Source organism: Miniopterus schreibersii (genome assembly GCF_964146895.1).
Source record: "Miniopterus schreibersii genome assembly, chromosome: 1".
Classification (NCBI taxonomy): Eukaryota; Metazoa; Chordata; class Mammalia; order Chiroptera; family Miniopteridae; genus Miniopterus; species Miniopterus schreibersii.
In genome coordinates this window covers 782,020-1,236,835 of record NC_138101.1, presented here as the reverse complement: position 1 = coordinate 1,236,835, position 454,816 = coordinate 782,020, and the positions used below count along the sequence as shown (strand labels likewise).

General features: G+C 53.5%; 12 protein-coding genes, 1 long non-coding RNA gene and 1 pseudogene across 24 annotated transcripts; 8 read left to right on the top strand and 6 right to left on the bottom strand.

The window, feature by feature from the left end:
• Positions 1 to 5,469: 5,469 nt before the first annotated feature.
• Positions 5,470 to 14,953, top strand: TNIP2 (TNFAIP3 interacting protein 2). The gene is made up of 6 exons (XM_081131541.1): positions 5,470 to 5,807; positions 10,780 to 11,055; positions 12,740 to 12,829; positions 13,173 to 13,403; positions 13,482 to 13,601; positions 14,176 to 14,953. The coding sequence occupies exons 1-6, from the start codon at positions 5,529 to 5,531 to the stop codon at positions 14,437 to 14,439; spliced, it is 1,260 nt and encodes a 419-aa protein (XP_080987667.1). The 5' UTR covers positions 5,470 to 5,528; the 3' UTR covers positions 14,440 to 14,953.
• A 6,347-nt stretch (positions 14,954 to 21,300) lies between these two features.
• Positions 21,301 to 132,771, bottom strand: FAM193A (family with sequence similarity 193 member A). Of its 2 annotated transcripts, none has more exons than XM_081129342.1 (21): positions 132,452 to 132,771; positions 100,283 to 100,528; positions 81,038 to 81,168; positions 80,541 to 80,708; positions 76,767 to 77,001; positions 70,375 to 70,499; positions 65,702 to 65,849; positions 62,355 to 62,432; positions 60,878 to 60,990; positions 60,554 to 60,796; positions 59,288 to 59,441; positions 59,020 to 59,199; positions 55,491 to 55,742; positions 45,447 to 45,645; positions 44,193 to 44,465; positions 42,675 to 42,957; positions 41,699 to 41,882; positions 40,531 to 40,761; positions 36,820 to 37,657; positions 30,776 to 30,857; positions 21,301 to 21,998 (listed from the first exon to the last, which is right to left on the bottom strand). In XM_081129342.1, exons 1-21 carry the CDS (start codon positions 132,680 to 132,682, stop codon positions 21,905 to 21,907), a joined length of 4,488 nt encoding a protein of 1,495 aa, XP_080985468.1. In that variant the 5' UTR covers positions 132,683 to 132,771; the 3' UTR covers positions 21,301 to 21,904. The 2 variants fall into 2 exon arrangements, with proteins under 2 accessions (XP_080985468.1, XP_080985469.1); XM_081129343.1 differs by lacking the exon at positions 132,452 to 132,771 and adding an exon at positions 127,907 to 128,049.
• Positions 112,046 to 115,304, top strand: LOC308556519 (intestinal-type alkaline phosphatase pseudogene; annotated as a pseudogene). The gene is made up of 2 exons: positions 112,046 to 112,116; positions 113,669 to 115,304. The product of its transcript is annotated as an intestinal-type alkaline phosphatase pseudogene (transcript).
• Positions 132,772 to 133,286: 515 nt separating the features above from the next.
• Positions 133,287 to 136,153, top strand: LOC308560223. Of its 4 annotated transcripts, none has more exons than XR_013999304.1 (3): positions 133,287 to 133,740; positions 134,230 to 134,376; positions 135,936 to 136,153. It is a non-coding gene; the product is annotated as an uncharacterized lncRNA (long non-coding RNA). The 4 variants fall into 4 exon arrangements; XR_013999305.1 differs by having other exon boundaries at positions 134,206 to 134,376; XR_013999306.1 differs by lacking the exon at positions 133,287 to 133,740 and having other exon boundaries at positions 133,899 to 134,376.
• A 3,941-nt stretch (positions 136,154 to 140,094) lies between these two features.
• On the bottom strand, positions 140,095 to 174,895 carry RNF4 (ring finger protein 4). Its single transcript, XM_081144002.1, has 7 exons — positions 174,769 to 174,895; positions 163,127 to 163,286; positions 160,096 to 160,210; positions 157,815 to 157,894; positions 150,007 to 150,176; positions 149,404 to 149,452; positions 140,095 to 148,844 (listed from the first exon to the last, which is right to left on the bottom strand). Exons 2-7 carry the CDS (start codon positions 163,133 to 163,135, stop codon positions 148,695 to 148,697), a joined length of 573 nt encoding a protein of 190 aa, XP_081000128.1. The 5' UTR covers positions 163,136 to 163,286; positions 174,769 to 174,895; the 3' UTR covers positions 140,095 to 148,694.
• A 4,486-nt stretch (positions 174,896 to 179,381) lies between these two features.
• CFAP99 (cilia and flagella associated protein 99) lies at positions 179,382 to 199,894 on the bottom strand (the record flags this gene model as incomplete). Its single annotated transcript, XM_081156495.1, has 15 exons — positions 179,382 to 179,498; positions 179,726 to 179,882; positions 181,349 to 181,554; positions 182,303 to 182,454; positions 182,572 to 182,713; positions 186,619 to 186,823; positions 187,445 to 187,533; positions 187,782 to 187,850; positions 188,685 to 188,759; positions 188,892 to 188,972; positions 190,775 to 190,946; positions 192,581 to 192,690; positions 193,878 to 193,972; positions 194,857 to 195,001; positions 199,784 to 199,894. 15 exons carry the CDS (start codon positions 199,892 to 199,894, stop codon positions 179,382 to 179,384), a joined length of 1,926 nt encoding a protein of 641 aa, XP_081012621.1.
• Positions 199,895 to 204,459: 4,565 nt separating this feature from the next.
• ZFYVE28 (zinc finger FYVE-type containing 28) lies at positions 204,460 to 243,633 on the top strand (the record flags this gene model as incomplete). The annotated part of the gene is made up of 13 exons (XM_081156484.1): positions 204,460 to 204,498; positions 221,673 to 221,813; positions 224,340 to 224,477; positions 225,090 to 225,292; positions 226,022 to 226,111; positions 227,243 to 227,332; positions 227,606 to 227,707; positions 229,006 to 230,289; positions 238,809 to 238,942; positions 240,815 to 240,931; positions 241,032 to 241,136; positions 241,838 to 241,941; positions 242,446 to 243,633. The coding sequence occupies 13 exons, from the start codon at positions 204,460 to 204,462 to the stop codon at positions 242,575 to 242,577; spliced, it is 2,679 nt and encodes an 892-aa protein (XP_081012610.1). The 3' UTR covers positions 242,578 to 243,633.
• A 5,445-nt stretch (positions 243,634 to 249,078) lies between these two features.
• Positions 249,079 to 263,722, top strand: MXD4 (MAX dimerization protein 4). Its single transcript, XM_081140428.1, has 6 exons — positions 249,079 to 249,287; positions 249,382 to 249,481; positions 252,915 to 252,944; positions 258,761 to 258,875; positions 259,917 to 260,079; positions 260,475 to 263,722. The coding sequence occupies exons 1-6, from the start codon at positions 249,224 to 249,226 to the stop codon at positions 260,630 to 260,632; spliced, it is 630 nt and encodes a 209-aa protein (XP_080996554.1). The 5' UTR covers positions 249,079 to 249,223; the 3' UTR covers positions 260,633 to 263,722.
• A 4,009-nt stretch (positions 263,723 to 267,731) lies between these two features.
• HAUS3 (HAUS augmin like complex subunit 3) lies at positions 267,732 to 276,745 on the top strand. Its single transcript, XM_081158240.1, has 5 exons — positions 267,732 to 267,838; positions 268,706 to 269,748; positions 271,172 to 271,611; positions 273,195 to 273,423; positions 274,901 to 276,745. Exons 2-5 carry the CDS (start codon positions 268,840 to 268,842, stop codon positions 275,132 to 275,134), a joined length of 1,812 nt encoding a protein of 603 aa, XP_081014366.1. The 5' UTR covers positions 267,732 to 267,838; positions 268,706 to 268,839; the 3' UTR covers positions 275,135 to 276,745.
• Positions 276,746 to 277,262: 517 nt separating this feature from the next.
• Positions 277,263 to 352,128, top strand: POLN (DNA polymerase nu). Its single transcript, XM_081158255.1, has 24 exons — positions 277,263 to 277,757; positions 288,168 to 288,247; positions 290,587 to 291,081; positions 294,128 to 294,324; positions 299,682 to 299,794; positions 302,807 to 302,964; positions 305,373 to 305,441; positions 306,485 to 306,545; positions 307,465 to 307,529; positions 308,450 to 308,533; positions 309,075 to 309,170; positions 316,147 to 316,203; positions 317,126 to 317,179; positions 317,785 to 317,850; positions 329,185 to 329,242; positions 330,066 to 330,140; positions 330,994 to 331,108; positions 337,193 to 337,275; positions 341,568 to 341,699; positions 343,619 to 343,729; positions 344,015 to 344,093; positions 349,457 to 349,524; positions 350,486 to 350,547; positions 351,787 to 352,128. The coding sequence occupies exons 1-24, from the start codon at positions 277,625 to 277,627 to the stop codon at positions 351,958 to 351,960; spliced, it is 2,685 nt and encodes an 894-aa protein (XP_081014381.1). The 5' UTR covers positions 277,263 to 277,624; the 3' UTR covers positions 351,961 to 352,128.
• A 3,844-nt stretch (positions 352,129 to 355,972) lies between these two features.
• Positions 355,973 to 361,849, bottom strand: NAT8L (N-acetyltransferase 8 like; the record flags this gene model as incomplete). Its single annotated transcript, XM_081148581.1, has 3 exons — positions 355,973 to 358,055; positions 360,118 to 360,282; positions 361,477 to 361,849. The coding sequence occupies 3 exons, from the start codon at positions 361,847 to 361,849 to the stop codon at positions 357,688 to 357,690; spliced, it is 906 nt and encodes a 301-aa protein (XP_081004707.1). The 3' UTR covers positions 355,973 to 357,687.
• Positions 361,850 to 368,452: 6,603 nt separating this feature from the next.
• NICOL1 (NELL2 interacting cell ontogeny regulator 1) lies at positions 368,453 to 370,909 on the bottom strand. Its single transcript, XM_081141118.1, has 4 exons — positions 370,834 to 370,909; positions 370,446 to 370,581; positions 370,201 to 370,289; positions 368,453 to 368,565 (listed from the first exon to the last, which is right to left on the bottom strand). Exons 2-4 carry the CDS (start codon positions 370,558 to 370,560, stop codon positions 368,500 to 368,502), a joined length of 270 nt encoding a protein of 89 aa, XP_080997244.1. The 5' UTR covers positions 370,561 to 370,581; positions 370,834 to 370,909; the 3' UTR covers positions 368,453 to 368,499.
• Positions 370,910 to 380,718: 9,809 nt separating this feature from the next.
• Positions 380,719 to 392,392, top strand: NELFA (negative elongation factor complex member A). Of its 2 annotated transcripts, XM_081122767.1 has the most exons (11): positions 380,719 to 381,169; positions 384,644 to 384,815; positions 385,585 to 385,746; positions 386,867 to 386,956; positions 388,588 to 388,718; positions 388,815 to 388,884; positions 389,208 to 389,296; positions 390,120 to 390,228; positions 391,041 to 391,318; positions 391,487 to 391,586; positions 391,673 to 392,392. In XM_081122767.1, exons 1-11 carry the CDS (start codon positions 380,960 to 380,962, stop codon positions 391,855 to 391,857), a joined length of 1,596 nt encoding a protein of 531 aa, XP_080978893.1. In that variant the 5' UTR covers positions 380,719 to 380,959; the 3' UTR covers positions 391,858 to 392,392. The 2 variants fall into 2 exon arrangements, with proteins under 2 accessions (XP_080978893.1, XP_080978894.1); XM_081122768.1 differs by lacking the exons at positions 380,719 to 381,169; positions 384,644 to 384,815 and adding an exon at positions 384,840 to 385,226.
• A 380-nt stretch (positions 392,393 to 392,772) lies between these two features.
• On the bottom strand, positions 392,773 to 454,465 carry NSD2 (nuclear receptor binding SET domain protein 2). Of its 6 annotated transcripts, none has more exons than XM_081122739.1 (22): positions 454,378 to 454,465; positions 437,409 to 438,039; positions 435,679 to 435,841; positions 427,431 to 427,597; positions 426,295 to 426,774; positions 422,180 to 422,324; positions 420,000 to 420,118; positions 417,827 to 417,908; positions 416,464 to 416,588; positions 407,402 to 407,533; positions 406,774 to 406,897; positions 405,580 to 405,780; positions 404,572 to 404,751; positions 403,935 to 404,091; positions 403,606 to 403,811; positions 402,523 to 402,626; positions 401,027 to 401,296; positions 400,581 to 400,697; positions 398,032 to 398,173; positions 397,706 to 397,812; positions 396,747 to 396,951; positions 392,773 to 396,215 (listed from the first exon to the last, which is right to left on the bottom strand). In XM_081122739.1, the coding sequence occupies exons 2-22, from the start codon at positions 438,003 to 438,005 to the stop codon at positions 395,944 to 395,946; spliced, it is 4,095 nt and encodes a 1,364-aa protein (XP_080978865.1). In that variant the 5' UTR covers positions 438,006 to 438,039; positions 454,378 to 454,465; the 3' UTR covers positions 392,773 to 395,943. The 6 variants fall into 6 exon arrangements, 5 of the variants coding, with proteins under 5 accessions (XP_080978865.1, XP_080978866.1, XP_080978869.1 ...); XM_081122740.1 differs by lacking the exon at positions 454,378 to 454,465 and adding an exon at positions 452,984 to 453,097; XR_013997784.1 differs by lacking the exons at positions 392,773 to 396,215; positions 396,747 to 396,951; positions 397,706 to 397,812; positions 398,032 to 398,173; positions 400,581 to 400,697 and having other exon boundaries at positions 401,206 to 401,296; positions 403,606 to 403,707.
• Positions 454,466 to 454,816: the final 351 nt, after the last annotated feature.

The following is a 454,816-nucleotide window of genomic DNA, read 5'->3' as shown; positions in this document are numbered from 1 at the left end:
GGTGGCAGGGAGCCTCACTTGGAGAAAGCCGGGGCTGTAGAAGGGGTGCTCATGCTGGCGACCTGGGCTCTGCGCCCAGGAATCTGGCTGCAGTGTGCAGGAGCACAGGGTTGGCTTTTTTTGTTTTGTTTCATCTTGCAAAAAAATAAAGGCACAGTCACCTGCTCATCTCGGCTCATTTGTAACTGGTGTTGGGACGGCTGGCCGACCATCCCAGGGTGAGAGGCCCAAGCTCACCAGACCAAAGACTTCGGTGTGCAAAGGAGGGACCCGAGCCTGCTGGGGAAGCGTGGACGCCGACGCACTGAGCCAGGCGGGCTTCCCAGGTCCAGTGTCCACTGCGGAGCGGGACCAGCTGCTTTTCTTTTTTCGTTAAGCCACCCGAGGATATTTTTCCATTGGTTTTTTAGAGAGAGTGGAAGGGAGGGAGGGAAGGGGAGAGAGACAGAGAGGGAGGGAGAGAAACTGGACGTGAGAGACACATCCACTGGTTGCCTCCTTCACGGCCTGACGGGGACCGGGGTGGGGGTGGGGGTGGGGGACACAGATCAAGCCTGCAACCCAGGTGCACACCCTTGACCAGGAATCAGACCTTCGACCCTTTGGTGCTCCAGCCGAGCTCTAACCACGGAGCCACACCAGGGCAGGGCAGGGCAGGGCGAAAACCTACTTTGGGGTGTCAAAGAAAGAGCCAGTGGACATGGCATCATGAAAGTGGCCCGAGAAAGGTGAATGTCACCAACTCCATAAACAAGTTGGAACCTGCAGGCTGGCAGGGAGCACGTGCGAACGCCTACACTAACCAGGGTGAAGGGAAAAAGCATTTCACAAGTTATTTAAGTTTCTACCTTTAGTTGAAAACGGGCACAAACAGCGACTCACAAAAAGAACTGCATGCGCCCAGCACGCCACGTTGAAACATGTTCCGCCTCAGCAGTAACTAAACAATCACAGGTGAGGACAGTGGGGCCTTTTTTTGCTTGTTGAAGTTAAAACTCGGTGTTGTAGGCGGTGGGAACGGCGCCGGGCGTCAGTCTGGGGGGTCAGAAGGGACCTGGGTTCAGCAGCCTCGGTCCTTGGGTTCTGGCTGGGAAAGGATTTATAGCCAGGACCCGAACCATAAGGGAACATTTATTCGGAAAATCAGAAGTGGAAGAAGTAATTCCTAGAAGAAACGGGCTCGGGAAACAAGTTATAGAGGCCAAGGAAGGGCCCTTGGAGCTGGGGAGCGAGGGAGCTAAAGCTAAGGCGCCTGGGGGCGGGAAGGGAAGGGGAGAGAGACAGGCAGGGGCGCTCCCAGGACGGAGGGAGGGCACTCTGGGGCCTCCGTCCTAGTGGTTTTAAGGGAGATTTTAGGGGAGGTCCCAGGGGAAAGATAATAGAATATATAGCAGTTTTCCAGGTGCGTCCTTTCAGGGTTGTGGGCTCCACTGAGTGATTAGTGGCACCCGGGTGGGGGTCATTCTCCAAGGCTGCTGGCCCCGAGGGCAGCTGTAGCTGGGCCTGGAGCTTACAACGGAGGCCGAGGTGTTATCTGTAGGGAGGAAAGGTCAGGGGACCCAAACCCCAAGACCAGTGATAAGCTAGGGAAGGAAAGGTCACCCTGGGGGGAGGTCCCACTCTACAGTTGTCCTTTGCTAGGCATCCAGGGCTCTCCGCGCCAGTGACCTTCTGTGCCTGGCCCATCGCCCTGGCTCTGCTCACGTGTCTAACTGCCTGTCACAGTGGGACCCCAGCACCTGACGGGTGTCAGAGCCGGGCCGTTTCTTCCTGCGCAGCCCTGAGCAGGCCCATGCGGGACAGTCCCTGTCTCTGTCGCTCTTCCTGGGCTGCTCAGAACAAGCCCATCCTGAGGCACAGCTCACATCCTGCGAGTTACCAGCAGGGCACTGGGCACTGGGCACTGGGCACTGGGCGGAGGCATGTGTTTCAGGGTTAGCTCCTCGCGCTCACTCTAGAGCGGGCGGGCGCCACAGCTCTCTCGGATCAGTCCCGCCCCTCACTCCCCACGCAGCTCTCGCCCCCGGACACCACGGTTCCCACCACTTCCTGACCTCCAGGACCATCCTCTTGCTCAGACCGGCAGCCGCGCTGACATCACTAGGAGGCGATGACACACTGTTGGTGCCTGAGCCACAGAATGTGTCACGGTCACTTTTCCTTTCTTGCTCAGCTTCTTGTTTCTTGTGGAGCTAATGTCATCTTAATTTTTCTTAATTTCTCATTACTGGTTCACCTCCAATTTCTGCCACATGTCGAATCTTCCCCAAGACGTCCCAGTGTATCAGGTAGTTTATCAGCTCAAACAGACTCTGCTCTCCAAGCTGGGGCACAGCCCTCGCCCTGGGGTCCGCCGTCACCAGCACCCCCACCTTCTCCTCACGGTCCTCTGGCTGCAGGGTCCCCCGCGTCCCCCATTCCACCACTTCCTGCTCAGCTCCCCATTCACTCCGAGGAAAAGCCCGAGTCCCCACGGTGGTCTGCCAAGCCCCCCTCCTCTCCACCCGGCTCTCCCCCTCCCCTGCCCACACTCCTTCAGATAAGCAGCCTCCTTGCTGCTCCCTAAACAGGCAGACCCCCCCCCACGCACACACTTGCCTGGAGTCCAGGGCCCAGGCCCAGGCCCGGGACTTTCGGGCTCAGTCTGTCACAGCCCCTCGGTGGCCTCTCCTGCCCACTCCACTCCAACCGGCCCAGCCTCCTCCAAGGTTCTAGACCAGGCCCAGGTCCCTGGCTGTTCCCCCACCTGGAAGGCTTTTTCCCCAGATGCCTGCAGGCTCCCTCCTCCCTCCCTGCGAGTAGTCACAGGTCACCTGTCTTTCCTGACCTCTCTGGATGAAAGCCAGGAGGAGTAATGGGGTCTGAGCCGGGGGCCCTAGTGGCGGCTGGAGGCAGAGGGGACATGGGAGGGTGAGTTGGGGTGGGGGACTCTGCCCTCCCCCGGTGTCCCCTGACTGAGCACCCCCATGCCCTGCCTGCCCCTAGCGGCCTCAGACCTTGGGGCTGAGCTGGACCCTGGGAACCCGAGGTGAGGGTGTGCCCGGTGGGACGGAGTGGGTGGGGGGAGACACTGGGCCTAGGAGGGGTCGGCCGGGCAGCTCAGCGCCTCTCCTCCGGGAGCTGACCCAGCACAGTCTGTTCTGTGGCCGCTGCAACACCTGCATCCACCTGTCTTTGCAGAGGCTTTGTGGTCACCTGGTTTTGGGCGCGTCCCAAGCCCGTGGGAGCCGTGAGTGATGCACTCACTGTCCGCCCCTCTTCCACTGCTGCGCAGCAACTGGAAACAGTCCGCGCTGACGCTCTCCCAGCGGCTGCGGGTCGGGAACTCAGAGCAGCTCAGCTGGTGGTTCTGGCTCAAGGTCCCCGTGAGGCCACAGCTAGGGTGCCGGCGAGGCTGCAGGACCCGGTTCCAAGGGAGCCCACTTACTCTGACAGGCCAGTTGAGGCTGGCAGTCGGCAGAAGCCTCAGCTCTGCACCACACGGGCCTCTCCACAGGGCTCCGAGTGTCCTCACGGAGTGGCCGTGGCCTCCCCCAGAGCGAGGGATCCAACAGGGCAGGGCAGTGGCCGCGTGTCTTCTGTGACCGGCTGCAGGAATCACACACCATCACTTGAGCAGTGTCCTGGTGACGGGACGCTGGTCAGCCCTATGCAATGTCAGGCGCGTGAATACCAGGAGATGGGACCCGTCTGGAGGCTGCTGCCCCAGCTACATGCACCTACCCCAAACCCAAAGATTCTCCTTTCCAAATACATGTGGCCCCTGTGCCCAGCGAGAGGCTCGGACGCTCATTTTGCATCTGGGGACCCGGCCCAAGGTGTCAGCCTTAAAACAGTCAGGCCCTAGCCGGTGTAGCTCCGTCGGCTGGGCATTGTCCATGCACCAAAAGTCGCCAGTTGGATTCCTGGTCAGGGCACATGCCAGGGTTGTGGGTTCAATCCCCAGTTGGGGGCGAGCAGGAGGCAGCCGATCGATGTTTCGCTCTCACATTGATGTTTCTCTCTCTCTCTCTAAAAATCAGTTTTAAAATACCTTAAAAAAGAAAAAAAAATGTATTAAAAAATGGAACAGTCGTTTTAGCAGCAGAGATGGGTTTATTCGGGAACAACAAGGAAACTGTAATTTGGGACAAGCCAGCTACAGCAAGAATCCGTGGGCAAGTCCAACAAACACGGGAGGAACGTTATTTTACGGAGAAAAGCAGCAGCGGGTTGTCTGGAAGGCATGTCCGTCAGGGGAAGGCACGAGCGCAGGCCATGAGTCTCGTTTCTTCCTGGCCGAGTGGCTGGGCAGCTGATTCCTCCGACAAGGCTCCCTCTCCAGTAAATGCTCAGGTGACCTCGCGGACGGTGAGCAAGCTGGGACAGAGACCTGGACACGGGCGGCGCCGGGCCTGCGGGGGGAGCCCGAGCCCGCGGGAAGACGCCTGTCCCCCCTGCAGGGGGCAGCGCCCTTGACCTGCCCTCCCCTCCGGGGCACCGGGGGTCCTGGTCCCCTCAGGGTGGGCCCAGGCTCGCTAACCGCACGGACCGGATCGAAACCCTTTCTTTTCCCCAAATAAACCCTTTTGGTGACAATACCTCGCGGATTCCGTTGCACGGTGGAGAACAGGTTTTTGAAAACCGTGGCTTTAAGCAAAACAGCCTACGACGCATCAGGAAACCCACGTGGCCCGCGCTCAGCGGTACGAACAAGGACCGAGTTCCCACAGCGCGTTTCCGGTCAGAAAAACACCGCATTTCTAGATCCGGGCCCAGCCCTCCCGACGCCGAGCCTGAGCCGCGCGCACGGGCGGGAGGGTCCTGGACACGGGGCGCGGCGTCCGGCTCGGGGCGCGCGGCGGGAAGCGGGAGGAAACGCGCGCGGGGCGGGCAGCGGCCCTTTGCTCACCCACCTTGTCCAGGAGGACAGGGGTCGGGGCCCGGCGCGTCCCCGCCGCGCTCCCCCTGCCGCCCGCCCGCCCCCCGCCCCGCGCGGCTCCCCCGCCAGCCGCCGGGACCCGCCCCCGGCCCCGCGCCGCGGGGAGGACGCTCCGGGCCGGGCTCCGCTCTCGGCCTCCACCCGCGCCGCGCACGCAGCCCCGCCGCGCGGGACACAGCCGGGCGCCGCCTCTGCGGAGGGCGCCGCGAGCGGCTCTGCAGACGCACCTGGGCCGCGGGCGCAGCCCGAGCTCGGCGACGGCCGCGCGGGAGCAAAAGCGCGGGGCAGCCTCAGGGGGCGGGGCCGGGGCCGGGCTCTGGGCGGGGCCTGACTCGACGGGGGCGGGGCCGGGCTCTGGGCGGGGCCTGACTCGACGGGGGCGGGACCGGGCTCTGGGCGGGGCCTGACTCGACGGGGGCGGGACCGGGCTCCGGGAGGTGGGCGGGGCCTGGCTCGGCGGGGCGGGGCCGGGCTCCGGGAGGTGGGCGGGGCCTGGCTCGGCGGGGCGGGGCCGGCACTGGGCGCGGGTTCCGGGTGGGTGGGCGCCGGCCCAGAGGCGGCGCGGAAGTGGCCGGAGGCCGCGCGCGGTCCAGTCCGGGCCGCAGCCATGTCGGCGGGGCCCGCGGGGGCCGTCGAGGCGGACGGGACCCCGCGCGCGGCCGCCGCCCTCTGCGGCCTGTACCACGAGGCGGGGCAGCAGCTGCGGCGCCTGCAGGACCAGCTGGCCGCCCGCGACGCGCTCATCGAGCGGCTGCGCGCCCGCCTGGCCGCGCTGGAGGGCGAGGCGGCGCCGTCGCTCGTGGACGCGCTGCTGGAGCAGGTGGCGCGCTTCCGGGAGCAGCTGCGGCAGCGCGAGGGCGGCGCCGTGGAGGCCGCGCTGCGCCAGGTGCGCCCCGGGCGGGCCGCGGGGAGCCGAGTGGGCGGAGGCCCGCGGCGGGCATGGCGGCGCCCGTCGCCCCGCGCGGCGTGAGCACCGAGGCCTCGGAGCGCGGGCCCGCAGCCCGGCCGCTGGGGGTGGCGGGTCCGGCCCTTCCCGCGCCGGCGCCACCGCAGCCCGGCGGGAGCCCCGCGCCCCTCGCCCCCGGGCCGCCTTCCGTCCGGCGTTTCCGTGAGTCCGCCCGTCGGTCGGTGCTTGGCTTTGTCCTTCAGGTGCCGCGCGTACGTGGAGTCCCGCGGCGTGTCCGACGGCCCTGGACGTGCGGGGCGGGGCCGGTCTCCGCGGCTCCTCGCGGAGCAAAGGCGCGGGAACCGCCCGCCTCCGGGACGCGGGGCGGAGCGGATGCGCGGGGCCCGGGCTCTCACGCCGCTGGCGCTCGGCGGGTGCGCCCGTCCCCCACCGTCGCCGGTCAGGGGTCCGCCGGGCCCGCGTGGCCGAGACGCTCCGCGGGCGGCAGCGCCGTGTGCGCCCCGGGGCCGCCCCTCTCCCCGCGCGGCCGGGGCGGGTGCAGAGGAAGCGGGGCGGCCGCCGGGTTGGACGGGGCGCCCGTCCGGCTCCGCGCGAGGCTGGGGGAGCGCGGGCACCGTCACCCCCTCTCCCCTCCGGGCGGCGGCGCCTGGGCGCGGGACGGGGCGGGAGGCGGGGAGGTGCGGGCGGAGGCGGGGACCGGGCACCAGGGGCGCAGCCTCGCAGCCTCGCCTTGGGCGTAACCGACACACACGACGCGATGTCCGTACAGATTGTGAGACGTTCACCCACTAGATGCACTGCCCAGGTTCCGTGCGTTCAGCCACCTGCGCCTTCCAGGGGAAGAATCCCACCGGGCGCGGTGTATGAACCTGCCGGCTTCGTCGCTGGCGGTGCTGAGAATTGTCGCTCCGAGGCCATCGGGGATGTTGGGCTGCAGGTTTCGTGCAGTGTCTTTATCTTGCTTTGGCGTCAAGGCAACACTGGCATAAAAATAGGAAGTGTTCCCTCCTCTTCAGGTTTTTGGGAAAACTTGAGAACTGGTATTAATTCTTAAATGTTTGGTGGAATTCACCTGTGAAGCCATCAGTTCCAGGGCTTTTTTTATTTAAAAACTTTTTATTGATTTTAGAGAGAGAGTGAGAAACACTGATCTGCTGGTCCACTTATTTCTGCATTCGTTGGTTGCTTCTTGTATGGGCCCTGACTGGGGAATTGAACCCGCAACCTTGGTGTATTGGGACAATACTCTAATCAACTGAGCTGCCCCACCAGGGCCTTGACACCTGAAAGCTGTTTTTTAAGGAAAAAAAAATAAGGCTGGCGAGTCCTTCAGAGTCAACCATACTCACCCCACAGTTGGCCGTGTGTCTATGCTGTGAACAGGTTGAGGACAGAGCCCAGGTCCTGATCTCTGTATTGTGCGATCTTATTACCAGACACTGACATCCACATGGGGCTGGGCCCAGTGCCCAGGCCTGGGGTGGGGAGACAGAGAGCCCGCACTGGGAAAGCTCCAAAAACTGCTCCCCCCACCCCTACCAGGGCCCAGGGAGGGGCTGCCCATTGTTCCAGGAGAGGTTTGTTTCTTTCACTGTTTCCATTTAACCTTCTGGGAAGGGTGCTTAGAAATCAGGACTTGTCCAGATCCTCTGGCCCCTAAGAGGGAGCTGCGGTCCATGGAGGCGTTAAGGCCGTGGCTCCTTACCTGGTCAAGCCGGCAGCTGCCCTAACCCCACGAGCCTTGGTTTGCCCATCTGTAGAATGGGAGAGATGATAGAAGCTGCCTGCTGGGTGTATGTGGATTGCATGTTGGGCTGAGGGCTGAGGAAGCCTTCGCTGCGGCTGCTCTCGCTGTGGGTACTGTAGGGACTTAGCAGTTTGTCGCATCTGCGATTCCAGGACACTGGCCTTCGCTGGTCTTGTATCAGTTACAGAATTCCTGCCTGTTTCTTGTTGAATGCGTCTGCATATATGTGGATACTGTTTTATACAGGCGTGTACTTACACGGAGTAAACCTCAGCCTCAGATGGGGACACTTCTGTCAGTGCCGCTGAAACCACAGCCTTTGATCTGAGTAACTGTAACGTAATGAAACGGCACTCGGGGCAGATCTCCGCTGTTTGGTCTGCACGCATTGTTGAGCCACTGCGGGGGTAAGTACGTCCAGCAGGGGGTGAGGACAGTGGTGAGACAGCAGCAGCAGAGCCAGGGTGACCAAGGAGACCAAGGCAGGGACGGGAGGCTCCCTCGTGCTGTCAGTGAGGACGTGGGACGAGGCCCTGACCAGCTGGGAATGCCTCCAAAAGGGGTCAGTGCCTGCCTGGCCGGGTAGCTCAGAGAGCTAGAGTTGTCCCTATACGCCAAGGTTGCGGGTTCAAGCCCCCATCAGGGCACATACAAGAAACAACCAATAAATGCATAAGTGGAACAGCAGATGGACATTTCTCTCTCTCAAAAAAATAAATAGGAAGTGGTCAGTTTTTAAAGAAACAAATTCATGGCCAAGAAACAGGCCTGGATTTGTGTTTTTAGGTTCAGTGCCACAGGAGTGATCAGCAGTGAAAGCCTGAGGTCCACTGGGATTTGGTGCTTTTTCCTGTTTCTCACCTGGGTACATGCCCGTCACGTGCCTAGACATGGCCCCACCTGGCAGCCCTCATTGTGGGTGGGCCCAGAGACCATGCGTCGGAGCCCCCAGCCCCTCGGCCGCCTGCCCTGGTGCTGCAGGCCCAGGCTGTCTGCTGGGAGGAGGCGCCGGTGGCTGGTTGGCTCCCAGAGGGGCCTCCTCTTCCTTCCTTGGGTGAGGTGTCGGGGCCTTAAAGCAGAAAGTGAAAGTAAGAACCTGGCGAGTGGGTTTCCCCAGCTGGGCAGGGTGCCCAGCCGCCGTGTGCCGTGTCCCTGGGGAAGCGTCTGTCTTACACGCTGTCATCCTGTCGTCACCTGCCCTGCCAGTTGTGCAGTGTGGCACGGTCCCGCCTGCCAGGGTCTGACGTCGTTTCCCTCCTGTCCCAGCCATCACCACACGTCTTCTTGGAGCCTCTGCTCCGCTCTTTCCTGTCCCTACGAGGACCACGCGCTTAGGGCACCTCTTCCTCAGGCCTTTGCTCAGCCGGCCAGGCTGGTCATCGTGAGGTTTTCCTTCTTGCCTCTTTCTGTTCATTTCTAGAGCGAAGTCCAGGGGAAGAGGGAAACAGAGGACTCTCAGAAATTCCCGAGAGAGCAGGATTTCCAGACTGTTTGCTGGGGCACTGGCCAGAGGGGTGTAGTCATGGGCTGGGCTTATCCCGGGGAGGTATTTGCATGGGAGTGGCGCAGGGGCCATGGTGGGACCCGTTGTATGGCCGAGGTCCACCAATTAGTTCTGAACCCCAATCATAAAACCACCACAGCCATGAGACTTGGGGGCACGTCCCCGGGGTGTGTGCACGAGTGCGAGAAAGCAGCGCATGTCTGGCTGTGGAGGTGGGGTCTGTGAACCGGGAGTTACCTGCAAGTTCCAGGCCGTGTTCAGAGAGCGAGGCGGGTGCAGTGAGGCTTGTTCCCAAGCAGGGAGAAGGTGAAGAGCTGTTGCTGTGGGACCCACTTGTAGAAATGCGTGTTCTAGGTGCTTAGGAATGTTCTGGAAAGACCCGTGCCCGAACACTGAAGAGCGGCTGCCTCGGGAGAGAAGCTGGGCGGAGGGGCTGGTGGGAAGCAGGGAATGTGTTTTTGTTTATTTCCCTCTGTACGGTTGATGTTTCTGTAACCATGGCCGTGTCTCGCCCACTGGGAAGTGGTCGAAGGTCCTGGGTTCCTGGTGTCTGGTGCCCAGCAGGGCCATGCCCTCCTGCGTGTGGTCCCGGGAAGCTTGGCTGCTCCCCAACTGTCCAAGGCTGTTTCCATTTGTGGGACGGATGGGCTCATTGCTCAGGCCCCGTTTACGATGATTTCTTTGAAAATGGGAAACCATAAAATTAAGGTAGGGTAGAAAGCAAAGTGCAATTTAAAGGACTTTTTTTAACGACGTCATTGGGTTTGGTGTACTCGCTCCCTGTGGCTGCTGTGACCAAGTATCTAAACTGGGCGCTTAAGCCTGGCCAGCGTGGCTCAGCGGTTGAGCATCGACCTAGGATCCAGGAGATTGAGGTTCGATTCCCGGTCAGGACACATGCCCGGGTTGCGGGCTCCATCCCCAAGCAGGGGCGTGCAGGAGGCAGCTGATCAATGACTCTCTTATCATTGATGTTTCTATCTCTCCCTCTCCTTCCTCTCTCTGAAATCAATAAGATACATTTAAAAAAATAAACTGGACGCTTAAAACAAGAGGAATTTAATTTTTCACAGCTTCCAGGGGTGGGCGGGGCGGGGCTGGGCTCCCTGGAGCCCCGGGGAGGGTCCTTCTTGGCCTCTTCCCGCCTCTGGTGGCAACACCAGTCTCGGGTGTTCTGTCTCGTAGCTGCAACTCCTGCCTCTGCCTCTGCCTCTGCATTCATGTGGCCTTCTTGGTTTGTGGCCACATCTCCCTCTTATAAGGACACTAGTTATTTGATTAGGGTCCACTGTAGTCCAGTATGACTTCATCTTAACTACTCATTTCTTAAAGATCCTGTTTCTAAATAAAGTCACATTCCCAAGTACTGGGTTGGGCCAGACATGTCTTTTAGGGGCTCCCCGCCGCAGGGCAGTGGGGTTTCTACCCTTCCTATCGAGTGTTGGGAATCGCCACACTTGGTCACTTGCTGACGTAAAATTTAAAACTGTGAACTTGCTCATGAAAGTAGAATTTCAGATGAGGTTTCAGATGGAATGTGATAGGCTGACGGCTGCAAAGTGAGTGGTCAGTCTGGAAGCTGACCTCCGGGTGTTTTTCATCCAGGGGCGGGGTCCATGCCGGCGTTTCCTTTGCTTTATGACCTTTGTCTCTGACACTGCTTTTCATCAATAAACTCTGCTTTTAAATCTTCCACTCAGGAAATTGAGAGACTTTCTGAGCAGCTAGAAGAGAAAGAGAGGGAGACCCGGCAGCTGATGAGCCAGCCGGGGCACGAGCAGGAGGAGGTCGCCCTGCTGCGCAGGCGGGTGGCGGAGAAGGAGCGGGCCCAGGCCGCCAGCGACATCCTGTGCCGTTCCTTGGCCGACGAGACCCACCAGCTGCGGAGGACTCTGGCCGCCACGGCCCACATGTGCCAGCATCTGGCCCAGTGTCTGGAAGCACGACAGGGGGCCGTGGGGGAGCAGAGACCTGAGGTAGGTTGTGCTGTACGCAGGGCGTGGTGAGGGTGTCGAGGGGCAGGAGACGCTGCCCGCGGCCCCCACAGCCCTCTGCCATCGCGGAGTTCCGGGCACCCAGGCCCACTGCTGTGGAGGCAGAGCCCACCCTCCCAGGGGTTTCTCCCAGAGTGATGGGACGTGCAGAACGGAGCAGGAAAGCCAGCCTTCCCCAGCCCCGCCCCCGTCCCGGGCCTGCAGCGGGCCCTGTGCCCGGGGGCCCGGGGGACATGGCACTTTGGTCCATCAGCCTTAGCGAGGACCAGGAGGCAGGGCTGGGCTGAGGGTCTGCCCTCAACACGCGTTCGGCAGGTGAGGGAGCTGCAGAGCCAGGTGAGAGCGGCGCCTCCTGGTGCCGCCTGCGCAGGGGACTGTGCAGCGTCCAAGCGAGCAGGGTCAGCCCAGCGCAGGCCTCCTGCGGAGCCGGGGCAGCGTGGCAGCCCTGGTTAGAGACGCGAGTGTCCTCAAGTGAAGGTGGCAGCCCTGGCCAGGCACTGTGCAGGGGGGGCTGGGTGGGCCTCCCAGACAGGTCGGGTTTGGGCTGTGGCTGTGCAGGGCCGGTGGGGAGAGTGGACAGCGGGCTTCAGCGTCAGGAATTTCTTAACGTAGAGGGGCACTGGGAGCACAGGGACAAGGAAGTGATGGGGCAGAAGCCCATGTCCCTGCCTCCTTCCAGCCCCGCCCTGGTCTACAGGGGGGTTGTGCTTGTCCACATGGGGCAGACGGGACACAGGCCTCAGTGTCCACCCGGCCCAGGCTGGGGACGCTGCACAGGGCCTCGTGCTGGGTCCGTTCCAGGCAGCTCTTAAAAGCGCTTTGCTGTGTTCTGGGCAGGTGGCCGTCCCCTCCTGACAGCGGCTTCGCTGGGGGACCCTCCACCCGAGAACGGCCGTCTCAGTTGGGTGGATTCCACAGAAGGGGAACCTCAGAAAAACAAGCCTGGGTCAGAAACCAAAAGAAAAGTGCCTCTGGGAGGTGGCGGGTTCTTGTCCGGGTTTGAGTCTGAGTCACTGTCCTTTCCCCCTGGGGATCCGAAAGTGGCCACAAACAGTGGTCGGCCTGAGGCGGGCATGGGGCCTCAGTCGGCGTCACTTCCCAGCCCTGGACCGGCCTGAGTCACCCGGGCTTCCCCAGGGCGGGCTGGGTCAGCACACGCGCTTCCTGTGTTCAAGGGGAATTCTCACGAACGCTGCCCGGCCCGAGATGCTGTCAAAGGCATGACTCTCGAGGAGCCGGGGGGCTTCCTAAGACTTTCCAGCTGGGTCTGCCCACCGTGAGGGCTGCTCTGGGATGTGGCTCTGGGTGCGACTCCCCTGACCCTGCATGAGGGAAGGGTGGGACTGACCCTGAGTGTCTGTGGAGACTCTGGGGCCCAGGTGTTGGAAGGAGGGAGCCAGGGCCATGGTCAGGCCTGACCCCGGCAGCCCTCTGGGCCTTGGCCAGATGTTCTCGGTGGACAGTGGGATCAGCCTCCTGCCCTCCTGACTCCTGAGACGGCGGGAAGGTGGCCTGTGGCCTGGCCCTGTCAGGGCTTTGCTTCTCCATTGAAGGGCTGCCACCAGTGGCACCGGTGACCTCAGTCTCTGGGCCTGGCTCCTCCTTTTCTGCTGCACGTGACAGACACGTCTGGTGACCAGTGTGTCTCTGTCTGTTCCCTCTGCAGCCAGAGCATGCAGGCCGGGACGCCTCTGTCCAGGCTGCTATGGAGAAGCTGCAGGAAGAAAACCGGCTGTTGAAACAGAAGGTGACTCATGTGAGTATCTGACGTTTCATTCAAGACGAGCTCCCCATTATGAGCGGCCCTCAGGCCACTGTGGCTGACACAGTCTTTCCCTGAAAGGACAAACAGAACACATCCTGTCATTTCTGCCCAAGTTCGTTCCCATGTCAACGGGGGGCAGGAGCTACTGTCCAGACAGCTCTTAAGGCAGGAAGGCGGCACCGTCCACTTGGGTTTAAGACGCTGCTTATGCCCAGAGTGAGGAGACTTCCGTTTACGGGGACACCCCCTCGGCTCCTCATCGCTCATCAATAGCTTTCCTGCGTGGCTGGCAGGAGAGTGGCCTTGCCGGCTGTTTCACCGTGCCCATCCCCAGGTGGAAGACCTCAACGCCAAGTGGCAGCGCTACGACGCCAGCAGGGACGAGTATGTGCGGGAGCTGCGGGCCCAGCTGCGGGGGCTGCGGGCCCCTGAGCCCGAGATGGAGCTTCTGAGGAAGGAGATCTCCCGGCTCAACAGGCAGCTGGAAGAGAGAATCAGCGAGTGTGCGGGGGCCGCGCAGGAGCTGGCGGCCGCACGGGAGCGGGCGCAGATGCTGGAGCAGCAGGTGGGACGGACAGGACAGGTGACTGACCCTCCCCGAGCAGGCCCCGCAGTGTGGTGACGGAGTGTCTGCTCTCCCCAGATTCTCGTGTACAAGGACGACTTCACGTCGGAGAGGGCGGATCGGGAGCGGGCTCAGAGCAGGATTCAGGAACTTGAGGACAAGGTGGCTGCCCTGCAGCGCCAGGCGTCCCGCAGACAGGTGGGTGTGAGGGCTGGGCCCGTGAGCGCTCAGGGCTTCTTTCCATGAACTTCAAGCCCTCTCTGTCTGCTGAGACCCCGATTTCCAGCTTGGCGCCTGTCACGGTGGGAGACAAACCTCCCTGTGGTCCTGTCTGTGGAGGAGGTCAGCGTGGTGGTGTGATAGCAGGGCTGGCCGTCCCTAGGGCTGTCCCGCCTCCTGTGCTCGCTGTCACACACCCAGGGAGCACATCTTGGGCCCCCAGCTCCCTACTGGGAGGCTTCCGTCATCCCTGTCCCCTCCTTGCTGTGAGATGGGGACCTGGTTGCCCTGTCACTCTCAGATGTGGATGCCAAGGCCCCAGGCACAAGACTTATGGCACCTAGGTGCCTCTTGTCTCTGTTTTTCCTCCTGCCACCAGGCCTTTCGTGAGCACACTCGGGCGTGAGTGTGGTCTGTTGTTCCCTCTTGGGCTCTGGGCCAAGCAGGAAACAGGGCGAGGGGTGTGAGCCCCACGCAGGGATGGATGAGCCTGAGACCCAGCTTGGTGGCCTCCAGCACAGCCCGTGTAAAGCCGACCTCTCCTTTTCTCCAGGACCCCCGAGAGCCAGGCTCCTGCCGGATTCACACTGGGAGCAAAGCCCCCAAGTACGCAGAGGCCACTGCTTTGGAGTTCTTGGCGCCTGGTGGCGAGAGGCCTGCAGCTGAATCCCAGGGTCTGGCCTCCCCGGTGGAGGGCGGGCACCTGGGAGCAGCCCGGAGAGGCCAGGGGGACCTTCAGTGCCCCCACTGCCTGCAGTGCTTCAGTGACGAGCAAGGCGATGAACTCTTCCGACACGTGGCCGACTGCTGCCTATGAGCCCCATGCGGGGACAGGCTGGGTGCTCTCAGCAGGCGACAGTAAGACCCCGAGATCCGGGGCTGAAGGTGCTCTGACCCTCACCTTGATCCCCTCGGGCTGTGGAACAGACCAGGTCAGAGGGCACTTCCTGGGGGCTGGAGGCAGGGGTGCACTTGGGAGGCCCAGCTCTGCTTGTGGTGCAGACTTTGGGTCCCCAAGCTGTCAGGCCGAGGCTGAAGCAGGAATCCTTCCAGGCCAAGGTGACGGCCCTGCCCAGCCTGCACCTGGGACGCTGCAGCTCTGTGGGAAGAGGTGGTCTGAGGGAACGTCATGTTTGGACCGCAGGGTGGACGGGCACCTCCGCCCAGTTTGTTGAGCTGAGCACTGTGGCCACATGTGGCTCGTGGGGGCCCATCTCCGCCACAGCAGGACCATGAAATACACTGCATTACACAGCATCTGTCACGTGTCCAGAGGTTATAGCACATTTACTTCACAGCCAGTTGTCTTTATAATAAATGCATTCGCTACAGTGACTGCTCCAAGGCTGTGGCTGGGGCCCGGGTTACAGGGCCTGGGCTGGGGCCCAGCAGCATTTTCAGTTGGGCAGGAGGCAGATCAGCAGGAAGAGACATGCTCCTCCTCACCATCTCCCAGGGGACAGAAAGGGGTCAGCGTGCAGCCAGGTGCACACACTGTCCCTCTTGCTGGGAACACCCTCTTACTACTTCTGTTTGGGGCAGTCCTCCAGCTGCGGTTCAGGTTTGCCCCCTCTGGAGTGTCTGTGCTCCCCTTTCCGGAGCCTGCCTAGAGGAGGTCTGTCTGGGGTGGGTGGGGAGGGTGTGGCAGAGGCCCAGTCTCACTGCCCCGAGCAGGCGGAGCAGTTTGTGGACATGGAACAATGGAACAAGAAGATGGGACATCTCACAGAAGGGGGAACCCTCAGATCCTTGGCTGACCCCCGAATTGTGTGAGCTTAGAGTAGGACTTGAGGATCTTGGCAGAGCACAGCTGGGAGGCAGGAGCTGAGGTTTCAGGGGCTCTCGATGCAGGCGACAGTGTGTGAGCCTCAGGTTAGAGGTGTTCACGAAGGGCTGCGCTTAGGAGGAAAGGACGTCCTGGGACAACATTGAACAGCCCTTCTCTAAACAGCACCTAGGTTCCAGGCAGCCCACCTGCAGCCCACCTGCCGTGGGAACAAGACCCCACTGCCCTCCACACAGGCAGCAGAACTGCAGCAGAAACACTGGACACAGGACGAAGGCAGGAGACGTTTCCAGATAAACTCAGCTAAAAAGTTACACCTAGGAGATGGAGCTACCAGAACTAGCTGCAGAAATCACGCAGGCTAAAGGGAAGTGATTCTGGATAAACACAGAAGGGAAGGAAGAGCGTGGGAGTGGGGAGGTGTGAACAAAAACTGACTTCCCAGCAGTAACGCCGTGAGGGTTTAAAACAGGAATGTGACCCACGGGCTTTCTAGGTGGGGAAGCCGACAGTTTGATAACAATTACCCGGTTTTGCTAGATTAAGGTGGACTATAAGGAATTACAGGAGCTATTAGGATCTTCAGGGTGACCACTAAAATAGTGACAATATTTAATTTGAAAGTTAGAGCAGGAAAATAATTTTCTTATTTATCCAAAGCAAGACAAGTCAGGAGAGCTAAGGGAAAGGAGAGACCAGAACCAGGTGGCAGGTGGCTGACACGGGCAGTCCCAGTGACGACAAATGACAAACCGACTGAGGCCACAACTGTCTCACGGCTCTGCTGGTAGGAGACAGACACTGGAACGCAGGAGCAGGGAACGGGCAGAGAAAGACACCCGTGCTAACACTAACCTGGGAAGTGGGAGCAGCTACGTATCAGACACAGTGCACTTTAGGACAAAAGATATCCCAGCACGAGGGAGACGCTGCGTAATGACGAACGGGTAACGTTCCTGAATCCACACAGCTAACAGCACAGCTTCAAAATCAGCAAAAGGAGCACCGGACAGGAGCGAGCGAGCGAGCACAAAGACTTGAACATGCTTCACAGTAACTGACAAGCAGGGAAAGCGGGGGTGCAGTGAGGACACACGGACCACTCGCCCAGAGACAGACCTGGGGGCCACAAATCAAGTCGCAACATGTTCCAAAGAACAAGATCCCTGAGTTCAAGGACTCTGACCACAGTGAAATTAAACCGCAGCTCAGAACTCGGCACCAGGAGATAACGTCAGATTCCCCACGCACGTCCAGATGACCCATGGGCAGAGAAAGGCGCAATGGAAGTTAGAAAGTGTTTTAAACTGAGTGAAAATGAAAATACAACTTTTAAAAAATGAAGGACTGCAGCTAATGCAGTGGTGAGGGGAAGTGTCATGGTTCCAAACGCATGAGTCAGACATGGAGAGGGGTTCAACACCAGTGATCCAGTGCCCAGCTCAAGAAGCTGAGAGCCGCAAACTACCCCCCCAAATATGGAAGGAAATAAATAAAAGCAGAAATCAACAAAATAGAAATCTCTCAAAATAGAAAAACAACAAAGCTGACAGTTCTTTTAAATAATAATAAAACCAGTAAGCCCCTACCTGACTGGTGGAGATGAGAGAACACTGCCGACAGGTGGGAGGAGCACCGCAGCAGGTCCCTGCGGCAGTGAGGCGACAAGGACACCGAATGCTACTGATAAAGCTCACAAGTCGATGAGATGGACAAAATTCTTGGAAAACACAACTTACCAAAACCAACACAAGAAAAAACAATGTAACTCTATATCCATAGAAGAAACTGAATCTCTGATTAAAAATCTTTCACAAAGGAGCCCAGCCGGGTGTGGCTCAGCAGTTGAGCGTCAACCTAGGATCCCGGTGATCAGGGTTTGATTCCCGGTCGGGGCACAGGCCCGGGTTGCAGGCTCCTCGATCCCCAGTCGGGGGCATGCCGGAGGCAGCCTATCAGTGACTCTCTGATCATTGATGTTTCTCTCTCTCCCTCTCCCTTCCTCTCTCTGAAATCAATAAAGACATATTTAAAAAAAAAAAAATCTTTCACAAAGGAAATTCCAGGTCCAGATGACCTCCCTGGTGAATTCTCTCAGCCACCTAAGAGAGAGATGCCAGCCTCTCACTCGCTCAGGAGACGGGGGAGTTTCCACCTCATTTTAACACCAAACCTGAGACAAGGCAAGAAAAGGAGAGCGCAACATCTCTCACGGACACCGATGCAAAAATTCGGAACGAAACATTAACAATTGAGCTAGCATATAAGAAGAATAGTACGTCATAAAACAGTTGGAATTTTCATTACAGGAATACAAGATTGGTTCACATGTAAGAAACCCATTGAATGTAATTCACTGTAATTAACAGAATAAGAGAGAAACCACATGGTCGTCTCAACAGAAGCAGAAAAGGCGTATGAAGAAATTCAGGGCCACCGAGCAAACTAGGAGCAGCACTTCCCCAGGCTGACAGTGTGCGCCCAGCACACCCACAGCCAACATCACACCCCGCGGCGCAGCGACGATCGCATCGGGCAGGAAGTCCTGCCAGGGCGGTAAGAAAGAACAGAGACATTGGGAAACAGGAAACATAACCCCGTTTGCAGGTGGCACAACTGTATGCAGAAAACCCTAGGGGATCTTAAAAGTTTAAAATCAGTAAATGGACTTCACAACCTCAAGAACACAGTCAATATGTGAAAAATTATATTCCTGTATATTTGCAATGACTGGAAAAGCCAATTAAAAAGCCCGTCGTGGGTCGAACTATCACCCGCTGCTGTGGCTCAGCTGGCTGGAGCACCGTTCTGTACACCAAAAAGGTGGGGGTTCGACCCGCTTCTCGCTCCAGCTGGCGAGCCGCAAGAATTTTTAAAACATACTATTTAATCAGGGGCACAGACCTCTTTTTCCTTAGACTGTCAAATAAAAAAATGACAACAGCCAACACAGTAGCCGTCCAGTGTGAATCAAAATTATACCTATTTTTTTGTCAGATGGGCAAAAAGTGTATTTTTGGTGTGCCGCAGAGGTGTGCAACCTCTACAATGAAAGCTGTAACAAAACTGCCGAGAGCTCTCCCTCCCGTCAAAATCAGCGAAAACATATCAGATGAGTATTAAAAACATAAATATATAAAAATGCCCTCACCTGGCCAGCGTGGCTCAGTGGTTGAGCATCGACCCATGACCCAGGTCACCGCTGCTTCCTGGTCAGGGCGCACGCCGGGGCTGTGGGCTCCACCCCCAGTGGGGGGCGTGCCGGAGGCAGCCATGTCCCGCTCTCATCACTGATGCTTCCATCTCTGTCCCTCTAAAATCAACAAAAACATTAAAAAAAAAAAAAGTCCTGGGCTTTACGGTTGTGTCGGGCAGGACAATTCCCAGAGCAGCTGATCCCGCAAGGGTGCCGTGTCCTGTACGGGACACCTGAGCACAGGGCGTGTCCCCAGGAAAACACGTGGGGCCCCTGCAGACACTCAGCCGCGCTCGCCCTGACTCCAGGCAAGCGCTGAGCAGAGCGGCCCTGTGTGAACCTTTCGTGCTGTTGGGGTCCACAGTGCTACTTGACTTTTCAACAGCGGGTCCCAGACAGTGGTGCCTGGGGATTTCAGGATGAAGTCCCCAAATTCAAGCAGCTGTACCTCAACCCTGGCATTCTGTGTGATGACTGGGAGCTCTCACTTGTACTTTTAAAACCATGAAGCGGTATAAACTGGGGTAAGGTTGTTTCTCCTTTTAAAAACTACAGTAACAAAATCACGAAGTGCTAGTCCTTTCCGGTACCGTGACACTCACCTTGAATTATTGTGGTTTTAATGGCGTGACTATGGAGGCAAAGTTCAATAGGACACTTTCACCATCACCATTTCTTTCCAACTATGATGGTATCTCACCTCCTGTTACAACTGTGTGCTGGTGACACTCACGAGCTCTGAGGGAGGCTCTTCAGGGGCTGACCTCACCAGGAACCTGAGGGGCAGTGGAGCCGGACGTCCTGCAGGCACGCCTCGGGCCTCAGTTTCCCAATCTGTAAGTGTAACGATGGTGTGAAGACCTGGTGCATCCACAGCCTTAGGACAGGCTGACCCCAGGAGTCACGTTGCCTCCTGTCCCTCTGCACACAGGTCCACCCTTTTCGTTCCCAACAACCAGGATGGTGAAGTGAACCCCTCCCCTGCCCCCGGAAAGACCCAAAGGAGCATCAGGGCTGGGGCTGGGTCCCGCAGGACAAGTGGTTTCTCCAGGACAACAGGGGTGCAAGTGTGCAGACTCAGGACAAGGTGTGGGTGGCAGGTAGGACCATCGCGGATACTGGGTGTGAGGTGGGTGCTCCATGCTGGGGTACTTGGGTCCCCATACCTCTCATGGCTGTGATGGGACCTGCTTGTATCACAGCTGGGACCCTGTGGTTCCTCTCAGCAGCCAATTGGCCCCATGGGACACAGGAGGTGGGACTGGTCCCCAGCACAGCCGCCAGACTCCAGTCCTTGGGGAGGTCGAGCAGGGTCTTGGGCCAGTGGGCAGCTTCCTTGGGGGACAAGGAGGTCCAGGCTGCCCAGTGGGCTCAGTGCCCAGCCAGCCCTGGCTCTACCCTTGCTCTCACCATCACCCCTGCGTCAGCCAGAGGGGATGAGGCCCCGCTCTGGGCATGGAGTCCCAGGGGATGCGTTGGGCCTCTGCGCTTCTCGAGGACACCTTTCTGCCACAGTCCTTTCTCGTGGTCCCACCTGTTTCTCCCTCTGCTGGATCATCCCAGGAGCTGGGCTCCACCTAGAAAAACAAACACAAGCAGCCACCTCGGGGCCCACACTCCGGCTACTTCCCACCCCACCCGAAAACCAGCCTCCACTGGATTCTGACCAAGGCTGCCTCAGCAGAGCCCCACAGCCAGTCCCTGGCTGTGCCCTGACCACAGCAGCCCTGCCATGGCCAGTCTCCCTGCCCCGTGCCTCTGGGCTGCCCTCACCCTCTCCAACTCTGACGCCAGTGCTGGGGCTCTAACCCCTTTTGTCTACACTCGCTCCTAGGTGGACTCACAGCCTTGTGGGAGGCCTTCTGTCCCTGCCTGACTCCATGCCCTAGGATGGGCAGCCCCACCCCTCCCAGAGCTCAGAGCCCAAGTCCTCCCCTCCCCTCAGTCTCCTACCTGCATCCTGTCTGTCCAGAGGGAAGCCCTGTGGATCTGTCGGAACACTTCCAGAGCCACCCTCTCCCGCCTCACCCTCTCCCTCTCCCCAGCTCAGAGCCCAGCCAGGCCCAGCCTGCATACAGAAGCAGGGCCCTTGCAGGTTTTCCAGGAGGCAAGGAGCAGTGAGAGCTATGAAGTATTCTAGGGAGAGAGTGGAAGCCAGACTGCACCAGGAGGCAGCTCCGCGTGAGCTTTCTGAAAATTGCCTAGAGACCTTGGAAGAAAGGGACCAAGCTGGGATCCTTTATTCATTTTAAATGCTATTCACGTTCCTGACTGTTTGTAATTTTTTATTGTTTTGTTAGAGATCACAACCCCCAAAGCTGGATGGGCACCTGCCGCCAAGGCTGCGTGTTCCCCCAGCCTGGTGGACCCTGCTCCTCTTGGCCCTGCCTCCCTCAGCCCACAGGTTTGAAGGCAGTGGCCTCCCGGTCACCCACCTGGGTGTTGCCTCACCCGCTGTTTCTTGAACACTTACCTGTTCTGGGCGAACTGACCTGGGGCCTTGGGCCTTGGGCCTGGGGCCTGGGGCCTGGGCCCGGGAGAAACGAGACACAGAGGATGGTGAGGGCACTAGGAACTCTGAGCTGCCACCTGGGGTGGTGGCCCAGCCCCCCTTGAGGGGACAGCCGCCCACACAACCGACCTCACCACACTCCCATCACCCCCAGCAGAAAGCAACCAGACGAGGTCTCCTGCTGTACTAATGTATTCCATCTTTCAAAAAGAAAGACATGATTTTAATATTACTTAACAATATGTTAAAAAGTAGCCAGGCAGGCCTCCGTGTTAATACAGTCGTACACTCTAACAGACTGGATGGTGAGTGCTGGGTGGGTTTTTTGAACTTTCTCACTCTGCAGGGGTCTTACACAAGCTGGCTACAAGTCAGGGGGTCAGACACAAACAGCGCGACGTGTACACTCTTAACAGTAGATTGTGGAGATTGGAGCGCGCCTGCCCCACCCGCCCGCCCGTCTTGGGTGGGAGCTGAGAGACGGCATCGCCCGGCAGGGACAGATGGCAGGACAGGGCGAGATGCAAAGTCGATGGAGCCACGTGGATGATACAATCTCGTCTCTGGCCACGGCCCAGGGTCCCAGGCTGTGGTGGCGGCGGGAGAAGTGGCGGAGCTACTGTCCAACCCGACGGCACAGAGCTACAATCCAAGGCTCACAGACGACACGCACAGGAGCTAACAATGCGGCTGAGCAGCACGGCCTTGGTCTGGGGTCCCAGGGGCTGTGGCCCACCCTGCACGGCCTGGGCGAGCTCCAAGTGCGTCCCTCTCCAGGCGGTCCTCCTTCAGTGGGCAGCAAAAGTGGCCTTTTTCAAGCTAAAATTGGACCAGTTGATGGATAGTCTTTGTCGGGTCTGTCTGGCGGAATCCAAGCAGAATCTGGAAGACAAAAAGCCCGAGTCACCAGAGCCGGTGTCTTCCTGGGGGCACAGTGCAGGGGACCCTCCACACCTTGCTGTCGGCCACACCTGGGCCCCCACCTTCAGGACACAGCGGCGCCCTGAACATTCTCTGGGGCTTTGTGTCCTTTCCCAACTCTGCAGGGAAGCTGCCCAGGGAAGTTTCTGATGAGCCCCTCTGGGAGCCTGGAGCCTGGCAGTCCCAGTGGGCTCTGTGCCACCACTCCAATGCCTGGCAGCCTTCTCAATGTGCAACACCAGCCGGCCTTCACTCAGCCACAAAAGCACAGCCGCAAGGGGTGAGACACGAGAATTTTTACAGCATCGCTGGCCCTCCCCTCCCGGCCTTAGGGGACAGCGGGGCCAGGAAGGGCAACAGTCTCCGCCCTTCAGCTCTGCATCACAAGCTGCGCAATCACATTTGGAAAAGACCACATGACGCCACCAGTTTCCCAGGCAACAATGGACAATTCTTGAATTAAATGAAGGACATTTTCTTTCAAAAACCCACACTCTGCATAATCTCTGAACTTCTTACCTTTTCAGCTCTAACTGTGGTAGCAGAAACCTGCATGAAACCTGAAAATGGTTATATTGCCGTAGGTGAAATGAAGTTTGCTGAAACTGTAGCCGCTATCCGGGGGAGGGAAGGCCTGCACGGCCTCCCAGAACCCAGGCTCTTTTCTGGCCATAGCTGCTCAGGCCCATGCCAGTGCTGGCACTTTCAACCCTCTGAAAGCTCCCACTTCCTTCCACTGTCTCCCCTGAACTCTGGCAACAGTCCTTTGGTACCCTGTGCCCCCCCCCCCCCCGCAGCCAGAATGCTCAGGAGCACCCCCTGCCCCTGCCCCAGCCCTCGATGCACAGCACTGACCTGAAGCCAAGCCAGGCTTCCAGCGCCCCCGACCCCGTGCGGCCTGGCTGGTCCTGCTGCCCACAGCCCGCTCCTCCGCCTGTGCTCGGACCCCACCTTCCCTCAGGCCTGCCTCCGTGTCGTCAACTGTGGAGTATGTTATGCACACGTACGTATGTGCACTGTGTACAGAAACCCGTGCATGCAGGTAACTACCACAAAGCCCGGTAACTGACCCCAGCTCGAGAATCCAACACTGCCGGCCCCGGGGCACCTGCTGTCCCCTCTCAGGAGCAAACACTGTCCTGCTTGTGGTGTCAGGGCGTCTACATGCCTCCTCCCACAGTAGCATGGCTGTGCTCACTTGTGAACTCAGAGGAGCAGAACCGCACCGGACCCCTTCCCGCTTCCTCCACCCGGCGTTCTACCTGTGGAATCCTGCCAGGAGCCACACCGTATGATTTCATGGCTGCAGAAAAGCGCACACTGAGCAGTGGCTGAGGCTGCTGGCAGGGCACACTCTGCCTTTGGGCATGGGCGCAGCTGAGGCCTGCTGGGCTACAAGGGTTGACCAACTCCCACTGGAATAGGTTCTGCTGAACTCTTCCAAAGTGTCTGGACCAAGTGGCTCCCAGGAGTGGCAGGCAGGCTGCTCTCTACCCTCCCCATGGGTACCAGCCAGTCAAGATGAAGGGCTCTGTGATGTCCCAAGATTCTGCTTGCACACTTGTCAACAGGCGTGGCCTCCCCACATGGTTCTGTTCTGTCATGTGTTTAAAAAAATACTTATTTCAGAGAGGAAGGAAAAGGGAGGGAGAGAGAAAGAAACATCAACGATGAGTGTCATTGATGGGCTGCCTCCTACACGTTCCCTGCTGGGGGATTGAGCCCGCAACCCAGGCATGTGCCCTGATCAGGAACTGAACCTCGATCTCCTGGATCCTAGGTCGATGCTCAACCACTGAGCCACGCCGGCTGGGCTGTCATGTTTCTTTACACATCTTGATGCTAATCCTCTGAGATGGGCTGCAGATACTGTTTTCTCACTTTCCTTAAAGTGAACTGTTGACTTTAACATTTATCAATCTTTTGTTTTGCTTAGTATTTTAAAGAAATTTTTCCTTACTGTGAGGTCAAAAAGATATTCACCTATAATCCAAATTAAAAGGTTTGCTTTTGACATTGTAAAACCTTAACCACATGGAGCTGGCTGGTAAGTGATGCAGGCAGGGGCCCAGTCTGTCTCAGTTCTGGTGCAGATGAGCCCTTGTGGCTCCATTCGTGAATGAGCCTTAGTCTCCGCAGGGACCTTAGTCACACAGCAAAGCTCAGAGTCTGCACAGGTCTGTGTAACACTCCGCACTTGCTCTGTCTTCACAGTGGAGGAGCAGCCTCCGTGCTCTCCCCATCTATCTAGTCACTGCGCAATCCTTCATGGTTTTTTTTGGTGTGTTACACATAGAAGGGTGAATGGAAGAAAGGTACAATATAAAGAACTATAAAGGAACTACTGTGTCTTGTATCATAGAAATGTATACTTGAAACCTATATGATTCTATTAACCGTCACCCCAATACATTTTTTAAAAAAAGGAAATTCTGGAGATCACAGTCAAGCCGTGGCCCCACCAGCACCCCGGTGGACCCTGTCTAGGGCCTTCTTTGGTGGTGGCCCTCCCTTGCCCTCAGAAGAAATCACCCTGACTTTTTATGTGGATCATTTCCCTGCTTTTCTTCAGTCTTTACACCTATGTATGTGTCTCTGAACAATATACTGAATTCCTTATACTTTATTCAGGTATAATTTATATACAATAAACCACAGTGTGAGCTCACAGTGCTGACAAGAGTATGCATCCAAGTAACAGTCACCTCAGTCAGGACAGAACTGGACACAGAACCCATGTGTCCTCGCCGCTCTGGCCCTGTGCAAACAATGCTTCTCACCAAGCAGTGTCCATGGGGCTGGGAGGGCACTGTGCATTTACTAGGCCATCTGTTGTGGACATTTGAGTTGTCCCCAGTAAAACTGGTAACACTCAGGTGAGAGTCGCGTGGGCGGCCGCCCTCATTTCTCTGGCAGACCCGGGAGCAGAGCTGCTGGATGGCTGGCAGGTCTAATACCAACATCCTTCAGTTTTGCCTAATTTGAACTTAACAAAAATAGGATATTATATATCTTCTTGGGTATCCATTTCTTGTTTCACATTTGGCTTGTAAGGCTTGTAAGAGGCTTGTTGCTATGACTGTTTTACAATGTATCCATCCCAACATGCTTTGGAAACTCCAGCAAGTTCCACAAAACATGTCTTGCATTTCAAGTCTGCAGATAAACTTTGGGAAACTGGGTAGCTGTGTAATATTAGCACCCTCTCCATGAACACAGGATCTGAGGCTGAGGAGCTCTGCAGTGGCCCTCGGCCGGGTGCCATCGTCCGCTGTACACAGGTCGGTGCAGCCAGCAGCCATGGATACTGCGCAGGCTTCGCCTGAACATGCCGGCGGTGTTCAAACTCGACTTCCAGATCATGGGCGGCACAGGGAAAATAACTTCTGTGCACCGATCCCATAGCCTGCCTCCTGCTAAACCATCCTACATATTCCATTGTAATCTCCTGTGTAGGCAATCAGATCACCCTATAAATGAAATTTTATTTGCTCCTTTCCAATCCTTAAGCCCTTAGTCTACTCTCTTGTCTTGTGTGGCCAGGAACTACTGGGGTGAACGGAGTGGTTTGAGAGAGGCCGCTCTGGGCTGCACTGCTTTCATGCCCTTCTCATTTTGGAAAACGTTGCACGTAGATTTCTCTTCTCTCTTCTGGTAAATCCCTTTTTCAGGTTAAGGATGTTTTCTTTTATTGCTAGTTTACTACTTTTTTTTAATTATAAGTAGCTACTAAGATTTTATCAAATGTTTTTCTGAACCCACTGAAATGACTGTATGACTCTTCTTTAATAAATTAATGTGACATATAGCATTTGTGGATTTCCTAATATTAAAATCCTTGCATTCATACAAGGGTTCATGCAGTTTGGTCACATATTGTTTTGTGGTTTGTTTTTTTTAATTTGAGAGAGAGAGGAAGGGCGGGGTGAGAGGAAGGGAAGGAGGGAAACATTGATTTGTTGTTTCACTTATTTATACATTCATTAGTTGGCTGTTTTTAAAAAAATACATTTTTATTGATTTTAGAGAAGGAGGGAGAAACATTGATGTGAGAAACATGGACTGGCTGACTCCTGTATGTGCCCCTTCCGGGGATTGAACCAGCAACCTGGTTATGTGCCCTGACCGGGAATCGAACCAGCAACCTTCTGATGCACGGGAAACGCTCAACCAAGTGAGCCACACTGGCCAGGACCGTTGGCTGATTCTTGTATATGCCCTGACCAGAGATCAAACCCTAAACCTTGGCATACTGGGATGAGGCTCTACCTAACAGCTACTCAGCAAGGGCCACATATTGCTTTTCAAAATACACTGTTGGGCCTGGCTCAGTGGTTGAGCATCGAACTATGACCCAGGAGATCGAGGTTTGATTTCTGGTCAGAGCACAAGCCCGGGTTGCGGGCTCAACCCCAATCGGGGCATGGCGCATGCAGGAGGCAGCAGATCAATGACTCTGTCACTGTTTCTCTCTCTCCCTCTCTCTCTCTCTCCCCTTCTCCCTTCCTCTCTCTGAAATCAATAAAGATACATTAAAAAAAATAATAAATAAAAATACACTCTTGGGCCCGGCCAGGTGTCTCAGTTGGCTGAGCATCATCCCATGGGTCCGATTCTCGCTCAGGGTACATACCTAGGTTGCAGGTTCAATCCCTGGATGGGGCACAAACGGGAGGCAACCAATCGATGTTTCTCTCTCTCTCCCTTTCCCTTCCCCTCTCTCTAAAAATCAATAAAAAAATCTTTAAAAATCTTTAAAAGTAACAAACAACTGGATAATCTATCTGTTCTTTTATTTATTTAATATGTCTTTATTGATTTCAGAGAGAGGAAAGAAGAGGGAGAGAGAGAAACATCAATGATGAGAGTCATTGATCGGCTGCCTCCTGTGTGCCCCCGACTGGGGATCGAGCCTGCAACCCAGGCATGTGCCCTGACCGGGAATCAAACCCCAATCTCTGGATCCTAGGTTGACGCTCAACTGCTGAGCTACGCCCGGCCGGGCTCTATCTGTTCTTTTAAATTTCAAAAGAATTCTCTGTAAAACTGTCATAATGTAGTTTTCTCATTGGGAAAACTTGTAGCTACTGCTCTGATTTCTTTTAACAGTTATTGGACCATTCAGACTATACTGTTAATGGGTTGATATTATATTTTATTTAAGTTTTAATTTTTGTGAGGTTGCTCCAAGTGTTATTATGTTTTAATCTCTACAGTATCTATGGACATATTCACAAAATTAAGGAAACCCTCTTATCGTGGAAAATGTCAAACATACTCCAAGCAGAATACCATAAAATGAACACAGCTGCCAGCTGGTTTTGGTATCAAACATCGGTTTCTTCTTCCACCTAATTATGGTATTTTTGTGTTTTTTCCCCTATTTTTCTTTTCTTTAAAAAAAAATATTTTTATTGATTTGAGAGAGGAAGGGAGAGAAACATCCATTGGTTGCCTCCCCCATGGGCCCTGACCACAAGCTGGGCCTGTGCCGACTAGGAATCCAACTGGTGCCCTTTTGGTGTCCTGGGCGACGCTCCACCAACTGAGCCACACCAGCCAGCGTCCTCTTTTTCTTGCCTAGTCCCTCAAAGATTTATTTAGTTAAAGATTTCAAAAGATCAAATTTTGGCTGTGCTGTTCCTTTCTTTGTTTTATGTTTAATTATTTCTCTTATGTACTCTCTCCTTTGTTTCACTCTCTTTGGGTTTATTCTGTTGTTCTTTTCCTAATTTCTCAAATGAAATCCTCAGTTCATTAATTTTCAGGTTTTTAAAAACTCCAGCATTTAGGGTTTATGAAAGAGCAGACTTTTTCTGCATTCCTCAGGTTCTCCTACAGAATGTTTTCATTAAAATGTCTACTGTGGTTTCTTACATGACCCATAAGTTATTTAAAATCATATAGGGAGTTAAAATTTTACTTACTGTAAATCTTCATCTTAAATGTAGTCAAAGAACACACATCACACACACTCATCCACCAAAATTTTTGAGTCCTGCTTTCCGTGGTCCAGTACATAACCCGTTACTGTGAATGTCCCGGTGGGCCAAGGATGCAAACTCTATTCCTTGCCTGCAGAGTTTCACCTGCATTCCTTAGATGAAGCTCACCGGTCAAGCTCTGCTGACCACAACCAGTCACGCAGGGAAAACAGCGCGAGTGCACTGGATGTTAGGTTCTCTGTGCAGGCCAAACGACTTTGCTTTTTGTATTTTGAAGATATTTCATTAAGTAATTATGTTTAAAATTTCTATTTCTTCCTAACAAACTGAAACTTCTATCATTAAGCAGCACTCTTCATCTATCCCTTGTCTGACAATAACCTGAGGACATCGGCTTCCTTTTCCGTTTCCACCTGCCACTATACTTGAGCTCTGTTCTTGTAAACGGTGTATATGCACATACATGGATGTATCTTTTCAAACACTGTAACACAATCTGACAAAGTATTTACTTTTACTTTTGTCTACTTCCTGTCTGTCATGTTACTGATCTAACTGGACTTGAGTTTAAAATTTCTTTTTAAAATTTCTGCTTAATGTACTTTCTCTACATTTTTTTCCTGAGTTTTAATTTTTTCCTTCTAATTAGCAATTTATAAACCCCATTTCTATGTTTTTGTTTTTAAATATGTTTTTATTGATTTCAGAGAGAGAGGAAGGGAGGGAGAGAGAGAGAGAAACATCAATGATGAGAGCCATTGATCAGCTGACTCCTGCACACCCCCTGTTGGGGATCAAGCCTGCAGCCCGGGCTTGTGCCCTGACTGGGAATCGAACCACGATCCCTGGATCCTAGGTCGACGCTCAACCACTGAGCCACACTGACTGGGCCCATTTCTGTTCTTTTAATGTCTGCTCTTGAAATTATCATGCCCACTTAGATTAAAGTCTAAATGTTAAATCCCAACTGTTAACTAGAACAAGACAGTGCATGGCCTTCTGGTTTCATCTGCTATGAAAAGGAATGATTTTTGTTTGTTTTCCTATTGGTATATGTTGGGCTTTTGAACTTGTATAATCATATTTCTCAGTAGTTCTGCAAAACCTTCAGGCACTATTTCTCTTTAAATACTGCTTTTTGGTAGTATCTCCATTTTCTCTTCAATTAAATGATGCTAGACTTAGCCTCTCCTCCATGTCTTTTAACCCCTTGTTTATATTTTCTAGTTTCCTTATATCTTGGGGCATTCTGGGTGCATTTTTTAGACATATCTTCCAGTTCACTAGATGGTAGTGTCTAACCTACCATCTATCTATTGAGGGTTGCATTTTAATAAGTATATTTTCACCCTGGCCTGTGTAGCTCAGTTGGTTGGAGCGTCAGAGCATACACCAAAAGGTTGCGGTTCAATTCCTGGTCAGGGCACATACCCAGGTTGCCGGTTTGGCTCCAGGTCGGGGCACATATGGAAACAGCCAATTGACGTTCTCTCTCACATAGGTGTCCGTGCCCCACCCCACCCCGGCCCTCTCTAAAGTCAATAAGCATATCCTTGCGTGAGGATTTTTTAAAAAGTATATATTTTAATAAAGTGTATTTTTCATTTCTAGATGTTTCATTGTTTTCCCACATCTTGGCTGTTTGATATCCCTTTAAAAAAAAAAATACAAATTTTGTTAATCCTTACCTGCGGATATTTTTTCCATTGCTTTTCAGAGAGAGTGGAAGAGGGAGGGGGAGAGAGAAAGGGAGAGAGAGGGGGAGGGAGGGGGAGAGAAAGGGAGAGAGAGGGGGAGGGAGGGGGAGAGAGAAAGGGAGAGGGAGAGGAAGATGGAGAGGGAGGGAGAGAGAGATGCTGAGAGAGATGCAGAGACACACCTCTTGGTTGCCTCCCTCGGGAGTACCGACTGGGGCTGGGGACCGAGCCTGCAACTGAGATACATGCCCTTGGCCAGAATCGGACCCAGGACCCTTCAGTCTGCAGGCTGATGCTCTAACCGCTGAGCAAACTGGCCAGGGCTGATACCTTTTCTTATGTTAGGAATGTGTCCCTCAAGCCTTTGGATTTTTTATAACGAATGGATGTGTAACTTTAGCAAATGCTTGACCACACCTAAGATAAACTATATGCACATACACACAAATTATGTAATAAATACACATAATTTCCTGAGACACTTAAAATTGCACAGTATTTCAGACATGAGTTAATGACATTTGCATTACAAACTGCTTCCTTTGTCTGTATTATTTGAAACAAAGAGGTTGAGGTGCTTCTAAAAAAAAGACCAAGGAGTTTTAAAATAGAATTTTTTGCCCTAATTTACAGAGTAGATAAAATATTGTTGAATACAGTACTAATAAAGTCTGCTTATTAGGAAAACTGAGCAAATACCTGAAATGTCACTTTCCCCCTTGTAAGCACGCCCCTGGGAGCTGTGAGGACAGATAGTGGGCTCCTCCCCAGTCTGATCCAACAGGTGTGGGAGGCACCCTAGTCCCCAGGTCATGCGGCCAGTTCAGGCCCACTTTGAGAACCACTGCCATAAATCAGTCCCTGCACACACAGGGGAGGGGAGAAGTGAGCAAGTGTGAGAGCAGGAGTGAGAAAGTGTGTGTGCCGGGGTGTGGGTGGGACGTGTGCCAGACCCTCACACTCGGAAAAGCTGCTGAGGAGCCAGGCTGTTTGGATGGCTGCAGAACTGCTGGCCAAGACAGCTGCCAGGGCCAGAGAGAGTCCCCGCGAGAGCCCTGAAACCACAGTATTTCAGACACACCGTCCGAGCATTTACCTTTTGAAATACTCCACTTCCCTCTCCGTCTCATCCATATCCACACTGTCTAGGTCAATATCTTTAGGCAGAAAGACATCATCTGTGAAATGAAAGGAAAGAGGCAAGTCAGATTACAGGAGCAGGCCATCCTGGAGCAGAACTCTCATTTTACTCTATCGCAACAACTTCACAAACTAAAATTTGCCGGGACCCGACTCCCCAAGCGATCAGTTGTTAACTGTCGGGTCTCCACGATGGGGGAGGCTGAGAAGATTCCTGAAACCTCTGCTGAGTGCAGCCCAGAGGCCGTCCCAGGTCCTTGCTGGAGGGAGGGAAGGGCAGGGGCATGGCTGCTGAGAGCAGCTGCAGAAGGCAAGGCCCCTGTGCTGGCCCTCAGTGCCCCTCACAGTAAGAGGATAGGAGGTCCCAGGACCCAGACCTCAGTGTCTACAGGCAGATGGCTCTCTGGCATTCAGTTTATACATGGAGCACCCCAGAGTTTTCACCAAGACATTCCCAGGCTGCTCCAATCAGAAAGCGGGGCTCTATTCCACTTGGCAGTGAAACACCCCTCCCTGAAATGGGCAGGCGAGCAGGGAGACTGATTCAGGACTACTACTCCTCTGAGCCTTGTGGGCCAGAGCTCCGTCAGCACACAGCACCAGCCCACCAAGGTCTGGTTAAGGGGAGGCTCCACTTCCCTGCAGACCTTGGCATGGGCCATTTGTTGGAATCTTTAATAAGTAAAACCTCCTCTTCTGACCACTGCGGCACTTCCACAGTAGCATAATCAAGGCATGGTTGATCCGAGAATAGCAGCTCACACTTTCGGTGGCTCACTGCACCAGGAGGAGTGCCCTCACCCCTGTGAACTCACAGAGGTCACTGAAGGGACCTGTATGACCCCATGGCCATAGCCCCTGCTGCAGGCGCGTTCCCAGCCTGGGTCTCTCTCCTCTGCGCTGTACCTCCGTCCTCCAGTGTCTCCCTGGTTTCAACCACAGCTGGATACCAGGCCATCAAACCCCCACCCCTCCTTCCTGAGCTCCGTCCATAGAGCCGCCTCCTCCATACAGCCACCCTTCAAACACCTGACCCCCAACATGGCAACACTGGACCCTTCTCACCTGCCACGAGCCTCTCCTTTCCTGATGTGACCTGGAAATAACCTCCCACCTCCCTCCCTCTCTTCAAGACATACCTTCCACCTGACAGCAAGTTCTGTAAGGTTCTTCATGAACCCTCCCCCCCCCCCCCCCCCCAGGTCTGAGCTTCCACCAGGGTCCAGTCTGCATGGTGCCATCCTCAGGACACCTCACCACATGTCTCATCGTAGCCACCCTGCTTCCACAGCCGACCAGAAAGTCAGAAAATGAACAAAGTAAAACAAAAGAAAGCACAGGAAGAACATAAAGATAAAAGCAAAAGTTAATGAGACACAGGAAAGAGCACCAATAAACCTAATTAATAAGTCAAGGGCTTGGTTTTTAAAAATATTAACAAAACAGACTATTAACTCACTGGAACAGAATACAGAGAAAGCACAGACATGCAAGAAAGGGAGAGAAGAAAAAAAAAAAGGGTGCACTTTGCAGACACCTGGGTAAACAGACTGGAGAATCTAGCTACAAGGATAGTTTACTATGGAAATACAGTCTACCAGCATTAACTCATTAGAGACAGACATACTAACTAGACCGGTTTCCACAGGAAGGCAAATGCTATCAAGAAACTACCACAGGAAAGCATGAGGCCCTGACGGCCGCACAGGAGATTCCTACCAACCCTTGAGCCCAGAAAGTCCCCGTGCAGGTGAACTGCTCTGGAACACTGAAAATAGAAAACAAAATAAGCTTCCTGATCCTTCATGGGGCATAACACAGGGTGAGGCAGAAGGTTCACAACGGTGGGGACACGAAACAGAGTTATTCTTGCGTCACTGTTTATTACTGTGCTACTTTCCATATGAAGAGCTGTAACCTGCTCTGTCCCACCCTGTATAATATGCAAAGAAAATGTAGACACCAGCAAAAAGTTACAGACCAACACCTACCCTGAATATTACTGTGAGAATGTTAAGTAATAACAAGCAGAACCCCAAACCAGACTACAAAGCACTACAAGCAAGGGGGCTTCATTCCAGGAATCCAAGGTTGGTTCAATATTAGGAAATCAATAATATTATGTCTAAGAAGGGAAACCATATTTATGTCCACAGATGCTAGAGAACCTTTGACGAAAGTCACATCTACTCCTGATAAAAATATTCAAGAAAAGTCGGAATCACTGGACATTTTCTTAGCATGATGAAACATATAAACCATACCCTAAAGCCAGAATTTTAATGTGGAAACACCAGACATTTCTGCTAAGACCAAGAATGATGCACTGGCCCAGCTGGTATTGCTCAGTGGTTGAGTGTCAGACCTATGAACCAGGAGGTCACGGTTCGATTCCCAGTCAGGGCACATGCCCAGGTTGTGGGCTTGATCCCTGGGAGGGGGCGTGCAGGAGGCAGCCGATCAATCACTCTCTTTGATCACTGATGTTTCTATCTCTCCCTCTCCTTTCCTCTCTCAAAAGTCAATAAAAACATATTAAAAAAAAATGATGCAACTGAACAAGACAAAGCAATTGGAGGAGAAGAGCTGGAGAAGTCAGCCTTCCCTATCTGCAGAAACCTAGAGAGCCCTAGAGAACCAACAATACGACTCAACAACAAGATAGTTCACGTGCAGAAGATACAACTTAACAGGAACCGACAGCTTTCCTACACACAGACAACCAGCTAGAGTGGCACCAGCCAACAAGAACACAATGTCAGCCACACAGACGATTTTCTAGGAGCCACATTAAAGAACATAAAAGAAACAGGTATAATTGATTTTAGTAACATATAATTTACTTAATACATAAAAGGTTAATATTTGATATGTAATTGGTATAAAAAATTATATAGATATTTTACATTTTTTTTCCTAGTAGGTTTTCACAATCCAGTGTGTATTTTACACTTACAACACTCTCAATCAGAACTGGCCACATCCCAAGTGCTCACCAGTGACATGTGACTAGTGCCCACTGTACGGGACAGTGCAGAGAGAGGACACAATGGTGGGGAATACCATTAAACTTAAGAACAAGGGAGATCTGAATAGAAATAGGTTCAATAAGAAAGGCAAAAACCTGTGAGAGAAAATTTAGAGTACCCCTAGAAGTGTATCTACATAAAAGTAGACTTGAACAAATGGAAAAACACCTCTTGCTCTTGGGAGGGACAATCAACACCATGAAGACATCCGTTCTCCCTAAATTAATTTATAAACTCAAAGCAATCCCAATAAAGATACCAACAAGCTTTTCTATGGAGCTAGGCACCTTGGTACTGAAGCACCAATGGACACATAAACACGAGGAATAGCTGGGAAAACACGGAAAATGAAAACTGAGAGGAGAACAGTTCCATGAGCCACTGAGACATACAGAGCCTTTGAAAATAATTCTCTACGCAAGGATGGCACATGAACAAACAGCAGAAAGAACAGACTCCAGAATGCACTCGAACACACAAGGAAACATTGTGCAGTCTGAAAGGCAGAATAAACTTCCTAATAACTCATGTGGGGACAACTGGCTAACCATTTGGAAAAGTTAAAATTGGGTCCATGCCTCCCATAACATACAAGAAAAAAATTCCAAATGCGTCAGGAAGTTCAAGGAAAAAACAGAAACCACACAAACACTGGAAGAAAACCTAGGCACATTCCTCTTTAGCCTTAGTGTTAGGGGAAAGCATTCTGACAATATATTTTTTAAATATACTTTTATTGATTTCAGAGAGAGGAAGGGAGAGGGAGAGAGAGAAACACTGATGGTGAGTCATTGATCAGCTGCCCCCTGCACACCACCCCTACTGGGGATTGAGCCCCTAACTAGGCATGTGCCCTGACTGGGAATCGAACCACGATCTCCTGGATCATAGGTTGATGCTCAACCACTGAGCCACCACTAAGCCACGCTGGCCAGGCTCTCATAACTATTTAAAGTCCAAAGGCAGCCTGGCCAGCGTGGCTGTTGGCTGAGCATTGTCCTGTGCACTAAAAGGTGGTGGGTTCAATTCCTGGTCAGGGCACATACGGGAGGCAACCGATTGATGTTTCTCAAACCCATGTTTCTCTCTCTCTCTCTCTCTTCCTCTCTCTAAACATGTCCTTGGGTGAGGGTTAAAAAAACCCCAGAGACAATAAAAGATGGATGGACTGACTACATAAAAGTAACAAGAAATGTGTGTGTGCAGCCTCAGAAGCTCAGTCCAAAGACACGCTGTGGCCTGAGAGACAGCTGCAGCATGCAACGGCCCTGATATATAAAGGGCTCCACAACCGGAGAATGTGTCGAGGGAAGTCCTGGCCAGTTCGGCTCAGTGGTTAGAGCGTCAGCCCACGGACTGAAGGCTCCCGGGTTTGATTCCAGTCAAGGGCACATATCTGTGTCTCTCTCACATTGATGTTTCTCTCTCTCTCATCCCCCCCGTCTCTGAAAAGAAATGGAAAAAATATCCTTGGGTGGGGATTTAAAAAAAAAAGTCTCAACAAACACTGAGAGCAAGTCCACTCTGTTTTCACAGGGGGAGCATGGGTACGTCTGATTTGACTGACATGTTTCCGGCACTGACCCAGTCAGCAAATACACTGGGAACAACAGGGTCCAAGGAGGGAGTCATAAATGTGGGTGGGAGGCTGGGAGCCCTGCACTGGGGTGGGAGTGGAGTTATTGGTGTGAGCTGGGGTTTTCTCCATAGGAATTCAATAGAGAAACACACGCTCGCCTAGCTGAGGAGTGCCCAGGCCTGTGTCTAAATGCCACCCTCCACTAACAATGTTGAGAGCTCCTTGTAAAAACAGCCGACTCAGGGCTGGGTTGGGGACAGTACACAATGAGCCAGGGACACCTAACTGTGCCAGAAAGCAGGAAAGTGCTCCAAGAACAAGGTGGAGGGGCCACGCCAAGGGACATGGGTGGACTCTGGGACGGTCAGGTCATCAAAGTGAGCATAATCTACAGCACCGTGAACCCACCCTCCCACAAATAACCTCAGGAATGAAAAAGCATATGGTGGGAGGACAGCTCTTCGCACAGAAAGCCAAGTAAGAGATGGAGACGGGGCACAAGTAGGAAAATCACCATTTGGAACAACAGTCATAGGCACTGAGAGCGAGAACAGTCCATGGATGCTACAACTAGTGGGCGAATGACAAGGGATTCGTCTCCCACAGGACACGTAGGCAACAGCGTGGCAGTGGAGGGACTGGGCAGCCACCACTTCCGCTTCAGCCCAGGGATTGGTGCTGACACCAGCAGATGCCATGCCCTCCCGAAAGCATGAGAACAAGGACCCACCACTGCCCCAGTGCCACAGCCAAAGCACACACTCTGCATCTGACTGGGCACAGAGGGCGCACCCTCACTCACGTCCCTCTAGAACGAGGGCCGACTCCTCAGGAGTGAGGCCACAAGAAATCCAGGAACTGACCCACCAGAGGAAACTAAAGAGAAAGGACGTGATCCTGGCAGGGCCCTCAGGAGACACCGCGACATGGAAGTGACACTGCAGGAGTGACTGTGTGACTAGTGACGACACTGCAGCCTGTGACCTCCTGATTCTGAGAGCTGGGCTGCGGTTCTGTGAGAGCCCCTTGTCTGAGGACACACACTGGAGTGTGTCCCAGGGCATCGTGTCGGAGATCACCCTCAAGTGGCTCAGAGAAGTAACAAAGAGGGCGAGAGAATGGCGACGCAGTGGTGACGTGCTGACTAGGGAATTGCAGTGTGCAGGAATTCTTTGTACTCTTTTTGCAGTTTTTTTGGATTTCTAAAATTATTTCAAAGTAACAAAATATGACCACAATGGCTATTTGTCCCTTGTGTTAGTGAAAAGCCAGAAAACCCAAAGTGGGGGCAGATCTGGCCTGTGGAGGGACACACAGCCCTTCTCATCTCATCCCAGAATCAATCACAGGCACCGGCCACCAGACCCCCCACCCCCCTTTGCTGCGATTTACCGAGCGAGCTGCTGGCTCTGTCTCCCTTCTTCTTCCTGCTCTTCTTGCTCCGGCCCCTGGGCTGAGGGGAGTCAGCCAGCACCAGCTTGCTGCTGTGCAGAGGCTCGCCAGGGCAGGCAGGCTCCGAGGGACCTGGGCTCGCCTTCCCCTCCTTGACGTGGTTCAGCTGCTTCTTGTTGTTGTTGTTGCTGTTGGCTCTCCTCTCCTCTCTCTTCTGCTCCACCAGGGAAGTGAGGTCAAGCACTTTAGCCTTTGGCTCAGTCTGGGGCCGGGGTCTGGGCTGGCCCTCTGAGGCTCTAGGGGGCTCTGCGGGCCTCCTGCCTGGCTCACTGCCGGCCTTCCCGGCCTGTTTTGGCTTCTGTCTGCCAGTTCCCTCCTTGTGGTGATGCATTATGTCCAGGAGAAAGGACAGTGGCTCCTGCTGCTTCCCACTGACCCCCTCAGGGAGGAGGAGCTGGGAGTCCCTGGCATCCCCCGGGTCTGCCTCTTCCCCATCTGCCTGCGGACCAGGCTCTGCGTGGTCCGCGTGTCTGGACGGGGAGTGTGGTGAGGTTTCTGGTTCTTCAGTCTGCTCTAGGGAGCCGTTGTGCATGTGCGTAGAGTCAGGCACGGACTCTGCTGTTGCCTGCAAAGCCCCAGCAAGCATGTCCAACTTGGGACAGTCCCTACCCGGCCTCTCCTTCTTCTTCTTCTTCACACGGAGCGTCTGGAGCTCCTGCAGCCGCTGGAGCTCTTCCGTGAGCCGCACCTCCTCCTGCTCCCGCCGCCTCTGCTCCTCGCGCACATGCATGTGTTCCCGGGCCCTGGCTTCCGCTTCGAGGCGCGCCTTCTCCTCCAGCTGCCAGGCAAGACGAGAAGGCAGTTTAAGACAACAGCAAGTGTTCTAAAAAGTAACACGTATGGAAAAGAAAGAACTTTAAAATGAATCCTATAATGAGACTATAAACCTGCCCAGATTGTGTGGCTCAGAGGTTGAGCATCAACCCCATGACCCTGGAGATGGCAGTTCAATTCCTGGTCAGCACACGCCTAGGCTGTGGGCTTGATCCCCAGGAGGGAGCGTGCGGGAGGCAGCCGATGGATGTTTCTCTCTCACTGGTGTTTCCCCCTCCCCAAATAAATAAAAATATATTTTTAAAAAAGTTTTTAAAAAAAGAATATAAACCCTGAGAGAGGTTATAATAAGCCAAAAGCTCTTATTAAAACATACCTACCCCAAGTTATTTTATGTATACACTTACTTTATTTGCGGGAGGGGATAGTTAAAAAATTCCTTATAGCCACCGACCTAGTGCCAGGCATGTAAAACCAGTTGGAAGCAGCTGCCTTGCCCCTGCCCCCAACACCCACAGTATGTGGAGGTGACAAAGCTGAGGTCAGGCTGAGGGTGCACAGAGTGCACCTTCCCAGGTGAAAGCTGAGGCATTTCTGTGCATCAACAGGACATGCAAAAAATGTGTACTAGAAAACTTAAACCCCCCTTTCCCACCCTGGCACGTAAAGGAAACCCTCAATCTGTTTTCACTAGTGTGACAAGAGCAATGATTCTCCACAACACTGCAGGGCTGCACACAACAGACTCCCGCTGCTGCATAAGGTGGCAGGAAATGAACTTCCATCCCAGTGAAGATTTCACGTCATCAGGGACACCCATCCTGGGAGCATACGTGGGAACAGCTCCTTCTGTTTAGAAAACAAATGAAAGCCCCAAGAGTGGGAGCCTCCACCCTCCAACCCCATCACTGAACTCGTCAGGCTAGTGTTTGTGAGACACTCGGGCAAAAACAACTGGCATGGGAAACTGAAAGGTCCTCCAAGTTTAAACTTTCTCACATTCAGTAGGTGTTTTCTTTATTTTTAAATCCTCACCTGAGGATATTTTTTCATTGCTTTTCAGAGAGAGTGGAAGGAGGAGGGAGAGAAACACTGACATGAGAAACACACATCAACTGACTGCCTCCAGCACATGCCCTGACCGGGGTGGGGATGGAGCCTGCAACTGAGGTACGTGCCCTTGGTGGGAATCGAACCTGGGCCCCTCAGTGCAAGGGCCGATGCTCTAACCACTGAGCCAAACTGGCCAGGGCCAGCAGGTGTTATCTTTAAGACATAATTTGTCTTTTTGAAAAAATTAAATATAAAATTATGTGAAAAATCTAGTTTCACAGTTCAAGTAGAAGTGATTGAAAGCTCGTGCTGTATCTGTAAAGAGAAGCCTTCCCGGCAGGCAGCTCCAGAACCCCTACGGCTGCTGCTCTGCAGGAGCCGTGGTGTCGAGCTGGCAGGGCGGCGCCAACTGCTCGGGTCCAGGGGTGAACCTGCCACAAGACAGAACCTACAGTGAACTCACAATGTGGTGTGTGTCGCGTTCACCTCAACAACCAACCAGAAGTGAGACACAGAACCGACTGGTGGATTGGGTCACTCTGTAAAATGGGGTGCTCGGTAGAGAGCACACGGGGGTGAGTGTGTGCTGAGGATGACCACGATGAGCCTGGAGGATCTGTGGCATCAAGTCTGTACCCAGATGGCCCACAGGGACAGAGGACAGGAGACCAGGGTGGGGAGTGCTATTGAAAAGCACAGGAACCCATCTAGAGGCTTCCAAGGACTGCATGGGACATCTCCAGGACTCTGGACTACTCTGAGACCCTGACGCCGAACGCTCTTGGACGCAGAATACACTTCCTTCTCCCTCCTGTGGGCTCTGCAAACCCAGGTCTCCTGGGGGCAGAACAGGCTCCCCCCAAGTCCCTGGTGAGCCCTGACAGCCAGTGCACACCTGTCTCAGGACTGAGGCACAGCAGGGTTTTGATGGTAAGCCGCTCAGCAGAACAAGCACAGCTCCCCGAGAATCACACATGCTAGTGTGGAGCCCCCTGCAGGGCTGGGGGACGTCCTCCTCTCACGTCTCTGCCTGATTTCACAGGGACCCCACTTGCTCCCTGGAACCCTCCCTACTGTCAGAACCCTCGCAAGCCTTCCAAGTTCCCTCTGTCAGCCCAGGTCCGTTTGCTGAGGTCTGGCTCTGGACCTGACACCCTGAGGTGGCTGCACCCAGGAAGATGCCTGGACCTGCTGCATTCCAGGGCTGTGGGAAGCCCTCCATGAGAACTGGGGTGGGTCACTTAGATGTGCTAACATGAAGGAAAGGACACAATCTCTCAGTGACTAGCAAACAGTCTCTGAGCACTCCGCTTACTCGTGGGACCTCAGGTCAAGTCCAGTCACTGCCCACCACTGGGTGGACCTGCTCTTGTCACATCCCAGCCCTGTGGTGAGGTGGGAACTACCCAGGGCTGCCCACAAAGGCCGTCACTTCACTCCACCACCTTTCACATCCATGTCACAAGCTGGCCCTCTTCCACCCAGGCGGTGTGCCTGTGGGTGAGACGGAGCCGGGGCACCACTGTGCCAAGGGCCCCGTCTCAGCCTCCTATGAAAGTCGCTTGTTCAGCCATAGTCTCCCCCGCTGCCCACTGCCATCCCCCGCCACATCCCTGGGCACAGAGGCGGGAGCTTGTTTGGGTCCACTAATGAAGCCAAGACACAAAGGAGATGGTGCACCCTGGAAACACAACGTGGGCTTCTAACCAGCCTCCAGCTTGGGCCACCAGAGACAGTTGAGGCTGTCAAAGCAAGAGCTCCAAGTGCAGCAGCTCCAAACCCCGAGGTCCCCAGGCCCTCCGCCCAGGGGCAGGTGCAGGCTACCTTTCTCTGCTTGTGCCTCGCCCGCTTGGCAGCGCGTGTGCTGCTGACGGGCTTGGTCTCGGAGCTGTTGATGAACTGCAGCAGGTCCTCCACCCTGCGGTGGTCCACCACGCTCTCCCGGTCTGACAGCTGGCCTGCTTTCTTAGGCTGCTCTTCTTTCCTCTTGGTCAGCCGTAAACGAAGCTTTTCCCTCATTTCTGCATAATTTCTACTTGTTGGTGCAGCTGGAGGCTAAGACAATGAAATGAAAACATGACTAAATTAAGCTTCAAGTATCAATGACTGAAGATAAACTTCAGACTATTTCTAAAAATATATTTTTTCTTATTACCAAGTAACACATGCTCACCATAAAAAAAAACACACCGAGGAAATAAGACAAACAAGTGGCAAGACAAAAGAAAATTTATACACTCATAAAAACTTTGGTAAGGTATATACAGCTATGTACAAAAATAAATGTTTTTAAATCAGAAAGAAATAATTACACATACTGATTAGTCTATTTTTTATGTAAAGTGTAGCATCTTTTCCTGTCAGTGAATGTGTCCATCCGTCTTTCTCAGTGCAGAAAAGAAAAAGAAGGCTCTCCACCCCACTGCCGAGACTTCCGACAGCACTACGCACGGCACGGCTGGGGAGAGGCAGACAGAGCTGAGCTAACGGAACGACGACCAGAGTGTCCCGCGGCCCCCGCACGAGGGCGGCACTTCCTTAGGAGATAGGTGACTGCTGGAAGATGTCCAAGTGCGGCTGTGCGTCAATACCCTTTGCATTCAAACAAGGGGAAGCCAACTGTGAGCACGTGGCACTGCATCCCCTGCATGGCTGTCAATGGACTGGACACCCTGGTTGTCCACAGCTGGGCACTCAGTCTGTCCCCATCCCATCAACTTAAAACTCACAAACATGCAAAAATGCCGTGATGAAATCCTTATAGCTAAATCTCTGGGCAAATTTTTTCATTACACCTGTAGGATAAGAAAAACCTGGAAGTGGAATCACTGTCTGAGACCAGACCTTGATTTCAACTGCGCTGCAAATAAAGTTTCCACACAATAAACCACACCCTGAATTCTACCTGCCATCCCAGCCTGCATACTCCACGACTGTCACACACACACTGACATTGATGGCTTGTCCCCAAGGGGGCGGCCGTGACACTTACCCCGCCGTGCCCGAAGAATTCACAGTAGCAGCAGTCACAGTACTTGCCCTCCTTCTGGTTGGTGGAGGTGGAGGTGCTGGAGCTGTGCTCGGAGCAGCTGTCCTCATCTGCACTATCGTCCCCATCATCCTGCTGCGGGTCGTAGACGCCATTCTCGCATCGGTGCCCTTCGCAGTCCGGGTCACTGTGAAACCCCACACAGGCCTGTCAGCAAGCAGCCCACCCCGTGAGGCTCTGCCCTCCTGACTGGACGAGAGCGAGGCGCAGAGGGCACGTGGCCCACATGGACCGGGGGGTGCTGGTGGGACAAAGTGCTGCGGTCGTTACACAGTCTCTCCACTGTCCCCACCACTACCACTATTTAAGGTGGTGGCTTTAAACAGGCAAGTTCAAAGGTCACAAAAACTGTCTTTAAATAAAAACTGACAAGCCCTGGCTGGTGTGGCTCAGTTGGTTGAACACTGTCCCATCTGCCAAAAGGTGGAGGGTTCGATTCCCAGTCAGGGCACATACCCAGGGTTTGTGTTCGGTCCCCAGTTAGGGCGTGTATGGGAGGACAGATGTTTCTCTTTCATTTCCATGTTTCTCTCTCTCTCTCCCCCCTCCCCTTCCTTTCTAAAATCAACAAAAACATATTTAAAACAAAACAAACCTGTCCAGTGTTTATTATATTGTACTTTGCTCAATGTGTAACAAATACAACTTAATAGACACCCAAGGCCTGACCCCTGACGTTGCCAGTGGTCAGGTGGGATCTGCACACCAATCATACAGCCCTGGCTCTGCAGATCTACAGGCCAAGACCAGGAGCGTCTCCCTGACCCACAGCCTCCACTGGGCGCCCCTCCCGCTGCATTTCACTGGTTGTTCAGCTGCACAGCACAGGGAAGAGCTCCTACAGCTCCTCTAAGTGTCAGGGCACACGACACCCAGCTTCCAAAGTGCCCCGGCCTTCACCTCCAGGATCTGGGCTCACCTGCAGACGCTTGGAGGTGCGCTGATGGAGCCGTCTGTGGTGGGGGGCGGGGGAGCTACCGAAGCAGGACAGAAGCTCTTGCGCGTATCCACAAACCCGGGAGACGTGGCCGCACTTTTGGGGAAGGTGGGGGCTGAGAGATTTGCCAGGTGAGGTGTGGAGGCTGGTGAGAGGGTGGCAGGGGCAAGAGCTGGGAGCGGCGCCAGGCCCGTGGGGCTGTTCCTCGGGGTGGCCGGCACCGCGTGCCTGTGCTCCTCCTTGCTGATGCCGTGGAAGACCTCACCTGTCAGAGACAGAGAGACATGCCAGCAGCTCAAGTGAGACACACCTCATGATCCTCCTAACACATTTTACCAGTTCTTTTGTCTCAATTGTTCAAACCTATAGGAACGTTGGGGGAAGAGTAGAAAGAACACCCAACACCCTTCCCCTGGATTCATCACGAGTCAGCCTTTCATCCTTTCCCCTGTTCCTCCCTCTCTCTCTCTCTCTCTCTCTCTCTCTCTCTCTCACACACACACACACCCCTAAACACTTTGACACGGGCCCCCGAGGGCACGCACACTTTGCTGTGACCATACCACCCCATGCACTGGACACCTACCATGCCAGGATGTTCTCGTTTGTGGATGAGCCCACTCAATGTTCACCTCCCCGCAGTCCTTCATAGCTCTGCTCCCAGTCTCTCTTTTCTCTTCCCTTTTACAGCACTGACACCCTGAGAAACACTAGCTGTCCACCAGCCTGGAGTTAGGGTCTTATGTTAGACTGAGCTGAAAAGCTCCAGGCAGGAACCTGCAGAGGCTATGCTGTGCCCTCCTAGCTGGCTTCCCAGGAAGCACCTAATGTAGCTGTGGTGGTGAGGCTACATCCGGTCAGGTGTGCAGCAGGTGACCTGCCAATCACCTGAGGGTGGTGGTCCTCAACAGCGAGGATGCCGTGCTCCCCATGCTGACATCCAAGGTTCTCAACACCCACTGAGGCAACCTGGATGGCCGTCACCCTGCTGGCTCAGAACGGCTTCCCACTTCCCTCGCTCCTGCTCACACGCCAACCGTGATCTTCTCATCTCTTGTCAGGAAGAGCCTCTCGCCCCAGTCCCTCTGAGCCCCAGGACTCCTGACTTCCTCTGGGTGCTGTGAGCCACTCCCTTACTCTCTGCTGTCCAAAGTGTCCCACTCTGGCAAGCGAGGCCCCTCTGAGCCAGCTCCTGTGTCACGGATACCTCCACTGTGTCTGACCCTTTCCCTGCTCTCAGGCTCTCTGTGCTCAGGTCAGTGTGCCAGGCACACAATGCCTGTACGCCACAATGCCCATAGGCTCGCTGTGCGTGCTTTGAGGCTCTGCTTTTAGATGACTAACAAGTCCTCCTCGTGCTCAGAACAGCAGACGCAGAGATGAAAGCCAAGACCCATGTGGCCAAGCCCCAGGGGATGTGAGTGTGACAGTGGGATTCTCTTGGGCGTGAACACTGTTAATTACACTGATACCTCTGGCCAGGCCAGCTACAGGCCTTACCTATGGAAGGAGGCCTCTTGGACGACACTTTGAACTGGCTGTTGCTTGACTGCACCGTGGTGGCTGTGCAGGACACGGAGGAGGTGGCTGAGGAGGTGGCCATCACCACTTTGTTTGCTTCCATAAAAGCATCTTGGAAGTTGTATAAACATTTCTTTTTTGCAGCATTTTTTTTCTCTTTACAATCCAAAACTGCAGGTGTTCCATTGCTCGACGGAGGTGGGAGGGCATCAGGTCTTGTTTCTGAGAACGTTGGCCCTAATACATCACTCCCTTCAGAGAAGAATGGGAAGATTGAGGATTCTAAAAGAAACAGTATTTAGCTAAAACCTAAAGAGTACCCACAGGTTAAACTCTTAATACTAGGGCCACTGTGAAGTGAAGATTCTACTGGGATAATGATAGTCATCTAGCATTTATGTAAAAAGAAAGTTTACTGACACCTACTATGTGCCAATGTCCGTGCTAGGTGCTTTTCAGAAGTTATTTCATTTAATGTCTTAAAACTGCTGTATGAGCTTGGTGGTATCATTCCCATCCTAAAGATGAAGACACTGAGGCTCAGAGACACTAAGCAACTTGCCCAGGGCCACACAGCTAGAAAACTTTCCAGGTATAGACCAGACAGGTGTCCGGTCTAGCTCGCTGCTCTAAGCACACGCAGAGGCTGGGTATGGGGCTACCAGGGGCTCTAACCACGTGAGGACAGAGATGCCAGCTCCTACTCAGGTGCCCGGCTACTGCAGTGACAGCTATGCCTCAGCAACTGGGAGGACGAGCTTGTTAGAGGGGATATTCCCATTCTGGGCTGATACAGGAACAGAGGAAAGGAAGGTAGTGACAACATGCAGGACTGGCACTGCCGCACACCCCTGTGCACCGGGTGCAGGCCTGGTTGTCACCACTGCTTGAGAACCAAAGGCCGGACACCGAACCCTGGAGACAAGAAGCTCAGCAGCACTGGCAGCAGAGAACCCTGTGTAAGCAGGGCCCATGTGGGCTGGCTGTGCTGGCAAGCGGCCCTGGAGCCCATGCTGCGGGACCTGGCTGTGACAGACGTGGAGGGAAGGGGCAGCATTGCGGGCCCAAGGGGCACCACTGCTGGAAACAGAGGCAGGGGCGCAGCAGCCTGGGCAGAGCTGCACAAGAGCCCACCTCTGTGGGCTTCCATGGGGGACCACAGCCATAGACAGCCATCCACTCAGCTCGGAGCATTTTAAAACTCGAATATTCAAGTTTTAACAGGTTCCTTACCAGAAATTGTATCTGGCAAAAAAGTGCCAGGACTCCAGTTCTTATCATTCATCACTTCTGATCCCCACAGACTTATAAACTTAGAACTATTCCACTCTGGAGTAGTCCCAAAACAGCTCGGGTAAATATGGTCTTGAAGAGATGCATTGAATACCTGGTGCTTATTTGTGTGATTCTGAACAGGTGCTGGTGGTAAAGCCTACAAAAAAAAAAGTCCTCATCACATATCAAAGGTCATACTCCGCTTACCTAAGCAGTAGCTACACACAGGAGTCATTACTGGAAACCTTGGGGGCATGCTCTGGCTGCGCATGGCTCGCAGAGCTTGTGCTGAGGCTACACGATGGGCCAAACTTGGACCAGGTGGAGATTTGAAAGAAACTGGTGCCTCAAGGAATATATAAAGCAGCCCTCAGAAAGCTCAGTAACTTCTCACATTCCTCCCTAGTCATACTGTAAATGTGGTCGTTGGCATGAGACCTGTTTCTCTGGCTTACTCTCATTTGACATTTTAAGGATTACTGCTAGAAAGTCAACTTCTGAATCACTGATAAAAAAGGCAAAATTCTTAAACCATGTTCTCTTGCTGGGCCAAGGGCAGTGTACTCTGAAGAACTATGCATTTTAGTTTGCTGGAAGCCCCCAGGCCCTCTGGGCAGGCCCTTGTGGGAGGGAGGGAGCAGGGTGTCCTCCAGCAGCCCCTCCTCTCAGCCAGGCCTCCACCTCCAGGCCACGGCAGTCTCCTCCAGTTCTATTCATTCCTCAGCAGCCAGTGGGAGCTTCTAGAACTAAAACAAGAGGGGTGACTCCCCTGCTTCAGATGGCCAATGGCGTCCCACTACTCTTAAGATGAAGTCAATATTGAAACCCTGGTCCAGCCCTGTCCTTCCTGCTCACCAAACCCCTGGACACACTGGCCTTCCCTTGGTCCTCAAACTCCCAGCTCCTCCTTGACCCCGATCTTCACTCATGCCGCATCCATGTTCTAGAACATCCTAACCTCAAGCTCACAGTCTCACTGACTGACATTCACCCTTCAGGCTTAAATGTCACTTCCTCAGAGAAGCCACTGCTGACTGCCCTCAACACCCAACACCCAAGACGAAGACACAGGCCTTCCATTAAACACAATAAAACCACAGTTTCCCTTTTAGCACTTATCACACTTCTAATTCAAGACTTACTTGTACTCACTGGTTCAATGTCTGCCTGCCCTCAAATTCTATAAGCTGCACGAGGGAGGGGGCCACCTGGATCACTGCCAATACCAGGCCCACTCCCAAGTACCACCCCTAAAGCTACAGGCCTGGCCTTGGGGACCACGCCTGGGAGTCCCCCCTCTGGGACACACAAATAAGCAGTGAATGCTGTACACTCAAGTGGGGTAAGGGGGGTTGGGAGGATTCCCAAGAGTAGGTGATGGTTTGGCAGAACCCTGGGGACCTGGCTGGGGTGAGGGGAGGGGGGAAGGGAAGGGAGACAGGGCACAGGGGCCAAATGAGAGAACTTTGTATGACTTTTGTCCTGAGGGGGCTAGGGAGCCGTGGAGGGTGGTAAGCAGCAGGGGGGGATGCTCTGGTCAGGTTATAAGGAAGATCAATCTGGGAAGTACGGTGAGTGAGCCATAAGAGGAAAGGATGAGAAATGGTGAAGTGACGGCCACGAAGGTGGGGCGCAAGGGGAAGTCTGGTGCTATTGGGACAATAGCTGTGACTGGACACCGAGCTGGGAACCGCAATCTCTGGCTCCATTCCTGGCAGGTGGTCAGTGACAGAGGTGTGTGAGCGCTCTGGTCCCATCCTCAGCCTTCAGGTTGCAGTCTGACAGGCTCAGACGTCAGCGCTCCCTTTTACTAGCTGTGTGACCTCAGGCAAATTACTCCATCTTTCTGTGCTTTAGTTTTCTTATCTGTAATTTGGAAATACCTGCCTCCAGGGGGTGTGGGAGGAACTGAATCAGACAATGCGCAGGAGCAGTCAGCACACTGCCTGGCCCACAGCAACCATCGGTGAGTCTACGGTGGACATTATCCTCTGTAAGACTGCGGTCCCTATACACAGACCCCACCCCACTCAGGCTCTGCCACCCTCCCACAGTGAGAAGGAAGTGGGCAGTCACCCCATTTGGGCGGTTTAGTGCACCTGCGGACTTTGACTGGGCTCAGAGAGGCAAAGATGCAGGGTGAGGTTGGAATGAGCATTTGGGATTTGAAAGTGGGAAGAAACAGATCTGGACTGGCCACCCAGGGTCAAGCGGGAGCTTGAGCTGGCTGTTCTGCAGGGGACCTGGGGCAGAGAGAAGAGCAAGGCCGCATGCTCACAGACGAGGCACACTCAGCGCTGTGCTGAGGACCTGATAAAAAGTAATTAACTGGAAGGTCCTTAGTCTTGAAGACACACTGCTAAGGGGCAGAGACGTCCAACAGGTGGAAATAGCGGCCTGCTCCCAACACATGGGCTCTGAGAGGCAGCTCTGCCTCGCTAGCCCAGCTGGTGAACTCTGAGCAGCAGAAGCCCCTCCAGGGCTCTACAGCATCTCAAGTACCTCCTGAGCACCCCCAAGACACAGCATGCAGGCTTAGTCTCACCTTGAGAAGTGTGGCTGACAACCCGGACCCCCCACCCACGCGGGTCCTGAGAGGTCTCGCTTATCTTTCAAAACCGCATCCCAGCATCAGCTCCTCTGCAAAACCACCCCCGGGCTCAAAGTCAGTCTTCCCTTGTCACTGTTACTTTCCGACTTGGTATCTACAACTTCTACCCAGGTACATCACAGTACTATGATTTCTAAATCCGAGTATGTTTTGTCTTCTCTCTAGACTGGGAGGTTCCTGAAAGCAGGGACCAGGACAAACTGGTTTATTCTCTGAGCACGGAGCACAGGGCCTGGCACATACTGGGTACTTAATAAATGGTGAACAGAGTTCAGCCTGGAGGAGTAAGGGGGCATGACCAGGAGACTGTGATGCTGGAAATGTAAGCTAATGACTTGGCACTCGAGTCACGCACCTCCTCAGAAGCAAACCGACTCAGAGCAGGAGACCCAGTTGTCAACTCCAAAGGCAGCAAGGACTAGCAAACAGGCTGTGTCTGCACTGATGCTTCTGCACAGGACACCTACTACCTCAACAGCTATGGGCTTCCTTCAGAAAAATAGGCATCTGCCAAGCAGATCGTTTCTGGGCCACTCCAGGGGGCGTGCACCAGTGATCTAAGCATGAAGCAAGCCTCCCACACGGTGAGTGCTGACTCAGGACACCGACCCACTCTATGGATTCACCGCTTCACCTAACAGAAGTGCTGAACTGTTCCCCACTCTGGGACAAAAATCACTCACAGGAAAGCAGACCCTTTGCTTTACATGAAAGCACACACACAGTCAGATGCCCTCACTAAGTCTGCACTCAGAGTTCACACACACGGCCATGCGGCCCCAGAACCACAAGCAAGGCGCAAAAGACGGTGAGCCGCTGACACACACAAGGGAGGGACGGCGGACAGTGAGCATAAAACGTGGCTACACAGGCAAGATGATGACTAGTCTGTGCTTCTTCTTTCTAAGGTTCTCAACACTCCTGCCAGGGGCAGTCAAGAGGCAAGAGCAGCAGCTTTGCTTGTCTTGCTGTTTCTCAGGCCAGAAGGACTGGGCACGGCCTCTGACATGGAGCAGACCACAGAGCAGGGCAGATCACGGGCCACAGCAGGCCCAGGGCAGCCATTATTCCCTGATCCAGACTCCTGCTCCCTCAAGTCCTCCCGAGCTGACAGGTGTGCCACCAGTTCTCCAAACTCTCTGCAGTGGGTGTACTGAAGGGGCCCGGGGCAGGAGGTGACAGATATGCACGGCCCAGAGCCACCTGGGAGGCATTTCAGCAGCTCCTCTGGATGCACTGAGGGCGACCTGGCGATCACTTTCAAATCATCCTCAAGCTCCCAGTACAGAACTCAAGACACCTCTCTACTTTCATTACTAGGCCCGTTGCTAATGTGGTGCATGTTTCCTAACACGTTTTCCAGACAGAAAAGACACAGGCTTTAAGCTGGAAGCCTTAGGTGCCAGTCCAAAGTCTGGCCCTGCAGTCGTGATTCACTGCTCCCAGGCGTGTGGCACAGAGGGTGAAACTGCCCCACAGTTCGTGTCTGTGCTCCTCTGTAGGGCCACGTGGAGACTCTCCTCTGCTGGGCTTTGTCCACTAAGGGGGATAAATGGCACCAACCACCTTTGTAACAAAGTGCTGAGCCACAGAGCAAGCAAAGAAAGCCGTACACAAAGAAGCGGTAACATGACAAGAAACAATAGGGCCAGGTGGTGGTGGGGAGAAAAAAATGGCTGCCCCAGGGCACACGCACCAGGTTACAGTAAAGGGGGATGCAACCGTGGTCCCACAGGAGGCAAAAGAGCTGGAGACTGACAGGAGGAGCTGGAGGGTCCCAGGAGGGTCAGCCCCTCGAGCACCTCATGCCAGCACATGGAAACCCTCTCCTGAGGAAGCATCCCCTAGTTAGGGCCTTGGGATTTCTCATAGACTAAGATGAACAAGACATGACCTCATAATAAAAAGTTACTATACACGTAAGGAAACAACACAGCAGCAGAAACAAGAGACAAATTTAGATCCTCAAGGTTTCGTCAAACAGAAGAACTACATGTAAGATGCTTAAAGAAAGAGAAAGAAAAAGTGATGGAGAAACAAGAGAATATTTGAAAAATAAACTAAACCTTAGAAATAAGAATTACAATTGAAATTAAAAACTCAAAACTTAAGTGGCAGGTTAGACACAATAACAGAATCACTTCACTGGGAGCCTGATCCAAAAAGGTTCTCAGAAGGGACGGAGAGAAAAGATGAGAAATAGGGAAGAGAGCTTCAGAATGAACCAGAACTAGGAGGCCTAACCCAGACTCACCAGAGGCTCAGAGACAGGACAGGAAGGTAGAGAGAGAATATGAAGATAAAATGGCCAAAAATTACCAGACAGGAAACTGAAAATGATTATTATTATTATACTAAGGGTTGTAATGGAAAAAGCAGACAATGTGTAAGAACAGCTGAGTAATAAGAAGAGAGGTGGAAACTCTAAGAAATGATAAAAAAGAAATACTAAAAGCAAAAAACCCTGTACGAGAAACAAGCTCTGCTTTGAATGAGCTGATCAGTAGACTGGACACAGCCAAGGAAAGAATCAGTTGGTGGAAACTTCTCAAACAAAAATGCAGGGAGAAACGATGAAAACCCACCACCACCCACAAAAAACAGAACAAAACACCCAAGGATTGTGGAACAATTTCAGAAGATGCAACATATGAAAGCTGAGACACCAGAGGGGGAAACAGAGAGACAGAGAGCAGGTGGAAGAACTATTTACAGCATGATGCTGAGAACTTTGCAAAAGTAATGAGACACAAAACCACAGACCCAGGGGGCTTGGAGAATACCAAGTAGAACAGCTACCCTGAAATGTACAACTTGGCATGTAGTGAACTGCAGAAAACCAAAGGAGAGGAACACCCCGAAAGCAGCCCGGGGGGTGGGGGGGAGCCCATGCTGACGAAACCAGAAGGAGGACAGGTCTCACCAGAAACCACCCACAGAAAGGGAGCCCCAGGCACGTTTCGAGTGTTGGAGATAAACAACCACCAACCTAGAATCCGTATCCAGCGACATCATCCTTCAAAAGTGAAGGAGAAATAAAGACTTCCTCAGACAGACAAAACTGAGGGAACTCATCGCCAGCAGACCTGCCCTGCAAGAAACGTTAAAAGACTTTCTTCAGACAGAAATAAAATAATGGAGGTCAGAAACTTGGATCTATGTAAAGAAGGGAGAGCAATGGCGAAGGAATATATGAAAGTAAAATAAAATCTCTTACTTTTCTTCTTAATTGATCTAAAATACAACTTTGTTTAAAGTAATAACGACAAGGCACTAGGAGATTATGGATAAATGAAAACAGCAGTATCGAAAGGGATGGGGGAGGGGTCGGGAATAATCCTGTTCAAAGGCGGACACATGTAGCGCAACAGTGTTACTGGAAGGAGACTTAGTTAAAATGTATATTCTAATACAATGGCTAAAAATTTAAAAAATAAGGGTAATTGATATGCTAAGAGATTAAATGAAATCAGAAAATTCTCAGAAGTGGAAAAGGCAGCCCTGGCTGGTTTGGCTCAGTGGCTAGAGCGTCAGTGAGTGGACTGAAGAGTCCCAGGTTCGATTCCCTCCAAGGGAAACAGGTCAATGTGTCTCTCACACTGGTCGGTCTCCCTCCCTCCCTCCCTCCCTCCCTCCCTCCCTCCCTCCCTCCCTCCCTCCCTCCCTCCCTCCCTCCGTCCCTTCCACTCTCTCTGAAAAGCAATGGAAAAAATGTCCTCAGGTAAGAATTAAAAAAAAAAAGAAAAAAGTGGAGAAGGCAGAAAAGGAAATCTCTGGTACCAAATAGGAAACATTACAGCGCTCATTTTAGCAGCACATACAGTAAAATTAGAAAACTGTTACAAACATGACTGCTATTAATCCAAACACATCAAAATCACTTTAGCCCTGGCCGGTGTGACTCAGTTGGTTGGGCATCAATCCATGCACCAAGAGGTTGGCAGTTCGATTCCCAGTCAGGGCACATGCCTGGGTTGTGGGCTCCATCCGTGGTTCAGGGTGTGCAGGAGGCAGCCGATTGATGTTCCACTCTCACACTGATGTTTCTCTCTCCCCCCCTCCCTTCTTCTCAAAGAATCAATAAATCTTTGAAAATAAATAAGTAAATTTTTAAAAAATCACTTTAAATGTGAATGGTCTAAATATGTCAATGAAATAACAGAGATGATCAGAATACATAAGAAACAAGACCCAAATAGATATATGGGTTGATGAGAAACCCACTCTAAGTTCAAAGACCCTTTAAGTTAAAGGTAAAGGAATGGACATGTACTGTACTAACACTAATCAAAAACTGGAGTAGCTATATTAACTTCAAATACATCAGACTTCACGGCAAGGAAAATATCAGGGATAAAGAAGGACATTACATACTGATAAAAGGGTCTATTCTCCAAAAACATGTAACAATACTACACCTAACAACAGAGCGTTAAAGCATGTGGGGCTGAAATGGACAGAAGTGCAAGGAGACACAGACTCCACGATTATGGGTGGAGATGTCTACACTCCTCCGTCAGATTGGGCAGATTCAGCAGCAGCAGATCAACGGGGACAGAGTTGACTCAACGGCACATTAACCAACTGCACACACTGACATCCACAGACCACTGCACCCCACAGCAGCGGGTTACGTGTTCTTTGCAAGCTCACGTGGACGCTCACCAGGACGGACCCCACTCTGAGCCACGGAGCACACCTAACATACAGAAAATAACAGGCACCTAGTGTCTTCTCAGAGCACAACAGAGTTAAAGTAGGAATCAATATGGAAAGGTAGCTGGGAAGTCCTTCGATATTTGGAAATTCCGTCAGTTTTGATTTTCCCCCTAACATTTCATTACTGTATATTCTCCTGCAACTACTTTTAACTTTCAAATAACTTATATCTCAACATATAAATTAAATGTGTCATTGGTACGAAGACATCTGAAAATAGAAATAAATAGTACTCAAGTTTTTCTAATTTCGAGAAAGTAAAACTTCCATAATACTCATCCCAAACATTTTAGCTACTAAATATTTACCCACAACAGACAAAGTGTGAGTTACTGCGACAATGATGTCACATCTAAAAGGTGACAACTGCCATTTCCCTAGAGCAGAAATCCCTGAAGGCCCTGACAAGGCAGAAAGGGCAGCAGGTGAGAAGTGCTTCCGCTTACGACTGTTCTCCACAATTAGCACCCACTGTCTGCCTCCCAGCTACACTCAGAAGAGACCTGCTCTGATGGAACTGAAGACAAGTGTAAGGCTTCCTAATACAGCCTGTTTTTTGTTCTCTCAAAGGTGCTTCTACCAACTTAGGGGCTGTAAATACCTTACGCATTTAAGTAAAGATGTATCCACAGCATTCAACTAAGTGAAATACTACAAACTCATTCTGCAAGACCTGGTAAGAGACAAGGCAAGCTTGTTTAGAGAAACAATCTTATACCAGGCACAAATAAAATATTTTGCCAAATGCACATCATTTTTCCAAATAAAAAAGGCACCCAGCTAACGTACTTTAAATGCATCAGTAAACAGTGCTGACATCAACGGCACAGTGGCTGAAATAGAGCTTAACTGCCTGTCCTCTGGACTTGTCTTTCTAACTAACCGTGACTCTCGCACCCACCTGCTGGATTAAAGTCTACCGGATCAGAGAAACAGGTTTCAGACAGGCAGCGCTCCCCACATGCTAGTCTCTCCTTTACCCTCCTGCAGGCTGCCTGCAGCGTCCTGAGAGGCGAAAGTCAGGGCGGCGTGTTTAACTAGAGTGTCCCAATGCCCTTTGGGGATGACCCATCTCACAACTTGACTGGAAGATTTCCAGGAACTAACTCTTGACTAGCTTCTACCAACAAGAGAGTTGAAGAGAACATTCTATACCCTCCTCTCAGAACACAGAAAACACAACTCTATTCAGGTAAGAACGGGGTTAGCAGTTCCCCAACCTTACACAAGCACCCAGAGGGGAAGAGGCTGCAGATTGGGCAGACCACGAAAAAAACCTGGCTTTGAACACAGCAAGGCGTCACTCAACCTACTAATTCTGTGACTTGAAGCAAAACAATGTATAAAAAACCAATTCTACCACAAGATAACTGATACAAACAAGAGTTAGGTTCCTACAGCATCTCATCCATGTTGTATTCGAGGGCCTGCTGTCTACCTAGAAATGCTACTTAAACCACTCTACTAACAAAGGCACCATATTATAGGTTCAAGGTGAGCAACATTCAATCTCACACAGTTTAACCCTTTGCAGTCATATTAAATTTGGACATGGGTGTCGTACTGGTTGCAATTAATTTCCATTGAAAGAGCAGTGATACATAACATGCAAGATTATGAAGGATAAACAAGAGAAATTATGAACTGATACATGAATGGAGTTAAGATTCGTACGGTTCCTTGCTGTGGTGGCTGAGAGAAGACATACGACCGGAACGGTAAAAAAGCGTTGGTGGCTGAGAGTAGACAAACAACCGCAAAGGGTTAAGCCTAAATTTGGGTATATTCCCAACTACTTACTGTAATAGAACATGACAAAAGGATTCAATCTGATTCCAAAGCAGCGGTTTTAAAGCCCCCATGTGTCCTTGCCCACTCCTGGGCTACACCCACCCTCTCAGCGTGCCACCCCTTGGGGAAGAAAAAGTGCAGTCTGAAAAGCCCCTCCATGCCCAATCCTCACTTTCCATCCAACAGTTGAGAATCACTGTTTTAAATTAATAAATCAGGAGAGTTTGGGGAAAATTCTATTTTTGATTGATTAGAACCTTGAACCAGAATAACTGATAAAAAGAAAAAAAATTAGAATGTATAATAAGAATTAATAAAGGCAAGTTCAAAATAGAGCAGCAAAGCTACCTAAAATCTCCGTGCAGATGTTAAATATAAGAACTGGGTTCTTGGAGAAGAAAAACACACAGATATCAACTTTTTCTGGATCCCCACTCCTGCCCTGAGCAGTCTTAGCACAACTGGTTCCAGGAGGCCCCATCCTGTCTGCTCCCAGCCACCTTTCCACACCCATATGGCACCAGGATTCTCTAGTGCATCGCGCTCAGGGTTTCTCTCTGCAGCCTGTGTATTTCTACGAGTCCTTAGTTTCACACTCAGAGCATAATAGTTTCACACCTGGAGCCCCGCTATCATAACAGACCCACATTACCCATCACACTAAGAGCCAGGTCCCGCCCGAAGGATAACTCACCACCTGAAAAACTTTCAAACCATGACTTTCATAACTGATTTTCTAATTGCAAAGGTTCAAAACTCCAAGAGCTTACAAACCTATGGTAAAAGGAGACACTGAAGACTCCTATCAAGAATGGACACTGTCCTATACGACCTGCCAATCTACAGATTTTTGTCTGTCAGGCCCCTTCTGCCCGACTTACCTTACTGTGTGTGAATGGGGGCGCTGCATACAAGGTGGGGTGGATCAGAGGGCGAGGCAGGTGTGGGACCGTGTGCAAGGGCACGTGCCCATGGATGTGGGGGTACAGGTGCAAAGCAGGGTGTGTGGGCTTCTCCGGGCTCAGGAACTGGTGGCCAGGAGGAAAGGCTCCGGCCGTCATCGCGGACAGCGGCAGTCCAGACGCTTCCTGCTTACACACGTGGCATTCACAAGTGTTTGCAGCTTGTTCAGCCTGAGGGAAAAAAGCACCTGCTTACTTAAGAGACAAAGATGGGTGTGAACGAAATTAGTCACATTCTGCTGAGCAGTTACACAGCAGTCCACAGGGAACAGGCCCATCCTGACACCCCACTGGCAGGGGCCCTCCTTGTGAGGGACATGAGGGACCGGAGAGCTCAGGACTGCAGGAACCTGAAGATAGGGGGTGCATACCCCATTCCCCAGCAGATGCCTGTATCCTGGGCTTGTCTGGGTAGACGAGGGGACTGGTGAAGGTGACGGAGTGGAGAGAGGGAGCTGGACAGGGACAACACAGCCACTGTGGTCTCAACTCGCTGGCTCCCACACTTAAGGAATGATCCCTCTGCGTGCACCAGGGACAGGGCTTCCACTAAGGCGGAATGAAGTGTTCAACTGAACACAGTGTCAAAGGCTCTGGAAATCAACCAGAGGGGAAAACAAACTGAGAGGCATGTATTCCGGCAACACTGCAGAACGTGAGCGCGCGCTGGAGGAGCCTGGCCTCTTGCCTGGGCTCTGTCCACACCCCTGAACAAACTAAAATACACAACTAAAGAATCAACAGCAGAATTAACATGGTGCATGAAATTTGTTTAATACAAGAAAAGGAAGTAAAGGGAGAACAGAGGAACAAAAAAGATGACACAGAAAGAAACAGCAAGTGGTAGGTGTAAACATCACCAGTCATTATGTTAAATGTCAATGAAGCAGCCCAAAGAAGAGGGTAAAAGTGATAGACAGGATAGAAATGCAAGACCTGCCCGGCCAGCATGGCTCAGTGGTGGAGCATCGACCTGGGATCCAGGAGATGGCAGTTCGATTCCTGGTTGGGGCATGCAGGAGGCAGCCTATCAGTGACTCTCTCATCATTGATATTTCCGTCTCTCTCTCGCTTCCTCCCCCTCCCCCTCTGAAATCAATAAAGATACATTAAAAAAGAAAATGCAAGACCCAACTAAAAGAATAAATGAGTTTAGCAAAGCTGAAGAATACAAGACTGACATATAAAAGTCGACTGTATTTCTATATATTGCCAACAATCAATAGAAAATGGAAACTAGAAAATACAATTTACTACGGAATCAAAAACCATCTGAACTTAGGAATTTTAAAAGCATGTTCAAGACTCATAGACCGTAAATTTTTAAAAGCCAGAGAGAAATTAAAGCTGACTTAAATAAGTGGAACGATATGGCACGTTCATAGACTGACAGACTCCACGGTGTTAAGACTGTATTCTCCCCAAACTGATTTGCATCATCCCACAAATTAAAGACTAGGCCTAGCGGATTTTGCCGGTGAATTCTATCAAAGAAATCAAGAACATTCAAGAATTCAAGGCAATCTCTATAAAAGCCCAAGCAGCTTTTTGGAGAAGTTAACAAGTTGACCCTAAAACTTAAATGGAAATGAAAGGACTTTAAACAGCCTAAACAATGTTGAAAAGGCCTGCCACACTGGAGGACAGGTCCTACCATTCCAAACATGCTGCAGAGTGACAGTCAAGTGTACCGTGGTGTAAGGACACAACGCAGATGAACAGAACACAGAGTACAAACAGAAACCCTGACATTTACAGCCCATTGATTTTCAGCAAATGGTGCCAGGGCAATGGAGAACCATATTTGCAAAAAGATGTATTTCCACAAGCAAAAACCGAGTGAAATGAATCACAGGCCTAACTATGCAGGAGCTAATATTATAAATCTTCCAGAAGAACACAGTGTTGTATTAGGCAAAGTTTCCTTGGATGTGACATCAGAAGCATGTTCTATAAAGGAAAAACCAGATAAACTGGAATGCATCAAAATGAATAACTTTTGCTTTTTAAACACCACCATAAAAAGCTAACAGACATGCCACAGACCAAGAGAAAATATTTGCAAATCACATACCTCATAAAGGACTTGTACCAACATGTCAATAATAAGGTAGAAAATGAATAAATAAATAAAAACTTGCTCAACTCTGCTCATAAAAAAATGAAATGACAACTGAAACCTTGAGGGGTTATCATTTCTCTATCACACTGGCAAAAATCCAAAACTGTGACATCACCCTCTTCTAGGGGCTGGGGAGGCCACTGCCCTCTGAATCAGTAAAGCCACTGCTGGTGACCAATCCCAGAGATGTGACTGCTCATGTGTAAAATGTCAGATGTACAAGGTTGCTCACGAATAGCTTATAACGGGGGAAAAAGAAAGCAAACACAGCGCCCACCAGCAGGGAGCAAAAGAAATGCGTGGCACAACTGAGCCGTGTTCACGGCCCACAAGCCGGCAGCAGGGTAGGAGGATGGGCCCTGCGCACAGTGGTCGGGCAGCACGTGCTGCTGAGCCAGAGCAGGCCGATGTGCGTCAGGACCAGCCTTTACGGGAGCAGGGAAGAACACAGGTAAGTAAAGCTGGAGACGGACTGGGACCAGGGACAGGGTGGGGGGTTCAGGCAGGGTAGACGGGGAAGGAGGTGGGAGCAAGACTCCTCACTGCCACCTTTCTTGTCTGAGCCAGATTTACAATAGCTACTGAAATGAATTAATTAGCCAAGCATCTTGGCCTTCATTTGTTCTTCCTTTCATCTAAAAACTGCCTGAGCCCCGACAGTGTGGCTCAGTTGGTTGGGCACCATGCTGTGCAACAAAGGGATCACCAGTTCGATTCCCAGTCAGGGCACAGGCCTGGGTTGCAGGCTCAATCCCCAGTAGGGGGCGTGCAGGGGGCCGCCAATTCTCCCCCACACAGATGTTTCTCTCAATTCCTTCCTCTCTAAAAAAAAAAAAAAAAAAAATTCAATAAAAACATATTTTAAAAATAAATAAAAATTGCTTGGACATCTATTATAAAGCTTTGACTAAGAAAAAAATAGTCTGATAAGATATCTTCACCTGTGGGTAACAAAAAAACAAATACTGACCAGAGAAGAAAGCTCTTATAAACCAACCTTTACTGATTTTACCATTCTACTATTTTATTTTTTAAAAATTCTCTCCTTGCTTCTACACAAAAACTCCACATCTAAATGTCTGCAGCTACCTGGGGTGTTATTAAACCAAGATTGTTGATTACAGGTTCAAGCAAGAGAAAAAGTCTAAAATGGGGGCTATGAGTCATGGGGGTTTATTTTGTAAGTGCGTCTTGAGTCTCTCCAGTGCTAATCTTCAGAAGGTATTCCAAATGACTGAATTCTGTATTTAATCGTGCTCAAGTTCGGAGAAAACGGACACAGAGAAAGAGACCTTTGGCAAAACCAGAAGTTTGAAGAAATCACACCTGCTGAGCGGGGTAAGATGGGGGGGGACTGTCCACTTTACTGTCCTCCTTCCCAGGACTCCCATTTCCTAGGGCCACGACTTCCTTGGGGGTTCCAGGGGGCTCCCCGCGACTCCCGCCATCTGCTTCTTCGTCATCAGCTTCGGAAGAACTGCCACTGGTACTGCTCACCTGAGGGGACTTTAGAAACAAACAGAACAACATGGAATCCTGAACGCTGACCATCACCCTATGACATGCTCTCCCGACCAAGTCACCATGGCTGTACCTCATCTTTCAGGGCCATGTTCTCCCCGCCACCATTCAGATCGCTGTGGACCCCATTCATGTTGGCTGCCACCTCGGTGTCACTGTAGCTGTTCAACGGGGAAACGTCAGCGAACTGAGCCGACAACGGAGCCACGCCTTCGTCATCACTGCAGCTGAGACAAGCAGAGATGGGCATCACAAGCTGCTCATGGGGCACGGATGTGACTCCCCAGACACTGCTCTCTCTACAGAACAGCGGTGCCACCTGAGCACCACTCCTTCTTCCTTGTATTGCTTAGTAACCTGAACACAAGAGTAAAGAGCCCCAAGGTTCCACTGGGGCACTAGGCTGGATGAATGGAAAATGAGACTCCAAAAGGAAAAATGTGAAAGGAGTCACAACTTAATCTGGTCAGTGGATGCGACACTTCTGCTTAACCTGAAGAGCCCTAGTGTACAACTGGTCTCTCCGCCATTGCTGAGCACCCACGATTCATGTCCAATTAAAATTAAAGGTATAGCCCTGGCTGGTGTGACGCGGTTAGCTAAGCATCATCCCATGCACCAGAGGGTCGCTGTTTTGGTTCCTGGTCAGGGCATGTTGCAGGCTCCATTCCCACTGGGGGGGCGAGCAGGAGGCAGCCAATTGTTTTTCTCTCTCCCCCTCTCCCTTCCTCTCTCTCTAAAAAAAAAATCAATAAAAACATACTAAACAAAAATTAAAGGTACAGAGAATCACCCCGGGTCTTTAGTGTTTGTTTTTATAACCACTGAAATTTCAGACACAGCCAGTTGAACAAAACTCTAAAGGCACTTATATGAGAAAAATCTAAAAGCTTCTTACTACTAGACCAGCTCTGGCCAAGTCAGTCATGATCTCAATTAAACATCAGCTTTAGCAAGACTTCTAAGCAACGGACAAGTGGAATCCTCACTAAAAAGTGTAAGCAGACTTCAAGGCCATGGCTCATGTGGGCACTTTTAAAACGTATGACTTTCTAAGGCAAGACAAGAGCTGGCACAGTAACCTTCAGTGCAAAGGCTCAAGGCAGGACCCCACTGGCTCGCTCCCGACTGGCAATGATTAATTTCCCATTTCTTTTCAGGCAAGGAAAGTGTCAAACTGTGGGTTTACTGATGTCCCGTTTTAAAGGTTGCTTAAGAAAGGAGGGTCCTTGTCCTGGAGAGCACTGTGACACCGGGACTGCTACAGACACTGCTGTCTACCTCATCGATGCCCTCCTTAACCCTTTGAGACCTTCCTTATTACAAGATCGCAACTCACAAAGCTGGGGCAGAGCCGTTGTCTGTGAGCAGAAGTCTAGGATGCTGCTGGATAGTGATTGGAGAGCTGGAGCCTGACCCCGAGCTTGCGGATGACACGCTGGGCGGGCGCATCTCAGAGACACAGTCAGGAGCAGAGCCCACCTGCAGCGGCAGCTGGTGGACATGGGTGTCTCCAGGGACAGGGGCATCCACGATACCACACGTGAGGATGTGTGAGAGGCTGCAGTCGTCGCAAGCACACCTGGTTGGGACAGGGGACAGTGACTGAGACAGCCAGGGACAGTTGGCCATGCTCTCGTTACAGGCCTCGACACTGACTCACCTTCTCCGGTAATGGCAGTTGGGGCAGTCGGGCACGCTCAGCCGTGATGACAGCACATGCCTCATGGCGTCCGTGAAGTTATTCTCACCAGTGACTGTTTTCTTACTGGTTATCTAGAGGAAATTACAAAACAATAGGTTAATTGTGCAGGACACATCTCCTGCTATCATGTGCTTCATATTTTTCAGTCACTATGGTAATAATATATATCATGCTCATTTAGAAACCAAGGGTCACAGCTTCCTTAAGTGAGACAGGGCCAGGAGAGAGGGTGGCAGACTGGGAATGTGCAGGCGGAACCACACCCAGGCCAGCGACCAGCAACCCCTGACAGGCCCTTCATGGCAGTCGCCTGGCCTTTCCCCTAAACCTGCCGTGTGCCGGTACTTGTAGGTAGGTACCTACAGCAGCACAGAGATGAATCACTGCCCCCAAGGAGCTGAGGTTCTGAAAGAGCAGACAGTAAAGAAACCGAAGGTGGGAACCACATGTCAAAGTGAGGTGCTTGCAGAGAGCTGCTGGGGGCCACGGAAGAGACAGGCCTGAGCAAGGTCTGGAAGGAGGTGGTGTTGGCAATGCTGCCAGAGGCAAGGAGGGCATCCAGGTCAGGGGATGAGCGCTGAGCTGGGCATCGCCTCCAACACCTCTAGAAGGCCTGCTGACCCTGGGCTGAGCAAGAGGGAGTCTCAGGGGACCAGGAGGTGGGCACTGGGCCTGAGTGTGTAGCCTGGCGGGACAGCAGGCTGGGCACAGAGTGCGGCACCAGTGTCCAGGAGCTAATAGGCATTCACGAGGCACGATGGAGACCTGGACGGTTGGCACATGGATGGCAGAGGCAGGTGGAAAGGAAGGCCGGCTGGGAGGACACCAGCAGCAGGACTGAAGACTGGCCCAGACAAGGGGTGGGTCTGGGAGCTACATAGGAAATGGCACCTAAACTTTCCAATCGACTAGGCAAGCACCTGGACTTCAGGGAAGGAACTGCGGACCAGCCCTGGCAAATGAACAGTGGCGGCTGGGCCATTTGGCAGGATAGGAGCCACATGGGGAGTCTTAGGGGTCGGGTGAGCCAGAGATGGTGCCTTCTGTCTACCTGTAGCACCCAGAGGAGACAGCAGGAGTGAGAATGCAGGAGCAGGAATGAGGGTGAGGCCAGGGAGACTAAGAAAGCCGGCAGCACCAGCATACGGATGCGAGTCAAGGGAAGCCAAGTTTCTATGAAGCCTAGTGTCCTGAGGCCACCATAGAGAGGCTCCCCAAGTGCTGTGGAGAGGTTGGTGCAGGGACCAACCTGCTGGAGGAAGGAAGGGTCCCAGCGCATGGGGAGGTTGGTGTGCTTGGTGGCCTCACTGTGTCACCCCGTGATTATTAACTGGACACGACACCACCCGCCCAGGAGGGGACTGTCAGCTCACTGGGTTGGTCTTTCAGAGCCACTCACTGCAGTAAGCAATGGCCCTGCGATCCACAGCCTCACCTGCTCTTCAAGGAAACGCCGTTGTTTGAAAAGTTCCCAGTCCTCCGTCAGCGTGCGCTGCTTGCTTTTCATCGCCATCTAATAAGGGAAGAACCAAAACATGCTCAGTGCCAGCAGGAACTCCCAGGCCTCAATGTGGCCGCATCACTGTGGACAAGGGAAGGTGCAGAGGAACCGACATCACCCACACTGTTTCCACGTCTGCCAACTGCTCACTGACTCAACATCACCGTAGACACAAGTGCAAATTATCAAGAGAAACTAAAAAATCAGAGCAGATCTGTCAAGACAGTGAGCGAACATTTATCATTTACCGAATGTCTACTGTGTGCCCTGCATGTGGACACAAACAAGACGATGGACACTGTGTGTGAGGCGCTTGAGGCAAGAGCACGGCCCTCGAGCCAGCAAGCAGACGGTGCGGTGGTGCCCGAGGACAGCGGGCAGAGTGAGGAAGACACAGAGGACGAAGACTGCACGACCCACTTATGCGAGCCTCAGAGGAGCCCAGTCAGAGACAGGAAGCAGGAGGGTGGGGAGGGGCCGGAGAGGGGATTGTGGTTGTTTACAGGATGGCCTCAGTTTGGGAAGATGGTGAGATGCTCCCAGTGCTGTGAGTGCACTGATGCTGCTGGACGGGGCACTTCCTTCCAAGTGCCCCTTACTTGGAATTAGATGAGGTGGTGAATGCTACATAAGGTATGTTTCACCACAATTAGAAAACAAACTGAGGGGAAATTAAGAGTGGGCTCAAGGCACTGTCTTACTTAGGAGGGGGAGGCTGTGAAATGATTAAATCTTGATGTTTATATAAATGTGATCTTATTAAGAGTAGCCACTAAAAGGACAGAAATGGGATTTATCTTCTTACCAAATGTACCCCATACTACAACCAAGAAAATGCTGCCAATAAACCTCCAAACAAGTTGAGTAATTTCATAAAATAAAACTCATGTACTTGAAAAGAATTCTAAATAGTTCAAACTATTAGAGAAGCTGCCGATGTGGAAATAACTGCCGACGAAAGCCCCACAAGTCAAGTTTTATAAGGTGTGCCCACAATACTGAAGACCGCGTGTAGATTTAAATACATGTGAGAGCAAAACAGGGCAAAAACGACAGATGTGTTCAATGTAAGAAGCCAAAATAACATAACAAAACATGAAACCAACTAACGAGGCAGGGAGGACTTAAAGGTAAAAGCAGAAATTACTGGGAAAACCAAGAAGCTGGCGTGACCAGCAAACCCAGAAGCTGGTTCTGCAAACTCTCCTCAGCCTGAACCAGGGACAAGGGGGCAGCACAGAGACAGTGGGGTGGGGACAGACCACAGAGGAGATGCTTCTCAGTCTGTACAGCTTACATTTTCACACCTAAGGAAGGCTGCCAGCACTGCCTATTTTGCTGGGCTGGCACAATGTTTTGAAGAGCTAAGTCACCTGAAAAAGCTTTTGTGATTTCCCCTCGCCATGCAGGCTCCCGGTTTCCCCTGACATCTGAGCAGCTCTGCGGGCCTCGGGGAACGCAAGGCGGCGAACACTCTAAAGTGTGATCACAAGAGGCAGTCCAGAGGCCCAGGCATTCTGAGGCCACTGCGTCACCCATTTTCACGTCCCATGTGAGCATGAGCTCAGGATCGATCCCTCACTGAAATGCTGTGGATAATTCCTAGGCAAACAGCAATTTGTGAAACTCATTCATGAAGTAGAGAACCCCAAACAGGCTAGTATATGTAGTGTAACGGAAAAGGTAGTGAAAGATCCAGAGTCCTGTTCCTCCTCCTGCAAAGCAAATGAGGCCCACAGTTTCTCTGTGTGTGTGTGTGTGTGTGTGTGTGTGGCAAATCCTTTATAGAACAGAATTTAAACTATTCCTGAAAACCAAAAAGCGGGAAGTTTCTCAATTTGTTCTCTGACACTAGTGTAACCTGCATATGAACTAAACAAGACCTCAAAGATGAAAACTCCACTTAGTACACATGCTGCTGCAGGGAGCACTACAGTCCCTCAGAATAAATAACACATCACGTCCTGGCTGGGTGGTTCAGTTGGAGTGTTGTCCTGTGCACCAATGGGTCTTGGGTTTGAGTACTGGTCAGGGCACATACCCAGGTTGTGGGTTCGATCCCAGGTTGAGGTGCTCATGGGAGGCAACCAATCGATGTTTCTCTCCAAATGGATGTTTCTTGCTCTCTCCCTCTCCCTTCCTCTAAAATAAAATTTAAAACGTAATATATCAAAATCAAGTAGGGTTTAATTCCAGAAATGCAAGGATGCCCCAAAATTAGGAAACTTAATCTCTTAATTCTTTGGGAAATACATGAAAGAAGAAAAAAGATACAATCAAGTTCAATGTCTATTCCTGTTTTTTAATAAAAATAACCTTAATAAGCTGGATAAAAAAGGAAACTTCTTTAATTTGCGGGAAAGTACCAACAACCTGTGTGGTAGGCATCAGGTGATGCGAACAGTCCAAGCTCCTGCAAAGCCAAAACAAACTGGCCTGAGTTCCAGTGCCGGAGAAAAGACAAAACTACCATTATTTGTAGAAGACACCGTGATCACCTAGAAATTTACGGCAATCAACTCCACACCGCTGGAGAGCTAACGGGTTTGGTGAGAGAGGGCCACACAGTGACGGGCTTTCCTACACCTACCAGCAATAGCTATTTAGGAATTTACTTACCATGTAAGGTGCCCTCGTTATGAGGTACACAGGTGTAAGCTCCGTGAGGAACGTATACACCATAGAGCCCTAACACAGGACCAGTGGGACACAAACCAGTGGGACACGCAGCATCTGCTTGGGTGTGAAGTTTCAAGCTGGTGCCAAGTCTCCGGTTACACTGTTGTGCCAGAGGTTTTAGGAAACACATCTATCTTTTATAAGCAGCTATTGCTATTGCAAGTTTAAGAGATGAATTTAACAGAGGCCACAGGCCAAGGTGCCACCTGGAAGCCCTGCTCCCCCCACCTAAGAGGCTCTGGCTGACCCGCTGCCCGGTCCTTCAGGCCCACCTCCACCAGGAACCCTGTCATTCTTGTCCTCCTGTAGGCCACCTGCTCCAACACAACCGGCTAGCTTCGTCTGCCTTTCCTCTCTAGCCAGTTAGGGATGGAGAGAAACGGGCTCTGAAGGTCACACTATGTGTGTCCCCAGGCTCTGAATGAGAGAATGTTCAGTAAGCTGAAATGACAAGACTCAGCAGCAACCCAAGGCGGCAGCCTGAGAAGCAAGAGTGGGTGTGGCCAGGCGGATGGTGATCCGACTTGCTGCCGAATTCTGCAGGCCCGGCTGCTTGAGGGCCGCCCTGTGGGCAGCCCCCCGAACACGTCACACACACGCACCTGCTCGTCAACGTAGGCGTCAATGCGCTTCTGGCATTCCAGCCACTCAGCAGCGACCCTGCGCAGCTCCTCCTCGGAGCGCTGGTACCGCTGCAGCAAGGTGCTGTACGCGTCTTCACTGCATGTGTCGTGCGTCGTGGTCCCCAGCCTGTGGAGAGAGGCTTTTCAACAAGGAATAGAGTCCAAAATTCTGGGCCAGTGACCAGAGGGCTGCTCCTGTGTGTCACCTCCCCCCACGTGACAAGTGGATACCACTCTATCCACACAGGTTGCTGTGAGGGGTTACTAAGGACACGTGGGAGGCACCCAGAACAGTCTGGCATAAAGGAGTAGAGAGAAGAAACAGCTCCTAAGAAAAACATTAGCAGTGAACGTCACTGTTCTAAGACGACTGAGGCCTAGCAATCCCGTTTACTAAATGTGGGGATGCAAACAAAACGTAATGAGAGATACACAATTTTGGACCTGGTTTTCAAATTAAGTAAAACAGAAAATCAAATCAAACAAAGAAATATAATTATACTTTCACTCACTCTGTTAATATCTTGTTAAGAAACGTGGTAAGATGGCAAATGAGAAAATGGACAGGAAACAGAAGACACACATATGATAAATAATGAGGAAAACACGCATATGCCTGAGAAAGAAAACACAGGCGAGAGGCGGCCAGGGAGACCTGTGGGGGGTGGGGGAGAGCACAAGGGGACCGACAGCTTCTCATTGGAACGAATCATTTTTGTAATATCTAAACACATAAACATCTGAACCAAAATAACTGTAATGAAGACATCTTGACCAGAGATTTCAAAACCTAAGACATTTATAATCGCCCAAGAGCACAAGATGATGCAAGGTTAACAGTGTGTGCGTATGAAACACTCGAAGCTGCCCACTCGGACCAACACTACAGTGACGGTGCCTCTAGACCAAGGGGTTCCAGGTGGCGAGGTGCTCACTGCAGACTGTGTTACACCCAGTCCTTCACACACATGGACAGATGTACTTGTTTTGATGTGGAAATACACCCATCTCCAGACAAGACATGACTACAGAGTCATGTTTAAATATGTGCGCGGGGGGTGCAAACAGGAAAAAACCTAGAAGCATCCAATTGTGTACAGTACCTACCCCTTCTCCTGATTTTCAATATTTTCAGAATGTTACTGCAATAACAACTTAATAATTTTAAATAAAAGCAAGCAGTAAAGTTATTTTAAATCAGAGCCGTGTCAGTAGGTGAAAATGGCCCTCTCTTCCCCTGTCCCTGAGCCCACCCCTGGGGGAGCCATACTTTTGACAACTGTAAACATGGAACTCACTTCAAAGAGGGAGCTATAAGGAGTGAGGTGTGACAAAGACATCGTGTAAAGAAGCCCAGAGAGGAGAGCGCGTGTGACACTGACCCACACAGTGGACGAGGCTGCTTCTGCCCTTAGGACACAAAACTCAAGACACAGAATCCAGAGACTCTCTGAGGCTCCTCTGGGCTCTGCTAGGCCCAGGTGACCTGCAGGCCTGAGAGCAGCCTTCCCTCTCTCTCCACCAAGAGGCCAGGAGGCAGAGTTTCCTCCCCACTCCTGCTCATCACAGACTGACAGCCACTCTTCATGCAAACCACCTTCTCCGTAAAGCCACCTGCCCCTCTGGGCCTCCGGGACAGTGGGCTGGCAGGGAGCACCGGCCTCAGCCCCACGTATGCCTCGTCCCACGCGTACTGGAGCTGAGACCTGTTCCTCCGCAAGCTGATACAGATTCTACTCTGAGCCGACAGAGAGCAAAGCCTTCAGAGGGTCCTGGGACATTGTTAGCAGAGTCAGCGGAACCCAATCTGTAGGCACAGGACTCACATTCAAGCAAAGCTGGGCTGGAATCCCCGGATTGTCCTCAAGATCAAATGCCGAGGGTTCCGCAAACAGGTCACTATGTAAGTACTCTCTTTGTAAAATGTGACATCACCGAGAAGACGCCTGTGCTAATATCTCTTACACATGATGTGTAGGCAGGCAATATGTGATCAGGAGGAGAATGTTTATTACAAGCCTAATTAAAATTTCCCCTAACAATATTACATAAAGACCAAATTGGGCCATAGCTACAGACACACACAACAACAGACAAGCAGACACACAAGGAAGCTCCTTGCCTGGCCACGGGGACGGAAGCCAAGTCTGATGGAGGTTCTGGATCCCACCACTGACTCCAGGCTGCAGGAGCCAGAGCCTGGGCTTCACTACAGGACAAAGGGGTCCTGCTCTTTAGTAGACAAATTGTGATGGAGAAGGGATGGGGGACCTGCAGATTAAGGAATCTCAAAAGACATGGAAAAAAGGGGGGGACATGGGGCAGGGTCACTGTTTAATGTGATAGAACCTATTTGGGGAGATGAAAAGTTCTGGAAACACACTGGTGACGGCGCCCAACACTCTGGATGAAATAATGCTAGGGCCCGGCTGGACATGGCTCAGTGGATGAGCATTGACCTAGGATCCAGGAGATCATGGTTCAATTCCCAGAGGTCAGGGCACATGCCCAGGTTGCCGACTGGATCCCCAGTGGGCAGCGTGCAGGAGGCAGCCGATCAATGACAACTCTCTCATCATTGATATTTCTCTCCCTTCCTTTCTCTGAAATCAATAAAGATATTTTTTTAAAAAGAAAGAAAAAATGCTAGGGACTTGTACACTTAAATATTACAAGCTGTCTGTTACGTTTACTTGACTACAATTTTAGAAAACTGACGTGATATACCAGCAGCCATTAAGTTTTGCGCTTTAAATGAGGGAATTGTACGTAGTAAATTGTATCTCAAGAAACCTGTTAAAAAGAGAGCAATCACTTTCCTACACTAAAACTAGGCAAGACTATGGGGATGCACACCTGAGATGAGAGCATAGAGAGGCTAGCGTGGCTGCTGCCCCCGGCTCCAGGGGAGGCGCCCACGCCCCGACAGGTATACAGGGGGCACCTATGAGATGTCTGCCTGCTAACAAAAAACTCATTAAGTGATATATTTGCTTTGTGTAGTTTTCAGTATCTCAATTTTACTTTACAATAAAGTTAAATACAGGCCGGAGACAAAGTGTCACTGTAAATACAACAGGGGATTTATAGGCCACAGATGAGGGCACTACTTCAGGAGTAGGGTTCATCAATGACGTCACAACTGTCCCAAATGGCTCAGGGGGTCTCTGCAGTACAAGCTCAAATATGACTCGTTCTTGCTCGACAGGGAATCTGACAGGAACTGCTCCTCTGGGTGACTAGTTCTAGGGGAGCACTCCACTCCCCTTCTCCCCAGCTTGCGTGCCTGTCTCTATCCCATCCCCCACCTGCTCCTAAGAGCAACACCGCAGCCTGAGCTGAAATCCACATTCAAGACTAAAGCCTGTCATCCACAAGGAGCAAATGGGAACCCCAGAGCCAGTGCACAGAACAAGTGGTGCTCTATAACACGGCAGGTTCCTGTCCCTCACCCACGGTTCAATGACAGGCCCATCAAACTCACCGTCTCACCAGGAGAAACACCACGGCTAACCACCCCGGAACCTTGCTGCAAACCCCTTCCCCACCAAGTGCTTCTGTGGGCTTGAATGTTGTAACTGGGGACAAAGCCAGGTTCTACATTTCAAACTCATGGCCCTGAATGCTCCCGGCTCTTTCTTCCAGAAGGATATCAGGCAGGAGGACAAGTCACCGTGCACCTACCTCCCACCTCAAGCCACTAGGGCGGCTCTCCGAGGGGACCAGCCAGAGTGGAGGCTGGACCCACAGGACTTTCTTCCCTCTCTCTACCCTGACCTGCTTTCCTACCTGCTTGTGAGGTTTCCTTTCTCCAGAGGTAGGCAAAGAGGGAACAGCTGAGATCTCAGATAGGACACAGGAGCACAGGAAACAGAGAACGGGTTTACACACAAGTTTTAAGAGGAAAACCCGACTGGTATATAAGTCAATTATAACGATTATTGACTTAAAATTGGTGTCCACGTTCTGAATCTGGACACTTCAAGACGACCACCTCTGTGCCATCACGGCATGGCCACCTGCCCACACGTGGTCAGCAGAAAAGGAGAAAACCGCCACCTGGCCCAGCTGCAATGGGGCAGCGGGGGCCAGGCTCCTCCCTCCCCACCCCCTGGGGCGGATGTCCTGGGCACCACGCCGCTCGCTCATCTTGGCCCTTGTGGGGAAGCACCCTGGATGCTCTGCACCAGGAAAAAGAACCCAAGCTGCAGGTGCAGACACTAAGGGAGCCTAAGAGAGGAAAGTGTGGCCAACCCTCCCCCAGCGCCTAGGAGCCCCTTGGCACCTCAGACCCCGTCCTTCCCCACCTCATCTCTCCTGCATGTCGAGTGCCACAGCACGGACCACACGTGGCCACCGGGCCATGCCTGGGTCTTGCCGAGGTAATGTGCTGTCCACCACAGCTTTCCTTGTTCGCAAGGAGTCTGTGGTGCCGACTTAAGTGGCGTTAATACTGGGCTTGTCATCTAAACTTTAACTGTAACTCTTGGGTTTTCAGCTTTCTGCCCAAACTGTACTTTCCCCAAAGTCCTGTGATTTTTCCAGCGAGAATGTCCACGCTGCAGGTGTTTCGACGCACACATGCTATACCGCAGAGAGGAGGACCGACTGTGCTGCACACCAAGGGACACATGCAGATTAAGGCCAAATACCTGATTTGTGACACCAGTGCTGGCAAGTTGCTCTGGAGAAGGGGCTCCGAAAAAACCAGGTTTTCAAACAGGTGTTTATTGTGCAGCTCCCACGTCACCTGGAACTTTTTCAAGTGCTCGTTCTCCTGGTAACATAAACAAGACGCACTGAGTCAATGAAGACTAAACACTTTCCAGACTCTCCCCCTAGTCTATGCAGGCCCAGATTCTTCCGCCTGTGAGGAGCTGAGCCCCAAGCATCAGGCACGCATGGATAGGGCTCTCGGCCACAGACACGGCCCGCCTGGCCTCCCTCCCGCCCCACACAGGAGAAAGGGCAGCGAGGCCCACAGGTGGGGAAGCGGCAGAGAAAGGAGAGACATGAATGCATATACTTGATGGTCATTCCTTACAATCAGGATTCAAAGCCTATCGAAAAATCCCTTTTTCACACAATTTAAATGCACATCCTTGATGGCCAAGAACGGTCAATTTCTTGCCTATCTAGAGAACTCTCCCTTCTGACAGGTGAACTGCTGCTCCACAAGGGGCGCATGTGGGAGGCTAGGTCTTTCACTTCCCTAATAAACGCAGGCAAACTCACCCCTCAGTGTAGCAACAACTTCTAACCCTCTGGGAGTGTGCCAGCCACGGAGATGAGATCCGTACAAGTGACCAGCAAGCAGTGAGGACCTTCCCTGCATGCAGCCTTCACCTCCAGGTGAAGGTGTGCCCGTGCCCGTGCGAATCCATGTTCCCATCTGCAAGCTCTGAACACGGCTCGTGCCTGCATCACCTATGGCCCTGTGAGGGCTCCTCCCCTAGCGACTGCCTACTCGGGAACCTACCTAGCATTCCACAGCATCACTGCGAGTCCCCTCGGTGATGATACCTAGTGGTTGGTGCCTATTTACAATTCAGCCAAACGGAGTTGAGGTGGCAACAGCTAGGGATGTTGGCAACAATCTACACCTGAATTTTCCATCGCTTGTCCCTGATCACTGCCTGGCACGGGGCACGAGAACACTGGTGACAGAGCTGCACCCTGAACTGTGCACGCACGCAGAGCAGCAGTCGGGAACACGGAGAGACTTCACTGGGGCTGGCTGTGTGAGACCTGCAGAGCACCGCCCCTCCTTGTGGCCGCCCTGGCCTGTGCTGGTTCTCACACACACCTTCCCCGAGCCAGCGCCTCCCACACCCTCACTGCCACTTCACACCAGCACCTCTTCAAGTCAGCACTCAACACAAAGTGGGATGTGCAGGTGACCAGGGCCTGGGACCAATAAACTCAGCCCCGGGAACAAAACTGCTACACAGTGCGCTTGTAACGACATGGCCATAAACAAGTGTGGGAAGGACACATGTCACAAACTTCAGCACAGACCACTGAGCAGGCACTGTGCCCAGTACAGGGGCACAACAGCTAATGCAGTAGGTCCTGTCTTCTGGCAGCCCCCAGGGCACAGAGGAGGGGCAGTGATCCCATTCACACTTTCTCTCCACAACAAAGAACATGCAGGACCTGAAGCAGCTGCAGACCAGGCCCTTGGCCAGCTGACAGAGGTGTAGAGCACATCCCAGGAGTGTCAGGGTCTTGACTGCCCTGCCCCCCCCTTAAATCTTCAGGATGATCAACGGGCCCTGCCTGCCAGCCTGTGAGCACCTGGCACTAAATTACAACAGTGGGACACAGCTGAGGCCTCTTGGCCTACAGTAACTAAAGGTAACTAGGAAAGACTCATTTCTGAAGATGTTGGGTATTTCTAATGAAATCTAAAGCTGTACTTCCAGATGAGGCATATGAGACAATCAGCAGGCCCCAAGCTCACTTCTCCACCTGGGACCTGCAGGGAGGGCCGCACGTGCTGACGACGGACAGCTTCCTGTGCCAGCACTGCTCACTCCAGCAACCACCCTAAGCTGGGCCAAAACAGCCCACAGGCTGCGGCTGCTTGCCCAGGATATATGGGGACTGGGCTCTGTGGGGCGTGTGCTGCCACAGCCGCCACAGGAGGTGAAAGCTGTGTGAGGATGGCAGGGCCAGAGGCAGAAAGAAAAAGCCCAGTGGTTCTCAGGCTTCCCATCCTTGCCAATCTTATTCCCGACATCCCAGCTCCGGGGTTTGGGGGTGTGGAAGAGGAAGGTTCTTAGGGAAAGCCCTCAGCAGACCTTGAGGAGGAGCAGGACATTCAGAATTCGTGCGTCCTTGTGAAAGAAGCTTAGATTTCATGACTGTTATCTGGGTGTTTCTCAGAGGCTGGGAGGCACAACTTAAGCCCAGTTCCAATTTTTTAATGCTCAGTAAGAGGAAAAGCGTGACCCTGTTACTGTTTGGCCCCCAAGGCATGTGCACGAACCCACGAGTGCACTTCCTGGAAGGTCATGCTTTGGAAACACCTTCCATGTAAACACAGTCCACGGGTTCTGCAGACTCAGGACAACGGGTGTGGTTTCTGGAGCAGCGGATGGAGAGCAGAGAATGAGCTGCTAGGTCTACACAGCACAGGAACTTGCTGCTTCAAGGAAAATGACTGACTTGATTTGTGGCCAATCACCAAACCTGAGCTTTCAAGCAAAAATCAGAGCTCGGGAGAGTCTGCACCTGCCACTGTGGCCATGAGGCTTCTCTACCACTGAGGCCCTTTCTGAGGAGGAGCAGTCATTCTTTTTTCTTTTTTTTAAATATATCTTTATTGATTTCAGAGAGAGGAAAGGAGAGAGAGGGAGAGGGAGAGAGAAAGAGAGAGAGAGAGAGAGAGAGATAGAAACATCAATGATGAGAGAGTCATTGATTGGCTGCAGCCCGCAACCCGAGCACGTGCCCCAACCAGGAATCGAACCCTGATCGCCTGGATCCTAGATCGACACTTAACCGCTGAGCCACGCCCGGCCGGGCAGGAGCAGTCATTCTTATACAGACACGGAGAGTCATGCTGTTGAAGACAGCTCGCTCAGGGAACCAGTGTTTCCAAGTGACCAACCTGTGCTGTTAGGAAGCCATGCGCGAGCAGACCCACGCCAAGTACGAGCGATGCAGCGAGTTCTGCTCGAGAGTGTGGTCAGCTGTGTGATTTGGTTTCAGAGTCTAGTTTCAGAGTTAAGGAGCACTTGGGCTCTGGAATACTCCCAAAGAGCAGCCACACATCCAAAAGGCCGCCAGCCCCTTCCTCCCCTTCCCAAATACACATCAGTGTGAGGTCTTCAGGGGCTCCAGCCACGACAACCAGGATGGCAAGCTGTGCAAAGAGCAGGTATGAACCCAGGGGTCCTGAATTAAGCCAGACACTAGAGAAGAGAAGTGCAAAATGCAAACAATACTCCCTCTTCTAAATAAATATGTTTTGCCTGGCCAGTGTGGCTCAGTTGGTTGGGTGTCATTCCGTGCACCAAGAGGTCACTGGTTCAATTCCCAGTCAGGGCACATGCCTGGGTTGTGAGCTCTATCCTTGGTGGGAGGAGTGTACAGGAAGGAGCCAATTGATGGCGCTCTCTCTCTCTCTTCCTTCCTCTCTCTAAAATCAAGAAAAACATATTTAAAAAAATAAATGTTTTGTTTTCAAGAACAATTTTTATTTAAAAATATGCTATCTGTGCCCAGCTGGCGTGACTTAGTGGTTGAGGGTCATCCCATGCACCAAGGTTAACCAGATCAATTCCTGGTCAGGGCACATGCGGGGGTTGTAGGCTTGATCCCCAGTAGGGGGTGTGCAGGAGGCAGCTGATGGTTGTTTCTCATTACTGATGTTCCTATGGCTCTCTCTCTCTCTCCCTTCCTCTCTAAAAATCAATAAAAACACAATTTAAAAAATAAATTAAAAATATGCTATTTGTGTTATGTAATGGGCTTGTTATTTTAAAAGTAATTCAACAAATAACTTTAAATTTCTCTTTAAATTTTCATACAGTAAATATTGATTAAAAAGCCACATAAACAAAAGCTCTTTGGGGTCCTCAGTTTTTAAGTTTAAAGGTCCCAAGTCCCAAACTGTGGAGCTCACAGGGCAGGCCGGGAAGGGAGCTGTGGTCAGTGTGTGCACAGTTTTAGATCCTCATTTGAACACCCTCAACCATAAAGAGATTTTTGGGCTAACTGGGAAATCTGTATATGGACTGGATATCAGTCAATAAAAAGAAAACACTGTCAGCCCGGCCAGTGTGGCTCAGTGGTTGAGCATCGACTAATGAACCAAGAGGTCACGGGTTTGATTTCCAATCAGGACACATGCCCAGGTTGCAGGCTTGATCCACACTAGGGGGCGTGCAGGAGGCAGCTGACTGAGGTTTCTCTCACATGGATGTTTTTCTCTCTGCCCCCTCTCTTCCTCTCTCTAAAATCAATACAAACGTTAAAACACACACACACACACACACACACACACACTCAGGAAAAAAAAACCCCACTCTCAGTTTTGTGGGCATGACAATGGTCTGTGGGTACATATGGTCATGTTGAGCCCTCCAGAGTGATTTGTTGCTGCTTGACTTTACTGGCAACCTGGAATCACGGCAAAGTCACTGTAGACTTGAGTTTCTCACAGGACGCGAGACCACACCTGTGTGGCAGCAGGCTCCGTTACAAAATCTCTGCAAGAGGCTGTACTTCCCTTCCCCCGGGTCATAGTGAGCAAATGGCTCTGCTGTCCCTCCAGTGTGCAGAGTCTCTGCTTTACCCACACTGAGGGTACGATCATTTGTGGTCCCAGCATTCCGTGTAGACCCTACCCTGGGATGGACTCAGGTGGCAGCCCTGGCTCCCAGGACTAGAAATCCTTGGGTGAGTGCTGGTTTTTGAGCACAGGAATTTCTCAGACTCAAGGCCGCTTGCCTTTCGTGTGTCCTACAATGTACTTTAATAGATGTTATCCTGTTTCTGTTTGTTATCCAGGTCTTCACTGTTTCCCTTGGAGGACAGAGGTGTTCAGGGAGCCCTGGCTGCTGTACCAGACTGAGTATCTCTATTTGCGAAGGTGAAATGAATCACTGCCCGAAGAGCTGTATTTTACGCATAAAGTTCATGAGTTTTTTCAAACCACAAGAAAACATTTCTGTGTAAATTGCTAGAAATGTGCTCCAATAAATGTGGTGTAAACTAATTTTTTTTGCTTCACAAAACAGCGTCCTACCATGACTAGCCAGAGGGCCTGCACATAGGCAGCACGGCCGGACACAGCAGCGGGTGCAGGCAGGAGACGCTGAGCCATGGCTCATGTCCTTGGAGACTCGGGAAGGTCCCAGGGTACTGTCACAGAGGAGGCAGTGCAGGATCTGGACTTCTGAACAGCAGGGAGATGCTCAGGAGGCAGTGGGAGAGGGAGTGTTGCAGACGGACACTGCAGGAGTCGGGCACCCACGGCCAGCACAGCCTGCTCAGTAACCGGCACTCCACTGCTCAGACGCAGTCCTGACCAGCTCCTCTTCTCAAAGCCAGTGCTTCCTCGAGGAATTAGGGAGTCAATGGAGGACTGGCAACGTCTACTACAGCAAAGCTCGGGCAGGTCCCTGAATCCTCTGAGATTATTTGCAAAACTGTGTGTTCGTAAACTTTTCTGGTGAGAAGGCCAATCAACTTTAGAATCACATAAAGACTATTAGGCTTAAAACCTTAGGAACCACTTACTGAACTTGTTTCAACGTGTAGTTCTACCACTAAGAAAGCACCCAATACTAGCCCAGTGAAGTACCATTTAATAAATTTAAATGATAAAAAACCCCACAGACTGTTGTTAGCAAACAGGTGCTTCTATGACAGCTAAGGCAAGAAGCTGTCTCTCTGGGGAGCGTGGTCAGCAGTCTCCAATCACCACAGAGCACCCAGGTTCCAGTAACTGCATTTCCCTAGCACACCCCCTCCCTGCCGTGTTACTCCTGGCAGTGGTCCAAGGCCCAGGGAGAACACCCTGTCTGTCTCCTTCATTAGGATGACGAGGTGCTGCAGGGGTGGGGACGGCACCTGGTTGGATGGCACCCATCCTTCCCCTGTGCTGGGCTGTCCAGTGAATGGAGGACTGAAAGCCCCCAGAGGCCATGAGCAGGTGCCCTCTGCGTGCATCACATCAAAGCTGGGCCTCTATGCAAGGTAGCGATGGTTACCAGCTGACAATGCAGCTACTTCTTTTTCGTCCCTGGTGACCACACACTGGTCCTCACCGCATCCCGTCCCCTGCCTCATTTCCTAGGACTCATGCTTCCCAAAGTGTTTCATGGCATGTCACTGCCTTTCCATCCATGCAAGACTTTTATCCAGCAGCAGACAGGGAGGAGAGAGACAGAGGAGAAGTCAGGCTCCCTCCTGCCACCCGAGTGTCACAGGGAGGGGCCTGGACAGCAAGCGACACCAATACCAGCCCTCAGCCTCACCCCACCACACAGCGCGTAGTTCCCAACAAAGTCAGGGAAAGGCGTGCTCTCACCAGAGTGCCGAGGAAGGTGCTGATGGTGCGAGCTGCCTGGCAGAGGGCGCCATACTCCTCGAGCAGCAGGGAGATGAACTGGTGGGCCTGTGGTGGACCCTGCAGGCCAGACGGTGCCCTCACGCGGGCTGCGGCTGACAGCTGCCGCAGGAGGCGGACCTTCATCTCCAGCACGTACTCTCGGGCTTGCTGCTCCAGCCGCTGGTACAGCTGGTAGGGGTCTCTCTCGCAGAGCCTGCACAGAGAAGGACAGTCACCACTCACCTGGGACCTTGCAGTGCCCCTTGAGGGACGTTTTATATCCATGAGCACCTTTCCTGAAGCCTTTCCCCAGAAGTCCACCTGAAATGACACTACCTTCTCACAACCTGGGAGAGGTTCACTCGCCCAACTCAAAGGAGGGAGACAGGCAGGGAGTGGCAGGAACTTCTCCACATCATCCCACAACAACCAGAAAACCTGTACTTACTGAGACCTTACTCCGTGTCAGCACTAACTCATTTACCCACCTAGGGGGCTGACTCTCACCTGCACTCAGTCGCCCACCTGGTGGGCTCTCACACTAAACACTGAACACAGCCCACAGACTAAGAAAGGTGCTGGGACCCACGGAGCCAGCAGGTGGCAGAGCAGACACACGAGTGCCTCAGCAGCTGCCTGGAGATGCATCTCCTCACCCCCTAGACCACTGAATGAACATAGGCGACTGAAGACAACTATGTTTGAACGTTGACATGTTAACAGGTGAAAAAAGGACCCAATGAGGTAATTCCAGACTGCTCCTTCCTTCTTTCTAGGAATTCAGTACACAATCCAAATGAGCTTATGCTATTTTTATAATCAGAGGAAACTTACAGACAGAATATCTTTAAAATCATCCCACCAAAAAAAACCCAATAAAAGTGTATAAAATAAAATTTGTAAACTGAAGAGCAAGAAAAAAACCAACCCCCCCCCCCCCCCCCCGCCACAATTAACAGTTAACATTTTCATGAACTTCTTCCCTAACCTGTTCTGCAGCATCTGGCTTTACTTTTCATTTGTGCTTCTGAGGAGCCTCTAGATGGAAACCTAGGACCACCAAAGCAACAATCCCATATCCACCCACACCCAGTCAGCAGGAGGAGCTGCTGCATTAGACACAAGTTGCAAATACATGGTTCCTGGGTTTTATACAATGAATCCTTTCACCTGCTGAGCACCGCATTTGGTCAAAAGAGAAGAATGTGAGTTATTGCCTAGTCCACTTTATTATTTTTTTTACTGACTTTTTAGAAAGAGAGGAAGGGAGAGGGAAAGAAACATTGATGTGAGAGAGAAACATCCAACGGTTGCCCCCCTCCCCCCGTACATGCCCCAACCAGGGACTGAACCTGCAACCCAGGTATATGCCCTGACCAGGAGCCAAACTGGCAACCTTTGGTGCACAGGATGACACCCAACCAACAGAGCCACACCAGCCAAGCTGCCTATTCTGCTTTATTCCACTTTAAAATTCACACACTACCTAAGCTGTAAAAGACAAGAGCCATGTAAAATCCCGCAATGGAACATTACAGAAAACGTGGCTAGAGACACAGTACAAAGGGACAGGATTCCCGTTGTGGTTATTAGTACACTTCAGAGAGATAAATTAATTTTTTAGCATAACCATCTAGTATAACACTCCTCTGAAACAGAATGTATTTCATCTGTTAAAGAAAAGCCACACAAGACTCAAATGACAGAGGGACAACCCAACTTACAAGCAGACTGGACACCTCCTCCTTAGGTCCTTAGTATGGTGAGCTTGGTCATACACTTAATCTTATTTCCTTGCCCACTGCTGTAGCCTATAAACTCAATGAAATGACCATGTCGCACTTTTGCAAATAGATCTTAAAGATACACGACCGAGAGGCAGGAGTGTGCTGAAGATGCTGTGGAGGCTCATCCACATGCACCTGCAGCACAGACTGCACCACGTGCTGGACGCCACTCCACGGTGCCCATCCAGCGGTGAGGCAGCCAGGTGAGCTGGGTAGGATGACCGCACACGCGTGCGCACACACACACACACACACGCACACATTTAACATGGGTCTAGGTGGGCAGCAGTGTAATAAGATCAAGGTGAGGGGATTAACAGCGGTGTGAGGCGGCCCTCGGACTTTCAATGGGGCGGCCTCTCCGAGAAGGTGCCTGGAGACTGATGTGAATGATGGAAGGAAGAAAGATGGAGAGAAACCCTGAAAAAGGAAGAGCATTCCAGGCAGAGGGAAGAGCAAATGCCAGGGCCCAAGGGCAGAAATGAGGGTATGAGAATAGGCAGAGGAGGCAGGAGTGGCGGCAGAGCCAGATCACGCAGGGTGCCAAGGCCACAGAGAGGAGAAAGGGTCACCGCCAGCTGAACGAGCTCTGGGAGATGGGCCTCAAGGACACCCCCTTCCAGACTTACCAGCATTTAAACAAAAAGTACTCTTGGACACAAAGACAGGGAATAACACAGTATACACGACATACACACCTCGGGTGGGGATGTGGAACTTTTACATCCTTACAGTGTGTTTCACTGTGCGAGTACGCTGCTTCCCAGCCTCCGCCGTCCACAAACCACTGTCACCATCTCTGCCACACATCCCTCCTCTGCGCATTGTTTGAACATTTGCTTTCCATCGTCTTTTACTTCTCTTTAGCCCCCTCCAAAACAAGCATTCATACGCTGTGAAGTCATGGGCGTGTGTGCAGGTTACGCACGTTTTCCTAATACTCACTAGGAAACCTAACTTCAAAAGAGCTACATTCCCCACCTGGTGAACCAGCTCAGGGAACAACAGGTTCACAGGTCAAACCCTAAACACGCTGGCCGAGTCCATCAACTAGTTAACACAGCCCACGGCCAGTCACTATTCCCGCGTCCTGTATAAACCACGCACAGCAAGCAAGAGTTTATAAAACCCCCAAAGGTGCTGCATTCAAAACATGAGAGAAACTAATACGAGAATCAACCCAGGAAACGCCCGTTTCAGATTTACTGCTTTTATTTGGAACATTTCAAATAGCAGGAAAAGACGCTAAAATTACAAGATAACAAAACTAGATCCACCTCAAACTGCACTGTCATGAGCACGAGGTGTGTACTGAGATCAGATACCGCGTTTAAGCCGCCGCTGCCCAAGAAACACCCATGGGCAGTCTGGCGCAGCTGTCCACTCACGCTGTGCACGCTCTCCAGCTGCCTGGCCACAAGGGGCCTCCCTGATCTCCACCTTGTGGATGGGGCAGCTGCCGAAAGCTCTTCTTTGGGTTGAGCAAGTGCTCAGCACATCCTAGCACAGTAGGCACTTAGTGTCAATCTCAACACAGAAATGACAGAAGCCTGGCCGGTGTGGCTCAGTGGTTGAGCATCGACCTAGGATCCAGGAGATCGGGGTTCGATTCCGGTCAGGGCACAAGACTGGTTTTGGGCTCCATCCCTGGTAGGGGGTGTGCAGGAGGCAGCCAATCAATGACTCTCTCATCATTGATGTTTTTTTCTCTCTCTCCCTCTCTTCCCTTCCTCTCTCTGAAATCAATAGACATATTAAAAAAAAAAAAAAAAAGACAAGCATGTCACTTCACTTTTATTATGTGGGTAGTAAGTCTTTCAGCAACTAGAATTTGAAACTCCACGCAGAGGTCTGTCTGCTGAGCACCCAGAGTGCACCCGCACCCTGAGAGCAGAGCCCACCTGGGCAGAGGCCAGGCTCCCGGGGCACAGGCAAGGGAGGGACACGACACAGGGGACACGTGTACCTATCCACGAGCTCCTTCACCCCCTCCTTGTCGGGCACCAGAGTCTGGTCTTGGTCATCTGCCAGTGGGGTCCCTGCCTGGCGGTAAATGCAGCGGACCATGTAGCGCACTTCGGACCAGTAGTTCTGCAGCTGCTGCGGCTCCCGGTCCGTCTCTGCCGAGATCTCTCTGTGAGGCAGCACAAGGGCAAGGGTTCAGAACCAGTCAGCACAGTCCTCAGCATCACCATCCCTACTCCACCACGGCCCCTCCCGTCCACACACACTTCCTTCCCCATTCCATCCTGCTGTTCCTGCGGCTGGCTGGCACAGTCCCCAGGGTGCCCTTGGCCGTCCAGTCCCCAAGACCTTGTCTCTGGGAGACATCAGTCACCCTCCCACGACAGGGATCGGGAATGCTTACCAGCCCCCAGCCCACCTCTCTGACCTTGCTGCCCCTGTCCAAGCCCCAGCCCCCATTCAGTGGCCTCGCCCACTCTCCTGCACACCCACAAATACCTGCGCTCGCTGCAGGCCTCACAAGCACACGATGTGTCTGAGGGCAGCGGCTGGGTGCCCAGAGTCAGCCTCCCGCTGCCTGCCTCCGCTGGGGACCCGCCCAGAGGGCCGTGGAGAAGGAAGTCCTGGCCCTGCTTGGAAGAGAGAACAGCAGACTCATGTTCAAATGCTCATGTACAAGTTTCAGAAAAATGCCTTTTAGAAAACACATAAAACCAAGACACTGGAAATTTCTGAACCAATGTTACACAGGAAACTTTCTCTGACACCCAGGGCAGAGTTACGGGAGACTCCTAAAGGGAACTGTCATATGGACAGAACTGCACGGTTCCTCCTCTTATCACCCCTCAAGCCTGCCTGTCCAGTGGGGCCTGGGTGTCACTCCTTAGCTGGGTGTGCAGGTCACCTCAGTGATGGCATGCTCTCCTGTCCTGCCCACCCTGCCTCCGGTGTTCAGCAGACCATACCTGTCACTCTCCCCTGCTTCCAGCCCAGTCTAACCATGGCCACCTCTTGCCTGGGCTCCTGGGGTGACAGCTCTGCTGGCTCTTCCACCTTGACCCACTGTGATGTGAGACAGCATGGAGCTCCACACCAGGAAACTAACTAACTTCCTGCCTAGTCTTCAAGGTTCCCAGTACAGACTCCGCTCTAACTTACTGCACTCACCACCTTTGCCTGGAGTGCTAATCCATCCAATCTCTGAAGACAGAATCTTCTCTACCTACCATGCCTCAGCAAAACGATCAACACCTGCTCAGGGAGGTAGGCTGAGCCAGTCATGACCTTTTGCCTCTCCAAACCCACCCTTTCCAGGCCCTGCTCTGTGAGGAAGGGTTTGGCCCTGCAAACTCTGCTCCTTGACCAGTGGTGCCATGTCCGCCCTTTGTCAGCAGAGGGTGCTGGAGGGGCAGTATGGGGACAGGGTCTCCCTCCTGTTTCCCCAGCTTTTCTCAGCTTGGTCCTGGAGGGGGCCAAGGAGGACCCCAGCAAGCCCACCAGCCAGGCCTGCAGCTCCTAAGCAGCCTCTCTGCTGCCCAGGGTCCTAAATGCACCTTCTCCAAGGAGGGCGTATTCCCAGTGTGAACTGGAGCCCCCTCCCCATGCTCCAGAGTGGCTGCTCTTTAGTTCCTTTCACAGATCTGGTAGTTGACCTCCAATTGCTAGTTAATTCTTTATGTTCGAATGAATGGTATGGTGGCCATCTCCTGACATTGATCACCCCAGGTAATCTCCTATTATCACAAACTGCCAATTTTCCTGTTTTTTTACCTGCCTTCATCACTGGCTGATCAGTTCCGGTCAGTCTCAAGAGAGCAGGACACTTCCTGACCTGCTCCCCACGTGCACCAGCACCAACAGTGCTCCTGACACACAGGAAAGACTCAGAGCAGCAACCAAGAACCTGACAAGGGATGAGTTAAGGCCTGTTAAAACAGGGTGCAAGATGACTACACAGTAAATCCTTACACATGTCACCTTACAGTACTCAGCTCATATAGATTTAACTTTGGTTACTGCATTTTGTCCAAGTTCAAAGCAGTTTAAAAGAAAACAGCAAAATCCGCCACTCAACAATGTAAAACGCACAATGTCCAGCATCCAAGAACAGAACCAAGCAGCAGGAAAATAGGACATAACTAGGAGGGAAACTAATCAATAGAAATAGACCCCAAAATAACAGGCGTGATGCTAGGTAGACAAGGATCTGAAACTGGAGATTATAGATAAACGTGTTCAAGAAAATAGAGGGAAACACAAACACGAGTAGAGAAACTAAAGGTGTAAAAATAAGCACAGAGCTTCAACAGATGAAAAATGCCTTAAAGGATCAGGTGACTGCTTCTGGTCCTTCATCTTAGCCCAGGGGGCGGGAGCTCCTGGTTGATGCCACCGTCCAGTCAATCAACAAATATCTCCTGAGCGCCTCTCATGACAGAGACCCCACTCTAGATGCTAGGGACATGGTCACAAACAAGACACATCTTGGCCTCCTGGAGCAGATGTGCTGGTGGGTGAAAGAATGTTAGTTTCCTCACGCTGCTGTAACAAATTACCACAAAGTTAGTGGCTTAAATAAAATAACACAAGTGTATTGTCTTACAAAAAAAAAAAACCTTAAAAGAAAAAATAAACAAGATAGACTTAAGAGATTAAACACAGTAGAGTATCAGTAAACCTGAAGACAAGTAATAAACATAATCCAAAATGAAGCACAGCAAGAAACAAGACTAAAACGAAAATGAAAAAGCATTTGTAAGACAGAATTAAGATGTCTAACTCGCAGGTAACAGTGTTTCAGATAAAAAGGGGGGTATATGAAGCAGACAAAAACATCAGAAAGGATGCGGACACCACCATCAACCAATGTGACCTAACTAATATTCACAGTACACGCCTTCCAACAAGAGAATACAAATTTTTTCAAATGTACATGGAATTCAACCAAGACTAGTCAATAATTTTCAGAAATTAGATCATACAAAAGTAAATTCTCAGATTATAACAGAATTAAGTCAGAAGGTAGAAACTTCCAGTTATAATATGAATGAGTCCTGGGGATGTAACAGCACGGAGACTAAAGTTAACAATACTGTGCTATGTGTTTAAAAGCTGCTGAGAGAACAGATCTTAAAAGTTCTCATCACAAGAAAAAAAGACTGTAACTGTGTGGTAATGGATGCTGACTAGACTTACTGTTGTGATCATTCTGCAATATATACAAATATCAAGTCATTACGTTGTACACCTGAAATTAATATAATGTTGTATGTCAACTGTACATCAAGAAAAAAAAGGTATCTGGAAAACACTCCAAAATACTTGGAAGTTAAAAAACACTTCTGAATAATCCATGGGTCAAAGAATAAATCATAATAAGGGAAATTATAAAATATTTTGAGCACAATGAGACAACATGTCAAAACGTTGGGACTGCAACTATAGTAATGCTTACAAAGAACTTTATAAAATTAAACATGAGTCAGAAAAGAAGGTCTAAAGTCAATAATGTAAACTTCTACCTTAAGAAACCAAAAGAGTAACAAGTTAAGTGTAAAGACAAATAATAAACTTAAAAACAAATATATACATTTTTAAATGTATCTTTCTTGATTTCAGAGAGAGGAAAGGAGAGGGAGAGGGAGAGGGAGAGAGAGATAGAAACATCAATGATGAGTCATTGATCAGCTGCCTCCTGCACGCCCTCATCTGGGGATCGAGCCCGCAACCCGGACATGTGCCCTAACTGGGAATCGAACCCCGATCGCCTGGATCCTAGGTCAAGGCTCAACTGCTGAGCCAAGCCCAGCCAGGCATTAAAAGCAAATATTAATGAAATAGAAAATGTTAAATCAATTCAACCAAAATGTGGTTTTTGAAAAGATCAATAAAAATGATAAACCTCTAGCAAGGCTATCAGGGGAAAAAAGAGACAAAACTCAACGGAAATATCAGGAATGAAAGGAGCAGGGTTAGTGTACAATCACTACAGATCCCACAAATTAAATGAAAATAAAGAAAAATTTGAAAAACTTCATGCAAATACATTTGCCATAAAACTAATTCTCCCCCCGTTTTATTGAGATATAAATGACATACAGCACTGCGTAAGTTTAAGGGGTGCAGCCTAATGACATACATTGTGAAGCAATTATACAAACTTCTTTAAAGACAAGAATTAACAAAGCTCACTCATAAAGATCAAATAAACTGAACCCCTAGGTCAAAACCTTCCCAATAAGGCAACTCTGGGTCAAGACAGTTTCACTGGGAAATCCTACCAAACATTTAAGGTAGAAATAATACCAAAGCTACACAAACTCTTCCAAAAAATTGAAGAGGAGAGAATACTTTCTAGTTCATTCTATGAGGCAGGTATTACTCTGACACCAAAACCACACAAAGGTACCATGAGACAAGAAACCTACAGACTAATACCCCCTGTGAACGCAGATGGGATAATCCTGATGTTAGCAAATCCAACGGAGTGATTTATACATCACAACCAAGTCTGGATTATCCCAGGTATGCAAAGTTCTCTCAACATTTAAAAAAATCACCATAACTAATTTTCACAACAAAAAGCACAAAAAACCTCTATGATATATTAAAAGATGTAGAAAAAGTTTTACAAAATTAAATATCCATTCATGATAAGACTCAGCAAACTGAAAATAGAAGTACACTTCTTCAACCTGATGTGCAAAATCCTACAGCTAACATCTTACTTAACAGTAAAAGACTAAATGCTTTCCTCCTAAGACTGGGAACAGGGAAGAATGTCTGCTCACACCACTCCTATTCAACATCATACTGGGGGTCCTAACAAACGTAATAAGGCAAGAAAAAGTAAAAGACATACAGACTGGAAGAAACACATTACTTATTTACTTATTTACTTTTAAATATGTCTTTATTGATTTCAGAGCAAGGAAGGGAGAGCGGGAGAGAGAAAAACATCGCTGATGAGAGTCTTTGATTGGCTGCCTCCTGCACGCCTCCCGCTGGGGATAGAGCCGAAACCCAGGCATGTGCCCTGACCAAGAACTGAACCTCAATTTCCTGGATCCTAAGTCGATGCTCAACTGCTGAGCCACACCGGCCAGGCAAGAAACACATTATTTATAGATGACGTGATTACCTATGTAGAAAACCCTAAGGAATCTACCAAAAGACCACTAGAAATGGGATTTCACAGGATACAAGTTCAATATAAAAAAAAAAAAAAAAACAGTTGCATTTCTATATACTAGGAATAAACAATTGGATATTAAAAAAGTTTAGAAGCACCATTTAAAATAGCAAGAAAAATATGAAATACTTTGGACATTTTTCAGTATACTATGTGCAAACCTGCAGTTTGAAGACTACAAAACTATTCTAAGAATAAATTTGAAAGACCTAAATTACTGGAGCTTCATACCACACTCATGGATTAAAAGATTCAATATTAAGAGCCAATTCTCCCCAAACTGATCTATAATTTAACAGAACACCAGTTAAAATCTCAGCAGGTCTTTCTGTAGAAACTAGCAAGATGTTTCTGAACTTTTTATGGGAATGCAAAGGACCCGAATATAGCCAAACACCTGAAAAAATAACAAAGCTGGACGACCCCTACTACCTAATGTAATGACTTAATATAAAAGGCGTCAAGATAGCATGGTCCTGGCAAAGGAGGGTATGTATGCAAAGTGGAACACAGAGTCCAAAAGCAGAGTTTTGATAAAGATGCCAAGGTAATTCAAAGAGGAAAAACACTATTTTCAACAAACAGTTCTGGAACAACCGGGCATCCACATACAAAAGGATGAACTGCAACTCTTACTTTACAAAAGACACAAAAGTTCACTCAAAATGGGTCACAGATCAAATGTATAAGCTCAAACCATAAAACATCTAGAAAAAAACACAGAGCAAAAGATCTTTGTTTCTTCCATAGAACACAAAAAGCCCAAATCATTTCAAAGTTGATAAATTGGATTTGTCCAAAATGTAAAACTTTTGCTCTTCAAAAAACAGTGTTATATAATGAAAAGGCAAGCCACACACTGGGAGAAAATATCTGAGAAACATATCTGATAAAAGGCCCGTATTCAGAATATATAAAACTCTCTCACAAGTCAGTAAGACAATCAATCCAATTAAAAATAGGTAGAAGGTGTGAACAGCCACTTCACCAATGAGACACAATAAGCACCTAAAAAGATGCTCAACAAGTCATTAAGAAAATGCAAATTACAGCCATGTGGGATAACATGATGAGCCACTAGCACGGCTATAATTAAGGACCGTCAACACCCGGCCTTGGGGAAGATGGCTGGGAAACAGTACAGGCACTGTGAAAAACAGCACGATGGTTCCTTATGACATCAGTCATGCACTTAGCCTAATGACCCTGAATTCCACTCCTAGGTATTTGTCAAAGAAAAATGAACTATGTCCACACAAAGACTTGTACTGAAATGTTATTAGGAGCTTTACTCAACAGCCAAAACCAGCAAACACAAATGTCCCTCTACTGCTGATGGAGAAACAAATTGTGGTTCATCCATACAATGGAATACTACTCAGAAATAAAAGGGAATTAGCCCAGCCAGGCGTGGCTCAGTGGTTGAGCATCGACCTAGGATCCAGGATATCGGGATTTGATTCTGGGTCAGGGTACATGCCCGGGTTGCAGGCTGCAGCCGATCAATGACTCTCTCATCATTGATGTTTCTATCTCTCTCTCTCCTTCTCCCTTCCTCTCTCTGAAATCAATAAAGATATATTTAAAAATAATAATAAATTAAAAAGAAAAAAAAAAAGGGAATTAACTGCTGGCACATGCAGTAGAGTAAGTAACATGGATGAATCTCAAAAGCATATGTTAAGTGAAAAAAGCCGAAGACCACCATTCCAATGATCTTTCTGTCCTCTCATTCTGACAATTCTGGGCAGTAGTGACAAATTATGTCAGCAGCCACCTTTATGAAGTTCATTATAAAGGGACTGTATGTTTGTATTATGAACAAAGATCCAATAGAGCAAACATTCAACGTAAGGAGGAATATCAGCAGAGTCTTCAATGGATGGTTTAAACTGGGACCATATGCCTTGTATATAGTAACTATTAAAGAAACTGGCTCCTTAGTGTAAATGCAGGACTTACATTTCGACCATATGCCTGAGAACACAGACACAATTGCTAAGGTGCACAACCAAGAAGAGCCTTTAAAACAGTTAACCTTGAAAACACAAAAACTGAATATTAACTTGCCCAACAGTCATTTTTGTGGCTGGATGCTGCAGTGCTACACAGACCTCTTTAAAGAAAATACAATTCTGCCTAGCTGGCATGGCTCAGCAGTTGAGCACTGACCTATGATCTAGGAAATCGGGATTCGATTCCCAATCAGGGCACATGCCCGGGTTGCGGGCTCGGTCCCCAGTAGGGGACGTGCAGGAGGCAGCTGACAATGACTCTCTCATCGATGTTTCTATCTCTCTCTCCCCCTCTCTGAAATCGATAATATATTAAAAAAAAATTCTCCAAAAGTGCCATCTCCCACCCCCAACCAGCCAAACTTACTACTTAAACATATACAAACATAAAATGTAATATAACTTGTGTTTTTTAAGCCCTTGTATAAGTATAAAAACTCAAGTTGGTCTACAACTTACAAAAAACCCTGAAAATTATTAAAATTCAAATATACATTATTTTAAATAGAAAGGTAAATGATAAGCTGGCTACTAAGTAGCAGGCTCTTCTGAGTCAGGCCCACAGCCTGGAAGGTCTCTGCAAAATGTCTCAACCAGCCCACCTCTTTGCCTGTCTGAATTTCTCCTGCACAGAGCAGGCCAGGCCTTCGATGGTTCTTTGCTTGGCCTCAGCATAGAATGTAAGTACTGAGACAATCTCTGCTCCTTTCTCAGGAGCCCTGACAAGAAGCACCCAGGCCCCCAGGCCTCCACATCACAGAAGTCAGGGCCAAAGCCCTTCAATACACAGCACCTCTGGTGATCACACTATCAAAATGCAAAGTGTTTTAACTGTCCAAGAATTCAAAGACCATGAAAATACATCCACAGCCCCCAAGGTGTGAACTCTACTGTGCATACTATACACATTTTGAAATCCTGAAACACTGCCTTTGCATATTAATCAAAGGTAGCTTGTTCCTTCACTCAGAAACCATTCCCATGTGACTGCTCTATGCCAGGCCTGGGTGAGGCAGGAGGCAGGCAAAGCAGCTACAGCAGAAACTCAGGGAGGGTGCCACCAACTCAAGAGGGACCACGGTGCATACCAGTGGGAGAGGTGAGCCAACTGCATTCAGACACCCTGGAGGCAACGTCCTCCTCTGGCCTGTACAGCCAGTGGCCTGTTCTCACCAACCCTCTGCGAGTTGCTCTCCTAATCCGACACTGGGATACAGCTGAGGGGGACATCCTCGTCAATGGACAGGCTAGGGCCATCGCACAGTGACGTTTCTACCTCTGACAGGGACTTCAGGCTGGCCAGCAACCCAGACACTCTGCCAGTTCACTTCTAATTTCTCATGGAGACCACCTGGAACCTTATCCAGTCCCCGAGAAATCCACTCTCCCCCTCAAAGTCAGTTTCAGCAAAGTCTACACTCCCCCCACCTTACCTGCATCCTGTGCAGCCTTGCCTGCAAATCCTGTCTCAACAGAAGGAAGATTCTTCTAGAAAGAGACCCTGGCTCCCCCATCTCAGTGGGACCTATGAGCACCACCACTTGTCAACCTTTCTCCTTCTCACCCCCACACAATTTCAAACTCTGCCTTCCCAATGCCAAGTGTGAGCTGAAATAAGGGCAACTGAAACTCAAACACTGATTGTGGGGATATAAATGGAACACTCACTTGGGAAACTGGTATTCTCTTATAAGTGCAAGTATTTCATTTACCTATAACCCAGCAACTCCACAAACACTCTGCAATGAGTAATTTTATGTTCAACCAGACTGGGCCAAGGAAGGTCCAGGTAGCTGGTAGAACATTATTTTCGGGTGTGCCCAAGGTGTCTCTGGAATAGGTTAGCATTTGAATGGGAAGACTGAGTGAAAAGCCTCCCTTCCCCAGGAGGAGGCCTCCAGAGCTCTGCTTAGGGCTAAACAAACAAAAGATGGAGGAGGGCGCGCACCACCCTCCTACTTGAATGGAGACCTCCATCTTCTGCCCACAAGCACCAGCACTTTCACCCCAGACCCAGCTGACTCCACTGGCCCCTCGATTCTCAGGCCTCTGGAATCACTGAGCTCTACCACCAGCTTCCCCAGGCCTCCAGTTTGCAGAGGGCAGGCAGGCCATGGGACTTCTTGGCCTCCATAATCACTGAGCCAATCCCTATAGTAAATCTCTTCTCTCTACCTATATCCTTACCTCCTATTGGTTCTGTTTCTCTGGAGAATCCTGACCAATACACACCCTAACACAGCCCTTACAAATGAATGCCAGGAGATGGGTATAAATGCCACTAACAGCATTAAAAAAAATTTTTTTGATTGATTTGAGAGAGAGAGAGAGAGAGAGAGAGAGAGAAATATCCATTAGTTGCCTCCCACATGCACGCTGACTGGGGATCGAACTCACACTCCAGGTATGTGCCCTAACCAGGAATCGAACCTGCCACCTCTGGTACATGGGATGACGCTCCACCCAACTGAGCTACACGTGCCAAGGCACAATTTTTTTATAACTGCAAAAAATGAAAAACGACTCTATATCTTTCAACAAAATTACTGAATAAGTAATAGTATAACGTATTGAACTCTGTGTAAATTAAGTTCACGGAAATGACTAAAACCCAAATAGCATGAAGAATCTTCTCAACAAAGAAAAGCAAGACACAAAAGACAACACAGCACACACCATTTTCATGAAGATCAAAGACAAAATGAAATGATTAATTATTCAGAGATACACATATAGGCAATAAAATTTTTTTAAGTTTTTTTTGTTGTTGTTGTTTTTTAAGGGGGGCATGAACTGCTTCTCGGCCGTTAGGCTAAGAACAGGTGTAAAGAGGGAAATGGACCCGGCCAGGCATGGCTCAGCAGTTCAGTGTCAACCCAGGATCCAGGAGATCGGGGTTCTATTCTTGGTCAGGGCACATGCCCGGGTTGCGGGCTGCAGCCAATCAATGACTCTCTCGTCATTGAGGTTTCTGTCTCTCTCTCTCTCTCTCCCTTCCTCTCTCTGAAATCAATAAAGATATATTTAAAATTAAAAAAAAAAAGAGGGGAATGGTAAATACAGAATTCAAGGACAGTGGCTGCCTGGGGCAGGGAGGGGTGCACAGTATCAGGAACGGCCTAGTGCTCATTTTATTACCCTTCATAACATGTATGTCACACACACATTCACATACATCTGTACCTCAAACATTACACAGCACAAAACAGCCTTTCCCCAATGACCAGCTCCTCCCTCCGGTGTTTAAAAACCCACGTCCCTTCTCCAGCTTCACTTCTCTTCCAGGTCTGTCCGCTCCTCCCCTCACTGCCAGGCATCTTAAAAACCAGCACCTTCAGTGGACTTTCTCAGCTTCCTCGCCACTAAGTTACTCTTCGTGGTTCAGTCTGGCTTCTGCTCACACTCTCCACCAACACGCATCTAGCAAATGTCAGGTACACTCTCTTTGTGGCCATGTTCAGCACTTCCTACCTTTCTGGGTTAACTTTTTGAAATGTCTGTTAACCCAGAGGACTGCTAGAGGCCAGGCCTCCATGGACTCTCACCTTCTCTGTGTCTTGTGGCATGTGCTCTGACCCACCCCTCCAGGCTGCTTCTCAGGGGGGTTATGCAGCTGATGACTTGAGGCAGAGCAGCCTTGCTGACTTCCCAGTGAGTGGCAGGGTTCCTGAGCTGTGACAGACTCACCATGACCTCAGCACCTGTGGAGGGCCTCTGCCTCACTGACCTGGGATTTGGGGAGGTGGGAGCGAGGAAAACGGACATGCTCCTGCTCATGATGCCTGCTGGACTACAAGTCATGAAGTCCTTGGTCTCTGACCCAGCAGTCTTGGATCTTCTGCCAGCACCCAAGAAATAGTAACAAGCTACCTTATTACCTTCAAGTAAAAAACCCAATCCCAGACCCATGACTACTGACACCATCACTACCTTGGCTCAGTTCTGACTATCACACTCCTGTTTTGTCTGCTGCTCACTCACCTCCGCCTTAATGCCAGGTGCTGTCTAGAACGACCCCCCAGTATTCCACGAGTCACTCTCCTCTCGTTTGGCGTTGTGCCAGTGACCAAGGCTGAGAAGGCGGAGTACAGGTCACCTGTATGGAGACTTTTAATGGTGGCTGCACGACCACCGGCCACACACAGGGCATCTGAGACAGAAAGGCTGTAGCTTCAAAGTGGGACCCTTGAAAAACGTTTGGGTCCACTTGAGACCAGTGAGGTCAAATCATGCATGACTCCTACCAAATCAACAACTTAAAAGGAAGTCGATTCCATATAAAGTTAGAGGAGGAAAAATGCAAAATATCACTTAGAACAGTATAAGTAAAAGTCACATACCTATGGGTAAATGTTTTTTGGGAAAAGATGCAATGTCATAACAGAGAAAAACAGGAAACACGTACAGATGGGAAAACCCCACACTCATGGGTGAGAAGACTCAACAGTAGAGGAAGTGAACTCTCTTCTGACGTGCAGTCAGTGCAACCCCAGCCCACTCTCGACACGGTCTGCGTGTGTGTGGGACTTGATAAGTAATTTTTGATTATACAGAAATGCAAAGAACCAAGACCGAGGAAGCCATGCTGAAGAGCAGAGCATTAAGAGGGTGCCCTTTCTGAAGGTGAGATTTACTGCAAACCTCCAGGAACTGAGTCAACAAGCTGGGGGGCAAGGACAAACCAACCAACGCAACAGGGCAGAGCAGGGTGACACCCGCGCACATCGGACACCTGGCTTACAACAAAGTGGTGCTGAGGACACCAGGCAACGGCCACTTCATAAATGCCACTAGGGAACTGGGTCTCCACATGGAAACGCATTAGACTTGACCTTAACTCCACAGCATATAAAATTTTATTTCGATTCCAGGCAGGTTGTAGGCCTAAATATGGATGGCAAAACAATGTAAGCACAAAACAGTGCTGTTCAGTAGCCCCATGTCACATGTAGCTACTGCGTATTTGAAATGTAAGCAGGATTTTGAATATTTAGTATGAAAAAATAGAAAATATCTCATTAATATTTTTTATATTGAGTACTAGCTGAAATGAGCTTGGATATATTGAGGTAAATACAGTATCACCTGTTTCTTTTTAGTTTTTGATATGTGGCTACTAAAAAATTTTAAATGACCTATGTGGCTTGCATTTGTCATTCACATATTTCTTTGGACTGTGTTAACAAGAAAATACATACCAAAAATACATTTATGATTTCATACAGGGAAAAACACTAATAAACAGAACTAAAGAAGGCAGTAACTACTAAAAAATAATGTGAGAAGTTTGGCTGAATTAAAGATGAACTAGTCGTCATCAGAAGACACTACAAACATAGGGAGAGGGAAGCAAAACAGGCGGGAGATGTCTGCAATGCATGCAGCCGAACCAGGACCTCACACTAAACACATATAAAGGAATCCTACAGGTAAGAAAAGACAAATGACCCAACAGAATAGTGGATCCAATAGCGTGGCCCCTGGGAGTCCCGACCACCTTTTCAGCAGGTCCACTAGTAAAAACCATTTCCATATTAATACCAAGATGTTACTGGCCTTTCCCACTGTGCTGACATTTGTTGTGATGGTGCAAAAGCAATGGTGGGTGAAACTGCAGGCTTCTCAGCAGGAATCGAGGCTGTGCGGCCAGATGCATAATGGCCACTGCATTCACCACCACTACCATGCATCCGATTTTAAAAGACCAGTTCTGACTAGTAGGTGTTGCTCAGTGGTTGAGCATCAGCCTAGGAACAAGGAGGTCATGGTTCAATTCCTGGTCACGGCACATGCCCGGGTTTGGGGCTCAATCCCCAGTAGGGGGCGTGCAGGAGGCAGCCAATCAATGACTCTCATCATTGATGTTCCTCTCTCTCTCTCCCTCTCCCTTCGTCTCTCTGTAAAAATCAATAAAAACATATTTTAAAAAAGTACAAAGACCAGTTCCACTTAAGAATGTTCCTTGTGCAGTAAAATCATTCATTGTGTTCAATCTCAGCCCTTAAGCCCACAACTTTCAAAAAGTCTCTCTGACAAAACAGGAAGTGCACATAAAGCGTTTCTGCAGTGTCCCTGAGAAAAGCACCGAGCGCCTAGCGCTGAATGAGCCACGATGTTCACAAAACGTAACTCGAGGGGAAGAATGCCTGACAGACCAAACGAGGTAATTCAGACGTGGACACTTGCCACACATTTTCTCAAAAATGAATGAAATGAGTCTGTCACTTCAAGGAAAACAGCTGCCACTATCTGTGGCTAATCATTAAATCTGAGCTTTCAAGCAATTAGAAGTTTGGCAAACCTGTACCCATCACTGTGGCTCAAAAGCTTCTCCACATTTAAGACTTTTCTGATGAGGCTGGTGGTGGTGATAACAAATAGGACTTTTCAATACTGTACTGAGCAAAGAGAGGTGTTAGCACAAGCTGGATCTGCCTAATCCAGTAAACCATTATTTTACAAATGACCAACATGTAATGTTACAAAATTATACCAGCAAGAGATTCATCCAGAGTGCAAGAGAGAGCCCGGCCGGGCGTGGCTCAGCGGTTGAGCACTGACCTAGGATCCAGAGTGCAGGAGAGAACATGGATTTTAATTTAATGGCAGAGGAAAAATTCACTGATATTGTTGGACTCTACACTGTAAGTAACCATCAAAAAATTATTTCTTGTCATGGTTTGGTTAAGAAGAAAATCCAGTTATCTAAAAAAGCTATTACCTCAGCTGGGCATGGCTCAGCAGCTGAGAATCGACCTAGGATCCGGGAGATCGTGGTTCGATTCCTGGTCAGGGCACATGCCCGGGTTGTGGGCTCAATTCCCAGTCAGGAGCGTGCAGGAGGCAGCCGATCAATGATGACTCTTTCATCATAGATGTTTCTATCTCTTTCTCCCTCTCCCTTCCTCTCTCTAAAATCAATAAAGATATTTTAAAAATAAAAAATAAATTTAAAAAGCTATTAAAATATTTTCTTTATATACTTCAGTCAAAACGACCTATCACAACAGACTGAGAATCTAGCATCTTCTATTATACAAACATTAAAAAGATTTTCAAAACAATGCTACTCTACTCATTATTTTTTAAAAATATGTTTTTACTGATTTCACAGAGAGAGGAAGGGGAAGAGAGAGAGAAACAATGATGTGAGAAACACTGATCGGCTGCCTCCCAAACGCCCCCCACCAGGGATGGAGCCCATAACCTGGGCATGTGCCCTGACCGGGAATCGAACTTGCATTTTTGGTGCATGGGACGACACTCAACCGAGTGAGCCACACTGGCCAGGTCCCTCACTAAATTATTGTTTTAGAAAACAGTCTTCATTGAAAAATATGCTACTGATCTTAACTTGTAGTCCGTTAATGCTATAAATCCCATGACTCTGTAACTTCTACTCTACGTGTATCCACAACAACGTGGGAGTGTGAGCTCCAGGTGCATGTTCATACAGCAAAGCCTGGAAACCACACCAACGCAGTGCATTCAAAAAGGTGACAACGAAGAAGCATCTGTGAATCTTAAACATAGTGCTGAACAAAATACGTGAGACACAAAATAACACTACCGTACTGATATCTGTATAAAGTTCAGAGGGGCGGGCCAAGGACAGCGTGTGGGATGGAGTGCAGGCGCTGTAGCTAACCACGAGCGGAGAGAGGGAGCTCTGTGAGAGGTGACAGGCCTGCCAGGGCACAGAGGGGGATGACGAGGCTGGGGGCGATGCTGGACTCGGGACCTGCGTTGTAGATAACTAAACCCACACCGGCCGGCAATCCCAGTGAGCAGGTCAATTTCACTATTAACAAGCAGGCTGCAAAACAAGACCAAGTTAAGCCTGCCCCTCCGTGGACAGCACAAGACCCACCACCTAATACAGGCCACACCCAGGGACTGAAAACGAGGGATATGAGAAGGAGAGGGAGGGAGTTTGAGCATCTACACAAATAGCAAACACTCTTTAGGACTAAGGGCCCCCCAGGTGGTTTCAGTGCCAGAAAAGGAATGATCACCAAGGTTTAGTCATTTTACCCTATATTCACCCGCACATCCTTGAACATGTAAATCAAAATGGAAATATCTAGAAAGAAGGACAAATATACATGCACAGGAGGAGGTTTTAACTAATTTTACTTAAAAATTGACAGATTTAAGCACACAAAGGATCAATAAAAACGCGGAAGGATTTACAAGCAAATTAACAAGGGAGGGCACAGAGTTCTTGACCTAAACCCTGAGAGGACATTTTCACACAGGACGTTTAGAAAAACTTAACCACATATTAGTGTAACTGACCACAGACCACAACCTCTAACTCTAACAGCATTCAAGTAAAAGTCAATACAGTTAAAGGTAATCCAAGAGACATATATTTGGATATTTGTGAATACTTCTAGATAATTGATGGCTCAAAACAGATATACTGAAAACTGGATAATACTTAAAAGTGAGCCAACACAAACTAACATTTCAAAATCTAGAACAGCAATTAGAGGTTTTCCAGCACATACCAGAGAAGAATAAAAACTGATGGGTAAGAAAGAACTCAACTCGGGAAGGCAGAAGAGGAACCCAGGGAAAGGAGAAACCACTATATGTGTGGCCACAGTCAGCAGGATCGAGTGGGATGAAGGTCCAGTGGCTCCTTGCAGGCCTCCTGGTGTCTGTACAGGAGAAGGACTCTCTCCCTCCTCCCCAGGAGGCAGGCTGAGCAAGGCTCAGGTTCCCACAGGTCTCCAGGTGATGAGCACAGGCATGCAACTCCCCAAAGCAGATGGCACCCAAGCTCAGGCTCCCAGACACCTGTCAGCAGCCCTTGGAAGAGGCCCAGAAACTGGAGAGCAGCCCCACTGACAAGCGGCCCCTCTTGTGGCATGTGAGCCCCTCTCCCAGAACAAGGGGCTAGGTGAACCACAGGTCTCGTTTACTGATAGGTGCCTGCCACTACCACCTGCACACAGAGTAGAGCTGAACATCTCCAGGGGAAGAGACAAGAGTCTGGCGACCATGATGCCTCTGGGAAGATGAGGAGGATGGCGAGGAGACAGGTGAGAGGGACAGCGACTCACTGTGCTCATGGGCACCTACCTGTCAACGTTTACTGTGTGTCCCACAGCATTCACTAATCAAATATATACCACACACCCATAAAACTGAAGTAACTCATGAAACAGACAAAGTGAAAGGAGAGAGTTCTTCTTTGAAGACAAAATTGACAGACTTCCAGCAAGACTGGTTAGAAAAAGGGAAAAGGCAGAAATATGAGTAATTCAAAGAGTTGCACTGCATCTTCAGATATGGTAAGACTTAAAGAGACCGTCTGCAGGCAGCTACATACCAATAACTCTGACAGTTTCGAAAAATATAATTCAGGAGGCAATGGTGACAGCAGGGAGGGAGGGCTGGTCAAGGGCGGGTTATTTAAAAAGTGGACAATCCTAGAGCACCTGCATGACCCAGGACAGAGGAAAAGATCTGTGATGCAGAAGAGGAAAGAAATAACCAAGCACAAAGCCGGGGGGGCGGGGGGGGGGGCAGGGGATGGAAGGGGATGGGTACCTAGAAGCCCCAATGAGAAGGGCCTCTCTCAGCCAGAGAGATAAGGGGTGAGCAAGCGCCTGGGGTCAGCTTCAAACTTGGCCCTGAGGTGGGAGGTCAGTAGCCGAGCTGAGCAGGGTAGAGAGGGTGTGGGGCATTGGGAAGAGAGAGAGGTTCACGTCCTCTTGCCATGTGATAACTCAGCCAGAGCTGAGTCCAAATCTGGAAGCTAACCCAGGTCCATCAACAGTGAATGAGACAACAGACCGGGCACAGCTCTACCATTTGTTCAGCATACACAGCACCACGCAAAGTCACAAGAGTCTGTGACACCTGGAAAAAGAAAGGCCGTGGGGACAGAACCAGGTCGGTGGTTACAGGGGCTGGGGGTGTGAGGGGAGGGTGCTGCCAACAAAAATGAACAGGGAGCTTGTGCAGTAGTGGTGGTTACACATCTGTGTAAGTCTGTCAAACTCACTGAACTATATTCACTTTAAAAGGGTGAATTTTACCACATGTAAATTACATCTTAAAAAAAATACAACAAAAAACCAGGCCAGCAATTTTAACCAGCTTGAACAAAGAGGCCAACTTTACAAAAGTAACACTCTAAGTCTACAAACACAGGCCAGCGTGATGCCTCCCTCTGTGGTCCCAGGTCACTTTTGGACAAGGAGAGAAAGCCTCATAAGATAATCCATTGTCCAGGACAAGCTGGGAGTTTGGAGGCGAGACTCCGTGTGGCAAGACTAATGATGAGCCCTAGCCAGTGTGGCTCAGTGGTTAGTGTCGACCAGCAGAATGAAGGGTCGCGGGTTCGATTCTGGCCAAGGGTACATACCTTGGTTGCAGGCATCATCCCCAGCACCAGTCGAGGTGTTTGTGGGAGGCAACCCATTATTGTGTCTCTCTCACACCATTGTTTCTCTCTTCCCCCTCCCCCTTCCACTCTCTGAAAAAGCAATGGAAAAAATATCCTCAGGTGAGGGTTAAAAAAAAAAAAAAAGACTAATGACGAAAGGTCATAGGTACTTCCACCTGCCTCCCAAACCAGGAGGAACAGCAGCAACCCTTCCCCAAAGGCACAGTCAGGCTGAAACAGGAGCAGGATGGGCAGAGGAAGAGAGGGCAGCGAAGCTGGAGCGCAGCACACATTGAGCTGGGGGGCTGGAGAATGCCGGGCAGTGACCAGGAACAAATGAGCATCAGTGGTACTGAACAGCCTTCCGTTAACAAGGGGAAGACCAAACACCTGAAGCACACAGAGAAAGGAAACAAAGTAAAATGATAAACACACAAAGACCTGAGGGTGAGACACTCAACACTGCCTGCCCACCTTCTTACTCCCCAGGGAGATCCCAGGGTCTGCTGCCTCCTTTGTTCATTCATTTATGTATTCATTAATCCGAATACTTTGGGTACTTAAAATATGCCAGGCTCCGCACTGTTCTTGGTAAGGAAATGCTACACAAAAACAGCTGTCCTCAGGGGGTATACATTCCAGTGAAGAAGAAACACAACAGAGAGATTCAGCAGCACTTAGAAAGGTGCTGGGGGACAGAGCAGGGAAAGGGGCCTGTGGGAGGCAGGTGGGTGAGAATCCTTTTTTTTAAACATGTTTTTTAAATTGATTTCAGAGAGAGGAAGGGAGAGGGAGAGAAAGAGAAAAACATCAATGATGAGAGTAACTGATCGGCTGCCTCCTGCACGCCCCCAAGTGGGGATGGAGCCCACAACCTGGGCATGTGCCCTGTCTGGGAATCGAACCACGATCTCCTGGATCCTTGGTTGAAACTCAACCGCTGAGCAACGCCTCCCACGCCATTTATTTCCTTTTTTCTCTCTTCCCTTCTTCCTTGCACGAGAACAAGTGTGTTTGGACTGTGGGCTTCAGTCCTAAATCCCTGGGTTAAAAGTTCGGTTCTATCCACAGCACTCAATCTCTCGAGGCTCAGTGTCCTCAGCTGTAAAATGGGCATAATCTCAGTGCCAAATTCATAGGGCTGTCGTTAGGAATCAACAACACAATAACATACCATGCTTAGGCCATTGTCAGCCATGCCATTTCTATTTTGAGGTTTAGCTATTAAAGCACTACTACAGAAACTGCCATGTGAGTTGGGGGCGCTGCCTTCAAGGAAACCCCAAAACAGAAGTCGCTGGCTCAGTGTCAGGCAGCAAGGAGACAGATAAGACCCAGAAAGGCCAAGATGACTCACTGTGCAGCAGCAAAACACTCTCCAAACTGTCCTGGGACCAATGCAGAAAGCAGTCCCAGGTGAGAAAACGGGGGTTACAAGGACAGCTGCTTCTGAGCAGAGGTCAAAGGAACAGAGGAGCCCTAGACTGTGGGGCCTCAAGTGGCTGCGAAAGCAAACTCCTTCTAGAACCCAAAGAGCAGATTTGAAAGCCCCTTCAGAGCCAGGGCCCACTAAGCCACAATCTGGGACAAAAATCAGACTAAGGGTGTAGCCTTCCCACGCAAGCCTGGGCCTCAAGACAGCCTCCATTCAGCTGAAACATGAAATCAAGGTAAAAGGGGGAAACATGATCCACAAAACCAAGGTCATTAAAAAAGACATGCAGTTCTAACGTACACCTGAGGATTACATCTGGGAAAGAATTTCAGGTGAGTTACCAGCACACAGGATTGTTTAAAACTAAACAACACATGAAAAGCCTTCTAAGCTTTTCAGCAAACTGCTGTGCCAAAGAAATCCTGAGACCAGACTAAAAAGCACACCCTTTGAGGCCCCAAGCTTGCTGACCAAGCTTGCTGACCAAGGAGGGCAGGTTCCCTACTACCTCCTGCAGGTGTGGTAGGGAAGACCAGGAGGAAGGCCCAGCGGGTAGAGAGTGGAGCAGGGACCAGAATATGGCACAGGAAGAAGTTCTTCTCAGAAAGCAGACCCACATCAACTACCCCACTGCCCAATAAGCCCTGTAACCCACGGGCTAAGGAAGCCAGGGGGGGTGTGAGCTCGGCAGGGTACTCACCGCTGGCTGATCCAGACCACCATGCCTCTCCTCCTTCTCCACGGTCCGCCGGCAGTCTGGGCACACCCACAGTGGCAGGTGCAGCACATTGTTGCCCTTGGGAGCCACGGAAAGGGCCAATTTGCTCGCAGTCTTAATCCCACTCTCTAGGAATGAAGAATCTTTCCGCTCGCTTCTGCACAGAAGACAGTAATCCCCGGCGGGGTAGGGTGGAGTTCTATGATTCACGCCAAAGTTAAAAGGAGTCTGGAATAGAAAAACATTTTCTATTTTCAAAACATGATCCACAAAACCAAGGTCATTAAAAAATATATGTAGTTTTAAAATTACAAAGTGCATGTGTTTATAGAAAGAAACATCAAATAGGGAATTTGTCCAAGAAAACTGTACCTCCAGTTCTAGAAACTCATCATACGTCAAATAAGATAGTGATGCCATAAAGACCATCGTAGCAGGAGTTAGAAAACTGTCCCACGGACCCCTTCACCAGACTTCTGCATTAACTCCCCCATGCGCACAGTGTAGTCCCAGTGCTCAGATGAGAAAGCACCAGGAACTTCACCATCAACCAAGTTTAAAGCCACCACTGCAGGTATGTCTGCGCATGTGCTCAGGCCCAAGGCACAAAGCTGCAGGCTCGAGCCACCTCCGAGCAGGCTGTCTAAGCTAAACATCAGGAGCCTGCCAGCGGCCACACCCCAAGACCCAGCCTCCCTTCCAGCTTGACGGCAACTGTGCTGAATTCCTCTCCAGCTACTCAATTTCAATGTCCACTTTTTCAAACAGGTCTTAAACTATAGGGTGAGGGTGGGGTGGACACCTCTGAGGTAGGAGGAAGAAGCAACACTATTACCCTAGGTCCTCTCCAAGAGAATATCAACCACCCTAACAAAAAAGTAAAATTAGCCTTTAAAACACACAAACAGGCTCCCAGGTTAAAAACAGGCCCAATGTAAGGGAGGCGGGGGCAAGGTGGAGGTGGGCAAAGTGGGGAGGGGGAATGGGGCACATCTGTAATAGTGTCAACAATAAAACACATAAATAAAAAACAGGCCTAATGTCACAAGGTCAACAAGCAAGCGCCAAGATTTTTACCCAAATCAGCATGAGCCTAACGTGAGTCATCTACACCTTAGAGGAATCATCCTGTAAATCCTGAAGAGAGGTTTGAGAGAGGCACACCTGGGCAACAAGTGAGCAGGGAAGCCAGGTATAGCCTTCCAGAGGCAGGCAAGCTCTGCCAAGAGTCCGAGCCACAGCACGCGCAGGATCCCAGGATCGAGGCGACAGAAACCCCCCAGGGCCCTCCACAGTGCCCCTGCCACAGTATGAATCAGGTGGGACGCGGGCCAGGGCTCCTCTGGCTGGAACTTTAGGGTATTTCATATCTCCAGTTCCCCCCACAGGCCCCTTCCAATGCCCACTCAGGCCTCCCTCAGCCTGAGGCTCCTTCCTGTCCTCCTGCACCAAAGCTCACACACGCCGTTGTTAACTGGGTGTGCTGTGCTTGTTAACTGGATCACAGGTGCGCCAGGCTCTACTCCAAAGCCCAGAGTGGCCTGAGGGGATCAGGTGCTTAAACAAGGCTGAGAGAATAAATGAACAAATGACAGCAGCACTTGGACCAAGGAGGACTGGCATGGGGCTCTCACCTGCTTTCATAAACTAGTGATCAAAACTGCTTACACCTGTCACATCCACAGGGTTCCAAGGACTGAACCAAACCCAGCTCAGCAGCCATGTGAATGTCTGGGGTGTGAGGGAGGGAACTGAGCACTATCTACCAGTGGTATTCTAGAAAGCTCCAGAATGCTCCTCAAACCATGGAACACCATGGAGTCGCTGCTGTTCTCTGTCCCAACAGATCTGAGAAGCCTAAATTATAACAATTTCAAACACCATGCTGACTTAACCCTAGGTAAAGCCATCTCTTGCCACTAGTCCTGGAAAATAGTCCCACTACCAACGGAACAGCCACGGCCTTCATACCATTCTGGGCCACCATTTTTACCCAGTGAAGAAGATGCTGGGTTCTAAAGTTACAAAGGCCCCCAAGCCAGAAATCCTAAGAGCCTACAGTGGTTGAAAGCATCCAGTTCAGTAACCATGCACCTGTCCGTCCATCCAGTATTTCCTGGGAGCCCACCATGTGCCAAGGCACTGGTCCAGGCACTGGGGACACAGTTGTGAATAAAACAAAGATCCCAGGCCTGGAGGCTAATATCCTTGCAAAGACAAAGACAATAAATAGGACAGGTAAGTAAAAACTACAGAACACCAGACAGTGGTAACTGAGAAGGAGAAAAAGAGCAGAAAGGAGTGCCTGGGGCTGGTGCCCTTTAGGGTGGCCAATGAGGGCCTCCAGGAGACACCTGAACACACCTGAAGTGTGAGCTGGTGGAAGCCAAACATACGTGCAGGAGGGGCATTCAGAGGGCAGGCACAAAGGCCCTGGGGCAGGAGGCCAGAGAAAGGGGGAGGGAGTGAGCAAGGAGTGGCCTGGTCTCCTGCTCTAACAGGGTGACAGGCTGTGTGCAGAGAAGAGATGAGATGGGGCAAGGAAATGGGAAAAGCCACCTGTGCCTTAGGAGGTGGCCATGAGGTCGCTGTGACAGCAGAGCTGACAAGACCGCTAAGGAGCCAGATGTCCAGGGTGAGGAAGAGGACAGGCAAAGACAACTCCACAGAGTGTGGACTGTGTGTGGAACGGCTCCAAGATGAGACCTCTCCCACAGACACCTGAAATCCCCTAGACGCCAGGCATCCTGAGAGTCTGACAGCAGGATGACCTGATGAGTAACAGGGAGGCCCCGCTGGTTCCCGAGGGACAGCAGACACACAAACACAGATGTGGCCGCCTCAGGTCCAGGGGCAGTCAGTCTCCTCCGAGAAGAAAACACAGTTGCCAAGGGTATAGAGTGGGACCACAGGAGGGCATGGTTCTAATGAGAGTAAAGCTAAGTTCTAAAAAACAAAAAGCAGCCGTGGGAAGATCTGTGAGAGCACTGGGAGCTGAGGAGCAGTGCGTGCAAAGGTGGGCAGGCCAAGGGGCAGGACGAAGGCTGAGGCTGGAGGTTTCTTAGAAGGGGATGGCATGGCCCAACTTTCATCTTAAAAATAAACTTCACTGTGTGAAAAATGAACTCTGGGGAGGTAACAATGGACGTAAGGCTGCTCCAGGTAGTTCCAGGCACAGGCGGGAGGCACAAAGGAGCAGAGTGGTCAGACTCAGGGGTGTCCAAGGCAGAACCACAGGACTTGCCAATAGACCTGGGGATGTGATGAGGACAGGCCCAGCCACCGGGCACTGGGCATGCCAACAAGAGAGATCCGGGACACAGTGGGAAAGGCTGGGACAGGGAAAGAGCCAAGGGTTTGCTCTGGGAACTGCACGTATGAAGTGGGTGTTAAACACCCAAGTGTGCGGGCTGTTTGTGAATGAGACAGTCAGGGAAAGGATGCACCTGGATATACAATTTGGGATCCCCAGCATGTGTGGGTAGGAAAGCCTGGAGCTGCCGTTATTACCCATGGAGAGACGGTAGACAATGTCCTGAACGAAAGTCACAACTTCTGGACGCTTGACCCACATGCTCAGTACAAAGATAGTTCTCCCAAGGAGCTGCAACTCTACTCTCCACTCCTTTTTCAGACAAAGCAAGTGACAGGTTACTACAAAACACACACGCGCACGTAACACCTGACTATAACCAAGTTATCCAAACTCCAGTGCCCCGCCAGGTGGTTACTCTCCTGTGATTAAATGTGAGGCACAAATATAAATTCCAATGATCCCTTTATTTTATTTTTACTTTTATTTTTTTAATCCTCACCCGAGGATATTTTCTCCATTGCTTTTCAGAGACAGTGGAAGGGGGGGGAAAGACAAAAACATTGATGTGAGAGACACGCATCAACTGGCTGCCTCCCACACACACACCCCAACCTGGGCCAGGGATCGAGCCTGCAACAGAGGTACGTGCCCTTGATCGGAATCGAACCCAGACCCTCCAGTCTGTGGGCCGATGCTCTAACCACTGAGCCAAAGCCGCCAGGGCCCAATGATCCTTTTAAAAACATTTTACAGCTGTACTGAAATAGAACTGAGGTACAACAAGCTGAAAATATCTGCAGTATGCAATTTGAATAATTCTGACATGCATACACCTGTGAAACCATCACCATAATCAAGATAATAAACACTACCATTACCCACTCCATTTGCTTGTGCCCCTTTGTACCCCATTTCTCCTCGCTCTCTTCTCCAACCCGACACCAGCCACAGGAGACCACTGGACTGATATCTGTCTCTAAAGATTAATCTGCAATTCCTAGAACTCTGTATAAATGGTATCACACAACATACTCTCTGCCTGGCTTCTTTCACAGGGCATCACTATCTGGAGCTGGCCCCCACGTACATGTGAACCAGAAACGTGCTCCCCTCCACTACCGAGTGGGACTGAGCTGTGTGGGTAGGCCACAACTTGTTTACACATTCTCCCACCGGGGGACATTCTGGTTGTTCCCAGTCTGGGGCTATGACCAAGAACAGCTGCTGCCCTGGCTGGTGTGGCTCAGCTGGCTGGAACATCGTCCCACATGCCAAAAAGAATGCTGGTTCAATTCCCAGTCAGGGCACATACTTAGGTTGCGGGTTCGACCCCTGGTCGAGGCACATACAGGAGGCGACTGATCACTGTCTCTCTCATCTCCCCTTCCTCTCTCTGTAAAACCAGTAACAACATGCTCAGGAGAGGATTAAGAAGAGCAGCTGCTGTGGAAACCCGCGCGCAACTCCTGGTGTGCGGTAGGTGTGTGTCTTTTTCTAATTACTTTTAGCTTTATCCTTACCCAGGATATGTGCAGAGAGGGAGACACCGATCTGTCCTTCCACTTACTTACACATTCACTGGTTGGTTCTCCTTTGTGCCCTGACTGGGGGCTGAACCTGCAACCCCCAGTGAACTGGACAACGCTTCAACCAGCTGAGCCATCTGTCCAGGGCGTACATGTCTATCTTCTAAGAAATTTCCAAAGTTCTCCCAAAGAGCACTGTTGGAGAGTCCCAGTGATGACTTCCTCTCATCAATGAAGTGAACTGTTCTAACTGTAGCCACTGTAATGACTGCATGGTAACTGTCTCACTGTGGGTTTCCCTGATAATCATGTTAAATATCCTTTCACAGGCTTACACAACATCTATTCAAATCTTTGGCCTGACTCAGGTTTATCAATTTTATTAATCTTAAAAGAATTAACTTTTGGTTTCATTGCTTTTCCATATTTAAAATTGTTTTTCATTAAGTTGGCTTTTATGTTATTTCCTTTGTTTGGTTAAGTATAATTGGCTCTTTCTTAAGATGGAAGCAGAGGTCATCGAGCCCTTTCCCTTGCATAAAGAGGTGGTTGGTGCTATAAATTTCCTTATAAGTACTGCTTTGGCTGCATTTTACAAATTTTGACATGCTGTGTTTTCATTCTCATTCAGTTCAAAAATTTTTCTTATTTCCCTCTTGATTTCTTCTTTGACTCATAGGCTGTTAAAAGTATGGTTTAGTTTCCTAATATTTGTCATTTTCTAAGTATCTTTCTGTTACTGATTTCTAATATAATTCCATTGTAGTCAGAAAAGATACTTTAGGCCCTGGGCAGGTAGCTCACTTGGTTAGAGCGTCATACTGATACACAAGGTTCCATGTTGAATCTCCAGTCAGGGCATATACAAGAAGCAATCTACGAGTGTACAAGTAAGTGAAACAATAAATCGATGTCTCTCAATCAATAAATTTTTTAAAACTTTTAGGAAAAAGAAAGAAAAGATATTTTGTATAATTTTAATTCTTCCAAATTCATCAACACATTTTTAAGGTCCAAAATATGATGTTTTCTGGTAAATGTTCAATGCTTATTTTATTTTTTTTAAATATATCTTTATTGATTTCAGAGAGAGGAAAAGAAAGGGAGAGGGAGAGATAGAAACATCAATGATAAGAGAGTCATTGATCGAGCCCACAACCCGGGCATGTGCCCTGACTGGGAACCAAACCCTGATCGTCTGGATCCCAGGTCGATGCTCAACTGCTGAGCCACTCCAGGCCGGGCTCAATGTTTACTTTTTAAAACATACTTATGTATGCTGTCTGCTGGGAGGCAGACTGCCCAGTTTCACTTACAGCACGGCAACATGGGTCCTGCTTACCCCCTCCAAGCCTCAGCTTCCTCACCTAAAAATACCGGCTGTGCAGGCCTGCTATGAGGAGCACGTGTCATACCTGTCAGGTGCTCAGGGACCCTATCTGGCACACGGTTAGTTCACATTCAAATTAGTGAAGAGAGAGACAGGATCACAGACGTCTGCTCCTTGAGGGAGAAGTCGCCATCTGCCCTAGTGAAATGAATGCCATCTGACCAAATGTATGCTCTGGCTCTTGGGGAAATGGCCTGGGAGCAGACTGTCTCAATAGGATGAAAGAGTATTAATACAAAAATATGTGCATGTTGCTACACAAAGAGAGGTGACTGGGGCTACAAAGCTAAGAGCTAAGTGCTGGGCGTGGTGCTAAATGCTAGACACCTATTTTCCCCAGTGACTCTGAAGGTAGGCACTAGCACCTCGTTTTTAAGTTGTAAAAGCTAAGGAAGAGAACCATTAAGTAAACTCACCTAACATCACAGAGCCAGGATTCAAATATGGGTGCCCTGAATCCAGGATGAGTATTCAAACACTACGACTAACTGCCTCTCTGCCAGCAAAACTTGCCTGAGAGGGTCTAGGAAGGCTTCATCCTCTCGTTATCCATCTGGGAAATGCCCTCATCTGCCCACAGGTTCATGCACCATCTTCCCTTTCAAACCTGACTCACTCTCTCCAGTTCTGTGCCGGTTTTAGCAATCAGTGACTCCTCCCCCTGCTCCCACAGCATTTCTCACAGAGCTTTCTCACCAGGTATACATACTGGTCTCTCTCTCCTAATGAACTGGCTGCAAACTCTTTGAGACCAGGGACACAGTCCCGATCACATTCCTCCTAACACCTTCCATAACGTCACTCAGAGGCACGCAATGGCCACTGAATGAACAAGCAGAAGACTCTCCAGCCTTTGTGGGCTTATCATCCATCCCTCCCAGTGGTTCTCAGAGTGACAGCCTCAGATAGGAAAAGGCTGCCTGCCTGACACAGAAGCCACCTGAGCTGCCCCCCAGGGTACCCTGTGCAAGAAGATGCTGAAATCACATGTATACTGCACAGTTAAGCTGCTGCACTGCCACTCCTTCAAAGCAACCCGTGCCTCCTGGGGAACTCCTAAGACCAAACGCTAAGGAAGAAACCTCTGAGTCTGCTTACAGATGTGCTGGCACTAGTCAGCAGCAGGTGGCTGCAGCGGACACTGCACTCAGAGATGGTCCTGAGGCCCCATGGGGAAGGGAAGTCCAACCAGGGAGCAGAAGTCTGAGAAGTACCTTTGGTTGTACCTTTGTCAGGAAGGAAACGGCCACAGATGCGAAGCTACCAATTCACTGACAATAGTTCATGTCTGGCTGGCTGGTCAGAAATTTGGAAAGAGGAGTCAGGGGTAGCTGGTGGCAGAGAGATCTAGAGAAGGCATCTGAGGATGGCATGAAGTGCAAGGATACCTGTGTCCTACGTAAACGCTCAACAGTGACATCTGCTGCAGAAGCAGCACCCAACAATGGGTGGACAAGATGCCCTCCCTGCCCTGCCTTGGGTACATCTCTCAGCCTCTTTCCCCACCACTTAACGGGCTCATCCATGCCATGAACTTCCACCAACGCCGCTCTGGACTGTCCCTGGCTAGGCAACTGCAGGGCACAGCTTCTCCAGTGGTTTGGCATTATTATGTGCTTTCTGCAGTTTTGAACTCAGGGAGCAGTAACATAACCAGGTGCCCCAACAAGCCTGGACCTGTGCCCCAGCCTCTAGGTTAATGCTTCCTGCACCCTCTCCCAGCCCCACACTGCCACACACTAGGGTAACATGCTCACGTAAATGGTTACCACGGTGCCAGACACAGGGTGACATACTCACATAAATAGTCACGACGGTGCCTGACATAGAGTAAGTGCTCTATAATTGCCAACTAATGCTCATGAATATTAATAATTGGTTTTGGCAGAGCCATTCAACAATTATTGCTTACACTGTAAATTAATGCCAAAAACCTATATAAACAAATTTCTGTCCTCTCTGCTGTTTAAGTCCTGGGCTGCTGCTACATATCTTTCACTGCTGTCCAACTCTTCTAAAACATAAATCTCTGGAGAGCAGCAACCACTCCTCCTGACCTCCCTTACAACCTGACCATGCCAAGCAACACACAACAGGATTTATGGGTGTTCTTCCAATGTTACGATCCCAGTATCTAGCATGTACCCAACACGTCAAAAAACCTCAATAACTTGCACAATAAATATATTTGCATTCTTTAAGCTATTTCTTCTAGAAGTGCAAGCTCCTGACATGTGATAATCTGTGGTGGGTTCTGGCCCTGGTCACCACACCTTTAGTCACACCCCCACTGACCAGATTCTACTTGTTTCTTGGGCATCACTGAATTTTCTCACTCAGGGAACTATCCCTGGGCACACTCACCATGAAGCTTGCTCCAAGTTCGCCTGCTGTGGTTCTGTCCCCATGAATATGCGCTGTCCTTGCTCACTCCCGTCCCGTCCCTCGATGGGTAGGTCAGAGCTGTTTCTAACCCAGGGAGCAATACATGTACGGGGGGGGGGGGGGGGGGTTAAGGCCTATTACCTCCCCAAACAACTCTTTGGTGACCAGAATTAACTGATGAATTAATGTTAATTCTGACTTTAATGTTTTATAATTAATGCAAAATGATTATGTAATAAAAATGCTAAGCATGTAATATTTACTTAAAACTTCTCTGCTCCAAACTTATTTAAGACGGTCTAGATGTATTAGTACTATAAAGGAGGTTACAGCTTCTGAATGTTAAGAGAACCTCAAGGCCCCGTTCTTGGCTTTTCTTACTATGCTATCCACCAACCTAGTCCACCACCATTGATAACACATAGCTTCCACAAGTTGGTTTGGGGCTCAAAGTCTGTGGCACAACTGCCTAACCCATACCTCCCCAAGATGTCTTAAGGCACTTCAAGCTCACCATGTCCAAAGCCAAACTGACATGCTGCGGCCTCCCATGGTGGCAGTAAACCGGAGTGCCTGGCATTGTCCGTGCAGACAGCACCCTGCCTGCCCCAGGTGGAGAAGATCCCTGCTCCTGATAAGACACCCCGCCCCACTCTCCACATCCCATTCAGGAACCAAGGGGGCAAACCACAGACCCCATCAAATACCTGCCCCACACCTGACACGAGGCCTCCAACTGGTCCTCCTGCTTCACCCTCTAACCCTTCCGCCCATGAAGCATCTGGAGTAAGTTTTTTAGAACCTAAGCCGCAGCCTATCGCTCTTCTGCTCCAAATCCTCCCATGTTTCCATCTCAACGTGATAAAAGCCAGCGCTGTCACAGTGACAGATGAGTCCTTTCATATCTGTCCAAGATGGAGCCTGACAGGCAAGGCACTCAGCAGACACCGTGGGACGACGGGAAAGCATGACATAAGCAGGGCGACAGCTCCCATGGAGCTGCGTGAATAAGTAAGAAGGGCCTGTGCCCCAGACCATTTAGCAATAAACCCACAAATACATACAAGGGCTTTAAAAAAGCACAGATCCATACACATCCAACTACGCAAGCCTACCAGAGGAGGGCATTCGGGAGGGGAGAGGGTGAACATAAAGTGAAACGGAGAAGGGAGGAGACTGGGCTTACCTGGTGCTGGACATGCTGTGAATACTGAGTACTTGGTCCTAAACAAGTACAATCCCAAAGGCAAGACCTGTCCCCTAGAGCAAGCCCTCTGAACTGTCCCCTATGGCAGAGAAAACCACGTCTGAAGCTGGCTCCTAAGAACTGAATTCCGTCCTTCTCAGGCTCCACGTAGTCAGATGTGTGCCCTCTCTCCCCGCCACCATCACCATCACCTCTACCACTGCCACTCTGCCAGCTCTCCTCCTCACTGAGGCCAGAGGGTCTGCCCTAACCTTCAAAGTCCTCACTATCAACAAGTGCTGAGGGCCAGCCGGCACTTCCCTCCACTCCTCCTCCAGGCTCGAGGCCCACACACCAGGCTGGGCCCGGCACATGGTTTCCCCCCTCCTGGCCTACTGAGAGCTCTAAGCCACAGGCAGCCGCTAGGCCCAGCCTGCAATCTTTAATCTCATTTAACCTGTCATTTTACAAATCAGACCATAAGAGACTCTCTCCAGGCCACACACTGAATTCCTGGCAAGGCTGGAAAATGCCCAGGTCCCCGTCCTGTTGGTGCTATGAGGCCACATCGTTGGACGATCTGGTTTCCATCAGGTGCCAAATAGGACTTCATTTAGGGGAAAGGATATTAGGAAAAAAGCTTGAAATGTTACTTTGGGCTTAACTTTTAGCTGAAACTCAAGTCTACAATCTGTTTCGACGTCCTGACTGAGATTTAGAATGGTAAATGACAAGTTCCCGTCTAGATCTCACTCTACTCATACCCCTCAAAACCCTCTAGCAAGACATCTCTAAGGAAGAGCAGGTTTCTCCCTCAGAAGCCACACAGCCTATTACACGCACTCATTTTCCACACAGCACCAAAGAGAAGTGCACGTCCTGACCAGTGTGTGTCTCTAAACTTGTCTGCACGGGGCTCTCGTCAGGAGTGCCCCAGCCCCAGCCTTGCACCCCAGGCCTGCCCTCTTTCTTCTTCATGCCTCAGAGGAACCATCAGCCCACAGGGCAGACAGGCAGCCTGTCACAACATGGCCACTACATGACAAGGTCCAGCATAAAAACGCGGTTGGGTCCACTTCTGAGAAATGGGAACCAAAATACAAAGCAAAGTCAGTCCGTAATCATTTGAGGCTGCCGGGAGGAAGAGCTGGGGCCGAGGCAAGCAGAACCACAAAGACCATGACCTATGGGTAAGGTGGGCCAGCTGGAAGAGAGGCTCAGGGAAGCTGCCACAGCCAAGAGAGGCAGAGCTGGAGGGAGCCGGAGCTGCCTGAGCTGGGCACGTCTCGGCAATTAAACTGAGCGGCCTTCTGTCTCTTAAAGTAGAATGACTCTTGACTCAACCCAAAAAACAGAGACCTGGAGGGAAAAGAGAAGAGGAGGCACTGATGTGGTCAGCGCTTAGAGCTCTCACTTCCACCTAGGAAACATAACCAAATGCGGCCCACCTGACAGGGAGCTGGACACATGCACCCTCCTAACGGGCGGCACAAAAGCTCCCAGGCCAGGAATGAGGGCAGACCACTAGACGGGCACCCCCAGCCAAGCCTCCTCTAGGAAGGCGCTCCCCACGTCCTGCACACATTCTAAATGCACACAGCCCTCATCTAGATGTCGCCATGGGACTTCAGCCATGAAGGGGAGGGAAAGTCAATTATTCCAGTCACGAGAGCGGGCTGGAGGACCCTTTACTGCTGTGACAGATACTGAAGCGAAGGAATAACAGATGAGGTGACCAGGAGTGTTTTTCTCCTTCCCCAGTCCATGGCATATACAGGAAAGTGTAAAATGTATAGAGGGGAAATGGAGGTCTGGCTCATGTTGATGCTTCTGAGCATGTCATCAAAGCTCTTGAAGGAGGCTCGTCTCAAAGAGCTGTTCCTTCAGCTCAGAGTGACTCCCAACTTAAAGAGTTGGAAAAACCCAAGCTGGCAAACCCGCGATGGCTCACATGATGCCCTGCTTCCTCACAGGCAGGAGAGCCGAGCACTGCGCTCAGCCCTGCAGGGCGAAGTGAGAGTGAGGTGCCTTGTCCGAGGCAGCGGAGGTTCACACTGGCCCCCAGACTGAGCAGATGGAGACCAGGACTCCACAGTCACTGCTGCCCAACCATCCAGAACCGCTGATCCTGAAGAACTGCTGGGCTACCTCGTGCTGCCACAATTTCAGAAAACAGTCAACAGACGTCAGAAGTCATGCTCTATTTCTGTTACTTAAACCTTAGGTGGAAAAACCTCCAGGGTGCGTCAATCATCCAGAATCTGGGCTGGGAAGAGGGCTCCCCTTCAAGAGCTTCTGAATGGGATGAAGTCAGATTATGCTCACATGACAACATGCCAGTCCTAACATTTTGAGAATGAACGTATGAATCCCAGGACCACCTACAAAGTTGTGACTCTGACCAGATTCTAGGTAATACTCTATGTAATATTTGGGTCTCCTATTATTTTATTGAAATTTTCTAAAATAAAAACTGAGAGTCACAGGCCTTGGCACCTGCTATCCCTTTGGTGTAGAACATTCTTACCTAGATGTCTGCTTTGCTCCCTCACTGCCTCTGGCCTCTGCTCAGTGTCACCTCCTCAGGAAGGTCTCCCAGCCTCCCACTAACACTGTGGCACCACACCCACACCCCTGACTTCATCCCTCACCACCCCATTGCCCCACCTAACTTCTGGTCTCTTCCAGCTTTATTCATTGATGTATCCTCAGTGCCAAGAACCATGCCAGACACATAATAGGTGCTCTAAGTATATGGTGAATGAACAGCAACTCAGCGAAGCCAGATCTCAGATGTGCCCAGACTAACTCTTCCCCTCATCTCTCAAGAATAATTCTGGATATTCAACACCAGGATTCTTGGTATAAAAACTGACAAATAGCACTAAGCCACACCTGCACAGTTATGTTAAACTATGACTGAATACGTAGACTGCTTCTGAATTACTGATAAATAAAATCCAATTTTTAGAAAGCTTTATTCCACCACTGTCAGTAACAGGATCCATTACGGTTTCTCAAGCCCGCACCCGCGTTTCTGATCAGCTAACTGGCTCATCACCAGAGTCTGGAAGAGTAAGCCCACGAGTGCTTCAACAGATAACTAGGACAGTGCTGAAACCACTTGTGTTTAGCTTCTAGAATGACCTGAAGACTTGGCCCTGCCAGTCATGAGTTTCTGTGCCGCAGCAACGGGAAGACAGCAACCTGACAGACCCTTCTCGACTGCAAACCTGGAATCGACTTTGCACACTAGCATAACTCGGGCAATTACCTCCTAAGATCTAAGTTCTAATTCTCCAAATCACCACCCCTCCTCTTTCACAGTGATGGCTCAAGTCCTTGCTCACGGTGATCGCTACACCTGGGAATAGTGACCACCCGCCTTGCTGCCTAGGATGTTTCACTATAGCTTGTAGTTTAGCATGTTTGAACATCTGGGCTGAACTGGCTCCACTCTAACTTCACAAGGTAGACAATTTTACACTTCAAATGTGATACTGAAATTTTCAGACTTTAAAAAATTCTTCAGTACTCTGGTGTCTCAACCTTGCCCACGTTCCAGCCTCACCAGGGTCCCAGCTCAGCCACCTTCCCACCACCCCACAGGCATACAGGGAGCCTGGGTACTGCTGCTGCTGGGCCTGAGGCTACAGCTGTTGCTCGGCATCATCCCAGCTTGAGGAGGAAGACCCAGCCCTCTGGAACTACCAGACAGCCCAGGTCCCAGACACCGCCAAAAAGCTCCAGCCCACCCAGATGGCTGCCAAGAACCTCATCTTCTTGGGATGGGTGTGCCCATGGTGGCAGCAGCTTGGATCCTAAAAGGGCCGATGAATGGCAAGCTGGGACCTGAGACATCCCTGGCCATGGGCCCAGTTCCCATACATGGCTCTGGCCAAGACACACAACATGAACAAATATGTGCCAGAATGTGCAGGCGGCCATGGCCTACCTGTGTGGGGTCAAGACCAGCCACCAGACCACTGGTGTGAGTGTGGCAGCTTGGTTTAACCAGCACAACACCACACATGGCAATGAGGTTACCTCTGTAATGAACAGGGCAGAGAGAGCAGGAAGTCAGTGTGGGGGGGTGGGGGTGGCCACGACAAGGGTGCAGCATGCCTCGCTATCTGACACCTACATGCACACAGTGAACCAAAACTGGTACTCGGGTGCCAACATGCCTGCCTGGGCACTGAAGGAGGGCTACCAGGACATCACCATGCAGCTCATCTCCAACATGGATACTGATGTGATCCTGGGTGGGAGCTGCAAGTACATTTTTCCCAAGGGGACCCCAGACCCTGAGTTCCCTGGTGATGCCAGAGAGAGTGGAGTCAGAATGGAAAGGCAGAACCTGGGTCAGAAGTGTCAAGCCAAGCACCAGGGTGCCAGGTATGTGTGGAACCACACAGCACTCATTTAGGCATCCCAGGACCTCTTTGTCACACACCTTCATGGTCCTCTCTGAGCTGGGGGACATAAATTATGAGGTTCACTGAGACCCCAAACAGGACCTAATCCTAATGGAGATTGACAAAAGCGGCCTTGTGCCTGCTGGGCAGGAACCCTGAGGCTTCTACCTCTTTGTGGAAGGGCCATGTCAACCACAGTCATCATGAGAACAGAGCTTATCTGGCGCTGACCAGGACTGTCAGTTTTGAAGATGCCACTGAGAGGGCCAGCCGGCTCACAAACGAGAAGGCCATGCTGACCCTTGTCACTACTGACCACTCTCATGTCTTAATTTTTGGTGGCTACCCACTGCGTGGCAGCTCCATTTTCAGGCTGGCTCCAGAGAGGACCTCAGATGGCAAGGTCTACACCTCCATCCTTTATGGCAATGGTAAAGGCTTCGCAATCAGCAGGGTCTCCCGGTCCAACATCAGCAACAGCCAGAGTGGGGACCCCAAGTACTAACAGCAGGCGGCCATGCCCGTCGTCCAAGACTCATGGCAGTAAGGACATGGCAGTGTTCCCGTGCGGCCGTAGGTGCACCTGGTGCACAGTGTGCAGGAGAAGAACTTCATGGCGCAGGCCATGACCTTCGCCACCTGTCTGGAGACCTACACCCTGTACGGCCTGACGCCCCTGGCTGGCCTCACTGATGCCGTGTACCCAGGCTGTCTACAGGCCCATTGCTAGCTCTGGTGACTGGGGCACTATGGCTGCTGCTGCTGGGGACCACCACGCCCTGACGGCAACCCCCCAACCCCAGCACCTTACCCCACTAAGGGGCTCTACCCCAATACTGGGTCCCCTGCACTCCTACCCCAAGCCTCCAGCCCCAGACCCCCATGGCTTGACCTTTTCCTGCTGGTAATAAGTGAGCCTCAGCTGGCCCCAGCCCTGCTTCCTCCCCTCTGCCACCTAACGAGGGGGCTGGACAGTGGGGCACCCTGGAAGCTGTGGTGGTGGCTTTCTGAACCACCCAAGGTTCTCCTGGGCTGCTCTGGACTCCAAGCTCCCAAGCTCAGCTACCCAGGAAAGATTCCTAACACCTTGGGGACCTGAGGACTCAGCACATGTGGGGGGCCTGGAAAGGGGCAGGTTCCTATCAACCTACAACGGGTCCTGTGAGAACCTCCTGGCCCAGGAGGCTGCTGTGGCAGGTATGCCCTGGGCCTTTGACATAAAGCCTCTCCTAGGCACCCAGAGGTACCATTACAAAAGAAGATGGGGGCACAGAACAGAGAGGAGGCTTGTCCCCCAGTTGCTAGAGTACTGAAGTGGTCACCTCACCCAGGCTGAGAGATCCAAGGAACATCAGGGAAGATACAGGTGCAAAGTAGGCAGCCCTAGAGCAGCCCCTGCCCCCACCCTGAGGCCATGTGGGCACTGGGCATAGATTGGCCAACAGGAGATTCCCTTCCATGCCTGGCCCTGATTCTGGGAGGGACACATACATCAAACTGTTATACAATGTAAAAGAAATTCTTAATTCTACATCTCATTTAATTCAGTCAACAAAAACATCTTGGCTTTGAACAAGGTATACATACTATGCCTTAAAAACCTGTCTGCATTCAATAAACGTCGGATCTAGTAAAAGACAAGGAACTCGGAAGTAAGTGCACAAGTGCCACCAGAGGCAGCTGCTGCAACTGAGAGAGGAGGGTAAGCTGGGTGGAGCAGCAGCATGAGGTTAGGCCTTGAAGGACGAAGCACTCTTAGGAGGCAGAATGGGAAGGAAGGTGTGTGGAGTGGAGAAGGGGAAGTGGGAGCAGAGGTGAGGAGAGCAGATCCAGATATGAGCACACACAGGATAAGAGAATAAGGGGAGAAGGGAGAAAGGGACCCAGCACATCAGCAAGACCTGAGCGCAACCAGCCGGCACCCACAAAACAGACTGTACGTCAAGCATGGTGCAAGGGCATGGCTTGGAGGTCATCCTGCATCTTTTGCCAGTACCACAGAGGTGCTCAGATGCAGCTGATGAATATAAATTACATACAATTAAAAACTGTGCAAAATATGGAAACATACAATAAGATAAAAATGAAACTATATTTTTGCTTTTTTGTTTTCTTATTAACAATATTGAAAACCTTTTTATACCACAAAAAATCATTTAAAAAAATTTATGGAGCCCTGGCCAAGTAGCTCAGTTGATTAGAGCATCATCTCAATGCACCAAAGTTGCAGGTTAGATTCCCCCGAGAAACAACCAATGAATGCGTAAGTGGACTGACAAATTCATGTCTCTCTCTCTCGTTCTCTCTAAAGTCAATAAACAAAGTTTTTTTAAAAATTTAAGGAGACCAGTGTAACTAAATGTACTTTTCTATTTTTTAAAACCTTGGTAAAATGCTTCGTGTTAAACCAGGTTTTTGGAGAACCATGAATTCAATTATTCAGAAGGCTGGTTTTCCTGGCCGTCTTTACAGAAAAGGGTCCTTCCCCTTTAAGGACACAGTGCTGAAAGGAAGCAATACATCGTTTCTGCACTTACTAGGGCATGCTGATCAATTTCAATCCCATCAATCAATTGCCCAAGGATTTTTGTTGAAATTCAGCTAGTCAATTTTCATCTTTCTCATCAGAGCTCCTTGTTCTTACGCAGTGATCAGAAGTTTTTACATTTTTGTATGTTTAATAAAAAGTTCAAAGCTAAATGTTACAACAAGAAGCTTTAAAACAGATTAAAAATGTCATTTCCAAGTTTAAATGTACAGGAAGATGACTGTTGATTCTTACTACACAAAAAAACCTTAAAATGACAACTCTAAACATCCATTTTCAAAATGCTCTCTACTCTCTACCCAAGAGTTTCTTTCAAAAAGTAATTCTCTGCCCTGGCCAGTGTGGTTCCATTGGTTGGAGCATCATCCCGTACACCCAAAGGCGGCAGGTTCAATTCCCAGTCAGGGCACATCCCCAGGCTGTGGGCTCCACCCCGGCCGGGGCAGTGTGCAGGAGGCAGCCCACTGATGTCTCTCCGTCACATCGATGTCTCTCTCTCCATATCCTCTCTCTCAAATCAATAAAATAAAAGTAACTTTCTACTCATTATTAAAATGTCACCTTTACCTTGAGGGGTCAGATTGTTTTATCTTCTCAAAAATACTGAATTGGCTAGGTAGCTTTCTAATGACAGCCACTTACTACAGAAAAGGTCAGAAAATTTAGACGACTTGTTTTTAAGCAAAAGGAAAACACTCAATTTAGAATAGAAACCCTTTTAATTTTGCCGCAAGATAACCAGCAAACCTCCCTAAGTCTTCAAGTATGATCCTAGTTACTCCTGGTCCAACACTGTGTACAGGGCTCAGGCCGATGCTATTCCTGGCTCCCATTCTTGGCTGTGAGAACCCTGCACCACGTAGTGAACGAATTTCACCTGTGCTGTTCCTGCTGCAACCCTACGCTGCCCAAGAAAAAAATTGTAATGGCTGCTCCATCACTGCTTTTATCTAGTTTTCCCACAAAACTGTTTATTAAACAAATCATTTCAGAATATATATATTCTAAGATACTCAGTGGTTCACAAAAAAAAAGTACTCAATCTGAGTCTAGCAAAAAGCAAAACCTAATAAGCTCTCTTCAGAAACATATTTCCATCACCCAGAGCAAACTCCACACCAGGACTTATTCTAAGAACTTATTTATTTACCAAGCATCTGTAATAATTCTATGAATACTCCAGAAGAATCTGCTGACAAGAGCAGTGTATTTACTTTGTTGCCACCTTGTTTCCCCATGAATTCTTTCGTCTTCTGCCTGCTCCCCCACCCCCACCCCACCCCAGGGAGCTTTCCCCAGTGGCACCGGCTACTTTGTCTGCAGGATTAGGTCAGTGTGGCAGGTATGGCAGACTGGTTTGACCAACTCCACCACTGGGCGTTGGGCTTTTGCTCTGGAAGCCATTCTTGGAAACCTAGTCTACACGGCCTGCTGCACCAGCCCTTTCCAAAATGTTTATGCTCCTACAACCCTCTTATCAAATGCCTGTGCAAATCAGCTGGAGTTGCTTCTGCAACCAAACTTTATAGAAACGTAAGTTAGAAACCTAAGAGGGACTTCATCCTTAAAGCTTAATGAAATTTTATAATGTAAAAGGCTGAGCAATGCATGACTTTAAACACGGCTGCAAAATTCCCCTCTGGATGCCTATTTTGTAAATATTTTGCTGACTGTGACATCTCAAGGCAAGATAACCACTTTGGACTCAGTTCATCATTAATAAAAACGGGTATAACTCCACATTTCAAGTAACCCTTGAGAGTCGATGCTCAGTTCTGCTTAGATCACTTCCTTAGCTTCACTACGCGGCTAATAAAGAGCTTGTGCAGGAAGGAGCATGGTGGCTCTGCCATCAATTTCCTTGTTGCACATGCTTTCATCACTGGCATTATCTTCAATTCAGGGTTTCTCTGAAGACTACCTGATCACTCTGCAAGGGCCAGTTTAAATCACACACATGCTCACGGAGCGCTCCTGAGCCACCATGGCCTCAGCACACTGCATGTGAACAGACTCCCAGTCTCGCCTCAGGAGTCACGCAAAACTCACGACCGGCTACAGGTCAAGTGACCGTGCTCATCTCGATCCCTAGGCAACCCGTCTGTAAAGTGCGGTGTCACTTGAAAATATAAAGACGAACACATGCCTCTAAGGCACATCACACTTAAGAGACCCCTACAGAGGTGATGGACAGTCTCTGAAAGTGTGTGACCAAAGAAGTGACAATCAGGGTCAAAAAGTTGGAAAAGAACTTCAAGGTCACCTAACAAAATCTTCTTACCTCACAGATGAGGAAACTGTCCAGTGCACAACCTTGTGCAGCTAGCCTGAGATCTTTACACAAAAATGTATTTTGACAAGTTAGCTAGCAAACAAACCAGTAGTACCTAAGCACAGTTTTGTAATATAGAAAGGATAATTTAGTCTAAGCACAGACAAGCTGAGCTACCTTGCCACAGATGAGGGGAAACAAGGAGTCAACTGCCATTCTAGTGAACACAACCAGTTAGGACTTATTGATCAACCCCTGCAGTGTCCAACTGTCATCAGCAATCTCCATCAACACAGGCTGAGCATATCCAGTTTAAGTCTGAATTTGAGAGGAAGAACTGGACAGTGAATCACCTGCATCGCAGTGAGTGTGTCTAAGTGTAGGAATAAGTGAGCTCTCCGAGCCGAGAGGGTAAGCAAAGCAAGAGTCAGAAGAACCAGGACAATGCCACAGAAAGGAAGGCAATTGGCTCAAAGGTATCAGGACGGAAAACAATTACAGGACTCAGTAAGAAAATAATCACTAAATGGCCTCTGGGAGGGTGGAGTAAAGGGAAGATGAGCCCTGGCCGCTTTGGCTCAGTGGTTAGAGCGTCAGCCAGTGGACTGAAGGGTCCCGGGTTCGATTCTGGCCAAAGGCATGTACCTTGGTTGCAGGCATGTGCGGGAGCAACCTAATTGATGTGTCTCTCTCACATCTATGTTTCTCTCTCTCTCAATGTTTCTCTCTCTGAAAAACAATGGAAAAAATATCCTCGGGTGAGGATAAATAAATAAATAAATAAATGGAAGATACAAGCTGGGTGAGGGAGTAAGATAGAGTCTAGGGGGAAGGAAGCAGAAGCAACCAGTATTAGCCAGTCCTAGTGAGCAGAATTTCAAGTCATTTGGTGGCAACCGGTAGGAAAAAGTGAGATAGAAAGGTAACTCAGGTGGTTAAGCACAGTCACGAGGACTGAAGAGGAGCGGAAGACGGGAAGCCCCAAAGGCTAAGGGAGCAACTAAAGAGAGGAGGAGAGATTCAAGACCCACAGGGAGAAGACAGAGGTTCTAAAGAGGCCTTGCGATAACGTGCTCACATAAATGTTGCAGTGAGTTTCCACGGGTTAACAGACAGACTCAGTAAAATCTATCAGGTAGGAACCCTTGGAGTAGGGGTTAAGCTTTCTTCCAAGTTAGAAGACGAAGCAGACAACAGATTTCAGGAAAAAGGAGGAAAGGGGAGAACTACAGAAACTCCCATCAAGTGGCCTGGGTCCCAGAGCCACGTTTTTGAGCACCTCCGATGTGTTGAGTTGAGCCCCAGAGCACAGTTTAGAAGAAAATGCTCCACTCCACCCAGCTGGCATGGCTCAGCTGTCTGGGAGTCATCCGTGTGGTGAAAGGTCGCGGGTTTGATTCCCGGTAAGGGCCCATGCCCAGGCTGTGGGCTCCATTCCCGGTAAGGGGCATGCAGGAGGCAACCAATCAATGTTTCACTCTCACATAGATATCCCCCCTCCCTTCCTCTCCCTCTAAAAGTCAATTTTTAAAAATCTTAAAAAGACAAGAATGTTCCAATCAACCAGGGATTACAACCCAATCTCAGTGCTGCAGCCAAGGTACAAACAGGCACCAAGGGGACCCAGGAGGAAGGCAACAGCCTGGCAAAGGAGGAGGAGGGCAAGGGCACGCTCCCACAGGGACAGCACATGACCCCCTCTTAAAGAGGACAGCAGTTATCGGGCAGAGGAAGAGACTGCGCAGGAAGACGAGCACCAACAAAGGCACAGGCCGGACCATGGCCCATCCTGCTGCACAGGCTGCACCACACAACAGAACACAATGGCTCTAGTGCCAGACACAGGTGGCCACAGCACGGAGCAGCAAACCGGAGGAAGCCAAGAGCAGAAGGATGAGATCCTTCTCCCAGGCGCTCGAGTGGTTAACGTGCAGAAAAAGTGGAAAATTCGGCACCTGAGCGCTCACAGACTGGCTCAGAGAAAATGTGCAGACCAGGTGAGTAGGAGGACCAGGCTAACAGGAGGATTTTTTAATTCACATCACTACTGAAAAGTAATAAATGCCACCAGGAGTTGAAAGGGGAAAGAAAGGACACTGACTAGGACACTTAGAGGAATTTTTCCAACTCAACTCTTTGGGCCTCAGTTTCCCCAGCTAGCAAATATCGTCTCAGGAATAAATCCGTGTTTTGCTGTTGTCCCGCCCAGTTCTCAAGTTTCAGGAGTCTATGACTTGCCAATCCCAGAATTCCAAATGGAGTACAGTAAGTCCTCACTCAACATCGTCGATAGGTTCTTGGAATCTGTGACTTTAAGCGACAAGCCGTATAATGAACCCAATTTCAATCTAGGCTAATTGATATAAACAAGAGTTAAGTTCCTACAGAATATTCCTGGTCACAAAAACACCAAACTTCTAAATGAAGACACAAAACATTTCTAATATTGAATATTAAAGTCAATGCGAACTGTATGTACATTTAAGAAAGGTAATAACAGCAACTAAGATAACAATTTTCCAACCTGCTTAATCCAGGTCAGGGTCACGCTGGCCAGAGTCCATACTGGCAGCTCAGGGCACAAGGCTCCCAGGACCCCACCCTGGACAGGATACCCTTCCATCCCAGGGGCACCCACACCAGCCCACGGGGACAGCATGGACACGCCATTCTCCTTACAGGCACGGGGCTGGGACATGGGAGGAAACTGGAGGACCCGGAGAAAACCCACGCGGACACGGTGAGAAAGTGGACACTCCACACACAGGCCCCACTGGGAACCGGTTTTGTTCCCATCAACACTGTGACTTGACGAGGACCTGCTGTGCTGGTGCAGGCATCTGCAAACATGCAAACAAAGGAGTTCAACTTGGAGTTTTCAGAGAAGCATTCAATTGTAATGACTGGCTGACAGATCCAACCTTCCTATTATTCTTGTTCAAAACAGATTTAACTGGCATTTTATTCTTTTGAAGGAAAGGAGAATATTGACAGTAGCTACAATTTAAGCCAGTTAATAAGTAACACTGTTTTTTATGCTTTTAAAAACAGAAAACAACATGATAAGCATGATCAAGAATTCACTTAGAGCCTGGCTGGAGCGGCTCGGCGGGCTCCAGCGCTGTCCTCCACACCCAAAGCCTGCCAGTTGAATTCCCAGGCAGGGCATATACCTGGGTTGTGGCCTCGATTTCTGGTCGGGCACATTTGGAAGGCAACCAATTGATGTTTCTCTCACATCAATGTTTCTCTCTCTCCCTTCCTCTCTCTAGGCATGTCCTCAGGTGAGGATTTAAAAAAAATAAAAAAATAATTCACTTATGGAATTTCTTTATTGGAGGCAACCAAACAGCTTTGGCAAGGAACTAATCACTTCTCCCAGGTGTCCTGACCATCAACTAAGTGTGCACCTGCACTGACAGGTCACCCCTCAGTAGCCTCTAAATAGGGGCTAAGCTCTCAGCTTTTATTATTCCAAAATACAAGTTTACTTTTTAAAAAGTCCAGGGCCACGAAGAGAATGTCCATTTACCCTGCTGGGCTACTTCACCACAGACAGATAACTGCCAAGCATTTCTAGAGAAAAGAATTAGATTGTAGCAAACTACTAAACTAATAATTTCACTGAATTTTAGCATAAATATAAAATTACTACCACACTTTAAACATAACTATTGAATAGCTTTTGTAGGACTTTCCGAAGGAAAATAAAAATTAATCTTCTCATTTCATAGATGAGGCAGGTAAAAAGAATAAAAATTAAGATTCTGGGTCATTAAATGCAATGTGGTATCCTAGATTTGGTCCTGGAATAAAAACAGGATTATCACTGGAAAATTTATTGAAATCCAAATTAAGTCTGTAGTTAATAACATTGCAGTAATTTTATAGTTTCTTAGTTTTGACAAATATACCAAAGTTATGTAAGACCTCAACATTAGGGAAAGTTGGCTGAAAGGAACATGGGAACTGTCTATATTAACTTCTCAACTTTTCTTTAAGTCTAAAATTATTCCAAAATAAAAGTTTATTTTTAAAGAAGTCCAGGGCCATAAGAAGTTAAAGTTCCCACTTCTCATTCAGTTTCTGAATGTAACTAATATTGTACTCAAAATATTCAAGGAAAAAAGTGTTCTCTGCATTCTACAAATACACGTGAAAAAAATAATTTTCACAGGAAACATGTGATTTTTCAATACCACAAAATACATGTGTTGCATGCCCATAAGCTACAAGTTATTCAACTTCAACTCACACTGGTTAAACATTCTCTAAAATAAAGTCAGCTTGCATCCCCACGCTAGTGTACTCCAGCCAACGAGTGCAGAGAAGCATCCCGTACTAGTACCAAGTAGAAATTCAATTAGTAACTCAGCCAGGAGAAAAGGCCTCAAGTTACTAAGTATATTTCACATATACGTCACTCGAGAATATAAATATGATTAATATTAACGTAATGATAATATTAAGAAACCCACTTCAAATAAAATTATGTAGGTAGGTTAATACTGAAAGGATAAGAAAAGACATGCCACACACATGCTGGTTAAAGGGAGCTGGAGTGGTTGTAGTACCAGATGAAGTGAACTTCAGAGCTGAGAAAGCCACCAGGAATAAGGGACGTAAGAGTGACAGAGAGTCAATTCACCAAGAAGACGTAACAACCTTAAATATATATGCACCAAACAAAAGAACTACAAAATACATGAAGCAAAAACTAAACAAACTGTAAGGAGAAAACAAGAAACCCACACCTTCAGTGAGAGACTTCGACACTCCTTTTTTTTTGACAGAACTAATACACAGAAATCAGCAAGAAAGAACTGGAAACACCATCACCCAGCTGGGTCTGATATTCAAATAACATGCCACTCAATATGCATGTTGTAAGTGCACAAGTAATACTCACCAAGATAGTTCATAATATTTAAAATGTTTTTTGGGGAGAGCGGATGTGGGGTGGAAGGGATCAATGGGGGAAAAAGGGGACATCTGTAATACTTTCAATAAAGATAAATTTTTAAAAATATATTTAAAATGTTTTAAATAAAGTCACACAAGGCATGTTCTCTGACCATACTGGAACAAGATTAGAACTCAGTAACAGGATAAAAGGAAAATGAAACAACACACTTCTAAATAACCCACGAGTCAAAGAGGAGATTCAAGGGAAATTAGAATATTTAAGCTGAATGAAACCGAAATTACAACAAACCAAAATTTGTGGGATGCTGCTAAAGTGTCGCTTAGGGGGACGTTCACAGCACTGAATATGTATATTAGGAAAGAAATATGGTTTCAAATCAATAACCCAAGCTTCTAACTTAAGAAAGTATTATTATTATTTTTTAATATAGCTTTATTGATTTCAGAGAGAGGAAAGGAGAGGGAGAGAGAAAGATAGAAACATCAATGATGAGAGAGTCATTGATCAAGCCCGCAACCCGGGCATGTGCCCCGACCGGGAATCGAACCCCGATCACCTGGATCCTAGGTCGACGCTCAACCGCTGAGCCACGCCCGGCCGGGCCTAACTTAAGAAATTAGAAAAAAAAAAAAAAAAATTCAAAATAAACCCAAAGCAAGCAATAATGCAAAGGTCAAAAAACATATATATTTTTTCAATGAAATCACAACAACAAATAAAAACAAGAGAAAAAAATCGATAAAACAAAAAGCTGGTTCTTTAAAAAGATTAAAAACTTGAGGACACTAGCAAGACTGGCAGAAAAAAATAAGAGATCAGACAATATCAGAAATAAAAGAAGGGACCCCCCACCCTCAGATATTAAAAAGATAGTTAAGGAACACAACAGGCAATTAATTCTACACACATAAATTCAACAACTTAGATGAAATGAACCAATTATTTGAAAAGCACAAACTACTAAAAATAGAAACAATTCCTAATTTACTTGAGGCCAGCATTCTATTGAGAGCATAACAAGGACAACATGGGAAACTGCAGACATACGCCTCATGAAAACAGATGCAACAATGCTCAACAAAGTATTCGTCAAGTGATTCCAGATATTCAGAAAGAGCAGTATACCATAATCAAGCAGGGTTTATTCCAGGAATGCAAAGCCGGTTCAGTATCCAAAAGCTAATAATGTGATTTACCACATTAACAGTCTAAAAACGAAAATCAACAATGATCATATCAACTGACTCAAAAAAGCCTTTGCACCCCTATCAAGTTTTGCTCAGTGGTTAGAGCGTTGGCCCTCCGACTGAAGAGTCCCAGGTTTGATTCTAGCCAAGGGCACGTGCCTTGGTTGCAGGCTCGATTCCCGGCTCAGTTGGGGCACGTGCGGGAGGCAACCAATGGGGATGTCTCTCTCTAACATGGATGTTTCTCTCTCTCTCCCTCTCTCTTCTTCCTTCCCTCCCTCCCTCCCACTCTCTCTGAAAAGCAATGGAAAAAATATCCTCGGGTAAGGGTTTAAAAAGAGCATTTGACAAGACAAAATCCAGCACCCATTAACAAAACTCTCAGCAAACTAGAAACAGAAAGGAAATTCCTTAACCTGACAATAGGCAGCTACAGAAAATCTACAGCAGACATCATACTTTATGGTGAAAGACTGAGTATCTCCCCTAAAATCAGAAATAAGGAAACTATACTAAAGCCTAGTCAGTGTAATAAAGAAACACACAAAAAATCCACTATTCACAGACAACATGACTGTCTACACAGAATTCCAAATGAATCCACAAAAAACCCCCAGAATGTATGCTTTAGCAAGATCAAAGGATAGGAGGGGAACACACAAAAACTAATTGTATTTCTATATACTATCAATAAGTAAATAAAAACTTTATAAAACACCATTTACAAAAGTTGGGGGAAAAAGAAATACTTATGTATAAACCTAACAAAACAAGGACAGGATCTGTATGCTGAAAACTACAAAACACTGAAGAAAGAAATCAAAGACATGTTATTATGTCAAATATATCTCAATTTTTAAAAAAAGAAAGAAATTGAAGTCCTGGCCGGTGTTGCTCAGTGGTTGGAGTATTAGCCTGCACACCAAAGGGTGGAGAGTTCGATTCCCTGTCAAGGGCACATACCTGGGTTGCAGGTTCAATCCCCAGACCCAGTTGGGACACAGGTGGGAGGTAACCAAGCAATGTCTCTCTCTCACATTGATGTTTCTCTCTCTCTCTGCATCCCCCTCTACTCTCCTGCATCCCCCTCTACTCTCTAAAAGTCAATGGAAAGCCCTGGCCGGTTTTGCTCAGTGGTTGGTGAGTCAGCCTGAGGATCGAAGGGTCCTGGGTTCAGTTCTGCCCAAGAGCACATGCCTTGGTTGCAGGCTCGATTCCCAGCCCCAGTTGGGGTGTGGGCGAGAGGCAGCCAATTGATGTGTCTCCCTCATGTTGATGTTTCTCTCTCTCTCCTTTCTCTCTCTCCTCCTGAAAAGCAATGGGAAAAAATATCCTCAGATGAGGATTAAAAAAATAATAAAATAAATAAAAAGTAAAATAAAAATCAATAGAAAAAATAACCTCCGGTGAGAATTACCAAACAAACAAAAATTGAAAACAACTAAATAGGTACATACCATGTTCATGGATTGGAAGAGTCAACATAGTAAATATGTCAGTTTTCTGCCAAATTGATCTACAGATTTAAGGCTATTCCAGTTAAATCCTAGAAAAGTTATTTGTAGATATAAGTAACTGACTGTAAAGTGTATAAAAAAGCAAAACAATAAATAACAATGTTTTTAAGATGGAGAAATCACCTTGCCCAACTTCAAGACTTACAGTAATTAAGATAATATGGGCAATGGGATAGTTCATAGGTCAATGGGACAGAATACAGAGTTCAGAAATAACCCACACAAATATGGCTATTTGATTTTTTTTTTTTAATCCTCACCCAAGGGTATTTTTTCCATTGCTTTTCAGAGAGAGTGGGGGAGAGAGAGACAGAGAGAGAAAAATCAGTGTGAGAGAAACACATCAACTGGTTGCCTCTCACATGCACCCGACAAGGGCCAGGGATTGAGCCTGCAATCAAGACACATGCCCTTGGCTAGAATGGAACCCGGAACCCTTCATTCCATAGGCTGATGCTCTAACCACTGAGAAAACTGGCTAGGGCTGGCTATCTGATTTTTGACAAAGGTGGAAAGTCAATTTAATGGATGAAGGATATTCTTTCAACAAATGGGTGTGGAACAACATGACATCCATATATTTAAAAAAAGATCCCTACCTGAATCTGATACCTTACACAAAATTAATTCAAAATGAATCACAGATCTAAGTGTAAAACTATTAAATTTTAAAAAGGAAACATATAACCTGAGGTTTCATAAAACAAAGAGTTCTTAATATGACACCAAAAGTATGATCCATAAGAGAAAAAAATGGTAAGTTGAACTTCATCAAAATTAATTTTTCCTTTGCAAAAACAGTTACTAGGATAAAAATACAGGTTACAAACTGGAAGAAATGTTTGAAAATCACATATCTGACAAAGGACTCATGTCCAGAATTAAAAGAACTCACAAAACTCAAAATAATAATAACAACAATAATTATAATCACCTGAATAAAAATAGGCAAAGTCTGGCCCAGCCACAGTAGCTCGGTGGGTTGAGCGTCATCCTGTGCACCAAAATGTTGCCGGTTCGATTCCCAATCAAGGCACATACAGAAGGCAACTGACTGCAGTTTCTCCATCACAGTGATGTCTCACTCTCTGCCCCCACCTTCCTCTCTCTAAGCATGTCCTCAAGTGAGGATTTAAAAAAAAAAAAGACAACAAAAAATAGGCAAAGTCTTGAATAAACACTTCATCCTAGAAGATACAAGAATGTCAAATAATCAAATAAACACATGAAAGTGTTCAATATCAGGAATCATAAGGGAAATACAAATTAAAACCACAATGCCACCGCACACCTATTTATTAAACTGGTTACACTTAAAAAATACTGCCAACATCAAGTGCTACAGGGATGTAGAGCAACTGGAATTCTCATACATTGCTGGTGGAAGTCACAATGGTACAGTCACTCTGGAAATAGTCAGCAGTTACTTATGTTACCATCTATGATCTAGCTCCCACTGCTTGGTATTTACCACAGAGAAATGAAAATTTACTTTCACACAGAAACCTGTACACAATGTTTACAGCAGCTCTATTTACTATCACCAAAACCTGGAAAGAATGCCAATAACCATCATAGGAAAACGAATAAGCAGTAGTTCACTTATACAGTGGATCCGACTCAGCAGTAAAGAGGGGCATACCACTAATACACGCAACAAACAAATCTCAAATGGCTATGCTGAGTGAAATAAATCATCCTCAAAAAATTACACGACATGATTCCATTTATATGATTTCTCCAAAAGACAAAATCATAGTAACAAAGTACCTGCTGGCAAGAGCTTAGGGTGGGGAGTGCACAAAGACACAGGGAGCACAAGGGAGCCTTTGTGGGTGACGACACTGCTCTGTATCCTGGCTGTGGAAGTGGACACATAAATCCATACATGTTAAACTCCAAAGAACTGTACATTTTCAAATATCAGTGCTACTACCTGTTAATTTTTTAAACTAGCATACAACAAAACCACTTAGAAAAACTATCTGGTAGTATAAAGTCAAACTAAATGTATACTCAGCAACTGCACTCTGGACCGAAATGAACACTCATGTCCACCAAAAGACGTGTACAGGAATGTACACATCAGCGTGATTTGTATCAGCCTTAAAATAAAGTACCTAAATACCCATCAATGTTAGAATGAATAAATTGTGGAACATCCACACAATGGAAAACTGCAGCCATGAAAAACAACGATGAATTGCTACATCAACACCAGGGACACACCTCAGCTAAAATGTTAAGCTAAACAGCACTGGCACAGAGTACTTTTACATGAAATTTAAAAACAGGCAAAACCTATGAGAATGGTGGTGGGGATGACTGTGGAAGGGGAATAAGGGAGCATTCCAGGGCACTGGGAACATTCTATATTCTGACACAGTGGTTACATGGGTGGACAGACATAAAACACTGAGTCACAGAGGTGCGCTCTACAGCTGCACCAAATTATTGATCTCAGTTAAAGCGCATGAGGTTCTAGATCTTTCTCTGACCTACTCCTCAGGTCACTAAGGCAAATGTGAACTACAGTTAGGACTGAACCTCATTGTCGCGGCAGCGATTTCAACAACACAGGAAAGGCCTCTAAGTGCACCCCAAAGTACTCCAACATACATAATCACATCATCTAAGCACAGGGTACCCTGTGCTTGATGGCCTTTAAGCATTACTAACGTCATCTCCATCTTGCCCCCTACACTACAGTAGGTTTCTCGGACTTCAAACTTTAATATTGCTATTGAAAATGTACTTCAATCCCTACCCCAAATGGCTTCCTTTTATAAATCTCTAACAGCATTACAAAAATAGCCCTAAGTTCCTATTTGAGCCCTCCATGAGAGTAAATTATATGTAATTTGATATTCCAACAGCTAGTGACATGAGTCAATTTCCATAATAGAGAAATTCTGACTTTGTAAATAATGTGTGTATGACTTAATTTTGCACACCCATTCAGAAAACAATTCTGATGGCCTAAATATTTTCAGTGGGTATATAATACCTATATGTTTAACTGTTAAAAGGTAGAAATAGCCAAAATTAGTTTTATTTGAAAAAGAAAAAATTTTGGTAATACCAGGTTACGAAGGTATCATTCCCTTTTTTGCTCTTTCAGTAATGTTCATTGTAGGAAAGTCTTGAAGGTTGAATCTTAAATGTGCAAAAAGGAAAAAAGAAGGCCATCAAAATTTCCACTACATTTTGATGTATATACTCTATCAGGCTTTCCTCTGCAAACATATACACACATGGATATTTTACAAAAATGGGTCTTTATGCTTTTCTATTTTTAAGCTGCTGTCTTCACTTAATACAGCATGAACGCTATAAAAATTACATTTTAAAATAGAAATGCAAAATAATATGATATATTCGTGATATCCTTCACCTACCAACTTTCCATTTGGGGGCCACCCCTTTGCTGTCACAGTGGAACAGACCACCACACAAGGATGTTTGGCGCAGACCCACATCCATGGTTTCTTTTATCGAATAAGGGAGAGGGAGGGAGAAACAACATCCATGGTTTCTTTTATCGAATAAGGGAGAGGGAGGGAGAAACAACAACATGAGAAACATTGATGGGCTGCCTCCTGCATGCCCCTTACTGGAGATTGAGCCCACAATCTGGGCATGTGCCCTGACTGGGAATAAAACCAGCCACCTCTTGGTGCACAAGATGGTGCCCAACCAACTGAGCCACACCAGCCAAGACCCACGTCCAAGGTTTTTAACCCATGTGTTGTTTCCCCATTCCGCAGGTGGGGAAAGCTTGATCAGTATTGCCCTGCAGCAAAGTCCCTAATAAAGTCCTGCACAGCCTCCTGAACAATCAGGATCATGTACACACGCAGCACTGGGTGCTACTGGGCACTGTGTAAGCACCTTCCCTGAGTTCACTTGTTTAACTCTTACAACACCGGAGGAGCTGGGTGCCACCTCATTTATACTGAGGCAGCCCAGGTAGACACCCTGCCTGAGGACACAGCGCCTACCAAGTTTGTGCTCCCAAGCTTTGTGTACCTGGGTTCTGCTGTGGGACAAAGACACTATAAGCTACGTTATGTCTCCCTACTTATGCTATCACCCTTGTTTCTTTGTAGAAGCCACCCACAAGCACAAATGCCCTCCTTGCTCAGCAGCAGCCTGCATGGAGGTGGTCCTAGGTATTAGCGCTGGCCCAGCACACAGGGCAGAGGCTAAGGCCTCTGAGAATTCAGACAGTCCTTCCATTCTCACTCCTCTCGGAAACCTGCCCAGGTACCCTGCATGGAATGAAGAGCAGGACCCCAAGAATCATGAGCCTGTCTGGGAAACACAGATTAATTGAGCTACATATTGCAAAGCAAAAGGGAATTGATAAAACCTGAGATAACGGCATGAAAGGTTAGTTTAAGGATTTCCACTGCAACCACCAACCTGTTTTTTGTTTAACCAATAGACATGGATATAACCCACATCCAGCAACCGCCAGTATTACCCACATTTTTGTAAAGGACTGACACAGCCGCAAACGCGGCCCTGAGTTCACAGCCGCAGATCCAGACGCCGGAGCCTCATCCGTGAGCCCAGGAACTACACCTGCTCTGCTCTCCAGGGCACAGGGCAAGGGCAACCTCTGGGGCCATGAAGTCCAGGGGCTTGGCCCGGGGTCCTGGACCAATGTGACAATGACATCTAAGACAGCAGCACAGCGGCCTGACCACGCCGCAGGGACAGTACCGCCCCCGCTGGAGCCGCCGCACCGTCCATCACTGTGTCATCGGCCGCCGGCCCCGCACAGCATTTCGGATCTTTCACAAGACAATTCCTGCCGCACCATTTGGCACGCAAATACCCGTGGTGAAGCTTTATAATTGGAAATGTCTTTAAAACAACTTGATCGAACAGCTCTGGCAACTTTTGGAAAAAAAAAAGCCATGTCGTCTCCCGAAAGGACCGCGCCGCCCGCCCGCCGCCCGAGCCGTGACTTGTGGGCGCCGCGACCAGCAGCGGGGGCCGGCGGGCGCCCTCGGAGCGCACCTTCGCGAAGTCCCTTTCCGATTCCTCGAGTCCCAGCACTAAGCACAGGCCACCAGACCACCAACGGCCGCTGACCGCTCGCCGCCGCGGGGCCGGGCTGTCAGGCGGCGTCCGGGCCCCGGGAGGAAGGCGCTCCCGGCGGCCGCCGCGGGCCCGGAGGAGCCGGGCCCAGCGACCGGCGCTGCAGGCCCGGCGGCGGAGGGGCCCCGGCCCGCGGAGGGGGCCCGCTGGCCACCCGACTCTGACGATCCCGGGGCTGCACGCGAGCGATTCCCAGGCCGAGCCCCGCGCGCGCCGAGGCGGCACCACCCCCGGGGCCGTGACAGCCGCGCGCAGGTGGCAGAGCGGCGGCGCCTCGCCCGGAAGATGCCGGGCCCGCTGAAGGCTGTCACGAGCCGCCGCCCGTTACCCGCGGGAGCGGCCCCGCGCCCTCCCCGCCCCCGCCGCTTACCTCGAAGTAGCCTCCGGGGGCGGCGCCGCCCGTGCCCGCGCCGAGGGGCCCGTTGGCCGCCGTCGCGCCGCCCGGGGCCGCCAGGCCCGCGGCCTGGGAGCCGCGCAGCGCCGCCGCCGAGCCGGCCTTGCCGCCGCTCGCGCCGCCGTGGCCCCCGCCCGAGCCGCCGCCGCCGCCGCCCCGCTTGTTCTTCCGGCGCTTCGCCCCTCGCTTAGTGTCGGCCGGGCTCATGGCGGGCGGCGGGCGGAGAGGGCGGGGAGGCTGTGGCGGCGGCGGAGCGCTCCGGCCGGCCGAGGGCGGGGGGCGCTGCGCGGGGTCGAGTCCGGGCGGGCGGGCAGGGCCGGGCGGGCGGGAGCTGCCGGGAGGACGCGGGGCGGGAGGAGCGGCGAGTCCACCGGGCCCGGCGCCGCCGCTGACCAGAGTTAGAGCCCAATATGGCGGACACAAGGGGAAAGGGATCCCAGTTTACGTCGGGGGAGGGGGAAGGAGCGGCGGGGAGGGGGTGGGGTGGGGTGGGTGCCCTCCCCCTCCCGCCTTACTCCGCCCTCTCGAGCGCCGCTGCCCCTGGGCCTCGTCCGCCCCCTCCCGCCGTTAACGTGCGCCCGCGCGCAGTGCACGCCGGGAGTTGGAGTCCCAGCTCCGGCGCCGCCGCTGGGGGCTCCCGGGGTGAGGACCACCACTCCCGGCAGGCCTTGCGCGGCACAGCGCGCCGGCGCCGCGAGGGGCTGGCTCGAGGGAGCTGGATGAGGCGGCTACGTCACCGCCGCGCTCCGCGCCGCGCGGCCTTCTGGGAGTCGTAGTCGGGCGGAGGGGCCGGGCCGGCGCGAGGCCGGGTGCTGGGCGGCGCGAGAACTACCGGCCGGGAAAGGAGTTCCGCCTCCCTGACAGGCACGCGACGGCTCGCGCCCGCCGCCCGGCCCCTCGGGGCCGCAGGCCCGCGGCGCCCCCGCGATGCTCCGGCTCCGTCCGGCCGGGAATGGCCTGGTGACCTTGGACCGCCCCTCGCCTGCGTGCGGAGACTCCGAGGGGGAGGCCGGCGCCCTCCTCGCGGGCCTGGCGGGGCTCCGGGGGCGCCTGGAAAGCGCGCGGCCCCGCCGAGTCGGCGCTGCAGCCCCGAGCCTCCCCGCCGCCGGTGCCTGGCGACGCCGCAGGGCCCGGGCGCCCGGCCGCGCCTCCCACTGCGCGTTCGCCCAGCGCACCGGCCACAGGCCGGCCGGGCCTCGGGCCTCCAGCGCGCGCTGCCAGGACCCTCCCTGCAGGGGCGCCTTGCCCACTGCCGCGAGCCCCAGGTACATCTCTGCCCTTAGACCCAGGCAGGAGGGGACCCTGCGCCTAGGGCGCCCCGCTTGTCCAACCACCGAGACACAAAAGACGTGTTTCCCCCCTTGGCCCTGTGGGTAGTCGCGGGCCCGAGGTGCGGCAGGGCTCCGCCCTGGGTGCCGGTGGGAGGGCCTCCATTTGCACCCTTCCCTGGGCCCGTCCAGGCCCCACGGCCCCTTTGCCCCAGCTGCAGCCACAGCCGTCTAACCCTCCGCCCCATCCTTCCTGCCGCAACCAGATTGAGCTAATATGTATGACAAAATCTACCCTCTGCTAAAGCCCTGCGGACTCCGCCTCGTCGGCTGAACAAAGGCCCCGCACCCCTCCCCGGGGGTTTTGTCTGACCCTGCCTGGCACTCTCGCAGTCCTCCGGATGGGCACTGTCTTGGGCTGTCCCCTACCCTGCACTGGCGGGCCACTCTCTTCTCCCACAGCTCCCATCCTGTCCCTTGTCACAGCTGCTTGGCACCGGATTGGGATTCTGGGTGTTCCCCAGAGAAGTCTGAAGGGACAAGGGGAGAGCATGGGAGTAACTGCCTCCCACACCTCTGAACCCCAGCTCCTAGAAGCAACGGCTGGGTCCAAAGCAATCCAGTATTTGCTGGGTGAGTGAAGGACATAATGACCACTTGTCCAGCCACTGTGCACCAGCCACTGCCTGCTGCTGTATCATCTCACCTCATCCACACCACCACTCTCAAGAGCGCGCCATTAGCCTGTATTATGGATGAGAAACCAAAATTCACATATATTAAGAGATTTGCCCAAAGTCACCCAGATAGTCAGAGGCGGGGGGCCCAGGTTCCAACCCAGGTGTGGATCAAATGTGGCACAATTGGAATTCCTCTGGGGCCCCAGGACCTGGGAACAGGTGAAAATATCAAAAGCTGCAGGTCCCCACAGGAGGCGGGTTTATTCTAAATGCAGCTGGGAGCCATGGAGGATTTTGAGCAGGGGGCGTAATGGTAAGATGTGTATTTTTTGGAGAACTCTGGCTGTTGTGTTGAAATGGAGATTGCGAGCAAGATTGGAGGCCAGGACACTTGTGCCAGCCCCACAGCAAGTGGAGAGGGTGCTCCTGGGAGACAGACGTGAAGCAGAGGCAGAAAGCAGTGGTTCTCAACCTTTGTTTTCCATTAACTCCCCCTAAGGAAAAATAAACAAGAAATTAAGGTGAAAAATAAGATCTTGTCTGGTACAGTTTAACTTTGGAGGGCCACAAGCCACTGTAATATCTAAGATTTGTTTCTCCCCGAGTCCATTTTAACCCCCTTGAGGTAAGTGTTCTGCAGAGAAACACAGCCAATAGGACATATGTATATGGAGAGAGAGGTTGTGATGAAGGTTGATTTATTATAAGGAATTGGCTCACACAGTGATGGAAACTGACAAGTCCCAAGCTTGATCTCCATGACCCAGGAGAGCCCTTGGTGTGGTTCTAGTCCCAAAGCATCCCAGGTTCGAGACCCATGAAGAGCTGGTATTTCAGTTTGAGTCCAAAGGCGGGAAATAAAAAGGATTCACACCCAGCTAGGAGGCAGGCAGCAGGAGTTCCATCTTTTCTATTCAGGCCCTTTTGTTTTATGCAGGCCTTTGACTGATGGGACAAGGCCCACCCACATCGGGGAGGGCCATCTGCTCTACTCATTCTACAGATCCAAATGTTAATCTCATCCAGACACAGCCTCAGGGACACATCCAGGATGTTTGACCAAATGTCCAGGCACCATGTGAGCCAGTCAGCTTGACACAAAACTAATCATCACAAAGGAGATGCAGGACTTAAGGGCCAGAAAGGGTGTTGCGTACTGAGAAGTAAGAGCTCAGTCTGGCAGGAGTGTCCCAGAGAGGTGCAGCCCTCTGTCTTGAAAGGATTTTGGCATGGAGAAAGCCACCCAGACACCCTCCTGGTCCTGGAAGGCTCTTGGAACCGAATGGCAGGAGAAGGAGGCATATGTTGGGTGTTTTTGTAAAAGTGAAGTTTTATTACTTTCACATAAGTTTTATCAGCCAAGATATGAATATATACTAGTAACACAAGACAATTTTATAAGAAAAATTAGACAAGTGAATTATCTCACAGTTCATACCCAGTAAGTATTACATAACAATGAATCATTACCTCACAAGGCTTTTCTAACTTCTGGCTGTTTTGAGTCTGCAGAAAGAAGAGCTGGACACCCCTGTCAGGCCATTTCCTTCCTGGAGCAGGACCACAGCAGCAGGATCCCACCCAAGCAGGTCAGGGAATTCTATGCAGACGCTACAAAGTGTGGGAACGGACATGGACATACTAATGTTTGGTTATCCCAAAGAATTAGGCAGTTCTTGATACCCAAAATTGAAGCCTGCAAATCAATAAACTGCCCACATGGAGTGTCTAATCAGCTTTGAAACATGTCACTTGTTGCCTTCGCCAAGGTAGCTCAGTTGGTTAGAGTGTTGTCTCAATATGCCAAGGTTGTGGGTTCAATCCCGGGTCAGGGCACATACAAGAATCAACCAACGCATGCATCAGTAAGTGGAACATCAAATCAATGTCTGTCTGTCTCCCTCAAATCAATGAAAAGGATTTTTTAAATGGCTCTAGCTGAGCTACAAAAAACTGCGTGCAGGGGGCTGACAAACTGTTAGTGGAAGGAATTGAAAAAAAAAATTCACGACACCGCTTATAGCTTCAGAGATACTTAAGAAAGGAGTCTTAGAAATTAAAAATATAGCCAAAATTACAAAAGAAACCTAATAGAAGTATTGCAAGATAAAGTTAAGGAAATTATTCAGAAAGTGAAACAAAAAAACAGAAAGTAGAAGAGAAATTAGACCTAAAGTTTCCATCTGGGAGGCCCAACAACTCTCCAATAAGAGTTCTATGGGAAAAAATTGAGGGAAATAACTTTTGAAAGAAATAATACAATTTACCAGAAATAAGGGCTTGAATGTCCAGATTGAGTCTATCTAGGACAATGATTCATTGTAGGAAACCCAAGATAAAACAGCCTAAAAAATAAAACAGCCTAAAAAAGGAAGTCACAGTTAAAAAAGAAAAAGGCAGGAGAAAGGACCTCACTAAATGTCTTAACAGTAGTATTCGGTGCTAAGTAATGAAGCAGGGCTTTAAAATTCTGTAGGGAAATGATATACCACACAGAATTGGGTGGGGGAAAAAACAATTCTGGACATTCAAACTATTTTTCAGGCAATCAGACTGTAACAGAGTAACACCCTCAAGTACTCCTAGATGTATTTCCCACCTACAGTCTGAGGCTGCTACACATCTCTCCGATGTGACCTCAAAGATAACCCCACCTTGAGAGTGATGGAGAAGGGCTTGGACATTTAAAACATAGCCAGAATTGTAGAAGAAATCCAACAGAAGGGCTGCAAAACAGAGTTAAGGAAATTATCCAGAACATAGAACAAAAAGACATAAAATAGAGAAAAGAGACAAGTTCAATAGAGGAGGTTGGACAACTTCCTAATAGAAGTTACAGCAAAAAAAAATTTTTTTAATTTAAGAAAGAACAGCCCTGGCCAGTGTGGTTCAGTTGGTTGGAGCATCGTCTCGTACACAGAAAGGCTGCTGGTTCAGTTCCTGATCAGGGAATATACCCAGGTTGTAGGTTTGATCCTCGGTCGGTGGGAGGCAACTAATTGACGTTTCTCTCTCTCTCTAAACAAAAATCAGTATATATATTTTTAAAAACTGAAGGAAGAACCAGACCACACTGGAGCAGGATGATGGACGCCTGTGAGGAAAATACTATGTGGTATTTGAAGTTCTCTGGTACCTAAAATTGAGGTAGGATGGATACGTAGCAGATACGATAGAGCCTGTCAGTCACAATCTGGTAGAGGAACGATGTGTAGCGATGATGGTGGACACCTGATTACTGACTTAACCAGAACAGCTGTCTATATGAATTACGAAAAAATTCGTTTGAGGAAGTAGAGAGCTGCTGCAGATAGAGTCCAGGGGTCCCATTTTCAGTGTTCTCCAGTTCTCAGGGCACCGGACTGAGAAGCAAGGCTTTGGGCAGAGGGCACTACTGCAGACAAAAAGGTGGAGACTTGGGGCTCCGTTCCCAGTGAGATGGGATGAGTACATCACTGAGCCTGACAGCTTTCCCCTCAAGTCACTGCCAAATTCTCACACCATAGGCAGGAAACTAGGAGACATGCTACGAAGATCCTGGAAAGCAGAGTAGAGGTCTGGCTGATAAGACAAGGATACAGACCAGGACTAACCCGGGGTGGCGCTCAATGGTGTCCTAAAGTGGAAAGTGAGCCACCGTGAGACAGAACCTCACCAGACAGCAACACAGCCTTACACAGCTTAACGTGAGGTCTGGCCAAGGTGCTGAGCACCTGCAGGGGAAGATGGCACCTGCAGCCTCTCCAATTGTCTATGCACAAGTTCAACTCTGAATAAAAAATTCCTAGGCATGTCAAGGCACAGGGCAATTTGACTGAAAATAAAAAAACAAAGACGACAAAGACAAGCCCACCAGCGAGTCACGTGTTGGAGTTAGTAGGCAAAAAACGTACGGTGACTACATTTAACATGTTCAAGAAAATAGAGAAAACGGTGTAGAGATGAAAGGATGGAGAATTCACTTGAGAACAGATCTATAAGAAATTAATTAGAACTTAATAATTAATGATTCAATAGATTAACAGATTAGACACAGCACAAGAGAGGATTAATGAATTGGAAGATAATTCAATATAAAGCATCCTAACTAGCACAGAGAAACAGTAATCGGTAAGATATGAGAGAAAGACCCACATGAGATGCAGTTGATGGATGGTCTAATGTACGTGCAACTGGAGGCCCAATCTTGAGAAGACAGTGCCACAGAAGAATGCTCCCAAACTGGTTAAAAATACCCACCCACAGTTTTGAGAATCTCCTGGAACCCCACACAGGATAAGTGCCAAGCAACACCACAGCTAAGCACATCGTCAAACTGAAAACAAAGACAAAAGTCAGCCGGAGAAAACAGTCACAGATCTCTGAAGGTGTGGACAGCTGACTGACAGAAATGGAGCTAGGAAACAATGGAGTGGCAGAGTAACTGAAAAAACAAACTCCCAGTTCTAGTTTTAAAGTCTTAATGTTTTATTTTATATAATGTATTCAAAACATCATGACTTAAACCTGTAACCAATATAAATTATTAGTTATATTATTAAAATTATTAATCTTGTACTCATTTATTTTCACGTCATGTCCTCAGCATCCTGTGTGTTACACCTCCAGATTCTCTATTTGTTTTTTAAATCCTCACTCCGGGATATTTTTTCCATGGCTTTACAGAGAGTGGAAGGGGGGGGAGAAAAACATTGATGTGAGACATCCACGGGTTGCCTTCCGCACAACCCCGGCAGGGTTAGAGCCTGCAACTGAGGTATGTGCCCTTGGCCGGAATCGAACCCAGGGCCCTTCAGTCCTCAGGCAGACGCTTTAACCACTGAGCCAAACCCGCAAGGGCCAGATTCTCTCCATTTGGATTCACTGTTTCAAGTAGTCCAGTCACATTTGACTCATGGCAACCGTATTAGGCAGCAACTTTTAACTTTTGCTCAGAAAAAAGTCATGCGAGAATGAAGGCCCTGGCAGGTGTGGCTCAGTCGGTTCAACATCATCCTTTGCTCCGAAGGGTCATGGGTTCAATTCCCAGCCGGCACATGCCCAAGTTGTAGGATCCATCCTGGTCAGGACACGTATGGGAGGCATGTGATCAGTGTTTCTCTCTCACATGGATGTTCCTCTCTCTCTCCCTCTCTAAAATCAATAAAGACATATTCTTGGGTGAGGATTTTAAAAATAAATGAGGGTAAAATATGGTGTTTTCAGATTAAAGAAAATACTGAGAATTTATTCCCAGCAGGAATTCACTAAAAGAAGTCTTTGGGCAAAAGAAAAATTATTCCAGATGGAAATGAAGAAAGGAGTAGAGACCAAATATATATAAATGGAATGTATGTATTGAACTGTAGAGCACTTAATATTGATTACAGATATATGAATAACAATGCTATTGTCTTTTCATTTAAAATTGTGAAAATATAATACAGAATATACCATTTTCTTTTGAAGTGTACAAGTGACATTAGCTACATTCACAATACTGTACAACCATCACCACTGTCCATTTCCAAAATATTTCACCATCCCAAACTCTGTACCCATTAAACAATTCCAGCCCTCTCCCCTCAGCCCCTGGCAACCTCTATTCTATTTTCTCTCTATGAATTTGCCTATCCTAGGTATCTCAGATAAGTGGAATCATACAATAATTGTACTATTGTGTCTGTCTAGCTTATTTTACTTAGCATGTTATCATGGTTCATCCATGTTGCATCAGAGTTTCTTTTTTCACTTATTTTCTGTGTTTTTGATGACAGCCTCCCTAATGTGTGTGAAGTGGTATCTCTTTGTGCTTCTGATTTACGTTTCACTTATGACTGATGATGCCGAGTTCCTTTCATGTGCCTAATGGCCATTTGCATATCTTCTTTGGAGAAATACCTGTATCAGGTCTTTTGCCACTTTTTAAATTGAGTTGTCTGATTTTTTTTTCTTGTTGACCTTTGGACGCACTTTATATATTGTGGCTTAGTCCCTTATCAGATGGCTTGCAGATAGTTTCTCCTATTCTGTGGGTTGTTTCCACTGTCTTGACTATTGTCCCTTAATGCACAAGTCTTTCATTTTAATGAAGTCAAGTTTATTTTTCCTTTTGTTGCCTTGCTTTGGTGTCTCATTTAAGAAACCATTGCTGCGCCCGGCCAGGCGTGGCTCACAGGTTAAGCGTCAACCTAGGATCCAGGGGATTGGGGTTCGATTCCCGGTCAGGGCACATGCCCTGGTTGTGGGCTGCAACCAACCAATGACCCTCTCATCATTGATGTTTCTGTCTCTCTCTCTCCCTCTCCTTTCCTCTCTCTGAAATCAATAAAGATATATTTTGGAAAAAAAAAACCATTGCTGTATCCAAGGTCAGGAATATGTGCCTGTTTTCTCCTAAGAATGTTATAGTTTTAGCTCTTAAATCTAGATCTTTGACCTATTTTACATTAATCTTTGCATATGGCTCAAAGACCCAACTTCATTTTTTTTTTAGTATGTCTATTGATTTCAGAGAGAGGAAAGAAGAGAGGGAAAGAAAGAGAAACATCAATGATGAGACAGTGATTGATGGACTGCCTCCTGCAGGACCCCAACTAGGATCAAGTCCGAAACCCGGGCATGTGCCCTGACCAAGAATCAAACCTCAATGCTCAACCACTGAACAATGCCGGCTGGGCCCAACTTCATTCTTACACAGGTGAATATACAATTTTCCAAGCACCATTTGTTGGAGAGACCCCCCGTTCTCCATTCAGTGGTCTTAAAACCCTTGTCAAAAAACATTTAACGCCCAGCCGGGCGTGGCTCAGCAGTTGAGCATCAACCTAGGATCCAGGCCATCAGGGTTCGATTCCCGGTCAGGGCACATGCCGAGGTTGCGGGCTGCAGCCGATCAATGACTCATCATTGATGTTTCTATCTCTCTCTCCCCCTCTCCTTTCCTCTCTCTGAAGTCAATAAAGATATATTAAAAAAATAAAAATAAAAAATCATTTGACCATGGAGCTGAGGGTTTACTTCTGGGTTCTTGCTCTGATTCCACTGGTCTGTATGTCCATCCTCAGGCCACCACCACAGTTTTGATTCTTGCACCTCTTCAAGAAGTTTTAAAATCAGGAAATGAGTATTCCAACTTTGTTCTTTTTCAAGATTGCTTTAGCCATCTTGGGTCCCTTGAAACTCCACACAAACTTTAGAGCGAGTTTTTCCACTTCTGTAAACATCGTCACTGGGGCTTGGTAGGGACTGCATTGTCTATACTGCCTTCTTAACAACACTCTCTTCTAAACCATGAGTATGGGACATCTTTGTATTTATTTAGGTTTATTTCTCTCAGCAATGTTTTGTGATGTTTCTTTCAACGATGTTTCAGTATATAAATTTTGCACCTGCTTCGTTAAATTTATTCCTAAATGTATTATTGATTGAAAATGGAATATTTTTCTTAATTTTATTTTCAGATTATTCATTGACAGTGTATAGAAATACAATTGACTTGTGAATTTGTATCCTGCAACTTTGCTGAACTCATCTGTAAGCTTGAACAGTTGTGTTTATTGTGGATTCTTGAGGGTTTTTATGTATAAGATCATGTCTTCTACAAATAGGTACTTTTCCTTTTTTCATTTACAATTTGGACGCCTCTTATTTCATTCTTGCACGATTGCCCCGGTTAGAAATCCCAGTAGTGCTAATGAGTGGAAGTGACCAAAGTGAGCAACCTTGCCCTGCACCTGATCGTAGGGGAAAGGCTTTCGGTTTTTCACAGCTGCGCACGTTAGCTCCAGGCTTTTCATAAATGGCCTTTATTACGTTGAGGTAGTTTCCTTCTCTCCTTGGTCTGAGTGCTTCTATCATGAAAAGGTGCTGGGTTTTGTCAGTGCTCTTTCTGCACCAGTTGCGAGGATCGTGTTTGTCCCTCTACGCTCCCTTCACGTGGTGTGCTGCATGGGTTTTCAGAGGCAGAGCCACTCCTGCATTCCTGGGAGGCCTCGCGGTCACGGAGTACGATCCTTCCAGTATGCTGCTAAATCTGGGGTGCTAGCACCGCGCTGAGGATTTTTGCCTCAACATTTACAAGAGAGATGATTCTGCAGTTTTCTTTCCCCATTATTGTCTTTGTGTGGCTTCTTTATTAAGACAATACTGACCTTGTCCTGGCTGGTTTGGCTCAGTGGTTAGAGTGTTGACCCGAGGACTGAATGGTCTCAGGTTTGATTCTGGTCAAGGGCACATGCCTCCATTATAAGCTTGATCTCTGGCCTCAGTCAAGGTGCATGTTTGAGGCAACCAATCGATGTTTCTGTGTCTCTGAAAAGCAATGGAAAAAATATCCTTGGGTGAAGATTAAAAAAAAAGTTTAGCCCAGCAGGCGTGGCATCAACCTAGGATCCAGATCTCGGTTGGATTCCCAGTCAGGGCACATGCCTGGGTTGCGGGCTGGATCCCCAGTGGTGGGGTGTGCAGGAGGCAGCCGATCAATGACTCTCATCATTGATCTTTCCCTCTTTCCCTCTCCCTTCCTCTCCCTATAATCAACAAAAACATATTTTTTAAAAATACTGTTCTTTCCTACGTTTGGTAAAACCAACTAGTGAAGCCACCTGACACTTGGCTTTTCTTCGCCGGGGTTTTGAATACTGTTTGAGTATCACATCTTATAGATCAACTCCTTTTCTACCTGCTCTGGAGTCAGCTTTGGTACTGTGTTTCCAGGAATCTGTCCATTTAGCCTGTTTTGTTGGCATTCAGGTGTTCATAGTCTTCCTCCTGTAGATTTCAGTCATTTGAGTCTCTCTTTTGTTCTCAATTTAGCTAAAGATCCATCAACCTTGTTGACCTTAAACAAACTTCTGTTGTCCTTGATTTTCTCCAGTATTTTATTCTATTTCACGTATCCCTGCTTGAATCTTTAGTATTGCCCTTCTTCTGCCAGCTCTGGGTGCGGTTTCCTCTTCTTTCCCTAGTCCCTTAAGGCACACAGTAGGTCATCGATTTGACCTTCTGTCCTAATGTAGACATTTACAATGGTAATACCCCAGCACTGTTTCACTGCATCCCATACATTCTGGTTTGCTGTGTTCTCATTTTCACTCTGCGAGGTATTTTCTAATCTCCTTCCTTAATCCATTGATTATTTAAAAGTGTGTTAATTTCCACATACTTCTGAGTTTTCCTGAATGTTTATGCCCTAAAGCCCAGTTATTTCACACTTAAGTATATGCTCACCCGCTGTGTGAGCAAAAGTGCACCCAAAGAAACATAGGTAGGGACTGAAAGAACAGATAAACTGAAGCATGTTCATCTAACAAAATACTACAAAGCAGGAAGGATGAACAAGCCTCACATGAACAAATCTTACAAACACAGCAAAAGAAGCCACTCCCCTCCAAAAAACACATTAAATGATTCCATCTACTTAAAGTTCAAAGAACAGGCAAAACTAAATTATGTAATGAAGGCTCTGTGTTCTAATTAAATCTCATTTACAGTGAAAGGAGTAATTTCTGTAAAAGTCACATTAGTGACGACCTTAGGGGAGAAGGCAGAGTGTATGGACCAGAAAGAGGGGCTCCCAAGGTACTGGCAGTACTGTTTCTTGTTGCAGCTGGCTGTCTCACGGGCATTTGCCTGATGGTAATTCATTAAACTGTATTTTTGAGATAATTCAGCAAGCTGTGTTTTTGTGTGTGCGTGTGTTCCATACTTCACAGTATAAAAGGTAAGTAAATAAATAAACGTATTGGCCTTGAGTTGGTAACAACATTAATCACCCCCTAAAAACAAAGGCAAATACTTTGTGGAGGAAACCACCTTCAACTCAGGTCTGAGTTTTCAGAGAGTGTATCACGTTACACGGGCTCAAAGTAAGGGAGAAAGAAGTTCACAGATCACACGAAGGAAGCCACCATGAGTGGGAGCCAGTAGCAATGAGGAGACTTCAGAACTGGACCTCAGACCTGGATCCTGGACTTGAGATAGACAGACTATGAAACTAAGACGTTTCTAACAAAACATTAAAAATAAAAGGGAAGGCGTAAATTAACATTAGTGATGAAAAGATGCTGCAGAGATATTTTTGAAACGTTTCATGCCAAAAACTTGTAAAGAGATGAAATGTATGAATTCCCAGAAACCTGAAACTTAATAGAACTGATTTTAAAAACTGAATAGTTCCCAAACATTAAAAAATAAAATCAGTATTTTAAACTCTTAATGATGCCTAGCTGGGTAGCTCACTTGGTTAGAGCACTGTCCCAATATGCCAAGGTTGCAGGTTCAATCCCCAGTCCCAGTACACACAAGAATAACCAATGAATGCATCAATAAGTGCAGCAACAAATCGATGTCTGTTTCTGTCTCACCAAAAATAAGTACATAAGTAAAATGAAATAAAATCTTTCCTCAATGAAAACAACAGCTCAGAGGCTTTACAGCTGAGTTCTACTAGTTATTCAAGGAAGAAGCCATTAGAACCGAGGATACGGGCAGGACACTGCTTGGTCCCACTGTAGGGCAAGTTAGTCTTACTCTGAAACCAAATCCTGACAGACAGTGAGATAATGATGTCAATATAACTCATAAACAAGGATTTAAAAAAACCTAAACCAAATAACAAAACGAAGTGGGCATTTTTAGACAGAGCATCGTGAACAGTTAGATTTACCCAGGAAGCGCTCGGCTGATGCACACTGAAAAAAATAAAATGATGGGACAGACAACAAAGGGGGGACCCTATCATGTCTCAACAGAAGCAGAAAAGGGACTGGTAAGGTCACATCCATTGTGACAAAACAGAAATAAAAGACAAAGCTGCACCTCCTGGTTAGAAAGGGGCCTTCCTTCCCTGACAGCCATCTAACAAGCACCCCCAGTAAGCCTGTTTCTTGGTGAAAATGCTGACACACGCCCCCAGCGCCATTCCACACAGTAACATCCGGGAGGCCTCGGAGGTTCAGTAAGAAAAGGGACAGGTCAGGAATCAGAGGGGGGCCAGTGCACTGCAGGTGCTGTGGCTGTGAATGTAGAGAGAGAAGGCAGAACCTAGGCTCTTTTTGTTGGTTGGTAATCCTCACTGGAGGATACTTTTTCCATTGATTTGAGAGAGATTGGAAGGGGGGGGAGAAACATCGAAGGAGAGACATATTGATTGGTTGCCTCCCACTCCTATTCCAACAGGGCCTGGGAATCGAGCCTGCAACCCAGGTTCATGCCCCTGACCAGGAATTGAACCCTTAAACCTTCTGCCCCTGGGCTGGTGCTCTAACCCCTGAGCCAAACCGGCCAGGGCTAGATTCTTACTAGAATGAGAATTTGGCAAGGACGCTGGATACACAATATGCAAAAACCAACTTTTTTATGACAACAACAAACACATTAGTTAAGAAACACACCGTTTGTAACTTAAAACACAAAAAGCCCTTCCTAGCTAGCCTTGGGGGCCCCCTGATGAGTGCTAGCCTGTGGCTCCACAGCTCCTGGCCTTTGACGGGCTCACCTCTCCTGTGCTGGCCTAGGACAGAGGCCTCGTCTGGCTCCTGGCTTTAAAACTAGGGTTAAGGATCCTGCTGGCCCTGGGTGGCCACCCAGGAAGTGTCTGGTCAATCAGCCTCAGGACCTTTTCCTCTCCTTTCCATACACAATTCTTCAGACCTCAAACACAGCTCAGCATCCCTTCCTGCTCTCATGGGCTCCTGTATCTCACCTTTGCCAGTTTTTACTTTCCACGGGTTGGGGGACTACATCCCTTGGTGAATGCACACCCAGGGCAGCAACATAGTCGGGTTTCTCAATACTCACTAGAGCAGAGTCCAGTACCAGGAGTGTGGCAAATGCCACCCTGAACTGCATTTTATCTGACCATCGACAACAGGAGCCCCAGGCACCCAGCAGGCCAGCTTCTCTGAGCTCTGGGGAACACTCACTAGGCAGAGGCAAAGGGTTATCTCTGCCCTCACCAACTCTGGGAACCCCTGGCTGTCTTCAGCAACACAGGCACTGTTCACCTGGGGCACTGCTTGGCACCCATGCCCGTGTGGAGGGCAAGCTGTGTGTCTGGGTGGCCAAGGTGGGGTGCATTGCAAGCACCAACCTCACTTCTCAGCCTGAAGCGTCTGATTGATTAGGGAGTCCAGGGCTGGACTGCGGTTCTGGGCACAGAATGCTCGCTCAGGAAGGGCCTGGTGCCTGCTGGTGTCTGGGTGGGCAGCCAGATAAGCCATTTCCCCGCACGCGCGCGCGCGCACACACACACACACACACACACGAAACACACTGCACGTGAGGCAGACGGAATCACACACCTTGGGCAAGAGGAGAGAACTGATCCAAAGAGCAAAGGCGGACGAGGAAGCTATCTGGTTCAAATTACGTTTTATTTCCATCTGTAACACTAGCAGAGGGTCCAAAACAGACTGGTGCAGACGAAGTGCAACTGTAACAAAGACAGACTTGGACTATGTACACCGAGGGGGGAGGGGCCACACCCACCTTTTCCTACTTGGCAGTTTCTGAACAGCAGAAACTGAACACTGTCTCCCAATTTAATGCAGAAGTACACTTTCATGATCAACCGTCTGTCCTTACACACAAAACAAGGTTCTGGCTGCGTGGTCATCCTGGCTCTTGAAGTCTGGGTACTGTTAGCACGTAACAGGAGAGCCTTCCCATGAAGCCCAGAAGAAACGCAACGGCAACCACGTCCAGTGGCTCGGAGGGCAGGCACCCAGCACACACCACTGATGGACGCTGAGGTCCTGCCCTCCTCCACCCCAAGTAGAAAACTACTCCTTTCATTCAAACTAACTGGAAGTGAGCCAAACAGCTAAAAAGTCAGAATGAAGAATAAAACTTTTCACAGAAGAGGGACACTCCTTCAGCCCCGTTAAAGTGAACTGTGCCAAGTCCTTGCTCCTTCAGAGGGAAACTGAAGGCCAGTTATTGCTGCAAAGCCAGAAGCCCTCTCCCCCATGAAGATGCTTCACACACAGGCTGTTGTCTGGCTCGAGGCCTATGAGGAGGGCTGCGGAGGTGGAGGAAGGCTGGCACCGCAGGCCTCCCCCACTGTCACCCCCAAGCCCTGTGCATTAGTGGCAGCTCAGCCACCTGGAGGACCCGAGGCTCTCACACGCCTGCGGAGTTGAGCAGAGGGTGTTACCTGAGCCCCTGGGCAAGGAGAGGCCACTGAACTTTGCCAACCAAAATCTAAGGAGAAGTCAGAAGTCCAAAGGATCAAAGCCCAAAGGGCCAGAAGAACAGCTTCTGAGATGACAGTGGTGGGGTGGGTGAGAAGGCCAAGGCAGGCAGCTCGTCAGGCGGGCCGAGCTCTCAGACATAGGGAGGCTGCGGCTGGGGCAACAGCGTGGACATGGGCTGATAAGGCCACAAATACTGCCCTGCCTTCCAGTGTCCACACTTGAGGAGACATCGGGCAGCGGGAACTGAGGACCAGAGGGCACATGGTGAACTGGATGGATTTTATCAGAAAGGAGCAGACACCCGACCATAGGCCTGCCCTGTTTACCTTGCGTGGTCCCTGCCAGGTGGAGAACTCTGGGCCTTGGTCAGGTCCTGAGAACAGGTGGTGACAGGCAGGGCGGGGCCTGAGGGAGACTCACAGTGCCGCATCTCCTGGGCTGAGGAGGCGGCAGACGGGCTTTATTGCACGTTTCATCCTCAGGGACTCAGACACGGCCCTGCAGAGGCTCTCAGTCTGCAGAAACCCCTGCATGTCATCGCTAAGGTGTTGGCAAAGTCACCAGGGACTCTCGGGAAGAGAAGAGTCCAGCGGCTGGTCCTTCCGGGGTTGTATCTGGCTTGGTCACTGTGGCGGGCAGAGGCCTGGGACGAGGTAGCATGCCCGCGAGAGCTGGGCGGACCTGCTTGAGCTCTGACCAGGGCCAGCTCCTTGACGACACTGCCAGGAGGAAGCTGGGCAAACATTCCAATGGGGAAACTTCTTGGCAAATGTGCAGGTCCTGGAAAGAGGCTGGAACCCTGCTTCTCAACTCCAAGGTGCTCAACTCCTCTCCTACCCTGGAACCCGGCTGCCCCGAGGAGCGGGACGCAGACCCCGGCCCAGCAGGACTTTAGCTCCCGCTCTGAGGCTTCAAGCTAGAGGTAACGAGAGGATCTCAGAGGGGCTGGAAACAAAGGAGCATTTACATATCGGGCCTTGGTTTTAAATAGTCTTTTGAGCTCAGGAAATTGGAGGCAGATAACCCATGGAGGCCGCATGACAGCCCACTGGGCTGTTGCTGTCTGCCCGTCTCCTGGGCAGCTCTCACCACGTCATATGTAAATGGGGTGATAGCGTTTGTGGCTCATCTTCTTCCTGCAGGTTGGGCAAGTGTTAGCGGTCTTGAGGGAATCTCGGAGGCACTGGCTGCAGAAGACGTGGCCACACTCTGTAGAAACAATGACACGTCCATTCTGCACAATCTAAAAAACAGAAAAAGGAATAGCCGTCACATGTGCCCGTCCCAGAGCAGCAGCTGTCCCCAGGGAATCCCACTTGCGCCATCCTGGCGGTGATAGGTAAGAGGCAGGGAAAGGCAGGCTGCAGCAGGGGCAGGGCAATGGTCTGCAGAACTAAACCTGAGCAGCTAGGCTCCTGGCAGCGGCAGCCCAAGGGGGACCAGGCACCAGAACCCACAGGTCTAGAAAAGTCAAGGCTGCTGTGTGGGCACACGGTGGGGCAGTGCCGCAGGCCTCAGGGGCCATAGTGAACGGGGGGATCTTCTGCCTAGGTCAGAAGAGGGAACACAAAGGGCTGACTCAACTGCACAGGGAGGCGCAGGAACACGGGCCAGCATTGGAAGCTGCAGGCCCAGAAGCCGACACTCTCTCTCTTCACACACAAACGACAAACCATGTGCCATCCAGGCGGGACTGAAGAAAGCGGTCCAATCCGACCTAGCAAGAGGGTTCTCGCTAATCTCTTTCCCTCACTGAAGCAGTGTGGAAGCCAGAGCGGGAAGTGACAGCTGGGAGTGCTTACCTCTGAGTATCCATCCATGCAGATCGGACAACTGACTGTACCGGAGGGCCTAGAATATAGTGCTTCATGTTAGTGCTGCAGCCAATGCAGACATCTGAGTGACTGCTCACGCTAGGGGCTTCCTATGTGCAGCCATTCCCCTCCAAGAGCCTCCTCCGACCCTGCCTTAGCCGAGGACCCAGGGACTTACAGGAAGGCCAGCTACCCCAACGGGGTCAGCAGGGCCGCAAGAAAAAGGGGGAGATTAGAAGGTGCAGACAACCTGAGTCATCGTGTCCTTCCCACATGGCCCAGCCTCTGCCCCGTTAGCCCCCCTCCATCCTGCTGGTGCCTAGCACGCCTTGGTCATGGTGGGAACAGCTGAGCCCTGCTCTGGACCAGCCCCACCTGCACACAGCCGCCAGGCAGATGCTTCAACAAGCCCTCCCCGGACCATGGCTCAGAGGCCCACTGTTTCCAGCACCTACCACCCTCCTCACTGGGAAATTAAGGGGGAAAAGGACCCGACTCCAGGGGCCAGGGAGGTCCCGCATGGCCAGAGGCTTCCTGGTGAGAGAGCCTGTCCCCAGGACGGCAGCAGGAGGGTGATGGGCATGCAGGTACCTGAGCCCTGGAGCTGTCTCTTCCCTGGTGTTTCTGGGAGTGTGTGTGGTCACATACACGTCTCTGTCCCTGGACAGCTCCTCGTCATCACTGCTCACCACACAGCTGTCAGCATGGTCCTGGCGCTGCCTCCTAGGGTTCCTCCTTGGCCGCCCCCTTTCTAAGATGTGAGTCCAGACTCAGGAGAAGGGCCTCCCCAGCCCACTACCCTTCTTCCCCACCATGGAAAGGCCAGTCCCAGACCCCAGAGAGATCTGCTGCCACACCCCAGGAGATCCTGCCCAGCCCACGGAAGCCCATCCCTGGCCATGTAGGCAAATGCCGGAGTAGTGGGGGTGAAGCCCAGTGCTAGGGATAAGTTTCCTCTACTGGCATAGGCTCAACCGGCCAATCTGACCACAGCGTCATCTCAGGTGTCCTCCCACCTGGCCTTCTGACACCCCATCTCATGTCAGCTGTCCATCCAAACCCAGTGAAAAAGGAAACCACTCACCATCAACAATCTTTAAAAAAGGGAAAAAAAGAGAAAAACACAATCAGTTTGACATAAAACATTCCATGTCTTCTGAATGCATAAATGACAATGCTGAAGCATTTATTTCAAATGCAAAACCCATCCCCCTCTTTTCCCCACCCCCCTGCTGTGGCGTGGGGCAGGCCTCTGCCTCCCTGCAGCTGCTGCAGAAAATCTGTGGGGGCTGCTGGCCATGTGACCCCAGGAAGTTACTTTACCCTCTGGAAGCCACCAACTTCCTCTTGTAAGAACAGAGCCAAACCAATGCCCACCACTCACCTCGCTGTTGTGAGGACTAAGGGAGACATGGCCTCAGCCACAGGGCACCAGGGACACAGAGCCCAGGACTAGCTCCACATGCTCACCAATGACAAGAATCTGACTCCATGCGGCCTGCTGCCAAGAATGGGGACTTGACTGGGATGAGGGTGTGCAGTACTAAACACGCTCTCAACAAGCAAACGCAAGCCGCGTACAGGGACTGACGAGAGCGCACACACCCAGGCCTGGACTGAACTTGCAGTCCTGTGTTCTGGAGGCCACAAAAAACCTGACTGAGACCTGGACGGGCCTCCCAACTACTCGGAACTTACATCCACACCCGTTTTGCTACAATGGCTTCCAGCCAGGCCACAACTCTCTCTGAGTTACCGGCCATGTGTCTACAGGACCTGCAGTGGCCACGCTCCCCCACAAGTCGTGGGCGATCCTTCAGGACAGCCTGCTGCCCTCCCCTCACTGACCCTGGCTGGCAGCTCCCACACTGGGTTCAAGGCAAGATGCTGGAGTTATTCCTAGAGACCTGCTCCTCCAGCTTTTCACGCAGAGTGACTGCTCCCATGAATACAACCCATTTCTGCTTCAGAACAACTGGAGTGGACCCTAATGGGCACAAACAACCATCCCAGGAAGCAGAAGCATGAAGCCCACACATGGGGCTACTGAAGCCCCTCCCCCAGGAGGCTGCAGAGCGTGATGAGGAAATTGGGAGGCATCAACCTCACTGCGGGGGCCACATTTACTGGGAGACAGAGTTGGCTGGCAGAGGGGCTGTCCACATGAGTCCAGAAGAGGGAGAAGGAGGTCTGCTGTGGACAGGATGACCCCAACTTTCCAGAGCACAGATGGGCCACACTCGGGGGGGATACATGGGGACAGGACAGAATGCCACTAGCTCCTGGCAGTGTGAGGGAACAGGTCCCCACAGACCTGGTACAGAGCAGGGGCTCCACACATAGCTACCAGAGAGCCTCTCTCACCAGGATGACTGACTGTCCCAATCTTCAACAGGAGAACACAGTGCCCCAGCCTGGCCTCCCGGCACCCCTGCCACCTCCTAGCACTCCCTCCACCCATCAGCTGAACCACATCATTTCAGAATCCCTGTGGTGTGACTGTCTGCTCTCTGCAATGTCCCTCCTCCTGGCTGTAGCCCACAGGTAGTACAGTACTCGCCTGTCAAGAGACAGGCCAGGGAAGAGCACCAGGGCTTCAGAAACGTGGACAGCAGGAGCAAATCGATGGGACAAGGACAGCACAAGCTCTGGCGCCTCTCCTCTGGCCAAGAGGCCTTTAAGAAACAAATACTGCCTGGCTGGGCGTGGCTCAGCAGTTGAGCGTTGGCCTAGGATCCAGGAGATTGTGGTTCGATTCCCGGTCAGGGCACATGCCAGATTGCGGGCTCAATCCCCAGTCGGGGGCGTGCAAGAGGCAGCTGATCAATGACTCTCTCATCACTGATGTTTCAACTCTCTCTCTCTCCCTCTCTCTGAAATCAATAAAAATATATTTAAAAAAAGAAAGAAACAAATACCAAACCAAAACAACAGGCATTCAGTCACCTGGCCTGACCAGCAATCAGAACTGGGGCAAACTGGTCCAGATTAGCAGTCTGGCTTCTCCCTTGGCCACAGACTAAACCACAGGTCAGAGAAGATGGAGACACCTGGAAAACACGAACAAGCAGCAGGCACCTGGTGCTGCTTTCTTTCACACCTGGGCACACTGACCCCAGGCAGGTCACCCTTTAAGCTTCCAAAGCACAGGTGAGCCTCAAAACACTTACAAGTGCTGACACCCATGTCGCAGGCTCCTGATCAGTGCCTCTTAGGGCTGTAGCAACATCTGGGGGTGAACGACAGGGTAGAGCAGAGCAGCAGGAACCACTGGGGTCCTCTGTACCAGCTGGCCCCCAGAATTATTGAGGATGCCTGCTCCCCAACCCAGAGCTCAGAGCCGCTTGCTCTAGGCAACCTTGTTCCACTGGAAAACACAGTCACACCCAACAACCACTGGGCCCACCAAAGGCTGCTCTTTCCACCCAGCAGTTGAGTATATTCCGCAATGACAGACATCGCACAGGGACAGATCGCTGTTCCTGGGGCACTGCCAGGAGAACTGCAAACACAGGAAATCCACATCTGTGTACTACTGTTTCCCCAGGCCTGGCTGCGCTGCCCAGCTTCTTTCTTCATCTATGACTACATTGGCTCACTCGCGCTGTTACTGTGTGCCCCTCATGCCATTACTACTAGACAGAAACGAACAGGGCTCTGTCCCTGCCCGCAGGAGCCTCGTGAAGCATATCCTTTCAATCGTCTCATAATTGGGAAACCAGGCGCAGTACAGACACAACACAAACAGCACCATTCATCCGTGCCCTAAAGAAACAGACCACATAAAGATCCTGAGAAGACCAAACTGACTTTAAATAAACAATCTTTTCAAGTTCAATGAAGGAAGAATCGAGGCAAGCCCCATTTTCAATAACCTCCCGGTAAAGACTCCATTTCCTAAGAGGAACTAGTCTCTCTCCAGCAGAGCAGATGCGGGCAGCTGCATGCCGGGGGAGCCCAGGAGAAAGCAGGAGGGAAACACAGAGGCGTTTCCAGTAAATGCAGGCCAGTGTTTCTATCGATCTTCCCACTGAAAACAACAAACAAGGTAAGGCATATTTTAAAATAAAGAGTATCAGGGAAAAGGTAACAGATCAAAAGTAAAGGGAACAAAATAACCTAGATGAGGAAACAACAACAACAAAAAGCCCGGCAGATTCTTAACACACGAGGCGTGCTTCAGAAAGCCCCAGAGAACCCAGAGCCTGGGAGCCACGGGCAGGTCGTCCACGAAGCCACCCCAGCAGGCAGGTGTCCCGCAGTCTCATCCAATGGCCAAGGACTCACAGGCAGAATGTTCTTTTTGACTAGTAATATAAAGAGTAATAAAACATTTTAAAAAGAAAGAGAAGTTAAAAAATACAATTTAATAAGTACACTGAACTGAGCATAAAATACCAATAACAATATCTGTAGGCCACAGCTAAAGAAAATATAATCTTAAATACATTTACTGGAAAAGAAATGGTCAAAATTATTAACTTAGAAAAACAGCAAAATAAACTCAAACAGAAAAATAATCAATGAACAAGAAAGGGTCCATATAAAGCTAAAAGCTGGCTCTCTGAAAGATCTAACAAAGCCCTGGTGAGACTAGTGTAAAAAGAGAGAAAACACAAACAGCCTGTATCAGAAATGAAGGAGGCATCACTACAGATCCACACAACATAAGGCATATGAACAAAATGGATGCCAAAAACAGTGAAAATTTTAGATGAAACTGACAAATTCCCAAAAACTATAATCACCAAAACTCATTAAAACTTTGGGTTAGGTACCGTCACTCTGGAGTTCTACCAGTCAGGAAAGAAATAATTCCAATTGGGCAAAATCTTCTGGAGAACACACAAAAAGGGAGGGCTAAAGATACCAATACTCTGATATGGAAACTCTGCAATGTGCGTGAAGAAAAACTGCAGGCCAACCAGTCTTACTCATAAAAGTAGATGCAAACGTAACATAGTATAAAATATTAGGAAACTGAACCTAGCAATAGACAAAAAGATAGCTTCGTGACCACAATGTTGAATCGGTTTAAGACTAGAAACCAACTTAACTCTCCACTTGAAAACTGTAGCCTAACAGGAAACAGAGCCCTCTCTCCAACCTGATAAAAGGTGTAAACAAACAAACACACACCTTACAGCAGAGGTCTTATGAAAGGTGAGACTTTGAAAGGATTCTTTCAGATTTGGAAACAAGAATGTCACCCTTTTATTAGGGGGAGGGGAGGGGAGGGGAGGGGAGGGGAGGGGAGGGGAGGGGAGGGGAGGGGAGGGGAGGGGAGGGGAGGGGAGGGGAGGGGAGGGGAGGGGAGGGGAGGGGAGGGGAGGGGAGGGGAGGGGAGGGGAGGACAGAACTTTAAAACACCATTTTTTGCCCTGGCCAGTGTGGCTCAGTTGGCTGGAGCATTGTCCCATTACAGAAAGGTTGCCCGTTAAATTCCCAGTCAGGGCACGTACAGAAAGGCACCGAAGGATGCTTGCTCTCACATCGACGTCTCCCCCCTCTGAAATCAATACCCTTGGGTGAGGATAAGACAGCAGCAAACCCTCACCATGTCAACAGCAACCTAAACAGTGCATAGAGGGACATGGGTTCTAACAAGGCTTGCAGAACCACCCAGGGAGCATTCTAAAACTTTAATAAGAGGTATTAAAGACCCCATCTCAAACCATACGCAAAAGTCAAAAGTCAGTTCACATGGGTTATACACCTAAACGTGAAAGGCAAAACTCTCAGAATACTGGAACATATTTTTACAATGAGATTTTCTTCTGACAAGCTGATAACTTCAACCGTGTTTAAATTAGAAGCCTCTGTGTATAAGTCAAAACGAGAAAGGCAAGCCTCTGAGTAAAAGGTACAAAATATAACAAGTGGTAGTCTCATATTCAGAACTTACTTAAAATTCCTAAAATATAAAACAAGAAAACAAAGGAAAACTGAGCAGAAAAAATTCACTGTTAAAAAAAAGATGAAGGGGATGCGTTGTTCTAGCTGAATTTTTTCAGCTACTTTAAAAGTTCTATATACTTTTATGGGATAAATTTGTAAAAACAAAACAAAACAAAAACCTTAAAAAATAATTCAAAAGGCGCTATACCAACAAGGAAAATGAACCACCAATAAACGTGAAAGGTGTTCAACCCCAACAGTAACCAGGAAAACACAAACTAAATCCACCATGGGGTGCTACTAGGTGTCAAGGGGTAGAGTAGAGGGAACGTCCACCACCACCCCACACACACACTGATACAGCCTCTTTGGAAAATAGGACTTAATCTCGTAAAAATCAAAGATATACACACCCTGGGACCCAGCAGTGACAGCCTTTTTTGGGTACGCAATGCCAAAAATAAGTCAGTGTTGTGCAGCCACAGTGGTTTAGTTGGTTGAGCGTTGTCCTGTGCACTGAAAAGGTTGCTGGTTGGATCCCTAGTCGGGGCACGTAGGGAAGGCAACCCATCGACGTTTCTCTCTCTCTCTCTCTCTCTCTCTCTCTCTCCTCTCTCTCTCTCTCTCTCTCTCTCTCTCTCTCTCTCTCTCTCTCTCTCTCTCTCTCTCAGCATGTCCTCAGGTGAGGATAAAAAAAAAGTGTTGCCTGGCCGGGCGTGGCTCAGCCATTGAGCATTGACCTAGGATCCAGGCAATCAGGGTTCGATTCCCGGTCAGGGCACATGCCCGGTTTCTGCTTGATCAATGACTCTCTCATCATTGATGTTTCTATCTCTCTCTCTCCCTCTCCTTTCCTCTCTCTGAGATCAATAAAGATATACTTAAAAAAAAAAAAAAATTTTCTAAAAAAAAAAAAAAGTGTTGAGGGAAAATGACAAAGCAGAGATGTGCAAAGCTTCATTGCTTCTTAGAGCACTTTTTATTTCTCCTAATCAGTGGGCTGTGACTTCCTCTGAGAGGGAAACAGAGTCTGTATGCAGTCTCTGAAGCCTCCCTGGACATGGTGTGCAGGGGCTGGGTTTAAAAACAGCTAGTCCCCAGGACGTCACAGGGTGGGTGTGCCACCAACAGGGGCCAGTCATTGTCACCTGGAGGGCACGGAGTGGACAGTCTTGAGAGCAGAACCCTGGCTCAACCCCAGGGCCGGGCATACTGAACATGGGATAAAATAAGAACCTGGCATCACTTTAAGTGTTAATCAGCAACGAGGCTGCAGGCTGAAGCCAAGGTGCCATATTCAACTACCTTTCCAGGACCCCAGGGTGCCACAGGGACTAGCAGCCAAGTTGTGTGACACACGGACTTCAGAACACTGACCATGTCCACTGACTTCTCTCACCAAGTCCCAGCTCCTTTCGGGGAAACTGCAGCTTCTCTTTAGCAGCCAGCGACCCTAAGCTCTCTTCTGCTGCTGGGGCAGTATGGTAGCTTGGTAAGGGCCACTGCCTTTTCTTTGGGATGGGGCTCAGGGACAGGACAACACAGACATGGGCACAAGACAAGACAGTCCAGTGCTTTCAAACCCAGCCAGGGTCTAAACCTCTGAATCTGTGAGGATAGTCTCATTCTCACCCTTTCCTTTTTAAAGCCATCACAATAACCCAAGACCCATGGGCCACAAGGGGAGACTCGGCTATGAGCAACCCCCACTAACCTCACGGTACCTGCTGCCCACCTGCACAACACAATCAAACGTCACAGTCTCCGCAAACTGCACCGTTACCAAAGGTGCTAAAGAGGTGTCCTGGAAAGAGGTGAGCTGCCCAGGATGTGGGCCTGTGGGCTGACCAGACTCATCCCCCACATCCTGACCAGCCTAGGTCTCCTCCCCTAGGGCAGCACTCCCTGCCAGAGTCCAGACCTAGTGCCACAGGAAGGGGGCACCAGCAGCCTCCCAGGCTCCACCCTCCCTGGAGTCACAACACAACCAAGGCACCAGGTGGCAACACCAGGTACCTGCATCCTCCAAGGCAGCTTCTCTGGGAACTGGCAGCACTGAGCAAGCACTCCTGTTCACCAACTGGGGCACACACTGATATTCACTGGGCACCACCCCAAGTGCCAGGCACTCAGGGCCAGCATCTCTTTTGGTCCTCACAACAACCTATGGATCAGTCGGCATGTCCCCACTCGACAAACAAAATGAATGAGGCTCAGTGACTTGCTCAGGGTCACATGGCTGGGGCAAAGTGTGGAGTCAGGGATAAAGAGAGAAGGGCCAGAGTTTGCCCCCAAGAGCTTTTGTGCCCACAGAGGGAAGGTAATAGACACACAGGTTTTCCATCCATAGGCAACAAAGCCAGTGAAACATCTGTGTTGGGCTCATCACCAAATGCACACATTTCTTCAGCATGAACCTAAACTGTGACCAAGGCCTTTAGACCTCGGTGCTGGCCAGGGGCCCAAACAAGAGCCAACTCCGACGGGAGTTCAAGGCTTACCACAACAGAGTCGTTGTGCGTCAGGTCGACGACCACGGGCTCTAAAGATTCACAGGTGAGGTCCACTATTTCATCTCCAGCTTCAAAACAAAGCATGTTAACAAACATTAGGAGGAAAGGAAAAGCATACACTCTCACTTCATTAACAAGAGGACAATAAAGCTCAGGCTTCTAGCAAACCCCCCCTGAAGCACAGAATCAAGAGCACGAGGACCAGCCCCTCTTCAGGGTGACAGCCCAAGAATGTGCTTCCAGAACCTGGCTGAGCGGCAGCACAGGGTTTTTACAAGCACAGCTCCATCCCTGTGGCCTCACTGCCACACGATTAGATCTCTGTGCCTTCACACCTGCTCCCTCACAGGGAAGAGGCAGTGACTTACAGGGAAGGGACCAGGCATGCTCAGCTCAGGGCTTTCCTCTTTGGGAAGGATGAGCCCGAAACCTCTGCTCCCCTCAGCAGGGGAAGCTGGTGGCTGTCAATTGCCCACAGATCTCAAGCCCTACTTAGCTCAGCACCTTCATCAGTTATGTTTGTTTTATTTATTTATTTTTAATTCTGACCCGAGGCTATTTTTCCCATTCACTGCTTTTTAGATAGAAACAATGATGTCAGAAAGACACCGAGTGGTTGCCTCCAACACGTGCCCCAACCGGGTCCAGGAATGGAACCTGCAGCACAGGTACATGGCCTTGACTGGGAATTGAACCTGAGACCCTTCAGTGCTCAGGCTGACACTCTAACCACTGAGCAACATCGGCTGGAGCCATCAGGTATGTTTTAATGGGCCCCTGGGACCCCAACATACCCAAATGGGTTGGACCAGGCCTGCAGCTTGCCTTTGAGCCCTAGGGTCCACTGCAGCATCCATATGAGCACAAAGTAGGAAGGAGCACACATGCCCAACAGTTCCTGGCACTTATGTACCACAGTAAGGGCAGAGCACAATTCCAGTTCTCTAAGCCTAAAGACTTATACCCATTTTCCTCTGTTATTAACTTTAAAAAGCATGAGGGTAGAATTTTTAAAAACAGTATTTGTTTATTATTTGGGGGAAGTGACTTGTAATATATTTAGAATGCTCAAAATTGCTTTTATTTTCTTGTATTAAAAGTTTCACAGGAATAAAAAACACACTATATCAGAGATGTCCAATGTAATTTATACAAAATGACCTTGTTCTTTTCAAAAGAGTAGTCCATGTACTGATATACCACATTTACAGAACCATTTGTTCTCTTGCCGGTGGACACAGTTTTTGGCTCTTACACATAAAAGCGGGACTCACACGGCAGCTAGTGCCTGCAGTCCTGCATAATCAGTGAGACCGCCTGCTGGATGAGAAGTGTCCCGCCTCCCCAGGCCCCAGCCCTCTAGGAGACCCTCTGAGCCCTCCAGGAGACCCCAGGAGTACCCTCTGCACCGGCCTCCCCTAAAGAAGGGCAGGGTACAGACCCCAGGGCGACAGCTTTGGGGTGGGAGGGTGGGTGGGCTAAGGTCTCAGGCTCCGGGCTTTTTGAGATTCACAGTTCAGAGGGAACTCAGAGACTAGAGACAGTACCGAGAACTTCACTGCTCTCAAGGGCCCGTGCAATGTATCTCAGACAAGAGGCTTCTCTTTAAGGCCAGTTTTCAAGTATCACAGATATAACAACCACCTTAGTGTATGCAGAGTAATGGGATGCAGTTCAGGCCACCTGCACTTCCCTGGGTGCAGCCAGAATATTCAGCCTGGCCTCTGCACACCAAACTCCCTCCACACAGGCAGCCACACTGCTGCCTTCTTGGATGGTTTTTTTGTCTTAATGAAAAAGAGAGGAAGCTGAGTTCTTCACAAGGCCATGCAAACTGGAGACAGGCTTTCAAACAGTGAGGGTGGGCCTGGGGCAGCCTCCCCTTCCCTCTGAACATTCCCTGAAGGCCGACTGGTATGCCCCACCAAGCAAGTGGTCGTTTTAGACCCGTGGAGGTCCCAGAACACCAAAGGGGCAGCTCTGCTCTATTTAGCAGTAAGTTGTAACGAGGCGAGTGTCATTTACTGACACTGTAGGTCATAGAAAGACACTGACCTGAGCCTACCCCTGTAGAGTACGTTTTACCTTATTGACTCATTTCAGCCTCATGACAACTCTGTGCAGCAGCTATGACATTATCCTGTTTCTGAGGAGGAAACTGAGGCCCCATCGCTGGTAGGTGGCACTGTTGGGCATCGACTGGCTCCTGCGGGGATGGTCACCCACGCCCACGAGTGACCCATGGTCATGGTGTCCCCAGAGAGCTTACCGCTTTCCACAAGCTCAATGGGCTCTGTTTCCAAGGCCATCTCAGGTGTGGTGGCTGCTTCCCGAGCTCGCTTCTGGGCTTGTCTAGAATTTACTGCCCCTCCACGACGCTTTCTCTGAAGGCATGGGGGGGGGGGGGGGAACAGTCACGTGAGCTCCTGACTGACAGGATTTCAGCAAGACAAAAAAATCAACAGAAAGGAAGAAAAAGGAGGAGACAGGGAGCATATCTGAGGTTGGGGTCCTTTCAAAACATGCAATTCTAGAGACTGAATGTTTAGGGAGATATCACCCAGAACACAGAGCCAGTTCATTTTCTATAAAACTCGTTCAATCAAACTATCACTCCATCAAAAGCACATGACATACACTCAACCAAAGCCTCTGGTCCAGACCAGGATCTGGCCGGAACCCCTTCTTATTTGTTTTACTGACTTCGGTGGGCGGGGGGGGGATGAAAAACATGGATATGAAAGAGAAACATCAATCAGTTGCCTTCTGCACGGCCAGGGCTGGGAGCCCCTTCTTTTAACCAAAGTGACAGATCTAACTTCCTTGAATTTGTATTTGGCCTCATTGAGCCCTTTTTGCTTTTAGCCCAGATACCCTCCGTCTCCCCAGTTTCTATACACTGGGGAAAGCAGGTCTTCCTTTGGGAAACTTGGCCTCTAACCATCAAGTGTGGGTTACCCTCAACAATCACCACCCACAACTCAAAGAACCAGAGTTTTCTAAGCCTGTTCCCCGAGCTGCCTGAGAGCCATGCCTCTGGAACGCCTGCAGCGCACTCTCTGCCCCAGCACTTCCAACCTGGCCAGCCCTGAAAGGCAAGTTGAGAATGTGCCCCCTGCAGCCTTCGTCCAAAGCGACAGAACCTCCCACTGAGCCTGTCGCCTTGCCATTCCTGTAGGCCCGGCGCGTGCTCTTTCTCCCCGTCCCTGTCCTGCTCCTCATGGGCCCCAGCCTGCTATGCTTCCCAATGGCCGACTTCAGGCTGCTCCTTAACTACTGAGTCTAAACTTCCTCACCAGCAGCAGCTTGGGAGAGCTGCCGCAGGGCTCGATGACACAATGATGAAGAGACCACTACCACTCTAACTCCTTACATGCCACACTAAGCATTGTCCCTGGGGACTGTGGAAGGACTGGACACTCCTGTTGGGGAGATGCGCACAGGACCCCAGAGCACCCCCCACCCCAGCCCAGCACTTCCAACTTGAGAAGCTGGGTTTAGCAACTTCCCATGGATCAAAGGACAGGAACCATCCTCCGCAGGCCTGGAGGAAGCAACGCACTAGTTCAAGTCTCCATTGAGAAGCAGCCCTGCCCAGAGGGGCTGACCCTGGGCCTCATGGAGGCTGCTGCCTGTGTTTATGCTTGCTAGGTTTCCGTAACAGCCTCCAGATTACCTAGGACTCCTGAGCTTTCACCCATCCTCTTGAAGTTGGCCTCATATCTTCCTTCCTCTGAAAAGGACCAATCCTTCCGAGCAGAAACTGCTGAGCAGACCCCTTGTGCCCCCCCACAGCCACTGGTGTGGCTTCTTGTGCCCACTCAGCGAGTGAAGCAGCAGCCACAAGCCCTGGCTAAAGTCTAGGTGCTGGACATGACCACCCTGTCAAGGGCACTGTAGCAATGTGTTCCCAACACTGCCCCCTGCCCCCAGCAATCCGCTTTCCCTGCTGCTCTCTTGGCCCCTCCACGCCTTTAACCTGGCTTTGTCCCCAGCCTGGACTACCCATCCCTCCCCGCCTTCATCCAGCCAATTCTTACAGCTTTCAGAACCTACTCAATGTCACCTCCACCATGGGGACATCCCTCCTCCGCCCAGCCTGACCATCTGGAGACTCCTCCAACTGCGCTCCCCCAGGGCAGAGAGGAGGTGGCTGTTAGGTCAGGGCCCAGTAGAGAAACTGTAGGGTATCTGCTGGAACTTCCCACACTTGCCTTTCTCTGCCCTCCTGTCGCTCATCACGGCTCCCTCCTTCCTGCTGGCAGAACCCCTCAGGGGTCCACAGCTCCCAGGTAAACACAATCATCTGACCACTACCCCTAAGTTACTTATCCCATTCTGAGACACTTTAGTCGATTCCTCACACTCTCATAAAAGGCTATACTGCTGCCTGCCCAGGTCCCACCTGAGCAGAGCGTGGGCTTCAACGGGTAGGGCCAGGTTCTCCCAGAGGAAAGCCGCAGCCGCAACCTGACAGTAAGGGACCAGGTGGGAGGTCGTAGGCGTTGTGATAGAGGTCCAGGGAAATAAAGGTCCTTTTGTATCTAGATACTGACAGTGGGCCAGCAATGGTCAGAAGAGATGGACTAGGGAGGGTGGGGGCAGTGAATGGAAGCCGAAGGGTTTCTATTACTGTTCACCCCTGAGCCGCCTGTTCAACCTCATCCTGCCCCACCTCCCACCACCATTCACAGCACCTCTGAACCTGCAAAGAAAATGAGGCTGTTTCACATCTGGTCCACCTGATGTGAGTTTAGTGTCTAGATCATTGGAGCAACCCTGTCAGTAGGGAGTAAACGGGGGGGGGGGGGGGACGACCTTCAGGCAACCTTCCCTGGAGTTTGAGGGGCTCCCGGTCACATCTGGCTACACCAAAGCAGAGCTGCCTCTGCCACCTGAGAAAAGCTCGCAACAGCAGTGACACTGATGCACCGACTTTGGTCACCAAGGGTGACTAAAGAGAACCCTAAGGATTCTCACCACTTCACTCACACTAGACCTGAACTACCTACAACAGGAAAAAGGGAAACTGGGCAGTGGATGACTACATACACCAGAGTCCTAACATTCCAGGACAGAAGCTGCTCTGGAGGCATGGAATTTCCAAACCCTCAGCCACTGCCCCCCAGCATTCCCTCTGAACACCACCCAGACACTGGCCCGACTGAGACACACACGCTGCTCTAACTTCCGAAGGCCTGGAACTGGGGTTACTCAGAAGCACCTTGATGTGCCATGCGAAATAAGGCAGTTGCCTGGCCTTGAAAGTAAAATGAAACTCCCAAGCTGATAAAACTCACAGTGCTCATGGTGCTTTGGCTGCAACCTACAGGGACACAAGTGACCGGAACCAAGGCTGCAAGGACGTCGGAAGTTCTCAGCTGCTCACACCCGCTACTTCCTCATCCTCCGGCTAGCACAGGCATTTTGGGCCACACAGATTTGCTCTATCTTCAAGTCCTGAAAAACAAAGATATCAAGTTAAAAACACTGCCACCTACACCATCAACCACACTTGGTTCCACCGATCACCAGTCCTTTCTGTAGGCCAGGCCTTTGCTGAGCACTATGCAACGTGTCCCTAACCCCACGCTTCTCTTGGGAAGCAAACACTGCTGTATAACACAGGACCACTGACTCCAAAGCCTGCCATCCGCCTCCACCATGGCAGTTCAAACTCTTGTGATAGCAACTGAGGAAAGACAAGCGAATCAAACTGCCGCACGTGACCTCACTGACTCTTCACAATGGAAAGGGACGGCGCTTCCCAGGCTGGAACAGAGCCCAGAGCCCAGCCAGAGCCCCTGGCTCTTCCCATGAAATCACCGTCATCCTCTGGGGGAGAGGAGACAAGAGCCACCCACCCTGATTCACCTGTGTGCCCAGCTGAGACTTGTCACTGGCAATGGGAGAGGGGAGAAGAACCAAGTGTGGATGGGGTAGCCCAGCAGGAGGATCCAGCGCAGAGAAAGGTGCAGAGGCCTGGAGAATGAGGGGCCTGGGTTCCACTGGGAGGTGGAAGCTAACCACAGCCAATTCGATGTCAGGAAGTGAGTGGACAAAGGAGCAAACGAAAAGCAAAAATATGGTGCTTGGAGCCTGGAGTCAAAGCAAGGAGGAGGCTCTATGGTCACCCAGTCCCAGGTGACAGTGGTTTGGACCAGGGCAATGGTTCTCAAACTTGAGCTGGCACCAGGCCCACCCGGAGGGGCTTGTTAAGTCCAAGTTTCTGATCCAGCAGGTCTGGGATGGGGCTCACAACTGTGCATTTCTAATCAACTCCTAAACAACGCTGATGGTATTGCTCTAGAGGCTGGCTACCTCCCCAACAGAATCACTCTAAAACACACAGCTGGCCATGCAGCCAGGCGCCTCCATACCCTCGTGACCGTGGGCAAGGTGCTGAACTTCTCTGTGTTGTTTCCTCACCCATGAAGCAGGACAGCACCCACTTGCCCTGCTGTGGGGACTACAGAGCCAGTGCAGAGAGCACATGCTAAAGGCCACTGCCTTCCCCAACAACCTCCACTGCACAGCTCCACCCAGCTTAGAACCGAGTGGGCTGCAGGCCCCTCACCTCCCTCACTTACCAGTATGGCTCCTGTCCTGAAAATGTAGCAAAAGTAAACCCGGCTACCAGCTCCAGTGTCAGAATTGAGGTACACAAGCTACATGCAAGAGAAATGCAGGAAAAGGATAGGCTAAAGGTCTGTCCCTGCACAGGGACTGCCAGACAGCTGAGCCTTTCCCTAGCACCTGGTGGTCTGAGCCCTGCATGCTGGCACCCCACCACCTCATTATCTGCTCTGCCCCCGTGTGGTTTGGAGGGATAAGCTCTTCACTGTGTCACTCTCTAGCCTAAAGGCCTTGCTGGCAAGCCTCAGGCTGGCCCACACCTTGGGGCCACATGTGCTCTCAAGAATGGCACATATCTCCCCAGAGCAACACCTCACCTGATGATCCTTCACCTTAGCGTGGGGCTCAGGGCAGAGGCTCAGCAGGTCCACCTGGTCTGCAGGGAAAGGAGAGGTGCCCCAACAACCCTGAAGGACTCACAAGACCAGTTCCAGATCTGCCAAAATTCCTGGAGTCTAACACATTTATGTTCCTGAGTGAAGAAGTGTCTTACATCTGGGTATACACCCACAATGTAGCTTTTTTGGGGGAAAAACCATCTATGCCAATGGTGTGTCTCAGAATTGAGAAAACTGATTTAATTTTTAGGTGTACAATGTGGTTGTTAAAGGAGTGTCTTGTGACTGTCCCAGAGGTGCCACCACTCCTAGACCAGCACACCCTTCCTGCCCTCTGAAACCAGTCTCCTGCAACCTGGCAGCCCAGAGAGACTGCTTCCCCAGGAGTTTCCTCACTCTCCATCTTCTCAGCCCCCCTCCCAGCCTCCCATGCCCAAGGCCCCAAGGCCAGGCTTCCACCATATCATTCCAAATCTTTTTTTTTTTTTTTTTTTTTGAGGATAGTAATGGCCAGTGGCCAGAGGACATAGAGTTGGAAAGCTGGCCTTTGAGAAACCTACCAAGGGGCTGGGTTATGCCAGGTATAGTGGGAAGAGGGGTTAACCCAGCAGACCAGCATGGGCACGAGGAAAGACAGTGTGTGGACACAGAGGCTTGGGGTCGTGGGAAAGGTAGCCTTCACTAACTACAAAGGCTCCTGGGTCATGTGAGTGATAGAGGTGCTCGGAATAACAATGAAACTAAACAACAGCCAAAACTGAGAGGTTCCTTCTACTGTGTGAAAAGCACACACTCTGCAAACACCGTCGCATGTGATCCTATCACTATATGGTCACCATCTCACTTGCAAGGGAGGTCAAGATAATCAGGGTCAAGGAACACGCCCAAAGCCACAGCCAGTACATATCAGAGCCTGGTTTAAACCAGGGCATTGACACCAGAACCCACACTCTACATAGGCACTATGCCAGAAACAGATGTAACCATGAACCTGAACTAGGGAAGGGAGAAAAGAAACAGGCATTGAGGGTAGACAGGTCAAAGGTAGCTGAAAGGCTCAGGAGAGAGACTAGGAGTGGAGGCAGAGATCTCAGGATGTGTGAAATCTGGGGAGTTAGGCGGAGAGTAAAGCACGAATAAAGAGAATAGAAAAATCAGAAATGAAGCCTGAAGAACATGGAGCTATCAGCAAGACAAAAAGGGCTAAAATGTGGCCAGTGTGTGGCCCCAGGAAGCTAGTCACTGGTGACTAAGCACATAGAATCCCAAACTGTATTGCGGTCAAGCCAGGCTGCCTAGAGGAAGTGACCTGAGGCCCAAAACAAGGGGGTTGTTCCAGAAACAAAGCAAGTGGATGGGGCACAGAGGGAAGATGTCCCAGAGAAGTATTGCTCTGTGTGGTGGACGAGAAAGCACACCCAGGACAGCAAGGTAATATGGGCTCACCTCCTAACACACACGCCAAGGGGGACAATCAAGGGTTTCAGAAAGAGACCACAGTCAGACATGCACTCAGAGATCATGTCACCTGTGTGCTCTGAGGGCCGACAGAGATGAATAGGTCAGAACGCAGACTGGTAAGGAGACTTACAGGAACCCAGGCAGGACAAAGCTGTGTGGTCTGGAGTGTGGAAGGAACAAAGGTGGCCAAGTGGATGGCAGGGGGCATGGATGAGGCTGGTGCTTCCTGTACTTCTACAGATTTAACGGTCCACTCAATCATCCTGCTGTTGTGAGAGGGTGACAGGGCATAGTGTGACACGAAACCGGCACTCAGGGATCTGTGTATGATGTACATGTGACATGATTACATGTGCATGTCCACATATATCATGGTCAGAAGCAGACTGGGGCAGGCAGGAAGTGTGATTAGAGCCGCATTGTCATTGCATCTCACAACACTGATTTCCAGTGGCCCAGTCCCACACAGGGACCCGAAGCCCTCACACCATGCCAGGGCAGCCCCTGAAAACCTGAGGGCTAACTCCCCGCATGGGTGCCAAGTAATCTTCACTGAGGTGGCTCCTACAGGGAGACAGTGTGCAGACACATCAGGCCCTCAGCCCGTGTCGCAATTAGGAGGCAGCTGAGCAGTCTCCGTGAGTAAGGATGAGCTGGCTGGGGCAACCTCATTATGCTGGCGTGGTGACAGCAGGGAAAAGCCTAAATCCCACAGCATCTCATCAGGGAAATGCCTGTGTGGGTGATTGATCAGGCACTGACTAGCTCCTGTCTCCCCTTTTAAGCCATAAACACAGAATCATGCCCACGTTATTTTAAGTACTTCCAAAAATGGAATTTCAAAAGTAGGATTACAGAACATGTGTTAAAAAGCAACAGTATTTTGCCTTGGCCAGGTGGCTCAGTTGGTTGGATTCGATCCCAGGTCGGGGCACATAGGGGAGGCAACCGATGTTTCTCACGTCGATGTTTCTCTCTCTCTTTAAAAATCAATTTAGCCCGGCCGGGCGTGGCTCAGCAGTTGAGCATTGACCTAGGATCCAGGAGATTGGGGTTCGATTCCCGGTCAGGGGACATGCCACGGTTGCGGGCTCAATCCCCAGTCTGGGCATGCAGGAGGCAGCCGATCAATGACTCTCTCATCATTGATGTTTCTATCCCTCTCCCTTTTCCTTCCTCTCTCTGAAATCAATAAAGACATATTTTTTTTTTAAATAAGCTAACGAACAAAAGAATCTGACAAACTAAATAGATCCAGAGACATTGACACATGCAACAGACGATCATATTTCAGAGGGAAGGGGGAAAGGGGAAGTACCCAGTATGATTCTAAGCACCTGGAGGCACCCATCAGCTGATTAATTCAATGACTATTCACAGGTGCCTACTCTGGGTCAGGCACTGCTACAGAAAAAGAGGGTGAACCTAGCAGACACAGAGCATATATTCTAAGTGGAAACAGTCAGTAAATTAAGTAATGACTGTGCCTTGGGCCAGAAATCATGGCTCTCCTTCCAAGCATAAGAGCAAAGCAAACCTCCAGTCCCAGGAAGAAGAGGAAGGACCGCTGCCAGCTCTTCTCCCGGCACTTACTCCTAGAGATGGCGCAGCACCTTGCCCACAGCTCTCCCCTCAAGTGTTCACAGTTACCAGACACACACATCTGGGAAAACCAGAAAGCAGCAGACTGCTTGGACAGACAGTAACTGGTTCCTTCACAGGTTTACCTTATGATCCGAAGGAGGCCACCAGCAGCAACCAGCAAAGTCCCAGAAGCCTGGAAGGAGCACAACAGCCACGGGTCTCACCTCTGCTCAGTGACCTGCCACCAGGAAGGCTTTCCTTTTCACCACACAGGGCCACCAAGGACTGCTCCTGCTTCCCCTGGAGAACAAGGCCGACGGGCTAGGCACAGAGATGCTCTACTGACTATGGCCCAGGCCTCAAGATGCCAAGGGTCCAAAATGAACTTGACCTTCTGGAAATCCATGAAAAAGTCGAGAGCCAGTAAATACATTACTCAGCCTTCTTTTCAATCCTCATCCAGGGCATTTTCCATGCTTTTCGGGGGGGGGGGCCACTGGGGTGACAGACACATCAACTGGCTGCCTCCTGCGCCCTCTGGCCGTGCCAGGGATGGAGCCTGAAACCGAGGTGTGTGCCCTTAGCTGGAATCAAACCCAGGACCCTTCAGTCCACAGGCTGGCGCTCTAACCACCGAGTCAAACCTGCTAGGCATTATTCAGCCTTAAAAAGAAATTTCTGAAACATGCTTAAGATGGATGAACCTTGAATACGTTATCCTCAGTTAAATAAAACACGGAAGGACAAACTGCATAATTTCTCTTACACAGCTACCGAGAGCTGTCCAATCCAGAGACAGGAAGCAGAACAGCGACTGCTGGGGCCGAGGGTTATGTTTAGTGAGCTCCGAGGTGGGTCTGGGAAGGGTAAAACAAGTCCTGGCGCCGGCAGTGGTGACGGTTACACTACAGTGTGAATGCACTGATGCCACCGAGCACCTAAAGTGGTTCAAATGGTCTGCTGGATGTTGTGTATGTTTTACCAAAACGAAACTAAAAGTAAACTTCACCTAATACTCCTTTTCTAGACATTTTAAACAGACAGGTTTATCAAGTATTCAGAAATGCTCTGCAGTGGGCACAGCCCCAGAACCATCTGGAAGGGGTTGCCTGGAGCGGAATCCTCCACCTCCCGTGTCCTCAAGAGCCCAGGACTCAAACACAGCCGCAGCCCAAACCCACCTGGGCTCCTCCTCTTCTCAAAGCAGCTGCTCTTACAAATCTCTACTGCCTCACAGGCAGGATTATGAAGACCCCACCCTCTAACGCTAGGCTGACACTTTTGTCATTGAAATCCTGCAGCCTGGGGAGTTGAAATCCTGCAGCCTGGGGAGGCAGCTTAATTCTCCGACAGTCACGCCTGAAGTAGTTGTATCAGTAACTGATCTGGAGAATCTCCACAACTGGGAGTGATGGTAAAAGCTTGCAGGTTAGAAGCCAACTACTTGGTCCCACAACTACTTCTCTGTAGGAAGGTTTCTCTGGGTCACCACAGAAGCCAAGCTGGGTGGCTTCTCCACCTCTCTGACCCCTAACTTTTAGTTTTCTTTCAGCCACGGTGGCCTGGGATCTGGAGGGCTAATGACACAAATAAGGCAATTCCTGGGGGCCAGGAGCAAGGGTAATATAATGGAAACCGAAGGAGCCATCCCTCCCAGAGGCTGAAAAGACACCAGAGGCCAATGGAGCAAATCAACCTCAGGTGCTGAGACCACCAACAACCTCCCACTCTTCCCCAGGGTCAAGATCACTTTAGCCATAAAAATCAAAGGAGAGTGGCAGGCATGCTGGGCTGATGGATGGCACCAGAGCACAGGGCCTGCCAGAGAAGAGAAAGCCAACTGGGAAGCTTAGCCACTTCTACGGAATCATGGGATGGGTGGTCTAAGTGTGTAGAGTGGATCTACAACCACTAAAAGTAGTTAAGGTACAAGCCCTGGGGTGGAGGTGGGAGGTCAGGTCAGTCAGAAGCTTACAAATTAGATTCTTTGACCTATACCTACCAGTAGAAAGCAGCTAAGCAGTGCCTCACAAGGGAAGTCCCTCATTTGGGGGTGGGGGGTGTCTTTCCCTTCCATCCTAGGCAGATGCACAATGGGCTGGCAAATGAACAGATGCAAGTTACGAAAGGGCTAGTGGCTAGCCAAACCCAACTGTCCAGAGGCACTGATCTTGGCAGTGGGATTCCACACCTGGGCCAGCACGCAGCAGCAGATGCCCTAGTCCAGATGCTCTTCAACAGTCTACCTAGGGAGCAAAATACAAAGTCAATGGTCCTTGGTTCCTAGCAAGCACCTACTAAGAAGGGAATGCTCTGATACAGACAGAAGAGGCAGAGGAAAACAGTAGGAAGAACTTTAAGTGGACATAAGGAAGTTAAAAGGCTTCACAAGGTAGCGAAAATCAAAAACAAACCACAAAACACCAACAAAACTGCCAGGCCACCAAATCCCAAGAATACTGAAAATGCTCCCCAAATGACCATACCCATGACTTCATATCATACAGCCAACCGCCCCTCCCTAACCTTTCTGGCCTCATTTGCATTTACAGATATACGCATTCTTAAAAATTGTCAACCAATACAAAAAAACCCCACAGGGCTTATGGGGAAAAATGGAATTAGGGGCACAACACTGAACAACTGTGTCAATCACACACACACACACACAGGTTAAATGGTTAAGAAATGCACATACACTACCATAACCACTGGGGAGCAGGTGAAGCTGTAACACCAGGTGTGCATGGGAGTGGCTCAGAGCACAAAATCAACCTAGATGGCAGGTAGGTGTGGACAGTCCTCAGTCTATGTGGCTTGGTTCAGCTGAGTTCATTTTTGTGTTCACCTAGTATTTCCCATACATGAAACTATGTACAGCAAACTCAAGTTCCCATTATATTCAAGCTGTTCCCTAATATGTCAATCCCGCTAGAACTACTTCATGCACCCAAACAAGCATTTAAAGTGGAACTGACTACTTTACTCCAGGTATCCCAATGTCAAGTCACCCACTCCAGGTTTTCCTATCACAGCAATACTGACACCTGCCAGGGCGCCCTCCCCAATCCCACTCTGGGGAACTCCTGCTCATCCTTCAAGGCCAACCTCAAAGCTGAGGTGCATCTCTGTCACTGCTGGTCCTGACTTAACCATTTATTCTACTGTACTCAATACAAAAACTTTAAGTCGAATACTTTTCACAGCATCCCCCCCCCCTTAGTGAAGCCCTGGACACAAACATGTTGGTGAAATAATGGCTTTTTTCAATGAAATTATCAAGCTCATTAGATGCTTGAAAAAAATAGCAGAAACTTACAAGAGATGGCAGAGTGTTGGTTGGGGGCGGGGGAGGGGTGTTACACTGCAGGTAAAAATAGTCATCACCAGGAAACAAAGGGAGACTCAAAAATTGATGGTCATCATGGGAGAACAGAGAGAACTTCTCTACCCAAGGCATTTTCAACTTAACGGGCAAAGTGGCCAGAACATCAAGAAAAACATAAAAGAGACACTTGAAAGGAAGAGAATTTTTATTCTGCATCAGATCAATAACAGTTTAGCTAAAATAAGAAGTGAAGTGACCCAGACAAGAAATGCCCAGACCCAAGACCACCCGACCGGCTGAGCGGAGGAGGGAGACTCCTCAGGAACATTAACTGCAGTTTTTAGGAATACAACACAATCACCAAAAAAATCAGTTTTATGAGAACTTTTATAATCAGACCCCACCTGGGTAAATGTGACTTCAAAAGAAAAATATAAAAGTGATACCCCCACTTTTAAATTTTATTTTTTCTGTTTGAGGCTGCTAGAAACACTGGCCATGTGCTTTCCCACCACAGGAAAATGTGGTGGGGAAAAGTCCAGCAAAAGGAAGACAGATGCTGGAGCCTGAGGTTCTGATGCCAGGCAGGTCTGCTTATTAACTGTGTGACCTTGAGCAACTGACTGATCTCCCTGTGCTTCAGGACATGTAAACAGAGGTCACCACAACTCCTTGGCAGGCTGAGTCTGTGAGAAATGTCTGCAGTAGGGACTACTTACTAGGAGCCATGATTGCATCACATCCTAGAGTAACCCCAGACAACCAAGTAACATTCCTAACACCATGAAGAACTGCAATTACGATTGCAAAACAGAAAGGTATTATCAGTTACTAATGTCCTTTAGCAGCATTCTTTCATTTTAAATTAGTTCATGTCAAATAAATCTATTTCACCAGTCAACTTATTCAGCTACTTGGAGGTACCCATGTGGGTACACCAGGAGACCATGTGGTTTAAAAAGAGTACTCCAGGAGAGCCTATGGTCAGTCACAGTTTCCCTTTTGTACAGCAGGCTATTGATATTCCTCATTTTGAAATCTTTCCAGGCCTTTTCTACCCTGCATGATGCGGTATTCCATAAATGTGCCAACTGTATTCACCACCAAAAAACAAAAGGAGACTTAAAAAAACAACAGATGATCATCAGGGAAAACAAGAGAACTTCTCTACCCAAGGCATTTTCAACTCAGAGAGACAAAGAGGCAAACATCACATCCTGGAAAAAAACACTTGCAGTCCTAGCCCATGTGGTTCAGTTGGCTGGGCGTGGTCGGTCCCTTGCACCTAACTGTCCGATTCCCAGTCAAGGTACATGCCCGGTGTTGCAGGCTTCATCCCTGGTAGGAAGCATGCAGTAGGCAGCTGATAGATGTTTCACTCTCACATGGATGTTTCTCTCTCCCCCCTTCTCCATTCCTCTCTCTCTAAAAATCAATGAAAATATTAAGTGCACCCTCCACCCCAACCCCTTGTCTCCTCACACCTGGACTCTGACCTCAGCGTGGGAGCCTTCTGGGCCTTCCTCCTCAGAGAGGAAACCTCCAAATGCCTTGCTCTAAACTCCCAAAGTCCTGCTGGGAAACAAGCTATTTAGAAAAGACCAGTCAGAAGAGCATATATGTGAATTACATCTCAGTAAGAGTCAACCCTCTAATGTTCTACAGGAGCCACCAAAGATTCCTAATCTTATCCTCCCAAGATTCCTAACTTGGGGACTGAAAAAATTAGTCAATCACTTCAAAGTGAGACAATGGAACAACACACAGGACACACCAGGCCATTGTTATCCAGCACACAAACCAATCACCTGTGCATATTTTCACTGAGTAGCACCCTGAATCTTCTCCAGAACTTGGCAGGAGTAGAAATCACTGGACTTTGCTAACAGCCTTCCAGTGAAGAGCCGGTCAAGAACTGCCCTGGTCCCAGCTACTCTTTTCTCGCCATAACCGGTCCTGAGGCCACTAGTCTTGACCACCTCCCCACTCTTCTGGTAGCACAGTGACTTTTCTAAAAGACAAATCTAACCCTGCTACTTCCCTGCTTAGAACTCAGCTTAGTGACTTCCCATTTGGCCCTGAGATAAATTCTGAATTCCTTAACAGGGAAGCACACCAGACGCTTTGGTGACCTGGTTACCACTTACCCCTCCAGTCCCATCTCCTGAACAATCTGTACTTCAGTCTCAGGTAATTCCTCTTTCCCCCCATCCTCACTGCTCAGCCCCACCAGGGCCTGGGCCAGGCTTATTTTGTTCACTGCTATACCCCACGAAGGAAGCCTGGCCCACAGAAGACCTCAAACATGCTGACTTAGGATATTAAAGAATGCAATTCTCAAAAGGGGTGGGGGGAAAATCTTTGAATCAGAGCTGGACACTCAAGTTCAGACACTACCAGAAGCCAGCACTACATCTTTCTACTTGAATGTTCCCATTTCACCTGAAACCCATAGATAAAGCCGAAGCCCACGTCTCCATACCCATTTAAATTAAAAACAAAACACAAGAACAAAAATAAATTAAAAATCCCCTTCACTGTCTCTTGCCTTTCATTACCAAAGGTCCCCCAACGCCAGGTCACTGAACTCGAAGGCCTGCGGTCCTCCAGCCAGGAAAGCGAGGTTCTGGATTCGCTCTGCCGGCAACCAGCTGGCCGAGTGACCTTGGGCAGCCCGAGCCGAGTGCAGGGGCTGCAGAGCCGAGACCCTAAGCCTGGCTCCGAGGGCTCGGCGCAGAGGCGGAACAAAGGTATGACTGTGAATGGAGCCGGGCGCGGACCAGGATAAGACAAAAGCCAACCCCCCCATAGAAACGGCTGCGGCGGACTCCGGGCTGCTCCGGGATCCCCGCCCTCACCTCCCACCTCGACGGTCCGAGGGTGGGAAGCGGCCTTCGCCGAGGACAGAGTTCCGGGTCTCCAGCCTCGGCCCGAGACCCTGGTTAACCTTCAGGCACCTGTCGACAGGCACCCCAGGGGCGGGCCTGCGCCGCGCAGTCACGGGTTCCACCAACGACCGGAAGCGGAGGATTTACCAAGCTCAGGGCCCAGCTGGGCGCCCCGGCGCGGCCCCCGCCCCCTCCAAACCTGGGGAAGGCTCGGCCACGAGGTCCAGGCGGACTCGCAGGCCCACGACCGCGGGGACCAGCGCGAGCACACAAAGGAGGCGGCGTCAGCAGGAGACAAAAACCTTGCCCAGGGCTTCCCCCGAACGGCCCGCAGCCCCGCGCCTTGGGCCGCCCGGCCCGACTCTCCGAGTGACCTTGGGAGCGTCCATCCCCCTCACGGCCTCGGTTTCCCCGGCTGTGCTCCTGAGCGCTGCCGGCTGCCGGCCGCCGCCCGACCAAGCAGCCGAGACCCAGGGCGAGGCCTCCCCGCTTTCGTTGCCCGCGCAGATGGCGGGGCGAGCGGGCGAGGAGGCCGCAGTCCCGGGGGAGGCCCGGCCTGGCCTGGCGTCGGGGCCCGAGCGGCTCCAGACGCGCCGAGGCGGCTCCTGGGCCGCGGTGCCGAGGCTTCTGCAGGCCGCGAGGCCGCCCGCACCCCGTCCCCGCCCGACCCCGGCTTGCTGCTCCCTCCCCGCGAAGCCCGGCTTTACTTGGGCTGCTCTGGTCCGGCAGGCGCCGCCGCCGACGCATCCGAGCGAGGAAGCACCCTCGGAAGCTGCTGCCGAGAAGCGCTCCAGCAAGACGCCGCCGCCTCAACAGCGACCCACTTCCGCTCCGGAGGCCTTGGCCCCGCCCCCTGGCGTTTCCATTGGCCGCCGCCGCCTCTACTCCCGCGTTTTACGAGTTCGGGAGGTATATTTTCAATTCTATTGGGTGAGACAACTGTCTATTATCGCTTTGAAACGCGGCTTTTTCCGGCCCCGCTCAGTCTCGCGAGCTCGAGCTCCCATCTCCTCGCGAGAGCCGCGGCCGGCGCCCCTGGCTCGCCCGCTAGGCCTCTCGGGAGTTGTAGTCTGCGGGGCCAAACGGCCGGCGGGTGGCGCGGGGCCGGAGGTCGCTGCGGGGCAGCCCTTCGGGGCGCTGACCCCCCCCGCCCCAGTTTCCTCCCCTCTTGGCGAGGCCTTTGCGAGCAGCGTTCCCGGGGGAGCTGGGCCTGGACCCGCAGCTCCCGCAGGCGCCCTGGGCCGGCGGCGGGGCCCCGAGGGAAGCCCAGCCCCGCGCCTCTGCCGGACCCCGGAGGAGGGGCTCGACCGGGACGTCCGGAGGGCTCCCCGGAGGAAGCGACTTCGGAGCTGGGAACTGAGCGGGCTCGAAGAGAGCTGCAGAAGAGGGACCCCGGGTGGGGCGGAGCCGGCGGGTCCTGGAAACTGGACGCTGCCCCGCGTGCCCGCCGCGCGGAGGTGGGAGCCCTGCGGGCGGGGCGGCGAGAACCAGCGCGTGGCGTTCGGAACCTGGCCCCGTGCCAGGCGAAGGGCCCCGGGGGTGGGTGTCGGGAAGGGAAGGACGGAGCCTGTGGAAGAGCCCTCCCCAGGGCTCCCCGAGGTCCAGCGGAAGCCCGCCGCTCCCAGGGTCCTTGGGGCCTGCAGTGCAACGCCGGGGGTCGAGAGTGCGGGCCTGGGATCCCTCCTGCCTGAGTTTGCAGCCCAGCTCCATCGTTTAAACCCGTCTCACTGTTCCCTCGCCGGCCCTAGGGGAATAATAACCGCACCTACCGCAGAGGAAGAGGCGGGGAGCTGGAGGGCTCAGCACAGCACCCACAGCCACGTGCCCGCCCTGGGCCGGGGCTGCAGGGGGTCCCTTCTGGCCTAAGAACACCCAGGGCTCCGGCCCAGGCCCAGCCCCTGGCCTCGGGCCCCTAGGCGCCTTGGGACGGGCAGTTTCCTGAGAGAGGGGTCTTTCCCCCAGAAGATTGAATCTCCTAGAGAGGTGACTAAGCAGATCAAAACCGGAGCGTTCCTGTTTTTGTGTTGTTTACAAGCAATCGCTGTGTTTGTTTTGTGCAATTATAAGGGAATTTCGCATGGTAGAGTATGAGATAAATCTGATTCCAGTGTGAAATACTTGGTTGAGTATTTTGATAGTGATTTTAAGTTGGTATAAGATTTTCCAGTTTGTGGTTATAATTTGAAGTTTTAAAGAGCATTTACAAGTTTAAGAGAAATTTAGACATTTAATATGTCTATAGGGATTTTCAAATACTTGATAAAGTGGACAACTAAAATGCTAAAAATTAAATTTAGATTCTACATGTGTAAATGCAGCTTAAATGTTTAAGAGATCTCCGTTCAATTCCCGGTCAGGACACATGCCCTGGTTGCAGGCTTGATCCCCAGTGGGGGGCAGCATGCAGGAGGCAGCCGATCACTGACTTTCTCATCATTGATGTTTCTATCTCTCCTCCCTTCCTCTCTCTGAAATCAATAAAGACATATTTTTAAAAAGATGTTTAAGGAGGATTGCAGCTTATAAATGGGACCATACATGACTAGTCAAAGGGATAACTAAAAATGACCAGCTTTATAAAATTAGTAATTTGAATTGCACATCCTAAGGAATATCTAGGGTTTTCTGTTTGTAACTTTTATACATTGAAGACGTGATGTTGAAAGAATAGTCATGTCCTGGCAGGTGTGGCTCAGTTGGGTGCACTTCATTCCAAGCACCATGACGTCGCTGGTTTGATTCCCTGTCAAGGCACATGCCTGGGTTGCAGGCTCAATCCAGGTTGTAGGGGCCGTCCAGGAGGCAGCCGATCAATGTTTCTCTCATTGATGTTTCTCTCCCTGTCCCTCCCTCCCTCTCTCAAAACATATTTTTTTAAAAACAAAGTCGCAAATAGAGCTGCCTCCGAGGCCTCTGCAAACCTCACTAGACACTGAACTTGTGGTATGAGCATCCCTGGCTCCCTCATAAATAGTGCCTCCCTCTGGCCCCAAAAGTCTCCAGCTTAGAGGAAAGACTAGTACCTCAGAGCTCCCACAGTGCCACACAGCTCAGTGCAGGTTCCTAGGCCACACACCAGAAGCTGAGTCTCTGGATGAAGCCTGAGAATCTGCTTTTTAACTCTGCAAAGGAATAACCCCCGCCTGAGTGGTTCCAGACATTGTCAGCAAGGGTCTTCTGGCTTCACTTATGCAGAAAAAGCAGAATGTCAATTCCCAAGGTGGTCCAGAGACAGCTCCCTTGGCCTCAGTTGGACCTTATTTCCTGGTTGGCCCTCTTCCCAGGGGTGGCTCATTCAGGAAGAGGGAGGCAGGGATCCTTGGCTCTTGAGGGCATGTCAGTTAGCTGTTGCTTTAGGACAAACCTCCGCAGAGCTTAGTGCTTTAAGCAAACAGGCATTTACTGTTGCTCATAAATAACAAGTTAGTTCTGGGGGAAGGTTTGGTCCTGGCAGGCCTCACGTGTTGGGGTCTGCTGGTTTGTAGGGTGGTCTTGGTTGGGAAAGCCAGCTCTCCTCCACTTGGAGTCTCGTCCCATCAGGCCACCCAGGGCGCGCTCACACTGGGACCCGGCAGGGTTCCAAAAGAACAAGAGGGAGCTCCAAGGCCACTTGCTGCCCAGGCTCTAAACTGGCACACAGCCACTTCTGCGGCAGCCTATTGGCCAAAGCAAATCAGGGGCTGGGGAAAATAGACTCCACCTCCTGATGGGAGGTTGCAAGGCAAGGAATATGGATACTGGAAGACATTTTGCATCAATCTGCCATGCAAGCAAGGCCTGTCCTCAGGCCACAACTTCAGGGGATGGCCCACAGCCTGCACTACCAAGGTTGCATGGAGCAGAAGCCCCAGGTAGGGACCTTGGGGACTGCTAACCAGCATCGTCAGTAGCACCTGAATTTGTTGGGCCACAAGCTCTCCCCTCTTGCCACAGGGCCTGCTATGGGCACCTGTGCACACAGCAGGAACTGGCTTGCAGAGCATATTCATTTCAGGCCAGTGACACCCAAGCCTTCAGGTACAGAGAGGCTTCCCTCCTGAGCGCGCCAGGAAGAGGCGGCCCTTCTTCCTCTGGACATTGTGAGGCTGGAGCTGCTATCAGTTTGGAATCAGCTCCTGGATCAGCAATGTTCTGAAGTCCACCCTACCTTTGGATTGCCAGTCCTGGGAGCTAATAATTCCACTTTTGAATCCCTTGGATCTCCTGGAGGACTCTCTGGACAGGTCATCATTAATGTATTCCCTTGCTATCAAATGAAATGGCTTTGAGACACAACACAGAATATAAGAAATGTCATGTTTATTTCTCTAAATGAAATTTAATCTGCTCCCAGCTCTAATTTGACAAGGAGATGGGAAATTCCTCTTTTTACCAGCCTGGGTTGTGGGCAAGTCCTGGGGTTCTAATGTAGTTCAGAATATTGGGGGAGAACTCTGTTCTGTTCTTGTCACTTTGAGTTATGTACCTTCCTGACCTAAATGTGCCCTGGGGTCCAGCCTCCCCCTGAGGTGTCATCTCTGCATACCCAAGCACGATGGGGCGGGGGGGGGGGGGGTGTCAGGGATCTCTCTCCTGGACACCTACCCACCTGGCAGTTTCCAGCCCCCCCTTCTACCCCCCCCCCCATGGGCTTGCCCATGCTCTCTCCTTCCTAGGAGTGGCAGGACAGCCAGCCTGTCCCCAAGGCCCCGCCCTGTCCAGCCTGGTGCTGGGGCTCAGGCCCCAGGAGAATGCATCCATCCCTGTCTTTCTTGGGCAGGCTGGTGCCTATGGCGCAACCTTGCTCTTTGGGTGATGCTGGAGCGGGCTGGGCAGTGCTCTAAAGTCGCTAGGCTGGGCTTTGGGTCCTGGCTCCGGGGCCACGTCACTTCGCCCCTGCGCACCAGCGCTCACCCGCTGAGTGGGGTGGGGGACAGTGCCTACCGCAGCCCAGCCTCCTCGCTGTTAGGGTGACATGAGGTGCGGCCAGTTCCTGTGGCTCAGGGATCCTGGGCACCGCTCAGGCAAAACACACATCGCACGCCCCGTCTTCGGGCCCCAGGTTAAGTGGGGGCTCCAGGCCTCCGCACACAGAGGGGGTTCTGGGGGCTCCGAAGATGGGCAGCAGGGAAGGGCTAGGCGGCCGTGTTTAGCACGTGAACTGCGGGGGGCCCGGGGCAACCTGAATTCCGAATAAAGAGCGGACACCTTTTTGGCACAGGCTGCCTCTACCCGGCGCCCTGCGTTTTATCCGGGCAGGGGGGCGGGGCGGAGCGAGGGGCGCGCACCGGGCGGGCCGCTCGCTCTCCGGGGGGCTCGGGGTGCAGGACGTCGCCCCGGCTCAGGCGGCCTCCGTGCCGCGCGGGGGCCCGCAGGCCGCGCCTCCCCGCTGCACGGCCCGCAGCCGGCGCTCGCGGCTCTGCTCCAGCTCCAGCCAGTGCTGCGCCTCCAGCTGCGCCTGCGCCGGGGCAGCGGGGGGCGGGGGGCGGGGGGCGGGGGTCGGCGCGGGCGGGGGTGCCCCCGACACCCGCCCCCCCCCGCCCCGCCCCCGTCCCCCCGGCTTCCCCCCCCCGTTCCCCCCGCCCCCCCCGCCCCAACCCCCCGCCCCCCGGCTCCCCGCCCCCGTCCCCCGGCTCCCCCCCCCCCGTTCCCCCCGCCCCCCCGCTCCCCGCCCCCCGGGCTCACCCACGGCTTGGGGCGCGCGGCCCGCGGCGCGGGCACGTGCAGCTGGGCCGCCTGCCTGCGGCGCTCAGCCGCCCTCTCCTCGACCCTGCGCTGCAGCTCCTGCACCCGCTCGTCCTGGGGGGGCGCCCCCCGGGGCCCCGCTTTCTTCTCCTCCCACCTGGCGGGCGACAGGGCGCGCTCAGGAGGGGCCTGGGTGCCTGCGGGGGGCGGGGGCCCTCCGAGGACGGCGCCCACACAGAACACGCTAAACGCGTCCCACGTGTACTAACCACGTGCGTCGGGGGAAGGCAGTGAAAGTCCCTTTACCTTCCCCCCTCTTGCCTAGAAGGAGCCCCCCACTGCCGAGCTCTCTGCAGACCTTTTCTAGGCTATTTTCCTTTCCAAATGAGATGCTTACATAGGCTCCTCGCTGACAGCACAGCCCCAGGGCTTTGCAGGTGCCGCTCCTTCAGCCACTGTGCTGCCTGCTGACTCCGGCCCCACTACCCCTCCAGGGCACTTGGCCCTCACTGATCAGATGCCCCCGGCCCCTGCCGGACATAATAAATTAATGCCATCAGGTCTAGCTTCATGCAGGTGGCTCCAGGAGCTCTGTTAGCAGGTTTGGACCCTTGGAGGCTCCCCAACACCAACTGGGCTGCATTTGGGATCCGTGAGGCAGCTGAGGAATGGTGAGGTCTCCCAGGTGTGTGACACCTTGGGGACCTGCTGAGTGGCCAGCCAGCCCTCCCTGGGCTACCCCCAGCCGTTGTTACAGGCCTCCTCTGAATCATAACCAGGGCAGCAGACACTCAGACCCAACAGTGCTGGATTTTGTGGCTGTCCTTCCTTCTGTCCACCCCACCCCAGCTATGCTCAGACACTTTCCCTGGAGCCCTGTGTGCCAGACCCTGAACCAGGCTATGCTCTGACAGAGCCGAGTGCCACCTCCCTGGGGGCAGCCTTGCCTCCCCATGGGATCAGGTCAGGGCCCACAGGCAGCCCACTCAGGGCTGACACCAGCCTCTGCCTGACCCAACTGCCACAGACAGCCACATGGAGCTGGAAAAGTCACCACAGCGTTCCCCAAACAGACAGACCAAAGGGGGGGGGTGTGCACATGCTCTCGGTGAGAGGGGCGCAGAGATGCTCGGCAATCCAAGGCTGTATGTCTCAACCAGACCCTGACTTCAAAAGGGAAAAAGTTACGGCAAACAGCCTGAGGGCCCTGAGGAAGGTGCCAACAGGATAGTCAGGCGCCTTTGGGAGTTTCTGTTAAACTTTCCGGTTATGTCATGTGCTGTGCTTATGTAGGACAGTGTCTTTTTTTTTTTTTTCAGAAGGTGCACACCAAAGTGTCAGATGCCTGCCACTACTTCCAGATGGTTCTCAGAGAAAGATGAATAGCTAGCTAGCTAGATGGAGCACAAGGCAAAGGTCATACCCATGACCCAGATGCAAAAACGACCGGATCTAGGTCATGGGCACCGAGCCAGCACTGCGTTCTTTTCTCGCCTTCTCTGTGTGCCTGAGGATTGTCTGATAAAATAGAAGGGGTGGGGGCACTGCCTCAGCGGGGGGGGGGGGGGGTGGGGGGTGTGTGTTTCGAGGAGAACACACCCTGAAGGTGCAAAGGGCACTGACCTCAAGGCTGCAGACCTCCCCATGGCCGCGCGGCACAGCGAGATCTGCTCCAGCGCTGTCTGCAGCTCCTGGCTCCTGGCACGCTTGCCCTGGATGATCTGGTCCCGCTTCTCCTCCTCCTCACGCCGCTGGGCCTCCTTGAGCAGGGCCAGCCGCTCACGCAGCTCCACAATGGACATCTCCCCTTCCAGGCCATACCCGGGGATCTGGGGGTAGGCAAGGAGGTCCCAGGCTGGGAGCCAGAGCCATGGCCAGCATGCTCAGCCTGCCCCACCATCTCCTGAGCCCTGGTTGGCCTCCGCTCCACTGCTGGTGCCCCTCCCGCCTTCCATGGGCCTGGCCCCACACCCAGGACACCACCCTCCCTCTGCCTAGTGCTGTCTGTGTGACATGTCCACCACCCAGCTTCTCGAGCCTGGGCCCCTCTGCAGCCCAAGACCCCCTGGGGTGACTGGACATCTCAGCCAAAGTGGAGCTCACCCGGGTTGCCCCAGCCAGGGCTCAGGGACTCCCCACGCCCCCGGGAACAGGCCTGCCCCACCTCAGTGAGCCAGCCTGGCCTGTCATGGTGCTCACACAGGCTCCCAGGCTCTGAGGGCCGGCTCAGCTCCCACTCGCTCGTCCAGCCTCTGGCCTTTGTGCCCTGCGCTCTCCCTACACAGTTCTTCCCACTTGGGGAGTCATGGGCCTCCTTCAACACACAGCAATGGGAAGCCCACCCTGTCCACACCCCGGAGGAGCCCTGGCCCCCTGCCCCCAGGGGTCACCAGGGTGTCCCTGACAGGACCGTGGACTCTCGGGCCAGCGCCAGGCCTCCAGCACATTGGTGTGAGGTCCATAGCTGGCCAGGTAGAGCTTGGCTTAGGTGGAGGTGGGCATCCTGGGCACACCCTCCCATGGCAATGCCAGGCACGGCAAGACACGGGGGAGGCCCCCCGGGGGCTGTGCACTCACCTGGGTCAGGTCCACAAGCTTGCCCTTACGCCTGGGCTGTGTCTCCAGGGCTCGCAGCTGGGAGATGAGCTCACAGCGCCGCCTCTGCTCCTCCCGGGCGGCCTGCGCACTGCGCTGGAGCAGTGCCGCACTCTCCTCAGTCATCTCCTGAACTTGGGGGCCAAGAGGGCTGCTGAGGGGTCCCAAAGCGGCTCGGCAGGGGGAGCCTTCCCTCCGGGGCGCCTTGGCGCTCACTGACTGACACCCCCAGCCCCTGGCCCCCGCCATACCTGTCTGCCGCCGGTCCCTCAGGAGCTTCATCTGTGCCACCTTGATGTTCTTCTGCCCCTCCATCACCTGCTCCACCAGCTCCTTCATGGACCGCTCCTCCTGGAGGCGCCTCTCAGCACACTGGTGCATCAGCTGGGCCATCTGTTGGGACAGGGACCCGCCCCAATCAGAGCCGGCGCCACGGGGGACCCCTGGAGCAGACCAGCGTCCCTGGGCCCGGGAGCAGCATGAGGTCAGGGGGCGGATACAGCTGCTGACCCCAAACCACCCTGGCACCTCTGGAGGTCAGGCCTGCAGAGGAAGACACGCCCCACATCCTCCCGCCTCCACTGTGGCCCTGGCCGGGCGAGCCCAGAACCACACAGCCGCCTCCCCAGAGGATGAAGAAGCTGAGGGGCACAGCCAAGAGAGTCCTGGGGGGGCCGAGTCAGAGCCACTGGGTCTTCCCTGAAGCCACCCACCCCTGCGCTCCACCCATGTGAGAGACAAGGACACTCATTGCTTTTATTTATTTGTTTAAATGTATTGGGGTGACGTTGGTTAATATGAATATATAGGTTTCTGTGTTACAAGGCCTATATATGGCACTGTGCGCCCACCACCCAAAGTCACATCTTCTCCTGTCACCATATATTAAGACGCCCTTTACCCCCCACCCCCTGTCCTCTGGCAACCACCACACTGCTGTTTGTGTCCACAAGTTTCAGTCTTATATCCCACACTCATTGCTTTTAAGCCACCTGGGGATGGGTGTTCAGATACTGCCCGGGTCTGCACAGGGCACAACAGGCTCCCCGTCACGCGGCCCTGGGCGTGTCCTGAGGGTCCCCCACACCCCTTACAGTGCCTCAGGCGTGCACAGCTCTGACCTCACACAGCGGGGTGGCCCGCGCAGCTGCTGGCCGCCTCCCCTGCTCGGGATGGGGCATTTCTCAGCTCGTCCCTGTCACCTACCGCCTGGGGCACAGGCGGCTTTTCTTCGTGGCTGTTTCCGGGAATACACACAACTCTCGGCCCACCCTACCCCGAAGGGCACTCAGACTGTTTCCCCTTTGGCACTGTCTGCACAGCTGAGAAGAATGGTTTCAGTCCTCAAGATCCCGCCAAGGACAGCGTGGGATTTATGCCCGTCACCGGCCCACACCATCGGGGCCGTGGACTCCCAGCCCGGGAGCACATCTTCGATGGCAGGGAAGTCGAGAAGCTGGCTGAGGCAGCGTGGGCGCCAGGTGCGGGCACGAAGTGAGTCATCCTTCATGAAACAATTTGCTGGCTCATGGAAAATGGCGCCTGACTAGCTCTTTCAACGCCGTGCGATTTCATTCCAGGTGCTCAGAAAAGGCCGCCAGGGCTCTGAGGAGCAGCTATTTTGGAGGCTGGGCCAGGGGAGACACAGGCAGGGAGCATTTTATAGCACCGCGAAGCAAGGGGTGCTCAGCAAACAGCAGGGCAGGGGCATGTCGGAGGGACACGGGAGCTGACCTGCAGGGCTCCCAGCGGCGATGCCGGGTCGGGTTACGGCACAGAGTAGAAGGCACGAGTGCCGAGTCCACACCGACGTGAGGAAGCGACAAGTCTCCGCGCAGAGTTCCTGATAACCACCCATCTCCCAGTGTGGGCTCCACCCAGAGGCCCCTCCAGAGAGCACAGCATGGAAAGGGGAGTAATCACGTCGCACCAGCTTGGCAAACACGACCCTGGCCAGGTGACCGCGGTCAGCGTCGACAGTGATAAGTTTGTGGCCAGCGGGCACCCCGGATGGTATGCGATGAGCCCTTTACCTCTGGCATCTTCCTCCCACACCCCAGTCTACTCTCGAGAAGAACACCAGAGACACCCCAACCAAGGGACAGTCAACGGGGCGCCTAACAAGCGCACCTCGAAACAGACAAGCTCATCAGGAGTAAAGAAAGTCTGAGAAAATGTCCCAGCCAGGCGGAGTCCGAGACATGGCGGCTCAGTGTAGTGTGCCCTGGGCAGGAAAAGGGTACCGGTGGGAAAATAATGAAATCCAGAGACCTGGAACCGTGAAACTCCTAGAGGAAAACATAAGAGGAGCAGAAAGATGAAGACTGTGTGATCTCACTTATATATGAGGTCTAAAAACGCCCAAGTCCCAGGCACAGAGTGGAATGGGGGCCACCAGGGGCTGGGGCAGAGGAGACGCGGGGCTGGTGGCCAGGGGACAGGAGGTGTCAGGGAGAAGACGAGACCCGGCGGGCGGCACAGCGACCACGGTGAAAGATGTCGTCTGCGCCCCGAGGCGTTCGCACCACCCACGCGGGTGACTGAGGTGATGGAGGCGCGGACGAGCGCGCAGTGGTCACTTCACGCCCGGTGCGCACATCGAGGCGACAGGCTGTACGCCTGTGTTGACACGAGCCTCACCGTCAGTCGCACCCCAATGACGCCGGGGTACAAATGGACAAAAGACATGAGCAGGTGCACAGAAAACGACAGAAATGGCTCTTAAATACATGAAGAGATGCCCGAAGTCACGAACAATACATGAAATGCAAGTGAGACCCACACGGGATCCTGTGCCTCATGTGTGGGAAGGGCAGACTCCCGAGTCCAGGGCAGCGCACTCTGTGGGCCGGGGGCCCAGCCCCTCAGCGCTGGGGAGCAAAGACGCCTCAGGGCCGGACGGAGGCCACGTGGCATCGTCACGGAAACCGCGTGCTCCAAACCGCGTGGACCAGAGCAGAACCAGCCGGCCGCCCGTCTCAGCCAGCCACCCCTCCCCTAGAGGTTCCCCTCCAACCCCCACCGCCACCCCGCGAGGCCCCGCACCACGCGGTCCACGGCGGGCGGGCGAGGGCTGGCGCTTCCCGTGAGAAAAGAGGGAAGTAAGAAGGGTGTGGGTACACGTGAGCGTGTTTGCTTAGAAAAGACAAACCAGAAGTTAATGAAATTAAGGATGTAGGCAGGCAGGTGTAATGTGTAGACTTACAAGAAGTGAGAGAACGCCCCGGCTGGGTGGGCTCAGTGGGTAGAGGGCCGGCCTGCGGACTGAAGGGTCCCGGGTTCGATTCCGGCCAAGGGCATGCACCTCGGCTGCAGGCTCCATCCCCGCCCCGGTCAGGGCGAGTGCTGGAGGCAACCAATCAGCGTGTCTTTCCCACACTGATGTTTCTCTCTCTCTCTCCCTTTCCACTCTCTCTGAAAAGCAATGGAAAAAATAGCCTCAGGTGAGGGTTAAAAAAAAGAGAAGTGAGAGGTCTCTGAGTCTATTGGTCACGCTGGTTTTTCTGTGTGTGCTTTTTTAAATATATCTTTATTGATTTCAGAGAGGAAGGGAGAGAGAAATAGAAACATCAATGATGAGAGACATTGATCGGCTGCCTCCTGCACGCCCCCTGCTGGGGATCGAGCCCGCAACCCGGGCATGTGCCCTGACCGGGAATCGAACCTCGATCTCCTGGATCCTAAGTCGATGCTCAACCACTGACCCACGCCCGGCCGGGCTCATATTATTTTGACTTCATATTTCTAAAAAGTCAACTAAAAAGAAAGGGTCAGCAAACCCTAACATTAAGTGCAAACAGACACAAATGGGCATCACAGAAGTGAGTGGACACTGAGCATGTCCGCTCACCGCAGGCTCTTGGGGACACCTGTCTAAGGGGAGGCAGAGCTGCAGTCGGGCCTGCTGGGGGAACACAGGTTTGGAGCCCCCACCGAGGCCGTCTGCATCTTCTAAGGGTTAATGTGGATACCCATAGGCCCTCCCGTGGGAGGGACATGCAAGCACGACAGCCTTCTAGAAGCTTCTGCCAGAACCTCAGGTCTTCCTTCACATGTGACTGTGCGGACCAACTGGCCCTGCTGGTGGGGGTGGGGCAGACAGTGCACAGAGGCCAGCTGACCAGGAGCACCCCCAGGACCCCCAGAAGCTGTGGAGGTGGGGACAGAAACCACGGCCACTCCATGGGTCTCGGGAAGAAATGACCCAGGGCCAGCTGCAAGCCTATGACCACAGATGGTGCCAGCCCCCTGCCAGCCAGCGCCCCACAGATCCCAGGTGTCAGAGAGGCCCAGGTCACCTCCTCCTTTTCTTGGGTGGCCTTGTGCTGGTTTTCCCGCAGGAGCTGCTGCCGGGCCAGTGCGGCCTCCTCGTGGCTGAGCTTCCCCTGCAGCCTCCGGCACATGCCTGCAGCCAGCTGCTCATCCCGGTCCTTGGCCTGCATCTTCTTCTGCCACTCAAGGAACTCAGAGAAGTCCCCGGCACCGTCCATAAGCTTGTCCACCCTGGGCAGAAAGGAGAGTCTAGCTTAAGTTCCTCCTGGGATGAGGCCTGCGCTGGCTGCCAGGAGGCCACAGGTTCCCCTGTGGACACGGGCCCTCACTGGCGTGGGCTGTTCTTCACCCACCCACCCACTGCCCACCCGTCCCATCCTGTGCATCCACCCTTCACCCTCCCTTTATCCACTTGTCTACTCACCCATCTGTCCACTTGCCATCCCTCTGCCCACCCGTCTATCCAGGCACCCATCTGCCTGTCCCCCTGTCTATCTGTGCACCATCCCTCTGTCCATCTTTCTGTGTCTCACCCATCTGGTTAGCCACCCAAGCTCCCACCCACAGCCCAGCTCATGGGGTGAGCACAAGGGTCTGCAGCCCTGGCGGTCTAGGGGAGGGGGTACCAGGAAGGGGCTGGAGGAAGCAGTGGCCCCTGAGGAAGGTTTGGGGTGGCCAGTGTCTGCTAAGCCTGCTCCTACCCAGTCTGTCTCCCTCACTGAGCCCAGATGATCTTTCTAGGGTGCAACTGTGACCGCAACACCGGCCTGCTGGAGGCCCCACCCCTGCAGGACCAGAGCCACCAGGCCCCCTCTGTGCTCTGCCCCCCAACCTCCACCCTGCCCTCCCCACCTCTGCAGCTCCTTCTCCACCTGCCGCTGGTACAAAGCCCCTTCCCGCAGGATGGCTGCTGTGTTCAGCTTGACCGGGACCTCATTGGGCTGCAGGGAGGAAGGGGGGCTGGCTGTGGTGGGGCTGTGTGGGGAGCAGCAAGAGCCCCCGACCTCTGGCCCTCCACGTCTGTCCTCACCCTCCACCTCCGTCCACATCTGCCCCCACCCAAGTACTTCCCTCTGTGGTAAGGGTGGGCTGTCCGTGGGAACTCTGGGGAGGGAGGGCAGAACAGGCTGGGAGGTGATTAGCCTGGGACACCCTGAGTCCATTCTGACCAGCGGGGAGCACCCCTCACCTTGTAGAAGGTCAGCTTGGGAGTCTTGCGGATCCGGGGAGGGAACCGTAGTCGCAGCTTCTTGGAGCCCTGTGGGAGTCAGGGCCTGGTACCTGAGCCCACCAGGTATCCCCAAATGTACACTGGGAGGCCTGCCCTGCACATGGGTTCCCCAATGTGCACCTCTGTCCTGCAATGCACCCCTAAGCCTTGTGGGGCGTTGGCTGCCCTGGAAGGCTCCTGAAGGTGCAGGGCCTACTGAGCGGGAGCAGTGGTTCCCAGTCAGGTGAGATCAGCCTCTGGCTCAGGGCCCATCTCCAGCTGCCCTGGGGCTGCCCCCACAGCCTGTGCTGGGCTGCTCCCAGTCTGTCTGCTCCCTCCCAGGGTGGGCACCACAAGCCACAGTGTGGGGAGCAGCTGGTAAAGGCCCCACCATGGGATCTCAGCCGTTATAGCCCCAGTGGCATGATGCTAAACTGGGTGCCCTACCCCAACCTGCCCTAATAGCTGGGGGGGGTGGGGGCAGGGTGGGAGGCAGGGGCCGGGCTGGTGCCCACTTGCATCCATGGGCAACCCGCCTTCCTCCTCCTGCTCCCGTCACTTTTCAAACACCCACTGGACTCTTTCTTATAGAAAGAGTAAATGCTGAGTACGGAAATCTGGAAATACCTAGAGAGACGGCCAGGGGCTGTCCCAGGCAGTTCTAGACCTAAGTCTGCAGTCCCCGCAGGGCTGCACTCTGCCTGGCCCAGTGGCACCCGAAGCCTGGCCTCCCGGCCCGAGCCAGGTCTGAGCCAGGCCTTAGCTGGGCCTGAGCCAGGCCTGAGACGGGCAGACTGCACAGTCGCTCGTTGTGCCGCTGCTTTTCTATGCCTCAGAAAAGGTCCCCATGAGGGGTGGCCAGTGTGGAGGGTAGTGTGTCACCTGCACGGGGGGCTCCCCACGGGCCCTGGGCACTGCGCACCGCATCTCCTCCAGGTTTGCCCTCAGCAGCAGCTCCTGAGGGGGCAACAAGCAGCTCAGCCCCACAGGCCACCACCCTGTCCATGGGCCGAGGGGTTGAAGGCACAAACCGGCTCCCTCCTCCTCCCCACCCTCTCCAGAAGGTTGGGGTCCCCTGTGGCTGCTCACCTCTGCCTTGCGGCGATTGTATCTCTTGGTCATCCCTAGCACCTGTGGCTCCTTGGGTGGCTCGTAGGTACTCCTGGGGACCTGGTGGGTGGTGGAAGGAAGAGCCCGTCAGCTGCAGTTGGAGGGTGTGCAGACAGGCAGGGTCCGTGGCACGAGGGTGAAAGGGGCCTGTGGTCCCCGAGCCAGGAGAGGCAGGGTGGAAGGGAAGCCTTGGAGCTATGGCTGGTACTTGTGGGGTGATGGCGGTCATCCTGGAGGAGGGAACAACATCAGGCCAGCAGCAGGAAGGAAGGTGGCCAAACACAGGGCCCAGGCCAGCAGCAGGAAGGAAGGTGGCCAAACACAGGGCCTAGGCCAACGGACACTGAGGGGACAGGCAGAAGACTCCTGACTTGGCAGGGGGTGGACATGGAGCGGCTGGAGCAGCAGGTGAGGCCGGGAGAGTGTCTCAGGCCCCAGAGGAGTGAGCTGCCAGCGAAGGGGATGGGCTGCAACACTGACAGCAGAGAGTAGGGCAGCCTGGGACCAGCCACAGGGACCCTCGGTGCCCTGGAAAGCAGAGTCTAAGGCAGGGCAGGGCAGAGCCGGCCTGGAGACCCTGGACTCCAGACCCCTAACCTGAAATCTCCACCTTCCTGAAAAACCTCCTCTCCCCCAGACTGCTGACCCTGACCCCCCCCCCCCCCGCCCATTCCTGGCCCACGGGCAAGGTCTCAGGGTCCTCCTTGGCACCCCTCTCAGCATCCTTCTGTCTCTAACATCCATCTCAAAAGCAGTCCAGCTGCTTTAAGTCATCTCCAAAACCCACCTCTTACCACCCTCCTCTGCTGCTGCAGCCAGACAGACCCTGCGAGCCCACCTCAGTGTGTGTCCTGTCTGTTCCCCCAGTACCTCCTCCCCCATCCCCTCCTGCCTCCACTCCAGCCCCACCAGCACTTGCAAGAAGGAGGCACTGCCCCAGGGCCTTTGCCTATGCTACCTCTGTCTGGAATGCTCTCCCCAAGACAAACCATGGCTCACTTGCCCACTTCCTCCAGTTCTTCATTCCACGGCCTTCTCAGGGGGCCTGTCCTGGCTTTGCTCTCCAGAACAGCACCTCCTCCAAGGCCTCTGATCCCCTTTCCATGAATGATTTTCTCTCCTCAGCATTTATCACTGGCCAACACACCACTCATTTTACTTATCATGTTTTTTTCTCTGAGTCCCCCACTGGAGGGAATGCTCCATGAAGGCATAGTGCCTGGCACATGTTAGGCAGTCCATAAATACTTGCTGAATGAGTGATTGAAATGAGCCCTCAACCCAGGAGGGGAAGAGGGTCCTGGGCATGGAGCAGGGCAGGGAGGCTGGAGGGAGAGAGCCTGTGGTTCCAGCACAACTGCCTATGACCCCAGGGGGAAATGACTGTCTACCAACATCTCACAATTCATGCCAAGAGGCACATAGGCAACTAAGGAGCAGGGAAGAGTGTGGCAAAGGGCAGACAGGGGCCAGGCAGAGAGGGAGAGACGCAGCTGAAAGGATAACCAAAGATAAACACACTGAGTCCTGAGGATATGGGGCCAGAAACGCTGAAGATCCTACAGACAGGGCGTTTGTGGGGCTGCTCAGCAACAGGCCCCTGATTGTCTCTCCACCCATCATATGTCCACCCATCCATCCATCCATCCACCCATCATCCATCATCCATCCATTCATCACCTATCCATCCATCCACCCATCACCTGTCCATCCATCTTCCCATCTAGCCACCATCGAATGCACTTGTCCTGGCCTGGTCCAGTGTCCCCTCAGCCCTGGGAAGAGCCCAGCCCCCCACTGGCCCATGGGCTCCACTCTCCCGGCCTGGACAGCCTGTGCCCACTGCAAACGCTGGCACTTACTGGTCTTGGCTTGGGCATGACAGGGACAGGCTCAGGCACTGGAAGGGCGCGGGGCCTGGGGACAGTCAGGTTGAACTTCTTGGGCTCTGTGACCTTGGCCTTTGAAAGAAGGGGCTGGCTGGTCGACTCCCTCTCCAGCTGGTTGATGAATTCCTGGACCTCTGGCTGCCATCTTGAAGACAAAGATGGGAGAAGCCACTGAGAGTTTCTTCCTAAGCAGGTCAACAGGACGGCCCTTGAAGGACCCCCAAGAGCTTGGGTCCACCTCAGCGTGGGGGGTGACAATGGGACCCACGGCCACTGTTCACTGAGGGCCTACTGCTATGCAGGTGCCACACCAACCACACCCCCGAGTCTCACAGATCGGTGCTTCCTGGAACAGATAAGGAAACTGAGGCCCAGCGGCATCGCTGTCCTAGGGTGAGTGGGGAGCTGGGCAGATGGGGACAGAGCAGATCCCCACTGCCAGAATCCAGGGGGCTCTGAGGATAAGCAGCAGCAGGCACATGGAGCTAATCTGGGCCTGAGCAGATGGCACAGGGGAAGGAAGCCAGGAGTGGGAAGAAAGGGAGGACAGGTGGGAGTAGGCGGGGAGGGGGGGCCTGGGTGGGGGTGCCCTGGAGCAGGGGTTTGGGAAGGGCTCTGCTGGGCTGCCCCAAGGTCTGGGTCCCCCTTTCATGTCTCTATACCCCGTGTGGGCATAGCCCACCACCACCAACCCGGCCGGTGTCCCCTCCTGTGGGGCTCCCTGGGGGCAGACAGCATGGTGTGAGGCAGCTCCTGCCCGTTACAGACCAGGGCTGCTAGAGGGAGGCATGTCCAGGGGCGAACAGGGAGTGGGAAGGGTCAGGTCTTGATGGGGCTGGTCCCAGGGCAGGCAGAGGAAGGTTGCACACGGGGGTGGGAGGGTGGGAGGCGGGCACCCTAGGACCAGCTGAGCAGCGGCCCAGGGTGGTCTCAGGGCCCGGCAGTGCCAGGCCACAGGTGGGAGCCCTGAGGGCAGGCAGCGGGTCCAGCCTGGCTGGGACCGAGGACTCTCCCGTAGGGAGGGACAGCTCCGGAGCACTGTACCCGGGCTACAGCCTCTTCTCCCTCCCACGGGGGGGCCACCTTCCGGGGGCCTCTGGGTCTCCCACACACCGCTGACCTACACGGTCTCCTCGTGCCAAAACAGCCCATCTGCCTGTCCCCAAGCAGGTAAGGCGGCTCCCCCAGTCCCATGGGAAGGCCAGCAGCTGGGCAGCTGCACCCTGGCCCCAGCAGCCTCTCCACGGAGGCCAGGGGCAGGGCCGAGCCACTGTACTGGTCCCTCTGCCTGCACCCGTGATTCTAGCACTTGCCCGAGCCCGTCACGGGAGGCAGAGAAAGGCTGTGAGGCAGCTTTGGGGTGACAGGCCCAGCAGTGGTCCCCTGGGGGACGCTAGACAGAGATGCAGGCTGAAATCCGAGGGAGCTCCCAGCCCCGCTCCTCCACCCTCTGGATTTGTGGGAAGAGACTGGGCAAGACTGGAGCCCCTCAGGGTCCCTGCAGGGTCCCAGCCGCCTGCCTCACCGGTGGGCTCCGAAGCAGAAGGGGCTGCTCTCACCCCACAGACTGGGATGGTCCTGATACCACCCATGACTGGCAGGCCTGCTGGCAGCGAGCCAGCCACCCGCTGTGGGGATCGGCCTGGGCCTCCGGGCTGCACGCTCTTGTAACCCAGAGCTGTGGCTTCTTCGAACCACCTCACCCCTCGTGGGACCCCGTGAGCAGGAAGGGGACCCATGCAGGCTATGGGAGTAGGTGCAGCACAGCCACCTGCCTACCTCATCAGGGGGTCCATCCAACACTTCACATGCTCCGTCTCATAGATGAGGCTCCACTCATCCTTGACCCACGAGCACAGGTTTAGGGGGTTGAAGAAGAACCCAAGGAACTGAGGGAGAAGAGGGAGGTGGGGGGCTCAGCCCAGACCCCACACCTGGTGCCCCTCACGGGAAAGCCAGCGCTGAGGGGCAGGTGTGGTTAATGCGCCAGGAAAGGAGACCAGTGCCCACACCAGGGTGGGAGGGCCCTCAGGACAGACCCTCCCTCACCCGCCCCTGCTCACCCACCCCTCATGCTGGGCTGGAGTATCCATTCTGGGGGAGCTGTCCCTCACCAGAAGGGCTTCTGCTCACGGTATTTGGGCACTCAGGGAAGCCCAGCTGGGCATGTCCTCACTAGGGGACCCCATGCTCCAGCCAGCTCCCTAGAACCTGGAGGCCTGTACCCTACTTCCAGAGAGCTCTTGGTGGGGACAGATGGAGAGCCACCTGCCTCCCCATCCCACGTCACAGGCTCCGGAGTTCCAAGAGTGGATGGACAGCTCAATTTTCAGCAACTTGCCTCCCTGGCCCTGGGCAGTGCCAGTGGGAGGGTCCCAGGGAAGCGACCTATCCACCCAGCCCCTAGCTGGGTGGCTGGTCCCAGCGCTGGGACCTTGGCTGCTTTCCCCAGACAGACCGTGTGTCCTGGTGATGGCCCAGGACAGCCGTGGGCTCCCAAAGGCTGTTTCCCAGCCCTGGGCCCGCGGGGTCCAGCAGTTTGGTTTCAGATGACACGGGACCATTTTGGTTCCCAGGGGAGTCCCCCACCTCAGGGAGCTGGGGGCATGCTTCCCTGGGCTGGGCTGGCTGTAGTCCCACCAGGTGGTCCCCTGCAGAGCTGGGGAAAAGGTCAGGCCCCAGTCCTTGTCCAAACACAGAGCAAATCCAGCACTTTCACTCGATAAAATGAGCCAGGAAGGCCATGGCTGGCGTGGCTCAGTGGTAGAACACTGGCCTGCGCACCGAAGGGTCCCAGGTTTGATTTCCGGTCGAGGGCACATACCTAGGTTGCGGGTTCATCCCCGCCCCGGCTGGGGCTCGTGCGGGAGGCAACCGATAGATGTCTCTCTCACATTGATGTCTCTCTCTCTCTCTCCCCGCCCCCCCTTCCACTCTCTCTAAAAACCAATGGAAAAAATATACCCTCAGGTGAGAATTAACAAAACATAAAAAAATGAGCCGGGAAGGTGAGAGGTCAGTGCCAGTGGGACAGACCTCTGCCCATGGGCCTAAGGAGAACCTGGTGCTGGCTCACCTGGCGCATCTTGTCAGCCGGCTGGGACTTGACGATTTTACAGAAGAGCTGGAAGCCGAGCTCCTCCAGCTGGAAGGTGGCCAGGTAGCAGGTCACTGGGGAGACAGGGCAGTGCATGGGAGAAGGGCACATCCGCAGAGGGGGTGCTGGGGCTTGGCCTTGGGGAGTCAGCCAGAGGCACCGGCAGGGTACGTGCCCCGGGCAAAAATTGTAACCAGGACACAGCAACACTGATGACATCATCTCGGACGATGGGATGATGGGATGTTCTGTGGTTTCAAAGCACTTCCTCGTGTATTATGTCATTGGGTAAATTCTCAGAAATCCCTAAGGCTCCTTAAAAGTAAAACCTCTTTGGATTCAGATTGCTAACTCTGAGAGATTGCTTCGCCTCAAGGCAACTGTAACTCCCACTCGCTGGGGGAGGTGAGGTTCTCAGAAGTCGGGCCTGTTCGTCAACTGCCTGCGAGGTGTGCGGCCTGGACGCACTGTCTGTGGAGTCTGCGCTGAGCAGGGAGCACTGGGCCCAGCACTAGGCCCAGCATCAGCCCACCCAGCTTGGCGTCTGAGCACCTGCCGTCCCCAGCCCACCCTTCCCGGACAGAGGCACCCCAGACGCAGTGGTCACCACACCCCATGAGAGCAGGCATTCTGCAGGCCTGGGCAGAGGCATGTCCCATTTAATCCCCCTCGGGACAACCCAGGCTGTGGCCATCAGGCTGGCCAGCCCACAGTCTTCAGGGTCGCTGGGCTGGTTTTCTGGGGCATTCCCGCTCAGCCAGGCCGGGCTTCCCTCCGGCTGCAGGCTCTGCATGTGGGAAGCAGGGCCCCAGGTCTGTCCCCTGGAACCTGGCCTGTGGCTCCCCTGGAGCCTGTCTCCCCACCCCTAAGGCAGACCCTGGTCCACGCACTGGCAGGCGACCGGGGCCTGAGGGCGGCGAGGGCTGTGATCGCTGTGCTGCGGAGCCTGTGCGCTCACCCAGGAAGAGGCTGTAGTCCGCCCACAGGCAGAGCCGGCCGTCCCGCATGTAGAAGGCGTCCACCACGATGGTCAGCAGCTTCCGGTACTCGAGGCACCCGGACAGCACCTCCAAAATGAATGCCTGCTTCTGGGGGCTCAGGGTCTGGAAGAGAGACGGGCTGGGAGGGGGCGTGGCTTCCAGGTGTGGGCGCGGGCCCAGGGGGCTGAGAACACGGAGCAGGGGCGGGTGGGGGGCAGGCACCCCACGAGGCTGGGGATGAGCTCCGCTGGCGCCCCTCCCAGGCGGGAATGCGGACCAGGGGGTGCAGCCCCAGGAATCGGTCCCACAGGTTCTCCTGGGTAGTGACAGAGGGTGGGGGCAAGGGCAGAAATAAGCACAGAAAACAACCAGCATGAAAAAGAAGAACCCAGCAGGGGCGGCACTGTGTGATCCCACTTGCATGAGGTCCCAGGGGGTCACCTTCCCAGGACAAAAAGCAGGCGCAGGATCCCAGGGGCCAGGGCGGGGATGGCGATGAAGTGTCAGTTCAGGGAGATGGAAAATTCTGGAGATGATGGTGGTGGTGGTTGCAGGACAGTGTGAATGTGCCTGATGCCACTGACTTGGGCGCCTGACTGGTTAAAATGGTAAATTTCACTGATTTTTAGAAAGAGGAAGGGAGAGAGCCCGTGCAGTCGGCATGTCCTTCCTCCCTCAGACCGTTCCAGAAGGAGTCCCTATGATAGCCGGCGAGGCCCTGTGTGGTCTGGCCCAGTTTCCTGAGTCCCCAGGCCATCCCAGGTCCACTCCAGTTACACTGACCCCTCCTCTTTCTCCAACACATGGATGCCCATCAGGGCCTCCGCGCAGGCTGTTCCTTCTGCCTGCAATGCTCTTCCCCGCACGCTCGCTCCCCACTCCCTCAGGTCTTTGCTCAGATGCCACCTGACCTGGGGCGCATCTGCCCACCCCTCCCGTCAGACACTGCCCAGACCCTCGCCCAGCGGCACACCCTGCTGGCTGATCTCCCCTTCCCTGTTAAAATGCCAGCGGGGTGCTCACCAGGCAGGGATTGGGCCGCCCTGCCCCCCTGGGAGGATGTGGGAGTCCTGCTCTGAGTTGGCTCTGGTCTCAGCAACCAGGCTTCTGCCTCGGTTTCCCTCTCAGGTTCCCCTAACCCCTGGGCTGAGCCCACAATGGAGGGCACCGGCTCCAGGCCCCGCTTTGAGCTTACTCCACTTTGTCAGAGGCAGGCAGGGAGGGAGGGGGCCCATCCATCTGAAAGCAGCGCGTCAGCAGGGCTGGCGTGGACGGCGCCGAGTCAGCTCGGCCCGGAGCTGGTGACTGTGCAGGACGCCTGCTGACAGCAGCTCTGCCTGCGAGGCCCAGACAACCTCCACTCACCACGTCTCTGTTTGGGAAGGGTGAGTGTTTTTAATGAGGTCAGGCCGGTCCTGACGCCATCAGCCCCCAGGCGCGGCAGTCAGGCAGGGCTGTACTGGGCCCGGGGTCCTGGGAGACACAGAGCCAAGCAGTAAATGCCACCCTGGCCCACGTGCCAGGCTGGACCCATGGCCAGGTCCACGCCACTGGGGGAGACCAGCCCCACAGGTCACAGAGACGAGACTGAGGCCTGGGGATGTCTTGGGTCAGAGGGTGCCGACCAGGTCCTTCGGGCTGGGCTGGGCTGGGCTGGGCTGGGCTGGGCTGGGCTGGGCTGGGCTGGGAGGAGGCAGGGAATGGCCAAAATCGTGCCCCTGTACTGGAGCCGGCTCCTAATTCCGGGCCAGCCTGTGACTGAGGCCAGAGGGCTGCAGCCGCCCAAGGGGCCTCCAGGTTTAGTGATGCGACCCTGAGCCCCCTCCCTTTTGCTCTGCCCTCCCTGCCCTCCCCTCTGGCTGGGGGCTGGCTGGGGGCTGAGCTGAGCCTTTCCCCACCCCTGCCTCACCCCGGCATTGGCCGACTGACAGCTGCTGGCCACCTCTCTGCCAGCTAGTTGGTGGTGGCCTCTCTGCCAGCTAGTTCTGTTCCCCTGCCCAGAACTCACCCGCCCACCTGCCTCCGCTGATGGTTTTCTGAGGGGTGCAGATCTCCCAGCTCTGGGGCTCGAGGTGGTGCACACTCAGGCCCTCTCTGACCTCCCTGCCCACATGGTGCCTGGACCAATGACTCACTCTTGGCCACAGGTCAGGACTCCGGTCCCTCTGCCTGGGGTCCCCTTCTCCACCCGCCCATCCCCTGCCCCCCCGGAATCTCTCTCAAAGCCAGACCCTTCTCTGAGTCCTGCTCAGACCCCACGGACTCAGTGGCAGCCCCAGGCTGGCTGCTGTGTCTAGCGCAGCCCCTCCTCTGTCCGCTCTCCGGATGTTCCTAAGCCCGGCCTGTTGGCCCTGGCGCTGAGCTGTCGTGGGGCCAGCTTGGAGGGGCTCTGGGAGCGTGGGGCAGGCGCCGGAGCAGCCTCCAGGGAGTGACACCCCCGGGACCCATCCCATTAAGGACACTCTCATGTCCCCCTAGTCGTGCCCTAATGAGATACCTGTTTCCCCTCATTCCTGTTCCTTCCCCTCATTCCTGTTCCTCCCAGCACAACTTTCTGTCACCGTATGAAATAAAAACACTAACTTTGCTGTTTTTGCCTGAGCAGCAGGGAGGAGGGGGCAGCTGAGGACAGAGAGCGAGACATGAATGCGGGAGATGCAGGGGACTCGGTTCCAGAGGGCCTGGCCAGGGCTGCGCAGGAGAACCCAGGTTTCGGGTAGGTAGCCCAGGTTGCTTGCTGGCAGTGTGCCTTGTTGCTGGTGCCCCCTGCCCCCCACCACCCTGCCCCCTTCTCCAGCTCCAGGCCGCAGCCCAGTGCTCAGCGTCGCTCTAAAACCACCGGGAAGACCAGCATCTGGAGGGTCCACTTCCACGTCTCAGGGACCCCATACGCACTCGGGGTGATGGGTTCCGTTCCGATCCATCCCGTGTTCTCTGGGAAGGGTCACTGGGCCTATCCCCAAGGGAAGTCCCATAAGAGGGCCGGGGGGCCAGCACATCTGACAAAGGAGCTGCCTCTCTGCCTGTGTGAGCACAGTGCCCTCCAGAGTTGCCCCCCCACACTAGACGGGGGCAAACGCCATCATGCCAGGTGACAGCTAGGATGCATCTACCATCAATAATCCATTGGTCGCCCAGCTGGCTTGGCTCAGTGGCTGAGCATTGACCTAGGATCCAGGAGATCGCGGTTCGATTCCTGGTCACAGCACATGCCAGGTTGCAGGCTGGACCCCAACAGGGGGTGTGCAGGAGGCAGCCGATCAATGACTCTCTCATCATTGATGTTTCTCTCTCTCCCTCTCCCTTCCTCTCTCTGAAATCAATAAAAAGTATATATACATATACATATACATATACATATACATATACATATACATATACATATACACACATGTGAAAAAATAATCTGTTGGTCATGGGGGGAAAAGTCCCCCACACGATTTGTAGTAACAGCACAACTTTCTGTCACCGTATGAAATAAAAACACTAACTTTACTGCTCTTGCCTGAGCAGCAGGGAGGAGGGGGCAGCTGATGGAGCAATGGCAGCAAGTAGTGGTTGATGGGGTACCCGGGGGGTGAGGCCACAGCTGGGGGACTGAGAGCGCAGCCAGAGGGAGCAGCCAGGGGTGGCTGCGGGCGGGATGAGATGCCCTGCGCTGCACAGGGGCGTTGGGCCTCTTAGCCTCAGGAGAGAAGGGTGTGGTGGGGCCTGGCCCTTGGCTGTTTTCATCACTTTCCCAAACTGCTCTGGTCTCAGGGAAAGAGCTTGAGAAGGGAGTGCAGAAGGCACCCCCAGCCTGAACTGGGGCAGAGTCTCAAGCTTCTCTTCGCAGGTCCTGGAACCCCTCCAGCCCTCATGTGCACGCCCAGGGCCTTCGCCCCTCCCATGGGACAGTGACCACCTGCCCTGTCCCCCCAAGGCTTTCTGCTGCTGCACCACAGGGCCCCACCCCAGGAGGGCACAGCAGAGGTCACCCCTGAGCAGGTAAGGGGCTGTGGGGGTCCCCTCCCTGGGGACCACAAGCTCTCACAGGCCCTGTCAGGAAAAGTAACAGCCAGGCTGCAGCTGGCAATGAAAGGAAAACACCTTCATTAACACATTTGCCACAACAGCCCCAGCTGGCGGTAGTGACCTGCAGGCAGGCACGGGCCCTGTGACAACCCTGGAGCTGTCCTAGGGGCCTCCCCTGTGTGCTTCATCCGACGGGCCACGCCCCCAAGGCCTGAGGCGGAACCCCTGCAATGCAGGCACCCGCCCCCCTCCCTCAACCATGGCTAATGGACAGACAGAAGGACTGGTGACAGGAGGTCTCCAAGGGCTGCTGCTGAGGTGGCGGATGGAGCCAGAGCGAGGACAGACCTGAGAGGACAGCAGTCTCCATGTGGATTTGAAATGGGCCACGGAGGCGGGGGAAGGGGCAGGGACCCCCTCTCCCCCGGGGTGGGAACCAGGGCCTGAGCTGGAGGGCCACCCCGAGGGCGGGTCCCTCATTGCTTCGTGGCCTCACTGCCTGGCCAGTTAGCGGATAAACACAGGACAGCAGGAGCTGTGGCCAAGGGCCAGCTGGCTGTGGTGCACAGCCGCACCTGGGGAGTGGAGCAGAGGCAGGGGAGAAGAGGTGCCCTCGAGGCTGACTCGTCTGTTCCAGCTGGGGATGGTGTGAGGACGTAGCCTGGTGCACATTCTGGGTACCAGGAATGCCTCCCAGGGCAAAGCTGGGGGGGTCTGTCCCTCCAGGGTGCCCGTGAAAACTCTCTCAGCCACTATGGTGACCCAGAGTGAAGTCTAGGACAGCCAGCGTTTGGGGACTAGGAATCTTCTTGTGTCAAGAAGAAATCTGATGCTGTTTCCCAGCAGGTAAATGGCACCTGAGAGAGCCCTGAAGCACCCCTCGGACTCTACCTGCAGGGAGGTGGCCGCAGCCTCCAGGAACTGCTCAGGACTGTCCTTCCCCGGCTTAAATCGGTCCAGCTGCTCAATCACAGTTTCGATGCATTTTCCATAGTAGGCCATCCTCCAGGAAAGGGACCCTAAACGCAAACAGTACAGGTCACAACCTCCATGACCTCCGGCTGCCAGCTCAGCGGGTGGCAGAGGTGGCGCAGGACGCTCACCAGACAGGGGCAGAAAGCCCAGGGCAGCCGGGTGAGGAGTGCTGAATGGAAGAGGGGACCAGGGTAACCCCGGGCCACTTCTTAGACTGGGTCCCTGCGTCCTCGGTTGCCTGGGGCCAGGCTACCCCGACGTGCTCCCCAAACCCTGCAGCTGTGCACCGGTGGGGATGGCCCCTGGGAGATGCCAGGCCAAAGAGTGGAGGTACCTTGAGAGCCGACCTCTAGGCGCCCCTCAGCCCAGGGTTAGATCCTGGTTACTCAGCAGGGCCTGCCCAGTGGGATGTGCGACCTAGTCACAGAAGGCTGGGGCAAGGAGACTCTCAGGTCACCAGGTTCGACACCCCCATTTTATTTATTTGTCTTCTTTGTTGTGTTTTTTGACACTCCCATTTTAAAGATGAGGGAGCAAGACCCAGAGAGGGTACATAGCTGGCAGTGGCCACCATCCCTTTCCCCTCTGTAGTACCCAGGCTCAGTTCAGGTCACTCCTAAGTGGGAAATGATCCCAGACACTCCAGGAGTCTCTGAGCCAAAGGCTTAGCCAAAATACATCTTTGGGTAGGAAATAGGTATTAATGTTCACCCAACTCGGCCGCATGCTTTCAGCACCTCGGCTTTATTTATTTATTTTTAAATTTTATTTTATTTTCTGTAACTGTCATCCCAGGACATGTTCATTGATTTGAGAGAGAAAGGAAGGGAAAAAGAGAGACTGAGAGAGAGAGAAATACCGACGTGTTGCCTCCTGTATGCACCCTGACCAGGTGTCCAACCCACCTGTGCCCTGACTGGGGGTCGAACCCGCAGCCTTTTGGTGAACAGGAGGATGCTGCAACCAACTGAGCCACCCGGTCAGGGCTCAGCTTTATTTCAACGGCGTGAAGCCATCCCTGTGGGATTTAATTCCCAAGCTTACCGACTTTTTGGTATTGATTTTAACTTCACTAATCAGGACTTGACTATCTCAGATTTAAGGAAACTCCAAAGGTGGGCTGGGCCAACTCTTCTCTTTTCTTAGCAAATCCTTTATCGACAGAAATGAGATTTAAATTCTACTCCACACAAACTAGCTCAACACTCAACCACCGGAGAGGCTTCATTTACATAGATCCCAAATGTGTCTTAATTAAAATAGATTCTTTTCCTGGCTTTTAATTCTGATTAAAGCTAGTCTCCTAAGGATTTCTGCCAAGTCATGCTCTGATGGCTTGTGCTTAAAGCACGGGCCGACGTGGCAGGTTTTGCTGGTTGTCTTTCAATCTACACTCTCTCTTTCCTCCTGAGTAAACAAAACCCTGATTTTTAATTGAGCATTTTCCAGCCTCCCTGGCAGCCATACAGGGTGTGAGACTTATGGATAAGTCTCCATGTAAGGGAGGGTCACACCCTTCTCTTCTTTTCCATCCTGCTGCCTGGACTCAGGTGGTGATGGCTGGAACTTAGGCAGCCATCCTGCACTGTGAGAAAACATGTTAAAGATGGCCCAAGAGCAAGCTAGAAGAGCCCAGGTCCCTGATGACCTTTGGGGCTGCCATACCTCCCAGGATCGCCTCCTCACAGATCTCCTTTATGGAAACATTAATAATCTTAATGGGGCCACTATAATGCTGGGATTTTTCCTTCCACGAAGCCAAGCCTAATCCTAACTGATACACCCACTGCCCTGAGGTCAACCTTCATCCCAAGCAGCTTCAAAGTGGGAAGCATTGAAAAGAGTCTCTGAGCAGCAACAATAGCCCCGGCTTGGAGTTGGCCAAAGGCGGACCCACAGACAACAGTCCACCAAGTGTGTACCCTGAGTTCTCATGCCGGACAAAGTGGCTGGATGAAGAGCAGGTTTTATGGGGGAAGACTGAGAGTGCCGTTGGACATGTTGAGTTTCAGGGGATTTGTAACACACCCAACTGGCAAACAGGTAAAGGGGTTTGGAGTCCCAGGGCAATGTTCAGGCTGGAGATGTGAGCTTTGTAAAGGTCGGGAGAAATGGTTGTTTGTGAAACCACATGACCCCAGGAAATCACCCAGGGGCGGGGTAGACAGAGGTGCTTCCAAGAAGAAGGAGCTGCAGAGCAGGATCCATTCCAGCCAAGTGAAGACTGTGTATCCAGGAGGGGAGCAGTCAGCTGGGCCGCCTGCTGCTGACAGTTCAAGGAAGAGATGGGGCCGAGCTCTGATCACTGGATTTAGCAACATCGGGGCCAAGGATTACTTTGATAAAGAGCCTCGGCGGAGGGGTTAGGTGGAAATCTGATTGGAGTGGTGGGTTCAGGAGAGAAGCAGCTGGAGATAAGAGGCAACTCCGGAGGGCTGTGCGCTTTACGGGAGCATGACTGGGTAGCAGCAGGAGGCCAGCGGGGAAGGTCAAGCAGGTGCTCAAAAGCGGATACGGGTGACCACCAGCACGCAGGAAAATCTGGGAAGCTGGCCCTGCCCAGACTCCCATTGACTTTACTGGAATAGAGGGGTCAGGGAGTCCAGAACCTGAGCGCCTGACCCTGGGCCAGTGGGGACGTGAACAGCAGAGAGCAGGCAGTGCCAGTGGAACCTCGGCTCTCGAACTCAATGCGTTCCGGACGTCTGTTCCAGAGGCGATTTGTTCGAAAACCAAATCACTTTTTCCTATTAGAAATCATGTAGCCCAGCCGGCGTGGCTCAGTGGTTGAGCGTCGACCTAGGATCCAGGCGATCGGGGTTCGATTCCTGGTCAGGGCACATGCCCGGGTTTCGGGCTCCATCCCCAGTCAGTCATCCCCAGTCCGGGGCGTGCAGGAGGCAGCCGATCAATGACTCTCTCATCATTGATGTTTCTCTCTCTCTCTCTCTCTCCTTCTCCCTTCCTCTCTCTGAAATCAATAAAGAGATTTAAAAAAATAATAAAATAAAAATAAAATAAAAAATAAATAAACAAATTGATCAAACCTCCCGCTACTAGCCTTACAGGAATTTTTCACGTGGCGCTGTCTCTGACACGCTGTCACCGGCCACCTGCTTTGCCGTTGCCCAGATCAACAGCAGCCTTCCTGCCTCTCCAGTCGCCCCTGCGTTTTGTTTCGTGAGAAGCTCGCACCTGAGCAACATCAGCTCACCTGGGGCCTCTGGGCACTAAAACTGCGGGTCACGGGATTCAGGGCGGCGAGGGGCTGCGGCCGCGGGGCTGCTCCTTCGCGGGGCCACCAGCCCGAAAGGCCGGCAGGCCCAGGGCTGCAGCGGCGGGGGACAACCCACAATTTTTTTTTTTTTTCCGGGAGCAGCTCGGTGGGGGCCGGCATTGCCCAGGGCGAGGGTCAGCCTGTACCCCTGCGCCCCAAACCCGCCCATTCCAGAGCGGGGCGCGGGGTGGGGCCGAGCCCCGGCGCGGTGGGGGCTCGGGGTCCCCCCCACGCCCGCGCGCCCCGGCGGCCCTGTGCCTCAGTTTCTCCGGCTGACAAGGGGGGCTTAACGCGAGACCACGCGCTTGTTGCCAGCTTCTGGGGCGCGCGCTGGCTCTGAGGTTTTGGTGGTGGCTTTGAAGTAGCAAAGTGGGGCACCGCTGGGGGGGCGTGGAGAACACGGGGGACCAGTGTCTTTTTCCTTAAAGTACCGTTACTGTGGCGATTTTTTTAAAAAAAGAGCACCGTTGACTGGGGGCTTGGAGCTGGGAAGACCCAAAAGGGGGGAGCGAAAGCAAGAAGGCGGGCGGCGGGGGAGCCCCGGCGGCGCCACGTGCGGGACCCGCCTCCCCTCCGCGGGGTCCCGGCCCCGCCTCCTACCTGCCGCGGCGCCGCGGGCGCTCCCGCACCTTCCTGCTCGCCTCCAGCCGCCGCCGCAGGGGCCGCCAGGCACAAGAGGGCGCGAGGGGACTCGGGGGGCGCCCCACTTCGCTCCTGCCCCGCCGGGACTCCGCCAGCACCCGGCGGCTCCGCAGTGGATGGGGGAAGAGGTGCCGTTTGGGCGTCGTCGCCTAGCAACCTGCGTCACGCTGCGGCCCCCGTGGCTAGAAGACTACAACCCCCAGAATGCTCAGCGCCCGCGGCGCCGCAAAGGGCGAGGCGTGCAGGGCCACGCCCCCGCGATGCCCGACGGGACTTGTAGTTTCCCCGCCCCTCGAGGCGCCCGGGTAGCCCCGGGGCGGCGAGCGCGCTTCGGGCGGGGCGCGGCGCGGCGCGCGGATTGGGCCGCTTGGAAGGCGGCCGGCGGGCCGGGGGCTCGCGGGCCTCGGCGCATGTGCAGCGCGGGGCGGCGGGGGCCGGCGGCGGCGCGGGGTGTCAGCGAGCGGCGAGCGCCGGCGCCCCGAGCCGCGTCTGCCCGTCCGTCCGCCGCGGTCTGCGGGTCCGCGCCGCGCGCCGCCCCGGAGCATCTCCCGGCCGCGCACCTGCCCGCGCACCTGCCGCCGCCCGCCCGGCGCCCCGGGGCCGCCCGCCGCAGCCCGGCCCGGGCGCAGCGCCGCCGAAGGAGGGCCGCCGGGCGGGCCGGGCCGGCGCGGCGATGATGCACAGGTTCCGAAAGTGGCTGTACAAACCCAAGGTGAGCGCCCCGTCCCGCCGCCGAGACCCCGCGCGCCGCCCGCCGCGGGCCCCGCGAGCCCCGCGAGCCCCGGAGCCCCAGCCCCCCCGGGCGCCTCCGCCCCCGCCATCCGGGTCCGCTCTCGCCTCGCGCGCCCGCCCGCGGGCCCCGGCTCCGTCCCCGGAGGACGTTTCCATCCCCTCGCTGCACCGGGGTGACCCCCTCGTTCCCCAGCGCGCCCCCCGGGTTGGGAACGCACCCGGGTGCCTTTCTCCGCCCCCGAGCCGGCCGCTGTCCGCTTGGCCCCGGCTCTGCAGGCTCCCGTTCCGCCTCCCCGGCCCCCGCGCCCAGGGCGATGCCCAGCACTGCCTGGGCCCTGCCTTCCGAACCGGGACCGTCCGCACCGGGCCGGCGGCGGGACTGCAGGCGGGTCCCCATCTCCCGGAGCGGGGTCGGGGTCGGGGTCGGGGTCGGGGTCGGGGTCGGGGTCGGGGCCGGGGCACGCCCCGCGCCCAGGCGGCTGCGCCAGGCGCACTGCGGGCCCGTGTCCGCTGAGGCCGGAGGGGCCGCGCGCAGGGTCCGAGGCGCCCCGCACCCTTGGCGTCCCGGGGCCGGCGAAGCGGGAGGCCCGGCCGCCCAGGTCCTGGTTGGGAGATTGGGGCTCGGGTGGGGTCACCGGTGACCAAGGGGCGCCTGGAACATCTGAGGGTGAGGGTCGCTGATGGACCCCGGGAACGCACCCCTCCTCCCAGGCTAACCAGTTTTCTGGATTCAGCTTCTCAGCGCCCCCTCGTCCTGAACGGGGGGTCGTCTCTCGGGGAGGGGTTTCCTTGAATCCGCGCCCTCCTGGTGCCCTCCGGGCCGGAGGCTGCAGGTCCCTTTGGAAGCCAGGCCCTGGAGGTCGTGGGGCCGAGCTCAGGGGCCTGAAGGCCTTTGGAAGGAAGAGTCCTCCCAGTGTGGTTGCTGGGTTGGGGCTCAGGGTGCCTGGGGCCCTGCCTTGAGGCCTTGGGTTTGGTTCTCCGGTGCCCGGAGCAGCAGCACTGACCTTCCTGTCATGCAGCAGCTACCTATGGGTGCTGGTGGCTCCAACGGCCCGGGTGCTTCCTGGCGTGGAGTGTGGTTTGGGGCCTCGCTGCCCTTGGCTGCCTTCTGCAGGCCCTCTTCTCACTCAGTGCCCCCCAAGTCCTCAGCCTCCCCAGGGGCGTTCTCAGTCCTGCCTGCTGTGTGGGTAGATTGCCACCGGGAGGTGGCAGGCAGCCTCCGCCGGGGAGCAGCTTTTTTGTTTGTGTGACTTTTGTCACCAGTTAAGGAAAAACTAAGTCTACTTGTCAAAAGGTCACTTGGGGGTGGGCAGCGGCATTACTTTTTTCCATGACACATGGCAGGGGCCGAGGGAAATGTTTCGCAGGTCAGGTGATACTGGTGGCTCTGAAAACGCTTTGTCAGGGGTTCCGGGGCTCCCGGCGCCTCTGTCAGGGTGTGGCCGTGGAGGAACCTGGTTTCCAGGGTCGCCTAACCAAGTTCTGTTGTTGGAGGGGAAGGAAAAGGAATTGTGGACGCCGTGTGCCATCAGCAGCTGGGTAATGTCACCTGCCCTGCCTGTTTCAGCTTAGGGCAAGTCTGTAGAAGTGGAAAATGATACCGTCCTTGAGCTTGTGTCCAGAACTGAGAATTGCGTCCCTGCGTTTCCCTCTTCAGCAGGCTGCTGCCCTTCCCAGGCAAGCTCCAGGGGCTGCCCGAGGTGGAGGGCTGGTGCGTCAACCAGCCCTAGAGTCTGCCCAAAGCCGTGTGCCCTCGGAGACGGGATTGTGTTTGCTCCCATCCTCACCTTTTCCTCACTGTCGTCTCGACCTGTTGTCTGGTTCTTGTCGCCGACCCCTGGACTCACGACGCATCTGCACCTCGCATCTCTTGTGTCCTGCCTGGCATTTGCGGGGAGCAGTGCCCTGCGGTCAGTCTGAGGTTGGGCAGTCCCTTGTTTGAGATCTGTCTTTGGACTTAAATGTCTTGATTGTTTGAAGGCATGGGGTGTGTTAGGTCATCCCAGTAAGCTTTTCATTTCCACACCAAAGCTCAGACTTTTGCCTGAGCATGAAGAATCGAGTTTTATGCTTCCCCTTCCTATCGAATTGAACACGTTTTGGCACAAGGAAGCACGCAGTCAGTCCTGGGAAGGTTCAGGGCCCGGCATCGTCGAAGTGTTAAATGTGACCTGTGGGAGGATGTCTGTGGGGGAGATTGTTGCCTGCGTTAGGATTTTTATTTCACTTTTGTATGTAGATACATATACAATTCCAGCTGCATTCTTGGTTTCATCCCAGCTCTGGTTTAAAACCGAACACTCAACTTCTTGTTCATTGCAGCGCAGTTGAAAACATTCCAAACCCAAAAATATTCATTGTTCTTGTAGCTCCAAAAAGCCTTTGGAGATGCTTTAAACTGTTCTCATCTGACACTTGATAATTTTCATATCTGAGTCATTAATAATGGCCTAAGTTGAGTAAAAAATAAATCTGACGTACAGTACGGCAATTTAACGTTAAAATGCACTTGCAAGCTCTCCCATCTCCGTGTCCCTTCTTGAAGGCGGTCTTTTAAACTCACCGTGGTTTTCCTTCAGGCAAAGCATTCAGGATTTGTGTCTTCTCTGGACCGAGCGCTGCCTGGAAGCGGCGTGTGGGGCGGCTTCTCAGCCTGTCCTTCCCCGTAATGTCGGTGAGGTTCCCTTTCTGCTTTTGCTTAGGGGAAGCCTTTCCAAGGAGGAGTTAACCCTAGAGGGTGAAAGTGGTCGGTGCCTTCGCTTGAAGCAGAAACGTCAGTGCGTGCGTTTCTGGCTGGGTTCTCGCATTCTGGGGCCCGCGCCGAGGGGCCTATGCTGGTGCGGGTGAAGGGCACCTGGACTGGGCCCCGTGAAGATTTCTGGGCCACCATCAAAGGGCATGTTAGTGATGGCACAGGATGACTGTGTGTTTTCCATCTTCGAGGAAGTTTTGATGGGTGGGTGGGAGATGCTGTCGAGATGGACGGAGACCACACTCGGCTGTCCTGTCCTTACAGAGCTCTGCCAGAGGCCCGTGCCAGGCACAGACACTGTTCTGGGGGCTTGGGATGTCAGTGTTAAGGTCAGGCCAGGCTGTTAACTGGTTTGCTCTCAGCCGATAAACTCTGAGTGCCCGGCTGGGACCGGGGCTCTCCTTGGAGTAGCGGGTTTCTCTCCAAGGTGAGCTACTGGAAAGCTGGGCTTCCCGAAAGCCTGGCATACAGACTGTGCCCGGGCCAACTCCCGCTCCTGGCAGGTGCCTGGCACAGAGCGGGGCTGGGACGTTCTGGGAAGGATGCTGGGCAGTGCTGAGTCAGAGCGGGCGTGGCGGGTCCTGCTCGCTCTGCTCTGTCCTGAACTCAGAGGCGCCGGCCCCTCCCTCCCTCTGCCAGGTCCGGCTGCCCCTCCCAGAGGCTTCCTTCAGAGGCACCAGCACTGCCAGGCTGTGGGCAGTGGGAGGCCAGAGTCCAGCTGGCTCTGAGGTTTGGGGGGAGTGACTCAGCGGGGGCTCTGGGCTCATTTCCGAGGCTTGACTGCATTCCCGTCGGCGGCTGGGGGCCTCAGCCCGGCCCTGTGCGGTCAGTGTCTGCGGGCGGGCGAGAGGCTGAGCTGCACACAGAGGCGGCAGGGTCTGTGCCAGCTGCCTGTCATCACCAGGGGTCTGTGCGTTGCAGAGCGGGGTGTTTACGGGAAGTGCACGATATGCTTCTGTTAAATGGGCGAGTCACAGGCGGCAGTCGGAAGCTTCACCTGACGGTATCTGGTCTTGGCCTCCGGCAGGCGGTGCTGTGCTGCTCCCCCCCCCCCAACGGGAAGCCTGTTGGGTCACTTCAGATGCTTGGTGCCTCTCGGGAGCTTCAGGAATTCCCAGAACAGCAGATACGCTCATCTTAAATGTGTGAAATGCGCATCTAGGGCCTGTGGACGCCTCTGTGGGTTTCTTGCTGGCCGGGCAGCGCTGGCCACACACAGCTCTTACCTAGCGAGCCCTGCCGTGCGCCCCCACTGTTCCAGCTCGGAGACGCCGGGGGCCTGAAGCAGGTTTTACTGTCGGGCCTGCCACCTGCCGTGGCTTTGGGATCTGGGCAGAGTGCGGCTCTAGAGGCAGCAGGCGCGTCCTTCCAGGGCCCGGGTGAGAATCCTCCCCGACACCCCAGCCCGGGCTCAGTTTCCCTGTCTGTCAGGTGAGGTGACGGGTCCTGCTGTGTGGAGTTTGAGGAGACCGTCTCTGTCAAAGGCTGTCAGTAGTAGGTCAGCTACCCGATGACCGCTGTCGTGACTCATGGCACGCGGGGGCGGGTAGGAGGGTGTGCGCGGACTCACATAGAACCACACGGGTGTTTTCTTGAGTCCCCGAGGCCATGCAGCTTCCAGTGTCTTCTACCAGGTGACTTTGATAGTGAAAGTATCTCAACAGGGGCATCCCCTCCTCCCCTTTTGGTGGCCTGTAAGGTACTTGGTTTTGGGGAACAGACCCTCAGGGACGCTGAAGGGCCCCATTACCAGCTGCAAGTAGTAATGATGATGCCTCCTGGGCCCTCAGTGCCCCTGGGCATGCGTCTCCCGAGTGACAGTCCTGCAGCTGAGTTACAGCCAGCGTGGGCAGTGGTGGGGCCACTGTGCCAGGCCCGGCCCCGGAACCTCTCTGGTCATCGTCCTGTGGCTGTGACCACATCCCTGGTTCCTCGGCTGGAGGCTCAGGATCCAGGAGAGGACTGTAGGGCCCCATGGGCAAAGGCGCGGGGGGAGGGGGGAAGGGTCCAGTGTAATGACAGTTTTGGGATAGACATGTTGGTTAAGCCGCTGGGGTTTTGGGGTGCTTGTTAATAATTAGACCATTCTAATGCACCCTGTTTTCCTAATGAGGTCTCAGAGGGCCGCATGAGCCAGCTGGAGCCTCCCCAGCCAGGAAGAAGCAGGGCAGGGGCTCGAAGTCAGGTCTGTCCCCTGCAGCCTCTTGGTCCTGCGGGAGGGAGGGAAGGGAGCTGTCGGCAGAGTCTCGTTTGGGAAAACAATTACTTTTGTACTTTTCACAGTTGCATTGCAAAGAAGGATATTGGTGGGCAGGTCCCAAAAATGAATGGAGTTTTAAAAACCGACCTGAATGCATTAAGCAGAAGTAGAGTAGAACATGCCATATTATGATAATTTATGTAGAGTAGTGGGCGAGCATGAATGGAATGGCTTTTCTCTCGCAGGAAGCCCTGAAGCTCTGCCCTTTCCGCTTGTTCCATGCTGGGTGGGCAGGGGGAGGATGGCGCACTGTGAGTGGGGTCCCCTGTGGGGGTCCTGGAGCTCTGCAGGGGGTTCCGAAGGCTCTGCTGTGGGGAGCTTGCTCCAGCCGCGCTTCCCTCCCTCCCGCCAACCATGGCACACGTTTCGGGGGAAAATGGGCTGGCACACCCACTGTGGGTGCTGTGTTCAGGGCAGCCACTTTTATCTTTGCATTTTCAGTTTTTGAGAATGATTCCAATTATTTTTAGGGGTGTTATAATCATAAAAATGTCTAGAAGGACTGTAAACTACTTAAATGTCAGGTGCACCCTGGTCCGTGTGGCTCAGGTGGCAGGTTCCATTCCCGGTCAGGGCACACACCCAGGTTGTGGGTTTGATCCCCTGTTGGGGCATGTGCAGGAAGCAACCAAACAATGTTTCTCTCACCTCCCTCCCTCCCTCCCTCCCTCCCTCCCTCCCTCCCTCCCTCCCTCCCTGTCTCTATGATCAATAAAAAATAAACAAACAAACATGTCAGATGCACTTAAGGATCTACACCCATGCTCATAGCAGCAGTACTCAGAATAGCCAGAAGGTGGAAACAGCCTAAAGGTCCATCCACAATTACTGAATAGATAAAATGTGGTCTGTGCACACGGGAATATTACTCAGCCCCGAAAAAGGAATGAAATACCGGCTATAACACGGGTAAGCCTGAAAGCACGGTGCTCAGTGTAGGAAGCCAGGCACACAGGCTACAAAGCATGTGATTTTATGTACACAAAATGTCCAGAACAGGTGAGCCGGGGAGCAAAGAGTAGAGCTGGGGCTGGGGGTGGGGATGAGAAGCGACAGCTGAAAGTGTGGTGTCTCCTTCTGGGGCAATGAAAAGCTTTTAAAACTAGAGAATGATGGTTGGACAACATTGTGAATGTGCCAGATGCCACTGACTTGCTCACCTTAAAATGGTTAATTTTATGCTATGTGAATTTCACTTCAATAAACAAAAAGAATTTTAGCATTTTTTTAGAGTTTTTTTGAGAAGTGTGGCGTTTTTTGAGATGACCCAGGGAAAAAGATGCTCGGCCACATCTCTGGAGGGGCCTGGTGTTCCGAGGCCCAGCTCCAGAGCCACAGGGTCACTTCTACTGGATCCACAGGGCCAGCCCCGTTCTCAGAGCGCCGTCAGCTCTGCCTCCTGTGGTGGACGGGACGTGCTTGGTCCTGGGGACACTCCCCGTCAGTCGACCAGCTTCCAGCTTTCCATGTCCCGATGTCCCTGGTGTACCTGCAGCCCTGCCCCCTGCCCGGGTGTCCGTGGGGATGGCTGCCAGGCATCGCTGTCTCACCACCTGGCAATGAGGCTGCTCCCCTGCTCTCCCTCCCTGTTCCCTTCCATCCTCCCCACCTCTGTCACCCCAGTGCTCAAGCCTCGCCGGGAAACGACCCTGACCCTCCTGCGCTTTGTTGCTGTACGTCCCGCCATCCACGGACCCTGCGGGCATGTCCTCCTGCAGTTCAGGAGTTCTTGCGTCTCAGAGGCACGGTTTCCACAGCCCAAGTGTCCGTCAGTGGTGGCACACGGGCAAAGTGTGGTCCATGCGTGTGGTGTCCAGCCTTTCAGAGGGGTTTCTGACACCTGCTACCACAGGGGTGGACCTGGAGGACATCGTGCTCAGTGAGATGAGCCGGTGACAAAGACACACACTGTAGATCCCACTGATACGAGGTCCCTAGAGGGGTCAGATCCCTCGAGACAGAAAGTAGATGTTGGGTGACGGGTGGGAGAGTTACTGCGTAACGGGGACAGAGTGTGAGTCTTGCAAGATGAAAACAGTCCTGGGGGGATGGTGGTGACAGTTGTGCAGCCGTGAGAATGTGCTTAGTGCCACTGAGCTGTCACTTAGAGATGGTTGGGGTGGCGGAGTCTGCGGTATGTGTGTCACTGCAGTTTAAAGTAAGAACAGAAGGAGGTGACCCTTCCGATGCCTCCTCTGTGCCCAGCCACCAGCATCTCCCGGCCATGGCAGGAGCCCCTCGCTGGCGGCCTCCCTCTGCCCCCAGGCTGTTCTCTCTTTTTCTTTGTTTTAAGCCCACAAATACCATTTTATGAAATAAAAAGTTAGAAATATTAAAGAAATACAAATACAGCATAAGATTAAGGCTTTATATAATTTAAGATAAAATAACGTTATAGTGCAACACTGACTTCCATTTTATAGTATGGCAGCTGAACTGTCTTCTATGTTATTTATTTTGTTTGTTTTTGTTTTAGTTTATCTTTATTGTTGAAAGTATTACGCTGTCCCTTTTTCCCCATTGATCCCCTCCACCCTGCCCCTCCCCCAGGCCTTCACCGCACTATTGAAGGAACCATCTTTTTTTTTTTTTTTTAACAATTTAAAAATATATATCTTTATTGATTTTAGAGAGAGGAAGGGAGAGAGAGAGAGAAACACCAATGATGAGTCATTGATCAGCTGCCTCCTGCACACCCCCGACTGGGGACTGAGCCCTCAACCCGGGCAAGTGCCCTGACCGGGAATTGAACCGCGATCGCCTGGATCCTAGGTCAGTGCTCAGCCGCTGAGCCGTGCCGGCTGGGCTGAAGGAACCGTCTTTTAATCACACAGTTCCCTCTCGCCTCTCCCCGGATCCCCCGTGACCCCATCTCAGAGTAAAGCCCTGCGGCCCTCCAGGGGCAGGTGTCCCCACTGACCTCTTTCCGTTCCCTGGGCTCTCCTGCTGTGGCCCCGCAGGGCTCCCTGCTGCTCTCACCCCCCCCCCCCCCACGTCAGGTCCCCTCTGCCAGGATGGTCTTCCCTCACCAGGTCCACCTTCTTGGACACGCCTGTCCCCACCTACTCCAGTGGTTCTCAATGGGGGCAGCTTTGACTCTTAGGGGACATTGGGTGATGTCTGGGAACATTTTTGGTGTCACAAGTTAGAGGGGATGTCCTGCTGCCACCTAGTGGGTGAGGCTCACTGTCCCCCAAGGCACAGAGCAGCGCCCACAGCGAGGATGACTGGCCCCCGTGTCCACAGTGCGGAGGCTGAGAAACCCTGCTGCCTGTCGTTCCCCGTGGCCTCTGTGTGTCCCCGTGTCACTGATTGTTGTCTGATGTGTGTGTGCACCTGTGGGGCAGCTCCATGGTCACAGGCCATCCCACCGTGTTGGGTCTGGCCATCTCCCGTGGCCTGGCGTTGTTGGTGACATCACTGCTGAAGAGCTGGGGGGCATGGATCCCAAGGCACCTGTGTTTACTGACCCCAGTTGATGACAAGGTGTTCTCAACTCCAGCCCTGCGCAGTGGGCCACCGTCACCAGAGCTCTGGGAACTTTGGAGGACGAGAGCCCATGGATCGAGCGATTGAAAAAAGACTTCGTTGCCTGGCCCGTGTGGGTCAGTGGGTTGGACACTGACCCCTGCACCAAGAGGTCACTGGTTAGACTCCTGGTCAGGGCACATGCCCGGGTTGTGGGCTCGGGCCCCAGTAGGGGCCGTGCAGGAGGCAGCCGATCGATGTGGATGTTATGTTGATGTTTCTCTCCCTCTTCCTTCCTCTCTCTCTAAAAATCAATAAAAACTTTTTTTTTTTTTTAAAAAGACTTCCTTCTGCGTCTTTTGCACTGTCACTTGTTCTTGGAAAAGCAGCACTGTGGTTAGCTGTTTTCCATGAAACGTCGGGTGTTGTGTCTGAATTCCTCTCTTATTAGTGTTTTGAAACCTCGACCAAGGAAAACACCGAGGTGGAGGCGCAGCTCTTCCTGCGTCTCCCCTGCGCTCACTGTTTGCTGGGGAGAGTGACTCAGGTGGGCCTGCGGCTGCTGCGGCCTGACTGCCCGCCAAGGGGACCGTTTCAGGCTGGTGAGAGGATGGGGGTGATTCCATTGGTACAGTTCTTTCCAGTCGTTGAACTAAAGGTGCTTCCCCAGGAGCCTGCCCTGTCCCGCATCGATCATTCCATCTCCTAGAGAGAAGGGAGATGCTCGGCCAGGCGAGTGAGGTCAGATTTTTAATGGGAAGGTGAGAGAGGTGGTTACACCCGGCCTTGCCCTGGGCTGGAAGAGATTTCCTGGTCTTCCATTGGCCTGTCACCTGGGGAGGCACCCGCTGCACTGAGTGTGGGTCTGGAGAACGGAGGACAGTGCCCCCTGCTGGCACCCAGATGATGTCAGAGCCAGGACCCCTCTGGCTTGAAACACTAATGGAAGTGGGTCACACCTGCGACCAGGGGCACCCCACCGGGACTGCTCCCGGGACTGCAGACCCATGGCCATCACCCTGACACCCAGGCCCCTGTCTTGGGACTGAGCTGGAAGCCTTCCCTGCGCATGGGGCCAACCACCTTGTGAAGAGGAACTTGGGCCCTGGAGCTGGAACTCAAGTCCGTGACAAGGTTCTGCTTCACCCGCTCAGCGGGCAGCCCAAGGAGTCCTTGGCCGCCGTCCTAGGATCGGAGACATGGCTGCTGAGGCGTGAACAGTGCGACCCAGAAATGCCCCCCGTAGCAGGCAGAATAATGGGCCCCAAGGATGTTCACGTCTTGATCCCCAGTGCCCGTGAATAGCTCGGGTTATGTGGGAACGTGGAGTGAAGATTGCACATGGAGCCAAGGTCACTAAGCAGCTGACCTTGAAACGGTGAGATGGTCCTGGATTAGCTGAGAGGAAGGGGGGCAGTGTGACCGCAGGGTCCTTAGTAGTGGAGGAGGGGGGACAGTCAGAGGGAGCTGTGACTGGAAGCAGGTCCAAGAAGGGCACCGTTGCCAGCTTTGAAGATGAATCGGGGAAAGTGGCGGCCTCTGGACACCAGAGGAGGCGAGGACGCTGTTCTCCTGAGACCCTCGGAAGGAACCGTCCTGGAATAATTCCGCCCATGCCGGAATAATTCCGTTCTCCAGAACCAGAACGTGTCACGTTTTGTTGTTTTAAACCACCGAGTCTGTGGCGATTTGTTACATTGGCAATAGGGAACTAACACCTGCCTCCTGGGGACAGGTGCCCACACAGCCAGAGGACGTGCACGAATCTGCTCACACAGCAAAACCCGGAAGAGTCGGCGCCCCCTGGGGGTGCGGCGGAGTGCGTGATGGGGCTCCCCCTAGGGGCGCTTGGCTGGAACACTCAGCGGGCAGAGCGCACAGGATGTGACAAATCAAAGCCAGTCTCAAAATACCACATACGCATGACATCCTTTTTATAGAGTTAAAAACAACCAAAAATACATTGAGGACTACATGTGGCAACAGCCAAGCTGTGCTAATGGGGCCGCGTGAGTTCGGATCCAGTACAGGGTGCGGGGAGCTCTGTCGGGTATGGGCGGGGCTCTACCTGCATGCTGGCCGGTGGGCTCCTGGATGCCAACACCACTGTGGGGCCGTGGGACTGCGCATAGCTGAGAATAGCCGTCTCGGAGGCCTCTGTGGCCCGCGTCCCCCGTGGCCTGCCTGGCCCGCCTCCTTCCAGAGCATCCCCAGCCCAGGCGTTTTAAATTAGTGTTGCCAATAGCATTCTGTGCGGGACAGCGCAAGCCTCCCTGTAGTGATGGTTCTGCGATGAGCCCAGGAGGCAGGTGGTCTGGTCTGTGTGCACAGGACACCGCTCGTGCAGCTCCTGGGGCTGTGAGATTTGGGGGGCGTTCTGATGGTCTGTGTTCCACATACCTTGGGGTGGATCCCCTTGGGCTCTGCAGAGGAGCATGGTGGACCTTCATGGCAATTAGATGTCTTTGGTGGCGAGAAGGACAGCCTCGGTCCTTCCAGGGGGAGCTTCGCAGTTTTGCTTCCTTCCAAGGCAGGAGCCTAAGGCCCCCTTGTTCTGCCTGGATCTGGAAAGGGAAAGAGAGCCTTGTCTTGGAGCCCCGGGACCAGTTCTACACGACATGTTCACCCACATTCCTGTAAATTCCCTGCCGCTGAGATTCTCTTGGAACTGAGCCGCTCCCAGAACGCGCAAAGCGGAGCATCTGGACATGGTGGCTCTTTAAGTCCTGGGTGTGGGAGGAGACGGCAGGTGGGGGGTGGACAAAGGACTGTGCTTCCTTTGGAACTTCTCCTTAGAGGGGCGTGAGGTCTTCAGTGAAGGGAGGGAGGGTGTAACTGGTTCGTGGTGAGCTGTAAAATTTCGTTGTAGTCAGTCCTGTAAGACGTACCCACAGGCCAGCAAGACGCGGCCCCCAAGTTGTCTCGCTCACTGCAGGGGGTACACCTACCTGGACGCGCCAGCTTTAAGCCGTCTCTTTCCCAGGTCACAGGCATGATCGGCCTCGATGAGTGACAACACAAGAATGTGGCCTTAATGCATGTTTTTTTGTGTGAGTGTTGCTTATTTTATACTTTTGGGCCCATTTTTAATAGTCATTTTGTTTCTAGCGTCTGACACTCAGGCGTCGATTCTCGGCCTGGCCAGGGACTGATTACTCAGCACTGCTCTTTTTGGGGAGAAGGCCGGGTCTGCAGAATTCGAGTGGGGGCCAGGCTGGCTGGAGGGGGCTTCTCCCCGGCCTGCACCATGCAAGGAGCTGCTCCCCCCCACACACACTAGGCGTCCGTTTTTTAAAAATTAAGGTAGAATTCAGGTAACATAGTGTTAACCATTTTAAAGCGGACAGTTCAGTGGTGTTTAGCACATTCACCGTGTTGTGCAGTCACCACCTCTGTCTCCTCCCAGAGCATCGTCAGCACCCCCACAGTCACCCCACAGGAGAGCCGGTACCTGTTCAGCAGCCCCGTCCCCTCCCGGCCCCTGCGGCCGCCCGTCTGCAGAGCTGCTTTTGAAAGTGCACAGGAGCAGCTTTCAAGGATTAAATTTAGTTTTGTGATGACTCATCACTATCAGTGTGTTTAAGGATGAAGGTCAGCAGCGTGGTGGGGGTGCCCCGGGGCACGCCCGACCCCACGGCACCTCACTGTAGCTGAGTGACCTTGGCCAGTGTCTTGGCCTCTCTGTGCCCCAGTTTCCTGACCTCCAGACGTTCCCGCAGCGCCCCCCTGTCCCGCTGACCCAGCGTGAGCTCTGGTTTCTCGGGCTCACATGAAGTCCACCGCCGTCAATAACTTGCCCAGGACGTTAACTAGTCAGAACTCCAGGCACACGTCCACAAAGACGCGTGTTTCCGAAAGCACTTCGTCCCGTGTCCACGGTGTTTGGTCATTCGTGTGCTAATACGATTATAAGGACAACTCGATCGAGGTGACACTAGGCCTCGCTGCCACAGGACATTTTTTTAAACTTCAGAATTCTCTTTATATATTTATTGCGGCAGAGATGTTGGGTAGGGGACCCATGGAAGACTTTGAAGCATAAAATACCCCATGAGGATAGACCTCCATGAGGGAAGCGGGTGGAAACATGAATTCCGGAGGGTGGAGGAGCCGCATCCTGGCCGTCCGCTCACGGAGCCTGTCGTGGCCACTGCTGTGGGGCAGTGTCGGGGCTCCCTGGAGTCCCTCCCGGGTGACCGATAACGTGACTGCTGAGTGTCAGCCACTCTCCCGGGTGGGCATCCCAGCCACCAATTCTGTGAAGTTCAGCTCAGCATTTTGCCACCGATCTGTTCTGCTTCTCTTGAGAGAGCTTTGAGTTGGAGGCCCTGGCGCGGGGACAGTGCCTCACCCCCGGGAATCATGCCATGTGTGTCCCCCATCTAGACAGCAGGGCTCTGAGGTTTTCTTTCCTGGTAGGCCTGTGAGTTTCTCTGTGGCTGTTCCTGGATCTTGGAGGCCCTGACTGTCCCTGAAAAAGTGTCCCCACCCTGCCCCGCCAGCCAGCTGCCTGGTCTGTGGATCGGTTCTGTAGCAGGACAATGCATTTGGGGGTCTCGTCACCCCGAGATGCTCTCTGTCCATGCCACCAGCCCTCATCCAGCCCCTGTCCTGATGGGACAGCCTAGCAGCCTCCCCATTGCCAGGTGGGGGGACCCACAGGTTCCTGGGTGACCATCTGTCCCTGTGGGCACCTTTCCAGTGGCCACCAGGACATTCCGGAGCCTGCAGGTAACCAGGTTACGTCTGCCCCACGGAGAAGAGACCTCTGCTGAGAGCCTGGGCATCGGCTCTGGGCCCCACCCTGAGGGCATGTAGGTTGGCGTGGGGAGGGCCGGTGGGCCCTGCGCTCTGGCTCGGCTGCAGCCGCCTCTCCTTTTCCTCTGGAATAGCCAGGATCTGTGGCGAGCCTCGGGGGGATGAAGGTGCCGACCCAGAGTCTGCGGCTCTGACAGGCCCCCGGATGCAGGGCTCATGAGTGGGTGCGGCAGGGTGGAGCGGTAGCTGCCAGCTCTGGTGGGCGAAGGGTGGGGCAGGTGCTCACTGGGCTCCCCGAGCTCGGTCCGGGAGGGTGCAGGGAGGAGCACGTGGTCCCTGCCTTCTCAGACTTCGCAGTTGGAATGTGGAGCAGTGGCCATCCCACAGATCAGGGGACGGCGTCACTCAGGAGAGCAGGACGGAGGAACGTACCTCGGGTCCCCGTGTGGCAGCCCAGGGCTTCCCCAGGGTAGGCACAGCGCCCCCAGGAGCCCAGGGAGAGAGGAGGGGAGAGAGGTGGCGGAGGAGCAGTGGCTGAAGACATGCCAACTACGACCCTCCCTGAACTGGAGACAGACAGATGGACCTCGGAGGGGGTAGCCTGAGTTCCGGTAGGACAGGTAACCACAAGTATACAGGGACGCGGGCGGCGGTGAGACTGCAGAGCGTCCAGGCCAGGGGGTCTCACGAGTTAACGGGACAGACTGTGTAACCACCGGAAATGGGACAGGCCTCCCACATGCCCCTCGACGCCCCGGGGCCGCCGGACTCCCGGTGGACGGTGGACTGAACGGTGGACGGCAGCGAGTAAGGATGGGTCTCAGACGGTGAGCGTTTCCCCATCCGCAGCCACCTGGGGCCGGGCTGAGCTGCCCCCGCCTCCCGCCCCTGCCTCGGTGTCCCCGTCTACATCCCGCCTGCTCCCCACGACCTCACCCCTCCCGATCCCCGCCCACGTCTCGGAACAGGCGTCTGAGCGATTTAATCGGCGTTACCAGCTTAGCTCTGAGCCCGTCGGTCTGCGCTTTGACCGCTGCTGGGTTGCTGCTGTTTCTCCTGCCTTCTCCGCGGCGGCTGGTCCACGGTCCCCTCACCTCTGAAGCGAGGTGCTTTCCTCGTGACTTTCATTCCTGTCTTCTTCTGCATTTATCCTTGAAAAAGTAGGGACAGCGTGATTGTAAAAGACATTCCTACTGGGTTCTAATTTATTTCCTTACAATTTTTTTTCCCCCCACATGGAGCAAGCCCTTCCTGCTTATGTCAGTTGAGTCTCTTTGTTGTGGGTATTTTACTAGGTGATTTAAATTTTTTTAAATATATCTTTATTGATTTCAGAGAGAGGAAAGGAGAGGGAGAGAGAGAGAAACATCAATGATGAGAGTCATTGAGAGTCATTGATCGGCTGCCTCCTGCACACCCCCTGCTGGGGATCGAGCCCACAACCTGGGCATGTGCCCCGACCGGGAATCAAACCTCGATCTCCTAGGTCCATGCTCAACCTCTGAGCCACGCCGGCCGGCCTTAAATTTAATTTTGAAATGTTGAGTCAGGCTGGCTGATTCAAATCACAGAGAAAACAAGTTGTCATGTTCCTAAGATTCCTTCCTTCATTGTCAGAGCCAGCGGGGGGAGGGAGGGTGGCCCGCCCGCCAGGCCCCGTGGACCTGCGTGGTGGCAGGAGGGACTGCCCGCCTGCCCACGCCTCCTCCCCGCACTGGACTGTGGAGAGGCAGGGCCCTAGCGTTTCTTTTGGATTCTGTTGATCGGTACAAGTTTAATTTTGTACATTATGTTAATTCATTCCCTAGGACCCCTGCCTGGCGGTTTCCTCACACAGCACTGGCATCTGGGGCACAGTGATGGTCACACTTGTGTGACTGACACACCAATAAAGCCCCCCGCCCGGCATCACTGGGGGACACCCAGGAACTTCTCATCCTGTGGGGCTGGAAAGCTACCTCGGCGTAGAACCCAAACTGTGAAATAGTGCAGGCCTTTTGTGTTTCAGTAAAGATAGCCTCTAGATTTAACATTTCCCCCAGTTCTCTAATTTCTTCTGCTGCGTGTGTGTGTTCACAGCTGTCTTTTTGCTAATGGTCAACACATTTGTAGGTCTGGTTTCAAGGTTTTTAATTTACTGAAATCCAAGCCCGGGGGAGACTACCCACAGCGTTGTCTCGGCCTCAGCTGAGGTGGCAGGTTCTGCCACGCCTGCCACGTGCCCTTCACGGAAAGTGTGAGGCGGTCAGGCGTGGTGATTGTCGCAGTCGTGGGACAGTTAGAGCACAGTCCGGGGCGTTGGTTTGGGTGCTTCAGGCCTGGGAGCTGTGGTTCCCTCCTCGGGCCTGTCCATGGGCAGGTGTGTGTGGCCCCCCCAGTTGTCCACAAGCCCCACCACATCCCCTGCCGGACCAGGAAGTTTGAGGGTGAAGCCTGGTCGGGGTTCAGAGAGCAAGAGTTTCTGGTCTCTGTCCAGGCTGACTTCTCCCCTTCTGCACCCCTAGATTCTATCTTAAAGCCAAGAGAAGGCGCCAGGATGGGAAATGGGCCATAATGGAGGGTCAGGGGTGGGGCTGGACCTTGGGGGGATGGGGATGGGGGAGGGGAACCATTTGGAGCATCAGCCAGCTCCACTCCTCCCAGGCCCTCTCTCCAGACTACATACTCGTGCACTCACATTCTTCCACACGCATGCATGCTGGTAGGCACACACGTTTACACATGCGTGCATATGTGTGTGCACACTCACATAAACACACAAATGCAGATTTGCAACACAGGTACACATGCACACACACGCACCTTCATGTGTGCACTCACACAAATTCACATGTGCGCTTACATGTGTACACAAGCACACTTACGTGCACAGCCACATGTGCACACGTGATCACATGGCGCTCCCCCATAGCCCCTCGTGCACACGTGGTAGTGTCAGCTTCTCCAGAACACCGGGGGGGGGGGTGAGCTGAGGGGCTGAGCATGAAGCCTCTAGAGGCTCAGCCCCCACCTGGGTCTGACCGGAGCAAGTGGTGGGCGGCTGGCACCATGGCCACCTCTGGCCATTTCTGAGCCTGAATCTCACTGCCTCCCTGGCCGTGGTTCGCACAGCAGGCCTGATGTCACCTGGGCAGCGGTGTGTTTGGATTTGAGGTCTGTGGGTGTGTGCTGAGGGTGATGTGCCTGAGGTCTTCTCTGGACAGGTGTGGGCATAGCCCCATGCTGTGCCAGCTCAGAGCGGACTTAGCCTCCTGGAGGCCTCACTGTCCAGTGCCCTCAATTCAGAACCGTCCTGTCGAGGGGCCGGATGTGTCTGTCAGAAGGTGGGCAGGACCACAGGACAAATATGGGAAGGGGGGAGGGCTCTGCATCACCCATCTGGTTTCAGTCACAGTTGGCATCTGCTGTGGGACCTTCCCCGACCCTACCCCCAGCCCCACCCCTGTGCAGGGAACCGGTGGGTTTGAGGCTGCATGGACCCCAGTGGGCTGTTGTGACTGGGGTCAACTCCTGAGCTGGGTGTTAGGACATCGTTGGTCAATCAGCCATCACCCCTGGACCCCACTCTCCCCGAGCCCCTTATCTGTGGGTTGTCCCTCCACAGGGGACTTTGGGGACTTGCTGTCTGGCTTCCCTATAGAGACACGGTCCTCTGGGTCCCGCAGCCTCGGGTGGCCTCTGAGAAGCAGACATGGCACTGTGGTCTCACAGCAGAGGGACTCAGGCGTGCCAGGGACAAGCAGCGTAGAGATTCTCATGCAGGAAGCCGACGGGAGAGCCAACACTGCTTGCTGTCCAGAGGTGTCAGGGCCCTGGACCCTGGGTCTTGGCCACTGCTCACAGCCTGGGAGCAGGCACCGCCCGGTGCCCCCCCGCCTCCTGCCTGGCTCGCACCCACTGTGCCTGTCTCCCCCAGAGGTCGGACCCACAGCTGCTCGCCCAGTTCTACTATGCCGACGAGGAGCTGAACCAGGTGGCCGCCGAGCTGGACAGCCTGGACGGGCGGAAGGACCCGCAGCGGTGCACACTGCTCGTCAGCCAGTTCCGCTCCTGCCAGGTGAGTGCGCAGGGCCCGTCCTGGGCGACGAGGCCTGGATGCCATTGAATGTCAGGAAGAGGACCTGGCATGTTTGCTGTGCAACCACCCCTCTGGTGTGCTCCCGGCCTTTGTGGCAACCTCTTTTTCCACCTGGTGTCATTTTCCTTCTGCCTAAAACTTTCTTTAGCATTTCCTGTAGCGCAGGTTGACTGGTCGTGAATTCTTTTAGCCTCTGCTTGAATGAAAAAGGGTTTTACCTTCAGTTTTGGAAGATGTGTTTGCTTGGTTTAGAACTATAACTTGTTCACCATTTCCCCCCTCAATGCCGTACAGGTTCGTTCCACTCTCTTCTCACCGGCATTGTTTACAGTGAGAAATGTGACGTCGTTCTTGTCTTTGTCCCGTCAGTGAATGAAGGGGAGCCTGCTGTCGCCCTTGGCGGCACCTGTTCTGGCGGCCAGGCAGGGTGGGAGCGCGTCCAGGCACCACCACTCGAAGGTCACAGACAGGCCCCCTCGACAAGCTCAGAGCTCTGGCTCTTTTTTTAAAATTTCTCCCACCTCCACCCCCCGCCTTTGACAACCATCGGTTTGTTCTCTGTATCTGTGGGTCTGTTTCTGTTCTGTTTTGTCTATTGGTTTTGCTTTTTAGATTCCGCATCTAAGTGAAATCATATGGTATTTGTTTCTCTCTGCCTGATTTCACTTAGCATAATACCCGCTAGGTCCATCCGCGTTGTTGCAGATGTTAAGATTTCATTCTTTTTTGTTTGTTAATCCTTGCCTGAGGATATTTTTTCCATTGATTTTTAGAGAGAGGAAGGAGAGAGAGAGAGAGGAAGGGAGAAACATTGATGTGAAAGAGACACATCGACAGGTTGCCTCCTGCACGCGCCCAACAGGGGCCGGGGATCAGACCTGCAACCCAGATACGTGCCCTTGACGGGGAATCGAACCCGTGACCCTTCGGTACGAAAGCCGACGCTCTCACCACTGAGCCACACCAGCCAGGGCAAGATTTCCTTCTCTCGATGGCCGAGTGATACCTCATTGTGTGTACGCACCACCTCTCTGTACCACTTGCCTGCCGGTGGGCACTTGGGTTGTTTCCCTCTCCTTGCTGTTGCGGGTGATGCAGCCGTGAACGTGGGGCACACACACCTTTTCCATTGGTGTTTTGTTCTCTGGACCCCTGGCTGTCACCACGAGCTGACATTTACTGAGCAGTAACTGCTGTTCCCGCCGTCGTCTGTTCATTACTCTGTTGACTCATGAGAAAGGGACCGTCCCACCCATAAAACCTTTTAAAAAGAAACAGTAGTACCCCTCAGTGTTGGCTGAGTTTTGTTCTGGGCGTTGTAGAAGCTGGTGCTTTCTGTGTGGTGCCGTCTCTCCAGAGTTTAGTGAGTTGCTCTGTACCCCGAAAGGCCGAGCCTCCCACCTGTGGTGATTGTGCCCACCGCTCCCTAAGAGAAACAGATGAGCCCGCAGGGTGGGAGGGAGGGACCAGAGCTTTAGCTTTGCGGAGGGTGAGGGTGTGGACCGGTGCTTCTGTCTTTCAGGAGAGCAGCCTGCAGATTGTAATCAGGCGTAAGTGCTGGTTACACTCTTGACCTCGTAGTGCCGGTTCTCAAAGGGAGGGGACCTGGGAAAATGGCCCCAGACCCAGGTCACGCACCACGACTGGCGAGGAGTTAGACACCTCGCAGACGCCCAGCCGGACAGGGCACCAGAGGCCCGAACCTCGGGTGGCTGCCATCACAAGGCAGATTTGTGAAGCGTTATCACAACACGTCCGAGCAGTTCGGCAGCCGAAGAGCATGGGGTCGTAGGTGCCCACACGGGGAGGGCCCGGCCGGCTGAAGCAGGCCCCGGAGAACAGAATGGGGGGGTGCCGCCCGCGGTCCTCCCCAGGGCATCCTCGCGTCTCTGCCTCCCCGCTCTCCCAGTTTTCCCGTGGGGCGTGTGCGTTAGGTTTATCTTTGACGAGTTAAAGAAAGAAAACGCAAACTTCGGCGTTCCTGTATCCTACAGCAGGAACAGCAGGCGTTTCAAGAACAGAACAATTTTAAAGAAGAGAACAGAATGGAATTTGAGAGGCAATAAAAACAATCCTGCTACCCTTTTATACGCAGAGTGTTCAAAACAGTTTGCTGTCCTTTGTACCTTGAACAGGAGGAAAATGTAAAATAATTTTGGAGCCTTTAAAACGAGTTACCATTATTTTGCGGCGAGCCGGGGCGGAGCCGTCCTCCTGGCAGCCGGGAGCCACGGTCGGTCTTCCTTTTACAGCCTCGAAGGATCGGAGCCCGGAGGCCTGTCCCCGGCGGCACAGCCAGCTTGCGGGCCTGAGGGGTCGCTGTGTCCCCGGAGCAGGGTGGGGCCTCTTCGCTGTGTACGTGCCGCCGGGACAGACCGGCTTGGGCCGGCTGGGCTTGGGGCTGGGTAGATGCGCTACTGTATCACTTCATCACCTGTTACTTTGTTGCTGGTTGGTGCCTGGTGCCTGGTGCAGCAGCAGCGCAGCATCTTCCCTCTGTTTCAGGACAACGTGCTGAACATCATTAACCAGATCATGGACGTGTGCATCCCCCAGGATCGCGCCCCCAGGGACTTCTGCGTCAAGTTCCCCGAGGAGATCCGGCACGACAACCTGGCGGGCCAGCTGTGGTTTGGCGCCGAGGTAGCGGCCGCCACCTGGGCCCAGGTCACGGCGTTGGCTTTGCCCAGCCGTTGCTCTCTGAGGCCCGGTCAGCCCCGGGGCAAGGCCCTGACGTGGCGCCTGGTGCTCCTGTGGGCTGGGTGGGGCAGGGACGGGTGGCCCACATCCTGGGGCTGCGTTGGCCCTCCCTCCGGCCTGTCTCTGGGCTCACATGAGAACATTTGTGATCTCGGCCGTGACTGCTCTGAACTAAGAGAAACCCGGGGAGCAGGTGCCTGAATCCTAGAAGCGCCTGCCCCAGAGTGAGCAGAGGCCACGGGTTCCTGGGAGAGAGGACTTGAGGGGAGTCTTGGGGGTGATGGCCATGCCCCAGCCTGACCACCACCCTTCCACCTTCCTGTTCCTGTGTGCCCAGCTTTGGGGGCAGCAGTCCTCTCATGGGGATGGGCCTTTCCCAGTGTTGGCTGATCCAGTCAGAGCTCCTGCTCTGTGCAGGCTGAAGGGGCGGGGGTGGGGCCCTGAAGCCTGGGACGCGGTGAGGCTGGTCGGCCCCACGGTCGGCCCCACGGGGGTGGGCACGAGGCGGTAACTCCTGAGTGCTGGCCGCCGCTGAGCCGCCGCCTCTGCCCACAGTGCCTGGCGGCCGGCTCCATCATCATGAACCGGGAGCTGGAGAGCATGGCCATGCGGCCGCTGGCCAAGGAGCTGACCCGCAGCCTGGAGGAGGTGCGGGGCGCCCTCCGCGACCAGGCGCTGCGGGACCTCAACACCTACACAGAGAAGATGCGGGAGGCTCTGCGGCACTTCGACGTCCTGTTTGCCGAGTTCGAGCTGAGGTGACCCCGAGGGCCCCGCGCGTGTGCCGTGGGCATGGGGGTTGCGGCCTTGGCTCTGTGGGGAGGGGCGTGCCTGCTCTGCCGGGCTTTTCTGGTACTTCCAGCTAGAAAATTCTACAGAGGGAGGGGCCACGGCTGGTTCAGGGATGTCTGCAGGTGTAGTCACCCCGCTGTCGACCTCTGGAAGGAAACCCACTCGGACGTTAAAGGCCTTCCTCCCTAGGAAGGGGGGAGGTTGAGTTTCATTTTCTTGTTTTCCCAGATATCCCGAACGAGCTTTCATAACAAGAAAAAATTAGTGATTTAGAAGGAAAGGGAAATGTTCTCACCTGGGGAGGGGCTGGAGGACCTGCACCTTCTCTCACCCACTCAGCAAACGTCCCACCTGGTGTGGCTCCCCAGCCGCCGAGATAGGCCTGCGGTTGGGTTCGGGGGGGTCGTTCATCCGTTTGGTCCCTTGCTCACATGTCAGGGCTGGTGCCCAGGCAGGGGACGGTCCCAGAGGTGGGCAGTGACAGTTCCAGGGTGGTCAGGGTCAAGAGGGCCAGGGCTGGGGGCCAGGGTGGCGCTGGAAGGGGCCTGGCCCGGGAGCGGCTCTGATCTGACCGAGTGGTCAGGCTGGCAGCTGTGGATTGACACGGCTGCTGAGATGGGTGTTGAGTCCTCGATCTAGTCTGGTTTCGTCTAAGACGCCGGAGGGCAGCGCTCGCTCACTCAGCGTGTTTGCAGCTACGTCTCGGCCATGGTGCCCGTGAAGTCCCCCCGGGAGTACTATGTGCAGCAGGAGGTCATCGTGCTGTTCTGCGAGACGGTGGAGAGGTGAGCGGCCCGTGGCCGACGCCGGGCTCCAGGCCCGGGGCAGGGGCAGCCCCGGGGTCCACACCTTGTCACGGGGGTGCCCAGCAGGACGGCGCCAGCCCCCTTCCCCTGCCCTGTCCTGTTCCTTGGGTGGGCAGTCCCTCGACACCCCGTCCCCACAGCTGCGGCCCCCTCCGCAGCCCCCCCGCCCGTTCTCTCCTCTGGGTCGAGGGCAGATCCTGCAGCTGAAGTTCATGTGACAGAAAATTCACGTGATGGAGGACAGAGCCGCCCAGGCTCGGCGGCGAGGAGCTGGACTCCTCACGCCTCGCGCCCCCACCTGATGTCCTCACCTCCTCACTAGCACCCTCCTCACCTCCCAGCTCCTCGCGCCCCCACCTGATGTCCTCACTGACTCACCCCCCCCCCCCGCGCCCCAGGTCAGGACGGGGCCCTCGCTGGGTTTCAGGCCTGCTCACAAGGTTCGGGGGTAAATCACCTATTCTCACCGTGGCTTGTGCAGCGATGTGAGGTCAGGTTCTCTGGGTGGACTGTGGGGCTGAGACTTCACCTGGCGTGTTCTTTGCGTCTGACTAGTGCTGTGCTGTTAGGTTAGTTCTGAAGCTGCCTGATGCCGCCTCATAAATTTGTCGCTTTTTAAAGACGGCGTATTCAGTGTTTATTTTGAGAAACATTTCAAATCCCCAGAACATAAGAGGACAGAAGATGCTTTGACTTGGTGCCTGGCGCAAGCTCTCGGGGTACAGAGAAAGCCGGGGAGTAGGACAAGCCCAGGAGAGGTCCCAGCCCCCGGGGAGCCCCCCCTTGTTTGGAGACGTGTTTTTGCTCCCCATTTCTTCTTGACCCCCAAGTTGTTTCAGTTCCCTGAGCCCAAGACTGGATTAGCTTTCTCAGTGGGCATCGTGGCTTCCTAGCAGCCCCCTCACATGCACATCTGCCCAGCCCACCCCGGAGCTGGGATCAGGCCGCGGGAGATGGCGGTCAGCACAGGCCGCCCCTGCCCACACGTGTGAGGGCTCGGTGCACATGTCACCCTCCCAGCTGTCCCCTGAGCGTGGACGAGGGTCTGACCCAGGACATGGGTTGGGGGACCAGGCTCCGCCCTCCTCACTGTCCCTCTCCCGTGGCCAGGGCCCTGGACTTCGGGTACCTGACCCAGGACATGATTGATGACTACGAGCCAGCCCTCATGTTCACCATCCCCAGGTTGGCCATCGTGTGGTGAGTGTCCCTCCTGCCCGGACCGTCCTTTGGCAGAAACCTGGCCGGACCGTCCGACCAGCGGCCCCTTCTGGGTGTCGATAAATGGTGCTCACGCCCCCGAGAGGTGGCTGCTCCGCCGCCTGGAGCAGTCGCCTGGAAGTCCTGCTGTCATCTCAGCATACGGGAGCCGTGTGCTGAGCGTGAGGCGGCCGCAGAGGCCCCGGGTACGTCTGGGGTCACCCGGGCAGCTGCGGGGCCTGAAGCCAGGGTGGCTTTGTGTCTTGACTGCAGCGGCCTCGTGGTCTACGCAGACGGACCCCTGAACTTGGACCGCAAGGTGGAGGACATGTCCGAGCTGTTCCGACCCTTCCAGACACTGCTGCGGAAGATAAGGTGCGGGGGTGGCTGAGGTGGCATCCGCCCCGCCCTCTGTTCCGGGGGAGCCTTGGTCTTGGTCTTGGTTGCTGGTTTATGACGTCGGAGCCCCTTTGTGGCTCTGTGCCCGTCCTTCCCCACGGGGCGAGCTCCGTGTTCCCGGCCAGTCGTGTGGAGACCTTCCATGCAGACGCCCTGCCGGGGGCCCCGCCCTGGCCCTCTGTCCTTACAGCCCTGGGAGGATGGGCCTGGCTTACAGGACAGGCTGTGGAGTGCGTGTCGCTGTGTAAGGAGAGTCACAGGCTAAGCAGTTTGTGTGGGTTTTTAAGTCAATCATATATTTTTTTAAATGTGTGTTTTTCTTACATTGATTTCAGAGAGAGGAAGGGAGAGGGTGGGAGATTGAGGGAGACAGAAACAGCAGTGGCTACCCTGCATTTTCCTGTGTTGCAGTTGTGGTTATTGTAATTCAGTCATCACTCGTATAAATATTTATTTTCTGCCTCTTCCAACTCAACACCCTGAGCATGCCCAGTGCCTGGCACGCAAACAGGGTTCAGCGACGACTGTGGGACAAAAGGATGAAAGTCTGTATGGAAACCAGCACACGTTTTTTCACTCCCAGGTTTTTTTTTATATTCTTTTTTAAGAATTGTATTGAGCCCGGCTGGGCGTGGCTCAGCGGGTGAGCATCGACCTGGGATCCGGGCGATCGGGGTTCGATTCCCGGTCAGGGCACAGGCCGAGTTGCGGGCTGCAGCCGATCAGTGACTCTCTCATCATTGATGTTTCTCTTTCTCTCTCCCCCTCTCCTTTCCTCTCTCTGAAATCAATAAAGATATATTTTTTTAAAAAAATTTAAAAAAAAAGAATTGTATTGAATGTTTTAGAGAGAGAGGAAGGGGGATGGAGAGAGAGAGAAACATTGATGTGTGAGAGTGAAACATCGATCGGCTGCCTCCTGCACGCCCGCTTCTGGGGGAATCGAACCTTGTGGTGCACGGGACTGCGCCCAACCAGCTGAGCCACACTGGCCAAGGCCCTAGATGTTTTTATATCAATGCAATTATCACACCCCTCGGGACCAGGGCTTTCTTGTTTTCAGCAAGAGGTTTCAGAACTTGGCTGTAAAGAAAGAAACCACCCCCTTGGGAGTCGGTGCTTCACTTTACAGCAGAGGAAATGCGTGCATGTGAATGACCTGCAAGTGGCCACTGCCTCGCTGTTGGTGCAGGCCTGGTGGCACTGTGTTCACGCCTGGTGGAGACAGCTGTGGCCTTTGAGACCTTCACCTGCTTTTGTCTGGTCCCCTGTAGGGATTTGCTGCAGACCCTGACCGAGGACGAGCTGCACACCCTGGAGCGGAACCTCTGCATTTCCCAAGACGTGGAATTCCCCATCCGGGCAGACGTGCCAGTGCCCCCTGCCCTGGCGCCCGCCTTCCCCACACCCCTGCCCACTGAGGAGCTGCTCTCTGCCAAGGCCAAGAACCCGGAGGGAGAGCTGGCCTGCTCCATGCAATATGACGACCAGGAGCTGGAGCAGCTCAGCCGCATGGTGCACCAGGCCGGAGATGAGATGTCCTCCCTGCTGTCCCCACCCAGTGCCTGCCAGTCCCCCGCGCGCAGGCCGGGCACTGAGGGCAGCCCCCGGGCCGAGGCCTCCCCAGGCCACCGGCTGCTGCAGCCGGGCAGTGATGAGGAGGAGGGAAGGGTGTTCTTCATGGAAGACATGGAGGGGACAGCAGAGCCCCCGGGCAGCTCACCCGTGTGGACCCACAGCCCCTGTGCCGACCCCCAGGAGACAGGGCAGGGTGGGGAGGCGGGCGTCCGCGTGCCCACCACCTCGGAGGAAGAGGGAGACTTGAGCAACAACAACGTCCAGGACCAGGACAAGAGGACGTGGGCAGCCGGCCCCAACTCCTGCAGCTGCCTGGACTCCCAGCCCCACCTGGATGGCTGGGAGGCGACTGTGGAAGATGCCGAGACAGCCGAGATGATCGCCCACCGGACAGGTGGCATGAAGCTCTCGGCCACCGTCATCTTCAATCCCAAATCGCCCACCTCCCTGGATTGCTCCGTATCTGCCCCAGAAGCCTCCGGAAACGGCGGCTCCTCATCTGAGCCCGTGTCCGAGGGGACAGAGAACGGCTCCCACAAACTCAGCGCTGCAGCCACCAACTGCCTCCTCAACTCCTGCGTGTGCTGTGGGGGCTGCAGGGGCGGCAGGGAGGACACGGCCGAGAGCCTGCAGGACAAGTGCAGCCTGGGGGGTGTCATCAGTGACTCCTACGTGGGCTCAGCCAAGGCCAGTGCCAAGGGCAAGGCCGAGAGACCGGAGGAGGCTCAGCCGGCCCTGGAGGCCCTTCCTGAGGGCGCCTCAGCCCCCCTTCCCTCAGAAGACACCCCTGACAGGCAGGAGCCCAAAGCCCCTGCTTCCAACAAGTGCCTGGTACTCACCTCAGGGCCCCTGGTCGACGTGGCAGACAGGCCACATGGAGGTGGCGATGGTGGTCAGCAGGAAGAGCCTGAGGCTGGACAGCAAGACCACGGGCAGCCCTCAGGGTCCAGGGAGGGGAGTCGGAGCCTGTCGGGCCCCAGGTAAGAGCTCTGGCCACTGGATTTGCCCTCTCTGAGTGCACTTGGGGCCAGTCGCATTGGCTGATTCTCTGTCCAGGGGTTTCCACAGGGCCTGTCAGGGTGTGTCCTCGGGCATCAATGCTGCAGGCAATTCAGCAGCTCGTATCAGGGCCCTCCTGGGCCCAGTAGCAGCATCCAGCCCAGAAATGACCCCAAGGGGACTCCTGATCTTACAGACATCATTCAGGTGAAGGTACATGGCCAAGCCCTTGGCCTGCCCCTTTTGCCACCGTGGCCCATCCTGGCCCTGGTATGATGGGTGTGTGTGTGGGCTGGGCAGTGGCACCTGGGCATGGCTGTGTCTTTGCTTCCCACCTGGCACTCACCTGACCACCCAGCTACTCAGCTCACATGGGCTGCAGTTAGCTGCACAGACCCTCAGCAATGGGCGTGGGTGTTGGGGCTGCCCTCCTCTCTCTTCCCATGCACACCTTCCATGTTTGTGACCTGGGCCACACAGCCCATGTGCCACGGCTGCCTCTTCTGTGCGGGGTCTGCAGTCACTCCCCACCTCTCCCCCACCCCAGGCACCCACTAATCTACTTTCTGGCTCCATCGAGTGGCCTGTTCTGGACATGTCTCATAAACAGAATCACCCAAAATGTGACTCTTTGTATCTGGCTTCTTAACACGATGCTTTCGAGGCTCATCCACATTGCAGCAAACACCAACACACCTTCTTTTTCATGGCTGAGTAGTATTCCTTATGAGGATGGCCACATTTTGTTTATTCATCCATCCATCAAGGCGAGTGTGTGTGTGTATGTGTATGCTGTTCCCATCTTTTAGCTATTAGAATAATGCTTCTGTGAACATCTGTGTACAAGTTTCTGTGTGGTCATGTTTCCATTTCTTTTGTGTTTATACCCAGGAGTGGAGTTGCTGGGCCACATGGTTTAGCTTTAAAAAAAAAAAAAATGTTCTGCCCAGCCGATGTGGCTCAGTGGTTGAGTGTCCACCCATGAACCTGGAGGTTGCAGTTCGATTCCCGGTCAGGGCACATGCCCGGGTTGTGGGCTCGATCCCCAGTAGGGAACGTGCGGGAGGCAGCCGATCAATGACTCTCTCATCACTGATGTTTCTCTCTCTCCCTCTCCCTGAAATCAATAAAAACATATTTTTAAAAATTAAACAGCCAGACGATCTTTAAAAAAATGTTTTTATTTATTTTTAAGAGAGAGGCAGGAAGAGGGAGGAGGCAGAGAAAGAGAAACATCGACCAGTTGCCTCCTGCACGCGCCCCAACCAGGGACCAAACCTGCATGTGCCCTGACTGGGAATCTCTTAACTGGCGACGCTCAGCCAACTGAGCCACACTGGCCAGGGCCACGGTTTAGCTCTCTGAAGTACTGTCCCGTTTTCCACAGTGGCTGCAGTTTGCACGCCCACTGTCCTGTCTGAGGGTTTGTTTCTCCAAATCCTTACCGACACCTGTGATCTTGTAAGGTTTTTAAGCATATCTTTTGTCCGTGGAGCACACCTACTGGAACTCACTTGAAATCCTTGTCTGAGGTCAGGCTCCAGGTTACCCGCAGCAGGTTCATGTGTCCCCTTTAGCCCTAGACGTGTGGACATTGTGTTTGCTCTGGATTCCATTATAATTAGATGAAATGTTTGCGTGGCTCCCGTCTGGTCTACAGAACCAGACATAACCAGAGAACTCCGTCCCTTCACCTCTCCTAAAGTAACAGTTGAAATTTTTTTTATAGTTTCTCCTTCAATTTTAGAAATAGAAGCAGTGATGTACATGCACCCACACACACGCACACACACGCATGTCTTTCCCCTCCTGTTCTTTGCAGAGGCCTTATCCTGCACACACTCCCTTCACCCTTCTTTCCTGACCAAGCCCCGAGGCCTCCGGTGGTAACTTCTAGAAATGTCCCCACTGCCACTTCCGGCCACGTGGGACCCCGCCGTGTGGCCGGACCAGTGTGCACTCAGACCAGCTGCCGGCCGTGGGGTTGTCCCAGACTTTGTTCCCACAAACGGTGCTGCGGGGAGCAGCCTCGTGGGAACGTCGCGCTGTGTCTGATGGGCCGCCTGTGGGATGCCAGCCCAGCCTCAGCTGCGTCTAGTGGGACGAATGTCTGTCCACAGCCCGCTGGACGGCTCTCCCTCAGGGCCTCCGACTGGCCAAGTGGATTGGTAAGTGCACCACTTTTCTGAAAGGCTGATAAGAAAACATCGTAAATTCTTGGACGGGATCCATGGGTTTTTGTTTTTGACCTGCACCCACTTTTTTTTGGCTGTTTGTTCAGGTGACAGCGAGTGGAAGACCGCTGCTCTGCCTGGAACCGGCTTTCCTCCTGCTTTCCTGACCTGTCCGGCGGTGGACACTGCTCGTTCAGCCAGCCTCCCAGGCCTCCTCAGCTCAGCGCACACGCTGAAGCCGAACCGAGAAAAGGACAGAGAGCCCCCTCGGTGGCCTCCAGGGACGTCCCACCCTCCAGGGTTTCCCAAAGGTGCAGAAGTCCGAGGAAGGAAGGAAGAACGCGGCAGGTGGCGGGTTTTCAGGCCAGAAGCTGTGTTTGGGTCAGGACCTTGGACAGAGGCACCCCCCCACTCCACCCCCTGCGCCCAGCAGCTGGGAATCAGGTCAGCAGGTGGCGCTGTCCCACCCACAGGAGGGACACAGGGCAGAGCCTCCCCCAGGCACATCACAGGCGGGTTCCCCAGCAGCTGAGCAAGGCTCCGGAGACCCAGACAAGGACCTCAGGGGCGCCCGCCCTCATGGAGCCTGATGGAACACTGGGACGCAGGTGACAAAGCAGCACTGGCAAAAGAGACAGGCATAAAAGCTCACCAAAATTCAAACGACAAGGTGCCTGGAGTCTGTCTGGGGTTGTTAGGTGACAGCATCAGGTCCCCTGTGCGGTGCAGGTGGTTGCCCCCCACTTGGCAGATGGAGAGACAGAGACCAGAGAGGCAGAGACCGGAGAGTCCGTGTGCCTCAGCTCAGAGCGCCCGCAGCGCGAGCCTGTGCTGCCCCGTGACGTTCGCTCACCTACCACTCGTCCTGAGGCCGGCCTGTCCAGCAGGTGCCCCTGCAGCCCTGCAGTGTTTGGCCAGGAGAAGTGAACAGCAGGCACCGCACTGCGGTCAGGGTTCCCGTCCCATGCACAAGTCAGACAGAGCCAGCCTCAGACCCGTGGGCCACACTCTGAGACGGTGCCACAGAGGAGCCGCACGGGGCCGTGACGGGGGTCTGCTTGCCCTAAGGAGAGCCCGAGCGTGTTTTCCAGGTCAAGCAGAACACAGCCCCCAGGTGGAAGGGCCAGGCTGTGAGGGTCCTGGAGGAGGGTCCAGCCAGGAGAAGACCCTCTGCAGCATTTCCCAGGCCCGCCCTTCACCCCCCTGCCCACGGCCAGTTCCACCAGCATCACCGCCCAGGGTCCTGGCAGAACCGGCAGAACCACGTGGCCTCAGCTCTTTGCTGCCTTCTTTCTCACCCTCTCAGCTCACAGGTTAGCCTTTTTGGGAAAAGTAAGCACTTTTTAAAACCATGTTGTACCTGTGTGGTCTCACCCCGTTTATCCGGAACCTCCGTGCCCGAGGCCAGCTGAGTCAGCCTCTTTTGTGGACAATGGAAATCCGTCCGTCTTGAGGGCGCCTGGCCTTTCCCTGGATGTTCTAACCTGTTTCCACCCTTCTGCTTTCTTAAAAAAAAATAATATCGACTCTCTTTTTTATCATTATAATGTGTTCCCTGTTCATTGTGGAAACTTAGGGAAACATAAGCGGGAATAAAGGAAAAATAAAAACCATCCCAGATCCTATGAGCAGTTTCATCATTTTTCCGCCGAACATTATTCCATGGTCATTTCTCCATAAAGCTCTTTGAAAACACAGTTCTCGTAGACTTTCACTCTTTCATGGGGACACATGTTAATTTGTTCTATACTTTCCTGTTTCCATATCTTCCCAAGTCGAACGAGCCTTGTGGTCGTGCGCCCTCCTGGATCTGCATTGTGGATTATTTCCTAGCGCCACCGCTGGGGACAGAGTGACCACAGCAAAGCTCCGGGGCCTCAGTCGCTCTGCCGCTTGCTGTCAGGGGTCCTCGGGCGCCTGTCCCTGGCTGTGACTGTCGCCCCTGGTTCTCCCAGCTCCGGAGCAGAACCAGCTCCCTCGTTGCTGTAGTTGGCGCCTCTGACTCCTGCGCCCGGAGCCTTTCCTCCGGCTTCGAGCCGCCTGTTCTGTGGAGGGCCTGCTGTTCGCCTCCTGCTTTCCAGCTGGGTTTCCACCATTTCCTTACTGATCGAAAGCATTCCTTCTGGCTGCTGTTTGTTGTAGTTCGCTTTCCCCGTTGCCCTTTGATTTGATTTATTGGTATCTTTTGATTTACAGATGCCTTTGATTTTACCTTGTGGGATTAAATTTGCAAGTCCCAGAGACGACATCTGGCTCTCTGCCTCCAGTTCCCTGGCCGGCCTTGCACGCTGTGGCCCTTCTCCCTGAGGCAGGAAATCACTCCCATCTCCTGCTCCCCTCTGGGCTTCCCATCCACTCTGCACCCCCACACGTGGTCAGAGACGAGCCCACCTTCAGAGGGCCAGGCTGTCTTGTCTTCTGAGCCCGTCTCTGGCCACCCGAGAGCGAGCTGCAGGGGCTGATGGCCATCCTGGTGCGTGGGCAGGGTCACGCCTGGCTCTGGCTTAGGCAGGCCTCCCTGGACAGAATGGTGGGAACCTGGAAGCGCTTGTCCTTGACACAGGCTTCTGAGCGTCTGCCCTAGCCGGTGACGTGCTCTGTCTGTGCCTCTCCCTTCCAGAGTGTGCTGGTGGCAGAGTGGACACTGGAGACGTCCCCTCCAGGGGAATTGCTGGCACTTGGCACTTCCTCCCCGTTGTGTGGAGCGTCTGCGAGTGCCGTGGGGGGTGGGTCCGGGGCACAGAGGGTGCCTGTGGACCGGCTGTTTGACCTGGAGCTGGTGATCCCTAAGCCTCTGTTTTGCCATCTGCACAATGGGCTGCAGTCCTCAGTGCCCACGGCGTCTGGAGGCAGAGCTGAGCGCCCATGCCTGTCATTTCTTACCTCGCCCCACGTCCTGCTCACCCCTGTCACACGACCTCTTTACTAACTGCTGCTCTGTGGTGCTGTTACTCAGTCGTGGTTACTCCCTGTCGCCGCCTCCGTTACTCAGGATTGTTGCTCGCTGTCATTGCCACCGTTGCTCAGCCCTGTTTGCTCCCTGGGCCACCATCCCCCCCTCTGCCACGACGTCCCCCCTTGTCTCCCACACCGAGTTACCGTAGTACAGCCCGGCCTTCTGCCTTTGGGGAGCCCGTGGACGCTCTGCCCTGTGGCCCCGTGGAACCCACGGCTGCGTTTTCGTTGTCATCTCTGCTTCACAGGTTCCAAAACAGGCTCAGAGCTTCAGGCTGGATGATCCCTCCCATCTGTCCGTCCCCGGTTTTGGGGCCTCCTGCAGGACCCCTGGGTCCATCCCCAGAGCCACCCTCCAGTCTCATGCCCCCCACGCTGAGCCCCTTCGGCCCGGGGATGTGACTTGGGGTCCTTGCTTGCGAAGCACTCCCCTGCTAGATCGAGGGGCAATGAGGCAGCACCCAGGCTGGAAGGCAGCTGGCCTCGGGGGTGAGGGAGGAGCCAGCGGGGCTCCTGTCCAGTCTCTCGCATCCTTGATTCCCTCCCCAGCCCCTGCCCTGCAGCCAGCCGCCCCTCGGCCCCGTGCAGCCGCACAGACATGCTGGTGGCCGTCCAGCCCAGCTTCCCCGGCGTGAGGCAGCCAGCTCCCTCCGGGAGGGTCCGCGTCCCCAGCCATGGGACTTGTGCGCACCGTGGCTGCAGGGCCACCCTGCTGGGCCAGCTCCGGGAGAACGGGGCGACAGAGTCCAGGCTGCAGTGCTGTCCCCGCCTTCCCCCAGATCCCTCAGGAGGCCACAGCCCCCTGGTCCTACCCATCTACTTCCTGCCCAACTCCCGGCTCCTTGGGGCGCCGGGGACCCCACAGCCAGGGCTGGAAGCTGGAGCGTAGCCCGTCTGTTAAGCCCTGACGGTCTCCTGGAGGGGCAGTCAGCGGGACGGGCGCAGCCTCCAGGGGCCCTCTTCCTCCACCCCACGGGCCAGGAGAACCCTATCTGCACAGCCGCTCCCCTGAAGCAGGCGTCTCCTCTCCTTCTCCCCGAGGCAGATGCGAGAGAAGACGGTTTGAACCGCTGCGTGGGGTGCAGCGGGGAGACCGGGACGTGGCCTCAGGTGCACCGTCTGCTGTGACACCAGCCGGCCGGCCTTCTGCTCAGAGAGCTTTTAAAAGCAGCAGCAGCTCAGAAAGTCGGCAAGGCGTGACGGGAGGGGTAGCACAGTCCTCGGCTCCTGCGGCAGCTGCATCGGGTTTTTTTTAAACGTGTCTTTATTGATTTCAGAGAGAGGAAGGGACAGAAACATCGCGGATGAGAGAGTCACTGATCGGCTGCCTCCTGCTCGCCTCCTGCTGGGGATCGAGCCCGCACCGGGGCCTGTGCCCCGACCGGGAATCGAATCTCGATCTCCTGGATCCCAGGTCGACGCTCAGCCGCTGGGCCACGCCGCCCGGGCACAGACACATCTATTTATAAAATGCGCACACACGTGCTCATAGTACGTCTCACTCCCTAGTTTCACATGCTGCGTTAGGATCAGGGTCCCGGAACGTAACCGGGGACCCTTTCCAGAGCTTGGCGTGTGCAGGGCCTGGGGCCCCGCTGTGTCCCCAGAGGACCCGGACCATGGCCGCCACCCCTCCCCATGGCTCCCAGGCTGAGAGGAAGGGGAGTGGACTGGGCCTGGCCTTCAGGGGGAATATCTTGTCCTCTGTGCTGGTTTGTTTCGCTCAGCACGTTGTCCTCCAGGTTCGCCCCTGCTGTAGCAAGTGTCAGGATTTCCTTCCTCTTTAAGGCGGAATAGAATCCCGCGTGTGGACGGACCACGCTTCGTTTTTCCGTCCCTCCCCCGAGGGACGCTCGGGCTGCTCCCGCCTTTTGCTGCTGCGATGCGGGGGCGTGGCGGGCCCCGAGTGCTGTCGTTTTGTTCACTTCTATTTTCCTGTCACGTTGAGTTGCCGTAGGAAGTTGGCTCTCGTTTGTGTCAATTAGCCTGCGGTAAAATGGGTTCTGTTCCGCGTCGTTTCACTTAAAGTAACAGAGCCTGTTGAAAATGTGAAGTGAGGACGTACTGTGTGAGTCCCTGCTTTCAGATCTTCGGGGGGAAGCTGTCACTGGGGCCCTAGGTCCCCTGGGCTGGCACACCCCGCCCCACCCCAGCCTCCTGTTCCAGGGAAATATTAAACACTCGTAAATGAATAGTTATTACAATGGAAGGTGCCAATCGAACGCATCCCCGTGCATCCCCCTTGTGACGAGGAAGGAAACCCAGGAGGCCCCGCGGCCTCTCGCAGCCCAGCCTCCCGCTCTGGTGACAGCTGGCATTGCCCAACGGCCTGAATTGTCAGGAGCATCACATCTCGGAGCTTCCGAATGGCTTTGAGGATGTACCTGGCCAGACACTGGGCAGCTCTGTGGTCCCCACTTTGTGTTAAGGGGTCATCATGCACCGTGTGAGCCGCGTCCTGTCCCCCACCGACTCTGCTCCTGCAGGACCAGACCACCCTTGGTTTTCCGTCCCTGAAGGTTTTGCTGGAACACGCAGTGAGCGTCTGGCCGCGCAGGGTGGAGTCCAGTGGGGGGGTATCTGTGACACCCCTGTTTTACACACCCGGAGCCAGATGGTCTTTCCAAAGTCACTGGTCTGTTTATAGCCCCCACCCACCCCCACAATGCGAGGGGCCACCCGCCGTCATCTCCTCCCTCTGAGGACCCGATTGGGGCCAACCCCTGGCCTGGAAAGAGAGGACTTCTCCAAAAGAGGGAAACTGGAGACCGCGCAGGTCACCAGCAAAACTTTTTAAAATGTGTAACAGGTGCTCTAGGTAGAGAAAAGGTTTCACACCCATGAAACTACAGTGAGAGCAGGAAATTAAAATGAAAGAAAGGAGATGGAGGAGATTTCCCAGCGAGTGGGACCAAGGGACAGAAGTAGGAGGCGGGCCTGGGAGTCGGAGGGTCGGTAGACACCCCCAGGGTTCGTAAGGGGGACACCCTAGCTTAGTGCAGATGCCACTGTGCTTCCTGCTGGAGCTGCCAGGTACCCCCTGAACGCAGCCTCGGAAAACTGGGGTTTGCCCCCCTTCCAGCCTCTGGTGGCCCCCGTGTCCCTGGGCTTGTGGCTGCGTCCCCCCAGTCTCTGTGTCGGGTCACTCGGCCGCCTCCTCTCCCAGGTGTGTCTGTGTCCTGTTCCATTTTCTGTAGACACTTGTCCTTGGATCAGGGCCAGCGGACGCTCTAAGCAGGGGCGGCGAACCTTCCCTCGGAGGAGGTTGGGACGTGATGTTAACCCGCGCGCAGGAAGGGGCAGCTCAGCGTGTGGCCCCAGGAGCCCCCAGCCGCCCACCCCAACCACCTCCCGTTTGCTTCTCTGTGCAGCGGCCCCACGGCCGGCGCCTGCTCCTCGGACGAGACCGCGCCAGAGGTGGCCCCCGTGGCCACGAGAGAGAAGATCCGATCCAGGTTCCACGGCAGCCACGACCTCATCCATCGCCTGTTTGTCTGCATCTCAGGTGCCACGTGTGGGCCTGGGCGGGCGGGGGCTTGTGGGCATGTGGGGCCGTGCTTTGGGCGAGTGGCTGGTGCCGGTGGGGGCTGACGTTGGCTGCAGGTGAAATCCCGACTGTGATGAGATGAAGTGGGGGGTGCTGGCTGATGTCGGGGTGCTGGTGGGGCCCAGCCCTGTCCGGGGGCTTTCTCGCTGTGTCCTGTCATCGCCCCGAGCCCTGTGGTGAGCCCCTGTGCCGGCACAGAGGGGGGCTTAATTCATCGCCAGGGTCCTCCAGCAGCGGCCTCTGCGCTGCCACGGGGAGGTTCTGGTCACGTTGTGGTTTAGATCCTGTTTGTGTCCTGACTAGTTTGTGTCCTTCCCTCGGTTGGCCACAGCCAGAGGGTGAGGGGAAGTGACTGTTTTGGCTCCCGGGGGAGCTCAGAGAGGGAAGTGAGCAAAAAGGTGTCTTTTTCACACTTTTCTTTAGTTTTTAATACGTTTTTATTGATTTCAGAGAGAGGGAGAGAGAAAAACATCAATGGTGAGAGAGTCATTGATCGGCTGCCTCCTGCACGCCCCCCACCAGGGACGGAGCCCGCAACCCGAGCCTGTGCCCCGACCGGAAATCAAACTGACCTGAGCCGCACGGGCCGGGCTTCCTTTAGTTTTGTGTCTTTTAAATTCATACACATCCACATGGTTCAAAAGGATAAAAAGTGTGAAGTCCCCCCCCACACACTGCCTGCCCTTCCCACCTGCCCCAGGGGAGGGGCTCCGGCAGTGCTGGTCCCGCAGTGGCTCTGTGTGCCCCCCACCTGGTGCCCCTTCTGCTCAGGCCTCACTGCAGAACTGGGGCCATGAGCCCAGGGAGCACCGCCAAGGGCCCCCATGGGCACAGCTTGGGCCCGGCCAGGTGGGCCCAGGAGGACCCCGTGGCTCCGAGCTTCAGTTCGCTCACCTGCCAGCATGGACCAGACGGTCGGTTTTGGTTTTTTAAATCCTCAACAGAGGATATTTTTTCCATTGATCTTTTAGAGAGAGAAAGAGAGAGAGAGAGGGATTGGTTGCCTCCCACACGCACCCCAGCTGGGGCCGAGGATTCAACCTGCAACCCAGGTTCGTGCCTTTGACTGGGAATCAAACCCGCGACCCTTCGGCGTGTGGGCGGACGCTCTGACCACTGCAACACGGGCCAGGGCTGCATGCTCGGGTCTGAGGGTTAAGGGAGATGGTGTCCAGCAGGTGCCCAGCACAGCTGGCACAGGAACCCTCCGGAAGCTGGGGCCGCAGTCTTGTCTCTGGGATGGGTCCCGGGGCGGCCGGCCGTGTTCAGCGGGGTGTGCACAGCCTCTCTGTGGCTTTGCGACAGCCCAGTTACCCCCTAAAGAGCTAGCATTGCTGTCCACTGAGAAAGGCCGAGTCCCCCTAATTTCTGGAAGGAGGGAACCTCTGCTGGTGGGGGTGGGGGGCATTTTCCTGCCGGGAAGTGGCTGGGCACGGGGCAGAGTAGCTGGGCGTTGTGCACCACCTCCTGGCCAGGTCCACCCTCAGGCCCCCAGCTCCTGGAACCCCTGCAGTGGCCTTGCAGCAGAGTTATTTGGGGCAACAGTGTTTGCTGGGGTGGGGCGCACGTCTAGGTGCCCGAGTGGCCATGACTGTGAGAGGTGCTGCCTCAGGTGGGCAGAGTTCGGGGCTCTGAGATCTCCCCTCCGTGAATGGCCAGGACTGTTTAGTGGTGGTGGCTGTGACCGTAAGGATAAGACGTACCCTGAGCGTTGGCTTCTTTCAAAGAAGTATCCCCGGGGCTGGGCGGCTGTTTTTGCCCTGACCCTCGTGAGGACACGCCCAGGCCCCAAGCTGGCCAGCCTACCCGCCTTCCTGTCCCCTTCCCCAGGTGTGGCTGACCAGCTGCAGACCAACTATGCCAGCGACCTGAGAAGTATCCTCAAGACCCTCTTTGAGGTTATGGCCACGAAGCCAGAAATGGACGACAAGGAGAAGTTAAAGAAGGGTGAGTGCCCCCTCGGGACGGGCTGTGCTGTCCAGGGTGTCCAGCACCCCAGGAACAGGTGATGGAGCACGGACCCCAGCGGTCGCCCTTTCTCTTCTAGTCACCCAGACCCTGCGGAGCGCGGCCTTGGAAGACTGCGCCCTGTGCCAGGAGACTCTGTCGTCCTCTGAACTTGCGACCAAGACCCGCGACGGGGACTTGGAAGGTGCGTGGGGCGCTCTGGCCCACCTGGACGTGTCCTCTGTGTCCCAGATCACAGGCTCTGAAGACAGCTCTCCTCTGGCTGCCCCCCTCTCAGGCCTTCTGGTTATGTAGCTTCCCATAGGGAGAGAGTCCCCACAACGTCTTCTCCTCAGTTCCAGGGTGCACACATGGTCCCCCTGGCCCCTGCCGAGCATCCTCAGGCCAGCTACTTAATGTATTTTATAGTCTGGGGAGTGCACGGGCGTGAGGAGCAGGGAGGTGCTGGGGTCCAGGCCTTTGGCTGTGCTGGAGGTGGCTGGTCCTGGGGCACAAACACATTCCTGACCCCCCCAGCCTTCATGGGCACTGCAGGACAGGCCTCCCATGGCAGCCTCCACACAGGGAGCTGCAGGTGAGCTCTGGTCACATGGAAGCCGGGACCTCCTGCGCCCCACTAGCTTGGAGGTCAGGGGCCCCCTGCACCCCTACGACCCTGGAGCCTCAGGCTGCAGCTGGGGTCTGGTCGACAGGCACTGATCTTCCTCAGGATGCCACTAGTTTCCCAAAACCACAGCCAAGGATGAATCCAGGGATGGACTGGAGACAAGGGGGCGGGGGCTGCGGGCCACCAGCCAGAGGCTCCTGCACACCTGTCCACCTGCCCCCACTGTCGCTGATTCCTGGCCCCCTCTGCCTGACGTGTCCCCCACTCTCTTGTCACAGACCCTCCCGAGTGGGTCCCGGACGAGGCCTGCAGCTTCTGCACTGCGTGCAAAGCGCCCTTCACGGTCATCCGCAGGAAGCACCACTGCCGCAGCTGCGGGAAGGTGGGTGGGGCCCGGGAATTGGTCACCGGTGCAGCACGGGGTCTGGAAGTCAGACCAGTGCCATGGGGCTGGGAAGGCCCCTGAGCCCAGGCCCTGCTCTGACCTGGCACGGGGCATGGACTCCGGGCATTTGGCCCACAGGGTCTGGGTAATGCCACGTCCCCTCCCCCCTGCTTCCGAGCTGGGAACAGGGAGGGGACAGAGGGTCTGAACAGGAGCCTGCAGCAAACTTGGTGTGGGGCCTGGGACACCCTCCTTGAGCCTGGCCTCCTGGAGCCACAACGTGTCCCAGGTTTTCCTGAAGGTCCCAGCCCCACAGTGGGGCTGGCAGACCCCTTCCCACTAGTGCCTTGCCTGGCCTGGGTGAGAGGGATGTATGGGGGGTCAGAGGTACTCGGATCTGACAGTCTCCTGGGCACTCTCCCTGTGGGGCCAAGGTCAGGGGCGTGGCACAGGTGTGCTGTTGGGGACCCCTCCTTGGCTCACAGCCCCCCTGCCTTCCAGATCTTCTGCTCCCGCTGCTCCTCACACTCGGCCCCGCTGCCCCGCTACGGGCAGGTGAAGCCGGTCCGCGTGTGCACGCACTGCTACATGTTCCACGTCACGCCCTTCTACAGCGACAAGGCAGGCATCTGATATGGCACCGGGCGCTCCTCGGACCGCCAGAGCCCGAGAGGACTCCCAGGAAGGTGTCCCGCTCGCACCCCTGCTGCCTCCATCCAGACGCTGCTCTGGAGGGTTTTCTCTGCATTTCATCAGTTGCTGCTGTGGAAACTTCCAGAATGCCCTTCACCTCATCCCAGCCCTGCTGGCCCCCCACCCGCAGGAGCCAGCGGGCAGTCAGCTTCGGCCAGCGGGGGTCCCTGAGGTGCCAGGTGGCTGCCCAGGCAGGGTGGACTCTCCTCTTGCTTGTCCACCTGCCCCGAGGCTCAGCCACAGCAGAAGGCCTGCTCAGGCCGTGACAGGGGAGGGTGGTCGTGGTCTGAGCTCCAGCCGCCTCAGCACCTGGGGCTAAACTGGGCGGTGGTGGACACTACAGGAGAGCGGCTAGGCCTGAACGCTCCACAGGGCTTCCCCACGTGCTTGCCAAACCAGAGGGACCAGGCTGTCCCTCTCCCCAGTGCCCAGAGCCAGGGCGCCCATCTCATTCCCCTGCGCCACTCACGCCCACTCCTCTCAGCACCTCGGCTGAGCAACACACATCTCATTGCGCCCAGTGGTCCTTTGGGTGAGCCATGCCCTACCCTCGTCCACTTGCTGATGAGGAGGGGCCAGCATGGAGACCCACAGATAGAGGTTTGGGTTCTTAGGCCAGGGCTCCCCAGGCAGCCAAGGACCCCTGGACGTCACCCACTCGGCTACCGCTACTCCCTCCCTCTGCACCCCTGGGACCTTGGCCCACCTCCTGACCCCGGAGCGGCCAGGCCCAGCACAGACACCTCCTCAGGCTAAATCTCAGGCTTCACATTGCAATGAGGATTGCAGCTTTATTTTTAGAGAGAGGACACACCTACTGCTTCTTTTATAGGATAAACCCCAATTACTATGTAACAGTGGGATACACATGCACAAAACAGCTTCTGTGGGGGGGAAAGTATATAACGGAGTGAATATTATGTATTGAGATTATTTTTATTTTCTAAATGCTGTAATTCGAAACCATTTCCATAAATCTATTTGCGGATTGCAGACGCCCTTGTGTCCCGTGTGATCACGGACGCCTCTCTCGTCTGGGATGCGGTGTGTTCTTGCTCGCGTGCACTCCCCCAGAAGGCTGGGGGGTCCTGGACTCTCAGGACAATCACAGGGCAGGATTGGCTTCCTTCCCACCAGCGCCCAGGAGGAGGGTGGCTACCTATCCCTCACCCCTCCCTAGGAGGGCTCCGGCGCTCCACAGCCTGTCCACTGCGGAGGTGTGGTCACTCTGCCCTCTGAAAGGTGGCCCCACCCCAGGGGCGGAACCAAGCCCTGGCGGTGCAGAGGGGTTAGTCTAAGGCAGTTTCCCTGCTCAGGAAGGATCTTCAAGGAATGACCTGCTGCCCACCCACAGCAGGGACTCAGGACTGGGAGACCCTGGGGTGGGGGCAGGGAGAGTGCCAAGAGCAGCCTTCGTGAGCCTCAGTTTCCCCATCATCACCCTCACCCTTCCCCATACTGTGTTTTGAGTGCTGGGGAAAGTGAGGCTCAGGGAAGTATGCAGGCAGCACAGTCAGGTCGCGGGCTTTTAGGGGGGTCACCAAGGGGCGGAAGCAGTCCCTGTGCCTGAGGGGTGTTGGGAGACACTGGCCCTGGGCTCTGCCTGGAGGCCACTTCCGGGGAAGGCAGCTCTGGAGACAGGAACTCCACCAGCATCTGGCAGCTGGAGGAAGGCTGGGGGCCACCAGGAGCCGGGCACACCTGGGCCTGGATTGCCCCTCTCACCCCAATCTGGGCTATGCACAGGGCTGGGGAGAAGGCCAGCATGCTCTCCAACACCCCCCTGAAGCTTCCGGTAACAGGCAGGGGCCCTAGACCTAGCTGCCTCCCCCCCTCCCAGATACCCTGAACCCAGACACAGCCTGTAGTCCCCCATGGGGCAGGTCTCCAAAAGATGGCCTGAGATGGAGCACCCCGAGCTTTCTATCCAAGCTGGCTCAGGATGGGGGGGCAGAGAGAGCCACCATGCCTGGCCTTGAGGAGGTGGCAGTGGGGTGGGTCCTACCCCCTCCCACTGCAGGCTCAGCTCAGTCCATACCCCCCCCCCCCATGGCTCCTGACCTCTGGAGGTGTCCCTGCTGCCTGCCCCTATTTGTGGATCATCTGTCCCCACAAACATGCTTGGGTACAGCCAGCCTGCTCGGGCCCTGCCCGTATCCCCTGGAAAGCCCCAGGTGGTCAGCCATCCACACCAGCTGGCCGTGTGACCCTGGCAGGGGTGGAGGTGGAGCACATGAAAAGAACTTCGTATCCTGGTTTCTAAGGAAGGTGATGGGACAATATCACCGCAGGAGGCCAAGTGGGGGGGCAGGGTTGGGGGCCCTCCCTTCTCCTTTCTGTGTCCCAGGGCTGGGCTCCCTCCAGGGTCCCTGCTGCAGCCCCTAATGGCCACCAGGGAGCACCCATCCCACCGCCACCTCTCCCAGCGCGGCCTGACTGCCACGGTGTTGGGGGCAATGGAGCACTGCCTGCAGGGGTTGCCCCACTGTGGAGGGGCACTCCAGGTCCAGACAGGACACCCAGCGCAGTTGCACCTGCTGGCCAGGCCCTAGCGTTCTGGGTCTTAAGGGGCGGTAGGGTCTATAGAGAGTCCTGGCCCAGCAAGGACCACAGGCAGGGCAGACCACAATCCAGATGGCTCAGGGAGAGGGAGAAAGGGGTCCTGGTCAGAGCTGGACACCTCAGACCCCCAGGGCTGGGGTGGGGACTGACAACGCCATGGAGGGGGTGGCTCCACCTGTTCTCTGGACTCTGCAGCGAAAGCTAGGGGAAGTGGGCAGGGCCCAAAGCACCCACTCCGTGTCACCCACATGACCTGGAGGCACTTGTCTCCTCTCACACCTGCCCAGAGCCACCTCCTCCAGGCAGCCTTCCCATTCAGTGGTGGCCCAGCCCCCACGCTCACACACATCCTCAGAGCAGAGCCTAGGTAGAGTCCCTTTGCAGGGGCCAGGAAACCTGTCAGAACCTCTCCTGACTCTGAGACTGGGGAGAACTGGATTCCAGGGAAGCCTGGAACATTTGCTCAAACTCAATCTCACACCAAAGACTTAAACATGAGCAAGGCTTTGGGTTCTGCTGGGGTGTTCATTTGCTCCCAAATGGTCAGGGGAGTTCAGGCTGGAGCCTGCCCCTGAGATGGGCAAGGATGGGCACCCAGACACTCCAGACCTGCCCTCCTCTTGGGGGTCTGCAGGTCTGGGGCCGTTGGAGCTGGCTGTGCTGGCTGGGCCTTGGGGGGTGAGCAGGGTATCTGTGGAGAATTGGGTGCGAGAGCTACAGAGGCACAGGACACCCCTGAGAGTTGGATAAATGGTGATGCTCCCAGCAGGGGGAGCACAGATGGGGAACATGGCTGGGTCACCCCAGGCACCAAAGGCCAGGCTTCTTCCTGAGGGCACTGGGGAGCCATGGGACAGTTTGGAGCAGAGGAGGGTATGTCAGATTTGTGGTTTGGACACCTCGCAGGGACAATAGGTTTGTGGGGCAGAGGCCAGCTCCCCCCCCCCCCCCGAACCTGAGCTCCATCAGAGGCAGTAGCACAGCTTAGCCACAATCACCGCTCTGACCTTGCTGTCCCCCCAACCCCATCCCCCAGGACCCTGTGATCTGAGAGGCCTCTGTATCCTCGGAATGAGGCAGCTCAGGCCACACTCGCCAGAGCCTGACCTGCTGCCCTCTGGGTATAGAAGCAGTTAGGATGACCAGGACCCAGGAATGGGCAGTTGGGGGTGGGTTTCTTGGGCTTAGGCCCTCAGGGCATCTGGCCTGAGACTAGGAGGCCTCTACCCTAGAACCTGGTATAGCACTAGAGCCACCAGAAAGCTTCCTAGAGGAGGTGGGGGAGCAGGCCAAGAAGACCCAGGCCGGAGAAGCCCAGACAGCAGGACCAGGAAAGGGTGTTGAGGCGAGTCCCATTGCCCCTATTGTTCATGGCAGGGAGATGGCAGGAAGGGATGGGCAAGCAAAAGCCAGGTCGGTGAGGATGCAGCTGACCCAGCCTGGGCTCAGGGAGGGCTCCCTGGAAGAGGTGATGGGCACCTGGTGGAGACCTGCACTGCTGAACTGGGCCTAGGGGCGGTACTGCGCCTGCCTCCGTGGGGCTGGGTTAACCAACACGGACCCAGGGGTGCCTATGCCCCGCCCCCACGTGGGGGCCGGGGGTGGAGACTGTGGGCCCCAAGGGAGACCAGTACACACACCCTCTCACAGGGCCGCCCTCCCTCCGCCCCACCCCCTCCTCCCTCCCGGCCCCAACTTTGGGCTCAGCCTGCGACGCACAGCCAGGGCCCGGCTGCGGCAACCAGGGCAGCGCCCCCTCCCCCTCCCTCCTCTCCCTCCCCCCTCGGCCGTCCCGTCCACTCAGGGCCATCTCCTGTGCTGCCCCTCCGCTTGGGACCCGGAAGCCTCTGCCCACGCCAGGCCCCGGCCCTCTGGCCCCCCCGGTCCCCCCGGCCCGCCCCTCGCGCACGCCGCCGACCCGGCCCCCTTCTACCCCCGCTCACAGGCGGTGGGGAGCCCCGCGGGCACCCGGTATGGCTGGGGGGCTGTCCCCCAAACGGCCCAGATGTAAATGGAGGGCAGGTGGGGACGCCCCCCTCCGGTCTCGGGCCGGCAGGCGCGCGGCTCGCGGTCACCGCTGGGCACCTGCGCCGCCCGCTGCGCGCAGAGAGCGCCTGGCCCGCCGCGGGAGGGGCGGGCGCCCGGCAGGTGCGCGCGCCGGGGCAGCTGTGCCCTCCGACCCGGCCAGCAACCCACCTGCGCGCGAGCCGCGAGCCCGAGGCCCCGCCCCCGCCCCCCGCAGCCCAGAGCCCCGCCCCTCCCCGGGGCCCGGCGCCCTCTTTTCCTCTGCGCCCTCCGGACAAACGGGGCGGGGCAGCACCGGGCCCTTAGGGGCTCTGCCCCGGCCTGGGGTGGTCGCGGGGCGGGGCGGGGCAGGAAGCGCGGAGGTCACGCCCAGCGGTGGTTTAATGTGCGTGCGGGGAAGTGTCCAAGCCCCCGGGCCCTGCGCTCCGCGGGCCGCCTTCCTGCTCCCGTTTCTCGTCGCACAGCTGTGGCTGTCCCCTTGCAAGTCACGCTGGGCCAGGAGGTGGCTCGGCCTCCACGCTCCCGTGTCACCAGCCCTGCACTGATCTCCATCCCACTGGGACTGCGGGGAGACCCTGGCGAACCCCTAAACCCCAGGATTCCCCCCGTTCCCTTATCTGCGAATTGGGGGTGCGGAAACGCACGAGGAAATGCGTGTAAGGAATTCCGTCGGTCCCGGGACCGAAGGCGCTTTACAGTGTTTATGCTGTGTTGGGACTGCGGGCGGCAGCAGTGCCCCCTGAGAACCTCCGTGGGAGGGGCGGCCCAGCCACCTTGCCCCCCGCACTCCGCAGCCTGCTGGTCCCACCCTCGGGAGCTCCCAGCCCGCCGGGGAGGCGGAAGGTGAGGGGACCCCGCCGGCTGGGGCTGCCAGTCCCTGCCCCCACCCGGCCAGCTTGGGGCGAGGGGTCGCCCCGGCTCATCGCCAGCTGGGCGCGCTCTCCTCCCCAGAAGCGCCTTCTTGCCCAGGGGGACCTGCCCCTGCCCCTCGGGATGTCCCCACCCTTCGGATCACGCAGGAGCGCGCAGTCCTCCACTCGTGGGAGCCCCTCCCAGCCGTGGCGGCGGGTCCTTGCCCCCCTCCCCTAGGCCTAGGGCCCCTCCTCTGCTCTGAGGTCCACTGGGCAGCTCGGGTGCCCAGCTGATATCCTCAAGGAGACCTGGCTCAGGCTGTCTACGCCCCTCCTCCAAGCCCCGGGCTCTCCTGGGGTCACTCCGTCCGGCAGGGAGGGGTGTCGTTTGCAGCCCCACGGGATAAGCCCCGAGGACGCCACGAGGTCCCAGGCTCCCGCGGAGCCAGTGTTGCAGATGGCTCGGGGGCTACAGGCTCCTCCTGCGCACGGGGTGCAAGCCCGGGACTGGCGGGGCCCTCCCCACGCGCCCCGCACCCTAACGGGCTCTCGCGCTGGGACAGGCGGCCCGAGGTCCCAACTCGCTCCCCTTCCTCTCGGCAACGCGTCCGGCCGCAGCGCCCTCATTGGCTGCGCGCCCCGCAGCCGCGCATTGGTCCGCGGTCCCTATTTTACATAGACCTCTCTGGGCCAATCGTCTTGCGGCGCCTACTTAACATGCAAGCCGACCACCAATCAGCGAGCGCGGGGCAGGGCCACCACGTGCTGTTGCTAAGCTTGGGCTTCTAAATCGTTACTAGCGCGGCAAGCCTATCCGAACCCAGCTCCGCATCTGTCAACATTCTCGGCCCGGCCCAAGGCGTTCGGCCGCCTCCTATTGGCCACGGCGCGGGGACGCACCCGCCCCCGGCGCCCGAGTGCCAGCCCCCATTGGCTGTGCCGGCCGCCATTCGCCCTTAAGTGTCAATTTGAGGGCCTGAAGCGGAGGGTGGCGGCCGAGAGCACGGGGAGTCCGCCGGAGTCGGGGCAGCGGGGCCGCCGGGCGCGCGGGGCGGGCGGCGAGCGGAGCCGGCCGGAGCGGGCCGGGCAGCGGCCGCCGCCGTCCCGGAGCGCGCGGAGGCGGAGGCGGAGGCGGGCGCGGGCGGAGGATGGAGCTGAACTCCCTGCTGATCCTGCTGGAGGCGGCCGAGTACCTGGAGCGCAGGGACCGAGGTAGCGCCCGCGCCCCTTTGTGCGCCGGGCCGCGGGCGGGCTGGCGGGCGGCGGGGCCGGGGCGGGGCCCGCTGACCGCGCCGTCTGTCCGCAGAGGCCGAGCATGGCTACGCCTCGGTGCTGCCCTTCGACGGCGACTTCGCCAGGAAGAAAACAAAGGCGGCCGGCCTGGTGCGCAAGGCCCCGAACAACAGGTACCGCCCCCTGCGCGGCCGCCCCCGCCCGGCTCGGGCTCGGGGCTTCCTTTCCCCCGAGGGCCCTTTCCGGCCCCGACCCCCGGCCCGCAGCCCCGCTGCCGCCCCGCGCCCCGGCGGCCAGCCTGGAGGAGGAGGCGCGCCCGGCCGCGGCCGCGGCCCCGCCCGCCGGCCCCGCCCGCGCCGTCGCCATCTTCCTCGGGGCCGCGCCTCCTCGGCCTCTCGCGTAAACAGTGCCACGCGTACAGCCCCGCCGCCCGGGGTCTCCTCCCGCAGCCGCTCCCCGCCCCCGAGTTGTTTCTGGACTTTTCCGGGCAGGAAAAAAGTTGTCAGTGGGCGGTGGCCGGCGCCGCTTTGGGACGGGGAAACTGAGGCTGGTGCGGAGCAGCGCGGGGCTGCCCCCTGGCCCCTGCTCGCCCGGGGCGGGTGGGCCGCGTCTCCAACCGCCCCCGGAGCTGAGCCCGCCGCTGAGCCAGGGCCCCACCCCCAGGGGCCTGGACCAAGAAGGCCGCAGAGGCCCTGTCCCGCCCCCCCTCCACGGTGGCCGCGCTCCTGCCCGGCCTCCTGACACTAGTGAAACCCGGGCAACAAGTGGAGTCCCCTTCCTTGGGACTGGAGGCCCTTTTTAAAGGGGTGGAAAGAGGGGGCAGGCTGTGCATCTTCTCTCAGTGGCAGGGACCCCCCCCACCCCCACCCAGGTTTCAGAAGCTCTGAGGCTGGGGTGCCAATCCCTGGGTGGGGAGTAGTGGGAACCTTCACCTAGGGCTTTCCTAGGGTTCCACTCTCCTGGCTGCTGTGAGGACCACAGCACACCTGGCACTGCCCCAGGGCCCACTTTGGCCGGGTCCATATCACCAGGCTGGGAGCTGCACTTGCGGGGGGCTTCGGGTCCCCTTGGTGGAGGGTGCGGCTCATTCCTGTGGCCTGCCTGTTCTTGGGAAACAGAAAGGCTGGCACAAGGACCCATCTCCTGTGACGTCCTGGTGCCCTGGGCCTGCCAAGGAATTGGTTCAGTCTCCATCTGCCCTGGCTTGGGACGTGCCTCTGAGTCCCAGCCCCTGGTTCCCTGCTGGGGATAGTTTGGGAAAGTACCTGCATGTGGGGTGGGGTGGGGTGGGGTGCAGGGGCACTGCCTCAGGCCTCTCCAGTGAGCTAGCCAGACCCCTGCTGTTGGCTCTCACTGTCCCAAGTGCCCTGCAACCCATGGGAAACCAGGATGTGACTCCCATGGCACAGGGTACCCAAAGCTGATAACCAGGATCACATCTAAGGCTCTGAGGGTTTCCTGCGTACTAAGTGTCTCACATGCTAATACCCACCCAATCCCCTGAAGGAGAGGTTATTTTTATCACCATTTTAAGGCTGAGGAAACAGGCACAGAGACTGAACTACTTGCCACCCTCCCACCTCTGGGACTCCTGATCTTCTACATTTTGCCAGGATAGAGACCTTGAGGATGCTGGGGAGGGACCAAGAGGGTTTCCTGGACCAGGGTGCACCTCCCTGCTGCTCCTCTGGGCAGAGCCTGACTCCCCCAGTGCCTGAGGCACCCGAGGCTCACAGAGATGGTCCCTCGAGCCTCTCCTGGCTCAGCGGGGCCTCAGTGGGGAGATTGGTCACATAGGTCCCAGGAGCACCCTGTCCCCAGCAGGGGACCAGGGGCTGGGACTCAGAGGCATGTCCCAAGCCAGGGCAGATGGAGACTGAACTAGTTCCTTGGCAGGCCCGGGGCGCCAGACCAGGGGCTAGGGCAGATGAGAGCCCAGAGGACTGGGGGCCCTGACTTTGCCAGACATCTGCACACCTGGGTCGGGGGACAGGAGAGCAACGTGTGTGGGCTCCAGCAAGGGCTTTCTGGGGCAGTTGTTTGTCAGGAGGGCTGGAGCCTGCCTGCCAGGAGTCAGGTCCTACAGGAAAGTGCACAGAAGAGCTACCTTGAGGGACTGACGTGAGGAGCAAACCAGAAATGAGTTTAGCACAGGCCTGGCAAAGGTGTCCCCCATCTCCCCAGGCCACTGTGGGAAGCATAGCCCAGAGCACAGGGTGCTCCTGGGACCTGTGTGACCAGTCTCCCCACAAGGCTCCCACAGGTGTCTGGACCAGGAGGGGCTCTGGGCCCCTGCCCATCCTCTGCTCCTGAGGAATGCCCTTCTCCTGGCAGAGTGGAGCCAGCCCAGCCTTCCAGAGGTGGGTGGGTGGGCTTCTCCACATTGCAGGACTCTCACTGATCCCTGCATTCCTCATGAGTGGGCAGACCTACAGGCCCACACTGCCCATCTGTGGTTCAGGCCAGCCAGGAGCCTGGCGGCTGTGCCTCCCTGGCCCTGGGGAGGTTGAGGCACCTTGCCCAGCCCATGTGACCAGCAGGCACTCGAGGCCCCTGGAACCTGGTTCTGGAGGCAGTCCTGAGGCTGCCCAGGGAGGCCTATGAGCCTGCCACCCTGGTGGGAAGAGGGACGGCCTTGGGCCCCAATTGGCTGTGGCAGGTGGCAGAGGCAGGCAGGATAGGGAGGCACTCTGGCCTTACAGATGGGGACAGGAGATGCCTAATCCTGAGCTCCTGGAACAGGATTGGTCAGCAGAAGCTCTAGGCACAGGGTTTGGTCTGGGCTGCCCCAAGGTGGCCTAGCTCTCCACTCACATGTGAGGCAGCCTGGCAGCACTAGGAGCCCTGTCTGGCCTGAGAGGTCCCTGCCTGAACTGGGCCAGGGGGTGGGGGAGGGATGTGGAAATGCCTCACTGTCCCACAAGGCAGACGCTGTGGCACTGGCCACTGCTCAGGACTCTGTGCCCCTGTCGGAATGGGCCAGATGGTTAGGGCTTGAGCAGCAGATGGGGCCACTGCATTCCTGAGAGGCTAAACTCCAGCCCAGGGTGGCCACTTCTGCTAGGCTATGACCTGGAGGGAAGTGGAGGGCCAGCTTTGGCCCACTGGCCCAAGAAGCATCCTCCGAGGTTCCCTTGTGGGCTGGTCCCTCGTGGGCTGGGTCTGCTCTGTCCCTGGGTGTCTCCGTTGGTATAATGGGCTGTGATGCAGGTGTGTGAGCCTGAGGAGGTGGGATGGTGCTCTGGCTGGCAGTGTTGGTACTGCACTACTCATGTCCTGGAGTCTTGGACTCTGTCAGCCCCAGGACTAGCTGCTGCGGCTCCCTGGGCCTCACCGACCCTTTCTGGAAGGGGACCTGAACCCTCCTGCCAGCCCTGGCCACCCCTGGACATGGTTGTACCTCTATGTGGCCTGTTCTTGTCACAGGTGGAAGGTCCCCCCAGCCTTTGGTCAGCAGCTGCTCACCTGTCCCCCTCCCCCCCTGTTCTGGGCCGTCCTGAGGCCCAGGTCCTCCTACTGGCACCTGCAAACCCTCAGCCTAGTTGTCGTCCCTGTGCTCTGGTGGTTGGGCAGTGCAGTGAGAGTTGTTTCTCTTTCTCTAAACAGGTCTTCACACAATGAACTAGAAAAGCACAGGTAAGTGACCCCCTGCTCTCTACCCCCAGTTCCTGGCATAAGCTACCTGACATGTTCTGCTGAGGGGATGCTGCGGCCAGCCTCCCCACCCCACTGCTGGATATGGCTGACCATGCCACCAGGAGGTGCCCTCGTCTTGGGACGGGTCAGCCTTGAAGGGAGAGGCCAGGCTGTGCTCTCAAGCACTCCCATCCTGGGAGGCAGAGACTGGGCCACTGGGGTCTCAGCCTGGGTCCAGAGCCAGGCTGGGGACAGGGACTTGGGGGAGGGTCCCTTGTGATATGGGGCAGTTAGGGCCAGCTCCCTGGAAGAGGAGATCCATTTGCTTTGGGGTGTCTAAGCCCATTTGGGAGCAAGTCTTTAGCCCTCAGGATGCTGGCTTCCATCCATGGAGTTCAGCCCTCTTGGTCTGGGGCCTCCTGCACCTGGGGCCTGCCTTCCAAGGAGCTTCCTGCCAGAGCCTTGTCTGCAGGACAGTGGGACAGGCAACCAGTCCCAGGCCACGTGGGCCTAGGTGGCAGCTCTAGCCCAGGGCTGGATCCAGGGGAGCCCACTTCATGCCCATCCCTGGCTGCAAGGCTAGATTCACTTGGGTCCTCCTGGAGGACGGGGGGGGGGGGGGGGGGTTCTTCGGTTACTGAGAAGTGGGAAGGGCAGCATGGTCACCAAGGAGCCTTCTTGCTTCAGCCCCAGTCACCCCGGGCCCTGCGCCTGCCACTGTCAAGCATCCCTGCCCTGGCCACCCTGGCCTGGCTGCAGGCCTCCCTTTGTCTACAGGGTCTTTGCAACCTTGGGCGTGCTCTGCAGTGGGGACTCGACACTGGCAAGCGTGGCCCCTGTAGACGGGTGCCCTCAGGGCTGATCCCTCAGGGCTGGTGGGAGCTGTGGGTGGGCACAGAGGCCCCACAGCCAGGAGCCCTGATGCCAGGACCAGGGGGATGACTCCCAAGGGACACAGTGCAGAAGCTTTCTCCTGACCTTTGCTCTGACCTGCGTAATGGGCCAGTTCTTTCCTCCCTTCTTGGGTTGGAGTGGGAGGGGGGTCTGCATTCCAGTTGAACCTTCCCGGCCTGCTCTGGGAAAGTTTGGAGCTTGGCCAGTTCTTTTTTGTCCCCCCTCCCCCCTGCTCCACAGCCAAGGCAGCGCCAGCTTCCGCTCCCCTGGGAGCCGGCCTGTGCTGGGCGGGCGCTGGGCAGGGACAGGACGCCCTGTTCTCTAGAGGACCTCACTTCCTGGACTGGCCCTGTGTGCTTGAGGGGCTGTGGAGGTGGGGCAGGTGTGAGGCCCAGACAGCCAGGCAGGCCCTGGGGGTACTGCCAGGCTGGAGGAGGTGGTGCCCTTGACCAAGACCCAGGAGCCTAGGCAGGCATGTGGGGTGCTCTGGGGAAGGATTCCTGGGGTGGTGCCTAGAACAGCCCCTTAGTGCACTCAGACAGACGGGATGACATGGGGGAGGGTGGATGGCAAGGGCATGGTAGCCCTTCTGAGGACAAGGGCTGGTCTTTGACCCCTGCAACTGCCTCTTGACCCTGACCTTGGCCTCAGCCACCTTCTCCCCAGAGCCTGCCCATAGGCTGAGCCTTGTGGGTCCCTTTTGAGACACAGACAGGATGGGTAGGCAGCCTGGGGTCTCCCCCGCCCAGTGCAGGGTCTCTGTTCCTGGCTGGCCAGTAGGCAGGTGTGGACAGCCATGAGGAGCCCATAGGCCTGGAGCTTGGGATCCTGGTGGGTACGTTGGTCATGGCCGTACCTGTGCTGCCCAGTGCTGATGCTGGATGCTCCTGGCCACTGGCCACAGGAAGGGCTGTGTGCTGTCCCAGGGAAGGAAGGAAGCACCTGGCTGGGTCACCCAGCTGCCCCCAGGGAGGCAGGCTCTGGCTGTCGTCTTCCCTGGAAGCGTGCCCATGTTTGGCCTGCGGGACCTGCGCTGAGCCAGCCTCGTCAGCCCCAGGCCACCACAGTCTGGCCCTGTCTCTCCTCCCTCCTGCCTCATAGACAGAAGCTCCAGTGGGTCTCTAAGGCTGATACTGGGCTACTGACCCCGGAGGCCTGGGGGCATTGAGGCCATGGGTTCCTCAATAGGGTGTGGCTCCAGGCTTTAGCTTTTGCATGTGTGGAGTGGCAAGGCTCATCGCCAACACCAGCCCAGGGCCCTCAGTCAGGCCCCCACCACCTCTTTCCGGCATGCAGATGGTTGTACAAGTCCTGGGTGGATCCCACCTGGTGCAGCCACAGGTGGCCTTTATAAACCTCACAGCTGGAAAGTGCAGGCGAACAAAGGACCCTGCAACTGCCCCTTGACCCTGACCTTGGCCTCAGCCACTTTCTCCCCAGAGCCTGCCCATAGACTGAGCCTTGTGGGGCCCTTTTGAGACACAGGCAGGATGGGTAGGCAGCCTGGGGTCTGCCCTGCCCAGTGCAGGGTCTCTGTTCCTGGCTGGCCAGTAGGCAGGTGTGGACAGCCATGAGGAGCCCACAGGCCTGGAGCTTGGGATCCTGGTGGGGACCTCAGTCATGGCTAGCGGAAAGAAGGGGACTATGCCCCCCCCCCCCCAAGTGCATTTCCCTGCTGCCTGTTCTGAGACAGCTAGGCCTGAGGAGCTCAGAGCGAACAGCTGGGACCATGCCCCTCAGGTGCTGGGGGACCCTGCATGGCAGCTCTGGTGCCTCCTTGGAGGAGCGGGGCTTGTGGTGAGAGCTAAGAAGGCCCGTGTCAAGGGCTGGGCTGTGGGCAGCCACAGGGACGGAGCTCCTCTTAACACTGATGTAGAGATTCCCAGATGCACGTTCTGCCTCCTGAAGCCACACAGGGTTCCTGCAGGAAGTGGTGGGTTTTCAAAGCTGCCAGGAATGCTAGGGACAGCCGCAGGTCACTGGCGGAGGGCCTGGGTGCTGCACCCACTTCAGAGAGGGCATAGTGAGAGTCCCGTGCAGCCCCAGGCTGTGGGCCTCAGCACCCTCCAGCCCAGGGCGGTCCTGGGGATGCCCACTCCCCCACAGGGAACAGACGCTGGGGCTCAGAAGGGCAGGGATCTGCTCAGGGCCCCACAGCCAGCGCCCCTGGGGCTGGGTAGACATGTTGTCCAGTGTTAGACATGGCACAGTGTAGTCAGGTGGCCTCTCTTTGTCTTTTGAGAAGTGTTTGCTTTGTGGTTGCTGGAATGGATGGCTCACGTCCCCTGTGGACGTGCGTGGGCCCCCCTTATGCCATGCCCCCACCCCCAGCTGTTCTGGGCAGCTGGGGGGCCACACTGCCCTCCTCCGCCGCCGTGCGCTCGTGCTAACTCGGAAAAGAGCCAGACCTTGTTACCCGCTCTCCTCTTGACCTTTCGCCTGACACTACCTGAGCGCTGTCCTCCTGGGTCCCTGGGCTCTGCTCCACCTCCCCGTGCTGGTACCCAGCAGGCCAGGCTGTACCGCAGCCTCTCAGCCCGGCCCTCTGGTTAACATGGCCTGTCTGGGGGTAGTTCTGTGGGACCCACATCGAGTAGAAATGCAGGTCAGAGGTTTGAGTCTCTGCGATGCCCTCAGAACCGCTGCCCGCCAGCGACGCCTGCAGGGGCTCAGGCTCTGGCCCGCGAGAGCCAGCCTCTCTTCGTGTCCACACGACATAGCATTTCCTCCGTGAGTTCTCACCTCCTGGAAACTGGGAGGTTGGTCAGCTTTGTGTCCAATTAGCCATCTCTGTTCTGCAACTTGCCTGTTTGTGTCCTTTGCCCGTTTTCACATCAAGATATTCTTCTTTTTATTTTTGCTGTGTATGAGCTCAAAATGTCACAGATACTAACCGTTTGTCTTTTATATGTATTGCAAATATTTTTCCACTGTTATTTGTCTTTTAGCTGTGTTTTTTCTTTCTTGTACAAATGTGTCTTTTTCTGATTGTATAAGTAATATGTGGTTTTTTTTTTAGCATAGAAAACTTGGAAAATACAAAAAAAACAAAACACAAAGCCAAAAAAATAAACGTTGCCAACCGCCTCACCTGGAGACGCATGCTTCCTCTCTTCATTGTGTCCTGTTGAGTCTCTCGTGTGCGTCTGCTGTTTCATTTTTTAAACACTATCGGGTCTGTTGTCACATAGGTGGTCCTATATGCCGACTTTTTCACGTACATCCCTGATGTGAACACGTAGAGGATACTGCAGTAATGATGCTGTCGGTTGTCTCGGGGGGTGGAGTTCAGGGGTACGTTTCATTTACTTTTTCCCCGGTGATTTGCGTTTTCTCATTTTCACCAAGATCACATACCGAGTGTGTAAGCAGTAGGTTGTAGGAACTGCTATTTGCTATGGGACAAGCAGACAGGGGAACCTCACTTGCCCACTGGGTGGCAGGCAGTGGGGCCTGCAGTGGAAGGGGGTAATGAGTGAGCCCCTTGGCAGCTGTGTACAGTCCTGGCCCATCCTCAACGGGGTGAGCACACTGGCACCCTTGGAAGTGAGAGGCCAAGGCCCTCAGACTTTGGGAGGGGGGGCACCAGGGGATCTTGCAGCAGTGGCCGGGGACCTGGAAGTGTATGTTCTGGAGCCCACCAGTGTGTCCCCTTCCCATGCCCCGTGTCCATGTGGGTGTGGGCTCACTTCTAAAGATCCTCCAGCCTCAAGGCAGAGCCCGGGGCCTGTTCTGCACACAGGTTCCCAGGGTCCAGGCTGTTGAGGCTCCGGCTCCTCGTTGCCTTGTGGCTGAGCCAGCACAGCCCCTGTCCTGTGTCCTGGAAGTTCTTCTAAGGTCCAACTTGCTTCCCCTGGAGAATTTCCAGGCCCCAGGTTGCTAGGTCAGGAGATGCTTCATCAGCAGGAGGGTGCTGTGTGGACATGGGTGACAGATAAGGCCCAGGCTGTGGGTGGCCATCTGCCCACTTTCCTCCCAGGATGTCTAAGGCTTAGTGAGCTGGGGTTTGCTGGGCTTTGGAACATAGAGAATGGAAATGAAAAGGGGGAACAGCTAGTGTGGGTGCTCCCCGGGCCTCTGGTCTCCTAACAGTGTAGCCTGAGCAGAAACAGTCTCAGTGGCCCATGGGGTTCTGGTGCCTGCAGGTGCTGGGGCAGGCCGGTCCAGTGATGTGGCATCGGGGGCCAGAGCATTCATTGGGGGTGAGCCTTAGCGGCCGCCCCATCCACCTGCCTGCCCTACCTGGACAAGATAATCAAGACAGGCAGCATCTGTGTAAAGGCTCGTGGCCCACAGGCCTGAACACACCTGTAAGTCCTGTGATTCCAGTTTTGTGGAAAAACTGCCTCCTCCTGCGTGGACACGGGCAGAATCCGGAAAGAAGCAATTTCCCACAGGATGCCAGCCTCGGGTGGGAGGGTCCATTCCTCGGCCCTCCCTGACCCAGATGGACTCTGTTTCTGTGCTGATGAGAGTGACTAGCGAGCACCCTGCACTTGGCGAGGTCGGGGACGTAAACCTGGCCTGAGGCCCCCAGATCTCAGAGCAGCCTGACCAGCACCCGGCGCCTCCCCCACGTCCTGCAGGCTGTCCCCCTGCCCACTGACTCCACTGTGGAGGTGAACTGGGGCTCTCGGGCAGTGCCTGGCTTAGGAACTCTGAGGTTCTGGGAGGCTGTGGGCTTGCCGGACACACGGGCCCTTGCCACAGGTGGTCTTCTTCTGCTGGGGGTGCCAGGCTGCCCTGAGGTCTGGGGAGCTGCTGGCCAGGTGGGAAGGGAACTCCAGACTGGGCCCCTCAGCAAGTCTGTGGGGTGTCTAGCCAGCTGCCTCCGGCCCTCCCTCGGACCTCTTAGCCACTCTGCTGCCCCTGCCCCGAGGGCTGGCCACCATGCCTGACGGTTCTGTCTCTGGCTCTTTCAGACGAGCCAAACTCAGGCTCTACCTGGAGCAGCTGAAGCAGCTGGTGCCCCTGGGCCCTGACAGCACCCGCCACACCACGCTGAGCCTTCTTAAGCGCGCCAAGACACACATCAAGGTGAGCAGGGCCGCACCCTCCACCACCACCCTGGCCAGCTGCCCTGGTTGACCCAGCCCAGAACTTATGCACCCTGGGGGCATGACTGCAGGGCCTCGAGGGGTGGAAGCTGCCCAGCAGGTACACATTGGGGGCCTGGGGATCTCAGGGTGGGGGGCAGGCAGCAACAGGAGCTGCTGAGGGTTGAAGATGTCGTGGGGACACGCTGGGTTTTGTTGGGTGAGGGTGGAACTATTGGAGGGGGAGGGGGATGACAGATGGCCCTTCAGGGTCCTGGGCAATGAAGGTGGGGCCAAGAGGGCGGGGTGCCTTCGATGCTGGGAGTCCCACAGGAAATAGGTGCCCAGTGGTCCGGCAGCTTCTGGGGCAGAGGGCTGGCAGTGAGGTGTGGCTGTGTGAGATATTGCCTGGAGCAGGCCCCCAAGGTCTGAGACTGAGACCTGTTGTTTTTGGGGTCCTGTGATACTTGGGCCAACCAGAGTGGTCTTAGTCCCTGTGCAGGGTCCTTGGGGCCTACATAGTCATGGGCACCCCCAGGCAGGGTAGCAGAAGCTTTGAGAGAGGCACAGCAGTGCCCTGGGACACAATCAAAGCAGGCAGAGTCTCAGTGCAGGGGAAGGTGTGGGGAGGGCGAGGGGACCAGGAGGTGCAGGATCAGGCTAGGCAGGTGCCATGTGGGCAGGGAGGAGTGGCTGTGGGCAGCGCCATCCTCTGAGTGGAGGTGCCAGCCCAGGGCTGAGTGGTGGTGGTCTGGGGCGTCAGGCCTGCACAGGACTTGGCTTGGCCAAGCCAGCTGCTGGCTCTGGTGCTTCTAGAGCTGGTAGCAGAGCACAGGCCTGGGAGGGGGTACCTAGTGTAACCACCTGGTGGGGTTGAGGCCAGAGGACATCCGCCACTGGGTCCCATGGGGACTGGGCACCCTGTGACCCTGGACCCAGGCTAGGTGGGGGACGGGGACCCTGGCCAGGCCTCAATGCCCCAGTGCCAAATTCCAGTGTGGGGAGGGGTGTCCCCCAGGCTCACAGCACTCCCTGCCCCCAGAAACTGGAGGAGCAGGACCGCCGGGCGCTGAGCATCAAGGAGCAGCTACAGCGAGAACATCGCTTCCTGAAGCGGCGCCTGGAGCAGCTGTCGGTGCAGAGCCTGGAACGTGTACGCACAGACAGCACGGGCTCCGCCGTCTCCACGGATGACTCGGAGCAAGGTGGGCACAGGCTTTGTGCACACCCAGGTTTCCCAGGAAGCTGGGAGGATGGGGAGGGCTGGGGAGGTAGCCTGAGGGAGGGGTAGGGATGGTAGCCATGGGCAGTAGGTGCCAATGTGACAACGTGTCCCTGCACTGTCCGAACACCTGGTGTGTGTGGCAAGAGTGACGGGACGAGTTGGGCAAGGCACATGGGTCAGGTGGCCTGCCCACACAAGGTGGTGGCTTTGGGACTATGTTCTTAACTGAGCCACAGACCTGGAGCCCTGTCTCTCCTGCACCACCTCCCCTGGAGCCTCTGCTTCCTCCACAAAGGCAGAGACCCACCCTAACTTTTCCGGGAGCTAGGCTGGCACCCTCACAGTGTCCGACCCCATCCTCTCTGCTCTCCCTAGAGGTGGATGTAGAGGGCATGGAGTTTGGCCCCGGCGAGCTGGACAGTGTTGGCAGCAACAGTGACGTGGATGACCACTACAGCCTGCAGAGTGGCGGCTGCAGCGATGGTGGCTATGGGCCTCCCTGCCGGCGGCCTGCCCGCCCTGGCCTCTCGTAAGCCTGGTGCCCTCTGCTCCTTGGCCTGCCTGCCGCCCAGCCAAGTGCATCAACCCTCCAGTCCTCTCAAGCCTCTCCATGGGCCCACTGCTGTGCCATCCTGGAAGCTCTAGCAGCCTTCTGGGCTGCCTGCCTCCACCCGCCTGCCGGTCAGGGCCCACCTCGCCGCCCGCCCCTCCCAGCCGGGCAGGGACCCCTGCAGGGAGGCGGGCCCAGCTCCCGAGTCCCGGAGCCCAGCGTAGCCACCCATGGTCTGTTCTCAGATTCCTAATCATTCCAGAAGTATTAAATGTCATTGCTGCAAACCTCGGCGGGCGCCGTGTGAAGGGCTTAATGACCAGCATGGGGAGCTCAGACCCCACCCCGGACCCCAGGAGAAAGGAGTGGACTGAGGAAGGAAGGCGTGGCTCTCCATCCATCCACCTATCCATCTACCTGTCAGTCCACGTAGGCTCCTGAAGCATGGACAAAGAGATCCATGAAGGGCGGGACTCTGGTGAGCACCCTGGGGCAGGAGGGTGGGGAGGGGCCTTTGCACCCTGAGAGGGTCAGGAGCCAGGGCTGGGCTCCTAGGGCAGGCAGGCAGGCCAGGCGACCCCACACCCCGCTAGGCAGCTTCCGCTTTGTTAGGTCCCTCAGGTGTACACACTCATATATCTAGTCACGTCCACCCGCCTGCACACACATGCACACATGTAAACACACGTGGTGACCAGACCCAGAGGTACCTGGGACTCAGAGGGCACTGGTCCCCTTCAGGGGTCACCTAAGCAAAAACTGGCCCCTGGCCTGTGCCTAGCTCCCTCTCCCACCCCCAGTCACCTGCCCAGTCTGTACAGGGAAGGGGGCTTCTGCCCCCAGCAGGGGCTGAGGTGTGTGCTGGGGGCCAAGGAGTTGAAGCCACTGGGTCTTCAGGGGGCTTTCTGGTGTCCCTTTTTTAAAAAAGGCAAAAAATAAAAATAAATGGCTGCACTGCCCCACAGTCCAGAGCAGGGCCCCGGGAGAGGGGCCCTCCCAGAAAGCAAAGGGAACATTTTTAAAACGAGAAGCAGGTCTAAGTCGTCGGCCGAGTGCGGTCTGCGTGTGCCGCCTGTTTCCTGTGCGAGATTTTTGTACTCTATTTTCCTAGTCCGCATTGCGTCCTTGTTTGCCGAGGGGTGGGAGTGACCCAGCGTCTCAGGGACTCGTCCATCTGTCACCGTTGTCCAAGTGTGCCTTGTGTCCTGTGTCTGGCCCCACCCCCACCACCAGCATCTCCCTTGCGGCTCCTGGAAGGACCCCCACCTGCCCAGCAGGTGTCCTCCTGGCCCCTCCCCGTGGATCAGCCCCTCCCAGCAGCCACAACTTCCCAGGAGCAAGATATTGCAAGGCCAGGTCAGGGGCTGCTTTCTGTCACTTTGGCAGGAGGAGCCGTGACCTGCCCCCCAGTGTCACCCTCCCCAGTGGCTAGCAGGGACCTGCTGTGCAACCCAGCCTCCAGGTCAGAAGGGCCTGCTAACCGGAGAAGTAGTTCCTACCTGTACTCAGCTTGAACCCTCCCTGCCCCCCTGCCTGGGGCGAGGGCTCCAGATTTCAGACATTGGCAGCTGATGAAAACAGCGTTCACCCAGGGGGTCAGGCCTGAGCATTAGGCTTCTCCTGGCCTTTTGTTCCCAAGCCCTTGTCCCCAGGGACCACACAGCAATACTCGGGTGGCGGGCAGTAGGGCTGACCCACAGCAGTGTCTGCCTCCCCCTCTGGTGCATTGTAACCAATTTCCCAATCACGTTTATCTCCAGTCATACCGACGGACACCCCAGGGTGGGTGGCCTAACTGAAGCAAGAAGGGGGTCCCTGGAGACAGCTCTGGCACAGAACCTGCCCTCCTGGGCTCGGGATGATGGGTGGAAAGCAGGCCTGTGGGGTCGGGGCTGGGGTCGTAAGGAAAACTGTTCTGTTGGTATCTCCCTCCAGCTAACCTGGGGGCCCTGGGAGGGTCATGGGAGGCTTCTCCTGTCTGTCTGAGCATGTCCTCTGAGCATTAGGGCAGGAACATCCGAAGTTAAGACCCCACCCCTAACACCTGCAGAGGTTCTGCTCCCACCTCTGGCCTCAGCATCTTACCCCATGACCAGCGGTAGCCCTCAGCCCACCCTACTGGCAGCTCCACCCAGGGCTTTTCAGGCCGTGGTTTCCAAGTGGGCCAGGGAGTTGGCCTCACTGGCCATCCAGGGGTGCTGTAGTCCCAGGTGCTCCTCCCTGCACCAGCAGGCATGTGAGGGGGTGGTCCTCAGGGCCAGGGTCAGGTGCTAGGAGGTACACATCCGTTCCCCCTCCCTCCAGCTCCCTACCATTTACATAGGTTCGCTGTTGTGGGTGGCCATGGGAACCCAGAGAGGGCCCTGCTGAGGCCTTGTTGAATTATTAGAGCAAACCTCAGCGTTGTCAGATATATAGAAAGCAGACATGATGAGAAAAGGGCCATTGGGGGTGCCCACACCCTCTCCGTGTGCCCTCCCATGCCCATGTAGGCCACTGTGGCACTTTGTGGCTGAGCTCCTGGAACCCCAGGCTCCCGTTTGGGTCCCCACTCTCATTGTGCAGTGGCCCCCACACTCCAGGTCACCACTGCAGTGTAGGCCCAGCTGGCTGGGGAGGCTGCAGGATGGCTCCCCGCTCTTCAGAGCCTTGGCCCTGCCTCTGCAGACTGGGTTTCAGGGGCCCGGTGCCCAAGCCTACTTTCCTTGGCAGATGGAGCCCTGCACCCAACTATGGCCCCAAGGGACCCCTCCTGTCTGCCCCAGACAATGCTCATCTACTGGGCAAGGCAGGCTCCCTGACACCCTCCCACCCCCTGCTTCTTTCTGGGCCAGCTAACCTGGGGCCCCCTCCCTGCCTCTGTGCACATAGGATTCTAAACCCAGGCCACATCCAGGGCACTAGGGCAGGTTCCGTGCCAGAGTCTGGGGCTGCCCAGGAGGCCTGGTGCTTGCCAGGTGGGCACATTGCAAAGTCCTCACTGGAGAGAGATGGGTCACTTGTCCCTGCTCACGGGAGGGACTGTGCTGTACCATTCTGTCTTTGTAATATAAATACAGATTTTTATACCTCACCCCTCTGGCCTCCAGTTCTTTCCATCACCGTGTTTGACTCTCCCCTCAGCCTCCATAGGGAGCCTCTCAGCCCTCACTCCCATGCCCATGGCCTTTGCTCTCTGTGACACCTGATGGACCATGGGCCTCCCACACCTGCTGGCTGGCCACCACGGAGACCCCACCATCACAGCGGCCTCCCTGGACAGTCACAGGCTAGACTTGAATGAAGGTGGAGGTTGAGGTAGAACACCCACACACACCTGTTTGCCAACCAGGAGCTCTTCCTTCAGGCACTCACTCTGCCTCTGGCCCTGGGGCTGGGCACTGCCTCCTGAGGACAGCTCGGCCCTCAAGGTGCTCCATGCTGCCCAGGTGTCCTTGGTGGATGCCCTTGGCCTGCTTCTGTGTGCTGTTCTGCACGGCAGCTGCTGGCCCTCTGGATGCACCTGAGATACGCTCCTTGGACCTGTCCTCTGCATCCCCAGAATGTCCTAGACGTGGCGCCTGCCTCCCACCCTCACCACCTGCAGTGTGGGGAGGGGCTGTGAAACAGCATGGCTCCAGTAGAGGACAACAGGGGAAGAAATCCTGCCCAGTGAGATGGAGTGTTGTGCAGCTACAACAGGGCTGCCACACTGGACACGTAGCCACAGCAAACTGGAGATGGCTCGAGGAGACCCACAGGTGGTTTTGGGGTGTCTTAGGGGGAGGATCTGAGTTCCTCCTCCCTCTCACAGCAGCAAGCAGCAGTACTCTGGCCTCTTGAGCCTGTGTGGGTCCCCCAAGGGGCACCCCTTGAAAACAAGGGATTTCCTACTGGAATGCAGCAGGGTCTAAATATAAAGGGGGGCGCATCTGAATTTCAAATGTCAGTGACAAAATCACCACCACTTTTTTTTATTATTAATTTTAGAGAGAGGAAAGGGAAGAGAGAGAGAAATAGCATCAACTTGCTACCTCCTGCATGCCCCGCACCAGGGATCCAGTCCACAACCCGGGCACTGGGGCTGTGCTAAGCACTTTAACATACGGTAATTTGCACAAGTTCCATGTCCATCTTTCAGGCCTGGGTTCCAGCAGGCAACCCCCAAGTGGGACACCTGACTTGGTCTTCTTGGCTGCCAGAATGACCTCGGTGGTCTTGATGCCCCTGTCACCTCCAGAATAAATCTGGTGCCTGCTCTCTCCCATCTTCCTGTTCCTGTACCTTCAACTGAGCCCATTCCCACCCTTGCTGCCCTGGCCCTCTGCACCCACTAACCCTCCTCAGCTCACAGCTCAGCTCGGTGGTTCCTCTGGGAAGTGGGTCCTGAGTCTCCCAAGCTCCTTCCCATCATTTTTTGCTGGGCTTAAGTGCAGTGCAAATTGGGTGCTGGCGTAATCTGGGTTTATCAGGGAGAGAGCCAACTTTTCATGTTGTTTCCTTCTCTTCATTCCCAGTCCCCAGCCAGGCCGGCCCTCAGTGCACACTAGCCCACTGGATCTTCCAGGATGTAAATGGGATTATGCTACTTGCACATGTGGCTCTCAACCCCTCTCGTCTCAGTGCCTGTGCCTCCTCAACCTGCTCTGAGGCCCCTGATGAACCCACATCCCCACTCCCAGGCCCCTCTGCTGCCCCCTTCCTCCCACAGCCATCCTGCACCATCCCCACTTCCCCCACTGCCCCCCAGGCCGTCTTGCTGAACTCCGGAGTTTGAGGTCTGAGGGTTCACCTTTGTCGCCTGAATGTCAATGAGATGGAAAACAAACTCTTCTCCTTCCCTCCTCCCACCCCAAAGTATGAGCATCTTCTGCTTTCCTCAGCATAGGAAGGGTTAATAGGAAGAACTGCCACTTTCTCGCTCAGCTGGAAACCAAGTCAGCCAGCCCCAGGCTCTCTGGCCCAGGGGCCCAGGGTTCTGCCCTGGCGGGGGGTGGGGTGGGGGTGGGGTGGGGGGGCGGGGGGCGGGGGGCGGATCTCTGCCCTCTACCCCAGGCACCCAGAGCCAGCTCCCTCCTCTCCCCAGTGCACCAGAGCCCCCCTGCACCTGTCTCTTGCCACCTGTTGTCCCTTTTGTTGCTGCTTGGACACGGCCCCCACTCCCCATTGCTGGAAAAACGGAGACCTGCCATCATCACTGAAAAGGACATCTGAAAACAAATGATCTTTAACATCCAACTATAGTTTAAACACATGTGAGAAGACATTGTCCAAAATCTAAAATACTTTTTAACATCAGTAAGAGAAAAAAGATTCCTACGGGAAGGAGGCAAGGAGAAAAGCCAAAGAAAGCCAGGTGATGCCACAGCTCTGTCCAGGTCTCTTTAGTCTGTTACCTTCTCCTGGGTTTTCCCAGGGGATTCACCCCTGGGTTTTGTAAATACCCCACTGAAACCCCAAATGATTTTGACTGGAGGAAAGAGAGCTTGTCCTGGGAGTAAGATAGTTGCTTTCCTCCATTCCAAATGCAACCTCAAGTGCAGAAGTGCCCTAATAAGTCAAGTTTGCAAGGAAAACTTTCCAAGTCTGTAGTCGCTTGCCGCTTACGCTCTGGGGCCTGATGCCATTAATTCTTATGGGTGGTGATATACATTATATATATAGATAGATAGATAGATAGATAGATAGATAGATAGATGCATGTATTTCGGCCCTGCCAGCATCCCTCAAACAATTACCTATGGTCAGTAACTTACAATCGCATGGAGCACGTGCGGGCCCGGGAACGGCCCAGAAGTCACCAGGAGAAGCGGGTCTAGAACCCCCTCCTGTGCCCCCAGGGATCTTCCTACTCTCCTGCCTGGCATCTTCACTTCTGTCTCCTCTGAGTTCTTCCTCACAGTCTATAAATATCCCCAAGTTCCTCCCATCTTAAAACAAAACAAAGCCTCTCGGCAGAGCTGTTCCCACCCCCGCATCTCCCGTCCTCCGGCTCCTCTCCCCCCTGCAGTCTTTGCCTCCGCAGCAAGGCCCTCGCTCCCTCCCTCCTCCCTCCTGCCCCAGCCCCCCAGCCCGTCCCCGCCGTCGGCGGAGGGGTCCTACGGTCCAGGGGCTCCAACCTGGCCCCCGCAGCCGACCCGCAGGCCCCGCCTCCCCCCCACTTCAGGCCGGCACCGCCCAGGGGCCCCCTCTCCCCAGCGTTTGCTTTCCACATCGCTTCGGCTCTACTGTCTCTTAGAAGGATCAGAAGAGCGAAGAGCCGGCACCTTGAACTCAGGGCCGGCGCGCGCTCCCCGCGCGAACGTGCTGCGGCGCACGGTCCACGGAGCCTCGGGGCCGCCTTCGCCCCGCGTGGGGAGGGGCCGGGCACCTGCGGGCGCGGCCGGGCCGGCGGCTAAGAAGCCGGCCGTCGGTCGGTCTGTCTGTCCGAGACGCAGGAGCCCGAGGGTCTGCGTTCAGCGCGGCCACCGAGCGCGCGGGGCTTTCCGGCCGGACGTGGGCGCTCTTCCCGCGCCGCCCGCTGCCCGCTGCCCGCTGCCCGCCGGCGTCCTCCGGAAACCGAGATCCAAACGGCTGCTTCAGCTACGTTTTGAAAACGCGACCGCGGGGCGAGAAAGTCAGCTGCTGGCCGACGCTCAGCCCGCTACTGCAGACGACGCCCGTCGGGGGACGCTCGGCGGGGGCCCCACAGGAGGGCACCGGGCCCGCTCCCTCCCACGACGTCTCCCGGGGCTGCGGCCGCACGCGGGCGCCGGGCCGGGGCTGCGGGGCAGCGGCAGGCGAGCGAGAGGGCGGGCGCGGTGCACGCGCCGGCGGCCGCGGGTCCCCTGAAAGCCTCTCACTGCAGCGCGGGGCTTGGGGCCGGGAGTGCGGGAAGCTGAACTGAGCGGAGGAGCCGGTCGCGCGGGGAGAGCGCGGGGCAGCGGGCAGCAGGACGTCGGGGCCGCGCGCGGGCCGGGAGTCCGAACCCCCGGCCCTCGGCCCCCCCCCCGCTGCGCGCCTGGCCCCGCCCCGCCTCGGGCCCGCCCCCGAGGCAGGAAGCCAATCAGCTCGTGCCCTGCTAGGAATTGCCCTCCCTCTGCGCCTGCGCAGACGGTCGCCCCGCGACGACTGGGTCGTCTGCGCGCGCGCGGTGATGCGCTCCCGTGAGGCAGTGCGAGGCGCGGAGCGCGGCGGCGGCAGCCGAGGGGCGCGGACGGACCTTCCTGAGGTGAGCGTCGTCGGGCTCGCGGTTCCGGGCGGCGCGGGGCGCGGGCTGTGGGGGCGGCGCCGACCGCCCGGCCGCCGCCTCGTTTCTCCGGGCGCCCCTGGGGAGCGGGGGCAGCGGCTGCACGGCTTAGTCGGGAAGCCGGGGCCGCGGGGGCGGGCGGAGGCCGCGGGGCAGCGCTAGTGGCGGCGGGAGAGTGAGGGGCCGCCGTTAAGGTTCGGGGCGCGGTAGGGGGTGCGCGGGCAGGAGAGCGAGGGGCCGCGGTTGAGGTTCGGGGCGCGGTGGGGCCGCGGTTGAGGTTCGGGGCGCGGTTCGGGGGGGACGCGGGCGGGCGCCCCGAGCGCCGCAGCGCCAGTCGTCCCGGGGCGGGTTGTGCGGATCGGTTCGGCGCCGCCTCGGTGGCGTGTGGACGCGTGTTTCACGGACACGGACCCGGGCCGAGCCCTCAGTGAGTGGCAGACCCGCCCCCCCGCTGGCCCTGGCGCGTTAGGTCGTCCCGCCCCGTCCCGCCTCGTCCCGCCGGGTCCCGAGGCGTCGGCTTCCCGGCACCGGGTGGCCCTGTCCGGACGGTGACGGGCGCGAGCGGCGGAGGCCGGCTCCGTGGGCCGGGGCGGTTCCGTTGACCGCGCGTATTTCTGCCGTTAGGTAGGAGGCGGGGAGGCGGCCGCGGGCCGGCCTCGGCTCCGTTCCGCCCTGGACCCCCCCGGCCTGGGGAGGCGGGTCTCCCCTGGACGCGCCCGGCGTCGAGGCCCCGCCCGGCGGGAGCGCGCGCTGCCCGGCCTCGGCCCGAGGTCCCGAGTCGCTGACCCTGACTGCGGGTCCTTTCCAAGTCGCCCTCCTGGGGCCTGACCTTGTGTTTTCCTCCCCTAGGAGAAGTCGTCGTACATTCCGGAAGTTTTCCCCTTCTCTGCGGACCGAACGTTAGTACTGCTCTGCATTTGGGTTTATTTTCTAAGTAGCGACACCCTATGCCCGGCGGGGACAGACGCTCGAGTAGCTAAGCCATGAGTTGTGGGAGAGACTTCGTGGAAACGCTGCGGAAAATCGGCTATCCCCGCGCGGGCGCCCTGAACGGGGAGGATTTCGACTGGCTGTTCGAGGCCGCGGAGGGCGCGTCGTTCCTGAGGTGGTTCTGCGGCGCCGTGAGCGAGCGGAACGCGCTGTCGCCGGAGGAGCTGGCGGCCTTCGGGGCGCTGGAGCGCTCGGGGCGGCCCGTCCTGGACGGCGCGGCGCTGGCCGAGGCGCTCGGCACCTGCGAGACCGCCAGCCTGGGGGCGCCTGCCCCGCAGGACCGGGAGCTGCGGAGGCTGGAGGGCGAGGTTCGGACGCTGCAGAAGTTAAAGGACCTCAGGATCCAGCGCCGCCGCCAGTGCCAGCTGACGGCCTCGGAAACGAGGCGCAGGTCTCTGCGGGTCACTGCCCGGGACGCGGCCGCCGCGAGGACGCTGCAGCAGAGCCAAGGGGCTCTGAAGGCCGCCATCGCCAAGGTCAGGAACGACCTTCAGGCCCTTAGGGACGGGGTTGCGAAGCTGACCGCGTTCCTCACGCCGTCCAGCTTGGGCCAGGAGGCAAGTGCTCGGGTGTTTCTGTCTCAGTTTTCCTTGGAAAAATACCTCAGCCAAGAAGAGCAAAGCACAGCGGCATTGACCTTGTACACCAAGAAGCAGTTCTTTCCGGGCGTACAGGAAGTGGTCGAGAGTTCGAACGAAGAAAACTTTCAGCTTTTAGATGTGCAAGCACCATCTATTTGTGAGAACCAGGAAATCCTCGAGGAGAGACGGCTGGAGATGGCCAGGCTGCAGCTGGCGTACATTTGTGCCCAGCATCAGCTAATTCACTTGAAAGCACGCAATTCGAGCATGAAGGCGAGTATCAAATGGGCAGAGGAGAATCTTCAAAGCCTCAGCAGCAAGGTAGGTATGAGAAATGAGTCCGGATTGGTAGTGTAATTGTTGTTAGTGATGGGGGATGTTAAAGTGTCTTTGAAAGGGGCATAGAATGAGTCCTTACGTTTTCTTTCTTTGTTCAGTGCTTAGTTGCGATACAGTCGGTGCTTCATACAAAGAGATCCTCATATTAGTGGAGGGCAGATATAGTAATTATAACCCCAACCACATTATGTAACTAACATTAAACAATGTTTTTGTATTATGAACTTGAAGTTTGTGTTGATTTCAGATACAGATGCACTGAAATTTCCTTCTTTATGATGTATGAACTTTGAGTCAAGAACCTTATTGCTGCCTTGTTTGCTCTGATGAGAGTATGGTGCTAATGAAGTCAGAGATCCAGTTCAGTGGAATGAAACCCTGATTCTTTGTTGAGAATGTGTAGATGTGTTGCAGATACCCACTTGCTAACTTGGAGAGCTTGCTTTCTTGATAATTTAACCACTAGACCGTTGAGTAAAAACACAACTTTCTGAGCCCTGGCTGGGTAGCTCAGTTGGTTGGAGCGTTGCCATGATGCACCAAGGTTGCTAGTTTGGTCCCTGTTGAGGGTACATACAAGAATCAACCAATGGCCCGGCCGGTGTGGCTCAGTGGATTGAGCGTTGGCCGTCCGGTGGACCCCAATAGGTCGCTGGTTTGTTTCCCAGTCAGGATATGTGGAGGATTTGTGGGCCTGCTCCCCCAGTAGGGGTCCTGCAGGAGGCAACCAATCAATGTTTCTCATCGATGTTTCTGTCTCTTCCTCTCCTTTCTCTCTTATCTAAAAATCAATAAAAATAATATAAAAAAATAAACCAATGAATGCATAAATAAGTATAACAAGTCCATGTTTCTCTCTCCCCTCTCCCCCCTCTTCTTCTTTCCCTCTCCCCCTTCCTTTCTAAATTCAATAAAATTAAATTAAAAATTAGAAAATTCTGAAACGGAATACCAGCACTAAATTAGTTATTGTAACTGACGAACTTTGGAATAATTATGAAGTCCTGTCATTCTTTAGAATTCCCAAAATCAGCTGATAAACTAGGAGACTAGCTACTGAGATTATTTTAATTTTGAGAAAAATTTAAATAGCATACATTTCCAATCAGTAAGTAGTGTGCTCATAATTTTTATTGATTAAGACAAGCATGACAAGATCTGTGACTTGGTAGCCATTAGTGTATATATGTGGTAGTAATAGCATTAAAATTTAGCAGTTCATACTGGCTTTACCCTTGACTTGGTCCACACTTTTTAAACTGTGATTTTGGCTTTTGCTAATAGGAAATTATTATTTTTTTATTGACCATATTATCTGCTAACCTAAAATAGAAAGTGAAAATAATTTTAAAACTATTTGAACTTTATTCTTACAGTTTGAAATGTAATTGCTTTCTTTGTTTAGGCTCTTGGAAAAGATCATTTGGATGCTAAAATTTCTAGCTTGAACAGTCAGATTCTGAAACTCGAAGAACAAATTACTCATATAAAAGACAAAAGTTTGCCTGCTGTGGTAAAAGAAAATGCCCAGTTATTGAATATGCCAGTTGTGAAGGGAGATTTTGATCTGCAGATTGCCAAACAAGACTATTACACAGCAAGACAAGAGTTAGTTTTAAACCAGTTGATAAAGCAAAAGGCATCATTTGAACTTCTGCAGTTATCATATGAAATTGAACTGAGGAAGCATTGGGACGTACACCGTCATCTTGAGAATTTGGTTCAAGAACTTAGCCAAAGTAACACGATGCTCTGTCAGCGATTAGAACTGCTGGCAGACCCGTCAGTATCCCAGCAGATAAATCCAAGGAATACCATCGATACCAAGGATTATTCTGCTCACAGGTAGGCTTCATCGTTTCTGTAGTGAGTATTTTCCCTTTTGTTTTGTAAAATACTAGAGAGAGTTTGAACCGAAATTGTGGAAGGTTAAAAATGATTTGCACTTTGTTTTTAGCCTTTTTATTTCACTTTCATATGCCGCTTTCTCCTTTTTAATGCTTTGCTCCCTTTACCGTTCATGTTAAATGTGGGAGTAGCTTCTGTAGAGCTGAGAAGATTGGGTTGGAGGAATGAGTATGTACCAGGCCTTACCTTTAGCATCGTTATTCAGCCCTTATTTTAGGTTGGGGGCAGGAGTTTATGGCAGGAGGTTTGGATACAGTTTATGTACAGTAGGCATTGCTGGGCAGAGAATTGGCTGCATTTGGAGAAGGGAGTAGAGAGGGACGGCTAAAGCCAAAGGCCTCAAAAATCTGGATCCTACTGATTTTTTTCTAGGACAAGAAAATAATCTTAATCCTTTTACTTTGTTAATGAAATGAGGGGCATAGATAGGGCTGCTTCATTGCACAATTCCAGAGGGTGGCATTGACATCATGATATATGTGAATGGCGCCCGCTGGAATAGTGTAGTTTCGACAAGAACGAAGTTGGCAGCCTTGGGCTTGACCAATTTTATGAGGTCTGTTGTAACTTGTTAAAATAATTAAACATATATAATTATAAGGAAAAGAGCATACCCTTTTGGTCAGATACGTAGAGAAGGTGCTGCCTCTCATTTTTTCATTTGCCCAGTAGGATTTTTCTGCCATTAATGTGTGAAATGGTAAAGTTGCCTCATGGCTCATCAGAAATTTAGTCAACCAAATATGGACAAGACTGGAGTAGCAAGTTTGCTATTACTATTTATGTAGCTCTTTATTGTTTACTTTTTAAACATTTTACATTAAGAAAAATATGTTTTTGTTGGTTTTAGAGAGAGAGAAAAACATTGATGCTAGGTGAACATCTGTCGGCTGCCTCCTGCATGCCTCCTACTGGGGTTCGAGCCTGAAACCCTGGCTTGTGCCCTGACCAGGAATCAAACCAGTGACCTCTTAGTGCATGGATAGATGCTTGACCACTAAGCCACACTGGCTGGGCACATTTTTCATTTTTTATATTTTCAGATATTCTCTTTTAAATCCACTACCACTTTTTAACATAGGTAGATATTAATGTGAACATTAAGTATCAGGGTTGACTTAACCTTGGTTTCACATAACAGCCAGAACTTAGGCCATGGGCTTTTATTTCAAGTTCGTTGCTATTTCTGCTACATCATAGTTGTATTCTGTGAAAGAAGTGTTTTCTTGGAAGGTATCTCTGAAATGTACTTTGAAGTTGGTTAATGGCTGTTTAAAGTTTAAAAATTTTATATTTTTATATGGGAAAACTGGGGATTCATATACAATAATTTGAATGTATTTCTCTAATGAGATAGTATTTTAGTTGGAATGTTTTCAGTTGCTTGGTTTAACAGCAGACAGATTAATATTTTTTAAGTTGTTAGCTATCCCCAAAGATACCCCCATGGAGTAGATTGTAATTTTGAAAACTACTGATTTGCGAGATTTTTCTCTCTAATTTTTTTTCCCACATTTTAGGCTCTATCAGCTTTTAGAAGGAGAGAATAAGAAAAAAGAATTGTTTATAACCCATGGAAACCTGGAGGAAATGGCTGAGAAATTAAAACAGGATGTTTCTTTAGTACAAGATCAATTGGCAGTATCTGCTCAAGAACATTCTTCCTTTCTGTCCAGACTGAAGAATGATGTGGACCTGCTTCGTGGTGCTTTGTATCAAGGAGGAAACCAGCTTTTGCTTAGTGATCAGGTGGGTGCTTGCTGTAGTAATTAAAAATGCTTTAAAAAATAATGTTCATGCCCAGCCGGGCGTGGCTCAGCGGTTGAGCATCAACCTGGGTTCCAGGCAGTCGGGGTTCAATTCCCTGTCAGGGCACATGCCCGGGTTGCGGGCTCAATCCCCAGTTGGGGATGTGCAGGAGGCAGCCAATCAATGACTCTCTTTCATCATTGATGTTTCTCTCCGCCCCTCCCTCCATCCCCTCTTCCTCTCTCTGAAATTAATAAAGATATATTTTTAAAAAAATGTTGTAGGATATATTTATGTTTTAAATGCCAATCCTTTGTTATATATGTGTTATGTATTTACTCCTTATTTGTTGCTTGTCTTTTTATATCATTTATCACACTCTTGATTACTTTTTTTTTTTTTGCTAATCCTCACCTGAGGATACTTTTTCCATTGATTTCAGAGAGAGTGGGTTGGGGGGAGAAACATCAGTGATGAGAGAAAAATATCAGCTGCCTCCTCCACGCTTCCTGCTGGGGATTGAGCCCGCAACCTAGGCATATCCCGGACCGGGAATCGAACCAGTGACCTCTCGGTGCATGGGTTGACACTCAACCACTGAGCCACGCTGGTGGGGCTAAGCTGTCATTCTTGATCTTGTACATTAGAATCATCAGGCAGCCTGTTGAAATGTAGCTTCCTGTTCCTGTTGCAGCGCTTGAGTAACTTAGTGTGGAATGTGGTACAAGAATCTGTTTTCATAACAAGTACCCCAGGTTATGACCATGCTTGTGGCCCATGCTGAGAAGCTGTGGAAGGTTATGAGGTAGTTAGAGCTACAGGTTTTCTGAGAACCTCTTTGGTAGGTAATACTGGCTGTAAATTTATAGTAGCAGAATACTTGATTAGAAAGCCATGGAAACTTGTTAATAAGCTGCTTTTAATGTTAGGAAGTGAGGAAGATTGTTGAATGTCATGTAATTTTTTTACAACTTGAAAAAGGAAAAATAGAGATTTTTGTTGAGGTAATTTTTTATTGGTAATTGCTTTATTTCAAGGCTTTCTCGGTTCCTCTTATGTGTAGAACAAACAGATTAAGTTAAATCAAGTTTTGATTAATTAACCAGAATGTAAGCTCCATGAAGGAGATGGTGTTCTTTCTTACAGTCCGTAGAGTCTAAAACAGTACTTGGAACATGGTAGGCATTCAGTAATATTTGTTGAACGTATGAATATGTAGATCAGTTTTTACATATCAGATACTTGTTAGGGAGTAAGAATTTGTTTTGAATCACTTAAAATTGCCTATCAGAAGTTGTTGCAATTGATCTTACATAAAATTTATATTAAACCTATGGATTTTTGAGGTTCATTTATTGTTAAAATTGTGGGAATAATTATATCATTTATATTCATTCCATGTAAGTTACATTTTAAATTTATAATTGGTGTTGCAAATAGAGCTCTTGCATTAAAAGCATTTTTATTTTCCTTTTAGGAGTTAACAGAGCAGTTTAATCAAGTTGAGTCTCAACTGAATAAGCTAAATCATCTTCTCACTGACATTCTTGCTGATGTGAAGACAAAAAGAAAAATTTTGGCATCTAATAAACTGCATCAAATGGAAAGAGAATTATATGTATATTTTTTTAAAGATGAAGATTATCTGAAAGATATTGTGGAGAATTTAGAAAAGCAGTCAGAAATTAAGGCTGTTGGTCTCAAAGATTGAAAATTACTAAATACTGGATCTTTACTATATATGCTGTTTTTTAATGTTTTACATATTAGAAGAATATAGCTAATAAATACTAAAAATTTAAATTTGAGGTCAATGGGACATTTAATGAATTCAAGTATTATATCAATTTGTTTTTTTCCTTTCTATAGCATGTTTGTTCAGAGTACCAGTGCTTTATATGACTTGAACATCTGCTTGGTGGCACTTAGTCTTGGTAACTTTTTACTTATAGGGAAAACACATTACAGTAGCAGCCCCCTTATCTGCAGCTTTGCTTTCTACTGTTTCAGTTACTCGAAGTCAACCATGGTCTGAAAATTACGTGGAAAGTTCCAGAAATAAAACAATTCATAAGTTTTAAATTGTGCGCCGTTCTGAATAGTGCACTGAAATCTCACACTAGCCTGCTCCGTCCAGTCTGGAACATGAATCCATCCTTTTATCCATCGTGTCTACACTGTGTGCTACCTGCCTGTTAGTCACTTAGCTGTCTTGGTTATTGGATCAGCTGTTGCAGTATCACAGTGATTGTGTCCAAGTCACCCTGACTTCACTTAATGCCTCAGAGCACAAGAGCAGTGATGCTGGCAATTCGAACACACCAAAGAGAAGCCGTAAAATTCTTCCCTTAAGTGAAAATGTATGCACTGTATAGGAAAAAACTATGTATATAGGATTCTGTCTGGTTACAGGCATCCACCAGGGGTCTTGGAATGTATTCCTCATGGATAAAAGGGATGACTGCATTATAAAATGCAATTATTTTTAATAGAGTTGTAGCTCTCCTTTACTAATTTTTTTTTAGAAATATAAATTTTCTGCTGTTAAATATTTTTAATTTTGTAGAACTTTGAATGAGCATTGTTAAAACTGTAGATCTTAATATATGGAATAGCCAAGTCTATATTTGTAAAGTGAAATTCTGCCACTCTGATTGTATTTTCTCATAATTTTCTGCTATAGACTTTGAGACTCTTAATGTTCTTACTTAGACCACAACAAATGTCAAGTCTCCTTGGGCCATTGTTCATTTTACAGGCTGAGTCCTGGGGAGTCAAAATTTCTGCAAGACATTTCAGCACTGCTTTAACTTCAGTGTGACTTACACATGAATGACATTCAAATGAAATTTTGAAATTCCTTAGAAGTGGTTGCTCAAAGGATGCTTAGTGCTATTTTAATCAGTTTCTTTGGTGTGAAAATACTTCAATGTTGGACTGCATTCGTTGGGATACAAGTGTAGTATTTGGACATTTAGAAATTATTTTAAGAGTTGATATGAAGTATTAGTTATTACATCAAATGCTTCTTTAATGCCTGATTTATACATGGCCTCTGTTACATACCATTTATGCTTTATAGGAAAATATAGGTACCCTCAAGAATATTCTTCTCTAAGAATATATTAACCTGCCCTTCACCTCAAAACTATACATTATAGGTGATCTTTATGGGAATTTTCAACTGTGACCATCAGAAATGGGTATATATAGGTGACAGATGAGCCCTGATAATTTTTGTAGTGCGTTGAACAAAAACATTTTGCCAAATATTGTATTTGTACATTACTTAAAATTTATGAAGTAGATCTTAATATGCTTGAAAAAAAAAATTGTTTTCCCCAATTCTACCTTGGAATAGATAATGAAAAATTTTCTTCAGCAATGTGGAAAAAATAATGTCACCTGGTTTCGTGGCCAATGAAATAGAAAATTCTTTTTAGCGCCAAATATGTTAGATGTCCAACCAGCTAGTTGGTGATTTGTGCTGTCCCTTCCAGACCTTTACCTGCTCAGCCCAGGGGCTCAGTACAGCTGAGCAGTGCAAGTGAAAGGATATCAGGTTGTGTGTCTGTCATTATGCAAGTTAGTTTAAAATAATTTTTATGTTACTGGGTTTGTATATTTGAAGACTTTTTTTTTTAAAAGACTGGTCCCTGCTTTTTTTTCTTTTTTAAAAAAATATATCTTTATTGATTTCAGAGAGAGGAAAGGAGAGAGAGAGAGAGAAACATCAGTGATGAGACAGAGTCATTGATCGACTGCCTCCTGCACGCCCCCGACTGGGGATCGAACCCACAACCCGGGCATGTGCCCTGACTGGGAATCGAACCCCAATCATCTGGATCCTAGGTCGATGCTCAACCGCTGAGCGACGCCCAGCCAGGCTGTATTTGAAGATTTTTAACAACTGTTTGAAACCTCAGGGAGTGTTTGAGTAAATTGCTTGCTTCGCAATTTGTTAACTAGAAAATATGTTCTTGACTTTGTTACTTATAATACCCCAAATGAGACCCTAACCATTGCTTTCTTCTTACTATCCTATATGTAAAGGGGACAGTTTATACCTATTTCTTTGGTTGTTAATATAGTAACTTTTATGAAAGTCTCAGTACATAAAAAATTTCAAATTGTTTATTTTGAATTCTTAAAATTAATATATAGGTATTATGTTTATCTTATGTTTAGGATTTTATGAAAAATGGAAAATTATGAGGCATTTGTAGGCTTTGATCTCTGTAAGATACCACTCTCCAGTGTTGCTCAGAAGATTATGTCTGCTATGCGTTCAGGTGATTTAGTGGAGTCTAAGAATTGGAGAGAGAGTGAAAACAGTGAGTAATTTTTATAAACCTTTCTGTCTTTTGTTACTTTTAAGATTAAGGTTTGGAAATGAAATGTAGCAAAATTATTCTGTAGAACTTCAGTTGTGTGGGGAAGCGCCGGCCTACAAATGGAGCCCAGCTTTCCCTCACTTTCCTCTCATTCAGTGATGACTGAGCTTCAGCTTACTAAATTTCACATTCTCTTAGCCCTTAATTGCTTTTAAATGTAACACACTTTTCCTTGTCCCAGGCATTTCTGTCAGACATTCCCTTAGAATCTGATCAGCTGTTTAAGTAACCTCAAAAGATATGCGCTCCTTGACAGCGCCTGTTGCTTCAGCCTTAGCTCTTGGGTCATTGAACCTGTACGTAGTATAGTCAGCCCTCCATATCCATGGGTTTTGCATCTGCACGTTCAATCAACTGCAGATAGAAATATTAGCAAAAAAAAAATCCCAGAAAGTTCTGGAAAGCAGCAAAACTTGAATTTGACACATACCCAGCTTTATGTTGAGTCCATGCAAATGAAGTGATGTGTAGGCATATCCTGCTGTAGTCTTTATGCCAGTTTAGGTTATATGTAAATACTTTGCCATTTTATGTAAGGGATTTGAGCATCCACAGAGTTTGGTAGCCCTGGGAGTCCTAGAACCAATCCCCCGCGGATACTGAAGATGACTCTATTTGCTTATTGTGTGTGGTGGACAACAGAAGTGTTTTTGATAATATGTATATTATGCTGACATAGAAATGTGTAAACTCTTAGGGGGCAAAGGTCAGTGAATCTATATATATGTTCATGAGGTGGTATAATAGTAAAAGCTGTGACATATGCTCACAAATGTGAAATGTTTGGAATGCTTTTTTTTTTTTTTACTAGCCAAGTGGTTTTTATTTAACTTATTTTTTCTTCTTTTAAAAAGAAAGACACAAAGAAGCATCGATTTGTTGTTCCACTTATTTATGCATTCATTGGTTGGTTCTTGTATGTGCCCTGACCAGGGATCGAATCTGCAACTTTCACGTGTGGGGATGACACTCTAACTAACTGAGCTACCCTGCCAGGGCAGTAATTTTTATTTAAAATTTGTAAGTTTGGGCCAATAAGTTGTTTGTTTTCTCCAGGGTAAGTTATAAGTGAGTGAGATATAATTGAGCAATTATATTGTGATGAAATAATTGAGAGTATTGACAAACAATGCAAACACTATTATAAATGTAGTTTCTTAATTAAGATATAATCCCACTTAACATTTATATTCAGGTATCTGTTGTTTGTGTGTCTTATAGAAGTTACCAATAAAGGAATTGGTAAGAATTTTTGGATGTGGACTACATACCTAGTGTTTTAAGGAGAATGGTGCTGGTGGGGGGAATAGTAAAGAAAGATAAATAAATTAAACATCAAAGAGCTTTCTCCTTTATTCTGTATACTTCCTAAAATAAAAGCAGTGTGCACTTGACAGGTGGAAACGCACTTCCCTTCAAAAACTAATAATGAAATGCCTCTGGTAGTTAGTTATAATGTCTCTGTTGAGAGAAATTTCTGGCAGTCAGCCCATCTCATGAACTCTCTTGTCATGTTCTTAAAATACCCTGTTAAAGCCCTAGTTTTCATAAATTTATTGAGTAGGTAATGGAAAGAGATAAGTTTTTGTTTTTTGTCAGGTGTTTGGTATTTGGAACAAGTGGATGTTCACAGGGATTCTGTATTATCTGTTGTTACATAACACAATTACTGCAAACTTAGTGATTTAAAACAACACATTTGTTATCTCACAGTTTCTGTGGGTCAGGATCCTGGGTACAGCTTAGCTGAGGCCTCTGCAGTGCTAGAGTGCAGGTGTCAGCCAGGGCTGGAGTCTCATCTGAGGCTCGAATAAGGAAGCATTCACTTGCAAGTTTGCACAGTTCTTGGCTGAATTCATTTCCTCTCTTCGTGGTTCTGGCCATAGTCAGCTTTTCATCATATAGGTGCTGGCTTTTTGAAAGCCAGCAAGAGTGTGTCCCTAGCAAGACTGACCTTACAGGTTTATGTAGCATAATCACAAACGTCCCATCACCTCATCTTTATTCTGTTGTTTAGAAGTGAGTCAATAAGTCCCACCTGCACTTGGGGGAAGGAGTTTACAAGGGCATGAATACTAGAAGGCATGGGTCATGGGACCACCTTAGAGTCTGCCACTGAGTTCCACTAGTTTTATTATTTCATAGGAATTAAAGTTGGATTGTTAGTGGGTTACTGATGAATGATGCTGGATGTAAGACCTAATGATTCTAGGACTCTTTTTCACATGCCAAGCTGTTCTTTTTTTTTTTAATGTTTTTATTGGCCTGAAAACATCCACCTTGCTTCCAGAGAGAGAGAGGGAGGGAGAGAGAGTTAGAAACATCAATGATGAGAGAGAGTTATTCATCGGCTGCCTCCTGCAAGCCCCTCACTGTGGGGATCAAGTCCAAAACCCAGGCATGTCCCCTGACCGGGAATCAAAAGGTCACCTGGTCATGGGTCAATGCTCAGTTACTTAGCCACACCGGCCGGGCCTGAGCTGTTCTTATCTTAAAAGTAAAGTATTATAAATTAGCGTTTAATTTCTGAAAGCTCATTTCATACCAAATATAAAACTTGAACTCAGAAATCAATGGAAATAAGCTACAAATATTTGATATTACAAACACTAAAGTAAAACCAAACATTTTTGTTATATATCACTTTGGGGTCTACTTTTCTGATCTGCTAGACTAAGGTATTTCAAGATACATATCCAGTAAGGATTGGACTGTATAAACTTCTTGCAAGATTGATCTTTTATTTTAAAACCCTTTGCTGTGAAGAAAAAAAAAAGAAAAAGATGTTGCAAAAACTAAAACTACAGCTTAAGGAATTCATAAGGGCATCCACGTAACTATCGCTTACATTGCCAGCACCAAAATTCCCTTCTCGCTTAAAACCCTCTCCCTGCTCAGTGTAACCATTATCCTGACTTTTTCTGGCAACCACTCTCACTTCCTCATCATGAACATTTTGTGTTGCTCCAAAAGCCTTTTGGCAAAGATTACTTATTTGCCACACCAGAGCCTGACCTTCCTTTCTGAGGCACACGATCAGACTGCATGGCTCAGTCTCCTCATAGATGGGTGGCCAAGCATCATGTTCCTGTCAGTGGGGTGTGTGTGCCATTTCCAGGGTAGGCCTGAGAACATCCAGCTTGCTTCCTAGCTGGCTGCCTCTTGCCTTCCCTACAGCTGAAACCTGAAATGACTCCTTCCCAACCCTGCAAATGATAACAGTATCCTAGAGGATGGTGGGACATGGTGCTGGGAGCCCAGGTCCCAGAGTGACTGCATGAACAGCTGTACCAGCTGGGGCCTCTCACCTCAGCCTGAGAGAAATAAATCGACTTTTTGTGCTTGAAGCCATTATATTGTGTTGTTGGGTCTTTTGTGACTACTGGCTCAGCTTTTCACCCAATACCTACATCTTTAAACTAGACTCAGAATGGTGTTCATCTGACCTGCATTTTCAGTTGTTCATCTGACCTGCTTATTGTTCAGTGGTGCCACTGAAAGCCTTTGGCAAATACTCGGGGAGGAGTTTTCAGGGTGATTGGGAGGTTGTCAGGTGACCTGGTGCTATGATAGGCTATGCATATGGTTAAGAACATATTAGATTACATGTCTGTTTTGTCTGAGTACCTACAGAGAGCAAATAATGTTTTCTAGTACACATTTATCCAGATTCTTTCTTTTATGAAGTTTTATTTATTTTTAATTGTTCAAAATATTACAGATGTCCCTTTTTCTCCCCGTTGACACCTTCCACCCTGACCCACCCTCCTCCCCAGTCCCTCACCACACCATTGTTTGTGTCCTTCAGTTATACATATATACATATAAGTTCTTTGGTTAATCTCTCCCCACCTACCCCACTCCTTCCCTGTGAGATTCATCAGTCTGATCCATGCTTCCCTGTCATTGAATCTACTGTGGTCATCAGTTTATTAAGTTCTTTAGATTCCACATATAAGTGAGATTATGTGCTGTTTGTCTTTCTCTGCCTGTCTTATTTCACTTAGCATAATACTCTCCAGGTCCATCCATACTGTCCCAAAGGATAAGGGATTGTTCTTTACAGCTGCATACTATTCCATGGTATAAATGTCCCACAGCTTTTTTTATTTACTCATCTCATGGGCACTTGGGCTATTTCCAGATCTTAGCTGTTGTAACTTCAGATTCTTTTTTATTTTAACTTGATAGAGCTTAGAGGTGAATATGGTGTTTTCCAGGAAAATAAAAATATTTTTACGGACATTACAAATTATGAGTTAGAGGCCCCTAAAGGTAGATATTTGTTAAAGTCCAATTCATTTGTGTGAAGTGTTTTTTTATTCCCATCATCTCGTGGAAATCTGCAATTTTAAAGACAGATAACTAAATGACAAAACAGATCTATTTTGATTATATTTATTCTAGTCAAGAGTATATGGAAAACAATTACATTATTTTTATTTCTATCCAATAAACATAAAACCCTTATGTCCAACCACAGCGAACCCTGCCAGGTGTTGATTTCAGTTCACACTGCCCTGATTCAGGGCTTCCTTCTCTCTCCTTGGATTTGCAGTAGTTTCCTAATTGCTATTTGCCTTCAGCTTGTTGCCAGTTTTGTCTTGCCTTTGCAAGAATTAGCTCAGCTCTTGTCCTTGCTCTCTGCAAAATTTATCTTTGGAAACATCCCCATGCTCTCCTACCTGGTCCCTGCCTGCCCATCTTAGTCTCCTGTCCCTCCACTTTCCCTCTTTTTGCCCCATTCAGATCTGACTATAGCTTCCAAACGTGACATTTTCAAACTTTTTACCTACCCTTTTTTTCTCTCCTTCACTCAAAACTGAGTGGTGAAGTCAACATTTTACAAGGTTCTGTTCAAATACTTCTTCCATCATCAGGATGCCTTTCTGGAACTAATGCATTTGATTCTGTGCAGCTCAGTTTAGAGAACTTACTGTGAAGTGTTTTTGGTACTTTAACTCTTGCTCAGCTCCCCAACCCCTCCCCCTAAGCCCTCAGTAAACTTCCTGCTGGCACAGCTTAGTCTGGGAGTGGTCTGAGAGAGCAGGCATGGTGTTTTGGAGTTTGGAGGTAGGCTGGCACCGATGACTTCATCACAGTTGTAGTTGGAATCTGAATGGCAGCAGTGCACTTAAAACTTTGACTAGGGGTGTTTGGTCTGTATCAGTGGGAGCTGTTGCCCCGGCTGCTGGGACAGTACTGCACGGAAGACAGTGGGATTGGTGGCTGTGGCTGGGAATAATCCTTTGGGAAGACAAAGGCTGAGGATGATAATTTAGCAGTTAAAGGCTACATGTGATAACTTCCCTGGTAGCCTAAAAGTAGACCGCCTGCAGCCCCAGGACAGTAGTCCTAAGACTTGCCTACCTTCGAGCTCCAGAGAAGGTTGGATTCTCACTTAGTCCTGGCAGGTGTGCTACCTCAAGTTCAAGGCCTTGGTCAGGGAGAGAGACCAGACCCTGAAATGTGGATTGGTGCATTTAAGTCTTGAATCCCAGGTATCCCGGGCACCTGCAGAAGTGGCTGCTCTTCTGTTAATGTGGATTGGTGCATTTAAGTCTTGAATCCCAGGTATCCCTGGCACCTGCAGAATTGGCTTGCTCCACCCCCACATGCAAGAGGCTTCTGTCTTGAAAAGGAATATATGCCCCTCAGGAACTGCAGCCTCCTTCCCTCCTGGCCATTAAGTCAATGTGACCTGGCTAGGAGGTACTGGGCCTGTTAAGGGAGTATGAATTTACAGGTCAGTCAGGGAACAGAACTATAGTAATTTGAACAGGGGACATTTAAAGAATTTTAAATAGTAGTGGGATTAGCTGCCAAGGAGTGAAGAGCAGTCTAAAGAATATGGTAATAGCTGACATGGGGAGCCGCTACCTAAGGTAGAGTGCTGAATGAAGGAACAAAATTAGACTTGGCCAGTTGATGTCCACCAGCCTCTGTCGTCTGCTGTCCCAGTACAGGCACCCAGGGCTCTTTAATGGAGTAACTGTGAGGCTGGGGTGGACGCCGTGTGTGGGCCCAACAGCATGGTGTTCTCCCTCACCAGGGCTGATCTAGCTGTTGTGTCACTGAATGTCCAACCTTCCAACACAGACCAAACGTGAGTCCCCAGTAGTACCACCCTCTGTGGAAAATAGTCCTTTACTGGCAAGTTGACAACACCGAACCCCCAAAGGTACAGAGATTGATCTGGACTGGAATGGACACGTGTTCCAGGCATGGGTTTGCAGGGCCTCAGTGAGCTCTGTTATCCAAGGCTCACAGAGTGTTCAGTCCACTGACACAGAATCCCGCTTAGAGTCATATTAGACGTAGGGGTCCACTTTACAGCAGAGGGGCTGCAGTGGGTGTATGTTCGTGGGACTGAGCCTCCCTCACAGCCACACATCCGTAAACAGCAGCCTGATAGAGTGGTGGAGTGGCTTGTAGCAGGCACAGCTTGGGTGCCGGGGATGACGCCTGCAGTGATGGAGCAGGACGCTCCAGGGTGCAGTGTCCCACATGTGTACAATTATGGGGTCTGGGAACCAAGAGGTGGAAGTAGGAGTGGCCATGCTTACCAACACCCTGGGTTCAGCAGGTTGTCCTGACTCCCTGAGATGCAACCCACCAGGGAAGGGCACAGGAAGATTACCATTCAATTCCAAGGTCCAGCTGCCACCCGGTCTTTTCAAATTCCTTATGCGAAGAGACAGGCAGGCAAGGAATGCCATCTCCATCCCACTCCAGATGAACCTCCTGGGCATAAGTTAGCGCTGTTGTTATGTAATGGGGGTAGGGAAACATACTTGGCACCAAGGCGATACGATTGGTCACCTCTTGGTCCCCTGCCCAAATTGCACAGCACACACATCGGCCATGGCCTGAGCAAGGGCATGGTGATCAGGGGCTTACACCTTTCAGGGATGAGGGTTTGGTGACTCCATCAGTTGCTCAGCCAGGGCGAGGGGACCTTAAGATGGGTCGTAGAGAGGGAGGCAAATATCGTTTGCAACTGTGAGACCAGCTGCAGTGCCATTACCCCTCCTTTTAAAAGTTTCCTCCATTGCCCTAGCCGATTTGGCTCAGTGGTTAGAGTGTCGGCCTGAGGACTGAAGGATTCTGGATTTGATTCCGACCGAGGGCACATATCTTGTTTGCAGGCTCCATTCCCGCCTGGGTCATGCAGGAGGCAACCAAGCGATGTGTGTCTCTCACATCAATGTTTCTCTCTCCCCCACTCACTCTGAAAAGCAATAGAAAAAAAATATCCTCAGGTGAGGGTTAAAAAAAAAAAGCTTCCTTCAGGAAGAAGGCCACCAGAATCCTCAAGTAGCAGCTCCAAAAGGCATCTGAACAAGTGGCTGTGAGCAGCAGGTAGTGAGCCTCAGTCTAGGACTGTAGTGAGCACTGGATGCCCAGCCTGTGTGGGAAACCAGCGCCCCAGGGACTGGGTCCTTGCTGGTGGACTGCTCACAACACAGCGTGTCCTGGTGACTGCCTCAGCTGCAAAGAGCTGCTTGGCTCAAGGACACATCACTTTCCCAGGAGCAACCAGACCAATGACTGGTTGGTGCTGGGTATAAAGACCCAGCTTTCTAGACTCAACAGGGGACAACTCTGCAGGGCCATGTCAGCTCCAGAACAGGCCTTTGTAGTGACTGCATCTAGGCCCAGTCCTCCTTCCTTCACTCCCCTGCAGACTTTGATCCTGTTTGTTTTTGTGTTTTTGTGGGGTTTTTTTAAGGAGGACTCCCTAGCAGCCTTTCTGAACAGAAACTTTCATCTCCTAGGTGGCTGCCCGGGGCAACACCTGTGCCATTGTCCATGTATAACATACTCATGTACACTTATGGGGAGATTTGGTCACTGATTTTAAAAAAGGGATCAGCCCAGTTGGGCATGGCTCAGCGGTTGAGCATTGACCTAGGATCCAGGAGATCTCGGTTTGATTCCTGTTCAGGGCACATGCCCGGGTTGTAGGCTCTATCCCCAGTTGGGGCTGAGCAGGAGGCAGCCGACCAATGATGACTCCTTCATCATTGATGTTTCTCCCTCTCTCCCCCTCTCCCTTCCTCTCTCTGAAATCAATAAAAATATATTAAATAAATTAAAAATGGGATCATATTTTTACTGGTTTCTGCATCTTCAAGTCAACCGATAGAGCTCTAAGTACTTTTTTTCAAGGGTATGTGCTTCAGTGCGGGTGTTACACAGCTTATTCATCGACTTCCCTCTTGACTGGTATCTGCTTTGTTTTCAGTCCTTTGCCATAAAGCAGCACTGCCATAAATGTTTCGATTTAAACCTGTTTACTGTTGCATATATTTCTATGAAACAGAAAGCCGGGAGTGAGGTTGTTCGTTTAGATGATTTATATATTTTAAGTCTGTTTTTGTAATTGAGGTTACAGGTATGCATGTTTATACACACACACACGCAGAGCACATCCTAAAGTTATAGCTCAAAATTTCACAAACTGAATACCCCTGTAACCTTCATCCAGATCAAGAAATAGAACATCAGTGGCACCCAAGAGGCCCATCTTTGCTCCCTTTGGATCAGTCCATTTCTTCCCAACTCCCAAAGGTGATGCATATGTTTTTAATTTTAGTAAGTGTTGACAGTTTTCTTTCCAAAAAGATTCTTACAGCAGATCCTCAACACAGTTTTGTTATCACTTTGATGAGGTGCCATAGGAATTTCAATCTTGTCTATAGCAATTAGCCTGTGGTAAAATTGGTCCCATTATATGTCTCTTTGCTTAAAGTCACAGAATCTATTGATTATGTTAAGTGAGGACTTACTGTATCCACATTTTTACCAGCAATGTATGGAACTCCCTATTCCAGTCCATCTCCAGTTATATTTAATGTTTATGTCCCTGACCGCTGGTGAGTTTGAGCATTGTATCATGCTTATTTGCTGTTTTGTGTATTGCCTCTTCCTGTCTTTTACTGCATTTTCTTTTGAGTTGTTTGCCTTTTTTTGTCCATGTGTAAGACTTGCTGTAGAACACAAGTATTAACCTTTTGTAGTCATTGCCCCGGGTAGTTTTCCCAATGTATTGTTTTCTTTTAGAAGTGCTGCTAGTTGTACCGTCCCTATTTCTCAATCTGTCCTTTGCTGCTTAATTGAAACACCATCTTCGTTGTATACTCAAGTCTCATAAGTCTTGGGGTCAGTTTCTGGATTCTCTCTTCTGACCTAGGGATCTTTCCCTCTTTTCCTATTCAAGTACCGTGTGGATTTGATGACAGCAGCTTTATAGTATGTTCTGATAATCTGGCAAGGCAAGTCTTTTATTTTTGTAACTTTTCTTGTCTATTTTCATTTAACATTTCATATGTATTTTGACATTATTTTTTCAATTAAAAGAGCTTTGGACATTGAAACTGCATTAAGTTTGTGTTTGGAAGAATTAAACATTTTGTGTATATCCCAATGCTATGTTTTCCCATTTGTATAGATATTATTTTATGCGATTTCATAAGATTTTAAGTTTTAATGATTGAGTACCTTGTCCCTTTTTTTTTACAGGTTTTTAAAAGAAAATTGAATTTTTTAAAAAATGTGTTTTTATTGATTTCAGAGCGAGGAAGGAAGAGGGGGAGAGAGAGAGAAACATCAATGATGAAAATCATTGATCTGCTTCCTCCTGCACGCCCCTTGTTAGGATCGAGCCCGAAACCTGGGCATGTGGCCTGACTGGGAATTGAACCTCGATCTCCTGGATCCTAGGGTGATGCTCAACTGCTGAGCCATGCCGGCCGGGCACCTTGTCCCTTTCTTGTAAATTTATCCTAAGTATAACTTTTTTCTATTGTAAATGAAAGCGTTCCTGCGTTTGCATTTCTTGGTGGTGGTTGTTGCTGTAGAGGGAACATATGTCACAGTGGCTATGAGCACAGACTCCTGAGTCCTGTTGCCTGAGGTTGGATCCAGATTCCATCACTTACTGTTCAACCCAGGCTTATTAAAATTAAGGCCACATTTAAATCAGAATTTTGTATTAATGATGTTCTACTGAATCTCTATTTGTTCCATCGCAATACTATTCAGCCTAAGAATTTCCTCAAACCTTTAATACTTACAGGGTTGCTTACAGGGGTTTTCAGAATCAAGTATTCAAATATAAATACCAGGTAGTGACGTTTAATAAACATTTCATGATTACATGGATCTGCCTCCAGTTAATTTGAAAGCACTTTATATAAATTGTCATTACAATGGTAACAGGCATTTTGGTTGTGAATTTTATGGTGATGTTTTAAGTAAGTAAACAATGAGTAGATAGCACACTCATTATATGGCTCAGATGTCAGTGTTTCTTTACTGCCTCTCCTTTCTTTGTGCTTTTAAAAGCTGCGGACGTGGTTGGCAAGTCCAGTGCGAGGTGTTCAGCACTGCCTGAAGATGGGAGGGATCAAGCACTGGGAACAAAGGTAAGGCATTGCAAGTATGAGTAATTCCAAACATAACCTTCATTTAGTCAGCAGGTTCTTATCAAGTGTCCGCTAAATGCTGGGCACTGTGGATACAGTGGTTTAGAAGGGGTGGTTACTGTTTATCAGGAGCTTTTGGGTTAATTCGTATGAGAGGAAGAGGAAGACAGGAGTACAGAGGGTCTCTACAGTAAACGGTGTGTTAAGTGCCGTGGGGGAGTCAGTTCCTAGTGCCCTGGGAACAGTGGGAGAGACAGCTAACTCAGGCTTTGTGCTGATGCAGTTTACCTCTTTTGGGTGGTAGGGAGGGGAGTCTGGGACCTCTTTCTTTCTTTTAACTGTGAAAATGTTACCTGAGTTGAGATCTAAAGGATCATTAGGAGATGGTCAGCCTCTATAGAGGTGGGGAAGGACTTTGAGAAAACTCATCAGTTTCAGGGGAGAGAGCTTGGAACTTTTGGGAGTGGAAATAAAAGAAATTCAGAAAGGGTATAAAATTCACCACGGGTGAGTTACATGGTTTGGGCTTGAGGGGAGAGAGAGAAGAGGTCATATCACCAGAGGTCTTGTATATGAAACAGTGGTGGAGGCAGCATGGTGGTTAAGGGAATGGACTGTGAATCAAATTACCTATGTTAAAATCCCAGTCCAACTTAATGTAAACTTCCTGTAGTAAAACAGGACTTGTCCCTGGGTTGCTAGGATGATAATTTGCCCCTGAAGTGGAGAGAGAGGCACCTTTGACAGAAAAAGAACTACCAACCTTTAGTAAGTGGATGGAAATGCTCTCTCCACGGTGTTCAAATGGTGCTTCCTGGATACCTGAGCCAGAGGTCTTCAAGCCTTTTTGTTTCCTTTCTCTCAAAATAATTTTGAAAATACATGTATCTTCTGACATTTTTAAGTTGACATTTAAAACATCACAAATTTTAAAAGTTTTGGACATGATTTCTGGTGTATTAATAATATTGACATTTTAAAACCTGTTACATCATCATCTAGAATATAGCCACTAAAATATAAATGCACACTGTACTCTGGTAACTTGATATCCATAATCATCCCTCAAAAAGTACTTCAGCAAGACATACTTCAACAATCTTAGTTTTTGTACTTTCCTTTCCCTGTGAACTCCTTTTCTTGTATACACCGCCACAGATTTTTAATGTCATATAATTTTATGTTTGAAAATCTCTTGAAAACTTATTATAAATATTTCTCTGCAGTAAAAATGAATATAAATTAAAAATTTCTGTGACCCTATGACCGAGTGTTAAAACATTTTCTTTCAAAATTATTTAAAAGTACTGTTAATATACAGTTGTTCAAAACAGTATAAGTATATCATAAAAACTGAAAAATAGCCCGGCCGGATGTGGCTCAGCGGTTGAGTGTCGACCCAGGATCCAGGCAATCGGGGTTTGATTCCCAGTCAGGGCACATGCCCGGGTTGCGGGCTCGATCAGTGACTCATCACTGATGTTTCTGTCTCTCTCTCTCTGAAATCAATAAAGATATATTTTAAAAAAACAACAAAAAAACCCCAAAAAACAAAACAAAAAAACCAACAAAACAAAACTGAAAAATAAACATTAAAAATGACGTTTTATTGTAAACGGGCCCTATAATGAAATGGATAGACACGACTCCCCTCCCCCCATTAGTCTGTGATTCTGTGAATGAATATTGCATACTGCTAGATGGAGACAGAAAGGATTGCTGCTGAGCCACATTTAAAAACAAAATTTTAGCTCGGCCGGGCATGGCTCAGTGGTTGAGCATCGACCTAGGATCCAGGCAATCGGGGTTCGATCCCCGGTCAGGGCACATGCCTGGGTTGCGGGCTCAATCAATGACTATCTCATCATTGATGTTTCTATCTTTCTCTCTCCCTCTCCTTTCCTCTCTCTGAAATCAATAAAGATATATTTTTTAAAAATTTTAGTAGATAAACATATCAAATAGTTGTGGCGATTTTATTTTCTCTGTAAATGGCCTTTACTTGGAAGCTGTAAATTATTAACCTTCAGTCTTCTGCACATCCCCAACCTTCTCCCGTCCATGGCATCTCTCGGTATGTGCGCGATTCCAGCACGGGTGTGGTTGCAGACTTTTTGAACTCCTCCTGGTCCTGCCCATGATTCACATGTAGACTCCTGCCTGGGTTGAAAAGTGACTGCTCTGGGAGACAGTATATAAGTTCACTAGAAAGCTGGATCTAGATGATGTGAAGCTGTGTTCCCATTTTACCTTAGATGAGTTTTCTCAGAAATTAGTTTGGTGTATAGAGCTGTCTTATGAATCCAAATGCTAATGAAATATTTTCCATTTTCCCATAGGATCTTAATTCTTTCACAAGCCAGACATCAAGAGCGTCCATCAAACTCTCTTCTCAGTCCTCCAGTATCAGACTCACAGGTCAGCTGTCTGCTGACCAAAGACAGAACGTCAGCTCACTGGCTCCTTCCAGTTGTCTAATGCCGCAGTGTAACCAAGAGGCTTCAGTTCTACAGAGAAAGGAACATGAAAGAAAACATTTCCTAAAACAATACATAAATAATGAAAATAAAGAAAGCCTGAATCTTAAAAGAAAAGGAATGACATGTAATAATTCACCTGAGAAAATAAGTAAACATTCAGCGCTGAGAGAAGCTGATGAGGTGGAAGCCTCCCCAAATTCTGGGGACTTGAGAGAGTTCAGGAACCATTTGTGGGATGTCAGGTATTTGAATGATTTGGAGAAGAGCCAGCTGATTGAAACCCTCAAGCAGGCAGGAGCCCTGGTGGTAACTCTGATGTATAAGGATGGTTCCACCCAGCTAAGAGCTGACCAGGTTAGTAAACTGTGGTCTTTGTTTGATTTGTTTTTATGGCGCCATAAAGGAAACCCAGTTTCTTAGTGTCCGATTTTGATGGGAGAGCTAGAAATAAGATTTTAAGCCTTCCCTTCTCCCCCAGTGTAAGATATTGATCATGCATTGTGGTTTATTATCTGTTTTTTAAGAAAGTGCCAAAATGTTTTCCAGAGTGTACGTTCCACCGGCAATACACAAGGGTTCTAAACTCACCATCTCCTTGCCGGTTCTTGTTGTCTGTCTTTTTTAAGCCATTGTGACGGGTGGGACGTTGTTTCATTGTGGTTGTAATTGCATTTCCCTGATAAGCGATGACATTGAGCATTTTCTCATGTGCTGAATGGCCATTTGTATATTTTCTTTGGTAAAATGTCCAAATATTTTGCTCATTTTTTTTAATTAAAAAAATTTTTTTTTAAAATATATCTTTATTGATTTCAGAGAGAGGAAAGAAGAGGGAGAGAGACAGACAGAAACATCAATGATCAGAGAGTCATTGGGGATTGAACCCGCAGCCCGGGCATGTGCCCTGACCGGGAATTGAACCTCCATCTCCTGGATCCTAGGTCGATGCTCAACCTCTGACCCATGCCCAGCCAGGCTTAAATTAAAAATTTTTAATGTTGACACTATTGCAGATGTCCCCCAATTTTCATCCCTTTGCCTGCCTCCACCACCCCGGGCTTTCACTCCATTGGCCTTTACCACACTGTTGTACATGTCCATGGGGTATGCGTATGTGTTCTTTAGCTAATTCCTTCACCTTTATGCAGTCATCCCAACCCTCCTCCCCTTTTGCACCCGCCAGTCTGTTCCATGTACCCATGCTTCTGGTTCCATTTTGTTCATCAGTTTCTTTTGTCCATTAGATTCCACCAAGAGCTATAGCTATTAACTGAGATCATATGGTGTATTTATCTTTCTCTGACTAGCTTATTTCACTTAGCATAATACTCTCCAGGTCCATCCATGTTGTCCCCAAAGGGTAAGAGAATCTTTTTCTTCAGCTGCATAGTATTCCCTGGTGTAAATGTCCCACGGCTTTTTCCCCCACTCATCTGCTGATGGACACTTGGGCTGTTTCCAGATCTTGACTGTTGTAAATTACACTGCTATGAACATAAAGGAGCATATATTCTTTCTGATTAGTGTTTCTGGATTTTTAGTATATATTCCCAAAAGTGGGATCACTGGGTCAAAAGGCAGATCCATTTTTAATTTTTTAAGGAAACTCTAAATTTGGATCTATAAGCCTTTGTATATTCAGATATGAGTCTGTTGTCAGGTACATGATTTTTAATTCTCCAAATTGGTGGCTTCCCCCCACAATTTCTTAATGGTATCTTTTGATGCACAGAAGATTTTTAATTTGATGAACTCCAGTTTATCAATTTTTTTATTTTATTGCTTGTGCTTTTGTTGCTATATATAAGAATGCTTTGCTATCCCAGGTCATGAAGATTTACTCCTGTTTTCTCCAAAGAGTTTACAGCTTTAGCTCTTACATTTAAATCTGGGATCCATGTTGAGTTAATTTTTGTGTATGGTGTGAGATAGGCACAAATCCATCCTTTTGCATGTGAATATCTAGTTTTCCCAACACTGTTGGTTGAAAAGACTCTTCCTTCCCCATTGAATCTTGACACTTTTATTGAAAAGCAGCTGACTCTAAATGTAAGGGTTTATTTATGGACATTCAGTTTTTTCTATCGATCTAATTGTATATCCTTTATCCTTATACCAGGACCACACTGTCTTGATTACTTTAGCTTTGTAGTAAATTTTGAATTCAGAAAGTACGAGTCTTCTAACTTTGTCCTTTTCTAGATTGTATAGGTTATTCTGGCTCCTTTTCATTTCCATATTATAATCTTTAGGATCAGTTTGTCAATTTCTGCAAACATCCAGGTGGTTATTTTGATACAAATTGTGTTGAATCTATAGATTAATTTTGGGAGTTTTGCCATCTTAACAGAATTGAGTTTTCTGATCCATGAATGGGGGTGTGCTTTCATCTAGTTGAAATTTCGATTTCTTTTAACAGTGTTCTGTAGTTTTCAGTGTAGTATACAAATCTTGCTTTACCTTTGATTTTTTTTAACGATATTTTTGCTGGCTAAAGAATTATAAGTTGATAGTTTTTTTCTCAGTAACTTAAAGATGTTACTCTGCTGTCTTCTAACTTGCTGTTTCCACAGGAAATCTTCTGTCCTCCTTATTTTTGTTTCTAAGTAGTGTGTTTGCTCTTCTGGCTTCTTTTAAGGTTTTCTCTTCATTACTGGTTCTAAGCAATTTGGTTATTATGTGACTTGATGTAATATTCTTCATGTTTCTCATACTTGGGGTTTATTGATCATCTTGGTTCTACAGATTAACTTGGGAGAATTGACATTCTTTTTTTGGTGCCCCAGGTGGGACACAAATGACATTCTTATTATTTTGAGTTTTGTAATCCTTGAGCGTGGTATGTCTCTCAGTTGCTTAGGTTTCCTCTGATTTCTTTCACCAGGACTTTGTAGCTTTCAGCATAACACCCTGTGCTATTTTGTTGATTTCTAAGTATTTCATTTTTATGGAATAGTTATTAAAAACTATTTTTTATGCAAGTTCACTTTTACATATTTATTGCAGTGTATAGGAATGCAGTTGGTTTTAGTGTTTTGATCTTATATCCTGCAGCCTTGCTAAGTTTTTCTGTAAATTCCTTTAGGTTTTCTATGCAGACATTTGTATCATCTGAAAATAGAGACAGTGTAATTCTTCCCTTCTGATTTATATGTCTTTCATTTCTTTTTTCCTGTTGTATTGCATTGGCTAAGACTTCTACTATGATGTTGAATAGGAAGGAGACCAGATTTGGAGAGTAAGATCATCCGTTTGGTGTTTGGCCTTGATTGTTATTAAAGAGCTGTTCATTTAAAAATTTAATTTTAGGCCCTTTCTGTCTTTTTAATGATAAAACATGACATCTTTCTTGAATAAACATTGTCTGTGTTTAATATTGAAACTTTCATTGTATTCACAGGCTCCAGTTTCCTCTGTTAAAGGAGTTGTGATGTTAGTACAGAGACACTCAGGAGAAGGCAGCAGTTCTCTGGGTGCCTCAGCCTCTGTCCAGGTTCTGGAGGAAGGCTTTGTGCCCCATGGTCGGTGCATCTACATAAAAACAGAGCACTCTGCTATCTGGAGCCAAGAGCAAGAGGCACACAATCAGTTTGCCAGGTAAGAACTTTTCACTCATTACCTTAAAATCTACTTACATGCCTGATTTATCCCAATTAAAGTTTCCCAAGCTTCAATTTTAATTATTTAAACTTTTAGACATTCCATATGGGTCCATGAAAGTAAAATGGATCTAAATGACAGAAACCTCTAAACACTGATCCTCCCTCCCCAAGAGAACGTCCATGGGAACCTGCTCCAGGATTTGAATCAACATCTCAATTAGAAGTTGGTGAGAAAAGCATCATCCCCAGGCCTGAAAACCCACTGTCACTGCCAATATCCCAGATGATTCTCCTCCTCACACTGGGTCACTCAGTGACAGCATTAGGAAATGAGGTCACCGCCTTCAGACAGTAAATTGTCCTCAATACCACCAAGATACTGCTCGTTTCAAAGCTCCATTCTGTGAAAATAGATAAGACAGGCCTCCCTTGGGCCTACCTTCTTGGGATCCTAGAATTTTAGCCCAGACAGGGTGCTTCTGTTCCCCCCTCGATCCTGAGAAATCCTTTTGGGGCTTGGAGCCTGTGCCCTCATCCCTGTTTCTTTGCTGGTGGTATCAGCCTGACTGGGGGTTCTACCTTGGGTGGGGACATCTACTTCCTGTGTGCCCAGCCCTCTGAGTTCAGGGTCAGTTAGCTGCCCTGAAGGAGCTCCATGAAGCTGCTGCCCTGAAGAGGAGTTTGAGGAGGCTCAGGGTAAGAAGGTGGGGTCTGGTCCCGGCCCTTCCTCTAACACAATCTCACTGGGCTCTGGATGAGTTTTAGGTCATTGCTGTGGGAGTACCAGCCTATTGATAGTGACACTCTCTGCCAGGAATGTCTGAGGCGCTCTCCCCAGCCTGTATTCCATGGAGGGAGCCTCCACAGACATTTCTCCACAAGGACCAACGCTGTGGCTGGACAGGCCCCTGTGGTTCTTACTGTGATCACAGGACACACTTCAGCAAATACTACCTGGGAACTTTGAGGAACAAAATTTATTATTCATAGGTCCTGGAAGATACATGGCATGCCCCAGGGCCACCCAGTGAGGCTGTGTGTGTGATGGGGAGAGAGGGAAAGCATGGGCCCAGGGCTCTGCCTTTACTACGGGCTGAGGTTGGGGTGCCTAGGATTTCGAGGGTGCGCTCTTTACTGGCTGATTTAAGGCCTCTAAGACTGGGGATTAGGGTGTGGGAAGGGAGAGGCGGGTCACTCAAGTGGTCAGTTACCTAGGTTACCCAGGGCTTTCTGCATGAGGGACCTTCATGGGTGGGGGTGGCCTAGCTCCTTATGTGGCTGATTTGCTAGTAGCTGTGTCACGTAGCTGGCCACACGTCTATTCAAGATAGGTATCTTTGGAAATGGACACCTTGACAATCTAAAGAAAATGTCAGGCACTTACACTATAGCAATTTCTAGTGAGAGTGGGACAGTGACAGATATCACACTCTGCTCCCAAGAAACCCATAACCTTCCCTTTATATAATTTTCTTTTGAAAGAGCCATCAGTCAGGTCCCTCCTATGGAAGACCTCTGTGAGAATGCAGTCACGTATTTGGATGGCCTGTTCTGAATCCTGGATTTACACATTCTACTGGACATTCTCCCCTTTGCACATGTAATAGTCACTTCAGCCTCGACCTGTGCAGAACTGAGCTCCTATCTTCCCTGAAGCCTGCCTGCTGCAGCCTCTACCATCCTAGTTAACGGCAGCATTAGCCCTCCGGGAGCTCAGGCAGGAGTCTTGGCATTATCTTCAATGTCTCTCTTGTACTACACAAGGGAATCCCATTGGCTCCGCATTCAGAATATAGGTAGACTTTGACCCCTCTCACCCCTCTGCTGCCATTTGGTGCAGGCCTTTACCTCCTGACTGAGTCCCTGCAAGAGCTTCCGGGCTGGTCTCCCGCCTCCACCTGCCCCTTCAGGCTGTTTTTAGCACAGCACCCGGAGAGGTCCTGTTCAAACGTAAATCAGGTCAGGTCTCTGCCCCGCTCTGAACCCTCTGACAGCTTCTGCTTCGTCTGAAGGAAAGCCAGAGCTCCCACAAGAGCCCTGCAGGTCTGCCTGCCAGCCCCTCCACTGTCTTGGACCTCATCTGCTATCCCTGCACCCCGGCTCCCTTGCTGTTCCCGAGTGCAGGAGCCGCCGCCCATGGCCTCGATCCGCTGCCCCTCTCCTGCAGTGTCCTCCCAGATAGCTGCACGATCAGCCACCTCTTTCCTTTATGCTTTTTTAAACACAAAAAGCAAATTATGAAAACGCAAAAGCAGGAAGAGTAGTGTAATGTGCCCATATCCTGTTCACCCAGACCAGTTATCCAAACAGAAGGAGAGGGACAGGGGGCTGGGATTAAGGAAAATTCCAGACATGTCATTTTACATCACACGTCTCAGGATGGAGCTCTAAACACGTGGGCTTTTTGTCACCTAGCCACAATGCCATTCTCAGACTTTAATACCCAGTCCAAACTTAAAGTCACCTGATTGTTTCAGAAATGTCCTTCTACACTTGATTTATTGGGCTCAGGACCAACAAGGTTCACACGTGACATTCAGAGGTCATACTTCTTCGGTCTCTTCCAGCGAGTGCACCCTCTGACCCCTCACCCCGTGGTGCACAAGGTCCCACACCGTGGGGTTTTTTACTTGTCCTCCTTTCTCTCCAATTCTCTGTGAACTGGAGCTTAGTTCCAGAGGCTGATGGTTTAGGTCCAGCTTTTTCACAAGAACAGTTGCCTTTGTGGTGGTGTGTGCTTCCCATTGCATGTGTGATGAAGATGGGTGGTGAGATTTAGTAAATAAAAGTGCGGAATGCTAAATTTGAATTTCAGATAAGCAGTTCCTTTTACTATTATTATGTCTCAGATATTGCTTGGGACATTCCTACACTGAAGGAATACATCTCCGATAATGTTTGCGCTTTTTCGGATGTAAGTTATTTCCTGTTTTTCTGAGTTTCAAGTTTAACTGGGTGTCCTGTGCTCTTCCTGGCCACCGTTTGGGATGCGGTTGCCTTGTCTCAATATCTGTGAAGCTGACAGTTGTGGGTCAGGTGGTGTCAATGCGACCCCTCCATCATGACCTTCCCACCAGACTGTCCCTTCATGGTTTGTTGATGAGGGTCATCGGAATCTCTCTCTAATTCTGGCTTGAGGAGGGTAAGTTCCTAACTATCATTTCTCCACATTGCGTTTGTTCCTGTTTGGATATGGGGCTCTGACACTTACGAGCACATTTACTGGTTAAATTCTTTTGTAGAGAATTTTCCCTCATCAACTAGGCTTTTGGTTCACTCTATCCTTCAAGCCTTTACTCAAGTGTTACCTGTTCCAGGGTCCTCCCTGGCCACCCAGCAGCCCACACGTTCCCTCTCTCCTTTCCCTACTTTGTAGCTCTCCGAGATGCCACCAGTATCATTCTGTGTGTCTTGTCTGTTTGTTTTCATTTACTGTTTGTCTATCCTGAAAGCTCTCTGAAGGCAGGGATTCTTATGTTTTGTTTATTTTTGTGTCTCCACAGTCAAGAACTATGCCACAGAACATTGCTTGATAAATATTTAATCAATACTGTTAGTGAATGAGCATTGAGGCTTAATTTTTATAAGTTCCAGGACAGTTATGTTAGGACATTGCCTTAAGTACCACACAGCTGGAAGTAATGATCCCAGCTCTCCGATAGCATCTTTGAGATTCAAAATGAATTTAAATAAATAATGTTTGCACAAAACATATTTAATAACAGTTATTAAACATCTGTGCATGGTCTTGGCACATACATGCCCTCTCTTCATCTTAACACTAACTGTGTGTTAGGCCTTATTGTTTCCATTCTACAGATAAGGAAACTGAGACTGAGAGGTAGCCATGGATCAGTCTTGAGATGTCTACTCAAGGCTCCATTTCTGCACGCAGGTCTGGCCTCTTCATAGTCTAGCTGCCTTTTTGTTTTGCAGAGGTGACATGACCGACTTATATAACTGACTTATGAAACACACTGTGCTTTAGCCACTTTGTCTTATAAGATATTCTTTTAGTTGTCTCGAGATAGAAATCCTTGAGCCTGCATCTCTTGTCAGTGGAGCTGGTGTAGTTAGTGGATGACCTTCTGAGGGCTTCCAAGTTTCCAGTGTGTGGGAGCATCAGAGTGAAAGGAAGCTCAGTGCCCAGCTCTGCTTACGAGGGCGTAAGCTCTCCCCCTCTCCCCTCTTCTCTCTCCTTTTCCCCTCTCTCCTCCTTCCTCCCGGGCACCCCTCCCAGGTCCCATGGAGCCAGACCTGAGCTGTGCTGTTGGCACTTTGCCCTCCCTTTCGTCCTGGCCCCTCTTCAAGAGAAACCAAGGTGAAATGCACAGGAAATGCAAAAAACCTAAGAATGTCTGTCTGTGAGGCAGCCAAGCAAAATGTAACTATACGTTGGCTCAGTGTGCAGAGCTTTTAAACTCCTGGTTTCTTTCTTCCTCAGCCTGTCCAAAGACCTTCCCTAAGTATTAACACGCAGTCACTGGGAAGAAAGGCTTATAGCGTGGGCCTGGGCACAGCAAGACTGGGTCTCAGACCTCAGCTTTGTCACTTGCCGGTTGTTTACCCACTCTGGACCTCAGTTTCGTTATCTGCAAAGTGGGTCTCGTGCGTGCCTGAGGGACTGTGACAAGGTTTCAGTGAAGCAGTCCTTGTCCTTGTGAAGTGTGTAGTGTGCCATCTGCGTGTGGAGAGTGTTCAATAAACAAGAACTGTTAGCAGCCGCCCATTCAGGAGCTCATGATGCAGTGGGGAGACTGAAGCTTCAAGGTGAACTGCAGCACAGCAGGCGTCGTCCCCGCTGTAGCAGATGTGTGGGCAGGAGTGGAGAAGGAACACAGGACGGGGCCGCTTCCTGCCTGGGGAATCTGTCCATACCCTCCTGAGAACAGCCCTTGAGCAGTTTGTGGAAATTGTGGCAGGAGGATTTTAGGCAGAAATGGTGTGTTCAGTGGCTCTGGAGCGTGAGAGGGTGCAGCAGAGTCCGGTGATGGAGGAAAGAGAGCTCAGTGTGAGCCCAGGCGAGGGTGTGTGGAGGGTGTGCTGGGTGGCTGTAAGGACTCCAGCCTGTGTGTGCTCTGCTCGGGAAGTTGGGTCTTTGTCTGTAGGTAGTGGGGCTTTGCCTGAACTGCTGTGTGACCTTGGGTTCATCACGGAGCCTCTGTGTCTCAGCTTTATCATCCATAAAACACAGATAATTAGTAATACCTGCCTCACAGGACGTCTGCAACTGGTTCTGTGTAGTGGTAGCTGTTGGTGGAGTGGCACTAATGTTTTCCCTAACATTCTGACTAACATGGTCAAAAGGTCATGATTAGTGTCTAAATCAGTGAATTTCTTTTTGTCTTCTAGGAACATGCTGTTTCAAATATTGAAGTGTAACTGTCCTGTTATTTGTTTCAATGCTAAGGATTTTGTGAGGACAGTGCTGCAGTTTGTTGGTGGTGATGGCAGTTGGAAGCATGGTAAGTTATCGCTGATGGGGTGGAAGTATGAGTGGCCCAGGGCTTGGGACTGGTGCCTGGAGCGGGAACCATCTTGTGGGGCTGGGCCCTGAATCTGCGGGGTCTGCACCAACTCCAGTGGTGTCAGAACTGAAGTGAATTGTTGGACCTGGCTGGTGCCCACAGAGAACTGGGGAAGTGTGGCATGGAACCCACACAGCCGATGTCAGAGGTGGTGCTGGGAAAGAGCAGAACACCGTCTCCCACTTTCAACAGTTAACCCTGTTTCCAGCCTTCTCTCCTCTAACAGCCCACATTTCCAAAGCCCCACACCAGGTCATTTATAGCAAATCCCAGGCATCCTATGAATGAATCTGTGAGTATTTCAATTATATGACTAAAATACGAGGATTTCATTTCTAAGATGATACTGTCATCATTATCATCCCCCAAATTACCAGTCTTTTGATATTGTTAGATATCCAGTCAGTATTTGCACATCCCTTGCGTGTTTTTGCCTGTCTTTGTTTTCTGCAGTTTGTTTGAATTGAGAGCCGTACCTGGGATAGGTGCGATGCGTTTCTTAAACCTCCTCTAACTTGCATGCTCTTTCCCTCTGTGTTACGTGTCCTTGCAGTTACTTTGCTGTCGTTGATGGAACAAGCTTGCGTGTCCCGTGGGGTTTCCCACAGTCTGGGCTTTGCGATTACATCCCCTCCTTGCCAAATGGCATGCTCTCCTCTCTCCTCCCTTTCTTGTAAATTGGCAGCTAGATCCATAGGCTGGATCAGATTCATGCTGGATTTCGGGAGAGCGAGGCTGCTTCGTGGCCCTCACCTTGGCCCTGACCCTGACCCTGACCCTAACCTAACCCTAAGTGGTGGTGTGTCCTCTCTTGGGAGCTGCATCATGTTGGTGGTTTATCTTTTTTGTGATGTTTGAACTCGTATTTCATATGTTTACTCTTTTTGTCTGTCTTTGATATTTAGCACTTTGTGTAGAATCTATTGTCAATCTCCTCGCTTCTTTTTTACTTAAAAAATTCCTCTTTTCCATTTTTTTTTACTTAAGGCATTATCTATTACATTTATCTGCTTTTGTATACATATTGCTAGTTTCTGGTTCTGAAATATTTGTATTTCTAAAATTTTTCTTGGTTTTATTTCCCTTTCCTGAATTCTTTCATTTCTTTGTTCAATATTTCTTTTTCTAGGTCACCTAATTTCTAAGTATTTCTAATTCTGACTCACTTATTTTTCATAGATTTTATTATTTTCTTAATTTTTCTTAGCTCGTTTAAAATCTGTGTTCTTGGCATTTCTTTTTCAACTCCTGGCATTTCCTCCCTAGTGTGGAGTTCGTCCTGGCAGGCTTCAATTCATTAGTTACAAGAGTCTATAGGGACCAGCCCCAGACTCTAACAGCACTGCCAAACTTTCCCCAAGGAGTTTCAGAAATATATGTTGATAAGAACCCTTTTTCTTGGAGCATCAGAGCTTTGAAAAGACAAATAGAATGAAAAAGCTCTATGGGGTCACTCAGCGTCACCAGACAATGTGAGGTAAAGTCATGCGTAGCTGGCTTGGGAGGCAGGCAGGCAACACAACTGCCGACTTTCGACTTTCTGTTGTCCAGAGTTCAGATCTGCCAACATGTAAGAGACTCCCCAGGCAGCCAACAAAAAGTCAGGATACTGGCTGCTTTGGTAAATATAAATCTCTCAGACCAGCATAATGTGTCAATGCCAGGAGATGTGATATTTAGTGCGATGTGATCTAAAACTATGGTTTGTTTAAAGGCAAACTCCTTGTTTTTGTAGAGCACAATTCAAAATGTTGAAGGAACTTGAAAGGCAGTCACGTAGGGTTCAGATTTATTTCTTAATATATCAGCTCCCCAGCCTTGTATAACTACCCCTTTGTATCTAAAATACTCTGCTACTGCCCTGGCCGGTTTGGCTCAGTGGTTAGAGCATCAGCCCACAGACTGAAGGGTCCTGGATTTGATTTCGGCCAAGGGCACGTACCTCAGTTACAGGCTCTGCCCCAGTCAGGGTGTGAGCAGGAGGCAACACGTCTGTCACGCTGATGTCCCGTCCCGTCCCGTGTCCCCCCCCCCCCCGCTTCCCCCCTCCACTCTTTCTGAGAAAGCAATGGAAAAATCCTCGGGTAAAGATTTTTTAAAAATTAAATACTCCGGTACTAAAATGTACCTATTGAGCAAGTATCATTATTCTTAAAAAAGCACCTTCATGTCTCACACATACACACAGCACTCTTTTTGCCCTGTTTTCAGGTGAGAAAGCTAACACTTGGGGGGACATGACCTCCAGGCTTGCAGGCTGGTCTCGCTGCTCTTGTCACACATCTAGCTGTCTCACAGGTTGTCCTCGTGGCAGGGCCCAACGTGTCTAGTGCCTTGCCTTTGCACACCCTGTCCGCCCTCCCCAGAGCTCGATGCTGTGAGCTTAGGCCATTCCTTACCACTCTGCCTTCTGCCCATGATGCCTAGGTTCCTGAACACCCTGATGCAATGCGGGGTCAGGGGTGGCCTGGGAAGGCAGCCCAGTGAAGGCTGAAGAGGGGAGGACTTGGAAAGAGTGATCATGTTGACAAACGCCATTGAGAAACAGGGAAAGGGGGAGCAGGAGAGGTGCCTGGGGCAGTGAGAGGCTTGGGATCGGGAGAGAAAGGGAAAGAGGGAGGCAGGAAGTGTGGCTGAGGACTCTGACTTTGGTCTGTTTTAACATTTTGAGAGATCCAGAATCCAACTTTGGAATTTCAACTCCTTTGGGGTATTTGGGATCAGTTCCCACGGAGATTGGCCTTGGGGGCCTGGGTTTGTGGAGGCCACTTATCAGAGGTTCAAAATTCCTTGCTTAGTATTGACAGAGCATCTCTTGGTGCTCAGCTCTGTAGCCGGAGGGGATGGTAATGCTGTGATCATTGATTTGAACTTTGAGATCCTTGTAAGAGCAGAGGAAGTGCAATTCCCCGTCATCTTACAGTGGTTACAGGAGCTCTTTCTCTGCAGCTGCTGGTTTTGTGGGGCTGGACCCCAGAATTGCTGCGTGGCTCATAGATCCTAGCGACGCTGCCCCCTCTTTTGAGGATTTAGTGGCGAAATACTTTGGAAACTCCATCACGGTTAAAGTGAGCAGCACATACGGAAATTCCTCAAGAGCCACTGTGGTGAGTTGTTTTAAGATAAGACTTTACCAACCTTAGTACCACCCTAATTTTTCTCTAGATACTCTTTCTATTTCAGAGACTGTATGACAGTAAAAAGAATGTTGCCAGTATTCATTTCTACTTACTCTGCAAAAATGCTTTTGCCCTTACGTTTCTGGTAGACGTGAGTGAGGGCAGGTGATTTCTGCTCCTTCGTGAGGCTGCCTGGGGAATCCCATTCACTCCCACTCTTCCAAATGGACCTCTCGGGCATCAGAGTCGCCTGCTCCGTGAGCAGAGCTGCTTGTTTATAAATTCTGTGTGCCAATGATGCGGCAGCTACAGCAGAGGACCTGGGACAGCCACAGCAGAGGGCCTGGGACAGCCACTGTTAGTCCACAGCCGCCTTCTGGAGATGCACCCGATTGTGAGGAACCACCGTCTGGACAAGCAAGGGTTCTCGCAGCTCCGGAACCCTGCCTGGGGCCCAGCGAGAGGGAGACAGACATGGCCCCACAGCAGGCGTCCCAGTGGGAGCAGCAGGGGCCACAATGGGGCCACTTGTTTTAGGCCTCCTTGATGGAAGTTAACAGCTGCAGGACAAAACACGACTAGAAGAACACGCTGAGGGCAGAGGGCCACCTGGGAAGCAGAGCAGGTGGCGATGTGAGCCTGCCATGCCTGTCACCCCAAGCTGGGGGTGTTCGCTTCCTGCCCTTCATTTCACAGACTGTCTGCGTCTCAGAGGGGCTTGGGGTTGAAATAGAGAAGGTCGCTGTCCCTTAATTTGAAAGATTTGTCAGAGGGATATGGGGTGGTGCACAGACTCTGAGGAAGAGCAGAACCAGGCCTTGGGGAGCCAGGAGCCAGGTCACTCTGAGGACCCAGGGAGCAGGAGCCACAGGCCCAGGTCAGCAATGAACCAGGACCTATCAATCATGTGTCCCTTTTGTCACTGTGTCACATGTTTGCCCCTTGGAGGGGAGGAAGGAGGGGCATGAGGTTAGCAGTACTCCCCAGATTCCCCAAGCACAAGCTGAGATCTTAGCACTGAGAGGAGTTGTCCACCTTGGTCTCATCAGTCCCAGTGCACAGGCGAGAAACCGGAGTTAGAGAAAGGTGAACACACACGCCTTGCCCAGGGTCAAGCTGAGGCCATGGCTCAAAGTTTGGATCTCTGACTCTAAAATCTAGCTTCTTTCTAGAATAACATATGAGTTAGGGGTGGGAGTGGCTGCAGGGAACAAAGCACCCCCTCAGAGGGCCTGCCTTCTCCCTGACCAGTGCTGTGGGGCTGGTCCTCTCAGCCGCCTTCAGGCCCGTGCCCTCGGTTCCCACTGGGAGCTACCCCCAAGGCCTCATCCACACCAGCCTCGCAGGAGCTTCCTGTGTCTCTTACTGTCCAGCCACGTGGCCACTGTGGAGGCCTGCACTGCAGGCGGGTGGGGATGAAGGGGCCACTGTGTGCTGCTCTGAGGGGCTGTGGGGAGTTCAGGAAGGGGAAGGGGACTCTGGGGAGGGGGCAGCATGGAAGCAGTCCAGAATCAGGAGGTAGTGACTTCTGTGGGGGAGCAGCAAGACCACGGCGTGAGGAAGAGGAGGAGGTGCGGGGCTGGGCCACCAAGGAGCTTGACCTTGCCCTGGAAGCTTCAGGCTGGAGAACTGTTCGGAGTGGGAGCGCCTGGTCGGCGGTTGTGTGGAAAGCTCATGCAGACAGCAGAGTGGCCACCATGGGTGCGCTCATAGTTCCTCTTCCCGGGTCATCCACGGGGAGTGGAGCCCAGGCTGGCGAGAAAACATGCTGGTGTGTGTGCAGCCAGCCCTGCCTCCTGTGTGGGACTGGTCTCTACCATGGGGCCTTGAGCAGAGAACCGAGCCTGACTGCCTAGGGTCTGGGTGGTGGCAGGGAGTGAGAGTTAGACTGAGGGGCAGGCGGCTGTGGCTCATCCCACCAGCCTGTCAGTTGAACACAGACCCTGGTTGTCCCCTCCCAGGCCCCTGTGTGTGGTCCAGGGTGGGAATGGATGGTGAGTAGAGGGTGGTGGCCTGGCCATGGCCTGGTTCCTCTGCCCACTCGTGGGTGGAGGCTGTGGGAGCCCAGAGGCCAGGTCCATGTCCTTCTGTCTCTGCCACCATGTAATAATTTTTGCACATTGGGCACTTGGCTTCTCTGTGGCCCGTTGCTTATAGACTGAGGGAGACACTGGGTTGAGGAGAAAGTGTCAGGCAACAGGTGGCTTGCATGTGCCCACTAAGAAGTACATTCCTTAGCACGGAATCCCTCTACCTGACATGACTGCGACGCCACAGATGTGTGGTATCTGCCAGGGGAAGACACGTGTGACCGAGCTAGTACACAGTCCTCCCTAGAGTGTGACGATCGTTGGGGCCAAGCTTGACTAATTTTTAATTCTTTTGATCTTTTAAAGAATCAGAACGTGTGTGCAAACCTGAAGATACTCTACCAGCTTACGATGTACCTTTGCTCTCAGCTGAAGGCAAGCATTTTATAGCTCCTGGTGAGCGGGCACTCGCACTCTCGGCTCATCCAGCCGTCTGTCACTTGCATCCATACTCACAGGGAGCGAGGCGTGCGGTGTCTCGAATGTGCAGGAAACGAAACATTGGGTTCTGAGGCCAAGTTAACCTCCACCGCTCATAAAACAGTAGTCCAGGTGATAAGACCTGAAGTTTTAATAAGTTTCCCATAGGTTGACGATACCTGTAACATTTGCTGGACTTTGCTGATACTGCAGCAAACATGAAAGCTGAGGGTGACTTCAGCCAGTGGTGAAGTGGACACAGCTCCTCTCAGTCTCATGGGGAAGCTGGGGGCGGTTGGTCAAGAAGAGCTGAGCTGAATGAAGGGATTGTGTGCAAGGCGAGGGCAGGGCTGAGGGGCCCGGATGGAGAGGCCTCCAGGGATAGGCGCTGACTCGGAGCTTCTCCCCACTGGGCTTGAAGGGCCTGGTGCCAGGGCCTGGGAGAGCGGTGTCCCTGCAGGGGCTGCTGGTCAGGAGAGGAGCCCCACTTCTCTCCCCCCTGGCGCCCAGGAGCAGAGGAGCCCAGCGATGCTACCTGGAGGGTGTCCGCAGGGCAGAGAAGGGGTCTGAGGGGCAGGTCGAGAACAGGAGGGCGTGGGAGAACATACAAGGCCAGGCGAGGATAGAAGAGATGGAGGCTCAGAAAGAGCGGGATCCTGCTGCAGGTGGGCGTGGCCCAGTATGGTTTCCCTTCTCCCACTAATCCAAGAAGTCAGTGCAAAATCAGTGAAAATTCAAGTCAGATTTTTGGGAATTCAGTTAGCCTATTCTGAAATTAAAGTAAACCACTAAAAGTCCACAGATACATAAATCACACGTAAAAGCGAGAAAGATTGAAGAACATTGGGTGGGGCAGGAGAGGAGTGGCTGTTAGGTGGGCAGCCAGCCCGTCCTCGAGGCAGTGCCTGAGTTCCGGCTCCGCGAAGTCAGGAGGATGTTAGCAAAGTGTGGGTGGAAATATCACTTAAAAGTAACTGAGATTTCTCCCTATGAAGCAGGTTCATGGTTTGTGGCAGCTATTTTGTACTTTGGAGCTTCCTCTGATACCAATTTTGGCAGGTGAGCTACCACAGAGACGACATGCAGTCACCTTTCTAGAGGATTCTCTGTGTTGCTTGGTAACCCCTGTTTCTCGTAACTTACTTAGGGACAGGTGGAGTATCACCTGGGTACCCAAGAGGTAGCCCTTTATTTTCCCTTTTCCTAACAAGGGGGCTGGACCACATCGCCTCTTGCTGTAGAGGGGCCAGAAGGTTCTGGCATTTTGGTCACATGGGATCTGTCTGGATCTGGGTGCCCTGGCCCAGGGACCTCCGCCCCCCTGACTCCCTGGCTCCCTAGAGCAGCAGTGTGGGGGCAGGCCTGTCTGAATGTTGTACTTGTTAGCAGTTTGGGGTCCTGGTGTGCTGTCCTTTAACCCTTCATGAAACCCCCCCAGAGGAACTGCTGCAGGGCTCTCCTCTGCTGGCCTCTCAGCTCCCACTCTGCCCAGGTCCTGCTGGGTGCAGGACAGCAGATCCTGGCTCAGCTCCCTCAACTAGCAGGGGCAGCTTTCCATCCAGAGTGTAGCTGGCCATTGCATGTCCCCACACCCACTGCCACTACTGCCGGCCCTAAGGGACACCTTGCCAGGTGTGCTTGCAGCAGGTGCTGTCACTATTACCCTCTTCAGGGATGCGGCTCACTCCCTGCCCTGCCGTCTTTCACAGAAGCGAGCCATTGATGCAGATTTTATCTGCTTTGGTGTGTTTTTTATTATTCCACATTTTACAGATGTCTCCCTTTTTTCCCCATTGACCCTTCTATCCCACACACACTACCCTCCCCATGCCTTCGCCACTACTGTCTGTGTCCATGGGTTGTGCATACATGCATATAAATTATTTGGTTAATCTCCCCCCCTCCACCCCCACCTTCCCTCTGAGATCATCAGTCTGATCCATGCTTCCATGTCACTGCTTTGGTTTTTGGTGCACAGTGATGGAAAGCCACAGTGTTCAGGTGAACAAGGAAGACTTGGAGAGGACCTCAGCACTTCTTGGGGTGCGTTATCATTGAGACCTTCGTATTGGGACCGCTCTTTTTCGTGACAGGTCGCTCCCCATGGCCTTTCCAGAGCCACTTCCCTTTCTTCCAGACCCATGCTGCCCCGCTTCTCCCCGCTCTGACCCTGGTGCGGGTACCATATAGTTGGCCCTCACTCTCTTCCTTGGGGTGCTTAGGATGTTTTTGATGTCTTTAGTGTGATGCTAGATCCCCTTTCTAGTTATAATAGTACCAGAGAATTAATTCATCCTTTCCCTCTCTCATTTTGGTGAATTTTTTACTGTTTTTGCTTCTTTCAGTTTGTTTCCTAAGGTTTGAGGGAAAGTGATACTATGAGCCTGAGTATTCCAGCAGGAGTCAAAATATGTGGGGGTTTTTAATCTTCACCTGAGGATATTTTTTCCATTAGTTTTCAGAGAGAGTGGAAGGGATAGAGAGACAGACAGACTTTGATTGGTTGCCTCCTGCACACGCCCCGACCAGGGTTGGGCATGGAGCCTGCAACCAAGGTACATGCCCTTGGCTGGAGTCAAACGTGGGACCCTTCAGTCTGCAGGCCGATGCTCTAACCGCTGAACAACCCAGCTAGGGCTCTATTTTTAATGTCCAAAATATTTATTTTTATTCTTTTTTTTAATATATCTCTATTGATTTCAGAGAGAGGAAAGGAGAGGGAGAGAGAGAGATAGAAACATCAATGATGAGAGTCATTGGTCAGCTGCCTCCTGCACACCTCAGACTGGGGATCGAACCCACAACCCGGGCCTGTGCCCTGACCAGGAGTCGAACCCCGATTGCCTGGATCCTAGGTCGACGCCCAACCGCTGAGCCACGCCTGACCAGGCCATATTTTATGTTTGGTGAGCACATAAAGTCATCGTAAACTGTTTATGAAAATGAGTTTATCACATTTACAGTCTCGCCTCAAGGAGCTGGAGCAAGAAGCCCATTTCGTGGCAGGTGAACAATTCCTTGTAACGAGCAGCAATCAGCTTCGAGAGGTGAAGCCCCATCCTGGTTCTTTCTTGAAATATACTTCGTTTCAATCCTCACTTGAGAATGTTTTTTCCCGTTGCTTTTCAGAGAGAATGTAAGGGGAAGAGAGAGACATTGATGTGAGAGAGACACATCGATGGGTTGCCCCTTGCATGCACCCCGACTGGGGCTGTGATCAAACCTTTATCTGAGGTACCTGCCCTTGGCCAGAATCAAACCCAGGACCCTTCAGTCCACAGGTGGACGCTCTAACCACTGAGCCAAACCAGCCAGGACTAAAATATACTACTTATTCGGGAGTTAAGGGGAGATGTGTTCTCAGTTTATATATTATCTCATGTTGGTTATCTGAAAAGTATGTAAGTTCGTGTTCTCTCACACTGAGTCATTACTTCAAAGCCTTTAAGTCCAAGAAAAGTACTAAGCCAGAATTTAAGCGTTTTGCCTTGTAGTCCGTGTGTCTTTGCCCGGTTGCTTAACCCTGTTACAGCGATGCCTGGCTTCTCACGCCTGGGCCCTCTGTTGCATGTAATTCTTCTGTGGAAGATCCTCTTTGGCAAACTGAAGCTGCACCTGCTGAGTCCAGCGGAGACGCTTCCCAGGACGGAGCTGCGGGGACACCTGTCCACATCGGAAGCCGTGGTAAGTTCCAAAACCATCCCCTTCTTTAGAAACAATAGCACGTCAATGCCACGTGTAGTCAGCTCTCAGACCCGCCTGCTTCCTTGGGACGGTGCCGGCAGCACAGGCCAGGCCGCACGGATTGGTCCTCACTCCTCCCAAGGCTGTTGCGAACCAAGGAGAAAGGTAGCTGCACCGTTTTCCAGAAGCAGCCCATTGGCCTGATTCCTACAGAGGAGGACAGTTTCGTGGAATTTTGCTCTGAAAACCAAATTCTTGACAGCCCAGTCACGAGCCCCCTGTTTCCAGGCCCCTGCAAGTGACTGGAACGGGGAAGCTCGTCAGTCTCCTCCTCTCACCACGTTCGTCCTGGAAAGCTTTAGCGACCCTTCTCTAGAGAGGAACACTTTTTCTTTACATTTTTAGTTCTTTATTGAATTTATTGGGTGACATTGGATAATAAAATTACATAAGTTTCAGGTGTACAGCTGTATACACATCATCTGCATATTGTACTTACTGTGTGTTCACCAGCCCAAGTCCAGTCTCCTTCTGTCGCCCCCTTTTCCCTCTCCTACCTCCCCACCCCCTTCCCTCTGGTGATCACCACACTGCTGTCTGTTTCTGTGAGGTATTGGGGTTTTTTTGCTTAATCCCTTCACTTTTTTCACTCAGACCCCCCAACCTCCCTCCCCTGACAACTGTCAGTCTGTTCTCTGTATCTGTGAGTCTATTTTTTTTTGTTTTGTTAGTTTATTTTATTTATTAGAGTCCACATATGAGTGAGATCATATGGTACTTGCCTTTCTCTGACTGGCTTAATTCACTCAGCATGTTAACACCCAGGTCCATCCATGCTGTTGCAGAGGGTAAGGTTTCCTTCTTTTTCACAGCTGCATAGTATTTCATGGTGTAAATGCACCACAGCCTTTTTATCCCCTCAGCTACTGATGGGCACTTGGGCTGTTTCCAGATCTTGGCTATTGTAAATAATGCTGCGATAAACATAGGGGTGCATATATTCTTTCAAACTAGTGTTTTGGGATTCTTAGGATATATTCCTAGAACTGGAGTCGCTGGGTCATAAGGCAGTTCCGTTATTAAAAGACAAGGAGTAGCTCGGTTGGTTAGAATGTCGTCCTTGGCCTCCATGTCCTTGGAGCCAGCAGTGGGGAAGCAGGGCCATGGAGTCAGCCACCCGCCCACCTGCACAGCCTGGGCCACAGTACTCAACTGTTTGTGCCTCAGTTTCCTGATCTGTAGAAGGAGGGTTATAATAGTAATCTCCCCACTAGAGTCTTGTGAGGATTCTGCAAGTATGTGTGTGTGTGTGTAACAGTATTCAGGACCATGCCTGACATATAGGCTCTCAAAAACCGGTAAGTATTGGCTATTATTATGAGCCGCTTCGTCCAAAAACCTAGGAGTCCTCTTTGATTTTCTTTCCGCCTCACCCCACAGCAAGTCTTACAGTCCCTGCCTCATCTTCACTGTCTCCACCCTCCCCTCCCCCTCTTGGAGTCCTCCAGAGCTTCCTGCGCCGGGAGCCTCCCCTCTGCTGCTCTTACGCCTGCAGGTTGTTCATCACATCCAGGCAGAGGTGTCCTGTAAAGCTTTAGAAAAACCATGTCACACCCTGGCTGGCTCGATGGGTTGGAGCATTGTCCCGAACACCTAAGGGTTGCAGGTTCAATTCCTGGTCAGGGCACTTGTGGATGGTTCTCTCTCACGTTGACATTTCTCTCTCTGCCCCCCTCCTTCTCTCTGAAATCAACATATCCTCAGGATAAAAAAAAGAAAGAGGAACCATGTCACTCCCATGACCTGAACTTCCAGTGTCTTTCTGTGACGCTTATAATAAAATCCAAGCTCTCGGGCCTGTCCCCAGGCCCGTGGGTCTGCCCTGCCCCTCCTCTGGCCTCGCTCCTTCTGCGCTCCCGGCACCCTACTGAGCACACATGCTGCCTGGTTTCTGCACAGCCCTTTCCTCCTCCGGAGACTTCCCACAGGGTCTGCATGCCTGGTGTCACACTGTCAGCTTAGGTACTGCGTTCAGAAACACCTCCTCTGGCCACACAGGCCAGCCAGGCCCCAGCTACAACCCATTTCTTCGCCTTAATTTTTTTTCTGCACACGACTCGCCGTCACCTAAAATTCCCTTCGTGCCTCGTTTGCTTATTTCACTAGGATTCAGGTTTCCCAGAGCAGAGACCTCATCTGACTGGTTCACTACCCCCCAGAACCAGACAGCCTGGAGCTTGCACCTGGTGGGCGGGACCAGTGTCTGCTGTTTGTTTCCGGGCAGCAGGGAGCAGGACCCAGCTTGTGAGACATGGTGTGGGTGTCAGCTCCCTCATGGCCCATACGGGCAGCATGCCCAGTGCTGGCCGTGGTGGTGCCCGGGTAGCCGTGCGTTTCCCCTCTGTCGCACCTGCGCGGGGTCCTGGGCTGATGTATTCTCTGTCCTGGCACCAGCTGGCAGTGTTGCCCTTCCCTTCATTGCTCTTTTGCTTCAAGACAACCAACAAGACAAGAAAGGAAGAGTAACTCTTCCGGTGTTGATGTGCTTTCTTGCAGATAGAATTAAGACAACCACCTTAATTTTTCCCCCACAAAGTCATGATTGGCCTAAGTTATATTAGCCTTACTCTAATTTAACTGGACAAGTCACACTATCCTGTGCATTTAAAAAAGATGAACTTTTACCAGGCAACACATGCACAAGGCTCTAAATTCAAAACGAATACTCTTCCTCTCTACTTCCCTTCACCCTCCCTGTAGACTTCAGGTATATGGGTGGCCTGAACAGTTGAAGTAAGGCGCAGCTGTGATCATAGATATGGTTTTATCAGACTCTACCTTTCAGATCAGTTTTAGGGTCACAGCAAAACTCAGCAGAGGAGTCTCACCCCTTGTCCCCCTCCACAGCCTCCCCCACTATCAACACCCCCCTCCCACTGTCAACACCCCCACAGATGGTATTTTGTTATAACTGATGACCCACCATTGACACGTCATTGTCACCCAGAGTCCACAGTGTGCATTAGGGTCACTCCTGGTGCTGTGCATCCTATGGGTTTCGACAGATGTATATAACATGTATCCATCATTGTGATCTCATACAGAGCAGTTCGCTGCCCTAGAAATCCGCCATGTTCTGCCTGTGCATCCCTCCTCCCCTGTAACCCCCTGGGGACCACTGATCTTTTTGCTGTGACCATAGTTTTGTCTTTTCCAGAATGTCATGTAGTTGGAATCCCAGTGTGTAGCCTTCTCAGATCGTCTTCTGTTGCTTAGTAACATGCATTTAAGTTTCCTCCACGTCTCCTCATGGCTTGATGGCTCATTGCTTTTTAGTGCTGAATAATATTCCCATTGTCTGGATGTAACAGCTGATTTTTCCATTCAGTTACTGAGGGACATCTTGGTTGCCTTCAGCGTTTGGCAATTATGAATAAGCTTTTTAATCATCTGTGTACAGGGTTTTGTGTGGACATGTTTTCATCTCCTTTGGGTAGATAAATAACCAAGTAGCGGGATGGCTGGATCGTGTGGTAAGATGGTATGTTTAGTTTAGTAAGAAACCACCAAACTTCCAAAGTGGCTGCACCATTTCACGCCCCCACCAGCACCCAGTGAGGTTCCTGCTGCTCCAAGTCCCACCAGCACTTGGTGCTGTCAGTGCTCTGGTTCTGGCCACTCTGACAGGTGTGTGGTACGTCTTTAGCTGGTTGGAGCACAGAGAGGCTCACTAGTAGACTGTCACTGTACTTGGGGGCTGATGTCTCTGGAGTGCAAGTGATGCAGTGAAGATGGAGCAAAGCAGATGGGTCTTCAGAGCGTTTTTAGGGCAGAAAGAAACTTCTATGAGCCTGAACGAAAGGATGTGGGGTAATTCCTGGTTTTCTTAGTTCTGCACCTGAACAGAGATGAGATGGCCACTACTCAGGGAAACCTGGGAGGGGAATGGTTTATTTCAGGGGCGGGGCGGGTAAAGGGCTCAATCTGGGACATATTAGGACAGGAGTGTTCATGAGACATTGACACTGATGTCGCACCAGCATCGGGTCTGTGAGGACAAGTCGTGTGTTAGAGATGCACACTTGGAGGTGGCTGGCCAATTTTTATTAAAGTCACCTGGGTTGCTGGTCCTCTACCCCGGGGGGAGCTTTGGAAAAACACTCACACCCAGGCCCACGACCGATCCTTGGAGTCATAGCCTGTGGGCCGGGCAGCCTAGTTATGGGCACATGTTTGAAGCTCCCAGCTGATTCTAATAAGCAGCAGCACTGATAACCAGAGAACTGGACTCAGAAACTGCCGGCGAGAAGCCAAAGAGAGAGGAGGTGCCAATGGGCGGCCACAGAGAGAGGGGAGATGAGAAGAGCGTGGAGTCGGGAGCCAGCACGGGATGTTTGATGAAGTCCGGGAGCAGCAGGCGGCGAGGGCACTCTGCCTGGTCATTAACCAGGCCTGGCCGGCTTTACCCGCTTTCCATGGGATCATACAGTTCATTCTTCTCAGGTGTCCTTGGGCAGCTTGCTCCAGACACACAGGGAGACTGTGGTCAGAGGTTATTTTGTGAGGCAGGTATCAGGATAAGCAGAGTCAGCTGATCTTAAGCAGTTTTTTGGCTAAATATTTTCACGCACTTGTATGTCCTGTGGGAACCGCTTTTCTAAGAAAATGGCAGCTCTGGATTATACCGAGTCAGGGCTCCTCCGCGGTGTGCCTGCTCCCAGGCCCATGCTGGCTCTGCTGTTCCCGTTTCTCTGGGCGGCCGAACTCCATCCTTGGTCTTCATGCAAACAGAGTTCTGTGGTTCATACATGACATTAAAGTACAGCGCCAGTTCTCCTCAAGTTAATTTATAGATTAAAAATGATCCTGCCCTGGCCGGTGTGGCTCAGTAGTTGGAGCGTCAGCCTGCAAACCAAAGGGCCTTGGGTTTGATCCCCAGTCTGGGCATGTGCAGGAGGCAACCCATCATTGTGTCCTTTTTTTTTTTTTTTTTTAATATATCTTTATTGATTTCAGAGAGAGGAAAGGAGAGGGAGAGAGAGAGATAGAAACATCAATGATGAGAGAGTCATTGATCGAGCCCGCAACCCGGGCATGTGCCCTGACCAGGAATCGAACCCCGATCACCTGGATCCTAGGTCGACGCTCAACCGCTGAGCCACGCCCGGCCTGGCCATTGTGTCCTTCTCACATCGATGTTTCTCTCTCTCTCTCCCTCTCCCCCCCCCCACTCCCTTCCACTCTCTCTAAAAATCAATGGAAAAAATATCCTCAGGTGAGGATTTAAAAAAAGAAAGATCCTAATTAAATCCTTAACAGAAGGTTTTTTGTAGAAATTGGCAAGCTGATTCCCAAATGTATGTGGGAATGCAAAAAACTAAGAAGAGCCAAGATAATCTTGGGAAATAAAGCACTACTGGGAGATTTAATCTATTGGATGTCGAGACTAACCATAAAGCAGGAGAAATCACTAGGAATTAATCAGTCAGTACAACGTGGTGTCGACTCGGATAATCCAACAGACCCCCGTGTGTGTGCGTGCCAGCGTGACCTCTAGAGGCCGGCGCTGCAGGGCAGCGAGGCAGTAGGTTGGTGACATAAACAATAAGGGGCTGATGCCTCTGGACCCCCTTCACACCATACACAGAAATCCCGAGTGAATTGTATGTCATCATACAAAATGCAAAACAACAAAGGCTGTAGAAGATACATAGAGAATATCTTCAGGGCCTTGACGCAGGCAGACATTCTCAGGACGCAAAATGCACCAGCCATGAAGACAGAGATGGGTAAGTGGGGCAACAGTAACATTAAGACCCTCTGTTCATGAAAAGACACCACGAAACAAGTGGAAAAGCCATGCAGGGGCAGAAGTTACTTCCAGCACATATAACCAACGTAAAGAAAACCCTGTCCAGGCTGATGAATTCCTACAAGTCAAGAAGACAAAGACAAACCAGTTTTTTAAATGGGCTAAAGACATGAACAGGGGTTTAATGGAAGGAGATACACAATTAGTAAGTATTGGAACGCTGTTCGACTTTCTCTGTCACTGGGGAACTACCCATCAAGAGCAAAGTGAGACATCACTTCGCTTTCCCGAAACCGCTGGAATTAGCACTGAGGATCACATGCGCTGCCAGAGATGTGGGGCAGCCCGCTCCCCTGCGTGCCGAGGAGCCGGCGGGTGTTGTGTCCGCTGTGGCTGGCCCAGCAGCCTCACGCCTCCTTGTGCGCACACTCACCAGAACTGTGGGCGCGTTAACCAGATCTGTGAGCCAGAATGTTCGTGGCAGCACTCTTCTTTTTTCCCCTCTAGGGATGTATGTATTTAAACTTATCTTTATTGTTGAAAGTATTACAGATGTCCCCTTCCCCGTTGCCCCGTCCACCCTGCACCTTCCCCCACCCCCTAGGCCTTCACCTCAGTGTTGTCTGTGCCTGTGGGTTAGGCATGTTGGGGGTTCCTGAACTATCCACGTTACACATTTGTAGGCATTTTCCCAGTTTACGCTGCCATGTGGCATTTTAAAAATGATTTTTAAAAATTGATTTCTAGAGAGAGGAAGGGATTGAGAAACATCAATCAGTTGCTTCCCACATGCACTGGCAACCTAGGTATGTGCCCTGCTAGGAATCTGCCACCTTTGAGTGCACGGGGCGATGCTCCAACCAACTGAGCCACCCGGCCTGGGCTGCCATGTGGTATGTTACTCGCCCTGGATTTAGATGTCACTCATCGGAATCTCATCTGGCTCACGTGAAGTGCCTTTAGCTCCCATGGGGACAACAATGACTTGGTAAGGGATTGAGGTTAGGACGCTTGATAAACTGAGTTGATCATGAATCTTCATTTTGGAAAATGGGCTCAATGTAGACAATTTTCTTATTAACTTTCTCCAGCTAAAAATAAGTGTTTGAGATGTTAAAATTAAATGAATGAGTTATATTGATGATATTTATTCTCATTTTTTAGTTAAATGCCCTGCAAGACTTTCATCCATTACCCAAGATCATTTTGGAATACAGGCAGGTAAGTTAATTTTTCTTTGTGTAAATTAGTGACGAAGGGGAAGCGTATGGCACCATCTCTGAACAGAAATCCATAGTCACTGAGGTAGCCCTGACATGGTCCTAAAGGGAACAGAGTTTGTTCAGGGTGACCTGTATTTGCACTGCTTGCTTGCAGCCCAGTGTGGTTTTACTCTTGTCTGTGATCGGCCCCACTCAGCACTGAAGGGGCTGGTGGAAACCCTGATGGAGTATTCCATGTGTCTGCGTGGCGTTAGTGCAACGTCAGTGTGACATGGACTTCCATCCACACCGGGCTGAGACGCCGCCTCCCTCCCAGCCCCGTGTCCGGGCCTGGTAAACTGGCTCCACGGCTGCTACCGTCGTGTGCTAACGTCTGCTGGTTACGGGCGTGCCCCCCTTTCCCTGCCAGCTGCTCAGGCTCCCTCTGTTCACTTACCTGCCGTCAGGTCCCTGTGGTTTGTGAACCACATGTATCACTTTCGCCATCACTGGTACCACTGGGTTTTTTATTGACTGAGCCCGTGACCTGCTGTCTCTGTGAGGGATGGGCAGCTGTTAGGGTGCGTGATGGTCGCAACTGACCCTTGTCTTGAAGTCATGAATGGACAGAAAGAGTACTAAGAGGGGCACCACAGGGGACACCGGGGGCGGGCATGAGGAGCTCCTGTTGACCTGTGTATCTTTTCTGTGAAAGGGATTGCAGAACAGTAAGTTCATTTACAGAGGAGTAGGTGACACCTTTCCTTGTGGGTCACTGTAGTTTAGTTCTAGGTACCACACAGGCCACTTCAGGGTGTCCTGGAGTCATCTCAGGTGACGTCCGCAGTAGGTGCCCAGCACTCTGTGAAGCTCGGCTTTGATGCTCCTCCTATTTAAATACTTCAACAGAGAAAATGGTTATTCTTGTCTTTGTAATTTAGGTTCACAAGATCAAGTCAACCTTTGTAGATGGACTACTAGCCTGCACGAAAAAGGTAACGGAGGCTAAATATACTTAGAATCTGGTTTACCATGAGTTCAGGTGGATTTAGAAGTTCTTCACATTTTAGTTAGTGGTGAAGTAACCTCACAAGCCTGGAACTGTGAGCCGTGAGGTTGTCATTCGGGTGTCTTTAGAAGGGGCCATTCTTAGGAGCTGGTGCTCATGTGGAGGCTCTGCTGCTGATCACGTGCTCTCCCAGCTGTTACTGCAGCTCACATCTGTGGTCGGTTCAGGGAGGTCCGCAGCCAGAGATGTTCTATGGCTTGTCTGAGGCCACATAACTTGTCTGGGATTCACAGCCCACCTCGAGTCCACTAGAGCCCCCTTGGCCCCGTTTCCCATGCACAGGGTTTTTAAGTGACTCGGAGACCCACACGTCCTACTGCATTTTGCCATGGGTGAGGGGAAAGCTCCTTGTCCACCCCGATCACCCATCAGCAGCGTCTGAAACCCAGCACGTGTCAGGTTGGGGTTTAGGGCCCTTGGAGGAGAGCAGTGAGTGTTGTGTCTGGAGGGTGAGAGATTGAAGGGCCCAGCATTCTCTTGACTTCACACAGCACTGTCAGAGCTTAAACTGATTCTTTCTGACTGATAAAGGGCTCCATCTCCTCCACCTGGAACCAGACTGGGACTGTGACGGGAAGACTTTCTGCCAAGCACCCGGTAAGTTAGCGCTCCTTGCTAAATGCCAGTTTCCCTTTCTAAGAGGGGACCCTATGTTGACAGAGCAGATTTTGTTGTTGTTAATTGCCACCCAAAGATATTTTTTCCATGGGCTTTTAGAGAGAGTGGAAGGGAGACAGGGAGGGGGAAAGAGACAAAGAGAGAGAGAAACATCGATGTGAGAGAGACACATGGATTGGGTGCCTCCCACATGATCCCAGCTGGGACCGGAGATCGAACCTGCAACCCAGGTACATGCCCTTGACCAGAAATCACACCTGCGACCCTTTGGTGCTCAGCTGATGCTCTAACCCCAGTGGGGCGCATGTGGGAGACAACCACTCGATGTGTCTCTCTCACATCGATGTTTCTCTCTCTCTTTGTCTCTCTCTTCCTCCCTCCCTCCTTCCCTCCCTTCAACTCTCTCTAAAAATCAATGGAAAAAATATTCTCTGTGAGGATTAACAACAACTGAAAGAAGTCTTGATATTTTACATCAATATTGATCAGACCCTGACTTCCTGGGTCATGGGCTGACGCTCAGCCACTGAGCGAGCTACACCTGTACTTTTAATAGCTGTCAGGAGCTTGGCTTCCCAGCGCTTTCATCCTGACGATGCCACGAGCCGTGCGTGGCAGTACTTTCCCACTGTCTGTGGTGATTCCCCTGGACCGAGGCCCGTATTGTTTCTGCCTAGAGTTGCCTTGGAATGCCATCCTCAGCTCCCAGGTTACCTAGATGTCCACCTGTTTTCTGGTAGGACTTCTGTGTTTTCATGTTTTCACGTGTAGAACTTGAACTCTGCTGTATGTTATTTAAATAGATACTATATGCTCTAAAATGGCCAGAGCTTGAATTACTTTTTCTGTATAAAGTGCACAAAATACACTTGATTAATATTTTTAAAAATCAGATTATAACTATAACTGTTTTTCAACACATATGCCCTCCCAAGAAAGAGTTACTGTTACCCATCAACTGCTGAGGCTCTTACCTCCGACCGCTGTGTTCCACTTCGTGGTGGTTTCTGGTAACTAGGAAATGTAAAATGTTTTGTCTGTGGTTGACCCACGTCTTTCCCAGACTCTGACATTTTAATAAAGTATTAACAGGTTATAGTTTATTTAAGAATTTGGAGAAAATAGTTGATTCAATTGATTTGACTCCAGTCTCAGTAATAGATGTAATAAACATATTGGAGTCTTTTTCAGATGGTGCCGTGGGACTTGGGATTTTTCCCATGTGATTTTGGATTTTTCTGCTTCTTCACGTGCCCAGTAGTTTTGCGCTGTGTACTGGATATTTTGAATATTGTGTTATGATAGTCTGGATCTTGTTTGGAATTCCATAAAAATTTTGATATTTTTGTTTAGTAGGCAGTCATCCTGGTTAGGTTCAGGCTACAGATTGTCACCTGCCTTCCATGAGCTGTGGTTCCAATGTATGTTCAGTTTTCAAACCATTTGTGGGCTAATTCAGATATCCCCCCTCCCCTCTGACAACTATCAGCATGTTCCATGTATCCATTTCTCTGTTTCTATTTTGTTCATCAGTTTATTTTGTTCATTAGATTCCACATATAAGTGAGATCATATGGTACTTGTCTTTCTCTGACTGGCTTATTTCACTCAGCATAATATTCTCCAGGTTCCTCCCTGCTGGCGCAAAGGGTACGAGATCTTTCTTTTTCACAGGTGCATAGTATTCCATGGTGTAAATGTCCCACAGCTTTTTATCCACTCATCTACTGATGGGCACTTGGGCTGTTTCCAGATCTTAGCTATTGTAAATAATGCTGCTGTGAACATAGGGGAGTATAAGTCTTTCTGGTTAGTGTTTCAGGATTCTTAGGGCACATTCCTAGAAGTGGGATCACTGGGACAAAAGGCAGCTCCATTTTTAATTTTTTGGGAACCTCCATACTGTTTTCCACAGTGGTTGCACCCGTCTGCATTCCCACCAGCAGTGTACTAGGGTCCCCTTTCCCCACACCCTCGCCAGCACTTGTTGTTTGTTGATTTGTTGATGTGGACATTCTGACAGGTGTGAAGTGATACACTGTGGTTTTAATCTTCATCTCCCTAATGATTAGTGACGTTGAGCATCTTTTCATATGTCTCTTGGCATCTGCATGTCCTCTTTGGAGAAGTATCTATTCAGGTCCTTTACCCATTTTTTAATTGGGTTGTTTGCCTTCCTGGTGTTGAGTTTTATAAGTCCTTTATATATCTTGGAAATTAACTCCTTGTCAGATGTGTCATTAAGGAGTATGTTCTCCCACACAGTGGGCTCCCTCTTCATTTTGTTGATGGTTTCTTCCTCTGTGCAGAAGCTTTCTAGTTTGATGTCATCCCATGTGTTTATTTTTCCTTTGTTTCTCTTATCCTAGGAGACATATTGGCAGTCCATCTGAACTTTATAATCAGTTTTTAAATTTCTACAAAAAGGTCTGTTGAGTTTGCATTGAGATTACATTACTCTAGAACTCGATTTAGGGAGATTAACATCTAACAGTGTTTAGTCATCCACCTCTTAGGAAAGGCATATCTCGTCATTTATTTGGGTTTTATTTAATTTCTCTTAGCAAGGTTTTGTAGTTTTCAGCGTACAGGTCTTTTTTAACATTTTGTCAGACTTAAAGTATTTTATATTTTTTATACTCTTATAAATTGTATTGTTTCAATTCTCAATTGTTCATTGCTAGTATCTAGACATATAATTGATTTTTACATTCTGATTTTGCATCCTGCAACCTTAGTACTAGTAACTTTTTTTGCAGATTCCATCTGGTCTTCTCTCCAGATTATCATGTCATATATAAATAAAGTTTTAGTGCTTCCTTTCCAACATGGATTCCTTTTATTTCTTTTTCTTGCTTGACTATACTGACCAGAACACTCTGTACCACGTTGGATAGAAGTGGTGAGAGCAGACCTCTTGTCTCGTTGCTGATCTTAGGGGAAAGCACTCAGTTTCATTGGTAAGAATGCTGTTAGCTGTAGGTTTTACATAAATGCCCTTAACCAACTTGAGAAAGTTCCCTTCAAATAACAATTTGTTGTTTTTATCTGGATATTGGATTTTGTCAGAATATTTTTTGCATCTATTGAGATGATCATATGGCCTTTCTTCTTAAATTTGTTAATACAGTGGATTATGCTGATAGATTTTCAAATGTTAGACCAGCCCTGCATTCCTGAAATAAAGCCCACTTGGTCTTGATGTATATCCTTTATCTATATATTGTTCAATTAGATTTGCTAAAATTTTGTTGAGAATCCTTTGCATCTATTTTAATGATGGACATTGTTGAGTAGTTTCCTTTTATTGTAATGTCTTTGTCTGGTCTTGGTATCAGGATAACGCTCACCTCATATAATGAACTGAAAGTATTCCCTCTTCAAGTTTCTGAGAGAATTTGTATAGAATTACTTCTGTTTCCTCCTTGATTAATAGAATTCACTATTGAAGCCATCTGAGCCTGGAAGTTTCTTTGTGGGGAGGTACTTAATCACAAATTAAATTTCTTTAATAGATATAGGGCTATTCAGGGTATTTATTTCTTCTTGAGTAAACTTGATAGTTTGTGCCTTTTAGGGAACTTGTCCATTTCATCTAATTGTTAATTTATGGGCATGAAGTTGTTCATAGCATTCCTTTATTTTCATCATATTTGCAGTGATGTCACCTCTCTTGTCCTTGACATGGGCAGTTTGTGTCTTCTCACTTTTATCTCCATGATCAGGTTTTGGTTTCAGTGGTTTTCTCTATAGTTTTTGTTTTCAATTTCATTGACTTATGCTTTGATGTTTTAAATTTCCTTTCTTCTGCTTACTTTGGATTAAATTTGCTCTCCCTTTTCTAGTTTCTTAAGGTAGAAACTGAATTTATCGATTTAAAACCTTTCTTTTTTGATATAGGCACTTGGTGCAATAAAATTTGCTTTTAGGCATTCACTAAATGCTGATATGTTGTAGTTTCATTTTCATTCAGTTCAAGAAACTATCCAGTAACACTTTCATGTCTTCTTTGACCCGTGGGTTGTTTAGAAGTTTGTTATTTAATTTCTGAATATCTTATGTTGTTGATTTCTAATTTAATTCCACAGGTGGTTGGAGGATATACTTTGTACAATTTGAACCCTTTTAAATTTATTCAGACTTGCGATACGGTCCATGAAATGGTCTGTTTTCATAACTGCTGCATGTGCACCTGAGAAGCACCTGCATTCTGTTGTGGGGAGGAAGGGTCCACAAAGTCCAGTTAGATCAGGTTGGTTGACAGTGCTGTCCCGTCTGTTGTGTCCTTGCTGGTTTCCTGTCTGAGGTTCAGGCGCCAAAGTTTCCACCACAGTGTGGGGTTTTCTTCTTGTAGTTCTAGCTCTTCCGTCTCCTCATAGTTTTTGCTTCGTGTATGTGAAGCTCTTTTAGGGGCAGAAATGTTAAGGATTGTTATGTTCGCCTGATGAATTTACCGTTATTTCTGTGAAATGACCTTTTTTAATCCCTGATTATGTTATTTGCTCTGAAATCGATGTTGTCTAAAAATATTAATTAATTAATAAAACACATAAATAATTTTGTAAATAATGAAACTAATGAAAATATTATCCACTGTTAATGTGAAAATAGCCACTGCCAGGTTTTCTTGTGACTAGTGTTAGATGGCATTTCCCACCCTATGTTAAACTGCTTGTCTCTTTATGTGTATAGGACATTTCCTGGAAGGAGCGTCTAGTTGATCTTGGGTTTTGTTCATTCTGACAGTACCTGCCTTTTACTGCGATGCTCAGTTTACTTACATTTAGTGTATTTGTAGGATTAGATTGAAGTCTGTTACCTCGCTGTCTGTCTCCTGGTTACCCATTTGTCCTTTGTTCCCCTTCTCTTTTTCTGCCTTCTTTTGGATTCATTGAGTTTTTAATGATTCTCTTTTATCTTTCAGATGTATTAGTGTTAAGCCCTGGTTTTGTTACTTTAGAGGCTGATTTAGAGTTTACAGTACTCATCTTACGTTTATCTCAGTCTGACTTCAAGCAGCGTAACATCCCACGTGCCATATAACCACCGTACAGCAGCGCAGCCCCGTCCTCTCCTCCTTGCCTTTAAGCATTATTGTCGTATGTTTTACTCTACGCGTAAGTTACAAATTCCACAACCTATTTTTCTATTTTTGCTTAAATTGTATTCCGTGGTCCTTTTAATAGATTTAAATGATAAGAAAAGTCTTGAATACTCACCCATGCTTCCCTTTCCAGTGCTCCTCATTTCTGTGGTGCATCCAGATGTCTTTCCTACAGTGTGGGGCTACTGCTGACGAATTCTTTCAGCTTTTATAGGCCCAGAAATATCTTCATTGCACCTTTGTTTTTAGAAGTTATTTTTGTGAGTGTAAAGTTCTCAGTTGAAAGTTAGTTCTTTCAGTACTTTGAAGATGTTACTTTGCTCTCTTCTCGCATTGTTTCTGATAAGAAATCTACTGTCATCGTCTTTCTCTGTATATCATGTGTCATTTTTTTCTGGCTGTTGTTAGATTTTTCTTGTAATCACTAGTTTTGAGCATTTTGATTACGATGTCCCTCAGTGTAATTTTTTCATCTTTGTGTGTTTGGGGTTCATTGAGTTTGTTGGCAATTACTTACTCACTCACTTGCTCTGTTCCTCTCCCCTCTCCCTTGGGAACCCCACTTGTAATTAATGTGCTAGGTCTATGAACTTGTCCCATAGCTCACTGAACCTCACTTTTCTTCTCCTTGGATATTTTTCCATTTCAATTTGAATCGTTTCTATTACTGTGTCCTGTGGTTCACTCATCCTTTGTCACCTCAAGTCTAATGTTAATCCCACTGAGTGTGTTTTTCATATTACACGATAGCTTTCATTTCTAGAGACTCAGTTTGGATCTTTTCTTTATGTCATTCATATGTCTACTTAACGTTCCAGTGCATTGGCTGCAGTTACGATAACTGGCTCTGTTGTACCGTCCTTATCTGTAATTTAGCACTCGCGGATATTCTCATCACACGTCCATCTCCCGCTGCTTTGTGTGCCTGGTAATCTTTGTTCGGATGCCAGACATTGTGGATTTTAGGTTGTTGGGTAATGGACCTTGTTATATTCCTGTAAGTATTCCTGAGCTTTCTTCTGGGACACATTCAGTCTTGGGAATAGTTCATTGCTTTCTGGTCTTGCTTTTATGATGTATGAGGCAGGTCCAGAGAAGTGCTTTGTCTAACACTAGCTAACTATTCCCCACTCCTGAGGAAACTCCTTCCTGCGTATTCTACCTATTGTCCCATGAATCATGAGTTTTCCGAGAATGACTAGTGGGAACAGGAATGTTCCTGGCCCTGTGTGAGTGTCCTGCACTGTTTTCTAGTCCCTTCGGGTGGGCTCTCTCCAGCCTTGGGTAGTTTCCTCAGTCCCTGCACTGATCTGTTCTCTGCTGGATACTCAGCTCTCTGCTGGGCTCAAGAAGGGGATGATCTTATAGGTTATCTGTGTTTTTCTCAATATTAGGATGGTAGCTCTTTCTTTTCAACTGTATACATTCCAAGTGAAAGTAGAAGCTCCCATGTAATAATTTTCAATCCAACTAAACCTGCATCCTTTATGTTCTCTTAGCATTAAATATTCATTAACCAGTATTTACTGTATCAGAACAGTGTCCTTTTCAGATAATCCCTGTACTTCCTCTTTCACGATGCTTATCACCATGCATTTTAATTGCCTGTTTACTTCTGGTTACCTCCCTCGATTGTAAATTCCATGAGAACAGGGACCCTTTCTGTCCAGTCATTGGTGTGTCCCCAGGCCTGGCTCTGTACCTGGAATGTGGTAGGTACTAAGTGTTTGTTGAATGAGAAACTGGATGTGTGATCCACTCTTGAGTTGCCTTCCCGTGTCTCAAAGTCCTCGGGCTCCGGATCATCATCAGGATTATGGTGTGTTGACAGTGTGGGCCAAGCCCCTTCCCCGTGCTGAACTGTCACGCTCCTCATCCTGGGAAATGAGTTGGCTGGGAAGGCTTTTGATTGTCTAATTTCTCCTCCCCTCACTCAGGCGCTAAAGTTCAAGCCTGTCAATCCTGGTTTTGTCTGTCCCTCTCAGAACTACCGTCTTTTTAAGAGAGCCTCTCCTGGGAATTGCTGAGGACCTTTGTTCTCCTCGCCCTTGCCAGGGGCCATTCTCACCCTTCCTCACCACCTAATACCTCCTTATCAGGCGCCTTCGGTGTCCACTCCTGTTTCCACACTGACAGGCCACTTTTGTCAATGTCCTCATTTCACTGCAATACCACTCGTGATACTGGCTCAGGACTTATCAACATTTTGTAATTCAAAATACCTGACCTTTCACCTTGTGTGTTTATGAATCTTTAGCATCTCGAGTCTTCTTTTTTCTTCTAGGTTAGTGTTTAAAAATTTTTTTATGTTACAGTTTTAAAACGTATTGATTGAGAATGTTAAAATCCAAGCATTATGTAGCTGGAATTTTGCTTTGTGTGTGTTTTTTCCCCTTGGTCTTCCTTCCTTTTCTAACTCTATGTGCACTATTTTGTTAGTGTGTTTGTACCAGCTCTTTGGTATCTGAGTTGGAGCCAAATTAAGATTTTGTCATATTATGGTTCCATTATGGGTTGTTCCACTTGTTTTATTTATGGATCAGGATCATGCTTTTGGTGTGTATCTAAGAACTCTTTGTCTAACCCAAGATCACAAAGATTTTCTCTCAAGTTTTCTTCTAAAAGTTTTACAGTTTTACACTTTATTTTTACTTTTTTAATCCTCACCTGAGGATATTTTTTCCATTGCTTTTCAGAGAGGATATTTTTCCATTGCTTTTCAGAGAGTGGAAGGGAGGAAGAGACAGAGAGAAACAAGGATGTGAAAGAGACACATTGATTGGTTGCCTCCTGCATGTGCCCCAACCTGGGCTGGGGATCGAGCCTGCAACCGAGGTACATGCCCTTGGTCAAAATTGAACCCAAGACCCTTCAGTCCACAGGGTGATGCTCTAACCACTGAACCAAACCGGCCACGGCTGCACTTTACTTTAGATCTATGATCCACTAATAATAGAGCCACCTTGTTGATAGCTATGAAAAACTCTGCTGAAATTTTGACTGGATTGTTGAATTCATAGATCAATTTGGAGGTCATGGGCATATTAATATTGAGCATTCTAATCCATGAGTATGGTATATCTTTCCATTCGTAGGGCTTCTTTGATTTCTTTCATCAGTATTTTGTAGTTTTCAGCAAACATTTATATACCTAAATATTTTTGGGGTGCTATTATAAGTGGCATTATTTATTGAATACCAGAATCTAATTGTTCATTGGGAATATGTAGACATACATGCCTTGGTAAGCACACTTATTTTTCCTAGGAAGTTTTTTTGTTGTTGTCAGGAGATCTCTATAGACCATCATGTCTTCAGTGAATAATAATCATTTTATTTCTCCCTTTGTACTGTACGCTTTTATTTCTTGCCTTATTGTGTGGCCAGGACATCCTATATTGTGTTAAGTAGACGTGTTCAGAGTAGACATTCTGGCCCTGTTTCCGACCTTAAGGGGAAAACGTTGACTCTCACCGTTAAGGATGGTGTGAGCTCTAGGTTCTGTCAGACTCTCTTTGTCCTGCTAGAGGGTTCCCCTTCAGTCCTACTCAGCCAAGAGTAGTTTTTATTGTGAATGGATACTTACTCTTGTCAAACGCTTTTTCTGCATCTATTGAGATGACCATGTGAATTTTTAAAATATGTTAAGATGGTGAACAACACTGATAGATTTTCTAATGTTGAACCAGCCATGGCTGGGATTTGTGGAGTCAATCCCCCTCGGTCCTGATGGGTTGTTCCTTTTGCTGGATTTGATTTGCTAATATTTTGTTTAGGACTTTTTGTGTCTGTATTACTGAGGGACATTATTCTGAAGTTTTCTTTTCTTGAGATATCTTTGTCTGGTTTTGCTATTAAGATATTATAGCCTCATAAAATGAATTAGAAAGAATTTCCTCCTTTTTTATTTTCTGGTGGAAATTATGTAGAATTAGTATTATTCCTTAAATATGTGGTAGAATTCACCATTAAAACTATCTAGGCCTGGCATTTTGTTGTTTTGTTTTTTGGTAGGAAGGTTCTTAATGGCGTCAACTTTTTATAATACATGTAGGTTATTCAGATTTTTTGTTTCTTCTTGAGTGAATTTTAGTAGCTTATGTCTTTCAGGGAATTGGCCTCCTTCATCTGAGTTGTTCAGTTTATGGGTATATCATGGCTCAGGGTGTTTATTATCCTTACTGTCTGTGCGATACACTCTTTTATTCCTGAAATTGATCATTTTTACCTTCTTTTCAAAGATTTTTTATCGATTTTTTTAGAGAGAAAGGAGAGGGAGAGAGAGAGAAACATTGATGTGAGAGTGAAACATCAATCAGCTGCCTCTGCATGCTCCCCACGGGGACTGAACCCACAATCCGGAATGTGCCCTGACCAGTAATTGAACTCTCGACCTGTTGGTGTGTGGGACAGTGCCCAGCCAGCTGAGCACACCGGCCGGGCCCCTAGCGCTTCTTTAAAGCAAGTCTACTGATGACAGATTCTCTTCATTTTTATTCATTTGACAGTGTCTTTGATTTACCTGCATTCCTGGAGCATAAAATTTGCTAAGAGAAAGTTCTGTGTTGACAGTTCTTCCTTCCCCGTCAGAGCGGCTTGTTTTAGTGTCTGCTGGGACAGCGTCATGCACACGGCGGCCCCTCTGCACTGTCCTGTCGTTTTGCTCTGGCTGCTTGCAAGATTGTTTTTTAATCTCTGGTTTTCGGCAGTTTTTTATGATGATGTTTCCAGGTCTTATTTTTTAATAATTTATCCTGTTTAGGTTTTTAGCTTCTTGAATCTGAAAAATATGTCTTTCACTAAATTTGGGAAATTTGGAGCCATTATTTCTTTTAAGTATTTTTTCTCTGCACAGATATCTTTTTTCTCCTTCAGGGATAAAATACCACAATGATATTGTTCTTTTGATATTATCCCACAGGTTCCTGAGGCTCATTTCATTTCCCCCCAATATTTTCTTCCCTCCTTTACATTATATAGTTTCTACTGACCTAGCTTCAAGTTCACTGGCTCTTTCTTTCTTTAAAAAAATTTTAAAATTTATTTTAGAGAGCGAGAGGGAGAGAGATTTGTTGTTCCACTTACTTATGCCTTCATTGGTTGATTCTTGTATGTGCCCTGTCCTGGGATTGAACCCATAGCCTTCGCTTATGGGGATGACACTCTAACCAACTGAGCTACCTGGCTCTTTCTTCTGTCCTCTTCTATTATGAGCTTATCATGTGAATAGTTGGTGTTTTTTTTTTAAAGTATTGTGTGATTTGCTCTAGCCTGCATGGCTCATGGCACACACCCAGGTTGTGGGTTTGAACCCAGGTCAGGGTGCACACAGGAGGCAACCGATTGACGTTTCTCTCTCTCCCCTTTTCCCTTCCTCTCTCTCTAAAATCAATAAAAACATATCCTCAGATGAGAATTTTTTTTTAAGAAAGTATCATGTGATTCTAACGTACAGAAAACTTTATACCCCCAGGCCTCAGTGTCCTCACCTAGAGCTTGAGGATGACAACGCCTGCCTTTCCACCTCCCAGGGTCTCCGGGGCCTTAAACAGTGTCTGGGATGCTCAGCAGTTTGCACTGTAGTGCAAGTGACCAGATTTAGTCAGGGAGTCGAGACCAACTGATGCCCAAGGAGTTCCATTAGCAGAACACACAGGGTGTCCTTGTTCAGGACCCCGCCAAGAATCAAAAGGCTGATGAAACAGACATTCCCATGGTTTCAGTAGTGGAAACAGGCTAGCGGCCAGCCAGTCAGTGCATGGCTGCAACCTCTCACTGTCGCCCAAGTTGTGACTGCACTTGACAAACAGTCCCAAGAGTTTTCTGGGGATACAGACACATTTGCTGTCAGCCATGGGGCAGGCTGCAAGGGCGAAGACCGAGGCTGGGGCCAAGTGCCAAAAGCACAGAGGAGGGGGTGGTCGGGAATGAAGCTCCTAAGTTAGGCTGCTGCTCAGAGAATCACTGTATATAATTGTGATGGGTCACAGGCTGGAGCCCCAAAGACCTGTTCTCATACTTGCTGAGTACTCAGTGGTGTACCCACCACAGTTGTTTCAGTATTAGCACTAATATGGTGATGCCTAATGCATTGGCATTGGCTATTTTGTTAATGTCTAATAAAATGTGACACGTTTCAAATACCTTTAAATGTACAAATTAATTTAAAGTAAGCATGTCAGCTAAGGCTATTCTCTTATTATTAACAGAACATCCAGGGCATCTCCAAGCACCCAATTCAGGTGACTAGACCTCAGAATTATAAAGGTAAGGTGTCTCCTTCCTTTGCTAAAGGCGTGGGTAACGTTTTTAAAAACTCCGAGTGTTCGTGATCGCCTTTCTGTCGCTTCTCAGAGGCTCTTCTCTGTTTGCCTGGCCGGGCTTAAATATGGGACGAAAAGTAGAGCACAGCTGAAGGGGGTCCCTGGCAGCTGGCTCCCCACTTACAGCAGAGGATCATGCAGAGCCAACAGCTCGCTCCCTGTGCCCACACTGGCCTCCCGGTGCCGGTGCCTGGAAAGCGGGACAGACTTTCACAAAGCTGAAGCTCCTGGGGATGCTGTGGATGCGCCTAAGGCCTCCTACGCCCCACTCCGTGCCCACGCTGTGTCCCCGAAAAGAAAAAGGCAAATGGGGGCGAGCCAGCCTGTGCCCTTCCCAGAAGACCCCGCCTGCCCTCTGCCGTGGGAACCGCGGCCCCGGGCCGGGTGGCAGTGCAGCGGGGGCAGCGGCTTTGCAATATCGGCACTGGGGTCGGTCAGGACCCCGCGAGATCCTGAGCACCCCTGTCCCCCACGGCCCTTTGTAACCGACTTTGCCAGGAGCCCTGGGAGCTCGCGCTGCCCTGGCCCCGGCTCAATGGCCAGCCCCGCGTCACTCCCAGCGCGCCGCGCCACAGGGTCAGTGCTGACCTTTCATTCACGAGCAGCTCTGCACAGAGCAGAAAACTAGCAGATTGATTTGCGCTCAGTAATAATACGATATTTTAAAATTGTATTAATGAAGATATGATGTTAAAATAACATTGTATGAAGAATAGTAGGGGTCAGCTTATGACCAGCTCACCATGTGCCCTTCGCCCCCGACTCAGGGAAGGAGGGGGTCCTCACCGTCTCGCCCAGGACCGCGTTTGTCTCAGCCAGAGGCCACACCTTCCTGGCAGCAGGTAGGGGCCCACTGAGGCAGAGACACTGTGGTCAGTGTGCTGACTTTATGCGTTCCATACACTTAAAATATTGAGAAATGAAATAATTCAAAGATATTTATAAAACTCATTCTTTAAGATAAACCCCAAGGCAAATACTTATCTGAAGCAAAGATTTCTTATGCACAGTAAGAACAGGCCTGCTTCCAGGGTCCCTCACGTCACCATATCTAGAACACAGGTTCCCTGCACAGTCCCACTCAGCCTGCCCTCCTGTCTCCTCTCTGTGCTCATCACTTGGCCCTGCCGGCCGCTCTGCTGTCTTCCCCCTCAGGCCCTGCATGGAATCCTCCTCCCCAGGCAGTGTCTCGCTCCCTCCTTGGCCTCCTCCATGCCTGTGCTCAGATGTCCCTGTCTTTACGAGGGGCACACTGACCACTGTAACAGCAGCATTTCCCTCCACCCACCATCCCCTTATCCACCCTTCCATTTCAGTCCCATCTAATGTACACTCATCGCCCTGTCCTGGAGTGAGCTCCATGAGGAAAGAGACTGTTGTCTGTTTTATTCACCGGCGTATTCCAAGCACAGAGTTTGGCACACAGTAGGCCCTTTCTGAAATCCTAATGCAGATGGAGGGATACAGCCCACCCTGGAGGCATTGCCTTCCACTCTTGTGGAAGGCAGAGGGGTCTCTTGTACTTGCAGACACAGGGGTGGCCAGTAGCCCTGCACCAAACGACCTTGGCAGAGGGGAGGGGTGTTGACCTTGAGGCCGAGGTGGGGAGGGAAGGCTGAGGGTGGACAGGGGTGGAGGTAGCAACAAGGGACACTGTGGACAGGTTCTGAGCTAATGCAGGGCTCTTTCTCCCAGACTTTTCACAGATTGAATTGCGCATTCTTGCACACTTATCTGGGGATCCAGAACTTTTGAAGTTATTCCAGGAATCAGAAAGAGATGATGTATTTTCTACCCTGACTTCACAGTGGTAAGATACATGAGCTCACAATATTATCAGATCTGCAGGAATGCCTACATTTTAAAAGCCTGAAGTTATTCTGAGGCTATTTCATAGGAGAGAAATCATGTATTTCTCTAGTGGTTAATCTTTTTGAGAAGAGCAGATAACTAGGAAGCCAAGAGTTTCCTAATTATGAAAACTGGTAACTCTTTACCACTAAAAAGGAAGTAGATTGCTAAAGAATGTAATAAAGATACTGGAAAAATTCAAAGTGCAAGTCACGAGCTCCCTCCAGTTGAGTGGTAGTGTGAAGAGCCCAGGGCGACAGGGCACACTGCAGCCCCACCCCCACCAAGTGGGCCTGGAGCACTTCGGGCTGCAGGTGACAGTCCCTGCCCCACAGTGACTTACGCTCAAGAGAATGCCAGAGGCAGATGGCCTCAGGTTGTGTTAGGCAGCTCAACAGTGTCATCTAGCACCTGTCCTTCTTTCTGTGCCACTATAGTCAGGATGCTGGCTTTTCCTGGCTGTGAAATACCTGCTCCCCGTCTCCAAAGCAGGAGGGAGAGGGAAGGTGCGGGGCTCTCCTCCCATGTCATCCCTTTGGTCAGGAGGGTAAGAGCCCTGCCCGGGAGCCCACTGCAGGGGACCGACCGACTGCTGCACCTCACTTCCAGAGCGGGCTATAAGCTAACATAGCTGCAAGAGAGGCTGGTAAAGGGCATGCTCTAGAACACAGAGGCCCAGTCACAGTTTCTCACCAAGTACAGGTCCATCACTGCCTGGAACAAAGTCAGATTCTGCTACCAGGAAGTAGAGGGGCCACAGTGGGCTGGCTGTTGGGGTGGTCACTGCCCCTGCTGTCATGGTCCCCCTCCTTCAGCAGCTGAGGCGCACCCCCCTCTCCCTCAGCCTTTTCCCTCCTACTGCCCCCTTCTGTGGACCTCCTTACCCTCCCTTCCCACCTTTCTCATCACCCTGGTCACTGGCAGGAGTCTCGCTAGAGACAACATTCCACCGTGGCTGTTCCTCTGTCCTCAAGCCCCTGCACCTCCTCCTGTGCACCCGCCTCTGTCACTGTCACTGTCCTTTATGAAAGCATCTGAGCTCTGTGAGGGCGTGGCCATGTCCCGTTGTCCAGTGCAGGTGCTGGCCACTCTGCCCCTCCCTGCCTCCCACCCTCTCCAGCCACCGGGCTGGTCCAGGCCCACGCCTCACTCAGGCCTTCCCCTCCTGAGGGCTTGGGAAGCTCTTTCCCCGAGTGTCCACAGGGCTCATTCCTTACCAAGTCAGTGGTTTTAGTCCATTCACAAGGTTTTGCAGCCATCTCCACTGTCTAATTCTAGAACATTTCCATCACCCCGAAGAGAAACCCCGCACCCATTAGCCACCACTCCTTGCTCTCCCCTCCCCCATGGAAAACACTGACCTGCTTCCTGCCTCTATACATGTGTCTGGATATTTCACATCAATGGGATATCATCTGTGGCCTCAGATTCTGGCTTCTTTCACGGAACATGTTTTCAAGGGTCAACCCTTGGGGCCCATACCTCCTCTACGTCTGGAATCAGATAGTCACAGCCTCCACTGGGATGTTCCATCTAAAGCTGGGGTTGGGGCCTGTTTGCAGAGAGCACAGGAGAGTGAGGGGAAGCCTCCGGCACCAGCCCCAGTGGCAGCACCTGGAGGAACTCTGTCCTGCTGCCTGGGGAGCACCAGGAAGGGCCCAGCAGGAGCTGGAGCCTGCGACACTGAGGTCCCAGCTCCCACGGGAGGGGCAGCAACACTCCATCCCTCCTTCCTTCCACCCTCCAAGACCTGCTGGTGCCCCTGTTGGCCTAACCCAGGTGAAGCTGGTGGACACCAGAGCCATCTGTGGAGTCCAGTCCCTCAGGGCACCCCAGGGATCTAGGGAGGCAAAATGGAAGATGCCACCCAGGAACCCACTGAGAAGGACGTCAAGGGTGTAGAATCCAAACATTACCCACTTTATTCTGATGAAGCCAGACTGGAAAGAGAGGCATGCACTGAAAGGAGGGGTGGGTGATGGGGCAGAGAGAGCAAAAGCCCCAGGCCCTCAGGTGCAGAGCATCGGGAGGTGTGAAGGTGAGAGAGGTGGGAAGAGCTTATCCCACCTGGAGCATGGGAGGCCTTGGGTGGGGTGCAGCACCTCTGTCCTGAGCCCCAGGCCAGCAAGTCCATTTCTCAGCAGTGGTGTCCCCGGCTATGCCATGAAATTCAAACTCAGCAGGTCTGCAGGGAGCTCAGCACCAGCGCCCAGTCCCTGCAGGGGCCATCCTGACTGCCCCCTTCCTCCCCACCCCCTGACACCGCGATTTCAGCCAGGCCTGTGGTCCCTCTTACCTCAGGACCCCTTCCCTCTGCGACCTCCTCCACCTACTGTTGTAATAACTTCCCTCAGGCCCCCACTGCAGACATGTATCCCTGCTTATCTCACGAAGAGGCAGTCTGGTCGTGTGACCTCACTGGGCCTTCACTGGCTAATAACACTCACCCCCAACCCAGGAACCAGGCGGACCATTGCAACTGCATGTGACCCCCACAGCGCCCTGTGAGACTCAGGGTGCTACTGCTCACGATGGGACAGAAGAAGCAGGAGGTTCCTTTTGTGAAGGTGTGTGACCACCTGCTTGGGAAACCAAGGGAGTCGCCTAAAGAGAACTTGACGCTGGGACCTGGCAGAGGACTGGGTGGGCTGAACTGGGCAGAAAGGCCTCCCTAAATATAAACAGCCAGTCAGCAAGAGGAATGGAGGAATAATGCAGTGAAAAATTTATAATACCTTTGATCGCAGAATAAGTGTGCAGGACCTAGACGAAGAAAAGTTAGAGAAACACGGGCACGACCATAGGAAACCTGTTTTGTGAAGACGTTACTTCTCCTTCCATGAATCTGTAGAGAGTGTCCTAGTAAGTGCACCAAAAAAATTCAGAATTCTTTAGTAACTAGACAAACTAACCGCCAAAAATAATCCACTATTAATTGAAAAACTTTGAAGAGGAGCAATAAGGAAGACCAAGTCCTACCAGATACTCAAGTAAATTATAAAGGCACAGTTACTGAAACACTGCGGTGTGGGTGCAAACGGAATGGAGCAATGGAAGAAACAACATCCTGCCCGGCCTGTGTGGCTCAGCGGTTGAGCATCGACCTGGGATCCAGGAGATTGAGGTTTGATTCCCGGTCAGGGCACATGCCCGGGCTGCAGGCTCGATCCCTAGCACAGGGCGTGCAGGAGGCAGCCGATCAATGACTCTCTCATCATTGATGTTTCTACCTCTCCCTCTCCCTTCCTCTCTCTGAAATCAATAAAGATATTAAAAAAAAAGTCCAAAAATCCACCTATGCATGAGTTCCTGTATAATGGAGACGTTAACTCAACAGCAGGCTCTTGAGTGATGTGCTGCGTCCCTGTGGCCCAGAGCTGTGGGACAGCCGTGGTTTCTGTGGCGCCAGCGCTGTGTGTGCAGGGAGGGGACTCTTACTAAACAGCGAGTCTCACCAGCACGGGAGTGGATTGGGGTACGACGTGCTAACTGGCATTATTCCCTGGGCAAGAACACGATCAGGACAACCTGTCAGAATGAAGGGAATCTTGTGAGATGATTCTTACAGGACACAGCAACCAATTCTGAAGTCTGGGAGTCTTGCGAGACTTCCAGGGGGAAGTCCATGGAAGAGTGAGGCTGCAGTGAGGAGTCCTGCCCGTTTCCACATTGGACAGGGATCCCGCAGGATATTCAGGTGGATCTCCCCCAAAGCAGGCCTGTGAGCGATGGTCTTCCCTGCACAGCTGCAGAGCACAGGAGGCTCACCTTCGTTTCTTCCGAGGCTCCTGTGTGCGGTGTTTGATTATGAAGACCTGGTTTTTAAGGCCAGATTCTGGCGTTTCTTTAGTCAGCACTATAAAGGAACGAAAGCAGACCCAGCGGCAGGAAGAGCTGAGGAGTTGTTCACAATAAGAGGGAGGCGAGTGCACAGCACGCGGTTTCTTCTTCAGGGGCTTCCGAGGGAGTGCGGACAGGAGGGGGCGGCTGTGGGTTTGGCAGCCCGGCAGTCCTTGGGGAGTTGCGACAGGCAGACCCCAGGCTTCCTCTGGGTCTCACCCATTCAGAGTGAGGCGAGATGGTTGACCTGTGACCTCACTTCAGAACGATGCAGCTGCTGGGCAAGCACCTGGGGACCCAAACACAGAGGTCACTTTTCCAGGACTCCCAGTTTTGGTAGAGAATGCTCCGTAGTGTTGGTCATCTTCAGCTGTGGCAGGCAGGTGCCCGGCCAGCCTCGTGCTGAGTGTTGGGCTGTGGTGAGGGCCGGCGAGTCTGAGAGGGGTGCCTGACCTTGCTGTGTGTCTGCGATGAATTCATGCCCCGCCCCACTCTGAGCCCCACTTCTCTCTCCCGCCTTGGGCTGCAGCTGGCATCCCGTCCTGTGCCTGCCCTCAGGTGCAGTCAGCCGCGCCCCAGCCTTGCCCGTCTTCGTGAACGTGCTGAGGTCTCTTGCCTGCTGCAGCCCCTCTCCCATGCTCTGCTTTCTCGCAAAGTCTGTCCTTCCCATTCCTCTGCTTCATTTTAGTGGAACCTGGGGAGTGAGCGGGGCTGGGGAGGGAGGGAGGGAGGGGATCCGGTGTGCTCAGGGCGCTGGTCCCTGCGGAACATGAGGACTTGAGCTGCCTCTGCCCCTCCGCGTGGGGATGCCCAACGGTTGCTTTACAAGACGAGCTCAGCGGGGCGTCTGGGCGGACTCAGCGGGTGCTCAGTGAATGGTGACTGTTGTGGTTATTGTCCTCGTGTTGACAGAACTACACGTGTGTGTGCGTGTGTGCCCTGCTCGTGCACAGTTCTGTGGGGACCAGTCTGATTCACTGTCACCCTCGCAGCCCCTCCCCTAAATGGGGGTGAGCTCGTAGAGGGGTGCAGGTGTTGTGGGGGAGGTTGAAAGCAGGGAGGGCAGCGATGGCTCCCCTCTGGCTGGAGCTCAGAGTCTGGTCCCAGCAGCTGAGGAGTGGACAGCCCTGATCCTGGACCTGAGGCCACAATCGACCATCAGGGCCCACTTCCTCCTGAGGCCACAGATGCAACCGTCAGGGCTTGTGGTCTGACGGGGCGGCAGCCCCATGGCTGGCTCAGGCAGCGTGGGCCTCTGTCGCTCCATCAGATCGCCCTCCAAAGAATCTTAATTATTCAGGAAGGGCCCCAGGAGTGTTTTCTGGGGGACATTTGAGTAAAGAGCTCTTGACTTCTGGTTTCCTACAAGGTAAAAGTAATCAACTCTCATACGTTGCCAGTGGGTAAAAAGGCGCAGCTGTGGAAAACTCTGGCGGTGCCTCAGGAAAGTTGGACGTGGAGTTCCCACGTGGCCCAGCAATGCCACTCCTAGGTGCATACCCTGGAGTAGTGGGAACATCTGGCCACACAAAAGCTGGTAGGGCAAAGAGCCTGCAAGCGGCAGAGCCCTGAGGGCTGGGGAGGATCGGGCAGAGACTGGGAAATGCGAGCGTTCAAGGCTCCACGGACACTGGGGAACGTAGAGAACCGTGCGTGCCCAGGCCGCGCTCACGCTCAGAAAAGACCTGAGAGGACCCCGAGCTTTCACTTGGGGCTGAGGGCCGGGCTCAGGGAGGGCTGCGGCGGCCACAGCCTGGCCGAGCTGAAGGGTTAGGGTTAACCACACAGAGCTCGGGACAGGTTCCGTCAGCGGCCAGATGTTGAGTTTCAGCCTGCCCCAGGACGGGGCTCCCCGCCTCCCCTCCATCGGTCGGACAGGCAGAGGGACGAGGGGACAGCCCTGGGAGCAGACCTCCCCCCGCGGCAGGCTCTCCGTGGTGAACGCACTTGTGGTTTGGTTTGTGGACACGCCGCATGTGGCCAGCTGGCAGCTGTGCTGGCCTCCAAGCCAGCGCCTGTTGGGGGGCCTGTGCTGAGCCGGGCGCTGCAGAAGTGAAACGTGCCCACCTGTGTAACGGGCTGGTCTCGAAGTGGCTCAGAGCCTCCAAAGAAAACCATGGTGGGGGGTGCGCGTGGCTGGGACTCTCGTGGCCCCTTGGCCGACGGTGCCCGTGTGCCTGACGCATGTCCTCGCCCCACACAGGAAGGACATCCCCACAGAGCACGTGACGCACACAGACAGAGAGCAGACCAAGAAGGTGGTGTACGCCGTGGTGTATGGCGCAGGTAGGCTGCCGCCCGGGTCAGGCTGCGTTCACGGGTGGCCGCGCCCCCAAGAAGTCACCTTCAGCCCCTGGAGCTTATTTTGTGAGTCCCTGTGTGTCTACACAGACGCCAGACGCCAGGCCAACCACTCGCAGCCGGTAGCTCACGCAGTGCTCACGCCAGCCTTCAGGCACAAAAGGGAGTGTCGCCAAAGTCGCCAGCCAGAGGGGGTTGCAGGGCCCACGGCTGTGCTGGGGCCATTTCTGTGTCTTGAGTGGCCCAAGGAGACCGTCCTCCCACTCCCCTCCTTCCCGGCCGCAGGGCCCTCGCGGGCTTGTTCTGTTGGTTAGAAGCAGAGGCTGGTCTGCCCACACTCCAGGGAGGGGTCACGCAGGGCTGTGAAGACCAGGAGCTGTGGTCCCGCCCTCTGCCCCCCAGCACTCCGCTCTGCTCCCCGTTGCCCACTTCCTCCAAGCACTGGCTCTGCTGTGCTCAGCTGCCCGCCCCCTGCCCAGCGCGCCAGGAGGCAGGAGCTCCTGCCATCTCTGCCTGGCGCAGGGCAGGCACAGCCTCCCCGCTGAGCGGATGAATGAGCTGGAGGCTTTCCGCCCTACTTTTGAGAACATTCTGTGTACACAGTTTTCGGAAAACAGACTAAACAACTGAATTGGGTGGGTGACAGCAGGGTGACACTAGGCGGCTGCTCAGATTGGTTTGCTCTGTCGCCGGCTCCCGGCCCCTGCACTGTGCTCCTGAGCCTTCCTCGGTGGCTTCTGCCCTTTGAGTTAGATTTTGGTGCCTCCCGGCCTTGTCCAGAGTCCTGTGCTACAGGCGTATCGTTGACTTTGGCTCTGCCAGTGGACGCTGCTTCCCCCTCTTCAGCCCACAGCCTGCGGGGGTCCTGACTCCCCTCCCGGCTGTGCTACCTTATATGAGGCCCTGCACCTCTCTGGGCCCGTCACCAGCTCAGGTGATGTGGCGGTAGGGTTGTTAGAGCAGCACCTGGCGCCAGCCAACTCCTCTTTAGCATCTGCCGCCTGGGTCCCCCTTCCGTTTAGTGCTGGGCCGGCCACCCCCCCACGTGACTGGCAGCGCTGTGGGTGGTGGGACGCCACCCCCGATCCAACCGGGAGAGAGGCTGGAGCGTGAGGGCTTCATGAGGGCCGCAGGGCCGCCCTCGCCCCCTGGTCCCGATGCTCCCACAGTCCACTCTCACTTCTGTTGGTTCAGCACTTTCTGGAACATTCACTTTATTTTCCTAGAGAGGAAGAGAGCTCTACTCTGCAAATAAGCAGAGTCATTAACCGTGATGTTGGTGAAAAGGGTAATTTGGCTGCTTTTAGCCCTGACAGTGACAGGATTCCCACCCCAAGCCTCCACTTCTGCTGTTCCCACTGTTGCTGTCCAGCTTCACAGCAATTCCTGTGCATCCGTGGTGTCGGCGCAGGGCTGGGGGGCCCTGCTCTCGTGTGCACCCGCAGCCTGTCGTGAACATGGGGCTCTCCGGGGCTGCTGGGCCCCTTGGGAAATTGAGCACAGGGCCTCCAACCAGCAGCGTCTCTGGACTGCACAACACGTTCTCACATGAACAGGGCTCTCGAGGTCCAGAAGCTGTGGCTCTGGCCGCTGGTGCACATGGCAGAGGCATTCAGTGGGTGTTCCCATAAGGGCCGCAGTGAGAGGCAGCGGGGGCAGCCCTGGCCCTCCTGCCGGCCCCTCATCCGTCGGGAGGCCTCCTCCAGACAGCAGCCCCTGACTCCCCCAGTCTTGCCGTGAGCTCCTGCTGCTGTCAGTTTAACACTCCATGTCCAGTCACGTTGGACCCGTAAGGACCACCGCGTGCGCAGCGCACCTCAGGCCCCACAGTGGGACCAGAAGGACTGTGGGAGGCAAAGAGCTGCTCCCAAACGGCTGAGAGCTGTCAAAAGAGACACCGACCAGGCCCGAGAGTACCCCCGAGTGGCCAATGCCAAGGGAACCGAGGAGTCCCCCAGCCAGATCTGACTGGGAGGGCTGGGCGGCCACTTAGAGCAGCAGCGCCTGGGCTGAGTTTTGAAGAATGCACAGGACTTAGACCAGCCGGCATTCCTGGAGGCCCACTGTGTGCCAGGTACCCACCGGGCCCTAGAGCCATGAGCAAGAGCAAGACCCTGTCAGCAGTGACGCGTGGGGTGAAAGTGCACGTGGAGGAGAGGGAGTGAGGACTGTCAAAGCTGTGACACACTCGGGTTCATCAGCCGTCTGTGGGGAAGCCAAGTTGTGTTCATATAGGATGGCAGAGGTGGGAGCCTCGTGCTCCCACCAAGGGGACCCTTACCCTCTGGGAGACAGGCCTGCAGGTGCTTACAGCTTAAACAGCAGAAACCTGATCAGCCGGGTCAGCATGTGGCGGACGGTTGTGTGAGGAGGAGCTGGCGTACGTGAAGCACGGAACAGAAGCCCTTGCAGGGCCACAAGTCATCCTGCCACGAGGGGGGCGGGGGGGGCAGTGGCCTTTGAGTGTGACGGACCCATTGACAAGGTGTAGGGAACAAGAACCCAGGGCCGGGGGACCACACTGGACCTGGATTTCCCCCGGAGTCTCTGTCTCTACTGCTTTGGGAGCTGTCCCATCACTTGCTCCCATTGCAAACAGGGTTTCTGCAGGTACAGGGACCTTGGCCAACCTCTGCCCGTCAGATATCCCAACAGCCCCACAGAAGAAAGGAGAGGGATTCTTTCTCAGCCACAGGTATTGGGCAGTATGAATTCTCCTCCAGCCCACACTCTCACAGGCGTCAACTATAAAGCATGGAAAAATATGATAAACGACTGCCTAAAGGCACGGAAAAGTGACCCAAAGCGGAAATTGCAGGTGGGTTGACACTTGGAAGGAAGGAATGGTGCAGGGCGTTTCCCATGTGGTGACTCTCCCCCCGAAGGCAGGCCTCCGTCAGTGCTGTGGGAGGCTAAGGCTCCACAGAAATCCATCATCTCACCGGCTTGAAGAGCCAGAGGGCAGATGGGAGCAACCAGAGAATCTGAGAGCGAAGGGAGCGATCTCAGAGGAGAGCCGAAGAAGAACCACTGCTGAGTGTGAACTCTGCCCAGATCCCTGGCTGACCCCTAAACATTCAGACTTTAAACAACCCAGCCAAGGCCAAAAGGACTGATCTGAGATTTCAGCCACTTCCCAATGCAGAGGGACAAAGTTTAACGTTTGACTTCAGTCAAATTAACTGCCCCCTTTAAAAAAAAAAAATTGGTACTACTGAGGAAGGCACAGCAGAGCCCACAGTGTCTACAGCGTCTCATCCACGAGACCCAGGACACAGCCCCAAACTGCTAAGCACTTGAAGAAGCAGCACAACTTGACCCATGGCCAAGAGGAAAGGCCGTCGTGGGGGCAGATCCGAGGTGGCCCAGATGCTGAAATTAGCAGACAAGGATTTTAAAGCCCTTGTGATAACTGTGCTCAAGGGTGTCAAGGAAAATATTCTCATAATGAATGAAAATTAGGGCATCTCAGAAAAATCGAAGAACCGAATTGAAATTCTAAAACTGAAAACTGCAAGGTGAGAAATAGCAGTCCCCTGGCTGGGCTTAGCAGCAGATGAGACACGAGGAGGGGCTTGGCCGCGGACAAGGCGCCAGGTCCCACCCGCCGGACCTGCCGAGTGTCGGGCCACCACCTGGTTCCTTCCCGACAGCCGGCGGTTTTCCGTGGGAGCCACAGCAGAGGCGCAGTGGCTGGGTGTCCCAGAAACAGTGTCACAGGTGGATTGTTCCAGCGTAATGTGCCCATGAAGCTATTGTGTGGTCTTAATCAAGCCCCAAAAGGGAAATTGGGGTGTTTTTTTTTTCATTTCAAGCCAAATGAAGAGTTAGGCAGGCCCGGGCAGAGGGGAAGGACTGAGGGCTCCGAACTCTCTCTCTTCTGGGAGAAACTGTGGCGCACAGGGCACCCCAGCCTTCCCCACTCTTCCTGGCCAAGCACTGGAAGCAAACATCACCCCTTCCCTCTCCCACAATGTTCACGCTCTGTCCAGAACCTCCAAAGGCGTCAGCCAGCCGGGGCCCGCGGCGGCCGGGCTCAGGGAGGCCAGTCAGCCTCCTTCCTTCCGAGGTTTCTTCTCTGGTCGTATCTCTACCTCCAGGCTATGGCTTCTGGACCGTGTTGTCTGAAGGCCCCTTGGGGCCCCTCTAGGGACCCCTGAGGTGACCCCGTGCAGAAGCAGCAGACCCACTCCTCCCCCACCACGCTCGTGCTCTCGGAGCTCAGTCCCCGCCTGTGCGTCAGGCTGCCTCTGACCAAGGCGTTTCCACTCATGCAGGGAAGGAGCGGCTTGCTGCTTGCCTCGGAGTTACCCTGCAGGAAGCCTCCCAGTTTCTGGAGAGTTTTTTGCAGAAGTACAGAAAAATCAAGGACTTTGCCCAGGAAACCATTGCCCGGTGCCACCAGACAGGTGAGCCAGCAGCAGCCAGAGCCACTGGCAGGCCCCACCCCTCTCCCAAATCCAACCTGCTGCTCCAGTGGGCGCTGGACAGACGGGAGGGAGGGTGGGGGGTTGATGGATGGGGCCTGGGTGGGTGTCCAGCCCCAGCTGTGTAAATGGGACCAAAGGCTCCACCTGACAAGGGCCCAGAGCCAGGCTCTGCTTGAGGCAACAGAATTAACAAGCTGGAGTTAGGAATGATAACTGGGTAGATAAGCATAGAAAAGTAACATCCTGCCCATAACAGTGGAGAGAGAGTGTTATTGTTGTGAAAAGCGCACAGTAGAATTTTAAAATTTCACTATAATTTGGTCACAGATTTCAAAGAATATCAAATAGAGCATGTTCTGTGAGCACAACGGGCTGAAGGTAGTTTTATATTTATATGTGTGTCCACTTGTCCACCTCCTTGTTTGGAACTTGCCGCACTCCTAAGTGACCTAGGATTAACAAGTCCCAGTAAAGTGACATTTTAGAAGTAAATGGCAGTAAAGGTACGTCCTGTGAGACACCGTGAGGCGTGGCCTCGCTGACACTTAACTCGGGTGAGGGAGTCCTTCCACGGAGCATTTCTAAGAAGTGGGAACACAAATGGTTTGTATTCAACACATTTGGGAAAGAGTAGTGGAGCAAATTAGAGAAAGAAGGGAATAAATGTCAGAGCAGAAGCTCATGATGTAGACAACAGGAGGCATCAAAGGTGGGTGGAGGGGGAGCAGAGAGCTCAGCACGCACTTGAGTGAGGTTGGAATCAGCTGGAGAAGCAGCCCAGCAGCCCTGAGCGGCTCCAGCGTTCCTGCAGCATCCAGGCTCTCCTGGCCCCTCCCGGGGACGCTGCTGACCGTTCTCTCTAGAGCCTGTGACCAAGCCCATGAGCATCGGGTGGCCCCGGCACAGGCTCCTCCGGGGCCTGACTGCCTGTCCAAACACTGGCCAGTGCAGGAGCCTCTGTAAGCCTCCAGCAGGGCAGGCCGTGGCTCCCTGAGCCCCAGGGTGAGTCCCACAGAGGCCTGCAAGGTCCCAGCCTCCACCTGCAGCCACCTGCGTCCTTACTGTGGCCATACAAGCCCTGACCATCCCTGGGCCCAGGAAGCCCACACTGGAGATGAACAGAGTGGTATTAATCCTGAAATGTTAAAATAGTGATAGAACCCAGCGTTGATGAGAGTTACAGGGCCAGGGTCACCACAGACAGAAATGCAATCTAAAGTCGGGCACTGTGCCCTGCTCACTGGAGCCAGGCGCGATTTCAGTGGCCTCCCGTAAACTGACTTGTGTGACGCTCACGGCAGCTCTACAGAGTGGGCAGTGTCGCCATCCCCACCTCACAGCTGACAGGTGGGGCTAGGCTGCGGCCCAGAGCCAGAGCCCGCCCTCCCTTGGGCGGCTGTGGGGCCTTACAATTCCACACGTGAAGTATTCGTGCCTTTGACCCAGAAATCACCCTCCTGGGCAGACACTAGGAAATAACTCCGACGGTCGTTACATCTCCCACAAGTGTTTGCTGCCTGCCTGCCCTGTGTCAGCACTGTGTCAGTGGCAGGGCACCAGCTCCTGGATCTCGAGAGGAGGTGGCACCTGACCCAGCGCAGGAAAGGCCAGGAACAGCCAGGGGCATTGGCGTGGCTTCGCCGTTTTTGGAATCAGCTGAGGAAGGGAGTGCAAAATCGTGCCACCCTCCTGCCGTGCTTGTTTCCCACCACAGAGCCCGCTGGCCGAGCAACAGACCTCGAGGCCTCTGGGCCAAGCTCCCAGCCCCACTCTGGCTCAGGGTACCGGAAGGGGTCCTGCTGGGCCCCTGGCCCGAATCTGAGGGAGCCGTGCCCACCAGGGCGCCACACTGCCTGTCCACTTCTGCCTCTCATCCTGCTCCCCTTCCTGTGGCCCAGGCTACGTGACGTCCATCATGGGCCGGAGGAGACCGCTACCAAGGATCCATGCGCAGGACCAGCAGCTCCGGGCTCAGGCAGAGCGGCAGGCAGTGAACTTCGTGGTGCAAGGTACCCCGAGTCCTCAGCTCGCCTGCTGGGGCCATTCCTTCCCGGGTTTTTAGCAGCTGCAGGGCTGGGTGACACCCATCATACCATGGTCCCCCTCTTTCCTGCTCCTGTCCTCCCAGCACACGTGGGGGCCCCTGACATGTAGGAACCGTGAGATGGGGGATCTGGGTTGTGGTGGGTCATGCGTGACACGCGTGGAAAGTTGAGACAGCTGCCTCGTGCTAGGCAGTCCCCCCGGGGCCTGGGCCCCACGTTGTAGTGAAGCCGAACCTCCTGTGCCCACAGGCTCCGCCGCGGACCTCTGCAAGATGGCCATGATCCACACCTTTGCTGCCGTGGCCGCTTCCCCCACCCTGACTGCAAGGTCAGTGAGCGAGTGGCCAGCCTGCCCAGCCCGGCCGAGCTATGCTCCTGCTGTTCCCAGGGCTCGGGTGGCCTGGGAGGCCTGCTGCTCTGTGGCTGGCCCCAGGCACACAGCCCAAGCTTCCCACCTGCCGTGGGCCCAGGTCACGGTTCCAATCAAGATCACCACCCCAAACAGAGGGACTCCCTTGAGTCTGAGCTCCTCTCAGCACTCCTGGGACGGCCCTTTCCCCTGACCTGGGCTGGGCCAAGCACCCAAGGGCCTGCTCACAGCAGCACCCAGTGACAACAGGCCATTCGCCTTGGGCACCCTGAGGCCTCTCGGGAGCTTCTGAACTCCTTCAGGCACAGCAGCTGCCCACCCTGGAGGTGGAGGGACCCAGAGCCTGTCAGAGGGGGCACAGGCTCCAGACTGCCCCCCTCCCACCCCAGTGCTGCCCCGACTTCAGTTAGTGCGCCGGACGCCCAGCTCTGCTGCTGCCCCAGAGCCAGCCTTCACACATCTCGAAGGAGGGGCTCCACCAGGCTGCCAGGGCCACGGCTCTCTCTGGTCTGTCTCTGCCACGGTCACTCCCCTCGGGTGCACCTCCTGAGTAGCTGGGTGACAAGGAGCCCTAGCCCAGCCTCTGCCGGCCCAGAGCCACCCCTCCCAGCTCCCCAGGTCCTGGCCCTGGGCCCCAGGTGGCTAACCTGAAGTCCCCAGACAAGTGAGCGTGTTGGACCCCAGAAGGTCTGGCTCCCTTCCTCCTCAGCCCCCAAGCACACTGTTGGAGTAGAGCCATCCCTGCCGAAGGGCCCTTCACAGCCGGTCAGCATGCCCACCACCAAGGAGGGGCTCGTGGCGGGTTAGGCAGCATCTCTAGATGGCGAAGTGTCTAGTGGTCTCACCAGCCCCAACCTGAGGGGTGTCACTCTCACCCCCCAGCCCCCACGGGCAGGTGTGTCACCGGCAGAGGCCAGCTGAGCTGCCCTTCCTGCCGCCCTCGGGGACCTGCTCGCCGGGGAACCCTTTCCATCTGAGCTTTCCGCTTCCTCTGGGCTTCTCACGTTATTGAACTTTCTCAAGGCCTGACTTTTCCTTACCTGAGGCTTCATCTCTCTTTAGGAAGCCATGTGCCCTGGCCCATTTGGCTCAGTGGTTAGAGTGTTGGCCTGCGGACTGAGGGGTCCTGGGTTCGATTCTGGCCAATGGCACGTACCTTGGTTGCAGGCTCATCCCTGGCCCCTGCCGGGGTGCATACGTACGGGAGGCAACCGATGGGTGTCTCTCTCTCACATCGATGTTTCTCTCTCTCTCTGAAAAGCAGTGAGGAAAATATCCTCCATGATGGTTAAACAAAAGCCCTCTCCTGTGTTTCTTCAGAGAGTTCCTGCTGCTCATTCTGACTTTGAGCTTGTGTTCCTTTGGGGACATCAGCGATTTTGTACGAAGCATGCACCAGGCCCAGGCCACCCCAGGACGGTGGAGTGGCATCCATCCCAGTCTGGGAGCGGGGAGGAGACTGTCCCCACCCAGGCCACACACCCACTGTCGGCCACGTCCCTTTAACCCTCCATCCGCGCTTCTCCTTCCACCCTGTCCAGGAGGCCACACCTGGGCCTCTCCAGGCCCCTCTGACCCCCGGTCCCTGCACCAGGTCTGGGCTGCGTCTGGTTTCTGCAGGGACTGGGGAGGCAAGAGCGGAACGTGAAACACTTTTATCTCCAAGCTCCTCCTGCCACGTCGCGTTGCAAGCTGCACCCAGGCTTCCTAGGGGTTTTCGGGTTAGTGCCTCCGCCCCGTGCATCCTGCTCACTGTGTCGTTCCTGGGGGGTAGGTCTGGGAGAGGGTGGGAGCGGCCTGTGCTGGCTCACCCTCCAGGCAGGTGGTTCTGCATCTGTGACATCGTCAATCTAGACAGTCTGGCTGGTTTCGGTTTTGTGGGGTTGATGAAGCTGGTGTGTGAGGATTTGGGGTATTTGGGGTGACAGAGTCCTGGGGCAAGCAAACCAGTGTTTACCCAGGAAGTTACCAGCCCAGCTGGTCACCTTTCTGCCATCTGCCCCTTACTGTCCTCGGGATGCTTTTCACAGCCCAGCAGCTGTGGGGTCAGCACACTTCCTGCTCCGTGTTTTCTGAACCTGACCTGTTCTTCCTGGAGCAGTAGACAGGGCCCTGGGCCGTGCCTAGAGGGACATATGGGCTGTGCGTGGGCCATGTCTGCCTGAAGGTGCGGGAGCGAATGTGTGTCCGGGAGGCCGTGGTCTTGCAGGGACGCACCCCTCCAGAGCCTCATCCTGACGCTCCAAGTGCCCCATGGGCCGCAGCCACGGGACAGACCCACTCGCTGCCCACGGGCCACAGTAGGAAGGCTGGGGAAGCTCCCACCCCGTCTCTGGCTCAGCTGTCGGCGTTGTGGCCTGTGGACAAGGGACTCTGTGGAAAGGCCCTCCCAAGTGTCAGAATGTGGGGGAGCTGGAGAGCAGCTTCGGAGACTGTCGGCCCCGCGCCTGAGTGAAGAAGGGAAACTGAGGCCCAGAGCATGGCCCAACGTGTCCACATTCATGCAGCCGGACCAGCTGGGCCTCCCTGCCTGGAGCTGTGGCCTCCCTTGCCCTGCGCCTTTGAGAAGGGACTAGGAGCCCCGCCTGAATCTCCAGCCTAGGCGGTGGCCTCAGGGAGACACGTGCTCTTTGCCCTGGGTACATGCAGGGCACTTGGAAGATGGCTCATCTCCTTGCCCCCTGGGCAGCCCTCTGACCTCTGGCTGCCTCCCAGTGCAGCAGCACCCCGAGGACATCCTGTGGCTAGGTCTCGCCCAACACCGTGGGGCACTTGCTCTCTTGGCCTCCAAAAGGGGCAGAGAAGGTGCCTGGGGCCCAGGGCAAGCAGGAGGACCAGCCAAGCAGTGAGGAGTCGCCTGGAAGGACTGCTGGGGTGGTGGGGGCAGGACCTGGACTTCCCTGAAGAAAGGGCTGTGGGCAGACAGTCCTCAGCAGCTCCAAGACACCACTCCGGGGGGTGGACAGGACACAGCAGGAGGACTCAGCCGTGAAAGGCCCTGAGCATGCCGGGCAGAGAGGGACGGGGACGGTGGACCTGATGCCGGTTTCCCTGCCCCCACTCCCCCTCGCCTGTTCCTGCTCCCTTCCTGTGCCCAGGCTCCAGTGAGGAGTGTGGTGACCGCAGTCAGCTGCGAGCTGTGTCCCGACCCGCGGTGCAGGCCCATGGCAGGTGTGAGCCACCGCGGCTGCTCGGAGGGCTCTGCCCTCCGCGGGGGCCGAGGACCCCACCAGAGGCCTTGAAGTTAATTAAAAGGTCTGACTCCAGAAGGGCAGTGCCCACAGCCTGGGCCAGAGGCTACAGGTAGAACGCAGGCGCACCTCCCTGTGGCCAGCGGCCTGCTCGGGGCCGGGCCTGGCCTGACGTGCTTGGGATGTGCCCTCCCCACTAGTGACACAGGCCCAGCAGCAGCGGCTCAGACTCCAAAGGTGGGCTTTCTCCTTTCTTGAGCCGGCCAGGGCACCTCAGTTGCTGACTTTGGTCCAGGGTGGGGCCAGGGTTCCTCTGGCCCCCAGCCCCGGACCTCTTGGTGCCTCGGTGGCGCGGCTGCTGCAGCTGGCGGTGCGCACAGGCCAAAGCAGGAAGGAGTGACGGCCACAGGGTGCCTGAGCCCCGCGAGCCAGCCCCGACAGCCCTCCTGGAGCTGGAGGGCACACAGCTCAGGGCCACCCCCGAGAACCCCATCTCCACCCCCCAGCGACAAGAGGACCCCCCAGATCTCCGCTGCCAAGTCCTGGCACCTTCCACAGAAGGTACCGCAGGGTCCGCCTCCCACTGGGGTTTGAGGAGCTGCCCGCCCCAGCCCCGGCCCACCGTCAGGATGACCACTGCCCGGTGGGCCTCGCCACACCTCCCAGCTTCCTGGAGAGTCTAGGCCCACGGCTTCACCCCGTGGGAGGTCTGCCTGCTGCCCCTTTCTGCCAGTGCTGGGCCTGCCACCGACAGGCAGCCAGGTGACAGGACCGGATGTGGCGCCCGGCCTTGAACCAGTTCACTCGAGGGGCAGAGCACACAAGACCCCCAGACCCCCACCATTCTCAGAGGGCTGCAGACCCTCCAGGTCACCAGGTGGGCCGCCTGCTCCGTACCTCCCCTCCCTGAGTGGATGGGGAGCCACCTTCATCCACCCTGAGGGAGGGGCCGGCACCAGATCTGGGGCCACAGGCCAAGGCAGGCGTCACCCGCCCAGGCACGTAAGCCAGCCACGTCCCACCTTCTGAAGAGGCCTGAGGTCTTGCAAGTCTAGCCACAGTCGTGCTCTGTGCAGCCACCTTGGAGCTTCAAGAGCCCACCCCGGGTGGCCCTGTCACTGCATCCCCACCCATGCACTTCTGCACCCGCCGCCTTGTCACTTGAATTTAAGCCCTGCTGAGACCCCTGCCCTGGGCAGTGTGTTACCCACACAGAGTGGACTCTCGGTCCACAGGCCCTCTGTACAGTGTCTGCACCCCCCCACTTCCTCTCCCTGCTGAAGCAGGAGGGAGAGACACCCCCCTGCCTGCTGAGGAGCTTGGAGAGGGCTGCAGGCGAGGGTGGTGGGTGCTGGGCTGTCTCCCCAGAGCCAGGCAGCCCCAGTGCAGGGACTCGCCGGGGAGGGAGCTGGAGTCCTTGGGGCTGGGCTCAGCCCAGAGCCCAGCAGGGGGAGGCAGGTCTCGGGCAGGAACTGGAGGGGGCTGCAGGGAGCAGGGCCAGGCTGTCCAGTGCTCGAGGCACAGCCTCCATGCCGAGGAAGGAACCTCTCTGGTCCTGGCCGGACAAGGGAGCTGGGAGTTGAGGTGCTTTCTTTTACCCTTTAGAGTTTTGAATATACTTTCCAAATTTTATTAAATATTTTTTTGACTTAATAGCCAATTTTAAAACAAGGGTTGTCCCTCCCATCAGCTTCCCCTAAGCTAGTATTCAAAGTGGGAGGTGCTCGCAGCTCCCCCAGGGTCCCCCACGTTCCTGATTCGTCTTCGGCCCTCACAGCACCCCCGCACCCAGTGGTCCAGGGAGCTCTTCTCCCGCTGCTGCTTGGACTTTCCACCCACTGTGCCCTCACCAGGTCCCCAGGTGGGGTGGCCCCTCCGCCAGGCCTCCTGCCTCCGCTGGCCTCCCTGGGGGCTGCCCTGAAGAGAGCGCAGTGACCCAGGCAGCAGCCCCGATGGCCTCCCGCCCCCCGCTGAGCCACGTCCTCTCCACCACCCTGGGCCAGCCCTCAGAGATGCCCCGTCATCCCTGTGCACACGCCCCCAGATGACGCCCCCTGGCTGGGCAGACGGAGCTTGGTGCCTTGACCGCCCCCATCCTAGGGCGACTCCCTCCTGCGCTGTGTCTTCCAGGTTGGTTGCCCAGATTCATGATGAGCTGCTGTTCGAAGTGGAAGACTCACAGGTTCCGGAGTTTGCAGGTGAGCCCAGAGGAGAGCAGGCTGCATTTATTCCTCAAAGAGCTGAAGCGTGTCCCTGTGTCTGGCCCGGGCTGCACCCTAGCCAGCAGCCTCACGGACACCAGTGCTCCACTGTGGGCCGGCCCTGGAAAGGTGGGGGCATCGGGGCCTCCCAGGCTGTGGGGGCGTGTGGCGGGATTCTGTCGCTGAGGCTCAGTGCGGACTCCAAGCCTAGGTCGCTGCCTTCTCTGAGGGACGGCACTGCCAGCTGTAGGGAGGGCCAGGATTTCCTCCCCTCAGCACAGCTGCGGGTGCGGGCGGGATGCACCCACTCTGGCCTCGGTGAGAGCAGGACAGGCATCTGCCTGGCCCCTGAGTGTTTCTGTCCAAATCTTTGTATTAACTGTCAGGTAACTTAGTGGGATGGAATGAAATGTTCATTTATTAAAGAGGCAGGCTAACTCTGAGACCCTGCACCAAGCTGACCCTACCTACCCCACCTGGCTGCTCCCTTCCCAGGGCCCGAGCACAACTGCCCCATGGTGACCGAGGCCCCGGGGGCCATCCCACCCCGGCCACGGAGCTGCCCTGCAGGCTTTACCTTTACCTGGGCCTCCACAGAGAATATGGGGAGCGTACTGGGCCTCCTGCCCCGGCTCCTCCTGCCTCCTCGGGGCCCAGAGCCTCTGGACGGAGAGCTGGGGGCCTGGCCTGACACCTGCCCAGCCCTGCCCAGCACCGGCAGGGGTGAGGGAGGCCAGCAGCTGGGTGGGGCCTGAGTGCTGCTGGGACGGGATGGCCCCCCTCAGGTGGGGGACCCACAGTTGGGACTGTGAAGGGCCTTCAGGCCTGTGCTATAGACATGGCCATGGGAGCTGGACCCAGCCAGGAGCACTGGGGGAGGCGAGCAGGGGGCTGGGGTTCTCGTGCCCCAACTCTACCCTGGGCTCAGGCTGACCCTCCCTCCCTTCCTTTATCCCAGCTCTTGTCAGGGGCGCCATGGAGTCATTGCAGCACGTGAGGGCATTGGAGCTGCAGCTGCAGGTGAGAGGAGGGGCAGGGACCAGGTGGTCACACTCCCCCAGCTGCCAGAGCCTCCTGGGGCAGAGTCCAGCCCTCCGAGGGCAGGAGAGCCAGCACAGGGCATGGCCCAGCCCTGCCTGCAGCACCTGAGCCCCAGGCTGCCCTCCCCCGCCAGCCCTGGGAGGAGCCAGGTTACCTGGGGTAACAGTGTGGCCCCTCCACCTGGCCCGAGCCGCACCGGGTGTCCTCAGGGGCTGCAGGAACTGGGCCAGGCTGGGCAAGGAGTGTTGTCAGACCACCCAGGGCTGCCCACCTACCTTAGGTGCACCCTGGGGCCTACTGAGCCTGGTCCTAGCCCCACTCCTGGCTGGTCACCTCTGAGGGGCTCCCCCAAGCCATTGGGGAAGACGGGGGATAATGAGGGGTGGGAGGCTCTGAAGCCTGTGGAGAGACATCCGGGTCCCTGTCCCTGTCCCTGTCTCTTGGAGGGGCTGCTCCAGCCACAGGCACCCGGGGCCACCACGGAGAAGTGCTGCAGGAAAGGTGGCTGATGTCGGCTGCATCCTTGAGCTCCCCTCCCTCCTCGCTGGATGTGGCCACACTCTGTGCCCCTAGGGCCCCTGCATGGGCACCCTTCACCTTGTCCTATGGGGAGTGGCTTGACAGGGTCAAGGAATGCCTGCAGAGGCCCAGCCAGGGTCAGGAATTCCTGGGTTCCAGGGTGGTCCACGCTTGCTGCTGCAGCAGGTGGAGACGTGGGGGGGCTTTCTGTCCATGGAAGCCCAGGAGCCCCCCACTAGTAGTCCTGCAGGTTACAGGGAGCTGCAGCTGGGCTGCCCCACCCACCCTATCGAGAGGGAGCAAGGGCCATCTTAGGACCAAGGTCCCAGGGAGGACTCTCCAGAATCCCTGGCACCTCTCAGGGCCAGCCAATCCTCCAGGGGGCAAGGGCCCGAGGTAGCCAGCACAGGTAGGGCACCTTGCCTGGCCCCACCCCTGCAGGCATGCTCACTGGCACAGGCCCTGGCAGGTCAGGTGGTGGAATCGAGGTGTTAGGACGGGGGGTGGGGGTTGAATGTGCTGTGAGCCTGTCTGCCTGTGCCTGAGAGTGTGTGAGTGTGTGTCCATCCACAGCGCGTTGCTGTGGCGTGTCTGAGCCTGCCTGCCTGTGCACTGTGGGCCCTGTCCCCATGTGTGGACCTGGGGGGTGGCCGGGAAGCTGGCTCAGGCCTGGTGCTCACCTCTGGCTGCCGCCCACAGGTGCCCCTGAAGGTGAGCTTGAGTGCTGGCCGCTCGTGGGGACACCTGGTGCCACTGCAAGAGGCTGCGAACCCTTGGCCACGCCCATGTCCTGCCGAGTCTCCAAGCAACCACCAGGCCACCGCTGAGCCCCTGGTCAGCACCTGCCCCCCCGGGCCTTCGTTTTGTCTGTAGTCCAGGGCAACAGCAGGAGGACAGAGCTGGTTCCCACCAGCCGCCGGCGTGGCCTTCGCTAAGGTCAGCAGCTGGCGGGCTGTGCTGGCTCTGTGGGCTGGGCAGGACGTGGCCCAGGGCAAATCCGCCCTCTGAGCCATCACCGGGAGTAAACGCTGTATACAAAGTTGCCCTCGTTGCTGTCCAAGTGACTTCCCCCTGAGGGTGGGAAGTGCCGGCCCACAGCCCCAGCCACCCGGCCAGACCAGGGCTGAGAGCCCCATGCAGGCGGCCAGGGCCCAAAGTGCCCATGGGCCTCAGGCAGGCCAGTGACCGGACCCTGGGAACAGTCTGTGGCCCCCCAGTCTACTCTGAGCAGTTCTCACAGGCCGCCCAGTACCAAGGGAAGGGCCCAGCCGTGCACCACAACAGCCTGACAGCAGCCCTATGCAGAGGCACCCACATGACCCCCTTGCACCGTGGGGAAACTGAGGCACAGAACGCTTCATCACCTGTACAAACACACCTGGCTCCTCAGTGCCCCGCTGGGACTGCAGCCCTGGGGCCCTGCTGCCTCTACCTCGGCCCCGGGAATGTGCCCTGGGCCCCACTTCCAGACCCCGTCACCCTGAGGGGGCTCAGCCCCTCCCAGTAGCTTCCTCACCTGGATCTGGGCTCTAACCCGGCCCCATGGCACCTGTCCAGGGGTGGCGAGCATGTTGACGGTGCCCAGTGGCCCAGGTGCTCCCTTCCACGCATGCCAAGGCTGCTCGTTTAAACGGTGGCCGGGCTTTCTGTGCTGCTGCTCTCGTGAGCCCACCGGACATGCACCGTCTCCTCCAAGAGACGTGGTCACTGGTGCCCAGGCCCAGGCCTGCCTTTCTCACTGGTTTCCTGGGGTGAGCCCAGGCCTCCCTGCCAGCGGCTGGTGTTGAGTGTGTCTGTGGCGGCCACACCTCTGGTGCCTGTCCTCACGCTGTCACCTCAGAGGCACAATCCCTGGAGGGCTTCACAAGGGACGGCCAGGCTTGGGAACCGATGTCCAAGCATGTCCCCCGGGCCCACCTGGCCTGTGTGCCGCAGGGCTGATCCACAGGGCTGGCGCTTCCCGGTGCTGGCCTTTCAGGCTTCAGACCCAGTGACACTGGCTCAACCTAGAAGATCCCAGAGCAGGGAGCACCCCCAACATCCCCCCACAGATGAGGGACAGACCCTCGGGAAGGGGTGTGCAGGAGCAGGGCCCACTGTGGGGAGCTGGCTGGGTGCAGGTCCTTATCAACAAGGCCAGGGGTCCACCCTGAACCGCTCCTCACCCTGTCGCCCTGCTCTCCCACCTGGACCCCCAACCCCACGCCCTCCCCTCCCTTACACCAGGCCCCACTGCCCCTCCCAAGTGGGTTTGATGCCACCTGCAGACACTCAGGTCTCTAGTGGAACCCCCAGCAGGAATGGGGCACCTCAGCCTCACAGGTCACCCCTGCACCTGTCCCAACCCTGGAGCCCTGAGTCTCCAGAAAACCGGCCCTTCCGGCCCGCACTGGCTGCAGACGCCTCAAAGAAGCACAGAAGCCAGTTCTCAACTCTGGTTTTATTGAAAAACAGCAGCATCGGGCTGTGCAGGCAGAGGGGCCACACGGCTCCCCCCTCCTGCTGCTCACACCCCCACAGGAAGCCGGGACCCCGCCAACCCTGGCCCTGCAGCCTGTTGCTGGGACTCGGCTTGCCGCTGCTCCAGACCTCTCGGGCTGTTTTGGCACATCCTGGGGTCTCAGGAAAGTCACCCCATCGTGGGCTCACACAAAGTAAACCAGGCACTGGGACAGGCTCTGGGCTCCGCCGGACTGAAGAGGTGGCAACCATGGCAGTCATGGCCAAACAGCCTGGCCCTGGCGACCCATGTCACCAAATCTGATCTTGGCCACCTTCCCCGCATGCCCAGAGACCCAGGAAAACACTCGTCTGGGTCATGCCATCCTCGCACCGGCCCGTCCAGCACCCTCCACCACGGAAGGAGCACCACATTCCCTGCCCCCTGGGACCTGGCAGGCCCAACACAGCAGCAGAGCTCGGGGCACAGGCACCGTCCCTGCCAAGCACCTCCCGCCTCCATCCCAGGCGCCCTCCCTGTCACTGCACACGTGCATGTGCACACATGGCACACACACACGTGTACACGCAAGCACACCCTTCTTCAAAATGGCTAATTATTGCTGTTTTAAAAAAACAAAAAATGCATCTGCAGTGGTAGGTCGGGTCCACCGCAGCCTCACAACCCCGGGAGCGTCGTCAGCACCGAGGAGCACTCACATCCTAGGACTGGCCCCTCACCCAGCCCAGACCTCAGACCCCAAAGCCTCGTGAAGGGGCCACCGGGGCAGGAACGCGGGCATGTGGCCAAAACCAATTCACAGAAGTTGCTTCAAACAGCCCCCAGCCCTCAAACCAGCCCCTCACAGTGCCAGCCACCCCCAGGGAGGCAGGGGCAGGTGCTTGAATTGTCGATGTTACCCCCCACCCCCGAGGACAGAGCCAGGCACTAAGGCGCAGGGCCCCGAGCACCTGCCAGACACCTGAAGAAGCCCCCTGGGAGCCTCCCCGCCCTGGCTCCTGGAAGGGCCTCCTCTGAAGGGAGACACCCAGCAGGACCGGGGCCACCCAAGGACCTCACGGCCGCAGGCCACCTGTCCGCAGGGCCTCCAGCCTCAACCTTCTCCCAGGGCAAGCCCCTCACCCACTCAGGGCAGGCTCCTCCACCCAAGGGCAGCATTGGGAGCCCAAGCCAGACACAGGCAGGGGTGCAAGGGAAGAGACGCTGCCACGGCCCCCCAGGCCTCACCACATGGCTAGCCTCAGCACACCCAGGCCACCGACCCTGGGAGCCAGCTGTCTGCAGAGCCTGTGCCTGGGCAGGGGCCTGCCCTGCCCACCAGCCACATGCCAAGACCCTGGTGGCGCTGGGTCAGGCCCTGGAGCCCTCGGCTACCCTGGGTCCCACTGCCGGGAGCTGCCCACCTAACAGACACATTCTGGAATATCCCACCTCCTGCTCTCTGCTCCAAAAACAGAGGCTTCCAAACAGACAACAGACATCCTGGGAGCCGTGGCCCCTGAGCACAGATACCCGGCCCAGGGCCGACTTCCCCTGAGCCTCCCCAGGCCGCCATCGGGGAGAGCCAGGAGGCCAGCAGGGAGGAGAGGGCCCAGGGCCGGCCAACTCGGAGAAGCTGCCAGACACACCACCGAGCAGGCCTCAGGACACTTCACAGAGGTAGAAGAGGTAACATCAGAATTTCTACAAACGTATAAAATTCACATCTCAGTGCACGTTTCCGGAGTAGTTGGCCCAGGCTGAAGGGAAGTGGCTGGCCAGGGGCAGCGCGCCACCGGGGTGCCCAGCCTCGGGCCAGCGGGGAGAGGGGGAGATCTGCCCCCAGAGGACCTCGGGATCAGCTGCACACTGACCAGGTGAGGGCCCCGTCCTGGGTGTAGAGCACGCCCAGCCTGGCGGACGCACAGACGCCTCTGTACACCCACCTCAGCAGCTAGGCATCAGGGTCCTGGACTGGCGGCCACCCTGCCACACCCTCCCCGCATCTCTGGCAGCAACAAAGGGCACTAAAGGTTAAGAGCCCAGGCAGCGTCCACCTGCTCTGGGCCATCTGATGGGGGAAGACTCGGCAGCCCATCCAGATCCCTCTCAGACAGAGGCCTGCACAGGGACGGCCACACCGTCGCCCAGGCACACCACCAGCAAAGTGCCTTGGTCAACACCAACCAGACACTGGAGGCCCCATGCTCTGCCCTGGCCCATGGGTTCCAGCAGCTCCCACCCACCCGCCCCCACCCCAGGGACCAGAGGCTCCAAAGGCACAGGATCGGAGACAGCTAGTGGCATCCCCAACCTACCCCGACACGGCCCACCATGCAGACCTCTCGAGGCCACCACCTGCCCTTCCCACCCCACCAGGCCCCACGGCACCTAAGGCTGCCCCGAGCCGAAACCAAACGGAAAGAGAGAAAGGCACAGCTGTTTGTTTCCATTTTGCTAAAACACTTTACGTCTGTCTGTATAATCCAGGTTAACAAAATCTGAGAGCTGCAAGAAAATAGGGTGCCGATTTCTGTACAGTCTACAAAACTCCCACCCCGGGCGGGGCCCGGGCGCCTCCAGGGGTATGTACAGGGGAGCGGGGTCTGTACAGGTTCTGCAAGTACCTCACTGCCGGCAGCACAGAGGGCTCCTGGGAAACTGGGCATTGCGTTTACTTGCTAACTTCCAAAGCGCCTTTTAAGAACATCCCCTCTGTGGTCCCGCACGTGGGTCCCGGTTCAGTGACCCACTGCACCTGCCACTCCCCCCTCCTCCAAACCCCCGAGCGTAGGGGTCTCAGTGGCCAGGTCCAGGCTCACAGCCAGACGTGCAGCTACTGCCAACCACCACCTGCCCGTCCCCAGCCTCCAACCTCAGGAGGCTGAGAGCACAGCCAGCCCCAAGCCACACGGACGGTGAGGTCCACTGGTCCCTCCCCAAGGCAGCGGCACATCGGGCTGGACGGGGCGGCCCACAGCCTCCTCAGAAACCAGGGATGCTCTTTGGGGGAAATGCTGAGTCAGGGTCTCCCTCCAGATTCCAAATCTTGAAATCCTCCGCCCACCCGGCCACCCACCCCGACCAAACTGGGCCAGAAATAGTGCATACTCTAGACCACACGGGGGTGTGTGTGTGAAGGTATCGACTACCGTTTTGTCCCAAGAATTAAAGACATGCAGAGTGCTATTCTGTCTAAGTAACTTATTAAAAAAATAGGTCTGCTTCAGGCTGGGAGAAGCTGTGGGCTCATGGTGGTGGCGGCGGCCTGGGTTAGTCAGATTCACGGGCTGTGAGGCTGGGCCATCCTGGGAGGGCTGGGAGAGGCCCCCGTGATGTAGCTGGCGCTGGGGGAGAGGCCTCCCACCCTGCTCTCTCGAAGGGCCCCGACCATGGCTGTGCAGCAGGTTGCTATGGGAACCACACCTGGGTGACGATGCCAATAAACAAAGCCCGGGCAGGGGAGGGGTGGGGACCAAAAGGAAAGAAGGTGATTGGGTATCAAAGCAAAGCTGACCTGGGCGAAGCAAGGGGCTTGTGAGACTGGCCCTCCCAAAAGCGGGTGGCTGCCGGGGCTGGCTCGGGGCTGGGCAGGGCACCCCGAGTCTGGGCCCAGTGGGTGGGGCAGCAGGGCGGGAGCTGTGGGCATGCAGCATGCTGCAGCCGGGCCTTGTGCTCAGCATGCAGAGCAGAGAGGCCCGCGGGGCAGTGGCTGGCTGGCCCAGCAGGCCACACCTCCTGGGGACTGATGGCTGAGCCGGAGCCTGGCTGGTGGCCAGGGACCTGCTGTGCAGGGGCCTCGCTGCAGAGGGTCTGTGCTCGGTGGGCAAGGCCAGGCCTGCCCCAGCGGTCGTGGGCCAGGAGCCCTGCAAGCCAAGGCCGAGCAGCTGTATGGGCATGTGGTGGTCCATGCTGTCACTCTTCAGGGCGTGGTCCCAGCAGGCTGAGGAGGGCAGGGGGTCATGGCTGCAAATGACCCACCCCTGAAGTGTCATGGATGAGCGGTAGCCCCGTCCCTCCCAGAACCAGCCAGAGAACCACGTGATGTCGAAAAAGGAAAAACCCAACAGAAACGCCAAGGTGAGCGTCTGAAAGCAGGCCCGGGCGGCGGGCAGGTGGGCACAGGCGGATGGGGCGGCCAGGCGGCGGGCGGGCGGCGGTCACTCCTCACGCAGCTGCAGGCGGTAACGGTGGTAGCGGACCTGGAAGAAGAGGCGCTCGGCCAGCGAGAGGGTCATGCCAGGCAGCACGTAGTGGTCACTGCAGCCCATGTGTCTGAAGCCCAGGGACTCGTAGAGCTTGTGGGCAGCCACCTTGACGGCCGTCGTGCCCAGCACCACCGCAGAGTAGTTGTGCACCAGCGCGAACTCCAGCACCTTGCGGCCCAGCGCCTTGGCAATGCCCTTGCCGCGGAAGCGGGAGTCCACGGACATGCGCAGCAGCTCCAGGGCGTTGTCCGCCTCATGGGCACGCGCTGCCACGATGCCCACCACGTTGCCGTCCAGCACGGCCACCCAGAAGCAGGAGCCTGCAAGGGATAGGGCAGTCAGGGCTGCTGGCTCTGCTGGGTGGCACAGCTGCCCCTGAGCCCTGGGAGCCCTCAGCCTATAGGGCCCCCCCCTGCCCAGCAACCCTAACCAAACGCCTGGACAGCCACGGATGGCCACAGAGGGGCCGTGGGTGCCACAACCCTGAGGGCCACAGGGGATCTTGGGGGCTCTCCTGGGTCGAGGCTGCCATGACCTCGGGGAGGCTCAGGACAAGGTCTGTGGACACTTGAGAAATCCAAGTGGGGAGCCAGGATGGCCATGGGCACCACCCCCCACTGACCCTGGCCTCTCCTGGGCAGCCAGCCCGGTGACCAGGCCAGCTGTCCCTGCCCATGGCCTACGCAGGGCAGGAAGGCTGGGTGAGGCCTCAGCAAGGAGGGGAGAGGGAATGAAGACTAGAGGACAGAGGACTGCAGGGCACAGGCCACTGGGAGAGCCTGTCACCTCTGGCGACCAAAGGCCCAGGGGCTACACACAGTGAGAGCCGGCTGGGGGTGGGGGTGCCCACTCCGAGGAAATCTGCCTGCCAGGCCTTGCTATGGCCGCTCCAGCCTCCCTCACCGAGTCTTCCCACCTCACGCTCCCTCCTTGAGGGGCCAAACTCTCCCCGCTGAAAGTTCTGCGCCCGAGCCCTGCCCAGAAGTCTCATCACTCCTCCACCGCCCCGGGGGGTCCCCTGCTGTCTTGTGGGCCCGCAGTGCCCAGTGCCACACTGAGACCTGACACGCGGCCGAGCTCAGCAATGGCTGAGCGGGGTGCTGAGGGCACGCTGCCCCTGACTGCCCACCGGCTGGCCTGCCCACCCACCCAAAGGTCAGGACAGTCCTGGGAGACTCGCCCCTCCCCAGGCCTCAGTTTCCCGACCGCACAAGCAGTTCCATGAATCCAGCACATCCTCTCCCCCGATGGTCTTGCTGCAGACCCACCGATGTCTCAGGGGGGCCAAGCAGGGCCCCACTCCCCATGTCACACTCGGAGAGGCTGCAGCCCAGCAAGCACAGGCCTGAGAGCGGGGTCCGCGTGGCACAGCTGGCCCCGAGCGAAGGCCCCCTCAGCTCCTGTGGCCTGGGCCCTGCCACCAGTCAGGTGGTTCTTGCCCTCTGGCCCGTCCCATCACAGGCAGAGCCAGGCAGAAGCTAGGGCTCCTCCAGGCTAAGATGTTTTGTCTGGGCCTGGGAAAGGGTCAAGGAAAACCAAAGGTGCCCAAGGCCGGCTGCACAGCTGCAGGGGTGGGGGTGGGGCCAGCCACTACAGGAGGAGCAGGTGGGCACAGGCGCTGGCAGGGCCAGGGAAGGTCACCCTTGCTCTGGGACACCTTGCCTCTCTTGTCCCCCCCTGTCCTACCCTGACACCAGTCTCTTACTAGTCCCCAAACAACTCTTTGGGCCCATCCTGCCCCCTCTCCTCAGCCCGGGGACCCTCTAGCACACCCCGGAGGGCGGAGATGGAGGAGCCGTCCTCGGCTCTGGGCGTGGAGAAGAGCAGGGCCCTGCCTCCCAGGACCCGGCCTGCCCCGGGCCAGCCTGGAAGACAGAGAATGACGCCCAGGGGCTGCAGGTCCAGGCCCCTCCCTCTAAGGAGGCCTTGCCAGGGGTTGGGGCAAAACCAGCTGGCTCATGAAGTGGCCCAGAGACCAGAAGTAGAGATGAAAACTTAAGACCCTGGACCAGAAAGGACCTATAAGAGGTGAGAGACCCCACCCTCAGCAGGAGCCAGGGACAGGGCACCCGGTGGCGTGAAGAGCAAGTCCAGGCACCACGGCCGGAGGCCAGCTCAGGCCACTCAGCGCCCTGCCCTCGGAGGATGAAAGACAGGCCCAGGGCCAGGCGGGCCCATGTGGACACTCAGGGACCCTGGGTCAGCACCAAGGACCTAGTTCTGTCCCCCAGCCTCTGCCAGCCCACTGCACCCCAACTCCTGGCCAGAGCCCTCAGCTGCCCAGAAGTCTAGTCATGGGGCCCACCCTGGCCTGGGCCGGCCTGAGGCTGCTGAGATGAGGGCGGCTCTGCCGGAGGGGGAGCCTGGGGGCCCTAGACTCACCCGGGGGCTTCATGTAGTACTGCTCGATGTCAGCCATGTCCGTGTGCAGGGCGCAGTCCAGGTAGGCGAGGATCACCTTCCGGCTGTAGTAATAGCGCAAACCCAGCAGCCCGGCCGGCACCAGGAGCGTCAGCAGCAGCGAGCGCGTGAGGGTGAAGCAGAGCACTGTGGGGAGAGGAGCTCGTGAGAACGGGGGGAGGTGGTGAGGACAGGGGGGCACGGCGGGGACCTGGGGGGCACGGGGGATGCCCAGGGGAGGCTGAGGACAGGAGAGGGGAGGTGGGCCAGGCCTGCCACCCCGGGAGATGGACAGGAGGCAGCCACGCAGGGCACCAGCCCCTAGTGAATAAGCCCGTTGGCGACACACAGAGAGACCCTGACCAAGTGGCCCAGGCCGCTTCCCCTGGAGGAGCAGCGGTCACCTTAGCCGCTCCTTCCCCTCTTCCCTGTCATCAGACTTCGCAAGGTGAGGATGCGCTGCCCTCCCAGCGACATCACGGGCGGCTGAATGTCCTGAGGACAGCGGTGCCTCTGGGCAGGCCGCCCGCACTGACCAGCAGGGCCCCCGGGGCAGGGCCCTCGCCCACCACCCAGGTGGTTCCTCAGCTGGGGGAGGCTCTGCCACCTTCCTGCCAACCTGGCCGGCGGGGAAGCCAAGGGGTTGCCGGGCCAGGCTCCTGCCGGCCGGCCCACTCCCCTCGGGAAGAGGGGGCGCCTTCAGAGGGAGGGCCCAGGCCCCCCGCCCCAGGCCCCGCGGGACAGCCCCGGGGTGGGGAGGGCAGGGCAGGGCCCGGCTGATGCGCCTGCAGCGCGGGCGCCCCGCTGCGTGACCTTGGGACAGCGCTGCCCACCCGCCCGCCTCGAGCTCCTCATCCGCGAAATGGGGAGAAGCGCCCCAAAGGCCTCGGCGCCCCTGCCCGCCCTGGGGGCCCGCGGCCCCTCGCTGGGCGCCCTCGGGGTCCGCCCCCCGCTCCCCGGAGCCGGCTGCCTTCCGCTCATAAATTAGCACTTGGAGCCGCCGAGGCACCTCCCCCGCCCCGCGGATTAAATATAGTCACGGCGGCGGCGCGCGGCCCCGCTCGGCGCTACCTGCCGTCCGCGCCCCCACCGGGGACTCGGGGGGACGGCCAGGCGGGGACCCGGGGGGACGGCCCCGGCCGCGCTCGTTCCCACGCCCCCGCCCCGCTCGCCTTGGCCCCGAGCCCGGCCGCCGCGCAAAGCGGGGCCGCGCGGGTGCGTGTCCGCGCGTGCGAGGGGGCGGGGGCCGCTTCCCGCCCGGGCCGAGTCGGGGGCCGGGGCGGGGGCGTCCCGGCGGGGGGGTCCCGGCGCGTCCCCGGGCGCGGCAGGGGCGGCACTGACCGGCGAGCAGGGCGCAGAGCAGCTGCGCGCGCGGGTGCTGCCGCAGGCCGCGGAAGGCCGTGTTGGGGATGCGCTCCATGATGCCGTCGTAGAAGATGCGGCACGCCGCCTGCTGCTCGGCCGCGCGGAACTCGCGGATGCACACGCCGCGCCCCGCCGGCTGCCCCGCGCCCCCCGCGCCGCCCAGGGGCAGGGGCTGCGGCTGCGGCTGCGGCTGCGGCTGCGGCTCGGGCGGGGGCGCGGCGGGCAGCGGGGGCCACATGGCGCCGGCGGCGGCGAGCAGCGCGTCCTTCTTGGCCCCCGGCAGCGCCTCATGGTCCTCGGCGGCCACGATCTTCGTCTCGCAGACCATGTCGGGAGGCTCACAATGCATGCACCCGGCCGGGCGGCGCGGCGCGGGGCGCGGGGCGCGGGGCGCGGGCCGGGTGCGGGCGGGCACAGCCCGGGCCCAGGGCAAGGGCGCGGCGCCCTCGGACCCGCGGCGGCGGCGGCGGCGGCGGCTCAGGGGCGCGGGGCGGAGGCGGCGGGCGGCCGGGGCGCGCGCTGGGAGCTGCGCCGCATTTTGGAGAAGTATTTATAATGCGGCGGCGCCGGTGCAGTCGCGGCGCCCGGGGTCCCGCAGGGTCCTAGCGTCCACTGCATTGGCTGCCGAGGGTCACCATGTGATCCAGGGGTGGGAGCAGACGCCGCCTCCGCGCCCGCCCGATGGCACATTTGGGCGCCGCGCCGGGCGGGGAGCGGGGCGCGCGGGGCGGGGCGGCCGGCCGAGCCCGCGGGGTGCCGGGGACCCCGCCCGGAGGGGGCGCCTCCCCGGGGTGCGCAGCCCCGCGCCGCCGCCGCCCCGCGCGGGCCTGGAAGCGCCGGACCTGGGCCCGGGCTCGGGTCCCGCTGCGCGCGCTCCGCTTCCTCTCCGGCGCCCGCCGCGGTCACCAAAGCGCCTCCATCTCCCGCCCCATTGTCTGAACGCGGCGCCCTGGGAGGGGGCACCCAGCTCCCCCGGCCCGGCGCCCCTGGGTGCGTGCGCCCGGAGCCGCACGGCTGGAGGCGCGGGGACGCGAGCGGGGCGGGCGCCGAGGTCCGCGGCTCGCAGCGCAGCCCCCCCTGGCTCCGACGCGGGACGCCCGTGGCGGGAGGCGGGGGTGCGGGCCCGCAGGACCCCTCCCGGCCCGGCCTCGCCGCCGCGGCCCGCGCATGCGCCCTGCGATCTCGGTGCAGGTGCAGGGGGGCGTCGCCGAGCTCTCGGGGCCCGCGAGCCCGACCCGCCGACGCTGCGGGCCCGGGGGGAGGGCGCGGGCGGGGCGCGCGCAGACCCCGAGGCCCCCCTCGGCGAGGCCGGCCCCCCGCGGCTCCGCGCCCCTCTCCGCGCCCCGAGCTCCCCCGGAGGTGACCTCACGAGGCTGCCGGAGCCGAGTTCACGGTGCTGCGCGGGCGGGGCCGGGGCCGGGGGTGCGGGCCCGAGTCCCCGCAGGCGCCCTGGGGGCTCCCGGGGGCCGGGGAGGGCAGCCGGGCGGGGAACCGCCGCGCACCGAGTGTCCCAGCGGCCGGGACGTCGGGCCTGGCCGTGACCTTCCAGGCGAGTGGACGTGGAATCGCCGAAAACCTCCGAGCGGCCCCGCGTCCGTGGGCGCCCCCTCCACGTGCCGCCTGAGCGCGGACCTCGACCAGACCCGCAGTGTCCTGAGGTTGGCACACGGCTGGCAGGAGGCGTCCAGCCAAGTCGGCGGCGCGCAGGGATCAGGGAGGAGAAACCAGGAGTTGGGGAGGCGCCCCGAGTGCCCAGAGGGCCACGGGCTTCAGAGAGGGGAGGGGAGGCTGGGCTGTGCCCTTGGGCTCTGAGGGGCAGATCGGGGACTTGGGGGCACTCTGTCACTCTTGGTGAGGGGCCCGGGCTCCCACCCGCACGGCCTTGGCGGTTCTTCAGTTCTGCGTCTGTAGCGAGCCCTCTCTCCAGGTGGTTCGACCTCACCTTCAGCCCCCACAGGTCCCGGGAAAGCCCCCAGAGGCCAGGATGCCCCGGTGAGCCCAGTGCTCCGGCCCCCTGGTCCAGGGAGGCCCGAGCATGCCAGGGTGAGATGGAGAGGGGACAGCCAGACTCAGCTTGGAAGGGACAGAGCTGGACTCCGGGGACAGCCACCTGGAAGGTCTTGGAGACTCCAGGCCTGGGCTTTAACGCACTTGGAATGGGGGTGACCTCGAAGGGGAAGACTGCAGACAGCAGGGCGGCCCCAGGACACTAAGCGGAGCCTCGGAGACATGGGGTTCCCTTCTACCCCAAGGAGACTGTGCCCTCAGGGCACATCAGGAGCCCATTTTACAGAGAAAAAACTCAAGGCTGGGCTGTTCAGGGCCAGTCTGCTCTCCCAGCGCCCTGCCTCTGACCCCCACCTGTCCTCGAAACCCAGCCCACTCCTCTGCTTCTGAGACCTCAGGCTGCCAGACTGTGAGAGGCAGTTAGACGTGAGCAGAGCAAGGCCAATGGGCCAGGTACAGAAGGTCACCCAGAAGGACAGCCCTGGATGCCTGGAGTGAGACCTCGCCCCCAGGGTGACCTTTCCTTCCCTAGTATATCACTGGTCTTGGGGTTTGGATCCCCTGAACTTTCCTCCCTACAGATAACAGCTCGGCCTCCGCTGTATTTCAGCTCCAGGCCCAGAAAAGCAACAAAACCAGCCACAGCTGCCCCCGGGGCCAGCAGCTTTGGGTAATGACCCCCACCCAGGTGCCACTAATCACTCAGTGGCGACCACAACCCTGAAAGGACGCACCTGGAAAACTGCTGAATGTTATAACGAGATCTTACTCATGGACCTCCCCTAAAACCTGCCCCCTTAAAACCCTTAGGGTCCCTGAGGACCCCGAGGACCCAGAGCCTCTCCCTCCTGGGGCCACCCGATGCCTTTTCCTTCCCCTCCCCCCCTTTCATTTCCCCCTTCCCGCCCCCAGGCGCCTTAGCTTTAGCTCCCTTGCTCCCAAGCTCCAAGGGCCCTTCCTTGGCCTCTATAACTTGTTTCCTGAGCCCGTTTCTTCTAGGAATTACTTCTTCCACCTCTGATTTTCCAAATAAATGTTCTCTTATGATTCAGGTCTTGGCTCTGAATTCCTTCCTAGCCAGAACCCAGGTCCAGTGTGACCCCACCAGAGTAACACTCGGCGCCGTTCCCACCGCCTACAAGACCGCCCCAAGATTCCACCCGGTGCCCTCCCACCCCGGGGCCAACACCATTGCCAGAGCTCCGCCCGTTCCCAGGTGAGGGGCTGTGTGAGCAGCAGCGAGACCCCACCCAGGTTGCAGAGACAGATCCACAGGCAGGTCCACGGGGCCTCAGAGCACCTGCCACTGGAAACCAGAGGGAGAGACGCTCCCCCAGGGGCACAACTAGGGGGTCTGGGAAATGGGACTGGCAGGTTGACAGAGGCCAGTGGGAGCGCTGGAGGAAGTGAGTCAAAAGGCCTGAGATGGGAAGAAAAACGGGACCAGATCAGAAGGCCCAGCGTGCAACCAACAGTCTCCACAACTGGGAAAGGAGCAGATGAGACACGGTGAGGATTCTTTCCCCAGGCTACTGATGGAGACTCCTGATGACACCTGGCCCTCGGGAGGGCATCCCAGGGAGGAGGCCCTGACAGCCACTTGCTTCGGGCAGCTGGCCGTCAACTGACTGCAGGGCCCCTAACAGATGAACACTCAGCAGCCCTTAGGGACCAGCCAAGAGAAGTGAGGTGGATACTGGGCTGAAGCTCGAGGTGGGTCTTGGAGGAGGCCAGGTGGTGACTCCACGGCCAGATGGAGCACGTGCAAAGCCCCTGAGGGGGAGCAGCCGTGGCCATGAACCGAATGTGCCAGCAAAAGACACTTTCAGACCGGCCGGCTCAGAACGGTCACTCACCACCCTGGTTTCTAGGAAGCTCCGTGAACATGGGCAACAGGGAGGTGACCTGGGGCCCAGGAAACGGCGGTTCCAACGCAGAAGACTGAAGGGTGGGCAGTGGGCTGGGGATGCCCAGCTGGCTGGGGCAGGAGGGCAAGGGGACAGGGGGAAATAACTTGGCTGCTGGAGACTGTAAGGATGAGGTAAAGTCACAGAATGTGGGGACAGTAGGCCCACTTAAAGCCCAGGGAAAACGAGGCACGTCCCACGGACAACGCACTCCCAGTTCTCCGCTTAGCCAAGCTGAGAATTGTATTTACCTGCAGTCACGATAGGTCCCGGCTCTGGGAAAGAACCTGGATGCCACTGGCCTTGGCCACCTGCTTGGCCAAACCCCTTGCAAGAGTTATGGGTGCTGCCCTGGCAGGTTTGGCTCAGCGCTTAGAGCGAAGGCTCCCGGACTGAAGGGTCCCAGGTTCGATTCTGGCCCAGGGCACGCACCTCAGTTGTAGGCTCGATCCCTGGCCCTGGTCAGGGCACGTGGGGGAGGCAACCAGTGTCTCTCACATCGACGTTTCTCTCTCCCCCTCCTTCCACTCTCTGAAAAGCAATGGAAAAAATCCTTGGGCAAGGATTGAAAAAAAAAGAGTTATGGGTGCTGACTCCGCTCCCGCTCCTCAAGAGAACCCCCATCTGGGCCCTCCCCACCCCCACCCCTGTTCTTGTCAAGGTCAGCAATGACCAGAGAGCCCAAAGGCAGCGGTCCAGTGGTCCAGCTTGGGGCCTTGCTTGACCTCAGCAGCATGTGACATGCTGACCCCTCCCTTCTCCCAGGGCCTCGCCCTGCCTCCTGGCCGCCTGGTCCCCTCTGGGTCCCTCTTCTCCCCCTCTCAGCATTCACCTCTCCTTGGTCACTCAGGCCTCAGGGGTCTCGGCTGGCACCGTCCCGCCTTCTCTCCCCAGCCTGTTTCCAGCTCTCTGCCCAGCATACCAGCCCGGACCTGTCCTCCCTTCTCCCAAACCCATCCCTCCTCCCCTCCACCCTTTCAACCCCCCGAAGGGCCCATCCCGCTGGCTCTCCTTTCACCCAACTGCTTTGCATGCTCCCCCCTCACGCCCATTCTGTCCTTGCCACCCCAGGGTCCACTCTCTGCCCGCGTCCTGTTCCGATGTCACAGCGAGTCCCTGCTTGCTCAACCCCCCAAGGCTCCTGAGGGGCCTTGGCCATCAGGACGTCCCCACTCCCTCCTGACCCCTCCCGCCCCTGCACCTGCGGGGCCACTCGCCAGACGGACCACCCGCTGCTCCCTCACGCACACCCCGCCCACCCGCCTGCCACCCCGACAGGCTTTCTGTGACAGGCGTTCTCAGCTGTCCCCATCTTTTCTTTTTTTCAAAAAAAATTTTTTCTTACTGATTTTGAGAGAGGAAGGGAAAGGGAGAGCAGAACAGCCTCCTGCGCCTGCTACCTGGGATTGAGCCTGCAACCCAGGCACACGCCCCAACCAGGAATCGAACCAGTGACCTCAGTGCCCAACCAACTGAGCCACACTGGCCAGGGCTGTCCCCATCTTTTTTATCAATAGAAACCCCAATTTGTGCCAGGGCTCACGGCTGCCCACAAATACAGGTTGCCCAGCTAAATTCACGTCCCGAGCATTGCATGGGATATACTTAGACTAAAAAGTGCTTATCCTAGAAACACCTTGGTTTTACACTGAAGAGCATCCGTTGGCGGTGTTGGTATTTGCTAAATCTGGCAGCCAAGCCCAGAACACAGGCTGCGTCCGGCGCCCTTGCACCCAGGAATGGCCCCGTGACAGGTCAACCAGTCAGACGTGAGCAGAGACAGTGCCCTACGGGAGAGGCACCTGCCTCGCTGCCCCTCTGCTCCTTTCTGGGCCCCAGGACAGGGGCATCCCTGCCCCTGTCACCACACCACACTCATGCCCAGGCCGAGGGCCACGCTGGGCCTCCCACGGCTCCGGGGCCTCTCCAGTGTCTCTGGCCCACTGTGGGGTCACAGGCGTCATGGCCACCAGACATCAAGCTCGGCCTCCACCTGGGCGAAGGCAGGACTCTGGCTTCTTCACTGTGGTGCTGACACCTGCACCCCCGGGGCTCCCAGGCACAAAATCACTGACAATGGGACAGGTCACCGGTTGGGAGGCCCGTGGGGGTGGGGGAGGCCAGGGCAGGTCCTGCTGGGGCATAGAGAGGATCTGAGTGAACAGGCCATACTGGTAACAGAGACGGGCAACACCTGGGGGCCAGGCCAGGCTGGGGACTTGTGGGCTAAAGCTGGGCAGTCCAGCTCTACCCGTTGGGGTGGTGGCACAGGTGCCATGCTGAGGTGCCACAACCAGAGACTCAAAGCCCCAGACAAGCTGAGGGCCCACAGCGGTCACTCCCAGTCACTGCCCTCCTGTGCTCCTATGTACTGTAAAGCTTTACTTTCATAATAAAGACTTTAAAATGAAGAGGGAGGGAGGAGTTACTTGCCTCCCCTGTACACCTCCTGCCTGGCGCTGAGCACACACGGTGTAGGTGTGAGCGGGCCCAGCTGCTGCCATGGGTGTGACGCCTGCCTCGGGCCCCAGTCCCCACCCAGGTGTCCCTGGTGCCCGGGGGCTGGGCTGGGGGCTGCAGAAGGGACCCAGCAGGCAGGGTGGAGGCTGAGGGGAAGGTCCCAGCCCTTCCTTCTGGGAGGAGACTAGGGCTCCTTGGCCACAGCAGGCTCTGCTCTGCAGGGTGCACTGGCTGAGCCTCCAGGGAGCGTCGGAAGACAGCCAACCCCACTATAGTGCAGGGGCTCCGGGCTGGGCCGCTGCTCCAGGGACCAAGCCAGCTTCTATGCTCCCCGTCCTGGGCAGGCAAGGAAGCAGGTGCTTGGGAGGTGGACGTGCCGTAGCCACAGTACCTGTGGATGCAGGTCCACGCAAGTGGCGGGGTGTGCATGTTGCTGCTCAGCATTGGCACTGTTGTAGGACAGGTGCCAAGAGGGTTGAGCTGGGGAAATCAAGGCCGAGAGAGGGGCCCAACGAGGGGCTCCTGGGGACGACGCAGGTGGGCTCTGGTGGCCAGAGCAGGGAGACAGGACACAGGCGTGCAGGGCTGGGTGTTTATTGACGAGGGGCAGTACTGGAGAGGGTCCTCAGCGCCCGGTGGGCCAGCAGGCACAGAGGGCCCGGCGCTCTGCCTGCAGCAGGAGGGTCTCCGTCTGCAAAGCAACAGGGATCATCAGGGTGCAAAGCAATCATCCCTGCACACCAGCCCCCAAGGGTGCCCCAATTCCTGGCTTCCTCCTGACACCCACTGGCAGTCCATCTCTACCTGCTACTGAGACTCAGAGCCCCACCTGACTGTCTCCACCCCTGGATGCAAGGACGTCTGCTGCTGTCCCAATCCCATCCTCCGAACTCCTCCCCACTCTCCCCAGCTCCCGGGCAGGTTTTGCCCCTGCATGAGTCCTGCCTGGGGCCCTGTGCACCCACATCCCTCAGCCCAGATTACTTTGACTTTTTCCTGCTTCTCCAACTCTTTCAGCCCCCCCCCCCCCCATCGTCTAACAGCCCCCCATCCTCCAGTGTGGGTGCGGACTGCTCCTCTCAGCCCAGCTCGACTGGAGATTCAGGCCCCTCAGACCCTGGGGCGCCACAGGGCCTGCCTGGGCCCTTCCGAATTGTCCAGAAAAGGGAACCGGGCACCACCCCTCTCCCCTTCTACTTCTGGGAATTCTACTCCAGGAGTACATACAGGCTCATAAATAAAGACTCTCTGGCTGGGGCACAGCAAGGGCTTGGGGGACTCACTGCTCATTCCACCTTGGGGGTTGCCCCCTGCCTCCTGGGACCCTGAGGCAGCCTGTGCACACACCCATCCCTCCAGGCCACCCTGCCCAAGCCCACCTATTGTTATTGTATGGAATAAAGCTGGAAAAACCCCAAGACAAGATAAATTAGGAAACTGAGACAGGTAAACAGCAGTTTGCAGCCACCTAGTAAATCCTGCCTTCCCTAAACCAGGGACACTGGAGAGTAAATGGTTTGCATTCCCAGGGGGTAGATGGCTTAAATCACCCCACTCTGGGAGACAGAAAACCAACTAGTGCCTTTTGCCAACCACATCCAAGGAGGTACAAATTAAGAGAATAAATCTTACTTTGGTACATTGACATAAAGCTGATATTCTATTGATCTGCCCCTAAGACCTCCCCTAAATGCCCAGCCTTTAAAACCCCTGAAAATGAAGGTCCCCATGTGCTCTCTCCCAACCAGGGGACCACGCCGGTGCCATCTCTCCTCTTCTTCCCTCTAAAGGACCCAATGAGGCTTGCGACCAGGGGAGCAAGAGGCAGCGGCAACTCCTCTGGGGTTAACCCCCTGAACCTGTCTCCAGGCCCCCCTTTCCCCGACTTCGCAGTGAGCCAAGGTGGCCCAGCCGGGCTCTCCCGTTGCTTCTAGGCCCTTCCTGGCTTCACCATCCTAAGTATATTTCTGCTGCGGTCAATGGATTCTTGCTCTTTTCTACACTTTGTCTCTTGATTCCAATCTCTCCCTCAAGAGGACAAGAGCCATGCCCAGCACTCCCGGTGGCCACCCCTCCCCGCCTCAGGGTCCTCTCTGCCCTCCTGGGCAAGGCTGGACGGGGAGGGGTGCTTCTCAGAGTCTGGCCGGGGTCAGGCAGGTGAGGCCGGGAAGCAGGGGGCGGGGCTGGGCCGCCTGCACCCCCACACTGGGGCGGCAACCAGCGTGCCGGGCACTGGAGGGGGCGCGCCCAGGTGAGGCTGGGCCCAGACCCCCCGGGACACCTGCCCGGGTGAGGGCGCGGCCCTGAGTGGGGCGGGGACCCTCACCCGCGTGTCCAGGCTGTAGGCCGTCTTCCGCAGGTCCTGCAGGGCGCGCTGCATGAACTCGAACGCGTGACAGTCCACGCACGGGCGGCCTGCGGGGACGGGGTCAGCGCGCGGAGGGCGCCCCAGCTCTCTCCCCCCGGGCAGCGGGCCGGCACCCCAGGCCCCGCACCCCCCCCACCCCCACCCGAGGGGCCGCGGGAACAAAGGCGAGGCGGGGACGGGGCGGGCGGCCCCGCGGCACCTACTCTGCGCGGGGACGGCGCTCCCGGCGGGCTCGGCGCGGGCCCGGGCGCCCAGCAGCAGGAGCAGCAGGAGCAGCAGCCGCGCGCTCGGGGGGCCGCGGGGCGACGGGGGCGCCATGGCCGCGCGGGGGGCGGCGGCCTGCAGCCAGCGGAGGGTCCGGGGTCTGCGCGCGCCCCCCGCCTCCCCGCGCGGACCGGGGACCAGGGCACCCCCGCCCCGCCCCCAGCCCCCCAACACCCCGCCCCGCCCCCCAGCCCCCCAACACCCCCCGTCCCCCCCAGGCCGCGACCCATCACCCGACCTCAGCCTGCGGACCCCACCCTGGCCCCCACCCACCAAGCACCCCTCCGCGCCCCGCGGCCCAGCGACCCCCCCCGCCCCCGCCCGCACCGCGGTTCTGGGACCCGGGACGGCGGCGCCGGCGGCTCGGGAAGGTGTTCGCCCCGCGCGCACAGCGCATGCGCGCCCCGACCCCCCCGGGTTCCCCTTCCGCCGCCGTCGTCATGGGAACCCGGCGCCTGCGCGGGATGCCGCTTAAAGGGCCCGGGTGGCCCCGGCGCTGCGCGCCCGACCCCCGCGCGGGTCGCGCCTGGAGACCGCCTGGCCCGCAGGATGAAGTCAGGGGGCTGCCTGGAGGAGGCGGCGTCTGGGCGGAACCGAGGGAGCGAAGCGGAGGAAACGGAAAATCCGCGGCCGAGGCTTGGCCGTTCGGGGGCGGGGGTGTCCCTGGGGCCAACCCCGAGGGAGGGGCTCGGTGCGCTCGAGGAGCTGGGGGACGGTGGCTGCAAAGACGCCCCCCTGCGCCCCCCGGCGGTGGGGGCCAGTCGGCGGCACTGGAGCCACCCGGGCCCGCGCACCCCCCTCCGGCCCGCGCTGCGGGGGCCTCGCCCCGACCCGGCCTCTCCGCCCGCGGAGCCCGGGCGCCCCTGTGCCGCTCTCCCCCGCCCCTGCCCGGCCCAGAGGCACCGCCCCCGCTGCGTGGCCTCGTCGGGCGCTCGGCCTGTGTGCGCCCCGCGGACGCGCGGAGGTGGCGCAGTGAGGAGACGCGTGCGGCCGTCGTGGGCGCGGGGTGCGCGCGGGTCTCGGGTCCCCGGCCGGCCCGCGAGTCGGGGAGGCCGGACCCTCCGAGCCCGGGAGCCCACGTGGGGCCCGCTGGCGCCTGCAGAGCCCGAGGGCGCAGAGGCGGCGGGCGGGGGAGGGGGGGGCGCCCTCAGCCCGCGTTCTGCTCCGGGGGAGGGCGGGGGGAGCGCGGGCCCCGCGGCCACTGACCGCGCCCTGGGACCAGGGGGGCGGTGCTGGCGGCTCCACCCCGCTCCTGCCCGTGGGGCGCGCGCCAGGCCTGTCTTGGGCTCTTGGGGTTTCGTCGGGGCACATGCCGGGGTCCCGGGCGTCCAGAAACGGGCCGGCCCGACGGCTGAAAGTGGGGGGCGCGCTCCCCCGGCTTCTGTGTCCCCACCCCACGGCCCGCGGGCGCCGCCCTGGCGCCTGGCACAGGGACCCTGCGCCCCGAGGACGCCGCGCGGTGCCGCCTGTTTCTTGCGCGTCCGCCCCGCACGCTGGAGACTGCGGGCGCCGCGCGGGGCAGAGGCCGAGCTGGGTGGGGTCGTGCGGGGCCACGCGGCCGGGCTGGCGGGCAGAGGGGGAGCCGGGGCTCTGCGCCCCACAGGCGACGCGGCCCAGCGGGTAGCGGGGAGCCCAGCCGGCAGCCGGCCGTCGGTTCCAGGGAGTGACCCCCGCCGGCTCTTCCTGCCGCCTTGCAGAGCAGCTGCTTCGCAGGTTTCACTGGACGTCAGCGCCGGTCTGACAGCGGCCTGGAGGCGGCTTTGCTCTAGAACTCAGGGTACCTGGGTCTCAAGTCTCGTTAGGTGAGCTCGGAACCACCTCCAGGCCAACTCGACCCCGTTCCCCAGCCAGCCGCTTTCTGAGGCCTCGCCTCCTGCTCTGCGGCTGGTGTGGGCACCTGCTCGGCCCGCACACCTGTGCGACCAGGGCCCCGAGGAGCCCTCAGGGGACACGCTGCAGAACCCCAAGCGTGTGCTTTTCCTGTGCACCTCTCCTCTGCGACTCTGCCCTAGAAGTGCCAGTCACGGTGGGCTCCCCAAATTCTGCGTCGCCTCTTCGAGTCGGATGCTGCCCAGCTTCACTCCGGTTCCCCTCCCTGGACGGCTCCTCCAGGGGTAGGCTGGGCTCCTGCAGAACCCACCTGGATGCTTCCCCCGCAAGGGCCACTGCTGGGCACCGCCTGCTGCCTGGGAAGCACGGGTTCGTATTCTGTCCCGCTTCTTAGATGCTCACGTGGCAGACCACGACCACAGTGGAAGCTGGTGTTACTTTCCGCTAAGCGGCCCACTGTGCTCTCGAGCACAAGGACTACAGAGAACCCAGAGTAGCTTAAATCACTTGTGTGTGGAGTGACCATAGTCAAAATAAGACATGAAAGGAGGAAATAATCATACCGGTGATTTATTCAATAAGACAAAACATCACAGTTAACAAAGATGATCATCATCCTGAGAAGAAAACAAACGGCAAAGCCAACATAACTATATGCCATTTATGAGACACAACAACCGTATGGAGATACAGAGAGGTTGCCCAGGCGGCTCGGCTCAGTGGGCGAGCGTGGACCTATGAACCAGGAGGTCATGATTCAGTGCCTGGTCAGGGCACATGCTGGGGTGGCCGGCCCAGGTTTCAGGCTTCATCCCCAGGAGGGGGCATGCAGGAGGCAGCTGATGTTTCATCATTGATGTTTCTCTCCCTCTCCCTTCCTCTCTCTGAAACCTATAAAAACATATATATTTTTTAAAAGATACAGAAAGGTTAAACGTGAAATAAAGGGCACAGTGTGTAAAGACTCATAAAAACAAAACGGGTACTACAGTTTTAATATCAGATAAAAGATTTTAAGGCAACAACAACAGAGAGACAGACTCCATGATAACGGCTGGAGGCGTCTACACCCCTGCGTTGGAATGGACAGGTCTAGCAGCAGCAGATCAGCGGGCACAGAGTTGACTCCACGGCACATCAACCAACTGCACACACTGACGTCCACAGGCCTCTGCGCCCACAGCAGGTTTCGTGTTCTTTCCACGCTCACGTGGACGCTCACCAGGACGGACCCCACTCTGGGCCACGGAGCACACCTAACACACGGAAAATAACAGGCACCTAGTGTCTGCGCAGAGTACAACAGAGTTAAGTAGGAATCAGTATGGAAAGGTAGCTGGGAAGTCCCCACATACTCAGAGGTTCAACAACACACTTCTAGGTAACACATGGGTCAAAGAAGAAATCTCGAGAAACTTTAAATGGGTCACCAGGCTTTGTGGGACGCAGCGAAGGCAGTGCACAGGCCGGGTTTATAGCATTCCCTGCACAAGTTAGAGAAGAAAGATCTGCAGTCAGTCATCTAAGCTGCTTTTTAAGACACTAGAAAAACAAGCGCAAATTAAGTCCAAAGCAAGCAGAAGAAAATAAATAATAAAAATGGGAGCAAAAATTAATGGAATTGAAGAAAGGAAACCAGTAGAGAAAAATCGGCGAAACCAAAAGCTGCTTCTTTGAAGAGATCAGTAACATCGGTAAGTCTCTAGCCAGGTTAACTAAGAAAGATAAAGGGCAACAGAGAAACATTGAATCATCATGTTTGTACATGTCAACCTTATTTATTTTCTTAAAGAGACAGCTCTTCTTTTTTTTTATTGTTCTTTTTCTTTCTTTTCTTTCTATTCTTTTAATCATCACCTGAGGATATTTTTTCCATTGCTTTTCAGAGCGAGAGGAAGGGAGAGAGAAACATCAATGGTGAGAGTCATTGATCGGCTGCCTCCTGCACGCTCCGGATTGGGGATGGAGCCCACAACCCAGGCATGTGCTCTGACGGGGAATCGACCCCCAATCTCCCGGATCCTAGGTCGATGCTCAACTGCTGAGCCACGCAGGCCGGGCTGTACATGTCAACCTTAAAAACAAAAAGTCAGCCAGATAAAAAGCCTGACCAAATTGGCTTATTCAAGAACAAAGAGTTGGAACCCAGAACATGAAGGCCATGGTCTGGGGCCACATGCAAAGCACTAAAAGGGAGGAAACTTGGAGAGCAGAGAAGGAGTCGGGAGGGTTATTAGAGAGTGCCAGGTAGGGTGCGAGAGCGCCCCCTGCTGGTCTCCCGACTTCATTTTAGATGAGATTTCTGTTTACTAACTTTTTAATAAACAGCATATATTGAACATACTGAAACAAATATGTTGTATGCCAGTTATACCTCAATTCCAAAAAACAAACACAAAACACAATCAGCAATAAAAGATGAGGCATCACTACAGACCCCATGTACATTCACTGGGAAGAACTGTGACCAAAAATTTTTTCCAGAAATTGACAAATAATTGTAATATATATATATGTAAATATATATATGTATATATATACACACACACATATGCAAAGGACCTAGCCAACATCACTTTGCAAAATAACAAAGTTGGGGAACTAACACTATTTCAAGACATTCTAAAGCTACAGTATCAAGACAATGGTATCAGTGTAAAGACAGGTAGTGTAAAGATAGATAAAGTTAGTGCAAATTAGGATGGAGCCCTGGCTCCGTTGGTTGGAGCATCATCCAGAGCACCAAAAGGTTGCAGGTTTGATCCTCAGTCGGGGCCTGTATGGGAGGCAATTAATCAATGTTTCTCTCTCTCAAAAAATCAAACATTTTAAAATATTAGGGCTCAGCTGGGTGTGGCTCAGCAGTTGAGCATCGACCTAGGATCCAGAAGATTCCAGTTTGATTCCTGGTCAGGGCACATGCCCAGGTTGCGGGCTCGATCCCCAGCCAGGGGCATGCAAGAGGCAGCCAATCAGTGACACTCTTATCATCGATGTTTCTCTCTCTCTCCCTTCCTCTCTCTGAAATCAATAAAGATATATATATTTAATTAAAAAAAATAAAACATTAGGATAGAAAGGAGTCCAAGAATAGACCCTCACATACACAGACAACAGAATTTTAACAAAGGTTCAAAGGTAGTTCATTTCAGAATATTTTCAACAAATGATTTTGGGACAATTAGATATCCATATTTAAAAACAAAAACTTTGCCTTTCTCATATTGCCATTTAATGGGTATAATGGGACATCATGTTATTTTAGTTTGGGTTTTTCAGGTGACTGGTAAGTTTAAGTATCTCTTCTCAGGTTTGGATTCCCCTTCTATGAACTGCCTGTTCTTATCTTTTGCCCGTTTGTCTACTGGATTCCCTGCCTCTTTCTCATTTACAGGCCTTCTTTTTTTCATTTTCAATGTTAATCCTCTGCTGTATTTTAATAGTGCAAATACCACCTCCTAGTGGTCTGTCTTCTCTTTGGTAAGCCAGTGGCTAAGCAGAATTTTTCCTGATGAACCAGAATTGAATCCAAGGACATAAAATGGAGGATTCAAATACACCAAGTACCACATATTCTACAGAAAGCCACAAACAGGGTCAAACTTATTTGGATTGTTTCGGTTTGGGCTCTTAGGAGTAAAGCCGCTGTGGACTGGACATCTGCCTCCAGGCTGCATCGAGTGAAGGAAGATTTTCACCTCGGCCGACTGATGGTTATGCGTCCATCGTTATGTCTTGTCATTAAATTTTATCTGTAATCACCTGTGAAACTATTTCTTACCCTCAAACAATTCTAATTTTTTATTTTTTTCTTTATTGAATGTATTGGGGTGACGTCGGTTAATAAAATTGTACAGGTTTCAGGTGTATAATTCTATAACATCATTGGTACACTGTATTGTGCACCACCCCAAGTTGAGTCTCCTTCCATTACCATGTATCCCCCCTTTTCCCTCTCCTACCTCCCCCACCCCCGTTCCCTCTGGTCATAACCACACTGTTGTCTGTGTCTATGAACAATGATTCTAATTACTAACTGAAACTTCTTTTAGTTCCAGCACCACTTACTTCAGAACCGCTTCCAGTAGTCAGGGACACGAGCAACTCCTCTGCTGAATGGGACAGTAGTTTAATGCTCGGAGAAATGCAGCCTCAGTTTTGTGTGTGTGCTTGTGTACTTTTCACAATATAAAGACAACAGACACAGCATACTTTTAAGTTTAATCTTCAATGTTAGCATTTTCTCTATCACTTCCTTCAGTCTGGACAGTCAATAAAACAGTCAGTCAATCAAGGCCTTCTGCCAATACCCAGCGTGTAAAGCCTCAATTTTCTGGACCTCAATTTAATGAATTTTCAGCTTTAACAGACACCCCTTGCCTGAATTAGTCGTTATATCAAGGTTTTACTGTGCTCCCAGCACTGCTGAGTTCGAGCTGTCAATGCGACATCAGTGAATGTAGAGTTGGGATGAGACGAGCAGCAGTAGCTCCCGAGCAAGTCCTCACTCAACATCGTCGATAGGTTCTTGGAATCTGTGACTTTAAGTGACAAGCCGTATAATGAACCCAATTTCAATCTAGGCTAATTGATATAAACAAGAGTTAAGTTCCTACAGAATATTCCTGGTCACAAAAACACCAAACTTCTAAATGAAGACACAAAACGTCTCTAATATTGAATATTAAAGTCAATGCGAACTGTATGTACATTTAAGAAAGGTAATAACAGCAACTAAGATAACAATTTTCCAACCTGCTTAATCCAGGTCAGGGTCACGCTGGCCAGAGTACATACTGGCAGCTCAGGGCACAAGGCTCCCAGGACCCCACCCTGGACAGGACACCCTTCCATCCCAGGGGCACCCACACCAGCCCACGGGGACAGCATGGACACGCCATTCTCCTTACAGGCACGGGGCTGGGACATGGGAGGAAACTGGAGGACCCGGAGAAAACCCACGCGGACATGGGGAGAAGGTGGACACTCCACACACAGGCCCAGCTGGGAACCGGTTTTTCCCCATCAACCTTATTGCGGACATTACTTGAGGACCTGCTGTGCAGCATCTCCACCCCCCAATTACAGTTAAGTGTAAATAATGCCCAGAGCGTGGGTAACAGTGAAGGAAGTAAAACACCTTGTCAAAGGTAAAATAGTAAAATGAATTTTAATTTTTTTACTCCTTACTCGAGGACATGTTTTTTATTTTATCTTGATTTTTAGAGAGGCTGGGAGGGGGGGTGGGAGAGAGAGAGCAAACCATTGATCCACTGCTTCTTGTACGAGCCCCGACCAGGGATCGCACTTGCAACCTAGGTACGTGCCCTGACCGGAGATTGAACCCGCAACCCCTTGGTGTACGAGATGATGCTCCAACCAACTGAGCCACCCAGCCAGGGCTGAAGTTTAATTTTTAACAATGGCTGTGTTTCATGACAAGCTTGTAAAACTCCTGAAAGTTTAACAATGGCTCCTGCAAGCCCAAGTAAGCCGGCGCCAGCACACGGCTGTGGGAGGGGGATGTGGAGCCCCCTTTGGAAGCCTGGCTGCCCTCTGGCCAACACCCCTCCTCTGGGGCGGGCACTTCCCAGGCCCTTATCGTCATACTGGTGGGACACGTACAAGGGTCATCACAGACTGTAGGGTGGACAACTGGAAGCAGTGAGGGTGTCGCTCTAGGGGAGTGAGTGGGAAACTGAAACAAAACATGCTGGACTCAAGGTCTGGCAGAATCTCATCTCTGTCCACTGAAGAACAAACACGTAAGAACACTTTCTGTTTGTGCAGGACACACATCAGGATACATTCCGAACACCCCAGAGTAGGGGGGAGGTTTCTAGGGACAGTGAGCTTTGGGACTGATGGTGGCAGGAAGAAAAAATACACTCAATAAAATAAAAGCAGAGTTGGGCCTCATTCCAACCAATGAGGACGGTGGGCCCTGATCTGAGGTCTGAACTACTTGGCCTCCCCAGGGCCCAGGTACAGACAGGATGAGGCAGTGACGCCCCAACCCCTCCCCCTGCTCTCAATGACCTGCAGGATGGAGCCTACTGCATGGCGGGCAGAGGAGGGAGGTCTGACAGGAGGTGTGGGCACAGGCACCCTTCCTGGAAAGCAGGTCCAGGTTGTGACGGGAGTGGCAGAGGTAAGGGATGTGGGGGTAGGGGGGTCGGGGAGGGGTGCTCCTGAGCCTCTGAGGTGCTCCCTGTGCAGGTTGCTCATGACCTGCAGCCTCTTCCAACCTTGGCTGCAGTGTGACCTCCTCAGAGAGGTGGCCCTGGCCATGCCATAATGAACAAGTCTCCAATCCTTTCAGTGTGCAACCATACTTGCTGTCCTCCGGCTTGTTGGTCCTGGTCCACCAGGGGCCCATGCTTGACTCAGGGTGTGACAGAGGCCGCTGGAGGCAGGCAAGGAGGCTGGCCTGGTGGCAAGGAGGAGGTTGGCCAGGACGGGAGAGGGCCCCTCCAGGCCTTGGGGCACTCAGCTTTTGGCTGGAGCCCCGATTTTGTGCCTGCCTTGGTTATGCCCAAGGCTAACTCGAGGCTGAGGTTACGGTAAGAACCCCACCAAGGCAAGGCTGACTTCCTTTCAAAGGGAACCTGACCACGGATGCCCCTCTTTGGTCATCTGGAAAGGGCAGGCCCAAGCCTGGCAGGTGCAGGTGTCAGGGACAGGCCCCAGGAAGGCCCCTGCAGCTGACCCCTAGGACGTAGAGCAGCTGCAGGCAAAGCCACTGTCCTTCAGAGAGAGGAAGGGAGAGGAAAAGAGATATAGAAACATCAATGATGAGAGTCATTGATCGGCTGCCTCCTGCACACCCCCTGCTGGGGATCAAGCCCACGACCTGGGCATGTGCCCTGACAGGGTCTCCAGCCTTCATCTCCTGGATCATAGGTCGATCCTCAACCACTGAGCTACACTGGCCGGGCCCACTGTCCTTTCTTAACAGCTGCCTGGCAGGCTTGAGGACACTGGCCCAAGCCCCCTTAGACGTCATCTGCATCATAAAACTGCCCTCCGGTCCCTGCCTGTCCAGCTGCCCAGGTCTTTTCTCCAGACCACCAGCAGACCCTGACCACCCACTCCCTCTATTTTATGGAACCCACAAGGGCAAAGGTTCGGGTCTCACATCAGCTCCCAGATGTGACCTTAGAAGGGACCACATGACAGGCCTGAGAAGCTCAGTGACCAAAAGTAACCACACCAGAGGCTCTGATCGTAAGTTCCTAACTGCGCGAGTCAAGGTGGACAGTCCTGTCCCAGGTCTACAGCTTGCCTAGCAAAGGTCAACATTTCCCTTGGGCTCAAGGAGGACCACATACCATGGAAATGTCAGTCATCTCTCTTTCCAGGCCCCTCGCAGGCCCGGCATAACATCTCCACGTGAACCACCTGCACCCACCCATGCAGAAGCACGTGTCTCTCCGACCCCAGAGGTCTCCCCGCTTTGCCTTTCCCCGTCCCCGGCCTCCCACAGATGGGTTCACACAACCCCTGGTTCTCTCCTTGGACACTAAGTGCATGAAAAGAACTGCCAGTCTTCGGGGCATTTCTCAATCCCCTGAGGTTCGGCCCACAGATGTGGCTCAAATAAACTTACGGAAATAGTCCACAGCTTTGGACTCTCACGGACACACAGGAGGTGCTCAGCGCACGCTGACGAATGAACGAAAGCGGGACCCTACCGGCCTCCCTTGGAAGAAGGTGCTCCTAGGTGTCTCTCGGACCTTCAGGTGGCGGGGCGAGGCCCGAGCCGGTGCGCCCGCAGCGGAGCAGGTGCAGGGACCCCCGCGGAGCAGGTGCAGGGACCCGCGGCCGAGCAGGTGCAGCGACCTCCGGCGGAGCAGGTGTAGCGACCCCCGGCGGAGCAGGTGCAGGGACCTGCGGCCGAGCAGGTGCAGGGACCCCCGCGGAGCAGGTACAGGAACCCGCGGCCGAGCAGGGACAGCGACCCCCGGCGGAGCAGGTGCAGGGACCCGCAGCGGAGCAGGTGCAGGGACCCCCGCGGAGCAGGTACAGGAACCCGCGGCCGAGCAAAGGCAGCGACCCCCGCGGAGCAGGTGCAGGGACCCGCGGCCGAGCAGGTGCAGCGACCTCCGGCGGAGCAGGGACAGGGGCCCCCGGCCGAGCAGGGACAGCAACCCCCGGCCGAGCAGGTGCAGCGACCCCCGGCGGAGCAGGTGCAGGGACCCGCGGCCGAGCAAAGGCAGCGACCCCCGCGGAGCAGGGACAGCAACCCCCGGCGGAGCAGGTGCAGGGACCCGCGGCCGAGCAAAGGCAGCGACCCCCGCGGAGCAGGGACAGCGACCCCCTAGGAGCAGGCGCAGGGACCCCAGCAGAGCAGGTACCGGCCTCCACTGCCGCCGCGCACGCGCACACGCCCCAGAGCGACGCCTCGCTTCTGACGTCACGCCCCGCGACCTTCGGGAGAGCTGCCGCGGGCGCCCCCACGTTACGTTACGGCGCCGCCACGAAGCGTCTGGCCGAGGCCCCGCCCCGTGACGTCACCGCGGACGCCGCCGGGCGCCGCCATGTTGGGGGTCCTCGCGGCGGGCGCGCAGGTGTCCGCATAAGATGCCGGCTCGGCGGCGGCGCCCGGCGTCTCCCCCCCAAGATGGCGTCCATGCGGGAGAGCGACACGGGCCTGTGGCTGCACAACAAGCTGGGCGCCACGGACGAGCTGTGGGCGCCGCCCAGCATCGCGTCGCTGCTCACGGCCGCGGTCATCGACAACATCCGCCTCTGCTTCCACGGCCTCTCGTCCGCCGTGAAGCTCAAGCTGCTGCTCGGGACGCTGCACCTCCCGCGCCGCACGGTGGACGAGGTGAGGCGGCGGCGCGGCCCGATCCCCGGCCCGGGCTTCCCGAGGGCGCGGCGGCCGCGGGGCGCGGGGGAGGCGGCCGGGCCGGGCGGGGAGCTTGCGGCGCCTGCGCCCCGCGAAACGGCCGCACGCCGGGCCCCGGTTTGGGGCGTCTGTTCCCCGCCGCGGCGCGTGACGTCCTCGTGCCACGTGAACCGAGTCGTTCGCGGGCCGCGCGGGAGGCGCCCCAACCGCCGCTGCAGCCCCGCGCCCGCGCCCCTCCCGCGGCTGAGCGTGTCCGCCCGCCCGCCGGGCGCGGGGCTGCTGCGGGAGGCCCGCGGCGGGTGCGTTTGCAGGGCCGCCGCGTCCCCGGCCCCCGCCGCTGGCTCCTCGCGGGCTCTCGGGGCGAAGCGTCCAGGAGCCTCCTGCGGCCCGGCCGGGGGCCCGGCCCCGCGCGTCACCCGCCGGGCAGGTTGGTTGTGGTGGCACTCGGAGGACTCGCCCCGGGGTTCCCGCCCTGCGGCCGGGGCCCGTGGGAGCCCACGCGGCGCCGGCACCTCGTCTCCTTCACTGTTCGGATGTCTGTTTCCGTGAATTACCTGTTGATAGCTTTCGTGTCTGATTTCCCCCCATTGCTTTGCAGGAACTTTTTAAAGCCGTACAGGTGAGCCAGCGGCCCTTTTTCAGCTGCTGTGCCCCGCGTAGGGTCCCTGCGCCCTGGGCGCCCCTGAGGACAGGCACCGGCCCCCCCGGGGCTGGGCCCGCGACCCCGTCTGGTCCGGACCCCTGCTGCCCGTCGGGGCTGCAGCTTCGCCCCTCGGCCGCGTCCACCCGGAGCTCGGGGCCGTGGGCAGCTGGCGTCTGACGTGACTGCTGCCCGTGTGGACGCCGGTCAGCCCCGCTCCACCCGCGGAAAGGCGGCCCCGGGCCGTGGGTTTGCTTCTACTCGGTTCCTCGAGGCTGTTCGTGTGTCTGCTGAGAACCGCGGGCCCTGGGCCGAGCCCGCCCGCCGCCCCCCGCCGGGGCCTCTCTCACCCCTGCCGCCCGGGCCACGCCCACCGCCGGCACCCGGTTGGGGTTCTGGTTAAGACTGAGTTGAATTTAGTTCATTCTGGGGTTAAATCATCTCAGTACTGAGTCTTGTAACTTCTGAACATAGGCCTACCTCTCTGTTTAGATCTTTAATATTTGCTATAAAGCTTTGCGATTTTTCCCGTAGAGGCCTTCTATCTTCTGTTAGATTTTTACATATTTCATATTTCTTTGTTGTCATAAACATGTTTTTATTTTTAGATGAGTTTGAATAGCACCTGTGCTAAAGTCTTATTGATTGCAATAACTTTCCTGTGGCTTCTTTACTTTTCTGTGTAATTCCCACTATTGTTTCTCTTTCCAGTTTCCATTCACTTCTTTTTCTTGCCTCACTGCAGTTACCAGGACCCTCAGTATATTGTTTCATTTCTGATCACATAGGGAGAACTTTCACTATTTTGCTAATAAGTATTATGTTTTCTCTTGTTTTTTGTAGATACCTTTTATCTGGTTATGAAAATTCTCTTTTATTCCTAGAATTTAAAAAAATTACTTTAAATCATGAATGAGTTTTAACAGCTCTGTTGAGACATAACTTATATACCATACAGTTGAATGGGTTTTAGTGTATCATCCTAGTCAATTTTGTAACATTTTTATCAGCCCCAAATAGGCCCTATACCAATTAGCAGGCTTCCCCCTGCACCTCCCAGCCCCAGGCAGCCACTAATCTGCTTTCTGTGTCTGGACCTGCCTGCTCTGGACATGTCATCCACGTGGATCCTACAATACATAGTCTCTGGTGACTGGCCTCTTTTTTTTTTTTTTTTTTAATATATCTTTATTGATTTCAGAGAGAGAAAGGGAGAGGGAGAGAGAGGGAAACATCAACGATGAGAGAGTCATTGATCGACTGCCTCCTGCCTGCATGCCCCCTACTGAGGGTCGAGCCCGAAACCCAGGCATGTGACCTGACCAGGCATCCAACCGGGATCTCCTGGATCCTAGGTCATTGCTCAACCGCTGAGCCACACCGGCTGAGCTAGTGACTGGTCTCTCTAACCTGGCCTGATATTTTCTAGTTTCATCCATGTGGATCGATCCTTAATCCCTCTTTCATGACAGAAGGATAGATACTCTGCTGTATTGATGGGCCCCTTCATTCATCAGTTTTCATCAGCTGGTGGACATTTGGGTGTCTTCACCTTTTGTCCACTGTGAATGGTGCTGCTGTAAAAATTCATGACAAGTTTCTACAGACAGGTGCTTTTTCTTTTCAACGTGGACATATGTTTTCACGTGTCAGGGATATATACTAGGGGAGGAACTGTTTGGGTCATATGGTTACTGTTCACGCCTGTCAGGGGAAGTGTGGCCAAGAGGAGCATGGCAGGCACAAGCTGATGCTTTGGTGTGGAGGGGACTCCGCTGGCCATGGATCCGGGTGGGCAGAGCGGCACTGTGGGAGAACTCAGCCTCCTGGGCATTGAGGGCACACAGGTGGAGCCCCACATCACCCTGGTCCTCTGGCATGCTGCCTCCTCCAGGGTCTCTTGTGCTGTCCCAGGGAAGGACGTGAGCCCAGCACCCGGCTGCGGGATGGATGTGCAGAGCCTGGCCCAGCTCCTGAGGCCCAGAAGGCTCCTGTTGTCTTGGGCACCTTCTGTCCTAAATCCCAGTACCTGCTGGCTCCAGCTGACTCCAGCCCCCACAGTTATCCTCTGTGCCATTGGGGGGCCTAGGCAAATGCAGGGCTTTGCGCGTCACAGGACAGGACGGGACCTCAGGCCTTCCCTGCCTTCCCAGGCATGCGCCCCTTCCTGCAGCCTCCGGTGGCTGAGACCTGGGCCTGTTGAGCATGTTAGGGCTGCCCGTCTGTCTTGTTGCTCCCCTGCCCGTTGCTACTCTGGGCTCAGCTCCCCACACTCAAGATGCCTTGTCAGCAGGTTCTAAATAGGAGTGTGGGCGCCTGGCATAGGAGCCAGAATGTGTGAGCTCGTTCTAGATGACCTCACATTTCCTTTGGTAGCAGCAGGCAAGGAGACTGGTGCTGCTGCGGGGAGGTGGGGAGGGGAGGTGAGGCCGCCCCAACAGGAGGGCAGGCAACAGGCCAGGTGGGGGGGCACTAGATCTGAGTGGCATTGCTGCCTGGTGGAGGCTGTGGGAGTCCAAAGAGGCGAGATGGCCCTAGGATGGGGGATGGGGGGGCACAGAGAAAGAGGCTGTAGGTTCCTGTGAGGGTGGGGCCTGGCATGGGGGCAGTTGCTAAAGAGGTTGGATGCTGCCCTGTGAGCCCCCTAGAGGCTACAGCAGGGTTTGAAGGGGGCCCTGTTTAAAAATAAAGATGGTGGGCGCCCCTTCTGCCCAGCTCCTTTCCTGTGTTCACTGCTGAGACAGCGGGTGGCAGGTTCCCAGGAGGATGGGATGGAGCCCGCTCAGGACTGACTCCTCCCCTTCCCTCTGCAGATGAAGGGTGCCTTGACAGAGATCATCCAGCTGGCCACCCTGGACACGGACCCCTGGGTGCTCATGGTTGCCGACATCCTCAAGTCCTTTCCAGACACAGGCTCACTTAACCTCGATCTTGAGGAGCAGAATCCCAACGTCCAAGATATTTTAGGAGAACTCAGAGAAAAGGGTATGTGTGCACACATGATTTGTGCTGGGGGGAGCAGCTTCCAAAGAGGAGTTCTCTTCCCAAATGCATCTGACTGTTTCCTGCACAGCGGCGCTGGGCACACACATCACCGTCACTCCACCATCCAGCGTTCTTCCGATCTTTGGAAACAAGCTTGTAACAGCCCATAGCTCCCCCACTTGCTTTCTCTGAAGGTTTTGCTTAATCCGCTATGTGTCCATGCGCCGTCTCCTGCTCAGCTCCGTGCAGCAGGGACTCTGCCTGTTCCAGCTGAGTCGCCAGAGCCTAGGACATCCCTGACAGTAGACAGATGCTCAGAAGTGTGTGTTGAAAATATCAGCAGTTCAGTTTAGGACATGAACCAGAAACTCTTTAGAAAGTATTGGCAAATGTCTGAAGGAACATATAAAGGTGAGGAATCTGTTCCTCCTCGAATTCCTCTCCTAGTTTGGAGAATTGGAACTGGCAGCCCCTTAAAGATGGAGGCTGTCGCTGCATCTGCTGGACGGTGGCCTGGCCGCCCGAGGGTGGCTCCCAACACCTGCATGCTAACTCCTGGGTGGACAGACAGGCCTAGAAAGCCAGGCTGGCTGCTGCTTCCAAGGGCCAGGGGAGGCCCCTGATGACTGCACTGGCTGAGCTGAGACACCAGTCCATCTGGTGGGTACTTGCTCCATGACGGTACATAGGAAGCTGCATTCTGGGTTTTTCCTCTTAGCTATGTAAGGGAAACCGCCTCCTAACCCTGTGCTGCTTCCTCCACGGACAGTGACCGAGTGCGAGGCATCCGCCATGCTGCCGCTGGAGTGCCGGTACTTGAACAAGAGCGCCCTGACGACTCTTGCCGGCCCCCTCACACCCCCAGTGAAGCATTTCCAGCTGAAGAGGAAACCAAAGAGTGCCACACTGAGGGCCGAGCTCCTGCAGAAGTGTGAGTGTCCTGTGTCGCCTGGTGGGCCCAGCCGAGGGAGCACCCTGGGAGCTGTCGGGCAGGGCTGCTCCGTCTGCATCTGGGGCTTCATTCTTGGATTCTCTTTATATTTCACGCTCTAAACTGTAAAGTTTTTGGGTTTTTTTTTTAATCTTATTGCTACACTGAACTGTGTTCTAAAATCTGTTTTAGGCACTTTAGAATTTTCAGGTTAAAGCATCTGTAATCTTTGTTACAAAAGTGAAATCTGAACCCACTGAGTCATACGGGTGAGGAGACAGGCGGCCGTGCAAAGGCTGGTCCTGCTCTGATAACGGCACCTTGTTCCCAAGTTGCAGACAATCTCGATTTGCTGTAAAGCTGTTTGGGCATTTTATTTAATGTTTTCCAAACAGCAGTTTATGACATGAGTGTGGAAGATACCTGCTGGGAAAACAGCGAAATGATTCCTCCAACCCAGTAGCAAAGCACAGATTCCCGTGAACTGTGTTGTTTTGAGTGATGTGGAATTGATGCTAATGACACATAAATGCCCTGGTGCAAAGGACCTGAATAAAACCCAGCAGCCGCCGTGACCCTGGTTCAGAATGGACAGCGTCCTGGGCACTGTAGCTCTGGCTTCAGAGAGCTGGCCGGATGCAGCCCAGGCCCCAGGCCCCTCTGTGTGGTCAGTTGGACACTAGGGCTCTGTCCCTCCCTGAGCTGTATCAGAAAAACCTCTGGTTTCCTTGCTCGTACTTATGCACGTGTGAGGATAAATGCCAAACACGCCTGCTGACCAGTGGTGAGGACACTCCACCCAGGCTGCCCACGAGGCCCGAAGCCCCGTTTGGGACCTCACACGGTGTGTGGACGTGAGAGCCCCCCTCAGGCCCCGTCAGAGGGCAGCTCTGCCGGCTTGCCCACCATCCTGGGCGGCGCAGCCTCTTGGCTCTGCTGTCTACGCCGTGGTCCCCAGTGAGTGGGCAAGTGCTTGTTCAGAGGAGCAGGCTCCGTGTCTGCAGGAGGACTTACCACTCACACATCTGTGTATGGCAGATGGGCGGAGGCATAGTTCCCATGAGCGGAAGGGGTATTGTCACCACGGGGCACACTGACATGCACACCCTTCTCTTCGTAGCCACCGAGACCGCCCAGCAGCTGAAGAGGAGCGCGGGGGTGCCTTTCCACGCCAAGGGCCGGGGGCTGCTCCGCAAGATGGACACTACAAGTAAGGCCATGCTCACACCAGAGCAGCCCCTGAGCTGCCTTTGGTTCAGGCCTGAGGCCCACACAGAGCGCAGGCTCCCTGGCCCTGGGCTGGCTTATGGCCCAGAGCTTGCTGTCCCTGTCAGACACGCGGGTTCCCTTACAAGACAGGCTCTTCCTCATGGGCAAAGTTGTTTAGATGTTGAGGTCTGGCCAGATGGCAGCCCTGAGGTGCCTCAGGGCCGCTGGTGAGCTTGTGGGAAGTGAGGACAGCATAGGGCGCAGCCCAGAGGGTGGGCAAGACCAGAGTTGGAGGGAAATGCTACTTTCGCTGCCCTCATCTCTAGTGGCCGTGGGTGTGTATCCTATACTCTTAGCAGGTGGAGGCTGCTCCTCCGTGAGTTTCCAGACTAATTGATGGTTGGGAGGTGCTGAGAGCCATTGGCCCCCCTCGTGCACCTGGACCTGCCCCCCCCCCCCCGGGGCTGAAAACACAAAGCCCCACATGCACAACCGAAGCAGAACAGATGGTTGGGACTAGAAAACGGGATGCCCTGCACTTGCCTCTGGAGAGCCCAGACAAACAGCCATTTTCCTGAGTTTCATGTCCCTTTGCGCGCACCCCACACACACACACTGCCCTGGGCCCAGCAAACAGCCAGGAAGATGGGCCATGTGCAAATGGCAGACAAGCATGGTGGTGGAGCCGCAGGGGAGCCTCAGGAGGTGCTTTCCATAGGGCACGCAGACCAGCGTTCAGGACCTTGTGTGTAGGGCCTGGCGTCCAGGCATTAGCTGATTTGTCATTGTGTGAAAGGTGGTCCCTTGGCCCTGTCACCTCAGGACAGGCTCACCCTGGTGGTCTTGGAAGCACATTAAGTTGCTGTGGCTCCTCTCAGGTGCCCCTGGGGGCAGGAGCAGCAGTAGGTCCCTCCTTGGCCCTGCATCCCATGCCCTGGTTCTGTTGCCATGCTGAGAGGCTGCATGTGCATTGGGCCTGGGTTGGCGTGTAAGAGCTGAGAGTGGCCCGTGTCCACATGCTGAGCACTGAGGTTGGGTCCTGGTGCTGGCTGCCCAGGGATGGGACCAGGCCCTGTTCAGAAAGAACTATTCCTGCTGTGTCCAGCGACTTCCCTTTGACAGACCTGGGCCAGGCTTGCGGGTGGGGAGGGCCATCCATCCGGCCTGTAACAGATCCGCTTACTGTGAGGGGCAGGAGAGACCTGGAGCTGAGTACTGTCTGTGGGGAGAGGCACAGTGTGCTCGGGTGCGTGGCTGCAGATGGGGCATCTTGTTCAGTGTTGGCAAAAAATGTCATAGGTTGGCTATGGTGTCGCTGCTGCCAAGGCCTTGCTCTTCTGGGCAGGCCGACCTTGTGCCAAGTGCTTGTCCGCCAGGAGAAGGCAGGCCCTTGCTCCCTAAGGATGAGTCGCAGGTGACTTGGGGTCACCTCCACCTGCACTCATAGGGATGTGGCAAGTCTGTGGGATTAGGGGTGGTGTGGGTCAGCACGGGCCGGCGAGCACCTTTCTCCGGAGCATGCTGCACAATGGCCTCTGCTCCTGATGGGAGAGCGCAGAGTACACAGTGGTGGGAGACAGTCCCTCTCTGCCTGTCATAACTTGACCCCTGACGGCGCCGTCCTCTCCTCAGCCCCCCTCAAAGGCATCCCGAAGCAGGCGCCCTTCCGGAGCCCCACAACCCCCAGTGTCTTCAGCCCTGCGGGGAATCGGACCCCCATCCCACCTTCAAGGACACCTCTGCGGAAGGAGCGGGGAGTGAAGGTGGGCACATCCCCTGGGAGTTGGTGGCCCCAAAGGCTGGCCTGGGCGCTCCTTATGCTGTAGTTAAAGTGGGTGGGCTTCTGACTGTCTTGGCAGCTGCTTGACATTTCTGAGCTGGATATGGTCGGTGCTGGCCGAGAAGCAAAGAGAAGGAGGAAGACGTTGGGTGCGTACCTGGGGCTCCCATCGGGGTCTGCAGAGGGAGTGGCTACAGCCCAGCTTGGGGCTGGGTCAGGATGTGCGCCCAAGAGCTGCTGGGCCACAGGGCGGGTGAGGTCTGCCCCGTTTGGGCTTTTCTGCTCTCATGGAGGCCCGTTTCTCGTCTCCCTGGTGCCTGTCTCGGGAAGGGTGGCTGCAGGTGGCCTTCCTCCTAAGGGCTGGTTTTCTTTGCCTGGAGAAGGGTTTGAAGGGCAGGCTTGGGCAGCGTCTCAGGACTGGGTTGCTGACCCACTTGAGGGCCAGGGGCACTGACGAGGGCTCTGTCAACAGACACGGAAGTGGTGGAAAAGCCAGCCAAGGAGGAGACTGTCATTGAGAACGCCACCCCCGACTACGCCGCCGGCCTGGTGTCCACACAGGTAGGGCTTCGTAACCACGGCGCCTCCGCGGCCAGTGTGTGCTCCGTCCTATCCCCGTTCTTAGCCCTAAGGTGTACTGTCGGAGAATATATATGTGTATATACATATGTACGTACATACGTGTGCGGGGTGTGTGTATGTATGTATGTGTATGGACATGTATATGAGAGGCAGCGCTGGCCGGGGGCTCCGACGCAGGCATGCCGCCCAGTGTGGAGCGTGTCCAGGCCACACCGTGCACTCGGCTTCCCCATCCAGAGGGGGTGGCGGTGCTGGCCCTGCGGTGTGAGGGTGAGGGAGGCGTGCGCTGGCCGACAGGTCTCCAGACGTGGCGCCTCGACGGGTTCCCTTCACCGCTTCTCAGAGTCTCTCCTGCGCAGACTGTGCGAGTAGCTGTGGCCTGGAGAAGGCCTGTCCCCACTGTTGCTCTGGGTAATGGGTTCCTTGTTCTTGTCCTGTGGCTACTTTTTCTCATTTTCTTACAACGCCGTGTTTTCCTTCATCACGTTTTCGTGATAAAAACGTTGAACTTTCTTCTTTCCTCAAAGACTGCTGGTTTGGAGGCTCGTTCACCAAACAGGAGTAGCCCACACCTCTCCTCTGCTTGGGCAGCTCCAGGTGGAGGCCAGTCCTGCTGGGCAGGGGCTTGTGGCCTGGAGAAGCCCCTCCCCAGCCCTTGGGAGAGCAGTGCCCACGTCCTACTCCAGGGTTGGGACTCCTGTGGGGCAGAGGTTCATGTCCACAGAGCAGCCCCACCCCCACCTGGGGAGCAGCACTGAGACCCAGGCCTCTTCTGGGAGGGGGACCATATACTGTCTTCCAGAAACTCGGGTCTCTGAACGAGTCTGCGTTGCCCTCCACGAGCTACCTGCCCGCCACACCCAGCGTGGTTCCAGCTTCGTCCTACATCCCCAGCTCCGAGACCCCACCAGGTGAGCAGGCGGTAGGGCTGGACAGTGTGTGGGTCAGCCTTCCCCAGGCCCCTCACCAGCACCTACATGCCAGTGTCCCTTCAGCCCTGCTGGTGCTGGCTGGGGTGGGAGACCCTCCTGGCTGGCAGTTTAAAGTAAACCCAGTTCTCACCTGCTGTGCCCCGACAGCTGCCCCATGTGCAGCTTGACAGTGGGAAGTATGGCCAAGGTGGCAGCACCTCACAGGGTCCACGGGTCTCCTCCCAGTCCCTGAATTTCCTACAGAGGTATCGAAAGGAAACATGGGCTGGGTTAGCAGGTTCTGCTCTGAGGTTTTCACTTGGTTGGGCTTGGCTTTGGCCCGAGCCAGAGCTTGGCCCCAGGGAGAGGGCAGCTGGAGATGGCCTTGGTGTCTGCCAGCCTGGCTGAGCTCAAGGAGGCTGCCTTCTCACCAGTGCCCAGGGCAGGGGAACCTGGCCTCAGGCCAGGAGCTGCCCGGAGCCCAGATGTCATCTGAAAAGTCCCAAGAGCTCTGGCTCCAGCGTAGGGCTCTGTGAGGCCTGTGCCCACCATCCAGCTGGCAGTGCTGCTCATGGCTCCTGCCGCAGCTGTGGGCCTCCTGAGGGTCCAGGAGCTTAAAGAGCCAAGGTCTCAGGGCCAACAGCTGCAAGAGCCATGTGGTGTGGGCTCAGGCAGGACACGCTCAGCATCCTGGCCTGGGAGGTGGAGTAGCCTGTCCACCTCCTGTAGGAGTGGCGGGGCCGGGCACAGAGCCTTGTGGGGAGGGGGTCCCTGTCCTGCTGGCCCCTCAGCAGGCCTCCCTGTGCCTACAGCCCCATCTTCCCGGGAAGCCAGCCTACAGGCCAGCCGGCCACCCGAGGAGCCCAGCACCCCAAGCCCTGCCCTGCCGGCACAGTTCAAGCAGCGTGCACCCATGTACAACAGCGGCCTGAGCCCAGCCACGCCCACACCTGCAGCACCCGCCTCACCCCTGACGCCCACCACACCCCCGGCTGTCACCCCTGCTGCCCAGGCACCTCCGGTGGCCTTGGTGGCCCCACAGACCCAGCCTCCAGCCCAGCAGCAGCCCAAGAAGAATCTGTCCCTCACGGTAGGTGTGCCCTCTTGGACTGTAGGCCACCAGGTAGGTAGTGTGGCCTCACCCACCCCCACCCCACCTGCACTTGCAGTGGGGGTTCCAGTGATACAGGTGGAGGGAAGCGGGAGGTGGGCCGCTGGGGCCCAGGCACTCACCCTCCACCCCACACCGCACCTGCAGAGAGAGCAGATGTTCGCCGCACAGGAGATGTTCAAGACGGCCAACAAAGTCACGCGGCCCGAGAAGGCTCTCATCTTGGGCTTCATGGCTGGCTCCCGAGGTGGGTCCGTGGGGCCAGCCCAGGTGGGGTGGGGGGAACAGGCTCCTTGGCCCCGGTGCCTGCCCAGCAGCCTGCACCCTCCACAGAGAACCCATGCCAGGAGCAGGGCGACGTGATCCAGATCAAGCTCAGCGAGCACACGGAGGACCTGCCCAAGTCGGACGGCCAGGGCAGCACCACCATGCTGGTGGACACGGTGTTCGAGATGAACTACGCCACGGGCCAGTGGACGCGCTTCAAGAAGTACAAGCCCATGGCCAACGTGTCCTAGGGGCCGCCCGCCCACCCGCCTCAGCTGGCCCAACTCGGGCTCCGGCTCCAACTCGCAGCTCAGGCTTCCTGAGCGGCGGCCTCCGCGCTGCCCAGCCACAGCCGGTTCAGCTTTAGATTCGTTTGTCTGGGGTGTTTTGGACTTACTTTTTAAATTTTAATATGGGTTACTTTTGTGTGATCTAAGACACTTTTTTGGATTCAATATTACATTTTTGAATGTTAAAGTTAACCAAAAAAGCTATAACTTCCTAATTAGTGACAGCTCTGCCTGTTAGACTTTTACCTTTTTTATTTTTCTGAAATTCCACTGACCACGAGGGAGGGGCTCTCCCCACCCACGAGGTTGAGGGGACCAAAGGTGGTGCCAGGCACGGCTGAGAATAGGGTGGGGGGCTGCCATGGCCGAGCCACACACCACCGCAGGTTTTCTACTTGTCTTTTGTACAGTTGTGAGCATTTAAGACCAGTCTCTGGGTACCTGTGTTCATTGTAAGAACTACCTGAGTAATTAAAGTTTAGCTTTTCTAAAGGAAGCCCGGGCTGTGTTTCGGGCAGCACGTCCTCTGGGGTGGGGTGGGGGGCGGGGGGCATCGAGGGTTCTTTATTGGAGGCTGGGAAGTCAGCAGCTCTTCCCCTCCAACCACATCACCTATAATGGGGATTTGGAACAACTTTTTTTTTAAATTAAAAAACATTTTTCCAAAATCGGAGCTACACTTAAGTTTTTGACATTTGTTACACTTCCCAAGGCCACATTAGCCTCTCTCCCCGCAAGTCTGGCAGAGTGACGTCTGAGGACTGGCCCTTCTCTGAGGGGGGGCTGGAGGGCTGTGCCAGACGCCCTGGACAATTCAGAATAACTGGGAAAAGCCAAAGCTTCAAGTGCATCCCACATAAGATACGTCCAAGAAAAGACTGTTCAAGTTTTTTAATACAAAAATACTCATACACAGTTTTCCAAACACAACTTCCCACTTTAAATGCTATTTTCCCCAATATTGGCAAGTCCCACATCTATATTTCAGTATGTCCCCCCCTAGAAGTGAACTTCAAGTTTCTGAGTTTATCAGAACTGGTGACAGCACCCCTTTTCCTGAAAGAAGCCTGGCCTCGTGTGCGCATTGGGACACCCTAGGCACACTTAGATTTACGTTTAATTGACAGGGTTTCACATCTGGACAGGGCACGCGGACACCGCGCGGGCACGGCACTCACTCGCTTTCACCAGACACTGCACTCCTGGCAGGGCCAGGAATTTGGCAACCGACAGTCGTAGGCGTTAATGTTCATCAAAACAGGGCTGAAGGGAAGGCAGCCCTGGAGGGGCGCCGTACACGTCGCGGCATCGTCTAGACAAATACTTGAGGCGTCAGCACAGACCTGAGTGTGGGGCCCGGGAACGAGGCGGCTCCTTGGAGACGGACAGACCCCCGAGCTGCGGGTGCCGGACTGGCCTCCCCCAGGGTCACGTGTCGTCACCGCTGAAGCAGACGTGCTCGTGGGCCTGCAGGTGAGGCGCCCACCTCCCCAGTCCAGTGCTGGCAGGGTGGGCGTGGCCACACCGTGGGCACAGGTTCCTGACGCCAAGGAATCCTGAGGTTTCGGGCAGTTTTCATTTCGATTCTGGTTCACATTAATGACAAAGGGCTAACACATGTTCGGAAAGACTGAACCCCCCAAATGAGCTCCCGCTGAGGCAGAACGCACGTCCTGTGACCCCGGTGGGAAGGCCCTGTAGGCTCTGCTGCTCCTCCAATACCCTGGTGGTACTCAGACCCATGAACTGGTTTTCTAAAGATTATCCGTTAGTGTTACTGGCTCATTAGTTTCAGTTTTTGGAAAGAGGGCAACCATGTTGAAAATAATTTTTCCAGTATTTCCTTCAGGAAGATCATTAAGAAATTTGGAAATATCAAAGTGACTCAAAAATCACAAGATTTTACTACTGAAAAATACGAAAATAAGTTAATCTGCTCCCCAAAGTGCACTGCAAAACCAAGTCTGATGTTTTCTGACTTACACAGATGTCCCTCAGCTGGTCGGAAAGGACAAGTGACGACACCAGCCTGCACGGGGCCCTTGGCTGAAGAGCACAGCCACAGCCACGGCAGCTGTGACCACGCTGGGCTCGGGAGCCACTTGTGCGCAGATCTCAGACGCAGGTGTGTGAGTGCTGCAGGCTCCAGGCCGTCCCTGAACACCCAGGTTGAGGGATGAAGGGCATGAATCTGTAAACCAATCCAGTATCTTCTTACAAGAACTTGCGGGAAAAGCTCTGAACTGAAATAGCCCCCGTCTGGTCTTATCAGGCAAGTGCGTTTCCAGACAGAACCGAGTCCCAGTGCAGACGTGGGCGGCGGGTGACAGCTCTGCTCTTCCCTTTGGGTTCTACGTGGTTACTCTGTCCAGGATCGTGAGAGAATGGCCAGGGGACGGCCAGTCAGAAAGTCTACCCGTCAGCACTCGGGAGGCCTGGACGCCACAGGCCCCAGGGAGCCTCACCGGGGTCACAGCCTGGCAGACGCCCACCCAGCTCATGTCACAAAACCACGAAGTGGAGAATGGGGCCCGGGCCAGGCTGCCCGCGATTCAAGCTGAACAGTCCAAGAGGAATGAGCGGCGGCCTCAGTGGCAGTTCTCAAGAACAGCTGTGTCAACTTCCCTGCGAACAGATGTTCCTCAGGTCCTATTTTAAGAAGAAACGGTCAGAGAAAGTGCCTGCTGCTGGGTGTTCCCTTCCTGCCCATCGTGTGGGGGCCAGGCAGACCCAGACCCCTCGGTGCACGTGGGCGGCTGGCAGATGCTCCCCCTTTCTCGGGGTTCTGAACTTCCCAGGGTCGAGAGGGACTCCAGAAAAGAACAACCATGTCTTCCACAGAGAATTTAATACTTTCCGGAAGCTTCTCACCTCCTGGGAACCTCCCAGGACCCTGTCTGGCGGGTGGTGCTGGCCCAGCACGTCTGACCAGCACAGCTGTTTTCTGTGAACAGACCCACAGAGTGTGAGGAAGTGGACGTGACTTCACGTGGCCAGTTCTAGCCTCTGGGTCTCCTCAGCCCTGGAAAGAGCGCTTTGCAGAGATGAAGGTTCCCAGGTGCGTGGGGCCCCGGGGGACACGGGCAGGGCCCTCTGCCACGGGCAGAATGCAACGCTGAGACCGTCCCCAGTGAGAGTCATCACTAAGAAACCGCACAGGCCACACCCTGCCGGGGTCACGCCTTTTGCTGGGAGGACCCGGGTCGCATCAGTAAACACACGGTTCAGCCGGTGGTAATCGTGAAACAAGTTTAGCAAAAATATATTGAGAATTACAGCCAGAAACCGGTAAAGAAAAGGCAAATAAAAAAATGTACAAAGTCTTTCCCCAGGTGTTGGCAAGGACCTAGTGCAGTCCAGAGACGGGCCCAGGCGCACCCGCCCGCCTGCCGGCCTCCCCAGGAGGGCGGCTTCGGGGAGGGACCCTGCACTTTAAAGACCGACAGGGTAGCGACACAGTTCAAATCCGCAAGGAGAACAGGCATCTTGGGAAGTCTTAAAACACTATCACTACCACCTGGTCCAGCTTCTCGTACGATGAAGAAGGAGCATTTTGAGGAAAAATTTCACATTAGTACAAAAAATACAGCTGGTTCATAAAAGCCAGGGCTGAGCCCCGCCCCACGGGCCAGGTGGTCTCGAGTGGACACGCAGGTCAGCGGGCCAGGAACACGGATGAGACTCGAGAGCGGCCCCTCGGGAAAACTAGACTACAGGTTTCGGGTGAGATAAAAACATTTCATACGCCAATTCATTCTCAATCGTAACTTTAACCTAAAAAAACGGAGCGGGAGGGACCTTGACCTTCTTAGCGATTCAAGTGTAGCCGTAATGCTGCTGTAAGGCGTTCGCGCCGAACCACGCGGCTCGGACGGTGGTCAGTGCAGGCGCAGCGGGCGCTGCTGGTGGCTCAGTGGGGGGAAGGCGCCCCCTCCCGAGGAGGCCCCGCTCCTCTGGCGGCTTCGCCCTGGGTCCCGGCCGGTCCGGAGCTGGGCCCCGCCCACAGGCAGGCTGGCCGGGGCTGCCCGGCCTAGCCAAGCCCCGGGGCTATTTGCCCTCCGTGACCCTCCGCCAGCACCGCCGCCGCCGCCGCCTCCCCTTGGGCTTCGTGGGCTCTGGGAGGGGTTTCTCGGCCTTGCTGCTCGCACTGGGCGCTGTCCCCCAGTCATGCTCACAGCAGTAGGACCGCCCGTCCTGGGTGGAGTGGAAGGCTGTCCCATCCTGGTGCTCCTTGCAGAACGAATTAGGGCAAAAATGGCAAAACAAGGCAGAAGGTTTGCCACACACGTCACAGTGGTGCCAAGGACACACCCACTTCCCTGCAAAGAGATGGCGTGTTACCAGCCGGGCGACAAGTGACAAACCCCACGCAGCTCCAAACAAGAGGCTGCCTCCCTCCCGACCGCAACCACTCGGAGAAGCCAGCACTGCTCTGGGGCCCGGGGGACCCGCCGCCCTGTGCCCGCCCCGCTGCCGGCTCTGCTGCTCCCCCGGGGCCTGCCCTGCAGCTGGCCGGGCTCTGCTGGGCTCTGTTCTGCTGGAACTCCTAAGGGCCCTGCGTTCGTCAGAGGGTGTCACACCCACCGCAGGCCTCTCTGACATTCGCTCGCTCACCGGGCTGGTCCTGTTCTGCCCCCCAAACATCATTTTTTTCTTGCAAATATGTTTGACTTTTCTTTTTACAGCATTTCGCTTCCCCATCTTTGGGGGGGGGGGGCCCTCCTGACTTTTTCTGAGGTCACAGCTCTGCTTCCCCATGACTGCCCGGGGTCCCCTGAGACGCGCCGTGTGCGTGAGCCACCCCTGCTCCCATGCCACTGTCCCCAAGCGACCAGTGAGCGGGGACCCACCAAAGGGCCGCTTGCGCAGGCCCAGGCAGGGCAGGTGGTAGGCCTTGGTGCAGGACCTGCGGTCACAGAGCACCAGCTGGCCCCCGTCGCCGCAGCGGAAGCACTCGTCCTCCGAGTCCTTCTTCCCGTCGCCTTTCGTTCTGCGCCTCCTGGTCTTCTTCTTGGCCCTTTTTCCCTTCTCCTCTGAGGAAAGCGGCGCCGACGTCTAGAAGTGAGAATTCGGTACGATTCACGTCAGAGCCGCGGGACTCAGGCGGGAGCACGTGGGAATTCAGCATCGGAAGCACAGGGAAGGACGCTCGCCACGCCTGTTCTCACGCCACTTACTCAGGCGAGAAATTCAAATGTGAAGCCAAACGGGCACGAGCCCCTCTGAGCGGCCTGAGGCCCACGTCCCAGACCTGGTGGGCATGGGGCCCGGGACACTGGGACTCCCGCCCAACCAGGGGCTGTGGTGAGAGCGAGCAAATGGGCAGACGCTGTGTGACCCCCAAGTTCATGTCTTTCCGCAGAAGGTAGGTGCAGATGTAACTAAGTCAAGGTGAGGTCACACTGGGGCAGGGTGGCCCTAATCCCGTCTGACTGGTGTCCTTATAAGGGGGGGAGAGGGATACACAGGAGGGGCCAGGTGACGGTGGGCGCAGGGACTGGGGAGAAGCAGCCACCAGCCCAGGGCAGCAGGACTGCAGCCAGGGACAGACTTCCTCCCAGAGCCTCAGAGGGAGCGCAGCCCTGACGACACTGATTTCGGGTTCCTGGCCTCCTGACTGTTTGAGACGAAGGCCTGCTGTCAAGGCACCAGTCTGGCTGCTCTGCTACGAGCCCGGGACACGACGCGGTGAGGAACCAAGAGGGACAGCAGACAGCCTCGCCCGCACCCCGCCCGTCCTGGCAGCAAGTCAGCTAGAAAGAAGCCACTTGTGACTCCCAGGGATGTGTTCGGGGAGCGGGGCCCTCACCTTCGGTCGGTCCCCAAGGAACCCGCTGCAGTTGGAGGCTCCACAGCGGCACACGGTCTTCTCATTGCCCAGACAGTCAAGGTTGTAGTTGAAAGTCAGCTCCGTCCCTGGTGACAGCAGACAAGCCGCATGGAAACCCTACCCATCCAGCTGAACACCCAGCCGCCAGGCGCCCGTGCCCTCTGCCTACACGGCCCCGCGGCTGTGCAAGGTCACCTCATAAAACAGACCCTCAACACAAACAAGGTTCCCGAGTGACCAGCCGCCTCCCCGAGCCCTGCATCCTGACCACACAGCTGGGACCCCAAGGAGCCCGGGTGCCATACCTGCAGGAATGTCACACACGGCAAACAGGCCCACACGCGTGTCACCATTCACCGTCCACTTGAGGGTCTCGCAGTTGGGCTGGCAGCTGTGATTCATAAATCGGGAATAGTTGCCTTTGGGGCCAGCGTCAATTATGCGGTCCTGTAAGGTACAGCTCAGGTTTCAAGTAGCACTGGCAAGGGGCAACTCTCGGCATCAGTCTCACTCAGAGGGGCCTCTCACATTAGGAGGTTCATGGACAACTGGTGTCGTACTGGAAACCGTGGTCTCCTGTGTCCACTCAGACAGGACACCCCCAATCCAGTCCCTTTTCTGTGGCTCACAAAGGGTGGGTCAGGACCACGTGGACAGGACCGAGCCCTGCAGAGCCCAGGGTCCTCGGCAAAGGTCCCCAACGCCTCCCATCCGATGACAGACAAGGGAGGCAGAACGCTGGAGGTCAACACCAGCAGCACCCGAATTCTCACACCCTGAGAGAAGGGACCATCCCAGTTACGAAAAGAGCAGGACATGAACACGACGCTCAGCAGGAGGGCAGGCCCCACACTCTGAGCAGCTGAGATGCTGCTGACACGGAAAGCTGGCCTCAGTGGGAGGCCCGCCGTGCCAGGGTCGGAGCCGGGCGGGAACCGTGTTACGAGCAGCTGGGGTAGCCCTGAGACGAGGCGCCCTGTGTGCGGGGACGTCTGCATCCACTGAGGCAAAACCCAGAAGCGACGCAGCTGCCCAGCCACAAGGAGCCTCCAATCCCACACCGACCTCCACGGGGGGCGGCCCTGCTGCGCCAGGAGTGCCCGGGGCCAGGTGTGAAAATAAGGCCCCATCACGTATCAGTCACCAGACAGCACAGAGTCACGTCTGACCAGCACAAGCAAACGCGGGAGTCCGCGCACTGCACTGCCCCGCGCCCGAGACTCTGCTCTTCTCACCGCACCGGGCGTCTGAGGACAGTCCCTGGCCACAGTCAGTGACAAGGCTGCAACCTCTCTCTCGTCCGGCCGGCGTCTGCACGAACGCCTCCTGGGCAAGGAGTCGCACCCACGCCCGCCACCGACAGCAGGCAGCCCCGTCCTGGCCTCGGCCACTGGTCGCCCGCCCAGGGGTCAGCGAGCACGCCACCGGGCTGGCCCACCTGTCCTTACAGTTTTTTCTCTCTTACTGGTTTTCAGATGCTCTGCTTTTGTATAAACTCTGAATAAATGTGTCAGAGCTCCCTCAGTTTTATGGGGCTGTTTTACCATCCCTGGCTCGGCGTGCCCAGGGTTTCCGACATCGTAACAAATGCCCGTTTTCCTGGCTCTGTTCCATCTGGGTCACGAGTGAGGGGGAGGCGTGGCCACCGCCCAGGGCAGGCAGCCCCAGCAGACCCAGGGCTCGGGTCCCCCTTCACTGACACAAGGCACCGTGCGGACTCTGGGCTGCCCACAAGGTCAATGAAATGTGACCTTACATTTCGGAAGATTTACACCTTCACGAGGCTTCACCCCTCGACCAGAAACGGTGGGTGTCGCTGTCCTTCCTGCACCCGAACAACGTCCTGCCCCTACACCCCTCGGCCGTCTCCTAACCTGTCCCCTCTGCTGCGCTCCGCCTCGCTCCCGCGGGCAGCTGTCCGACTTCCCCACCCACCGGCTGCGTCTCCACGGCTGCAGGCCGCACCGTGTGACTGTCCAGACCGGCCTGTCTCCCCCTCGGGCCTGCTGCCCTCGTGACCTCTAAACCGCCTTCCTGGTTTTCGTGTCTCTAACACACTTTCCCGCTATTTCCTTCCACCTGGTTTGTCTCCGGTTCTCACCAGAACCTAAACCTACGTGGAGGGTCTGCCCGTGGAGCCCTCGTCCTGCGGTGCCAGGACACGTCCAGCAGGGCCTTTGTCTGCTTTGCCTCAGTGAGAACGGCTGACTCGCCCGTGTCGAGGCTGTTCCCTGGCTCCGGCCGGTGCCCCGGGTGCCCCCACCTCAGGGACCAACCTGTGTTAGAGGAGCAGCTTGGCGGCTCCACAGCACACACATTTAACTTAGGCTCTGAAAGAGGCAAGGCACAGCCTAGGGTTTCAGTTTCGGCTAAACAGCCCCGCCCCGCCCCTAGGAGGGCATGGCAGAGGCAGGTGTAAACCTGCCACCTTGGGGGTGGCTGTGGCCACGAGAGGATTCGCCCAGAAAGGGCCCGAGACCGCGTCCCTGACGAGCTCTTCATCCCCGCACTGAAGCAGAGGGTGTCACCACCCCTCTCCCGAGGACACTGGCCCTGCCAGCCGACCTTTGCTCCACACTGTTTACGAATCTGGGCTCAGACCAGCAGTGACGACGGGGGTCTGCTCCCTGTGACGGCGCGGCGTCACCCCGTCTGTGCCGTCTCCTCCCTGATGCTCGGACAAGGGCAGTGCACCCCTCAGGCTCCGGTGGACACGCGAGGCCCCAAGACACTCGCACACCAATGGGCAGGAGGCTCCGGCCCTCAGGAGCTGCGGGGCCCTGCGCACGTGTAAAGGGCGAGCCCTCAGACGCCACGCCCAGGACGCCGCAGGCCAGCGGGGACACGGCCCTACCTTGTCGATGGTGAGCATGTAGAAGTGGGTGATGTCGTTCTCGTGTGCGCGCCTGATCCGGGCCATGCACTCCTCCTCGTCGATCAGCTCGCCCACATACTCGTTCACGAACTCCCCCTGCGGGCAGAGCACGGGCTAGAGGCCGCCCCGCCCACCACCCAGGCCTCTGCCGCCCCCGCCCCTCGAGCCTGCCAGTCCCGGGCGGCTGCCCGCTGGGGACGCAGATCCTTCACATCTCGCTTCACGAAAGCAGCCACCCAGGTTCTGCGGGAGGCTCGTTCTAAGGGGATTTGTAAGCTTTGCTTTACTTTGGTGAATAACTTTCAGGGGATGTTTAACATCCAACTGCGGTAACTGAAACACGCTAAGCGGCCCCTCTGCGAGTGCAGACACAGCGCGGCTCGGCCTAGGAACCGGCTGGACAGAGTCCTGGGGGCAGGGCAGACCTTTCGGATGTCCCGCTTGGCGACCAGGCCCCAGCCTTTGCCGTCCGTCCGGATGATCTGGGTCTCGGGATACTGCCGCTTGCTGAAGCACTGGTTCTGGCAGAACTCCCCGGCTGGGCACACCTGCGGGTGGCACTCGAACATGAGCATCCTGTTCAGGCACTCCGAGTCGAGGCCGCAGGGGTTGTCGTCCGTGGGCTTACAGTTGCACTTGGGGATCTCGGAAATGTCGGCGGTGTGGATCTGCACTTTCCCGTATGGCTTATTCACCTGCAGGGAAGGAAGGCTGCCTCAGCCTACACACGAGGGTTGCTTCCCGGCGCCTGCACCACATGGCACCCCTGATGGGGCCCCTACGCCCTGCACAGAACTCCTGCACCCAGAGGAGCCCCGACACCACTGCACAGCCCTGCCCCACCCCGCCAGCCTCCAGTCTGTAAGCTTCGGAGGCCCAGTGGGGAATGGGCGGGAGGTCCGCAGCCCACACGGGTCACAGCGGCCCTGGCACAGGTGCAGGCAGACAGGCTGACCTGGCTAAAGCCCAGCCCAGCCGCCACCCCCCATGCGCTCTGTCCCAGCATTTGTGTCCCTCGTCTACGAGGCAGCTGACACTTATCCAGCTGGGCGGCTGTGACAGGAAGAGGCAGACAGCTCAGGACCGGGCAGTGCCTGCGGGTCACCTGACCAGCCCCGAGCTCCTCACGGCCCCACACATCCGTCCCAGCCTCTGTAACGAGCACCCACAGGCACCCCCAAGAGGAGGAGGTGGGCCCAGGGCGGTCTCTGTGCTCGTGGCCTCGAGCAGCCTGACAATGAAGACGCAGAGAAAACTGAAGAGGGGGGTTCCGGGGAGACGGGGCTGACGAGCTGCCGCACTCGGACCAGCCTGGAGACGCGCCTGGGAGCCTGGGCCTAGGGCTCTCTGACCCAGTAACTCTTTCTGGGAACTTTTCCCAGGTAAGGCCCAGCAGGTGACAGCACTGCCTGCACGGCCCAGACCACGGGAGCCAGGCGGGGTCCCTGGCCAGCTGGCCTGGTGACCGGCTCTGTGGGCGCAGAGGCGAGGGCACCATGTCTCAGAACTGGGCTGTGTGACGGTGACTGCCTGCCAGCTCCGGGCTCACTGAGCACACAGTGCCACAGGCACAACTCTGTCCCCGTCCCCTGCTCGCCACACCTCCAAGCGGGCCCTTCATTCTGTCTCAGGCTCTGGCTGGCACTGGCCCGGGCTGACCGCCTCTGGTCCCAGCCTGTCTCCGGGGCTTGGCAACAAGGATGCTGGCCCATCCCTCAGCCCCTCCTACTCCAGGATGTCAGGCTGAGCCTCCGACCAGCCCCACCACGTCCCCGTGCGCAAGGTCACGCTGGAGGCACAGAATCTGCTCTCTGCCTGGGCCTCCTCCAGAGAGGAGCTCGCTCACGACACCCCTCGCACTGTGCTCCCGCCACCTGCGTGTGCACCGGACACCCCGCGCCAGGCAGCTGTCGACCATCACCTTGATGTGCTTGTAGGGCGGGGGCTTCCGCTCGCTCTCCTGTGTCTCCCTGGCTTCCCGCTGAAGTTTGATTTCACGAAAACGAGTTTCTGCTTCTTGCAGTGCTAAAAAGTCAGTGAGATACAAGCAAAGGTTTCCATAAACAAGCACACCTACCCGTGAGCTCTGTGCTTTAACGCTTACTCCAAACTCTCGCCTCCTGTGAGTGCACTTCCCAGTTCCCATCCGACTAGAAGGTGTGCAAAACCTAAGGGGGGGTGTTTAAATGCTGCAGACGTTTTAAACCCAACAGAGCTCCTGGGGCCCCACCGGCCAGGCCAGGCTTCTGTAGGGTGGTCGCTACAGCGACAGCTGTGATGGGCGTGCAGGGCCTGCCCGCTGGCAGCAGCACTGGTCGGATCTGCCCGGGCCTCCAGCGCTGGACTCGGGAGACCACAAAGCCTGGCCTGACGACGTCCCAGCTTAAACTCAGTACAGCTCCCTCACAATTTCAACGTCTCTTTCCATAACAACTTTGGAACATCTTTTGACGCCTGCCGCCCTGATTCAGACCTGAGCACCTGCTGGGTGCGGAGAGCAGAGCGGCCCTGCTCAGGGCAGCCTGCAGCTGTCGCTCAGAGCGAGGAGGCGCTCTCACTGCGCACGCGGCCCGACCTCGCGCAGCCTCCCACGGCCCAGGGGCTGTGCCTTCGCCGGACACCATCGCACACCTGGCTGGGGACTCCGGGTGGGCGTCTGTCTCCCTGCCCACACCTGGCCCAGTGCCTGGGGTCTAGACAACAAGCAAGCTGCCCCCACACCTCGATCCTAACAGCAGCAAGCTGGGAGACACTCCTGCAAACCAGCAGTAACGTGGTTTCCTGAAGGCAGCGTCAATGCGTCAGTGAATTAACCACAAACCCGTTACTCAAGTTACTCAACAGTCCGCCCCACCCTGAGCCTCCACGGCCAGTCGCCAGCCTGTCCTCCCTCATTACAGTGCAGCCGGGACACTCAGGCTTTCCTCAGAAACCACACTTTCAAGAGCAGAAACCAGGGTTAGCACCACGATCGCCGTTTTCCTCCACCAGGAAATGTCCGTACCGTTTTTGAAGACTCTTCCGATGCCTCTGACCCCCTGGTAGCGGCTGCCCCGGTCCCCTTCCATGTACGGGAACACTCGAGCCTGATGCGTCCAGTAATAATCTTTAGACCCAAAGAAAAACACAGGGAATTCTCCAATCTCGTGCTTCATTTTCTGAATATTTGGGGGAACATTTTTGGGATGGCAAACTTCTGCCGGCCACCATCTATTATAAATATTAAAAACAGGGTTCACAGACTCTTCAGAGAGAGTGACAATCATTTCACACGGCAAGCACTGCAAAGTAAAAAACATAAACAGGAGGCAAGCACAGGGCTCCATCTCACACCTGTAGTTCCCAAGTTTGACCCAAACGATGTCCTGGTGATGCAGTTTCTTCCCGGCCCGGCAGTCATTGCAGAACCAGCTGCCATCCGGCATCTCGATGTTCAGACAGTCGGGGTGGAAGGCTGCCGGGCAGGACTCGCAGCACAGCAGGCTCCCTCCTGCAAGGGAGGGGACGCTCAGCCTCACCGACACGAGGGGCCTGTGGACTCGGCAGGCCCGGACCTGCCACTTCCGTCTGCAGCTCCCGCACATCTGACTCCCAGACAGTCGTCTAGGACCAGGGATCTGTACGCACCTGGCTCCCAGACAGACAGTCGTCTAGGACCAGGGATCTGTACGCACCTGACTCCCAGACAGACAGTCGTCTAGGACCAGGGATCTGTACACATGTGACTCCCAGACAAACAGGGATCTATATGCTGACACACAAGCAAACTACATTTCACCACTTACAACTTCCCACAATCTGTGACGCGATCATGGTTAACTCAGAAAAGTCGCAGTGCAGGGCCACCCGTGAGCACAAGGAAACACCACGGGGACCACACAGCCGGCCGAGCACTAGCATCTGCCCTCAGCAGGCCGCTCCTGCTGCATGTGCTCGAGGCGTGTGGACGCGCAGCCCTGCCCAGCCTCACCTTTGGAGCACACGAAGCACCAGCTCACGTTGACGTGGGCATGGTGCCGCTTCCCCTTCCGCGCAGTGAAGTGGGCTGTGCAGACGATGCTGTGGGAGGCGATCACCAAGCAGCCGGCTGCCAGACAAGCGTCCCCTCCGTGATAGGCGACGGGGCAGCGGACACACCGCATCATTTTACCTGGAGGCGAGAGACGCTGAAGCCCCCGCCCAGCAAACAGCAGCGAGACAACCCGGCCCACCTGGTTAGGGAGTTAACGCGGAAACGCACTGGGAGTATCTGATGAACACGTAACTTTGATGAGCAGGGTAAGAATATTCAACAGATGTCGTGAAAACACATTTCCTCAAGACAATGGTTCTTCAAAAAATGTTTGAGGAAATGGTCAAGCCTTTAAAACGTCATACTCTAGCCCTGGCCAGTGTGCTCAGCGGTTACAGCATTGGCCCGCGGACTGAAGGGTCGTGGGTTCGACTCCCGGTCAAAGGCATGTACCTGGGTTGCAGTTTCGATCCCCAGCCCTGCATGTGGGAGGCAGCCAATCGCTGTGTCTCTCTCACATCCATGTTTCTCTCTCTCTCTTCCTGCCCCCCCCTTCTTGCAGAGGAAGGGAGACCAAAGGGGTAGGGGTGGGGGAGGCAAGTCCTTCGTCAAGAGAACAGTAACCCGCCCAGCTGGGCGTGGCTCAGCGGTTGAGCGTCGACCTAGGATCCAGGCGGTCAGGGTTTGATTCCTGGTCAGGGCACATGCCCGGGTTGTGGGCTGCAGCCGATCAATGGTTCTCTCATCATTGATGTTTCTATCTCTCTCTCTCTCTCCTTTCCTCTCTCTGAAATCAATAAAGATATATTAAAAAAAAAAAAAAAAGAGAACAGTAACCCAACCTGTGTTGAGTCAGTAACAGAAAAAAACGGTTACTCTGAACACCACCAGCGGCTACAAGCCCACCCTCCCGGCACCCCCGTGGCCGACGCTGGACCAGCGCAGCAGCCCTCCTGGTGCGTGTACCTTTTGTGGGGCGTGGGCTGGAGGGGTTGGACGCGTGGCAGCTCAGGCAGCTGTGCAGAGGGCAGCGGAAGCCCCGGCTCTCAAACACCGTCAGGGAGTATTTCCTCACACAAGCTTCGTGGTAAAACTTTCCACACTGCGACACGACACAGCGCTTCACGTCCACCGCGCTCTCCTTACACACGAAGCACGAGTGCACCCCTAACGAGCGGTTGAGAGGGGCAGAGAGGGGATGGGCACGAGAATGAGCTGTGGGTCCCTGAGCCATGAAAGCCAGCAGCTCGGGGAGGCAGCCTGGCTGCTAGAGCATCGGTTACTTCCCACCACGTGGGGAGCCGTCCAGCGGCTTCAGAAAGTCCTATGTCGGGGTGCCGCTGCGACGGCCTGAGCTCCAGCCTCACCTGGAGGACAGGGAAGTGACGGCAGCCAGGTGGGCACCCCCTCAAGTGAGCAAGAAGTGGGAAGGGTGAGAGCTCGCAGAAGGAAGGCGGTCAATCTCCCGCGGAGAGCAGTTAATGAACCACGTGCTGACCACGTGAAGAACCATGGACAGCACCGGTGCCCTGAAGTGAGGTGTCCAGTGGATGCCATCACCTGGGGGGACTCCCCGGAAGACCCGGTGTCTCCTGACTGAGGGATTGTTCTCAAGAGAGTCAGGAGCCAGCGAGGACAGGAGGTGAAGAGTGAAGGGCCACTGTGCCACCAACTTCCTATCAGCCCCCCACTGCTGGTGAAGCCCACACAGCCCAACCAGAGCAGCGGCCGCTCAGGGACAGCGCGGAGCTGCGCTCACTGCAGCTCGGTCAGGGACTCTATGTTCCTGCAGCTGGCCAGGTCGCCTGTACGAACTGTGGCACCTCCCACGGCCACCTCCCACAGAGCCAGGCTCACGTGGCCCACAGGACATCACTCTGCTGGTTACCTCGTACCAGAGTAATTGTGAGTCACCCTCTTTTTTGAAAGCTGTCACACTAACCACCTGATGGGAGGTACTGAGGGGAGCAACTGTGGGGTCACAGGGGCGCGGGGCACCTGCTAGGGGCAGGGAAGGGTCTGTTCTCAGCTGATGTGGGTTTGCTCGGAGCCCTCGGTGTGCAGGGAGGAGAGAGGCTGGGAGGGGCGTCACTCACACACACACACACAAAACACCTGCCTGGGCACTGCCCACGGTTTCTGAGCTGGGACAGCACTTGCCTGAGGCGCACTCGTTGCAGGTGAACCTCCCTTCCGGCGGCCGGGACAGCCCGAGGCAGGCGGGGTGGAAGGCCGAGCAGCAGGGGCCCTCGCAGAGCAGGAGACTGCCAGTCTTCTCACATAGCTGGAAGCAGAAAGCACGGGTGAAGCCCCACGCAGCCCTCCCTCCCTGCAGCTCCTCCAAGAACGGGACATGCACACCGAGATACCCCGAGTAGAAACCCCGGTGTCAGCTGAACACCAGGCACTGGGTGCAAAAGGGACCCTGGGCAACAGCAATGGGCACCAGGAGGACCAGAAGCCGAAAGGACACGCTCGGGAGGGGAAGGTGAGCTGGGAAAGCTGGGAAAAGGCTCGCACACCCTCCCAGAGTCCAGCTCATCCCAAGGCAGCTGAGAGGATGGAGCTGACCACAAAAGTCCCCCGGACGCCTTCACAGTGCTGGGCACAGAGCACTCTGGTGACCTGCCTGCCCGTCAGCCCAGCGTGTGCCCGTGGGGAAGCCAGACACCTTCAGAATAAAAACCAGCAGTGACCATGGCCAGGCTGTGGGAGGAGGCAGAGCTGGGACCAGGCCCCAACTCCCTGGCCGGCCAGGGCGGCAGGGTGCAGAGCAGTGCCCCCTCACCTGGCACACATGCTCCTTTTTGGCAGTTACTCCTCGCTCTGACTTCTTGGATGAGATGGACACTTCAGTCTGCGTTTCGTCTGCACTTTCATATGGGGACTCCAAGGGCTCGTCTCCTGGGCCGTCCGAGACCTGCAGATGAGGGAGGCGGACGACAGTTCACTAGTAGCAGGGAGCCTCAGGGGCAGGCCTGCCTGGGCTCCGTCCGGTCCACACGCACACGAGTGGCACACGCGCACTGGTCTCTCCACGTCCGCCTGCACGGACAGCTCTTCTCTGCAAACGCTAGTCACCAACTGGCTTTCTGATAACCCAACTTGCTGATAAGCTGCGCAGAAATTCGGAAACGGACTTCACTCCGGCTGACGTTCAGTCTCCGTGTACACACACATATGTGCGGGAAGAGATTTAACATTCCCCTTGAAAATGAAGTGACCGTTACAAAACCCCAGTGTGCTCTAGTAGGTGACCGAAGATGGGCTCTGGGACAGAGAATCCGGCCTTTCTTACCCAACGGGTTACAGCCCAACTATTTTAAGTAGGAAAAACATATCGATACCCAATGAATTTCTGAGAGAACCAGAAATTCACGTGCAGTCAGAACGTGAGCCTTCATCTGTGATCTGCTCGTCTACACCCGGCCAGCGAGACATCCTTTCAGAAACATGTCGAACACCAGAGGGCAGACCAGGCCGCCTTCCCCCGGGACGGGCAGGTGAGAGCCGCCTGCGACCCGAGATTCTGAGTGCAGGGCCGGGAGGGGGGGGGCTCCCGGGCGGCTGACCATCTCGCCCTCACTCAGGTCTTTCAGAACCGGCCACCCCTCCCCCGTCTTGGACTCAGCACCCCTCCCTTCACCAGCAATAGGCAATCTTTAAATAGAAAACTGTCTCATACAGCAATTTGAGGTTTTTTTAAAAAACCCTAAAAACACGTCATGTATTTATCTGTTCAGTAAGTGTTGAAAACTGGATTTTCAACAGAGCAAACATATGAACTACTTCCTGTCCACTCAGTAGCCACAAGGCTGTGTCACAGGCTTGCTGTTTGCCCAGGAGCACAAAACACGAAATGCAAATAGGGCCACAGTAAAAAACAAACAAAAACAAAACAACACAGCCCACCAGACAACCACCCAATTCTGCAGCCTTGCCCATGAACTTCGTCAGAAGGAAGAAGAAAACCCACCACACACACGGGCTGTGCTGGCGTGAAAGCTCGTGGGACGGCGGGCTGGCGTCTGGAGGGGCCTGCTGGCTCTGGCGGGGTCTGTGGCGGGACAGGGGTGGCTGCCGTTCCAGCCTCGACACCCTCTTGTGTCTGACACACCCCACAGTCACAGTCTGAAGAGAAAGCGACCTTTTCCGGGGAGAGGGAACTAGCGGTGTGGACAGACACTAAATCCCAGGTCTCACATGGTAAAGCTGGGTCACCGGGAGGCTGACCAGAGGGGGCGGCCGGGCCCACAACCCCTGCTGTCACCTCAGCCCCTCAGTGTCTAACACGAACACCCAGAAAGAGGCAACCTGAAGGATGCTCTGAGCCCACACTCCAAATTCCATGTCCTTCAGATACAGGTCCCCAGCGGGCCGAGCACTGCAGACTGGTGAGCATGGGGACCCGGGCAGCAGGAGCAGCGGCTGTGCGGCCCCGAGGCCGGCCTGAAGGAGCCACCAGACCCAGAGAGAGGGCCTTTGGTGGGGGCTCCAAGGAAGACAGCCCGGTGCCAGCCCACCAGCCCGGTTCCTCCCTCAACGCGGCTGGAGCCGATCTAAAAGCTGAAAGAAAAATGCATGGGAGAGGGACAGAAGACACAGACCAGTCCTGGGTCAGAGGAAGGAACAGCACCTTTTATTTAAGATTTACAGAAAGTGAGCACGTTTCACTTGGAGATAGTTCCCACATTAACAGAGTTTGTTTTGAGGAAATAAACACTGGATACACATTTGGGATAGAAATATACTGTTAGACACACAGAGCTCGTTTCCTGGTCGGGGTCCAAGGGGCACATACAGAACACAGACCTTACAATATCACAGTCCATGGACAGTGCGACAGTCCGTCCCCAGCCCCCGCCCTCCCAGCAAGCAGGTCACAACTAGCACAGTCGGGGTCCACGGGCTCTGCCTGCAAACCCCAGCGGGCCCAGCGCCAGGCGGCACACCCCACTCCGGGCACAGGCTCCGCGTGCAGCACTGACGGCATCTACTCGGAGATGCGTTTATGAAAGCAACAGCCACCCGCGTGGTCCCAACACAGTCCCCAGTCTCAGTCTACAGCATCTACGGTCTACTCCATGTCCAACAGGATGTCCATTTGGAAAAAGGAGAAAGGACTGACCGAGCGGACAGACTGCCAGGCTTCCCGCCGCCCCCCGCACACCACGCCTCCCCAGGCAAGCAGTCTCCGTGAAGCCGCGCCCGACCTCAGCGCCCTGGTCTGAAACCCTTCCTCTGCTCTACTCTGTGACAGTGTCAACTTGCTTACTGGCCTGAGAAACGTTCCTTAACGGCCAGAATGCCGCCTCCTCAACACCCGTGACAGGTGACCACGCGTGAACCAGCTCCTAGAAGTGAGGCAGCGTGGGGCGACGCGCAGCCCCGCAGGCCCTCCCCGCTGGGCCTGGAGAGCAGCCCCGGGGCCGCCTCCCAAGGCGTCACACAGTGGGTTTTATTTTGACAACAAATCCCTTCACAGGTTGGACACCACGTCGATCATGAAGCACAATGACAGGCCTCAGACAGTAAGTACTTCTGTACCCACTTCCATGTTTATGCTTCTCTGCGGGAGACCAGTTCTTCCACACAGCGTGTGGATTTGCAGGCGACAGGGACCTGGGCCCAGCAGGCTTCGTCAGCGTAGTCAGAAGACTGGTCTCACACAGGCCTCCCAGGCGACCACAGTGAGGCGTCGTGAGTTAAAATAACTTTCAAGTAAGTCCCCCATCACCCAGATGCCACAACTCGCAGTGATCTTTCCTAAAGCAGCCCCTTGAGACCATGCGGCCCAGAACCCCCCCAGCTGCCCAGCTTCCAGGGCTGGGTGAGTCACCCCTGTACCTCGGAGCCAGGCAGCTGCTATGTGGTCCCAGAGCCCCAGGGCGTACCAGCAAGAGCCACGTGGTGGCCTGGCTGCAGAACCAGGGCTCCTTTGTCACAGACAACGAGTCTCTAAAGCAACCCTACCAACCAGCGTGTCCTTAGCAGAAAGCGGCCAGGGAGGGTGACTGGACAACAGAAACAAAGCCCCCTCCATCCGCCATCAGCACGTGCGGCTGAGCACACCCAAGGCTGGGCCGGGCCGCCCCCACCACCACCTCGGTCTCAATAGTTAGCTCGTTTCAAAACACATGCTCACACACTACATGCAATAAACCCAACCACCACGTGTAGGCCACAAAAAACTGCGCATGTGGATCTAACACGTAACCATCTAGTTACAAAGGCATCCAACAAGATACGGCCTGCCGGGTCCCAGCCTGACCTGAGCCGCTGGAGGGACACCAGGGAAGACCCCCGGGAGCCCACCCGTACCAGACAGCAACAAGGGGTACGACACAGGCCGTCTTCCACCAGCTAAGGACAGTCCACTCCCCATCACTGCAAACTAGTGGTGATCTCTGGAATTCTGGCTAAAACTGAAAAACAGTATTAACGAATCAACATCAATCTCACTGACCCGAACCCTGAAAGAGAGGCCTCAGCACACTTAGAATACAACCTCAAAGCCAGTGCCTGCTTCAGAGCATGGGGCCCTTCCCCGTAAGGCAGCGACGTTTCAGCTCTTCAGCAGCAGATGCCGGTTTAGCTCTGTCATCTCAACGACAAACACGGCCTCAGACAGCTGGTCTCACTAAGCCAGGGCTGCCCTGGCCGGTCCCTGTGGGGAGGCTCTGCGGCCAGACCACCTCCAGAATGAGGTAGTGACTTAAAGGGGCTCTGCCAGGAGCGGGTTGTCAGGATCACCGGAGAAAGAAACCGGTAGCCTCGCCAGAGTTCCTGGGATCCCATCTCCACCTGACCTTCCAGACAGGTGTGCGGTGGTCATCCAAGACGGCCCAGCGTCCACCTTCACGGCGGCCTGGTGCGTGGTGGGCGGCCTTCACTTACACACGCTGACACTATCACTGATGATCAACATGCCAGGACCAGCCATTGGCCACAGCAGGCCCAGCGCCCACACCCACCCATCTTTGGGCCAAGAGCCCCTCATCTGTTTGCATCATCTCTCTCACACCTGCACAGGGGCACTTTTTTGGGTTTTGAATTAGACGCTAATTGACAGTCCTATCTTCTCAGGGCATTTCTACGACAGGCTGTCGGGAGGTATGAGTCGCCCACCGTCGGGCACACGTTGGCCCTGCGTTGCCCTCAAGCCTAGCCTCTCTCACTGCCTGTGGTGACCAACCTCGGGTGAGCAGGTCAGAGCCTGAGACAAGGGCGCACCACGCCTGTTCCTGAGGTTCACGCCTTATAGCTTTCTCCATCCTCCTCTGGGGTAATTCAGCTGTTAATGTCCCTAAGCCCCTGTCCTTCTACCCTAGTCCCCTGAAAGCTGGGACGCCCCTGTCCGCAGTGCATGAAACTGCCCTGGGGTGTCCTGTTGGCTCTGGGAACATCCTCTCACCCCTGGGCTCTCTTCAGTTGGGAGGAGTGGATGAGACAGGCGGGATACCCGCTACAGGGCCCCAAGATACACCTGCACCCCAGCCCACAACTGCAGACAGCCAGCCTGTGTCACCCCTGGGCGAGCAAGGCCCTCGGGAGACCTGCATGAGCCATGCAGGCAGTGGAGCCATAGCCAGACGGCCACTGCCACCTGCGCGGTCCCGTTCCTTCGCGGCCTACTCTGCGCCAGGCAGGGCCTGCGCCCGTGGAGCAGCTGCAACACAGACCTAGCTAAAGCCACGTGCTCTGCATGGAGTTCCTGCGGGCTCCACCCCGTGCATGTGTGCGCAATGCATGGATGGCGTCCCCACAAGGACCCTGTGCAATAACTGGAAAACACATCTCAACAATAGGCAGCTCAGGTGGCTCAGGGCGAGCCCAGTGCTGCGGTGACTTCCTTAGGACATGAGACGAGCCCCCACTAAATCCGCAGAGGACACCAGCCCGTCCCTAAGCTCAGGCCAGAGCCCCCGCTCACCCCTCCAGAAGGCAGGGGCCTACCAGGGACGCTCCCCAGCAAGGCCATCATGGCCAATGGAGGGGACAATCTGTCCTGGGAGGTGACTGTCCCTCCCTGCAGCGTGCTGCACACACCTGCCTCCACCTGCCCACTCCCCTTCCCGATGTCCCCAGGGGATGCGGCCCCCAGCTGAGAATCAGTGCACCCCCCACCCGGGCCCCCTGCCCCCACATCCTCAGTGGAGGCGGACGGTGCTGCTCTGTGGACACCAGAGTCCTCTGAGGTCCCTTCCTTCTTCGTGAGGAGAGGAACGCAGTCACTCGCTGGCAGCTGGCTGGCTGGCACAGCTACGATTCAAACGAAGCCCTCAGTTCCTGTCAGAGGCCTTTCAGGCGAGTCTTTACTTCGGTGATCATTTCTTGAACTGGGGCCATTTTTACGCCACCAGTTCCTTACATTTCCTAATTCAGTGGCTAACTTTCTGAGAATCGTCCATTACTGCTGAGCTTCCACTCCTTTAGAAACCGCACGGCTCAGACCACCCGTAGGTCACGGGTCCCACCGTCTGAGCAGAGCCACCGTCCAGCCCTCAGCCACCGCCCACACTCTGCAGTGTCCCTGACGAGCCCAGAGCCACCACGTCTGGGTTCCCTCTGTCCCCACGTTCAGGATCGTTTCTCATGCCCACAGAACACTTATGCTTTTGGATAAGAATGGAATGGTGGTGGTTTTATCATTTTATTGTTACAACCACATTGTCACAAGCGAACCGCTGCATCCTTGCGAGGTGCCAGGCACCTGAGTGCTTTGCATGCGTTACATTGAGTAATGGCTCAGAACACACGTGCTAGTCAGAAATCCCCACGAGACGAAAAAGGCGTCAGAAGAGTCTGCGGGAAACAGCCGCGTGCTGCTGACACGCATGGAGAGCACCCCTCCTGCCTCCGTGAGTCGAGGGCACGTGAGGCCTTGTCCTCACCATGCAGACATGCGACCCTGGGGATGACACCAGGGCCCGGGACAGCGTCAGTGTGTCGGGAGGCCAATGGCTCACAACACTGCAAATGATGTCTTTCCTACAAATTTACTCCATGTAGTGTCCTAGTAAAACTGTTCAGTAAAAAAAAGAATCACAACCTTCCCGCCTTTAATGCTGGAAACTAGCTGAGCATCTACAGCAGTGAATACGCTCCACTGGCGATGGCGAGAGCTGGCAAGGATGCCTCTCAGTGTGCCGTCTGTTCTCTGTTGGAAGGTTCCGATGCTGACGTTGGCCAATAAAAATCCAGTAAGTTATGGACTGGAGGACAAGACCGACCCCTCGGTGTGGTGTCCTTGTCGCGGCCCAGGACAGCCTGGCTGCGGGCATCCTTCCAGCCTGAGACCTACAGTGACCGCTGGACTAGGGACATGTATCTCTTATGGGATGAATGTGACTGTTAAATGGCCTTGAACAGGGATCTTACCTTCGTCTTAAAATGTGTTATCTGTTTTCTTCATTGTATGTGTTTATTAATACCATTAAAAACGGACTGTCACAATCTTCCATAGAGTGACTGTGAGGGTGTCACTGAGTGTGCGACGACACGCCACTGCAGCAGGCGTCCTGGGAGACCCCACCGTGTCAGGTGCAGCACAGGGCAGCTGAGCTCAAGTCCAACTTGACTGGTGTGGGCTCCCATAGAAGCTGTTACCAGTGAAGGTGACAAAGTGAGAATCTGCTCTACTGAGGGAATAAGAAATGCAGTTACAAACACTTATGTCACATCACCCTCGCAGGCTGTCATGCGAGTGTCACCTCAATCCACGGTCTCACTAGGGTGGCCTGCTACTAGCAACAACTCCAATATAAATTTATTTACCGCACACTCCCTTACCGAGAAGGATTTAAACCATAACATGACCTAAAATGTCTTGAAATACCAACCCTATCTGGTTCCTCATTTGGATCAAGGGCAAGGTAAAGGGCATGTGGCCCAAGTAAGGGCCGGTCGGAAGCCCCAGGCAGCATGGCCACGGTTGTGGCTCCTATTGGGAGGACCAGCAGTCTGCAGGGGCTGCAACACCACACATTGCCTTGTGCCGAACGGCATTCAGCATGGCACATGCTGGAAACATGTACTGTGTGCGGTTCAGAGACATGACACATAACAGAGCCTGAAGTGGCTTAAGGAACACTGTTATTCTGTAAAAATACTGAGGGGAGATCTGTGTAAGCCACACACACAACCTGATGGGAAGGCCTGGTGACTTACATGTTTTACATGAGGAACAGAACGACACCACGAGAGCCATGGACCATGTCCAAACGCAGGACAGTGTGTGACTCATGCGATACAAATATACCTGGTAATCCATCTATTTCCGAAGCTAAAGAACTAACCATCAACTAAGTCTAATGATTGTAAAATGCTTCCCCAAGTCAGAGCGAATGTCTAAGCCACAAAGATTCGACTCAGCCTGGTGAGCAAGGGCATCAGACCGTTGGGCTTGTCTAACAGGAGCATCCTCTGCACCTGCCACGCCAGTTACTCTCATCCACACGGGGCTCAGGGCGGCAACGACAGATCTGAGCAGCCTCTGTGTTTTCCTCTCAACTGCACCCAACAAGAGTGTGAACAAGACTCAGCTGAGCACTGCACCGAAACATCTTAAACAAAAAGCCAACTTAAGCAAAAGGATCTATGGAAGAGAAAACTTGTCTTTCATATTCTTCAGAACCGCAGGCCACCTGTCAGTGTAATTGTTTAGGTACTGACCTGAACTTGGGCAAGAAAGGAGGAAAACTGTCTTGTATAGGATGTGCCTTCTCATGTTTCGATAGGCTCCTGGGACTCCGTGAGGAATTCCTGCTGCATTCCTGGTGCCCAATGTAAGGACATCTAGTTACCTACACACACCAGCTGCGGCTGTGAGGAAGCCCACCCGCACGCGGGCAGCTCAACACCGCTCTGAGCACTGGGAGCTAGAGGACTGCTCTGTACTCACAGCATGGAGGACTGGGCAGCAGGCTCAGGCCCCTCTGCACCTCAGCCACTGGAAGACACCTCACACATGGAAGGCCTGCCCCTCGTCTGGTGGGAGGAAGCAACCGAGGCTGACAGAGAGCAGAATGCCCGCTCCACTGGGACTTTGCAGAAACAGAAGTGCCACCTTCAGACCCAACAGGGTGAGGGTCTGTCCACTCCCAGCAGCACTACCCTGTACCTAAAAGCCCAAGGCTACCTCCTCATCAATACTCTAGAAACAGGACCCGTCTACAATGAGAAAGAACCACGGGGAACAAAAGAAGGTAAATTTGAAACAAGCTCCCTGGACAGTCACTGAGGCCGGAATCCCAAAGTCCCTCTGCACAGAAACGTTTCCTATCTGCATTTGAGGCTGTTTTTGTTTTTTCTCATAATGGCAAAGACCAGGCCTGCTGGTGACGTCTAGATGTCACTACCATGACAACCGCAGCCTCATACACTCTGCAAGCCCAGGAAACAGGCGTCACTGCCATGGTGGTTCTGACCTTCCTCAATGCTCAGCTGTCCAAGAACACACCAGAACCTAAAGGATCAAAGAGCCACAGACCCACAGCCATGTCCCTCCTTGAGCCTTGGTCCAGAAACCACAGGAATCAGAGCAGTGTGTGCTCCAGCCTCATCCCCGGGTGACTGCACAGTAACCGCGTCAGCTCAGCCGCCAGTGTCACATTAGGACAAAGCAACCTCCTTTCACATGGAGAACAGAGAGATTTCAGGATCTAAATGCACCGACCCTGCAGCATGACCACGTGCGTTCTCACACAGGCCGTGTGCTCAAAAAGACTAACATGGTGGCTTCTTCCCCTTCATGGCTTTCACAGTTCAGAGAACCTAACACTCGCCTACATGGCGCTGTGTGAGCCGGGCCTTGGCTCAGTAAACAGCCTTCGTGGGAATGTGTTTTACCTCGTTCTCGGTTAAGGAGGCAGAGGGAGACGAGCTCTTGCTAAATGCGAGTGTGGAGGGCGCAGCTGCAGATGCCCGGCTCCGCTTCTTCAGTGGTTTGCATGAGTCAGACAGGTGTTTCGTGGCTGCAAAACAATTTGGGTTCATAAAGTAAAGTTTAAAACTTTAAACCCTCCATCTTTTTACTGCTTTAAAATCACTCCTCCAATAAAGTTCTGGGGATAGTTCCTTTGTCATACCAAGGGCTTTAGTTTTTGTTGTGGGAAAACTGAATGTGAAGAAAGGGAGGTACTGCACAGTGAGCTACACTGTGCCCCCGCCTGGCCCCCAGAGCCACCACCCTGGAGCCCCATGGCTCCATGCACGCCTGGTCCCACAGCCCTGCCACGCTCCTGGAGCAAATCCCAGATGTCATCTCAACCACAGACAGGTTAGTACACGTCTCTGAAACACAAGGTTTAAGCATGACCACAGTCCTATGATCACAGGAACAGTAGCAAGCCCTCTACATCATCAGATGCCCACTCAGTGCCCAGTGCTCACACATGCTTCTCAAGAGGCTGCTTCACTGACCGTAAACCAGGGCAGCACTTCAGGCACAGAAGGGGAGCCAGAGCGATTTGCCACCTTCACTTACTACTTCTTCCTATATTTTGTTTTCCTTCCTAACAGAGCTGGAGATGGAAATTCTTTTAATAAACAACCAGACAAGCCTTGGCTGGGTGGCTCAGTAGGTTAGAGCATCGTCCCCATACGTCAAGGTTGTGGGTTGGACCCTGGTCAGAACACATACAAGCAGCAGCCAATGGATGCATCAATAAGTGGAACAACAAATCTTTCTCTTCCAGTTCCTCTCTCTAAAATCAATCAATCATTCAATAAAACTTTTATATAAATCACACAGACCCATCAGAAGATGACTGATGAGTCCGTCCACCTTTCCCTGTTCTGACAGTTACTTTGCACAAATGTTTTAAATTCGTTTCAAGTCATCTCTGACGTCTGCTCACACACACATGGAGGATCACATCGTGTGGGAGACCCGACAGCTCTGGTTTGAATCACTTCTCTAGCACAATTTTGCTTTGAAAACAATATGGCCACGCAAAAGTCAGAAACGTAATGTCAATAAAACCTAGCTGAGTCCTTAAAACACTGATCATCAAAAGGGTTTGCTTTTCACGTGCACAGGGCCTCCCCGGCACCTGGCCAGCCTCACCGTGGATCTGATTCCCCTGAAGACTCCCAGTCCCTCCCCAGCCCAGCCTCCGGCCACATCCCGCCAGGACTGACTCAGGATGTCCTGTCCCCGCCCCCAGCCCAGGGCACCTGCCAGAGCCCACAGGAGGCATGGCCACATTACCTGCCTGGCTCTTCAGGGAGGACACCACCTCCATGGCCTTGCAGGAACCTGTTCGGGATGTTTTGTCAGCAATGGTCTCCCTCTGTTATTTAAAAAAAAAAAAGGGGGGTGGAAGAGTAAGGAAAAAAAGAAGGGAAAAAACCCTCCTAAGGTGGACTGGCACAGTTTCCTGCAAAGTTGTGTGACAGACACCTCTTCCCTGGGAAGTGTGTTCCGCAGGTCACCAGCAGCCCCGCCTCACACCTCCATCGGAGCAGAGCCCTGCTCAGCACCCACCACTATCACACTGCTGGGGCCTCGCCAAGCTGACTTCACCAGTGGATGCTTCCAACACACTGCCAAAACTCCCCTGGGTTCGAGTGGCGTGTGGGTGAGCAGAAAGGACCTTCTACAGCCTGGCCTGCGTGGCTCAGCAGTTGAGCATCAACCTAGGATCCAGGAGATGCTGGTTCAGTTCCTTGTTAGGGCACAGGCCCGGGCTGCGGGCTTGATCCCCAGTTGGGGGCATGCAGGAGGCAGCCGATCAATGACTCTCATCATTAATGTTTCTCTCTCTTTCCCTCCTCTCCCTTCCTCTCTCTGAAATCAATAAAAATATATATATTTTTTAAAATGAAAGGACCTTCTCCAGGGCTGTTAAAGTGGCGCCAGGTTAAGTCGTCGGCAATATCCCCACACACTCGTATACTGAGGATGCCGCACTTGCAGGCAAGCCCCACACAAACCACACACATGGTTCACAACGAAGCGTATTTCACAGCCAGGAATAGGGGGAAACATAGGCACCAGGAGACTCCATCCAGCGCTCAGAGTGGAAATGGTGTAACTTAAAATAACCCCCGGGGCACCTCAGTGAAGGCCTCACGGCCACCCTGCCACCCAGAGGCTGAGTCCCAGTACTGCACCCAAGTCCTGCTGCCCAGGCCTGGGGACAAGGCTGTGCCGTACCTGGGGTGGTGGTGGCTGGCACACTCGAGGGACATAGTCTGGAAGCCAAACCAGAGCAGACACCCCAGTGTATCATGTGCAGCTTCCTGAGCTACTAGGAAACATGTCTACCCAGCCACTCAATGCAAATAGTGAGATTTCAATGTCTGGGCTGTTTTTTAGGTAAATCATTTATATCAATACTTCAAAGCAATGGTCAGCACAGGCTGCCAGCAGTAGCCCCAAAGGACTGAGCGGTGCTTCCTCAGCTCACTGCAGGGCTCAGGCACTCACGCCACCTGGCAGGTGCCCCAAGAACTGCGTGTGGGCTGGGAACACAGCAGGGCCAGCCTGTTCCTGAGCCGCAAAGATGGCTTTAAAAAAGATGACGACATGGTGGCCACTGTGTACACATCAGCAACAAGACATTTATTTTCCAGTCTTCAAAACAGACTAGAACAATAAAAGAAACAACTTCCTAATGTTCGTCAGTAATAATCAGTCTGGTGCTCTGCCCAGTCACAAACCACGCCTGTCTGCGCCACCACTGAGCACAGACCAGGGAGAGGCCTGTCTACTGAAGCTTCCCATTCATGATGCTCAGAGGAATGGCCTGTGCCAACAAAGTGCCAAGAGGCCCTGCCTTCCCTCAGTGTGAGCACTGCAGGCAGCACCGACCCTGCACTTCCCTGGCCACGGGGACTAGGCCAAGTCCCTCTCCTGCAGGCACGGGGCAAACACTGCCCTGACGCAAGCTGGAATATGCTACAACTGTGAGGTGCGGGCTACCGCCTTGGCACCCACGCGGTGGCCATCTCTGTCGCATCAAACAGGCCTGCGCAGCCCACTCGGGTTGTCCTCAGACACCAGAAGTTACGGAGACACTGAACAAGTTCATGAACCCACTCAGTGCCTCCAATGGCTCTCCACCCTCTATGGAAGCAGACCACAGGCCTGACTCTCATGGAGGCTGATGCTGCGACATCACTCCCACTCCCAGGCCCCAGACAAGGGTCCTTTCACTACATGATCGCTAGGATCTAAACGTCAAGTGTTGTTCAAAGGGTTTGTGTGGTTTACTCTGACAGCCAACACCAGGAGTTGCGTTGAAGTCCTGGCAGGAAAGAGCTGCTCCCCGCAGCAGCCTCTGCAAAGGTGCCGGCTCCTCATCCGGCCGGTACCTCAGGGACTCAGGGTCACATGGCACGTGCTCCCCCACCCCCGCCAGGCAAACGGACGTAATTACCTTCCGAAGACTGTGCTTGTCTGTCCTGAGTCTTTTCCTGGGCGTGTCCTCAACTTCCGTGTCTTCTCTAGGGTCCTGTGTCCTCTTCGGGTGGGCTCTTTTTTTCCCATTTAAGTTACCTAGGAATGGGGACGGGAAACTTCTGTGAACACTGCACCACCGCAGTGAGCACCGCGGGCTCTCATGTGGAAACCCAGCCCGAGCGTCTCCTGTGGTCCCCACTCCAGGGCCGAACGTTACAGATCCAACCTCTGCACTTTGTGACCTGCAAGGGACTGTGTTTCCGGAAACATCAAATTCTGAAAAACCCTTGCCTAATCTAGAGGTTAGAGTGGTATTCACTATATGTTTTAATGTACTATATAGCATTAAATTTAAATACAGTCCAGTATTTTTTTAAAAAATCTTTACCTACTAACATCAAAGACTAGTGGAATTTAAGCTGAGCTGTAAAAAATACTCAACTTGCTACGTTTTATACATCTCCTTAGAGAAGCACCCTGAGTAGCAACATCTGCTTGCATCTGCAAGTCCAGGGCTGTCTGCGATCCGCCTCATGGCAGGCACTGCCAGGACAACCAGTCAACCCCACACCTTGGTGCCCAGACAGAGGACTGGAGTGCAGACTCTAGAGAGATGGTTAACTTGGACACACCAGTATTTACTTTAGCACAAACCCACCCTTCCATTTGCACAAGCACTTCAGAGGAACAGGGTTTATTCCTGGACTCATCTAACATCACCCAGGAGGGCCTGACTCCCGGGTGGAACAGAGCACACTGGCGGTCCGTGGTATCCAGCTGTGCCCAGGGCCAAGACAGAGTGCTGGCCTCACAACTGGTCAGGCCAGACTGCTGACAGCCAGCCTGCTGAGTGGCCTCTCGGAACCCTGCTCCTGGCCACAGCCCAGCGGGCTGCCCCAAGGCCACCCAGGAAGAGGCCTGCAGAGCGGTGGGCAATGGGACCTGCTCAGCCCTGTGAGACCAGCTCCGTCTGCACTGCCCATCAGCAGGTGCTCACTAGGCTACAGATACCTCAGCCAACTCCGGTGCCTCCCCTCCCTGCACATAAAGACCCCTTTATGAACGAGGCAACCACTGTTTCTTACAGAAATAGCCACGTGGCTCTGTCTGAATTCCTGACACTAAGACCAAGGGATGTGGACACCACGGACAGGACTCTGGTCCTGGTGGTCAGAAACAGGGTCTCTGAAGGGAGGCAAAGGGCGTCTAGGAGGGCACACCCCTGATGTACACAGGGTGGAAACTCGCCTTCCCCTCAGCCTGCTCAGTACCAGTGACAGTCCAGAACGACCCAATGTGACACAACCACATTCGCTCACACTCACTCTCCAGGGAAACTTGGCTCACCCAGGGACACGCTCTAGACCTGGCGTCCTGAGGGAGTCAGCCTGGACTCCTGCCTCTTAAAGCACAGAGGTCCTAAGTGGCCTCACGACTCTAAATCACAGTGTTTGCAGCAAACACTGAACAAATGGACCAAATTCAACACTGATATATGAGATGCTGACGTGGAGATCTAGAAAGGCCCATAAATCAAGGTGGGAGGCATGCGCGTGCAAAGGGACCACAGCCGCGCTCGCCACAAAGGCACACACACAGTAGCTGCATTACTTGGGTCCTGGCCTCCTCCTAGGGGGGGTCCTGGCACATTTACACTCGCCTCGCCAACTCTCCCAGGACAAACCTGAGACAGAATTTTCCTGTATTTTAAACTGACACCCAATACATCCCCCTTATTTTTACACGAAAATGTCAGTTACCACGTGTGTCTAAGCACACAGACGACAGGGCCACACACGTTTCCAGAGCACAGTGAAGCCTTTTCTAACCTGAGGCCAAGGAAGAAGAGCCAGGCACCCAGAGGTAAGGTCAGCTCACAGCCACTGTCCCTGCCCTGTGAGCTCTCCAGCAAACAGGCCAAGAAAGCCCCTCCACTCGGGCAGACACGCAAGGGATCCGCAGGCCAGTGAGGTTGCAGGGAGCAGCTCTTGGGACACGAAGGAGGACACGCAGGGGGCAGAGGTGCCTCACTGTGACCACATGCGCTCTGGTGGTCAGCTCAGTACCGCGGGTCAGAGCTGGGGAACGGGTGCTACTCTTCCGTCCCTGGACTGTGCCCTGCTGGCCACACTGCATGCACCACACCTAAGGGTTTACCAGAGTCATCCTCGAACGGGGACGTGGCACGAACAGCAAACTTGGTGTTGTAGCGGGATTTCTGCTTCTCGTTGAGCATGTTCCATTGGGATCCCAGCAGCTCTTCGATCTCCTCCCCGGAGGCGTCTGGGTGCTCGGCCACCACCTGTGAGCACAGGGAAGGCGTGGTGAGGGGGCCAAGCACCGAGAACTCACCTGGGTTTTGCTCTGCACAAAACCCAATGCACAGACAGCCCCTTAGAACTAACGGGGCCTCTTCATTCCCGTGTCACGAACTGCCCCACAAAAGCTCCAAAAAGGACTCCTTTATTTATATATATATCCTCATGCGACGATATTTTTTCTATTGCTTTTCAGAGACAGTGGAAGGGGGAAAAAGAGAAACATCGATGTGAGAGAGACACATCTATTGGTTGCTTCCCGCTCAGGCTCTGACCAGGGCCAAGGATCGAGCCTGCAGCCGAGATACGTGCCCTTGGCCAGAATCCAACCTGGGACCCTTCAGTCCATGGGCTGACGCTCTGGCCACGGAGCGGAACCGGCCAGAGCCAGTGAGAACTCTTAATTGATGACGACACAAGTGAAAACAAGGCTGGAGCCAATGATTCACTGTGTGATGTGAACACAGGAAATGATACACTTTCCAGAATTGTTACATTATTAGGGAGCTACAATTTTCCAGGCTATGTTGAAAAGTCAGTTTAGGGAAAGTCCCATGGAAATGCAGGCCCCAGAACACGGGAGTGAGGTCTGGGCCTGGCGTCCTGTTGGCTGGAGCACCCGCCCCACACCTTCAGGGAGCTGTTCTGGACAGATGGCTTAAAGGTGGGTGAGAAGGGCACACCCTGAGCCCCACCCATCTCAGCGCAGGCAGCAGACTTCACAGCACAGCCAAACACAGGGCAGCCACCTCAGGGCTGTGGCATCAGCACCCAGGCAGCACCTAAAAATGCAGACTCTCAGGCTACCCAGACCTTCCAGTTTCCTCAAAGTCTCCGGGAGACTCACAGTGCCCTCAAGTCTGACCCATGGGCCTCAGCCTTGTCTGCACACTGCAGCAACCTGAGGAGTCTCCAAACCTGGAAGGTCCAGGTCCTGCCCAAGTCTAATTCAGTCCTGGGCCTGGTGCCAGCTTGTTGAAGGTTCCCTGTGGGTTTCCAGTGGGCATCGAGTTTGAGCACCATTAACAGCGGGGCGCAGAGGTCAATAAACCCTGACTCTCAGGCCAAGCCTGGCCCAGCACTGCTGCTGGATGGCCATGAACTAAGACCATGTTTCACTCTTGGATGCTCAGGAAAGTCACACTGTTCACAGCACAGAAACACAACAGGGAACTCAAGGATTGGGGTCCACAGCACCATCTGTGGCTGTTCTCACCTGCAGTGCACGGCAGGGCCACCACCAGGAGACCTTGCTGCCGGAGGCCCTTCCAATTGAAGGCACAGGGACTCCGGCAGCCTTGCACAGACCGCCTGCAGGTGACAAGGGAGGCACCTGGGAAGATCCTCCACCTGGTCAGGCGGCAGTGGACACCCTACTGTGACCTCACGGGAAACCCTGAGGCAGCTCCCCCATTCCTGACCCGTGGACACCGTGAGATGTGGCTATTTTAAGGCACTATGTTTCGAGGTGAGGTGTTACACAACAACAGGTAGCGCACACAAACGTCCACTTAAAACAGGCAGAATGCACAGCTTCAGTTCCAGGGCACCTGGGAACATCAGGATCAGGAAGGTGGGAAAGGCCCTTTCAAACCGAAAACTGAGTAAAAACTGCTGCTGACCCTGCAGCCTGGAGAGGTTTCTGGATTCTCATGGGCACCCCCACCCACCCCCATCGTCAACTGTGTTCCAGGGACATAAAAGAACACACTTGTGAGCCTTGGCTGGTGGCTGAGGCGGCTGGAGTGTCACCCTGCACACCAAAGGCTGCAGGCTCAATCCCAGTCGGGGTGCAACAGGAGGCAACTGATCTGTGTTTCTCTCTCACATCGATGTCCCGTCCCCCCCAAAAACCAATGAACATATTCTCAGGGGAGGATTAAAAAACAAAAAAAAACACACTCTCGAGCGTGGGAGAGCCAAGCCTGCTGGACAGACTCACACAAACAGTGCTAACCAGGAACCGACCCCTTTCTAGAAACACAAGACACGTCTTCATTTGCAAGAAGGAAGTCGGAAGCTGACCCCAGCAAGATTCACCGTCTTCTACTGAGGGACTCTAGTGAAGGAGGGGCCCGGAGGCAGAGAGGCGCTTCCCAGATCCGTCCCCCAGGGCTGGCCACTGGTTCAACAATTGGTAGCAAATACTAATACCCTTGGATGTAACGTGCCTCCACTCCCAGAGACAACTAGAAAGACCCAGGCTGCTCCACAGGGTGGACTCTGGGAACAGCTGCCTCAACTCAAGTTTAGGATGAATTATTACAGAACCGGCTCAAACTCACAACAATAACTGAAGCATTGGGAGAACACCCCAGCAGTCCTGCTTTTCTGATAACAATTCCTCAAACCAGCCAGCACCAGACCCTGCTGGGGATGGGCCCGGGCTTCATGCCCCAGAGGCCAGCATGAAGGGTGGTGGTCAGGGCATCCATCCTAAAACAGGACTCAGTTCGCCCTATGCCCCTTTAGTGTGACACCAACAGCAAAGCGTGCACAACAGGCTCTGGAGGGCGCGTGGAGCGGAAGGGCTCTGGTGTGCAGAATCCCCTGGAGGCTGAAGCCCTGCGTTGTCATGACTGTGACAGGCCGGTGGTGGCGAGGCTGAGCAGCACCTCCTCATGGACACCCAGGCCCTGTTGTCAGTCGCCACTCTCACAGCCCCCCTTCCTCGGGGACTGTGTGAGCTCTGCACACAGAGCCCTCTCCCGGTGCTTGTGGTGTCCAGGCACACCTGACTGCACTCTAACCGGCACCTTCATGGGATGTGACGTTTGGCTTAGGAAACTCTCCCGTCTCCCCAAATGACAACGTTCTCCCAGTACTGCCCTGAGCCTGGGTTGCTTAACGTTTCGGATAGAAACCCCTGGACAGCCCGGCCAGGCGTGGCTCAGTGGTTATGCGTCGGCCTAGGATCCAGGCGATCAGGGTTCGATTCCTGGTCAGGGCACGCCCGGGTTGCGGGCTGCAGCCCATCAATGACTCTCTCATCATTGATGTTTCTAGCTCTCTCTCTCCCTCTCCTTTCCTCTCTCTGAAATCAACAAAGATATATTTAAAAAAAAAAAAAGAAACCCCTGGACAAATTAAGACAGTTCCCTCCTGATACGGGGTTGTATGTATCAAAGAGCAGTGAATTTTATCATATGCCTTTTCTCCATCTATCAGGACAACCATTTAACCTGTGACAGAATAAATTACAGTAATAGATTTTCAAACATTACACCCCCCTTTGCATTCCTGAGAAAAGCCCAACCCCACTCCCCGCCATTGCAACAGTGAACAAAACCAAAACCGGGGCCTAACCCCTCAGTTCTGTACAACCGAACCAGCCCTCAAGACACAGTAACAGATCGTGCACCCCATGAAAATGAGTAAGAAACTACTCAAATGTTTTCACTGCTGATATACTGCTGTCTTTTTAAATATGGAAATAGCCCTGGTGGGGCAGCTCAGTTGGTTACAGCATCGTTGCAGGTTCAATCCCCCGTCAGGGCACATACAAGAATCAACCAATGGATGCATCAGTAAGTGGAAGAACAAATCTATGTCTCTCTCTCTCAGGGGAACAGGGGCTCAGCAGACATAGTGCCCGTGGGCACATGGGTCTGTAAATACAAACATACCCCAAACGCAGCTTCAGCACAGCCCCTCAGGGAGACGCTCACCCAGGGCCCAAGCTGAGCACTACGCCAAGTTCCAGCCAAGGGCAGCCCGGCAAGAGCCACATCCTGCTGTCCCTGCACCTTCTCCTCCACAGGTGGTGGAACATTCTAGTAATGCAGGAGTCGAAGTGACTGCTCCCCAACAACGGTTACTTGTCAGGTCTGAAATCCACACAAGGCGCGGGAGAGACTGCAGTAATGCGGAGAGACAGGCAGCTCCTCCCGGGAGGGCAGCTCCTCAGACACACACATGCCCCAGTGAGGATACCACGACCGGCGCAGCACCCACCTCGTCTCGGTGCCGCTGACAGAAGACCAGGAACTGGGATGCAGCATCGCCCTTCCTGCTCCGAGGAGTGGAGGCTGCAACCTTCTTCCTCCCGGGGGGTGACCCCACTCCTCTCCTGGCATCAGCCTCAGCCACCGTGGGAGGTGTCACCCTCCCTGTCTCAGGGCCGCCATCCCGGCTTTCAGCAGAGCCACACAGCTTGGCTCTCTGCCTTCTCTTGACTGGGACACCCTCCTCTCTCCAGGACCCATCTCCAGCAGCTCCTCCAGGGACCCCTATGGGCCCCAGTGCTGCCCCCGGTGCCTCCACAGTGAGGCCTGCCTCCCTGGCCACATGCGGATTCAGGCGGAGCTGGTCCCCCACGTAGAGGAAGGTGAACTTGGCCTTCCGCTCCTCGATGGGCATGGCTGCTGCGGCCTCAGCCTGGAGGAGGCCCGTCTCCCACTGCGCCCTCAGCTTCCCTGAAATAGGTTTCAGCAGCTGGAAACAAAACACAGACACTGTCAGCTTCACTATAAGAACATAACAGCAGCCACTTCAAAGGATACTTTTACCATTTCAGATAAACTTAGAAATAAAAAACTATAAAAACCAGTTAGCTTGGCCCAGCCGGGCATGGCTCAGTGGTTGAGCATTGACCTAGGATCCAGGAGTTCATGGTTTGATTCCCGGTCAGGGTACACGCCCTGGTTGCGGGCTCGATCCCCAGTCGGGGGCATGCAGGAGGCAGCCGATCAATGACAACTCTCTCATCATTGATGTTTCTATTTCTCTCTCCCTCTTCCTTTCTCTCTCTGAAATCAATAAAGATATATTTAAAAAAAAAACAGCTTGAAGGTTTCACAAAGCTCAGCCCAACATAATAACTGTTTCTTTATACTAGAAATAAACTTTAATCATGTTTACCCAACGTAAATGCACACGTTATGTACTTATCTCTCCATAAAGGAAAGTAATTATAGTACAAGTTGTGTCCGGAAGTCATCCACTGAGTAAAGGAGGTGTGCTGTATTTTGTAATACCAAAAGAACAGCCTCCTCGGGCAAACGTAACCAGCATCAGGCACAAGGGGCTGTCCCACTGCCTCAGCCACCCGAAGTTCAGAACCAGGTCAGTCCCGGAGGAGCATCTGCCACCTTGATCTTCTCTGCCTTAGTGGGTGCCAGCCTGGCGCTCTCCTGGCACAGCCTCTCGAACTGCCCTTCTCCCTCGAAGGCCGCCAGGCTCTTCTCAAATATCCACGCTCTCTCTGGGGCGTCACCGAAGAACTGGACGTGGTACTGGCGTGCACTCTTTTTCTGACCTGGTTTTAAAATAAAATGTTAGAAGCTAAGGGCTGGAATCCAGGATGACATTAGGGAATCTGTGACTAGCACGGATGCGGAGCCACACTGCCTGGGGCTGTGTTGCCTGAGCAGGATCTACCTTCACCCACCGCTCGGGCCGGGGAGGGGCACCCAGGCAAGGCTCAAAGCTGCCTGGGAAGAAAGCTGCCCAAGTGACCTTCACCTCCTCCTTTCCAGATCCACTTAAAGATACCAAGTGAACAAGACAAGAGACGACATCCCAAAAGGACCACTGGACAGAGACGGGACTAAACAGCAGTGAAGGGGCGCAGGCTGGGTCAGACGACCTGGGTGAAAAGCCCAGGCCCACCTTCTACTGGCTGGCAGACTTGCTGGCCACTCACTCCAGAGCTCAGAGTGTACACCAGTGTCCTCCGAGGGCAGCCAGAGGCCACGGAGTAACCCTGCAGATGTCCACTGCTGTTGCTCTCAGCAGAGAGGCATGAGCCACACCCTCCAGGGCAGCCCCAAGGCCGAAGAGAGGGGATGCCAGACTGGGCTGAGGTGGAACGAGGTTGAAAGTGAGTGAGTGCTAAGTCAGATCTCTGCACCAGTGGGGAGGGAGAAAGGGGTCTCCGGTGGGGAAATGCCAGTCCTTGTTCCTTCATACAGAACGCTGGCCACCAGAAATCGAAGGACGCTGTTGGAGATCCCCGGATGAAGCGGCCAACAGGCAGCCAAACCCTCTAATAAGCTAACAGCCTCCTCCCCCCACCCAATACACATGGGCCGCAGGCTGCTCGGAGTACTGCCCCCTCACACATGAGCCACCACACAGTCCCTGCAGGGCCACAGACATAGCCAGGAGATAGACCTGACGGAAACACCCTCGTTTGCTATGAAAAGGGAAGAAAGAGCTACTAGAAAATTTTAAAGTACAACATGAAAGTACAATTCAGTAAGAAAGCTTGGAAGGTGAGTTAAGAAATCTCCCAGGAAAAAGAAGGACCTGCTCCCACAACAAACCACAGGACCAGTCGAGGGGGCACGACGCCCAACAATCGCCTTCAGGAGGGAGGAACAAGAACAGTCTTACAGCTAACACATCCCCAAGAGCCTCACCCAACACCCATGCAGGGGCACCTCTCTGTGACATTCAGGCGGGGGGAGGACAGCTTCCACGTTCACGGAGTGACAAGTGGAGTGACGAGGTACTTCAAGAGCAATGCTGGACGCTAGTAGGAAATGGTTCTGAGAAAAACTATTCTCAACACACAATCCTATACCCAATGAAACCCACCCATCAGGCAGGAGGACTGAGATGTCATGTCCTCTGAACCACGGACTCCAATGCACCTCCGTTCAAACCAAAAAAGTACTCCACCAAAACAGGGAAACTGACCAAGAACGAGACCATGTGGAACCGCAGAAAACAACGCCTGACACAGCGTCTTGTGTCTGAGATCAGGGAACCCCAAGGCTGAGAGTGTCAGCAGCACAGACAAAGCGGAAAGGGGACGAAAGATGAGAGGGGTCTTCCACACCCAGGGGACCTGGGCAGCAAGGAAAGAGGCTGAAAGATGAGATCTGAGGAGCAGAAATGGAAATAGGAATCAAATACAGGTCATCATCTTTTTTCCAGTAGGAGAAACGCACTATGTAACAGGACAGGTTTTAAGGACAGAGACACTTGAAAAAAATTAAGGCAGCCTCTCCGGGCGTGGCTCAGTGGTTGAGCGTTGACCTAGGATTCAGGCAATTGGGGTTTGATTCCTGGTCAGGGCCCATGCCCAGGTTGTGGGCTTGATCAATGACTCTCTCATCATTGATGCTTCTATCTCTCTCTCCCACTACTTTTCTCTCTCTGAAATCAATAAAGATATATTTAAAGAAAAAAGTTAAGGCTGTATGGACAGCAAAGTGTATGACTTGAAAAGAAAGGCAGTAATTAACTCCAGGAAAAACAAAAGGTTGCATAAGAAAAATACAATTGCAGCACACAACATGGTTTTTCTGAGTGATATGTACATAGTCAAAATTACGTAAGCACTTACGGTTTGATAAAACCCGTGAGATAATTATATAGGAGAGTGGGAGGGAAGAAATAGGAAATGACTGAAGAGATCAACTTTCATTTTCCATAGAAAGTCAACAGAAAATGTCCAAATCATAAATAAAAAAATAGCAGTTAAAACTAAAAGAAAATATCGAAAGAATTAAGAGTAATTAAGTCCTGGGAGTGGAGGGAACGGTTTTCACTATTGGCCTCTCAGAACAACTTGATATGTTCATAAGTGTGTGTGCTTCTTTGATTTTAAATCGGCTAAGACTCAAAAATATGCCAGGTGACTTGTGACTTCTTCCATTACATTTTTTTAATTTACTCAGGGATATGTTTCTATTGATTTGAGAAAGAGAGAGAGAAACATTGATGTGAGAGAGAAACACCCATCGGCTGCCTCCCCTACACGCCAGGACTGGGGACTGAACCCACAACCTAGGTATGTACCCCAGCCAGGAACTGAACCCGTGACCTTTTGGTGTACGGTGTTCCAACCAACTGAGCTACCCGCCAGGGCTCTTCCATTACTTTAATATTCTGAAAGGGCTTTCCCTGGTCATGACCGTGAACGCAGACACATGGCAGAGCACTTGCCTGACGAAGAGAATCTGTACAGTGTGTATGATGAAATAATATGAACTTACATCAGTTTAATGAACAGTTAGTGACACAGAAAATGCTCCTTACATCAGATGGAAAAAGCAAAGAGAATATGGTAGTCAGTCAGATCCGAAGTTTGTAAAATAAATGTTAACATTTTTTAAGTTATTTCCTGCCTAGAAATTTGGTAACAATGTAACCCAGCTCCTATTTTTTCCGGGTTTCTTTAATCCACATGAAACTTATTTTGGTGCAGGTTGAAAGGTAAGTCATTTGTTTTATTTTACCACATAATTCACCAGCTGTCTTACCACCATTTATAAGTAATCTTCCTTCCTGTGCCAATTTCTTACGTTCACCAATCACAGCTGCTGGTATGAAAGTGCGTGTCATTGACTCCCCAACCTGCACACCTCCCAGCAGAACGTGGCTCCACCCCAGGCCCAGGTACCTGACTTGGCACTGGATGCCTTTCCTCCGTCACGGCCCACTGGACTCCAGGTGGCCCCGACCCCCCTGGCTAGCCTGAGCCCATCTTTCTCTGGACTCTGGGAGCCTTTGAATTGACAGCGGCCATTCAAGTTTGCAGAATGGACCCACAAAGAGACTAGGCTGCCTCAGAGCTGAAGGTAGGGGAGGGAGTGAAGCTACAAAGATGCAGACAAGCCAAGTGTCTACAGAAGAGCAGAGCGCAGGGACAGTCGCAGGGACATGAGGCCAGAAGCCCATGGGAAACAAAGGGTAGAATCCCCACACCTGGGTTTCCTAGGTCAGGCTCTGGAGAGCACCAGCCCAGAACAGGTAAAGCAGAAACTGACAAAACTGCAAGGAGAAAATGGCGTGCCCACTGTCACAGTGAGAGATTGTAACGCACCTCTCTTAGCAGCTGACAGAACAAGCAAAGATTAAAAGTCAGTAAGGAGAAGTTAACGTCAAATAACCCAGGACTGAAAAGGCCAGACTACCTGTAATATTTTTAGAAAATGCTGAGTTTAGGAATAAAGCAACGAGGGTTCCATTCCATAAAACAGAAAAAGTGACGACAAAAATCTACACAACAGAAAATCACTTGATTCCAGACCCATTTTCTAAAGAGAAGACAAGTAGGATGCAGCTGTGCCGGGAGACGTGAGCCTCCTGACGGAGCAGAATCCGCTGGACTCACAGTGGAACCTAAAGTGCACGTTGATGTTTCCAAGGCAAAGCTGTGGTCCACCCAGACGCCCCACCCCACCCTGCCCCGGGAGACGTGGCAAGAGGTTCTGCTGCTCCACATCATAGAAACACGGTAAGACTTCCACTGACTGTGATTCTCAGAGGAACCTGGCTGACTGCAGCTTGTAAGCTGTCTCCTCTGCACGCATTCTGAACATCAACTCTAAACCTCAGGGCATCATTGAGATCCAGGTTCAAGCACAGCCACAATCCCAAGCATGATAAATGTAAACAAGTACACACACACGTGCGCGCAGAGAAAAAGGGAAAAGATCTGGGTGGGGATAGGGGTAGGCGAGGGGGAATGCCTGCTTCACAAGACCCCATGCTCAGCCAGCTGCGCGTAGAAGCCGGCCCTCCTCATGTCCCTGTCCTTCCCCAACCAGGACATCCAACGCCCAAAGGGCGATGCCATGCTCCATCCCCTCCTCCCACCATCAGGTGCTGCATGCCAAGCAGTGGAGAATCAGGAATGGGCCACATCTCCTATAGCCATGAACACAGCAGGGCCCAGATCTGGGCTCCCACACACCACCCTCCACTAAGAGCACCTACATTTCCTTTGAGAAACAGCGAATCCAGGACAGGGGTTTAGGGGACAAACGAAGTACAAAATGAGCCTGGAACATCTTGTTGGGCCACATGCAAGGACATGCCCAGGGCTGGTGGAGACGCCTAAGGACACAGCTGAAAAGGACCCAACGGTCCCATCTGGGACAACCTGAGCATTGCAGTGAAGGACTTAACACGTAAGTAAATTTTCAGGATGGGGCTCCTTGCGCAGAGCAGTGCCACCTAGCATGCCAGAGACAGCAGGACAGCCCCCAGTGCAGAATCTGGTAAGTCAACAGGCACCAAGACCGGGCAGGCTGTCAGGGGCCCGGTCCCCAGCATGGCCACAGACGTCAGCTGATGGCAGAAAAGACTGTGCCTCGCCCTGGGGAGTTCTGGGTGCAGAACAGCTGACACCGGGGAGTCCCGATGCCCAGCCTCCCAGCGCCTTTGTCCTCTGTCACCCACGCTCTTCCCAGGGCTACTGTGACCCTTTCTTCCCAAAGGCCACTTGACTCTCCGTCCAGCTGGGGGCTGGTCACCGCTCTCTCCCTTCTGAGCTGCTTTTCAGATGCCCGTTATCAGTCTTGGGAAGCAGATCTGCCTGTGAGTCGAGGGCTTCCTCCCCGACACCCCAAAACAACTCTGAGGGAAGCTCCCTGCCAGGGCTGCTGCCTCTTGTTCCCACAAGAGCCCCTTCCCACAAAAACACCTACACCTGTTCCTGCCAGCCCGGCAGCCTCGCCCAAGTCTGATCCCCAGAGACCAGAGCAGCAGAGAGAGGCAGGGCCTGACTCAGTCCCAACAAAAGAAGTGTGGGGAGAAGGCTGACCACTGGGGAGTCCCAGCCAGGACCGGGGGGAGGGGCGACATCACTGATGTGCTGTTCCCGAAGTATGGCCAGGGTGCTGAGTCTGTGGGGAGCTGCCCTTGTTCTCAGAAGACCCCGCTGGACATATTTAGGGGCGAAGGGCTGTGATGTCCACAGCCTACACCCGGGTGGGTTAACAGCAGGACTGTTCACATACAGAGAGAGAGAAATGAGACAGGTCCAACAAAGCCTTTAGGCTAGCACGCCTAGGTGAGGGTAGACAGCTGTCTACCACACTGTCCGGGCCTTGAAAGGTTTTTAGATAGAAAAACAAGCCAACAATAAACAAAACACCTCTCTCTCTCTCTCATGCGCACACACACACACACACACACACACACAGAGAATCCCACGTAACCACTTGGCGCTGTTGTGGAAACTGGGGATACCTGGTGACAGAAAGGCCCTAAACATGGACATGAAACTATCAGAACTCAATGGCCAAACACCAGGGTCCTGCAGAGAGGTGACTGGTTGAACAGGAAAGTTTTTAAGAGAGGCCCAAGGCAACGGGGCCAAGGGAGGAAACACCACAGGAGTCAGGTTCTGAGAGGAGAAAGCAGCGAAGGAGGCGGCGGCTCCCCCGCATGCTCCCCAGTCACTGTGCCAAGCCTCTCTAAACAGGCGGCGTAGTGACACCCTCATCTTCCTGTGGAGGGAAACTGAGGCCCACAGGTGTCCAGTCAGTCCTTCCCAGGTGACACAGCTAAGTGGGACCCTAGCAGGCTGCCCTGGGGCCAGTCCTCCACTGGGACAGGACAGGAATGCCACAGAGCAATAGCACCTGCCAAGTGCAAGCAGGAAGAGGTGCCCAGGAGCAAAGAAACGGGAAGTGGGAGGTGCACAGACCCGGTGGCGCATCTGCCCATCACTGCCGGCCACTGGGGACACAGAAGAAGGTGTGAGGACGCTGAAGCCAGGGTGATTGATGCCAGCAGCCAGAACAAAGAGACATTCAAGAGACTCCTCCAGCTGCACGGATCTGAGACGCCGGAAGCTCCATACAAACAAGGCAGAAATCCCCAGACACTCGGGAACTACTAAGAGGGGATCGTGACGTGCTGTGCAGACAAGTGACATGGACATCATGAAGCCCACACTGACTTCTACTTTGGTCTGCTGTGTAGGGACCAGAGAGCTGGGCAGGAGCCTGCAGCACCTCACACACACCTGGTGTGCCTGCACCCAGGCTACGGAGGTGTGAAGGCCCATCCCCAGCCAAAAGACGGACAGCCCAACTTCCGTCTCAACCAGTACTTCTTTTCATACTCTTCTGGTCTAGATGCCTCTGGGGTGCATGATGTGGTCCGAGGTCCCATGGAAGGACTCCGATTCGGGCGAGCCAAGGATGCTCAAGGTCCTCGCGGAGCCCAGCTAAAGCCGGCCCGAGGATCCTCCCCAGCCACCCCAGTCCCGTGGAGCACAGTGCATGCTTGAGCCTGGGGGAGGAGTCCAACCACCCAGGGCAGAAGACCTGGGCAGGAATGGCAGGGGCACTTGAGCTCAGGGGAGGTCCTCTGCATCCTGAATCCCTCTCCACCAAGTCTCTGTTTGCTAGGGAGGCACTACAATATCCCCCTCCCAGCCACCGCCTGTGCCCACAGCCAGCCTACCGGACCCAAACCTGTGCTGCTACTCTGAGAGCTGAGGCCTCAGCCAAAGACCATGAGAGGCCACATACGCACATACCCAGGGGACACACAAGGCTGACGGTTGGAATCTTGTCTGGCCACGGCTCTGGTTGCCCACACTGGACAGGTGCACAGGTGCCCGGAGTGCTAGCTCACTCAGTGCACCTGTGCTCCACGCACTGCACCCACCTTCCTCCAGCTACACTCAGACTCGACTCTAGTAGAACTTCTTAAAAAACCTCTAACCACTGGCCGCTTGTTTTTCCTTCCAAAACAGAGGTTATCACGCGCTGAGAGAGTTGTCCAATGACTTAAATTGTCGTCTGCTCCGATGTGGATCAGTCACGTATTATATTCTTAGTGTTGACTGTTCCACACACTGATTCACGCTCCCACATTTCATGACACCAAAGATGATCATTTCTAGTTTCTTCCCTTCTTTCCACAGGCCTAATAAAATTAACTGGGACATTTTTACAACTCAAACTTAGTATATACTATTTCTAAAAATTATGCTAAAATAAGCAACCACTGTATATCTAAATACAAAGTATTTGTCATAAAACCTGACACCCCATACAAGACAAAGACCACTTCTTGAATACTAACTCACTGGAACAAAGCCCACATCCGAGTCACCGCTGCACCCATCACTAACTTTAGGTAAAGCCGCAAAAATGGGCCATAGTAAGCTCAACAACGACAAACACAAACAACCGGTTCAGGCATGAGCAAAGGACTTAAACAGGCATTTCTCCAGAGAAAATACACACATGGCCAATGAGCACAGGAAAAGATGCTCAACACCACTAATCATTAGAAAAATGCAAATAAAAGCCACAGGAGGCAGACAGAGCGGGGGGGGGGGGGGGGGGGGGGGGGGGGGGGGCAGGAGTGCCTCCTGGGGCAGGGCAGGGACCGTCAGCTTTACAAGCCCGAGTCCTGGGGACGAAGGCGGGGCGGCCGCACAACAACGTGCACGCGCCCAGTGTCACCCAGCTCTGCGCCTGAGAAGTTAGGACGCAACCTCACGTCATGCGCATTTCAGCACAAGGAGAGAAGAGAAAGAACCACGGTGGGGGCATTCAGGAAAAGCAGAGCGCAGCCGGGAGATGAGAAAGATCCAGGGCAGGGAGAGAGGCAGGGACGCAGCCGCCAGTGCTGTACCTTTGAGCTTGGTGTAGCTGTGGAGGAGCGGGTCGGCAGAAACCATGCACGGCCACCACGGGTAGCCCGACACCTTGGACCACACCAAGTCGCCCACATTGTACTTCAACAGGTGGTCTCTGTCTCTGCCGGTACTGGGACAGGACTCCTTCTTAGCTGGAATCTGAAAATGAAAGAGACATATACTGACACGTCCAACACTACCCCGAAGTCTAGCCCTCTATCTACAGAAGACTGAGGGTTAACCAGGCTGGAGGTTCCACCACCCCCTCCCACTGTTTTCAGACCACAGCCCTGCATCACCATCGAAATCACACTTCTCCTGCCCTCAGCTACAGCCAGCTTGTTCCTGCACAGGGCAAGTCTCCACATAACAAAGTGGGCAACCCATCTATGTCCTGGCCTGGTGGGTGGTCTTAATGGTGCTTTATCTACCTGGTCAAAGAGCTCACAGAGAAACTACCCCTTGGCACATGCCTCCTCCAGTGATAGGACCCAGAGGGGAAAGGACATCAGGAGGCCTGGCAGGAACTCTCAGCTCCACCCTCATGGCCTGAGTCCTGGGCTCTGAACCTGTTTTTCCATCATGGAACACAGGCGTTCAGGAAGCTAAAGACCTGACCTGGGCAACCTCCTCCCGGCATTCAGCGGCCCTGACCTCCTCCTGAGGGTGAACCCCTGACCCCTATGAGGCCACGTCCTTGGGCAAAGTGCCAGCGTCTCTCCAGAGCTCGGTGTGCACAGTGCCGAGGGCCGACACAGAGCGGGCACGTTGCACGCTTTCAGAAGGGCTGGCCCTCAGAGCAGGGCATAGCAACCCAGTGCCACATCATCATGGCATCTGAGCACACGACAGACCCGTGAGAATGCGCGTCAGCATTCCCACTCCAAGGATGGAGTCAGAAGTCAGGTGATTACTCATTTCAACAAAACCTAGTGACGGTCTAGGAACTGCCCACACCTGCCTCCTCCCATGTCCATCGCCACGACCACGGCACTGCCCAACACTATGCACCAGCCTAGGTCACCGAACGGCCTTCTTAGAAATTCCCCATTAAAATCACATTAGGGAGACCAAACAGCCACTGAGCACTCAAAGAACACATTTTAAACCCTCAAACTTCTTCATTATTTTAACAATTTCAAGGAAATTTTGGCCATTTCCTCTATCTATAGAAATTGTAAATAAAATTACTTGGCTATAATTTTAAACTAAACATTCTACCCTTGGTAATGACAACTCAAACTGGTTTCAGCTGCCCTCCTCCCCCTCCTGCAAGTGGACCTGCAGTCACCTCAAGACCCCGCCATCTGAGGGGGGGATGGCAGGTGCATTTCCGTGGCACAGCTCACTCCTTAGATGGGACGGGACAGAGCTGGGAAGCCCATGTTAGGTACCAAGGCACCCCCACTGAGCAGAACCAGGCCCCAGATGTCCCTGCAGAGGAGACCCATGGAAACAGCATAGCAAGAAGGTCTGGACTGGCCTCACTGGGCAAGGAAACTGGCCTGATCTCTTTACCCTAGAACACGTAGTTGACCTCTTCAGGTCTCATAACTGGCTGCACAGGCTGCTGAGGCCTACAGGAGGCAACGCCACGCACCCTGCAGCCAGGGCCCAGGCTCCCCCGGCAGTCCGTGCAAACACATGGCAGCCCATCCCCACCTGCACATGGCATCCTCACAGGGTCCCCCCGCGCTGTCCCCTCCCCCAGACTCCTCATGAGTACCTTCCTGCCTGGGGGGGCCTCAACCTCGGCGCCCGGCGTGGTTCCCACGAGGCCCTGCTCCAGCAACGAGTCATATCTTATGCTCCTCTTCCTGCTCCGTCTCCCCTTGTTTTCTGGTTTCTGCCCATTTTCTTCTGACGGGGCCACAGCAGCAGCACCATCTCCACAAATGGAAGACTCAAAGAGAGGCTTCCCATTCATGTAAGTCTTGGTGATTTTCAGCTTGATCTCCGGGGAGACATTTTTGATGGGGGTAGTGTTAGGCGGAGTCCCAGCTCCTTTCGTCTCCTGGGACTCGAAGCGCAGTTTGGCATCATGAGCACCGGGTTCTCCATTAAATACACGTGAGGTCAGGTCTTTCAGCTTCTCAGTCGGGAGAAAGGGAAGCGTGTCGTGGCCGTTGAATCTCTGCATGACCCCCTCCTGCAGAGTGGCAGAGAGCTGGGCTTTGCCGAGGAACACGGAGCACTCGCGGCTCACTTCGCAGCTCGGACTCTTCCCATTGGTGCTGCCCAGGATCTCCGGAGCCTGCTTCATCCTTACGTACTTTACAGCTTTCTGAGCGGAAAGAGGACCTTTTTTGATGCTAAATTCCATTCAGCCCAGGTGCTTCCGTTCTTAGGACACTACACTATCAGGGAAAGAAAAATAAAGAGGCACGTCACAGTCAAGACCTATGAGGAGCAGCCAGCATCTGCATAGCGGGTGGGTTTGTGAGTCAACTTATGACGTACTGTATGATGACTTAAGTCAGGAGGCAGTTCTAATACCACAAAAATGACACAAAGTCACAAAATAAGAAAGCTTTAAAGAAACGAGCAGCCTTTAAGGAAGAGAATACAAAAGTCAGGCACAGAAACTCAAGTTGGGCCACCACTTCTCACAAGCAATGTGGCCGTGGACACGTCACCCAATCACTTCATCAGCCCCAAAAGGGACATCCCCGCCTACGCCAGTACACATGCCGCCGACAAAGCCAGGCCTATCACATCTGGGCGGCCTCCCGGGCAGAGGTTGTGATGTGCACAAGGTCACCTAGTCAGTGAAGTTTAAAACCAGATGTTCCAATGCGTGGTACACCATTAGTGGGGGAATGTCGAGAGTCAGAAAGTGAGACAGCAGCCTGCGTCAGTCCTGATGTGGGCCTGGCCGGCAGCCCGTCCCCATCCCCACCCAGCCCTGCCCAGGCCCAAGCTGTAGACCACTACAGGAGTGGCCATAAACTTGACATAGCTTCCACCTGAAGATGAATTCGCCAAGGGCAGCTGTGGAGCCCTAGTGTACACCACCGGCGACATGCACCTGGCCGAGAGGCCCAGGCGCAGAAGCCCTCTGGCTGCATGGCCATAATGTGGGGTCTGCACCACACAGCTACCATCCCCAGGGAAGGCACCCAAACCCAAAGGGTGACCAGACAAGGTGCATGTGGGCACCCATGCCAGTGGGGAGGTCATCCACCAGGAGTGCCCTATGATGGCCACCAGTGAGGCCCCTCCAAGGAGGTTGCACCCAGAGCACCAGACAGGGAGAGGTGAGAGTGAGGTTTGGAGATGCCACGATGCACAGTGGCAGTTCTCCCAAGAACACTGAGCCTGTCTGGAAACATTCCCGATTCTCACCACTTGGGGCTGCTACTGACAAATGCCTGGAAGGGCTGAAGATGCTGCTAAACACCCTGCACGCATGGGAGAGCCCTCCCAACAAAGAACTGTCTGGCTGGAAATGCCTACCTTCTCAAAGTGGAGACACCTGTGTGCGGCAGTGAGCGCTAGGCCATTTGCAGCCTGTAGTTTCCATAGAAACCATGGGGTGGGCCCTAGCTGAGGAGCGGACACAGGAAAAGAGCAGCAACAGCCCAGTCCAGGTGAGCTTCACCTGCACTAGAGAACATTCCACACCAGGACACAGGAGAGTGCTTTTTTGACTCACACCGTACTTGTTAAAGGTAAATCAAAGCAGGTTCCTACTCCAGCTCACATCAGACTCAACAGACAAAAACATAAGAAACAACTATCTAATGTACAAGAGAGGGACCAACAGCACAGAGAATGAACAAGGGTCAGCTCTGGACAGACAGGAGCAGTGCTGGGCAAACACCCTGCCTTTGGTTTTGTGCCTGAGGACATTTCAACAGCTGTATGAGAAACAGAACTTCCAACAGGAAAGAGCCATAGAGGGAGGAGTCATGGGAGAGAGGAGAGCCAGGGAGGAGGGAGAGCCAAGGAGGGGGAGGAGCCCCAAAAAGACAAACAATCCAATTGAAAGATGGACAGAGAACTTTTTGAATAGGTGTTTCTCCAAAGAGGACACACAGATGGACAACAGACATATGAAATGATGCTTAACGTCACTAATCATCAGAGAAATGCAAATAAACCACGAGATAGCACCTCACACCTGCCAGAATGGATACCATCAATAGATGCACAAACAAGTGTTGGTGAGGCTGCGGAGAAAGGGAACCTTCGTGCACTGTTGGTGGGAATGCAGACTGGTGCAGCCATTGTAGGAAGACAGTATGGAGTTTCCTCAAAAAATTAAAAATGGAGCTGCCTTATGACCCAGTGATCCCACTTCTGGGTATTTAGCCAAAGAAACCCAAAACACTAATTCTAAAGAATCTATGCACCCCTATGTTATTTATAATAGCCAAGACATGGGAGCCACCTAAGTGCCCATCAATACACAAGTGGATAAAGGAGGTGTGGTACAGGCCCTGGCCGGGTAGCTCAGTTGGTTAGATTGTAATCCCAATACGCTAAGGTTGTGGGTTCGATCCACAGGGCACATACAAGAATCAACCAATGAATGCATAAATAAGTGGAACAATAAATTGATGTTTCTCTCTCTCTAAAATCAACAAATAAAATTTATTTTAAAATACTCTGCCATCCTAGCTAATGCAATAAGAAAAGGAAACAAACGGTATATAGATTGGGAAGGAAGAAATAAAACTATCTTTTGTTCACAGATGGCATGGTCACTCACGTATATAGAAAAACCGAAAGAACCAAAAAATTCCTGGAACTAATAAGCAATTAGAACAAAGTTACAGCATACAAGGCTAATATACAAAAGTCAATCACATCCCTATATATCAGCTATAAACAAGTGGAATTTGAAATTAAAAACACCACTTACATTAGCATCCAAAAAAGTGAAATACTTAGAGACAAATCTAACTAAATATATACAAGTCCTATAAGAGGAAAACTATAAAACTCTGATGGATAAGATAAAAGAAAAACTAAATAAATGGAAAGATATCCAATGTTCGTGGACAGGAAGCTCAATATGGTCAAGATGTCGGTTCTTCCCAGTGTGACCCATGGGTTAAATGTAGCCCCAGTCAAAACCCCAGCAACTTATTTTGTGGATACCAACAAGCTGGTTTTAAACTTTACATGGTGGCAAAAGACCCAGAACAGGCAACATCGTACGAAGGATCAGGACGAAGCCGGAGGACTGACGGGCACTACCTGGCTCCCAGACTTACTGTGAAGGTGCAGTGATGAAGGCTGTGGTGCTGGAAAAAGAACAACAGCTCAGGGCCACAGGACAGAGACCAGAGAGAGACCCCGCAGATCAGTCAGCTGATCTTGGACGAAGGGGCAAAGACAGTCTTTTCCACAAATGGTGCTGCAGCAACGGGATGCCACAGGCAGAAAAGTGAATCTGGACACAGACCTCACACCCTCACAAAATCAACCCCAAATGGTTATTTATAGACTTAAATGTAAAGTGTAAAACTATAAAACTAGAAGGAAACACAGGAGAAAACCCAGGTAACCTTCGGTTTGGAAGTGACCTTTTACATATGACACCAAAGGCACCATCCACGAAAGCAATCATGGATAAGCTGGATCCACTTCACTTAAAAAACACAAAACCAAAAAACTTCTGCTCAGCAAAACACAATGTCAGAAGTGAATGAGGAGCCCTGGCCAGTGTGGCTCAATGGTTAGAGTGTCGGCCTGCGCACCATAGTCACAGGTCCAATTCTCAGTCAAGGGAACGTACCTGGGTTGTGGGTTCCCTCCCCGCCCCTGTTTCTTTCTTCCTTCCTTTCTCTCTCTCTTTCTCCCTCCCTCCCTCGCTAATATATCTTTACTGATTTCAGAGAGAGGAAAGGAGAGGGGGAGAGAGAGAGAGAGAGAAACATCAATGATGAGAGAGTCATTGATCAGCTGCCTCCTGCATGCTCCCTACTGGGGATCGAGACCACAACCCGGGCATGTGGCCTGACCAGGAATCGAACCCCAATCTCACGCTCAACCGCTGAGACAGGCCCAGCCGGGCGTTTGATGTTTCTCACTCTCTCTCCCTCTCCTTTCCTCTCTCTAAAATCAATAAAGATATATAAAAAAAAAAAGGAATGAGGCTCTGACACCTGCTACCACATGGATGAACCTTAAACACTGTGCTCAATGAAAAAAGCCAGTCACAAGACACATGCTGAGACACCCCTAGAGTGGTCAGACTCATGGAGACAGAATGCAGGTGGTGGCTACAAGAAAACGGGGGGTGGGGATGGAGAGTGAGTGAGCGATGGGGCAGAGCTTCAGCTGGGAGGATGAGAACATTATGGGTGGGTGGGGTGATGGCTGCACAGCAGGGCGAGTGGACTTACTGCCACTGGGCTGTCATCACCAAAACACTAGCTCAGGGAGCTTATGAACGTTCCAATGGGCTCTGGGAGAGACCAAGGAGGGTGGAGAAAAGGCAATTTTCAAAGCATAATGATGGAAACTGGTCCGGAGATGAAAGGAAACAGTATTCAGGTTAAAAGAGCACCCAGGGTTCTGGACAAGATGAGTAAAACCAAACCAACACCTACAAACATCCTATGGAAACTACGGAACACAAAAGAGAAAAGGAAACTCTGGAAACCTAAGTGCCCGCACAGTGTAAATTACCTACTGGACTCCAGCAGCAGGAACTACACACCGACCTCCACCTGCCTCAGCAGACAGCAGGTGGCACCATCTCTCCAAAGGGTGAAGGAAGACTAATCCCCTCAATCAGCTCAAATGTGAGGCAAAGACTCAGGAGTTCGCCATATGTACCCCTTTCACAGGAGACGCGGGAAGATGCTCTGCAGCAAGAACATAACCCCAGAGGAAGAACAGGACACGGAAGGGGGAAACAGTGGTCACTCTAAAACAGTGTTTATATTTAAAAGAGAACGTGAGGCTTCCTGTCTCACATTTATCAACATTCCTCCCAAAAGCCTCAATTAGAATGGCAGTAGTTTCCACCCACCTGGCCAGACACCGAGGGATGAGGGATGAGGGTGAGGGGGGTCAGCCGTGGAGAAGCTGATGGGGAGGAACCGAGTCTAGACTGAGACCAGTAACAATTTCTCATTTATAAATATTTTTCCTGGTAAAACATCTTAAGGTAACAAATGTAACATAATCCTTTAAAAAGGAAAGAAAACAGGGAAGCGCGCCAAGTGAAGCATGAAAACAGGGGCGCCGGCGCAGAAGTTAGCAGCTCAGGGTGGTCAGCATCTTCCCAGGGGAGCAGAAAGGGGTGGGAGTCAGCACCACTTTCTATCACAGAACAGATATAACACGACCAACGAACAGGATAGTCAGTGGCTGGGAGGCTGGGCAGCCCCTACAGCGCCACAGGGACTGGACGCGGGTCTCCCTGTGAAGGCAGGGGCACTGCTCCCAGCGGAGGGGAAAGGTTACCTGAACAAGAGGCGACACACTCACTAGCAGCAGGCCTGCTTCAACATCTGGACACAGAACAGTAAACAAAGCACATTCCTTATTCTTGTGAAGTTAATACTCTCGAAGGGAGACAGAGATTTAAAAAGACAGGAGCTCGGCTGGGCGTGGCTCAGGGGTTGAGCATCGACCTAGGATCCAGCAGATTGCGGTTCGATTCCCGGTCAGGGCACATGCCCGGGTTGCGGGCTCGATCCCCAGTAGGGGGCGTGCAGGAGGCAGCTGATCAATGACTCATCTCATCATTGATGTTTCTACCTCTCTCCCACTCCCTTCCTCTCTCTGAAATCAATAAAGACACAGATAGAAAAATAAAATAAAAATGAAAAGACAGGAGAAAGGTACGGGGTGGGGAGGGTTGGGAGGAACGACCCTCCTAAATGGGACACCCAGCTGCAGCCCACTCTGTTCGCTCTGTGAAGCACTGAACCACTGAGCACTGAGTCGCCCTGGACAGTGTTCCAGCGCAGCGCTGTGGAACACCGTCTGGTGGTGCCTCAGAAAGTTAAACGTGGAGCTGCCGTGTTACTCAGCAATTCCGCTCCTACGTACAGCCCATGAGAACTGAAAACATCTGTCCACACACAAGCTTGCACAAGACCTTCACGGCAGCGTTCCTCATAAAAGCAAAGACAGCCTAATGTCCAACACCTGATAAAGGGGCACGAGAAGCACAGTCCACCCCACAAGTCCTAGGCAGTCACAGAAAGGAGCAGAGCACGGACGCACCCCAGCTAGGAAGCAGCCTGGGGCGTGATGCTCAGGGAAGAGGCCGGGACTGCACGATTCTGTTTACACGGAATGTTCCCAGCAAGCAGGTCCAGAGACAGAGGTCAGTGGTGGCCGACAGGGGCTAGGGGTGAGGGGAATGGGATGTGCTCATAGGCATGGAGCTAAGGAAGAGGGCAGTGGGGTATGCTCACAGGCATGGGGCTCAGAGCAAGGGGAAGGGGATGTGCTCACAGGCATGGGGCTCAGAGAGAGGGGAACGGGGTGTGCTCATAGGCACAGGGCTTCTTCCCCGGATGATGAAATATTCAGGAACTAGTGGTGATGCTTGTGCAACACTGAGAATATACTAAAAATCACTGAATTATACACTTTAAAATGGTTATGGTGAATTTTATGTCAGTGAGTTTTACCTCAGGGTTTTTTAAAAAATTGTTTTTATTAATTTCTGAGAGAGGAATGGAGAGGAAGAGAAAGAAACATCAATGATGAGAGAGTCATTGATCGGCTGCCTCCTGCATGCCCCCAACTGGGGATCGAGCCTACAACCCGGGCATGTGGCCTGACCGGGAATCGAACCATGACCTCCTGGTTCATAGGTCAATGCTCAACTGCTGAGCCACGCTGACCGGGTTACCTTAGTTTTTAAGTATCTACTCTCATTGAATGGGAAGGTATTAAACATGAATCCACATTGCTCATGTGTCTGTGAAATATCTCCCTTTCCCTCTGAAACATGCTCCGAACATAATGACAATTTCCTACAACATCAGGGCCACCTGCCACAGAGACAGGGACTCAGGGTCTAGGGAGGAACTGGCCTGGAGTCACACCGTGCAGCCAGGCAGCCAGCAGGCCCAGCCAGAGAGGCTCAGTCCTGGCCCCGAACACAGAGCCATGCTTAGCAGCAAGGTGCCTTCAGAGACCAGTGGCAAGAGGCCTGCAGAGCCCAGAGGACAGCGCCTGCCGACACTAATGGGGGTCCTGACCTTCCCTCAGCTCCTGGAGCCTTCCGTTAAGGGCAACCAGGCCTTCAAGAAAACTTACTATGAGAGTCAAGAACTTAACTCAAAGGAACACGGGATGCGGATGTGAGAGGAGCCCCAGGAACCACCACCTGAGGCTGCGGCACACTCCTCAGGCCCATGGCCTACGTGTGACTACACGCCTGCAGCTAGGGTGGGGAATCGGGGGCTGGGCTGGGGCAGTGGGGGGACTGCCACACTACTAATTCTGAGGCACAGAAATGTATTATCTAATTAAAGTTTTTCTTTAGATTTTTAAAAGGCAGATCACAAAAACGTAATAGCACTCCCCCGGTGCTAGGGTAAAAAGGCGGCAACCAGATATTGCTCCTGCCCCACAGTCTTGCTGAAAGGAGGAAGAGGTGAGGAAGGAAGGAGGGAGGGAAAACGGAGGCAAGAAAAGGAGGGAGTGGGAAGAAAGAATCGTAGGAAAGAGAAGAAACGGTAGAGATTATGCTGACGAAGTATTCACGTAATAAGAGTTCCAAACAGAAAGAGAAAATTATGACGCCTGAACAGACACTTCTCCAGAGCGGACCTAACAGGTGGGGAACAGATGTATGAAAAGATGCTCACCGTCACTCATCATCAGAGATGCAAATCAACCCGCGGTGAGATATCCCCTCACGCCTGTCAGAATGGCTACCATCAATAAATCAACAAGCAAGTGCTGATGCTGTGGAAAATAGGGAACCCTCGAGCACTGCTGCTGGGAATGCAGACTGGTACAGTCACTGTGGAAAGCAGTATGTAGTTTCCTCAAAAAATGTAAAATAGGAACTGCCTTATGAACCAGCGATTCCACTTCTGTGTATTTAGCCAAAGAAACCCAAACCACTAATTTAAGAAGATACATCTAGCCCTGGCCAGGTAGCTCCGCTGTTTTTAACACCGTCCTGATACGCCAACATTGCAGGTTCAATCCCTGTTAGGGCACATACAAGAATCAACCCACGAATGCATAAATAAATGGAACAACAAACTGATGTCTCTCTCTCTGCCCCCCACCTTCGCCTTTCTCTAAAAAAACAATTAAAAAAAAGGAGAGAGATGTACCCCTATGTTCACTGCAGCATTATTCACAACAGCCAAAACACAGAAACAACCTAAGTATCCTTCAATGGACGACTGGATAAAAAAGCTGTGTTACAGCCTGGCCAGCATGCCTGAGGGTTGAGCACTGACCTATGACCCAGGAGATCCCAGTTCGATTTCCGGTGAGGGCACATGCCCGGGTTGCGGGCTCCATCCCCAGATGAGGGGCGTGCAGGAGGTGGCTGATCACTGACTCCTTCATCATGAATGTCTCTCCCCGCCTCCCTTCCCCTCTCTGAAGTCGATATATATGTGTGTATACGTGTGTGTACTTTAAAGCTGTGGTTCACGTAACGGAACGTCACTCAGCAGTGAAAAAGGATGGGATTCTGCCGTCTGCAAAAACATGAGTGGACCCAGAGGGCACTATGGTAGGGGAAGTCCATCAGACACAGAAATACAAACGCCTGCTATTTCACTTGTAAGTGGACCTAAAACACAAGACATAGAATAAACAAAATGAAACAGAAACAGACGCACAGATACAGAGAACAGGCAAATGGTTCCAAAGGGAAGGGGAAGGGCGAGATGGGGAAAAAAAACACTTAGGGGCCATCACAGACACCGCTCCCCCAACATCTCTTGTTTCCCAAACTACAGGCTTACCAGTTTAGTGCCAGATCCTTCCTGCCCAAGCCTGTCTACTGCTCTTCCCACCCACTCTCTCATGCCGGCCAGCACCTTCCTCCAGGACAAACACCAGTCTCCTCAGGGCCGGCTTCTCAACCAGCAAAAGGGCGGTCAGCAGTTCTGTGTTGAGGGCATCGGAACCAGACGAAGGCCTCACTCCAGACTGCGGGCCCTGCTCCAGAGCTACGATTTGGTAGGTCAAGAGTAGGCCTGAGAATCTGCATTTCTCACAAGTTCCCAGGTGAACCAGACTTTGAGAACCACTGTGCTCTAGGTTATGGTGCAGAAACAAGCCCCAAAGCAACCACTTGCTACCAGGCTCAACCCAAAGGTGTCAGTCCTGCTCAGAGCACATGTGCGCTTCTGCAATTAGGGACAGAAACAGAGGGTGACTGATACAGCACGTCTCTCACAGCTTCCAGACACGACGTCCCCCTCCACTGCTCAAAACAAATCATGTGACCACACCAAACATCAAGGGGCAATCCCAGATCTCAAAGCAGGGACAACTGGAAAGATTCCAACCCAAAGACACAGACGGTGCCCACAGACTGGCCTCCTGCACCCCCTCTTCACTCAAGTACCATCTCTACCAATGACTGGAAATGGGCTTTCCAGAGCCGAGAGATGCACGTGGCTCACACTCACTGTCTCTCTCTCTCTCTCTCACACACACACACTCATACACACACACACATACCCTGCAAAGACCTCCCACTGCTCTTAGGAGGAAAATCCTAATTCAGCCTTGAAGAACCTGCCCCCACCTCTGCAGCCGGTCTGCACAGTTCCCCTCACCCTCTGCTCTAGCTATGTCTTTTCACTCCCACCCCAGGGTCTCTGCACAGGCTGCTCCCTCGTGGGGAAAGCTCACGCCCTTGGGCTGCCAAGCACTCTCCTGCTCCATCCAGCACTGACCTATCTCCAGTTAGCACAGTCACCTGGCAGAACTTACTAGATGCCCCATCTTTCCTTCCTGGCTTTCTTTTGTTCTGCAGAGTTCTAAATACACGTATCGGTACATGGACTCGGTAGAGCCCCATGCATCGACCCAAGCCAGTTGGGATCCAGCCACACACTCACCACTCCCTCCTCGCAGACCCAGATGGTGCATCATTTCATTGGTCAAGATCTGTATGCATCTCTAAAAGGGACAAATCCTTTTCTTAAACACAACAAAACCACTACGGCAGCCAAAAAGATTAGAATTCCTTAATGGCCAATCTAGTAAGTTCCGTTTTTTAACTGCCTGAAATCACAAGGGGGTGTTTAGCCGTGTCAACTGGCCTGTGTTGGGTGCAGAGCAGTGAGCAGACACGGCTCTCATCTCTCACCCACAGCCCCTCTTTTTCCCTATTGATGAAACCGGGAGACTGGCCTTCTGGTTCCCATGCTCTGAGTTCTGCTAATGGCAATTTATTTTTATTTTTGTCTTTATTGATTTCAAAGAGAGGAAGGGAGGGGGAGAGAGAGAAATATCAAGGATGAGAGTCAATGATCGGCTGCCTCCTGCACGCCCCCTGCTGGGGATTGAGCCAGCAACCTGGGCATGTGCCCTGACCAGGAATCAAACCACGATCTCCTGAGTCCTAGGTCGATGCTCAACCGCTGAGCCACGCTGGCCAAGCCTGCTAATGGCAATTCTGCAGTGGCTTAACGTGCTCCTCTCTCCCCTGTATTTCCTGTAAACGGGTTGTTGGCAATAAAGATTCAGGTTCAATTACTTGGCAAGACTGTTTCACAGTTTTTGAAAAAGGTGGTATTGTGCCCACTGGCTCTTCCCTGCATTGTCCCCCCAGTTAGTTCTGTACACTCCATGGGACAAGGACACAGGCCTGCTCATCACTAGCACACAGCTGATGGTCAGTGAGCGAAGGGACGATGGGTGAGCACACGGCCCTGCTCCCAGAAACACAATGGCCACCTCCTATTCCAGGACAGTCAGTCTCAGTTAAAACGTCCCCAAGAGGCAGAATGAGTCCCCAGAGTGCAGATCGGAGGCCCAGCCGGAAGGAGCTCTAGTCGCTCACAGCCCAGCGACTCTGGGATTTGGTCTCCTGCCATGAGGACTCAATGCAGGAGGTGAGGGAGATTTGCAGCTCAGAGCCATTGAAGGAGCAGCTCTGCACAGATGGCACCTTGACTTCAAATCTTTTGGGAGAAGTAACACAGGAGCCTCTTCTTTCTAACATAGCTTTTAATTTAAATATATGTGTGTATGTAGGTCCATATGTATATTATTGATTTGAGATAGAGAGGAAGACAGAAACATCAATCGGCTGCCTCCTGCACGCCCCCCCACTGGGGATGGAGGCTGCAACCCAGGCATGTGCCCCACCAGGAATCGAATCAGCAACCTCCTGGTGGGTGGGATGGCACTCAACCAACTGAGCCAAACCGGCCGGGCTAACGTATCTTTTAACTTAAAAAAAATCTAGGAGTTCACATATTTATGAAATAAAAATCTTTAGAAAAAGAGAAGACTCAAAAACTATCTCCACTTGCTAACTGAGTGCCTCTGGGCACTGCCTGAGCCCAGAAGACGAGTCAACAGGCCCTCCCCTTGAAACACTCGTGACTTGGAGAGGGAGGCAAGAGTCTGCACACATGCCGCCGACCCCGGGCCCAACACTCACAGGGAGACCAGGCTGGGCTGTGACAGGAGCATAGCACTGGCCACAGGACAACTCAGGAAGCAGCTGCCACACATGCACAACCTGGGACAGAGCACAACAATGGTTCTCAGGGAAGAAGCTAGACAGTGCGAGGGACGGGACCACACACCACGCTCTCGACCTCGGGCTTCCTCGCCTGGAAGAAAGCACAGCACTGCCCAGCCTACAAGTGAGAGCAGAGCTTCTCTTTGGAAAGAACAGAAGTGGATGAGAAGCTGGGCCCACCTTCCCTTTCTACTGGTCCAAAGTGAGGTGACAGAGATGCCCTGTCCTCCCATCCTGCAGACTGCGAACCCCAGGATCCCCGGGCCCACTCCCCCTCATTCTGAACCCCACACTAACCGCAGCCCATTGCCACTGCCCCGCTCTTGCATCTGCCCACTCCTCCTACCCACACCCTGTGCTGGGGAAGGCCAACATTCGCTAGCACTGGCCCATGAGCCCCCCGACCTCTGTCACCAGCCCATGGTGAGAGGACACCTTTCTAACCTCACACCAGGGCAAGCATGCTCACGCTACTCCCTGCCACCCACACCCCATCTGGGACACATTACACACTAGAGATGGCACAAGAGGCTGAGGGAGGGTCCCTTTGTTCAGTGGCTGAATGACTGACAGCCCCTCAGGCACCGCTCCAGCACGGAGGTGTGACAATTATCAAGCCAAAAGAAAACACTCCCCACCCCCGCAGACTGCTCCGTGCAGCCAGGACTGCAAGTAAGCAGTACACAAGCACCGAGGAAGGTGCCACGGGAAAGGGCCCAGGTGGAGGGCAAGTGCTAGCAGGAGCAGGTGGGCAGGGAAGCCACCTGAGAAGGGGAAGGTGGGGCACAGCTGGAAAGGCAGGCAAGGAGCAACCGTGCAGTGTCCAGAGGAGATTCCAGACAGAGGAGCAAATGCAGCAGGCCAGGGCCAGAGTGGCTGGAGCACAGTGTGCCTGAACAGTGCCAACAGGAGGCTGATGACCCCCCCCACACACCTCCTGAAGCAGACAGGGAGTCAGGGTGGCTTTTCTAGGAGTGGCGTCCAGCTGAGAGTGAATGAGAAGGAATTAACAGGAAAAGCCAGCCCTGCCCACACATGCAACCCGTTGTGGGGTAGGGGGGCAAACTGACCATGTGAAGGCCCAGGATTTGAAAAGCATGGGAGCCAGAGACAGGCTGGGAGGCCAGGAGAAGGCAAAGGAATAAATGCAGTGAGAGACTGGTCTTGAAACCCAAAGGGCAGTGGAAACCCCTGAAGAGTCGGCCTCACATGATCACACATGCATTTTACTTTATTTACTTTTAATCCTCACCTGAGTATTTTTTCCATTGCTTTTTTAGAGAGAGTGGAAGGGAGAGAGAGAAAGAAACATTGAGGTGAGAAACACACATCGATTTGTCGCCTCCCACACACGTCCCCACTGGGGTCTGGGATGGAACCTGCAAATGAGGCACGTGCCCTTGGCTGGAATTGAACCCAGGACTCGTCAGTCTGCAGGCCAATGCTCTAACCACAGAGACGAACCGGCTAGGGCCACATGTGTATTTTAGAAAGACCAGGAAGGTGCACAGAGCTGACTGAGAATAGTAAAACTGGAGTTAGAAACACGCTGACATGACAGCCTCCGAAACCAAGCAGCAAAAACACACGTGAAAAACTAGTCAACACTCAAAAACACTGACATAAAGATACAATTTAACAGCACAACAAACTGAATTCACATCATCAGTTCTTTAGATGACAACCCAATCCACACAAAAATCGAGGTCCCAACTCCATAGGACAAAACACTCTCTACACAGCCGCTTGCAAAGGCCAGCACTCAGTTCAAACAACACTTGCCAATTCCCATCCTTGTATATCCTTGTATATTCCGTTGAAACCATTAAGTGTTACTGAAAGCAAGGTGCTTTGAAAACTCACCACTGGCCATTTGCTTTTTGGAAGGCAGACTAGAGAACAGCACTGATTTGAAGTCTGTCTTGATTGTTTTTAACTAGCAAACCAAATTCATCAAATCAATCAGTTCTTTCAAAAGCTACACTGCAACCAGTAGGCAAAGGAAAAATGCTAATGAGTCCCTGGGGTAACAGACTTAAGCCTTTTTCCCCCCAAAGTGCTTACTGTAAATAGCCATTCCTGAAAAAGAAATTAACAAATCATGCAAAGACAATATGCAAACTATAAGCCTAATCCTCTAGAACTTCCGGGTCACCTCTTGCTTTTGTATTTTGTAGACTTTATGTTCTTTTTACCCGGCCCAGGGATAGAGACATCACTGCTTGCTTCATTTTTTTTTTTTTTAATATATTCTTATTTATTTCAGAAAGGAAGGGGGGGAGAGAGAGAAACATCAATGATGAGAGTCATTGATCGGCTGCCTCCTGCACGCCCCCTACTGGAGATTGGGCCTGCAACCTGGGCATGTGCCCTGACAGGGAATCGAACCGGGACCTCCTGGAGCACAGGTTGATGCTCAACCACTGAGCCACGGCGCCCAGGTTGCTTCCTTCCTCTTAGAGGCAGTTACAGGTCTGCCTATTGTTGCACTTACATGTTTTGTAATTAATTTTTATTTCACATTGGAGTTAGTTACAATGAGAGAAGGAAAAAGAAAGAAAAGAGGGCTGCCTGGCAAACTGGGTGTTGGCTCCCTGATTGAAGTGGGTGACCTCAGGTCAGCCCCTTACTTTCCAGGCTGGGCTTCTTCCAGAGGGTCCCTTCCTGCTCCAACATGACTTAGGAAAGAGAGAGGCAAACAGGCCAGATGCTGGCATTAAACTGGGTTGTTTGTTTATGCTAAGTTCTAGGCCCGCTGATTCTGCACTTGCTGAGTGCCTGCCATGAGGGGGCACCAGCAGAGGCTGTGAGAACCCTCCTACCGCCAAGAGCTCAGCCTACAGGGGAGAAAGGTCACCGACAGCCATTAAAAGGGCAAGTACTCTGTACTCAAAAAGGGAGGACAAGCCGTGGTCCACACCCAACAGCAGCCTACACAAAGGCCTGGAGCCAGGACAGGGCACCAAATGCGTGAACAAGGACCCACTTACTGGAGTCAGACAAGAGGAAGGAGTGAGGCTCAGACCACGAAGAAGCTTACCCAAGCAGTCCACCACATAGAACACCAACGGCCCAGCACACCACATATCTGAGTTTATATAAAGCCTGTGTCTTCAGTTCCTGCTGACTAAAGTGTTTCCTTAGACAGATCGTTTGTCCAGATTAAAAAGGACAGGGAACATAAATCTGGGTGATGAACTTCAGCATCGCTTTTAGCACCTTTTACACGTGCCTGTACAAGGACCCTGTATCTCACGTCGCACATGTTTTATCAGTGTTTTCTGTCTTCTCACCCGCACTTCTTAGTAAATCTGATTCCACCTACTCTTACATGGTTTACACTGAAGCATCAAACCATAAAAGAGGAAGTAGCTAATTAGTTTTAGTTTACATTCTGCGATAGGAGTAAACCTTTCAAGGCCCGACTCCTAGTAAGAAGCGAGGATGTGGACTAGGTGGAAGGCTGGACCCACTTGAAGCCCAGCCGCAGGGCCTGACCCTGCGGTTCTGACCCTCTCTTTCATTGGCTTCCCCACTTACACCGGCACCGTTTAACAGCCCCAGCCTTGTGTAAATCAGCTGCATTAAAAAAAAAAAAAAAAAAGCAAGCCTGGTGGCCACACCTGGTAGCTGTTCACCTTGTTTCCTTCTGTAAGTCTCCCCGAATTTCGGGCTGTGTTAGTTCGCACCTCCACGTGACCCTATCATACATGTGCACACAGAGGAAACTGCCCGTCCTTTGGAACTGAAGTTACTTAGCCGGCAGCCTGACACGGGGCCGTCCTGGGCTGGACTCAGCGGCCAGCGGCGGGAGGCGGCGGGGGGCTCCGCACAAAGCTCCCACACACCCGGCGACCATGCGGCGCGCCCTCCCGGGCCAGCCGCGGCCCAGCCCCGCGGAGAAAAATGGAAGAGCAGAAAAGGAAATGACTCAAAGCCGTCGTGCTTCGGGCGTGAGTCCTCCTTCCAGCGGCGGTTGAGATTTGAACCACGCGGGCGTGGGGCGCGGGCGGCGCGGGCGCCGGGGCAGGGCCGCCGGGCTCGGGCTCGCGTCCTCCGCGCTGCCGTTTGGAGTTGTGGTTTTTTCAATTGTGTTGCTCTCCCCGCATTTAAATATGTAACTGGGCCATTTAAATCGTTTAGGGAAATGCGCGGAGTTAAAGTCCCAGCTGCATCAATGGGATGGCTTATTTTCCATCTTGATAACCTCGTTTTAAAAATACATAAAAGGGGCTCAACGTAACCGGCGCGCTGACGGAGGTGTTTAAGTTGGCTCGAGCTCTGGGACCTGCGGCCGGGTGTTTAACTCATTGAGAAGTCGAGGCCCGGGGCCCGCGCGGGCTGTCAGGGAACTTCCCCGGCTCCCAAGCCCCGCTCCCGCCGCTCCGGTCCCCGCTCGAGGCCCGGGAGCCCCGGGCGCCGGCTCCCGCCCGCCGACGGCCCTGCCCTACCGTGTGCGCCCCAATGTCAGCCCCGCGACCGTCGCGTCCCGGGCGCAGGGAGGGCGGGCCGAGGCCGCCGGCGCCCGGCGTTTGTTAAATGCCCAGACCCGAGCCGCCCCTGGCGGGGGCCGCGCCGGCGAGCGGACCGCACCGGGCGCGTTTCTGCGCGTCCCGAGGCCCCGGAGAGGCCGGGGCGCCGGGGCGGCGGCGCGCGCCCACCGTCCGGCGAGGCCCCCGCGCGGCCCCCGCCTCCACCTGCCAAGGCCCGGGCCGCGTCCCCGCGCCCGCGCTGACCAACGGCCGGCGCCCGCCACTGTCACCCGGGAACCCGCGCCACACAAAAAGCGCCTCCCGCCGCCCGGCGCGCCCCTCCCACCGCCCGGCCCCGGCCCCGGCCCCGGCCCCGTCCGCGCCTCACAAAGCCCGGCGGCCCGCCCGGCGCCGCCGCGAACAAAGGCCGCCGGCCCGCGGGCCGGCACAGGTGCAGCCGCCGCGGAGGCCCAACATGGCCGCGCCCGCCCGCCGCCCGGTACCGCCGCCCGCCCGCGCCCCCGGCCCGTCCCCGCCCTCAGGCCGCGGCGCCCAGTGACCTGTTGTGCGTCGCATCCTCGGCGGCGGCCGCTCTCGGGCGCGGCGCTCGGCTCCGGCGGCGGCGGGGAGGGGGCCGCGGCGCGGGGAGGGCGGGCCGGGCGAGGGGAGGGGGCGGCGGGCGCGGCCGGCCAGGCCCAGGCTCTCCGCGCGCGGCGCCGACCCCGCCCCCGCGCCTCCCGCCCGCCGCCGCCGCCGCCGGGCCGCCGCCGCCGCAGAAGCCGCGGGAAAGTGCGCGCCGCTGATTGGCTGCCGCGCTCGCGGGCCGCGGCCCGGCCGTTCAAATCCGCGCCGGGCGAGCGGGCGGGGCGGGGCGGGGCGGCCGCCGCGGGCCGGCGCCGGGGCCGGGGGCCGGGGGGCCGGGGCCGCGGGACCCCGCGAGCCGCCTGGGAGCAGCGCCCACGCGCGTCCCGCTCCCGCTGCTCGGCCGGGCGCGCGCCA

Excerpts from the sequence above, each read along its gene's own strand:
- NSD2 (XM_081122739.1), bottom strand. The coding sequence starts at position 438,005 with ATGGAATTTAGCATCAAAAAAGGTCCTCTTTCCGCTCAGAAAGCTGTA. Across the intron at positions 416,589-417,826 it reads CTCCCTGAAGAGCCAGGCAG|CCACGAAACACCTGTCTGAC; the intron begins GTAATGTGGCCA and ends ATTGTTTTGCAG. Across the intron at positions 396,216-396,746 it reads CCTGCGCAAGCGGCCCTTTG|GGAAGTGGGTGTGTCCTTGG; the intron begins GTGGGTCCCCGC and ends ATCTCTTTGCAG.
- HAUS3 (XM_081158240.1), top strand. The coding sequence starts at position 268,840 with ATGAGTTGTGGGAGAGACTTCGTGGAAACGCTGCGGAAAATCGGCTAT. Across the intron at positions 269,749-271,171 it reads TTCAAAGCCTCAGCAGCAAG|GCTCTTGGAAAAGATCATTT; the intron begins GTAGGTATGAGA and ends TTCTTTGTTTAG. Across the intron at positions 271,612-273,194 it reads AAGGATTATTCTGCTCACAG|GCTCTATCAGCTTTTAGAAG; the intron begins GTAGGCTTCATC and ends CCCACATTTTAG.
- NELFA (XM_081122767.1), top strand. The coding sequence starts at position 380,960 with ATGGCGTCCATGCGGGAGAGCGACACGGGCCTGTGGCTGCACAACAAG. Across the intron at positions 384,816-385,584 it reads AGGAGAACTCAGAGAAAAGG|TGACCGAGTGCGAGGCATCC; the intron begins GTATGTGTGCAC and ends CTCCACGGACAG. Across the intron at positions 386,957-388,587 it reads CCGCAAGATGGACACTACAA|CCCCCCTCAAAGGCATCCCG; the intron begins GTAAGGCCATGC and ends TCCTCTCCTCAG.
- MXD4 (XM_081140428.1), top strand. The coding sequence starts at position 249,224 with ATGGAGCTGAACTCCCTGCTGATCCTGCTGGAGGCGGCCGAGTACCTG. Across the intron at positions 249,288-249,381 it reads CCTGGAGCGCAGGGACCGAG|AGGCCGAGCATGGCTACGCC; the intron begins GTAGCGCCCGCG and ends GTCTGTCCGCAG. Across the intron at positions 252,945-258,760 it reads AATGAACTAGAAAAGCACAG|ACGAGCCAAACTCAGGCTCT; the intron begins GTAAGTGACCCC and ends TGGCTCTTTCAG.
- RNF4 (XM_081144002.1), bottom strand. Across the intron at positions 150,177-157,814 it reads CGCACAACGACTCTGTTGTG|CACATCTTAGAAAGGGGGCG; the intron begins GTAAGCCTTGAA and ends TGAGTCTGGACT. Across the intron at positions 148,845-149,403 it reads GCATGGATGGATACTCAGAG|ATTGTGCAGAATGGACGTGT; the intron begins GTAAGCACTCCC and ends TCTGTTTTTTAG.
- TNIP2 (XM_081131541.1), top strand. The coding sequence starts at position 5,529 with ATGTCGGCGGGGCCCGCGGGGGCCGTCGAGGCGGACGGGACCCCGCGC. Across the intron at positions 5,808-10,779 it reads TGGAGGCCGCGCTGCGCCAG|GAAATTGAGAGACTTTCTGA; the intron begins GTGCGCCCCGGG and ends TCTTCCACTCAG. Across the intron at positions 11,056-12,739 it reads TGGGGGAGCAGAGACCTGAG|CCAGAGCATGCAGGCCGGGA; the intron begins GTAGGTTGTGCT and ends TTCCCTCTGCAG.
- NICOL1 (XM_081141118.1), bottom strand. The coding sequence starts at position 370,560 with ATGGCGCCCCCGTCGCCCCGCGGCCCCCCGAGCGCGCGGCTGCTGCTC. Across the intron at positions 370,290-370,445 it reads GAGCGCCGTCCCCGCGCAGA|GCCGCCCGTGCGTGGACTGT; the intron begins GTAGGTGCCGCG and ends CCGTCCCCGCAG. Across the intron at positions 368,566-370,200 it reads CCTACAGCCTGGACACGCGG|ACGGAGACCCTCCTGCTGCA; the intron begins GTGAGGGTCCCC and ends GTTGCTTTGCAG.
- POLN (XM_081158255.1), top strand. The coding sequence starts at position 277,625 with ATGGAAAATTATGAGGCATTTGTAGGCTTTGATCTCTGTAAGATACCA. Across the intron at positions 305,442-306,484 it reads ACCTTTGCTCTCAGCTGAAG|GTTCATGGTTTGTGGCAGCT; the intron begins GCAAGCATTTTA and ends CCTATGAAGCAG. Across the intron at positions 331,109-337,192 it reads TCTACCCTGACTTCACAGTG|GAAGGACATCCCCACAGAGC; the intron begins GTAAGATACATG and ends CGCCCCACACAG.
- FAM193A (XM_081129342.1), bottom strand. The coding sequence starts at position 132,682 with ATGAGCCCGGCCGACACTAAGCGAGGGGCGAAGCGCCGGAAGAACAAG. Across the intron at positions 81,169-100,282 it reads GTGGTCTGGATCAGCCAGCG|GGCCAGGACTTCCTTCTCCA; the intron begins GTGAGTACCCTG and ends TCTTCCAAGCAG. Across the intron at positions 62,433-65,701 it reads ACGCCTACGTTGACGAGCAG|ATGGCGATGAAAAGCAAGCA; the intron begins GTGCGTGTGTGT and ends TTCCCTTATTAG.